The sequence below is a fragment of the Podarcis filfolensis genome (assembly GCF_964270895.1).
Source record: "Podarcis filfolensis genome assembly, chromosome: 3".
Taxonomy (NCBI): Eukaryota; Metazoa; Chordata; class Lepidosauria; order Squamata; family Lacertidae; genus Podarcis; species Podarcis filfolensis.
In genome coordinates, this window is record NC_139606.1 from 91,678,047 (window position 1) to 92,254,762 (window position 576,716).

General features: G+C 42.3%; 11 protein-coding genes and 3 long non-coding RNA genes across 27 annotated transcripts; 8 read left to right on the forward strand and 6 right to left on the reverse strand.

Moving 5' to 3' along the window:
* Positions 1–30,984: 30,984 nt before the first annotated feature.
* On the reverse strand, positions 30,985–96,700 carry CNIH3 (cornichon family AMPA receptor auxiliary protein 3). 2 transcript variants are annotated; one of them, XM_083605646.1, is made up of 7 exons: positions 95,367–96,700; positions 55,312–55,380; positions 52,556–52,603; positions 36,592–36,704; positions 35,556–35,699; positions 33,905–33,976; positions 30,985–33,142 (listed from the first exon to the last, which is right to left on the reverse strand). In XM_083605646.1, exons 1-6 carry the CDS (start codon positions 95,445–95,447, stop codon positions 33,907–33,909), a joined length of 525 nt encoding a protein of 174 aa, XP_083461772.1. In that variant the 5' UTR covers positions 95,448–96,700; the 3' UTR covers positions 30,985–33,142; positions 33,905–33,906. The 2 variants fall into 2 exon arrangements, with proteins under 2 accessions (XP_083461772.1, XP_083461773.1); XM_083605647.1 differs by lacking the exon at positions 33,905–33,976 and having other exon boundaries at positions 95,367–96,697.
* Positions 96,701–131,355: 34,655 nt separating this feature from the next.
* Positions 131,356–167,995, forward strand: WDR26 (WD repeat domain 26). 6 transcript variants are annotated; one of them, XM_083605168.1, is made up of 15 exons: positions 131,394–132,519; positions 134,310–134,409; positions 134,624–134,680; positions 148,241–148,288; positions 149,810–149,946; positions 151,118–151,215; positions 151,847–152,003; positions 153,379–153,517; positions 155,454–155,594; positions 156,069–156,188; positions 157,087–157,232; positions 157,525–157,603; positions 158,107–158,236; positions 160,967–161,152; positions 163,486–167,995. In XM_083605168.1, the coding sequence occupies exons 1-15, from the start codon at positions 132,134–132,136 to the stop codon at positions 163,509–163,511; spliced, it is 1,950 nt and encodes a 649-aa protein (XP_083461294.1). In that variant the 5' UTR covers positions 131,394–132,133; the 3' UTR covers positions 163,512–167,995. The 6 variants fall into 6 exon arrangements, with proteins under 6 accessions (XP_083461297.1, XP_083461296.1, XP_083461294.1 ...); XM_083605166.1 differs by having other exon boundaries at positions 131,403–132,519; positions 167,438–167,995; XM_083605171.1 differs by lacking the exon at positions 148,241–148,288 and having other exon boundaries at positions 131,356–132,519.
* On the forward strand, positions 131,982–237,470 carry NVL (nuclear VCP like). The gene is made up of 24 exons (XM_083605067.1): positions 131,982–131,991; positions 183,887–183,955; positions 184,765–184,838; positions 187,074–187,126; positions 188,318–188,414; positions 188,769–188,817; positions 190,338–190,604; positions 195,168–195,279; positions 195,489–195,565; positions 196,409–196,543; positions 197,414–197,515; positions 199,625–199,742; positions 202,735–202,879; positions 204,131–204,401; positions 205,665–205,883; positions 219,317–219,421; positions 220,810–220,872; positions 221,421–221,540; positions 222,703–222,802; positions 226,447–226,553; positions 231,675–231,751; positions 232,281–232,369; positions 235,491–235,561; positions 235,951–237,470. The coding sequence occupies exons 2-24, from the start codon at positions 183,893–183,895 to the stop codon at positions 235,993–235,995; spliced, it is 2,559 nt and encodes an 852-aa protein (XP_083461193.1). The 5' UTR covers positions 131,982–131,991; positions 183,887–183,892; the 3' UTR covers positions 235,996–237,470.
* Positions 171,214–183,336, reverse strand: CNIH4 (cornichon family member 4). 2 transcript variants are annotated; one of them, XM_083605620.1, is made up of 5 exons: positions 183,177–183,336; positions 179,998–180,066; positions 176,535–176,647; positions 173,274–173,414; positions 171,214–171,398 (listed from the first exon to the last, which is right to left on the reverse strand). In XM_083605620.1, the coding sequence occupies exons 1-5, from the start codon at positions 183,243–183,245 to the stop codon at positions 171,371–171,373; spliced, it is 420 nt and encodes a 139-aa protein (XP_083461746.1). In that variant the 5' UTR covers positions 183,246–183,336; the 3' UTR covers positions 171,214–171,370. The 2 variants fall into 2 exon arrangements, with proteins under 2 accessions (XP_083461746.1, XP_083461747.1); XM_083605621.1 differs by lacking the exons at positions 179,998–180,066; positions 183,177–183,336 and adding an exon at positions 178,922–178,945.
* Positions 237,471–239,223: 1,753 nt separating the features above from the next.
* LOC310758655 (sphingolipid delta(4)-desaturase DES1-like) lies at positions 239,224–246,109 on the reverse strand. Of its 2 annotated transcripts, none has more exons than XM_083605472.1 (3): positions 245,924–246,109; positions 241,742–242,484; positions 239,224–240,299 (listed from the first exon to the last, which is right to left on the reverse strand). In XM_083605472.1, exons 1-3 carry the CDS (start codon positions 246,003–246,005, stop codon positions 240,153–240,155), a joined length of 972 nt encoding a protein of 323 aa, XP_083461598.1. In that variant the 5' UTR covers positions 246,006–246,109; the 3' UTR covers positions 239,224–240,152. The 2 variants fall into 2 exon arrangements, with proteins under 2 accessions (XP_083461598.1, XP_083461599.1); XM_083605473.1 differs by having other exon boundaries at positions 242,417–242,484; positions 245,924–246,094.
* Positions 246,110–252,001: 5,892 nt separating this feature from the next.
* LOC310758675 (sphingolipid delta(4)-desaturase DES1) lies at positions 252,002–258,990 on the reverse strand. The gene is made up of 3 exons (XM_083605515.1): positions 258,775–258,990; positions 254,499–255,241; positions 252,002–253,151 (listed from the first exon to the last, which is right to left on the reverse strand). The coding sequence occupies exons 1-3, from the start codon at positions 258,854–258,856 to the stop codon at positions 253,005–253,007; spliced, it is 972 nt and encodes a 323-aa protein (XP_083461641.1). The 5' UTR covers positions 258,857–258,990; the 3' UTR covers positions 252,002–253,004.
* Positions 258,991–259,114: 124 nt separating this feature from the next.
* Positions 259,115–261,413, forward strand: LOC310758805. Its single transcript, XR_014545932.1, has 3 exons — positions 259,115–259,213; positions 260,325–260,392; positions 260,860–261,413. It is a non-coding gene; the product is annotated as an uncharacterized lncRNA (long non-coding RNA).
* A 12,540-nt stretch (positions 261,414–273,953) lies between these two features.
* FBXO28 (F-box protein 28) lies at positions 273,954–295,536 on the reverse strand. Its single transcript, XM_083605475.1, has 5 exons — positions 295,175–295,536; positions 282,547–282,656; positions 279,727–279,865; positions 279,117–279,312; positions 273,954–276,193 (listed from the first exon to the last, which is right to left on the reverse strand). Exons 1-5 carry the CDS (start codon positions 295,400–295,402, stop codon positions 275,799–275,801), a joined length of 1,068 nt encoding a protein of 355 aa, XP_083461601.1. The 5' UTR covers positions 295,403–295,536; the 3' UTR covers positions 273,954–275,798.
* Positions 283,334–284,652, forward strand: LOC310758914. Its single transcript, XR_014546089.1, has 2 exons — positions 283,334–283,932; positions 284,172–284,652. It is a non-coding gene; the product is annotated as an uncharacterized lncRNA (long non-coding RNA).
* On the forward strand, positions 285,874–293,528 carry LOC310758875. Its single transcript, XR_014546039.1, has 2 exons — positions 285,874–291,532; positions 291,563–293,528. It is a non-coding gene; the product is annotated as an uncharacterized lncRNA (long non-coding RNA).
* A 4,711-nt stretch (positions 295,537–300,247) lies between the features above and the next one.
* TP53BP2 (tumor protein p53 binding protein 2) lies at positions 300,248–361,348 on the forward strand. 3 transcript variants are annotated; one of them, XM_083604905.1, is made up of 18 exons: positions 300,248–300,304; positions 330,789–330,936; positions 336,846–336,959; positions 338,071–338,150; positions 339,735–339,836; positions 340,555–340,729; positions 342,074–342,255; positions 342,609–342,773; positions 343,151–343,388; positions 345,253–345,381; positions 346,164–346,318; positions 347,858–348,341; positions 349,388–350,166; positions 352,999–353,136; positions 353,346–353,479; positions 354,237–354,403; positions 355,626–355,825; positions 360,546–361,348. In XM_083604905.1, exons 1-18 carry the CDS (start codon positions 300,263–300,265, stop codon positions 360,585–360,587), a joined length of 3,474 nt encoding a protein of 1,157 aa, XP_083461031.1. In that variant the 5' UTR covers positions 300,248–300,262; the 3' UTR covers positions 360,588–361,348. The 3 variants fall into 3 exon arrangements, with proteins under 3 accessions (XP_083461031.1, XP_083461032.1, XP_083461033.1); XM_083604906.1 differs by lacking the exon at positions 300,248–300,304 and adding an exon at positions 312,011–312,755; XM_083604907.1 differs by lacking the exon at positions 300,248–300,304 and adding an exon at positions 324,675–324,726.
* Positions 361,349–362,926: 1,578 nt separating this feature from the next.
* Positions 362,927–394,534, reverse strand: CAPN2 (calpain 2). The gene is made up of 21 exons (XM_083605144.1): positions 393,744–394,534; positions 388,777–388,846; positions 384,094–384,212; positions 383,109–383,242; positions 382,528–382,696; positions 378,539–378,622; positions 376,027–376,112; positions 375,587–375,661; positions 374,657–374,817; positions 373,294–373,463; positions 372,460–372,471; positions 371,624–371,835; positions 370,120–370,156; positions 369,178–369,243; positions 368,942–368,999; positions 368,757–368,821; positions 367,315–367,383; positions 366,815–366,893; positions 365,914–366,030; positions 364,552–364,610; positions 362,927–363,232 (listed from the first exon to the last, which is right to left on the reverse strand). The coding sequence occupies exons 1-21, from the start codon at positions 393,978–393,980 to the stop codon at positions 363,209–363,211; spliced, it is 2,103 nt and encodes a 700-aa protein (XP_083461270.1). The 5' UTR covers positions 393,981–394,534; the 3' UTR covers positions 362,927–363,208.
* Positions 394,535–409,799: 15,265 nt separating this feature from the next.
* LOC310758543 (calpain-8-like) lies at positions 409,800–450,997 on the forward strand. 2 transcript variants are annotated; one of them, XM_083605142.1, is made up of 21 exons: positions 409,800–410,120; positions 415,472–415,541; positions 416,459–416,577; positions 416,961–417,094; positions 418,404–418,572; positions 419,405–419,488; positions 420,870–420,955; positions 424,002–424,076; positions 425,081–425,241; positions 427,838–428,013; positions 428,785–428,796; positions 431,853–432,064; positions 433,412–433,448; positions 433,856–433,921; positions 435,423–435,480; positions 436,138–436,202; positions 441,080–441,148; positions 443,052–443,130; positions 445,843–445,959; positions 447,055–447,113; positions 450,807–450,997. In XM_083605142.1, the coding sequence occupies exons 1-21, from the start codon at positions 409,884–409,886 to the stop codon at positions 450,828–450,830; spliced, it is 2,109 nt and encodes a 702-aa protein (XP_083461268.1). In that variant the 5' UTR covers positions 409,800–409,883; the 3' UTR covers positions 450,831–450,997. The 2 variants fall into 2 exon arrangements, with proteins under 2 accessions (XP_083461268.1, XP_083461269.1); XM_083605143.1 differs by lacking the exon at positions 428,785–428,796.
* A 41,482-nt stretch (positions 450,998–492,479) lies between these two features.
* SUSD4 (sushi domain containing 4) lies at positions 492,480–568,319 on the forward strand. Of its 3 annotated transcripts, XM_083605289.1 has the most exons (9): positions 492,480–493,122; positions 493,804–494,034; positions 538,253–538,465; positions 545,559–545,738; positions 548,928–549,116; positions 562,342–562,533; positions 563,919–564,063; positions 565,774–566,156; positions 567,524–568,319. In XM_083605289.1, exons 2-9 carry the CDS (start codon positions 493,839–493,841, stop codon positions 567,550–567,552), a joined length of 1,527 nt encoding a protein of 508 aa, XP_083461415.1. In that variant the 5' UTR covers positions 492,480–493,122; positions 493,804–493,838; the 3' UTR covers positions 567,553–568,319. The 3 variants fall into 3 exon arrangements, with proteins under 3 accessions (XP_083461415.1, XP_083461416.1, XP_083461417.1); XM_083605290.1 differs by lacking the exon at positions 548,928–549,116 and having other exon boundaries at positions 492,483–493,122; XM_083605291.1 differs by lacking the exons at positions 545,559–545,738; positions 548,928–549,116 and having other exon boundaries at positions 492,492–493,122.
* Positions 568,320–576,716: the final 8,397 nt, after the last annotated feature.

The window sequence follows — 576,716 nt, forward strand, 5'->3', positions numbered from 1 at the left end:
GAATTCAAAGGGTGACGGGCTGTAAACCAGAGCAGGAAAACTCACCCCACATCCAACAGACATCTCCACCTGCGGAAGAGGTTAGATAAACAGCTAACTCAGATGGACTCCAATTGCAGATCCAAGCCACATTCATTAGCACCCTCCATAGTTTGACACGGATGGAGATTAGAGGAATTCACAATTTTCAAGCATAAAAAGTGAAACTGTTCAGCAAACAGAGCTATAACATTTCCATTGCAGAGCACGGGGAGAAAAAAATCAACACTTACTGCGGATCCTCACGGTGGACTCAGCAACCTAGACGCCCCAAACCGAGGACTGGTTGAGTCTGCAGCTATCCTCCCTTAAGAATATAAAGGGCTGAACCGGATTGGCCCCAATTAGGTCCAGCTGAACCGGGTTAACCCAAATTGGGTCCCGGTGTGTCCTGGGAGAGGCTCCCTCCCGCAGCAGACAGAAAGGGGACGTCTCCGTTTTCCAGGGGACGCCGATAAAGTGGCAGGTGACCCCTGCGAGAGCTCCAAGTACTAGGATTGGGGCGGGGGCGCTTTAAGTGGATGTTGTGCATACAATTCATGAAAAAGGGCCTTGCCTCCTCCCTGCAGGCTTTGCACCCAGGTGTGTCTTTTTGGCAGCCCAAAGGGGTTTATTGAAGGTGTGTCCGTAGGTGCTTCCTTCCTCCCACGGAAGCCCGCCTAGCATCCTAGTCTCCACAGGTGAGAAGCAAAGCTTGTTGAACATCCTGGAATTAACTCCTGACTTACCTGGTTTAGGGTCATAGTTGAAGATGCCCCCCAAGAGGGGAAACTTGAATCTGCAAGGCAGGATCGGAATACAACAGTTGACTCTGTGCCCGATCGAACTTACTTATGAGTAAACGTGTCTCAGCCATATTGGGCAGTGAATGGTCACTTTCAAAGGCCCCTGCAAATGTGCAAATGTGGCAATGGATGTGCTAGCTCGGGGTCTTGTGTCAGTAATGGACTGGACAGGAGAGGAAATAGTCACTGTCATGTCAGATGAAGATGCCAACATGGATAAAATATCTCCAGTCACTCATTAACAGGTCTTCATTTAATTTAAAAGTACTGTGTTAAATAATAATGACAAATAAAGAAGCTGTGTTCCTTATACTCAATTAAATGAAACTATTTCTCCAGTTTCCTGTTACATAAACTACAGGAATCAAACAAAAGTACATAATTAGCCACAAATGTATCCATTTGAAGGGAAATGATACATGAAAGCGTTTCAGTACAGCAGACACCCCCTCTCGAGATGACAACAGGTAGCTTAGTGTTGCTAGGAAACTGCAATGACAAAAAATGTCTCAATGGTGTCTACTTTCAAAATTAAAAAGGGATGGAGAGAAACGGACAAGATAATGAATACCTAAGAAGCAAGAATGTCAAACATACATAATTTAAAGCTCTGGATTTTACAGTTGAACTCTTAGAGCACAGTAAGTTGTTCTTTACAAATGCAGACCTGACCACAAGGCTTATTAACTGCCTGATTAGAAATAAACAAATTGTCAAACCTCATGCAATTAAGATTAAAAAGGCATGGATGCAGAGATTTAAAGGAGGACGCAGCTATTATAACACTTTGGGAGCTGATGTTTATTTCTTCTGGAAAATAATCACAAAAGACACTTTGGCAGGTGCGGTTTCTCATAAAATAGTGCCTGTCAAAAGTTTTGCTATATCCGTGGCTTTTTGAACTGCATTAAAACTCTTTCAGCAAGACTTCACCACCTCTCTCCCCACCAGCCAGGAGCATGTGTGTAAACCATTTGATAAATGTAGATGCTCCCCCCTCTGCCGGCTGGTTTTTCCACTCATGCTACAATAGATTGCTGAATAGAAAACTTTTTCCAAGCCTGCATTGCTTGAATCAAAGCTGTCTAGGGTTAGAACAGTCCCATTCAAATACAAGTTGGGGACCTTTATATTATTATAAGAAATGAAGCCCCAGCCATGCATTTATAATGGAACGAGTGAAAAAGCAGGCTGTTTGGAGCCAGCTTTACTACAAGCTAGAATAATGTGATTAAAACCAAGATTCCCACCCTCCCTTTTCTCGGTGTCACGTCAGCTGAGCTTGCACAACGTAAGGCACATAGAACCAGTTGTTTCTCCCTCTTTTGAGAAATTTCAAACACTTTTGCTTATGTTCCGTTTCCACCTCCTTGGAAGCAGTTGTTGGCCAGGTTGGCCCCTGCCAAGGGCATAAACCCGGGTTGGGGGGGAGGACACAAAAATGGTGCCTCTTCAGTCTGGCTAGGAGTGGCTAGGAGCCCATCTGTGCACTCTCTAGATGGCTCCCCCACTGCTCTTCAAGGGATGAGGGGGTTGGGCACGCCAATACAGCTCTTTGCCAGGGGCACAAGGGAGCCTAGGTATGTCTCTGTCTGAAAGAATATCTCGGTCCTCCTTGTATTATACTAGTATCATTGCTCTTTCCCAGGGGTCAGCAACAGTCCACTGTCCCTCAGACCATGTGGTGGGCTGGACTATATTTTTTTTTGGGAGGGGGGGAATGAACGAATTCCCATGCCCCACAAATAACCCAGAGATGCATTTTAAATAAAAGCACACATTCTACTCATGTAAAAACACACTGATTCCCAGACCATCCGCAGGCCAGATTGAGAAGGCTATTGGGCCACATCCAGCCCATGGGCCTTAGGCTGCCTACCCCCAGTGGCGTAGCGTGGGTTGTCAGCACCCGGGGCAAGGCAAGTAATTTGCGCCCCCTAACCCGTGGATTTGCACCCCCTAACCTGTGAATTTGCCCTAACCCCCAGATGTTGCGCCCGGTGCGGTCGGCCCCCCCTGCACCCCCCACGCTACGCCACTGCCTACCCCTGCTCTTTCCTGTTCTGCCAAGGCGATGTGAGAAGCCATGTGCTAGGCTGACTCTTTGTTAGTTTTGCTTACTAATATGGCTACCCGTGTGGAAAGAGCTCACATTGTGGCGTTGTACAAACTTCCAGGTAGGGCAATGCTGGTATAGCAACCGCAGCAGAGGCTCCTTATGTTTCCCTGGTGCTGCAGAAGTAATCCATGCTCCAAAAATTTCTTAGCTACCAAATGTCACAGTGACACAGATACTACTTTTTAAGGATATTTTACATATTTTGTCGGTTTAAAAAAACCAAGCAAAACAAAAGCATGCTTTCAGTATTTTCTCATTTCAGTATATAGTTGCATTTCTGGTGAATGTGTAATTACAGCTTTGTTGAGAAGTATTTATTTACTAAGATGTATTAAAGGTGTGTGTTCTTAAAGGAAATGAATGTGGTCTGTATACGTTAGCGATTTAAACTCACTTCTGCTGAAAATGACAAACATTTGCTGTCACTGACTAGCTGTCTACACACCTTTCATTTAAAGCCCACAACGTCCCCCAAAGAACCCCAGGAATTAGTTTGTTAAGAGTGCTGGAAATTACAGCTCTGTATTTTAGAACTCTGGAGATTCTTTGGGGAAGGCATGTCCTTTAAATGCACTGTGTGTATGTGGCAAGGTCTAGTCAGTGTTTTGAATGGAGACCCTTTGAATGCCACCTTGAGTTCAATAATGGAAAAAAGGCAGGCTATAAATGGCTTCTATGCATACTTTTAGGAAGCTGTTTTGAAGATAACATGTGGAAAATTCTGAATAATTTATTGCTTTTCCAGGCATCATTTGGGGTGCTGGAGCTGATGGAGTCTTTTACTCTGATGCTCAGTGTTGGCAAAACCTATTTGGTGTTTCGCACCTTTCTGACTAGTTGCAGGACCTTAGCCAGACCTAGCAGAGTAAACGCAGAATCCACGGAAGCAATTGGCAACTTGGCTGCAAACAGGATAGACGAAGCAGGAACCAGGAACTTGTAGTTAGGTGTTTATTATATACAGTGGACTATTTACAGGAACAGAACACGGATCTTTTGCTAGCTCTCTCTGACACGACTCTCAACTCCCACACTGAATGACCGAACCACACAAATTCTGAACTAACAGTTAGTAGGCCATTAATTATCACTCCTTTGAGAGAGCTTGACCAATCAGGGAGTGGTCTCCATGCCTCTGTTATCTCCAGGCAGACTTACTCCTTCAGATTGCCTTCTGGCTGTCTGCCAAACCTTAATTGACTCTGTGTGAGTAGCTGCACGAACACAGTTTCCCAACATGAACTAGCATATCTGTCCACTGCATCCTTGTATCACTGTCAGTGCAATACCACAAGCAAATGAGATAGCAGCCCACAAGGGCAGGGCCTTAATACCTGATTTAAGTACCAGAGTTCTGGTAGAATATGGGCTGCAATAACTGAAGAGGTAAATGCCTACCAGTATGCAAAAGTGTTTGTCTCTTTCAAATGAACAACTACAATCAGCCCTTGAACATCTGGAAGTATATGGCTGCATTTGTACAGGGAGAAGGAGACCTGTTATTTTCACATAGGCTTAGACCTAGCCACTCCCATTACAGTCGGTGTTTGATTTCCATGATGAGATTGTGTCAAGGTTTAAGCCCACCCTAGTGTCACTGTTCCTTGAGAACACTTTGATGCCATGTTCTGCAGCACTGCACAAACATGGCCAATCCCAAGTGTTTTTTTAGAACAGGCATGGTGGAACTTATGATCTGGCCAGTGGGTCAGACAGTGAGCTCCCTCAGCATGTCATTTTCACAGGTGGTCACCAATATGTCAATCTCCTGATGTCAGCATGATGTCAGGTGACTCATTTCTCATTTGCAGTGTGTCTTGAGATCTGGGAGTGGAAGACGTGCAGGTATAAAAATACAGAGCTATTTGGGAGATATCAACTTTCAGGCAGGATTAATATCAGTGGTTGTCAACTGTGCAACATCTGTGCTGGTCGCTGAATTGCGGTATAATAGCGCTAACTAGGCCCAGTGACATCATAAAGGTTCTTTTTTATACCGATGGATGGGAGTAATAATAGTTAGGTTTCCCATTTCAAAATGGATTTTGCATTACAAAGGCACGCCTGCACAAAAGCCCTTCTGTGGCAGTTAATTTTTTTAATGTTTTGATGGGTATTTGTGTGTCTCTTGCTTCTCATTTTGTTCTACATTGTTCTTCACTCGTTTGCAGTGCATATGTGCAAATGGCAGCAACAGGGACAATGTACTTGTGAATATCTATTCCATGCTGTCATTTCAGTCAGCAAACAGGCTCACAAGTAAATATCCATTTGCAGCAGCAGGCTGCAGCATCTACCCCAAATTTGCTCACAAGTAATCATTCTAGTCTTGTTCGAATGTCAGGCTGGAATGTACTCCTGGGAAAGTAGTTCATTTTATCAAATGGCAAGCTTGAAGGGTATTAATATTTCTCTAAGAGTGTGTCTAAATTTGGAAAGGACATTATGGGGAATTAATGCTCCTTTTTCCCCCTTTTCAGAAAGGCTGCTATTCCAGGATAACATCCAGAACTGAAATTCCAGTTAGGGACAGCATACAGCATGTTGCATCAACTGGTTCCAATATGTCCTGGAACATTTCTGGGAGAAACAGCTGGTATGATATGACATAGTCCCACAGTCCAATCCTGTATACATATGCTCAGTTTTCTTGTGTTCAATAAGCCTTACTTTCAGAAAGTATGCCTAGGAGTGCAGGCTCTACACACCTGGAAGGAACTCAGTGGGATTTGCTTCCGAGTAGACATGCATTGGATTACACCGTTAATGTGGTACTTATCAGTGTGTTGAGTCTCTTGAAATATGGTTCATCTTAATGCAATATATGGTCCGTGTTAATTTTCTCCTGAAGGGGTTTTACTAGAAACTGAAATAAAACACCTCATTTGATCGGTAATACAGAAAGGATTAAAAGAGGCCCAAAGAAAGCATAGCAAATTCAGAATAGTAATGAACATCTAGGGTTCATAGTGATGAAATTAAAATTATGATTGCTCTAAAAGGACTATGGATATGGATACAAATCCTCTCCGATATGTAAAATGCCAGTGAAGGTTCAGCTAGCTGAGGAAATATATATTGCCTCCTTTGTCTCATGTTCCATGATAATGTACAAATACACTGGTACCTTGGGTTACAAATGCTTCAGGTTACAGATTCCACTAACCTGGAAGTAGCACCTCCGGTTAAGAACTTTACCTCAGGATGAGAACAGAAATCAGGCGGTGACGGCAGTGGGAGGTCCCATTAACCTCAGGTTAAGAACGGTTTCAGGTTAAGAACAGACCTCCGAAATGAATTAAGTTCGTAACCAGAGGTGCCACTGTACTATGAAAAACTAATGTTTTCACAATGATGAAATCAGCAGCATTGAATGTCTATCCCACTTCTTTTTCCTAGCATCTGCATCACAATAATTGTATATTGTTTATTTTGCTGAAAACTCAGGAAAGGGGCTTACATTTTTTACATTCAATAAAGAAAACACTGAATACAGTGACTGCCATTTGAAACAGCTGTGCCATATAGTGAACTGATGCAAGGTTCAAATAAACACCACATATTTCTGAGTTTAAAATATTCTACCTTATTAGACTTGACATTTGCCTTAAAGTGCCAGCCAATGAAGTAAAACTCTTCTAAAATAAACTGACAGGGCTACTGATGACCTTGCCATCTCAAGGCATTATTTTAGCTTTGGAGTTTCATTAAAGATATAGCAGCAAATACTGACATGTGCTAGCTCTACAGAATCAACCATTTCAACATTCCTGCGGGACTAATGTGGAACAGCAGAGGAAAAGAAGTAGCTACAGCTGGCCTTAACTTAATCATGAAGAAAGATTAATGGTGTTTATATTTAAGATGCAGCTTGCTCAACATTCCTCTGACTTCACAAGTTGAGTTTGATTAACAAGCAGGTATGAGGAAGAAATTTCACTTTGTTTGCATTTTGATGAAGAAGCCACCTAATTTGCAGGTTTCAAACCAATTCATAAACTGAAACACAATTACCCTTCCAAAGCCACACCTCTGCAAATTTTGCGACGCAGTTCTCCAACCGACCCGTGTGCACAACGTGCGTGGAAAGTGTGCACAAAATGCATTCATTAGTGAAAATAACGTACCAAATTGTATTATATTGCAGAAATTGCATGCAAAAATATGGGTATTGGTCAAATCGGCATACAAAAATGCTCATATTAGGAGAAAGTTGCGCTGAAATGCCGATGAATTTTAATGAGGATTTAAAAAAAAAAACTTTGCAGATTGCTGCAGAAATGCAGATAGTTGAATATTTAAGATTAGAAAAATAATCTGTCTGTTTACTGGACTTTATTAGTAAGAAGAAATTGTTAATGGGAGAGAAAAATCACACCACACTGCCTGCAGTTTCTTCCAGCCAGCAGTGAACAGTGAACTAGTATCTAATAATAATAATAATTTATTTGTACCCAGCCCATCTGGCTGGGTTTCCCCAGCCACTCTGGGCGGCTTGCAACAGAGATTAAAAATACATTAAAACATCAGTCATTAAAAACTTCCCTAAACAGGGAAGTCTTCTAAACATCAGGTAGTTGTTTATTTCTTTGACATCTGATGATCTGTGGGATTCTAGGTTCAATTGTATCCATTGTCTGATGTTCCCTTCAACTAAAGCTATCCTTCCAATCTAGGTGGAATCTACACCCATATTAAAAATGCTCTGAAAATGCTTTTTTTAAAGCATATTTTTTAAATACATTGTATTTTCCATAAGGCTCACCATCGCCACCTAGTGTTACATTCTATATTGCACTTAAAACACACTTAAAACGTTTTATTAGCAGCTGAGTCCCTACATTTCAAACTATAGCTACACATCAGGGTACTGTACAACTTGTGGATACTAAATCAATTTAAATCTCATGTAAGACACGAAACCAATCAGTAATATCAATTAAATTATTCACAGTAAGGCCAAGCAGACAGAATGTTAGATCCTGGGAGATTCAAATTCAAATCTCTGCTGAGCCATAAAAATTCACTGGGTAGTATAGAAGCTGATTTCAGCGCTGCAATCTATTAGTAAAGGCCATCATCTTAAATCCTACATTATTATAATCTTTTGTTCTGTGTGATGGAACAGCACTGATTAGGAACTGATACAATGAGAAAAGTTGAGCCTGCTTCTATTTGACACGTTGTTTTGAATCCATGCATTGAATAATTGCTTGTTCCTCAGGCTGAGCTTCCTGTTAAAAGATTTATCATGGGATTATTTTAAAAAGCTTGCAGCAATATATATAAAGAAGATGAAATGAATTGTGATTATTTGTTCCTTTAAGTGTCTTTATAGAAACTGCTTTTGCCTTCCCTGAAATGGTCTCCTGTGCCCTTGCCCAGAATAAAAAGGTGAGTCACAAATATGGAGGTAAATCGGGCCATTACTGTATTAACATTATTATCAGAAGATCAGCAGTGAAAATTATGAGCTGTGTGGGAGCTGGATAAGGTAGGAGTCACTGTGCAACCTCAACTGCCTCCCCTAGCCCAGTTAAGGGTGAGCTTTCCTCTGCCCCAAGCTTGAAGCAGTGCATTGGTGTGGCTGCCCCATCTGGACACACCTTTAGGTGTGGAAGAAGGCGTTCTCTTAAATCACTATCCCCCACAAGCCTCTGGTTTATTTATTTGGTGGGTTCACCATAACACTAAGCCACTTTTTAATAAATTATAATTTAAGGTAAAAAGGTAATGGACCCCTGGACGGTTAAATCCAGTCAAAGGCGACTATGGGGTTGTGGTGTGTAGGGATATCGCGGAGTGGGGAGTGGGGTCCGGAGGGAGCACACTTCCCCACCAGCAGGCAGCCACGTCTGCCTGCACGCGTGACCTTGGGGTGCAGGGACCCCCCCCCCAGACAAGCCACAACTGTCTGTACATCGTTCCACCCATGTCTGACCTTTTGCAGTGTCCTGTCTGTAACATTTTCCTTAGAGACCTTTTGTCTCCTACGTCATACATTGAGCAAGGGGGAAATGACGCTGTGGAACAGGTGCCAAAATAACTTTGTACCACCCCACGATTTTGGGACGGAAGATGTGTAAAGGTCACAGCCCAAAAATGTATTTGTCTAGCTTGCATGTTTGTCTCAATAAAAGGAGGCTCCACAGGAATGGTGGTAGCTTGCTTGCTCGCTTCAGACCACCTGTGCGCAGCTCTCATCATGATCAACACCTGTCTTGGGCCTTCACTTCAGTGGTGCTCATCTCGCTTTTCAGGCCGAGGGAGCTGGCGTTCGTCCACAGACAGCTTTCTGGGTCATGTGGCCCGCAGGACTAAACTGCTTCTGGTGCAACGGAACACCGTGATGGAAACCAGAGCGCACAGAAACACCATTTACCTTCCCACCCCAGCGGTACCTATTTATCTACTTGCACTGGTGTGCTTTTGAACTGCCAGGTTGGCAGGAGCTGGGACAGAGCAACAGGAGCTCACCCCATCGTGGGGATTTGAACCGCCAACCTTCTGATCGGCAAGCCCAAGAGGCTCAGTGGTTTAGACCACAGCGCCACCCACATCCTATTTATAATCTATAATTTAATGTTGTGTGTGAACTAGGCCATTAATGTATTGTTTTCTGTGTTTGCAGGCTTGCTGCAAAGATGCACTTCTTTCTAAACCACGTCGACTACCAGGTAAGAGCATCTTAGCAAAATTTGACAAGAAGTTATGCATGATGCTAAGATGGATCATTCCAGCTGCAGCTAATCCCAAAAGCCTTCTGTCATTATCACAGACCAGAATGCTTCCTTCCTTTGGCACAGATGAACAACAGAGGCATTTTTAATGCACTTGGGGCATCTTCCTTTTATGCCATGTGTGCTGAGAAAGTTTTCCAAGCCATTGAACAAGAGATTTGCCTTCAGCCTTATGGATTTCAGCTGGAATGGTATTATTAGTATCCGTTGCCTTTCCGTTCATTTTATTTAATGACTTCTTTCTGTTTCAGCTACAGAAGGTTTGGGAGCCATAAGGTGATTTACATCCTGCTGGGATGATTGTTGTATAGCTTCATCACTCATGGATTTGTATTATTTAATAAATTTCTGTCCCCCTCGTCCTCTTGAAGGAGCCCAGGGCAGCAAACAATGAAACAGCAAATGAGTCCTTATTGTATTAAGTACAATAAGCCCATCTCTATTTGTCATGGCAGTGGTTTCATCCAAGTTTATAATAAGTCTAGAACCATGGGATTGTGGGTTATAATCTCCTTAAGGACATCATAAAGCTTCGTATTGTTTTAATTTGCTTATATCTGCAGCTCATCAGTTTTCTCACTCCATCATATATCCATAAATACCTATGGACAGTGACCAATACTTTTGGTAGTACTGCTGAGAAAACCCTAAACCAAGTCTCTCCATGGCAAACACCACTTGGCAAGGGAACCACTAATAGGGTTTTCTCTTGCAGACTGTTAACAAATGAGCAGGCTGGTATGCGATGAGGCGTTCTTTCCAATATTTGGGACCCAAGTCATTTAGGGTTTTATTTCATCATAAGACACCAATGGTCTAAACTGTTGTTGCATGGAGGGCTGGAAAATGTTGACACACATTTATGAGAAATGTAACATAGACAGATTGAATCAATTTAAAGCAGCTGGAGCCAGGAGCTATTTACAGAAACGTGGCTTATTTTCTCTGTATATTTTGCATTTCTGAAAAATCATACAGCTGCATTTGGAAAACAAAGGCCATACTTTCTAACACTGTTATTTCAGTTGAGCATTTCCTAATTTATACAAACAAAAGAAAGCCCTCTTTTGGGGGCTTGGGGTTGGAATGTGGCTTAATTTTTCATTTAATTATGGTAATCAAACTGTTGAACTCATGGCGTTGTTTGCAGCCCAATTTTATGTATGCGTTCTCAGAAGAATCACCCATTTGCTTCATTGGAACATATTTCCAAGAAAGTGTAGGTTGCATAGAATGCAGACTGAATGTGTTCCTTCCATTCCTCCTACTGAAATTTTAGTAATTGCACTAGGAATGTGAAATACTATATCCTCTGTATTAGTATTCAGTAAGTGCAATGTCTTTTGCACTATTGTCTATGGTTTAGCATTTTACAGTGTTGTATAAAATAACGCCATGGCAACCATGTTTAATAACTGTAGAGTGACAATGAATTTGAAAGTAGATAATATTGCAGTATTTGACCAGTGGTAGAATCTGAAAAATAATTTCCATAATGGAAGATCAAATGCTATTATGCAGTCAATTTATTATGCAGTCAAATGTTTTGTCTTCGGTGGGTCATGTTGAATGTTTAAAGTATATAAAACATGGCATTGTGTGTGTGTGTGTGTGTGTGTGTGTGTGTGTTTTGAAATGCCTTATACCTCAATTATAATTGATCACGGTAGTGCTGGAGCTCTATTCAGCAGCCAATTCAAAATGTCATGAAAGAGTAACCACCAAACATTCATTTTAAAATTTATTATTGTTATGTTTTTCCTGCCAAGGAAGGCAGAAGTACTGTTTCTGGGGGACAGGAAGAGGGCAGGTTTGGGGGACTCCCTGCTCTGGAATGGGGTAATTGTGCCCCTAAAGGACCAGGTGTGTAACCTGGGAGTGATTTTGGACTCACAGCTGTCCATGAAGGCACAGGTCAACTCTGTGTCTAGGGTGGCTGTCTCTCAACCCCATCTGGTATGCCAGCTGAGACCCTGCCTGCCTGCCCACTGTCTCGCCAGGGTGGTACATGTTCCAGTTATCTCCTGCTTGGACTACTGCAATGCTCTTTGAAGGTGACTCAGAAACTACAATTAATACAGAACGTGGCTGTTAGGCTGGGCGCTGGAACCACATAGCACTGGTCCTAAAAGATCTACACTGGCTCCCAGTACATTTCTGAGCACAATTCAAAGTGTTGGTGCTGACCTTCAAAGCCCTAAACAGTTTTGACCCTGTATTCCTGAAGGAGCGTCTCCATCCCTATGAATTGTTCTTCGTATTTGTTTGTGAAATAAGCTCTTCTATCTAAAATGGACATCCCTGGGGTATGAGCTAAGACATGTGCAGAGTGGAGATAGGAAGAGAAATGGAATTTGAATTTCTTAAACCAAATGGAATACACCTAATACATTATACAAAGCAGGTCCCTCTTTAATCTTAAGGATGACTACCCCAAAGTATTTACCCACCTGAGGCTAAGGGCAAACTGACACACACACACCCATTCCAAGTACAGATGATGGCTGGACTGCCAGCTGAACAACAGTTCAACACTGGCAACTGGGCAGTGCCCCCCAGTGCGTCTGAGGGCAGTTGGCTGGGTGATGTATGGTAGGCCAGTGGCCCACATTATGCTGATCTCCTACAAAGGGAAATGGCTAGAGGACTAAGAAAAATTGTGTATAAGGGTGCCCCCGCCCCATCATTCACCATCTGATGTGATTATCTCACACTGCCCAGTGGTAGGGCCGGCACTGATCCTAAAAGGATGATTGATTGAGGTGTGACTAGAAGCTCCTGTAAATGTTTTTTAAAAAAACAACAACACAAAAAACAAGTCTTTTGTGATCTGCAAGGTCTTCCTTCTATCATTTGCTGTTGTTTTGCCACTGTACATTGGTATTGTTATGAGTTCACTTGTGTTGATTACTGTGATGGGGCCTATTGCTATGGTAACAGTAGTGACTAATCTGATGGATGATCAGGGGCTTACAAGAAGGCGTATGATGGTCCCTAATAGCTTAGAATCTCTCCTCCCTTTGGAATGTAGTACGTCAGAATTTGGGAGACGGACGGAAAGACAGTAGTTTAAAATTGGTCATAGGGACAACGTTGGAGTCAGTGAACTGTTGAGCTAGCTAAAGATGAAGCCTACATACACACCATACATCTGGAGCACATTTAAAGCACCCAGATCCCTGAGAATCATGGGAACTGCAGTTTAATCCTCACAGAGCTACTATTCACAGCTGTCTTACAAAACTACAGTTCCCAGAACTCCTTTTGGGGGTGAGGGAGTGGTTTAAATGTGTGGTGTGTAGACAGCCAGAATGTCCTGTTCTTAGGGAACCTCATAGAGAAGAACGTTTACCTTAAATGGTTGGGTGGCATTGCGTGACAGCGCTTCTTCCCACCATGATCCGGCAAGGGACTCTCAATCAGGGGATTTTCCCAGGCTGGTGCGTTCCTAGTTTGGGCTCCACTCTGGCCTGGGAAGTGGATTAAGGGCTGCCTGCCAATTGGCCAATTGCAGGCAAGCTGCTTGGGTATGTGGGTTCCACTCTGGTCTGCTTCTCAGGTTTTTAAACCTGGCTAGCCTCCACCTTAGTTTGTTTTGCCCCCCCCCTCTGTCTTAGGAGTCTGATTGCTCCCAAAGTGTTCTACCTGTATTTCTTTTGAAATATAGCACATCAATTCCCGACATAGAGCAAATGCTTCATTTTTGGTGCCACTTCTGACAAATTGTTAATTTCCCCCTTTGTTGGAATAAACTTTACAATGTTCTGTGGTGACCCAGGTACGCCCGTGCTTGGTGCAATATTAATGTAAAATCTTAAGGAAAGATGCAAATCTGCAGACAGCCAGGGGCAGTTGGTGGATGTCTGCCATTGCAGTGTGATTGGCCAAGGTGACTTAGTGCTTGTCCATTGGATATTTAGCAGCAAGAACATAAAAAGAGCCCAACTGGATCAGGCCAAAGGCCAATGTAGTCCAGCCTTCTGTTCTTACAGTAGCCAACTGGATACTACTTGGACCCAGCACTCTAGATGAGCATATGCTATGCTATGCTGACTCTCAACCAGTTGAAGTATTGCAACATGCAGCAGTGAAAACAAAACCCAAGGAAAGATCTGAAGGCATATGATGTCATCACCTTGTTGAAGGTCGGAGTCTTTCCAGTGCCTGGGTGGATGTCTGCCTGGGAAGCACATGTATGCTGCCTTCTGTAACAATAAACAAATGCAGACAAAAAATAGGGGGGAGGATTGCAGCATCAACTTCTGCATGACGAAGGTCTCGGGTTCAATCCCTGGCATCTCCAGGAAGGGCTGGGAGAGAACCAGTCAATACTGAACAAGATGGGCCAAGTGTCTGAGGCTGCATTCATACCGCATGTTATTCTTGAGCCAATTGATCTTGATTACTGTTCTTTTTCCTGTGTAGTCCACAGACAGTCTAGGACAGTGGTTTTCAACCAGTGTGCCGTGGCACCCTGGGGTGACTTGAATGTTGTTCAGGGATGTCGCGGGCAACACTGGCCTCTGTCCCTCTTTCCTTCCCTCCCTCCTCTGATGCCCTCTTGTGTCTCTGCCTCCCAAAGGCTTGTGCGGCTGTTTCTTGCAGCAGCCCTGGCTGCAAGCTCCCCAGGCGAATGGTGCCTCTGGGGCTGGCCAGGGGGTGCTTTCCAGGCCCCTGTAGAGCAGTGTGAGGAGGCACCTCTCTTTGGGGCAAGGGGGGCAGCTCAGAAACCAAGGGCGGCAGCAGTGGCTGCCTGGAGGACTTCCAAGGAGAGAGAAGAAACTGAGGGAACACTCCACAAGGGAAGGTGTTTGAAAAGGGGTGAGGGGCTGCCGGCTCTGCAGGCAAGGGGTGAAATAACTAGGCTCCTGAGCCCCATGGGGTGCCGCAGAAAAAATGTAGTTGGTCAAGGGAACAGTGGACTCAAAAAAGTTGAAAGCCTCTGGTCTAGGGACTCAGCTACGTTCGTAAAGAAACAGCACTTTACATGTGTTGTAACACTGTGACACCAGATGGCGCTGTGGAGTCCCATCTCTCGCCAATGGGATTTCCCTGTATGAAGTTTACAACACGTTTAACTGAATCACTTCTTTTATGTGTATAGTTCCAGCCTAGATCTATTGCACCTTTTTTTTACCCCAAAAAGTGGTTCTAGATAAACTTGTTTCGAAAATAAAAGCTCATTGCAGATAATTTAACAAAAGACGATGTTGTTCTGTCCCTCTTTTGAAACCAAGAGATCTGTGCAAAATGGAACAGACTTTATCCATTAGTCATAATGTATCCTAACAATAACAATTGGAGCCTTTTATTGCGTGTGAGTTTCCTGGTCAAAAGCAACCCAAGTGATATTCATTATGATGGTTGATAATTTCTGTTTGGTCCTTCTGATTATTATAGGAAGTTCAGAAGCAGCCTGAATGCGGGTCGTATGATATTTTTGTGCCATTGTGAGAAGAAAGTCAACGTTAAGTTAAAGCAAGATACAAATAAAGAAAGCTCAAGGAAGAGATTTGAAAAGGAAGGGAAGTTAAATGTAATTTGAGAAAAATGTCTGAAATGATGCACTCAGGAAGTGAAAATTGAACATCCTTTTGCGTTATTGCAAAGAGAGTACATAGGTGGAAAATTACCTTTAAAGAAGAAATTAGATTTGGTACTATTTCTATACACCTTAAAAGTCATGCACTTCAATGTACTGAATAGAGATGCAGCTTTGGGTCTTCCATAGCGCGCATGCAGAGGCCAGCTGCATGGGGGAAGAAGAGGGTTGGGAGTCCTTCAGAACAATGGAGGGATGAGTGGGGCTGCTGGGGAAGGAGCAGGTGGAAAACTTTTTCAATGAAGATTCTTATATTTGAATCTGAAACTGATGAGAGGCAATTTCCCACTTCTCAGGTAGCCTCTCATACAGAGAGGCTTTTGGGGCTGTAGGCTTCTGCTGGGGGGGCATGAAGGGGGATTTCTTCCCGTGTCCTTCTTTAGGTTACCTTATTTTTAGGATTATCTTTGGATAACGTATCTATGGTACCTGTGTTATGCCAGCAGTATTGGGATGATCCATGTGAGTAACCATTTTAGTCCAAATCTCTTTCAAGGTTAAAAACGAAATTGCTGTGTTTATTATGGCCTTTCATGTGAATAAATTGTTAAACGGACAATAAGCTTGATCACCATTTCATCCTCCTTAATGGCAATCATTTTCAAAGACACCTTCCTGGAAACAAACTTCATAGCAATTCCATTGAAATAGTCCAATGTAGCTGTACCTGTACAAAATGAAGGGACACTCTATTGAAGAATAGGTCTTTTTTTCCTCCCAATAAGCAGCCATTATGGCTTTTTGCTTCTTGATAGAAAATAATGTAAATGTAAGGCAAGAACAAATGATTTGGCAGCCCAGTTGAACACCATGAAAAACCAGGTGGGTGGTATTGGGGGGGGACACACACTATCCCTTACTTAGTCCTAATTTTTGTCTTTTGAAGCTCTGTGGTAAGTTACAGAATGGGATGGTCTGTCATGAAATGAATGTTAAGAGGAAAGCTGTCAGCTCAAATGCACTTTTGATTTTGTATTGTCTGCCTTTTTCTTGTGCTTGGCAGTTGTACAGCAGCTGCCTCTAATTTTCTCTCCCTGGCTGCAGATGAGGGTGTACTATTAATCGACTTCTAAACCAAGCACATCCTCTCCTTTGGTATTTTCAGCAGCTACGAAGAATGGAGAGGAAATCGTGGTGAAACAGATTAGGTACCAACATTTTGTGATGATTCAAAATATATACGGGGTGGGAAAAGGTTAGCTTGGTGCCCTTTTTATCTATTGGTTCATAGTTGTTGTTTTTTTTTTAATCTCCTCAATTATCTTCCAACGATTTACATCCTGTGTGAGCTTCCATTTTAGGGACAGAAATAAACCACTGCGTAGGTACACTTAACCCAGCCAGCCAGGGGGCTAGCTTGCTTACGCATGTACCTGTAGACCAGATTATTTCTCCATACTTGAGCTCTTCATATTAGGAACTGTATTTATCCACCAAACTCATCCTTCTTCTTTCTGTCTGTCTGTCAGCAATGGACTATCCTAATGTATGCATATATAGCTCACCCTTCATCAAGTGGTAAAGTATTATGGTTAGCTATTAACTTTGCTTTTTATACTGTTCATGGTAGAGACACGGGTGGCACTGTGGTCTAAACCACTGAGCCTCTTGGGCTTACTGATTGGAACGTCGCCGGTTCGAATCTGCGCAATGGGGTGAGCTCCCGTTGCTCTGTCCCAGCTTCTGCCAACCTAGCAGTTCGAAAGCATGCCAGTGCAAGTAGATAAATAGGTACTGCTGCAGTGGGAAGGTAAATGGCATTTCCATGCGCTCTGGCACTCATCACAGTCCTCGTGCACCAGTAGCAGTTTAGTTATGCTGGCCACATGACCCAGAAAAGCTATTTGTGGACAAATACCGTCTCCCTCAGCCGGAAAAGTGAGATGATGAACCCATAGCCACCTTTGACTGGACTTCACTGTTGTAGTCTTGTGCTGTCAGCCATGGCAGAGCTCAGTGAAGGGAGAAGCCAGCCCACCAGCCGAGGCAGAGTCCGAATACAAGGTTCAGTCTAGTCCTAAGGTCAGTAGTATCTCAGTTCACATAGTCAGACGATCCAGGGGTCAGGAAAGCTGAGGGTCCAAGGTCACAAGAAGCAAGAAGCAGCAAGGTCTGGCCAGGAACGACGAATGTTGTTTCCACCAGCTGATTGAGGCTGGATCTGCTACTTAAGAAAGTTGGAGCCAGCTGGTTCTCATCAGGAGCAAGAAGGCTGAACAGCTCCTTCAGGCTGCTGCTCAGCAGGTGAAGTCGACTCCTGGCCCATGACATTCACCACCCAGGGGTCCTTTACCTTTTACCTTGCTGTTCATGGTTTGTCTACAGATTTTGTTTTGTTTTGTTGGAGCAGTAAACTTCAAAAAGCCAGTTAGCATTAAAAAAATTATGTACTGAGTATTCTAAGTCTGTTCTTTAGCTGAAATTCTAGAGTTGCAGATGGCATAATAAACATGTGGCTGCTGCTGTTTTCAGCTGCCATATGCTTATTGTGATGTGTGTGTGTTTTGTAATGTCTAGGTTGACTGTTAGTTGTGGCTAAACACAGAGGCTACACACAACAGAAATACTTCTTACTGTACACCAGGCATATGCCTGAGGAGGGCAGAGCCTGAAAGCAGTAACAAGCCAGAGAAAAGAATGTGGGTTAAATATGGATACAACTTTAATGGAAACAACACATCCCCAGTTTGTTGCAACATAAGACAAGGATCTGTCTGATGGACAGCTTGCCTGCTGGCTGACATCACTTGCCTGCTGGGATAACCAAGCGAGTCGGCAAGCCGGTAGGCTCCATGATGGTGCAGACCAGGGCTGCCAGGCATGTGGGCCCACAAGCAACGTGGGTGCATATTTGCCAACTTGTGTCCCTCCCCTCAACTGGGGCAGAAGCTTTTCCCCATTGCTTAAGGGGATCCCCTCATAAGCAATGGATCCTACCCAGGTTCACTAGTGGAAAAGTTGTGACAGGGTGAGAAAGCCAATAAACAGCCTTGCCACGGGGAAGGCAAAAACATAATAATCTCACAGCCTATGAGCCAGTTAAGGCTGTGAGTAAAATTCCCAGGCCTGTCAACCATTGACCAAGTGCTATCCACAGCAAGGATGGCTGCAGTCAAGGGAGGATGGATAGGGAACCTGTGGACTGAGCACACTGCCATACTCTTACTCCATGCCAGTCTTCAGAGACTGGCCACAAGGACAGGCCGAGCATGATCACAAGCTTTGCCCCAGGAGTCCACTGAGGCCACCTATAGGCACCCAGGAGGCCCAGTTCTGTCCCCCCCCCCATGCACACACATGTACACAAACATAAACACCACATATCTAATCTACACACACACACAAACACAAACACGGATTTGAGGCACTTGGGGACCATTTAGGATGTTGCCAATGAAATAATTCTTGTCACTGTTTGTCTCTCAGTTTCAGTACAGGAAACAGAGACAGGGAGTGAAACAGAAGGGGTGCAAGATTGAAGGCGTATGACTGTTCTTCCTACAAGGAGTGCAGGTCCTTCAGATGAGTGGGAAGAGGCAGAGCCATGACTGAGAGAAAAAGGTGCCATCTTCAATACAATGCAGAGGAGAAGACTGCGGATATTTTCAGAGCAGAGGCAATAACAAAGGAGGCATCCAGAGACAAGTGAAGTGATTGTGTCATTTATAAAAGAAAACCATACAGAGTGTCATGATGGGGAGAGAGGCAAAATCTCATTAAATGCTTTATCAAATGCAAATAGAGCATCTGAATATATAAACAATATCTTAAGACAGATTGTTCAATTGTTATATAAACACATCTGAATAAATATTAAAGGAAATAAACAGCTGGGTAGTTTAGCAAATCTTGTAACTGGCTGCACTGACATAGTATGATCTACTGCTAATTCAAAAAGCAGCGTTCATCATCTAGTACAAGAAGAGGTGAATGTAAAATGACATTTTATACATATATCTATTTCTGTTGCGAGTATGCAGTGCACTACCATTATGACTCTCCAGGCTATCATAACATGATACACTTCTATCTAATGTTTACGTGCTTAAATGTGACATTTCCCAATGATTTGTTTCATAACGTCTGTGCGGAAAAAAGAAACAGGATTTACTCATATAGATGATCCTTTCTGCACTTCAAAAATGGTTGCAAAACGTTTTCTTCACTTCTGCTCCGTGATTTCTGTTTCTTTGCTGCATCTGGTTGGTAGCTTGACTCCAGTAATGAGTTAATTGATGAGAAGTCCAATGCAATTGGGGGAATGGCTTTGTTTCCCTGCTGCTTCTAGTGCTGCTTAGGAATACCCTGTGGTTTCTTTCATACCGAGCTTCAAATGCGATGTTATTATACCTGACCTCATAAATGGATTGGAGAGTCCAAATCTTTACACTCTCCCACTGTTCAAAAACAAATCTCTCGGAAGTAAGAGCCATTAAAATTCCATTAGAAACAGCAGGCAATAGGTCTAGAAATCTGTAAAATTGCTCTATGAGGGATGAGTGAAAAGGGCACCATTATACTTTATTTATTTGTTTTCTGTTTGGACTGATTAACAAATCAAGTACCTCCTAAATAATTTGGAGGGATTCCATGTTTAGAAAACATCCTGTTCTGTTTATCTCTTTTGGAATAAACTTTCCATCGAAAGGGTCTAGGCAGAGATTTCATAGAATCACAGAATCACAGAGGTGGAAGAGACTCCGAGGGTCATCTAGTCCAATCCCCTGCAATACAAAAATCTCAACTAAAGCATCCATGACAGGTGGCCATCCAACCTCTGCTTAAAAATCTCTAAGGAAGCTTCTGAGGGAATCTGTTCCACTGTGAAATAGTTCTTGCTTTCAGAAAGTTATTCCTGAGGTTTATAATCTCTTCTCTTGTAACTGGAAGCCATGGGTTTGGATCCTACCCTCCAGAACAGGGGAAAACAAGCTTGCTCCATCTTCCCTTTGACAGCCCTTAATATTTTTAACGATGACCATCATATCTCCTTTCCATCTCCTATCCAGGCTAAACATACCCAACTCCCTCAACTATGAGGAAGACTTGGTTTCCAGATTGTTGATCATCTTGGTTGCCCTCCTCTGCACACATTCCAGCTTGTCAATATCCTTAAAATGTGTCTCTCAGAACTGGAGACATACTCAAGGTGAAGTCTGATCAAGGCAGAATAGAGTGGTATCTTACATTTGTGCAACTGCTTTCCCCTGCTTAAGTGTAGAACCTTATATTTGTCCCCACTGAAATAAATTTTGTTAGTTTTGGCCCAGTTCTTCAGTCTGTTAAGGTCCTCTTGAATCCCAGTTTTGTCTTCTGTGGCATTAGCTACCCTTCCCAGTTTGGTGTCATCTGAAAATCTGATGAGCAGCTCCTCAATTCCTTTATCCAAGTTGTTTATAAAGATGTTGAACAACAACGGGCCCAGTACAGAACCTTGTGGCACACCACGTGTCACTATTCCCCAGGATGATAAGGAACCAATAGTGAGCACTCTTGGAGTTCAGTCAACCAGCTAGAAATCCACCTAACACCACATGAAGAACATGGGGGACTTTGTCAAAAGCCTTACTGAAATCAAGATAAATTACATCCACAGCATTCCCCTGATCCAACAAGCTTGTAATTCTATTTTTAAAAAACGAGATTCATCTAGCATGACTTGTTTTTGAGAAACCTATGCTGGGTCTTAGTAATCACAGCATCCTTTTCTAAGTACTCACAGACCAACCATTTTATTATCTGTTCCAGGACCTTTCCTGGTATTGATGCAAAGCTCACCGGTTGGTAGTTACCTGGGTCTTCTTTTTCTCCCTTTTTGAAGATGGGGACAACATTTGCCTGCCTGCAGTCTGCTTTCCTGTTCTCCAAGAATTCTGAAAGATTATAGATAGAAGCTCTGAGGTTACATCTACAAGCTCCTTTAGCATCACTGGGTGCAGCTCATCAGGCCCTGGAGATCTGAATTAATTTAAAGTCGCTAGATGTTCCCTTACTACCTGTTTTCCTATCTTGAGCTACAGCTTCCTCTTGCATCATCTACTTTGTTATCAGCAGGCTAGGTACTGCTTTCCATTTGGGTGAAGACAGAGGCAAAACAGGTTTTGAGCAGTTCTACCTTTGTTTTGTCATCCAGTAGTATTACCTGTCTTCTCCACTCAGAGAACCTACTAGTTGCTTGTTTTTCCTCTTGTTTAGGCACTGAATCTTGAGCGCTGAGGGTGGACTGCAGGCAAGCCTTTTGATTTTATCCAGGGCCAGTGTCAGCACCTGGCATACCCAGGCAGCTGTTGGGGCCCATGTGGCCTGCTGGGCACCAGGGCTGACATACACATCCTACTGGCAGATGGGCTTACCTGGAAGTGCCACTAAGTGTGGTTAGGATGCCTGGATGTTTTCTTTTATAGATTTAGTACTGTACTATTATCTTGCCAGCCTCCCTGATTAGAAAACCAGGGGGGAAATCCTTCAACATAAGTGATACCTATAATGAGCACTATTTGTCATCATCTCAAGAACATTTTAAAATTACTAGTATAGAGTCTAATCTTTCTAACACTGACCATATGATTGGCTAGCTTCAGTTTTACATTTTACCTCCACTCTTGTGGTATATATATATGTTCATGCAATTAATATATCAATTAATGTTGCCATTGAACCTGGAATGTAAGAGTTCTCGAATGAACATTCAAATGGAAATGAGCGCACTGTTGGAAACTGCTTCTGTTGGTCTGAATTCAATTGTCTTGGTTACTTTGTAAGCAGAGATTGCTTTTTTGGTACTTCAGATATGATATTGCTTTTCAAGTGCTAAATTAGCTATGCAAAGATTCATCCAGAAATAGATTTGCAAGCATATTAACCGGCTCAGCTTAAATCAGAGAATTACCCTCATTCTGCATAAACTAAGAATTTCTTCCCATCAGCTCCAGTGCTGTCAAGGATGGGGAATTGCTTTGACAGTACAGTTATGAATTATCATGTTGGGATCTAGTCAGGAATCAGCTTGTGATGAGACTAGGCTTTACGTTATAATACACAGTTGGCTACTACCAAAAACAGCAGCTGATTTCATCACCTAGAACCTGATATCATGATACTGTGTATTTGCTATGCCCCCTGTCAGAGGCAGTGAATGACAGAAGTGAAGAAATACACATGACATCAGGACACTGTAGTCTGGATGTTGATAGACTACAGTACCCATCAGCCCTGTCAATGGTCAGGGACAACAAAACTTGGAGGCCACCATGTTGGCAACCCTGAACTAGACATTATAGAGTGGGTGAAGGGAATGAAATATGCAGCACTATTCTCAGTGACAGCCATGCATTTACTACAATGCCTAGTTCCACAGTGTCTAGCATGGAGTGATGGTACTGCTGCTGTTGCTACGGTTACAGCATCAGTCATCAGAAACAGATGTGGCATAATGGCTTGGGAACTCAGTGGTTTTTACAGATATTTTAAACAAAGCATTTTTAACTTGTTTGGGGGCTGCTATGGCGGAGCTGGACTATTGGTTTTGAAGTGCGTGTAGTATTTATTTATTCATTTGTTCACATCCATGTGTCTCAAGAGACAACGGAAGATTGCAGCATCGGGGGTAAAGTCCAACAGCTGGAGAGTTACAGCACCTGCTATGGATGTAGAGACCTATACAGGATCTACAAACTGATCTTTTTATTTAAATAAACCAAATTTAACACTAATCTAATGTCTAATCCTAATCCTAATCTAATGTTATCTGCAGCCTGTCTTGTTTTTATAAAGCCGGTCTGATCCCTCTCGATTACCGCCGCAATTACCTGTTGGATTCTGTTTGCTAGTAATTTTTTTGTATCAACATCAAAGATATATTCACACATTTTGTGTGATCCTTATTTGATTTGGGAATAACTGTGATATGAGCTTGGTTAAATATTGTTGATAAGATGCCTTTATCAGGTATCTCATCATACAACTGAAGTTTTGGTATCTGTGTATGTTTGTATGTTTCCCCATTCAAATATACGTCTCAGCATCCAGTTCAAAGTATTGTACAGCCTCTGCCCACATTTGTTGTGTAAATTCCTTATCATTAAGTAGGGAGACATCGAAGTACCATTTCCCCCCTACTTTAGTCAATTTATGAAATTCACGTTTCAGTATAACTGTGTTATGATAAGATACATAACTGATGTCAATACTACAATCTTGAATTTGATGGTACAGTGAGGATGAGGTTAAAAAATAATCCAATCTAAAGAAATTATGGTGTAGAGCTGACAGAAATGTGTAATCTCTTTTGGTTGGCCATGGTTCTATCAGATTAAATTATTGCATGTATTGTCTAAGCTTTTGCCTGGCTAAAGATGTTTTCTTCCTTATCAGTGGTAAAGGTAAAGGTAAAGGTACCCCTGCCCGTATGGGCCAGTCGTGTCCGACTCTAGGGTTCTGCGCCCATCTCACTTAAGAGGCCGGGGGCCAGCGCTGTCCGGAGACACTTCCGGGTCACGTGGCCGGCGTGACGAAGCTGCTCTGGTGAGCCAGCACCAGCGCAGCACACAGAAACGCCGTTTACCTTCCCGCTATAAAGTGGTACCTATTTATCTACTTGCACTTAAGAGTGCTTTCGAACTGCTAGGTGGGCAGGAGCTGGGACCGAACAACGGGAGCTCACCCCGCCGCGGGGATTCGAACCGCCGACCATACGATCGGCAAGTCCTAGGCGCTGAGGTTTTACCCGTTATTTCTATCTAAATCAGGATCCAATATTTCATTAAAATGTGAGGGGGATCTAGCTGTGACATGTCACCCCATTGACCGCCAGGGTTGACTTGGCAGATCTGGCTGGCTAGGCAGGTGTCCCCTCCCTCCCTTATCACTCCCAAAGCTGCGCACTTGGTGGAAGAGGATGTCCATCCCAGATAGAAGGAGTGTACCATTATTCGGTCAAGACTATATGATAGCTGCGCTCCCCTGCTAAAACCTCCAAACAAGTCCCTGCAGGCTTGGGCAAAACAGTTCATGATACTCTGTGGAGCTTCCTCAGATTGTGCTGTCAAGTAATAATAATAATAATAATAATAATAATAATAATAATAATAAATTATTTATACCCCGCCCATCTGGCTGAGTTTCCCCAGCCACTCTGGGCGGCTCCCAATCGAGTGTTAAAAACAATACAGCATTAAATATTAAAAACTTCCCTAAACGGCTACCTTCAGATGTCTTTTAAAGATAGGATAGCTGCTTATTTCCTTGACATCTGAAGGGAGGGTGTTCCACAGGTCAGACGCCACTACCGAGAAGGCCCTCTGTCTGGTTCCCTGTAACCTCACTTCTCGCAATGAGGGAACTGCCAGAAGGCCCTCGGAGCTGGACCTCAGTGTCCGGGCTGAATGATGTCAAGAAAGTGTCATCTGCAAACAACATTTCTCAGATAACAACCTGCCACACTTTTGTCTTGGCATGGAGACATGCCAGGTTGAGCAGATCCCATTCACTCCTTGAATGGAAGCGCACACTATTTTCAGTTGCGCCAAATCTCCACTTATGTACTCCTTGGCTCTGACTACCACCCTCACCCACCCCTTGCCGAAGAGCCAAAGAACCGTAAAGTGCCCTAGCCAGTACCTCCACAGTTGGCACCCTGATGCAGCTGCTTCCCTTCCCCCCCGTGTGTGAGGCTAGGTCACTGCTTAAAGTAATAATAATAATAATAATAATAATAATAATTATTATTATTATTATTATTATTATTATTATTATTATTATTATTTATTATTTATACCCCGCCCATCTGGCTGAGCTTCCCCAGCTACTCTGGGCGGCTTCCAAAAAAAATATTAAAATACTGCAATACATCAAACATTAAAAGCTTCCCTAAACAGGGCTGCCTTCAGATGTTTTCTAAAAGTCTGGTAGTTGTTTTTCTCTTTGACATCTGGTGGGAGGGTGTTCCACAGGGAGGGCGCCACTACCGAGAAGGCCCTCTGCCTGGTTCCCTGTAACTTGGCTTCTCGCAGTGAGGGAACCGCCAGAAGGGAACCGCCAGTTCAGAAGGGAACCGCCAGTTCCCTTCTGGGTCATGGCATTACCAAGCATAGAGATTGGCACAGTATGTTTATAGGGCAGGGGCAACCAACATGGTGCCCTCCACACTGTTGGACTGCAGCTCCCATCAGCCCCAGCTAGCATGGAAGGATGGGAGTTGTAGTTCAAACCAACTTTAGGGCTTCACGTTGGCTGCCTCTGTCATAGGGCATTCCAGAAGCATTTTAGATATTGTAGAAACCACTAAACAGAGACATGCCTACACTTCTACTTTTTGACAGAACTTTTCTAATGAAATTGCCTCTCATAGCCAGCATAGCAGGATAGATTTGCTCCAGTTTCAAAGCAAAGGATGCCATTGTATCAACCTCGGTACAAGCCACACTGTCTGCCTACCTAACTGGATTCTGCCCCCCTTCTCACATTATGAATTTCAATAAAACTAGATAGTTCTGAATGCTGCCTGTCAGCTCAGGCTCAGTTTGGATAATTACCACACAGTCAGAACTAAAATACTCCTACACAGCACACCGGTGCACATCAGATGCTCTGGAACTATGAATTGCTTTGATTGCTAATAAAACACCTTTTCTTTCATTCAAAATGCTGCAGACCTGAAGTGAACCTGAAAGAAGGCCTGCCTTCCAAGCTAATAAGAACTCCCAGCTCCTTAAAGCCTAGATAATTCTATATTACAATTTTAAAGACTTATGCTGCTAAGGAAACTTTCATGGTGTGACATGAGACACACTAACCTTAAAAAAACACACTATTATTCTGAAGCTAGACAATGTTTTTGAAATGGAATATTAACATAGCTCTTAAGTTTTATGACATCTTTAAGTTAATTTCATAATGCTTTTACACCTGTGGGTGCAATGTTATTATCTCAGCTTATTACAAATGGGAAACACAGGGACACATAAGGCTGAAGTAACTTGATCAAGGTATAAAGTGAAATCTATATGCTGTTACATATTCCAGAAACACTACAGAAAGGGCTATGTTTCATAACAAAGACTTCATGTGGGTGTAACATTCCTAATCTCCTCGCCATAATCAAGAGCATAATCAAGAGCAGACCACAGGCTTGTAATCTCCTTTCCTTTCCTTCCTCCCCATCTCCTGCCGAGAGATCCCCTTCCCTTCCCCTTTGAAATTAACCATGGTGCTGCATTACATATCAGCCAACAGTAACACTAAGGGTGTAGTCCTAATCATACTTACCTGGGAGCAAGCCCCATTGAATTAAATATGACTTACTTCTGAGTAGCCATGGTCAGGATTGTTCTGTAACAGTGGTTAGCTTTAAACCAGTTACCAACCAGGGTTTGAAGTTGGCCAAGTTAGCATTAACAACGGTGCATATGTATCGCTATGCCTTGACTTGATCTGAAAGGGGGATGGAGAAATTCAAACACAAGAAGGGAGGTGAGAGAGAGAGAGAGAGAGAGAGAGAGAGAGAGAGAGAGAGCATGCAGTGTGTGCCCCTGCCCTGTTTCCCCTTCTCATGTCAGCCACAGCTATTTGGCAGACTGAAAGGAGTTTGGTTGCAATTGGGGGGGGCATGGAGGAGCCATCCCTATGCACGTTACTCCCCATGGAAATCACATTCCTCTCAGTCAGTTGCTTTGAGGGTTTGGGCCAAGGATGATCTCTCCCTGCTAGGTAGGAGAGGGGTTTGCCTTTCAATGCTCTGTTAGCATTAACACTGGTGCAAATGTAACGCTATACAATAAGATCTGAAAAAGGGAGTGGACATTAGGAGATTTGTAGGACAGTGCCATCAAAATGCTGATGACACCCAGGCCACTTATGCATTCAGCTCCCAGGAGAACTTTGCTGTTCTGTATATTGTCACAATTCTTTTTTAGTATTTTACACTTGTCAGCTGCCTTAAGCACCTTGGCAGAAAGGCAAGAGATAAGTCCAATCAATTAGTCCAACAAATGGTTCTGGGGAAAGGGTGAACACCCACCCACCATGGCTTCTCCAGTCCCAATCTGATTCAGAGTTGCTATAGATAATTGAAAAGAGTTATTATGAGTGCTCATAATCCTTGATTTCCCGCATCACATTTACTGTAGGTGTACTGTACCCTGAACAGCTGAGGGTATTCTTCCCAAACACAATTTAGTGTGACTGCTTACCGAATGAACAAAATCAAACTTCTTGTTGCTGCATTAATACAATAAAACCAAACTAATAGGCGGGTGAAAATTGCCCTTTTTATGAGCATTGATATGAGCAAGAGATATTTAACATCCTTACATGGACTTGAGAGTTGAAGAGCCTCCGTCTTAAATGAGCAGAGGACTGAAGATGACAAAGTTGATGTTAATCTGCTCAAGATTAAATGCGACAAGATGTTCCTTGGCACCTAAGAAGCCATAACTATGTACTTTCTCAAATAAATGTGTTTAGCTAGCAAGCTAGCAAGATAATTGCATTGACTCTGGAAACAAAACATTATGAAAACAAGATGTTAGCTATCTGATCATGGCAGCAGTCCTATAAATCCTATACACTGAAGCAAATTGTGTAATAGTAACAGTTTGATGAGAGAAAAACCTTTATTTTCTTTTGCGCAGGAACGGTGTCACACAATCCATTTTCCTGCTATTTATGTTGACAGAGCAGAATCCAAAATGCAACTTTAAATGTGCCCAAGGATTTGGGCACGCCAAGTGGGATTTTGGGCTTTGCTCAACAAACACGCCCCACCCAGACATTACTCTTGTGGTGAGGTATCACCACCCACGATTCTGTGGAAGACTCTGCCCCTCTTGATTCACAGTTGGCCAATAAACATTTTTATTACATACATATTTTAAGTTGATTTCTAGTTCAAATAATCTAAGATTGTTTTTTATTGACTTCACACTTGCTTTCAGTTTTCTCCAATTAACCCACACTATTGTGATCAGTTATGCTAGCTGTTGAAAAACAGACACCCTTCTTTCATAAGAAATTGCCAAGGCTTGTTCTCACACTGAAGAAACTATAAAAGACAGGCCTGATTCAGAAGGATGCTGATAGTAGCTGAAAGAACTCAGAAAAGTCATACAACTTGAATACCTGTAACTTGGCACTTAACAGGATCCATGTTTTACACTTAAGACCTGTAAAAAAAGGGGGGTTTACAATCCAGATCCAATCTGACATTAATTTGGTCCTGACAAACTACAAGTTGTGGCTAAGCTTTGTGGCTTGTGGTTCATCTGGGGGAGAAAAACCATGAGGCCAGGGATTAACAAACTGCCACATCAAACCATGACTTGGCTCTGGATAGCACAGCAGCAGCAGCTTTGAAGTAAATCCCAGTTTTCAATGGGGATTACCCCCAGGTGAATTTGCAGAGACTTCCAATCTTAGCCTGCAATTCTAACCATGTCTACTCAGATATACTGTAAGTCCTATTGAATTCTATGGGGGTGCATGGGATGTTAGGAGAGGGGTCGTTTGTTCACCTTTGGTCCCCACCCTGCACTTAGCTCTCACCTGTGGCTCCTAGAAGCTATCAGCATGCAGCAGCCACACACTGGGAAATGGTTTCAACTGGATGGCTAAACCAGACAAGGGTAACCAGCGGGTGTCAAACCTTGGCAAGTTAGGGACTTCACCTGCATGCAAAGTCAGACACCAGTGGATTGAGCGAGCAAGGCTAATAGTGGGTACAGCGGTCAAGAAGGAGGTTTCTGCATGTGATGTAGAGGGAAATGAGGGGGCAGATGGTGAGGCCAAGAGAGAGGGGTCTTGTCATCTGGACAGCCCAGGACCTCCATATGCACTGGCCAGCAATGTGCCTTAGAAAGGTCACTTTGGTGCTGCTAACACAGTAAAAACCATGAGGGAGGAAGCAGTTAAGAGCCTTTGCAGCCACAGCAGGCACTGTGATTCTCCAGCAGTTTGACTTCAATCCCGGAGGTGTACTCCATAGTTTCTCAAGACAGATGGATGCCAACTCAACAACCCCAGGCAAAATAGTTAGGACTTCAGGCTTAGTGAAGTATCTATCTATCTATCTATCTATCTATCTATCTAGATCAATAATTCACACACAGAGCAGACCCAGATGTGTTTAGGAAGAGAATAGGGCTACAGTATTGATTTGGTGAAACTGTTCATGCAGCATAGGATGGAGGAAAATAGTTTTTTGTAGCACAATTAATAGAAATGTTAAAAGGGGGACACAGCCTGCAATAATAACAAGGTTTGTTGTATAAAGTGTACTTCGCAGCAAAACCTACGAATGTGCAATTTCCTCAAATGACAACGTACACATGCATCTTCTTAAATGACAGTGTTTGCTGGAAACACGCAAGGTCTGAGGCAAGCCAAAATCTCACTTTTTAACCCAAAATCCAGAAAAAGAATATTGTGGAGGCAATCCATGTTCTATACACTGTTCGTTGTGCAAAGTTTCTTGATTTCAGTACACGTATGAACATATCCTGCTAGTCAGGTGTTTGCCTGGGCAGATGCACATACCTATTGCTGTTGAATTTTTTGTAGCTCCTCTCTCTACTCAGCATGCAAGAGGTGAGTAGAGAGACTACAGAGAGCTAAGGAAATGCCTCCTTCTGACATACTTTTCACACTTGTCTATTACTCATTGTGAGGCAGGAAGCCACTCAAAAGGTTTTACAGTAAACGCAGCTAATTGTTAGCAAGGAAAGGATTCTATTTCCTGCATCAATTTGATGTATTGGGAATCAAACCAGTCAGAACAATGACATTTTATTCATGATCAGTGCAATTACTGTGACTAAATGAAGTACAGAGTAAGGCTAGAAGAATGGGGAACAGCATTCCATTAGAGGGGCTGCTTCCAGCCTTGCAACTAAAGAAATGTATGGAAGCTGATGTGCAAGGCCAAGGCGGTTTGCTATTTCAGTCATAATGTGAGTACATAGTCATTAATCCAAGCTCTTTGGAAATTTGCTCAGTGTAGCACCTCAGTGGACTTGCACCTGCAAGAAAATGCAGATTAGAAGCAGCTCACAATCATTTATTTTTTTAACATAAAAATAGGAAGTGCATGACCCAGGCTAGAAATCACATCTGAGTCCCACCCTTATTTTCAGCCAGGCATAACCTGTTCCCCACCTTCCCTCCAAACGAGATGGATACACTAACAGTTCAATCCTATATGTATCTGCTCAGAAGTAAGGCCCACTGAGTTCAGCAGGGTTTACTTCCAGGGACATGGGTACAAGACTGCAGCCCAACAGCGCAATTTTATGCATATCTACTCAGAAGTAAGTCCTGTTTAATTCTGTGGGGTTTATTTGAAGGTAAGTGTGTGTGGCATTTTGTGAGGCACTATTCAGCTATTGATCCAGCCATTCACAGAAAGAGCTACCCATTCAGAATATGTGTATCATTCACAACAACAAAATGTATTTTAAGAAAATATTGTTATTATTGTTATTATTTTACTTCAAGCCACCCCAAAAAGAAGATTCTGATTATTGCCTTGTTTAATAAACTTACTGGAGAAGCTACCTTACCAAGGCAATTGTTGCCATACTCAACTTTGCAATGATTTACAACAGAAAGATGAAATTTTAGTCAACTAGGTGATGGTTGCATACAGCAGACTTGCCATGTGGAGGAACCTAAGTGGAACCCCATATTATTCAAGCCAATAATATGTACTGGGATTCAAACAATTGCTTTTTATCTTTAACCAAAGCAAAATATTCTGAAAGAGCTAAGTTTCTATTGCTACCACCTCATTGAGGTCAAGGGGACGGCTTTCCAATTTCTACCTGATCCAATGGGAGTTGGCTCACCATTCACATTTAGCTGTACAGCATAATCCTATGCATGTTTATTTTGGGGATGTGACATTTGCTCCTGAGTAAGCGTGCGCAGTATTGCAGATTTATGGTGGTTCTAGGTAGAGGCTTAATATTGCAAACAGACCTTTAAGATACTACAAATGGGTCATTTAATCAAATTTCTCCCAGAAATCTACATTAAACAGGACAGGGGGGGATTTTTGATACTAACACAGTTATATGGATGCTGCATAAAACCTGCATGCATGAGAAGTATTGATCCCACAATAAACACTCATCTGAAACCCTTAGGCTGCGACCATATACCCACTTACCCGAGTAATACCAACTGAACTCATTGGGGCATACTTCTGAATAAACATGTATAGGACTGTGCTGTTAGTCTATCTCCTCTTCACTGAAATCATGGCGAAAGAGAGACTTCCACCACCAGGTTATTTACTGCAGTCTCTCCTTCCTTTCAGGGCAGGCAGCAGCATCCTGTTGAGATTTTTAGCTTGGCATACTGGCCACAGCAACAGTGCAAGGCAGAAGACTGAAGAAGGTGCCCCTTTTTTCTCACCCACCTTAATTGTATTTTTTTTATGTAAGGGTGCACATCTTGGGTAACAAATTAGATTATATTTTATGCCAAAGAATTGTAGTTCAAAAAACTAAAAGTACAAATTGAAAATCTGTTCCATACAGAGCACCCTTAAGCATATTAGAAGTAAGTTCCACTGAGTTCAGTGGGATTTACTCCCTAGTAAAGTGTTAGGGATTACAACTCTAAAGACAATAGCATGAAGTCTACACTCTTGGAGACACATAAAAAATATGTGTGCATAGAGGTTTTAGCGATTAAGCAGTCTACAAATTTTGTTAAATAAATAATATATATATAAGAAATGTGTGTATGTAGCAGACATACAGCAGACACATACGGCCCATATTGGCCAACCTAATTAGCACGATATCTCAGATGAAATTAGAAATCTTGTATACAAAAATTAATAATAATCACCATTTATTACTATGCTCTACAACATCTATTCAATATGCTTGTGGGGGGTGAATAGTCCCATTAACTTCAGGTTCTCTTGCACCATACACCTAAAACCACATGACAAGACTGCAGACTAAAGTAATGAGGTCCTTTTGCAGTCTGTATTGCAGAACATTCTGCCACACCATTCCTTCGTGTGTTATTTGTATTTTTCCTCCAGTAGTGGAAATATTATAATATATAGGATGCTTGACATAATTGTGTCATCATAAAAAACGGACTAGTACTATTGACTTTACCGTGTCTGAATTGGTTCAGCATTGCTTGGACATGCTACTATAAATCACTGGAGGATCAACCACAAGAAAAGCCTTTAAGTGAGAATGGCTGGGTGCATAATTTGAACATGTTTCTGCCAATGTGTTCTAATTGACAAGATGCATCTTTTCTTCCTCAGCCATGTGAATTGCAAAGAGCAATTTAGCCAGGTATTTCCCAGCTTGTGTCCAGCAACTGATGATACTCTGGGAGCAGAGAATCACACATCAAAACTTCACAGCAATCTTCTTGGTCAGTTTTTGTAGGCAGCCATCTTGCTTTACAAGCCCCTCTGTGGAAAAAGGGGTAAGGAACAAATCTTCCTCCTTTTGGGAGTTGCAGTTCTATGATAAAGTAATATGACAGAATCTTTTGCTCCCGTCACATGCAGATGAAGCCATATTCAATAGTCGTATTTGTTTTGTTCATGCTGGGGAACTGGAAATCCCAAAGGATGTAAAACACAGAATGGTAAGCAGGAGAAGCAGTTTGTTCAGCCATCTATTACTTTCAATTTTTTTAACTTCTTCTAATGATTTCCCCCCTTTTTACATCCAGTATGGTGGTTGGGTTCAAAGCTTCCATTTCTTTGTGGTGCTTCATATAGCAAGCGTGACTGCAGACCAGCTTGTCTTTAATCTCTACCCTTTGTAGTTTCCAGTCTTTAACGCCTTCTTTGAATTAGGAAGTCACTAAAGAGTAGATCATGCTGTATATAAAGAGAAAAGGTACAGTATGAAAAGATCTCTTTGAATATTGCAGCACCTCGTTTAGCTTCCTAACCCTTTCCCCTTATGCTGACTCGGAAGTCCCATTTCCTTCCTTGCTCTGTATGTGAAACCTGCTCCTTTTTGGCAACTCCATATTATATCCAAATTATGATGGATTTACAAGGAGAATGGGAAAACATGCAGGATAGTTTTATTTTTACCGTTTCCCCAGTGATTTCCAAGACATGCCTGAAATTCTGCTTTGTCTGATACTAAGAAGAAACCTTTTGCAATAGTGTGTTTGATCTTTGAAATTTCTGCCGGCAATTCCCTGAAGTACGGGTAGGATTTCTATTTAAATGTTGCTGCTTTCCCCCTCCCCCGCCCTTTTCCTTGCGATGCAAGAAAAATGAAGATTAATGAGAGGGGGTTTTTTCTTTGGAAAAGAGCCATAAATAATGTAATTCTGGTCATAGCTAAACAGTGGAGTCCTTTTAAATACACACAAACTCACACCTAATTAAAGACTATTGCTTTGTAGAACACTTCTAAGGAAACACACTGATATGCTCCAGCTGCAGCCAAATTAGACATGAGCAGACCTCTGTGTGCAGTTTTTTGTTTTTATACTTTATAAAACCCTATTTTATATTAAAACATCACAGTTGGAGCTCAGGACAACATACATGGTGTTTTGAGGTGGCGTCCCAACTGACCAAACCCAGACCCAAGTTGCTTCACAAGATTGCTAAATCACGTACCTTCAGACAGGTCCATAGAGGAACGTTTCAGTAGGAGATGGGTCTGGTCTTAGCATCAAAAGGGACACCAGCCTGGTTGAGGTGGAAAATAACTTATTGTGTGGCAGGGGAGGGAAGGAACCTGTGCTCTGCAACCATTCACTCCTCCTGCTGTTTAAAAACTGATTGTGCTCTCTATTTTCTATATGTTTGGAGCAGATACATGTTTAGAACACATGGATCTGTTGCCATCACCTCTGGTTCAGCCTCTCCGACAGGTAGCATGGTTCTTCTCTCAATCTATTAGCAATCTGGGCAGTGTTCTGCCATTCCACTTCCTGTTCCTTGAATTCGGTCCTCCTTGCATTGCCAAACACCCTCCTATGTCCCCATTTCAGAACAGTCAGCAGTTTACTTTATTCACTGTACTCTTTCCAAACTGATTTTACTTATAAACAGTCTGCGGAGGTTAATGGCAGATTACATAATCTATAAAAGGTATTGTTGCCAGAAAAGTGTTTTGCTGCTTTTATACATGGTAGCTTTCTCCAGGTAATGAAGCATGAGCACACATCCTGATGTATTAACAGCTCACAAAAGAAGTGTGTTAAGTCTGGTGGCACACAACTAAGGTAGGGCTGCGGCAGTGCAATGGATTAAGGGGCAAAAGCAGCTTCTTGGGCTGTGTACACGTTGCCATCTTAAACCATAACTAGGTTATTCTTTTTCTTAATTTGGATCAGAGCTAGTTGGGTGAGGGAAAATGCATCAAAATGCAGTATTTCATAAGAAGCAATCAGGGCAGATACAGGATAGATATAGATTGTGGTTAAGGTCATGTGTACAACATTTCCCTAACCAGTGGTGGATGCAGATTAAATGGGAGTGTGTATGCAGCCTCAGAAACACTGCCCCATCTCCTTTATGGCACTTCAAAGCTGCATTGGCTAGATCCTAAATGTGCCCAAGAAAATGAAGGAATACCTTCATGAATAATTGGCTAGGAAGTTGTTCTAATGTTCTAATGGTCTTTCATTAGCTCTTCTATCTGCGGCCGGGGTGGGGGTGGGGAATCTCTCATTTTGAAGCACACCATCAGTTTCCATATACATATATATCGAAGTACTGGAAATCCCTCACTTACAAATACACCCTGAAAATTGCTAGCTTCCTTCCATTATGGTCACTTGGGTGTGCCCAGTGGTTTTACAGTACTCTGTGCGTGTCACTCTGTGATGACTCAAAAATAGGAGCAGAAATTGGTACAAGATGTGTACCAGGGAAGGAAGAAAATGTTAAAATGTATAGACGGCAACACAAAATAGTTACTCATTTATTGTTGCGCTACACCTTAATAGAGTATCAGAGGTTTGACCAAAGAACCCAAAAGCCTCAGCAAACAGTATTACCCTGCCTGTTCTTTGTTAAGTGTTGTTCTTAGTTGCAATAACTATAAATCTTCCCTAGCCTCTGTCCACCCACAATCACTCTACCCTCTATAGCAGGTGTGGGGAAATCAGTGGCCCTCCAATCCACCCTCTAAGACAGGGATGTGGGCCTCCAAGATGGACAATGAGAGCTGTACTCAAACAACCTCTGGAGCACCAAGATTTGCCCACCTTTCCTCTAAGGTCTTTACCACTCTCCTTGAGGGGAGTGAAACCAAGCTTACCAGTAAAGATAGTAGAAGAACGAGAGGAGATAGAAAGCTAGTTTACACCAGGCCTCTCTTTGGCAGTAGATCAAGGTGTCTGCATTCATTACTGCAGGAGGGTCATATGCTAGTTCCGTACTGTCTGCTGGACAGTGGAAATACCTGGAAAAGAAAAGGAAACACCTGGTGAAGGAAAAGCCTATACACAAGCCATTTGTCATGAGAAGCTAGGGGCTGTGGGATATTTAAAAGGCAGTCAAGCCAACAATTCATGTTTTGCTAGATAGGCACATGATAGGAGCTGAAGCTGATAGAGTTTTCCTGTAAGTTTGCTAGACAGGACTCTGTGAGAGACACGCCCCCGTGCCCTGATCCGGGGAGGGCGTAGCTATCCTGCCTGCCAGGCCATGCTCTCTTCCTCTTTCTGCTCTGCCAACAATGTAGAACAGGAGTCAGCAACCTTTTTCAGCTGTGGGCCGGTCCACCGTCCCTCAGACCATGTGGTGGGCCGGACTATATTTTTTGGGGGGGGAGGGGGAATGAACGAATTCCCAAGCCCCACAAATAACCCAGAGATGCATTTTTAATAAAAGCACACATTCTACTCACGTAAAAACACGCTGATTCCAAGACCATCTGCGGGCCGGATTGAGAAGGCTATTGGGCCGTATCCAGCCCCTGGGCCTTAGCAGATGTTCTACATCAGGGGTAGGCAACCTAAGTATGAGCTCCAAGCTCAGACTCCATTTTAAGCTAGACTTAAGTATGTCTTTGTAATTGAAATACCATTTTAAGCCTGCCTGAACAAAGCTGTTGTATCTGTTACTCTTCAACAAGTACTCCGAGTGGGCAAATTTTTACCTTTTACAAGACTGTTTGTGTGATTATTGTTCTAAAGGAGAGAAAAGGGGGAAATATCAGGAGAATCTAGTCTGCCTTCAAAGCCTCCTGGATTACTAAAACCAAAAGGCTAAAACTAGCCTATCTAAGCTTCTCTGGAAGTGACAGATGCAGCAAGGGAAACAATGAACTTCCAAGCAGGAATATGACTTACCTCCAGAAGTGATAGAAAAGCAGAGGAATATTCAAGCCAAGGGTCAGCCATTCTTGAGCACACAGAAACATTATACAGAAAAGGCTATGGATCGAATATTCTGGCAATACTAGCTGGGAATGGGGAAAAGAAAACAGAAAAGATTGTACAGTTGTTGGATATAATAACTCTAAGTTGTTGTTGTTGTTGAAACCACCTTGCCAGAAAATGAGCCACACCTACAAATCTCACTCTGCTACACCATCCGCCAAGGCCTACTTGGGTGATGAAAGACAATGATTCTTGGGATCCTGAGCAAGAGAATTCCTGGAACCGGCCTACGCCTTCCTCTACTTGTACTAAGAAGTTATTTAGCCATTTGAAAAGTACCTGGGGAAAAATCCAAGATTATCTGCTGTGCTTTGTGTGGGAGACTGACAAGTCATTGGTGTGTGCATGTGCTTGAGAATGAATAATTAGGAAGTTTTCAACATTTACAGTTTCCTGTACAAGAATGAGGTGGATATCTGGAGAAGGCAGAAATTAAATATTACTCCTTTTCTCAGTAAAAAGTAATACTTTTTGAGACCTTAACAAAATTCCAAAGCAGAACTGGTATCTATAATATAGTTGCAAAATTCTAGCATAATGTACATGGTATGCCAACTTTGCATTTATTTACTTGAGGCATTTATACCACAGCCTTTAGCAAAAAAAGACTATCAGAGGGACTTAAAATTCAGTACTAAGTATTTAGCCTACAGACAGAAAAAGTATTTAGCCCACAGACAGAATATAGTGTGGGAAGTCTGTATCAGAGCCTGAGGAACAGATTTGAAGCAGAATGCGTTCCATATCCTCTTCCCATGTTGTCCATAAAAGACAGAAATCAACTATTGGCCAATTGTAGTAATGGATAGTAAAAGTGAATTTGCAAATGCACTCCAACCTGCCTGTGTTGTAAGCATTTTTTCACATTTAAAATTTTCTCTGTATGCACACATTCATTCATTCTCTGTGTGTATGTTGATGGCATCTGTCTGTCTCGGAAGGCAATGGAGGAGTGTACCTTTGGGGACGAAGACAAATTGTTGGGCAGTTGCCCAACGCAGGAGAGACATGTTTTGTTGCAGCTGGAGCAGATGAAGGCATCTATTTGTGCTGCTGCAGTGTGTATGGCCACAATTAACATGTGTTGCGTGTTACCCAGTTTCCTCTCCTTTTCCAAGCTGCTCTCATCTGCTATTTCCCTCACTGTCAACCCTCTCTTAACTCTGTGAAATTAGAAAAAAACCTTGTCCGTTCTATTGATGCCTCATTAGTTTCACTGTTGTGTTAAATTCAAGTATTACTATCTATACTTGTGCTGGTGCAACTATTCAGGCCCTTTCGAAGAAGCAGAGTAGGGGAAATGCTGAAGAAAAGGTCAATGACTTCCCCTGACTTTATCAGTTTCCACCAGATACTAGGGACCAGACATTGGTGAAAATTGGCAATGCTACCTTGTTAGTTTCACTAGATAGGAGAGATGGGAGAACATGGTAAACAAAACAGCAGTGGAGTAGACAAACAGGAAAGTTATTGATTGGATCCTTAATCCTTCCTGGTTTGTCTTTTGGTCCCAGTTTACACACTGGTCTCAGCTGCTGGCTTTGTCTCTTGACTTTGATCTCCTGGTGCAATTCTTGGCTCGTGGGTCAGATCAGACCACTGCCTAGAGCTCAGGCCTGACAGGGCCTGATCCCTTACCCAGTTATGTCAAGATAGATTTCCATACTTTGCAGTGCGCACGGCATTAGTTTATGTCTGAGACACAAGCACTTAGCATGAGGGAACCTGGGCTGCTGGCCAACCATTAATGTTTGGATAAACAATGTATGACCTGACTTAGCCTCACATGGAAGTGTTGTGTGTAGCAAATCCTACAGTCTGTCACAAGTGGCCTTCCAGTAGTATATTCCACACATCAGGTGAGGGCATTAAAGAGCATTTTTAAAAGCTAATCTTCAGACTCCTCTTTCTCTCAGAGACCTCTGAAGCCTGCCTCTAAGAGCTAATTCAAACATTATACAGGCAAAAACCAACTGACATGTGTCTGATGGATGCGTGATCGCACAAGGCGCCAAACCCAGAAGTGACTTGAAAACATCAGACCAAAAAAAGCCAGACGGAAACAAACCTATATACAGGGGGAAAAAACCCCATTTATGTGGGTTCAATATGTGCATGACTGCACACATGGGCATCACATGCTGAACCTGGAAGTGACCTGAAAACATCACAAAATCAGCACCAAAACGGGTGGGGTGCAGTGAGGCAGAACTGGATGTTTGCAGGCTTTTAAAATTGTGGAGCACAACTGGCACATATCTGGTACTATGTATGACTGAACCCAGGTAAGAACATACAGCCATATCTAACATAAAGCAGTGATGGTGGCAAATAAATCCAGCTTCTTTACCATCATTACCATCATGAGATCCCAAGAGAATGAAACCCAGCTTTCCCAATAAGGCTCAGACCCACTTCTTGAGCCAATCTCGAAGAAGGCATGTGAATGCCATCTTAAGAGTCAGCAGAAAATGAGTAATAACCTCCCTCAGACCATCTATGGACCATCAATTTCCTCAGCTATTTTTTTAGTTGGCATTTCAACTCTTTCTATTCACATATGGTAGCACTGCAGGAGGACAAGCCAATTAGTGAACGACATTTTAAGTCTTCATCATCTCTTTCTGGGAAGTGAAAATGTCTACAAAATATCCCTGTGGAAATCTGTGATCTGCTGTGATTTGTTCTACATTGATTACTAAAACAGACAATGTGAAATTTTATCCCCCAGCCCATGAAAAATCCTTACAGGACAGGAAGGAACCATGATTTTCAGAGCAAGGAAATAATTGAATTTCACTTTGGGTTTCCTCTTAGAGCTGAACGACTGTTAGCTGGGGCTCATTGAGAAATATCAGCTGCTAAAGGAACACCTCTGTGAGGATAACAGCCAATTACCCTATTTAACAGCTATTAAGTGGTGCTAATTGCAAGCTATAGACCACAAGCAGGATAGGTTTAGAGCAAGCAAGGGGAAGCAAAAGAAACCGGATGATACAAGCAAGTAGCAGGACTTTAAAAATGTGTGCACTGAATTGGAATAAGCACCCAGCTGGGATGCACATGGTGGCAGCTCCCTTCTTATGTTGTAGACCTTAAAATGCTTGGGAGCATTGCATGTGCACTATTAAAACAAACCTACAACCACCACAGCAAATAGAGACTAAAAAACAAATGTGGACCATCTTCACCTATATCAATGTTAAGAGATGGGATATCCATCAAAGGAAAGAGGGACCTTTCCCCATATATGGTGGGCATGCTTAAAAGAAAACATGGCTTTCACAGACAATTCTTGGCAGCAGTTTCAAGATAACAGATCCAAGTTCCACTGGACCCTTTTTTTCAAAATGGATTATTCCAGTTAAATACTCTATGTGTGGTACCAAAATGTATTAACTACCTACTGAATATGGGAATAGTTGCTGGAAACATATTGCACTAGTACTCCATCATCAGCACTGATTTGTTTTTCAGACAGAATTTAAGGCACGGAACCTGATTTTTATCCATGAAGTTTATTAACTGCTGTATAGTTAAGAAAGGCTTCCCACTAAGGTCCCTAAGTAACCTTTAAAATCAACGAAGTGCACTTATTTAAAATTGCACCCAGGCATTGCATTCAGCTAGTATTGTTATTGGGGGAGGGGGTGCTCAGTGTCTGCCAAACAGATTTTTTTTTTAGAGATTTGCCAGAGCCAAACGGAAGCATTTTTAGTAGTGGTGTAATTTTTTGGGTGAGAGGTGTTTTTTGGGAGCCTAAGCTGCATGGGAATTGGAATATTTTGCATTTGTTTTGTTTATTTTATATAGGTTTTCAAACCACTGCTATCCCTGCCACAAAGCTTTGGGATGGTCTTGGCTACATGCATAAAGAAATGCTACTGCTTTGATGAATCACAGCCACACAGAAGAACTTCAATATTACAGCACAGCATACAGCTATATTTCAGTTAAGTACTTAACTGAGTGTGACCCACTAAACTCAATGGGATTTACTTCTGAATAGACAAGCAAATATATCTATAGCTCTATATCTATAGCTCAATAGCTCAAGCTACAGCTCTAGCTCTAGTAATGGCTGGTGTAGTAGGGTAGAGCAACAGAGCTGCCCTCCTGACACCCACATTACTATAGCTTACCTGGATAGGGCAGGGCAGGTTGGTAGACGAAAATGAAGAGTTTGGATTTGATATCCCGTTTTATCACTACCAGAAGGAGTCTCAAAGGGGCTAACATTCTCCTTCCCCCCCCCCCACAACAAACACTCTGTGAGGTGAGTGGGGCTGAGAGACTTCAAAGAAGTGTGACTAGCCCAAGGTCACCCAGCAGCTGCATGTGGAGGAGAGGAGACGCGAACCCGGTTCACCAGATTATGAGTCCACCGCTCTTAACCACTACACCACACTGGTAGTAAGGTTGCGGCTGTGAGGATGCATTGGAAGGAATGCACATGGCTCTGACCTGGCCACTACCCTGCGCCACCAAGGTAAGTGGCAGCAATGAGGGTGTTGAGGGAGTGAATCCTCAGCTCCACCCCACTCCACCTGCCTTTCCCTTTCTGCCCGACTACATAACCCTCTGAATTCTCCTGGTTAACTCTCACACTTTTCTCTCCCTCCGCTCCACTTCATTGCCTTCTCTATTTGCATGAACACATATCAGCAATCCTATGTTACTCTTTCTTTCCATACAGATAATTTTGCACTGCAGCCCTATTTCTCATTCCCTCTTCTCTTTCGGTAGCACTGACCTATCAGCACCACCTCTACTGCTATTCCAGTTTGTCTGTTTATTTACCAGACAGATCTCCCTGTACCCCCATCTTTCAGATACCTTCCTCTACTTTATATTCCTCCATACCAGGCATCCCCAAACTCGGCCCTCCAGCTGTTTTGGGACTACAACTCCCATCATCCCTACCTAACAGGACCAGTGGTCAGGGATGGTGGGAATTGTAGTCCCAAAACAGTTGGAGGGCGAGGTTGGGGATGCCTGCTCCATACCAAAGTCTTTCTGTACTCATATTCTCCATTCTACCCCCCACATACACACTTCACAGCTGTTCTCTGTCCTTCACAGATAGCTCAGCACTTCCATCTCTGCTGCTCCCATTCTCTCTATGGTGCTCCTAGCTTACTGGACCACCTCAAAATATATTCTTAAAATATGGAGATATTAAGTGTCCAGAACAGACAAAAAGGATGGATTTTCATTTCCACATCTGAAATCCATTCCATCTGAGTAGTCACATTATAATTCCTTGCAAGGCAGCAAAAGCGTTACCACTAAGCTTAGCTTTAATTAATGCCTATTTCCCTGCTGAAAGTGATCTGTTTGAGACCCATCTCTTTGATGTGATGCTAAGAACTAAAGCTTGCAGATTGTGACATCTTTGCATGAACTTCGGACCAAACCAGGTTCACAAGGACACACAACTGCCAAGTGAGTGCTATAAAACTAGATAACAGTGATGATGATTGCACCAAACTTCTCTGAAATATGTCTTTAATACTTTTTTTTAATGAGCCACAAGCTAGGTTAACTTTTCTAATGCATGTAATTTACAAGTAATTACGTTATTTATCTCTTTAGTTGTACAGAGAATCAGTCAAATTATTTGAAAAGAAACAATTCCCATCATTATTGCGTTTTCTCTCCACAACAGCATAGGGTATAATTACATTTTTGCCAGTAAAGAACTGTCACAAATTACCACTTCACAGGAAATCGCTAGCACCTTCTCGCTATCTCTTGTCAGAAAGTACCACAGGCTCTCAACAATCTCTAACCAACTTGTTGGAAACTATTATACAGTATATTATTTTGCCATTTCTAACTGAGACGGGGCAACTCTCCTTACCAAATTCAAGGAACGTTTGAGGGCCTCCTTCTCTTCTAGGTAACCTTTTAATGGCCACATTGCAATGGTGGGTGGGGCCAGAGGCAAAAGTGTTTAGAGCAGAGGTTTTCAACCTTTTGAGTCCATGGCTCCCGTGACTGTTAAGTTGTGGGTGAACATATCAGACGACACAGTGATTCTTCAGACAGCTCTTGTTTATTCACAGGCCAGAACTGAACTGAACTGAAGTGTTCAGCCAGCCTGCTTATATAGAGCTCCACTACAATGCAACAGTAACAACTTTCTGTAACTATCTAAACAAAAAAATTTTTTTTCTTCCAGTAGCACCTTAAAGACCAACTAAGTTAGTTCTTGGTATGAGCTTTCGTGTGCATGCACACTTCTTCAGATACACTGAAACAGAAGTTGTATCTGAAGAAGTGTGCATGCACACGAAAGCTCATACCAAGAACTAACTTAGTTGGTCTTTAAGGTGCTACTGGAAGAAAAAAATTTTTTTTGTTTTGACTATGGCAGACCAACACGGCTACCTATCTGTAACTGTAACTATCTAATCACTGAACGTCACTTCCAATTCCTTATTTGCATATGCGGACCTGAGTGAAAACTATCTACAGTATTCCCCTGCTGGCCCAGGGTGACAACTTCAGTACATAACAGTGACCAACTACATTCTTTCTGCAGCACCACCATGGGGCTCAGAAGCCCAGTTATGTCACCCCTTGCCTGCAGAGCCGGCAGCCCCTCACCCCTTTTCAAACACCCTCCCTTGTGGAGTGTTCCCTCTGCATCCTCTCCTCTCCCCTCTCCTTGGGTGTCCTCTGGGCAGCCACTGCTGCTCCCCCTGGTCTCTGAGCTGCCCCCCTCGCCCCAGAGAGGTGCCTCCTCACACTGCCCTACAGGGGCCTGGGAAGCACCCCCTGGCCAGCCCCAGAGGCACCATTCGCATGGGGAGCTTGTAGCCAGAGCTGCTGCAACAAACAGCCATGTAAACCTTTGGGAGGCAGAGACGTGAGAGGGCATCAGAGGAGGGAGGGAAGGAAAAAGGGAGAGAGGCCAGTGTTGCTCACAGCACCCCTGACCATCATTCAAGGCACCCCAGGGTGCCATGGCACACTGGTTGAAAACCACTGGTTTAGAGCAATGCATGTAATTGTTAGCTATGTACAGTAGACTAGTTTCTACACACACTCAAACATTCCTCTGTTTCCTCCATCTAGGCAAGCAGGAGGCATACACTAGAGATCAAAAACACATTCTAGCCAGGTAAAAATACTCAAGGAGGGGGTGAAACAGGACTGGTAGTGGGTGTAGCCTCAGGTGATTGTCAATGGCTTAATGGAGGAACTTTGAGGGCCACATTCAGCCCCCAGGGCCAGTGTTCCCTACCTGCCTTAGTCTATCACTTGCTCTATTATACTACACTGCCCACTCCCTGTTGGAAAAGGTGCAGAGAAGCACCAAGTCTTCTCCAAGGTGATGCTTGTTGTTGTTTCACAAGAGATATACTCAAGGCAAAAGGAACCTTGATTCATACTTTGTGAAGTACAGTCGTACCTTGGTTCTCAAACAGAATCCGTTCCAGAAGTCCGTTCGACTTCCGAAAACATTCAAAAACCAAGGCGTGGCTTCTGATTGGCTGCAGGAGCTCCCTGCACTCAATCAGAAGCAACTTCGGACGTTCAACTTCCAAAAAACGTTCGCAAACCGCAACACTCACTTTGGGGTTTGCAGCTTTCGGGAGCCAAAATGTTTGAGTCACAAGGCATTTGAGAACCAAGGTATGACTGTACACACTTTTTGCTGGCAATGAGATTAATTTTTGGACGTGGGAAAGGAACCTGGTTGCAAGGGAAATGATATGGAAGAAGCCTCTGTAAGCTGATTTCTCCAAAGCCTTTCAAAAGCACTTTATTCCCCTCCATCTGTCTGCCACCATTATTATTATTATTATTATTATTATTATTATTATTATTATACCACCCTTCATCCGAGGATCACAGGGCAGTTTACAATATAAAAACACAAGAATACATAGCATCGTAACAGACAAAGACAACACCTTCCCTCCGCCCCTGCCTGCAGTTTAAAAGGCCATGGATTGTTTAATAATCCAAAGGCCTGGAAGAAGAGGAATGTTTTTGCCTGGCACCTAAAGATATGTAACGAAGGAGCCAGGTGAGTCTCTCTGGCGAGAGCATTCCACAAACAGGGAGCCACTGCAGAAAAGGTTGGCGCCCTCTGGGCCTCAGCCATATCATAGAGGCAGGAAGAGAGAGAACACCTCTTTTCAGTGACTCGTGCAACCTTGCAACAGCTCTGCAGTTTACATAAACAGCAAATTGCTCCATTTCTCCTCTGACAAGTGAGGGACACTTTACAGAAATAGTCCAAAAATAAATGATTCATGAAACAATAAAGGGGAAAGGATTTCCATGAACTAGCTAGAAGTTTTGTACTCAGTGTATTTTTAGCCCAAAAGAAATTTTGTTCTCGGTGATAAAAATGTAAGGAACAGAAACAATGCCTTAATAGAACTTGTCTTCAGGACTTGAGTTCAGAGTTCACCCAGAATCGTAGGCAGTCTCAAGGGGCATCTAGTCCAACTTTCTCAATAAGCAACAAGACTCCATTCTGTCTTCTTGGTAAAAATTCAAGCTCATCTCTTTCTGACTAAGGCTGCAAATCTATGCACACTAACCTGAGAGTCAGTCCCAATGAAATCATTGGGGCTTACTTTTGAGTAGGCTTGTATAGGGTTGCACTGTAACAGAGGCAAGATGCTTTAGCTTGCTATAATTGTTCCCGTTTATTACATTTTTGCTTACAGCCAGGACAGTACATGTTCTAGAGCAGTACAGTAAAGAGCAAAACTCACAGAACTTAGTTTTCTGGGAATCTCAGTTTTAATTTTAAGAGAAGTAGGTTGCTAGCCCTCATGGCCCTCAAGATGAGCCTGAAAGCAATTTTTAAGTGATTTACAAGCAACTGTATGCATGTCTACTCAGAAGTAACTTCCATCATGTCCAATAGGGCTTACTCCCCGGTAAGTGGGTATCCTTAGATGTTTCTAGTTGATCAAAAAGCACCCCCATATGGGACACAGGTACTCAAACATTCTTTATCTATGCTATATTACCATGAAAATATCAGATGTCCCCTTCTCATCTGAGTCTGAATGTCTTATTGATATGTCTGTTGTGATGGCCATTAGCCCAGGTTAGGTCTGCCAACAAGAATGGAGCCTCCATATTCAGAAGCAATTTGCAATATTGCAATTTGCAATATTACAAGATGATGAAGGCAAAGAGCAGTATGCTCTTTGTGTTATTACATTGTGATATGCTATTATCTTGTGAAGCACCCTGAGACCTGCGGCTATAGGGAAGTATACAGATAATAATTTCAAAGTTTAAGAAAGCCACCATAAATTGAACACCATTCACACACTCTTTAAATGTGTAACCAAGAAGAAAACTTAAGTGAAATTAAGCAGAAATATTCTGGTTCTTTTGCTTATAGCTGAACTGTTGTGTTTTTCCCAGAGCAGGTTTTTTTTAAAGAAAAACACACCTTTCCAACACTTAAAAAAAACCAAAAACCTAAAAAAAACTGTCTGCTTATCTTCCTATAGCTTGCAATATGTTCTCAAGTTATTTCTAGGGCAAACAGACCCAAACAGCAAAGTATGAACTCACAATACAGGAAGAAAAATAAACAGGAAGAAAACAAGGGATATTATCTGGGCCATCATTAAGAGACTTGCTGTCAGGATTCAGGTCTCACACCTGGAACAGCAACACTCCAGGGATATGCTCTATTTTCATATTTCATTTAGCACCTGGAGGGGTTGGGCAAAAGATAAGTTATTTGCAGTGCTGTAGTGCTTTCACCACCAGTCTGTATATTCTGGGATATTCAAATGGTTGCTGGGAGACTAGAGCAAATTTCTTACAACTAGTCAGTTTGCACATTATGCTAAACCAAACTATGGCTTAGCTGGAGTATGTAAGCACAGGATTCCAAAGAAGAGATTGCAGCCACTTTGTTCCTACTGCTGTGTGGCTTAGTGTATTTTCTGAACCCGGGTTCATGGTTTGTTTCTTCCAGACAAACCAAAACTGCAAATAAACCTTGGTTATAGCTTATGGTTTGCCTGGAGCAAGTTAAGCATGAGACCACGGTATGGGTAAAAATTACATTGATATTTATATCATTGGCAGAGCTCTTACATGTACATTTATTTTCCTTTATAATGAACATCAGTATAATATATCCTTATATTGTTTCTATTATAACATCAATATATTATATTACAATTTACAGTTGTATTTTAGAAAAATATGAATCCTCTTGAGGTTTAACCCTTCTTAATTATTATTTTGTAAAATTGCTGTGAAAGAAACGTAAGATGCTTTACCGGCATTATGTTTTAAATTAGTTTTTAAAGCGTATCAAACATTTCCACTGAAGATCAACAAGATGCGCTTTAGGAGTACATGCTCTCCAGTTTCCTCTATGCCACCAGAGTGGAAATTGTTGCATACTAGCAAGTGTAACCCTCCATCCATCATGAACACAAGGTACCATAGGACAACTAATTAACGCAGCTAGGATTTCTAAGAACCTGACCACACCACAAGCTTGGTATCTTTACTGCTTGGTATCCCTTTCTGGCAAATGCAGATGGCATCTAGTCAAATCCTGCACCACCTGACAAATATTATTGTCATACTGGCAGCCTGGATGCATGATGCAGCTAAGCAGGTCAAGGTCTGGTCAGTGCCTGGATGGGAACCACCTGGGAACCACATACCTGCTGCCTCAGGTTCCATGATGGAAGACAGGTGGGATTTCAACTGAGTAAAAGGAATATTAATTTCTAGTATTCTCCAGGAATCCATTTCTATTTTCTATGTGTGAACTTATTATCATCCTTACAGTTTTACTTTAGTTTATTGCAACTGATAATACAATGAGGGGGCAATGGCCTCTTTTAGTTTTCTTGTTATAACCAAAAATATAAAACATACAGAATCAAGGTGGTTTGTTTCTTTTTAACTGCCCATGAACTTCCTTTTTTATATAAAAAAAAATTAGAACTATTTACAAGTCTTGCATGGTTAGCAGCACAGCAAGTGGCTTAAATAGAAACCCTAAATATAGCTCTCACTTTGTCTCAAGCAGAGTTTGCCAGGCCATGCTATCTGTGCCATTGTCTCATAGGACATTTAAGCTATTAAAATATGAATTCAATGATTGCCTGAAGAACCGCAGCAAAGGGTTGCTTTGTTTTTTACAAGTGCTAGTAAGTCTTCACAATTCATCTCTGTTGCCTCTTGACGTGGGTTTTGCTACTAATCACACTGTTGGAGGAGCTTTCTACAGGTTTCCTGTGGCCCATCCAATGAGTCAGACTCAGCAGTGTCATGATATAGAGGAGGTCTGAATGGGGAAAGCATTATCCGCTGTAAGAAAGATTGCAGGGAGTGAAAAGCCGCTAACAAGGCAGCCATCTTTGGACTCTAATGGTTGCAGGCAAAGTGCACTCACTCCATCTCTGTTACAATCACTGTCAATGGAGGGGACCCATGGTGGGCCATTTTCTGTTCTCATTATGTTTTTTGTCATGGGGTAATTCATCAAACCTAAGAATATCTCCTGCACTCTGTTCAGTAAAATTGCCAGAATGCATCTTCCTACTGCCAGGACTTCAAATAGCTTCATTTCTACTAGATGATAATCCAGGGCAGGTATAAGAGTGAAACTGGGAGCACAAGGAAAACTTGTTCCACATAGAATCACAGAATAGGGAGAGTTGGGAGGGACCACGGGGGTCATCTAGTCCAACCCCCTGCAATGCGTGAATCTCAGCTGAAGCATCCATGAGAGATGGCCATCCAACCTCTGCTTAAAAACCTCCAAGGAAGGAGAGTCCACAACCTCCTGAGAGAAACCGTTCCACCATTGAACTGCTCTTACTGTCAGAAAGTTCTTTCTGATGTTTGGTTGGAATCTCTTTTCCTGCAACTTGAAGCCATTGGTTCGAGTCCTACATTCCAGAGCAGGAGAAAACAAGCTTGCTCCATCTTCCATGTGACAGCCCTTTAGATATTGGAAGACGGCTATCATAACTCCTCTCCGTCTCCTCTTATCCAGGCTAAATATATGCAACTCCATCCACCATTCCTCATAAGAAAGCACAGGAGCATTTGTCAAAAGCACAGGATCATATCCAATATTGTGTGAGTAGAAGGCAAGCTTGTCCAATGGAAGTTTCCCTCCCCTCCTTCCCCCAAAAGCCTCTGCAGAGGGTGGGACAAAGCCTTTGTCTTTGAGATTAAGCAGATCAGTTTCCTGCCCAATTATTTTTAAATTTATGGTATTTTCAGTGTATTTCTAAACATATTGCGAACCCAGAGGCTTTCAAATAGGACTGGGTGCACTTTTAAATAAATATAGTTACACAGAAGTAGAACTCTCTGAAGTCTGGAGGAATTACTTCTGAGTAAGAATACTGAGTATTAGGACCCTTCCAGACTGGTATTATAACTGCAGGTATATCCTGAAACCTGTTACTGACTCATTAGTGCAATAAAGGTGTCTTTATTCAGTTTCATTAGTTGTTCTGCGATGCGTCCCCTGAAGCTACCTCATCATTGCTATCTGAAGGGCAATAGAACAACAAAAGCAGGACACACACACCCCAAATATTTGTGATATGAAAAGTTGTGGCATTTCAGAAGGAAGTTACAGGATATGCACTGATTGGAAACTTTTGCAGGCACAAATAGTATTGAAAGTGGGATTGCCTGTGATTGCCCCATAAGAACAAACCACAATAAATGTGCAATACTAAAGACACCTGGAGGGGTCCTTACATTGCTAGTCCCATCTAACCACACACATAAAGAGCATGGAGAACCTTGGCCTCCAAGTAAGTATCAACAGTACAGTCAGTTATGCGGGAGTTCTTGCCATCCAATGTGACTAGTCAGTAAAATTTTACAATTCCTATTCAGCCCTTTCTAAATTAAGAAGCAGGTTGACCTAAGTTAGTCAGCAGCAACAACAATGATTTACAGAGGTAATCAAGGAAGGACTATAAATTCTATTTGTGGCTTTAAGACCAGCTCAGCTGCTCATTTTCTAAGAACGTAAAACCAAAGGCCCATCTGGTCCAGCATTCTGTTGACCACAGAAGCCAAGAAGATTCCTCTGAGAACCCCACAAGCAAGACATGAAGGCAGCAACCTTCTCCCTTTGCTGATTTTTAGCAAGTGATAAGCTGCATATAGCCATCATGCTAGTCGCTAGGAATGAGCGAATATGTCAAATACATTTTCTCTCAGTTTCTCATTTTCCAGTTTTCTATTATTTTGGGGGGTTGTTTTTAAGTTCTCATGAATATTCATCAGCATTTTCATGTGAATTTCTCCAACTATACAATATTTTAAATGCAGTTTCCCTTAACACAATACATTTGTGTATGTTATTTTCACAAATATATGCATTTATATGTGCACTTTAATGTACACATTTTTGAATACATTACTTGACCAGAGAACAGCCTTGCAAATTTCAGATAACCGTAAATTTCGAAGGGTAGCTTTATTTCAGGTTGAATATTGTTTTAATAAGTGTGAATTTGCCTTTAAATACAAACTTAAATTGTTTTCTTCCCCTCATCCCTACTTGTAACCAGTAACAGAGCAGTGTACATTTAGGGGTCTTTCATCACAGAAAATTTGTAAACCAAACTAGTATGGACATCAGTGACATGACTGCCATAACAATTTTCTGCATGCATTTTCTAAGTATGTCATGTAGATTGGTCCTCTAACTGTTTAAATAAATCACTAACACGCTTTCAGGCAAAGATGCTAGATTTTTAATATAGAAGGAAGAGCCTTAAACAGTTGGGTAAAAGGTTGTACAGTAGTTGCTGTATAGAACATTGGTCTTCAGCTGATAGCTCCTGCCCAACAACTGGATGGTGTTCTCCCCTAAGGTGGTTTGTGCTCTAATCATGGAGCCCAGTTGTACCAAAACCAACAGTAATAGTCCCACAAACTTTAAAAATTGTCATGGGTTGAACCAATCATTTTCACAAAAAGACCTTAAGGTGAAATCTTTCATTAGCCCAACTCTTTAAAAAAAATGAAAAAAGAAAAGTGCCTAACAGATTTTGTTTTTCATTCAAGTGAGTTATTTCAGGAGAACGCTTTAGGAAGCAGAAAATGCACACAACATACTGCACTATCCAAGGCCACGCAAAGCAATATAATAATGAGGCCGCATACCTGAAGTGTGCCTTAACAATTGCATCCATCTTCCCCAACATTTTACTTTATTCATAAACTAGTTTAGTGTTCTAATTGCTCCCCAAAGCTCTGCCGCTAACCTTGAATACCCCAGAATTGCTATCCAGAGAAAGCTACTGTAAGCAGTTGTCTACCGTGAGTACTGCCTTTCTGTTGAATTATCTTGTTTTCCTTTTTCCCTAAAGCACATATCCCAATTAAAAGCAGCATTTCCCCGAAGACCTCTGGAAAAGGGACTGTATTAACAAACAATTTAAGAGTATGAAAAGTAACCTGTTCCCTAGAGTGTGCGGTATGTGGAGGATGTAATTAACGGAAAGGTACTGCTTCTGCTGTTAGCAAGGATGCTTAGGCTCAATAAAAATTAAATACCAGTGTGGGCAAGACATCTCCAGGCAACACACATATATTAATAAAATTACCACTGTCTGTTGCTTTACATTACAAAAACTGGGGCACGGCTTGGAAACTAGAAGGATGCTGACTTAGCAAGTAACACAATGAAACTATTTCCAGGACAGCAGTAGTGTTAGTATCTCGGAGCAAAGAGAAGATAGGAAGCTGCCTTATACTCAGACAGATCAGTGATCCATCAAGCTCAGCACTGCCTATATAGATTAACAGTGTTTCTCCAGGGCTTCAGATAGGCCTCTTTTCTAGCCATACCCAGAAACAACAGGGATTCACCCTGGGGCCCTTTGAATGTAAAGCTTCATTCCAAGTGCTCCCATCAGTGAGCTGGGATAGCTGGGTTGGTAAGCATGAGAATCAACCTCAGGGTCGTGGGTTTGACCCCTACGTTGGGGGAAAGACTCCTGTATTGCAGGGAGTTGGGCTAGATGATGCTCAAGGTCTCTTCCAACTCAATGCTTCTATGATGAGCTATTGTCCTTCCCTCGAAAACAAAGAACACAAGTAGAACAGCTGCAGTGTTTCCAGGAGCAAGTGAATAATATGTCGACGTCATGCACATTTAAGGACCTGACTGAGCCAGCCAGTTCCAGACCTGAATACATAGGTGTTTGAAGGTGAGCAAACACATATATAGGATATCCACATGTCATGAGTTTGCTGTCGGGAACACCAGTGTGAGACTATTGTTTCCCATAGCACTCAAGGTGTGGGGTTGCTGTGAGAGCCACTGTGCAGGTAACCTCATTAGAGAATTAACAGAAGATCGTTTATTGCTCAAAAAGTTACGTAAAGAGAAAGCAGCAAATGCTTTTCCAAGACCCTTAAAAGAAGTGCTCAGTTTTCCCTTTCAAATGTTTGAAAATCATAATAAAAGGCTCACAATAAAAGGTATGCCATTTATCAGATTACTGTTGCATAGTTATAGAAAAAAGCGTAGGAACAAAGATTTAAGGTTGTATGTCAGGTTCCAAATGATGCCTCCTAAAGTCATCTGCTTCCTTAAAAAAATGAGGCTATTAAAGTGAAGCCAATGATGTTCTGAAAAGTTCATTTCTTTTTAGAATATTATTGACTGATTGGAAGTCCCTCCTAATTAGCTTCCTTCCTTCCTTCAAAGGTCACATCAGTTTCAATTTCCATTCTGCCGTTATCGCCTCCTTGCTGGAGGAGGAACCTTAGGAAAGGTCCAGTGCTATTTCTAGCAACACCGATACGATGGCTCAGATCCCTTTGAACAGCCCAAAGCCCACAGCCGACGTGGGTTAATTCCTACCTTTCGCAAAAGAAAGCAGATTCGTTCAATATTTCTCAATCGCTCTCTCTGTCAAAGAAAAGAGAGAGAAAGGGAAGGGTGAAAGGGTACAATTTAAGACACTCATGAATCAAGGAAACTACCTCCAAATGGAGTAAACTCAACCCAAGCGGTACTGTGATGAAGAGGGAGTGCACATGTATTGGGGTTAATGCCCATGAGGTCACACAAATTATTTTGACACAATGAGGATTAACTTCTGCAATCAGGAGACTTTGGTACCCATAGAGGCTCCCTATGCAGTTGAAAACTCTGATTTTCTAGAAGTCTCAATCACATGGGGAGCTGCTTTGGACACAAAAAGCTCCCCACTGCAGTTCATCCTCATTATGCAAAGAAGCTGGTGAATTGGTGTATCCTTGAAGACAACACTGTACCTGTGCTGACTCTTCAACCCAGTAATGGCTGAAAAGCACTTGACTTGGGTAGTGTTTCATTAGTAATTAATTAGTGGTAATAAAATCTGTGCCCACTACTTCAAGATGTAATGTTTTGTCTAAGGAAGTCATCCCATTCATGCAAGGATATCTGCTTGCACAGTGGAACTTCCTTTTCCTTTCCTCTCCCCATGTGTGCTCCCCCAAATGTGCTCCAGAGGGTTGAAGGAATCCCCAGAACAGATTTGGGAAGTGCGTAGGGGAAGAGAGGAAGGGGACAAATAAAATGATTGGTTTATTGATTCCATTGCACATGCAGCAGTCCTTGTGCAAATGGGACGACTTCCTTGGATGCGAACCATTGTAATGCATTATCCACCAACATGATTCGGATGACACCAGGAAGCAGATTCAACCTCAGATCTAGTAAATTCGGTCACTTTAGTTAAGGTCTGTGTTCATTCTTCCATCTGCCATGGTGTAGCAGAAGTTGCTTCCTCTGTAGGGTAAAGTGGATCCACATCCTTACAAACGGGCAGTGCATGATGGCAGTGAGGGCAAGGGGTGTCTGAGTCAGCACTGTGTAGACACACTTTTTTTCCTTTATGGCCAGAGACATCCAACAAGTAATTGCTGATTTAAGTGTAACCATGGTGATGTACAATGGCAGACCTGAGCTTTGCCCAAAAAGTTTAAGGAAGCCCTCTCTAGTCTTCCAGTTTAAGCTTGGCATTTCAGCTTGGTTAAGCAAACATTGCCACTCGCCTTGTGTGTGTGTTTTATTTATTCATTTCACTGCTCAACATGCTTCACCGGTTTTCAAAGACGTTGGAAAAACCCCTCCGCCTTCCCTTCAGGTTCTATTTAGGTAAACATGGTTACTGTGCCTTTCACCTATGGATATATCAGCTTTTACATCAGAGACAAATTCTCTCACCTCATAAGCAAGTTTAATTTGATTTGCTACAGTGGCTATCTCCCTCTTACACTGTGAGACTTCAATCTGCTTCTCTAGGCAAAAATGGACATGAATTCCTACAGCAGTCATGAGTGGTGAGCATACACAATCATGCAGCTTTGGAGAGAGATAACTTCTCTGCTGTAGAGCTTGAAATCCTTAAAAGGGAAAATGATTCCCTAGGATGAGGCGCTGGCTACAGCCAGGCATCAAGGGGAATTTAAATTCTACATTCCCTCTGGAAATAACAGGGTAGTTATTAAAGGTTAACAGACTTAAGCAGCGCAGCATCTACAATCGGTCTCTTAGTCATTTAACTATGGGCCGTAGGCTCACATAGCTGCTTTTCAAGCCTATCTTTTGGAGAGATGCTATTCCTGAAACCTTTGGAGCTGCCACCAGTCAGTGCTGGGATAAACAGACCATAGCCTAACTTGATGTGAGGAAACTTCATATATCCACAATCTTCACCGCTTTGCCTCCATATACAGCTGTTTCAGATGTTATGGAAAATGTAGATTCCCTGCTATGTAAATAAGCCATGGCAAGTCTCAAGCTTGCATACTCCCTCCTGCTCTCCCTTCTTCTCATATGCTCCAGAGGAAATTGGAAGCATCTCTTTCCCCTTTTAAACAAACCAGTATTCTCTGGTTAGGTCCCAACGTGGAGACGTGGTTTCTTTAAAATCTGTAAAAGCTCACACAAATCAGGATTAAGCCACTGTTTCTGATCCAGGCTTGTTCATTAATTCAAGTTTAAACAAAACACAGTTCATCGACTCTGAACATAAAACAAGGCACTGTGGTTTGTTTAAAACTCAAGAGGATGCTTTTGATTTCCTCTTCTGGCATACAATAGGAGACGGAAAGAGGAGCATGTGAGGACAAGGCTCCTTCACATAGTGGGAAACCATCCTCTAAACTCCCATTAGGCCCACTGTCAGGATTTCTGGGGATGGGGTACCGTAGTTTTGTCACAGCCATTATGGTGGAGCAATGGAGCAACAATCTCTCCATGAGCAATGCAACTAAAATGTATTGTCACTCATATAATTACCCACAGGGAGTCAACATGTCCATACGATGAGAGTGGCCAGATGACCAACTGACCACTTCGCCACATGACAAGCTATATGTAATGCGTGTTGACTTTGCCCTTCAAAAGCCGATTTTCAGTTATGTGAGTCAACCCCTGGTATGTGCCTTTTTCCATTCCAACACCCCTCATTTCTGAATCAGAAATAATTATATCAAGACTCACCCTGTTTACATATTAAAATAAATTTCACTTTTAGGCAATCCTGATTCAAATCTATATTTCTGTTGACAGTTTAGCATTACTATCAAAACTAAATTACTATAAAATAACAGAACAGAACTCACCGCATGCGCTGGGTTGCACTGATCTATAGGGCTCTTGAAGTCTGTCTTTAACTCATCAAATGCGATTATCTGCAAAAGAAATTTTTCAAACACTGAAATTACATTACTTGCAAACAGGTCGTCCCCCCCCCCCCATTAATTTATCCTCTCCTACTATGGAGAAAATCCATCCTTTCAATTATAATAGATTCAATCCAGATTATCTCCAAGACAACTGGCACTTGTGTCATCTGTGCATAGTCAGGCTACTTGGCGTGAATTTGTTGTACAAAAATGTGAGAATGGCAGTTGTTCGAACTTCCATATCTGAGAGATCAAAACCATGGACACCTTTCCAGGTCCCAAGTACTTTCATCCCACAGACAAACCAGAAGAGCAACTGTGTTACTCAATAGCAGCAAAACGATCTAATGTGTGTAAGTGCCATAGAGTAGGGATGGAGAGCCTGTGGCCCTCCAGATGTTGTTGGACTTCAATTCCCATTAGCCCTAGCAAACATGGCCGAATATGGGAACTGTAGTCCAGCAAAAAAAAATAAACCTAAAAACTGGAGTGCCACAGGTTCCCCATTCTAGCTTCAGAGGCTAACCGGTCTGTCATGTCATTAGCTCTTGGCGATACTAAGGCATTTTTATCTTTAAAAGGCTTTTCTCATTATTTTTCTTTATGCTTTTGTACATGAAGATTTTACACGTAGACAAACTGGAGTGATCTATTGGGAGGTGTGTTCTGCCCACCCAGATACATATTCCAAATATTAATACTTGTGTCAGCTTCCTGAAGTGTGTGTTCAGATCAATATGTATCTTTATGCAGCCACACTTTCACTACCTTTTCTACATGACTATTAATCTCAGTGTTCTTAACAAACAATGTGAGAATCAAATCTAGCTTCAGAGAGCAAAGCTCCAAAGAATGTACCCCAGCAACCTGAGTGGACATATTATGGGCCAAAATATGTCAGGTTCTCTGGCCTCTATCCTGCACCTGGCTTTGAGCAAGACTTAGAAGGGAAGGAGGCATTGCCTAGAGAACCATCATCCTCCACTCCAAGACCTTCCAGATCAGAGGATGTGGTATTACTGACTCTTCAGACTCAGAGGGCAGCCCCAATGGAGTGTACACTGCTGTACCTGTGCTTTAAGACTCAGTGGCTGAAGAATCATGCACTGGCCCTTTAAGGACCACAGATAGCTCCCAAAGGGAATGAGGTTAACAGCCGGTCCTGGCCAGACAGGCCTTCATGCAACTCAGACAACAGCTCTTCTTAGGCGAATTCCAGCCAGCTTCTCCCACAATGATTTGTCCAGGGTCCTGACAGGCTGTGCTTTGCTTTCCTTGCCTTATTCGTTTGGGTGTATCCCTGCCCATTCAGTAAGTAAAACTCCTCCAACCCAGCCTCCCCTGGAAGTCTCGAGTTGACCTAGGACAGGACAAAGTTGACAGATGATAATTGTACGTAAGGAAAATTAACCTGCACATTTCCCACCCCACCCCAGTTTAAATAGGTGCCGGGGGAGGACAAGCTAGATCAGAGCAATGGTGTTTGGTGGGGGTTTCATAATTGCCCCCTACAATGGTTTTGATGAAAATCACTCCCAAGTGTCTTTTAATCCTAAGAAGCTCCTGGCACTTATGTGAGCTCACTTCCAAGGGCTAATGGCAAGTGGGAGAGTTTTCATTGGTATCACACGCAGCAGGTGATCCAGCTTCCCCTCATACACTCAGGCCCCGCTATCCACATCCTCACTTATCCGCACATAAAGAATTAAATAAATCTTGCAGCATGCTCTGCAGATTCAGATATCTGGACAGTCAACTTTCTTACTTCCTTGTTTGCTTGTGCCTTGCTGGTCGGTAGAAGCCCTTTTCAGGCAGAAACCACAGAGTGGAGGGGGAGTGAGATCAGATGAATCAGGGAGCAGGAGAGATTGGATAAATCAGTTTTTTCCCCTTTGGAGGTTGGGGGAGAGTTTGGCCGAATACCACATTAGAAATATTTCTATAGGAAATAATTTAAATCATGGACTCGTTATGTGAATGCTCACCTAACAAACAATTTCTGGTGAATGCATTCTGTTCATTAAATGGGCCCTGCATGCATACAATTAATATCATTCTTACTTTGGCCCTAACTCCTAACTTTCACAAATGCAGCTACTTTGCTTTAACATTCAGTTCCCCTAGAATGTGCCAATAATTATGCGGAAATGTGCCAACAGCTAGCTATCTTGTTATTCCTCCTTAAGTGGACCTTCTTGGACCTAAAAGTGTTAAACAATTATCATCCAATGGCTAATGGTCTCTTTTGGGGCAAGGTGCTGAAGATGGTGGTGAAGGTCCAGATTCAGGTTTGCTTGGAGGAAATTGAATATCTGGAAGCATTTCAGTCTGTTTTCAGGCCTGGTCATGGTGCTGAAACTGCCTTGATCACCTCAGTTCATTACATTTGTCAGATACAGAGGAGCATCAAAAAGATTTTTGGGGGGCGACTTTTGATACCATTGACCACAGTATCCTTCTGGAGTGGCTCAGAGAGGTTAATTCCCTTATTTGTGTTTCATATGATCTTTTATTTCATTTTTGTCTCATGAGCATGAAAGTAGTTTTCAAAACTTGGCCAAAGAAAGTGCTTTCCTTCATTAACAACATATTTCCTGTTCGCTATATCTGTAGCATATTGCAAATTCTGAATCACCTAATATCCCCGTTTTTAAAGAAGTATGAGTAACATATGGGACCACACAATATGACATCTTGTTTTGCTGAGGTCATATTAAATAGTGATTCACGTTGGGCTCTTCATTCAATAATACCCTGAATCTACTGCTATTAAACTGCTTTTTGAAAAATGCAAAATACTTTAATTCCAAGTATTTTCTTATTTTATTTAAGAAAAATTATATTTTTAAAATGCAATGCTTCCCAAAGTTGTTTACAAAAATGTAAACAAGCACACCTAATACATATTTTGGTAAGTGGTTTGTCAGTCTGACTAGCTGTCTATCTGAGCCAGTGTGGTGTAGAGTGGTAGACTCGTAATCTGGTGAACCAGGTTGGCGTCTCCACTCCTCCACATGCAGCTGCTGGGTGACCTTGGGCTAGTCACACTTCTTTGAAGTCTCTCAGCCCCACTCACCTCACAGAGTGTTTGTTGTGGGGGAGGAAGGGAAAGGAGAATGTTAGCCCCTTTGAGACTCCTTCAGGTAGTGATAAAGCGGGATATCAAATTCAAACTCTTCTTCTCTATAGTTTTGGCCACCTCTTGAGATATCATCGTGAAACCTGGCATGAGGATTCCCAAGATAGATGCTGGACAGCATTTTGAATCAAATGGACAAACTGAAATGTCACTTTCATTTGACTTTGCCCATTTTCTGGTATAGGTTCAGACACCACTAGATATCATCACCAACCTCAGCATGAGGATTCCCAAGGGGGGGCTGGAGGACTTCAGCGCTGTGTAGATGCTGGGTGCCATTTTGACTCAAGATAGTGGACCAAAGCATTACTTTGGCGTGACTTCAATTTTTTGGCATAGGTTCTGCCACCTCAGGAGATATCATTGCCAAACTAGGCATGAGTATTATGGGGGACAGCTACTATTGTTGCCCTGGGAGTCACTGCCACCACTGTTGCAGAAGCCACCACCAGAGGGTGGTGCCACTGAGATCTCTGCAGCTGGTAATCATTTCCATGAATGATAGGTAAAGGGACCCCTGACCATTAGGTCCAGTCGTGGCTGACTCTGGGGTTGCAGCGCTCATCTCGCTTTATTGGCCGAGAGAGCCGGCGTACAGCTTCCGGGTCATGTGGCCAGCATGTGATATAAAGGCAACGAAGGCTTGGCACACAGAAGCACTCATCGGGGGGAGGAGTTAAAGTGGCTGGTATATGACAGCTGTTCTGTTACTATTGGCCATATGCAGAAAAGTTTAACTAGAAAGTGTGTGTGTGTATGTATCTCCTTCGCAAGCCACATCATTAGTCTCTAGATTAAAGATGCCACGTCAAGGCAGCACAGTTTTTGAAACAGAAATAAGAATTGACGTGATTTAAACTCAGATATCATCAATAAAGAGGATTTGCTCTTATCATTTAATTCCTCCTGACAACAGCTCAAGCGCACATGGGAAAATAAACATTCTTTTAAAATAAGAGTCAAATGATTGCAAAAAACAGTTCTGGGAGGAATTCGACAAAGTGCTGTGCTGATCGTTCTGTCAGGGCAAGCATCCCAGTTTGCCAGACGGAAAGAACATTGTTCTGGGGATCTTCCCACCCCCCCAAGACCCAAGAGTCAATTTGGGGAGTGTAGGGGGGTGAGAGGGGGAGAAGTCCCATTGCACAAGTGGAATTCTTTGCACTCATCTTCCGCTTATGGGCCTGATTAGTTGAACCCTGCCCTTTGTTTCTACTCCTGAAAGTAGATTTGAAACAACCAGCTTAGCTGATAACGTACCTTAGCTGCAGCCTGCCAGAGATCACATCCCCTGCCTCTGACTCATTTGCTTCTAACCTACCAGTGTCAGAATTAGACCCCAGCTGCAGCCTGCCACAAAGCTAGCCTCCGGGCCTGATGACAATACAGCAATGTATTAAGTACTGTGTGGACCCTCTATTTTAATTCCATTTCCAGCTAATTGCGGGAAAACAATACCACAGCAACACTAAAGATCTCTGACTTGGAAGCAACCATTCTTTGCATATTTAACTATGTGATACAAAAGTTATGTTTCATTTAGCTCCAAGTCCAAGCCACCTTTGCCAACAGCTACCAGCACATTCCAGCTAAGTGATCAAAAGATACACTTGAAGGAAGCTTCCCATCTAAACCTTAGCTCCTGTCTACTATAGCTGTGCTGTATAAGACGCTGCAAATCCTAGTTGCTGGTCCCCTCTTGCAAGAACTTTTTATTCTGCTCATAGAATAGGAGACTCAGGGCCAAATGAGGTGTGACATTAATTTTGTAAAGGAAATTAATGTACATAGGTTTTTAGCTGTGTAAATAGCTGGGGAAGCATGACCAGCTTCAGGGCTGGGGGCTGGGCTGGGCAGAGAAGGGGGGGTTAACTCTTTCTCTCCCTGCACTGGTCCTGGCAAAAACAAAATGACCTGTGCAAGACCTGTGCAAGGGAGGTATCATGAGAACCTGCAGAACACTGTGGAGGGAAAGAGGATCCTTCCACCTGGCAAACTGATAAGCTTGTGCAGATGGAACGCTGGTCTTAGCGTGACGCTGAATTTCACCCTCTATTATTATTAATGACCTGCCACATATGTATCTCAAGGCAATGCACAAAATATAATATTGCTTTCCTGAAGCTGCTGTCTGAATTTTAAGGATAGTTTGCATTGGCACCAAAATGGAGGCTCCCCTTAGAAATGAAAACAGCAGCTTTGGAAGAGTGATTTTATCAACACCATACAAGGGAAAGAAGTAAACTTTCCCTCTCCCTACCACCCCAACCTTACCCTGCCAGGCTGCTCAGGCTTCCCTATGACTTCTATTTTCCTAACAAAAAAAGTGCACTCTAGTTTCGCTTAAAGAGTAAATTACATATGTCATGCAAATCCACGTAAAACAGCCTCAATGACCATTGTTTCTGAAGAAAAGCACGTTTGGAAGGGACCTTTTTAGCGAGAAAAGGTGATGAATAGACAGTGGCTACTTAACGCTTTCCACACTAGCTTTTTTCCTGCTCCAGCTCTCCAATCTGTTTTTTTCATCCAAATGCTTATTTTCTTGCTTTTCAAAACTCTTGGGGGTAAGCAGTGGGGGAAACTCTATGGAGTGGGAGGAAAGGCTGGTGGAGAAAGGAACAAGCTGTTAGGATATTTCCGTTCCACCTTAAAAGGGAGCAGGATGTTTGTATAACACCCTGCGTAAGTTCCTGTCTCACAGGATGTTTATGCTATATGTTCCTTTCGATTTTGCCTGTCTTGCCTGAGCAGTCGGAGGAGATGGTCATGATTTCTTTGTTCTGACCAATGCCTAATAAACTGTAAATATGCAGTTCTGCTCTCATGCTGTGCAACTTCTGTTGTGTGAATTCTGCTGAAAGAGTGTGCTCTAAGCCAGAGGCTTAGTGTCGCTGAATTGCTGATATTGCCTGACTACGGGAGGTCGATGGATCGTCCGGCATCCGAGCTTGGGGCTCAGATGGACTCTATCTCCCTGGCAGTATCCCAACAACAGGTTTCGGGCCCAGATTCACGGCACTTGCAGAAGAGTAAGACTGCGCCAGACTGCTAAGGTATGTTGGAAAAGCGAAAGCAGAGGCTTTTCTGTTTGCCGCGGAAGACGTCTTTGATGTCCGGCTAAACTAATTGGCCTGGGAGCCGAGCCAGAGGCATCGTGATTTATGAGCTGCCGGGATAAGACGTCTCAACAGGCTCACGGCTGATGTTAAGAGGTGGAATGGAGTTTTTCCAAGCCTCTGAAGCTGCTGAGTGTCCTAAATTAAATCGGGACAATTATGAGACCTGGGCAAGATGGTGTGAGAGTTTGCTGCGTCAGTTTGGAGTCTGGCATACTGTATTTGAGCCCACTCCAGTTCCTCGGACAGAGAAATGGCAGGGCCAGGATTCGAAGGCCATGGATATTATTGTCTTATCCGTCTCTCTGGAGGAAATAAAGACGCTTGCTGGAAATCTCACGGCACGTGACATGTGGGATGCTTTGAAAAAGGCCCACCAGCCAATAATCCCAGCCCAGTGTTTGAATGCATCGGAGGTCCTGGCTGTTTCCCAGAATGCGAGTGAATGCAGAGATGCCGAGGGCACCGGTTGCAAGCTGCAGGGGGAGCTGACTGTGATGTCATCCCAGGCAGCATTCCAGCCTCCAGGGGGAGCCAAGGAGTCGGCAGCTGAGAGCTCTGTTTCTCGTGAGAACCAAGGTCAGAGCCTATGCAAAGGCCGGAAGACCAGACGTAAACAGAGCAAGATGTTTCCAGATGGCCCGAAGCAGAAGGGGAGTGGAACGCCAGTGGAAAACAAGGCTATGTTTGCTGGCACAGCTCCACCAAAGGCTAAAGGCACGTCTGATGGCCAGGAGCAGGGGGGCAAGTTGCAAAAGCCCACGCCAGTGGAAAACAAGGCTTTGTTTGCTGGCACAGCTTCACCAAAGGCTAAAGGCAAGTCTGATGGCCAGGAGCAGGGGGGCAAGCTGCAAAAGCCCACGCCAGTGGAAAACAAGGGTTTGTTTGCTGGCACTGCTTCACCGAAAGCCAAAGGCAGGTTTATTGTGGATTCAGGATGCACGCGACATATCACCAAAGACCGCCATCTGTTCATCTCCTTCACACCTCAAGATGGAGAGATCCACCTGGCTGATGGAAGGACTTTGCAAGCTGCAGGAGTTGGGACTGTGAAACTTGCAAGTTTGCATACTACCATCAGAGATGTACTTTTTGTTCCAGGAGCTGCGGACAATTTGCTTAGTGTCCCACAGCTCAATGGGCGTGGTTTTGAAATTACATTCAAGAGGACTGTCTGTGTCATCAGAAAAGGCAAAGAGGACATTTTGCATGCAAAGTTGTTGGATGGTTTGTTCTGTCTAACTTATGATGATGTTCCTGTTATATCTAATGCTGATACTTGTTGTGTTGCACAAACTAACAAGGTTCTTCATGCAGGTTGCATTCATGATGCACATCGAAGATTTTGTCACCTCTCTTGGCAAGCGCTAGCCAAGATGCCTGAGTTGGTTGAAGGTTTGGACATCAAACCTTGTAAATTTCACATGAAATGTGTATCTTGTGCAGAGAACAAGGTGAAGGTTGCTCCAAAAGGCAAGGAGTCTAGCAGGCAGGCTTCCAAACCCTACCAGCTAGTTCACGCAGACCTGGTAGGTCCTCTAGCGCCCTCTTTGGGAGGAGCAAGGTACTTCATGGTTCTAATTGATTCTTTTTCCAGGTACATTCATGTGTTTATGCTCGAGCAGAAATCGCAAGCATTTCCTAAGTTCAAGGCATTCTGTGCTTGGTTGGAGAATGCTCATGGTAAACGTATTGGCTGTCTGTTTACTGATCGGGGCGGGGAGTTCACTTCTCAGCAGTTTGAAGCTTTCCTGACTGAGAAGGGAATCCAGCATGACTTGTCAACGCCTAGATCGCCATGGATGAATGGGCTTGCGGAGAGAGCAAATCAAACGTTGCTGCAGGGAATAAAAACCTTGTTGCATGATGCCAACCTCCCTGAGAAGTTTTGGGGGGAGGCTCTCTCGAATTTTGTTTACACTTTTAATCGCAGACTGTCATCACCTATTGGCTGCACTCCCTATGAGAAAATGTTTGGTAAGAAACCTAACACCAAGCACTTGAGAATCTTTGGTTCTGACATGTGGGTACACACCCCACAAAGCAACAAGCTTGGGAAGCGTGGGGCACATGGTTTGTTCATGGGGTACGATAAAGGTGCATACAGAGTATGGATGACTAACTCAAAATCCATAAAGTTCACAAGGAGTGTTGAGTACAATCCTAAATGGGGGGAAAATGTGGGAATTTTCCAGAGTTACCCAGAGGAGGATGAAGGTGATGTGAAGAAAGCAGATCATGCTGAGAAAGCTGAGGAAACTGAGGATGATGATGATGATGATGATGATGATGATCAGAGTTCGGATTCCAGTTCAGTGGGCGGCGCTGCTGCTGCTGTCAGTGACAGTGATGACACAGCAGACTACAAGAGCGCAAAGGCCTCAGTCAGACCATCTGATGCGTCTGACAATGAACTGGAAGAACCACTGTTCACCATTGGTCACTTTTCTCCTAAGAAAGAGGAGATGAGTCCAGAAGACTTGCGTCTGGTTCGCAGGTCTGAAAGGGCGACCAAAGGCAAACCTCCAAAGAGATTTGCTGATGAGTTTGCTAAGATGGCAACTGCTGTTCTTAGTAGCTCAGAGAAGGTGTGGGAACCTTCAAGCTTCAAAGAGGTCCAGGAGTTAACCTCTAAAGATGCTGAGCCTTGGCTTAATGCCATGAAGGCTGAAGTTGATTCCTTGAACAGGAACCAAACTTGGGAGCTGGTACCGGTAGTCCCAGGAATGAGACTGGTTGGCAGCAAATGGGTCTTCAAGGCCAAGACAGACCAGAATGGCAAGGTTGTCAGACACAAAGCCAGATTGGTTGCCAGAGGTTTTTCACAGGTACCAGGGCAGGATTACCACGAGACCTACTCACCCACGGTCAAATATGAGAGCATTCGGCTGATGCTCAAGATCGCTGCGGAGGAGAAACTGCATGTTTCCCATCATGACATAAATACAGCTTTTTTGTACGGGATTTTGAACGAGCAGCTGTACATGCTTCCACCTGACGGGATGCAGATACAGAAGGGAATGGTCTGTAAACTGCGGAAATCCTTGTATGGTCTCAAGCAGAGTGCCAGGTGTTGGAACACAAAACTCACTGAAACGTTGCTTTCTCTAGGTTTTCACCAGGGCAAAGCTGATCCGTGTGTGTTTGTCAAGGAGGAGGGGCAAAACAAACTGTATTGTTTATGTTTTGTTGATGATCTTCTGATGTTTTGGAAGAATCAGGCTTTCTACCAAAGCTCCCTAGCTCAGCTGAAGGAGCACTTTGACATGAAGGATCTTGGTGAGGTATCCAACTATCTTTCTCTGCAGGTGGAGAGGGACCAAGCAGGTAATTTTCTGGTACACCAAACACAGAAAATTGCTGATGTATTAACCAGGTTGAATTTGGTTGATGCAAACCCAGCAGACACACCGATGGTGACAGGTTACCAGGTAGACAGTACTGCTGAAGCGTTTTCTGACACAACGCTGTACAGATGCATTCTAGGCAAGTTGAATTTCATTGCTAGATGTTCAAGACCTGACATTGCTGTAAGCACTAACCTGCTTAGCAGACATGCTAACAATCCTACTGTTCAGGATTGGAAAGCTCTGAAGCGCATAGCCCGGTATTTGAAAGGGACTATGCACTACAGGCTGAGGTTCACCAGTCAGAAGACTGGAGGTCTTGAAATCTTTGCAGATGCAAGTTTTGGAAGTGACACCACGGATGGTACAAGCACTTCTGGAGTATGCTACATGTACAACCACTGCCTGTTTGACTGGTTGTGCAAAAAGCAGACAACAGTTAGCCTAAGTTCCTGTGAAGCAGAACTCAATGCTCTGTCATTTTCACTCATGGATTGTGAATGGTTGATGCAACTGTTTAAGGACATTGGGGTTTCTGTGAAATGTCCTATACAAGTGTATCAAGACAATAGATCTTGTTTGGCTTTGCTGAACTCGGAGAGTTGCAAGCAAAGGACCAAGTACTTGCAGATTAAGCTACATCGTGCAAGAGAGTGTATTCAGAAAGGACTTATTCAGGTGTCCTACATGCCAGGAAATGAAATTCCTGCTGATCTGTTGTCTAAGGTTGTTAACAGAGAACAACTGAAGGTTTACGCACAAAAGTTGCAATTGGGTTGAACCACAGGTACAACAGGTTACACGGAAAGGGGGAGGATGTTAGGATATTTCCGTTCCACCTTAAAAGGGAGCAGGATGTTTGTATAACACCCTGCGTAAGTTCCTGTCTCACAGGATGTTTATGCTATATGTTCCTTTCGATTTTGCCTGTCTTGCCTGAGCAGTCGGAGGAGATGGTCATGATTTCTTTGTTCTGACCAATGCCTAATAAACTGTAAATATGCAGTTCTGCTCTCATGCTGTGCAACTTCTGTTGTGTGAATTCTGCTGAAAGAGTGTGCTCTAAGCCAGAGGCTTAGTGTCGCTGAATTGCTGATATTGCCTGACTACGGGAGGTCGATGGATCGTCCGGCATCCGAGCTTGGGGCTCAGATGGACTCTATCTCCCTGGCAGTATCCCACCCTCCTTGTCATCCATCATTTCACTCAAAACAGGTCCTTCCCAAAATTCATTTTTCTTTGAGAGGCTAGCCTTTGTGCTGGCAACAAACACATTTCCATGTAATGTGCAGATTTTGCCTTGATTTATGAACATACTGACCACACGGACTTCACACCCCACTCCTTAACACCAGTTGCATGTCCATGTAGAATGAGGCTCCAGATTAAGCATCCTTGTGACATACAGTTCAGTGATTCTGTAGTTCCATTACCTATTTCAACAGAACAAACAATTGGGGAGGTATTTATAGATGTACATATTCTTCTAGACAATGACAGCTTTGAATACAGAAGGTATGAGATGAGCAAGAGGCTGTGCTTCATTCAATTTCCATTCCCTTGAAAAGAAATAGAAAATTGTTTGGGCTTGTTCAAGTGGCATCAACCAAGGACCTGTGTTTTAGGGACTTGTGTTTCTGGGTTCAGAGAGGAATATCTTTGTGTTGGATGTGTTGATTGTGTTATTCATATCAAAGGGTTCTGAAAGTAACGTTTGCATCGCCTCTATTGTCCGGTTCGATCAATGTGATTTTGGACGGGCAAAGGAACATTTAAAAAATAAAAGAATGCAAAACTAAGTGCAGAGTGGTACACTGGAAAGCCCGGAATGGATGAAAATTGATTTAACTAAAGGAATAAGATGCTAATGAATGCTTTGGAGCTAAAGTGTCTTTATATTGCAAATTATAGTTACTAAAACTAAATGGGGTAACAGGACAATGGTCGTCCTATTCATCCAGTGAAGAGGCAGAACGAGTTCAGTGTGGCTGCCCACCACAAGGATCGCTACAAAGAAAGGCAGCTGGAAGGATAAAATATATTCCCTTTAAGACAGATTAGAGTGTATGCAGCCATGCTGATTCCATTTCCTGCAGAGACTGTCCGCAAGAGTGCCAATTACAGCTGAACAGCATAGTGAGTATCTGTCCATTTTGGGTAAGTTTGCAGTTTGATGGCCTTGGAATCCATCTGGAATTCCACGATAAAAAGGTTTCAGTCTGTGCAACAAAGGGAAAGCCAAAGCAGTGTGAAAAGACAGAGCTAACTATGGCAAGCTGCAAGTAAATTTTATTTCTCATAGCCAACATTTCTACAGCACTTTCACTGCTAGGGCACAACACACCAAAAATTGTATTTCTCCCCAAACTATCATCATATATATTTATTCCCAGAAAGGTGACTATGTTAGCAAATGCAACAAAGAGATCTGACACTTTAAAGACTAGAAATATATATGATGGCATAAGCATTTGGGGTCCAGAGTCCACTTTATCAGCTGTATCTTACAACTGATGAACTAGACTCTCATCTGTAACATTCTTTGCTGTTTTCACATATGTCTGGTTTTCCTTTGCGGGGTTGGGGTGAGAAATTAAGACATCCTATTCTTCAGAGTTTATGACTAAATATAGGGATATTCTGAATATGTGATCACAAAGAACAGCTTTCCTATATCTGTACTACTAGTACCTGGTTTTTGTCCATTAAGATTCATTGATTTATAAGTCTCACACTTTTTCTCATTAGGTGGGCTGTAGGGTTGTGGGTTCAAATCCCAAAGTCTTCCTATCTGTTAGAGAAGAGGTTGCATCTTTGGCAGGGTCTCTAGCTCAGTGGAAGTGTTGGTAGAGGAGCAAAAATATGGCACAGAAAGGAGAATTCCTGGATGCCAAGAACCAGGTTTGGGGCAAGTACTCTTTGGCAAGAGAACCTCAGCAGAGATTTAAAATCACAAAACATGGAGCAAAGTAAAGCATGGAAATATAGTCTGTTAGATTTTTAAAATATGCCCTTTAAAATGAATTCCAAAGTTTCCCTCTTCCCTGAGCATAGAGAAAGACCACACGATTGGTAAGTTAAAAATGGTTTACTTACAAACTCTCTGAAGGTCTGACTCATGTGCTTTTCCATACAGCATTCAGAAAAAGTTGTACAGGAAGTAAAACTTGGCTTAGGTACAAATTGGTGAAATAAACTATTGGTATGGGAACTCAAAGAGTGGCTTGTGAGGGCCATGCGCTCTGAGCTGGAGCAATCAGCTCAAGCTTCTTCACACACTGAGTTTCTCAGGTAGACTGGGCAAGAATGATAGGCCTGATTACCTAGTTCCTCCCAAGGGGAGGGGAAGTGATCTCACTAAGCCTGGCAGGACAGCTTACTCTATGGTATTAACTCCTTCATGCATTAATTAGAGTTAAGACTGTTGGTTATATGAGGCTGATAATCTCACAGGAAGTACACCTGCTTTGCATACACCACATCCCAGACTCAGTTTCCATTTTTTTTTATAAAATATTTATTAGCATTTTCAAGAAACACACAACAAACAACAAACCAAAAAATAAACAAAACAAAAAACACAAAAACACATAATATTCAAAACTAAACACAAAAAAAATAGAAAAAACACATAAAGTTTCTGTTACTTATAATTCTTAACCTTATTTCTCAGACCTCCTCACACCTCCCCTTCTTGTATTCCAATTTAAATTGTCAATTCAGCAAGTCCTTAACTTATTTCTTTACCTTAGCTTAAACATTTATTCTAACATACTATTATTTTATTTTACTTCTTTTTTCCATTTCCTCAATTTATTTTTAACAACCTTATTTTCAATTAATTTAAAAAGAAAAAACCAATTTTACCTTTTTAAAATTACACATCAATACTTATACCTCATTATTTATTCTTAGACCTTTTTCCTAAAGTCGACCAAAATTTCCCTTCCACGATTTACCCAATTTCCTTACCACTAACAAAATATAAAAAGCAAATTATCCTTATGTACCCTTTGGATTCCCAACCTCCACCCACCCTTTTCCCGGTTCCAGTCCCCAACCAATATCCGTCAGTCTTTATGTTGTTTATTTAGCCTGGAGATCTCACGTCCGAGGCCCTTATATCTCTCTCAGTTCCTTTCTGCCGGTCTCTTTGATAGTCTTTGATATTAAGCCCCAAGTCTCGGAGGGGCTCCGGCCCAACAGAATCCATGTTACTTCCAGCCGGTCCTCCATCCTTAAAAGCAAAGCCTATGGGGTGCTCCAACTCTTGTTTCAAATTTCTTTCAGATCCAGATGTCCCCAAAGCTCCAGCTTTCCCCTTCAACAAATTTGTAATCCTCAGGTCTTCAGATCTCCTCCAAAGAGGGTCTCTCCATTTTCCAGACTCCCATTCAGACCAGGCTTTCCACATCCAATTTTTATTGTCCTTTTTTGTCATCATGTCAGGCCACATATTGTAACTCTCCTTTAACTCCTGCAAATCTCCTGCTCCTCCTTCATTTTCTTCAAAAGCCACATATTGCTCCATCATATCTACACTTTCAGTTTCATTTATTTGTTCAGTAGAATAGGCTTCCTGTTTCAAGTCCTTATCAGACTCAAAAATGTTGTTTACTGTCCAGTGTAGTAATGATGCCTCTGTAGACAAAGCATTGTATTCATCTTGCAAGTTTCCCAAGAGAACGAGTGCTCTGTCCAATTCTGCTTGAAATTTACATACTCCAGCCATTTTTATGATGTAGTGTCCCTATTACCCCTCTAGGGGGATTTTAGTTCCTTAGTATTCCTTTCAGCTCAAAACCAAAAGTCCAGTTATTTTGTAACAGTCCTCCTTGTTTTCAACAAATTATACCAAATAAACCAGCAAGAACAGCAGAAACAATGTTCTCTTTTTCCAGCTGACAACTAGCTGACTAGCAGCTCACTTGACAGCTGTCAAAATCTTCAATGCAACAGGCTTTCTCATAGGACGTTCCCGGGTCTCGGGGGGGGGGTGAACTTTCAACTCCCAAAATTCTTTTTATCCTCCAGTAAATCTTCTTATCGTGTCAAAACCGTGAAGTCAAGATCTTTCATTAAAAAACAAAAACAAATTCTCTCGACCTTAGCTGCCCAGTCCTTTGCTTTAAATTGTCCAGACTCAGTTTCCAAATAAAAAAAAAAAAAAACTTCTCGTATCAGAGCTGGGAAAGAGACCAGACAGCCTCCATCAGTTTAGAGTAGACAACACTGGACTAGATGGACCAATGATCATCCTCTATTTGAGGCAGTTTCACATGTTCATCTTGTTCTAATGACAGTAACCACAGCAACAGGAAGCTACCAAACCACCCATCATCAATGCCAGGCTAAACATTTCAAGAAATATATGATTGGATTTCATGGATCTAAATAGCAGTTTGGGGGCTGGGGGTAATCAGAACTGCAGCTTGCAGGGAGATGGAGCTTAGCATTTCCCCCCACACTGAAATTCTACTGAAAATCACTCTCCAAGCTCGTTTGCCGCAAAAGGGAAACTGCTATTGGCACTAACTGGGAGTTAACAAATCACATTTATGCTTCCACCCATTTATGGGATTCCTTGTCCTTCAACAGGTTTATTTTGTCCAGTGCATCAGTTCATCTACAGACTGTTTACACGAACCTGATTTAATGAACTTTATTTGTGGAGAATGGAAGTTAATAAGATTGTCAGGTCACACTCAAGATGTGTTTTGAGGTTTTATTGTTCTTTTAATACTTTGCTTGGAGCCGTCCAAAGTGGCTGGAACAACCCAGTCAGATGGGTGGCTTCTTCTTCTTCTTCTTCTTCTTCTTCTTCTTCTTCTTCTTCTTCTTCTTCTTCTTCTTCCTCCTCCTCCTCCTCCTCCTCCTCCTCCTCCTCCTCCTCCTCCTCCTCCTCCTCCTCCAGATATTGAAGGAAATATAGCCCACAGCATTCCTGGTCACTGAATGTGCCAGCTAGGACTGACTGGAGTTGGAGCAGGGCCACAGCTCAGATCCCAGATTCAGTCACTGACCTCACCAGGAAGGGCTAGAATGACCTCTATCTGAAACCCTGGAGAGCCACTGCCAGTCAATGTGGATCGGGGTGAGGGGTTTTTTGCAACGCATGGCCTGAGATCCACTTGTGGCCCTCAAGGCCTTTTTTGGCAGTCCTTGGCAACATTTGGCATCTCAAGCCCTTGCACTGCCTTCCCAAAGACTATTTAGTGCTTTCCAAGTTTTGGGGAAGGAAGTGGCAGAGCTCTAGGATGCTGCCAGAGCATTGCGCTTCCTTCCCAAAGCACTACGCCTCACTTATCTAACTTTTGGAAGGCAGTGCAAGAGCTGTGGGGGCATCAAATGTTGGCCTTAAACCACCACCCCCAGACACGATAGTGTGGGGCCCATGGGTTCCAAGTCTTCTTGCAGTCCACTTGGAATGAAAAGTTGGGCTGCCCTGATGTAGACAGTACTGAGCTAGATGGAACAATGGTCTGACTTGGCTGAAGGCAGCTTCCCATGTTCCTATGAATACAACAACATCTGGAAGCCACAGGTTGCCCACCCCTGCTTTAAAGCTACCGATTAAAGCAAAAGACCCATTGGTTTCTCCATCCTGCTTCATCTTCCTTTGTCATTTAATTTGCCTTTTCTGCCTGCCTGATGCAGCAGCCAGGGAAGGGAGGCTAATGAGGAGCAGAAAAGGAATGGGCAACAGAAACAGGTTCTTTGTTGGTAGCTTTTAAAGGGTCAAAGACAATCTCTTGATTGTGACCTGGCATATTTGAAAGGGGTGCCTAACTCAATGTGTAACTCACCCTCCCCCCCCAAAAAAAAAACCAAGAACAAACCACTGGTTGATTTGAAGCTGAACTTACAGTGCTATCAAATCTTAGCTTCATTTCTATTATTATTATTATTGTTGTTGTTGTTGTTGTTGTTGTTGTTGTTGTTGTTATTAAAATGCAGCAGGGAATTCATCTTGGGCCTGGGAAAGAAATAAAGCCAAGCTTTAGCCCAAGAGATAAGGAAGGCTAGCGATAAGCAAGCTTCCAACCTCAGTCTCCCTTCGGTGCCAGCCTAAGAGGGGATGTTTGATACAGCTGTAATCTCTTTCTGTGCATCAAAGTCTCAGTCCTATTGGAATTTACATAGATAGAGCAGGTGTGATGCTTAATCCTCTGAGATAGTCAGAAGTGAGCAATCACTCCATAATGTTCCACTTATCAAATCAAAATTACACAGAGCTTTATGTCCATGAATCATTTTATACAAGCAGCCAAATGGGTTCTTTTCCTGCAATTTGTTCTTTTCTTAAAGTGAGACTGAATGGTTATCACTTTGTTTAGACTGAGTGCATGGAAAGAGAGGAAGATGACACAAAAAGGAAGAGAAGATGGAAGTAGTTCTTAAAATCTGAAGGGGGAGGCAAATCTAGCGCTAGCACCCAATGTGATATTCTAAATATCATGATATGAAAAAATAAGGAGCTTATATTTAATAGAAAGAACACTGTGAGAGGCATCATTTGCCTTCTTATTGAGTTAGTTAATATAATGCATAAATAGATACATGCTATATACTATATGTTGATGATCAGTTCATGTTGTATCCAAAGCACAATTAGTATCAAAACAAATTGATTTCATTAATTGTCTGCAATTGATTCTGCATCCAATGTCCATTAATGCCAATTGCAGCACAAAGAGTACCTCTCCTCCATTTAAATTATAGACTCCGTCATTCTATATTCAAAACAGTTAAGACATCTATAATATCATACATTGAGGAGACCAATAGCTACTTACCACAATGAGTGTAGAAATTGTCCCCCTAACATACAGTGGATAGATTTAGAGTTTGGCCCAACTGAGTGATAGAAGTCCCTTCACAATGAAGGGACAAAGTCTCCACACATCTATGCAATTAATTTAGCAAATTTGTGCATGTATACAGAAAATGAATTGTATATGAGATTACAATTTGAAAGCAAATGTTCACAATGAAAGTTACATTTTTTAAAAGCTACGGAATCGAACAATATTAATTCCTAATGCAACCCAACAGGGGCAGATTAGATCCATAAACTTTAAATATTGGCAAAATTATTTTATTTAGCTGTGCATTTTGCTTTAGAGCCAGACTGTATGCAGAACTCCAGCAGCATTATACCGTAACTGAACTACAGCCAAACTCTATCAATGATCTTTTCCTCTCTCTTTTTTTAACTACCTGCCTTTAAAACCCAGCAGGCTCCCTAATCTCAGAAACAGTCATCCTTCCATTAGCCAGATGGGTAGATTAGCCCGTTCTTCAGCACAGCACTGGTTGTTTAGTTTCTTGCTGTTCTCATAAAGAACTTAACTGTTACATGCCTGGTACACTAACACTTTAGCATCCATTATATATCATAAGAAATATAAGAACTCTGCTGGATCAGACCTAAAGCCTATAGCTGGCATCCAGTTTCTTGCATCCAGTTCCTCTTGCTATCATTCCACAGTAATTGGTATTCAGAGGCCTCCTGCCTCTGGTTCTGCAGGTAGCATATAAGCATCATGACTGGTAGCTATTGATAGGCTTAACTTCTCTGTGGTGGTGTAATTTAAGCATCTAAGGGTACAATCCTATGCTCAATTTGTAAGCATCAGCACAGGTCAGTGTGAGGGTTTACCGGGGTGCTTACAAACTGATGTCAACTGAGGGCTATAGGATTTCACAAAAGCCCCAACACACCAGCAGCCCCAATACACTACTGCCTTGACATCCCAGATACAATGGCAGAACAATCCATTGGCACAGCTGTACAATCAAGAAATAGAAGCAGGGTGAACAGGGGAAACACAGTGGTGTCATAGCTGGGACAGATGAGATGGCACAGTGAAGGAGGACACTTGTGCCATGTGCTATACTCCCCCAGATCATTGCCATGCTCCCATCAATAGTGCAACTTTCACCAGCCCCAGCCCTTGCACAGTACAGTGGTACCTCTAGATGTGAAAGGGTTCCGTTCCAGAGCCCCGTTCACATCTAGAAGCAAACGTAACCAGTGATGGCATGTCTGCGCACACGCGCGTCGCTTTTCGCCGCTTCTGCGCATGCGCGTGACATCATTTTGAGCGTCTGTGCATGCGCAAGTGGCGAAACCCAGAAGTAACGCGCTCCGTTACTTCCGGGTTGCCCTGGAGCGCAACTTGAAAGCGCTCATCCCGAAGCACATTCAACCCGAGGTATGACTGTAGTTTAATGTTTTCTTGACATGCACAAACTTACAGTAGCACTTGAGGCACACTAAACATGCAGACACATGCTTCTAGTAGCTGAGGAGCTAGTAGCTCTCCTTGGGCTTGTGTTCCTATAAGCAACGGCATGACTGTACCTACATCCCAAAAAATTAAGTACCCTCATCTGACGGTGCAAGCTCAAGCAACCTGTGACTTCGGCATGGAAGTTGTCACTGTACCTGCCTCTTCAAGACCCTCCTGGTCTTGGGTGACAGTGAGGAAGGGGACAGAGGGCCCCATCCCTTCAGACACTGTCTCTCCCTCAGCTCCTGGAACGTCCTGTCCTTTCTCCACTGACTGCTCAGACCCCTCCTCATCCTCCAGCTCTGGCTCCTGCCCCGAGGGAAGCACAAAACCCCATAAATGGCTACCCGCTTCCCCTGGATTAGCCTCTGGCCCTGTTACCTCTTCCACCAACTCCTCAGAGCCCTGCCAGTCCCTGACGGGAATGGTGGAGAGGAATCCCATTCCTACATCTAAGCATAATCTGGCTTTAGCTGGACTCCGATTCAGATATCCAAACAGCCAGTTTGGTGTAGTGGTTAAGAGCAGTAGTCTCGTAATCTGGGGAACCGGGTTCGCCTCTCCGCTCCTCCACATGCAGCTGCTGGGTGACCTTGGGCCAGTCACACTTCTTTGAAGTCTCTCAGCCCCACTCACCTCACAGAGTGTTTGTTGTGGGGGAGGAAGGGAAAGGAGAATGTTAGCTGCTTTGAGACTCCTTCGGCTAGTGATAAAGTGGGATATCAAATCCAAACTCCTCCTCTTCTTCTTCTCTCTGTCTAACCGACTACACAGGGTGGTTGTGGGGACAGAAACTGGGGAGATTACGTACTTCACCTTGAGCTCCTTGGAGCAAAGGCAAGATGTAAATGCAACTGTGCTTGCCGAGTCCACAATACATACAAAACAAATGCCATGGCATTAAGTCCCACACAAAATGTTGTGGTAGTAGCAAGTCCCAGTTCTGAGTAATGCAACAGCAATTGTTAGATTCAGCTCTTCTTATCCCACACAGAGTGCTCAAATTGCCTGGTGTTTCCTCCCTCTATTTCCTGCTTTAAGCGCATGAAGTATCGGCAGGTGGAGTTCTGCTTATAGGAGAGGATTCTGACTTGTAATTTGCAATGAACACTGAGGCAAATAGCACAAAAGTATTTTTCTCTAATGGCTCACTATATGCTAAAGAGAACATGAACATGAAGGCATTTCAGAGTCTGAAATGAAAGCCTTTGCCTCTACTATTGGCTACTTCAGTTAGGAAGCTCCCCACAGCTGGCTTAAGCAAGCTTCAGGGCTGCCCAGCTTTTCTCCAAAGACCTTGGGGAAACATTGGGCTCCTAGTCCCTCTTGGGAGCATTTGCTGAATTTTGGGTAAGGAGCAATTAGTGTCTAAGACATAAAACTAAAAATAGATGAGAATATTTTAAAAAACAACCCACAAAAACCTTAATATAGCCTAGCACAACCAACATTACCAGTCACTTTAGAATTCCCAAAGGAAAAAAATCATATTTTTTCCTCCAAAAGTTGTCTAAAAATACTGGTAATTGGTGACCTATTTTCAAATTAAATGGAAGGAGGGGGGGCTACCATCCCTACTTATGTGCACAGGACTGAATCGCTGGATCACAACCAGAGAATGTTTGCTGCTGTACTTTTAATTAATTAATTAGATTTCAGGATAAATGACTTCTAGTTTTTTTATAGAAGGGAAGGGTTGTTTTTAATACATACAGTATACTGTATATTAAAAGCACTCTCCTGTTGTATCCATTTGCTTGAATTTAGTTTATTCTAGATGGTTTTCACAATTGAATTACATATCTGTAATTCAAATGTAAAACATAGGCTGGACAACATAATAGTTCAGCAGGGTTCCCCCTGCCCCACCTCATCCTCCAGAGAACGTCCAGCAGTTTGAAAGAGAAAACACTGCACTCATCTCATTTTTGTCTCTGACTAGGGTTGCCATATTTCAAAAAGTGAAAATCTGGACAGAAAACTTGTAGGGTTTTTTTTTTGTTTTTTTGTTTGTTTTTGCAAAATCTCAAAAAAAGAAGAAAAATGAAGTTTTACAGCTATTTTTAAGGAAATTTGCCAAAATCTACACTTCCATTATGGGTTCCCATACATCCAGATTTTCCCAGACATTGCAGCGATTTCTGCCTGTGCACCCTTTCCGAAAGCCGAATCCCAACTATGTCCAGGAAATTCTGGATGTATGGCCACCCCACCCCTGACAAAAAGCCCTTGCAGGGGCTTGGCATTGGTCTTTAAACTAGCAAACCCTGCCGGAGGCGACAGTGGGACAAAAGAAGTGCAGATGTACAGCACTGGAAGGGAAGGTCTCTCAAATCACTTCCAGCTCTTAAAAACTATTGTCTGTCTCCAGTCTTTCCTGGTTCCAATGTACTGGACCCCATCCACCTCTAGTCATGGCAAATCATCACATGTTAATGTGGGGATCCACATCAACAGCCGTATCCAGCCAGTTCAATTGTCCCCTGGTAGATATCATGAAGTAGAAAGGTGTGCGCACACCCATATGTGCGCTTGGCATCTGTAGGCAGATCTCCCTTCTGGATTGGAGCAATTGTCTTCATCTTCTCTGCGTAAAGAAACTGGTTAATGGCCCTGCTGGAGTGGAATCAAACTTTCTTTCCCAATAGTCTTTTCTCTATATAGTTCAGATCCTTTGCAACTGTCTCACCTACACCCAATATGTCCCTGTTTAATATCGTCGTTTTTCTGTTATAGACACAAATTCGCTTTACATGCCAGGTAGGCATATTTCAAGGAAGAAGAAGCAAATAAGCTGCGGTTACATTTCTCAACAGGATGCGATGAAGAACCTTCTGCATGGCTGAAACACTAGCAATAACCAATCTATAGAAAGCTGGGAAACCAGGAAAATAAAGGACATTCACAGTGTAACTTTAAGCAAAGAGTAACAGATGGGAAAGCAGAAGAATTGGGGGAAGAGGGGGACTTTGTTCAACAGGAAAAAGCAAAAATCTCAGGATATGTATAAGCAAGAGAGCCACAGTTATCTCCAGGCATGGGCCAATTTTGTTGCCTACTCTCCTTATTACACAGCTTTGTGCTTCTGAGATAAAACAGCTTTTTTCCGGCAGTTTCCTCTATATTTGAATTTTGTTGCCCACTCCCTCATCATAAAGCATTGTGCTGCTGTGATACAAAACTGCTTTTTCCTGTTTAGAGGAAGCAGCATATTTGAATTTAATATTTCAAAAATTCTACTGTATGTAATGTGATGGTAGCTTGCCCTACACTCTGTCGTGCAGAAGTGGCTAGCTTGCTTAATGCAGCTTGATTAAATCTTTTAGTCTGTCAAATGCCTAAGAATATCTCCTGTACAGTGATTAGCTTGTCTGCTCTACCTAAATCTTCTATCACTTACAGTGCCAGAGTCAAAATGCTTGTTTAAAAAAAGAAAAGAAAAACGGATACTGTACTAACATGATATGCCTTTGTCTGTCACTTACTCAGAAATATCACATAGTACAGCCCCTCCAGGACAGAACCACTTCAGAAGGCTCTCCTACCTTTTTCAATAATCCAACAACTGCTATGAGACTAGAGATAAAGGACAAGCCAGCTATTGATGCACTTGTTTCACCATGAGCAGCTTACACAAAACTGGCGAAACCAATGTGTTGTGCACAGGGTTGTCCCCTCTTTCCTTTGATTTAAGAAGGGGAGAAGTGAGTTGCACTCACAGCAGTGGTTGCAGGAGTAACAAGGCAAAGTACAGTGGTACCTCCAGTTATGAACTTAATTCGTTCCGGAGGTCCGTTCTTAACCTGAAACCGTTCTTAACATGAGGTGTGCTTTCGCTAATGGGGCCTCCTGCTGCCACTGTGCTGCCGCCACACGACTTCCACTCACATCCCAGGGCAAAGTTCACAACCAGGAGCTTCTACTTCCGGGTTAGAGGAGCTCGTTACCTGAAGCGTTTGTAAGGGGGTGGTACGTAACCCGAGGTTCCACTGTAGCTGTGCTGGTCCCATGGGTTACCCAAGAAGCAAGGTCCAAGTCCGGTCTGTGGTCAAAGGTGCAACATGGAGGCAGTCCACAGTAGCTGAAGCTGGGTGCAGGGCAGGGAGTCGGGTGAAGTCAGGAACAGGCATGCAGGCAGGGAGCCAGGGCGGGTCCAGAGCTCAGGCAGGAAAGCACGACAGGGTTCAGGCAGGAACAGGCTACCAACAATGTTGCTCCCGCAACTTGGGACTGGGGCTAGCCGGCTTTTATCTGCCCCGAGGCATTAGGGCGGCCCCGATCCTCTGGTGACTCACCTCTCCTGGCCTGGAGGTGAGCACTCCTCCTGCGGTAACTTAGTTCCTTCCGCCTCTCTGCCCTGAGCCTCTGCAGCTCAGGAGAGCCTGGAGGGTTACTGGACCCAGAGGCAACCTAAGCTTCCTCTGACAGGGCTGAGAGTGGAGCACCTGTAGGCAATGGGTCCTCCATCACCTCAGGAGCCAGAGCAGACTCAGCTGATGCCTGCACCTGAGGATCCAGCACAGGTGAGGACCCTTCAGGCTCAAGCCCCAGCCCCGGCTCAACTGGAGGCGGGGAATCCTGTGCAGGCTGGGATCCCTCAGGTGCAGCATCCGAGTCCGAATCCCAGGCCATTACAGTAGCTGCTTAAATATTGTTGCCATAGATTAGCACCCAAAGCCTCCCACTCTCACTGAAGACCCCAGTAGTGCATTCCCCCCTGGTGAAAAGGAACAAGAAAGAAGAGTGTGTGCATTTTCTGAAAAAAAATATGAAAATAACCTCGGTTTAGCACACTCCACAGGCTTTTCCAAGCATGTTGTAGTTATTTCCCCTTCCCCTTCTCCTCTTTATTCCCTGCAAATAAATTATTCGGATTCCAGGTGTAGCTGATGTTGAAGACTTTGTCGGTTGATAGCCAAGATGAACTTGCCAGAAATGACAACGGGCTTCTCAGGTTACCATAACTAGATTAATCATTCCCTCCCCACGGAATGAGTGTGTGTGTGAATAGTTCCACTCACTGCTAGTCTAGGACTCACTGCAGCCCCCAACTGTCTACCCACCACCACATGTGGTCCTCAGGGTGAAAAAGGTTGTCCTGCTCTGACTCAGTCTGCTTATTCAGTTCTTTACCAAAGCACCAAATAAAGATGTGCATAAAGGTGACAGCTTGGCTTTGAATGTGACACAAACTGGGATTTATTGCTCCCCCAACTGTGCTCCCACCCTCAATTACTGGGTCATACTAAGGACAATTCAAGGTTGAAGCAGATATAGGCAAGTAATCACGTTCCACTGCTGCCCATCTGAATCCATTTTACGGGCAAGCAAAGGACTTTAGTCTTCGCAGCTGACAATCTGGCACTTTCTGCAAGTACTAAATGGGCTTTAAAATTTCATTAAGCTGGGGGGAAATATAGCAGGCAGTGGCATTTGTTGCGGAGTGTGGTCCTCTACTACTTAGTCGGCGTTCTTAACTGGATACCACATGACTGCCGAGTTAGAACAATGCCTGGGAAGTTAACATTCAAATCTTTACCGGCTGACTCACAACGCAAGAGAAGTTTGACATTTAAAATGGATAGGAGGAAATTTAACTTCACAGGATCCAAACAGCTTAGTCCAAAGGAAACAAAGTCACAAGGCGCCCACTTGTATATCACATCCATTATCAAAGAATCCTAAAGGGCAAGCTGTTCCAAGTTATGCTATAGACTCAAAATAGAGCCTATACAGACTGAGTGCCAATTTAGTCATAATTTTCCCATTCAGTGAAAGCCTTGAATATGAGCAAACTTTGTATGCTTTAGTTAAGATGCAACACTATGGCCTCAGCGTTGTAAGATTTCAGTCCCTACCTACTGGGGCCTGCGGGTGCAAAAGGAGATCTACCCTCGGAAACCTCCCCATTCATCACATTCCCTGCACTGTTGCTGGTGTTCCAACAGAGGCAATGGTGAAAATGGCGTTTAGCAGGGTAGATGATGGACAGCTTAGGACTCTCCGGATTCCAAAGCCCTTCTGTTTCTTCCAACGCATCCCAAGAACAGAGGGAAAGTACACCAGACTTAAGAGTTGGCTTACTTATTGTCATTCCTCTTGCATGACGCACACTCATTCAAATATAAAACGAAATACTATAATAACTGAGAATAACAACAAGGGACAAATGACAAGCTGGAGCCTTGCTTGCAAACAAATGCGCCCTACACAACCCTACAGACTGAAAATCTAACTGCAAGTAAATCTGCCATGCATATTAAATATCTATCTATTTTTTTTAAGTAACTTTTTGAGGGTAAGCAATCTAGAAGTTAGCACATTTTCACTGTGTTCAAGACCACAAACGCTCCAAAAGAAGAAGAAGTGCTGGCTGGTGTTCAAGTCACATTACACAAGTTCTCTGCAATAAAAGAGCACATGAGACTCCACAGGAAAATTCATGCTTCAGTGGTGATGAAGATACAAAGACATTTGGAACATCTGGAACTGCTTGTGAGCAGATGATGGTAACCTGCTTATGTTAAAAGATGCTTCCAAGGTGAACCACAAAAGTTTCTTAGTAATAAATTTGTTAAGTCTTTAAGGTGCCACTAAGGTCTTTGTTTTTGCCTGCAAAATAAAGCTGAAATCCTATACCTACTATACCTGATGGAACTTGCTGCTGAGCAAACATGTACAGGATAAAGCACTGTAACACAGCTACCCTTATGGATATGGTTACTGATTCTTAGGCAGAGCTAATAAGAAAACATACGCTTACTATAACATGTAAAGTACAATGGTTGCACTATGGAGGTTATGCTGGACTTCACATGAGAATTTCAGTGCTTACGTATTTTTCTGCGCTATAAATATCTCTGTGTAGGAAAATGACATGCAGTTGTACCTTGGTTCTGAAATGCCTTGGTACTTGTATGTTTTGGCTCCCTAACACTGCAAACCCGGAAGTAAGTGTTCCGATTTGCAAACGTTTTTTGGAAGCCGAAGGTCCAACACAGCTTCCACATTACTGCAGGAAGCTCCTGCAGTCAATCGGAAGCCGTGCCTTGGTTTTTGAACTGTTTCAAGAGTCGAACAGACTCCTGCAATGGATCAAGTTCGAGAACCAAGGCACCACTGTATATGCATCCAGCCTATTCAATAGTGACAAAAATCAATTGGACCAAAGTTAGTTGGCTCCCCCATCATCACCAAATCCTGGTCAGATTTTAATACTGCTCCTTGTTTTAATTTTGTGGCAAAATAAAAAAATAAATTTTATTATCAGGAGTAACATAGTCTATTTTAAGAAAAAAATAGTGTAATTAATATGTAATGTAAATATTTATTTTAGTTACAGATAGGTAGCCGTGTTGGTCTGCCATAGTCAAAACAAAAAAATTTTTTCCTTCCAGTAGCACCTTAAAGACCAACTAAGTTAGTTCTTGGTATGAGCTTTCGTGTGCATGCACACTTCTTCAGATGCACATACCAAGAACTAACTTAGTTGGTCTTTAAGGTGCTACTGGAAGGAAAAATTTTTTTTACTTATTTTAGGTCATTTCAGCATTGCAATCATAACACCAACAAACAGAATTATGCCCATAAAATCCCAAATAAATAAAATTTTAGAATGAATGGTTCCTCCAACAGTCAACTGCTGTCTCAATCATAAAAAAAGCATATTGGCATAGTTTTCTTCAGCAAATTATCCTCTGTGGGTAATTAATATTGCTTTCTATTTGGTTGGCATCCATCTGTCTCAGGAAACAATGGAGGAATGCGCCTTTGGAGGCAGTCAGTCAGGTTGTGCATCTATAGGAGTGACCAGAGGAGGAATGGCTGCTGGAGAGAAGAAGATACGCCATGGTGCGTCTGCAGCACCAGCACCAGATGCCTCCATCTTCCCCAGCTGCAACAAAACATGTCTCTCCCATAGCAGTCTCTACAGTCACAGCAGGGGCTGCAACCTACCAACAGTTTCTATTTACCAGATTGTTGGTTGTTGCTTTCCTAATTATCTCTGGATTAAAGTTAGTTGTTTGTCTAGATTAGGAAAGCATAACTTTGCAGAGATTTGGACATGCACAACTTGAGATTCATAAATTTTTATATCAGCAGCAATTATCCTAAAACGAAAGACAGTGTGTGCTTGTTCACTTACCTTCATTGAGGGCTCTTCCACACTTGTGTTTCTCTCATGCATTCTAGGCACAGATCCGAGGGATTTTTCAGTTGTCCTACTTCTTTTCCCAGGAAAACCCACTGTTTACCTCTGAATCATATTGAATGTCAATTTGGTTTTCTGTAGATTGATGTTTGTTCCAATTCAGCAATAAACGGCAGGTTTTCCCGGAGAAAGTGGCAGAGTAAACGAAAAGCCTCTCAGACCTGTGGCTAGAAAACGGGGGGCAAGCACAAGTGTGGACAAGCCCTGGGTGTTGCTGTTGGTTCCTGAGAGGGAGTGGTGAGACATGGGGAGCTCAGTGTGGTGCAGGCAAATAAAGAACACATCACAAAGAGAACCCTACACCTCACCCCTCTCAGGAACCAGAAGCAACATTCACAGTCAGGAAGGCAGGTGAGCAACCCCACTTTCTCTGTGCCACCCTTCTAAACACTACTGCTTCAGACCACGGCCTGCCCATTAAAAAGAGACTTCTTTTTAACGAGTTTTACTTTCTTTCAGGCTGTCAATATGGGCTATGCAACAGTATTGTAAGGTGAATTTGTATCTGGGGGATGGACGACCATACTCAAGGAACGCTAATCAACAGCTGGAAGGAAGTGATAAGTGGGATGACGCAGGACTCTGTCAAGGCCCAGTGTTCTTTATTATCTGTACAACTTGTCTTGAAAAAGGAGTAGAGAAGGTGCTTATCAAATTTGCAGGTGGCACCGAAGTGGTGACACAGCTAATAGCTTAGAAGACAGAAAAAAAAGATTCTAGATCAGGGTAGTCCAACTCATGGCACGAGGGCCACATGTGGCCCTCAAGGCCTTTTTTGGCAGCCCTCAACAACATTTGATGTGCACACACCCTGCCCTTGTGCTACCATCCCAAAGCTGGCTAAATGAGGCTCTGGAAGGAGGTGTGAAGGCTCTGGCAGGATCCTAGGATCCTACCATCTCCTCCCCAAAGCCTAGTTGGCATTTTCCCAGCTTTAGGAAGGAGGTGGGAGGGCTCTAAGATTCTCACACCTCCTTCCCAAAGCCCAGGGGCTCAATTAGCTGGCTTTGGGAAGGCAGTGCGAGGGCTGCGAGGACATAAAATTTTGGCCTCACTCCCCCCCTCCTTTGCACAACAAAGCAGAACCCACGGGTTCTGTGGTGCAGTACTCTTGCGGCCCACTTGGTATGAAAAGTTGGGCAGCCCCTGTTCTAGATCATCATGACAAAATGGAGAACTGGGTCAAAACTAAAAAAGTAAATGTCAACTGAGACAAATGTGAAGTCCTCATTTACGTAAGAAGATCCAGATGTGCAAATTCAGGATGGCTAAATGTGAAATAGATTGGGAGCTTTTAGTAGGCCACAAGCTAAACATGAGAGTGGTCCTTTTTGATGTTGCTGCTTACAATGCTCTCACTCAGCCTCCCAAGAAATATCCACCAGGACCTCATTTTCTGGAGGGCAGAAAAGACCCTACAAATCTAAGATCTTCCAACTTTCCACTTACGGCTATAGATACAGCAGTACATGTGGTGCAGCCTTGATTACTCTTTGAAAAAAGATCTCTCTGCCCCCACACTGTCTAGGCACAACAGGTGGGGGAGCAAATTATAAATCCAATTAACTGTGAATTTATTTTCTGGTTGTAAGAATACAGGTTTTTAAGGATTAACATTTTCCTCTCCCACTTTGCAATTTTTAAAGGTAGCGGAAATTTGTGTGGGAGTGATATGCTCCTGTGTTCTTCCACTTACAGAACACAATTAATTCTTGGTGGTTTTAATGGCTATTATTCTCAAAACCCATATATGCCGCTGAATTAGCACGTGAAACGGAAGGATCGCTTAGACCCATGGTAACTTCACCAGGCCTTTGTGGCTGTACTGCATAGATGATGTAAAAGAGAAGCAATTAATGATTTATAATCAGTCCTCCATATAGCCAGTATTTTGAAACGCGTTGCGCTAGCTGAAGTTGTTGTTCAAATGATTAAAAGGCTTCTGACTGCTAAGTACTAACGATTATTTGCAGAACAATAGTGCCAAAGTAGGGAGGTGGAGTAAGCTAGAAAGTTGGTAAAGATACTAGCAGTGTGCATCGGCTCTGTGTAGGGGCCAAAAAATGAGGCAACTTGGGATGAATCAGGGGTCTTCCCCCTCTTCAGAGTTCAACCACAATGTTAATAAATCCCTCCAAGTCAGATCACGGCCCCCATGAAGCCTTGTGTCATTTCTGTACTTTGGATCCATGGCTTTTGCAAGACATCAGGGTGTCAAAAATATTGCCTCCAGAGCACTTAAGAGCTCTGAATTGTTGTTGAAGCAAAGCAGTGGAAGGTTTGTTTAAATAAATAAAAAAGTTTAAAACTTCATTTAAGTTTGTTTTTAACATCTTATGTTGCTCTCCTTTAACAAAACCCAAACCCAGCTCTTCAGAACTCCCCACACAATTTTCTGGACATTGTGAGGCCTATGGGAGTAAACACAGAGCTGTTCCTGTACTGAATCCGAGCTTGTTGTGGCTTTGTGGGGGCCCTGACCTGACTATGATGGGTGCATCATACTTTGACTTGGAGGAGGGAGAGGAAACACCTTGATTTGCCTAATTATTCAGCTCACACACAGAGCCGATACATACCTCCAGTAAATGCTTCCCTAAGGAAGTTTTGTACTCCTGGTGTTGAAAGAGGTGGTGAAATGTCCTATGCTGAAAAAGCATATTAGGACCCCTCTAATCTGAATAACTATCGCCCAGTATTTAACATCCCTTTTTAGGCAACGTATTCAAATGGGTTGTGGCAGCACACCTCCAGTGGTTTTGGGTCAAACTGATTATTTAGATCTCTTCCAGAACAACTTTGGGCCTGATTTTGGAACAGAAACTGGTTTGCTTACCCTGGTGCAACATTTCCCAACCTGATGCTCTCCAGATGTTTGGACTACACCTTTCTCATCAGCCCCTGCCAACATGTCAAATGGTCAGGGATGCTGGAGTTATAATCCCAAACATCTGGAGGGCACCAGGTTGGGAAAAGATGCCCTAGCTGGGAAATAGACAGGAGGACTGCATCCCTGCTGGTTCTCCTGGACTTCTCATGGTATGCTTCTGGGTCTTAACTTTAAGGGATAAGCAGTGGATCTCCTGGGGCTGATAAACTATATGTGGATTGGGGGCCCAGTACACACACACCCTGTAATCTATTTGCAAGAACTGTTGCTTATGTACACATATAAACTTAGTCTAGCCTACCTCACAGGGCTGTTACAAAGATGGAAATGGGGAGGGGGTGATAATGTACACAACCTTGAGCTCCTGGGAGGAAAAGCAGGATACAAATAGACAATGTAATTCCTGTAAAAATAAACATACACAAAGCCAGAGAAGCCGTCCCCCTTGATCTAACTGCAACATTCCACAGTCCTGATACTTTACTGCAAAATGCCAAGAGAAGGCAAAAAGATTGCCAACACTGGAGATGTACCACATACACCACACATAATAGTTTTTTGTCAGAACTGCTCGGTCAAACCCAGACTGCTCACTGCTGAGATATTGAAGAAGTGATTGGATCCAGTTTGCCCTACCTGGTTGTTCTGAGCTCAGATTCGCTGGGGGGTTTTTTTATTATCAAAACCAGCAGTGAAGGAGGCTGCTACCAGACAATTAAGAGAGTTTGGAAGAGAAATATGGAGTGCTCTGGTTTAACTAAGGTTCTGATCTCCAGCATTTATAGGTAGGTCTTGGAATCAGTAACAGGCTCTAAAGATTTGTTAAGAAGTCTAAAGGGGAAAGAATTAGATATTGCAGCTGATATACATACGACTGGAACTCAATGGAATCATATAAATCTGTATCTGCTAAAGTGAAGGAGTAATCCCTAAAGTTGATACACAAGTGGTATCTTACCCTGAGGAAAATGACTGTATAGCACCCCAGGATGTCTCCTGCATGTTGGCGGGAATGCCAGTCAATTGGGACTTATGTACACACGTGGTGAACATGTCTCCAAGTACAGGTTTTTTGGGTGCAAGTGTTTCAGGAAGCAACCTCCATCATGGGTCCATGGGTCTACCACTCTCCACAGCTGGCACTTTTAAATTTATATATAGGTCTTGACTTAGATTCAAAGTATAAAGAACTTTTAAGTCATTTAACTGCAACAGCAAGGTCTGTGATAGGGTTTAATGAATGAATATAGATCAATAATATCAAAGGTTAACACAAAGGTTAAGAGCTACTTATGGGCAGAAAGATACTTTTATATCTGTTTGATATACATTTATTAACTGTTTAGCAGCCCAGGAAAAAATAAATTTGTATAGTTAGAAAATAACCATCAATGCATTTTGATGGCATCCTAAAATGCATGTAAACAATCTAGGTAAAGTCTTTTCTGAGAGCTGGAGGGAAGTGATGCAGAAGAGTCACATAGGTGAAAATGAAGAAGACAAAGGAGATGTCAATCATGGTGATAGTGAGAGGAGGAAGGGGATGCCAGCAGGTTGATCAAGAGGGATCAGAAATATGTACAACAAAATAAAGCAATTATCTGCAACAGAGGATGCTGAAACAAGTAGAGGTGGAAGATGGCCCTTGAGTAGAGATTTTGGAAGAAGATGGGATACATGGAATGAAATCAAATTAGGAAGTACTGCAGAGGAAATTCAATAAGAGGGTTATTATGATGTTCAAGTTATGCCTCACCCAGCAAGGGATGGTGGGGAGAGAGGAGAACACCTCCTCACTCCTTGATAACCCTGCCAACCCTGAGAGTCATCTTACTGGAGCAGAACTGTGGAGGAAGAAACCAGCTGGTGGTGATGACTGCAATCCAGCCAAAGAACTGAAAAACTAGCACCACTAAGGCAAGGAGTGTCAGGACTGTGATGAGGTTTCCTTCCTCCAAGATTGTTGTTGTTTTTCAGAGTGCCTCTTGCAGGGGTTGAACTGTCTCATGGTTAGGGTTACTCCTTGGTGAGAGAAAGGAGTAGTGGGGAGGTTGATGAGGGTCTTGGATGGAAGACAGCAACCTGCGTAAAAGCTAGATTGCTGTTGGTGAGTCATCTGATTCTCAACTAGCCTCTGCCATGACTCTTATAATCATGCTAAACTATACCTCCCCATCCTGCTGTGGCATATGTTGCTCCCATCCTGGCTGCCCTTATCACTATGGCAGAATAGATGTGAGTCAACTAGAACGGCTAGGGCCAATGCACATACTACACACAGGGGCAAACCCAAGTCTCTCCCAGCCTTAGCCGTACCTGCTTGAATCACATATTTGCAACATTCACACTTTACATTTTAGATGTACACTTAAAACATCCTACGGTCAATGCAATGTGTGTACCAGCAGCAATACGTAAGCCTATAAATGCTTGCCTTAAGTATGGTAGGTAAAGGTAAAGGGACCCATGACCATTAGGTCCAGTCGTGGCCAACTCTGGGGTTGCGGCGCTCATCTCGTTTTATTGGCCGAAGGAGCCGGCGTACAGCTTCCGGGTTATGTGGCCAGCATGACTAAGCCGCTTCTGGCGAACCAGAGCAGCATACGGAAACGCCGTTTACCTTCCCGCTGGAGCGGTACCTATTTGTCTACTTGCACTCTGATGTGCTTTCGAACTGCTAGGTTGACAGGAGCTTAAGTATGATAAGTAAAGGTAAATAAGCATTATTATCACACATATTGCAGGTGGGGGTAGAAGTTGAGAGACAGTGGCTTAGGAACGTAGGAAGTTCTTTTCTACGGATTCCATCTGGCTCAGGACTGCCTACACTGATTGGCAATGACTCTCCATGGTTTTAGACTGGGGCCTCTCCAAGACCTATCTGGAGATGCTGGGGATTGAACCCAGGGCCATCCCAGACAGATGCTCTTCCACTGAGCTATGACCCTTCCCAAGCTTATGGTCATTCTGTTTACTGAAGGCCACCTAATGAGGAAGCAATATTCAGACCAGGGACTTACTAACTCACAGCTCAGTCTCTTAGCCATTACACTACACCAGCTTTGATAATATCACAGAGTGTTTGCTCTTTTTTAAAAAGTATTTTAAAGTTTTGTAATTGCCTGCTATCTCTTCCAAATGAGGTAGTGGTTAAAAAAATGAGGCTAATTACAATTTCACATTATTTCTCAACTGCTGAAGAACAAGAGAGAGCACAGCACTCACTCTCCCACATTTAATTAACCATTTAACCACAATTTTCTTCCTTCAGATGTATGTTTTATGCATTGTATTATGTTCCTCCCTCCCCATATTGGCTTGTATTATAGACATCCTGGTTAAAGTGAAGAGGGTTTTTCTCTTTTATTCTTTATTGCAAAACATATTTGACTCAATGAGTTTCAAAGTATATAGCAATTTAAAAATTATTTGTGTTAAGAGGTTATCTGAGCTACCACTGAAAAGCACTAGTGAAAACAGTTGCATGGCAACATACTTTAAAAACAGTTTAATATCTAAGAAGTCAGCAAAGAGAACTGAAAAGAATGGTGTGCACTTTAGCTGAAGTAAAACATACTTTACTGTGCTCAATTGCAGCTCATGTGAGATTTTTAAAAATCCGTTTTGAAACATATTTTTGTTAGTTAGACACAATTGAAAATTTAGCAGTAGAAAGAAACTGAAAGGATCAATCTGGTTGCATCGATTTAGGCAATCATATTTTCAGTTCCTTTCATCTTTGGTATTGATTAAGGGCTAAGAAGCTGTGCCCCTCAGCAGCTTCCCCGTGGCTGATTTCACATGGTGGTGTTAACCTTGAAGTGGAGATAAGAGGTACCTTTAAAAATAGGTGTCAACTAAGGCTTTTGCACTAAAGGCATTCTTTGGACTATTGAACTTGCACTGGTCCTGATCATTTCTGCTTCTTGTGCTGGGGACAGCTTTGGGACATTTAGGCAGTTTGAATCTGTGCACCCAGTGCTCAAAAAAACCCTTTGGCTAGAAGACCCCTTTAAAAAGTATTTTAAAATAGTGCATTGTATTAGCAAGTGCAATACACAGAGATATGTACAACTCTCCACGTGAGAAGCAGGGACAGAGGGTACTGGAGGTCTTGCAGAATGAAGTCCAGAATGATTCCAACTGCAAATAAGGACAGGAAGTAGCACATTTGTTTTCCATTTCACACCTCTCATATTTCCTGCGAAAACTTTTTAACAAGTCCTAGCTAGACAGATGATCAAATCTGAAAAAGAACAGTTTTTGAAGATGATCTATGTTTTAGCAAGAGAGATCAGCTCACACATTGGGTTGTTGTTGTTGCTTTAAATGTACACAGTGTTTTAGAGAGGGACATGTGACTGAAGTGGAGATCAAGGCAGGTGAGTGCCTAGTGGTAAGAGCACAGCCTTCCAGAGAGATAGCCTTACAGTTCTCTTTCAGCTTCTCCACCCCCGGTGTCTATCTCCGTGGTGCTGAGTGCCTCTTCTTTTCCTTTGCCTCCTGCTTTCATCTCCACAGATACTGTTGTGGTGGCATTTGCAAGCAGGCAGTTGTTATAGTTACTTGCTTAATTGCAAAGAAAACCTCAGTGGCTGAGGGAGTCAGAGCTCTCTCGCCCTTCAAATTCCCTGAGCTGCTTTGAAGGGGGGGGGAATTAAGTGGGTGTGTAAGTGTGTCTTTTATATCCTCATCTTTTAAAGGTGAAAGTGCTGAAAGATACATGAAAATCAGTGTCAATGCATTTTAGAAAATGTGGACAAGACAAATCTCAACTTGGGGAAAAGATTATCAGAACGTAATGTGTTATTTTACATCTGACTAACACTAAAAACTTGTCAGGTAGTGTTTTATTGAGAAAAATCTGTAATGGTGTTGGATAGCACCAAAACTGTAGTGTTTATGGAGCTTTGGTTCTAACTTGGACCCTTTTGCCTAAAAGTGATGAAGAATGTATGGAGTATTATTATTGAGCACTGCAGTCTGGAATCCCTGGACACAGGGTGTGGGAGAAATTACTCCTTGATTACAAATATCTAATGGGCTGTCACATGGAAGATGGAGCAAGCTTGTTTTTTCTGCTCTGGAGGGTAGAACCCAAACCAATGGCTTCAGCTTATGAGAAAGGAGATTCTGACTCAGAATCAGGAAGAAGTTTCTGATGGTAAGAGCTATTTGACAGTGGAATGGATTCCCTAAGGAGGTGGTGGACTCTCTTTCCTTGGAGGTTTTTAAGCAGAGTTAGATGGCCATCTGTCGTAGATGCTTTAGTTGAGATTTCTGCATTGCAGGGAGTTGGGCTAGATGACGCTTGAAGTCCCTTCCAACTCTACATTTCTACAATTCTATATCTCATACATACAATCCTCCTAACAGATAGTGTTCCTCATGGTATAGAATGCAGTCTATACATAGAAGAGACACACAGCAGCAGCAGACTTTTGTCTGGCATGATATGGGCATTTCACTGACACATGTTGCTGTGGATATCTAATGACAACAAAGATGTACATTCAGCATCTAGGAGGCATGGACTATTTCATCCAGCCCAGACACCAAAGCTTTTGCATAGCTACTATATCTGTATTTACGATGTAAATAAAAATACGCCAGGCCCATGGGGTCACGAAGAGTCGGACATGACTAAACGACTAAACAACAACAAATAAAAATACATTAAAATGTAAAATATGAGTATATTCTTCTCTAGGTTGAGTCAAAGACAAACACTAGTCAATCTTCTACATGAATACTAATATTTGATTGTGCTGCTTTTGCCAACCAAGCCAACAACAGCTAATACTTATCAGAATCTTCTACCTTTGTCAAAATTCTCTTAACACAGGTACCCAGGTTTCTTGGGGCATAGTGTCTGACATCCAAGACACAATAAACTCTTATATGAAAGAATACACAGGTCCTAAGCAGAGTGTATTAAACTTAACTACCAATATGTTCTCTGTGTATCACAGGGGCAGCTAGCATGGTGCCCTCCAGATGTTGCTGGACTCAGCTCCCAACAGCCCCAGCAAGCATGACCAACTAGCAGGAGTGCAGTCCAACATGTCGAGGGCCCTATGTTATCTACCCCGATCTAGCACACAAAAAGGAAAATAGCAAGCAGCCAACTACCAAATCAGGAAAATAGCTGACCACTCCCATTAAAAAAACCTAGAACAAGTACGGAATGCCATGGTTTCCTCACTAACACAAACATGCACTTTCTCACTCCATAAACTCCATGACAAGCATTTTCGCGTAAGCCACTTACCAAATGGAACCAGAATTTCCCATAAAATTGAGTCATAAAGAGATTTCACTTGAGCCAGGGTTCATCAAAGCGTAGCACCAGAACCTTACTTAAATGCTGTGGCACAATCCTGTAAATGTGAACAACACTTGACCATGTGTGGAAATATCAACACCAACTGACCATGTGCAGATTGCCTCATGAGTAAATAACCACAATCCATATCAAAGCAATTAGAGAGGCATTGTGGGGTCACAATTCAGACCAATAACTAAATAAAATAACATTGTCCATGTTGTTTTATTAACCCCAATGGATATTACTTTGCTTTTTTTGTTGTTCAATGATTCATTCAGTACTGCAAATGACAGCAATGTGCCAGGCAATCACAGGACAGACTTCCATTCACTATGGTGAATGTGATGACATCCTCTGCTGATCAGGAGAAGCCAATAGCTTTCCTTGGAGCTGTAGGAGTAGGCAGGGATCAGCCCAACACATATGCAGTGATTCCTTCCCCCTCCCCAGCTTCAAGGTAGGAAGGAAGGCCAGAGGACTTATTTTATCTATTTATCTATCTATTTATTCGTTCATTCATTCATTGCAACATTTATAACCCACACTTTCCTTCTCAAGCAGGTATGTTCAAAGTAGCTAACAAAAGCAACTTTGGGATTTGTGTTGCCAATGAAGCAGCTAAATCAACAACCTGGCTATTCTTTCCTGTGCCAAACAGAGGGGAGCAGGGGACTGCCCTTTAAGAGGTGCAATGCCAGGTTAATGACCAGGGGAGGGTAAGGGCTTAACAGCCACATCTTTGGCTACCAATGCCAGCCAAACCTGTAGAGCTCTGTATGAGTGACTAATATACTAAGTGTATTGAGAGAAATATATATTTAGAAGTGCTATTTTTAAAAAGCATCTCATCTTATTTATGATAAATAGATAGCTGTTTAGATAGGAGATTCTGATGGGCAAGAATTTCTGGTGACCAATCAAAAACAGTACTTCCATCAAATGTTGATACCTGTGTCTTTAGATAACAGACTCTGAGGGCCCAAACTGACAAGACTTTAGAGTTCTGTGATTCGATCTTCCATCTCTTTTTAATTTATTCCAAAAGAAGCCAGGGGGGATTAGATCAGGATGACAGTGTTGAGGGATGGGACTTAATCCTCCTGCCCATCATTTCGCTCATCTAAATTCCCCCCTCCAGCTGATACTTCCCTCATTAGGGCTGCTGTTGAAAGAAATTAAAAGAGACAAGAGATGCAATTATGGATCTCCAAGGGCTCATCTACTTCATCCCTTATAGGCAAGAGGATATTCTGAAGGCCTGGACCTCAAGAACAGCATCCCATCAAAAGGTGGCATCTATGCATCTGTGCTTTCAGGTAGAAGATTCCCAAGAGCAAATTTCTGATTACCTGACAATCAAGAACAACATGTTTTGAATATGTACATAGCTATGTTTTCAGATGGTGGATAAGGGTTTTTGATGTCCTGGTTGTCAAAACAAGAACCCTAACAAATTTGGGTCCTTACATTCAGGAAATATTATGCATCCCCACCCCTGGATTTGAGAAGGTGGTACTTATCCGAGTGAATCTGCTTGATAAAGATAACTATTTCCCAAAACATTTTTTAAAAATCTAATTTAACTACCCATGAATCAGCTATATAAAAAGATGGTTTTCCAGATGGAGGAGCAGGCTGAAAACCAGTCTGAACAAAACATACCTTGTCTAATTTTGTTTTGTTACCCATTGAACACTTATGTCTAGTTTTTCTGAATCTTGTCTAGCGTATCCATTTGACTATAGCACACTCTGGCACAGAGATGGAGCTGCAGGTGATATCAAGCGAAGATTGCTACTAGTATCTGATGCTAAGTACAACAAGAAGAAAGCCCATGTTGTGGGTGGAAATTTCAAGGAGGAGGAATGTAGCATTTATTATTTGCTACGTTCATATCTGACCCTTCTTCCAAGGAACAAGGATAACATATGCAGCTCTCTTCTTTTCCCCATATTATCATCACATATACCCTGTGAAATATTATAGGCTGAGAGATAGTGGATTGCCCAAGGTCACCTAGTGAACTTCATGGCTTGGTGGAGATTCGAACCAGATCTCCACAGTCCTAGTCCCTAACTACACCACAATGGCTCTCCTGACTTGATCATCATAAAATCCTATCAGTAAGGCAATCTGACAAGCTTGTTTCCCTGACCTTCCCTCCACACACCTCCTTTCAAATGTGTGACATATTTTGTGGACTGCTCCTGACTTTCTACCAAGTAGCTGAGTAACTTGTCTGGCAAAGTATATAACTTTTTAGCCACTGGGAAAAGCCGAACTCGTGAGGCAGGGGCTGAAAATAAACCTGATAAATGTGTCGTTCACAAATAATATCACTTAATTTGTCTACACCTGATTAGTGACAATAAGTGTTCAGATTCAAATAATGAAGGTGGGGTGCAACAAGGTTACACCTGGTAGTTACACTGACACACATTTGCCACATTCACTGTCAGCCGTACTTCTAGCGCCAGTGTGAAGGACGTGCATATACATACAGGTCCTCTCCGTACAAATCGGAATTGTAACTGGCCAGGATTCCCATTCACATATGATATCTATGGGCATATATCTGTGCAAATGCAAGTCGCCTTCATACTGACTCAGTGAACACCCATTAGGGCAAGGGTTATTATTATATTTTTTTATATCCCGCCTTTTTCCTGGATCTGGACCCAGTGGTCTGTGAGCATCATTCAGGTGGTCCATGGCATGTCTGCATTAAATATTCACATTGACTTTAATTGTATCTTAATTGCTTCTTTTATTTCTTATATTGTATATCATGCAGTATCTAGCATAGCACGTTACAATTGCTACAGCAGGCAGAAAAATCATTAAGTGGTCCTCCAAGACCATCACCAATGTTCAAGTGGTCTGGGAGTGGGGGACATGCTTAGGAACTGCACTGCATTTGGGGATGCAGCTAGCCTGTGTAATTCCACTACCCCTTGCATCCAGTCCCTGGACATGGGAGGCAGGGGCTTCTGTACACCCCTGACAACCAGCATCTGGATGTGTCAGTTGTCTCCATTGAAAAGCATTGCCCACAAGGTGATGTTAAAAGCTGTAGCCTTTGCTCTCCCAGATGTTCCAGTCATGAAGGGATAAGCATGTCTTGCACAAACCAGCCTTCTTCTGGAAATTTTTGGACTACAACTTCCATCGCCCCTGGCCATCGGCAACATTGGCCGGGGCTGACGGGAGATGGGATTTCCAGATGTTGGAAGGCACCAGGTTGACACAAGTGTGAACTATCTATGAGGAACAAGAATAAGGCTTGCATGTGCAGCATACCTTCAAAACTCAACTGGAGCACATTTTCGTCCCTCGAAGAACTCTGGGCACTGTAGTTCGCTAAGGGTTGCTGGGAACTGAAACTGTGCGAAGGGTAAACCGCAATGCCCTGAATTCTTTGAGGGGAAGAATTCATAGCTGTCAACGTTTCCCTTTTTTTAAGGGAAATTCCCTTATTCCGAGTAGGATTCCTCGCAAGAAAAGGGGAAAGTTGACAGCTATGGAAGAATTTGCTTCGAATATAAGGTTGTTTAAAGAGAAGAGGTGACTGGAAATGGTGGAAAGTAGAATTTGTGTGTGAGAGAGAGAGAGAGAGAGAAAGAGAGAGTAGGAGGAGAATTTGCGGGAAAGAGCTACTCACGTGCCAAATAGCGAAGAAGATGAGGGCCGCACACAGGACCAAGGAGAGCATGTAGCAAAAGGCAGCAAACGTGAAGGCCATGGCGGGAGCAAGAGGAGCCTGGTGGGACTGGCGCGCATGCACTCAGCCCGGGCAGGAAGGCACCTCCTCAGGAACTCGAGGCGGGAAGAGCTCCTTCCTCTCGAGAGGCCGCCACAAGCTCACTTCAGAAAACTCCCACCCTACGCGGGAAACCACCCCCTCAGCAGGCATCCAGGAGGGGAGCAGCTTTTGAAGCCTTCAGGACGGCCACTCTGGCTGGAAAAAGCTCGCCGGCTCCCGGGAAGGCGGAGAGCGCAAGTGCCCCGTTCTCTCTCACACAAACTCGAGTCAAAGTGGGCTAGGCGGAAAAGTCATTCCGGATGAAGAGAAGGTGCCGAAAAAAGGAGGTCCGGCAAGCGGCGAGCACCCCGGGGATCCCAAGCCCAAGTTCCCGGCGCACCCCGGAAAGTGCCATGGCTAGTGGAGGGGGATTTCTTCCGAGCTCCGCGTTTCGCTGCGCCCATAAAAGAAAGGATCTGGACAGAAAGGGAGCGGGATGGAAGCCTCCCTCGATCTTGGTTCTCGCGCTATGGAGATGGGTTTTTCTTTCTCTGTCTTTCTGCCTGGAAGCGGCTCTGTGGCGGGGAAGCAACGCGCCTGGGGCTCCTTCGCTTCTTCTCCTCCTTCAGCAGGAGTTCCTTTGTTCCTCAGACCCGCGGCGAAGATTCAGTCGCATCCCCGCCGCCTTCTCTCCATAGTCGACGGGGGTAGAAGAGCCCTCCTTCCCTTAGCCGGTTGCAGCAGCTGCTTGTCTTGAAGGGGGGAATAAAGAGAGTCCACCTGCTGCTGCTTCTGGATACAAGGATCTTGGACTCTCTCACACAAACACACACTCATACATACGGATCTCGCTCCTGCCTCGCACCTCCAGCAGCACAAACGAGCCGGCGAGGAGGGGACTTTCTGTGGGCTCCTCCCGCATCGCAGCTTCCTCCTCGTTTTCCCCCTCCAACTTGTGCACGCACACACACACACACGCACTCCCGAGTTGTCGAAAGCCCCGAGGAAACCACGTGGCCGCCCAGGCAAGTCCTCTTTCTGGTCGCCTCCCGGTGCCCCACTGCTGATCTATGCCCAGCTGACCTCGTGGTGGTGGTGGGCAGTGCCAAATCGCCTTCGCCGTCCATAGAGCTGTGGCTGAAAAGCCCACATTTCCCACCCACGCAACTCAACCCAGGCTTCATTTGAGAAAGGTCGCATGGGCGGGGGTGGACACATTGCAACTTCAAAGCCCATGAGAACACCGAGAGAAAATCTGTGGTCCTGCAAATGTTGTTGGGACTACAGTTCTCACCATCCAGGACCACTGGCCATGCCGGCAGGTGCTGGTGGGAGTTGGGGGGAATGTGGCAGCTCAGCGGTTCTGCTTTGCCTGCAAAAGCCCCAGATTCAATCCCAGCATCTCCAAGTAGGACTGGGAAAGATTCTATGTCTCAAATCTGGGAGAGCTGCTGCCAGTCAGTGTAGGCAATACTGAGCTAGGTGGTGCAATAGCCTCATTCAATTATAAGGTAGCTTTTATCTGGAGGGCTAAAGGTTGCCCCATCTCCCCTCCACTGCAAAGTGTTGGAACTGGGGGAATCGGGAAAGGCAACTAGATGATGTGGCAGAGATTTAGGGTAGTAAATGATGTGCAGTTGTAAACAAGGAGAATTACTTCTCTCCAGCTACCCAGAACTGTCAGGCTACACTGCAAAAGGAAAAACTTATTTATACCTATGACTGTGTGCACTGGAGCCTATAACCTGGGAGAGAGGAAAAGGTAACAAATCAGCTAAATTAGGCTGCACGCATATTACTGCTCACTATTACCATTGGAGTCTGAAACCAAATACACAGGACATTAGCCACAATCCATAGGTATCCCGCAGCTTCTTGAGAAATGCTCTTTCCTTCAAACTAGCTTCCAGGTGTTTAGAAAATGGAAGTGATGGTCAAGGCGAGGTGCGTACATTTCAGGCAGCCGTTGTACATGTGCAGAAGACAACTTCAGTGAAATGGAGGTCAGTGAGGGGAAACAAATCAGGTAACGGGCATCTGGGGAAGGCATCCTCACCCCCTCTCTGGTGTGAACAGCAACATAAAAAGGGACTTGAAGAACAAGAAGAACATACATTTAGAGAAGATTGGAAAACGTTTATTGAATATATGGGAAATCACTGTGTACAGCTGAAAACACTGGCAGCATTAAGATAAATTCAACAGTGTAAATAAGTTACGATGGATGTAATAATGCAATACTGAATGGTATAGTTATGCAGGGATTTATGATATATAAAATGAACCATGGAAAGAGAAGAAGGGAAGTCATTGATATCTTAAGGATGTAAAAATGACTACTTTAAATTGTAAAACAGAAAATTTAATTAAAATTATATATATGAAATGTGACTTGAAACACAGCAGCGGGGGGCTGGGATGCCCTTGCTGCATTTCAATACCCTAAGGTGTACATGGCCTTAGCCCCTGATTGACCCTTAATTTCCTGTGGTCCTCCCCACAGCAAAGTGGTTGTCTTTATTTTTCCAGCCTGCCTCTGCTGAACAGCACTTTATCCTCCATGACAGCTTTATCTCTTACGGACTTCCTTTACTGACCAAGAGGGCTCTCTCTAAGCCTGGGGTGAAAATTATTAGATCAGACCAAATTTAAAATGTAGGGGTTTTTTTACTAATAGTTTTGAAAAAGTTAGTGTAATATTTATAGGGGATATATACACAGTTAGTGTAATATTTGTAGGGGAGGAAACAGATTTCAGAAGAGCTTAATAGTTAGCCATAACAGCTATTAAGAAAATAGCATATGTTGGGGAATGCACCCATCTAAACCTTATTCATTATATTAATGTAATCATTACTGATATATGTCTACCATTTCTCTACTTTAGCCAAAACATAACATACAGGAAGCTGCCTTACGATGAGTCAGACCACTGGGCCATCCTTCCCAGTATTGTAGACACTGACTGGCAGTGGCTCCCCCGGGTTTCAGACACGGGTCTTTCCCATCCTTACCTGGAAATGCATGGGATCAAACCTGGGACTTTCTGCATGCAAACCGGGTGCTCAGTTACTAAGCTCTGGCTCTCCCCAAAATACTCCCCCCAAACCTAGCAATAAAGTTCTGGCAATAAAGCCATTCCTTTCTTTCAGCTCACTGACAGCTCTGCTTCCAGCCTTCTTGCTTCTTGTTTTAGTTCACTTTTGTAACTTCCTTCTTCTGATTCGTATATCTCTCTTTCCTCTGCTTGCTCTGCTTCACCTGCATACACTATTTTAACTCACCCATCCAATGTTCTAGCCAACCAGAAGTGCAGGAGTGTGCAAGTCAGTGACTGAACACTGCTAGTGGGGAAAAAGAAACAGGAAATTGGGGACAAGTAACTAGCTTTCCAAACCCCTCCCTTGCATTTCAGTTTCCTGGGTTGACCTTTCTGAATTCCCAGCAAAAACAGCCACCAAACAGAAGGCCACCATTTTGTACCTAAAAGCAAACACAAAATGGCCGGACAGAGTTATGCTTTACGTCAGGCATAGGCAAACTCGGCCCTCCAGATGTTTTGGGACCGCAATCCCATCATCCCAGACCACTGGTCCTGTTAGCTAGGGATCATGGGAGTTGTAGTCCCAAAACACCAGGAGGGCCGAGTTTGCCTATGCCTGCTTTACGTTATTGACCTGTGAACTGCAGAGGACTACATTGCAGTAGGGATGTGGTGATAGAGGAACCAGCATAAATGTCTTTGCTAAAAAAATAGAAGAAAAATCATATCCGTTAACTGCTCACAATACTATTAGAATTATTGCAGACCCTTAAGATGGTCATCCCTATTCTGTGGGTGGCACGGTGGTCCAAATCACAGACCCTCTTGGGCTTGCTGATCAGAAGGTCAACAGTTTGAATCCCCACAGCGGAGTGAGCTCCCATTGCTCTGTCCCAGCTCCTGCCAACCTAGCAGTTCAAAAGCATTCCAGTGCAAGTAGATAAATAGGTACTGCTGTGGCAGGAAGGTAAATGGCGTTTCCGTGCACTCTGGGTTCCATCACAGTGTTTTGTTGTGCCAGAAGCAGTTTTGTTGAAAAGAAGACAAACTTAACATCCCCCTCACCCTGCTTTTCCCCAACCTGAAGGCATAGTTCAAATGTAGACAATAATAGCAAATTTCATACAAGCACTGAAGTGGAAAGAGACTGAAAGCTGCTAATATCAATATAAAGGAAAATGTCAACCCAACCATATATTATGGAATATGGCAGGCACAGTTTGTCCTGTAGTCTTTGTTCATGTGCTAGATGAATGGCCACCAGTCTGCTACAAAAGTCTCTCAGTTTTTGAACTTTACAGTTTCTAGCTATCAATATTCTTGCTGCCAGTAACCAATTAAATGCTTATAAAATAAGCCTTAGTTGTCCCCGCTGAATATACCCAACAATTCTTGTATTATTATTATTATTCTTCTTCCTCTTCCATTTGAAAGTTGAAATACCCAACAATGCTTTAAAAAAAATTATTAAAGATTTTCGTGAACTACAAAGAATGTGCAATGTCTCTCATTTTTTTTCTTGATCAGGTTATAATCTTTTGGTTACGTTCAAAGTAAAATGTAAAGCAATATGATATCCAAAGGCAGGAGTGGAGGGTGGGAGGTAAACTCTTGTCGTTTTGTCAACTTGGTACGTACATGGAGTTTTTATGTCAGTGTCAATTGTGTAGGTTCTCTTTCTGTGTATTTATTGGTTTACATTGACAATGAGAGATATTTTTAAATAGGTTTTCCCAGTATTTTTGTTATTTCTGCAAGTATCCAATAAGTATCTGATTCCTATTTCCTTTTCCCCAACCTTTCATAAGTTGATGTACTTTTGTCAGAGTCAACATGTTCTTGAGTCGACGTCCTTCAAAACTGAACAAGGTCCAGAGATATAACTAATCATTTTCCATGCCCAGGATATGTTTGCAATGCTGTGTGTTTCCTGAAACTTTTTAGTGAGCCACTGCTGAAATTTAAAATCCGTGCTTCTCTGCTCAAATAGGACTACTATAGTGCCCAGCAACCTACTGGCGGCTACTGCCACCCATTGCCACATGCCCTGGTTTTCTTCTCCCTCACCAGCAGAGTTCAGTGGCTGAATGTGCTTTACTGTGCTAGACTGCAGGGACACCTTCCATGGCTGAGCACCATCAGTGACCTCACAATACAACTGAAGACACTTCAAGTCCTTAAAAAAAACACCCACTCTTCTTCCAAGTCATCTCAGTTGTTGTTGTTGTTGTTGTTGTTGTTTTATTTGTACCCTGCCCATCTGACTGGGTTGCCCCAGACACTCTGGGTGGCTCCCAACAAAATATTAAAAACACAATAAAAAAACCATTAAAAACTCCTGAACAGGGCAGCCTTCAGGTGTCTTCTAAAAGTCATGTCATTTATCTCTGTGACATCTGCTGGGAGGTTGTCCCACAGGGCGGGCACCACTACCAAGAAAGCCCTCTGCCTGGTTCTCTGTAACTTCACTTCTCACAGTGAGGGAACCGCCAGAAGGCGCTCAGAGCTGGACTTCGGGGTCTGGGCTGAACAATGTGGATGGAGACACTCCTTCAGGTAAAGGTAAAGGACCCCTGAACAGTTAAGTCCAGTCAAAGGCGACTATGGGGTTGCACCATTCATCTCGCTTTCAGGCCGAGGGAGCTGGTGTTTGTCTGCAGACAGCTTTCTGGGTCCTGTGGCCAGCATGACTAAACCGCTTTTGGTGCAACGGAACACCATGATGGAAACCAGAGCGCACGGAAACACCATTTACCTTCCTGCCACAGCAATACCTATTTATCTACTTGCACTGACGTGCTTTCGAATTGCTAGGTTGGCAGGAGCTGGGACAGAGCAATGGGAGCTCACTCCATCTCGGGGATTCAAACCACCGACCTTCTGATCGGCAAGCCCAAGAGGCTTAGTGGTTTAGATCACTGTGCCACCCACATACAGGGCCAAGGCCATTTAGGGCTTTATAGGTCATTTATTGCCTTGGCTCTGGCTTGTAGTCTGATCTTGCCTGATCTTCAACCCATCTGTGATCAGGTCTCCTTCCACTGACAAGTCCCCCCCCCCCCGGCTTATCTGTACCAGAATCAGATCACCGTTGTAGCCTGGTGCAAAGCTAAGCTCCAAATCTGACCACAACCTTACCAAGATCTGCACCTTTATCTGCAGAGGTGTTTTTTTTAAAATGAAGTTTATTTTATTTATGTATCTTAATTTTAATTTAAGGAATGTTTTTATGCCACCTTTCAGTGGCAAGATTATTTCTAAGGTACATTCCATAAAACAGGTATTCCTTTAAAAAGCTCAACAATTTTTGGATTGTCCTGGTTTTTACTTTTTGAAATATGACAACCCTAATAAAAGGCATACTTGCAAATAATATATTTTTTAGTTCATATGAGGAAGTTTTATTTTTAGTAGGTATGCTGCTGCTTTTTCTTTTCTTTTCTTGCCTTATGGGGATGACAGTATTTAAAAAAAAAATCCAGCAGCAAGGCTAAAAAATTAATAAACTAGCCTGAAATTATATGCTAGAAGCAGTGCTATTAATGATCATTCAGTACAACACATTAACTAGATTTCATTAACTGGAGCAAAACAATTGCAAATTATAATAGGCTTCACAGTTATGCTGGAATGTGGTGAATACAGTAACATTATTTGGTCTGTTTGCCTTTTTACATCCGAAAGCCCTTTCTTCCTACAAATGTGGAAATTAAATTATTTCTCAATAACCCAGTGGATTTAAGACTGCAAAACAATATCTTTGAAGAAACAGTCACTGTCATTTGTACAGCATTGTATTACATTTCCTCCAACACCTGAATGTTTATCATCCACATTAATATGGATGGGGGGGGGGGAGGACAGCAGATGGTTTGTGGATAATCTGTAAAAAAAACATTTTGTTCTGAAGCAGCTCTACAATAAGAATACACAGAACGTGGATGAGAAGTCTGCAGCACTGTAGTGCAAATTGATTCTTAAAGTGTTTTTGCTATTCATATTTGTTTCCTTTCTCCACACAATAATGCCCTTGCAATGGTACATAATTTCTTTTTTAAAAAACCCCAAAGCATTTCTAAGCACTGGCTGTATCTGCAGCTACTTCCACCTAATCGGAAATATTATGTTAAACTAAGGTAATGATGCCATGGCAGAGTTGTAGACTGATATCCTAGCACAAATGTTGAGATAAAAGAAGCAGCTGCCAACCACCACTATGGTTTATGCCAGTATGCACAGGTATACATGGTGAACGATGGAACCTGAACTGATTTTAGGTTGGACCACTACTTTCACTGTCTAAGCTGAAGACTAGCACCAGAAAATTAATTTCCAATGTTCAGGTGCAATGAAAGATGAGGGTCATTAGATAAATGGCATGGGGCCAGGTTAGTATTAGGAGTATCATCTTCCCCCCTATGAGTCTGCCTGCCCACTACATTCATCATCTGAGGCAGGTGTGGGGAACCTGTGGCCCTCCAGATGTTGCTCAACTACAACTCCCATCAGCCCCAGCAAGCATAGCCAATGGCCAGGGATGATGGGAGTTTTAGTTCCAACATCTGGAGGGCCAAAAGTTCCTCACACTTGATCTGAGACCTTGTGGCATTTTCCTCTGCCTTGAGAGCAGGCATAGGCAAACTTGGCCCTCCAGATGTTTTGGGACTACAACTCCCATCATCCCTAGCTAACTGGACCAGTGGTCAGGGATGATGGGAGTTGTAGTCCCAAAACAGCTGGAGGGCCAAGCTTGTCTATGCCTGCTTGAGAGGCTCAGGTGTCCTGGACATGCTGACAAGGTCTTTGTCGTTTTGGGTCAATGAAGGCATTACTCGGTTATCAGGAGTTTGGCTTCTTTTAACAATTCTCTCGCTGTTGTGATTTGTTGTACTGCTGCTTTCTCTCTCACTTTTTTATTTGCTTGCTTGCTTACTTACAATATTTATAAAAAGAGTTCTAAGGATGGCTTATGAGAAGAAATTTAAGATTCAGTAACTACTATAACGAGCGTGGAAAAAAAGTTCAGCACATAACAGTCACAGAAAACAAAAGCATCTGAAAGCAAAAACAGATGGAAAGGCCTGCAAAATGAAAAAGTGCCAGGCAAACCTTTATGGAGAGGGCATTTGATAACTGATGGCCCACCACTTAAAAGGTCCTCTGTCCTGTAGCCATCTATCACACCTCACTTACCAGAGCCTCATAAGAAGATCTCAAAGTCGAGGTAGGTTGATATGGAGAGAGATGGTCTTTCAGGTACCCTGACCTCAAGTCATGAAGAACCTTAAAGGTCAAAACCAACACCTTGAACTGGGTCTGGAAATGGTTCCATGGCATGATATGTTTACATCATCCAGTCCCTATTAGCAGCATTACAGCCATATTCTGAACTAAGTGAAGATTCTGGACCGTCTTCAAGGCAGTCCCACATGCAACACAATTCAGTAGCCCCCCCAAAAGGAAGTTACTAGTTGCATGGGTAATAGAAGCAAAGCTCTCTCTTTTCAGACAGGGTCACAGATCTCCATTATTAATTGTCTTGTTACATGCACCCGATATCTAAAACCCAGATGCTAAATTGCAGGAGGTCAGCCTGCAGCCCCCCCCCCTCCTCCAGAAAGGTATGCTGGGGGCCCTCTCAATCATTCCTGGCACCTTACACCTCTACTCATTTTTTTACCCATGCATAGTACACACAGAGAGAGTCAGTATGAATGAGACATCAGCAACCAAATTGGGCAATCAATACACAACTGATTGGTTTGACCTGGTTGTCCATGTCACTCAAACAACACATATTATTGTGACTTTGCTTCCAGTTATCCAGGAACATCCAATGTTGTAGCTCAAATCTAAATTTGTACTGTTATTGCACAGGCCAGGAATAGCCTACATGATACCTCCAGATGTTGTTAGACTCCCTGACAATTGGCCATGCTTGGTGGGGCTGATCTGGAGGGCACCAGGTTGGCTAACCACTCAGTTAACCAACAGGATAACACAAGGGTCCTCCAAATCAATTACTCTGGTTTTGAGCATTTTTTCAACTTGTGAGAGCATTCACGAGCTGTTGCATATGTAATAGCACTGAATCACTTACATATAACAATTACAAATACATTTATTCAGAAAATCCACAAGTTGCAGCTTTGATGCACATATGGCATTACCAATCTTTGTTGTTGGATGAAAAGGTTAGATTTCAGAAACATGGCTTTTGCTTTTGCATATTCTTCTGCATTTAATTAAGCATTGTTCTAAATTGGTGTAAACAGCTTGAAATAAAAACTGTCTAGTTTTCACCTTGCAGAAAGAAGAAAAACAGACAAAAGCTGTAGTCTTCAAATCTCTTGGCTTAGAATAACTGGTTCGTCTTCAGTACATTTTTCTGCCTAATGTTGATCTGTGGTGTTGCCTGGAATGTAATTTGTACAAGGACTAAAATTACATTTTTAAAAGGAAAAAAATGAAAGGGTTTGAGTTTTCTGTTTTGCTTTTTTCCGAAGTACATTAAAGACCAGGTGAGTCAAAAGCTATTTTAGTGACACCACTCAAAACTACCTACATTATAGAATTATAATAAATAAATTCAGACTTTCTCTGAAAGGGGCTAAAATAAAGACACTGTGAGTATTATATTATAAAGAAGTAAGCCACCTGTTCCCTACATGCAATGTGGGTTTCCCCATTTTATTTTTATTTTATTTTGAAAATAGATCTTGTCAGGATGTTCTCATAATTAAGATTTCACTGCTTTTTATAGACTAGTTCCTACTTTCATGACAGAACCTTGGCTAGCCCATGGGCATCCATGGTGAGAGGCGGGGCATGGGGGACAGTTGCCCCCCGCCCATGAACTATAACCCCCAGATTCCCGGCTTTATTTTCTTTTTAAAGGGTAAGTTCATAGATTTGGGAGATCCTGAGATATGAGGCAAATGTACAGGGACTAGGTAAACGTAAAGGGACCCCTGACCATTAGGTCCAGTCGTAACCGACTCTGGGGTTGCGGCGCTCATCTCGCTTTACTGGCCAAGGGAGCCGGCGTACAGCTTCCAGGTCATGTGGCCAGCATGACTAAGCTGCTTCTGGCGAACCAGAGCAGCACACAGAAACACTGTTTACCTTCCTGCCGAAGCGGTACCTATTTATCTACTTGCACTTTGACATGCTTTTGAACTGCTAGGTTGGCAGGAGCATGTACAGGGACTATTATTCTCTTTATTTTTATTCTTAGAATCTAGCCTGCTCCCCACTTCCAGGGTTTTGCTTTGCCTTCCCCTGAAAAAGTCCTGCAGATGCCCAAACACTGGCTGAAGACATTTTGCTGCCTGAGGTGACATTCTATGTACAGAAGCCAGTGAAAACGGCAGTTGAATCTTACTGCAATAATGGCAATGAGAGCATGTCTTCCACTACATCTGAACACAGGAGTTTGTCTTGGAGTGATGGGCTGGCTGCATGGCACACAAGCTGTGTCCTCCAGCAGAAGGCTACAACTAGGGAGCTTAGAAGGAACAGCCAGAGGACTGCTGCCACTGTCCCACAGCATCTACTACCTGAGGCTGTCACCTCACTCTGCCTAATAGCAGGGCCAGCCCTGGACACAGCAGCCATAGATGTGTAATAATTTCTTAAGCTGTTCTCCTCCAGTACAGTAGTACCTTGGGTTAAGAACTTAATTCATTCTGGAGGTCCGTTCTTAAGCTGAAACTGTTCTTTAACCTGAAGCACCACTTTAGCTAATGGGGCCTCCTGCTGCCGCTGCGCTGCCGCTGCATGATTTCTGTTCTCATCCTGAAGCAAAGTTCTTAACCCGAGGTAATATTTCTGGGTTTGCAGAGTCTGTAACCTGAAGCGTATGTAACCCGAGGTACCACTGTATTAAATAGTTTCCTGAAGCCATCATACCACTCAGAATTCTCAAGGAAGTGTCGATTGGGAGATAGGTGAAATGTAATTTCTGGAGAAATGGAAGTACTAAATAAAATCATAATTATTCATTACCTAAATGAAGATAATGATACTTGTCAACCTGAGAAACATGAATAGTCAATAAAATGCCACTGCTTGCAGAAATGTCACAGACACATATAGATGTGGTGATTTGAATTGCATACTACCTAGAGCCGCATAATGATAGCCTTTCCACTGTGTTGACCATTTAGAATGAAGTTCTACTGACCCAGCTACTGCTTAGCATTACTACTATGGGATGTGAGTGGCGCTGAGCCTCTTGGGCTTGCAGATCAGAAGGTCAGCAGTTTGGATCCCTGCAACGGGATGAGCTCCCATTGCTCTGTCCCAGTCTAGCAGTTTGAAAGCATGCCAGTACAAGTAGATGGGAAGGTAAACGGTGTTTCCATGTGCTCTGGTTTCCATCATGGTGTTCCATTGCACCAGAAGCAATTTAGTCATGCTGGCCACATGGCCCGGAAAGCTGTCTGTGGACAAACACCGGCTCCCTCAGCCTGAAAAGTGAGATGAGCTCTGCAACCCCACTGTCACCTTTGACTGGACTTAACCGTCCAGGGGTCCTTTACCTTTTTTTACCTCAGCATTACTACTACTTGAAGTGCATTGGTAAGACAGAATAATCCTATATTTACAATGTGATGAGGGGAGATACGCTGCCACTGTGCTGGTGGAATAGCTGTCATATCCAATTCATGCTCATCCCAGGAAAAGAAAAAATGCACAAGCAGAAAACACAAATAAGTCATAAAAGCAACAGGCATCCCACTCAGCCCTGGACACTCAGTTTCAGCAGCAGACCGATATAATGGAGCATTTTTCTTCCACCAAAAACTGTTAGGAGCACAGGGGATATTGGAGGAACCCTAGCTGAGTGGAGCAGCTCATGTTTTAAATGCAAGCGCTCTCAGCTTAACATCTCTAGGGTATGATTCTGCAGGCCCAGCTGATCCCACCAGAAGCTGGGTAACACAGACCGATAGCCCTGCTCCTGCATGGGCCAACTCACCCTTTTGGCTTTACCCACCACCTTGGCAACGCATGTGATCACTTCTTACTACATTTTAGTTCTGGTGTAGACAAGGGTATTGCATGCGCTTCTAAGAAATTTTCACAACCTCCTTTAGGGAGGTTGTGAAAACCTCCGCCCCCATCCCTCTTCTCATCTGACTCATGCACCCTGACAGCAGCACCCAATCCACTTGTATACCCTGAGGGCTTCATTAACTAAAAACCCCAAAATTTGGGATCTCCTCCAAACAGGTGCCAAAGCTGTGTAATAGTTTTGTAACAGCCCCAAACCTGAGTAACTGATATATCAAACCAGGGTTCGTTGTTAACACCCCCAAACCCATCATGCTATGATTCACTCCAAACTGGTGCCAAAGTTTTGCTTTAGTTTTGCAACCGTTTTGTAGTGAAACCCCCACAACTGAGACACAACATAGTAATCACATAGCACAAAAGAGTGGGAAAGACACTCAAGGCAATTCTACTTTGCAGCAAATGTTTATCCTTCCCTTGCTTATGTGGGGTGCTCCATCCTGACATGGCCAATTGTTGGAGGGGAGTTTGGTGTTTGTGTCTTGAGCCTCAAGCAGTACCGGATTACCGAATAGGCAGTGTAGGCACTGGCCTAAGGGCCCCACACCTTTGAGGAGCCCCATGACAACAGATCAAAATAATATTGATTTTATCTTGAAAGAAAAAATTACAATTAAGTTTTCTTAGTTTTAGGACATAATTTGAGAGCTCCTCACCCCGAGATTTCAAGGGACAAGCTATCTCCTTGCTAATAATTCTGTGCCAGATGCTAGCCACTTGCAACCATCGCTCCACTCCCTGATCTGGCCAGAGCACTGTGGGGCTAGGGGCAGCAGGAGGCCCTATACCATAAGAGAATCCCAGCACAGCTGGCTCTTGCAACTTGGAGAAGAACACGATCACAATATTGGCCCCGCCTGCTCTCAATGGAACAGGGCACACAAAGGGAATGATAGAATTATGCAGTTGGAAGGGACCTTGGATGTCATCTAGGTAAAGCCACTAGTCCAACATTAGAACATCTGCTTTGGATTCAGAAGCTCCCAGGAACAATCCCCAACATCTCCAGTTAGGGCTGGGAGCTTCTCCTGCATGGAACCCTGGAGAGTTGCTGCCAGTCTGAATGGACCTGTGTCACCACTGCGGTATGCACCCATTTATGCCCATAGACATGCCCCATGCCCCATGTCCCTGCACATGCCAGGCCTCACCTTTCTCCCAATTCCTAGTAAATGTTCCCAGCAGAATTTAAACTCAGATTTCTAGGTTCTTCTGCATTCGGTGGCCCATGACAACTTCCTGAGCATCAAATGGGAAAACAATCGAGCACAACTCCGTGTCTGCTACTCTTCAGCACATTACATTCATGTAACCAATAATTATTAATTGCTATTAGTTGCTAAGAACTGTGATGGAACAAAACATTTCTGCCTCAACTACTTCGACTTTTGCTTATGTGTCAGTTCCTGCTGTTGTTACATAAAAATGTTCTAGTTTTTTCATTTGTACTGTTTGACATAACAGTTGGAACAAAGATAGCATTTAATAAAGGAGGGATCAATTGTACAGTATGTCTGGTCCTTTTAAACAACAGAAGATGTACCAGACTGGAAAGGAGAGCTTATAGAATTCCCTACAATAGTAGCAGGTGCTTCGCTAGGTATTTAAAGACTCAGGGTGCAGGACCATGAAACAAATTTGCATTAAATTTGCACATGATGATTTATATGCATAGCCACAAATACTGCGTTCTATCCAACACTGCTGTTCCGACACAAGAGACTTCCGCTTGCACAATGGAACTTCCTTTTCCTCTTCTGTGTCCTGAAGCCACCTGTGCACCTTCAAATTCTGTTCCAGAGGATTGGGAGACCCTCTAGAGGAGATATTTATGGGATGGGGCAAGAAGAGGTAGTGGAAGTCCCACTGCATTAGTAGATATATCATCCCTGAAAATGGAGTGGTGGTGGGGAGCCCACAACCCAACATTTTAATTTGAGGGGGAAACCCTGGCCAAGAGAATGTCATTCAAAAGTTTGGCTGTATGTACAGGAATGACTAATTTTGTAATTGCTTGAGCAATTGTCAGAATTTGTTGTTGTTGTTGTTTTGTATAGTAAAAGCTAAAGTACCTGAAGTAGAAAATGCAAAATCTCAATTTTCTCCTTTCAAAGGGAGTCGAAACAAATGAATCCCCAGCTGCTAGGCTGCAATGACTAAATTATTTCAATTTGTTGCTGACATAATGCCATGATCAATTTTGATTTCCAAATAGAACTAGCATCTACAATTCCCTGTGAAAGTGGTACAGAAAAAGAAGCCAGGAAATGGTGAATTGGAACAAGTTTATTTGGAATTAAACCCAAGGACTGTTCTGGACATATTTTCATGGGACTTTTGTCTCTATACTCTTAAATACCATGGTTATCCACTAAAAGAAACTAAGGTGCAATCCTGTGCACCTGTGTTCAATACGGCTTACTCACTATTAAAAATTTTGTAGGATTGCAATCTTACCCAGCTGCAATCCTGTACACACTTACCTGAACGCAATAGTGTTAATAATAATAATAATAATTATTATTATTATTATTATTATTATTATTATTATTATTATTATTATTATTTATTTACACCCTGCCCATCTGGCTGGGTTTCTCCAGCCACTCTGGGCAGCTCCAAACAGAATTAATGACAATAAATAATTAAAAAGTGATAAAACATCAGACATTAAAAGCTTCCCTAAACAGGGCTGCCTTCAGATGTCTTCTAAAAGTCAGATAGTTGTTTATTTCCTTGACATCTGATGGGAGGGTGTTCTACAGGGCAGGTGCCACTACCGAGAAGGCCCTCTGCCTGGTTCCCTGTAACCTCATTTCTCGCAGTGAGGGAGCCGTCAGAAGGCCCTCGGCACTGGACCTCAGTGTCCGGGCCAAACGATGAGGGTGGAGACACTCCTTCAGGTATACTGAGCCATATACGATTAGACATATACAGGATTGTACTTAAAACCTAACTACACATTACGTTAATAAAATTATTAACAAGGCCATGGTTTTTTAAAAAGTACCAGATATAGGGGAAGCATTAGCCATCAGCACTGTAGCATGTGGGATGGAGAACTTTCCTCCTCTGATTTGATGTCAATAAAAATCCGCCTCGCCACATAATTAAAATGGGAAGCAATTCCCATTGGTACTAGTGGCAGTTTGGGAAGGTAGCTTAAATCTCTCTTCCCCAAATGTTGTGTTGTTGATGAGTGCTCTCCCCACCACCCGACCTAGTATTTCACTTTTTAAAATATGTAATTATCACATCATTAACATAATGTGTAGTTCAGTCAGTTATTTTTTAATAAATTTTAGTTGATGAATTAATAGTCTGCAAAATTTTGCATTACAATTGCACAGCATAAAACTGTAAAAAGCAAACTTGCTTGTGTTTTTTAGAATATGAAAGTATCTCTGCATCTTAGAATAGCTGTCCCACCTTCTCTCACAAACCAGAGGGAATGTCTCTTTTAAGATTGTCCTTGCTATCTGCAGGTTTCATTAAAGCGTATCAGTAAATGTGCAACTTTAAGTGGGGTCATCATGCGAAAGGCTGGGCTGGATGAATCCCATGCCGGAATTAAGATCGCTGGAAGAAATATCAACAACCTCAGATATGCAGATGACACAACCTTGATGGCAGAAAGTGAGGAGGAATTAAAGAACCTTTTAATGAGGGTGAAAGAAGAGAGCGCAAAATATGGCCTGAAGCTCAACATCAAAAAAACGAAGATCATGGCCACTGGGCCCATCACCTCCTGGCAAATAGAAGGGGAAGAAATGGAGGCAGTGAGAGATTTTACTTTTTTGGGCTCCATGATCACTGCAGATGGTGACAGCAGTCACGAAATTAAAAGACACTTCTTGGGAGAAAAGCGATGACAAACCTAGACAGCATCTTAAAAAGCAGAGACATCACCCTGCCAACAAAGGTCTGTATAGTTAAAGCCATGGTTTTCCCAGTAGTGATGTATGGAAGTGAGAGCTGGACCATAAAGAAGGCTGATCGCCGAAGAATTGATGCTTTTGAATTATGGTGCTGGAGGAGACTCTTGAGAGTCCCATGGACTGCAAGAAGATCAAACCTATCCATTCTTAAGGAAATCAGCCCTGAGTGCTCACTGGAAGGACAGATCGTGAAGCTGAGGCTCCAATACTTTGGCCACCTCATGAGAAGAGAAGATTCCCTGGAAAAGACCCTGATGTTGGGAAAGATTGAGGGCACAAGGAGAAGGGGACGACAGAGGACGAGATGGTTGGACAGTGTTCTCGAAGCTACAAACATGAGTCTGACCAAACTGCGGGAGGCAGTGGAAGACAGGAGTGCCTGGCGTGCTCTGGTCCATGGGGTCATGAAGAGTCGGACACGACTAAATGACTAAACAACAACAACAATTGGGGTTTGGAGGAGTGAAATGACAGACAGTTCACCAATTCTAAAGTCTGTTGTTTGGTGTCACCAGGCCAGAAAGTGTGGAACAAGACTTTTCCATCCCCCAGCAGCTCATTATTATTATTCCCCCTCAACTGAAACCGATGGGAAGCAAATTACCTATACCAGCTCTAGGGTGGCATAGATAGTGAACCCAATTTTGGGGCCTCTCAGGGTTACAGTGTTGCAGATATTAATATTGTGCAGTTTGAAGTAACTGGATGCATGAAAACTGACTCCTTTTGGAAATGAAGCATTGCCCAGGCCCATAAAAATATTATTCAAATTTTACTAGCAAAACTCTTCAAAACAAAACAGAAACATTAACCGACATATCCAAAATATCCATCCAATGTCTTCTGTTGTCCAGCACAGGCTCAGCATCTTACAAAATATGAAATAATTCCAACAGACCTAGAAGCAGAGGTCTGTCTGTTCCCACAGCATCCATTTTAGCCTGGGCCTGTTTTCTGTCTCTCAGCCAGACAGACAGTGTCATTTACATGCCCTTCCTTCACAGAACCTTGTGAGACAAAAGACACAAAGGCAACTCCCTTCAAAATGGAGATTTGCAACCCAATTTCTTCATCACATGATCTAAGGTTGCAACACTCACATGTTAGCTACCAGAGAACAACTAGTTAATTATCAACTCAGCAAGAGCTCAGAGTGCTCTCCTTAGCTTTAATATAGCCCCATGGAAAATCTCCATATTAAATCTTCAGCAGTATATAGCCATTTTTCATTTTAAACCTTCATTAATGCACATACATTTTCCATTTCTGTCTCAATTAAATTTATTATACTTAACATCCAGGTGGGCTTTGGATCCAGTGGATTCAATGCCACATCTCTCTGACTTCTCCAACTACTTAAGACTGTTCCAGTCTTAACGGTGGTGATCTCACCATGGAGTTTTCTGCTGGCGTAGTAGGGACATCTGTGGTGGACATGGTCCTCCTGCCAGCAGAATTACTCTGCACAGGTGGGAAAGGATCTCTGCCCCTCTATCCAACAGAGCTAGGATTTCTGTCTATGTGTATAAAAATAATTGACAATCTGATGCCTGGTTAATAGAAGTAGGCTTTTAATCAAGAGTACCCCAACCTGGGTGCTCTCATCTGTCCCAACCGGCATGGCCAATGGTCAGGATTAATGGAAATTGGAATCCAAAACATCTGGAGAGCACCAGGTTGGGAAAGGGTGTTTTAGTCAATGAAAATGTTTTGCAGCTATGTTCGTAAGTGTTCCTTATGTTCCTATTTATGACCTCACCAATGGTGCAGCAATGCTAGCACATTTGCAAAGCTATATGGTTCTATATGGTTTCAAATTGAATGGGGGACCACATCTTGAGATTCCTGCATTGCAGGGGTCTGGACTAGATTACCCTTGGGGTCCCTACCAACTCTACAGTTCTACGATTCTATGATAGCAGGACTAACACCATCAGTAAACAGATTTTACTTGCAGAAGTTATATTCATGAAAGATGCATGTTCAGACCTCCCAAGAGAAAGTAAGAGTTTTCCCCATTTCAGATATATATATATTTATCTTAAAACAGATTATGGGGAACATTTTGGGAACTTTATTTAAAACAGTTGCATATTTAAAAGCAGCTTGTTGATTTCATCGAGAATTGGTTAAGACATATAAGACATTTACACAAATCTGCACTATTTGTAGGAGGAAAATAATAAAGGAAGACAGAACTTAACCTAAATTAGGATTTTATTATTTTCTATAAATTTCTTTAAATCTGTCAAGATATTGGGGGTCTTCTACGAAGCCTTGTCCACAAATGTTGGTTCAGTCAGGAGATTAGACATTTTTCTCTCTGCTAGTTGTTAGCACTCTCATTAATTGCACCTGTGTTATCTTGCCTGTGCCAGGAATTCGAGGCTGATGATGGCCAATCTGCTAATTGGGGAAAAATCCACAGCTGTGGAGTCACACATACATACACCCTAACTCTCAGCTCTAGAAAGTTACAGCTTAGACATCTTCCGATTGGCTGGGGAAATTCCAGTTGGTTACTAAGCAAAAGAGTATGTTACTCATATGCCCGGTATGAGCTGCCTCACCTGTGTCTTTACCTTCCTGACTAATACCAGCGTTACATCTCTATGGGGTCATGGATTTGCTGGTAATGTGCTAAACAAGGTTAACTTTTGGGGGGGGTTGTTGCTTTGTGATTTCCCAAATAGTCCTATATTTGGAACAGAGTTTCTTTCCTTGTTTTCCGTGGTTGGTAGACAGGTTTTACGCTATGCTGCTATTTTAATTACATATTATTTATACTATATATATACCTCTTGATTTTGAGGTGTTTATTTTAATTTAACCTGGGTTCTAAGCCAGTTCCTTGGACCTCTGGGGTCACAGTGGCTGTGTAATTTAGCTTCTTTGGGGTCCCTGAAGAGTGGAGAGCCAGTGTGGTGTAGTGGTTAAGAGCGATAGACTCGTAATCTGGGGAACTGGGTTCGCGTCTCCGCTCCTCCACATGCAGCTGCTGGGTGACCTTGGGGTAGTTACACTTCTCTGAAGTCTCTCAGCCCCACTCACCTCACAGAGTGTTTGTTGTGGGGGAGGAAGGGAAAGGAGAATGTTAGCTGCTTTGAGACTCCTTCGGGTAGTGATAAAGCGGGATATCAAACCCAAACTACTACTACTACTACTTCTACTTCTTCTTCTTCTTCTTCTTCTTCTTCTTCTTCTTCTTCTTCTTTAGCTCTTGTTCCTTGGAGTCTTGGCAGTGTCCACACTACAGTACAGGCTGAGCTGTCCTGGTTCAGGCTGGGTGGACTAAACAGGAGCGATGGCAGTTTACTACCTGGCAGAATTGGTTTTACTCCCTGGGTGCACCATCAGAACCACCAAGAAAACACTGGCCTGGGTTTTGGGTCAGGTTTGTTTGACAAATCCAGTTTCATAATCTTCAAATCTCAAATATCTGAAAGATAGGTTCCATCAGCTTAAACACCTGTTAATTTCCTCCTATTATTTAAAGGAAGAAGACTGAATGTTGAGATTATTTTTTTAAGTTCGCATTTTCTCCCAGTTTATCTGCTTGAACTGCAGTGTGTGTGTTTTTTACAATCGAAATTTGCAGATATCTGTTCAAAGAACCCCAGCAACCATACTTTTGCCATTCAGCATTTTCTTAAAACTATAGTTTATGAGTGGAGGTGTTCGGGTTTTTCCTTTTTTAAAAAAGAAAGAAATCATTTCAGAAGAATTATGCAGATTTGGTGCCCCCTGCTGTCCTTTTTAACTATGGGAATATCAACTAACAGAAAAGGTGCACTAAATATTTCTAACTGCACAAAACCACCCGTTGAAAATCTTAGGAAACATTTGGCACATAGGAATAAATTGCTACAGAAATTATCACTGCTTTGCCCTCTTTTGCAGTCTTCCTGCTTGCTCCTCCAGGTCCATTAAAAAAAATGTCCCTTCAAAAGAAAAACCCAAATGCTTCGAATTAGGACTACCTATTGTTAGGTTTACACATGTTCAGTGCTATTTTTCTAGAAAAAGAAGTGCCGGAACTCACCACAAACACCTCCCTTGTTCTCTTATAATGGCTATGGGGCCCACCTGAAAGGTGTCAGAACTGAGTTCCAGCTGCGGGAAGGGGGGAAGCCCCGATCCATAGAAGTTATTTTCTGCTGGGGCCCAAATGTTATGGATTGGGAAATAAAATGTTGGACTTCACTGAATCTTTGAACTAACTCAGTGAATGAAAAACTCTCTCTCTCTCGCTCTGTGTGTGTGTGTGTGTGTGTGTGTGTGTGTGTGTGTGTGTGTGAAATAGGAGCATGGCAGCACACCCCAACTTGACCCACATGCATTCATTTGAAAGTCTGCATAAGCAGTAAAAGTGTACACATGTATAGGCACCTAGGGAACGATCTATGCAATAAAAAGCAGGGGATCTGATTCCATGTCCTGCATAGAGTCCTATAGGGTGCAGACTTCCAAAAGAATACATGTACTCTAGGGGGCAGGGATAGTGTATGTGATCCCACATGTTCATTCAATTTGGATACAATGGAACTGGAGGCCCCTTGACTGTCTTTGGGTCCAGTATTGGACCACTTCAATCAGATACTCCCAGCCGATGTGGACAGACTCCTCCAAGCCGGAAAGTCCACCACTTGCCCTCTTGACCCATGCCCGTCCTGGCTGATTAGAGCGTGCCCAGACGAGGTGCGGGTCCCCCTGGGTGACATCATCAATTTGTCCCTTGGCACGGGGACATTGCCAGGGAGTTGAAGGAGGCAGTGGTGTGTCCGCTCTTCAAAAAGCATCATTAGATCCTTTAGATCTATCCAATTACCACCCAGTTTCGAACCTTTCGTACCTGGGTAAGGTGATTGAGAGTGGTTGCTGAACAGCTTGGTGGATTCCTGGATGAAACATCAGCTTTGGATCCATTCCAGTCAGGCTTCCATCTTGGTTATGGGACCGAGATGGCTCTGGTCGCCCTAACAGATGATCTCCGTAGGCAGCTGGATCGAGGTGGGTTGGGGGTGCTGATCCTTTTAGACCTGTCAGCAGCCTTTGACATGGTTGATCACGAACTCCTGGACCACCGCCTTCCCAACGTGGGGAATCAGGGCACAGTCCTACAATGGCTGCGCTCTTTCCTTTCTGGTTGGGGACAGAGGGTGGCGTTAGGGCAGGAGCTGTCGTCGCACCACTCCTTGGTGTGTGGAGTGCTGCAGGGTGCAATTCTCTCCTTGATGCTTTTTAACATCTTTATGCACCCCCTCGCCCAGCTTGTCCAGAGTTTTGGTTTGGGCTGCCATCAGTACACTGATGACACCCAACTCTATCTGCTGATGGACGGCCATCCTGACTCGGCTCCAGACACACTGATCAGATGTTTGGAAGCTGTGGCTGGATGGTTGTGTGGGTTGAAGCTAAATCCTTCAAAGACAGAGGTCCTTTGGCTGGGTCGGGATGATATGGGGTTGTGGGGCCAACACCCATCTATTGCGGGGGTGCAATTTGTGCCAGCGCCTTCTGTCAAGAGTTTGGGTGTAATCGACGCCTCCCTTTCTATGAGGCCACAGGTTGCAGCTACAACAAAGGCAGCATTTTCCCATCTCCGCCATGCTAAGCAGTTGGTCCCTTACCTCTCTTGCCCTGATCTCGCCACTGTGATCCACGCAACGGTCACCTCCAGGCTTGATTATTGTAACTCACTCTATGTGGGGCCGCCCTTGAAGCTGACCCAGAAACTCCAGCAGGTGCAGAATGCCGCGGCGAGACTCCTTACGGGGCTTTGCCACGGGATCACATTCATCCAGTGCTGTATCAGCTGCACTGGCTCCTGGTGCAGTACAGGATCAGGTTTAAGGTACTGGTTTTAACCTTTAAAGACCTATATGGCCTAGGACCCTCGTACCTACGGGACTGCCTCTCCTGGTATGCCCCACGGAGGACCTTACAGTCTGCAAATAATAACAGCTTGGGGATCCCAGGCCCCAGGGAGATTAGGCTGGCCTTGACCGAGGCCTGGTGGAACGCTCTGCCACAAAAGATCAGGGCCCTGCGGGATTTGACATCTTTCCACAGGGCCTGCAAGATGGAGTTGTTCCGCCAGGCCTTTGGTCAGGGCTCAGCCTGACTCCCCTTCTCTTTTTGTATACAAACTAGTATGAAAGAGGCCTCCCAGCATTCTCACAGGCCCATATAAGAACAGTGTAAACAGTTGGGCCTGCTGAACATTTACTGTTCCCAACCCTAATCCTGTGGAAAGCCATCTAATTAGATTTAAATTTGATCCTGACTTGTTTTTAGGAGGTAATTTAATTATTGTTTGATTTTATACTAATGTTACCGGTATATATTTGATGTTAGCCGCTCTCAGCCCAGTTTCGGCCGAGGAGGGCGGGATACAAATAAAAGTTGTTTATTGTTGTTGTTATTATTATTACTAACTTCTGAAAGGGAATAAAGTATATGGGGTGTGGTTAGGAAGAGTCCCCGGGGCCAAACAAAGAAACTTGGAGGGCCACATTTGGCCCCAGGATCTGAGGTTCTCCACTCCTGATATATAGGATTACAATGTAGTGTGTTCTCTTGCCCAAGTAATATTAACACAAATGCTTTGATGTATACAGTATATGCTAAAACACATATATCATTTCACTACCACAAAATCAGTTAAGTTTTATGGAAAGCAAAAGATTATCTTTCCAATAATCATATATATAAGCAGTGCTTTTTTCTGGGGGGATGCAGGGGTATGCATACCCCTAAATATTTTGTGAATCTTTGTACTTTTGTCCATTTACTGTATTTATTTTTCCCAATTTGAACTATAAAATGGTGGTTTTCTTGAGTCAAAGAGAGAGTACCCCTAAACATTTTTTTTTAAGCACTGTATATAAGACAGAGAATCTTCAAACTTTTTTTTAAAAAAATATAATTCAAATCATACTTCCAAAAGTGGAAATTTATGAATTAGGCATATTCTGTGAAAGACCACTAGGTGTCTTAATTTCCAACAGTACATTCTACACATTATTAAGATTTTACCAACTCTCACAGCTTAAAAAAAAGTGCTTTTAGCTTCTCTTTTGTGAATGACCAATATATAGTTTTGTAATGGTTCTAGGGGTTGCTCGTGCGTAAGTTGTCGCCACTCCTGGCTGGGCTACCTGGGTGAACCCTTTCTGTCCGGACAGCCACCCATCCGTGGCTGTCTCAATCACTGGCAGAATCCGTCAGTGGGCGTTTCTTGAACTTCTTCCAGCAAAGAAGTTCTTTGACGCCTAGTCTCCTCCTACTCTCCCTGCGCGGAAGTCTTCTGCGCAGGGAGGGTGTGGGCAGCGGAGGACCCATGCTCTCTCCGCTGGTCTCCGGCGAGGAGTCCTGGAGCCCCCTCGCCGATTCCCCCATCTGCCCCCCTTCTCCGCTGGTGCTACGCTGATTTCCTTCCCCAGCAGATGGGCTGCCTCTCTCCCTACTGGGACCCTCTCCGGCATCCCTCTGGAGCCTTCCCTCCGCCTCTGGCTCCGATGGCAGTTCCCTGACAAGTTTATTATGTGAATGAGACTAACTTTTGATCTAGTGAAGATGTCTGTCTGGAAAATAGATTTACACAGTGGAGAATGCAAAGGAGGAAATCTGCAACTGACACATCTTGCATGGCAAGGAATTAAGTAATACTGCGGGTCTCAAGTTTTATGACCGATTAAGCGTAGACGAAGTCAAATAATGAAAAAAAAAACCAATCAGCAGCTTAGCACCTCCCTTTCATTTCATGTGCTAGCAACTGGCAAGGTAACCCTACTTAAAAGCTAAGGGTTGTGTTTTAGCTGTCTGAAGATCTTACTGTAAAGTTCAATGTGTCTTACAAGTTGACCTTCCACAGGCAGAAGGACCACTGAGTTCAATGGTTCTCACTCCCATGTAACTATGCAAAGGATTGCAATCATACTAATCCTAATAAATTGGATATTGTACTATGTACTCATGCTATTTGGGGTGTGTGTGTTTATTTTTATTTTCACCTTTTAATACAAATTTATTGGCTAATAGATTGGGAAATTTAGCCAAATATCATAGTAAACCACAACAAAATCACTAAATTCCTGTACCTATAATTACATTAAATACTACTAAAGAACACAATGAAGATCAATGGAGAAACGTACTGGAGTTAATTTCAAAACATAGAACATAATCTGTTAGGAATTATAAAACAATTGTATGCAGAAAATGATAAAAATAGGAATGTCTATTGATGATATCCTATAACATTAAAAGGAAAAAATCCCAATTTTGTCTATTTATTCAAGGTGCTACCAATAAACACTCCTCCAGAGAAACGAAAGAGCTGACAAAAAATGTAAATCTATGAGTACACACAGGAAAGAAATCCAGAAGAGGAACAAGCTAAAGGGAACAAGGACACAAATGCTAGAGAACACATAAAAGAGGTCTCCATGTGATTCCCTTCCACCGTAAAGAGCAAGCTATCAGATCCAGATCCACACAGATCTCTACACCCACCTACCCTTCACCTGGTCTTCACAATTCGGGCTGAAAGATAATCAGAGATGTAACCAAGAGAAGCATTAGGCTTCTGGAAGGGGAAATGCTTGTGTGCGAAGGGGGTGTATGCGTGTATGGAGCGATCTGCGTGGATCTGGATCTGACAGTTCACTACTCCCTGTTGTAAGGAGTCACATGTATAATAGTATGTTTTGGGACTTCAGGTGGGCTTTGATGTCTTTCAGGTGAGCTTTGGGATGCATGGCTTTCCTCCATCTCCACTTCGCAGGATTCCTCTCGAATGACAAGTTCTTCCGCATGGCTTTCCTCCATCTCCACTGCGCAGGATTCCTCTTGAATTTCAAGATCTTCCGCATGGCTTTCCTCCATCTCCACTGCCCAGGATTCTTCTCAAATTTCAAGATCTTCCCCATGGCTTTCCTCCATCTCCACTGCGCAGGCTTTCTCTCAAATTTCAAGATCTTCCACAAGACTTTCCACTATCTCAACTGCGGAGGATTTCTCTTGAATTACCAGATCCAGCAGAGAACCACACTTCGAACAAGTAGTTAGACTCTCACTTTTTACTGCACTTCCTGGGGTAATCACCACTACAGTTTCTATCTGATATGTATCTGCTGCGGTCCTGATGCAACATCTCTCCATCCCAACCAATGCTGCACTCAGCAGCTGGAAACCTGCAGCGATATAGCCTAGATAAATAGAAGGTCCAATATGCTGCTCGCTGGGAATTTGAGGCAATTCAAAAGTTTCTGGGAAGACCATTTCCCCATTTTGCAAGACAGCAGACATGTTCCATATCACAGAAATCAGGACAAGTATCCCTGCAAGTAAGTTCAGGAGAGCTCTAAGCCTAAAAAAGGTTAAGACAAAATCCTTATGTTTTCTGGGCTTGAACACACTGTACAAGGCAAATGATATTAATCCTAGGGCCGCTGAATTCATAATGTCTGCCATGTCTACCTCTCCTCTCCTCTCCAAATGCCCCCTGCGGGTGAAAGAAGGCTCCCTGGTGGTGAGATGACTGAGCTTAGTTTCTTGCTTCCAGTTATATGCATTCTTGATGAGTATTTTGGCCTTGCTGATGTGCATTGCCTCAACAGTCAGTGTCAACTGGAGAGTGTGGCGTGTGGAAAACATCAAGGGAACCGGCTCTGGAAACGTCTGGATTGGAATCTGGGATGTCTGCTTTTGGAAAGACCCTTTTAACAACTTTCCTGAGCCTCAAGAAGACTGAGCTGCTGGCCACTGAACTGACGTTCACCTGAACAGCCGGCCACAGCAGCAACTGCTCTGCAGAATTCTTAGGTCAGTTACAGTCCAGTTAGAATCCTGACAACAACACAAATCATAACTCCAGGGTACTGGTCATTTGGAACATCAGGAAAGTGGAAAATGGGAGGGAGTTCCCTTCTTTCCCAATGCAGAGTGTCTTTTCCAGGACACTTTGCAGTTAAAACACGTTCTTCCTGATGTCAGATTCAGAGCAGTTCCAGTAGTAAAAATGGTAATGTGTGTATCTCAGTACAGATTTGCTTGATGGTCCTGAATGCACTTGATAAAGGATCTCCATGTACAAGAAAGGCTAATAGCATGAGGCCCTGAACAATAAAAATTTCCTTTGCAAAATTATTGAAGACTCCTTAAAAACCGATCATTCTTCTTCCCCATCTCATCTTGTTTGGACATTATAGTAAGGGAGAAGATCTTAGCTCTTTTCCTTTGCACTGGGACCAAATTAAATTTGTGCCATGGGACCCCCATCACTCACACCAATACAGGCAACACCATTTTCAGAACCTAGGTGTCCATGATTTAAAATTGCTTTTCTAAGACCTTCAGTCAAAATATTTGTGTTGCTTTCTTTCTGTTCCTTTGTGTGTTGATGTTCCAAATGTGAGCTGCTCAGCTTGCATGCAGTTTCCACTGAAGTGTGTGTGTGTGTCATTAACATTTGGCCAAGCAATGCATCTGTTTCACCTGAAATAACTTTGGGAGCCAGCCTTTAAAAATCTAAAGTAGATATCAAATTCAGAGGAATTAAAAGCTGTCATCTTTTTGACTATTTTAAACATCTTAGAACATTCAAAAATGTTAATGTTTGAAAGAAGGCAGCAAATGGAGCCATCCATGCAATTCAGGAGTTGTGACCATTGATAAGATGAAGCACTTTCACATCCACATGTCAATGTGCAGTGCTTTTAAAAAGGTAAGGGTAAAGGACCCCTGACAGTTAAGTCCAGTTGCGTACAACTCTGGGCTTGCGGAACTCATCTCGCTTTATTGGCCAAGGGAGCCGGCATACAGCTTCCGGGTCATGCAGCCAGCATGATTAAGCCGCTTCTGGCGAACCAGAGCAGCGCATGGAAACGCCGTTTACCGTCCCGCTGGAGCGGTATCTATTTATATATATATATATATATTTATTTATTCATTATTAACGATTTTGTTGATTTACAAAAGTGTGCAATGTCTCTCTCTCTCATGTGTTTTTCCCCCATGTAACATTTTTACAAATAATTTTCATTTGCTGAGACATTAGGAAGAAAAGGGGGAAAGAGGTGGGGGGGGAGAGATGGGGGAGAGTGGGGTCAGGTGGCGATGTTTCTATTTCACTTACTATATGTAGGGTTTGGTGTCCGTGTTGTTTGTGCAGGTTCTTTATTGTTCACTTGTGTTCCTTTGGTGGTGAGAGAGGTTGGGGTTGGCCTAGGGTATGGTTATTCATTTGTGGTTGGGTGTGGTGGTCTTTGTTTTCATGTGAGTGGGGTGGGTGGGTGTTTTGGATCAGGTTAGCCATATTGATTTGTATGCTGTTGGTGGATTTTTGTTGTTGTCTTGTTGGGCTGTGTATGTGATAAAGGGGAGCCATACCGGGGTGAAGGTGTCTTCTTCTATTTGTCCTCGTGTCAGTTTCAGTTTATTGGTTAATTTTTCTAGTAGGGGGTGTGTGTGTGTGTTTATAATGAAGGATCAGCAAAGCTGTCTGCATTTTTATTCTACTTACGGGTATGTCTATTGGCACTGCCATACCAAGCTCCTGCACATCAAAATTTACCAGTACAGTACACCAATAAATTTAAATTTGTATTTGGAACTGGATGTGCTATTTAGGTTAAGGATGAATGGATGTTCATTCAAAAAGGACTGAAAAACACCTTCTTGAGGATTTAAGCTCTTCAATTTTAAAACTGGTGGTGTTTTATGATGTTGGCTACAAACACACTATACATTTAAAGTACATTTGCCACCACCACAAACCTGGAAAGTATAGTTTGCCCCTTGCAGAGCTATAATTCCCAGCAACCTTAACAAACTACAGTTTCCCACAATTCTTTGAGAAAAATAATGTGCTTTAAATGTATGGTGTGTAGACCATAGGGATGTGTTACATTTAATAGCATTTTCTGCATCACAGGTACAAATGTCTTCAGTGAATGTATGGTGCCAATCATTTGCCCATTGTACTGCACGAAGTATCTGCAAGTTAAACAGTTTTCTAGTGCAAAATAGAAATATAAGTAGAGTTAACAGGGAAGCTCAAGCATTAAGGATAATGCTAGTCCACACCTCAAACTGCCCACAAAGTAAGCTTATGTGAGCAGTATCTGTTTTATTTTTTTATTTCATAAAAAATTATATTCTACTTGATTGTTTAAAAGCAACCTAGTTAGGGATATATACGCTAACAGTGGTTCCGCTCCTTCCTCCTGGGCCGTGTTCAGAAAGTGGTGGTGGGGGATGAGTGTTCAGACCCCTGGGCTCTCACTTGTAGGGTGCCTCAGGGTTCTGTCCTCTCCCCCATGCTTTTCAACATCTACATGCAGCCGCTGGGAGAGATCATCAGGGGGATTGGGCTGGGTGTTCATCAGTATGCGGATGATACCCAGCTCTACCTCTCTTTCAAATCAGAACAAGTGAAGGCGGTGAAGGTCCTGTGTGAGTGTCTGGAGGCGGTTGGAGGATGGATGGCAGCTAACAGATTGAGGCTGAATCCTGACAAGACAGAAGTACTGTTTTGGGGGGACAGGAGGTGGGCATGTGTGTGGGATTCCCTGGTCCTGAATGGGGTAACTGTGCCCCTGAAGGACCAGGTGCGCAGCCTGGGAGTCATTTTGGACTCACAGCTGTCCATGGAGGCGCAGGTTAATTCTGCGTCCAGGGCAGCTGTTTACCAGCTCCATCTGATACGCAGGCTGAGACCCTATCTGCACGTGGACTGTCTCGCCAGAGTGGTGCATGCTCTAGTTATCTCTCGCTTGGACTACTGCAATGCGCTCTATGTGGGGCTACCTTTGAAGGTGACCCGGAAACTACAACTAATCCACAATGCAGCAGCAAGACTGGTGACTGGGAGCGGCTGCCGAGACCACATAACACTGGTCTTGAAAGACCTACATTGGCTCCCAGTACGTTTCTGAGCACAGTTCAAAGTGTTGGTGCTGACCTTTACAGCCCTAAACGGCCTCGGTCCAGTATACCTGCAGGAGCGTCTCCACCCCCATCATTTTGCCCGGACACTGAGGTCCAGCGCCGAGGGTCTTCTGGCGGTTCCCTCGCTGTGAGAAGCCAAGTTACAGGGAACCAGGCAGAGGGCCTTCTCGGTAGTGGCACCCGCCCTGTGGAACACCCTCCCACCAGATGTCAAAGAGAAAAACAACTACCAGACTTTTAGAAGACATCTGACGGCAGCCCTGTTTAGGGAAGCTTTTAATGTTTAATAGGTTATTGTATTTTAGTGTTCTGTTGGAAGCCGCCCAGAGTGGCTGGTGAAACCCAGCCAGATGGGTGGGGTATAAATAAATAAATAAATATTATTATTATATATATATTGTGTGTGTGTGTGTGTGTGTGTGTGTAGTGTCAGATTTACATATAAGCTAAACAATCTATAGCTTAGGGCCTCACTCTCTTGGGGCCCCCAAAAAAATTTAAAGGGAAAAAATTGTATGTACATTTCCAAAATATAAGATAAAAAACAAATAAAATAAAACCTACAATTATTATTTCATGTTATAGCAAGTTTCTAGACACAAGATTATGAGTCTTTGTAAATTGTGTTTCTAAAGGAACTTTTGTTATTGCCAAATGGCAATGTGTTTGCATTATTAAGCTTGTTATGAATAAAAAATCATTTTAAGTTAGACATTAATAATTATTTCACTATTAATATACTTCTTCTTAATTGTATTTCACTATTAATATACTTCTTAATTGCATTTCAGTTCAACAATTATTTTGATAAAATACATATTTTGTTATGTGCAAATGGCTTTGGATACCTATTAGGTCCATAAATTACCATATAGCATATATTCAACACAAAAAAAACAGTGACAATTTGTTGTTGACAAAGGACAGCTGGACATATAAAGGGCCCCATTACCTTCAGTAGCTTAGGGCCACATCAAACCTAAATCTGGCCCTCTGTGTGTTTGTGTCTGTGTATGACCTTGGGCTTCCCCCAAGTCTGCTGACACATTCCCCTTTGTGCATGGTTAGTGCCACTCTTTGGCTACATAAGCAACAGCACTCAAAGTGCACAAAGCCAGAGCAAATGATACACAGCAGATGTGCTTGGTGCAATAAACCCACGTTTCTGAACATAACCCTAGAGAGTTCAGTGCTAACATTCATGGACTCTCATTTTCAGTCTTGTGAATGTTCTCTCAGATTTATTTTTTGTCCAGAAAGTCAGAGATATATCAGTGAATGTTGCCTATCACCGAGATAAGTTCACCCACATTCATCAGTGTACATCCTATAAGCAGTACCATGCATGAGGAATGCTGATATTCACAAAAGATGGTCAACATTAACATGTGTTGATAGACGACAACGGGGAGGTTGTCGTCTGGGTATCCCAGGACCTCTATACACACTGCCCAGGCTTGAGACCTTGGGAGGTCACTTTGGTGCCACTAACAGACTGGGTTGATTTCACCCCTGGAGGCACACTCCATTCTCTTTTGAGACAGACAGGTGCCAACAACAACAACAATAATTTCTTAAACTAAACTTCCACTGCCACTTGTTCATCACTGGATGCTGATTTTCAATCAATTTTGGAAAGAGGCTTGTTTTTAAGGTTACATATGATCAATTTGAACCAAAGTATTACCATCCTGAGCACCATTTTGTAACATGCATATTCAGTATAACAATACACAGCAAATGCACAATAAGATGGTAGTGGGTGGATAATGAAGTTGAGCTGGAGGTTTGTGTCAATGGCAATGTGTCATGATTCTCATGGCTGTTTCTCCTGCTGACATGTTTCTAACTCCATCGCATTTATAATTTTCTGCTCCTGCTTTCATCCTTCTATTATTTCCTTTGTATCCCCTCCCCCCTTCAACAGCACCATCCATTTCTTATGACAGGCATCAAATCTATAGTCAATTACAGTGGTAGCTCAGGTTAAGTACTTAATTCGTTCCCGAGGTCCGTACTTAACCTGAAACCGTTCTTAACCTGAAGCACCACTTTAGCTAATGGGGCCTCCTGCTGCTACCACACCACCGCCTCATGATTTCTGTTATCATCCTGAGGTAAAATTCTTAACCCGAAGTACTATTTCTGCATTAGCGGAGTCTGTAACCTGAAGCATCTGTAACCTGAAGCGTATGTAACCTGAGGTACCACTGTATATCAGTGTTTGAAAAAGAAAAAGGTTCTGACCTCCTTTTTACTCCTTTGCCTAGTCCTCAGACCTTAGTTGGCACAAAAGAGTCTTTGAGAAAGAGTATTCTTGCAGAGTATTGCTGCTTTTATTCTTAAAAAGTCTTCTTCTTCAACCACGACCGACAGCTTTTACACACACCAAACGCAACCAGCTTTCAACCAACCCACACCAAACACTAACATTGACCACTCTATATATACAGGTACAATATGGTGAAAGGTTGCATGAGTCATTGTAGGCCGCTGACTCATGCTGACTTAGTTCTTTTAGCATTAAAGAAACAGCGGCCAATTTTTATCTGTGACAAATTATTTTAAAAATTATAAAAATAAAATATATAGTAATAAATAGATTAGCCTAACAAACAGTGACAGGTCCAAAATCACCAAGTGCTCTTCATGGGTGAATGGACATTTGAACTCTGGCCTCCCAGGCCCTAGTCCAACACTCTGATGCATCAAACAAGAGTACAGTTGTACCTTGGAAATCAAACGGAATCCGTTCCGGAAATCCGTTCAACTTCCAAAACATTTGGAAACCAAAGTGTGTGTGTGTGTGTGTGTGTGTGTGTGTGAGTGTGTGTGAGAGAGAGAGAGAGAGAGAGATTAGAATCAAACCTATGGAGCTTCCTAGTTCTTCTCATTTCTACTGTGTACCATTTTTAACTTATAAGATACCTATTTTGAAAATTAGCTATATGGTACTCAGGGCTTTTTTTTCAGCTGGAACTCACGGGAACTCAGTTTCGGCACCTCTCAGGGGGGCACCATTGCCATTCTAAAAGAACAAGGGAGGCGTTCGTGGTGAATTCTGGCACCTCTTCTTCTAGAAAAATAGCCCTGATGGTACTGTAATCATAGAAACCAAAAAAGTTGTTCTCAATTGATGTTTATCAGACAAAACTTCCAGACGATTTACAATTCTATTTTCCATATGAATCCAGGAAACCATGACAATCCCAGTTCATAGGCGAATAAAAATTAAAAGGAGTGCCAGGATGCACTGTAATGCCAGGGCGGGATACTCAGGTTATAATTGGATCTAATTAACACCTTACAAGTTGCAGCATTAACGACTAGTTTGTGCATCATACCAAAGAGTGAGGCACACTTTCCTGTCTTTAAAATTAAATCTTTTTTTTAAAAAGTGTCTTTGATGATTGCTATTCTAAGCAACAGGTCTGATCCAATATTGGTATATGTGAGTAACAAACATTAACTGAAACTAGTTTTGAAAGGAAAGCTGTAGTGTAACACACACAGAGAAAGAGAAAGCGCGCACAAGAGCATTTCACTGACAAAACCACAATATTTGATGATTTAAAAAAAGATACTGTATTGGAAAGAATTCTAGCCCTGAACGTTTCTGTTTAAGAGGTTACATTTCTCAAACAGATTCAGTTACAGTTTGACTATATTTGAAAGCAGTGGAATGTGACTAGGAATACAAAGATATGTTCTTAAAAGGTAAAGGTAAAGGGACCCCTGACCATTAGGTCCAGTCGCAGATGACTCTGGGGTTGCGGCACTCATCTTGCTTATTGGCCAAGGCAGCAGGCATACAGCTTCTGAGTCATGTGGCCGGCATGACTAAGCCGCTTCTGGTGAACCAGAGCAGCGTGTGGAAATGCTGTTTACCTTCCCGCCAAAGCGGTACCTATTTGTCTACTTGCACTTTGACGTGCTTTCGAACTGCTAGGTTGGCAGGAGCAGGGACCAAGCAACGGGAGCTCACCCCATCGCGGGGATTTGAACCGCCAACCTTCTGATCGGCAAGCCCTAGGCTCTGTGGTTTAACCCACAGCGCCACCCGTTGTTCTTACCCAGTGACTGAAACAGAAAAGAGGGTGCTCACCCCTGTTTTAGAGAAACTGTGAACATCTTCCTTGTTGAAAGCTATGTGATTAAGTACAATAAAGTCCTTTCTTCTGGTCACATCTCTACAGATCTTGAAAGAGCATGTTTTTATGCTGCAGTTAGGAAAAAATTGTGTCATTCTCAGCACATTTGCCACATTCAACTTACTTTTTAGTCACTCACTGGCCTGAAGTGATAGTGCAACTTTAACCTTGCCACACCCCTAAAAGAAGGGAAGACGCTCTGATAGTGAAGGAGGGATGGGACAACAACTAGGAAAGAGTCAATATTACATTCCGTATGCACCAGTCACTCAAAATGTTTTCCTCTCTAGTGAGATACACATTTTTGCATGAAAAACTGAAAAGGGGAGAAGTATCAGCATTTGACTGTGTGAACACCTGAAACTGCAGATAAAGTCAGAAGATAAAGTCTTACCCACCATCAACCTCAATAAATATCCCTCTAATATTTTATGAAGAAAATGGATTAGGTTAATTTTGCAGGACATAAATGGTATAATAACAAATGTGTAACAACAATGGGCACAGTAAGCCCCTTCAGTGAGGAGGAGTGGCATGCTTTAGCTAAACAATGTTTCAGTATTAACCTTTATACTGTACATTTTTATCTCTGTTTGATAGTTGTGAGTGAAGTGCTCTACCAGTGCAATCTAAAGATATATACTGAGGTAAAGACCATTAGAATTGCAGCCTAAATGTCTGCTGTTACCTGAAGAACTGTGGGGAGGGGAAGTTGCTGCTTCATAGCATTTATGGGTGGTCTAGAAATTAAATCAATAACATTTTAATAATAATAAATTTAATATGTGATAAATTTTAATAAATAAGAACTTTAACAAATAATAATGATGCGTCTTGAGTTATTATTTTTGTTTGTCAGTGTGGTACGTATTTATGTGTTTTTCTGTTGTAAACCACACTCTGATCTTTGGATGAAGGGTGGTATAGAAATTTGATAAATAATAATAATTGATACTGAGAGACCATAGGTATTTTGAATGTAATTATTGTTCATTATGTATATACACTGACTGTTCACTGCTACTCAGTGACATTACACAACAATATAATGGCAGGAAGTGAGAAATAGCATTGTATTCATGGTACTATTTAGGTAGGATGCTTGGATAATTACATTTTATAAATTGGAATTAGGCATGGCACAAGGCCAACACCCATGCCTTGTAAAAAGTACCATAGGATCTTTGTTGAGAAGGAGTAGCATAATTGTATTCTGATGTCTCTTCCAAGAAGATGGTAACTAAACTCACCTGGTGCAGCTGGGAGGTCAGCATCAATATAGAGAAGCTTCATATCTGAATTACCAGTCACCAGCATTATCAGGCCAAAGACCATAAAGATTATTGTGGCACCTTCAAGACTTAAAAACAAATTTATTATGGCACAAGTTTTTGTGAACTGGAGTCCATATAATTAGATGCATGAATTGTTACCCTGAGTTACATACCGGTAGGTATAGTTGTAGGTAGGGGATGGCAAGGGTTAGTTACAAGATGCCTAATGGAAAGGCAGACCCAGTTGTAGTTGGGTCCTTTCGAGACAGTTTTTAGCACTATCAATAAGCAGTTGTTATTCATTCACTGTGTGTATTTCTGCAAAACCAGTAAGATCCATACATCAAGCTGCAATATTTCTCCATACGTCAAGCTACAATATTTTGTCACTGAGAAAAACACAGCTCCTGCCCACAGTATATCCTTTTGTGATTGTTAGTGCTGCGTGGAATATATTGGCATGAGCGCCACAAGCATCTAGTGGATAGTGACTGGGCTGTCATAGGGTTTACTACCTCCCTCAACGTTCTGTTGCCCTTGAAATACTTTTCATTTTAATGCATTTTACAACATTTAGTATTTTTTAATAGAAGGCAGTACTAAAGCTAACCACTGCTCTTTAGGGAGGAAAAGTGTGTGTGTGTGTGTGTGTGTGTGTATATATACACACACATACATATATATATAGTTATTATGTATATTTTGTTATTCAAAAGCTATACACAACTGCCCTCTAACACCAGAGTCCCATTTCGCCCCATTAAATGGGAAAGGCTGTAATTCCTCTGCGGTAAGGCAGGGCTTGCCACTCCTACTCTATTCTACCTCAAGGTAGGGGCACAAAAACAAGGGGTGGGATATTTTCTTAGTCTGAAAGCACTTTATGCAAAAATGTTTGTGTTTCTTACAAACACCTGTTACTTTGATGTTAAAGGTATATCCATCTATCTATCATCCACTGCTTTTTTTTCTTAAAAAATGTTTAGGGGTAACTCATTTCCCAACTCATATTGTAATTCTGCCCCTCAATGAGGCCAAACTTAGATTCACAAAATGTTTAGGGGTACGCGTACCCGTGCACCCCCCCCCCCGAAAAAAGCACTGGATCTACCTATCTACCTACCTACCTACACATACATATATATACATACAAGCCAGAAAGGGAAGAAACCCACTCAGAACTGAAACAACAACTTCCAGGACAGTAGCCCTATTAGTCTTGCGGAGCCTTAAAGACGAACACATCAGCCACAAGACTCTTTTGCTGTTTCGAATACAAAGATTCAACTCACTTCCAAATAAAAAAGAAGTAATTGGTAACTATAGAACAATGTTTTCGGAGCACATCAACATGCTAGTTCCCGTTTATGTGTGCCATTTCAGAGCACGGGGAAACGAGGGTGTGTGTATATATTTACATCTACCTCCAGCCTTGCCCTATATGGGCATATGAGATAAGGAAGGTGGAAGCATAACAAGCCAGCCAGCCTCACGCAAACAGTCAGGTGCGGTGACAAAGCGCCCACCTCAGCCACCCCGAGCAGAGTCTGTGCCCGCCCAGCGGGTGGTGCTGTGGAGGCCAGCCGGAGCCCCTCACGCCACTGGCCCTAGGCTGCCCCCTCTGCACTCTGCACCCCCAGAGCCTACCCCAGGCGGCGGCGGAAGTGAGTGTAGGGGGCAGTATAGGAATTTCCTGTGACGTCCCGGCCCGGACTCCATTAGGCTGCAGCTAGGCAGAGAAGCCACAAACCCAGCGGGCTAGTGGAGAGGAGTGGGCCGGGCGCCTGGGGCTGCCAGGCGGTGGGCTTCGGGCAGCTTTAGCTGGAGGGACCCTAGAGCGGGCGGCGGCGGCCGCTGCTGTCTGAGGGGCCTCGAGGAAGAGGGACCAGGGCTCCCCCCCCACCCCGCTCCTCACCCCCGCCACCTCCCCCACCCCACTCCCACCCCCGCCTCCCCTTCCTCACTCCCCCCCCCCCGGCTTCCCACCACGGCCGCTCTCGGCGAGGAAACTCTGGCCTCCGCTTCCTCCTCCTCCGACTCGGACACCGGCGGAGCCTCCCCGCCACCGCGGAAGAAAGCGCGGGCCTCCCCGGCGGCGGCGGCGGCGGAGGGAGCAGGAGAGCCCGGGGCTTCCGCGGGCAGAGCAGGCCTCACCTCGTCCCCGTCCCCCTCGCTCTCCGCCGGGCTCGCCCCCCCTGCTGCCAACCCTCTCAGAGCCAGCGGCGGCAGCAGCAGTAGCAGCAGCGCCATGCAGGCCAACGGGGCAGGAGGGGGTCAGCAGCAACAGCAGCAGCAACAACAACAGCCGCCGCCGCCGTCATCGTCGCAGGGTCCGGAGCTGGGCTGCCTCAGCGCCCAAAACGGCGAGGCCTCTTCGGGCTCGAGCGCCGGGGAGCAGCTCGCGCACGCCAACGGGCTTCTGCCGTCGGCCAACAACAACAACGGCGGGGGTGGCGGCGGCGGGCCGAGTGTCAACAACGGGGTTTCGGCCCCCGGGGGGTCCGCCGTCGAGATGGGGGGAGGCAGCGGCGTCGGGGTCGGCGGCAGCGCCCTGAAGAAGAAGAAGCGGCTCTCGCAGTCCGACGAGGACGTGATCCGGCTCATCGGGCAGCACCTCCACGGGCTGGGCCTCAAGTAAGTGGGGCAAGCTGAGGACGACAGTCTCCATTAATGCCCTTCCCAACTCAGCGCTATATGGGGTGCGGAGTCTTCCGTGGGGTGCGGAAGTGGGCCCGAAATTTCACACACACACACCGTTTTGGCTGACCCCATCTCCAGAAACCTCTGTTTTGGCTTTGGCTTTCTCGTTGTTGTTTGTGCTTCCCCCCCTTTTGAGTCACGTTTGAGGGAGACCCAGCTCTTGGGGTGGGGTCGGGGGTATTGCTCTTGTAAAATGCCTTTTTATTTTTTATTTCCATCCAAATCTTTGAGAGGGGGGGAGGAGGATACAAAATAGACGAGGGTTTGTGCTGATGAGAATAATAGCCATGGCCGACTTGTTTATTTTAGGGCACATTATATGCCCAAGGGAGAGAATCCAACACTTTTGTGTGGCTGCCTTGGCCCATATTTATCCCAAGGAGGGGCACTTTTTGTCACAGATTATTCTGTCGCAGTTTAATATCAAAGAGAGAGATGGGGGGAGAGGAGATAAATCCAGGGAATGAAGGGATGAAGGCAGTGAAACTCTGGGGCCTATTTTTTCAGGCCTAGTCCTGTGTGGACTTCCTACTCGGAGAACAGGTAGATTCTTCTGTCAACTATGACAGTATGAAGGCCCAAGAACATAGTAATAAAGGTGAATTGGTGCAAAGATGGTACAGATAAAATAGCATTTTCAACACAACAGTGTACGGAAATCTCTTTGTCTATAGTCTTAAAACAAGTATGTTGAGTTAAAAAAGCAAACCAGTATATCAAAATACTTATGTTTGTACAGTCTCTGTCGTTGGCTAGGTGTTAAAATGAACAGTATGTTTAAAATGTAATTTGGATATAACTATGTCTAATGTAGTCTTTGAATATACTCTGTGTATAAGTACTTCAGAAAATTAATGTCAAATGTGTTGACTCTTCTGTTGCTTGCAGCACTGCAGTACTTTGAGCTGAGTAATAGGCATGCAGCTGGGGTGGGGGAGGGTGAAAAGCAAATAAATGCAGGACATCAGCAGTTGGATTAACAAAACAAACCTAACAATAGTACAATATAATAGCAGCTAGAGAATATTGAGATGTGGATGTGTAGGAATATGTACTATAGGAAAATTATGGCCCCTTGTATGCCAAGATCTTGTGTTATTGTGGGAATGGATTGGTTTTAATTAACTCGGTGCTTGAAACAAGCACACCACTGAAATAGGGCAAGTTTACAGCAGCAGGTGACAACTCGTGACTGTTCATAGACTACACCATAGTAAATGCGCTATTTTTAGTTTAAAATGTGAAGGGGAGGGTTGTAGGTTATAGAATAGTCTATTTTATTAAGATCCCAGCCTAATGGACAACTGACTTGAAGGCAGATGATATATTGGTAGGGAATAACACTGTTCTCGCTGCATCAACAAAATTCCAGTTGCTATAGGTAGTTCTAATCACGTTATAATCTAATGTCAATGTTTGTGTTTTCATATGAATAACATGTTAAAACAGTGCGTTTTTATGGAGCCATGTTTTTCTTGATCATCAAAATAGTTGAGGAAAAATAACTTTGTATTTGTGAAGTTTATACTCCATATGTAACTTGTGGATCTGAGGGCACAAGTTTGTTTTCTGGAATTCATTAGAACACATTCCAGCATCTTATTTTTCTTAAGGTGGAACATATTTTTAAAAACGATATTTTGGATTTATGGCTACATGGATGGCTTCACTGTAAGAATAAGACTGGTCAGCTTTTTTTAAAATACTGTACCTCTCTCCTGCAGCCAGACTGTTGATCTTCTAATGCAAGAGTCAGGATGTCGTTTAGAACATCCTTCTGCTACCAAATTCCGCAATCATGTCATGGAAGGAGAATGGGATAAGGTAATGGAAGAGGCATGCAACTGCCTAATTATCACTAGAACTGCAATCCTATACACAGTTACTTGAGAGTAAATCCATTGAACTTAGTGAGATTTAACTTTGAATAAGCTTCCATAGGTCTGAGTTGCAGATTTGTTGGTTGGTGCTGTTCATAATCCTTGGTTTATCTCTTTTTTTTTCTCTCCCTTTCTATTTTAAAAACTGCTACTTGTAGGCTGAGAACGACCTGAATGAACTCAAGCCTTTAGTGCACTCTCCTCATGCAATTGTGGTAAGAGAGATTCTTGAATTGTTTGATATAGTTTAGTTTATTTGTAGTAATACTATGCCTCCCTCTCCCCCCAGATTTGTGTTGGGGTACACATGTGTCTTAATAAAATAAGTATATACACCAGCCTACCTGATATTTGTAATGAAAAGCCTAAAAAATTTAAAGTGTCATGTCTCTCTCATGTCATGAGTGTATTTGAACATCCTGCAGCAATGTGGGCATAGATATATAAGTATCTCTTGTAAGTCACTGATGAGAAATGTATACATTTTTGTGTTCAACTCTTTAATCTGTTCTTGAGTGAAATTGTTCTGGGTATGCCTTTCAGAGGATGATATATGGTCTCTGTGAAGTGGCATATTTGAATAAACATTAGTGAAATGCAATGACTGACAGCAAACAGTACTCTTTTCAGCTGACTTTTGCATTTATGTAGCTGTCTAGAACTTGGGTCATTCTCTGTAGTTTTCTGTTTAATTAAAACAAGGCCATCTTCTGATCATTTCATTGAGATGATATAGCTCAAATTTATACATTGGAACTAAAACAATTGTGTGCGCACACACACAAAATAAGGGAGACAATGTATTGTGTTTACGGGAAGCGTGAAATACTCTCTTAACCACTCCTGTCACCCAAACTCTTCTGTACTGAGGGTTGCATGCATCTAAGTCATACTCTGAGTAGACCCATTCAAATAAATTCAAATTAGTAATGTAATGTAAGTACTTTGATTTCAGGGGCTTTCCTCAGAGTATGGTTCAGTTGGATGCAACCCTGATTTTTTTCATACATTCAGCTGCCCTGTCATTATAGTGGTGTATTTTTCCTCTTATTCAAGTGGAAAATACAGCATTACTACAAAAGTGACTATGAAAACAGTGAGGAATTGGTTGATGTTGGTTTAGCTTTCTTCTGGTTGATTTATTTGTTGTCAAAAGGATATTTTCCTGTTCTCTCTTCCCTTCCCCCATCAGACAGGAAATGAAGTATGGAAAAACAGATGTTTTGTTAAACTTCAGTTGCTGCCTGAAAGTATTTGTATCTTGTTCTTTTTAATCAAATCAAAGTCTAATCATGCATAAACTTTTCCTCTCAGACAAGTAGAGCTGTGTTACTTTAAGAATGGACAGCTGATAATATGATAGTCAGCACTTAGATAATACAACCAAACAGAACAAACAAATGCTATAAAGTGCAAGAGTTGTGTAGGAATAAATAATGTAACTGAGGTGAATATAAATTGAGGTAAAATCTTGTGCTTTTATTGAGGACATTGCATAGAAGTGGACTGGCATTCTTTTGAGTATTACATTTATTGGAGCAAGGAGTGTTTTCATCATTAATATATCAAAAAAGCAATTTTGGGAAAGTGTATTGAAGTAATTGGGAGAGGTTGGTATTTCCATTTATGTACAAATGTAGACAAGATGAATAAGAAATACATTAATACATTTTAATTTTTTTAATTAAAAGACCTGTACTGTAGTACCTTTGTCCCCTTCAGATTTCTGAGAATAAAATTTATCCTTAAATATTATTCAGAACATTTCACAATAAAATTCTGAGAATGAAAACCAGAGTATTTTTCCTAGAAAATAGGTGTTTGCCTTTCTATTTTGAACAACTGGTTTCTCATTAGAACACACAACAGAAAGACATTTAATTTATTGGGATTTCAACTGATGCCTCTGGTGATATTTTATGGGTCTTTTTTTGGGGGGGGGGAATCCATAGGTGTTAAGACGAGAGAGAGAGAGAATTTAAGGGGTGGAATACTTCTCACCTTAGGTGTTTCTTTGTAATAGAAGACCCAAAAGATATACATGACTAAGTCTTTATATTTGGATTATAGTTTGGTCAATCCAGTTTAAAACTATGTATCTGCTAGATGCAGGCAACAGGGGTGAAACTGCTAAAGTAGCTGTTTTAGCAAATGCTGCAGTTAGACAACGTTATGGTCTTTTTTGATAATATCTAGTATATTGCTTTCATGATGGCACATTTTGATTTTACATTGTGCCATCACTTTTCCTTTTGTATACAACTTCTGTGTTGCTTATTTGTTCTGACAGCTAAGCCTTCACAATAAATTGAAATATGAAATAACTATGAGAAGCATATAACTTACAAATGGGAGAGATGCTCCAGGTACCTCAAAACGTTGATAAAAGAATCTATGAATTTGGAATGTGTTTTCAAGCTGGACCTTTCTTTGAACAGTCCTACTATATAATTGCTGGTGAATCAAAATAAGAATTAATATGGGAAGATGTATAGTAAACTTTATTTAAAAAGCAGTATTTAGGAGCTGTATTCTTTTTCTCCTATATTAAATTTGTACACACCTCATCTAGAAGACTATAGATTATATATTTCAAAATATAAAAGAAAAATGAATGATGAAGTACGAACTCCTCCTGCAAGCAAAGTTAGCATCAGAGCCTGTGTGCGCGTGCGCACACGCACATGCATACGTGCTACATGTATACACTCACAATATTTTCAAAAGATGTTTAGGGCTGGGCGATAGTAGATCTTCAGGAAAGGAATCCTAAATTAGAGCAATTACAGAGAAATCCCCTGTATATGCAAACAAATCTGATAATAAACAATAAGGTATCATGATGGTTAATAGCTTGACCTTTCAAGCTAACAATCTCATGTGAGATTGGGAAAATTTTATATTGCAGTTATTTTGGGTCAAGCTGCTTAGGGCTCTGCAGCCTGATTCTGTGGGTGGTTCTTTAGAAATAAGTCCTGTTGAGTTCAATAGAACTTTCTCAAAGTAAGTGCACGTAGCACAGCAGTCTTAAATGTTTAGTAAATTATGCCAGAAGTTACTAGGGTTTACTTCATATCTTCCACTTTTTAGGTTGACGCCAAAAATGTGTGGATGTATTTATTATACAATGGAATTCAAACATACAGGTACATTTATTGGGGCTCTAAAGGCCAACATAGATATTATTATTAATAATTATATTTATTACCCTCCCTTCACTAGTAGGCCTCTAGGCAGGTTACAGTTTAAAATTCTAAAAGCTATCCAGGCTGTAGACTTAAGTGACCAAGGGAGACTGAATTGTTGTCAGTGAAGTGTGTCTCTCCTTCTTCTCCACACCGCCTCATTTGTACTATCTGCCAACGGTGGTCATTACAGCTTTGTGCAGATTCTTTTTCATTTGGCTTGCTAATATCCAGTACCATGAAGAGAGCCATCCCAGAGCAAGCAATCAGGCCAACATCCTATTTCTAACAGTTGCCAGCCAGAACTCCCGGGACAGTCTAATAGTGAGGCATGAATACAGCAGTCCTCCTCCTGCTAAACATTCAAAGTATCTGGTATTCAGATATATACTACCTTGTGTGTGTTTTCAGTCATGGCCAACAGAGCAATAAGATTGCAGGTTTTGAGTGAGGTGCCCATGAGTTGGCTCATGTTTATAACCCGTGACACCATGTATTCAAATCAGTTTGCGCAGTTACCTTGCAGGAGGCCACTTGGAAAACTTCTAAGGGGATAACGAATAGTCCTTTCACTTTCTTACATGTTCTTATAAAAACGAAAAGAAAATGGAACACTTGAGCAGCATCACAGCGCTAATCAGACCCCATAGTCATGTCAGTAGTGATCGGTTGGTATCAAAAGCTACAGAAAGGACTAACAAGATTGATGGGTTCACTCTAGTGTTTGTCATACCCAGGCTGAATGGTGGATTGGGAGAGACTCCAGAAAAAATGATAGCTCTTTCCATTTGTCTTTTTGGATTAGCTGAGTGACCACTTGTTCAACAAATGACTTTGAAAAGCAAGACTGCAGAGAGGGCAATACATGGATCAAGAATCTAGAATTAATCAGCTAGGATGATCATGGGTCTATATATAGTCACCTATATATATGCCCCAGTACATCTTCTAGTGATAGAAAATATTATCTGAAATTTAATAACTTCCTCTGTTTCTCTGAATAGTTATTTTACTATTTTGTTTTAAATCCTATACTGCTGTTGAAAACAGGATTAATCCAATAAGTAGACCATTGAAATTATTGACTCGGACTAATGGGTCTATTCTGAGTATGACATACTTGAATGCTACTTAATGGATATGGCATGGCAGAAAAGGGCTAAAGTAGCCATGTGTGTTCATCATTTTCAATGTTGTATTAAGTATTGTATACTATTTAACATATATGCCCCTGAGGGTGATCATTGCTATCTGTGGATTTAACATGGAGAACTACTACTTGCCCAAAGCCACCTCATGGGTTTATGCCTGATCTGGATATTCAGTTATACCACTTTGATCCAAGTCTATTAATTGGATTGCAATAACAAAATAGAAAATGCATCGTTCTTATATTAAGATGTTACTGATACAATATTGATAATATCTTAATTCTATTTCAATCCACCATTAATAATCTTTCAGATATAATCTAATAATTATCGCAAATTAAACAATTTCTTCTGAAAGACATTGTGCTTTATTGTGTATAAAACTAATAAACTTGTAATCAATGCTGAACAATCTCCAAGTGTATTCAGGTGTATAGTGTGTTTCAGGGATGTAGGAGACTAGTTCCAAGCCAAAAGTCCTGTGCTGCTTTCTCATTTACACATTATTGTAGCGGCTGTTCTTCATGTTCTATAGTCTTCGAGTGTGAAGTGTAGTGAACTGCACTAGAAGAGAGGTCATTGGGACAGCCACAGGTTTCTGACACTTGACATATGCTGCTTCCTGTGCATGGTGACAGTATTGGGAGAGATTCTGTAATGGGTGTGCCTCCAAATGCAATGGCATATTAGGTTGGGTTACCCTCATTCTTTCCAGACCTTTTAAATCCTAGACGAATGGCTATAATTATAATGGATATTGGGGAGGCATGCACTTTCATACCTTACCTGCCATCAGATTTTGAAATGGGAATATTTTTAGGCTGTTTCCACTTCCTCCAGGTTATTGTTATTTGAGGGCCTGCAATAAGAGCACCAATTTGTGTTTTATTGCTAAAATCTTCATGAGAGTTTGAGTTTTGTATTCCTGTTTTGAAGTTGAGCTTTGGATATGGGAGGTTTTTGTCTTAATTTTGAAAAACAGACTTTCTGTGTGCTGTGGGATAAAGCCTACATTTTAAAATTCCTTATTCTAGAAAGGGTAACATCTTGAGGGTCAACATGGTACCCTTCAGATGTTGGTGTATTGCAGTCTCCATCTTCCCTGATGATTGACCATGCTGTTATGACTTGATGGCCTCTAATAACATCTGGAGAGCACCACATTGGCTATCCCTGCTGTAGAAGGTTAGTTAGCACATGTGGACTAAAGGGGGGCTGTGTTGTCCTTGTATGCATTTCATTTGTTTCAACCTTGATTTGACACTTGGTCATGGATGCTTTAGTTGAGATTCCTGCATTGCAGGGGGTTGGAGTAGATGACCCCCAGAGTCCCTTCCAACTCGGTAATTCTATTATTCTATGTAACTATTCACAGGCTGAAGTGTGGTGTAGTGGTTAAGAGCGATGGTCTCGTAATCTGGGGAACCGGGTTCGTTCTCCGCTCCTCCACATGCAGCTGCTGGGTGACCCTGGGCCAGTCACACTTCTTTGAAGTCTCTCAGCCCCACTCACCTCACAGAGTGTTAGTTGTGGGGGAGGAAGGGAAAGGAGAATGTTAGCCGCTTTGAGACTCCTTAAAGGGAGTGAAAGGCGGGATATCAAATCCAAACTCTTCTTCTTTTTAGAGACTAAAGTTGTAATTGCCAAGAGATCATTTTAAAAGTATGCATACCATTTGGCACATACCTCTTTCTGATTTATGCTTACAGAACAAGTTTTAAAAATTCCATGGGAACCTATAGGCATCTTTAGGCCCTGACAGCACGCTATTCAGTGTACACAAGGCTTTAAAAATGGTTGATATGTATCCATACTTTAAAAATTGTTAGTTTCTCAATTATTAGGGAACCATAGGCAATTTACAGAATTCAGTAATATATCTAACTAAAGGCAGGGCAAATAAAACATAACCATATTAAATAATACCCAGTCTGGAATGGTAATCATATTTCTGTAGATGGTATGGGGAGAGGTACCTGTAAATCTGTAACTAAACTATTTGAAATAAAATCCCAGGAAAATACAGTGGTACCTCGGGATGCGAACGGGATCCGTTCCGGAGCCACGTTCGCATCCTGAATGGAACGTAAGACACGACAGTATGCATGCGTGTGCGGGTCACGTTTTGCCACTTCCGCGCATGCACGTGATGTCATTTTGAGCGTCTGCGCATGCGCGAGCGGTGAAACCCGGAAGTAATGCACTCCGTTACTTCTGGGTTGCCATGGAGCGCAACCCGAAAGCGCTCAACCTGAAGCACATTTAACCTGAGGTATGACTGTACTGTATAACTGGGGCCAGCTGAAGGATGCATGGAAAGGCGGCTGCTGCACTACTGCACACATCAGCTGTTAGGAGGGGAGCCTGAGGAGCCTAAACAAAGCCCTGCTGCATTTCCAGTCTCTTCGAGGTTTCCTCTGCCCTCATTGATGTCCTGCACTAAGCTCCAGGGAGGGTCTCCTTGCGAGCCACGAGGACTTTCCATCTCTCTCCCACCATTTCCGGGTTTGAATCAGATTATTTATTTCCCAGTGCCGTGTGTCTATGATGCAGTTGCGTGTGAGTTGATCATGTGTAAATGGGAGGGCACCTGTATTCAATTTTGAATAATCACTTCTGAATTCACACGAGTGCATGTATATTGTGTATGTGGAATCATTTTAACCAGGTTAATCAAGGATGTTTAATTTTTGAAGAGAGACTCTACTGTTCTGGAATGAAGGGTGGAGCTCTTTCTGCCAGCAAAGGAAATGGGGGAGAGGATACAGTTAGTGACAACTGTATCATTCCAGTTTGAAGAACCAGAACAAATGCCCTTCGACTCACACAGGAGTCAGTCAGAGGTAGGGAGTTGTAGAGTGAGCTGTGTGATGACATTAGCCACTGGCTGTCCCTTTGGAATGCAACCATATGAGGCCTTCCCATGAGTCAGCTGATGAATTTGAATTTATATAATGAAATCAAGTTTCTCTTTCCTCATAGAAATTCAGATACAGTCATACCTTGGGTTACAGACGCTTCAGGTTGCTTTTTTTTGGGTTTCGGACCCGCCAAAACCTGGAAGTACCGGGTTACTTCCAGGTTTTGGCAGTCGCACATGTGCAGACGCGCCGAATCGCAACCCATGTGTGTGCAGACGCACCGCTGCAGGTTGCGAACGTGCATCCCGCACAGATCACGTTCACAACCCGAGCATCCACTGTATTTCCTGACTTAACATACACACAAATGGCTTACTTTATACATATGTTTGTAACTAAACACTTTTATATGGTCACAAAGCCAAATTCAAAACTTCTGTTTGCATAATTGCCATGACTTTTTCACCACTGGAATATTAATGATTCCTTGCCATGTACAAAGAGTCTTAAGGAGAAGAAGAAATAATACAATTCAAAAATACATGAACAATAAACAAAGTAATAAACTAAAACACTGCAAATGAACATAATTTGCCATTAATTTGATTTGAATTAATTTTATAATGAAATGATTCTAGAATGTTGTATTATTTTATTGTTGTTAGCTGCCCTGAGCCCTGCTTCGGCTGGGGAGGGCAGGATATAAATAAAAAATTATTATTATTATTTATTATTATTATATGATGGTTTTCAGTACAGTGATAAAAAACCCACCTTCAAAAACATGTACTAAATAATTCCTTTTCAATAATGGCAATATTTGTTAAGAATCAAATATTTAGAATAAAAGATGTTAATGTCGGCACCTGGTTTGTCTCTTTGGGGGGTTACCACTTGCCACTCTCTGAATGTCTGTGGGAAGGTGCACTCTGAGAAAGGCCTCTGAAGCTGATCTCTGAGTCTGGGTAGCTCATATGAGATGAGGTGTTCAGTAAAGTATTGGGGTCTCAAGCAGTGTAAGGCTTTGAAGGTTAAAGCCAATCTTTTACATTGGTCCTGGGAATGTATTTGGAGCCAGTACACATGGTCCAGAATTTATTACTGCCCAGGAGATCAATAGTGGAATTAAAAGATTTCTGTTTGGCTTACTCTCAGGACATGCAAGGATACGAAGCAAAAACATTCAATGGCAGATCAGGTATCTGGATATTTTAAAAAATAAGGACTGCCAGTAGCTAGGGAGTGCAATGTTGTTTCCATGTGTTGGGAAGCAAACTATACTAGACCTTGGCTGGTGCTACAGCTGTGATCTCATTAAAGAAATCTTAGTTAATTTTAAGTGTTGATTGAGCAATTAATTAAATCTGCATATGAGAAAAAAACACAATAGTTCTAAAGCAGGTGCATTTTTTTAAGGCGATGCACACATTTTATGTAGCAATAATATTTTTTAAAAAAATTAAAAATCAGATTTTAAAAAAATTGCTAACCAGGACACTTTTTAGTCTATCAAAATCTGCCTGTCAATTTCTCCTACTGATTGAAACAATAAGTGTTGCAACTCTCATTAATCTAAAAATATTCATGGTTCATAGCTTGTACAATGATAAAATCCATTGTATATGACTTTTTGTGTTAAAACTGACTTCTGATTTGTTCTCTTTCATACAAGAGGGTTATGGGTGTAATTTTTAGCAATTAATCAGTGTGGAGATGCCTTGCGTTTGCATATAAAATCTTTCCTTCTAATCAATTTTATTTGTTTTCATTTTTAAAAAAGAATTCTATCTTACCTCCTGCACTTCATTTGTCTATGTATTCTCTAACTTCAAACTTTGTGGTTAGAATCCTAGCAGCCTATACTGTTTTTGAATGGCATATCAGGCCTTGTCTCAGTCTTGGACTTTGCTCCCTTGTGTTGTGCTTCTGCGCCCCCATTTCCACCTTGATAAATGAGATCATTTGTACATGTCGCTGCAATAATTGCACATTCCTCCCCTGTTTACTTTGTACTTGTTTTAATTGTGACATTCCTCCATTTCCTTCCCTTTCTTCTGTAGTTTATTTAGTAAAAAAAGTCACAGTCAAAACAAGTACTGGTTACATTGAAATCATAAAATAAAACCACAGAACAAGCAATGACAAGGTAACAAAACAGCACAGAACAGCAGTCCACAATCTGTTGTCTCTTTCGCGGTGTTCTGAAATGCTAGGGGTGTGCAAAAATTAGATATTAACACATTTCAGTGAGTATCTTAAAGGAAAGGATATCTGCTTGGATTGAGTTTGACTTTATGGAGGCAGGAATAGTATCTTGAAAAATTACTTCAATATTATAAAAGGATGGTAGGAAACTGGGTGTAAGGTAAAGGGAGGTGCAGTGTGCGCTCTCTCTCTCTCTCTCTCTCTCTCTCACTCACTCACTCACATACACACCCACACACCCCAAGCCTGCCTGTGATTTATCAGTGGTAGAAAGCAAGCCTGGGCTGTCGAAGGGGACATTTTTAGTGAATATTCTAAAATGGGGTGTCAAACCTGTCTGGTTGTCATACTTAGACACCTCTAAACATGAAAGAAGGGACGCAGGTGGCGCTGTGGGTTAAACCACTGAGCCTAGGACTTGCCGATCAGAAGGTCGGCTGTTCGAATCCCCGCAGCGGGGTGAGCGCCTGTTGCTTGGTCCCTGCTCCTGCCAACCTAGCAGTTTGAAAGCACGTCAAAGTGCAAGTAGATAAATAGGTACCGCTCTGGCGGGAAGGTGAACGGAGTTTCTGTGCGCTGCTCTGGTTTGCCAGAAGCGGCTTTGTCATGCTGGCCACATGACCCGGAGGCTGTGCGCCGGCTCCCTTGGCCAGTGAAGCGAGTTGAGTGCCGCAACCCCAGAGTCAGTCACGACTGGACCTAATGGTCAGGGGTCCCTTTACTGAACATGAAATATACTCTTCTTGATACCAGACATAAGGAGGCTGGTTATTTGTGTACATGCTCTGAGGGTATTTACATTTCCAAGACTGAGCTTTGACATTGAAATAGGATCTAATGCTATGGATCCTGATTCAGAGTATATCCTTATTTTTGTCCATGTGACTGAAATAATTAGTTCAGTTTTAAGGGAAGAAGTGGTTTAGAGTTTGAGAGTCTGCATGATGATGGTTCTTGAAGTGGGTGTTCCCTTTCATTTTAAAGATGTGATATATTTGATTTTCAGCAATACGGCATATGTATGTTTGCCTAAATGCCCATACATTCAAGAACCAATGCCATATCCTATGGTTTAACTTGTACATGAGAAGTTTAACTCTTTATATCACCAGCTGTTCCATGAACAGAAGGAACCCTTCTGTCTTTAGAAGAAACTGGTTATGTGTTTTTCTCACTGTGATACACATAAGACATAAAGCAAACAGTGGGATGTTTTGTTTTTAATGTAAAGGTTATGTGTCTGGTGATGTTAACACAGAACAAAATATGTAAGGTGGAGCCTTTTTGTTTTTCCTGATTCAGGAACTAAACAAAACTCTTGCGTAAAGTTCTGCAGTTTCATCATCAAGGGCCATAGTGTAAACAGTGTGGGAGTTGAAAGGCAAATGATCATAAGTTTATGGGCTGCCAAAGTAAGGATGACAGTAGTTAGCATTGATCAAATATGCAATTGTCTTTAATCTGGGGGCATTGTGATTCTTGCAGGTTTGAAGTAAAAACTGATGTCACTATTTCATTTTAAAAATAATTAGCTGCTAGTAGGATACAATTGGTGGCTTTGTAAATAGAAAGAATAATAGCAAATTACATTGTTGGGTTAATAGTTAAATTCTGCTTTGTTTTATTAAATTATTGAAATACAGATATTCCTTTATATCATAAAAAATAAGCATGCAATCTTCTTGTGAGTATGTCACAATTGCTTGACAATCTGAAGGCAGCCCTGTTAGGGAAGTTTTTAATGACGGATGTTTTAATGTATTTTTAATCTTTTGTTGGAAGACACCCAGAGTGGCTGGGGAAACCCAGCCAGATGGACGAGGTAGAAATATATTTTTATTTTTATTTATTATTATTATTACTACTACTACTAACGGGGAGCAGACCTACAGGAAGAATAAGCAGAGAGGGACTGGTTGGCCCTTTCTGGTTTTTCTCCCAGACAGCAAGACAGAGAGAGGGAGGGGGAGTTTTGCCTGCATCAGTTTGTTTGTCCTGTTACATATCTTCCTGCAGGTAAGAGAGTGTTTGTGCTGATTGCAGTGAGTAGTACTGCTTGATTGCTGGTTGGCTGAGTGCATGCAGCTAGGGTGTGGTTCTTAGCCTGCCTTGTTACAGCAGACTCTTGCCACGTGTGGTGTGGTTGTCCCCAAATGGATTGACATAAAAAGGAATCTCTTCTCCCCTTTAGGTTATCACTGAGGGGAGGGGGTATCTCCTGTCAATCAGGATATGAAACTGTAGGCCATGCACTGTGGGAGACAGGCATGTGACCATTACCCAGGGTGAGAGCCTGGGAGAGTGGAGGTTTGGCTTGGTGGGTCCCCCCTGAGTGAGATACAAAGAGAGAGATGGTGAAATTACTGTATTTCACTTAACAGTGGAATATGCCTACAGCTGGACCTTTGTTTATTACCTGTGGCCCTAACCTCAAAGCTGTATAGTGCTAGAAGGTGGGGGGGGGCAGATAATAGGGAGTTGCAAAGATATTGTCCCAATTTCAGAAATGGTGTTTGGCAGGGGAAGGGATAGTTGTAGTGGAGTGGCTGACCACATTCTGGGATGGAGACCTAGGAGTTTGGTTTGTAGAGCCTTCTGGTGTGGTGGTGCTGTTATTGTATGCTAGGTCCATCATTAATAAGGCCATGTTCATCCACAACTTGATCATGGATGATCAAGGGATGACTTGGTATGCATTACCAAGACATGGGTCATGGCCCACAAGCTACCCCATTCAACTCGGCTATGCCCACCTGGGTACTCAGTACAGCACCAGGTTAGACATGAGGACTGAGCAAGGTGTTGCTATTGTTCAGAGAAGCACGATTTCCTTTACCAGAAAACATCTTTATCTTGAGATAGGCTTAAAGGGTATGTACCTAGTGTTGGGCCAGAGAAACAGGCTGGGGATGTTGCTGGTCTATCAACCACTTTGTTACCCAGTGGCATTCCAGACCAAGGTGGTCTGTGGTATGATGGTGTTGGTAGATTGCAGGACAATAGTCCTGCATGACTTTAGTATCCATGCAGAGGCTGCTGTTGGACTGGCTCAGAACTTCAAGATCTTCATGACAACCATGGAGCTGTCTCAAATACTCATTAGTCATACTCATTGGGAAAGGCACACCCTTAGTCTTTACCCCCCCACACACAACTTTATTGCGGTCCATAGACCCAAAGATAGTGGGGAGCAGTGCACTCCCTTGCAATGCATTTCACCAGCTAATGATGAAGCCTGGAATAGTAGTGGCAAATTCCTCTGTTAGGGTGGTGGGCCCATTTGGATGGCCCTCCCTTAGAGATGGGTGGAACTTGATGGGTTCCAGCAGAGAAAGCTGGTGATCCTGTTGGAGCCCTGGTCTTGCTATGAAATCACAAGATAAAATGGGTGGTTAACAGGATCATTCACGTACCTACTTTGACCAACTGGCTGCACGTTTTGAGGATGAAGCTGCTCAACTTCAGAGTGACCTTGACTGTGCAGTTATTGCAGTTCCAGATGAAGTATCCAGTAGCACTGTCAGTGATGTGTTGTAGGATTGGTTTCAGCTTATGCAATCAGATGACATGGATAAAGTGCTTGCAACTATACGCCTGACCCCTGTGCCTTTTTGACTCCTGTCCCACCTGGCTTATTAAACCTAGCAGAGGAAGTTTGACGGCTTGGGTCCAGAGCATGGTTAATACTTGGTTGCATATAAGGAAGTGTTGCCTTTTGCCTTAAAAGAGGCAGTGGTACAGCCTCTCCTAAAGGAACCAGCCCTGGATCCCTCGGACTGGAAAAACTATCAACCAGTTGCAAATAACCCTTTCTTGGGGAATGTAGTAGCGAGAGTTGTGGTGGGGCAGCTGCAAGCATTCTTGGATGATGGAGATTATTTAAATTCGTTTCAATCTAGGTGCAATCTTGCTGCTGTTTCTTGATCTCTCCATGGCTTTCAATACCATTGATTATGGTATCCTCATGGACCAGCTCTATGGATTGGGAATTGGGGGCACTGTGTCACAGTGATTCTGGTCTAACCTATGGAACCAGGTCCAGAGAGTAGGACTGAGAGAGTGCTTTTTGATCCCCAGGCACACTAATAGATAGATAGATAGATAGATAGATAGATAGATAGATAGATAGATAGATGAAGCTGCTGGGAGCGGTCAGAAGTTTTGGGGCAAGGTGCTTTTCATTGCACTGATGATACCTGGCTCTGTTTCTCCATAACATATGAATCAAGAGAGGCTGTTTGGTGCCTGAATGCAGTGGTGGTAAAGATGACAAAAAATATGCTGAGCCTGTATCCTTGTAAGACAGACAATGTGAGTGAGTAGGTCCCATGTCCGGAAAATGTATTATATTTGTTACGTCACTTTTCTCACAGGGGGAACCAACGCAACTTAAATGGGAATGCACTCCTCTGAAGGAACAGGTATGCAGTTTGGGAGTGGTTCTGGATCCAGCTACTAGGTCACCTTCAAAGCATTACCATTAGTATATTCCCTTAACAGTTTGGGACCAGTCTACTTGCCTAACCCATATATGCACTCTTATCTCTTCAATCTGCAGAACTGGCAATGTTAACTGGTGCCACATAATACTGATTCCACACTTAGAAAAAATTGATCTTTTAGTATGATGGCACTTAGCATTTGGAGTTCCCTCTCTATTGACATCAGGCAGACGCCTTCACTATAGTCTTTTTGGCGCCTGCTTAAAAAATAAAAACCATTCTTGTTTAGGCAGGCCCATCCAGACATGTAGAAGTTACATCTTTTTCTAACTGCTACTGATTTTTATAATCTTCTGAATGTTTTAAAATACCTGTTCCTAACTGTTTTCTATTTCGATGTTTCATTGTATATGTTTTTGTAAACCACCTAGAGATTTTCTTACAATCAAATGATGCATAAATTTCTTTAAATAATGGAAGTTTGAATAAAAAGAACAAGAAACTGTTCGTAAGGAATTGTTTCCAATAACTTAAAACGCAAACAGATATTCAAAAATTGATGCTTATCACTACTGGTATCAAAGCCTAAGTATACGTAACAGAATAAACTCCTTTGTCCCTCACACCTCACACCCACTCCTTGCCCCTGGGTCAAAAGTAAAATTCAGCAGTTCTTCTGAGCTGAGACTTTTGGGGCATGGGGGAGGACATTGTTTGCTACCAGGTGAGAGACAGGCATAATACATTGCAATGCCATGCTACGAATGATACACTACTTCCACTTGAGCTTTCAGTAATCTGTGCCAAATATTTTGCTCCTTTCTTCCCCCTTACCTTAAATTCATGAATTTGTTATGTTGGTCATGGCTATCAATGAGAGGTCCAATTTTTAAAATATATGAAGGTAACATTGCCGCTGAAGCCACATATATTTTCCATGGACATGCCTGCTAAGTGAGTTCTGAATGTAGAGAGTGGATAATCTTTGCTTTCCATGAAGACCAAAATATATACATCAAGTTAAGCCGGGTCTGTGTTTTGTTTTGCAGACAAGCAATGTTTGCTTTTGCATATAATATATTTGGAGGTCCTACATGCTCTGTATAAATCTAGTTTCTGGGCGGATCCCTACTGGGCTGGTGTTCTGTAGTGTCATTGTACCTAGAGTGATAATCAGGGGGCGGGATTCCCATCCCTAGTTTAATAGGATTGTTTGAGAGTATGGGTACTTGATGTAGGAAACTGGAGGAAGATTGAGAAGATAATCTGGGGTTCCATCAAGTGTGTATTCTTGCAGCTTGATGACTTAAAATAAACAGCACGAATCAGTGTGTCTTGCAAATGCTAAAAGGCTGTTCAAAGCATTCCTATGTCATGAGAGCAAATGTATTGAAAAGGCAAATTGGAATGGTGTATACTCCCTTGTTTAGGCTCAAATGTTTTCTGAAATTTCAGTCATCCTTTTCTCCCCACCTGACCTGCTGCTTTCTGTCATGTCAGAGGATGAAGTTTTTGCTGCTGCAGCAAAAGTACCTAGAGTATCTTGAGGATGGTAAGGTTCTGGAGGCACTTCAAGTTCTGCGTTGTGAGTTGACACCACTGAAATACAACACAGAGCGCATTCACATTCTCAGTGGGTAAGTACTTAGGGTTGCAATCACATGTTTACTCAAGACTAAATCCCATTGAACTAAATAACTTTTGACTTGAATTTCATACGATCCTACTACCAGTTTTACACCAGTGCTAGTGTTTTCTGGGATTCCTGAAGCAGAGGCATGCCAAAAGGATATGATTCTACATTATTGAATATATCTCAATAGTAAAATTATTATCCAAGCATTGATCCTTGCATAACCGAAATAGCATCACCCACATACAAGAGGCTGAGAGGAACGTCCATATTTGCAGAAGTGTCAAACTTATTTTCTCTAAAGGAAAGGTGAAACCCTCAAACAGCTCTCTGAGGACTGAGCATGCTCAGTCTGCACAGAATGCTAATTGATGAGGTGAAAGAAACAGAAAACTGGGGTGGGATGGGGAGCATGTCAGGAACTGTGAATAGGAGTATTCAGCACTGCAGTGTTTTGTTGCAGGTTCCACTAGTCTTTATTAAAGTAAACATCCACCTGGGAAAACTCCTGTAGAAAGAAGAACTTCCTGGATGCCTCCTTTCAGAACTCTCACATTATTTCTAAATTAAACATGAAATTAATACATTCTTATTAAATAGAATTGCATTTTTACTTAGTAAAAATCTTTAATCATTTGCATTCTGAGATTTTAATGTGCTTTTATCTTCACATCCTGACATTTCTCAAGGAGATTCAAGGGGAAAATGTGTGTACCAGAACACAGACTGATCAGTTGTGTAGACAGAACATCTGAGCTGATCAGTTACTGATTGGTGCTGGAAGTTGAACTCCGTGGGATTTTTTCATTGATCTATATAAGGGAAGTCCTGTCAAACAGTTTTTAAAAGCAGTTTCAGGAACATGCCTTTGAATTCTCATGGCTCTGCTTCCTTCCCACCAACTGCATACTTGAGCAGCGTCTTTAATTAGATATGCTAAATTCCTTTTAAAAAATATGTATTAGAGCTTTATTAAACAGTGAAAGCAGAAGTTTAAGCCATATAGACTTAACATAAAGTCTGGTGTTAATAGCTTTTCTACTAAGGCCATCTCCCTTTTTCTTGCTCCAAAGAAGAATAAATGTGCTCTTTTGGTTGAAATGCTGTTGCAGTTGGGGAAGGTCAGTATTTCCGAAATATGTAATCTCATGTGTTTCTCTTTTATATACAAACAGATATCTGATGTGTAGTCATGCAGAAGACCTGCGTGCAAAAGCAGAATGGGAAGGGAAAGGCACAACCTCCAGATCTAGACTTCTGGACAAACTCCAGAGTAAGAAAAAACTTAGTTTCCACTGGGCATACAATGTTTGCTCATCTGTTTATCTAGTATATTTCACTCTAAATCTTCCTTCCCTAACTGGGTGCCCGTCATATGTGTTGGATCCTTCCTGGCTGAGGTTGATGGGATTTGTAGATCAAAACATAGGAAGGGTAGTAGGTTGGGGAGACCTACTTTTAAGGGGGAAATTTATGAAGGGGGAAATGCAATGGTTTAAGAATTGTTAGCTGTAATTAGGATAGCATAATTCTGCATAATGGTGACTTAAGTGTCTCATAAAATCAAAGTATAATGTAGTCTGCTATTTTCTGTGTTTTACTTCCATATCAGTGACACCTAATAAGATACCATGGTGCTGTGTGATAGAGTTTGGGAACTGACTTGTAGTAACTAGCATTTTCTTAATAATTTTATTGGCATTTAAACAATCTTGTGCTTCTTTGCAACAGCAAAGGTTGAGTTAAGGTCAATGTGAGAGGATTTTATTAATGTCCCAAAGTTATGGGTAGTTTTTAGCTTAAATTACCGGTAAATCTGATACTGGCCAGTATGTGAATACCAGATTTCTTACATGCTGTTTCTTATAAGATTGCTCTGAAATACTCTCTTTAATTTTTTAAAGCTTACCTACCACCATCAGTGATGCTCCCCCCAAGGCGTCTGCAGAATTTACTGCGTCAGGCTGTGGAACTACAACGGGACCGGTGCCTCTATCACAATACCAAACTAGATAATAATCTAGATTCTGTATCACTGCTGATAGACCATGTTTGCAGTAGGTAAGAGAACTGCTTCATTTTAATGAGAATGGAAATATCTTTTAATGTAACAACATTCCTTTAAATAATTTTTACTCTCTTATGAAGGCTTTGAAGAGCAATTTTCTTAGGCAGCTGACTTGTTAAGAATGTTGTATTTTTGCAATGTTAGGGGGTGTTTGGAACGTTTGTGAAAGTACTTGGTCAATTTAGAAACATGTTAACAATATGAACAGAGAAGTAGTCTTTATATAGCAGTAAATCTAAGTGTAAGGATCCTAAAATAGTCAAAATAATTTCAAATCTCTGGCAGTTTTTTCAGTTTCAGAACTTACTGCTGATGGTCTTGGCTTCAGTCCTAACTGCAATCCTATGCACATCTATTCAGAAGTAAGCCCTGTTCAGTTCAGAAGGGCTTACTTAAAAGATAAGTGTGCATGGGATTCAATATATTTAGGAGCTTGGACTGCCATTCTACACAGTTATTGTGTTAAATCCCAATGAACTCCGAGATCTAAGCAGACTAGTTATGTGCAGGATTGCAGTAATAGGTTCCAGTATCACTGAATGATAGCCTTTAATGACATGAGCTCAGCCCTGTGGAACACCCTGTCAATAGACATTCAATCAACTCCCTTCTGTTCCAACTTTTAAATGCCTGCTGAAAACTTTTCTATTTTTCCAGGCCTATGTAGGCAATTAAGAGTACACCCACACACACACCACACAATGGCCCATTGATGCTTGTTTTTAACTTGTTATGATTTTATTGTTTGGTTTTATATTGATGTAAACTGCTGTGATAAATTTTTATGACACAGCAGTATATAATTTTTTTATATAAATAAATAACAATTTAGGATTTGTTTCTTGTCCCTAACATCCTTGGTTCTTACTTTTTAAGAATCCTTTCCCTCAATTCCTAAAAATCACCATAAAATATTGGGTAGCAAGTCCAAACTAGCATTCAAATGCCAGTCAGGGTTGGGGCCCTGTTTGCAATGCCATGAGCCAAAGAGCTCCTTTTAGACATATACAAGAGTTTGGTGTCAAGCAGACCCTCATGTGATATTGCAAACTGCTTTTGAAAGTCTAATGAATTTTGCATCCAGTTTGCTTTGCACCATTGGAGGCTGCTGTTTGACCCAAAGGCTCTTTAAATGCATGCAACTAGCTGCATGCTTATTTGGTTCATGACTGATACCTGGTATAGTCATCATGCAAATAGGAGCCAGCATAACAGCATCAAAAACTAAGGTGCTATAGCAACAAGAAGTTGCATATTGTATATTTGTAAAATCCTACTCTCGAATCCATGCTTTATTGGGATATGTATTAGCGCAAGTAAAATGACTATGATTCTACTATATAATCCTTTCTTTGTTTGTATTTTTAGGAAACAGTTCCCATGTTACACACAGCAGATACTTACAGAGCACTGTAATGAAGTGTGGTTCTGTAAATTCTCAAATGACGGCACTAAACTAGCAACAGGATCTAAGGATACAACTGTTATTATATGGCAGGTTGATCCAGTAAGTTTGTAAATTTGTGCGCCAGAATCTTCTGACACACAAGCATAAAATTTGGCACATCACTCCTTAGTCATTAAGCTTTAATTTTTAGTGGATTACTTTATTTCCTAAATGCCTTGGTGTATTTCTGTTTGCATCAGTTTTGTGTTTTAGGCTATGTTCTGCTCAGTTGTTCAACCAATACTTTGATTAGTTTCCTGGAGTGGGTTGTATTGGAAAAAAAAGCCTGTTTAGAATGGGAGATACTTATCTCAGTCAGTCTGTTGTAATCTTAAAAGTCAGTAAGTGTGTTGCATGGTGAGACTTGTCAATGGTCTTGGATAGATGTGTTGTTCTTCCCCGTAATGTGGCTCCTTTCGTGTCTTCTAAAATTCTGCTAAAATTTCAACATTCCTTTTTTACTTGTATCTGCATTTTGCACTCTTTATAACTTAATTGATGAAGCCTGTTGATGAATGGTTATTTGACTGAAATGTTGGATAGTGTTGCTGGACTCAAACTCCCATCATCTCTAACTATTGGCCATGCTGGCTGGAGCTGATGAAGTTGAGTCCATCAACATCTGAAGCAGTGTTTCCCAAACGTGGGTCTCGAGCTGTTTTTGGATTACATTTCCCATCATCCTTGATGTAGTCCAAAAATATCTGGAGACCCAAGTTTGGGAAACCCTGATCTGAAGGATTCTTTGCCACTGGACCTAATAGTAGCTCCTTCCAAAATCTGAATTACATTACCTAGACTGAAATCTATGCATACCAGACCAAGAATCCATCAGATCCTGCTTTTTGTTTTCAACAGTGACTAGTTAGGTGCCTTTAGGAAGCCCACAAGCAATGCAAGAAGATAATACCCTCTTCTGTTGTTACTTTTCAGTAACTGGTACAAAGAGGTATACCACCTCTGAATCTGAGGCTGCATGTAGCCTTTGTGACTATTGGTAGACAAATTAATAGAATATATATATCTTTAACTCCCTTTTAAAGCTACCTAAGTTAGAGGCCACCACAATCACTGTATTGTCGCTTGCCTCTAAGTAATCATGCATAGAATGGCATTGTACAATTCCAGTCCTGATAGTCTCTGTGGGCTTGGCTGACGCCGCCTGGTCCGTCTTTGGGGAGTGGGGGGCAAGCGAGCGGGGTAGCTCGCCTGTACCCAAAGCCAGTGCCAGGAGCCTCAGAAAGGTGCTCCGAGGTCCCTGCTGCTTGCGCGCAACCAGCAGGGACATTGGGGCTTGCTCAGCTGGGGGCAGGAGCCTCTCCAATGCAGCTGGCCCCAGCCTGCGAGACGCTGGAGTGAAAGCGACTCAGCTCCTGCTGTTGACAGCTGAGGCAGTTTCACCCCGCGCCTTGCCGGTTGGTGCCAATGCATCTTGTTTCAGCTTTGTGGTTTATCGCCAAACTGCGCTGCTTGGCTAGTGATACATCACAGTATTGAAAACCTAACATCACCCAGCCCTAGAACATACAAAAACTAGGCAAAAATCTTTGAGGAGCAAAAGGTGCAAACGGTTATTATGCCCAAGGTTTACATTTGCTAGTCCATAGCCTTCCTTTCACTAGTACTTCTGCTTATCGCCCTAATGTCTATCTGTGTTTGAAAGTATTTTGCTTTTCATTAGTTGGTTTCCAAGAATGTTGTTAAACCAGAATGGGGAGGCGGTTCTGTGTTGCTTTGTATGGCTTCCTGTGTACCTCCTTTCTTGGTTTGCCCTGGTACAGCCTTTCCTACACTTCTGTCAAGTAGGCAGAAAATGAGTGTGTGTCTTCCCTGAGGTAAGGTGGAACTGGTAAACAAGCCCTTGGTATGTTGGTTTCCTAAACTGTTTTGGGAGGAGGCAGCGAGAGATTAGGCATTAAAGACAACTGCTTAAAACTGCAGGTAGATCTCAGTAACAACCCAGATAGCCATTGTTGCAATATTTTCTTTTTTAAAGGATACACACCAGCTAAAACTGCTCAAGACACTGGAAGGCCATGCATATGGTGTTTCCTACATTGCTTGGAGTCCAGATGACAACTACCTTGTTGCCTGTGGTCCAGATGACTGCTCTGAGCTTTGGCTCTGGAATGTACAAGTAAGGGTTATTAATATGAAGTTCGTTGATAGAGTGTCTTAATTAATAGTGTTTTCACAGGAACCATAATTGAAGTATTGATATTATTGAAGGGGAGCCCCTGCTATTCTTGGAGATGAAAATCTGTTTAAAACATGGTTATCTATATAGAACAGATTATTGATTTCTATTCATTATTACCAGCAGTATTCCAATGATGTCATCAGTTACTATGTATGTGTATATATCCTATATACGTAACAATGTAAGGCTGTTGTCACGTTGCAGTTTGTGTGGCTGCCGATAAGAGAGTGAGCAGGGGTGGCAGCCTCCACTGTATGTATGTTTGTTTGTTTGTTTGTTTTAGTGTCTCTAGTCTTTATTTGTAAGCTACCCTGAATTTATGAAGCAGGTTAAAAATGTAAGTAAAGGTTAGAAATTTGCTTTCTTAAGCAAGTTTTTCATTGGGTTTACTTTATACTACTTCACCTACAGACAGGGGAGCTGAGGACAAAGATGAGTCAGTCTCATGAAGATAGTTTAACAAGTGTGGCCTGGAATCCAGATGGAAAACGTTTTGTGACTGGAGGGCAGCGTGGACAGTTCTATCAGTGTGTAAGTACTGTTTTTACAATGTAAAGTGCCATCAGTTTCTTGTAGACTTTGCACTTAATGCTGTCTCTGTGGTTCTATGTTCTGCGTGGGTAGCTGTGTATAGCTGTACTAGAATATATTTTGTAAGGGTTTCTTTTCACAGTAAAAAGCCTCGCAAGTATAACCTGTTGTAGAAACCTACCATTTGGAATTTGCTGAGTGTTTTTCTTCCTGTGAAATACTAAGCATATTTATCTGAAGCAAAAATAAAGCCTCTTTGAAAAGATCCCCTTCTTGCTCATGTGTGGTGCCATCGTTTATTAGGTTTTGGTAAGACATAGGAAACAAGAAAGGATCCTTCTGCAAAGTAAAAAAAAAAAAGCCAAAAGAAAAATTCAGGGAAAGATCTGTACCCCTGTTGTTATGCTGGACTAGGTGGAGAGATTGAAACTAGTGTGTTGGAAGTCTACAGCACTGCCTAAAAAAAAGGGAAGTTTTTAGATGAAGATACAGTGGTACCTTGGATTTTGAATGTAATCCGTTCCAGAAGACTGGAGTTCCAAAACGTTCGAAAACTAAATAGGGAAGTTATGTGGCATGTACAACTTCCGAGGCGTGTTCGAAAACCGAAGCGTTTCGGCATTCGAAAACCGAAATGTTTGTCAACAGAGACGTTTGAAAACTGAGGTACCACTGTATATAGAAAACCAAGTTAGCGGTCAAGTTGTTAAGGGGCTCTGAAGTCTGCCAGATATGGACTGCAGGTTCACCACCTTTGTCTTGGAATATATTTTCCCTTGTCTGCAGCACATACTTACATATTGCTAACTGCTTTTATAACCCAAATTTTTCATGTTACAATTTGCTTTAAATGAAGACAACCTTTCTCATTATTTCACTGCATGCATTTCCTGTCTAGGATTTAGATGGTAATCTCCTTGACTCCTGGGAAGGAGTGAGAGTGCAATGCCTGTGGTGCTTGAGTGACGGGAAGACTGTGTTGGCATCAGACACACACCAGCGAATTCGGGGCTATAACTTTGAGGACCTTACAGACAGAAACATGTAACTACCTCTTCTTCATGTTGTGCTACATAAACAGATCATTGTACACTTTGTCAAATACTGAAACTGAGTTGAGATGCCTTAAAATTCCATATGGTGTCTTGTTCATACACCTGCTTTAAAACTGGGCTCCCCCCTTTTTTTTAGGCCCTAAATAGGCAAACGGTGTAGATGTGATTGGGCCTTATGTGTCTGCAAGGCTCCGTATAATGAGACCAGTTAAATTGGGTAGAAATGCTAATTTTGAATACAAAGTCATGACTCTCATCTTCTGTGTTCTGTTATTTTTCAGAGTACAAGAAGATCATCCAATTATGTCTTTTACGATTTCGAAAAATGGCCGGTTAGCTTTGTTAAACGTAGCAACTCAGGTAAGTGGTCCAGTTGGCCTTTTGCTTTATGCCTTTCATACTCAAAAATGAGAAGGAAAGTCCTGCCTACATTCTCCATTGCATTGCCATGGAAACTGTACAAGCACATGTTCTCACCCCCTTTCCTCCCAGATTTTAAAGTCTATTTTTCTGGGAGGCAGAAGGGAAACAAGTGCCCATTAGCGCTGCATATCACAACCTCCGTATCCTCCTGAAGCCGCTTGTGTAAATGGGAAGTTGCTTGTACACACTGCATCTCTTTCCCACTTGAGCTTCAGGGGCCTTTTCTGAAGGTCCCTCAATGCCAGGCAGAGGCTGTCTGGAGGTGCAGGCAATCTTCAGTGAAGAGGAGTAGGCAAGAAATCTCTGTTGAGCAAGCGATCCTCTGCTCATGTAACTTTGGGGTATAAACCATTATTTGTGCACATAAAATGGATTGCTTTTTCTGTTCTGAATTTGTTTGTGTAATGTTACATTACCTCCACCCTTCTCTTTGTTCTCAGGGAGTTCATTTATGGGACTTGCAAGACAGAGTTTTAGTGAGAAAGTACCAAGGTGTTACACAAGGTTTTTACACGATTCACTCATGTTTTGGAGGCCATAATGAAGACTTCATCGCTAGTGGCAGTGAAGGTAACTCTTGCTTTTAAGATCTGTTTCTGTGTGTTATATATATTTCAAGGACATTCTTCCTACATAGGGGAATGATGTAGTATTCTACTTAGCAAGTAAGGTAAATATGCTAGCAACAATTCACACAAACATCAGAAGAGTCTTGCTGGATCAGACCAAAGGCCTATCTAATCCAATTCTCACAGTGACCAAGCTGATCCATATAAAAAGTTATTTCCATAAAAATGATTTGTTTGCTGAAAGAAGAAAAATCATCTAGTAGCACAGGAGGTTGAATGTACGAGGCTATTGTTTATGGCAACTGCTGTAGTCTTGGTAGAATGAGCGTGGTGTACAGGGATACAATTTTTTTTTAATGTAGGCTTGTTTTTCCAAAGGTAGGTGTGCTTATGTAAATCCAGATGAGTTCTGACATCTCAAGGATAATTACTAACTACAGTGAGAGAAACAAGTTTCATATCCTGTAGCAGACCTAGCATGTTCAGTAACTTTGGCTATCAGCAACCTGACTGTCATCTTAGTGTTTTCTATTGTTGGTTCTGTGAGGGGCCTGTTTGACAGCTTTTCTAGGCATTAAGGAGCTTACTCTCTGTGAGGGTAATAGTATGGTGGTATGTACAGTGTGGACAACAGTACTCCTGTCCTGTAGCTTATAGAAACTTTAGGAGAAGGTGGTTTTGGTCTGAATAGGAGGTCAGTTCTAGCTGGGCTCTGCAATAAAGTATTTTGAAAGAGTGTTTCTTCTTTACCACTAAGTGGTGAATTTTTCACCTGAGAACAGCCTGTTTATTGATGCCTTGTATCTTAACTGTATTGCCATTGTATGTAGTTGTGCTACTCCTATTGCATGCATTAATCGCCTTCCCCTTCCAGATAATTTCTGGCCCCAGGAATGTCTAATCAACTGTATTAACTCCCTGGTGTATCAGTTTTTCAGTACACCACACAGGATTGCATAAACAAATCACTTAGTTACAGCCTACTGTTTGTTTGACATGAATGTGAATTTAATTTATCCAGGTCAACTTAGAAAAGCTTTTTATTTTTTTCATTTTCAGTGTCTAAAAACTACCCAGCTGTAGTTGAAGCTGATGGCACCTAATTTAGATTCCGACTGCCTGAGGCTGTTGCCTCTTTGCACTGAATTGTTGCAAATATGGCTGCTGTGAAAGTCTCTATGTACAAAAAAAGTAACAGATTTAAATGTCATAAGCTCTTAAGTGTAAAGGTATGTTCTCAGCTAGGTAGGCTTTCCACCTACCAGCCCCAAACATCAAAGGGTCTTCCCTGGGAGTAAAATTCACATCTAACTCGTGTGCACATAAACATCCATAAAGTAGAGGGGGAAATATCTTTCTATGAGCAAGTGCTGTGTGTTGCAGCCTTACAGTGAATGTGTGATGACTTGAAGCTTATACAGTATAGTTTGAAATTGGTAGGTTAAAAATGGAAATACATACAAGTAGGAGTCTTTGATACCATTTAGATGTCATGATAATTTGATTTTTTTAATGATACAGACAGCACTTCTATAAAATACTTTAGCAAGTAGGTCACAGCATGATTTATAGGGGTTGGGAAATAAGTGAGTACTTTTGGAAATGGACTGTCATATTTTAGTTTTCAAACATTGTAGTTTAACTTCTAAAACTTTTAAAATAACTCTTGTACTACCTGATGTTCTTCATGTAATTGCTTCTGCCTTATCAAGTATTTAACTCCAAGTCAAGTTTGCTTCTATTGAATATTAATATTTAGCAGAAATCTCCCTTTTTGGTAGTCAATTGTGACTTGTGGTTTTTCAGTAGTGCAGAGAGTTGTACATCTGATCTGCAGCCATCTCTGTATAATCTACAGTTTAGATGGGTGCAGTCAGTACAGCAGTCGGCGCAAGAATGGCACAAAGTTGTCTCATGCCACATTGCTACTGTTCAGATTTGTACACTTTTTATGTGGATATGTTGTTCTGTAGCAACACAAACATGGATGTTTTGGAGCCTTTGAAATGGAGTTTGTTGCCTCCATTGATAGAATTGTTCGAATAGGATAAGATACTTAAAGGCAACTCTGTGGTTGTTGCTCCTCCCTCTCACTTACCTGTACATTTGGAAAGATGAAGACTGGGCCCTGCAGTTTGCCCACTTCCTTCTCTGTTCTTAGGCAAATGTTAATCAGTGAATAAAGAATTTCCTGCAGTTAACTGAATACAGTATTTTCATAGCCCTACATATTGAACCGGTTACAGAAAAGGATTTTAATATCCAGTTTTAGATGGGATCCCACATTGAGATAGCTGTGTTCTTTTTGGAAGTTGCCCATACCACCTGTAGAGGTGGAGGGGGGACAGAAAGAATATGGAGGAAGTGTGAGAGACCAGAGCTTGATTCCAGTCTTGATGCATGTAGAAGTCTAGGGTAAGGAGTTAACACCCAAACCACTTGCACTCTTACTTGGATAATATGAAGCCTACTTAAAGCTGTATTATGTTCCAGTTACCTACAAATATTTTCAACTTGCAGAGAAGATCAGTGCTTGTTGTTAGTTTAAATACAGGATTCTAAATGCCATAAAAGAAGATTCTTGAAGCTGTTGGATGCATTACTGAGCAGATATTAGTTCTTGGACATAACATGGAATTTTAACATGGAAACAGTTAATACATGGATAAGTGCCGGAACATGTTTTAAATTTTGGGATGCTTCATGTTTCTTCCCTCCTGTCTCATCTTAGATCACAAAGTATATATTTGGCACAAACGTAGCGAGCTGCCAATTGCGGAGCTGACGGGGCACACGCGCACAGTCAACTGTGTGAGCTGGAACCCACAAATTCCATCCATGATGGCCAGCGCCTCTGACGATGGCACTGTTAGAATATGGGGACCAGCACCTTTTGTAGACAACCAGGATATTGAAGGTAAATCAAATCTAATTTTTATGGAAGAGGAATTTGGTAAGCTGCACTTACTTACTTGTGATCAGGTAACTCACAACAGATGCACATTTAATTTGTGCACATTCAGCTTTACACACTTGGCAAAAGAATAAAAATGGGGCAGGAAAGAGATTGTGGGTCGGGGTCGGGAAAGCGATGTTGGCAATCCCACTCCACTCACCATGGAACCAAATGTGTTTTGACTATATGCAGTTTTGGCTTTATGCACTGTCCCTGGAATGTAACTGCAACGTAAGCCGAGAGTCGCTTGTATTTTATTTTGGGAATTTATTTTATTTATATCCCACCTTTCCTTCAAGGAGCTCAAGGCAGCATAAATAGTATTCTTTGCTCCCCCCCCCCCCCAGCTTTTGGTCCTTACAATAGATCTGTAAGATAGGATAGGCTGGAAGTTAAAGACAGGCTGGAGTCACCCAGCATGTTTAATTGTTTAGAGTGGATTTGAACCAGGGTCTCCCCAGCCTTGGTTCAGAATTAAGCTGTACACCACAGTGTATGAGGAATTGGCTGCCTTAATTATTATTACTGTAAATAGTTAGGACTGGGTAAAGGGGACTTTAGTCAAATTCACATCATACTGTGTATTAGTCCCTCCTTTTGATGAGTCTGCTACCTTGTGAAACTCCAAAAAGTTCAGGACAGGGTGGTAGTACCTGTTGGCTTGAACTATAACCTCTCACAAGATGCCTAAGGACTGGGAAGAAGTTAAGTTAAGGGACAAGGAGCACAAAGACAAGAATGATAAGTGAGGTGCAATATAGCCCAGGGAACCAAGAAAGAAACCTCAAGGAAGAGTAGGTAGAGAATGAGACTTGAGAGTAAATGACAGAGGAGATAAGTTACTGAAGTATGGTGTGGAGTTTCTGCATTTTATCTGTAAGCTGCTTTGAGTACAGGTCTGGAAAAAATGTGGGATATTACTACTACTACTACGACCCAATAATAATATTGGGTCACACACATAATGAATTTTATTATCTCCTCTCCCTCTGCCCCCTAAAAAGTCTCTTGAGAGTCAAAGAAAGCATCTTGAACAATATGGATTGCAGCGTTAGTGGAAGGGCTGCACAGAGAGGCAGGGGATTGCCAAAAATCAGAAGGAGACACCTTGTATGAACCGTTAGAAGCTGCAGCAAGCTATTTTAATGTTACTGAACCTGGTAGTTAAAAATTTTTTAGTTGGCATGAAATGAAAAGAAATCTGGACCCAAGCAAACTAGAATAAAGATCAATTGAAACTGATGATGTAGCTGTTTCTTTGCTTTGAAATGAAAGGGTATCTTGCTCATTTTGTTAATTGAAGCTGTATCTGTTACATGAGGAGAGAGCTTCAATAGCTGAGACAAACCTGAGCTTCAATTCTTGACTGCTTCTTAGGTATCACCTGGAACCTTTTACTGCCAGTGGTTCTGCAGGTTTTGAATTAATTCCAGTTGATATCACTGAAATGCAAAAGTCCTATCTGGGTATTAGTCCAAGCCAGGACCAATTTTTCCATTGCTCTGTCAAGATGCCCTTCTTTTGCAAAGCTGGTGCAGCATAAAAAGAGATACCATCATATGTGAAAACTAGACTGTAGTAAACAAGTTCTTAGCAAACAGGCTTTTGTTAGATGTGTACACTTTCTAATATGCAAGGCTGTGGAAGTTTTTGTGTCTATAGGTGTAAGCCAATACATTGCACAATGGTGTGAGCAAAAACAATGTTATTTTCTCAACAATGTATCAGAATTTTAATTAGGCTTCCAGTCTGCAAAACATTTTCCATTCTTTTAGAAATGCTTGCTTTATTCTGCTTTAGAATACATTTCCTGAAGTTGCTTGCAAAGTAATCTTAGGGAAAATTAAAGCCCCATGTGCCAGTTCTTATTCCTTCCATCTCAATATCTAAAATGGGTTTTACTACAACTTTTCTCAACCTCTTAATTACTTTATCACACTGTTAAATGTGTGTTCTGGCAGCTGTCTGCTCATACAGGGGAAGTTTCAACTCAATCAAGGAAGTCTCTTTTGCACGAAAAACCCCTGTTCCCACTGGCCCTGTATTAGAAATGACTTCTGTACCTCCCAGAGTGAAGCAAGCTGTTTAAAAGCCCCTGCTGGACTCTCAGAACTAGTACAATGGCGATTGTAGATGCACAGTTGGGTTGGGTTGCCCTAAATGGGTTTGTGTATATGTCTTTTGTAAATCTGAAGATACATATGTATATTGTGGCTGAGGTGAACTATGATTTTAAAGATATTTCTTATTTTTTCTTTTCTTTTTACATTCCATCTCCCCCTCCCCCCCCTTAGAGGAATGCAGTAGCATGGATAGTTGATGGTGAATTTGGAGCAGACGACTTCTGTTTAACTTAAATTTAGTCGTATTTTAAATGGCTTGGGATTTGGTGCAAACAAACATGATTGATAGCTGGACAGACATGCTCGTCATGAAAAAAAAGAACCATTTCTGAAGCCCAACTGGGGCCAAACATTTTACCACCTTGCTTCATAGTAAACAGTTGAGATGAAGCACGTCGTTAGAACGTTGTTGGACACCATGTTGAAGTAACCCCCCATCGGTTGTGAAGAACTGTGCTACATTCAGGCTAACCATTGAACTCCGTATATACATTTTCCCTTCTGCCATTTTGTCAGGCAGACTACTGTTATTGTTGCTCTTCTTCTGTGTAATGAAGTTTAAATGCTTGTTTGGAAACCTTTTATTTAACAGTTTAGAAGGCTTGATAGAAAGAGTGCTTTAGTCTGAAGAGTACATGTTGGATAGGAAAGTCTTTCCTTCTCTTCTTTCTCTGAGTCTCTCCGCCTTATTTAGCTTGAGATCTTTGCAGCTTGGTTCATGGATTCTAAGCCTTGCCCGTTGCACAGTATATCTAAACCCAGATGTTTAAACCAGTGAATGACATGAAAAGCACTCTTCAGTATCACACTTGACAAAAGGTTTTGTACTTTTCACCTAGCTTGTTGCCCTGTAAGTGGGTTAACAGCACAATCTTCTTTTTTAAGAAAGAAAAATAAATAATTTATAGCATTAAAATGACTTCATTTGTATACATTTGGAATTGAAACCAGCTTAAAAAGTGTCATCTACAAGTAAATGCAGTATAATTGGTGCTCCTCTGGAGTGTTGTGTAAGACCATTTGGCTGGCAACAGTTTTACACAGGCTATATAAAGTATTATTTTAAAAGGAAACTTTGTTTACCAACATAAAAGAATTTGAGAACTTTCAGAACCGCCAACTAAACCATTACAATGTAATTTCTGAAATTTAATAAATGAAAATTCTAAATTGGCCTTAATGTGCAATGGTTCTTATTTAAAACATAGTAAAGACCTAAAATGAGAATAGTACTTTATAGCATTATCTTAAAAATAAATAAATCAGTGAGTTGACTGTCTGCTGTGTATTAAATACATACCTTGTACAAACTTTCCAGATCGTTCTTTCTCCAGGAACTGTTTCTGAGTAGGTGCTGTTAACTATCTTTGTGCAGAGGATACATACTAAAACTCAGAGAACTAACCAGGTGTTTGACATAGTTAGTTGGTTTGAGAATTTCTCTTATAGTTAAAGGGTGAAAATGCACTTAGGGCCATCCTTAAGTTTAAAAAGAACAGAAAAGAAAGCAACTCATAATAAAAGAACAGTTAACACATCCTTGTAGTACCAGCTAAAATAGAAGCTACAGGTGGAAAAAGGTCTTAACATTAGGAAAGACACAGGACTAGAAGGAAATTTGCTCCCTTGTGCATGTTTTTTTTTTTTTAGGCACAGATTCTGTGATAAGGAATATGAGTTATTGCCATTGCACTTGGCATGTATCCCTTAACTCAGACTTGCAACAGTTTTCCTTCAGAGCCTTCTAATTTGATCAGAGATTCATGATTGAATTTCTTTAAATACCTGCAGACTGGAACAAGTGGTATTCCAATCAATGTAGTAATTCAGTTGTTTAAGTTTGATTGTCTCTGAATAAGCACACAACACTATTACAATTATCCAATTCGCTTAAAATGTATGTGCAGACCAGGTTTACAGAGAAATCTTTAAACAACAGAATGCCGCTGCCTTGCATTCTCATGGATTTAGGAGCAGCAAAGAAATTTACATCCAGTCTTTAATACATTTAAGCTGTTCTGTTGCAGCTTTTTATATGTAATTTTACCTTACATTTATTACAATTGTCCATTGACATGTGTTCTGTTCATTTGACATTAAGGTTTGTTTTTGTGATTGGAACATTTTTGTAGTCTTCCCTCTGAGCCTGTATAAAATCTTACTTTTGCAGGTACCCTCATTCTGAATCTTTAAAAATTCACAGCTGTATTACTGATATGGTGCTGGTGGTACTGCTTGCAAACTCAAAACTACCCTAGGAGATTGGAAGGGAAATTGGAAGTGAATTATGAAGTGTGCACTAAAATCAGTTTGATTTGGTGCTACTAGATTTCTATCGGTTATTCAATCTGATGTTTGTAGTTAAGACTTCCTGCAAGGACGCTGTTGTGGTGAAAAAAAATTGACCAATTTGTTTCCTTTTCTTTGAAACGCATAACACCAGCAGGAAACCAAATTAAGAGCAAAATTAAGTGAACACACTACTGCTTATGCTTCCTCACCTCTTATGAAAGAATTCTTGGATTTTTTTTTTAAATAAAAAAGCACTTGAGTGTGGAGCTGAACGAGAAGCATGTGTTTTGAGAGTGCCATTTCTAAATTCAGTTGCATAATACAGACCGCGCAACTTTAAGAGGAAGCGCTTCAGATTGAGGTGGTTTTAATTTCTGCTTCTTGACATACAACTGAACCAAATAAAGTCAAGATCTGTCTGGAAGCAAACTTTTAACTGCAATAACAATGCTAGGATTTCTTGTGAGTGATCTTAAATAGTTGAGCAGCCTAAATTGACTGATATGTAGATTGAAAAGCATGTCAGCATTTCAGATAAAAAAGAAGAACCCTAGACTGTCACTGTTGTTAGGGGAGAAGTCAAGGAATAGGCTTTTCTCAACATTCTTTTTTATATATGACGAAGGCATTTCTACTCTAGGCTAGAGCAATCACTGATTACTGGCCATATCTTACCATGAGCAGAAGGCAATGAGTGGGAAAGAGGATACAGTAATTTGCATTTTGCCTTAGGTTTTGTACCCATCAACTCCAAAATATGCACACTGGCTATAAATCACTACAGTATCTTGCCACAGTGCTTCTCAGATCAGGTAAGTGATTTTAAAAGTAGGAGCACAAAAGAAGAAACAGTTTTTACATAGCCCTTAAAATCGCCTTGTAAATGTGTGGCTTAGTTCCCTCATTTAAGTTTTTAGTTTTAAAATTAGGGGGTCATAATACAAGTTTTGATACGAAGTCACCAGTGAAAGCTACCCAACTTTTGCCAATAGTCTCATTCTGGCTTCCGAGCAGATACTGTTGAATGTAATTTAATACTAGGTGTTTAGTGCCATCTTAATTAAAAAAATAAATTCCCACCCCAAAGGGAAAAATGGCTTTAAGTTAAAATGTTTTCTTAAACCAGTCCTGTGCTGGCAAAAGAGACATTGGGAGAGTTCTTGTAATTTTTATTTTTATTTTAGTTAACAGCAGAAGAATGTCTAGTTTCTAATTTTGGGGTAGGATCAGAAGGGGAAGAGAACCAATTTTCAGTAAAACTTGGTGCCCTTTGTCAATACCCCCAAAGCACATGTTGCCTCAATTTGATGCATTTCAAATGAACTGTTAAAACTGGAGTATCAATCCTATATATGGTTAAAATGTATATTGCATTGGCTTGAGTCCATTTTCAGCTGCCATAGAACAAACCGCTCATTTGACAATTAGTAGAATTTTGGAAACACTTTGACACTTTTTGAACAGGGTGGACTTGACTTGTGCAGTGTTGTCTGCAGTAGCTGCTCTAGTTGCTGGAACACAAACTAGAACCCCATTTCCTGTTTGCTGACTTTGGATGATCCGGATTCAGCAAAATGTGTGTGTGTGTGTGTGGTATGAATGTGTGTGCGTGAAACACAAACAGTCATGGAACCAACTGTTCTAGGTACATGTCATGTTTTACTGCATACTTTAAGTCATGTTGTGTGTATGTGAAGTGTCCTCTAACTTTAAGATTTTGGTTAATACCAATATATTTTTATAAATTTGAAATTCAGTGTGCTCCATCTTTTAAGTGTTTCATTGTTAGGATAAATGTACTAGATTTAATTCTTAACACTTCTCGGCACAGATGGAAAAAGTTGTCGGCTCCTTGAAAATGTATGAGGAAGAAACGGATCCTCAAAGCATGTGTGTACTTACAAACCAAGCTGTAGAGATCAAGAAAAGAACTTTTATTCTCAAATTTCTAAATTGTCAAGATTTATATGGAGTTGTGGTGGAACTAGTTAACACTTAGAGCTTTTGGTATGTAATGACTATTTGCTATGGACTGATATTAAATGTTTCAAAGGATTGCGTTCTTAAACTTTCTGGATTTTTGTTACTCCTCTTGAATTATATTAAGTAGTTTAAAGTTTCTTTACTATATTACATTAAAACATAAGAACTTTGGGTCTCCATATTTATTTTCACTTGTTTTACTAATTATTTACAGAACACCTTATTTTATAAATATGTAGTATATTAAACATATCTTTTAAAATGTTCATTCAAACTACATTAATTACTGGTTTTTGTTTTTATTGGGGTTTAAAAAAAAATACACTTTTCCATGTCGGTGCACAGCACTTAACAAATATTTGTATTCCCTTTCTTTCCAATTCAATAAACAGAATGAATAACTGGACTTGAATAGTTCTTAGCTTTCTAAGCTTCAGTGCTATTTCTGGCCAACCCTGGTATATCCCATGAGCATTTGTGGTCTTTTTATGCAGGAGCAGCAGGCCCCGGGCTTTAGGCTATGATAGTTAATCCTCCAGTGCTACTCTTGCTCATTACATAAGAGCAAGTTTACAAGAGTGATCCACAGAGCAGAAAAACAGCTTAGCAGCCATCCGTTATGGCTTGACAGCCATTCCTGCTTTATAACCACAGATGGGACTCAAGGCCAGGCTGTTTATGCACAGGGCTATATTCAGCTTGGAGGATCATACGCTGCATTATAAACTAAATGACCCCCACAGCTGGTATATGTGTACAGTCAAACCTCTGTTTTCGAACGCCTCGGCCGTCAAACATTTCAGAAGCCGAATGCCGAAAACCTGGAAGTGAATGCTTCCGTTTTCGAACGCACCTCGGAAGTTGAACTGCTATCATCAGATGTCAAAGAGAGAAACTACTACCTGACGTTTAGAAGACATCTGAAGGCAGCCATGTTTAGGGAAGTTTTTAATGATTGATGTTTTAATGTATTTTTAATCTCTGTTGGAAGCCACCCAGAGTGGCTGGGGAAACCCAGCCAGATGGACGAGGTACAAATAATAATAATAATAATTCTGAGGTGCATTTTTCATTTTTTCCCATTGACTTTGCAGCCAGCCCTTTCTCAGTTTTCGAATGTTTCAGAAGTCGAACCGACTTCCAGAGTGGATTACGTTTGAATACTAAGGTTCCACTCTATATATTTTCCCCAGACTGCCTCTCTGTACGCTGGAGTGACACTCAAAGGGTGGCCACTAGTATATAGTAAAGGTTGCTTCAGCTGCAACAACTTGCACCTCTTACAGGGATACTCTTGCATCAAGTACGTATAGAGCAAGCTACTGAAGGATACGTGCGCCTCCCTTGACCTTTTTTTAAGTTGCACCAAAGGAAGGTAGATATTTCCATGCATTTTCGAAGAATAAGTGTGCCTAGCTCTCTAGAAACTACTTTAACCTCTAACTACACTATAGACTAACCTATACAGTGGTACCTTGGGTTACATACGCTTCAGGTTACATATGCTTCAGGTTACAGATTCCGCTAACCCAGAAATAGTGCTTCAGGTTAAAAACTTTGCTTCAGGATGAGGACAGAAATCATGCTCCGGCGGCAGCAGGAGGCCCCATTAGCTAAAGTGGTGCTTCAGGTTAAGAACAGTTTCAGGTTAAGAACGGACCTCCGGAACAAATTAAGTACTTAACCCGAGGTACCACTGTATATGCCACCTGTGTGCTATGTGACCAGTAGCAGAAGGGGAGCAATATGTACCAAGCCAGTTAGTGAAACTATTGCGAGAGCAGTTGAGGGAACCACCTACAGAACAAGACAAAAATGTGTTTTGCTCTGTCTTCTAATAGGAGGAAAAATTATACCTGATTCTAAACCAAGGAAAATCAGACGCAGGATAGGGAGTAAACTCCATCCCTATAGCAAGCCAGATAACAATGCAATTAACAGTTTAGGTGGAGAATAGCTCCTAAAGGTGCATAATCCATTTTAAAAACTAGTCTAAAAAATTAAGTGGTTTAGGCTAGAGTGGTGTTGAAATGAGCCAAACAGACTGATGTAAGCCCTTAAGGCATATTTAAAGTAGGTAAGGATTGTGAGATGTGTTTTCTTAGAAGCAGCCCTTAATTACCAAGAACCAGCTTCAACTGCAGAAGCCTGATGAAAGAGGACACTTCCTGCTCCTATTAGTGATCAGATTAAAATACCATCCGTGAATGAGCCGAGACTGCCGGATCCTGTAGCATTTCATGAAGCTACCTTGACATGAGTCACAATAAGCCATCATGACCAAACCAACAGCAGCTTTGGGCATGAGGAAGATTGATTGGGCTACTTAATCCTCTCCTTTACACCCTTCCAACAAGGTTATTAGTATCTCTAAAAGGGAAGATTCACACAGAAAACCAGGAGAAAAAGGTTGAATTTATCCCACCATAGGGAACTCCTACTATGTCAAGGGCAACTACAGTAGAAATGTTGACAAAAAGCTGTTAAGTATTCTAGTCTTTGATTGATAGCCAACTTTATTAGGCTTCAGGTCTTCTCTTTTAGCCTGCTACCCTGTGTCTTTTGGCCAGATGCATTTAGAAATAGCTCCAGTATTTCAGATGCAGTTTCACAGCCTCAATATAGAAATACATCCCCTGAGAGCCAGTGTGGTGTAGTGGTTAAGAGTGGTGGAGTCGTAATCTGGGGAACCGGGTTCGATTCCCCACTCCTCCACATGCAGCTGCTGGATGACCTTAGGCCAGTCACACTTCTCTGAAGTCTCTCAGCCTCACTCACCTCACAGAGTGTTTGTTGTGGGGGAGGAAGGGAAAAGGAGATTGTTAGCCACTTTGAGACTCCTTCGGGTAGTGATAAAGCGGGATATCAAATCCAAACTCTTCTTAAAAAAAAAAAAAAAAACACATCCCCTATGACCCACAGCAGTTTGTTAATGTACTGGTGGAAATTTGATTTTACAGGGAACTACTCCAGGGCCCCCCAGATGGGGTAAGAGCAAAAACAATGCAGGTGTTTAGAGGCCACTCCATATCCCATATAGGTAGCATCAAATGCAGTTCTTGGGTTGAAATGGTTTATGTCACAGTAATATCTTGGGATTAGCCAAGCTCTAATGGTCTTTATCAACAGCACTTCAACACTACCACAGCTCATACAAAAACTACCATTTATTATGGTATAAGTTTTCACTCCATCGGATGCATTAAGTCCGTGGTAGCCAGACTTGGCTCTCCAGCTGTTTTGGGACTACAACTCCCATCATCCCTAGCTAACAGGACCAGCGGTCAGGGAAGATGGGAATTGTAGTTCCAAAACAGCTGGAGGGCCAAGTTTGGCCATCACTGCATTAAGTGTGTGTGGATACACAAACGAGTGAGGAAGTGAAAGATTTTAAAAAGTTAGGTCCAAGGGAAATAAAATTCAGTAAAATACAGGAAGTGATGGTTATGTACTTGTAACAGTGGTAATTCACAAAACAATTCTTGATGGTGACATCCTGGCATTGGTGCCATCATCTGACTCCATTCATTGGCTAGCTGGCATTCTTGAGAAAAATATGAATTGGATATAATAGGAAAATCGACTGAAGAAGGGACAAATCAACGGTTCGAGAAACTCAGTATGTTGGTTTTTTAAATATTTTTTATGTTTAAAAATACAGCAAAAATATTTTTTGTTCAAAGAGGAAAAAATATACTGCATGACGACACTGGTCTAGGTTTACTTGAAAGATGTGAGTGACAACTCAGAATTTGGCAACTGTAACACTTCTACTTCGACTTCAGTCATTTATCAGCGCCAAGATCATACTGCAGAAAGAAGGAAAACATATTAAAGGTACAATTTTAAATAGATAACCTTAACACGCACACCCTGCAACTTGCATCTTTATTATGCTAGCAACATTGGCAAAGTTGTTTCCATTTGGTTCATTTGCATAGTCCGGTCTTACTGAAGAACTAGGCACCGTGATGCAAAGTGGTAGCATATGTGATTGTACAAGGCTAGCCGTTAACACAGCAAGTCACTTTTAGTCCAGGATATCCTCAAGTTTAAAGCTGCTTGATATCGAGGCTTTATAAGGCATGTCTTGTGCTAGACAAATTCCAGAGTTTACAAGGTATGTATTATGCATAGCTGGTGTGGCATGTAGGACTGCGTCTTAAACAGGCCTGTCTTGTCAATAGTTCACCACCCACAGTTTCAAAAGCATTTAGCTCTTAAGCCTTCAAATAAAGGCAAAGACCACTTTCATCATCGGTTGCAACATCCCCAGCACAGATGGGCCAATGATTTCCATCTCTGGGAATCTCAAAGAAAATCCTTATAACTTAAACCTGTCCAGAAACCCAACCTCACAGCCTGAAATGATGAAACTAAGTGAATGGTGTGAACACCACATAGTGTTACTTCCCATCTATGAGCACATGGCATTTACTCCAAAAACCATTCCACACGTGCAGAATAACCACCCTGGAACTAGGCCTATATTCTAGGGCAGGAATGGGACACCTTTGTCATATATATATATATATATATATATATATATATATATATATATATGAACATCTAAATATGTGACAATTTACATATATGGAATCTTCTGAAGGTGTGCCCTAAATGCAGACATTTAAACAGAAACAAGGAACTGCTCAAAAACTGAGCCTGCAGTACTGTATACAGGACAAGATGACAAACACTGTATACTACAGACTTTCAACTTATTAAACACTAATTCCCTCTTCCCAGAGAACTTTGGGAACTGTACTTCTGATGCGGCAGGAAAGAGTGTAGGGATCTCTTAGCAGATAACACCCAGCTAAACTACAATCCTAGGATGTTTTTGTATAAAGCCACAAGAGTGAAAAGAAATATCCAGCTGGGTGAACAAAACATATGCATCCAGACAGAAAGTGTAAGTTAAGAGTGGACTCACACCTCATTCCACAGTGAGTGTCGCCACAAATAAACTTCGCCCACAGAGAGGCTCTCAAAGAAAAAGCCAGCAGTGATGGAAATCTTTGTGATAACCAGTCACCATACAACAAACATGACCAGGTGAATCCATTGATTGATTTGTATAAAAATAAAGAGCTATTAATAGCTAAGGAAGCGCAAAGGAACTATGCCCTTGTTTACTTGCCTTTTTACACGAGAACCACAAGATCAATTTAAGTTGTGACAACCTCTGCTGTTGCTTTGTGAGGATTATGTGTCAGCAGTAAAATTTGGGGATGTGTTTTCAAAAGCAATGCAAGGTGCCTTTCTGGTTTGTTTTACATTAGATATATCCAGGTCTTGAATCTCTTTCCTGGATGAGCTGTAGTGTGATATCCCAGAGGGTCACGTGATGTGCTGGGCTCCCAGTCTAAACCTAAACCCAGTTACAAACAGTGTCAGTCAGATATTCCCAGATACCCTCACAAAAACACATGAGCATAGGAACATGCAGCAAAATTGAAATGCAACTAGTATTTTTTTTACAAAAAGAAAGAAATGGGGGTGTGGGGTTTGAGGAGAGAGGAAGAACTAGCATTTGGTCACTATTACGAATAGTGAATGTAGCAGAAAGCTTAAACAGCACAGCAGATAGATGAACCCTATTAAGTTCAGAGCTGGTGTGGCAGCAGGTATTTTAAATATGCTGCTGGCCTTCTTTCCAAGTTGCAAGACTTGAGACTCACCTGTAAAGATACATGAAAAAACAAAGGAGATGAAAGCCAAGCTTAATCATGGCTTCCTTCATGTGCGATTTCAGCTGCCCTCGATTATGGATCTCTGTGGGGTCAAATACTCCCATGTTTCCACTAGGAACCATAATGTACCTGAAAAGGATTAAGGGAAAAATGTTGTAATGCCAACAGCACTCCAGCACAGAGGAAACACAATTCAAGCTCAGTGTGCTAATAGGACCAAAAGGTATCAAAGCATGAAGAAGGGTCTAGGCAAGCAGAGCGGCGGCAAGACAAGTTTTGAAGCAGATTTTGTAGAGAAAACTGGATTGATGGCTGGTGGAAAAGCAGGGTTTGTCCCAGAGAGAATACGTAATGTGATAGAAGGCAGATAATCAGAAGGCTCAAACAGGAGAGCAAAACGAAAAAGGGACAGAGAACATGGAAACCTGAATACTTGAGGGGGCAGATGGAAGCAGTGCAACTGGAAAGAATGAGGGCATATGGAGACTGTGCCTTTGCAAAGGGGGACAGTTGTGGAGAAAGTGTTTGCACAATATTAGTTTCAGTAGACAAAGAAATGCTTATATTGTCAACCATTTCAAAATACGGTGCAAATTCATTTTCTGGAGAACCCTGGGAACTCCCCCAATCTGGAAAACTGGAATACTGCAAATGCAGGGTTCTATATTAACTTGGAACATGGAGGAATTTAGTTAGGAGCTTAAGAACATGGCCAGTTGAAAGCTGTCTCTCCAATGTGTGTGTTGGAACCATGCTATTTAATGTGAGTGCTACTTCAGCTACTTGACCCTTGCAAAGAAGTGCTCATGCACAGAACCTACTCATGTGAATAGCATTATCTGAGAGGCTTCTGTGAGATCACAGTGTCGCCCTCGGCAATTAGAAAAAACAAAACATGGCAAGTTGTCCTGTTTACAGAGGGAAGGGCTATGATCTTTCGTAAATCACCTTGTTTTGATTTTATACTATTCACGGGAGTAGATCCACACTAGCAATTTATGTGTGAGGGAGAGCTGGCTGAAATGTTCTCTGACCCAAATTTTAGACCATACAATGGATCTGCAATCCACTTGTCAATATCAACTGTACAATGCAAGCAGCTTTCTACTGGGAAGGGGGATGGGAAAGGGAACCAAATGAATGCTTACTTTCTTGTGATCAGCACATACAAACCTGCATCAATGTACAAAATAGGTTCACAGACAGTAAAAAAAAAACCCCAGCTTTGATATGGTAAATGTACTTCAGAAACCACTTTCACATTTAGCTTCTCACTACTGGAAGCACAGGCAAGTTACTCATTTCGACATCAAAAAGGTGAGTGGTTTTCTTTTAAAGAGAAATGAATTAACAACCGAGCACCTACAGCAATGCCTACAAGACTTATTTGGAGATATTTTATTTTGAGGAGACATGCTTATTTAAACAATTGTTCATAAGCCCACAAAAGCTAATGAATCTATGTAAAATTCAACAATTAAAAGTATGAATACAGCAAAGGGGTAGTTACAGAAAATAAAAATATTGCAGGCAAAGACAGATCAAAAGGCTTGGAAAAACAAAAAGGTCTTGCTCTGGCAGCAAAATGACAACCATATAGGTTGAAACAAAATTTAAAAATTCCTTCCAGTAGCACATTGGAGACCAACTAAGTTTGTTATTGGTATGAGCTTTCGTGTGCATGCACACTTCTTCAGATACTTCTTCTGCACACGAAAGCTCATACCAATAACAAACTTAGCTGGTCTCCAAGGTGCTACTGGAAGGAATTTAACCATATAGGTGTCAGATGAGTCTCTTTGAGAAAGGTAAATCACAGCCAGGGAGCAACCACTGAAAATGCCCTCTGTCCTGTGGCCACCAACCACACCTCAATCATCCTGGGCACTTTTGAGAAGGGCATCTAAGATGATCAAGTGGAAGAAGATGGTCCTAAAAGATCGAAAGCAACACCTGGAATTCTGTTCCAAAACAGCTATGTCAAGGATGGGAACTCTCTGTCTTCTAGATGCTATGACTACAACTCCTATTGTCCCTGCCCATTGTCTGGGATGACTGGGGCTGCTGGGAGTTTTGAGTCCAAGAACAACTCGAGGGCCACAGATTCCCCATCTCTCATCTATTATGTTAATTTCCCTCTAATGTGTCATACACACATAGAAGTCACCAAGAGGAGCATGAATGTTTGACCTAATGTGCTAAGTTTTTTGTTTTTTAAAAAAATTCTTTAAGATTTTCTTGGTTTACGAAAGTACATGCATTGTCTCTTTTCAGGTTGCAGAATCTTTTTCGCATTTGAAGTGAGACATTAGTGTTGTGTACAGAATAAAGTTGAGGAAGAAGAGGAGGGGGGTAGGGTGGAAATACTTAGTGTATGTGTGGGGTTTTTGTGTCAGTGTCACTAGGGTAGGTTCTCTTTCTATTTGTTTATTATATTTCCTTGGTAGTGAGAGGTTAGGAGGGACAGGACATGGTTGGTTGTCTCTAGTTGGCTGCAAACAAATCTCACTGCAGCCAACTATAGAAAACCAACCATGTGCTAAGTTCACCACAATATTAGAGGAAAAACAGCTGCTCAGGCCTTATAAATAAGTTACTCTACCAGCAGTGGTGTCAACTGTTATCAGCAGCACTTGGCAGAGCACCACAGCTATTGGAATTAGTGGCTCAGTATGTGCATCACTTAGGACATTATTACACAATGCCAATAATAATGGAAGAACATAAGGGGAAAGCAATTATACAAACCAATAGATTATTTCGCAGTAGATAGTGCCCACAGTAGCAATGATGTGGGGGTATAGAATTTTATGTAATGAAAAAATTCCCACATATATTTTCCTGTAAAATAAACTTTCCATCCATCATGAGGGAGGCAGGCAGAAACAACATCAGGGCCTGCTTCAACCCATGGATCTTTTTATTTGGACGGGAATAAAGAAGCTCCAAGGTGCAGTTAGTGAGCTTTCCGACCCCCACCTTCAAATGCCCTCAAGGAGAGAAGTCACATCAGTCCTCAGGAAAAGCAAAACACCTCGACAGATTTAAAAGTTAAGAGAGTAGAGAAAGCAACACTGAGGTTCAAGCCGTTCCCGCTGAGGATGGTGAATTTCATAAATTGTGGAACAAGGCAGACTAATGGAGGAACGCTATCGGCATCAAGTCAATAACAGCATTCCACATCTGAAACACATTTTCAATAAGTGGTAACAGTTATAAAGACCCACAAACAACCCCACTGGCCCTTACCTATATATATTCCAGGTTGCTACAGGTAAATTGAGGAGGAAGATGAACCAGTGCAGTGAAATAAGCATTAATACAGTGACAATGGTATGGCCAATCAATTCAGGGATCACCCACTGGAAAAGAGAAATTTTTAGAAAAATAAAAGCCTTTATACAACACTCTGTGGGAGTGTACAAGCAAATGGGATAAAAGTACACTGTCAACACTATTATCAGTCTGCCGACTGATCACAGAACTGGCACAATTCACATGACTCCAAGTACTTAAAAACAAAACAAAAAAACCACCACAATGCCGTCAAAGTGTCCAAACTTCTTTTCAGGATCTAGCCGTGCACTTCAGAGGCATCACTGAGAAAAGTACTGTAGACAGAAGCAGTTGGGTCTATTTGGGAACATATCCAAGTCCAGAGTTGTGTGCAGGATTTGGAAAAAAAGGTGCATAATTTAGCATTCCAAGGATCTTAATCTTATTTTTTAAGTTTCTAAGCCTTTTGGCTGAGCTCAGGCTTCAACATGTAGCCTGTTGCATATCTTCCAACATTTATCCAATGAAAATAGGGATATTCTAAGGAAAAGCCGGAAATTCCAGGATCAGTTCAGAAACTGGGACAGCTTCTGTAAATCTGGGACTGTCCCTGGAAAATAGGGACACTTGGAGGGTCTATGTTGAGATTTCAGAAGCAGAATGGAGAAGTGTGCCCAGGCTCTGAGGCATTTATATCACCTTGCAAGTGTGTGGTCTTTTCTTTCTCTTTCTTTCTTTCTTTCTCCCTCCCTCCCTCTCTCTCTTTCTCTCTCTCTCACACACACACAAAAGCAAACATTGGCATGATTTTTTTTCTGCTGAAACCCCTAATTTTGAGCTCAAACAGTAACATTCCACTTGCACCAGCTTTACTACTATGTTCCTTTCTACTTACTTTTGCACCTGAGTGGTCTGCTAGGCTCCCTCTACAGCATGGGTAGGCAAACTAAGGCCCGGGGACCAGATCTGGCCCAATCGCCTTCTAAATCCGGCCTGTGGGCAGTCCGGGAATCAGCGTGTTTTTATATGAGTAGAATGTGCATCTCTGGGTTATTTGTGCAGCCTGCCTGGTGTTTTCACCTGAGTAGAATGTGTGCTTTTATTTAAAATGCATCTCTGAGTTATTTGTGGGGCATAGGAATTCATTTTTTTTTTCAAAATCTAGCCTGCCGTCCGTCCCCCAAGGTCTGAGGGACAGTGGACCAGCCCCCTGCTGAAAAAGTTTCTGCTCTACAGGAACAAATTATAAATGCTTGCCTTTAACTTCAAGACTAAAGTTCTAGTGAGGGCTCCACAGAGGGAAGAGGACTTTCCAAAAGGGCAGGGCTGCATGTGTTCTGTTCTTAAATTCTTAAGACACAGTAATCCAAACTGTGCCATAAAAAGGATGGCGTTGACAACACACATATCTTTGCTATTTGTTAGCAATGGATACTAGTCCTTGGCAAATCGTTAATGAGAAGGATCCTTTAAAACCATCGATGGTAACCTGACTGCAGAACTAATGCAACTGAACAGGAAACAAATAGTAAAGGGAGTGGATTTGGAGAGCAGAGGAGAAACCAGGTGGGAAAGGGGACTGAGCCATGGGATGCAAGCAGTGACAATACTACAAGGGGAGAGCAAGGAGGCATACTTTGCGGGAAGTTGCAAATGGCCAGGCCTGGGCAAGGAAAAGGAAATGGCCTGCAAAGGACAAGGTAGCAGAATGCGGGTATACAAGATGAGCTATGGAACACAGAAAGCCTTATATTGAGTCAGAGGACTGATCCAACTAGCTCAGTAGTGTCAGCATAATACCCTCCAGGTCTTCAGCCTGGAGTTCTTCCCAGCCCTTCCTGGAGATGTCAGGGACTGAATCTGGGACCTTTAGCAAACAAGGCATGTAATTCCCTCCCCCTCCCCCGAGTCATGGCTCTTGCTTTCCCAAAGCCAGGAAACACAAGGAGAAAAATACTGGAGTCATGAGTGTGGTGGAGGAATTTGAGCAATGCAGGTTCTGAGAATCAGGGGAGATCCAAAAGGCCCATTAACTGAACAACCCACATGTTGACACCAGGTCCCAAAGTTAGTTAGTGGGACAGGAAGAGGATTCCTTTTCCCTCACAAAGACAAAATACTATTAGCATAGTGCTGGGGAAATCCCTGCATCAAAGAATGCATCTAGATCTAAGTGGGTGAATTTTCAAATAAGCAAAAGGCAGCAAACTATCCACACATGAAGGACTCATCCATTTCTTAGTTATTCCATTGTAAGTCAGAATAGGGATGACCTAAACAGGAGAACTGGACCCAAACATTAATAATAATAATAATAATAATAATAATAATAATAATAATAATAATTTTATTATTTATACCCTGCCCATCTGGCTGAGTTTCCCCAGGCACTCTGGGCGGCTTATAGCATATCTAAAAACAAAATAAAAACATCAAACATTAAAAACCTCCTGCCTTCAGATGTCTTTTAAAAGTTTCAATAGGGACAAATGTCAGGTTCTACACTTAGGCAGGAAGAATCAGGTGTACAAATATAAGATGGGGGACACCTGTCTTGTAGGTACAGTGGTACCTCTGGTTATGAACTTAATTCATTTCAGAGGTCTGTTCTTATCCTGAAACTGTTCTTAACCTGAGGTACCACTTTAGCTAATGGGGCCTCCCGCCACCGGCATGCGATTTCTGTTCTCATCCTGAGGTAAAGTTCTTAATCTGAGGTACTACTTCCGGGTTAGCAGAGTCTGTAACCCAAAGTGTTTGTAACCCGAGGTACCACTGTATAGATGTAAAAAGGATCTAGAGGTTGTTGCAGACCACTAACTGAACATGAGTCAACAGTGTGATGCAACAACAAAAAAAAAAAAGCTAATGCTATTCTAGGCTGTATCAATAGAAGTCTAGTGTCCAGATCAAGGGAAGTAACAGTACCACTCTATTCTGCCTTGGTCAGACCACACCTGGAGAGTACTGTGTCCAGTTCTGGGCACCACAGTTTAAGTAAGATATTGGCAAGCTGGAACATGTGCAAAGGAGGGCAACTAAGATGATCAAAGGTCTGAAAACCAAACCCTATGAGGAATGGTTGACAGTAAAAGATATTTGACAGTGGAACAGACTCTTTCGGTAGGTAACGTTACATAATCCTGATTATTTCATACTAATAAGATGACACACACCACTTCTAAATCTACTGTATTTTTCGCTCTATAGCACGCACCCGACCATAACACGCATGTAGTTTTTAGAGGAGGAAAATCCGTAGGCATGCCACTCGTAGGCATTCCCTCCATAACATGCACAGACATTTCCCCTTACTTTTTAGGAGGAAAAAAGTGAGTGTTATGGTGCAAAAAATACGGTAATTCCAGAATTTCATCACTTTAAAACGAATTTCAGAATTTCATCACTTTAAAAAGAGAAAAGGAAAAAAACTTACTTTATTTAGTTTTGAGCAGCAAGATCTAGCATTTATGTAGTCACATTCCAAATCTGATAATGTAATTATCTGAAGGTCAAGATAAGGAATTACAATGCTTTTGGAAGAGCTCTACCCTGTGACACAAGAGCCATAAATGCCTTGCACCGCTCCTGAGTATTACAACAGAGTTAAACAGTTCATATAAACATCTGACTGCAAGGGATTCTGCTAATGTAACAAAGATTACAGAACAGGCAGAACATTCACAAGCAAGAGGCTATTTCAGAAGATTCGATTAGTAACAGCAGAATTCACAACCCTGCTGTTACGCTGATAGACTTAACAACATCAGTGTACACAGCCAAGCCCCAAGCTACAACACACTTGGCATCCTAGGTAGTGCAAGCCCCAGCATCCACACAACCACCGTGACTGGCCACAGCAATCATAATAGTTATAAGGCAGAAGCAGAGAACCTAAGGTGCCAACCTAAGCGCACACACCCAAGACTAAGTGCAGGCTTCCCTGGCCATTGTTGCAATTACTGTGTTGGGTCACAGCAGCTTCAGCAATAGCTGAACAGTGGCTTGGCCACGAAGGGTTCCAGTTATACCTGGAGTCTGCAGGAGCCTGACAGGTTTTCTAAACTGTTTTTATAGAAGGAACTGTTTTTTACACTTTTTAAACTTTCCTTGTTTCGTGGTTTTAACTGTTTTCTTTGTTTTATAACTGTAAATTGTAACCTGCCCTGGAACCATATGATAAATGACAAGAAAGAAAATTAAATAAAGAAAATAGTTGCATCTTCATTGCAGAGCTATAGATAACACCTCTCTATCAGCTTGGGTTCATTCCTGTTATTGTACAACTATTTTATATATTGAACATTTATGGCAGAAGAGCTGCTGTAACAAAGGTCTGTATAGTAAAAGCCATGGTTTTCCCAGTAGTGATGTATGGAAGTGAAAGCTGGACCATAAAGAAGGCTGATCGCCGAAGAATTGATGCTTTTGAATTATGGTGCTGGAGGAGACTCTTGAGAGTCCCATGGACTGCAAGAAGATCAAACGTATCCATTCTTAAGGAAATCAGCCCTGAGTGCTCACTGGAAGGACAGATCGTGAAGCTGAGGCTCCAATACTTTGGCCACCTCATGAGAAGAGAAGACTCCCTGGAAAAGACCCTGATGTTGGGAAAGATGGAGGGCACAAGGAGAAGGGGACGACAGAGGACGAGATGGTTGGATAGCGTCTTTGAAGCTACAAACATGAGTCTGACCAAACTGCGGGAGGCAGTGGAAGACAGAAGTGCCTGGCGTGCTCTGGTCCATGGGGTCACGAAGAGTCGGACATGACTAAACGACTAAGCAACAAAGCTGCTGTAACAAAAGCATACAACCACACATTGGTCACATTCATATGCTGCAGGAAACCATGGGATTGTATTCAACTAAGTTTACTTAGAGTAGAACCACTGAAATTAATGGACCCATCTCAGTCATATCAATTTTATTGAGTCTACTTAGTTGAATAAAACCCATGGTTTCCCTTTATGTGAATGAGCTACAATGAGACTTACACATTCCTCCCTCTCTTCCCTTCCATCCCCTTTTGAGCACTGGAAACTGTTGTTGAAATTCAGAAGCAAAACTTTCAGATCCCCTGCCTGGAGGCACACAAAGGGAACGGAGGGAAGGGTGAGCTGTTAATTCATGTAAAACAGAAACTTATGGTTTCTTGCCACAAGGCTACTGTGGCATCACGCTGAACCCATGACAGATACACCCTCTTTGTGCTGTTACAATAAATTTTTGAGCTAGAAATTTAGACCCAACTACAGGTTGTGACCTACAGAAGTAAGAGCTAAGTGTGCCACTTAATACACTGAATTTAACTGAAGCAAGGCATAATTATACTGACATGTTCAGTGCTCCATAATGCCTTACTTATAATGGATACATGAAAAGGAAGCAATTTTAGTTAGGAAATACTAGTCATGTAATCAACCATTTAGCATAGCAACATCTTCAGCAGCATCAAGATATTTAAGAAAAAACTCAGGATATCACACAATTCTTAACTAAAATGCTTGAACATTTTCTTGGAAAATGAGAGATATCTAAATGTTAATCTTAGGAGCAGGCACACTTAAGGTACTTTGGCCTTCAGAAAAAATCTGAAGGCTATGTTTAAGGCCTTTGTAACCTAAGAAGTCATAAAACAACCAAGGAAGTATGCTGAATGATAAAACAAAGGGCACATATACTTGGAAGTAAGCTCCCATTCATGAGACTAAATAAGTTCCTATTCATGAAATTTACTTCCAAGTATACACATCTAGGACTAAGGGGGCAACCCAAATATAAGCAGGCACCCCAGCAGAACTCTCAAATATCTCATATGAGGCATACAGCTAAAATTTCCTGATAACAATAACAGTTTTCAATATTTTATATATTTGTAAGCTGCGAGTTCTAGGCAAAATTTAACCTATCCATATAAAACAATCTGCAAAAAGCACTGCCTGAGTGCCATACTACAATTTACAGAGCTACACTTAAAACAGGGTTTTTATACAGTTAGGAAGACTGCGTGTGCATTTAAATTTCTGCTGGAAATGCATATTACCTCCATGTCTCCTTGGCCACCACCATGGCTAGTACCATAGCTTAGCAAAACTGGGTGGCTGCCAGGGCCCAGCAGTGGTGCCTTCTAGTCTAGGCTCTCCATGGGCAATGGGCCCAAAGGGGTGAGAGGCCAGCACTAATGTCCCATTTGCCTGGGCCAGGATACCAACCCTGACTGAAGGTGCAAGGGTCCGCAGATTCATTCCTTTTTACCCCTCGTTAGCCAAACCTCCATTTCCTCTCGCCCCAAACACCTGAAGGCAGCGTTTAAAACATTCGCACCCCACTTTTCTTCCCCTTAAACATATTCTCGAGGCCGCTCCCCAAAAGCCCCTCGCTGCCTCCCCACGGTCTCCTTCCCAGGAGCCCCTTCTTTCTTCGTTCTCCCGCAGCAGCACCTTCACGGCCCCCACGGCCGACGGTCACCGACGCCCCCGGCCTCCCAGAGCCCCTTCGCCGCCCCAACGGTCCTTCCCAGCCCGCCCGCCCACAGACCACGGAGGGCTGCCTCTCCCGCTCGAGCCTCCCTCTTCCCAGGCCGCCCGCCAAAAAGAAAGAGACCGGAGGATACGAAATAAACGGAGAGGAAGATCAGGGCGCAGCAGTCAATGAGCGAGAAAATGAACACCACCGACTCCATCCCGCCACTGACAGTGCCGCCTCCGGCGCCAGCCCCACCAGCCACCGTATATCGCCACACCCCTCGCGTTCCTTCGCAGCCACCGTACAGCTCCAGCTCCCGCGGCTTTGCCGCATTGCACGCTGGGAATTGTAGTCTCTTTATCCAGTAGCTCAATAGAGGTGTGGCAAACATGAGGCGCTCCAGATTTTTATTTTTTGGGGGGGACTGCAACTCCCATCATCCCTGACTGTTGACGACGATAGCTAGGAATGATGGGAAATGGAGTTCAAAGGCATCAGGCGGGCTGCGTTTCCCCCACACACACAGGACCCAAGGGATACGAAATGCTTCCGTAGAGAGAGCTGAAGCTAGAAAGTATCATAGGCGCCGGGAATGGAAGGGTTGGAACGGGGGGCTTGAATCAGGAATGAGACCAGAGGGTGACGCCAATTTGGGCCTTCATGAGTCGGGTGGGTGTTAGGCGTCTAAAGCAGTGCCTGCACGGGGATCTCAACCCGCCTCTTGGCTCTGCCTTTCCCTTTCCCGAGGGGGTCGTCGTGCCTCAAGGCGAGGCCGATTTCCGGGGTCTTCAAGGAGTCTGAGGCGGAGGGAGGCGGAGCTCCCGCTTCGTTTGAGGGGCGGAATTCGGCGGTGGCGGAGCTGCCATGCGGATTCGCGGAGGAAGCAGCCCCGCAGGGGATCCTCGGCTGAAGCATCGGATTAAGCAGGTACCGCTTCGTTTCTCTGCCTTGGTCCTTCGCTTATGGGGTGGACTCCCCATAAGCTGAGCCGCCTGGGCTTTCTTTTTGCACCCTAGGCAAGGGAAAGCGTGCCTCTGAGCCTACTTAGATTGCTTTTGCCGCACTACGCCAACCCAGCAGCCGTAGCCAGGTCTGGCACATCCAGCACTGGGCGATCAAGTCCGTACGTTTTTGTTCTGCAGACCAAGTTGATTTTTTATTTTTTTTACCTTGAACTGAATTAATATATAGTTGCGGGATAAATTTAAAGCCCCATCCTTACCATCTTCGGTTTGGAAATAAGTCCCAATGTGTCTGGCGGGATTGATTTTCGAGTGTATTTTGGAGTCATGCAACCTAGATGTGTTTATCATGTCTGCCGAGTTCAGTGGATTTTTAATCACATTGAACATCCTCCTCCTATGAAATCAGGGGGCATATTGCTATACCTGCAGTGAAACAGGTAGGCATGTCCTTGTCAGATAGCATAGGATTGGGCTGTTGGTCTTTAGTGTGAGATGGACGAGTTAAATGTTGATGGTAGAAGATATTGTGCCATGCTTTTATCCCATGGGCTTCCAAATGGTTGAGCTGAGAAGGAGTGAATAAATCCATTGCTTCTCTTCACATATCACAATTCACATTTTAAAAAAGCAGTGCTAGAACCTGTATACAATGAGCAATTGTTTATTTGATGTTTGTCTAAAAACTAAAAAACCACAATTGAATTTCATAAACCTATCACATATGCAAATACTAAAGGCATTTTTTATATTAAAAAATTGTATTAATTACAGTACCTGAAGAGTAACAAATGTGGCAAGTATGTTGACATTGGAGTTTTAGCTGCTGAGCTACAGAAAACATACAGGTAAGATATTGAATTCTTACACTTGCTTGATGATAAACACAAGGACCGGGCTTATACATAACTATAAAGTGTGGTTTAGTATTATGTACATGAGCATCAGGGACTCACATGCTTCTCCATTCCCTGCTCCTATTTGCAGTGATGCCAACAGAGGAGCAGAGAATGGGGATTGGAAGCTTTTGTTTCCATTTTCAAATAACCACAGTAGTTAATTTCTTCTAATCACCATTTGTCCAGCCTCAGTGTTAGGGAAGTAAGCCAACTTCAAGTCACCGTTTATTATGCTGGCTTTTTTCTCTAAACCATGGGTAGGCAAACTAAGGCCCGGGGGCTAGATCCAGCCCAATCGCCTTCTAAATCCGGCCCACGGACGGTCCGGGAATCAGCATGTTTTTACATGAGTAGAATGTGCCCTTTTATTTAAAATGCATCTCTGGGTTATTTGTGGGGCATAGGAATTAGTTGGTTTTCCCCCCAAAATATAGTCCGCCGCCCGCCCCCCCAAGGTCTGAGGGACAGTAGACCAGCCCCCTGCTGAAAAAGTAAGCTGACTCCTGGTCTAAACTATAGTTAACACTAACAATGATGGATTGGATCCTAAAATTCCTAGGCACTCTGATGTGTCCTGATGAATAGAAGAGTCCCAGAAGTGTATATTTGTAGTGAATGTAGTAATAAAACACACAGGGTTAAAGGTCCATCAGTAAAAGAAAAACCTACTAAAGGCAAAAAGGCTTCGTTACAAAAAAAAAAAAATCAGAGAAAAAACTGCAAACGTACAAACGAAAGTAAGAGAGAGAATGACCAGCTCGCTGAGTGCACAAATTTATCTCTTCTGGCTCAGGGTGACCTTGAGATAGTCAAAACAATATTTGCAACAGAAATGAATATTCTAGAATGAACTAGAATCTTTCAGCATTTTCCAGTTTCTGCCATCAAAGACTTTAGTCATGACAAACAATAGTTCCAGATTTGGAAAAATAAATAATTTCCCTTAGTTGGAAAAATAACAGAAAATGTTCCAGTCACCTTTTCAGGACTGTGCTGGAAGAGGAGAGCTCAGGACTCACCCAGGCTTAGGGCCCATTTACTTATCCTCCCTCTGCCAGCAAGTTACTTGTGCTCTGCAGCATGGATAACTTATAGTGGACAGAAAGGCTGGATTGGGGATAAGGAAAAGGTGAACCAATCTCTCTCTCATGAGGAGAACCTTACACCTGTGCACGGTTCTGTTGAGCTAAAGGGCCTCCCATGGTAGAACCCATGGCAGACTGAAGAAGGATATGTTATTTGATAAAGAATGTACAGTTAAGTCACAACTTACTGTATTTTTCACCCTATAGGACGCACCGGCCCATAGGACGCACCTAATTTGGGGGGGGGAATAAAGGGGGGAATTATTTCCCCCCCAGGCGCGGGGCTGGGACGGGGGAAGCCCGAGCTTCCCCCGACCCCAGCCCCCAGAACATGCAGCTCTCCACAAGCCGTGGGAGCCCAGCGCCGGGCTCCCACGGCTGAAGCTAAGCCTGGGCGCGTTGCGCCTCCCCGCTGTCCCCCGAGCTTGCGGGGCTGGCGGCAGGGAGAAGCGGGCTTTTCCCGCCGCTAGCCTCCAAAGGACGTCAGGAGACAGCGGGATGGCGGCGTTCCGCCTCCCCGCTGTCCCCCGAGCTTGTGGGGCTGGGGCTCTCCTGAAGCCTGGAGAGCGAGAGGGGTCGGTGTGCACCGACCCCTCTCGCTCTCCAAGCTTCAGCGAAAGCCTGCATTCGCCCCATAGGACGCACACACATTTCCCCTTCATTTTTGGAGGGGGAAAAGTGCGTCCTGTAGGGCGAAAAATATGGTTCGTGGGGGTTAGAATCTGGGGTTAGAGCGTAAAGCAAAAGTTGCATATAGTCAATACACACTCTCCCTGCACCTCCAAACTCTCCTGAAGTGAGTGCAATGACGGGTTAGAATGCTTACGTTCCCCGCTTCCTTTCCCCTGGCCAAACTGTAAAACCGAATTCATGCAAGTTAAGTACACATGAATTGCAAGACAATTGTAATTTGGAAAACAGGAAAACTTTTGTTAAATATTGGTCCCAATCTTTCCCTGTGTTTGACCTGAATAATTCAGGATAAGGCTAATTGTCTTCTTATAATGGTAATCTTACAATGATTATGTGTCTTTGCTGGAAATGCAATATATGCAGAAGAAGGCCTTCACTGAGACTAATGTATAAAATTGATTTCCAGTGCTGATTATGGACGAAGAAAAAGAAATGCCTTTAGAATACAGGTAGAGAAAGGTGAGTCCTTTTTTAATATTGACTTTGAAGTGAAAATTCAGTCCTCGGTAATGGGCTGGATGACAGCCAACAAACTGAAGCTCAGTCTAGAGAAGACTGAGACACTGCTGTTGGGTAGTTCCCTAGACTAGATGGATGGGAGGTTGCCTGCTCTTGAAGGGGTTACATAGCTTGGGGGTACTTCTAGATCCTTTGCTGTTGCTTGAGGCTCAGGTGACCTCAGTGGTGTGGAGTATCTTCAATCAGCTTCAACTGGTAGCCCAGCTGCACCCATATCTGGACAGGAATAGCTTAATTTCTGTCTATGCTCCGGTAACCTCTAGGTTATACGTAGTGCTGCCTCTGAAGATGAAGTTGGAAACTTCAGCTGGTGCAGAATTCAGTGGCCAGGTTGTTTACCAGGTCAAGACTGTTTGAGCATATTACATTGATCCTGTCCTGACTGCACTGGCTGCTGCTTTGTTTCTGGGCCCAATTCAAAGTTCTGGTTTTGAGATTTAAAATGGCTCAGGACCTCAATACCTCATGGACCGCCTTTCCCCATATGAACTGACCCAGATCCTGAGATCATAATCTGAGGACCTTCTTCATATGCCTCCATGAGATGTCTGGAGGGTGGCAACACAAGAATGGACATTTTCTGTGGTGGCTCTCCATTTGTGGAATGCTCTCCCCAGTGAGGCTCTCCTACTGCCTTCATGGCATACCTTTAGGTGACAAGAGAAAAGGTTTCTATATAACCAGGCCTTTGGCTGATTCTATGGCCTTTTAAATGTATTTGGGGGGGGTATTGGTTTGTTTTTGTTTTATTATGTATTTTGTTTTCTCATTCCGTATTTTTATGTTGTGAACCGTCCTGTGATCTTCAAGTGAAGAGTGGTATACAAATATAATAAATAATTATAATAACAAATCATTGCATCAAAGGTAGTTGTGGGTAATCCAAAAGTATCTTAAGATTCTGCCTGCTCCTCATCAAAATGGATCTTGGCCAGATTCACTGTGATTTGTGGATCCTAGGTAGATCTCACACTTACTTAGACTATTCAGGAGCTTTGAATTCATTGAGACTTAATTAAGAGCAAATAGAATTGTGCTGTTCAAAGTGTTTCTTCTTTTTGGTTTCACTGTTGCCAAACAAGATTATGGGGTTCTGTGCTTTCATCTATGTTTATTAATTTTCTTCAACAGTTTTTGGGATAATCAATGATGAGCTGAAGTCTGAAGATTTAGCTGCTCTAGAGAATGAACATTTGGCGAAGAAAGCAAGACACAAAGGGGAGGAAGAGTAAGTTGAAATTACTTAATTCCAAGAGTTAAGAACTTTTTATAAAGCCATGGAAATTAATTGGTCCAGGTCAGATGTAACACTGCATGATCTCGGAACCATAGTAGGGCAATTCTCTCCTGCAGATCAGATTCTAACCCCTCTTTCTGTTTCTGAGCAAACTATGGGTAGTATTACAAATCATGTAGGAAACAGAACGCTGGACTAGATAGACCTTTGGTTTGATCTAGCAGGGCTCCTATGTCAGGGATGATGGCAGTTGTCATCCAACAGCATGTGAAAAGTCACAGGGTCTCTGTCTTAAAGAATAATGTCAAACTTATTGTTGTTAAAACATCCTTTCTTTCTCCTAAGTGATTCAGAAAGCTGCATGGATACTTCGGACACTGACACAGGACTCCCAGTAAGTGTGTCTGTGTTGGACTGTTGTCTGATGAAATGTATCTCTTTCTATGTGTTCTAAGAATAGTTTATAGTTCTGAAACCAAGTGTATGCAGTGGATATAGATGAAAAGCCTTCAGTCAGTAGTGGCCAGCCTTTTCTTCAAACCTACATGAGATTCAGCCATGTATCTGAAGAAGTGTGCATGCACACGAAAGCTTATACCAAAAACAAACTTAGTTGCTCTCTAAGGTGCTACTGGACAATGTTTTTATATATTTCAACATCGTGAGATGGACAGCGCCACTCCTGGTACAGTGCATGATCATACATACGTTGCTCCTGCCATCTAGTGGCTTGGGCTGGTTTGCCTCTTATCTGTCGAAGACCTGTTTTTGCCATAATCCAAACAATAACGCTCCTGTCAAGGTGTGCCACATACTGCTGCTTGTGTGACTTGTGACACTCACATTGCAAATTGATGTTGGAAAAGGTGTGCGAAAGCAACCCTTAAAGAGAATGGCATCGCAGAGAGCCAGAAAAATTATAATCCAGAACATTAGAAATATATGAATTAAAGAAGCGTTATAATGGACTTCCTGAGTGATAAAACTAGGGTGGGAAGTCTGGGGGGGGGCGATTGCAGGAAATATCCAACAGAAGGAGGAAAAGCTGGATACTATTTACAGCTAGAAATTTTCTGAAGTGCAGAGGTCAGATATTTTGAATAATTACTTTATATATAATTGGCAGATAGAGAAGCGGACCTTCCTTTTCTATTTCTTATTATTTTTATTATTTTCTTCTTGCCTTTCTTTTTCTTCTTTCTAGACTTTCTTTTTCTCCTTATTCTTTTTCTTCTATTTTTTCTTTGTTAAGATATTTAATGTTTTAGTTTGGGGGGAGATATTTGATAATGTTCCGTGTTTTTCTTTCTGTTCTAATAAAATTTATTTTAAGAAAGGTGGGTGAAAGTCAACTACATATGTGCTTGTCCCTGAAGCTTAGCGCCCCTCGCGCCAGGCAGACATCCGCAGCGTGGGGAGCCCTGCAGGAGTTCCCCGCAGGGCTCCCCACGCTGCAGATAGCAGCCCGGCGCAAGGGGCGCCCTGAAGCAGAGCGCCCCGCGCGCCGGACAGACATCGGCCAGCCCCACAAGCTCGGGGGACAGCAGGGAGGCGCAGCGCCGCCATCCCGCTGTTCCTCGACCTGGTTCGGTTTCCCCAACCTGGTTTTGGGGGGGAAATAAAGGAAAAAAATTTTTCCTTTATTTCCCCCCAAAAAAACTAGGTGCGTCCTATGGGACGGAGTGTCCTATGGGACGAAAAATACGGTACTTGCTGGGGAACTCTTGCCTACCTGTAAAGGCAAGAAGGCAAGGGGTTGGTTACAAATCTGGTATATTTATAAAGTACCGTTCAGTATTTTATGCATAATGTATTCTGTAGTGTATTCTGTAGCACACTAGTAAAAATAACTATGGTTTAAAAAAAACATAACCTTCCATTGATTCTTTTATAAATATATATTATATTTTTCAGCCGTCAAATCACATGAATTCATCTTTGTTGACCTTATACCGGAAAGGAAATCCAGATTCTCTTCCAGCATCTCCCAAGAGTTCGCAGACAATGTCCAGCACTCCTTCACAGAAGCCTGGATCGAATAGGCTTCCCACTCAAGCACCATCTGATACCAGGATCTCAGAAGGTGGCTGGTTTATTGATAAAACCCCAGACAGGAAAGAGGAAAACTTTTTTATCGACCTTTGTGCAGAAGAAAGCGATGGTTCTAAACAGATGGTTGAGGTAATGTCTTGACATTAGTGAGAATTTCTTCCCTCTTTCCTGTCCCATCACAAAAACATAGGGTCAATAACAATAAAGCATACATCTAAAACATACTATAAAAATAGTTTTAGGAAGCTACGTTATTGTAGAAACTAAAACTCCTAAACTAGTATCACCTTCACCAGCTAAAGGCAGTTCTAATGTTGTTGTTGTTTTTAGCCCATTTCAGATGTTTTCAAAAACACATGGGAATGAAAAATTATTTTACAGTTCAGTGGCTCTTGGAGATCAGTGAACATGCTCAGTCATTGGTTTATTTTTAAAAGAATGTTCTGTATTTCTGCATACCGCAAGATTCATCTCAGCGCGGGGATTTTTCCCATTTGTTTCTCAGTGGCCTTGTTTTGGTTCCATTTGTGTTCTCCTGAGTTTGCAGTGAGAGGGAATATCCTCACCAAAACTGAGACCATTTACACATCTTGTTGCATTGTATGATGATGATGATGCATAGCTTTGAGTAACAAGTTCCTTGTTGTGTTTTGTCATAGTGTTGGCACAAACCCTGTTCTTTGTTTTGAGCCTTGCCTTAGTATATGGCTGGCTGCACATCTAGAAAACATCATTGTTTAACTGTTGACACACGTTCAGACTTTCTTGGCCTTAATCCCTCTGGTTGGCACATGTAAAATGCACCCCAAGGCTATGGGGGGGGGGAACCATATAACTTTTTTTGTGTCTGCCTCCCACAACTCACATGTTCCAGGTAGTCCTCAGCCTAGATGAGATGTGGTCATGTGGTGGTTCAGGGTGTTACGAAAAAGGAGCAATGCTGCTGAGTGCTCCAGGTGGCTGGAAAGCCAAACAGGATGTTGATGTTTTGGGACTGTACCGTGGGAAGAAGGGACAGTCTATTATGTGCACTGAGCACCGGATGTTAGCTCAGAGTGTCACATGACCCTGTACTGGAAGTACATGGGTGGAGTTATTCTCTCTCTGCAGCTGGGTATCAGAGAGTGCAGACATGTTGTTCTCTGCACTGAGGAAAGACAGAAATAAAGGCATGTAAATACATTTCTGTCTGTCTCTTTCCCCTCCCTGGGGATGGCAGGGAGTGAGGGAGGAGGAGTGGCTGTGTTCTTCTCACGTTTGAAGAACGATCGGCCGATAAAGACCTCGCCTTGTCTTGCCGGGAGTCGCTGACGGGGGAGGCCAACAAGGAATCAAGCCGGGCACCTGGAGAGTGCCAAATGCCTCTGAATGACAAGGCTTGATATCAACACAGGGTCCCTCTTCCTTCATCCAATGGAAAATCAGTGTTTTTATTCTTACAGCTCTTCTGCTCAGTTCTCATCCTATTTGAATGACTGAGAGAATTAATAAAAAAAAAAAAAAAACCAACCATGCACATCAGGTTCTGGGGAGTTAATGGGCTTTTTGCAAAATGTTGTTTAAGGTTATTAGTTGCTCATTATATCTACAGCTGCTTAGCCCAGAACCTGTTCTTCTCAAGTTGCTTGAGAAAGCAGCACATAACGTGTAAAATAATATATTGTCTATTTTATGACAAATTATAATGTTATTGGGGTCAATAGGACCACACAGGTTTCCAGACACCCTTATCTAGCTTGCATTGTTTAAACATCCCCCCCCCCCGAGCCTTCCTTGTGACGCACTAAGACTGGGTTTGTCTAATCACATCATTTTGTGTAAAACTTTCTAATCTAGTCACTGACACCCCAGCTGTTTACAGACAATCAGTAGCCTCACTTTGGCAGGTGGCCAGACTTAAGGGCAGCTCTCAGGGCCTTTCAGTGACTCACCTCACGAGTTACTAGGACTCACAAGTTCCTTGAGCTTGTGACTTTGAGCCTGCAAGACAAGTACGCTTAAATGACAGTGTCTTGGCTTTTCCCCCTGCAAGGATAAGCTTATACACTCTTAACATGCCAGCCAAACCCACAAGGTATGGCATAACAGTTTGGCTGTGCTGCAATTCCAAAGAAAAGAGAGAAACAGGGAGAGAAAGGGATAGAAAGAGAGAGAAAGGGAAGGAAGTGGCCCAACATCAAAGCCAAACAGAGAGCTGGTAAGTTAGTCATCACTTTGCCACCCACCGGGAAATAGCTAATAAAAGATTGACTGTAGTTGGCATGTTATAAAACAAACCAGAAATGCCTTGCTCACAAATCCAGAACGATTGGCGGCAGTTTTTATAGTTTTTAAGAAGGTTTGGCACTTGAAAGGAAGTAGATCAAGCAGATCAAGTAGATCAAGAGAAAGGGAAGGTTTGTGAAACCTGCAAGTAGGATTTGAGTCCAAGAGCACCCCCGTCCTGTAGTTCAGCAATTGTGGAGGCAGAACATCGCCATCAGGGCCAATAGCCTTTCATAGCCCTCTTCTCCCTGAATTTGTTCGATCCTCTTTTGAAGCCATCTGGGTTGGTGACCGTTGCTGCCTTTCGTGGGAGCGAGCGTCACAGTTTCACCATGCACTGCATGAAGAAGTGCTTTTATCTCTCCTGAATTTTCCAACTTTCATTTTCCCTGGATGTCTGGGCATTTCTTGTGTTATGAGGGAGGGTGAGAAAAAATCTATCTCCTTGCACTTTCTCCATACCATGCATAATTGTATCAACTTCTATCATGTCTCCACTTACTCACCTTGTCTCTGAACTTAAAAGTCCCAAATGTAGCATCCTTTCTTCATAGGGGAGTTGCTGCATCCCTTTCATCATTTGGGTTGCCCTTTTCTGAACCTTTACCAACTCTACAATAACCTTTTGGAGGCGAGGCAGTCACAGGAACATTATGCTTAAGTAAAAGTATTATCTGCCCTCATCATGCAGTTGTGTAATGTGATTGTACGTAGGCTATTTGTGTTATGTAGCATGTGCTGAGATGTGTTTTTACCAGCAATCCACAACTCTTCATATTGCACTTCATATTGTGCAGCTATTGGTGCAATCCAAACCATGTCTTAACGGAAGTAAGTCATACTGAATTCAATTGGGCTTTCTTCCCAGGGGTTAAGATTGTTGTTGTTGTTGTTTAGTCGTTTAGTCGTGTCCAACTCTTTGTGACCCCATGGACCAGAGCACACCAGGCACTTCTGTCTTCCACTGCCTCCCGCAGTTTGGTCAAACTCATGCTGGTAGCTTCGAGAACACCATCCAACCATCTCGTCCTCTGTCATCCCCTTCTCCTTGTGCCCTCCATCTTTCCCAACATCAGGGTCTTTTCCAGGCAGTCTTCTCTTCTCATGAGGTGGCCAAAGTATTGGAGCCTCAGTTTCACAATCTGTCCTTCCAGTGAGCACTCAGGGCTGATTTCCTTAAGAATGGATACGTTTGATCTTCTTGCAGTCCATGGGACTCTCAAGAGTCTCCTCCAGCACCATAATTCAAAAGCATCAATTCTCCGGCGATCAGCCTTCTTTATGGTCCAGCTCTCACTTCCATACATCACTACTGGGAAAACCATAGCTTTTACTATACTGACCTTTGGTGGCAAGGTGATGTCTCTACTTTTAAAGATGCTGTCTAGGTTAGTCATTGCTTTTTTCCCAAGAAGCAGGCGTCTTTTAATTTTGTGGCTGCTGTCACATTCTGCAGTGATCATGGATCCCAAGAAAGTAAAATCTCTCACTGCCTCCATTTCTTCTCCTTCTATTTGCCAGGAGGTGATGGGCCCAGTGGCCATGATCTTCGTTTTTTTGATGTTGAGCTTCAGACCATATTTTGCGCTCTCCTCTTTCACCCTCAATAAAAGGTTCTTTAATTCCTCCTCACTTTCTGCCATCAAGGTTGTGTCATCTGCATATCTGAGGTTGTTGATATTTCTTCCGGCAATCTTAATTCCGGCTAGGGATTCATCCAGTCCAGCCTTTTGCATGATGAATTCTGCATGTAAGTTAAATAAACAGGGAGACAATATACAGCCTTGTCGTACTCCTTTCCCAATTTTGAACCAATCAGTTGTTCCATATCCAGTTCTTCTTGTCCCATGTAGAGATTTCTCAGGAGACAGATGAGGTGATCAGGCACTCCCATTTCTTTAAGAACTTGCCATAGTTTGCTGTGGTCGACACAGTCAAAGGCTTTTGCATAGTCAGTGAAGCAGAAGTAGATGTCTTAATAACTCAGAGAAGCTATGAACTATGCCGAGCAGGGCACCCAAGATGAACAGGTCATAGTGGGATTAAGATTGCAGCCCATTAAATGTATGTTGATGGTACTATATTATTAAAAATGGGGGAATTAGTCAGACCCAGACTAGTGCTTGTGTCGTTTTTTGTCTCTGTTGGGGTAACCCTAATAACTTGTGTGCAGCTATATTTTTTGCTAAAAAAGGGAAAGTCTAAATGAATACTGTTTTTTAAAGCTTGCAAATGATGTCATACTTAATAACTTCTGCTGGGCATTTTATTGGCGGCATTTCCTTCTTGGGGTACATTTAGTTTGCTGGTTCATTTTTCTATTGATTGAGTTTAAAGGTTTTTTTAAAAAAGATTACTGCTTTTGGTGTGACTTACTGGGTAAAGAATGTCAGCAGACTAAATAGAAAAATCTTATTTGTACTCTAGGATTCAAAAGACGTTTCCTTTCTGGAGAAACCCAAGAGGAAGAGAAGTAAAAGGAGGAACGAGTCTCAAGAAGTAGATGAAGAAATAGAATCTGCTTTGAGGAAACAGAAGAGTAAGAGACATTCCACTAAAGAATATTTAAACAAAAACACAAGAAAGCCACTGCTTATTCCTCTGGCTCTTTTGTAAATGTAATACCTTGTTCTGTCCAATCTTTTCTTAATTCCCCGCCCCGCCCCCCGTGCTTTCCATGTACTTGATGAGAATACCTCGCAGATTGTGTTCTCACTGTCCTAGTAATATCTCCATCTTTCCTTACAGTTAAACAGAAAGGCTTCGAGCTGAGAACTTCTTCCGTGAAGTTTGAGGATATAGGAGGCAATGATGACACTCTGAAGGTTAGAGTTAACTAAACTCTCTGGGCGGGATTCAACTAATGAGTGCCATCAGCCCTGCGCAAAGACAGTGCTCTCCCTCAACCCTGCACTTCGCGAAAATGGCTATGAGTGGCTCAGGAGAAACCCACAGGGTAGGAGGAGGGGCTGTTGGGACTGGCAAGTTGAAAAGCTTGCCATAACAGAACAGTCACCTTAGCTCAACATTGAATTCCTCCCTCTGACTAGATAAAAGTTGTCAAGAAAATCACTTACACAGTGAAAGAGATGAGCATCTACATAATGCTGAGGGTTGCTTCATGCAGCATTATTTAGGTGTAACGATATTTTTAAAAGCTGTAATCCACAAATCCTGAATCAGTGTTTTGCCTCACAGTAAAAGAAATTAAAACTCTAGTCTGAGCTAAAGCCCAGTTTAGCTGTAAAAAACTAAATTATACTTGTTTTATTGCATGATTCTGCTTTTGCTAGCAGTAGGAGGGTAAACTGAAGCACTAGCCTTAGATACCTTAGGAATGCTATGATTGCGCCAGGCATTGTTCACAGACTTTCAAGCATATCTTCAGCCTTCAGGGTTAGAAACTTCCGTGTCTTAAAATGAAAGGTGCGCTCTGACCCAAGTGCTATCTCTGCGCTTGTGTTAAAGACACATAGTGCTGTTAATAACATTTGCAAAGATGAGATAATGTAGAATTTACTTATTTGCAGCGGTCAGAATCCATTCACTGGTTGGGTGTGATCTCATATGGTGACAGGGCAGGAGAACACAGAATTCTGGGAGGATGTGGAAACTGTTAACTGTTACAAAAAGTAAGATAGGACAATTTTTTCCCATTTTCACTGTAGGAAGTGTGCAAGATGCTGATACATATCTGTCATCCTGAAGTATACAACTATTTAGGAGCTGTTCCACCTCGAGGATTTCTCTTGCATGGACCACCAGGGTGTGGGAAGACGTTATTAGCTCAGGCAATCGCTGGGGTGAGACTATTGGTGTATACTTTTTCTTTCTCTGCCTTCAAACCTCAGGTGTATTTGTATTTTTAATGCAGGAAGAGATGGTTTTAGGCATGTCTAATATGTATGTGACTGCGGGCATGCACATCGCGCCAAACCTGGAAGTGACCCCCAAAATCACAAAAATGTCACAAAAGGGGCAGGGGGAGAATAGGGTGCTTGCAGGTATTTTCAGTGGTGTTTCAAATATGCGCGGTTTCACTTAAAAACATGGTGCTTTGGAACATAGCCTCCACATAAATGGGAAGTTGCCTGTACACCAGTACTTCTGCTAGTTCTTGCATTCAAGATGTTACAGAACACATTGCAAAGTAATAGCTGGTGAAGCTCAAAACCTGCATTAAAAAAAAACCACCTCCGTACAGCATTTCTGTAGCATCTTGAATGACAGTGCTAGTGGAAGCACTGTGAAAAACACTTTAAAATGTTGAAGCTGCATGGGTCTCTTCCTGCTTTGTATATCATGGTGCCCAGTACTTTTTTGAATAGAGGGGAAAGAATTTTGATACACAAGTTCTCTCTTCTCTTCCTGCAGGCCAGGCCTCCCAGGAGGTCATTCGGCTGCAATCTAGGGTCTCCTCAATGGTTGCCTTTGCTTGTCTTTTAAATGGTACTGTACAAGGGAGTAGTACATCCTGGATAACTGCAAAATCTCATGACACTGTTATTGGTTAAAGTCTTTTTGTGCATTGCCCATTGAATCAATATTCAATATTACTCTCCCTTCCACCGTTCAGCCCTCCACGGTAGAGGCCTCTGTAAAATGCCTGAGCCTTGGTAAGTGTCTTTCCTACAATAATCTTATTTTGTGTTCATTTGTGTTTGTTTTTCTAGGAGCTTGAACTGCCAATACTCAAAGTAGCTGCTACTGAGATTGTGTCGGGAGTGTCTGGTGAATCGGAACAGAAGCTAAGGGAACTGTTTGAGCAAGCTGTGGTAAGACCAGCAGGAAACAGTCTTAAAGCCTTTTATTAACTCACTTGACTCTGAATCATTTCTACACACAAATTTAAAAGTGGAGAAAGGTGCATCCTCATCTAACATCCTGACAGGAAGGCAAATTTCCATGTATCAGAATACTAACTGTGGGTTGGCTGTAAAATTGCCCACTTATTTTTGTAAAAAAATATATATAGTTGAAACCCAACCTCTTTATGTTGTTGTTTAGTCGTTTAGTCGTGTCCGACTCTTCGTGACCCCCTGGACCAGAGCACGCCAGGCACTCCTGTCTTCCACTGCCTCTTGCAGTTTGGTCAAACTCATGCTGGTAGCTTCGAGAACACTGCCCAACCATCTTGTCCTCTGTCATCCCCTTCTCCTTGTGCCCTCAATCTTTCCCAGCATCAGGGTCTTTTCCAAGGAGTCTTCTCATGAGGTGGCCAAAGTATTGGAGCCTCAGCTTCACGATCTGTCCTTCCAGTGAGCACTCAGGGCTGATTTCCTTCAGAATGGATAGGTTTGATCTTCTTGCAGTCCATGGGACTCTCAAGAGTCTCCTCCAGCACCATAATTCAAAAGCATCAATTCTTCGGCAATCAGCCTTCTTTATGGTCCAGCTCTCACTTCCATACATCACTACTGGGAAAACCATAGCTTTAACTATACAGATCACTGCCTTGGATCACTGCCTTGCCGTGGCGAAGGGGCTTGAATAACTCAGAGAAGCTATGAGCTATGCCGTGCAGGGCCACCCAAGATGGACAGGTCATAGTGGAGAGTTTTGACCAAACGTGATCCACCTGGAGTAGGAACTGGCAAGCCACTCTAGTATCCCTGCCAAGAAAACTCCATGGACAAAAGACAACAGGCATATAAAAAACCTCTTTATAGCTTCTATTAAAAATCTCCACTCAATAGAATCAAAACCTTTTTCTGCATTAAAATTAAAACCTAAATATTGCCTTTGCTGCCAAGTGTAGTTTTTCTAACATTTCATGATGGTTGTCTTCCAGCTATAAATTTTGTTCAGTATGGTCTCTAAGAAACTTATTTGCTAAATAATATTGCTGCCAAAATCAAATGATCTGCATTCAGCAGGGATGTAGATCTTTATGATTCTAGTTCCTCCATGTTCTTTTCTACTTTGAATTAGGATGCGTCTGTTTCTTTATATAGTCTATTATGCAAAAAGTTTTAGAGGAAGTTGTTTTAATGTTTGTCATATTCTAGCTCTGTCACAGTACAATAACTTCTTTCAAAACTATTCAGACAATACACAGTGCTTATGAGTTTCAAGGTCACTTTCTCTTTAAAATTTAATGCTGGACATTTTGTATTGTCCAAACATAGTGGTGTGTTTTGGTAATTGGAATCAACTTCCTTTTATTGACTCGATCAGCAGTCAGGCAGCACTAAAAGTGGTGCATTTGCTAGTTGAGCATTGCACTGACGTGTTCCTTATTAACACCTGTATTTTCCTGCAAAGGAGAAAAGCTGTTTTGGTTTTGAATAGTAGTTTTTTCTCCATACAGTAGTAGTAGAAATAAAATGATGGCTTATGAATAGACACAGAAAAGGGTGCAGTCCAAATCCATTAACTCAGTGCCTTGGGGGGGGGAATGTTGGATTTGACCAATACTGCATCTTGTATTTTTGTATTAGTGCTGCTGTTAGTCCATGCATAAGGGGGGGGAACTGTTTATTGAATGGATATGGTAAAAATTAAAATAAGGAAGCACCTGCAATTGTTAATTGTGGCTCAATGTGTTGGGAGAGGCAGAAGGTTCAAGGGGACATATTTTGATAACTCTCATTCATTCTGTCACACCCCGACTCTCTTTTCATGTGTGTATGTCCCATTCACTTTTATTGTGCTTATATCTTTGGTAGATACCATATGCAGACCTCTTTCCAGCACAGAGCACTTGCTAATATGTATCCGATTGGGTGAAAAGTTTTGTTTTAACTTTTTAACACTTGGTACCTTGCTGCTCTTTCAACTAGCATTTATTTGAAATTATAAAACAAAAAATCATAATATGCTAAGAATTACTTAATCATTTTCTGTGTTTGTACTAATTTCTTTTTTATCATTATTATTTCTAGGCCAATGCTCCATGCATCCTCTTCATAGATGAAATTGATGCTATCACACCCAAGAGAGAAGTTGCCTCAAAGGACATGGAGCGGAGAATTGTAGCGCAGCTTCTGACTTGCATGGATGGTCAGGACTTTTTTATTCTAGTAAAAGTGCTCTATCAGACCTGCTTTTTAAATTGGATCTTGCTCTTTAGGTGAAATTTCAGCTGAATATCATGTCAGCTGCAGATTTCCAAGTACCAAATCAGCAAATTACAGAGGGGTAAAGGGACGCAGGTGGCGCTGTGGGTTAAACCACAGAGCCTAGGACTTGCCGATCAGAAGGTTGGCAGTTCGAATCCCTGCGACGGGTGAGCTCCCGTTGCTCGGTCCCTGCTCCTGCCAACCTAGCAGTTCGAAAGCACGTCAAAGTGCAAGTAGATAAATAGGTACCGCTCCGGCGGGAAGGTAAACGGCGTTTCCGTGCGCTGTTCTGGTTCGCCAGAAGCAGCTTAGTCATGCTGGCCACATGACCCGGAAGCTGTACGCCGGCTCCCTCGGCCAATAAAGTGAGATGAGCGCCGCAACCCCAGAGTCGGCCACAACTGGACCTAATGGTCAGGGGTCCCTTTACCTTTTTAATTTGTGATAATCTTTACCGAAAGCACACAAAAGTGGGGGGGGGTGTCTTGCGGCACCTTAAAGACTATTTGATCTGACGTGGCAGGAGCTTTCAAGGGCCAGAACTCACTTTGCCAGATGCATTAGATACTTTCAGATAACAACCATGTTTATACATGCTGGTAGGTCCAGTGTTGAACCTCTAACCTTCCACATGTTGAAGGACTCTAAATTCAATCAGCCACAACTAGCATGATCAGACATGCTGGGAGCTGAAGTTTACCAACATCTGTATACCTGGTATAGATAGAAAAATGTCACAGTATTATGCAGAGAGCACAGATGAGAACAGAATCCAATGAACTGAATGCACAAGGTCTAGTCAGCCTGATAATGACTTTCAAAAGAGCAACTCAATAGGAGGTGTTCCCACCAATTAGCATTTCTGAGTAAATTAACACTATCGTTGCTATTCTGAAGGGTCATTTAGCATACACAAAAACTGGTTAAATTTGTCACAAAACTCCCTCCTTTATATTCTTCTCCCGCTCCAATTGTAACTGTGTGTCCTCTTGACAACTGAGACCACAAAAGTGTATGTAGTAATAAGATTTGTTAATCTCTAAGTTGTTGCGGGTGGCGCTGTGGGTTAAACCACAGAGCCTAGGACTTGCCGATCAGAAGGTCGGTGGTTCGAATCCCCGTGACGGGGTGAGCTCCAGTTGCTCGGTCCCTGCTCCTGCCAACCTAGCAGTTCCAAAGCATGTCAAAGTGCAAGTAGATAAATAGGTACTGCTCTAGCGGGAAGGTAAACGGCATTTCCGTGTGCAGCTCTGGTTCGCCAGAAGCGGCTTAGTCATGCCGGCCAAATGACCTGGAAGCTGTACGCTGGCTCCCTCGGCCAATAAAACGAGATGAGCGCTGCAACCCCAGAGTCGGTCACGACTGGACCTAATGGTCAGGGGTCCCTTTACCTTTACCTTTGAGCTGTTGCAAGACTCTTTCTGATAAGTAGGTGTTGTAAGATCAATAGTGCAGAGACAATTGCTCCACCCATGTACTACATCAAGGGATAGAAGGCAAATTAAAACATACCACAACATGGACAGATACTATTCCCGTCAACCTGGATGTGTGACTAGCAGGTCAGCCCTTGCTAAGCTTGGTTGGGCCTTGAACTTGCCACCCCAAGACTCTTGAGAAAAGGGAGTTGGGACTCAGCCCACCCCTTTACCTCTGTTGTAAATCGAGCCCAATGCCTCCAGTACCTGTCCAAACGGTTGTGATGAATTATAGAAAGCTATAACAACCCAACAAATACTGTTGCTACGGGAAGGGCAAAAGGTCTACTTCGTGAAGCCAACTGGGAGAGCATAAAATTCCTTCCCAGCCTTGGCAACTGATGTTTGTCCATAGCAAGATCATGAGCAAAACTGAAACATGACAAATGGTAGGTGAGTCAGTGCTAGTGGAACCCTAAATTTATAGCTTGGGCATGGGACAGAAGGAAGTGGTTCTCGCGCTGTCTTGCATTGAGGCCCTGTCCCCCAGAAGCTGACTGGTGTAGCCTGCAGGAAACAGGATTGAATTGTCTGTGCATCAGTTGATGGGCAGGGAATTCAATCCTGATCAGAAAGGGTTTTGCACTGAAACCCCGGCTAAAGGTCCCGCAGCCCCATTTCATTTTAATGGAAACTGCTTTCTGCTCCTGGTGCAAGGTGAGCAAGCTTGGATCTCTTGCCCATCACCTGCTTTTGGGAGATGCATGCCTTACTGCCTGTGAGGTGCTTCAAAGTCGCGGTGTTTGGACTTTTAAATGCCAAATCGGGTGATTGACAAGCAGGTGGCCCTGCCCCCCCCCGGTCAGACTTGGCTTATAAGGCCAATCCTGATAGAGATCTAGCCTCTTGAGTTTCCTTACCCACTTTATGTGGTGTTCTCTCCTAGCCCAGTATTACCACTGCCAAAGAGCTATAGCAGACATGCTGCGCAGTCATCATGTCTGTAGCATCATCGCTAGTAAAAGTTGGCGGTATACACCTGAGTTGTGTACTGAGGGTATATAGCACAAATAATGCTTTCCTAACAGCAAAGCGAGGGACGTGGGTGGTGCTGTGGTCTAAACCACAGAGCCTAGGGCTTGCCGATCGGAAGGTCGGCGGTTCGAATCCCTGCAACGGGGTGAGCTCCCGTTGCTCAGTCCCTGCTCCTGCCAACCTAGCAGTTCCAAAGCATGTCAAAGTGCAAGTAGGTAAATAGGTACTGCTCCGGCGGGAAGGTAAACGGCATTTCCGTGCACCGCTCGGGTTCGCCAGAAGCAGCTTAGTCATGCTGGCCACATGACTCAGAAGCTGTACGCCGACTCTCTTGGCCAGTAAAGCGAGATGGGCACCGCAACCCCAGAGTCGTTCGCAACTGGACCTAAACAGGGGTCCCTTTACCTTTACTTCTAACACCAAAGCGTACTTTCCTTTGCCAGTTCCCTGTGAGTTTATTGTTTTTCCTTCATCTTTCAGACTTGAATAATCTGGCTACTGCTGCTCAGGTCCTAGTAATTGGGGCAACCAACAGACCAGACTCGCTGGACCCAGCCCTGCGACGTGCAGGAAGATTTGATCGAGAGATTTGTTTGGGGATTCCGGGTGAAACAGCCAGAGAGAAGTGTGTGAGCTTTGCTTTTAAAGTTGTTGTTTTCTTAAAAAATAGTCAGTTTATGGCTTGCCAGCTCTTGAATCCAAGAGTTTCTCTTAAACTTTTAACTAAAAAAAAAAAAAAAGGCAAACATAGCTGCAGCTTCTGTTGTAGTACAGGAAAAAATCTGTGTCAGATTTTCCCCTATAGCATAGACGTCCCAATCAAGGCCTTCCCTGGTAACCCCAATTCAGACATTTGGCCAATAAAGCAATAATACGGAAAGAGTAGCATGGCTTGTTTAGGATTTTTTGAGGAGTTGATGCCTTCATGCTATGTTTTCTCATAGATTTGTTTATTTTCTATTCAGATGCTTTGGTTTTGGTTCACCTATTACAGGAGTAACCTGATTAAGGGCTTGTGGGATCTACTTCGCTTTTTACTAGGATCTTGAGACTCACCCTGGTGCAAAAGACAATAGAATTAAAGAACTCTGAGCCCAGGAAACTTGCTTTGAGTAACAGACTAAAAATCTATTCAGCAGTCTAATTTGGGACACTGGAGTGGGAGGGAGAACATTAATTCTGTTACTGGTATTGTTTAAAGTTTGAGCAGTGAAAAAATGGAGCATTCCTGTGGATCTTCTGCAAATCATGCAGAAATCCACCAAAGTTTAATAAATTATAAATATCTCTGCCCCTTTCATAAGCTCTGGGACAAATAAATAACTTGTTGTCAGATGCTGTGTGGTGGTTGCTTGTGAGTCGTGAGTCAGGAGGCAGGACTCCAGCCTGTCTTTTACAGGTTTTATTGTGCAAACTATTTACAGTGCAGATACACAAGTTTCATGTCCGTGTTAGTGACTTGCAGAATCCGGGAGTGGCCTCTTCTGGCTTTTCCCCAAACATAAGAACTTAGATACCCCAAAACTCCACCTCCCCTCTTTGCGTTTCACCCCTCTGCACAAGCTGAGCGATGGAGGTGGCATGCGTTCCTCCTGGCCAGCCTGGCTAGGTGAGGCGCTGGGGCTCTTAGCAGCATCTTCAAGCCTTTTCCCACCTTGGCTGGCCCCTTCCCTCTCTTCTCCATTGGAGGTGTGGCTTTTCCCCTCGCTGGAAGAGGAACTGCTCCTCAGAAGCGTCAGAGGCTTTCTGTATCCCAAACGCCCCCCTGCCTCCCTCCCCTGTTCCGATGGCAGTCCCCTGACACTTATGGTCATCTTTCTTTCTTTTGTAAAGACTAAAACTATAGTAACTTCTTCCTTTTTCTTCCCTTTGCCAGAATTCTGAAGACATTGTGTCGAAAACTTAGATTGCAGGAACCTTTTGACTTTGCTCATTTGGCTCATTTGACCCCAGGCTACGTCGGTGCCGATCTCATGGCACTGTGCCGTGAAGCCGCAATGTGCACTGTGAATAGAGTTCTCGTTAAGCTGGAGATGGAGCAGCACAAAGTCCTGAGAAGTAACGAGAGGTCATCTGGACAAGACATGGAAAAGGATACTGAAGAGCTTGTAAGAAAGGATATCAAGGAGCCAGATCTTCCCACTTTGGTATGTATTTTCTTTGTATCCTTTCCCTGTATCCTACTATAACTCTTCCATAAGTTTTAATATTTCCCACGTAGTATATGCAAGTATTTCCTTCATTGGGGCAAACTTTGCAAAAGCCTGACAATGGTCTATTAGGATATGCATGTGGTCCTCCATATGTTGCTGAACTACAATTCCCATCAGCCCTAGCCAAAGGCCAAAGGTTAAGGTTGCTGGGAGTTGTCCAACAACATTTGGTGGGCCAAAGGTTTCACAGCCCTGAACTATAACATCACAAAGTAGCAAGCAAATTTTTTAGTTCTCCAGAACTCATTTTTGGACTGGATGTTCAGTAAAATGATGAGGGAAAACCAGATATACTTCCCTGAGTTTGTTGGAACAAGCGTGGGATTAAAATGCAGTAATTATAATAGTTTAAAAAACTCCTTTAACCCTCTCCTTGTAGTGTACAATTTTCAGGGCTGGTGGGATCAGTTGATGATGAATAAACTTTTATTTACTTATTTATTTATTTTATTTACTTATGTAGGAAGAATTTATGAGCCATTTGATTTTTTAAAAAACCTAAGCAGTAATAATAATCAATAATATAAAAATAAAATTATGTACATTTATTTTTAGAAGAATAAAGATGTGTTAAATTGAAGGGCAAGAATTAATAAATGGCAAAACCTAAAAGTACAAAAAGCAGTGCAAATATGTTCAATTAAAGAGATTTTTTCCTTTTTTAGAAAAGAGCCTTGGCTTCTAAGGGTCATGCATAAGCAAAAAAACAAAAACAGAACCATAAACTTTTATTGCGCTAGCCAAAGGCCATGGCATCTTCCAAAGAAGGGGGGAAAAACAGCAGTAGTTATGCATGCAGTAAAACCATGATCAAATCCACCAGAATTCCTTATTATGCAGAATAAAAAGTAATTCTCAAAAGAAATGTGCAGATTAGATCTTGGCGTCTCCTTCATAAGCCAGTAAGACATGAATCTCTGGCATTCTCTTGGAATACATAAACACATTAATGGAATGCAAGACAGTGAATTGCCTACTAAAGTTAATTAGTTTGTGCTTGTCTTGAACTCAATTGTTTCTGCAATATTTCACTACGAAAGGATGCTGTTGAGTAAAAGTAGTCTTTGGCCAGTTTCAAGTATGTTGTAATCAAACTCCTGCCTTCATTGTTATTTATCCATACATGATTAAACTTTAGGGGATTCTCCCTCTAACCTGTTCTTGTATTTCCTGCTACTCCTGATCTTTCTTCTCTAGGATGAATTGCAGAGGCTACTTCAGTTGCTAAAGGAACCAGACCCCCTTGGGGAAGATCAGCTGCAAAAGCTATGCATTGAGTTGAATGATTTCATTGTTGCGCTCTCTTCGGTGCAACCCTCTGCCAAGAGAGAAGGCTTTGTTACAGTCCCCGATGTGACGTGGGCGGATGTGGGCGCCCTGGAGGATATTCGGGAGGAGCTCACCATGGCAATACTGGTAGGGACTGGACGCTGCTACAAAGTCCTGTTAATGCACGCGAGGCTGAAATAGCTTCTGGAGGTTAAGCTGTGCGATTCTGCCAGGGCATTTCTGTGGGGTTTTTTGCTTGAAAGAATATGGAAACGAGCTGCATTCTTGGCCTATCGAGTTTGAGGGAGCAAGAAATGGTGTAGTGGTTTCACTTGGAAACGGAGGCTTATTGACTAAAGTGCGACATTATAATTAGTCGGCAGCTTCCTTTTCCAGTCAAGTCAGAATGTAGTTTGAGGAAACAGTAAGAGGAAGCAGTACATAGAAAGGAGACATTGCAGTTCCAAGTAATTCTTTCTGTCGGACTCCATGATGCTTGGCCAGGCCTAGCTAATGGTCAGAGAGATAGGAGCCATAGTCCTGCAGCAGTTGGAAGGCCACAGGTTCCCCCCTCACTTGTCTGTAGTATAGTCCTCTTGAGGACTGAACTGTTCCTTTTTTAAAAGGAGAAACAAGTGCTATAAAGAGTAACTGCAGTGTGCAGACAGCAGTTACCAGAAATTTGGATGGAGGGAAATACAGACACACCCTGAGTTGGTAATGAATAAAAACAAGCAATTGTAACAAGCTTTGACTGTTACTGTGTCCCCCTAGAGGAACTTTGAAATTGCTACAACTGGCCAGGGAATTTTCCACTCTAAACTGGCCAGGGAAATTTTCCACTACGAAACAAGCTCTGGCCGTGGGATTGACCTTGATCCCTAGATAAAGTGTTATGGCAAACTTGCCTCAGGAAAAATTAGACTGCAGCAGCGAAGAGCATCAGCATCTGGCCCTTCTGCTCCACTAGGGGAAGATTCTGCTCAAGTTGGGCTAAAAGGAATGGCATCTGAAGAGGGTCTAGCTTCAGCATTAGGGAAAATTTATGAATCTTTGGAAAAATTAAGCAAACAAGTTGCTGAAGCAACAACTAAAATTGACCAAAACACTATAAGTATCAATAACTTGGGGCAGAAGGTGAACTCAAATACAGAATCTATTGAGAAACTGCTGCAGGAATCTACTTCGAATTGAAAGACAGCTGAAGAAGCAAAGGAAAAAGCATTGGCTGTAGAGGAAAAGATACCACCGATATGTAGGCAACTCGAGGATCACAGGTCGTTGCTGTCTATGATTGAATTGAAAGAAAAACAGACAAATTTAAGGATCAGGGCTGTACCTGAACTTGAGAAAGATAGTTTGAGTGACTTTCTTACGCAGGAATTTGCAGACTTTTGGAACTTAGACTCAGATAAGCAAGATTTCAAGATAGTAAGTGCTTTTAGACTTGGAAGAGGGGGGAGAAAGAACAGGGTGAGAGACTGATTACCCTCCGAACAAAAGAGGAAAGAGACAAAATATTAAGTCTGCACTTCCAGAAGACTTTGGAAATACATGAATCAAGATTGGAGATATTTAAGGACATCCCGAAATACCTTTTGGATCTTAGATCTAATTACGGAGATCTGGTGGCCCTGTTGAGAGGAAATAGAACTGTTTTCAGGTGGGAATTCCCCCAAGGCCTATCTTTTACCTTCAAAGGGAGAAAGATTAAAATAAGATCAGTGGAAGATAAAGAAATTTTTTTGAGAGAGCACGGAGAAGACCTGCAAAAAGAAGCTGAAGAAGAGCTAAGAGCATTAAAACCAGGAATACAAGACATAGTACCACTACCTTTGGGATTGGACAAGCTAGAGAAAGTGATACCACCGACAGAACAAGAACAACTACTGGGTGCAGTTGGAGGAAAAGTAAAATAAATACACCATGTCTCTGCAATTATTAAGTTGGAATATTCGTGGCTTTAACTCCCCAGAGAAAAGGAAAAAAGTTTTTTATTTATTGAAAAAGGAACAATTGGACTTGATTTGCTTACAGGAAACACACGAGATAAGGCTACACAGGAAAGTATTGATTAATAAAAGATTGGGTCAAGAGTTTATTTCATCGGACAAGGTTAAAAAGAGAGGAGTAGTAGTAATTTATGCAAAAGAGAGCCTATCACCGAAATTTATCTTTAAAGATGACCAAGGAAGATTTGTGGCAATTGAAGTCCAAACACAAGGAGAGAAATTTCTGATAGTAGGAGTATATGCACCAAATGAGGGGAAATCTGAAATTTTTAAGAAGTTGTACGAGACATTGTTGAACTATATGGATTACAACATTATTATGATGGGAGATATGAATGGAGTGGTATCTACAAACATGGATAAGTCACAGAGACAGGTAGTCACTAAAGATGGCAGACTACCAAAAACTTTTTTTGAGATGACTGACAATATGGACTTGATTGACATTTGGAGAACAAAGAATCCCTTGGGTAGAGAGGGAACTTTCTTCTCTGAAGCCAAGATGACATGGACAAGAATTGACCAAATCTGGATAACTAGAGGACTGGCTCCCAAGATTCGAAAAGCGGAAATATGCCCTAAAACTTGCTCCGACCATAATGCTGTGAGAATGGAGATGAAACTAACACCAACTGGTTCCTTTAGATGGAGGATGAATGACGACTTCCGGAGGCGGCGCCAACGGCAATGGCGGTCTCCTTCTGAGCAGGAGGAGAAGCTCCGTAGAAAGTGGGTCTGTTCCGCTACGGCGAAGCGGGGACCCAATTTGAAATCGCAGGCAGAAAGAGCCTGCGAGCGTGGGACCCAGCAGGCACCTTTTGCGCCCCCCGTTTTAGCAAGGGAGCCCCGTAAGGGGTTCCGGTGTGCAGCGGGAGCGGCGCGGTGCTACGGGTCGATTGCTGCGTCTATGGAGCGAAGCCGCGTAGCTGTTGCCGGAGAGCGCTGACCTTTTTCCTGTGAAATTCGGCTCTAAAGAGAACATCCGTGAGTAGGGGAATTTAAGAATTTCGGATTTGAAGAGTAAAAATAAGCGAATTTGGGCTCCGAAGCGGAAAGGTGCAAACAGGAAGTCCGCCTTTCCGTTTTGTAAAAGATCAAAGCAAAGACCTTTTTACGCTAGTACTTCAAAGTGGACTGTAAAATTTTAATTCCAAGCATCAAAAGAAAGAACTCCCCCATTAGAGGAGAGGGGGGAAGCTAAGAAAGTGACTGTATTTCTTCTGGGGATCTTCTGGGAACTTAATAGTTTTTTCTTTCGGACTCCCTGGGAACGGACTGTCAGATTAATGAGGACTGCTACATTTGAGCTCGCATTGACTATGGATACTGTAAATATCTAAGCTCTAACTCTGCAAGGAGACACATTCAGAGTCTCCTTTTAACTGGATACTTAGTTTTAATTAAAGAGGGGACACGGAAAGTTACAAAAAGACTTTGTTATTTGGTTACTGAGGATCCAATGGCGGTTACTGTGTCCCCCTAGAGGACTACTGAAGTCAGTATCTGACTGGGGGAATTTTCCATTACTAACTTTGGGGACTTTCCATTGCAAGGCTTGACTCTGGGAATAGACCTTGACGGAAGATAAGGGGGAATGACTGAACAAAGAGCAACAAGAGCTAAGGTCAAAGTGCAACAGTCCATCTTAGCTTCCCAGCAACGCACAGCATCTGTGCCTGGCCCCCCTGCGACTCAGGAGGAAGACGCAGGGCAATCTGAGTTAAAAGGAATGGCCTCAGAAGGGGAATTTACATCTGTGTTGAACAAAATTTATGAAAAATTGGAAGGCCTAAGTAAGCAGGTCTCAGATCAGTCAGCTGAAATTAAAGGGAACACAGCTAGCATTAACTCAAATACTAAAGCTATAGAAAAACTGTTGGAGGAATCTGCGACTACCAGGAAAATAGCCGAGGAGGCAAAAGAAAAAGCCGAGGAGGCAAAAGAAAAAGCTGTGGCTGTGGAGGGAGAAATTAAACCAATACGTAAACAGATTGGGGGCCACCAGGCCTTATTGTCTATGGTCGAATTGAGAGAGAGGCAGACAAACCTGAGGATCAGAGCGGTGCCAGAACTTGAGAAAGATAATTTGAACGACTATCTTTCACAGGAATTTGAGAAATTTTGGAATTTGGAGCTGGATAAAGATTTTAAGATAGTGAGCGCCTTTAGACTTGGAAGAGGAGGGAGGAAAAACAGGGTGAGAGACTGTTTGGTGACCCTCCGTTCGAAAGAGGAACGGGACAAAATATTGGGTGCTCACTTCCAGAAGACCCTAGAGATTAATGAGTCCAGAGTGGAGATTTTTAAAGATATTCCGAAACATCTTTTGGATTTGAGAGTTAACTACGGAGATTTGGTGGCCTTGCTGAGAAGGAACTCTATTGCTTTCAGATGGGAGTTCCCCCAGGGACTGTCTTTTACATTTAAAGGAAAAAAGTTCAGAATCAGATCAGTGGAAGACAAGGAAAAATTTTGAGAGATTTTGAAGAAGATCTACAAAAGGAAGCGACAGATGTGCTAAAAGCCTTGAGACCAGGAGTAGACACAGCACTACCACCTTTGGAATTCGACAAATCAAAAAAGAAGATACCACCGTAAGAACTTGACGAGCTTCTGGGAGCGACTGGAGGTAACTAAAATAATTACACTATGTCTCTGCAATTATTAAGTTGGAACATTCACGGCTTTAACTCTCCGGAGAAGAGGAGAAAAGTCTTTCATATATTGAAAAAGGAACAATTGGACTTAATTTGTTTGCAGGAAACCCACGTGGTAAGGCTCCACAGAAAAGTTCTCATTAATAAAAGATTGGGTCAAGAATTTATTTCATCGGATAAAGTTAAAAAGAGAGTTGTTATTTATGCTAAAGAGAGCCTATCACCGAAATTTGTTTTTAAAGACGAACAAGGAAGATTTGTCGCAATTGAGATCCAACTACAAGGTGAAAAATATTTGATTGTAGGAGTATATGCACCAAATGAGGGGAAATCTGAATTTTTTAAGAAACTGCATGAGACATTGTTGGACTATATGGACTATAACATCATTTTGATGGGAGATATGAATGGAGTGGTATCTACTAACATGGATAAGTCGCAAAGACAGGTGGTAACTAAAGACGGCAGACTACCAAAAACCTTTTTTGAACTAGTTGACAATATGGACCTTACTGATATTTGGAGAACTAAGAACCCCCTTGGAAGAGAGGGAACATTCTTCTCTGAAGCCAATATGACCTGGACAAGAATTGATCAAATATGGATAACTAGAGGACTGGCACCTAAGACACGAAAAGTGGAAATTTGCCCAAAAACTTGCTCCGACCACAATGCAGTGAAGATGGAGATGAAACTAATGCCAATCGGTTCTTTTAGATGGAGAATGAATGACACCCTGTTCAGAGACCAGGAGGTGACCAAGAAGGCCCAAAAAACTTTGAGAGACTATTTCGAGATAAATTTGAACACTACGGTTGAAAAAAGAACAATCTGGGACGCAGGCAAAGCGGTCATGAGAGGGTTTCTGATCCAACAGAATGCAATAAAGAAGAGAATCCAAAATGAGAAAAAAGATAAAATTTTGGAAAAAATAAAAGAAGGAGAGAAGAGACTAAGAGCGAAACCAAAATCCCAAGAGATTCTGAGAGAAATTAAGTTATATCAAGTACAATATATGAAAATGATAAATCAGGAAGTGGAATGGAAAATTAAGCAGATGAGACAAAAGTCTTTTGAATCGGCCAACAAATGTGGGAAACTGCTAGCATGGCAGATGAAGAAAAGACAGAAATTAAATACTATTACAAATTTGGAGGTAAATGGAAAGATCATACAGAATCCATTGGAAATTAGAAACTGCTTCCAGAGATACTTTAAACAACTCTATACACAAGGGCCACAGAAAGAGGCCGAGTTAGACCAATTCCTGAGGAAAAATGGATTACAAAAAATTTCTCAAGAAAAAAAGATATTGTTGAGTGACAAAATTACAGAACAGGAAGTGGCGGGTGCCATTCAAAATATGCAGTTGGGTAAATCTCCAGGACCAGACGGTTTAACCTCCAAATATTATAGAGTTTTGAAAGATTGGTTAATTCGGCCACTAATGGAGGTGTGCAACGAGATATTAGAGGGGAAAAAAGCGCCGGAGTCGTGGCAGGAAGCTTATATTACACTTATACCGAAAACTGAGTCTGAAAAGACGCAACTTAAGAACTACCGCCCCATATCCCTCCTTAATGTGGATTACAAAATATTTGCTGACATTTTGGCTAATAGGTTAAAAAAAGTACTATTGGAAGAGATCCATAAGGACCAAGCTGGCTTCCTCCCGGGTAGACATTTGTCGGACAATACAAGGAACATAATTAACATTTTGGAGAAGTTGCAAGTGAATATAAATACTAAAGCAGTTTTAATTTTCATAGATGCGGAGAAAGCCTTTGACAACATTTCTTGGAGTTTTATGAAGAAAAATCTTCAGGGGATGGGGGTGGGTCAAGGGTTTGAAAATGGTATAAGTGCAATTTATTCAGAACAAAAGGCTAAATTAATTGTTAATAATGTGGTGACAGAGGGATTTAAGATAGAGAAAGGTACACGACAAGGCTGCCCAATTTCCCCATTGTTGTTCATTTCAGTCCTGGAGGTACTATTGAACATGATTAGAAGGGACCGTCTGATTAAAGGCATTCAGGTCGGAGCTAAGCAATATAAATTGAAAGCATTTGCAGATGACTTAGTTTTAACATTACAGGAGCCAGAATCTAGTTCGAAAAGAGTTTTGGAAGTGATTCAAGAATTTGGGCAGATGGCTGGTTTTAAGTTGAACAAGTCAAAAACTAAAGTTCTTGAGAAAAATTTAACACCGATTGAGAAAGAAAGGTTTCAGAAGGAGACAGGCCTAACAATAGTAAAGAAAGTTAAATATTTGGGGGTTAACATGACTGCTAAGAACTTAAATTTATTTAAAGATAATTATGAGAAATGTTGGTTAGAAGTGAAGAAAGGCTTAGAGATATGGTCAAACCTGAAGCTTTCCTTGTTGGGCAGAATTGCGGCTATAAAGATGAATGTATTGCCAAAGATGTTATTTTTGTTTCAATCTTTGCAAATCTTAGACAAGATGGACTGTTTCAAGAAGTGGCAGAGAGATATCTCTAGATTTGTCTGGCAGGGCAAGAAGCCCAGAATAAAATTTAAAATACTAACTGATGCTAAAGAAAGAGGTGGTTTTGCCCTGCCAGACCTGAAACTTTACTATGAATCGGCCGCATTTTGTTGGCTGAAAGAATGGCTGCTTCTTGAAAACACAGACATTTTGGACTTAGAAGGTTTTAACAATGTTTTTGGGTGGCATGCATATTTGTGGTACGACAAGGTTAAAGCTCATAAAGCATTTAAAAACCATATTGTCAGGAAAGCATTGTTTAACGTCTGGTTAAGATATAAAGACTTATTGGAGAATAAAACCCCAAGGTGGTTGTCACCAATGGAGGCAAAGGCACTGAAAAAGTCCAATATGGAGGCCAAATGGCCGAAATATTGGGAAATATTGGAACAAGAAGGAGATAAATTGAAATTGCAGAGTTTTGAGAAATTAAAAGATAAGGTGCGAGATTGGCTGCACTATTTTCAAATAAGAGAAACCTATAATATGGATAAAAAAATAGGTTTCCAGGTGGAAAAATCAAAATTGGAAACTGAGTTGTTAGAACCCAAAACTAAAATACTTTCAAGAATGTATAACTTGCTGCTAAAATGGAATACGCAGGATGAAACAGTTAAATCTGCTATGATCAAATGGGCACAAGATGTTGGTCATAACATCATGTTTGCTGACTGGGAACAGTTGTGGACCACAGGTATGAAATTTACGGCATGTAATGCCCTAAGAGAGAATATTATGAAAATGATATACAGGTGGTACATGACACCAGGCAAGCTTGCAAAAATCTACCATTTGCCCGACAATAAATGTTGGAAGTGTAAAGAGAATGAAGGAACATTCTTTCACCTTTGGTGGACATGCCCAAAGATTAAGGCTTTCTGGGAGATGATATACAACGAAATGAAAAAAAATATTTAAATATACATTTCTTAAGAAGCCAGAGGCCTTTCTCCTGGGCATGGTGGGCCAACTGGTGCCAAAGAAGGACAGAATTTTCTTTATGTATGCAACAACAGCAGCAAGAATTCTTATCGCAAAATATTGGAAGACACAAGAGCTACCCACCCTGGAAGAGTGGCAGATGAAGGTGATGGACTATATGGAATTGGCGGAAATGACTGGCAGAATCCGAGACCTGGGAGAAGAGTTGGTGGAAGAAGACTGGAAGAAATTCAAAGACTATCTTCAGAAATACTATAAAATTAATGAATGCTAAAACTGTGCTTGGATTGGTAATAAGTGGTAATTAGTGATAAAAGTTAATAAGATTATGCAAAAAAGGTATTGATGATTGGTTGAAAATATTGATATAGAATATGTTATGGTATAAAGCTTAAATATTTGAAAAAGGGTAAGAATTTGCTGAATTAAATATCTAAATGGGAATACAAAAAGGGGGAGGCGTGAGGAGGTCAAGAACATAAGCATATGAATCTGAGGTCATTGGGAAAAATGGATTTGTTTTATTTTTTTTTTCTTTGTTTAAATTTAATTTTTCTTAATTAGTTGTGATTTTTTCTTTGTATTTTTTGTGTTTCTTTTTTCTGTAACTTATGGTTTCTTATTCTGAGAATTTCTATTTTTCTTTTCTGTAAAATTCTAATAAAAATTTATTTTAAAAAAAAAATAGATGGAGGATGAATGACACCTTGTTTAGAGATGCAGAGGTTACTAAGAAGGCCCAAAAAACCTTGAGAGACTATTTCGAGATAAATATGAACATATTTATATGAACATAAATACTATGGAAAAAAGAGTAATCTGGGACGCAAGCAAAGCGGTTATGAGGGGGTTTCTAATTCAACAGAATGCAATAAAGAAGAGAACTCAAAATGAGAAAAAAGATAAAATTTTGGAGAAAATAAAAGAGGGAGAGAGGAAATTGAGAGCGAAACCAAAGTCACAAGAGATTCTGAGAGAAATAAAGTTATACCAAGTTCAATATATGAAAATGATGAACCAGGAAATAGAATGGAAAATCAAACAGATGAGACAAAGGACATTTCAATCGGCTAACAAATGTGGGAAACTGCTAGCTTGGCAAATGAAAAAAAGACAAAAACTTAACACTATTACCAATTTGGAAGTGGAAGGAAAGAATATACAGAATCCAGTGGAAATTAGAAAATGTTTCCAGAGGTATTTTAAACAGTTATATACACAAGGCCCACAGAAAGAAACTGACATAAATCAATTTTTAAAAACAAATGGACTACAAAAAATCTCTCAAGAAAATAAGTTAATGTTGAACTATAAAATAACAGAACAGGAGGTGGAAGGTGCCATCCAGAATATGCAGTTGGGCAAATCTCCAGGGCCGGATGGCCTAGCCTCAAAATATTATAGATCTTTGAAAGATTGGATAATTCAACCACTAAAGGAGGTCTGCAATGAAATTTTGGAGAGGAAAAAAGCTCCAGAGTCGTGGAAGGAAGCCTATATTACACTTATACCGAAAACTGAGTCTGAAAAGACACAACTTAAGAACTACTGCCCCATATCCCTGCTTAATGTGGATTACAAAATTTTCGCAGATATTTTGGCTAAAAGACTAAAAAAAGTATTAGTGGAGGAGATACATAAAGACCAAGCTGGCTTTCTCCCGGGTAGACACTTGTCTGACAACACGAGGAATATAATTAACATTTTGGAGAAGTTGCAAGTGAACATCAACACTAAAGCAGTTTTAATCTTTGTAGATGCGGAGAAAGCCTTTGATAATATTTCTTGGAGTTTCATGAAGAAAAATCTTCAGGGGATGGGGGTTGGTCAAGGGTTTGAAAATGGTATAGGTGCAATTTACTCAGAACAAAAGGCTAAACTAATAGTTAATAACGTGGTGACAGAGGAATTCAAGATAGAGAAAGGGACACGACAAGGCTGCCCAATTTCCCCATTGCTCTTTATTTTGGTTCTGGAGGTTTTGCTAAATATGATTAGAAGGGACCATCTGATCAAAGGTATACAGGTCGGAGCCAAACAGTACAAATTGAAAGCTTTCGCAGATGACCTAGTATTGACACTACAGGAGCCAGAATCTAGTACTAAAAGAGTATTGAATCTGATTCAAGAATTTGGTCAAGTGGCAGGATTTAAGTTGAATAAGTTAAAAACTAAGGTTCTTGAGAAAAATTTAACACCGATTGAGAAAGAGAGGTTTCAGAAGGAGACAGGGTTAACATTGGTTAAGAAAGTTAAATACCTGGGGGTGAACATGACAGCAAAGAACTTAAATTTATTTAAAGACAACTATGAGAAATGTTGGTCAGAAGTGAAAAAGGATCTAGAAATATGGTCAAACCTGAAGCTTTCCTTGCTTGGTCGAATTGCTGTTATAAAGATGAATGTATTGCCAAGAATGTTATTTTTGTTTCAATCTTTGCAAATTTTGGACAAAATGGATTGTTTCAAGAAGTGGCAGAGAGATATTTCTAGATTTATCTGGCAGGGCAAGAAGCCCAGAATAAAATTTAAAATATTAACTGATGTAAAGGAAAGAGGTGGATTTGCCCTGCCAGATCTTAAACTCTATTATGAATCAGCAGCATTTTGCTGGCTGAAAGAATGGCTGCTTCTTGAGAACACAGACATTTTGGATTTAGAAGGTTTTAATAATGTTTTTGGGTGGCATGCATATTTGTGGTATGACAAGGTTAAAGCACACAAAGCATTTAAAAACCATATTGTCAGGAAAGCATTGTTTAATGTCTGGATAAGATACAAAGATTTACTTGAAAATAAAACCCCAAGGTGGCTATCACCGATGGAAGCGAAGGCTCAGAAAAAACTCAATATGGAGGCCAAATGGCCGAAATATTGGGAGATTTTGAAACAAGAAGGTGACAAATTGAAATTGCAGAGTTTTGAGAAATTAAAAGATAAAGTGCGAGACTGGCTTCATTATTATCAAATAAGGGAGGCTTACAATATGGATAAAAAAATTAGCTTCCAGGTGGAAAAATCAAAATTGGAAACAGAACTGTTAGATCCCAAAACTAAGACACTATCAAGAATGTATAACTTGCTGTTGAAATGGAATACGCAGGATGAAACGGTTAAATCTGCGATGATTAAATGGGCACAAGATGTTGGACATGACATAATGTTTGCTGACTGGGAACAGTTGTGGACCACAGGTATGAAATTCACGGCATGTAATGCCTTAAGAGAGAATATTATGAAAATGATATACAGGTGGTACATGACACCAGTCAAGCTTGCAAAAATTTATCATTTGTCTGATAATAAATGTTGGAAATGTAAAGAGAATGAAGGTACATTCTTTCACCTTTGGTGGACATGCCCAAAGATTAAGGCTTTCTGGGAGATGATCTATAATGAAATGAAAAAGGTATTTAAATATACCTTCCTGAAGAAACCAGAGGCCTTTCTCCTGGGCATAGTCGGCCAATTGGTGCCAAAGAAGGATAGAACTTTCTTTATGTATGCTACAACAGCAGCAAGAGTACTCATTGCAAAGTATTGGAAGACACAAGATCTACCCACCCTGGAAGAGTGGCAGATGAAGGTGATGGACTATATGGAACTGGCGGAAATGACTGGCAGAATCCGAGACCAGGGAGAAGAGTTGGTGGAAGAAGATTGGAAGAAATTTAAAGACTATTTGCAGAAACATTGTAAAATTAATGAATGTTAAAATGATGTTGGATTGAAATGAAGCGGCCTTAGCAACAAGGCTAATAAGAATATGTAAAAATGGATTGATAACGGATGAAAATATAAAGTTATAATATGTTGAGATATAGAATTAAGATAAAAATAAAGAGGGTAAGGATTTGCTGAATTAACCATGTGAACGGGAATACAAAAAAGGGAGGTGTAAGGAGGTCGGGGAAATAAGCAAATGAAACTTAAGATATGAAAAGATTGATTTGTTTTTAATTATTTTCCATTTAATTTTTCTGTATTTTGCATTTTTTCCCATGTATTTTTGTACTTTTTGTATTTTTATTTTTTCTTCTTTTTTATTCTGTAACTTTTCTTTTTGTAAAACTTTAATAAATATCTTATAAAAAAATGAATAAAAACAAACAAGTCCTTTTTTAATTTAAGCTTGAGACGTGTAGGTGTAACACTGGCTCCCTATATCCCATGGTTTACAAATTGGGCGCCAGGCTCAGGAGTAATAATAATAATAACTCATTATTTATACCCCACCCATCTGGCTGGGTTTCCCCAGCCACTCTGGGCGGCTTCCAAAAAAACACTAAAATACAATACCCTATTAAATATTAAAAGCTTCCCTAAACAGGGCTGCCTTCAGATGTCTTCTAAAAGTTTGGTAGTTATTTTTCTCTTTGACATCTGGTGGGAGGGCATTCCACAGGGCAGGTGCCACTACCGAGAAGGCCCTCTGCCTGGTTCCCTGTAAATTGGCTTCTCGCAGCGAGGGAACCGCCAGAAGGCCCTCGGTGCTGGACCTCAGTGTCCGGGCAGAACGATGCAGGTGGAGACGCTCCTTCAGGTATAGTGGACCGAGGCTGTTTAGGGCTTTAAAGGTCAGCACCAACACTTTGAACTGTGCTTGGAAACGTACTGGGAGCCGGTGTAGGTCTTTCAAGACCGGTGTTATATGGTCCCGGCAGCCACTCCCAGTCACCAGTCTAGCTGCCGCATTCTGGATTAGTTGTAGTTTCCGGGTCACCTTCAAAGGTAGCCCCACATAGAGCGCAGGCCTCGGTCGATACTGCTTCTTATCAGTTGTCACTATGCTTGAGAAGACAGCAAGTGCTGTGAACACAAGTTATCTTTAAGCTCTTTTGGACAACTTTAGCAGGTCGTTTCTTTTTTCATGTAGGGCAGGAGTGGAGAATCTTTTTGGCCCAGCAGGCCAGATCTTTCTCTCCCACACCCATGGGCTAGCTTTGACAGCTGGGCAGAACCATCTACCTGCCAATCATCTGAGGTCATAATGTGGGGGAAAATAGTGACCAAGCAGGATAGAACCCCTGGACAATCAGCTAATGAGCTGCGGGGGGATCGGGTCAATCATACTTTCTGCCATATCGAACCTGCCCATCAGCTGACATCACCTGCCCATTGAGGTGATATCACCTTATTGTCAGGTGGGCGTGGCTTCAGAAAATTGGAACTCTGGTGGACCAGGATTGGTCCGAGGTTCCCCAGCCCTGATGTCCTGTTGAGACTTTTCAGAATCTTTCATCTGTACCAAAGGTGTGTCTCCCTCGGGAGGTTGTGGACTCTCCTTCCTTGGAGGGTTTTAAGCAGAGGTTGGATGGCCGTCTGTCATGGTTGCTTCAGCTGAGATTCCTGCATTGCAGGGAGTTGGACTAGATGACCCTTGCGGTCCCTTCCAATTCTTTGATTCTATAAATAGCTGGCACTTCCATTTTCACCTACCAACAACTCTTGTTACAGGCACCCGTGCGGAATCCTGAGCAATTCAGAGCCCTTGGCCTCTCGGCTCCAGCTGGTGTGCTGCTTGCTGGCCCTCCTGGTTGCGGCAAAACGCTACTTGCTAAGGTAACGTTGATATAATCATAGTAACAGCTCGTACTAAGGGATATGGAATCACATTAAATGGGTGTCTCACATCTGGAGCTCCACTGTGTGTCTTGCGTCCGAACCAGCTTGGGCCTCTTGAGTATGCTTTGGACTTGTGGGTCTCTCCTGAAGATCATTTTGCACTTGTTTCTGTGCTGCAGGTGTAAAGCAACCAGGCATTGCTACGAAGTAGTTGTGTGAAGTACTCCTACAAGATGCACTGGTGGCCACTAATTTATGTGACTTGGAAAGGGTATTGCCAGGCTTCAGGGACTTGGCGTCCTCCTACCCTTTGGCAGTAGATAAGCAGAACAAAGCGAGAGGAGTGTCTTACCAGTTAGACATTTTAATGATCATAGCGAGAGAACAAATAATCCATCTCTAGGAATGAAGGTGTTCACCCAATTAAGGATTCCACCCACTTCCCCCCTTGTCACTTCTGTGTCTTGCAACCTGATCTCGCAGCCACTGTGCGTTCTGTGCTGCCGCCTTATCTGCTCTCCTTGATCTTGGACTGAGCAGATGGATGCTTTCCAGCAAAAGGGAGTCTGTTAACTCTCTCTCTCCCAGTTCTTCTCCTAGCTGTTCACCACCCAGTTCTTCCCAACTTCGGTCTTCTGAACTATGTCCCTCTGCAAGCCACTATTCCAAATCTATACTGTCCTCCTCCTGGGAAGATTCAGGATCCTGAGCAGGGGGAGGCTCCCTCCATTCCTCCTCAGTGCAGCCCTGACATGTATTGAGTAAATTCATGGAGAATAGGGGTCTCAGAGGATATTGGTCCTGATGGTTAGAAGGGAAACCCCCATTCTTCCCATTTCCCCCTCATTCGCATACAGTGATGTGACCTGGTTTTCTTCAACCTGGTGTCCTCTAGATGTTTTGGACTGCAGCATAGCCAAGTAGCAAGGGATGGCACTTGGTTGTACCAGGTCACACCATTTTTAACCAGCTCGGTCTGCAGAGCTTTCGGTCATGTAAGTGGTTTGCTGCGCCTCTTTCTGAATTGTGTTACTCATTTTCTTTGTAGGGAGATGATAGTTCAGGGAAAGGACTCTGGCTCCATGACAAGAGTACATGCTTGTATGGAGAAGATCCCAGGTTCAGCCCCTTACATTCCCCTCCTATAGGGCTGGGGTAGATTCCTGGAAGCCACTGCCATCATTGTTAATAACACTGAGCTAGATGGACAAATGTTCTGATTCTGTATAAGGGAGCACCCTGTATTCCTGGGTTATATTTTTGTGTGTTTTTAATGTTTGGTGTATTGTTAGATGCCTGAAGGGTCTTCATGGATGCAAAGTGAGGGCAAAATATGTTGATAAAATTAGTATATGCATCTCTTTATTTCCTTGCCTCTTCCCCAGGCTGTGGCAAATGAGTCTGGACTGAATTTCATATCCGTGAAAGGCCCTGAACTGTTGAATATGGTAAGTTCTGTTTGTTGTGCTCAGTTGTCACTGATTTGGGGTTTGCAGGGAACGTGAAATGTTTTGATTCTCAGCCTAATTGACTTTACCAAATTCATACTATTAGGATGCGTTTTTACAGTGGTCTGTTAGAGCTGCTGGCCTGCAAGTGAAATGACAAGTTGAATTTGGTAGTTTAATTCTAGCCTAATTCTATGCACCTCTAATGGTTTAGGGTGGGAGGATGCTTTCTGCATGCACTCTGGTTACAGAGGGCTTGCTTGAAGCTCACAAAAGTTAAAATCTTAAGCGTCCTTCCCCAGCCTTGTGTTTCAGATGTTTTGAACTGCAACTTCCATCAGCTGTAGCTGGCATGGCTAAGATGACTGAAGCTGAGGGAAATTACAGCTCAAAATATCTAGAGGGCACCTGGTTGGAGAATACTGATCTTGAGGGTAAAGCAATATCTGAACAGGTCCTTTTGACAAGCCTGTTCAAATGATTGGGCATATGATACTTATCTTAAAGATCTTAAAGTGATTTCCCCTCCTTCCTCTGTCCTTTTCCAGTATGTGGGGGAAAGCGAACGTGCTGTACGTCAGGTTTTCCAGCGTGCAAGGAATTCGGCGCCTTGTGTCATATTCTTTGACGAAGTTGATGCTTTGTGTCCCCGGAGATCAGACCGTGAGGTGAGCCTAAAAACACTTCCACCAATAGCTTAGATCCACTGGAGGACTGGGGGAATATGTAAATAGGTGTCTTTTGTCAGATTCATTTGCTTTCACAATAATCCTATGAACTGGCTGTTATTCCTAGAAAAGAAATTAAGTAACCTGCTCAAAGCGCCATAATTACTTTCTGGCAAAGTCGAGGCCTCAGGCCACATCACCTAAACCTAAACCAACCTGCACACTGATTCATTTATCCCCTGCTTTAAAGTTGTTAAATTTTTAAATAGCAGCAACTTCCTTTATTTTCTCCTTGCCGAAGTAACATCCCAATGCAAATCCTATGGGAACCAAAGTTCCGGCCCAGTGGTCTTGCACAAGATGCAAAATATTCACCATAGTTAGTGACTGGAAGGCCTAAAAGTGTGATCCCGACCTGAGGACCTCAACCAAAGACGCTCTTGTTTATAAGACTTGCCAGGTTCTCTGTCACATTGCGACTCTTTGCACCTGGAAGACAGCAGACCTCCAGGACAACCCTTAACCTCTGCAAACTGCTGCCCTTGTGCCCCTCAGTCAGGAGTCATCTACCACCACCCCATCTCTTTTTCTCTGGGAAGTGGCGGGAATCATTCCATACATGGTACCTTCCACAGCCATCTCGGTGTATTCTGAGGTCTGCAACTGCTTAGCACATTCAATCTCAAAGCAGGCTAACTTTAACCCACTGGTTTTGAAGCTCTGTTGTGTAAACTAACCATAGTTACTGTAAACCAGATAAAAACAGCAATCTGCATTTAAGAGAAACAAAAAGGCTCATTTGTGAGGGGATGGGCTAGCAATTCATTAGTTTACCTGGACAAACAAGAGCTTAAACTAGTGCTTAGTATTTTTTACTCCATCTTTCACTTGAAACAGCTCCCAGAACGTGTTACAGGTACCAGTAATAATATTAACAAGGCTATGGAAATGCTGGATGACCCTAGAACGTGGATGGTGGACTGCATCCTTAGAACCTCCCCACTTCCAAGTTTGACAGAAGGGTGGGGCCACCCCTTTATGACACCGTGACTATCTCAGTTCCTCTCAGTTGGTCAGCAGTGTGAGTCAGCTAAGATGCGCTGTCAGCATCAATCAGTTTCTTCTTAACATCTTTTTGTCATCTTTTCAATTCACTGCATAGTCGGGTGCCAGTGTCCGTGTAGTGAACCAGTTGCTAACAGAGATGGATGGCCTGGAATCTCGTCGTCAGGTTTTCATCATGGCAGCCACCAACAGGCCAGGTAAGAATGGTTAAAACAGTTGTAGCTCCACCTTAGGAGCCTTGTGTGGGTGTCTGTTCTGCCACGTGTACACGTGTCTGAAATCAGCAGCTTAAGTACGGCATATGTTAATTGGGTTGTTGTTTTTATTTTGATTATATATATTATATATATATATATTGTGATTTTTATGTTGATCTTGTTCTGTGAGCTGCTCTGAGACCTCCATGTATAGGGCAGTATATAGATTCAATAAATAAGAATAAGAATAAATAAGAATAATGTATGTGGTTTATACACACAATCACAGGGAAATTGTGTGTGTAAAGCAGCAGTTATTTTAGGGATTTGAGAAGCAACACACTGTGTGCATTTGAATTTTGGTGCCTCTGCTTAAGAAGCTGGGATCTGAGCTATGGTCAACAGCTTTGGAACAAAGCCAGCAGCTTAATATTGTGACTTGTTCCGAAACCATTAACCATAGTTTCCTAGCGTGGATGAAATGTGAAACCATAGTTAATGGGATGTTTCCTGGGTTGTTTGCTGGCTCACATAAAAAGACTGCATCTGCAGCCAGGAGGAAGGACTGGAGATTGCTTGACGTACCCATGGCCTCTCAGGTTGCTGGTCTACCTGATGAGCTCTCTGAGGTGAGGTGTCTCTAGGGAAGCTGTCCTAGGTTGTCGTCTCGAACCCAGATAATAGTCTGAGGGCGGGACTTCCGGGTTAGCGCGAACGGCTAATGGCGGATTCCCTCCGAGCTCCGGAGGGAATCGGCTCTACAGGAGTTGGGTCTTGCCGCTGCGGCGACGTGGGGACCCTTAGAAATCACAGGCGCGGAAGCCTGTGAACCTGGTGACTCGGCGGGCACCATTTGCGCCCCCCCGACCTGCGAAGGAGCCTTTTTAAAGGCTTCGGAACGGGGGACGGGGTGAGCGGCGCGGTGCTGAGAGTCGACTGCTTCTCCTGTGGAGTGAAGCCGCGAGCCATGGTCGGAGGGCGCTGACTTTCCCTGTGAACAATCGGACTCTAAAAGTAACAACCCGTGAGTAGTACGGAAATTGGACTTTTTAAGGAAATTTTCTTTGGAATTTGGCACGATCGAGGAAGGTGTAAACAGGAAGTCCGCCTCCCTGCCTTGTAAAAAATCAAAAGCAAGGACTAGTTAACTAAGGTCGAGAGAATTTCTTCTTCTTTAGTGGACAAAAGATATTAATTTCACGATTTGGCGATACAAGTATAAGTAATTGTACTGGAGGATAAGAGCTAATTTCGAGAGTTGAAGTGCCACCCCCCCCCCCGGACCCGGGAGTGATCCGTGAGAGAGCCTGCTGAGGAGATATAGAGGAGTTTGACAGCTGTCAAAATTAGCTGTCAAAAAGGAAAAAAAGAACTTTGTTTCTGCTGTCTCTGCTGGATATATTTGTTGCAATTTGGTTATATTTCATTGAAAATAAGTAAGAACTGATACAAATTAACTTGACTTTTGGATTCTAACTGGAAAGAATACTAAGTTACCAAAATCCCTCTAGAGGGGGATTTGGGACACTACAAGAATGGCTGGAAGAGGGAAAATTCAGGCAGGGCTGGACAGAGTATTGGTTCTCCTGGGAAAGTTACAAGGCCAAATTGATGTTTTGTCTACAAATGTAACAATTCTGAACTTAACAGTAAATAACATTACGGAATTTGATAAGGACTTGACTCAGGAAGCCCATGCAGCTGGACAAAAAGAGAACTCTGAGAATTTTGAAAGTGCGGAGAAAGAGACATATGTTGTTTCTGAGGAGAAGGAAGGAGGAGCTGTAATTTTGCAAATGACAAAGGAGAGCCAGAGGCCTGATATCATGCTCACAAAGGAAAATAAGAAATCAAACCAGAGGCCTGACAGGATGATTACAAGGGAAAATAAGTATTGGATGATGAAATTCTGGTTTGAATTGGCGACTGAAGAGTGGAGAGATCTCCTTATGTGGAGACCTGAAGACCTATGGATTACAAATCTGACTAAAGTGGAAGCTGGAGTTTTTGTGACAATTGGACTTTTGGACTCTGCTTTTAAGTATGGAGGTCTGGCTGGAAGAAATATGGACCTTATTGGGACAGAGCACCTCCGAGATCTGGAGTTTAATATTAAGGACTATCAAAAAAAAAACCGGCAGAGAGGAACTGAGAGAGAATTAAGAGCCTTGGACGTGAGATCTCCAGGCTGATAGAAGATTAAGACTGATGGACATCTGTTGGGGATCGAAACCGGAAAAGGGGGTGGTGGGGTTTGAGAATCCAAAGGGTGTACAATTATGATCTGTTTTATTTTTATTTTTTGTTGGGTTATTAATATGAAAATTGGGAAATTCGTGGAATGGAATTTGGGTCGACTTTAGAAAAAGGTTTGTGTATTGAGGTACAAATATTGATGTCTATAAGTCAAAATTTGTTTTTATAAAAAAAATGAATTAAATATAAAAAGGTTATAAATTGGGGATAGGAGCTTGTTGAATTAACAATTTGAACTGGAATGCAAGAAGGGGAGGTGAGGAGAAGTCAGGGAAATATGGTACTGAAAATATGGAATTGTAAATTTCATGTGTTTTTTAATTTTTTCTTTTTTGTTTCTTTCATTTTTTTGATTTTTTTTGTATTGAATGTGAAAACTTTAATAAATATTTCTTAAAAAAAAAAATTAGTCTGAGGGCAAGCTGATTTTATCTTTTCCCTCCTCTTCGATAGTCTGCACCGTTTCTTGCTGGTTCATTTGCTGAACAGAGGCAAGTTTTCTCAAAAGCCTGATGGTCTTTTCCAGTTGACCCTGCTTTGCCAGAGAGGTGCAGGTCGTCTTCTTATTCCACGAAGAACCATAAAAATGAAGTCAGCTCAAAGCAGAAATTCAATGATCTGACTAAATATAAAGAAAGTAATTTCATAGCTTATGCAGGTTTAACCTGGCAGCAGTGGCAAGGGAGCAACTCAGTGGCTATACCTACAGCCTGTCTGCTGTGATTAACTCATGTGACCCAGTCAAGAAACCAGGCTGTTGAAGGTCACAATATTCCCTAATATAAAATCTACCCTTTCCTCTTTTTGTTGGTGCAGAACAACCATTCCTAAATGGAATTAAATCAATTAAAATCCTCATGGGCATGAAAGGTGAAGGTAGGGGAGCAAACAAGTCCAAGGTTCACCATGAGTCTTATACCCTGGAGGGAATTGTTTCCTGTTACAACAGAACCAGGCCACTGTGTTTATGCCATATTAATCTTTACCAAGCTATGAGAGGACTCCTTTCAACATCTAGGATGGCGGAAATGAGTGGTCAGCCACCTGTGTCCTTCTTTTGACTTCAGGATGCTGAGTCATCAGATGTCTGCTACTAATCTAGAGTCCTTTTTTTTAGAGTTAACTGTGCCAGCTACCTAAAATAAACACACCACTTGCTTCTGGGTTATCAACATAATATGTGCATAAACCCATAATTTCGCAGTAAAGAAGAGCTATGTAGTTGTGGTAAACGATGGCATTCCTTCTTTCTGGAGAGAAGGCACTTTGAGAAATGTAGTTTTCTGTTCTCAAAAGCTTCCTGTGGTCTGCCTTCTGGGTGTGTCTTCCTTGTGTGCTTCCAATTTTGAACCTAGAGTCTAAATAGGATTTTATCATTTCTCCATCAGATATTCTAGATCCAGCTATTTTGCGCCCAGGAAGACTGGATAAAACACTCTACATCGGTTTGCCACCACCTTTGGATCGCCTTGCCATTCTAAAGACTATTACTAAAGTAAGTGTGTGTGTGTGTTTAAAACAATGTCCTTGAAAGTTGCATGAAACAAAGTAATTTTCCCTAGAGCTTCACCGTACTCAGAATAGTTAAACCTAAACTGAATGCATAAGAATAGCATTGTTCAACTGCTAAAAAAAGAAATAAATCTTTTAAGCTCCTTAGTCTAATTTCCAATATCTACTGCTCCTTAATCAATGATGCATAATCTGGTACAAGATTATGACATTCTTCATCTCATAACGTAGAGATGGGGAACCTATGACTCTCCAGATACTGATGAACCACAGTTCCCATTTATCCCTGACTATTGCCCTTGTTGGCTTAGGCTGATAGGAGTTTGAATCCAACAACGTCTGGAGGATCACAGGTTCCCAAGAGATGCATTGCAAAAGCAGCACCATATCTCCCCCCTCCCCCCCGCCAATACATTTCATACCACTTTGGAACAAATTTGGTTTCTAAACCTCCATTGATGCTTCTCAGCTGGTTGGATTCCCTCCTGCTGCCTCCTGTTCCTCAGCCCTTCATGGCTAACCAGCTCACATCTAATCAGGACACACTTGTGGCAAACCATATTTGGTATGCCACCTGGCGAAGGGACCAGTGCCCTCTTTGCTTTCCTTTTTTTTTAAAGGCGTGCTTATGCTAGGAGGTAGTACTGTGAGCCCAGATAGGCAACCATCAAGGTAACTTTGGAAATGATATAAATAATAAAAAATTCTCTATCGTAAACTTTTGCAAAATAGAGCTTCTCTCCCTTTTTCCTTTTTTTACACACACAGTTCCGTTTGATGTTATATTCCATATCTATAATCCAATTTCTTCCATCCTCACTTGTTCAAATATGAGTTAACATTAAGAGGAGGGTTGCTGAAACATAAATGTAGAGAAGAAAACTTTAAATAAAGAAACCGTAGGCTCCCCTCCCCATCCTATCTTTTGCATCGAATGAAGTCTTCTCTCAAGTTCAAACTAAGACCTTGCAGTTGGCTTGCTCCACGGTTTGTGATCTTATCTCTTCTAGCGTGTGCCTGTACTTTAGTCCAATTAAGATCTAGTTAACAGGAAAACCTCTGCTTCTTAATGGCGGCATTGGAGGGTTTTCGCCAGGAGAAGTGCTTTTACGCACAGCGCCTCCCTGCCCCCTGCATTCTATGCCAGAGCAAGAGCCAGATACAGAGATGAACTGCAAGTGAAGCCCACCACCCCACTTTGTCCCTGGGGGGACAATTTGCAAGGATAATTGCCCTCAAATCATCCTTGTTTTTCCTTTGCCAACGATCTTCTGCTGTCATGGGGGCTGCCTCCATTAAGGCAGAGTGGAACCAGAAGCCCTGAACAACTTGTACTTTAAGGACCACCTTTGTCCTTCTTTTCCAGCATGTTCACTGAGATTATCCAGAAAAGCAGTGCCCAGCATTAAAGAGGCCTAACTGGCTTCAGCTAGAAGAGGATTTTGTATTGCTAGTCCCATGCTGTTGATGACTCGTTCAGCAGTCACATCCTTGCTTTCAGGTGTCTTCTACAGGCCCATGCAGTTACCGTATTTTTCGCCCCATAGGACGCACTGGCCCATAAGGCGCACCTAGTTTTTTGGGGGGGAAATAAAGGGGGGGAAATTATTTCCCCCGCAGGCCCGGGGCTGGGGCGGGGGAAGCCCGAGCTTCCCCCGACCCCAGCCCCCAAAACAGGCAGCTCTCTGCAAGCGGTGGGAGCCCAGCGCCGGGCTCCCACCGCTTGCAGAGAGCTGCGGGAAGCTCGAAGCCTGGGCGCGCTGAGCTCAGCGCGCCCAGGCTTCGGCATTCAGGCAACTCTCCGCAAGCCGTAGGAGCCCAGCACCGGGCTCCCACCGCTTGCGGAGAGCTGCGCAAAGCCTGGAGAGCGAGAGGGGTCAGTGCGCACCGACCCCTCTCGCTCTCCAGGCTTCAGCGAAAGCCTGCATTCGCCCCATAGGATGCACACACATTTTCCCTTCATTTTTGGAGGGGGAAAGGTGCGTCCTATAGGGCGAAAAATACGGTATTTGAAATGTTCTGGATTAGACGGTCCTTTTAATTATTATTTTTTGTGCTGTTTTTAATCATATTAATGGTTTTTATATTGCTGTACACCACCCTGATATTTTATGAGGGGGCAGTAGGCAAATCCTTTTATAGATAATTATGTAGAAAAGTTATGCATGTTGACATGGAAGGATGCGCCTCCTGCTGGGAAACATCATCCCAGTTTTCCCCCACAAACTTCCGCTGAAGGATTTAGCCCTGTTTAGCTCTGAAACTCTTTCAGCCTAACCTGCTTTACAAGGTTGCTGGGTAGATAAAATTGGTGGTGGAAAGATGGGGTTAAAAGATGATGAAATAACTCCTGGGAAAAATGGCAGTATAGCGCTGTCAGGTATAAATGGCACACCTTGCCCTTGTTGCTAAAACTTGGAGAGAGGTGAAGAACATCACCATTTGAAATTTATTTAAATTCAATTAGCTATTGTGAAATGAAATGTTTGATCTGCAGTCTTGCATCACATGCTGATGTGTAAGAATGCGAGGCTAAAGGACTCCAGTAAATACTGTCTTTTGGAGTACTTTCAAGTACAGTCATACCTCAGGTTGAATACACTTTGAATTGAGCGCATTTGAGTTGCGCTCCGCAGCAACTGGGAAGTAACGGAGCACGTTACTTCCGGGTTTCGCCACATGCGCATACGCTCAAAAAGACGTCACGTGCATACACAGAAGAGGCAAAAAGTGACGTGCGTGTGTGCAGACGTGCCATCACTAGTTATGTTTGCTTCTAGTTGCGAACGGGGCTCCGGAACGGATCCCGTTCATATCTAGAGGTACCACTGTAGTAAATTGTGGATTAAAAAGGTAAAGGTAAAGGACCCCTGACAGTTAAGTCGAGTCACGAACGACTCATCTCGCTTTACTGGCCGAGGGAGCTGACGTTTGTCCGCAGACAGTTTTTCCGGGTCACGTGGCCAGTATGACTAAGCCGCTTCTGGCGAACCAGAGCAGCGCAGAGAAACACCGTTTACCTTCCCACCGGAGCGGTACCTATTTATCTACTTGCACTTTGACGTGCTTTTGAACTGCTAGGTTGGCAGGAGCAGGGACCGAGCAACGGGAGCTCACCCCGTCGCGGGGATTCGAACCGCTGACCTTCCACATGGTTCTGCTCTCAATTTTATCCTCATAATAACCCTGAGAGACTGAATTCAGTGGATTTCACAGCTACTAATGGTTAAGCTTGAGTTTTCATGGCATGTCCAAATAGAGCAAATTACTTCATCTGGCCATATTATCTCAACAGTTTGTGATCTTGACTCCTTTGATCACGTCTTCTGTGGAAACTTGAAGAAAACAAATATCTGATGCAATTTGTACTTGTGTGTAGGAACATTATGTGTTGTGCTAGCAACCCTATTAATTGCTTTTCTGTTCAAAATGCTCTCAAGTCGTAAGTGAAAAATGATTAAACACCACTTTGCAAGTAACTGAATTTGTTTAAACACAATGTGCACATATTTGTCGCTTTCAGAGCTGACACAATGAGTGTGTTTTGTGCGTTCTGTATCTGAGTACAGAATGGTGTTTTTTAAAGCAGGTTTTGGTTCTAGGACTGAGCCAACTTTGGCCTAGAGCCAAACTTAGACTGGTAGAGATTAATGAAATGTTTTCTTGGAAAAAAGTGAAGGGATTGGGTTAATGAATGTGGGCGCTGCTCTTTAGCTCAGGTTGTGTTAAGGAAATTAGCAAAACTGCATACAAAGCTGTGCAAGATTGGAAGAAGACAATGCTTGTCTTTCTGTAAATGGAATAAAGCGTGTTTTGGCTTGTTCCTACATATCTAAATGCAGGCTTGAAATTTAGTCACTGAAAAATGTTTCCCAGGCAGGCAATTTGCCAAACAATTTCTCAAGCTGCCTTTCTGATGCATAAGTATATAAGTAGTTGGTGCCTGGCTGGTAGAACTTGTTTGTGGACTGCCAAATTTTTCCTTCCTTATTGAAAGTCTGGTGATTGTATTCTTCCCAATGCTGTTAGGATTTTTAGCTGTTGCCTAAGCCTTTATGTCTGCAAATTTAGATATGTCATGCATGTTGACAGAGGGCTCTTTGATGCAGCAGTCGCTTCCTTCAGTGGGAAGGGAGACAATCTTTTTTTCCAGTTCATACTACCCACTCCAGAACCACATGCCACATTGTTCCACAAGTGTCCCACCCCCACCCCCCTGGATTCAGGGTCTGAAGAGGATGAAGGATTTGCAAAACTTGCCTTCCTCCCTGTTACACAGCTTGATGGTGGCCTCCACTGGGTCAAAGTGCCTTCCATCAGCAGAAAAACACTGCTGAATAAAATCCCATGCTTTCTCTGTTTTATGTGGAAACAACCAAGCAATGTTTCACATAGTTCTCTCTTTAGTCATGCCGTTTGGTACTAGTGTTTGTATTTTTTAAAACAACATTATAGACTTGTTAACTTGTTTGTGAGGCTTTTGATTCAGTGTTTTTCCTGTTGTATATTCCTTCTTTAAAAGTATTTTAAATCCTTGAGTAATTTAAGAACCTCATAAAGCCCTGGTGGTAAATAACAACATCTTGCTGGCATCGAATCAAGAAACCCGGGTTAAGAACCTGTGAGTGCCCCAAGCCAGCCATGGGTGTTCCTGACAAGCTTACTGAATAGTTTGTGTGATTGATTAGTAGCTTGGAGGGAGGACTTGGGAAAGCCACTCCCTCCTTGACAGTTTGGTTTCTCCATTTGGCTGTTGGGAATCTTGCCAGGCCACACCCTTTGCCAGTCCTGATTTGCATCCTCCTTGTGTTTTTCCCCAGGTGTGATCATGCCTCTTTCTTGGCTGGGTGGAGGAGCATGGGATTGTGTGTTGAGACTGGCCTGCCGTACAAACACAAAATTCACATTCATTTCTCTCTGCACTGTTCATGCTGCCCCCACCAACCACCTGCCGTATCCAACCCTGTCCCCAGAATGGAATAATGCAGTCCTTGGGCTGAAAAATGTACCCCATCCCTGCTGTAGGATGAAACGATTGCTCCATGGGTGGTTGCAGTTGATGCCCTATGTCTCTAAATATTTCCCCGCTTGTCACCTTTTATAGGATGGAACCCGACCCCCGTTTGACACTGATGTGGACCTTGAACAAATTGCTCATAATCCCTGCTGTGATAGTTATACGTAAGTAAATTTCTCTTTTTTCTCTTCCATTGCCACTTGTAGGTAGTGTTGGTCCTTCTATGATACCGCCTTATAGGTAGTAGAAAATAAACACATCACTCCAAATCCTCATCTTCTTGCCTTTTTATCTCCATTAACACATCTGCCTAATGTTCCAGATTTCTTTGAATCTTCCTGTTTATGACACTGAAATGCATTAGGTTCTGCATAGCAAAAACCTCTGTGCCTAGTTTGCGTTTATTTTGAAAGCAAGTGTATTTCTGTAAAATGTGTCAAGGAGGATTGCAGCATATGCTTACAGAATCTAAATTAACACATGTTAATCCCAGTTTGCCCCCAAAATATATAAAAAGAGCACATCTCAGACTAACCGGCACACCTTTCCTGAATGGAAATAATTTTATTTAAATGTCTGTTCAGTGACATTTTAATGCCCATATTCGTTCCGCTTCTGCTGTTACAACTCTCCTTTGGGATAAAAAATGCGCCCTAAAATGACTCATTGGCTTTTTGTTGTTTGTTTTTATAGGGGAGCAGATCTTTCAGCTCTAGTGCGGGAGGCTTCTGTCTGTGCCCTGAAAGAGGAGATGGCAGTGCTGAATGCCACAGACAGGAAAGGTAAGGAAGAGGATATTAAACAGAATAACTTGAAGAGAAAGCAAGTTGAAAGATTTTCTTTCTTCTTTTTTGGGGACATAATTTCTTTTTGAAACTTTTCATCATACAATACAATACAAGACAAACTAAATAAAATAATCTAACCAAAAGAGAAAGAGAACGGTAGATTTTAACCCTTGTCTCACAAAGAAGCTCTCCCCTTTCGGCAACTCCATTACTGTCACTGTGTTTACTATTATGAGAGGGAGTGATAATATAGAACTCTGAATCCGGAATAACCTCTACATGCCGACTCCTTTGGGATTCCCGTCTATACTGACTGACCAACTATGCTGAAGGGGCTAGCTGGGAGAGCAACTTGATCCATTTGACTCTATCCTTGTCTATACAGAAAGGCTGCTTCACACACAAGCAGCTGTAACAATTATTTCAAGAGGCTTAGTGAAATGAGACTGTGAGACACATCACAGCAATATCATTGTAGCCTTTGTTCACTGACTTTGTAGAGAAGCCAAGAATCAATGGCAGCTGTTGCTCTCACCTAAATGCTTTGTTTATACCAGGAGTTTCCTCTCAAAATAATATGAAGATTTCAGGTTAAGGTTGCTTTAGAATATTTAAGCAGATTTAAGATTTTTAAATTGGCAATCTTCAAAATTTTAAAACTACCATTTAGATTAGGTTAGTGAACTATCAGGAAGCAGGTGGGAGGGATTTTTTTCCTTATTTTTGATTGGTGCTTGCGCAGAAATGTAGAATGAAGTCCTTCAGTGCTGATGCAAATATGACAGATGTTATGCTGGGAGCTGAAACAAATAAAATGAATTATTGCATGTTTTTGGACTATTTTCCGAGTCCCAGCTTCCCTCTGTGATTTGGCAGAGTTTGATGAGGAACAGCCAGTTACAACTAATTTGTGTTAGTTTGGAATGTTCTACTACTCATGGAGCTTGTTCTGTTGTACCTTCCAAATGTTTTGCAAGAGAAGGCATGCGACGGAGATGGTAGCTGGAAAAGCTGAATCAGATTAGATAAATCAATAAGGATCCGTTAATTGTTTTGACGCTTGGAGCCTTGTCTGGACTTCGGCAATGATTAGCTGACAGAGGCTATTGCTGGTGAGAAGTTCTAGGCTCGGCAGCCTCTAGCCCGGTAGCAAAAAAAGGAGAGCAATGCAAGATTGAAAAACCAAATGCCCCTCAGTGGACACCAAAGCCCTGGTTCACACATTTTAGCTGAGGGTGGTGCTGAAATAGCATGGCGAAGCTGAGTGATGCCTTCTGTCGCATTACCCTGGTAAATTAGAGATGCAGAACTCAAGCCAAAAGGTTTGTGTTTTGATCTCCCTGTGGCCCGTGAAGTTGACAGTTCAGAGAAAATCCTTGCATACAGCAACGTACACAGAGTTTGTGGCTGGATGCATGGCTCCAGAGATGTAGACCATTAGTTAGTTTCATAAACGTTTCAAGGCAGTAGGTTTACAAAACTGTTCTTCCTGTTAGCAGAATACTGGAGTTGGACCATTCTTCATTTTAAAAACCTATTTCTAAAGAAGACCTGGGTGGGCCAATTTACTTGGTGTTAGATACCAACGATACATCATTTTCATATAATTTTCTCTTCAACCATAACATGCTGTAAATTTTATATCCAAATTCCACAATTGTTCCCATGCTTCCTTATCTATATAATGACCGATATCTATCGCCCGTTGTCTTTGTCCATGGAGTTTTCTTGGCAGGGATACTGGAGTGGCTTGCCGGTTCCTCCTCCAGGTGGATCACGTTTGGTCAAAACTCTCCACTATGACCTGTTCATCTTGGGTGCCCTCCTCGGCATAGTTCATAGCTTCTCTGAGTTATTCAAGCCCCTTCGCCACGGCAAGGCAGCGATCCATGAAGGGGTAAAAGCTATGGTTTTCCCAGTAGTGATGTGTGGAAATGAAAGCTGGACCATAAAGAAGGCTGATCGCCAAAGAATTGATGCTTTTGAATTATGGTGCTGGAGGAGACTCTTGAGAGTCCCATGGACTGCAAGAAGATCAAACCTATCCATTCTTAAGGAAATCAGCCCTGAGTGCTCACTGGAAGGACAGATCGTGAAGCTGAGGCTCCAATACTTTGGCCACCTCATGAGAAGAGAAGACTCCCTGGAAAAGACCCTGATGTTGGGAAAGATGGAGGGCACAAGAAGAAGGGGACGACAGAGGACGAGATGGTTTGATAGTGTTCTTGAGGCTACCAGCATGAGTTTGAGCAGACTGTGGGAGGCAGTGGAAGACAGGAGTGCCTGGCGTGCTCTGGTCCATGGGGTCATAAAGAGTCAGACATGACTAAACGACTAAACAACAACAATCTATCGCCCAGTTTATCATTGTGGGAATCCGTCTCTGGGGAAGCTGTCCTAGGTTATCTTCTCAAATCCAGCTAATAGTCTGTGGGCAAGCTGATTCTATCTTCTCCCTCCTCCTTGATAGTCTGCACTGTTTCTTGCTGGTTCATTTGCTGAACAGAGGCAAGTTCTCTCATGAGCCTGATGGTCTTTTCCAGTTGTCCCTGCTTTGCCAGAGAGGCGTGGGTCGCCTTCTTATTCCATGAAGAACCGTAAAAATGATGTCAGATTTTGGGTGGGCTTCAACACTGCACTAAGGAGATTGTTCCTTTGAGCAAGCATTTCTCCTCACCTGGTGGGACAGTCTCCCCCTCCTCCCCGAATGCTTTTCTGGGGGTTCTCCAGACCCTCCAGAATAGATTTGGGGGAGCCATGGAGTAAAGGGCAAGAATCCCATTGTGCTAGTAGGAGCCCTTATTCTGGCTCCCGTCAGAGGAGCAGGGTAGTTGAATCCAGCCCTTTGTTTATAAAAAGTTGTGCAATCTCTTCGTACTGTTGAGAATAGGAAACCTTTTTATCCATTTGAGCAGAGCACTTGGAAGTGCCTAGAAGGCAAGTAGTGGGAAGCTCAATCTCTGGGCAATCTTCATTGTTAAGGGCGTTTGATGCTTTCATTATCCTCTTCCCAAAACTTATTTTATTAATAGCCTTAAGTTTCATTTCATTACAGTTCATTATGTATACTGTGGAAGCATGTTAACCTTCTCCTGTTGCACTGTATTGTTCGCAGGAGAAATCAAGATTGCCAGAAAACACTTCGAAGCAGCTTTCAAGAAAGTTAAATCTTCTGTATCGAGAAAGGTGAGAGGTGCTCTAGGCCAGCTGGTGACTTAAGCTGGGAGTGGCACAGAAGGCTAAGGATTGTGCAAAGGAATATGAGGCAACCAATTTCCCTTTCACTCTTGTCCAAACAAGTCTGATTGGGGGAAAACCACGCATCTGCCTTGGTGTTAGTGGGAGGGAATCTTACTGGCACATGGAGAAGGAAGGCTCTGGACACTGCCTCCTCAGCAGCTGGGATCTTTAAAAAGCCAGTAAATTAGCCACTTTGCCTTTCCCTAGGTTTCTTTTGTAAATGCTGAAACACAATCTTTGGCACTAGGTAAAAGTTTTCCTTATGGTACAGTCGGCTCAAAAGCCTTACTGAATGAGTTTGTTTCTGTTTTTCCTCCCTTCACCGGCATCCTTAGGACCAAATAATGTATGAAGAGCTGCGCAAGTCACTGAGCAGGTGATAGCTGGATCATCCCTAATACCCAACATGTTGCTTAACCTGAGGAGCTCTCCCAGTGTACTATTTTCCAGAAGCATCTTCATGGCTTGGACTTAACCTTGGTTTTGCTTGCTTCAACATTGCTGGACTCCGTTTCTGACAGAAGTTCTATCACATTGTATAGTAATTAACATTTGGCCACAACCTTTCAAACTGGTCTCCAGGATATGGCCATAAGATACATGATGTGGCCATCTGGCTGTAACTAAGCAACCCTGGATCTGGTCAGAACCCCCATATATGCCATGGATTCTGTGATGGAAGAAAGTGCAAGATGTAAATGTTGTTTTAAAAATATGCTGTCAGCTGTCATGGGCTTCTCCCCATCACTCTTCAGACGTTAAATTTTTCTTTCCGCTATGAGACATTTGATTAATCTTGTTAAGTGTCCTGCCTGTAAACTGAACCGGTTAATACACAAAGAAGCAATAGCAAGTCAACCTACCGCATCAAGCCTAGCCCAGATAGCAGGGATGGGGGACCTGTGATGCTCTAGATGGTGGGACTGTAGTTTCCATCAGCCCCAGAGAGCATGGCCAATTTCCAAGAATGATGGGAGTTGCAATCCGACATTGGGCTGCAGGGTGGGCACAAGTTCCCTATCCCTGTCTTACCCCACAGACAGGAAAACAGCCAGGCAGATAATAGGAGTAATGTTACCATGGGGGTAGTTACTCTGCCACCTACTACGCTTTTCCATAAAAAAGTGGACAGCAGGGCCCAGCTGAGGAGAGGGGAAATTGTGCTGTTGGGCAAGCAGAAATGCTTTCACTGGCAGAAAAATATCTTAAAACTACATTGAAAACTTAAGGAAAAACACATTTTTCTCTGTGGGGAAGCTTCACATTATTTAAAGAAGTCTGCTTGTTTGCTTTAAAAATACCACATTCTTTCCCATACTAGTTTTATGTGTATGACTTAAAACAAGGGAATATTAAAAAAAAATTGGGTGCAGTGGGCTGAAGAAGCAAGACTAAAGCCAAGTGTCTGTAGGATCTGTCATTTGATCCACCCATGACCAATCCAGACAATGCAAAGGAGATCCTCACAGCAGTGTACAAGGACTTTTAGATAGCGACCATTAATCAGCTGCATAGGTGTCCTAAGAACATGGCTTTATTATTGCAGAATCCTCTGCTTCCCACACATAGAAAGCACACAGACTTTGCTTTTCCATGTGTCTGGTGTGAAAGTCAGATATGATTGGATTTTTTAAAAATGCATTTGTTTTCAAGCATCAGCAAAACAGTAAAACAAAAAAGTAACTCGAGAATAAATAATACAGCTTGTATTACAGAGAAACAGCCATCTGTAATGTGTTCCTCAAAGAGGTTCAGTGTTCAGCTCAGGATGCATTTCCATAGATTACTGGGTGTTAAGGAATGCATCCATATTCCAATGTATTTGTGAACATAATAAAGCACATTTCATAAAAACCGCCCCCTTCTGCATTTCTTTAACTTTATGCTTAGGTTTTTTCATGATTGCTATATTCCATACTTCCCAACATTATTTGTCCTCACATCCTTCCAGTTTCTAGTATAATGCTAGCTGTTGTTGGCAGGAATCTTGTGAATTCCTTAAGTATTGGTGTTTTTAGTGCACCATCAGTTATCATTAGGGCCAGGTGTTGAGTTTGTTGAATAATTTGTTTAGAGATCGTATTTATTTTCTGGAAAATACCTTTGGTACTGCATGTTCTTCCTCTATCTCCCTCCTCAGTTGCTTCCACCCCTCAATGCAACCTTCCAAATCGGTTTCCTTTATTTTCTACCTTCTCAGTTGCTTCTGCTCATGTGGACCCTGGAAAGCACATAGAACTGGAAGAGGAAGTGGAAAGGGTGTGGCTAGTGGAGAGCCAATGGTTCCCCACATGTCTTTAGGGATTTGATTCCCCCTGACCAGGTATCCAAGTGGTTGTGTTCTGGTGTCCGCATCTTGGTTTGGGATGCCAGGATGGGAATAGGATTCTATTGGCTTACCATCCACCCCAGTAAGCAATTCTCCCTGCCCAAATTTATAGAGGCAATCACAGCTGTGGACTGAAGGAGTCCAAAGTGGGTTGTTCTCGGTGACAAAACATGCATGCCATGGTGGTCTTGTCTGCTGTGGCTCAGCAGTTTATGGCCTCCAAGCCAACCAAGGACGTCTCTCTGATTTTATCTTGGCCAGCACATGTATTGGGGTACACATTGGGCTTTAGGCCACATCTTCTGTTTTGAAATAGTGATTTGGTTGTGGAAGCCATATGTGACACTTGTCACAGACAGATTATAAATTTAACCTGCAAGAGTAAAGGACCTGATTCAGTACTCTCCTCAAAAGCGGACGAAATCTGAATTCCAGGTGGTGTTTCGGGAATTTCCTACAGGACTGGCTGGCAATCCTGCTGGAGCTCTAGTTACTGTCTGGAATGAGGCAGGGAGCCAAGCTGGCCCCACAACAGCTCCTAAGCATTTGGCACATTGTCAGAGCCATTGTCAGTTGCTTAGTACTTGGAGGAGGTGGGTATCAATGAATTGATAAGGTCAATGTGACTGAACATATAAAAGCCCATTGGTGGTCTTCATGTAGCGATGAAATCTTACTTCACACCACCACCAGTGGTGTGAAGTGGAGCTCCTGGATTTTATTTTTTTTAACATTTTTAAAATTAATAATAATCATTAATAATAATCCAATATGAGCCACATTGATACAATACGAAATCATAATACAATTTTAAAAGGCAATTATTCCATTCCAGTTCCATAGAAACAGTATGCCATATGGTCCTGTTTGACAGATAATTTTCAGCTTGTGCAACACAAGAATGTGGTTAACCTGCTTCCTTGATTGAGATCAGCTAACAAAGGATGAAATTTAAAATATGAATGAGTCTTCTCTTGCCATTTTAAATTGCCTTATTTTAAAATAATCTCATGAGCATCTCAATACTCTGCTAACCAAAAGCGAGCATGGACAGTAGCCTAAAATACTGGTTTCTCTCTTAATTTTTGACAGCACATCTTGCTAATCTAGTTTCTGTGTGAAGGTGTGATCTTAAAGTGGAAGGATGCGGGCTTAAGGCCTCCTTTCCCACATTCATTGAGAAACCTTATTGACACTAGGCCTTTATTAGCAATTATTCAAGAGCAGATTTACAAAACAATACCAAAAAGACTGCCGCGTTAAAGTCTTGGGGCCAAAATGAATTGTGATGCCTACTTTATTATTTCAACCTTGATCTCAAGAACATTCCACACATTTGTTAAATAAACTTCATTAATAACATCTTTATTCAAGTGTCCAAGAATGGTTTTTGAACAACAACTTTATTGTATTCCTTTGTAGGAGGTATTTTACATTCACACAGTCGATGTTCTATACCTTTTATAAACTTGCTACTTGCTGTCAACATCTGACACTCCAGCTCTTGCCCCAGCTAAGAGAGCACAAGATGGTTACCGGGACACATGTAGGCTCTACTATTCTGTTTCTAAACTTCAGGAGATCTAGTCTGTTTCCAAAGAAGCATCAATTTGATGGCAGAGCGTAGCTCTTATGTATAGATGCATAAAAAAGGAATGCAGATGTTTTCTGGGAAATGGGCCTGCTGCAGGAGATCATATCCATGGTAATCATATCCACGTGTTTTGAAATTACACAAACACTAGCCTTATTCACCGGGTATATACTATACAGCAACAGTTGTAAATCCATCAATTAGGTTAGCACTTGGATTGGCCAATCTAGGAGGAGTTGTAGCCAGCCATTTTGGTCAGCTACTACACTAATTAAAACAATTCTAAGGTATTAAAAGAAGTTAATTTGGAAGGTTTGTTAGCAAAAGCTAGTGTCCTGGGCAGCAAGTGTAAAAAACTGAACAAGTACATATGCTGTATGTAAGATAAAATGCTTACAAGAACAAACCAATGTTTCAGCTACTAAAACACATCATGAAACATAGTTATATGGCAAAAGAACATGAGAACGTTTAGTTCTAGAGATCCTGTTCTAGATTGTACTCATATACTCATAGTTCAAACCGGTCAAGATACAAAGCAAATTCATCTCGATCAAACAAAACGTTCCACCAGCTACTAGGCTGTCTTTGGTGTTTACAGCAGTGGGGTTTTTTCACTCCAGTATCACTTCACCTTTTAAATGCCTTTTCACTCGCGAATAGGGGCTGATAGTGTCATCCATCACAAAGTCATAAAGCACTTTTGCCCAGGAGTTATACTGTGGCAGATGATCATAGTATTCAGAGGCCATTTTCTTCAGCTATAATAAAAGAAAGGAAGAAAGTTTGTCAACAGAATATTAAATAGCCAGTGTTGTGGTGAGTAATCTCATCTCAGAATTGGGAACTAATTGTATGCATGCCTACGCACAGAACTACACCATCTGCTCCCTTATATCCTGGCCTGATCACTGAAATCTTCGATGCTTCCCCATGGCTCAGATGCACAGCCCCTATTCTTAGCCATGCATTTAGTGTAGTGGGCCCAAGCCTGGGAATTACACCCCAACGGAGATTATTGTTCCATTTTCTGTGGATTGTTTTTAATTGCACTGTTTAGAAATGCAAATACTTAAGCGGTATATAAATGTTTTAAAGTAAAATAAACACAATTTTTTGAATTGTAAAATGATTATTCCTCTTGAACTTTAAAAGGTGTAAATTAGGGATTGGGATCCTGTGGCCTTCTGGATGTTACTGCAACTCCCATCATCCCTAATCATTAGCCATGCTTGCTGAGGCAGATATGAATTGCACTCCAACATCTAGGGGACATATCACCTGTATCGGGAAGTGTGCCGGTCATACAAGTAAATACCCAGCATTCACTCAGTATGCAACTTCCTAATCAGACAACAGGTACACAAAGGATGCTGCCTCTGAGGAGGAACAGGGCACTGACAGCCACTGACCCTGTTTTCTAGAAACAATGGCTTAGGTCCCAAGGTAAGTTCATGGGATGCAGATTTTCTACCCACTCCTCCACACACCCTAAAAGCCTCTTCAGGTCTGAACTATGAATATATGAGTACAATCTAGAACGGGATCTCTGGAACATTGTCATACTCCGTTGGCATAGCTAGTTAATGTTTTATAATGTGTTTTAGAAGCTGTTAACTTGCACATTGGTCAGGAATGCCTCTTGAACAATGTGGAATGGAAAACATTCTCTACAGAGATGAAGCAATGCTAATTGGTATGTGCAGGAGCTACAATTGCTACCTTTTTAATGTCTGATGTTTTAGTATGTTTTTATACAGGGTAAGTCCTTTAAAAGAGGCCCCGTGGATACAGAGTGCACATGTTCCACGGGGCCTCTTTTAAAAGACTCACCCTGTATATACTGTAAGCCGCCCAGAGTGGCTGGGGAAACCCAGCCAGATGGGTAGGGTATAAATAATAGTAGATCCCTAAAGCTCCACAAAGATGAAGCTCTATTCAACTGAAGGCAACTTTCTTGCAGAAGTCTACAAAAAACAATGGCAACCCAGGACTGAATTGTGGCAATTAGCAAGGAAAACAAGTAGTTTACCCCACATAGGAGCAAATTAAAAATTTGGAGACATACAGTGTAGTCTTAATTTATATCCCCACCTTCATCAGCAAATCACGGCACGGAAGTGGAATAATATCAATCCATTCAATTATAAGGGAGTTGCTTCACTCCAGCAAAGTAGCTAGTTGGACACTATAATGTACTCACCAGTGGAAGATTTTTTCCAGGAACATTAGGGAAGTCATGGTGTTCATTATGGTAGCCAACATTGAACGTAAGCTTATTAAGCGGACCATAGTAGGAATATGTTTCATGTCCCTTTAAAAACATGTAATGTTCAGCTATGAAGTGTCCTGAAATAGGGTGCAAGCCTAACCCAAGCAGAGATCCTGTTATCAGGTAGACAAGTGCTTTTACTCCAAAGACATAGTATACCATAACATCGAAGAGAAACTGAATTGACAAATTCATTATTTCAAGTCGAGAGATTGGTTTGGGATTAATAAAAAGAGGCCGAATAACAAAGAGGAAGTGCTGAAAAATAACCCAAAGGAACTTTCGAAAACGAGTACAGAAAAACCATCCTTCAATGGGAAGAGGAATGTCCACATCAACTCCTTCACCGCCAAGATAACGATGGTGATCCATGTGATATCTCTTGAAGGATACAGAGTATGGGATGCCAAATACAAGATTGGCAAACATTCCAAACCATCGATTCCACAGAGGTTTACAATTGCCAAAGGCACTGTTGTGGGCTATCTCATGAATAGCCAGAGTCATGGAATGATCAAGACAACTGCCAAACACATATGACCAAAATATAACCCATTTCCACTCCAAATCTTTAACTAGGTAAAGAGCAACCAGCTGTGCAAGCACCATCAGTGTAACTATCCAGATCAAGTTGCAATCTGGTTTCATCAAAGTTTTTATTTCTGGGTGTTTACCTGTTGGGAGAAAAAGAGAGATAAAGTTTCAAATAACTGCTGTCAATAGACCATGCTCTTTGAAGATCATGCCACAATCATTTGGATTCCACTTTCTATACAAGCCTATATACATGTTAAAAGTTTGAATACATATAGGATGCTTTAGTACAACTCTGCAGTTTAATGTAAAATCCACATGAATGAAGTACAGGCACAACAACAGCATCAATGCCATAATGGTTCAGGCTAAGTTAGGGGATGGAATCAGCCTTAGTTGCCCTGACAGAGGAGATGGACAGGGGGACTGCAACCCTGTTGATCTTGCAGTGACTTTTGATATGATCAACCATGTTCTCTTGGATCATCTTCATGAGCTGGGGCACAATTCCACATTGGTTCCACTCATTACAGAGCAGGATTCAGAGAATGGCATTAGGAGATTATAGGCGTGTCCACCACAAGCCGTTGTGTCACAGGACAACTTTTGTCCCTAGTACTTTTTAAGATCTACATTAAGCTATTGGGAGTGGTCATTAAGAGTATGCTGATGACATGCAGTTCTATTTCTCAGTTACAACCAAATCAGAAGAGGTTTTGATATTTCTGGACGGTGGTGGGCTGAGTGGCAAACCAACTGAAATTGAATTTGTGGGTAAGTTCCTTCCAGGTATGGGATCTTGAGAAGTTACCAGTTCTGGAGAGAGTTGCACACCCTCTGAAAGAAGAGGTAGATAGTTTGGGATGTTCTTAGATTCATCTGTCAGTGGAGACTCAGATAGCCTCCATGACAAGAAGCAGTTACACTAATTATGCCCTTTCCTGGAAAAGGACAGCTTGATCACCACTCATAACTGGATTACTGTAACATGCTCTGTGTGAGGCTCTTTTTGAGAAAGGTCCAGAAGGCAGTAAATACACAGTCAGTTAAGTTACATGTTGACATCTACTTCACTAAGGAGCTATATGTAAGAACAGGTATTTTTAAAATATAGTTTTGAGACTGTAACCAAGATGTGACTTATTGGAGGAACTGAACATGGAAGAAAGGGTTAATTTCCTTCATGGGTATAAATCACCTCATAAGCCAAGAGGTGCATGGTCAGACAAGCCAGTTGCTATGGCTATGGCAATGGCATAGCACTGTCTATATAAATGATTAAGGCATGTCAGCTTATTAGTCAGTCAGTGAGTCTGTGAGTCAGAGTCTGTGTTATGTCTTGAATGGCTGGAGCAGCAGAAATACTTCTTACTTGTATCTGCAAAGCCTGCAAACTGTATGTCTAGATCAACATCCAGAACTGTATTACTGAGGCCTTATCATTTGTAGCAGTGAACTATTTTGGGCCTTACGCTGCCAGTGGTGACTGGAACAGTTTGTGGGCAATTTCCACTAACATGACTTTGTGATAAAATTATTTACCATTGAGATTTTAATAATTCAGATCAAGAGTAGTAGCACTAAAATGCTATCTATTCCCATGATTTCACTAAGCTTCATTTCCAGCAAGTTGCCTTTGACTAAAAACATGAACAAATATGGAACAAATAAGAACATGAACAAATTTATATAGTTTGAGGTCATTCAATTATTAACTTTTCTCTGGGCAGATTCAATTAAACAGTTGCAGTAGTATGAGCCAGTAACAAGTCCTACTAATGCTATAAGGCTCTCCTCCCTCTCCTACCCATTTGCCTCCCCCAAATTGGCTCTGGGGGTCAGAAGAACCACAGGAGGAAGAAAGGGGAGATAGCACATTTTGCTTGCCTGATGGAACTAACAGAGCAATCTCCTTAGTGCTACTCTGAATTCCGCCCATGGGGGGATCCAAATTTCATGAAGAATAGACCCATTGAAATTAATGGACCTTAGTCATGTTCGTTAATAGGTCCACTCTTAGTAAAAAGTAGTTGACCACCACCCTATGTCTAGCAAGAAGTATACTGTGATGCAGGCAACCTAGAGATTCTCTATCCGGTGCTAGAAAAATAAAATCAAGATGCTGGATAGAATAAACTGAGTTTGTATACTCAGTTGCTTACTAGGTTTGTACATCAGGTTTCTGAATTTATTTTGAGACGGATAAAATGGAAAGAGACATGTGTAATTGGGAATGGCATTTGTCAGCATAAAACTTGATCATTGTCTCCTACGGATGCTTCTCAGCAGCCACAAGGACTAGAAGTGTGCTGTTAAGTAAAAGCTCAGGGCCACTCCACTCTTCTAGCACCTCACCTGCTCACTATGAGCATCAAACATCTTAGCATGTGAAAAAAAGATGCCTCTAGGATCAACTTGAAAGCTGAGCTTCCAAATACAGCTACAGGGTTTCCCCACACTTCCACTCCACCAAGAAACTGGTGGTGGCTGGGCAACTTCAACCACTCAGCCAATTTCTGTCGCTCATAAGATAAAATGACACCTTGCATTGCAGGGGCTTGGGCTAAATTATCCTTGGCAACCCCTTCTAACTCTCCAATCCTATGAGTCTATGATACTACACCTGTGGCAGCTTGTTGGCACACCATTTTGAAGTGTGCCCAACACACCAGCCTACACCCGTCCCTCTCTTAAGAGATCCTTCTGGAAAGCTAGTTGCTGACCAACTCCTAGGGGCCGAGAGGAGGTCCCTTTGCCCCAATAAAATATTTGAGTCTGTCCCCCCAACAAACCCTAACTATTTGGAGTCTTTTGCCCCATCTTTTTGTGCCTGCCAAATAGCCGTGTCATGCTTATGATATTTTATTCTCTTGTTAATTATGCTGTTTTAAATGTGCATTTTATATTTGACTTCACTTAGCAATGTTTTTTTTGAAATGTTTTTTGTTAACTTAGTTTGTGTTAAATATGTATTCTGTAGTTGACCTCCTTTGTAATGTTTTATTTTGAAATTTTTAAGATAATATTTTAGTTTTCTGTTAATTATGTTGCTGTGGCTGTATACTCTATATTTGACTTTCCACAGCTTGTTTTATTGATGTTTTAATATTCTGTAAACCGCTTTGAGATTTTTCTTAAAAATATAAAACGATATAGATATGAAAAAAAGAAGAAGTTGTTGATGGACACTGCCATTCAAATAGTGTGCCCTATGCATAGCTGTTAACTTTTCCCTTTTCTTGCGAGGAATCCTATTCGGAATAAGGGAATTCCCCTTAAAAAAAGGAAAACGTTGACAGCTATGGCACTATGTGGGCGGGCCTCTCCCCCCCCCAAAAAAATATTTTATTCAAGTTGGCACTCTTCCTAAGAGCCCCGCTGTATGACACAGTAAAAGGAAACGTCGCCCCTTCCACCCTCAGCAGGGGAGGGGATGTTACTTCAGCCATTTTGTCCAGGGTACACTGGCAGAGCTTATGGTCGGAGAGAGGGGACTCGAGAGCGCCTTCGCCAACCGAGGCATCGTGTGGGGCGAGACCCCCAAAGGGGAGCGGGGAGGGCCTGAAGGCGCGCGCTTACTCAGGATCTCCTTGCGCCGGTCCGCGTGCGGCTGGTCCGTATAAACCCACTCGAAATCCTCTCGAGCCACAGCGTTGCCCATGGCTCTTTCCTCGCCGGCGGCGCCGTTTCCACACACTCGCGCCCGCCGCTGCTCGCCAGGTAGGGGAGAATGGTTTCCCGCCCACCGACCCCACGTCCCAAAAACCATTGGCTACAGGGAACGGTGACGTCACAGAAGCCTATTAGCGGCCCTGCCTGGAGGCAATGGGAGTTTTAAGATGTGCCCGCTTCTTGCCCTCGTCGCCTTGCCTTTCATTTTTCTGCCCCATCCCCCGGCAAAAATGTTGGAGTGGCTTCATTTCGAAAGAGTTGACATTTTTGAGCTGCATAATATTAGGTGTCTTGTCTTATAGTTTTTATTAAATTTTACAGTTTTATATTCAAAAGGAAACATCATCACACAAAGCATATATGAATCCAAATCCCCCACCCCCTCCCGTGACTTACCTCACACTATTAGGTGCCTTTTCAATTATTAGGTGTAAAATTACGTTAGCAGTATTCACAATTATATATATATTTTTAATTAGAAATTTCAACATAACATTTTATCAAAAATACATCATCATTTCCCCATTTTTCCCCTCCCCCCTCCCCAAAAAGGAAAAAACCCACCCACTCCAGACTTCCCTCAGCTCCTCTCTGGTTTCTCAGCACATGTTATTCTCTGCATATTATAAAGTTGTAAAAATCCTTAATTAATCTATCAATATGTTACCAATAAAAAATTTCTGTATGTTTATTCAAAACCTGCCAAGGAGTCCAGTTCATTTTGTTGTTTCTTTAAGTACTTTGTAAAAGCTTCCCATTCTTCTTTAAAATCACAGTTGTCCTTATCACGAAGTTTGTGTGTCAATTTCGCCAATTCCACGTAGTCCATCAGTTTCTCTTGCCACAATTCTTTGGTCGGGATTTCCTCATTCTTCCTTCCTTGTGCTATTAAGACTCTTGCCGTTGTCGCATACATAAATATATTTTTGAATTTCCTTGGCAGGTCTTTTCCTACAATCCCTAACAAAAATTCTTCAGGTTTTTTTACAAAATTAATCTTACTACAGTCCCACCACATAGGGTAAAAAGTCCCTTCTATTTCCTTGCATTTCCAGTATATATTTGAAGCAGTTTTATACATCCTTCCTATCTGCACTGGTGTTATATACCGCCTATACATCATTTTCATGTAATTTTCTTTCAGCAAAGAACAATCTGTAAATTTTAAATTGGTTTTCCACAACCTTTCCCAGTCTTCCAACATATTATGACCTATATCTTGTGCCCAGCAGTATTCACAATTATGCCATACCATGAATTGTCATTAACATGGTACTGTACGAATTGTAATTAGTAATATTATTTTTTAACGGTGACGTAGGGTTGAAGAAGCATGGAGAGAGGGTGCTGGTTCAGTCAGAAAAGTGGGAGCACATGATGAGAGGCCTGGCTGAGTTTCAGAGGACAGTGACCCTTGCTTTTACTTCTTCCCTGCCTCAGTTTTCATACTTCCAAAAGTCTTCGCCACACTTAAGAACTGCTCCTCACATTTCTTTTTGCATAGCTGCCTCATTTTTGCTACTTCAGCACTACTCAAGTTGCATGCACAAAAAAGTAAACATTTCCTACAAGAGACACAAAACTTTGATTCCTGAATATGCTAAAGGTATCCAATATTAGAAGTGCTGGGAAAGGCAGCGGTATTTTTTATTTTATTTTTATTTTATTCACAGGTTTTTATGAGTATGGGCTTGGGACCTTCTCTTGTCATGTGGCTTTGAAGATGAGCTCTGAAGGAAGTGTGTCCTTGGGACTGACTTATCTTGCAACTGCAGCATTGAGTTATCAGAAACCTTGAATCAGCGCAATTCATCTAGCCCAATTCTGTACATGCTTACTTGCACATAAGTTCCACTGAAAGCAATGGGGATTCCAAGTAAGCATGCACAAAATCAGAGCCCCTGGTCAGTGAACTTTGTGAGGATTTTCGAAGAATATATTCCTATATTGCAACAAAGCAGATTGGTACAGTGGTACCTCTGGTTAAGAACTTAATTTGTTCTGGAGGTCTGTTCTTAACCTGAAACTGTTAAGTTGTTCCTGAAGCACCACTTTAGCTAATGGGGCCTCCTGATGCTGCTGCGCCGCCGCTGCACGATTTCTGTTCTCATCCTGAAGCAAAGTTCTTAACCCAAGGTACTATTGCTGGGTTAGTGCAGTCTGTAACCTGAAGCGTATGTAGCCTGAAGCGTATGTAACCCGAGGTACCACTGTACAGGAATGCACTTGCTATCCTTTTTCCTGTGCCAGAGGTGCTGGGGCAGCATGAGGATGGGTACTTAAGGGAAGGACACAGAAAGGGCTGCATTGAGGGTATGAGCAGAGGTGGATTCAGTAGGCAGAGAGCCTGGGGGCGGGGTTAGCCATAGTATTTCCTCTACTGTCCTAATACCTCTCTCACCATTCAACTTGACTATCCCTATTCTTCTCTTGACCTCCCCTGCTCGCCGCCACACCACGTTCCTCTATTTGCTTTTTCCAAGTTCTGCCAATTCTTCATGGCCTTTCTAAATTCTATTGAAATATAAGTCCATTGGCTGTTCCATACATCTTTCATTTTCACTAACTGCAGATGTAAGCATAAAGCTTTGGATTGAGAGTAAAAAAGCCCATGACTAGGCTTCCATATGCATTAAGCATTTACTTTTCTACCTCAACATAACTTGTACTACTCATACCTTGCTGGTAAATCTTGGCTCTGTTGGCAACTGTGTAAAATGCATTCAGCAAAAAAGAGGCGGTAATAGATCACAAGTGTGACCTGCATCAAAATTCTGCAGTGTATACTCATAGCTAGCTCATCAACCATGTCTTCTCCCAGGATACTAAAAACAAGTATTAGGGAAACTTCTGGTTCATGGGCATAATCACACCTGCCTCCCCATTTAACATCTCTCCATTTGCAGGGGGAAAAACAGTATGGAAGCAGCTGGAGGGACTGCCTCATGATTTCAATTTTTTCTATACCCCTTGGCACGGGGACATTCCCAGGGGAACTGAAGGAAGCAGTGGTGTGCCCGCTCTTAAAGAAAACTTCACTAGATCCTTTAGACCTATCCAATTACTGCCCAGTTTCAAATCTTCCATATCTAGGTAAGGTGATTGAGAGAGCGGTTGCTGAACAGCTTGGTAGGTTTCTGGAGGAAACATCGGCTTTAGATCCATTTCAGTCTGGGTTCCGTCCTGGTTTCGGGACCAAGACAGCCCTGGTTGCCCTAACAGATGATCTCCGTAGACAAATGGATCGAGGCGGGTCAAGACTGCTGATCCTTTTAGATTTGTCAGCAGCCTTTGACATGGTTATCATGATCTTTTGGACCACCACCTCGCCGACGTGGGGATACAGGGCATAGCCCGTAAATGGCTGTGCTCTTTTATCTCTGGTCGGGGACAGAGGGTGGCACTAGGGAGGGAGATGTCGTCACGCCACTCCTTGGTGTGTGGAGTGCCACAGAGCGCAATCCTCTCCCCAATGCTTTTTAACATCTTTATGCGCCCCCTTGCCCAGATTATCTGGAGCTTTGGGCTGGGCTGTCACCAATATGCTGATGACACTCAGCTCTATCTGCTGATGGATGGCCACACCGACTCACCCCCGGACACACTGACCAGATGGTTGGAAGCTGTGGCTGGATGGTTTCGTGGGAGCCGATTGAAAGTAAATCCTTCGAAGACCGAGGTCCTATGGCTGGGTCAGGATGGCATGGGGATGAGGGACCAACTCCCTTCTCTTGTGGGGGCCCAATTAGTGCCATTGCCTTCCATTAAGAGTTTGGGTGTAATCCTTGACGCCTCCCTTTCCATGGAGGCGCAGGTTACAGCAACAGCTAAGGCAACATTTTTCCACCTTCGCCGCATCAAGCAGTTCGTCCCTTACCTTTCCCGCTCCGATCTGGCCACAGTGATCCATGCGACGGTCACCTCCAGGCTTGACTACTGTAATTCGCTCTACGCAGGGCTGCCCTTGAAGCTGTCCCAGAAACTCCAGCGGGTGCAGAATGCTGCAGCGAGGCTCCTCACGGGGTTTCTGCCGTGGGAGCATATTCACCCAGTGCTTTTCAAACTGCAGTGACTCCCGGTAGAGTACAGGGTCAGATTTAAGGTGCTGGTTTTGACCTTTAAAGCCCTTCATGGCCTAGGACTGCCTCTCCCGGTATGCCCCACGGAGAGCCTCAAGGTCCATAAATAGCAACACCCTAGTGGTCCCGAGCCCTAAGGAAGTTAGATTAGCTTCAACCAGAGCCAGGGCCTTTTCAACACTGGCTCCAGCCTGGTGGAATGCTCTGCCTCATGAGACCAAGGCCCTGCAGGATCTGATTTCTTTCTGCAGGGCCTGTAAGACAGAGTTGTTCCGCCTGGCCTTTGGCTTGGAGCCAGTCTGATTCCCTTCCCCTCTTTCTTTTTTCTTTTTCCTTTCTCCTCCTGTGATGAGGCTGCATTTTAATGTTTCAATATTTTAATGTTGTTTTTAAGTTGTATTCATTCAACTTGTTTTTATTATTGCTTGTTAGCCGCCCTGAGCCCGGCCTTGGCTGGGGAGAGCGGGGTATAAATAAAAATTATAATAATAATAATAATAATAATAATAATAATAATAATAATAAGTGCCTAATATTAATTATTATTATTATACTAACTCATAGAGCATGGGATTAATCTGAACAAGATTAACCTGTATTCTTAATGCAGGGTGGCAAATATGATGTAACAGGCATTGCTGAAACTTGGTGGGATGAGACTCATGGGGAGGACCCAAGCAAATTGTTTCAAGTCCAACAACTTTATATAGTGGATGGGTAATATTATTGTTGTTGTTATTATTAACTAATTAAATTTATATAACAACTGCAACTGACTGGTCAGGTTGACTTTTGATACCTGGAAAGGTCCTAGAACAGATAGCACTTAGGCACTTAGAAAAGGATGTTGTGGTTACTAAGAGCCAGCATGCGTTTCTCTAAAACAAGTCACATGTGCAGATTGTATCGAGGCATAGTTGAAATTCAGTTTCTGCTTGAAATACATCACGAGCTCCAACTTCCTCTTTAATCCAGATGACTTTCAACTGCTGCTGCAGATGAGGAACGGCCAGTTGCAACTGCAGCTTGTAGTACAATCTGGAAGGTACAGCATTATGTTTCTCTGGTAGGCTACAAGAGTAGGCGCTTGATGAAGTTGATAGTTGGGAAAACAAGAGTCCCATTAGATCAGTGGGTTGACATCTGTTAACTGCTTTAGATTTCCATTGTACATTATGACTGAAACAACTGCTCCACAACTGACTCCTGGGAAGCAGTGTAGTTCTCACATTAACAGCAGAAGAGGTAGTAACCTAGTTTAGACTGCACCTCTTTAGACTCCAGATGAGGATTCATATTATTCCAACAAAAGCAAGAGTAACATTCTGGCCTGGCTCTCTCTCTGCCATTCTAGTTTTCTATGTGTAGGAATCTGGGGACTGGGGGAGCAGCGAGGAGCTCGTTTGCAGTCTGAAGCGCAAATGAGCCACAGGTTTACTGGCTTGCTTCCTTTTTCTGGGAAATGTGCCAAACTAAAGAGAAATAGTGACAACTAAAGGGAAAATAGCTGTTTGTGGGGATAATTTTGAAGAAGCTTGCATGTTTGGTTTAAAAAATTGCACATTCCTTACCTTGCAGGTTTTACAAGTATGACTAAAACAAAGGGAGACTAGGTAATCTTGGATGAAAGAGCTGAAGCAAGACTCAAGCCACGCCCCCGCAAAATCTGTACTTTAATCCACCAGGAATGAATGACCTTGACAATGAAAAGATCCTCACTGCAGTGCACCAAGTGTATTGCTGCATGCAAGGATCTGTAGGTGTAAGGCATTAATTAAGTTGCATAAATGTGCTGCCTATATCATTGACATAGCTTTAAAAACATTGCATAATCATGAGAAAATCCTCTGCTTCCCAGAGATTAGGAAGCAGATAGAATTTGCTTTCCTCAAGAACCTTCCACACATTTGTTAAACTTCACTAATATCATCTTTATTCAAGTGCCCAAGAGTTTGTTTTTTTAAAAAAAAATCAGCTTTCATATACTCCTTTGTAGGAGGTACTTGCATTCTCACAGTCAATGTTTTATACCTTTTATAAACTTGGTACCTGCTGTCAACAACCGACACTCCAGCTCTTGCCCCAGCTAAGATAGCACAAGATGGTTACCACAACACACGTAGGCTCTACTATACTGTTTCTAAACTTCAGGAGATCTAGTCAGTTTGCAAAGAAGCATCAGTTTGAAGGCAGGGCATAGCTCTTTTGTACAGATGCAGAAAAGAGGGAATGCAGAGCTATACTCAGGGAAAGAGCCTGCTGCAGGAAATGATAATTTAGCTTAATGAAATGCAGGGCATAGGCAGTCAAAAGTTGGTATTCATATCCCTGTCTATTTTGAAGTTACACGAACACTAGCATGATTTAATGGATATATACTTTATAGCAGCAATTGTAAATCCATCAGTTAGGTTAGCACTTGGATTGGCCAAGACATACCTCAATTTAGAAGGAATTGCAGCCAGCCATTTTTTCCAGCATCTACACTAACTAAAACAATTCTGCAATTTAATTTGGAAATTAATGTTTTGTCAGCAAAACATTGAAGAGCCAAAGTTGTGGCAGCAAGTACAAAATAACCAAGATACACCACTGGTACATTAATGGCCTGAAGAACAATCCAGTGTTCGAGTGAGTAGCAACTGAAACACATTATGTAACATTAATACTAGCATTGTGCATACAGCAAGTTATATTTTAAACTTTAATTATATAAAATAAAGCAAATAGCTTGGAATGTTCTATTTCCAGCAATATTTAATTCAGAGATCTTGTTCTAGATTGTAATCCATATATATTCATAGTCCAGACTAGGTTAAGATACAAAGCAAATGCATCCTGATCAAACGAAACCTTTGTACCAGCTTCCATGAGTCTATGTCCTTGGAGGCGGCAGAGAATTTTTTTTTTCATTCCAATTTCACTTCACCTTTTAAATGCCTTTTCATGCGTGAATAAGGGCTGATAGTGTCATCCATCACAAAATCATAAAGCACTTTTGCCCAGGAGTTATACTGTGGCAGATGATCATAGTATTCAGGGGCCATTTTCTTCAGCTGCAATTAAAAAAAACCCAATGTTATTTAGAAAAAAGTTTTGTCAGCTGGACATTAAATAGCCAGTTTTAGAAGCAGTAACCCCACCTCATTTTAACATACAAAGCACATGAGTCTACCCACAGAACTACACTGCCTGATCCCTTATATCCTTGCTTGACCTCTGCAATCTTTGGAGAAGTCCCTGTTGGAGGTCCCTTGTAGCTCAGATGTACAACTAGTAACTACTGGAAGCCGTGAATTCAGCATGACAGGTGCAAAGCTGTGGAACTCCATGCCAACTGAGATTAGACAGGTAGTCTTTCCTGCTGAACTGCCAGCCCACAACTAAGACGTCCTTGTTCCTTCACACGTTTACTGTAGTATTAGGTTTTATGATACCTTGTATTCTTTCATTGTCCCATTTTCTATGGCTTGTTTTTATGTACACCACTTAGGAACATAAATGATATATTAACATAAATTAGATAAAAACAATATTGTGAATTTAAAATAAACATTCCTCTTCAACTTTAAAAGATCTAAAGCAGGGATTGGGAACCTTCCAGATGTTACTTCAACTTCCAGTGGCCTTCCAGATGTTACTACAGTTCCCATCATCCCTAGTTGCTGGTCATGCCTGCAGAGGCAGAATGGAAATTGCAACCTCACAAATGCAGGGGGCCAGCAGTTTTCCACTCTTGAGCCAATCACTTGACAGTACTTTTTATCCCTAAAGCACAACAAAGACAAACAACTCTTTACTGAAAATGACTAATATACCCAAAATAGGAGGGGTTTAAAAAAAAAACTTTTTAAAAACCTGCACAGACAGAATGCAGCTTTAGTGCGCTGGTCATACATGCAATATCCAACATTCATTCACTGCATAACTTCCTAGTCAGGTAGCAGGTACAAGAAGTATATTTCCTTTGAAGAGGAGCAGGTTAAACAAACACTAAGGCCGTTTTGTAGAAGTAACAGGTTATGTTTCAAGGTCAGCTTTGGGGCTGTGCAAAGGAGTCAACATTAACAGTCTATCCAGCTGTATCTGAGCTTTAAGCATTAGGAGCAACGACCACATCTCTGCAGCTAAACAACCTCCGTAAATGTCTTAGTAGCTGAATATATCTCACTGGTATGAAGTAGTATGATATTCTAGTTGACACAAGGTATTGTGTTTAGCCTATTGCTATGATTCTAAATACTGGTCTGAAAATATGCTTTGGATCAAGATAAACCACTTTAATCAACATTTACAGCCATAATATATTTGCCAACCTACATCAGCAAATCACCACACTGTGGTGGAATACCAGCAATCCATTCATTTAAAATACTTGTAAATGGACACTATAATGTACTCACCAGTGGAAGGTTTTTCCCAGGAACATTAGGGAAGTCGTGGTGTTCATTATGGTAGCCAACGTTGAATGTAAGTTTATTAAGCGGACCATAGTAGGAATATGTTTCATATCCCTTTAAAAACATGTAATGTTCAGCTATGAAGTGTCCTGAAATAGGGTGCAAGCCTAGCCCAAGCAGAGCTGCTGCTATCAGGTAGACAAGTGATTTTACTCCAAAGACATAGTATACCATAACATCAAAGAGAAATTGAATTGACAGATTCATTATTTCAAGTCGAGAGATTGGTTTGGGATTAATAAAAAGAGGCCGAATAGCATAGAATAGGGGCTGAAGAATAATCCAAAAGAATTTTCGAATACGGGTACAGAAAAACCATCCTTCAATGGGAAGAGGAATGTCCACATCAACTCCTTCACCGCCAAGATAACGATGGTGATCCATGTGATATCTCTTGAAGGATACAGAGTATGGGATGCCAAGTGCGAGATTGGCAAACATTCCAAGCCATCGATTCCACAGAGGTTTACCATTGCCAAAGGCACTGTTGTGGGCTATCTCATGAATAGCCAGAGTCATGGAATGATCAAGACAACTGCCAAACACATATGACCAAAATATAACCCATTTCCAATCCAAATCTTTAACTAGGTAAAGGGCAACTAGCTGTGCAAGGACCATCAGTGTAGCTATCCAGATCAAGTTGTAGTCTGGTTTCATCAAAGTTTTTATTTCTGGATGTTTACCTGTTGGGAGGAAAAGAGAAAGTTTCAATAACTGCTGTCAATAGACAAATACTCTTTGAAGATCATACCACAATTGAGTCTTATAATTGGATTCTATACATGTTAAAGTTTGAATACATACAGGATGCTTTAGTACAACTCTGCAGTCTACTGTAAAAACCACATGAATGAAGTACAGGCACAACAACAGCATCACTGCCATAATGGTTCAGGCTAAGTTAGGGGATGGAATCAGCCTTAGTTGCCCTGACAGAGGAGATGGACAGGGGGAGTGCAACCCTGTTGATCTCTCAGAGGCTTTTGATACAATCGACCATGTTTTACTCTTGGATCTTCTTCATGAGCTGGGGCACAATTTCACATTGGCTCCACTCATTACAGAGCAGGATTCAGAGAATGGCATTAGGGGATTATATGTGTGTCCACCACAAGCAGTTGTGTCACAGGACAGTATTTTGTCCCCAATACTATTTAGTATCTACATGAAGTTATTGGGAGTGGACTTTATGAGTATGTTGAAGTCATCAGTTGTTGTGGCAGGAGTCAGGTCAACAACTCCCACTAGCATAGGAAGGCTTTTCTCGCCTCCCTCCAAACTGTTTGGGGAGGGGGATTCAGGAGAGCCCACAGAACAACACACAGAGGGAGGAGTAGGGAGATTGTTTCATCATGCAAGCAAAAAAGAGGCTTACACTAACAAGAGCAATCTCCTCAGCACCAACTTAAATTCCATACTCTAGGTGGCACTCAAACTAAGTTTCCTGAATAGTAGACCCATTGAAGTTGATGGACCTAGCTTAGTTGTGTTCATTAATTTTGATAGGTCCACTGTGGGTAAAATGTAGTTGAAGCCACCCTCTGTGTCTAACAGAGGGTCTTCAAGTGATACAAGCAACCCAGAGGCTCTCTATTCTGCACAAGAAAAAAATATTGATTCTGTAGAAGACGAATTCACATAGCAGAACTGGATGGTCCAAAGTGGCTTTTATGGCAGCCCTCAGCAACATTTTACTCTCTCCCCACCCCCCACTTTCCCAAAACAAGGTAAGCAAGGTGCAGGGCTTTGGGAAGGAGACATAAGGGCTCTTGCAGGGTCCTTGAGCCCTCCTGTCCCACCTCCTTCCCAAAGCCTAGTTAGCACTTTTTAACCTTTTGGAAAGAGGTAGGTGGGCTCTTATAGGGACATTTGTCATAGGGACGCGGGTGGCGCTGTGGGTTAAACCACAGAGCCTAGGACTTGCTGATCAGAAGGTCGGCGGTTTGAATCCGTGACAGGGTGAGCGCCCGTTGCTCGGTTTCTGCTCCTGCCCACCTAGCAGTTCGAAAGCACGTCAAAGTGCAAGTAGATAAATAGGTACCGTTCCAGCGGGAAGGTAAACGGCGTTTCTGTGCGCTGCTCTGGTTCGCCAGAAGCAGCTAAGTCATGCTGGCCGCATGACCCGGAAGCTGTACGCCGGCTCCCTCGGCCAATAAAGCGAGATGAGCGCCGCAACCCCAGAGTCGGCCACGACTGGACCTAATGGTCAGGGGTCCCTTTACCCTTTACCTAGGTGGGCTCTAGGACCCTGCCAGAGCCTTGTGCCTCCTTCCCAAAGCCCAGTGCCTCCCTTAGCCAGCTTTGGGAAGGCAGTGTGAGGATACCCCTGCACACCAAGGCAGTGAACGGCCCACTGGTTCCATGTCAAAGTACTCCTTCTTGGTATGAAAAATTGGATTGCCCTGCTACTAAAATAAGTTGAAGTCTATATTTGCATATATAGTTGCATAATAGGTTTGTACACCAGGAGTCTGATTTTTTTTCGAGACAAAAGGAAATAGAAAGAGACATGTGTACCTGTGAATGGCATTTTTAGTGTATAATTTGATCGTTGTCTCCTACTGATGCTTCTCAGGAACCAAAAGGGCTAGAAGCATGCTGTTTAATAATGCTCAGGGCCACCCCACTCTCCCACCTTCTCATTTGCAAACCAAGAGTATCAAACACCTTGGCATGTGAAAGAAACCTCTATGATCAACCTAAAACCTGAGCTTCCAAATACAGCAACAGGGTCTACCTCACTTTCCCTCCACCAAGAAACTGAGATGGTTGAGCAACTTCACTCACTTGGCTAAATCCAGCTACAGAATGCCAGTGGCAAAAGTAAAGTGACCCCTTTTGCAACCTGTTGGCAGACCATTTTAAATTGTGCCTGCAAACTAGACTACAGCCATCCATTCCTTCATAGAGAGACAGCCTACTGAAAAGCTAGTAGCTGATCAAGGAATTAAACCCACATTCTATTATACAGTAAAAGCAGATGTTGTCCTTTCCACGCCCTTCAGCGTGGGGGTATATTTTAGTCATTTTGTCCAGGGTACACTTTGAGCACATCACTGAGGGCAGCACTAACAGCAGGGTATGAAGAACAACTTCTCCCTTTCTTTTATCTTCTCTCACAACCCACAGAATGTTTGGACATTCCAAGTTACTACCACATTTGCCATGGCAATATCTAGGTCTAGTAGGCCTACCCAGTCCTACACATCAAAAGTCCGCCTTAGAATCTTCCCTGGAAACAGGAAACAGATGAGAGCTCCAAAAGTAAGAATCAAAGATGGGGAGCCGGGGAGTGTCCTCCGCCGGTAGGAAATTTGAAAACCACCATCATCAGCATTTATTCCGATTTATATACAGTGGTACCTCGGGTTAAGTACTTAATTCATTCCGGACGTCCGTTCTTAACCTGAAACTGTTCTTAACCTGAAGCACCACTTTTGCTAATGGGGCCTCCTGCTGCTGCCGCTGCGCCACTGCTACATGATTTCTGTTTCCATCCTGAAGCAAAGTTCTTAACCTGAGGTACTATTTCTGGGTTAGCGGAGTCTGTAACCTGAAGCGTATGTAACCCGAAGTACCACTGTACCTCTTTTTATCTAAAGATCCTATCAGACTTCATGTTGGCAAAAGCACTGCACCCTGCGAAAACCATTTCAAAGCCTGTTTGGCTGCCACCAAGCACCAGCTGGGCGAAGTCCTCAGTTAACCAAGGTCGCTTTGAACCACCTCCCCGAATATTATGCGCAGGCAGATTTCGAAATTGAAAAGAGAAAAAGCGGCGTGCGGGGGCACAAGGGAAAGGAAAGCAGCAACGTGCTTGTAGCGGGTGGCCGGCCCCAGGCCTTTGGATGTGACGCAGTGCGTCTCTCCAGATGTTGGCAGCTCGCTCCCCTCCAACCCTGGGAACTCCTCTCCCCATCACCCAAGACCCAAAGGAGGGAGCGCCGTCGGCCGGGTGGGGAACTCCGCCGAGAAAGCGAAAGTCGGGGCTTCCTCCGCCGGAGACAAGAGGCGTCGGTGCGGGGCGCCAAGGGCGGAGGCCGGGAGCAAGACCGGGAGGCGTCTGCCTGCCACGCCCGGCCTCCTCGGGAGCCAAGGAACGGGCAGAAGGAGGACTCGAGCGCCTTCGCCCAAAAAAGGCATCGCAGCGAAACGGGGGAGAGAGAGGAAGACGAGACCAAAAGGGGAGCGGCAGGCGGCGAAAGTGCGCACTTACTTAGGATTTCCTTGCGCCGGTCCGCGTGCGGCTGGTCCGTATAAACCCACTCGAAATCCTCCCGAGCCACGGTGTTCCCCATGGCTCTCCCGCGGACCCAGCCCCGTCGCCTCTCCTCGGCCTGCTACGTCCGACCCCTCCAGACGCCTCTGCCAGCAATCCGCTGCTCGGCCGGGGCTGCTGCTGCTGCTGCTTCTCATCTAGAAGAGGAGGAGGAGGAGCTCCCGCCCCTCCCGCCGGTACCAGGTCCCCCTTAGCACAAGCTCATTGGCTGCCATGAGCGGCGACGTCACGGAAGCAGATTAGCAGCCGCGTCTGGAGGAGGAGGGGGGGTGCGGGTGCCGTGGCGGCTTCCTTCAAGGGAAGCACCTTTATGTTAATCACGCTAGCCTTGAATATAATAATGACGCGACACCGTGAATTGCCGCTGACATTTATTGTAATTTATACTTGCGGCGCGGTAATAATACTGTACTTGGTGAAGTAAAGTAGGGCTGAGGGAGCAAGTGACGCGGGGGAGGAAGGCTGTCGTTTCAGTCAGGAAAGTCGGTTAGTTCCCTGAAGGTTGGGAGCGAGAGACAAGAAGAGGCCCGGCTGAGTTTCGGAAGACAGCCAGCCTCGTCTGCTTTGTCCTCTTTCCTGCCTCCGTTGCCAAACTTCTTTCATCACCAGAAAACAACTCCGCAATTTTGAGAACTGCTCCTCAACATTTCTCTCGGCCGCTGCAATGGCGCCCCTAAGGGTTTCGCGCTGCTAAGCCACAGGTTCAGCTTGGGACCTTCTCTCGCCCTATAAGGCTTCGAAAGTCAGCCCCGAAGGGAAACTCCCCCGGGGAAGGACTTCTTGTCTCGCAGCTGCAGTATCAGAAGCCGCTGCTGGGTGCACTTAATCTCTATCTCAATTCTGGGCATGCCTACCTTACGTGTGCACCATTTTTCAGTATTTAGGGGTCCAAATCGCCAAGAAACTTAACGAACTTGTTGTTTTTTTATCTTGTATTTTTATCTCGTGAAATACCCCTGGGATCTTGCAGAAGAAGAGCAGTATACAAATTTAATTACACACACACACACACACACACACGGTAAATAATCAAAAAGTTTGATTTTTGATTATGTAACCCGATGTGAAAGGCAGAACCTGGGTATCATGGATAGGCTGATTGATTGTCAAACAGAATAATGATTGTCAAACAGAATAATGACTATGGAAGATTTGAGAAACCAGTTAGAACCTATAACAGGGGTCAGCAACCTTTTTCAGCCCTGGGCCAGTCCACTGTCCCTCAGACCATGTGGTGGGCCGGACTATATTTTGAAAAAAAAATATGAACAAATTCCTATGCCCCACAAATAATCCAGAGATGCATGTTAAATAAAAGGACACATTCTACTCATGTAAAAACACACTGATTCCTGGACCATCCGCGGGCCGGATTTAGAAGGTGATTGGGCCGCATCCGGCCCATGGGCCTTAGGTTGCCTACCCCTGACCTATAGCGTGCACTTGGATACTGCAGGCTCAACTTTAATATTTTCTTTTATCCCCAGCGCTCTTAGAGGCTGCTGCACATCAACTTACAGCATTTGAAAAGGAGATCGTGAGTTACTCAGGAGTGGTAAGAAGGCTGGTTTCTAACATTTATAGGTGGCTCTTTGAATCTGATAAGGAGTAAAATGATTTGCTACATATACTGTGGGGGAAAGAGCTAGTTAGACAAATAGAATAAATGACTGGAATGCTTTGTGGTTAAAGCCACCATATAAAACATCATCTGCTGCTGCTAGGGAGCTGTAGGTGAAAATACTGCATAATTTGTACTCGACACCAAGGAAGGTAAAGGTAAAGGGACCCTTGACAGTTAAGTCCAGTCGTGAATGACTCTGGGCTTGCGCCGCTCATCTCGCTTAACAGGCAGAGGGGGCCAGTGTTTGTCCACTTCCACAGACAGTTTTTCCGGGTCATTTGGCCAGCATGACTAAGCCGCTTCTGGTGAAGCCAGAGCAGCGCACAGAAACACCGTTTACCTTCCTGCTGGAGCGGTACCTATTTATCTACTTGCTCTACATGCTTTCGAACTGCTAGGTTGGCAGGAGCTGGGACGAACAACAGGAGCTTACCCCGCCACGGGACCTCGAACCACCGACCTACCAAGCGGCAAGTCCAAGCAGCACAGTGGTTTAAACCACAGCACCACCCGTGTCCCATTAGATAAACCCTAATGCTTATCCTATATGTTGGAGAGGTTGTGGTATGGTTGGTACATACTTCCATATGTGATGGATTGTCCCCAGGTACAAGTGTTTTGGGAGTTGGTATACCAAGAAATTTGTGCGATTACTGGTCAATGGATACATCCATCTCCAGCATTCATGATGTTTAATATGTTTGTGGATAGAAATTTAGATCGTAATCATAAAGAATTGTTGAGTCATTTACTCTCGACTGCAGAAGCAGTTGTAGCTCAGAACTGGAAGACACATCACAATGTAAATATTTACCAGTGGTGCAGCCTGTTATGTTATGTTAATTTACCTTTCACATCTGTTTTGTTTTGCTTTATCTTTAATTTGTATTTTCAAAAGCTTTGTCCCACTTGTAAATGTCTAAAAGAAAAATAAAGGCATATCTCACATGAACATTCCCATCCTACACACATTTTCTTGGAAGTTCTATTGAGTCTGTTGAAATTTTAAATTATTTTCTGTACTCCAGTTTTATCTATCCCTGACAGACAGAAGTAAGCCCACTGAAAATTGCTTAGAGAAATAGATGATAATTAAGAAAAAGCAGTGTAATTCTTTCAAGTAATGCAGGGTTCCAGCAATGGAAGGGGGCAGAGGAATGGAAGGAGCTACTTGTCTGGGGATGCATTTGCCCTCCTTCACACGCACACAATTTTTCTACAGGAACTTTTCAAGGTACAGGAACCTTGAACGTGCTTGCATCTGGTTACATAAGCAGGGCTGGCCAAAACAACTAAGGCCCCCAATAAGCTCTATCACACAATCTGAAAGTTTCACTTCAGCGGTCTTGGTGTAATTACAATGGGCCCTACATAGCCTCATGGATTGCATGCTGCTTCTTTAGTGCGCCTAAAAACATTGCTACTCCAAGCCACTGTTTGGTTTGTTTGTACAGTCAAACCAGTCCCTCTAGGCACAGAGCAATTAACTTGGACTACCTGTTCAAAATGTTAAATGTGGCATGTACCTGTGTTTTGATGGAATTCTGAGACAGCATTCATTGTGCTGTAATGTTCTAGAATGAGGGAGAAACAGTACCGTTTATAAAAGGCTGGTTGTGTGCCTTTCTCAAAGTCGCTTCACACAGAGAGAGATGGCATCCGTAAAGAAAACCAAAAGCACATTGAACGTGCTATGTCACATGTAACAAGCACATGTGTCCACATATTTACCAGTGCACACAAGTGAACACTTGTGTGTTCTTAACACCTGATGAAGTATATGGAGATTTCCTAGAGGAATGTTGTATCAGCATAGACTTGCACATCCAAGATGAAACACAGGCCCTGTATATTAGGGTCTCAAAAACCTATTTCGGCTGCATGCCTCAGATAGCAAAACTTGAGGCATTGGCTTGGGCACATCACAAGCTGAGCAGGTCTGGAATAATTGCAAGTGATGTGCTGTTCATTTCCCCTGAAATAAATATGCCGCACAATCCATCTCTGCTAACGTAAAGCTGTACACATAGGAATCGCACCAAACATATAAGGGCTTAACCATTTATAGAAGTCCCCCCTTCTCTCCCCCTTCCTCTTGTCTCCCCCAACTTTATACTGTATACAGTAGTAAAATCTCACATTGAATATAACTTATCTGCAGAAATAACTTTATGATCTGAAAATGGAGACAATGTATGTACTTTTTCACCCAATAAAACCTTAAAAAAACACAATTGGGGGGGGGTAAAAAAGTCCTGCTTCAAGTTTGGCTCAAATAAACCTATCTTTTTCTAGTTTGTACCAGAATCCTATTAAAAAAATTAAGAGCCCTTACTTAAAATAAGGGGCACTTAATAAGTAACTGCTGCATGATATATTGCCCCCACCTCTTATTTCACTTCATCCAATCAAAGTATTGCCTGGAAGAAATCTTACCAGTCCTAAGTAAACAAACTGAGCAAATAACAGTGACAGCTATGCAGGTAGAAAGCAAAGAGGCATGATGACTATCCGCTGCAGAAGCTTTGAGAGATTGCTGAACAAAGCCTTCAGGGACATGATAGCCCTATCTCACTCACAGGTTGATTGCTCCTTGGTTATCACAAAAAATGTGGGCCTCAGGGAAGGGCTGGAGGAAATCATCCATTAAAAGAGACCTATTCCATGGGGGACACACGGATATCCTCTTGTACAGTGGTACCTCGGGTTAAGAACTTAATTCGTTCTGGAGGTCTGTTCTTAACCTGAAACTGTTAAGTTGTTCTTAACCTGAAACTTCAGGTTAAGAAGCACCACTTTAGCTAATGGGGCCTCCTGCTACCGCCGCACGATTTCTGTTCTCATCCTGAAGCAAAGTTCTTAACCCAAGGTAATATTTATGTGTTAGCGGAGTCTGTAACCTGAAGCGTATGTAACCTGAAGCGTATGTAACCCGAGGTACCACTGTATTGAGGATAATGCTGTAGAGAGTGGAGCAGGGGCTCCTAGTACTGTGTGAGTTAGTTGATCATTGGAGACATAGATATGTGAAATGTTCAGACCACATGGTGACTTGCCTGCCTAGTGCAAAGACAGCAGATACCACATGCCAGCCTCATTTGCTAATCACATGAAGCCAAACCATGTTTGCACAAATGAGCAAACATGGACTTCTAGAAGGAAGATCACAGCTACTTTGCTCCTCTTTCTGTCTTCCTGCTGCTGCACTGCTGTAAGCAAAGCCCTGGTTTGGCTTAGTGTTATGTCCAAACCCAGGATCATGGTTTATCTTCCCCAGGTAAAGCATGTGCAACAAGTCATGAACAAACCTTGGCTACAGCTCATGGCTTGTCTGGAACAAAATAAACCATGAGCCCTGGGTTCAGATGCAACACTAAGCAAACTATAGCTAAGCTCACAGCAGCCATGTAAGACTAACACTTGTAAACAATAAAAAATAATAACAGAATATGTAACCTAGAACATGCAAGTTACATTGCAAATGCTCCAGTTACAGATAGGTAGCCGTGTTGGTCTGCCATAGTCAAAACAAAAAAATTTTTTTCCTTCCAGTAGCACCTTAAAGACCAACTAAGTTAGTTCTTGGTATGAGCTTTCGTGTGCATGCGTATGTATCTGTATTTCGTGTGTATCTGAAGAAGTGTGCATGCACACGAAAGCTCATACCAAGAACTAACTTAGTTGGTCTTTAAGGTGCTACTGGAAGGAAAAAAATTTTTTTGTTTTGACATTGCAAATGATGAGGGATAGCCATGTATTTCAGATACACAGTCCATTGGAAGGCAAACACAGCTTAGGCAAATACATAAAAATGTGCAACCTTGAAAAAAATATTACCCAGAAACAAAAGATTTGCAAAAAACCCTTCCAACCCTATTTTTGTTGGGGTTTATTCTTAAAATTCCTTTTCCTGTATTCTTTCTCTGCATTTGTTATTCTCTTAATAAGTGAAAATAAGATTACTGTTAACATATTTGTTAATTCAGAGAAGCTACAGTTTCAGAACTATACTTTCTTTGAAGAAAATTAATTCTAACAGAGCAGATAGGAAAATTCATAAATTATTTTTTCCAATGAATCTAGGAGGTAGACAACTAACATATGTCTTTCTTCTCTGCTGCAGACTATCTATATTCTGCACCTTCTCTATTTAACAATCTGCAAAAGAAAAAGTCAGCGCTACAAAACCATTCTTTCCAATTTCCTGTTATTTGAGTTTTCAGGAAATCACTCGTTAAAATAGGCACTGTACTAATGTATTTGTTATTCTAGCAGAACTGATTACTCTGGATATAATATAGCAGTATTTTTAGGGACCAAGTATCACTGTGATGAATAGAATACACTTTACTCCAAATATTTAGGAATATTTTGCAGTGAATGCATGCTTCACCCTGTTAAATGTACACCTATGGAATAGTATCTTTAATAATTGTGTTGATTATTTGCTATGTGACAGCTCTGGAGAATTCCTTTGTGAAAATATTTAACAGCTTATATACCACCGTCCAGAACTCTAGTTCTCTTAGAGGTCAGTTTTCCCCAGCAGTGTATGTTTCAGTGGTACACTGTTCCATCCACCTGGTCATTGAATTAGGGATAAGGAAGGGTTGGAAATGAAGTTTAGTACTGGAATTTATCTTAGTGATTAATGCATAGGTGAATAGATATGTGCCATTTTAAATATAGTTTGGTTTTGCAGTGGTTTTAAAAGTGTGTATGTAGGTACATTCAATTTTGAAATGATTTTCTTCTTTCCATAATGCATTAATTACATTCCACAAGTGGCATGTCCCAGACACTGCTCTTAGGATCAATTGTAGGAACATAGGAAGGTGCCTTATACAGAGTCAGACCACTCATTCACCTAACTCAGTATTGTCTTCAGCCTTTCAGACATGAGTTTCTCTCAGCCCTACCTAGAGATGGTGTGAATTGAACTTGAGGGCTTCTGCATACAGAGCATATGCTCTACCACTGAGTTGAGAACCTTCCCATATTGTTAAAAAAAAAAAAAGTTTAAAAGCCCAGTGATGTTTAGGATCAATATGAGGTTCAGTGGGTTTTCTGCTAGAGGCTGACCCTGGATACTCATCTGTAAGGCCCTCAGCTACTAAAATGAGCCAAAACTTCCCTCTAAATACTTGCTGCCCACACCTACTGACATATAGAGAACAGTTGGTTCTCTCTGTAGCCCTGCTCAAATGTATCTACGCAGGTCAGAAGGGGGGAGATATATTTACCCTGGAATCCACCCAAACTGCAACATGGACTGTTAAAAACACAAACAGGTATTTTCTTAAGAAATGTTACATCCAGATTAAGTAGGGTAAAGGTAAAGGACCCCTGGATGGTTAATTCCAGTCAAAGGCAACTATGGGTTGCGATGCTCATCTCACTTTCAGGCCGAAGGAGTCGGTGTTTGTCCACAGACAGCTTTTCTGGTGCTGTGGCCAGCATGACTAAACCACTTCTGGCGCAGTGGAACACCATGACGGAAACCAGAACACATAGAAAGGCCATTTACCTTCCTGCCGCAGTGGTACCTGTTTATCTACTTGCACTGGCGTGCTTTCAAACTGCTAGGTTGGCAGGAGCTGGGACAGAGCAATGGGAGCTCACCCTGTCGTGGGGATTCAAACTACCGACCTTCTGATCGGCAAGCCCAAGAAGTTCAGTGGTTTAGAACACAGTGCCACCCACAAACTCCTTCCCTACAGGGTTCTTAGCTTCCTGACCTAACCAGACTGATTATCCTAATCCTTCTTAATAACTATGTGTCACACTTGTTGTTTTTCCCTTCAGCCTTTTTCTGGTTCCCACATCAACCCTCCATTCAAGTTTCTAATTTCTCTGCCTATATCTCATTTTAACTCCACCCAACATTCCATCCGACTTCCCTGCTGTACATCTCTATTCCATTCACTCTTCTGTTGCAATGAGGCGCTAAGATTTTGCTAAGATAAAAACAACCTTATAAACTGCCCTGGAATCAATTCTATGGAAGAGGCCGGAGCATGCCTAGGTACTTAAAAATACTCAAGCACATATTTGCTTGAAGTTTGGATGTTCTAATTTAGATGCCTCTGGGAAACTAATATAGTGGCCTATGAACAAATTAATATTTTTCTTCATTCGTTTTCAAAGGGGCAGAGGGAGTAGAAAACCCAGGGCTCAGCCACATGTACCACTCCTTCACAATGTTCCTGGGAACAGGAATGGGGCAAAATATTGTGCCGGCTTCATTGGATAGCTTTAGCATACTCAGGAATTGAGTGTTTTGTGTCACTTTTGTAGGAAATGCATACTTTTTTGCACATTCTGCAATCTCAATTTTTTGGCGTTTCCACCACCCCACTCCAATATTTCCATTCTTTCTGCCACCTGCTTACTCCACCCTCCCCAACTGTGTTCTATGTTTTTAGCTGTTCTTATTTTTATCTGTAATCTGCCTGTCATGGGAAAAAGTGGAGTATCAACAACAACAACAACAACAACAACAACAACAACATGTATGGAGAAACAATGGTCTCAGACTTTCCTATAAAAGGGCCAACCATGCTTAAGAATTGTATGTGTTCTAAATAAAACAGATCAGGTCTAAACTTAAATCTCTTAACTTTGCAGCGTTTATTGCCTGCTGCTAATTTTTAACTACTATTCAAATAGTTGGAAGAAGTCTGATTATATCATTGGATTATCTTGTTCCAAACACATCACATGGTGGTGGGGGGTGGGAGAGAGCTTTGGTTCCATCCCTTCAAGAGTTGCCTCATGAGTAAGGCTGAACCTTTCTATCCCCTGAAGGGGATGTGAGGAAACAGAAAAACACAAAACAGTAATCACTAGACATTTCTTGCACCAGAAATGGTAATCTGGGAAAGACTTAATGGTCAAATAGGAACAATCACTTTCTTTACTGCTTTCTTTATAAGCACAGGTAGGAAATGAGAAATAATACATACTGTGGAATTATGTTGCTGGCATACATGTTAGATCATTATAATTATTTTTTGTTGGCATCCGTCTGTCTCAGGGGACAATGGAGTGTGCCTCCAGGGGTGAAGTGAAACCACTGCATTAGCAGCACCAAAGTGACCTCCCGGGGTGCAAGCCTAGGAAGTGTGTATGAAGGTCCTGGGCTGCCCAGATGACAAGACCACCCTCTCAGCCTCACTAATGTGGACCAAAGGAAAGCAGAGCAATACGTTTGGCACCAGCTTGGCTCCAGGAGTTGCCAGAAGAAGGTGTACAAGGCGCCACTCAAACCATTTTAGGGACTCTGGATCTGTGAAGGATTTACTCCTTAACCTTTTCTTCTTCCTAAGATACCCCACAAAGCAGCGAAGGTTTAGGATCAGTTTTGCTTCTTCTAGATGGGCTACCTTCCCAGGTTTGCGAAGCCCATCTGCCCTTCACTCCCCTCTACAACAGGTGCAGAAACCGCCTTCTTGACCGTTGGACCCGCTATTGGTCTTGTCTGCTCAATCCTCTGGAGCCTGTCTTCGCATGCAGGGGAAGTCCCTAACTCACCTAACCCAGGTGAGAGCTGACTGCAGGGTGGGGACCAAAGGTGGACAAATTACCCCAGAAGGAGCATGACATGTCCCCCACCAGAGATACTACCCCTCCCCTAACACACCATACACTCCATTATAATAGAAATGAGATTTAATAATCTAGGAATGGCTAAAGGAAATGTACTGACTTGCTGGCAAATAATAACTTGCCACATAAGGAAGTGAGGCAACCTATGGAACAACATCTACTGGGTAAAAAAATTGAGCTGGGTAAAAATTCTGCCCAAAATCAAAGCTGACTGTGACTTAAAACATATCTTCCTTGTATGTTGCCCCAAGTATATCTGTTCTTATTAACACACAAAACTAAAGCAAAACAGTTAGCATATTGATTAGTATCCCTTCCTATTCACAGCCAATTCAAAAAGCACTTATCTCTGCTAGTTAAATGACATGACTTCCAATGGAGTAGACATGTCTGTCAGTTGCAGCAAAAGCATCATTATCTTGTGGCATATGCCATGAAATAGCATCTGATGTAATGAGCTCTAGTCCACAAAAGCTTTAAAGCCTCACTTTAGCTGTTTGTTGAGTTAAACTCTGCATTTTTAAGAGTTACCACCTTGTCAGGTAACCAATACTGCTGATCTCAAGAGGTTTCTACATGTCCTAAATTGTAGGAAAAACAAACTTGCCTAAAGAGGCCTGAATGTTTACACTAAGTAGATGGGCAATATTCCATCTTTCACCAGAGTTGCGTATATGGTCATCTAGATGAAAAGTCCTCTATCTAAAAATTCCAGAGGCTACAGACAGATAAAAAGAACAAACAGTCTTGTAGCACCTTGAAGGCTAAGGCTGCAATTCTATGCACGCTAACTAGTGAGAAGCTCCCATTGAGCTCAGTGGAACTTGCTTCTGAGTAAACTTGCACGTGTCATACCAGATTTGTTGTGACAGAGAAATTACTGATTATAGCAGAAAGAGATGAAAGTGGTGGGACTGAGGACATACAGTAATGATATCAGGTTTAAGGGTTGATTTTCTGTGATCCTTAAATTCTCAAGAAGACAGTCTACTGTTACAAAGTGGAAGCTTCTTTTCTGGGTATCATAACAAAGGAAGAACTGTAGTATTGGTGTCTTTTTTCCTAATGTATCTACTAACATGTCTTATCCTGTCCTGTTGCATTTATGAACAGGATGTTTAAAGAGTGGTAGAAAAGTAGAAATTCCCTACCTTTTCCATGTATGCTTAAAACCAGTGTCTTTAGTGAATGGTGGAACACTATTGGCAGGTTTGTGGGGGAGAACCTAAAAGACATCAGACTGGAATAACTTTCATGGGTCTTTTGATCCAGGCCAGAGTGCTCTAAATACACTGCCACAGCCTCTTGAGAATAATGTGTCACCTGACTCGAAACATCTTAGTCAATTAACTGGAAGTTTTCCAAAGTGATCTTAAGAATGTTTACTCAGAGATCAAGCTCTCAAAGTTTAGTGGGGCTTACTCTCTATGAAGCATGTTTAACATTCCAGCCTTCATCACTTAAATCTGCACACATTTCAATGCAAGTAGAACAATAGTTCTCAAGATGAAAGCATGCTGTTTTTCCATTATTCGTGCATCTGCCACAGCAGATACCACCTTAGCAGAAGCATTCCCACTGTATGAAAGAGAAGCAGAAATATTTATCCATAGACAATGCCTGCTTACCATATGAAAGCTAAAAATAAGTTTACAGTATCTTTTTTTTACTGAAATTACAGAAAATCAGAAGAGTTTATTGAGGAAGCTCATATATTGGTCTACACCTATCAAAATATTTGGGAAGAGAGAGCTGGGTTGTCAAATTCAAACAGATGTTTGGAACTGGATTTGGCAATATGACCACAACAGACAGTACAAAGCTGAAATAAATTTGTTTCCCCACCTTGGCATCTAGTTTACAAGATTCTGTATATCTATGATGTAAATGGTGTGGGGGTGTATTTAAAAAGCACAAAAATGTATAAAACACATCCTTTTGTATTTGTTCACAGGCCAGTGGTTTGTTTTATGCCATGTTATCATTTTTTCTGCCTCCCTTCTCTTTCTATTGGGCTTTCATATGAACGTGTTAAGTTTTCTTCAGGCTGTGTATACACCATACATTTAAAGCTCCAAGAATCCTGGGAACTCACAAAGCTATAATTCCCAGCACAATTAACAAACTACAGCTCCCAGGATTCTTGGGGGGTGGGGAGTATTTTTTAAATATATGGTTTGTATGCAGTCTCTCTCAGCCAGACTGATGTTGTCTTTTACAAGCAACCTATCTTTCCAAGGCAGCATTTCCTGCAAACAAGAACATGCACAAGGCGCGCCATACAGAATTACTACATGCAGATAACAGACAGCTAATTCTAGGTTTTAACTTTATGAATATTTTTGGCATGCATCAGTTTCATGAAAATATGCAAAATGTGAACTTCACATGCACATGTAATACCATGTATCTGTAGATACGGTTTTATTGCTTTCTAGAAATTATGTTATTCCTTTTAGAAATTGGATTTAGTGTTTTCTCCTGTTTTTATCTTGTATACCACTTTGATGACCTCTGGCTGTAACTTATGACACGTTTCTGAATAGCCATCCATACTGAACATATGCATTGCATATTCAGTCTTGATCTCTAGCATAAGAAGAGTTTGGATTTGATATCCCGCTTTATCACTACCCGAAGGAGTCTCAAAGCGGCTAACATTCTCCTTTCCCTTCCTCCTCCACAACAAACACTCTGTGAGGTGAGTGAGGCTGAGAGACTTCAAAGAAGTGTCACTGGCCCAAGGTCACCCAGCAGCTGCATGTGGAGAAGTGGGGAAGCGAACACGGTTCACCAGATTACGAGACTACCAGTCTTAACCACTATACCACACTGGCTGGGGTGGGGTACACTTTTTCTGTAATCTGCCAGGGGCTGAATACCAGCAGTGGTCAGGACATCTCTTTCTCCCTCTGCGCGCACGCGCACACACGCACACACACACACACACTTACCTCTTCCTCCCTGTTCTTCAGATTGCCAGGAGAGGGACAGGCCACTCTTAACCAAGTCCTTTTCTTCCATCTCCTTCCATTGTCAGGTTTCCTCCCCCTCCTGCCCTCCTTTTGGGCTCCCAACACCTACACGAAATGTGACCAAGGGTTGTCCACAGCTACTTTAGCATCATTAAGGACCTGCTCTTAGTAGAAAAGCTTTTTAAAAGAATAGGGATTTCATTTGTGTGGGTTTGAAACTGAAGAAGGCCATGTTCCTCCGGAAAAGAAGGGAGAGTAACATGATATGGAAAACACATTTTGATTATTTGCTGCCTGTAATTTAGATTGCAATAATGAAAGTCTGTGCTCTGAAGTGTTTACAATGTTATTACATGTCCATATAGGCACTCCATATATTTATGATGCTAAAAAGCCCACTGCATATGCACTGAACTGTACTGCTCTCTCTAGTGTTGTCAGCATTTGCCATAGAAATATGCCAAGAAATGGTGGTCAGTTTAAAACACCCCCCTCAGACTATTGCAGCAGGCTTTGCTGAACAAAGTATATAATTATTGTGGACTAATTTTCATTACCTTGTCTAGTTGCAATCTCATTGAAAGGCTCCGATTCTTACCTAGATTCTAAACTGCTAAGGGCTTTGAAAGGTATTATCAAGAATCAGGTTCTCCCATATTTTCCTCCTCCCTGTGACCATCAGGTCCAGCTGGGCGCATCACTCCTTCAAATGGCAAACCTAGCAGGGAGCCATGAGGGGCACAACCTCCTCCATCATAGCACCAGACCTCTGGCATATTATCTCCAGGGAAGTCTATCTGGTCTCACTGCTGTGTGTCTTTTGCCACCTAGCTACAACACAGATAGTAAGCTTCCTGAAAAAGCTAGCAGGAATGGGTTGTATTCAAAGTAGCAGTAAGTGAATAATCTGTTAGTGCAAGGATTTCTGCTTTCACATTGGAATGTTCTCCCCCATCCACATGCCCCCTAAACTTTCTAGGGTGTTCCCTCAACCCTAGAGAGCAGATTTGGGGAGGGTGCACGGTGCAAGTGGGGAATTCTGTTGCACAAGCATAAATCCTTGCACTAATGAGTTAAAATGCAAATGCAAACAAGTACATTCGTACCTTGGTTGACGAACACCTTAGCAGTCGAAAGTTCTGACTCCCGAATGCCGCAAACCCAGAAGCGAGTGTTCCGGTTTGTGAATGTTATTTTGGAAGCTGAACGTCTGGCAGGGCTTCCGCAGCTCCTGATTGGCTGCAGGAAGCTCCTGCAGCCAATTGGAAACAGCATCTTTGAAGTAAAATGCTATGGAAGTCAAACGGACCTCTGGAACGCATTCTGTTCAGCTTCCAAGGTACGACAGTACTGTATTTTTCTGCCTATAAGGCGGCCACATGTATAAGATGACCCCTATTTTTTTGAACCCTTAATTAAGAAAGTCCTTGGTATGCCTCCCCCCCTTCTCAGTTTGATTCCCTGGCACCATATTTGTATAAATTAACTATCCCAAAATACAGACGTGCCTTCACACTGGCCAGATTACATGTGATGCCCTCTGCCATACTGGAGGGCAGATACCAAAAGATTCCAACTGAGAAACGACTCTGCCCATGTGGAGATGGCAATCTGGAAACAGTGGCTCATGTTCTCCTGTCCTTTCCGCTTTATAAAGATCTGAGGAATGAGATAATCACCCCACTCTTACTTACCATCCCAAGCCGCCCATCTGCGGCCACATTGTTCTTTCTTTTATCACATGAAAATGATCAGACAACAGCAAAGGTTGCTAGGTTTATCGAGGGTGCAATGAGATTAACGGCCACTATCTGAACGATAATCTTGGTCATCTGATTGTCCTTTTTACCTATTGTCTTTTTAATTGTATATATTGCTTGTTTTATGTTGCTATGGCCGTTGGCTAATGCGAATAAAGTTTATCTAATTAAGAAAGTGGGCCAGAGCCTGAGTCCAAACCTGAGCCCGAGCCCCTGTGCATTCACTATCCATGTATAAGATGACCCCAAATTTCTTACCAAAAAATATATAGCAAAAAACATAGTCTTATACATGGAAAATTACACTACCTACATGACTCCTCAACTTATGCAGAGAGAATTGTACTCTAGAAATTTGAATGCTTTTTCCAGCTTCCATTTCAACAATACTTTCAATCATTCACTGAAGAGATGGGCGTTACTGCAAAACAGCTGTAAAATTTGTCAGTAGAGATTGTACAGATGCTTTCTAAACCTGGGGCAGGTATTAACTTCAGTTAGCAAAGCAGTTTTCCAGACTACTGAGGACCGCAGAATTTAACAGGGACAAACCTGACCAGGAAATACAGTTGCTCTGTAGAATACTGCTGTGGTTACCCAAGAGTAATATGTTTCTGGAGGAATATGGGGCGTTTCTGACATGATGGTCTTTCAGTAGTATCTGTAAAGAGGACCAATTTGGGTCAAGCAAATGACAGAAGTTCCTTCCCATGCCATAATCATGAGAATGAACCACTTTCACAATTGTGATTCTTTCTTGAAGATGTTTGTGTAGGATTCAACCACAAGAAAGTGGCACACACCTCCTTGGTAGCTCACGAATAGGGTGTTATTCTGAAAATACCTGGTTGAGGGCCTAGCATGTAGATAGGCAGACTGCAGTGTTAATGTCAGTATACTGTGCTATATACTTATGTGGTTCTACACAGACAGGTGCAGAGAATCCTATTTATCCTGCTTCTCAGGCATTGCAAACCAAGGATATTGGTTTGGATAGTGAAAGAAATTAAATGCACCGCACAGTAATTGCTGAGAAGACTACCATTTGTGTTCCCACTCTGGAATGCATCCACAGTAGTTATTTCTAATGATCAATCATGCTGATGTTGTACAACAGAGCTCCTCAAAAATAAGAAACTTTCAAGTGAATGTTTTAAAATTCATATATTATCCTTGAGACAGTTGAATATATGCCCACTGCTAAGACACAAGAGTCTGCTCCCATTTAAAAGGGGGGACGGGGACACAAACAGTAAAAAGGCCTTAAGATAGCAAAAACAATATAATTAAAAAATCAAAACTCCAAACTCTGGACATCAATTTGTAATATATTGTTTTATGGGGGGGGGGAATCTACTCCAAATTATGAATTAATGGACTTTGATTAACATTTAAGAAAAAGCCCAGAACAGTCTTTAGGAAAGCTTTGTGTTTTATCTTTAACTTGACAAATGAAAATGAATAAGCAGCTTCCATTTTAAACCAAGGTACTTCAGCGAAATGTCTAAGTTACGAGTGGCCTTTTGAACTACCACTCAAATTCAATTTTCTATTCTCGTTTCAAATTCAGTCTTGTGAAAATATGTCCATTCGGCAACAGCAGATTAAGAGAAAAATGTAACAGTCGAGCAACAGTGACATCGTTTGGTAACAGCAAATTAAAAACCATGGACAGCAATACTTGTTGGATGCTTAAAAAAATACAACCGGGGAGAAATTCACTGTACATTACAACTTTGAGGCTGTTAAAGTGACAAATCCAGACTGTACAGTGCAAGACATGCGTTTCCAGTTACAAATTCAAAATGGAAGGAGTGCAAAAGAAATTAAAGCTTTTTTTGTCTGAAATCAATTTACTTTTTATAAGGAACACAGTATTAGACAAGTTATTTCAATGTAACAGTAAGGTCTTTCTCTCAACATAAACTTTTTAGAATTTGAATCATGCCTTAGGAAGCCTGTGTAATACGAAGAACAAATCATTTTTATCCAATGTTTAATAGTCTTTGAACCGCTGAATCAGCATCAGTAGTGTATAATCAGAAACTCACAGGCTAAAGGAATCAACCTTTAGATAAAAGAGTACCTGCTATCTATAGGCAAGCAGAAGCAGCAAAATAGTCTGGCTTATATACTCTTGACAAAAGTAAGATAAAATGACCTCGCAAGAAAAGAAACAGCTGTGCTGAAAGCAAATGCAAAGTCATGGCTAAGGAACCAAGAAATTGCTGTACAAAAGGTGACAGAGGCCAACGATTTAATTGCAACTCCAGGCAAATGCTTTACCAAGCTGACTAAGCAATGCATGCGTCTCTCCATGCAAAGATAAAAATATGGCTCCAAATGCTTAAGAGGAGGGTATGCATTTGTGAAATCTAAACTGAAGTCCCTTGCCTGTTAAGTTTTACAAAAATATATATAGCCAATACTGTAAGCTTCAGAAGTCATATTTACTTGTTATGTTGACTCCCACATTTATAAGCTACTTTCCAGACATTCTAAACCTGGTCGCTTGCAACAAAAAAGTCAACCTCCCCCCGCCAAAAACCCCCACACAAGATTTTCAAAAAGTGGTTCTTTCAAGTGAAGAGAACATCTGCTGTTTATCCACTTTTAATCTTCTAGCCAATTAAGCCTGGGTTTATTTAGTATACTCATTTACAGGAACAGATGCATAAATATAAGTTTCACTTTAATAGTCATCTGCACAGAAAAGGAAAAATTAACTTTTTAGAACGTGATAGAGCAGGTCTGGTTAGTACAAATCTATGGCAAGTTATAATGATTCTGTGCCGTAGGCCCACTCAAACAGAAGCAGGGCAGGTTTGGGAAGAAACATCTCAGCAATGAGAGAAAGTTGTTCAAGTCTATGGTGTTCTGAAGAACCAGCAGCCTAAATGACACCATGCTCTGAATAGCCGTATCCAGACCAGACAACCTGCTTGGGCTACTATAAAGCAGTACATCCTCCTGGAGGTGTCATTTATTCCAAAGTTATTTATTATTTCGAAGGCGTTTAGACTTCCTAAGCGCACCTATTGATTCGACAGCCTTCTTCCTTTTCCTAGGAGTCTCCTCGCTTGGTGCTGACCCTGAGGAATTGCCCACTGCGCTTTCCATAACCTCTCGCAGTTTACGTTCGAGCTCAGCCAATCGGGCATTCTGCTCACCTATGATCTGGGTTTGCTCAAGCAGTTTCTGATCTTGGTCTTGCAGCTGCTTCTGTTGCTCTTGCACTTTGGTGCGAAGCTCCGATATTTCGCGCCTTAGCACAGTCACACCTGCACCGTTGGTTTTCACTTGCTGCTGGAGTTTGGTGACCTCCTGCCTCGATGGGTTTTGTTTGGAGAAAAGCTGCATTGTTGTTAAGGCTGCAGAAGGACCTGGAACTGCAGGAAGAGAAAATTTACATTTCCCCCCGTCTGATTTCAGATTTTGACATGCACTCAGTCTTATGCCTTCAAAACAGAGCATCAAGGTTTGCAATGTGAATGCAAACAAGCAAATCTATAACTATTCCCCAGCATAGAAACAAAATTTAATGCATGTGCATATGCACATGCATATTCACAGATTTTTACATTCCTGCTTAACAGGTAAAGAGGAAAGTGCTGTTCTGAGACACTCCTACTCTGGGTTGCAGCAAGCAGAACAGGTTGCCCTTCAAGTGAGCACACCCTTAAATATTGTTTCAATGTTACGTTACCAACTGTATACAGTGGTACCTCAGGTTAAATACTTAATTCGTTCCGGAGGTCCGTTCTTAACCTGAAACTGTTCTTATCCTGAAGCACCACTTTAGCTAATGGGGCCTCCTGCTGCCGCCGCGCCACCAGAGCACAATTTCTGTTCTCATCCTGAAGCAAAGTTCTTAACCCGAGGTACTATTTCTGTGTTAGAGGAGTCTGTAACCTGAAGCGTATGTAACCTGAAGCGTATGTAACCCGAGGTACCACTGTATTCCGCCCTTAAATATTACTCCAGGTATGTTGGAGGCCTTTTACATTTTAGCCGAACTATTTCAGGAGCTCCTCGTGGTAAACAAAAAAGCCGTGTTAACAGATATTGGTTGCATGGGTCTCTCTTATGAAATCAGCATTCATGGGAAACAGTCACTTCAGTAATCAGGACCCACATAATCATAGAATCATAGAATCATAGAGTTGGAAGAGACCACAAGGGCCATCGAGTCCAACCCCCTGCCAAGCAGGAAACACCATCAGAGCACTTCTGACATATGGTTGTCAAGCCTCTGCTTAAAGACCTCCAAAGAAGGAGACTCCACCACACTCCTTGGCAGCAAATTCCACTGTCAAACAGCTCTTACTGTCAGGAAGTTCTTCCTAATGTTTAGGTGGAATCTTCTTTCTTTCAGCCCCCAGCAATATGGTTGTTATGTCATTGAATGTTACCCAAGCCTTGCAGTAACTGTTTCCAGTAAAGTACCTGAATAACATTCTTAAGAACTAACCTCATGCTTCCAGACCTCCCTATAAGCAAAGTAAAATTTAGTACTGGAAAGTGAGATACGGCTGCTGCCCTCTAAAGGTTGACTCTAAGTATAAACAGTGAATTATTTGGGCAAAAAGTAAACACTGCTTTGTTTTCAGATTCAAGTTTGGTTTTACTGGCCAAAGTTGTATATAAAATAGAAGACTGTAGGAAGCATATTGTATATAGAACAGAAGGAAGGAAGGATATAGAGGAAGCAAAGCCAAGTTGATTTATATTCAATATCTATTTTGATAGCTAAAAATCTCTTGGCATTTTATGTGAAAAAATATTTGTGATTTGGTTATTAAAAAAAGACTTTGAACAGGTACAGAGTGAGTGAGGCTATCCTAAGACTTTAAAGAATTTTAACAGCTCTAGTTTGGTAAGACGTGGGGGTTTAAAAAAAAGTCTGTTATTAATTTACACTACTGTACATTTTTCTATTCGAATTATTGATGAATTGTTAGAAGAGTTCTATATTATCAGTTATTCTGTTTGTATTATGTTCTGTTGCTACTATATATTGGGAAGGCTATTGCATTGTATATTCAATGCTTTTTCTATAGAAAAAAAGTGCTGGTACTCAACCATGAAGTTGTTACAGTAAGTGCTACACTTTTAATGGGGGAGGGAGGTGCACCAGTACTGCATACTCTTGAGCACCCCCAGAAAAAACACTGGGTATATTAATTTTACATTATTCAGTAATTAGATTCTATTATCAACCCCAAATCCAAACCTAAAGAGGATGAGAGCTAAAGGTCTCTATTGCAAAGCTGGAATTCCAGATAGTAAACTAGCTTGACAAGACATTACACTGCACTAGAGTTTTTGCTTTAAGGGAGAAAATTAGCGCACAAGAAATAATTACCGGTACCTCCTACTGCCTAATCGTACGATCACACCAGGACAGGATTCTAGAAAGTTATTTAATTTCTGACTGTAGGAGTATCAACCTATCATTAAGGGAGAGCAGGAAAGGTGTGTTCCACCCACCAAATCAAAAAGTGTAAATTACCATCATAATTTAGGCCATGGGGCTGCTTTTCCTAATGCAATGTTAAGGAAAAATTAGGCAACAATAATAAAAATAAAAATAATATATCATCATCATCATCACCCCAACCCATCTGGCTGGGTAGCCCCAGCCACTCTGGGCAGCTTCCAACACATATAAACACACTTACTGGGAAGGAATGGGGATAAAGCATGATGGCAGTGAGGATACAGTGGTGCAGGCTCACTGGCAGAACCAATCTGGTGCTTCCAGCCATGCATACATCAATATGAAGTCACTTTCAGTAGTACAAAAGACATTAATATAAGCAAGATAACCAAAGAAGGAAGGTTCTTCCTTTAAGAGCCATTGGATTGGATCCCAAGGACACCTCTGTTCACAGAAGGGCCTTCAATCCTGTGGAGAGTTCTAGGAACAGAAGTGGGTGCAGTGGGTGGGGGGGGGGAGATCTCCACCTATACTCCCTTGCGGCTGCTGCAAACCACTTCCCACCCTCTTCCAAAGGAAGCAGAGCAGATTTGTGGGGAATATAGAGTTGGGGTGGGGAAAATTATCATCCTTCCCCCTTCCATGCACATTAACTGGAAGCACACTTTCCACTAGCAGAATGCTTCTCACTTTTTCTCTGGATCCTTCAAATAGTTTCTATTTTAAAATGTTATGTTCTGTTTTAATATAGTAATGGAACACCCTTTTTTAATGATAACATTCAGAGGAGACAAAAATCACAAGAAAGTGGAAGTACCATAGCTTCCCACTGGCCGCATAATGTACAAAGACTCAGAGCATACATGAGGTACCTGGAGCTGCCGCTATAAGCCGTCCTGATACATCTGATCCAGGCAATTTTCTTTTTAGAATTGGAACAATCTTCTCATCAAAATATTCCATTGCCATCGATGAAATGTCCCTTAACTCCTGAAGGACTTCGTGGGCTCTCTGGGGAGCTTTGGTAGAGTTTACATACCTTAACACACGATAAATTTCATCAATTACCTAAAACAAATGAGAAAAGTTGAGACATGGCGACTGGCAAAAGCTAAGAGTAGCATATCCTTTAATAATGTCTGTTTGCCACAGTGACTTAAAATTATTTTAAAAGTAATTGAAAGGTACTTCAAATTATCTTGAGAACAACTTATGAGTCATTTACCGTTTTATTTACAAGCAATGCAATTCACGTTTTAATCAATGTTTTATAAATGGTTTCAGCTAGTACATTTACATACCATATGATCAAAGCCCTAATAAGTTGTTAAGCCAATCCGTTATTAACAAAGGAACAGCATTTAGATAAGAACCATCTGAAATAAGAAGGTTCTGAACTTCCATCAGTGGCTCGTCAAAACAAAGTTTAGCCCTAATGACTTATTCCATCACACGTTAATGCAGCCGTCTTTTGGACTTTACCTTCCCAGGTATAAAGCAGCAGAGGTTAGAATCCACATACTTCATGAAGGTCATATTTAGCAGGGACAGCCTTGTTTCTACAGCAGCAAGAATGTCTGCATGGCGAGCTAGCGAGTGATTTCTCCGTTCCGATTCCCGTCTACAAAGACACATCCAAGACAGTGAGAAACACTGCAGAGATCTGCAGGACAGGTGGAGCAATATAGTCTGGAGGTTTACAAGATTCTGTCACCAAAAATGATGTCTGCTTTAAGAAGCCGATCCATTTTTTCCCATTCTAGTTCAAAATAATAATGTTTATGACTCAATCTGCTTTTATATAGATCCAACAATTGTCGTATTATTTTCCAAGTAATTTTCAGACATGGGTGAAACTAAAGAGCCTTGAGTTTCCTTGAAAAGTAGATGGAGTACTTTAAAAATAATTACATGAGGAAAATACATTGCTAGAACATCGCTCATAGCCCTCCTTTGCTCACCACCATTGACACACTTGCATGAGTCCAAGAAGAATTCCAACAGCAGTTTGATATTTCACACTATAGCACAAGAACTGGATACAGGTGACATTGCGTATGCTATCAGTTCAGCACCTAATGCGCAGATACCAGAAGCTGTTGCTAATTTAATTGAACAGTAATATCCTTCTCTTTTTTCCACACACTCCCTGCTGCAAGGCCCATTTCCACCTGGCCTAGTGGGTAGCCCCAGACTCCCAGGAGCTTCTTTTAACTGTTCAGGGTGAATCTGGGCCCTGCCCCCTTTGCCATGTGGAAATGGACCTTGCAGTACTCACGGCAGCAGCAATGTCCCTCCAGCCTCCCATGTCAGACCTATGTTATAGCCCAGGGATGGGTTAGGGCAGGGGTCAGCAAACGTTTTCAGCAGGGAGCCAGTCTAGTGTCCCTCAGACCTTATGGGGGGCCAGAATATATTTGGGGGGGGGAATGATGCAAGAGCACCACGAACCCCGGTGGCTGCTTACCTGTGTCTTGCGAGCGGCAGGGGCAGGAGGCGGCGGAGGGACGATGAGCGGCGCACAAAAGGGCTCCGGAGAGGGGCTACTTAAAATGGCAGCCGCTCAGGCACTGCTGCTGCTGGCACCAACAAAGCCCAGGCCCCTTCCTCCTCTAGGCAGGGCAGGGACAAGCCAGGAGGAGGGAGGGGGGAGGCGCCGCCACCGAGGGAGGGAGAGGGAAAGAATGTGCACGCTGGCGATCCACACGGCGATTCCCAGACCGTCCGCGGGCCAGATCCAGAAGGCAATTGGGTCTGATCCGGCCTGCGGGCCTTAGTTTGCCTACCCATGGGTAGGGTTTGATTGTTTCTCTCTCCGAGCCAAATTTGGCAGTTGGGCAGGACATTGCCTGACATTATGAGACCCATTTTTGCCCACATGGCTTGAAATCAAAAGGCACAGGCAAGGGCACAGCCCACAAAGCACTGACTGATCAGCTGATCTTGGGAAGCCCCATGCACAATGCTTTGCGGGTGCTGCCAATTAGCTGACCAGTAAGTGCCTGCAAAGACATGTTCAACTCAGCCATGTTTTACAGTAATATGTGATGTCGAGTGTAGGGCAGGTAGATGTGACTTGGCTAAAATAGCCTTGCAGTTTCAAAGGGGGAGGCTTGGCACACCTAATTAGGCCCACAGACTGGAGGTTCCCCACTGCAGTTCTAACTTTCTGATCCCAAATTGGACCCTCAAGGCAGCTTACAAATGTACTAAAAAATGCTAGACGCTGTATATGAAGATAATGTATTAGAATAAAGCACAGAGATAAGACAGTAAAGAACTCAAAGTTGTTTACCAACCTGAGAGCCCTGCAAAACAAGAGATTTTAACCAGCTTTTTGAATGCTATGGGAGTTGAGCTGGAGTTTTCCTGGGGAGAGAGAGTACCATATAGAAGGTGTTACCATTCAGGAAACACTGAACTTGGGAGGTGATTTCCTTGACCTTAAATGGCTGTGGCTTCCATAGAAGGGCCTCAAGTTGTACATTTGAGAAGCTAGCGCTTCAACATTTCTCTGTAAGTGCCTCCGTTTAAAATCAGTTCTACCTCTGGCAGTGCTGAGAAGCCAAAAAACCAGCATACAGAATGATAACCTGCATTAAGTACCGTACATAAACCAGGATATAAAGCGATGTGGGAGGCACAGTCTTCTATACAGGAGCTTTTCAATTCCCATATGTAGCCCTGCTCTATTATTTTTAAAATTTACACACACACACCCTTCAGTGGCCAGTTGGTATATGGAAACAAAACTCACTATCCTATTCCAGTGTGTGCCATGCAATTTATAATCCCACTGACCTACAGCAGGGGTAACTAACACGATGCCCGCGAGATGTTTTGACTACAACTCCCAAGCAGTCTTCGCCAGTACAGCCAAGGGTCAGGTAATTATACTTCAAAACATCTGAAGGGTCCCAGGGTGGTGAAAGATGACTTACAGTATTACTATAGGATATCACTGATAGCGCCTGTCTTCTCCAAAGGCAAGACAGGCAGTGACACTCAAGCAAAATGAGAGCCTAGGGCCAAGCAGAGGGGGAAAAGTCAACCCAAACAGAAAATTATTCAAGGTACAGATTGTTCTGCTGCAGTGCTAAGGTGCACAAACAGGACTGGTAGCTCATTCTTCATGCTATATGCAGAACCTTGACTACTGTCACAAATCCATCAGGCACAAGCAGGATATATTATTTAAATATTTGTTTCACAACCGGTTGCAAAGCAGCTTTCCTTATATAATCTTCTTGCAAATACAGATTTTTAAGGAGTATTACTTCTGACCTTGTGGTAAGCACATACCTTGGGAGCTGTGCTTTAACCTGTTTCTGGCACAAGTTGTGGTATCTTTCCACTTTCAGAAATCCCTGATTCAGCATTCTCTGGCAGACCAAGTCCATTCGCTTACAAACCTACATTGAAAATACAAAAACAATACTCAAGGTGTCTTCTTTAGTAGTTAATAAGCTGTGAGCCCCTTTTATGATTAACCAGTTTGACTTAAATGCCAGAAGGCTACACAGCACAATTTGAAATGGGGCCACTTCCAAAGATTACAAAACCGTCACTTTGCCCTTTCCAAATAATTTGTTCCAAAGCTCCAACTCCAGAATATGTTTACCGCTCACATGGTGTGGATGTTGATGTCTTAACAAAAAAATTCCATTTACTTCAATTCAATTCCATTTATTATACAGTATGCTTATTCCACTCTTTCATCTGCCGAAGGAACTCATAATCAAAAAGAAGCTGAGGCACATGCTCAGGTTTACAGACTAAAAGTTAAGTCACACAAAAGGAAAAGGTGTGGAGGGAAAATAGAATGGCAAAAGATCAAAAACAATGCCAGAACAAGGTAGAAAGTTGTAAAGGTGCAAGTAGCTGCTGCTACTGCTGTGAGTAGACTGTCTCGCCAGAGTGGTGCATGCTCTGGTTATCTCCGGCTTGGACTACTGCAACACGCTCTACGTCGGGCTACCTTTGAAGGTGACCCAGAAACTGCAATTAATTCAGAATGCAGCAGCTAGACTGCTGACTGGGCGTGACCACCGAGACCATACAACACGTCCTCCCAGTAGGTTTCCGAGCACAATTCAGTGTGTTGGTGCTGACCTTTAAAGCCCTAAACGGCCTCGGTCCTGTATACCTGAAGGAGCATCTCCACCCCCATCGTTCAGCCCAGACACTGAGGTTCAGCTCCGAGGGCCTTCTGGCGGTTCCCTCACTGCGAGAAGTGAAGTTACAGGGAATCAGGCAGAGGGCCTTGTTGGTAGTGGCACCCGCCCTGTGGAATGCCCTCCCATCTGATGTCAAGGAAATAAACTACTATTTGACTTTTAAAAGACATCTGAAGGCAGCCCTGTTTAGAGAAGTTTTTAATGTTTGAAGTTTTATTCTGTTTTTAGTCTTCTGTTGGGAGCCACCCAGAGTGGCTAGGGAAACCCAGCCAGATTGGTGGGGTATAATTAATAAACAAACAAACAAACAAACAAACAAACAAACAATCAATCTGGCATTTCTATTCAGCTGGGGCACAGTGACCTTCCCTCACTGTTCTTGTCTGAACAGAGATGGCCAGGTACCTAACAACCCAGCTGATGACAAAGGCCAGTGTCCTCTTTCACTTATTCCAAGACAACCATCAGCAGGAGCAGACACAGTTCTGGCTGGCAAGAAGGGAACAGGAAGGTATATTTTCTTTAGATGTTCCTTCTTTGGTCAATGATGAGGGCCAGGCCAGTTTGTCCACTGCCATGGAATCATCCTTGTTCCTTTGGCCATTGGCAAAGGACACAGTCGGCTTCCTCTCTGAACACTGGAGTTGCTTGCACAAAAACTATTTCTAAGCTTTCAGTGATACAAAGCTACTGAACAACACACCTACTGGGCATGAACCGGGTGGCAGCTGAAGATTTGTTTTCTTTTAGATTTTAAGAAGAATGCAGAGAAACTGGAGAAGTTTATGAAGAAAGCAGAGATGACTAAAGGTTTATAAACACCATACACATGAGGCAAGACTGAAGAAACAGGTTCTGTTTATCCCAAAGAAAAGCTGAAAATACACACCCGTACCAGAAAAATTCAGGAAAGATCTTGAGGAAGACAGGAGGGAAAAAAACAACCATCAAAGGAGAGAGAGAAGACCAAAGTCATTTGGCTCTCCTCTCTCAGACATTTAAAACAAGGAGATTTTGTGAACCACTCTGAGATCTTTGGATTAAGGGTGGTGTATAAATTTTAAAAAATAAATATTATGAAGTCTAACATAGATTGACCTGGCCTTCCAAAGAGACACCAAGTAAGAGTTATAATCAGAAGCAATATACATATATTATTAAAATTACTTCTAGCCCATCTTTCTTTGTGCAGTTTTGTAGCACAAACAATAAAATGCAGTAAAACCCAAAATATGTTCATAGTTGTGTTATCAAACAAGTTGCTGAAGGAAGTTTTTTATTATTACTTATTACTGGCCAGGTAACTTCCATCTTTTAAAAAAGAAGCACGGTTCTGAAAGGTAACACGGAAAGAACGTGAACTCCTGGGGTGTTTGGTTTAAAAGGCTGCTCTGCTCTGCACTCAATATACACTACAGAAAGACTTTATTTTCCCCGCATTGTTAAATATATTTTCATCTACATTTCAGCAAAAGAAACTTCTTTGTTTTTTACCTGAAACTAACAATATGTCCTTGAAAACAGTTACAGCATCTTTCCCTGAAAGTTATACTTGAGCACAAGAAGTTTATAACGTTATGTGCCAATGTAACGTATTCTACAAATCAGGGAAGTTTCTTAATGTATACTGTAAAGCCTCTGATCTTGGAACCTCCAGCTAAATTGTAGCATGCCAATCTAAGCTTTACCAGACATAAAAGAGATTGAAAGTAGATTACAAGCTAATGAACGACTTGATGTACTAATGCTTTGCGTGTTGGAAAAACATTGGGTTCATAAGGCACCTAGGTGCCTTGAAAACATACAGTTTGTGACATGTATAAATGTTTGACATGTTCCCATCTCCCCTGGGCTAGCATCTCTAAAACAACTGTATTGGCTTCTACAAATGTGGTTTGACATCTAATTTCCAATGTTGCCACAGCACAAAAGCCATAGCTGTCAACTTTTCCCTTTTCTTGCGAGGAATCCTATTCGGAACAAGGCAATTTCCTTTAAAAAAGGGGAAACGTTGACAGCTATGACAAAAGCACACACAAAAGCAAAAGAGAGAAAAACCCATCACTGCCCATGTCATAAAGGTAAAGGTAAAGGTACCCCTGCCCGTGCGGGCCAGTCGTGTCCGACTCTAGGGTTGTGCGCCCATCTCACTTAAGAGGCCGGGGGCCAGCGCTGTCCGCAGACACTTCCGGGTCACGTGGCCAGCGTGACGAAGCTGCTCTGGCGAGCCAGCACCAGCGCAGCACACGGAAACGCCGTTTACCTTCCCGCTATAAAGCAGTACCTATTTATCTACTTGCACTTAGGGGTGCTTTCGAACTGCTAGGTGGGCAGGAGCTGGGACCGAAAGACGGGAGCTCACCCTGCCACGGGGATTCGAACCGCCGACCATGCAATCGGCAAGCCCTAGGCACTGAGGTTTTACCCACAGCGCCACCCGCGTCCCCCTATGTCATAATTTAATGTAAATCTTCTCCACCAACTAACTTTGAGTTCCTTGATATACACATTAGGCAATGATATGCGTACCCTGACACCTAGTGGCAAAACAGAATACTACAACCTCAGTCAAAATCTACCTGGGAACATAGAAACAAAACCGGTTCTGTTCACTAATGCTATAGAATTCCACACATAAGCAATATGTGTAGGGATGAATAAAGGGGCAGCTAGGTTTGCAGACTGACACCCACATATTCAGGGAGTTAAATCCTACACAACAAAGGATCTCTAAAAGGCTGTATCCCAGCTTGAACAACAAAATGGTGGATGCGACTCATGTAAAAGGTAAAAAGGTAAAAGACCCCTGGACAGTTAAGTCCAGTCAAACTTGACTATGGGGTGCAGCACTCATCTCACTTCAGGCCAAGGGAGCCAGCGTTTGTCCGCACACAGCTTTTCTGGGTCATGTGGCCAGCATGACTAAACCGCTTCTGGTGCAACAGGACACCATGACGAGTGCCAGAGTGCATGAAAACACCATTTACCTTCCTGCTGCACCGGTACCTATTTACTTGGCTGAAGCTCAGACATGCAATTTTGGGTGTTTTGGCAGCAGGGAAGCAAGATTCATAGTTAAGATTCAAACTCACTCTTTAGTATGTTCAAGATCAAACTACTAAAACAAAAGGGTATATTTTAACAGCATTTGTGGAAGTTACTTAAATTTTTCAGCCTAATATTATTACTGAGGAAAAAACCATATGGGGCCTGAAATTGGGGAATCCCTGAAAAGTGCCCCTACTAAAGCTACACAGAATATTTTGGGGTCATAGCATGTCTCCCAAAAGATGCCAGTTCAAAATGCTGCAATGGAGGTGCGAGGAGTCAAACCAATGTCAGAAACTATTAGGAAAGATACTGAATATAAAACAGCAAAAAACTTTAATGACACTTCTATGTGAAATGTGATGAACCCATATTTGAAATATTATATGCAGCTGCATCACAGAAAAGGTATTCCAGAACCAGAAAAACTACACAGGGTCTACCAAAATAACAAGAGTAACAGGATCATGTTCCCTATGAATCCCAGAACAGCAGAATATGTAATTTGTTAAGGCAGAAACAACCAATTCATTGCAGTATGAATTTTCGTAAGTTACACCCTACTTCATCAAACATGTGCAGTGGCCCACACACTTGATGAAGTAGGCCTTTGACAATACCTTTCAGTCAAAGAAAGCACTTCACCTTATGAACTTGCGGAGTTAAGCACCACAGAACGTTATGATGGCTCCGGCAAAGGCCACTTTTCAAGAAGGACTGAATCAATCAAGGATAGATACTGATTATAATAGCTTGAAAATGGAACCTAAATGGTAGTATGCTTCCAATTACCATTTGTTGAGATAGGCTTCCACAGAGTAATGGACCAACTGAATGCTGAAGGCAGAATGTCGAGTGAGGCAGATCTTTGATCGGACACAGAAGAATAATGCAGTTTAGAGAACAACTGTAGTTAAGTGGTATATAAATGGTTTAAATAGCCTTGGAATCTTTTTATACCATTATGCTACCCAATTCTCTTCCTCCATTTCTTACATTTAAGAAATCTTTTCACTTCCCCCTCCCCATTGACTCTTCCTCATTTACCTTCCTTCCCTTTGCTCCAATGTTTCACTTGATTGCTTACTTAATTACTGCCTCTGCATTTATACAGCTGCTCTATAACAGGAGTTCTCTAAGTGGCTCACAAAACAAAACAAAACAAAACAAAACAAAACAAAACAAAACAAAACAAAACAAAACCACATGCACTTTAAAATGAAAGATAGAATAAAGTTGCAACAAATTCCTTTACAAAAATTAAAACATAACTTTGTATGTCTAGTCTGTGATCAGATGGTAAGCCTACAAGGAGGGTCTGTTCTAGTTCACTGAAGATTTTTGCACAATATCTAATGGTTTTAGATGTTTAAATTACAGTAAAGCTAATTCCCCAAAGCCAAGTCTATAGTTGTACAAGCACAGTATGGCACTGCTATCATTTTGAGAGAGGTTGAATCAAGTGATGTCAAGTGTGTGTCCAAAGTTTACCCCCACATCAAGTTTAATACAAATCCCCTTCTTGTTCCACTGCCCTTCTATCTTCAGTCCCTGCTGCATGAATGACTAGTTTTGAGAGAACATATATGAAATTCTTATCTAATATCCAACCGACACCACTATCTCAAAAAGGCCCAACTTGCTATATGTTTGGAAATTTCACAGTCAATAAACCTAAAAAGCAATCAAAGCTGTGAAAAAAAGAGTTAGTGTTTTTCTTACTAGTGCCAGATAGAAGCACCCCCCAAAAATAGGTTTAGCCAAGTTTTTAGGGGGGGGGCGGCTGTAAGAGAAAACGAGCAAAGAAAACCAGTTTAAAAGAGATGAAAATTGTGATCTCCCCCCTCCACCCCAGAAAAAGCTCTCAAGAACAGAGCTGTCCTCTACTAAAGACAATGATCAATTTACACGCGTGCTTTGAGGTGACACAAAAGTGGCCGGAAAAGGGCAGCACAAGCTTATGAGCTCTCCACCATCACATGCGAAGACCTGGAATGCAATCCCCGTGCAAATTGGGGGTTGCCTGTACTAAGTGGAAGTCAGAAGAACATCTAAGAACATAAGAGCCTGGCTGGGACAGGCCAATGGCCCATCTAGTCCCACCATCCTGTTCACACACTGACCCACTAGATACCAGTGGGAAACCAGCAAGCATGATTCACACATAAGTGCTCTCTCTCTTCCTGTGGTTTCCAGAAACCAGTATTCAGAAGCACTGCTGCCTCCAAATGTGGTGGCAGAGCAAAGGCATCATGGCTAGTAGACAGAGGCCACACACTTTGATATGTCTGTGCGGAAGATGTGCCTGGACACTTGAGAAATTTTCTGGAATAGCCTTGTGCACAAGAGCAGAAAGCATGAAAAACAACTGGCGCACATGAGCATTGTCAATTGTGGCATTGGGAAAAGACTGTACTCTTCACTAGCTAGTATAAAGCTGAAAAAATAGCTGCCAGGAGTTCCTATCACCTCAAGAAACAGAGAATTATGGACGTCTATTCTTCGTGGCAAACACTATTTCATGAACACCTGAATGCAGTCTCCAGGTAGTCCTGGATTCACTGCCGTACTTAGAATACCACCCTGGTATGTGGGCATCTCAAAGGCCACTCTAGCATTCCGTGCAATGTGGTTGCCTTTTGTCTGGAAGGTTTGGCTGTTCAAAGTACAGCAGTCAATTTCCAAAGGTGGTTGAGAAACGAAGAACTCTTCCAACAAGTACTTATGCCACTACCTGCACTTCTTTTTGTCTTTTGAAGTCCATTCAATTGGCTTGTTTTGCGCCATGAGGCCCTTACTTTCACCATCCAAGTATTTCTGGATATAATCCTTATGCTCCACTGACCTCCTCCTCTGAACACTTTTCACGGGCACAGAAGAAGCTAAACTAGACTGTTGGCTCAGTGACAAGCCAAGGCAGCAGCTCTCAGGAACCGTACAGCAAACCAGCGAGCAACTTGGCCAGCTACATGTACAACTTCAGTAGTGTCTATGCAGGTGCTCCCTTCTTTTTGAGTGCCACTGGTTATGAGCAATCGCTACCCACCCCAGACAACTGGAGTTCTGCCAGCCACCAAATCCTGGCTTGCTTTGAAGCCATTAAGGTTTGCACACAATGGGAATCTACGATTATCTACAGCTTTCTGGTTCGTTTCCCCGTTTGTGTGAAGGGGCTGTGTACAGGTGCAGGAAGCTCATCCACACTGCATTTTAAACTAGTTGGGTCTCTCGTATCTTTGTCAGGATATAGTTAGTGATGTTACACTGCAGGAGCAGGAGGTGGAGAATCTAAATTACATGCCGAGGTGATGAATTCCACAACCTGTATAAATTACGCAAGTCTGTATGATCTCTTATATTTTGCAGAATTGTTTGTTCTGCTTCCGCTAGTCACTTGAGGCAAATGGTGGAAAGAAGCTTTGCAAGGCATTGAAGACTCAGCACCCAACTTCTGAGAATCACCTCCGATGATCCTTTTGGCTTCTGCTGCTTAGCCAAGATTTATCTACACTTTCAAACGCAACTTTGCAACCATAAGCAACAAAAACTGGCCTTGGGGAGATTTTCTTTTTTTTAAAGAATCCTTAGGTTAGAATGTTAGGTAAGCTAGATTCTAGAGCTTTCTTGCAATTCTACGCAAGTGCTGAGTAACTCAAAGCCTTGACGTTTTTTAAAAATGTAAGAAGATCCCTGCAGGAGCTGGTTTCAGTGCCTCCTGCAGTGGTATTTATGGTAAATCTTTCTGAAGGGCTTCAGAGATGCAGCCCCTACCCCCATGCATTCCTTCGGATCAGGATACCATACTTCACTGTGCTGGGAAGTATAGTAATTATAAATATCTGAAAATCAGTAACAAGAAGCATAGTCAAGTTGATGCCATCTGGATGCTATCAAACAGAAGTGTTTTGAGCATGTACACTGAAATAATGTATTAATCCCTGTTACTCTAAACTAGCAGGCTTGTATTTATAGTTATTTATTTAATGGATTTATACTCTGCTCTTTGAAAAAGGACTCCACAGAGCAGCGTACAATATTTCAAAGTACAAATCCATAACACAAAAACGTTTTTTAAGAAATAGCAACAATAAACATCAGCATAAAATAACAATAGCTTATGCACAACCCAGTTAACTACCCTCATTTATATTCCCAATCAAACGCAGATACCAAGTCATTCGTGCTTCAAAGCACTTTGAATTTGGCCTGGAAACTCACTGATAATCATTGCAACTGACACAATATTTGGATAACACCTCCAGATTTTTGGCCCCTGCCAAGAACCAGGCAATCACATTCTGTACTAGTTCAAAGTTTCTAGACTTTCTTCAAAGACGCATTACAGTAGCCCAGTCTTAATGAGACAAGTTCATGGAGAACTAATATGAGATCTGACTTTCATCTTGTCTGGATCAAGCTACAGCTTGTTCTTTCTCATCCATTCTTCGACAGCCTCCAAACGCCAGCTTAAAAATACCTCGGCTGGGGTGAGCGGATAGAGTCAAGAGTCAGCTGCATATTGATCAGCACAGGATGTAAACACTGTGCCAAACAGTGTCAAATTTATGATCGCCTCTGCTTCCATTATCTTGGTTGAAGCTACTGGTACTGAACAGAATATGGTGTCTGGAATCACCCACCCATCCCCCAGTTTCTCTCCTTTGCTCTTCCAGCAGTCCTGGGGTTCACAAATGAATTGCAACCTAGTACCCAGTGTGCGTACCAGTACATTGAACACCTTCAAAAGGGATGTGCCATGGAGGTTGTTGCTCAAATCCCACAAATTGAAAGCACCTTGTGCACTATGGATGTCAGCACACAACTATAAAGTGAAAGAACACAACAGTGCAATTAAACAAGGCATCTTAAACACATACAAATGCTCCAATATTTTCAAGGTTCATTTTTATATATGAGAAAGGGGTGGCTAGGATCAGAAGTTTAGTAATTTTCTGTTCTGTTTCTTTGTAATCATCACATGTTTCATAAGCCTATTGTTGCACATGTTGTTAATATTAAGGTTAAAATCAGAACAGGGAAAACACATAAGAACTACTGCTCATGTTCTACCATGTATTCATCTGTCTTTTGAGAAGCTGCCTGAAATTGGTAGTAGAACACTTTCCCAACAACTGGATATTTGCTTGTTTAGTTGCTTAATTTTTTCTGCTTAACTTGCTCTGTCAGTAATTCCTCACATCTGCATATGTTTCAGAATCACCAGATGGAGAATTGTTACATGACAGGAGGATTATCTTAACTGTGATAGAAGATGGGAGCCCAGAATGATTATCTCCGTTCAATCTTTGTAACAAAGAGCCTGGTCTGAACTCTTTGGGCAAAATACTGCTGAGAGGGCAGCGTCATGGCAAACAGCAAAATCAAGTTGCATATAAGGCAGTAGGGCTTTGTGCTGCATGAGCCCAAGGCACCTAGAACAAAACCTAAGACTGCCCTTCCATCTCTCTCACTTTTGAGCAGCGCAGCTTAAGTTATTCTCATACATATCCTTCAAATAATCAATTCCCCCTTGCACTGGAGGGACATTGTGCATCAAATACACTCATATAAATATAAGCATGTCACTAAGCACAACTGTTTTTTGCCACTTCTACTAGACAGGAGTAAACTGCACAAGGTGCTCCCAAGCTGCACTATGGGAACATGGCACAGGGCCATGTCTGCTCCAACAAACAAATGGGACAAGTACAGTGGTACCTTGGTTCGCAAATGGCTTAGTTGTCGAAGAAATCAGCTCCCAAATGCCGCAAACCTGGAAGTGTTCCGGTTTGTGAATGTTTTTTGGAAGCCAGACGTCCGACGCAGCTTCTGCTTGAGTGCAGGAATCTCTGGCAGCCAACTGGAAGCCGCACCTTGCTTTTCGAACGGTCTAGGGAGTCGAATGGACTCCTGGAAAGGATTAAGTTTGAGAACCAAGGTACCACTGTATGGGAAAAGGAAACAAGTTGGGCAACTGTAGGATACTGAACCTTTTAGACAGCTAGTACGGGTTTATCAGATTTGCATTATATACCATGAATATGATCAACTGTATATGATTAATTCCACTCTTCAAGCCACTGAAGCAGGAAGGAATCTTACTTGGATCTTTCCCGTCAATTGCTATGCACTGTGAAGCAGATAGAATGTTTGGCTGCTTAGCTACATCAGTTTGATGCCCACATGAACACATCAGCTGAGAAAAGAGAGGGTGTTTGGTGTTTGCTTCAACTAGAAATCCACTGTTATTTTCTTATAATGCTTTAATATTTAACCCAAGCTAGTTTTTCATAGCACAGTGAGGAAGTGGCCAATGCAACTGTCTTTTGTAGTAGCCAGTGCTTTTTTCTAAAAAAAATGTTTGGGGGATACTCTCATTTCCCTATTCATATTGAAATACTGCCCCTCAATGAGGCCAAACTTCACAAAATGTTTAGGGGTATGTGTACCCCCAGAAAAAAGCACTGGTAGCAGCTTCTGTTTAGCAAGGAATCTCAGCTACACCAATTCTAATAATAATATTTAAGATAAATTAAGAATGCCATTCTAAACTCACTTACCTGCGAGTACAGTCCGATGAACAGAATGAGACTAGCTTCTGAACACTTATGTGTAAAACTGGGCGGCATGTTAGATGGCAACCACCCTCCAAGATCAGAGGAATATGAGGCAAAAGCAATAATGCACATTTCCCCTTCTAATTCAACATTCTAACCCAGGCATAGGCAAACTTGGCCCTCCAGATGTTTTGGGACTACAATTCCCATCATCCTTGACCACTGGTCCTGTTAGCTAGGGATCATGGGAGTTGTAGTCCCAAAACAGCTGGAGGGCCGAGTTTGCCTATGCCTGTTCTAACCAAAGATGTTTGTCATGGTATTACACACATCTATCTAATTTTCCCCCCAAAGGGCTGTAGTGCTGTTTGATGAAGAGGTAACAGAAAATGAAAACTGAAAGGTGGAAAAACCTGTCAAAGCTTTACAAGTTAGTCAATTTGCTTACTGCCTTGACCATAGGTTGCACATACCAACAAGAGAAATAAAACAAACAAAATTCTCTTCATAGTCATATTTATTTTCAAAAAGTGTCAAATCTCTCAGGCATCAGGAATCAAAATAAGCTCTCCTTTAAGCAGTCAATGACACTGTTCATCACAAAAAGCTGTCTTGTAATCCAATGCATATCTACCTTGAAGGAGTAGGCACTCCCAAGGTTGAGTGCCCTAGACTGCAATCCTATGCAACTGCACATTACCTGGGGGAAAGCTGCACTGATGAATATGTGATTTACTTCCAAGTAAATACACAAAGGATTGTACTGCTGTGGAGAAAAAGCCATACTCTTGCAGAGAAACCTTAGAGACGGCATTCACAGGCACATACATGGGGATCCATTAAAATTAAAAATTAACATTGGACACTGGTGTAGACTAACTCAAAACATGGACCTGATCTTAAAAAGCATCAATTTAGAGGTATTTTTTTCAATAATGTTGTAAGATTTTTTATATAGAGAAAGTCTGACAAAAGTAAAGCTTTCGTTCCATAGCTAGGAACTAGCTTAGGGAGAATATAAGCCTTAGATTATTAAACATCTGCTTTACGATCCTGAAATTCTAAAGCTACTGAATGCATCCAAACTGTGCCTTTACCAGAACAGAACTAAAACAGATGCAGTAGATACCCTTCTTATTTCACAAATTCCCTCCCTCCCATGTGACTATTGCCACATGGATTTTCTGCCTTTAGATGAACTTGAGATCTTCTGAGAATGGCTCCTAGCAGTATGCACTTGCCCCCAACTCTATGGAATTACAACGAGATACATTAAATAATTACCAAAAGAAAGAAAGAAAAGCATTCCATTCACTAGAAAGCACTATAGAAATGATAACACAGGCCCAAAGAACAGATTATGTACCGCAGTCTCTTTTCGTGGTAGAGGAAATTAACTCTGCACGATCAACCTCATCGGAAGAGTCCCATCGCCCATGCTATATAAAGAGATGGTCTGCAATGGAAACGCTGTCAAAGGGGAAAAAGTCAAAATACAAGGAAGCGGGGTGGGTAAGGGGGGTGAATGCTGAATATGTACAGGGTTCTAATGAGATACAATGAGGATCCGATTTACGGAGACCTTCACCCCCCCCCCAGCGTCGTACCACCGATTTCCAATCTTTCCCGAAAAAGGCGCAGCAGGCGAAGAGAGCTCTGCCGCAAAGGGGCTGCAACCTGCGGCCATCATCCTTGGCCCTCCCCCGTTAAACCTCTGGCTGGATCCCTTTCCCTCCCTCCCTCCCCACCCCCCAAAAAAGAGCGGGCGATTTCTTCAAGGTGGGCAGTAAGGGTGGGGAGAAAGGATTTCCAATGGAAAGGGAATCCAGAGGTCATCCAGTGCGACCACGCCGGGTTTCCCCCTTCTCTCCCCCAAATCAAGTGGGGAAAGGGATAAGCCGGGGAAGGAGGCGTGGAGTTGGGCTGGGGGGAGATCCCCGAACCGATTCAAAAAACCAAGTGGAAACGCTTGCCAATCCGGAGGGGAGGGGTGGGGTGGGGTGGGGGGGAAACGGCAAAGCGAACGGATGCGAAGTGTCGCACCCCCAAATCCCCCCCCCAAGGCCAAGGCAGGGGTCCGAGGCGTCGCTTCTTCCTCCCCCCCCCCAGTCCCGCGCCTCCCTCTCCCCCCACGACGCGGCCCCTCACCAGGCGGAGCTGGCTGGTCTCGTCGTAGGACAGGAAGCCCAGGATGCCCTCGATGGCCACGATGGGCAGCCCCACCAGCGTGTTGCTCTGCGGGAGCTGCTCGAGGGGCTGCGCTTCGCCGCCGCCGCCGCGGGGCTGGGGCAGAGGCGGCGGCGAGAGACGCGCCGAGTCCATGGCGCCTCCTTCCCCCTCCGACAGGAGCCGCTCGGCCGCCGCCACCACCGCCATCTTGGGGCCTATTCCCCTTCCTCGGCTCCGGGAGGGGGCACTTCCTGTGGCGACGTCCCCGCCTCCTTCGCCGGCAAGGGCGCTTTAAAGAGGCCGCTCCCTCGGTGTCTCTTGGAGGGTATCGGCGGGGTCCTCCTCTGAGGGCTCCCGCTGTCTTCGAGTCGAAGAAACAGAGAACTGAAGGGGACCCCGAGGGTCATTTAGTCCAACCCGCCCCTGCAGTGCAGCAATCTCAGCTAAAGCACCCATGACAGATGGCCACACACACATACACCCCTTCTCCCTGAAAACTCATGCATGTGTGAACCACACCAACCCCTATAAACAGCCATAATAAGCAACCCCAAGTCCTGCTGATCTCAAAAAGCATTCAACAGCAAAACGTCCATGTAAAGGTATTCCCCCCCCAAAAAAATAATGTTTAGGGGTTGGTGTGGTTCACACATGCATATGGGTGATCATGGGCTTAGCCAAAGCTTTTTTTTTCTGGGGGGGACGCAGGAGTACACATACCCCTAAACATTTTGTGAAATAATAATAATAAAAATTATTTATACCCTGCCCATCTGGCTGGGTTTCCCCAGCCACACTGGGCAGCTTCTAGCAAAATATTAAAATGCAATAATAATCTTAAGTTTGGCCTCATTGAGGGGCAGTATTTCAATTTGAATAGGAAAATAAGAGTACCCCCTAAACATCTTTTTAGGAAAAAAGCACCGGGCAGCTGCCCCCCTTCAAATAAATAAATAAAAATGCTTAACTCACTGAGGTTCTGCCCCCCTCCCCAAACATAAAGCCTGGCTACACCTGTGTGGGTGAGGGCTTGATTTCGGCACACAGAGCCTCTACTCACTTGGAAACGGGGGCTGTGAACTGGCCCCACTGAAAAAATAGGTTGCCTGTGAGGTGATAGGAACCTATGTGGCAGTGTATCTGCAGTAGCCCATTCACACATGCAAGCCATCCTGTAATGTACACCAAGTGATGGATGTGCATGTGTGGCCTTAGTACCACCCTGCCACTAGAGGGGAGGGGAGGCAAACCTGGAGGCTTCAGGCCAGCCCTGGGGGTTTGGCAACCCTAGTAAAGAGAGAAACTGGGGCAGCTTCCTCAAACTTAAAAGAGTTTGACTTCTGAACTGGGGGGGGGGTGTGAAGGGAAGGACATGGTGGGCACCATGTTGGCAAAGCCAGATGGAGACAATATTGAGCTAGGTATCGCAACAACCTGATAGGGTGCAAGGAAATGTTATGTGCTCCTGGCATAAGGCCTCAAATTTAACTCCTCAGCATAGGACTGGGAGCTGAAAGGAGTATCAGACTATACTGTAAATATGTGGGGCAGAGAAATATGTGAGTCAGCATGGATTTCTGAAAAATAAGTCATGTCAGACGAACCTGATCTCGTTTTTTGACAGAATTACAAGCCTGGTAGATGAAGGGAACGCAGTGGATGTAGCCTACCTTGATTTCAGCAAGGCATTTGACAAGGTGCCCCATGATATTCTTGTAAAGAAGCTGGTAAAATGTGGTCTTGACTATGCTACCACTCAGTGGATTTGTAACTGGCTGACTGACCGAACCCAAAGGGTGCTCATCAATGGTTCCTCTTCATCCTGGAGAAGAGTGACTAGTGGGGTGCCACAGGGTTCTGTCTTGGGCCCGGTCTTATTCAACATCTTTATCAACAACTTGGATGATGGACTCAAGGGCATCCTGATCAAATTTGCAGATGACACCAAACTGGGAGGGGTGGCTAACACCCCAGAGGACAGGATCACACTTCAAAACGACCTTGACAGATTAGAGAACTGGGCCAAAACAAACAAGATGAATTTTAACAGGGAGAAATGTAAAGTATTGCACTTGGGCAAAAAAAATGAGAGGCACAAATACCTGATGGGTGACACCTGGCTTGAGAGCAGTACATGTGAAAAGGATCTAGGAGTCTTGGTTGACCACAAACTTGACATGAGCCAACAGTGTGACGCGGCAGCTAAAAAAGCCAATGCAATTCTGGGCTGCATCAATAGGAGTATAGCATCTAGATCAAGGGAAGTAATAGTGCCACTGTATTCTGCTCTGGTCAGACCTCACCTGGAGTACTGTGTCCAGTTCTGGGCACCACAGTTCAAGAAGGACACTGACAAACTGGAACGTGTCCAGAGGAGGGCAACCAAAATGGTCAAAGGCCTGGAAACGATGCCTTATGAGGAACGGCTAAGGGAGCTGGGCATGTTTAGCCTGGAGAAGAGGAGGTTAAGGGGTGATATGATAGCCATGTTCAAATATATAAAAGGATGTCACATAGAGGAGGGAGAAAGGTTGTTTTCTGCTGCTCCAGAGAAGCGGACACGGAGCAATGGATCCAAACTACAAGAAAGAAGATTCCACCTAAACATTAGGAAGAACTTCCTGACAGTAAGAGCTGTTCGACAGTGGAATTTGCTGCCAAGGAGTGTGGTGGAGTCTCCTTCTTCGGAGGTCTTTAAGCAGAGGCTTGACAACCATATGTCAGGAGTGCTCTGATGGTGTTTCCTGCTTGGCAGGGGGTTGGACTCGATGGCCCTTGTGGTCTCTTCCAACTCTATGATTCTATGAGAGAGGAAGGAGGGGAATGGAGGAAAGCACATCTCCCCCTCCCACAAGGTTTTCTCTTGAGTGGGGGGTGGGGTGAGGCAAGATTCAAACCCAGGTCTTTGTGACTCATCATGGCTCACATGCTGAGCCCCCACATTGCATTATTATTATTATTATTATTATTATTATTATTATTATTATATGCCGCCCTTCATCCAAAGATCACAGAGCGGTTTATAATATGAAAACACAAAAATGCATGCCATAACAACAAACAAAAACAATACCCCCTCCCCACAGTATTACAGTTGGACCAAGAGCTAAACAAGCTCAGGTTGAGAGATAGCTCAGACTGTATAGTATGAGACTTTTAATCTCAGGGTTGTGGGTTTGAGCCCCATATTGGGTGAGATTCCTGTATTGCAGAGGGTTAAACTAGATGACCCTTGTGGTTCCTTTTCTACAAATCTATGATTCCTGCTCCTCTGCTGCCCAATGCCTACTGCCATGCATTTTGGGCTCTTGTACCCACAGAGTTGCACTAGCAGAGTACAATTATAACACTTAGCTGGTATGGCCTGGTGCTGGTATATCTTTGGAACTTGTTACCACAGGGGTATTTATTTATTTTTAGGTGTCTTTATTCTAAAGACTTTTTAAATTTCCACCCAAGCTTTCCTTGATCTGTAAGATTGGACCCTGTTTTTATTCATTTTAATCCCCTGAAATCCTGTTTTGGTTGGTTTTAACATGCTTTTATACTACTGTTTTACTGGTTTTGTGTTGTATTTCTGTTTTAATTACATTGTTGGTTTTTTATATTGTATACTCTAGAGATTTTTTTTAAAATATTAAGTGGTTTATAAATTGTTTTAAATAAAATACATGAATAAAAGTTCACATTGATTATTCCTGAAGGAAACACCTTTCTAGACCCAGCAAACATATTTCAATTAAAATAGAACTTTTCACATCCTAGAGATCCTAAGAAGTTTATGTGGGACAGAAAGTGTTTCAGTGACAGAATTGGAGGTTGTTTTTACAGCCATATAGTAATAATAATAATAATAATTTATTATTTATACCCCGCCCATCTGGCTGGGCCTCCCCAGCCACTCTGGGCGGCTTCCATAAAAACCAAAAATACAATAAAATATCACACGTTAAAAACTTCCCTGAACAGGGCTGCCTTAAGATGTCTTCTGAATGTCAGGTAGTTGTTTATCGCTTTGACATCTGCTGGAAGGGCGTTCCACAGGGCGGGCGCCACTACCGAGAAGGCCCTCTGCCTGGTTCCCTGTAGCTTTGCTTCTTGCAATGAGGGAATAGGTGTAATAGGCACAGGTGCCCTGAGAGCAAAACTCGGCCAACCTAAGTAGATAGGATGGAGTCAACCCTGATTTCCCTTCTGTGTCTCCAGCTTCTCCTCAACCTCATTCTGCCTCCTTCATGACTCCCAACCTTGACATGAAAGAGATTCCTCTCCTCTTCCTGTGCATACTTACTTGGGAGTAAGCTCTACTGAATACAGTGACACTCCTGAGTCAACATGCCCCCAGAATGCTCCATGAAATCACAAACTGACTGAGTCTCAGTATGTAAGATGGACCAAGAATGAAAGTTGGACTTCAATTTTATTCCCACTTAACTGCATCAAACCTACCTTCTGATGTTATAAGTATAAGATTGCTCCACGGAAAACCATGTGCAGGGCAAGCCTAAGGATAGTTACTCAGAATTAAGCTTCAATTAGCTTTCTCCTAAATAAGCATTCGTAGGATTGCTAGCTGCATTAGCCCCACAAAAGACTTGAAGACTAAAGTGGATTCAATACTATTATGTGCCAGTTCAGATGACTTGTGGCTCAAGACCCATGTGAAAAACAACAACAGTGTTTGTACTGGCTGTTTATGAATAAATAGGCGGCAATGAATAAACAGGAATAAATAGGTGGCAATTCTAGTGAGGGGGAAAAACAGGATGCTCTATTTGTATGGGCTGCTGAATAAATGAATAAAGAGGTGGTATTGAAAACCACCTATTAGTGGTTTAGGATGTTCCTACTCTTGAGAGGCTGTCTCCTGTTGCAATGCCTTCATAGTTGCATAACACTTTAGGCTCACACTCCCTTTTGCTAGGGTGGCGGTGCAGTAAACAGGTTCTTCCTGGGAATTCAAGCATCCAGCTAGCATATGTGGTGCTCAGAGAGGTGATGGATGATTTGACGACTAGTGCGTGATGCAACTTGGCAAAAGAGCTTCTGTACTCCAGATTACTAACAATGGACAGCGTGCATCCTGCCGAGATGACAGATAGTATGCTGGTGAGTATCTTAGGGGAGACCTGTTTAAGTAACCAACTCTGTCTAAGTATACCTGGTTTTGGTCTTATGCTCTTAGACAATAACATAAATCGAATCTTTATTATCTTTTATAATATACTCAAAGTTTAATCAATAAGCCAAATATATAACATTATGCTGTGAGGCCTACATCACATACTTGAAACATCTGGGAGTTTCCTAGCATGGCAAATACAGTATACTTAATCTTTTTGCTTTTCCTTCTTTGCCCTTCTCTTTAAAAATTTACCACAGGCCAGAACATAGAAAGCTAAAAGTCAGACCTTTGTTGTATCTAGCTCAGTATTGCTGACACTGGCTGAAAAGCCCTAAAACAGGGCTGAAAAGTTTGTATCTGTAACAAATGGGTTGTAGCTTCCTGCCATTTCAAGGTAGGACAGGTTGCAGGACACTTTGTTACTTACTGCAAGGTAGCATTGCCAGCATCTGTGCATTTTTAACTCTTTGCTAGAGTTTTTGTCAATGCATCTTAGATTAAATCGACACTCCCCCCCCATTGGTGACATATTGAGCCAGACCCAAATAAAGAAGCAGGAGCCTAGGAAATGACAAATTAGTTATCTTCTTCTCTCCTATACAGCTATAGGGAAAATACTTCCAGACAGAGCTGCATTAGGCAAAGGTTAGCAATGTGGTACCCATGGGTGAAAGGGAAGCCATGAGAGATTCCTCTGCCGCTCATTAAACCTTTGAGTGCCCCCCCCACTGCCAACTTGGTCATGAGGTGATGAGAGCGTTTACCTTTTTCTCTTTGGAAAGTACCTGTATGTAGAGGTTAAGGAGGAAGTTGGGACGTTTCCCCCTCCTTTTTCAGCTTTATGTGCTTTTCAAGACTCGGGTTAATTGAGAAAGCAAAATGGTTCTCTCTCTCTCTCTCTCTCTCTCTCTCTCTCTCTCTCTCGGGGGGGGGGGGGCAGGGGGCACTGATCCAAGAGAAAGGTGAGACAGTTGACCAAACGGGTAGCGCCCTGAGCAATCAAAAATCCAAGTGTACTCAGGGGCCTAAAAACTTTGGCAATCCTTACCTTTGTTATAAGAATTTAAGGTCTCAAAGATATAAATTAAATGTTCATAAATTTACAAGGCAAACACATAAGTATATAAACCACGCGTCTGAAATAGTACAGGAGAGCAATCCTGAAACCATTTTGACTCTCCCAAATTTACCTTAAATGTTTCTCTGCAAGGAGGAAGAAAATGGGAAAGCCTCTCCATTGTCTTTTGCTTACCTGTCTTTAGGGCATATTTGTGTATGAACTGGGTGAACCTGTGACCTGGATTCAGGAATTAAGGTATTTCCCATCACAAAAGAATGGTCAGGCTGCCCAAGTAAAGCAATGTGACCATTGTCAGGTATCCCGGGAGGCAGGATTTCTGTTGTAGACCGCCTCCTTCTGTGATGTATGTATGATGTTTTTGGGGGTGGTCTTGAGCTACAGGGTGGGCAATTTCAAAAGTCTATGTAAGTGCTTGCACACCATTGTTCTGGGTTCCTCTTCCCCCCTGCATGTGGTGAGTGAGGATCCTGTTGCAACAGTTTAATAAAGATCAGGCTTACTAGCTGTTTTGCTTCTCAATATTCTCTGGTTGGCCTCTGTTATTTTCTCCTACCGATAGGGAACCCACTTAAGGACTCTATATGGGCTCTTGGATACCCCATAAGGGAAAAGGATTTTTCTACATCACCCTAGACATTCTATATTGCATAAAGAATCAGGTTGCCTTTGAGAATATGCAGAGTGCTTCCCCACCTCCAGGAACCCATGTTAAGCAGATCTCATGCCAAGTTAGCCACATGTAGTTAAGAAAATATGGCAAGTCTGCCATGTGTTCGCAATATAACAATAATAAATTGCAAAGAACAGCTCAAATTATCTCCTACTACTTTTAAATACTTATAACTCTCTAATGTACAGGCATCAAATACTAAACAATAAAAGGCAAAGACATCTGACAGATATTATATTACTGTCAGCCAGAAAGAGATTTTGGGAGGATCCACTGCTTAGCATCATAATTAGCTAGACAGCTAAGCTACCTGTTAATTTTGTGGCAATGTCTTCTTAGACTCGGGAAGTCACTGGAAATAATGGGCTAACCCACTAATTAAACATAGGATGTCAATGGTTGCTCACAATGCCCAAAATTGCCACAACACAATTGCATGAAGTATGTTAACATGTGACTTGCATGTTTGTTACATGTTCACCATCTTTACAGTGCTTAAACATCATCAAGTAGTAGTTTTGTGTTCCCAAATGTTTTGAAAGGCACACTTGACCTGTGGTTCTCTGGGAAAGCTGTTGTCCAACAGCTACAGATATATAAACACACATATTGACTGTGCAGACTCTTCTTGAGAAAAAGCAGTCACTTCCAGGTGACCTGTTTATTGAGCACTCATCCTGATTTGTTTGTGGGGAGGCTATATGACATTGCAGCATTACAGCAAGCAATAATTCTCTCACCCTGATCAGTGCAATTTCCCATCACTTTCCTTATCGCAAAAACTCCACAAGAGTGCTATATCAACCTTAATTGTGCAATCTTAATTTGCTGATTGAATCCCACCCAAAAATAATGATAGTTTGGAAGCTCCCAATAAATAAATAGGAGTAATCTGACCCATCCTTCAGGAAGGAGGAGGATAGGAAAATGTTTTGAGACTCAGCTGTTGTTCAGATTAACATTACCACAGAATATGTCTCGATAGCTGTGGGACTGCTTACAGCATCAAAAAGACTCTCCTTTCTGAACCAGCTTTAAGTATTATTTAATTTTTATTTAATCAAAGGTTTTTACAGAACTTTATTAGTGCTTTTTCCACACCAGAGTTTACTGTTTGGACTACTCCGATTAAATGGGAATGCAAAGGATGTTACCCTTAAGCAACACAAATCCTGATGCTTTCCTCTTGTAAATTTGGGTCTACCTGATTTGGGAGTAATCTGATACACTGGGGGAAATATGCAGCAAAGTAAAGTGTGGAAATATAGGCTATTTAGACTTTTAAAATATCTCCTTCTAAGCTACTTCCAAAGTTCCTCACACATTTGTGTGGTAAGTTAAAAAGAGACCACGCGTTTGGTAAGTTAAAAATGGTTTACTAACAAACTCTTCAAAGGTCAGATTCAAGTGTTTTTCCATACAGCAGCAAGAAAAGATAGGCAGTATGACTTAGGTTCCAAAAATGGTTGTCCTAAATCATTTGTATATAAACACAAAGAAAGCTTGCATAAGCCACATAGTCTAAGCTTGGAGTATCCAGTTTACTTGTAGGGGTCTCATGGTGGAATTAAAGAACAAAGGCCTGAAAATCCTTTTTCCCAAGGTGAGGAGGAAGGCCTTGCTAAGCCTGGCAGGACATCTTACTCTATGATCTTAACCACTTCATGCATTAATTAGAGTTAAGTATATTGGTTATATGTGACTAGATATCTTCATATAATCCTTCATATTATTTGGGGCCGGATTTTTAAGTCAGTCAGTGATAATAGCTTTTAAATAGGCCAGAGTGGTAGCATCTCTTATACTGTACATTGCGTATAGATTTCAAAGAATACATATGCAATAATGTTTTAATATTGTACTGGGGACAGGGCAAACACCAGCCTGCAAACTGAATTAACACAATCAGAATGGAGAACTCAAACTCAAATCTTACAGAGTTGGCTTCAGAATTGAGGGGGTTTATGGACAAAGTGCTCTCTAGGGAGCCCCTTCTCTGCCAGAAGGTGTACTTGGCAGCAATGGGTGACAGCAGCAAAGTATACTTCTAGCAACAGCACTATATGACTGGGTCTAATAACTATTTCAATTTTCCACAATGCTCTCACAGTCGTGTTGTTACAGGGCATTGTGGGAAATTTAAATGGCAGGTGGTCTGAGTCACTTGGCACTTCTTACAGCACTAGACCAAGAAAAGGGCCCAGGGAAAAATCAACAGGGGCCCTGACAGGGCCCTGGGGCCTTGGCAGCCGTCCAAGAATGCCAGGTGCTGGTGCCTGCTCTAAAATCCCATCTGAATTATGTTTGTGCATGATGTCATCCCTACATATGAAAACAATTATTAGGTAAACATTTATAATAATAGTAATTAGAACCAGCTAAATTACATCAAGGGTGTGTGTGTGGTGCTAAACAGGAAAGGTCTAGAGTGTGAGAAAAGACGACCAACCCACTTCTGATAAGGAGGATGCATGATCCGATCTCCTAGTATTTTGTTTAAATTAAAAAAGGCACAGGGGCACGGGCACTGAATTGGATCAGAGCAGTGGTACTGGGGAATGGGATACTTAACTCCTCCTGATCTATTTGCAGGTGGGGCGAAAGGCAGGAGAGATAGGATTGGCATATTTCAAAAAGTGAAAATATGGACAAAAAAAGTTGTTGAGCTTTTTGGGGAGAGGGCAAAGCCCTAGGAGAGATTTAAAAAACAATATTCAGCAGCACTCATTAACTCTCGCTGCTTTCAATGGAGGGTAGCATGAGAGCTCAGCTATTCCTCTAAAATAAATTTGTCTTAAAATTGGGTGATCATGCCTTGTGTCATTGAGCAATTAATTGCTCAGCCCCTTTGGCGCATTTATGCTGATTAAATAATCAGTTTCTAATCTGTGTACAGGACATTGCAATTAGCTCTGGGCAAGCCATAGCCTGATTGACTAGAACACTCTTTACATTCTAGGCTGTATTGTCCAGGATTTTGCTAGGAAATCAGGGAAACTGGGACTCCTTTACTGCATTGTTCTGCTCCTATAATGGCCTTGATCCTTGCTTCATTCTTTCTACCCAGCATAGGAGATAACTCCTAGGGTCAAGGGGGCTTGGGCCCTCCCACAAAATATTTGAGGGGGCTGCCCCCCCCAGTTGATGGGCATTGCCATTCAAATGGTGTGTGCGCACCATGTCATGTGCACCATATCATATGGGGCAGGGCTTACCTGAGCCCCCCTATTTTATTAAAGCTGGCACCCCAGTTTTCTCCCAGCCCCATTTAATGCAAATCAAGGGAAAGAGCAATTAAGCTGTAATGTGACTTTCAGACACCTGTTAACCTTGATAGCTTTCATTCTAAGACGCTTCAGCACTAACCATACACATGCAATTTGACATGAGGAGATAATCATACACTATTCACTATTAACCAACTTTCCTTCATCTTTCTTCCCCAACTCAAAAGGCTACTTTTGATTTTTAAAGTTCTAAATAGCCTGGAACCACAATATTCAATCACCTTATTGCATTTGAGTATACCTGGATGCCTAGATCATCTTCAGACTCTTTTTAAGTGTTGCTGTGGAATAACAAGTGTATGAGAGAGGCAGGCATATAGGATAGGATCTTATCTCTTGCCTGATGCCTTTCTCATATGAGGTGATTTTACTGGGGCTACTTGGCTGCAAAATATTGATGCTGTTGATCTTACTTATTTTTGATGAATTGTCTATCAGGAATCTGTTCCTTTTATCTGTTGGCTGTTTTATGTATTTTAAAAATGTTGTTTTTTATTATGCCTGGTGTTTTAACTTCAAGTCGCTCTGTGGATTCATGGTGAATGGAAAGGCAGGCTACAAATATTTTTAATTAACAAACCAAACATCCTCTTCTCACTAAAAGACGCTAACAAAGCAACAAGTGTCCTCAGTGTTGTATTGATCCTCCGTGCAGGAAACTTCAGAAATGCACTTGAAGTATCCGTACAAACCACTAGGGAGCATTTGTGGTTTTGTGAAGCTTGAGGAAGAGGAATGTGGATTGTTGTGCCTGTAACATTTAATTTACATCACAGGCAAATGCAGCAAGCTGGAGACCAAAGGATGAAGCAGGGGCTTTGCAGATGGAAACAGCAAGGAACCCTGTGGCACTGTATACTAACAGATTTATTGTGGCATAAGCTTTGGTTACACTCAGCTAACAGAACAGAATGCTCCAGAATTTTAGAGCTATTTAGCTGGATGGGACTTACTCCCAAATAAGTGTGTATAATTATTACAGCCCAACTGATGTTAATGCAATTATAGCTTGCTGAGTTTCAAGTATATGTGGGGCTTGTGAACTTTGCAGAATGTAAGTGCAGATTGAACACGCACATATATGCACTCTCTCTTACAAATCAAATTACAAAGTTTTGAAGGACATTAAATAGTAACCATTTGACTATAGCATTTGATGACTGCTCTGCAGCAGCAAACTACAGAACTTTCAAAAACTTTCAATACGTTTTTAGAGATACTATAGGATACTTAATTTCAACTAAGCTGCCCTGTGAAATGTTCCTATTCTAAATTAAGACAGGTAAACAGTTTCAGAAATGTTTGTTACTGACTAAAAATTACATGGTTGTTCACCTTGACGGAGAAGTCAATGCTGCTTTCAAAACGTTTTATTTGATTATTGTGGTTATTAGAAAAAAAGGTTGCAATTTTAAAGTACAAGAAAATTTGAGTGTTGTTTATGTAACACAAATGAAAGAGTTAATTGTAGTGTTTTGACTGTTCCAGGCGTTGCTAAGATACGCTCTTGGGGTTTAGCCAATGAAAAGCACCGCAGATGACATAATGGTGTTGCTTCATGTTTCCGCTGTCTTGCCAAGTCAAAAATTGCTGGAGATTTGACAGGCTACAGTTCTCTGTGAAGCTCGGTTTTCATTGCTGTTGCAATTGCTGAGAGTGATTGCTTTTAAAACTTCCGTTCTTTCCTAACCTCCTCTTGTCTTCTCTGGAAATATAACCTTCCTTGATAATGCAGCAAGTTCTAGTCACCTTTCAAGCAGCTGTGGTCATCTGATTGCTTTTCTATGTGACCAGAATAGTTTTCAGCTGGTGAAGAGCTATATAGAAATTTATTCTTCTAGTGAGGAACTGAGAACGGACCATGCATTCAGGTATATTGCATAAATAAATAAAATTAAAAATCATGCAGCATTGAGAATATTGTGCTACAATTGCTGCAACAGCCAGAAAAAGCAAGTGGTTTGCCAAAACCCTCAGCATTTTTCAAGTGGCCCATGGGGGGGGGAATGGTTGGGAAATCACGGGCAACAGTTCTCCAGGATTTCAGACAGGAGCCTTTCCTGGTCATACCTGAGATGCTGGGGCCTTTTGCCTGCAAATCAGTTGCTCTGCCACTGAAGTACGGGCCTTTTCCTCTTCATTCTGCCATTACCCCTAGGCAGAAATAATTCCTACAACCATAACAGGCACACATAACATTTGACTGCTCATGTTGTGTTATATTTCTTGGAAGAAGAAGGAGAAGGAGAAGAAGAAGAGGAGGAGGAGTTTGGATTTGATATCCCGCCTTTCACTCCCTTTTAAGGAGTCTCAAAGCGGCTAACATTCTCCTTTCCCTTCCTCCCTCACAACAAATACTCTGTGAGGTGAGTGGGGCTAAGAGACTTCAAAGAAGTATGACTAGCCCAAGGTCACCCAGCAGCTGCAGGTGGAGGAGCGGAGACGCGAACCCGGTTTCCCAGATTACGAGACTACCGCTCTTAACCACTACACCACACTGGAAAGGGCTCCTGTATGTCTTCTTCCTCTTCTGAAAATGCTCTAAGCACTGCTATTTTTCTAGAAAAGAGGTGCCATAACTTACCATAAACACCTGCCTCGTTCTCTTAGAATAGCAATGGCTCCCAGCTGAGAGGTGCCGGAACAGAGTTCCGGTGAGTGCCTGCTGAAAAAGACCCTGGCCCTAAGACTTAAGCCATAAATCCAGCAGCATGTTGTGATGGTGGTCATAGTGAATAAAGCTTTTTGAACTGGATAATTGAGGCTGGCTTGCTCACATGTGAATGGCGGGTTTGAACCAGATCAAACTCTCACATGTTTATCTCCTCGTTCTGACACTTGCACCCGTCCCATTGCAAGGTGCATGCTGTTAGGAACATGGAGATTCACCTCTGTGTGAAGTAATGTACAAGTAGGTACTCACTGTTCTAAGAAGATACATTTGCACATCATACTAAGCTGGGATTGGTTTCTACCTGCCTGTTCCTGTTCCTGTATTCTCAATTAAGCCTGCACAGTATAGAATTTGTTGTAAACATTGAGAAAGTTATTCTTTAGGGGGGAAATTTGATTTAGGGTGAAAGGGATTTAAAAAAGAATAATATGACTGCATAGCTTCTACAAAAAGAGCAGACTTACTTTTCTCAGGCCTTTTAATTATTCATTCAAAATCTGAATTCTTCTCAAATTATATAAATATATTTTAGTAATAGATGGCAGCCCTACTTATCTCCTCCCCCCCCGGCATTCTGAATTTCAGGTTTATTCACACTTTGGGACCTTATTTTAAATCTGGTTCTTTGCCAGTCTGGATTATATGCTGCCCCAATTTAGTCTGCAAATGGAAAACGTTCAAAAAAATATTACTGATATGGTAAATTAGCATTTGTGTGCATGATAAAGCTCTTGGATAACTGTTATCATGCCTCACCTATACTGCACTTCCTTCCTTCCTTCCTACTCTCTCTCTCTCTCTCTCTCTCTCTCTCTCTCTCACACACACATACACACACACACACACACACACACACACACACACAAGCATGGTTTGTATGGTTACTCTCACTATTGCAGCTCTCCACTTTTCAAAATCATTATCTGAGAGAAACTCGAGAAACTAGGTGAAAAGAGACTGAGGTAAAGACTAAGAGATATTCTGATGCCAAGAAATCCACCAGAGGCATTTTGTTTTTCCTTTCCCAGTCTCCGACTGCTTTTTGCCTTTGCTATTCATGTGGTTTTTCTGTTTTTTAATTAAGCTCCCAATGCAGTCATGACAGTGGTGAAAGCAAACAGGAACAGACAGGCATGCAAAACATTATGGGAGGCTGGAAAAAGATAGTACTCTTAAATTTAGTGATGAATGTGGGCTATCTATGACATTGGGACGCGGGTGGCGCTGTGGGTAAAACCTCAGTGCCTAGGACTTGCTGATCGTATGGTCGGTGGTTTGAATCCCCGCGGCGGGGTGAGCTCCCGTCTTTCGGTCCCAGCTCCTGCCCACCTAGCAGTTTGAAAGCACGCCTAAGTGCAAGTAGATAAATAGGTACCGCTTTATAGCGGGAAGGTAAATGGCGTTTCCGTGCGCTGCGCTGGTGCTGGCTCGCCAGAGCAGCTTCGTCATGCTGGCCACGTGACCCGGAAGTGTCTCCGGACAGCGCTGGCCCCCGGCCTCTTAAGTGAGATGGGCGCACAACCCTAGAGTCGGACACGACTGGCCCGTACTGGCAGGGGTACCTTTACCTTTACCTTTTTATCTATGACATTATGAGAGTTCCAGTAGAAGATATTACAGTATCTGCATTTACATCCCTGTAAACTATTCTGCCTGCCTACTCACACAACTGCAACACTTCAGCTTATTCCCTGAGGGCTCTTTACTGCACCTCTTGAAGAGTGCTGCTAAATAACCGTATCATCGATAAATTGTACAACTGGTTACGCTAATGTTTAAATAAGGTATTAACATTATTAGCTGTTCGAACAACTGCATCACACATCTTACTTCAAATTGTGTGCAAAGCATTTTGAGGATAAAATCACTTGTATCTGCCTGCACCTTGACTGTGCTGTTGTAGCAGATGTGTCCAGAACGTTGCCCAGTCCTGTTACGTTGGATGAGCTTCAGTTAGTAAGGCTTGAGGATGGGGACAATGTGTTTGGTTTGACCACCTGTGCTCTTGCCCCTTGCTCATGGCTGATAAAAAACTTGCAGGGAGGGCATAGGTGGCTGGGTCTGGATAGGTGATTTGATGCCTCCGTTGTAAGAGGTGGTGGTGGTCCCTGCTTGCTTGAAGGAGCCAGTGATAAGACCACTCCTTAAGAAACCATTTGCCAACAGAGCAAATAGCCCCAAATGGCTAGTGAAGCAACTCCATGCTACAGGGGCATGCCAGACAAAGTCAAATATCACAAACATTAAAATGCAAACAAAAAACCTGAGCCATTCCCTAGTCTTAACTGGTAGAACTAAGTTCCCAGGTAAGTGGTTATAGAGTTGCATACCTCCAGTTACCTGGGTATAAGCCCCACTGAGCATAATGGGACTTACTTCAGTGTAGATAGTGTTTGTGTGTGTGTGATAGTGGTCACTGGTGTGGAATACTGTCACCCTTATTTTGCTGCCCATGAGATCCGTTTAGTGCTGGCATCTATGGCACTTTTACCAAGATGCAAGTACTAGTACTTCATTTTTAACAACAACGACAAAAAAAGCAGAGAAAAAGAGAATAATAAACATCAAACAATCAACCCGAACACATGTTTATTGAGGGGGAAAAGAAAGACACAAAAGTTGTAGAAAGCAGCCATGTAAGTTCTGATACATGAAACTAAATAAAGAAGAAAAAAGGGGGGGAAGGACTGTGACAATATTTATAGAGCATTTTGCTTAAGCATGCAATATAGGCTTTTAGTTCAACAGTGCCCAACCCTTCATTCTGATATAGGTGGGATTGTACATTTGTGTCAACATTTCTCAGTCAAATATTACAAGTGCGAGAATAATTGTGATTATTACATAATCCTGGTGTTACAATGCAAAGGTCGCTGTACTAGGCTTTTTACAGTCTCTTCCAGTACCACCCTGTTAATGTTGACTGAAAAGTGAGTCCCATTTAATTCAATGGGACATATTTCTAAATAAGTATGTATAATAGGATTCTAGTCAATTGCATCTTTGTTCATAGTTTCTTAGGAGACTACATAGACTGTAATGTATGTTTACAGACTTTTTAAAAAACTCCACCTGCCTGTTGTATATTGCGTTGTCTACAATGAATATATTGTTTTTGTATGCAAGGAATGTGTGCCATAAGAAGAGCCTGTTGGATCAGGCTAATGGCCTACCCAGTCCAACATCTTGTTCTCTGAGTGGTCAACCAGATACCTGTGAGAAACCAGCAAGCAGGATTCAAGCACAAGAGTGCTCTCCCTTCTTGTGGTTTCCCTCAGCTGTTATTCAGAAGCATTACTGACTCCAACTGGGTAGGCAGAGCACAGCCATCCTGGCTCGCAACCATCGATAGGCCTCCTATGAATTTGTCCGATTCCCATTTACAGCCATCTAGGTAGACATCACTGTCTCCTGTGGGAGCGAGTTCCACAGACAAACAAAAACCTATATCCCAGCTCATTTTAGTATAAAAATGGTCTACTCCAGTGGTTCCCAATGAGCTAAGTACTGCAGTGTAGACCCCCTGCTTTTCAAAAGCAAAGTCATGGACCCCCAACTTTGCCAAATGTGGTAGTTTTGGTTATGCAAATGGGGTCACACCACCATACCCTCCAGCACAAAACTGGGATGTGCATGCATCTTCTGGGCCATGCTCCTATGCCAGAGTACTGCACCCAAAAATGTGATTATTTTTTTTGGCACCAGTTTTGGGGTGCTTTGTTCTCACATGAGAGCATAGCTCCTCCAAAACAATGTCCCCAACAGTTGATGGGTATGTGCCACGAACCCCCGGGTGGGTTATTCAGACCCCCGGGGGCCTGTGGACCGCCAACTGCGAACCACTGTTCCGACTCAAAATATACCAAAAAGTGGGGGAGGAGGGCAGAATTACAAAAATAAAGCGCAAACAACCCGAAACAAAATAAGGGGAGGGGCCGAAAACGCACAATTTTCCTACGGGGGGCCACCACTCGTTCACGTTAAATCGGATCTGCGCGACCCACATGCGCGCACGAATGCCCTAATAATGTGAGCGCACAGCCACAACTTGTGGTTGGCGAGATGCTTTGGGCGGAATTCTCCCTTAGCATTTTGCGGCGCGTTTTCTGGCTCGCAAGAAGTTCCGAGCGCGTGAAGGGAATCTTGCTGCTGCAATTGCTCAAGAGGCGGCAGACATCACCTCAGCGAGTCGCCCCTAGGAAAAGGCGGCGGGATGTGCTGCTGCTTCCCCCAGAATGGCGGGAACTTCTCCTCTTGACCCCGGGCGCCAATTCCCCTCATCCTCGCTCGCGTCTGGGGCAGGCGGGAGGCGGTAGCGGCGGCGCGCGAAGCTCTCGGCTTCTCGGGAGCCCAGCCTGCTTAGGGGGTGGGACTCGGGCGGGGCCGGGGATCACTTGCTCCTCCCTGCCGGGCCGGCGGGGGATAGTTTCGGAGCGGGCTCGAGGGCGGCGGCGGCTTGGTCCGGGGGGAGGCTGGAGCGGGGCTCCGTGGAGACCAAGCTCGGGGCGCGGGTCTAACCGAGGCGCAGGCCCGCCGAGTTGCGGACCCGGAGGGAGCTCGCTGGTGGGCGCGGGCCGGGCTGCCTCTCGCAACAGGTCCCTAGGCAAACAAGGGCAGGCCGCTCCGCCTCCCCAGGCCCCAGCCATTGGTCTCCTCCTCGGTCCCCGAGGGGGAGGAAGCGCCACCCGTCGCCTCAATGCGGTTCGGGGCCAAAATGATGCCGGTAAGTGCGCGAGCTTGCAAGAGAAGGGGCGCAGGGGGGGGAGAGACTTTGCTCCGATGGGGCGAGGTCGCTAGATCCCGGGGGGGTCGGGCCGGTGGTGCCTTGGCCTCTGCCTGCGTCCAGAGAGCTGGTCTTTCTCTGGTGCGACGCAGGCGGAGATTGCTGCCGCCGCCACCGCCGCTTCCCGGTCCAACTTCCAATGGAGGAAAAGTTGGGAAGCGCGGCTTAGGATGGGGAATATTAAAAAGTTACACGCGGCGGCGGGATCTTTAGTGCTTCGTCCTTCCCCCCCCCCCCATCCAAACTGGGTATGTGGCGGGGAGGGAGGGAAGGATCTGGCCAGCTGCTCTCGAGGGATCGATCTAAGATGGGGCAGCTCAGTCCGGACTCGGGAGAGACGCGGGAGGATCAGCAAATGGAGCTGCTGTTCCTGCTCCTCGCGGCGAAACGCGTCGAGAAAATGGAGAGCTGCCCTCCCAGTGCCTTCGTGGAGCGGGGGGGAGAGAGAGAGAAAGAAAGAAGCTCATGCGCTACACTTTTTTCTCCCCCTCTGGTCTGCCAAATTTGTGTAACGTTTCCCCTTCCAGAAACCCTGACCAGTTTCGATTGCTTCCTTATTAGAACGACACAGACTTAACTAATACCCAGTAGTTCCTGCTTCTCCCTGTGGTCAGTTCAAGTCCAAGGAAATGGAGGATTATAAGCACAAGTTGTGCAGGTAAAAGGGCTATTAGGTTAATAGTTCAAAAGCACTACAGACGGTTGGTTGTATGTATGTATGTACCACGTTCGAGGTGTGTTTGGTAGGAAACCCCGATTTATTGAATGGGAGAAAGCAGGAACCAAAAAAAGTCTGCCTATTTAAAGTAGGTTAGTTATTTCTACTCTCCAGTATAACAAGAACTAAGCCACTATTTCAGTCAGAAGCTTCTTCATTCTTTTTGTAGAAATTGTGCATCAATAAAGTCAGATGGTTTATTGATTTCTCAGGTAAATCCCATCATATATTCAAAAATGATACTTTCTCAAGGGTTGCTTATGTTTCTTTTACTGGTTTTATATTTCTTATAAAATAAAATGACTAATTCAAAAAACATTTCAGAATATTGGGAAGATGACAGTCCCTAAGAATCATTTAGGACTACTTTGTGCTTTATGACATTGTATATGAAAAATGCTGTTGGTGGAGAAATACATGAAACCTGAGTATCATGTACTTTGGTAATTGTACGTACATAGATAAGGATACATGCAGGTCCACAATCCATAGGTACAAAGCAAATCACATTTGTAAGATTTTGTGGGTAACACTGAAGTGCTTTCTGCATTAAAAAAAATCTTAATGTGTCATGTGTCTGATGCCTCTTAAAGCACAACTGAGGTAGGAGAAAATAATAGCACTGCATAGCCTTGTGCACAGCTCAAAAAAGCAAGAATTTAGTTGCCATGTGTTGTGTTAGCTGGCCACTTTGAAATTATGTTAGAGCTGTGGAAGTAGGATTGGATATTTCTGCAGCAGATGGAAAGTGCGCACACATATGTATCCCCCATGTTTTCTCTCGGTATTTGTCAAAGAATATATTTTATGTAAACCACTTACAGGTTTTGATGATTAAGCTGTATATAAATCCTGTTAATCATTTCAAAGCAACAATGCTTTGTTTATTTATCAACTGTTCATAGGTAATCACTATTGTTTCATTACACAAGGCATGTGTTAGTTGTAAATATGAAGTTTTCTGTGGGGGAGGGAATTGAATTTTTGTAGCACTCATCTAGGTTTGTTGCTGGGAAGATAAACTTTTCCATTCCTGTCTTGAATATTCTGAGGAAAGTGACACAACTGGTGACCACTGGCTAACTTCTAAGGCCTGCCTCATTTTGAGAATGTTTTGTGTGTGTCGGTGGGTTAAGAGGTAGCTCCTATTGATTTTTAAAACATTGGCAGTTGTAAGTATCAGCAAAGTTATTGCTGACCCTGCAGCATTACCTGAAATTCTGTGGACAAGGGATCACTCCCTTGTCATTCCTTCTAGAGTCTAGACCCTATTTTAATAATCTGGCAAAGTCCTTGTTCCTTGAAGATCACTGGGTTGCTTTCAATATCCCATGTGCAGTGTCAGGAAGATTTTTTTTTCCAAATTGCTGCAATTAACTAACATAGCAATTGGGAAAAATCATGGAACTTGCCTAGGAGCACCTTTACTAACTAACCTCTTATTTCTAATAGAACTTGTCCCCAGTAATTTAATATATTAGCCTATATAAACACTCTCCTGTTCACACAACCAGAATAAATGAAGACAGGTGCAAGTGTAGATTTTCCCATTTTCAGTTATTGGCCTAGTTCACATGTTATGCAAGCCAGCGTTAATAGTTTATCATGAATGAAGAAATGATTCCTTCTTTGCTTCTCTTGTAGCAGGAATAACAAACCACAAATCCTGGCTTACATTTGAATTAGAGATTCCTTTGTTTCACTAACATATTGATCAGTAAGCCAATAAGAAACCTTGACATCCCATTTTGGTCTGTTTAGAGCAAAACAAACCATGAACCCTGGTTCAGACGGTAACACTAAGCCAGGAATCATGATTTGTTGCTCCTGCTCGCTGTAGGGGAAGAACAAAGTGGGTGACATCTACATGTTCATAATAAGCCAGCTACAGTGACTTGCAAATGCTGCAAATGTTATTTATAGAGTAACAGTTCTAATCCCTTTTACTAATTGGTGAGAATGGAGGTAAAGAGGTAATGACAAGAAGTATGTTACTTCTTAGGTATCATTGGAGGGATCTCCAGACATATAATATTTTGCTTTTGTTTTGTTCTTACTGTGATTTCTTTTTTGTTAGTTGGTACAGTTCCCATAAGTGTAGTGACTATAACTGCTTTGGTGGCCCGATGAGGTTTCCCTCAACCCGTTGCATTTATATCGTTATGAGTTTGTGGGTGCCAGACCATTGCAATCCCTGGACCCAACAAGTGTCATAATTTAATTAAGGCTTGAGAAGTGCTAGACACTTCTAATCCCTGGACCAACAAGTGTTAAAAGCTAATTAAACCAGCCTAAGCTATGTTGAGGTGATTGCTCGGGGTGATAGGCCATAAAGAGAACAGAGGATCAGAGGACTCTGTGCCAGATGGCAAAGGGCTGGGGTTGCTCCCCCAGCAAATGAAGCCAGAGTTTAGAGTAGAGAGTTAGATGTGAGCTAGAAGAAGAAGATGATGATTTTGGATTTGATATCCTGCCTTTCACTCCCCTTAAGGAGTCTCAAAGAACACTGTGAGGTGAGTGAGGCTGAGAGACTTCAGAGAGAAGTGTGACTAGCCCAAGGTCACCCAGCAGCTGCCTGTGGAGGAGCGGGGAAGTGAACCTGGTTCACCAGATTACGAGTCCATCGCCCTTAACCACAACACCACGCTGGCTAGGAGATAGAGTGAGCAAACAGCAGCCAGAGCCTGATGCCTGATGTTTGTCTGAATCCAAGGCTGATCCTGTTGGGAGAAGCAAGACCCTTTTGGGTTGTTAATGCTGGGAACCCTAGGTAAAGCGCTTGGAACCCCTGGAATCTTGCACTGCTCAGCAATTTGGGATGGTGTGCAACAATATTTATATCCCAGTTTTCCTCCCAGCAGCTCAGAGAGGTTTGTGTGGTTTTCGTCCTCTTGAGGTAGATTCCCGAGAGAGAGTTCCTGGCTCTGGTCATTGTGACTAAGCAGAGATTTGGTCTTGGTTTGCATGGGGAAAACCACACTGGTTTTCTTTTATACAGTTTTGTTGATTTCCAGTATATGACAACAGTTATAAAAAATAAAATCATAACAAAATGTACCCCCCTTCTTCATCCAGGATGGATCAGTCTAGTTAAGTTTTCCAAAGTCCAGTCTATGATTTGGGTGGTTGTCATTCTTCAGGGTGATCAGTAAAGTATTTTATAAAAGGATGCCATATTTCAACAAAATCGTCTACATCATTTGCATTATTCAATGCATGTAATCTCTTTGCTATTTTTTCTGATATATAAATTCACCATACATTCTGTTTCTAATGAGAAACGCACAGGTGTCCCAATCCTTTCCAATTTTGCCCCGTGATCGGAATGCTGTTACTAAAAGCAAAGTAATTAGTTATTTATTACAAAGGTTTGGATTGTCCTTATTTAAAAATGGTTAACAATCCCAAACTTGGGGTATATTCCACATGTTGACCTGTAACATAGCTTGTTTCTGTAAAAAGCCTCTGCCAGAAGGGTTTTATATGCTCACACACCCACCACATGTGAAATGTTGTACCTATACCATTGCAGTCTTTTCAGCACAAGTGGTGAGATGATTTTATTAATATAGCTACACTTCAGAAATTGCTTTTTTCATAGAAATTGATGTTCATATATTTTCACTGATCCTTTTAAATGATTATTATCCCCTTGCTACTTCTTGGTAAGGAAACGTAGTTAATCTGTTATAGTTATCTCTGCATCCTTCTGTTTTGTAGAGGGCAAGGCTGATACTGTGTGGTCAGCAAAGGACAGGCAGTAGAAATCAAACAGCCCTGCTCCAAGAAGTGATAACTCACCGTTCCATATGCTTTAGATATGTGGGAGTGTGACTGCTGCATAGAAGTAGTGAGGGGCTAAAATGCTTTTTTAGAAGCATAGCATCTAGTTGCATAATAAGTTTTCCTTTATCTATTTTTATGTAATCACTCACGTTACATTTAAGTATAGGCAGATGATAGCATTGACGCGTACAATTGCAATATCTGCAGGCAAGTGTATATTTAAAGGGAGCTGCATGTTACAAAGTCATAGGCATATAGGGCACATGGGAAGCTGCCCTACAGACCTTTGGTCCAACTAGCTTACTGTTGTCTACATGGAGTGACAGCAGCTCTTATCTATGGCACGCTTATCAAACCTGGGTTTCTCTGAGCCGTACTGGAGGTGATGGGGATCGAACCCTCAAAGTGGATGCTCTACCTCTGAACTATGGCCCTTCTCCATGTGCTGTGGCGGCACATGGTTTTTTAAAAAAGGACATGTGGCCACTTCAAATGCTAATTGGATACCATGCACACTTGGCTCTTCCCCTTTGGGCCACACTGCATCGCAAGCAGAAAACCATAATTTTGACTTCTTGTATCATAAACAAATCATGAGCCCAGGTTTGAATGACAGCCCAAAGTTTATTGTTTGCTGTTCACAGTGTGACCAGGAGGGGCAGTGGAGTCCGTTGTGGACTTCTCAACATGTACCAGCATGCTCATGTTCACCTTAAACTAATAAGATAAGGAGGTAGTAAATCACTCCAGCTGGAGTCGAAGTCGGTGAAAACTAAAGCTAAAACATCAGAGGGCAGCGAGGGGCTGCTGCTCCCTCGACAGATTGAGCAGTAAAACAATAAAACAATAAACTAAAAGCAAAGAGAAGCGAGGAGGTGGTAAAACAGCTGGTAAGACGTTAAAACTGAGAGTTTAAAACCAAGAAGTGGCTAAAAACTACTTAAAAACTACTTAAAAACTTAACTAAAAGCAGAAGACTCTGACTAGGCTGCTGTCTCCGTCGCCATCTTGGTTCCCTCGTTTGGATATGTAGTTTGGATGCCACCACAGAAAAGGCCCTCTTTCTGGAAGCCTCCAGTTTGACCTCGGAAGGCAAAGGCACCTCCACCTTAAACTACAGTAAACATAAGCTATATTTTTAACTTAGGGGTAGGAAACCATTTTTTTATGGTGGGTCAGATCAAAAAGTGGTCAAGGTTGCACACCAATCAGTCATCTGATTCTATGATATCAGGTGTATCAAATCACACCTGAAAACAGAGTACCTTTGGTGATAGCTTTAAACAGGGTCACATGTAAGGCAGGACTGCAAAGGAACAATTGGGACTGCATGGCCTCAGGTTTTTCCTTTCCAGCTGCAGTTTGCATATCATGCTATTTAATTTTGGTGCCAAATGCATTCCCTGCTTCTTTCAGCAGGGACTTGATCTGCTCAGGTACTCTCATTGTTCTTTTAGTGTCAGCTGCAGAGAGTAGGGGTGAGAGGGAAAGCTCAGTTGGATGTTTGGACTTCTGTGTAATGGTTGATGCAAGACATTGTTTGTTACTACTTTCTGCAGACTGGATTATTGATAATCTGCCCACATGTCAAATTTGGGCCAGTTGCTTGGGGGAGATAATATGTTGGTCTTTTGGCCAGATTCAGTTCCCTACTCTTTCTTGTGTTTGAAATTTGAAATAAATGGGATTTGCTTCTAAGTAAATGGCCACCCAAGGGCGCTTTTATTTGTTTTTTGAATGGTGGACCCCTGACCCAACATGGTGCTTGAAAAATGGCTATTTAAATTGTGGGGAATCTAAAGCTGTGTTTTGTATACTCAAAACTAATAATAAAAAAATAACCCTACTGGGCTAGCACAAGCCTTTGCCTGTGTCTAGAATAGCTCTTTGGGGATCCTGCCAGTATATTTACAATTTAAGTGCCAAAATCTTATTTATGGTCATAGTAGCAGATGGGAAACCTAGGAGGAACAGAACTGTTTTGACATCAATGCTGGCAGCAGAGCATAGATTTGGTCCCCATATTGTAGTGCAAAAATATTTTTATGCTGTCATAAATTTAATAAATGATAATAATAAAATTGGCTATATATATGTGTGAATATATGAGAGAGGAAGCAATTAGATTCTGGATTACATCCTAAATGCACATTTTTCTGTTGTATAAATCCAAAACTGCTGAAATTGTGAAGGTGGTGGATCATAGGGTATGTTGCTTCTCAGCATGCTGGGGAAACTGGAAAATAAGTGTACAATACAATCCTATGCAGGTATAGGATTGCAGCCTTATGTATGAACGGTTTCTTCCTCCACCTGTTTCTTTTCTCCTTTTTGAGGCATCATTGTGTAATATTTCATAGGATTCTGATGGCTTCTGAGTACTGCATTTGTATCACTAGATACAGGTTTCCTGTACTGTGTTAATGCACTGTATGTGTAAGGTTGCTAGCTAAGTAGCTATCTAGCATCTAATTTCATATTGTTCTTTTTTGCTGTGTAGGTGCAGAACTAAATGCTACTGTTGTCTTGAATCTGTGCTTTAAGGCATGAGTTCTGGAGCTGTCAGCTTTTCATTGAGTCAAAGTGTCTGTTGTGTTGAACACACTTCGGTTTTTAATAAATTGCTCTTAGTTTTGGTTTTTTGGTTTCCTGCTTACTCTAGAGCATTCCCCTATCTACTTGCCTGTCTTGAGAAGTCTGCTTGGGAGTGGGTGACCTTAAAAATAAATAAATTTGTAGTATGTTCTTGTAGAAAGATCAGGTGATATTAATGTTGCCTCTAGGTCAGTATGGGCCTACTGACCAGATGGTGGATTATAGGGTTCTTTGGTCTAGTCTAGTGTAACAGGGCTCGTATGTTCTTAATGCCACTTGCTTCAGAATTTTTATGTTGAGTATTCTAGGAAAGGCATGACCTTGAAGTGTTTTAAAAGCTGTGAATGGACACTATTTTCTGATTGAAAAATAGCAGGAAATAGATTTGCAGATTCTTTTAATTGGGTACCTTAAACTGAGTAGATGCCAAATTCAGAAGCAGGCTTTATAGGTACAGGTTTCCTCTCCTCCTTTCTGAATAAGGCCACAACATGGATATATATACAAAAGGCAATACAATACAAAGGCATTGCAATAGTGGATATTTCATTTTCATTCCTTTTCTGAATGACCTTTAGCATGGAAGTTTCCGCATTAAGTTTAATTAAGTACATTTAATTGATGTTTTTTATTGAGCTAGCTATCATTTGTTTGCCCCTCTGAGCTTCTTTGGGAGGAAGGTTGGGTTATAAGTTAAATTAATAATTTTTAAAAATGCCAATATTTTATTTAAAAAAATGTAAATCACCTTTGAGCAGACCTTCCAGTGTGTCAGACAAAATAACCATAAAAAATTAAATTAAAATCCCAGATAACAGTAAGGTGGCAGATAAAAGCAACCTTAAAAACAGCATTTAAAGCACAATAGCTTTCCTGGCAAGTGATTGCCAGCACAGTACAGACTCTCATCAGTAGAGCTGAATTCTCCCCCCCCTCCACCTCTAATGTGCAGCACTCATGGAGCCTCATTTTTACATGGGTACATGCTATTCAAGTGACTGCTATTATGTTGTTTTGTCTTTGAAATTGCTACTGCAGAGTGTGGAATTTGCAGCAGGGTATAACCGTGTAGTTATGATACCCCATGGGTTCACAATTCTTTATTTAAATTTCCTACCTGGCAATGATCAAGAAGGATTGCATATATAAACAGGCCCGTGATGTTAGAAAGGTAGTGTAGCTTCTGTGTTGGTCATAACACCTGTTGTGCTGTTGTTGGTTCTGCTTAAATGTTTGAGTAGAGAGGGATTCCTTTAAAACAATAGTACAGATCAATGCTGTGTGGTTTGGAAAAGATTTGTTCTGGTTTCTCTCTACAAAGATAACTTTTTTGTTTCTCATCTCTTGGGATGCAGCTCAGTTTCTACAATTGAAAATGTGTGCTATGTTTAGGAATAAAAGTATGAGCATGCTTTCTTGTCTTCAGTGCAAATCTCTGTTTACAGACCTGCTCCTGGAAATAAATAAGTGGATGCAGGGTTACTAGTGTCAGGAAGTCTGTGGCAAGGTGAGCATCAAATTAGGGGAGTTTCCATTTCTTCAGTATCCTTTTCTTGCGAATCTCAGGTGGCACCACCCTTTTCATCATCAAGCAACAGAGAAGTCTGTAAGAATTGTAGCTGGGATGGAATGTCATCTAGTATGTAAGGTCTAGTTCAGCTATCATGTGAAAACTCCTGCTCTACATGGAAGTATATTTGCTGTGTGATCAACACATCATGTGGAGGTTTGGCATGCCACAAGCACCTAGGAAGAATGGAGGCTTCATGTAATGAACCCCACTTACTTATGCTTACAGACATCATGGCTTCTGCACTGAGTGCCTCCATCTGAAAGTGTAATTTGGTACTACTAACATTGGAACCAGCCCTTGGTTGAAGAATGTTGAAGTTCCTTTTTATAACATTGTACGCATGTTTACTTCCAACAATTGAGTTTTTCATACAATAGCATCCCTCAGAGCCTCTCTCTGAATACAATTTTGCTGGAGTCCAGCCACCCACTGGCTTCACATAACAGCATTTCTAACTCTGATGGGAGCGGCACCACAGTGGAACTATAGGATTTATTTTTAAGCAGAGGTGCAGCACAAAGCTTGCTTGTGCTTCTGACGTAAGTAATGAGAAACTAAACAATGGAAGCTTAAGGTGTTGTTGTATTCACAACTCTATTTTGCAGAGATGTCATTTTGATAGGGTTAAACTTTAACAAGTTGTGCAAACCTAACATAGTAGAGGGGACATTCTTATTTCCTTCGGTATGTTGGTGCATTAGCAAAGCTACATCTTTATTGCAAAAATGGTGCTTTTGCTGACTTCATTCTGTTTGAAAACAGTATTGATTTTTGAATGCTGACAGGGTGCATTTTTGACAGCATATCAAATATAGAGGTGAGTATGGTGTCTGCTCTGAATACAATCAAAAGGACTGAATCTTTTGTGAAGTTGGTTTGTGTTTGTGTGCATGCATGTGTGTGAGAGATGTGGGTCTATGAAATGAGGCATAAACAATACAGTCCAAATTTTGGTGACCAGTCTAATTAAATCTATCAAGTTCTAGGAAATGTGACTTCCTATGATACGGATAATGTTGTCCCTGAAAAGGCAAAACAGGGATAGCCAGCATTGTGCCCTTCAGATATTATTAACCTTCAACACCCATCATTGCTTACCTTGCTGGATGGGGCTGAATTGGTTTAGGAGCCCATCAAAATATCTGGAGAGCACCACATTGACTGAAGTATGAAGTTCTGGAGAGAAATTAAATAGTAAGTAAAGAAACTTGGCTACTGCAAGGTGATTGAATGGGTGCTGGGTGCCAAACTCTAGACATTCCTGGATGAATTGGTATTTGGACTCAGTTTAGTTGGCTTCTGATCCAGTTTTAGAACCAAAACAACTTTGGTGGACAACCTGTGCTGGGTGGAGTGAGAATGTGACCCAGTTGGTTCTCATGCATATATCAAAGGTTTTTTATACCACTTACTGCGATATCCAGTTGGACAGACTCTCTGAAGTTGAGGGTTCTCTCCAGTCAAAACTCCTCCTGATGTTTCAGAAGATGGTACTGGGCAGCTATTAGTTGGCACCATGTATTAATGTGCTTGGGTCTGTCTTGAATATTGTTTAACATATCAGGTTTCTCCAACCTAGTGTCCTTCTGACATTTTGGATTGTAAATTCCATTACTGACTAATGGCCGTATTGGCCATTTCTGGCTAGAGCTAATCCAACCACATCTGGAGGGCACCAGCTTGGGGAATGCTGTACCATATTACCCTCTAGGGGAGATCTTTTGGAGTAAGGCTCTTTCTCCTTTTCATAAAATCCAGATGAGGGAAAAGATGTTCTGAATAGATGTCTAGAGTAAGTAGTTGGTTGGATGCGGACCAAAAAACAAACTCAGTTCAGCTAAGATAGAGGCACTGTTTGTCGGAATCAAGCCTATAGTCAGAGGAATTGGCCACTCTCCAGGTGCCCGGCTTGAGTTCCTTGTTGATCTCCCCCGTCAGCGGCTCCCGGCAAGACAAGGCGAGATCTCTTATCCGTGATCCTTCTCAAACGTGAGAAGAACACAGCCACTCCTCCCCTCTTCCCTGCCATCCCCAGGGAGGGGAAAGAGACAGACAGAAAAGTCTTTACATGCCTTTATTTCTGTCTTTCCAGCAGTGCAGAGAAAACGTGCACTCTCTTAACACCAACAGCAGAGAGAGAAACAACTCCTCCCATGTACTTCCAGTACAGGGTCATGTGACACTCTGAGCTAACATCCGGTGCTCAGTGCACATAATAGACTGCCCCTTGTTCCCACGGTACAGTCCTAAAACATCAACATCCTGTTTGGCTTTCCAGCCATCTGGAGCACTCAGCTGCAGCATTGCTCCTTTTTCGTAACACTGTTGCCTGGTGATACCTGGCCAGGATATAGGGTTTGGACGGTGTTGCAAAAGCCCTAAAGTAATGCTGGCTAATCTGTGGCCCTCTGGATGTTGTTGGACTACAACTTGCATCAGCCTTAGCTAGCGTGGCGAGTGCTCAGGGATGATGCAAGTTGTTACCAGCAACATCAAGGGTTAATTTCAGGTAAGTATTTCCCAGCTGACAGCTTTTGAGAGCCTGCATGAAATAGCAGAAAGAACTTGCAGGTGAGGTGACTTTCACATTGCTTTAGCAACTTCGTTAGCAGGGATAGGTTTTCTAAGTAGAAAAGATTTCTCAGGAAATTTTCTGTCTTGGAAGTTGTGAGTGTGAGGTGTGACCACATTTTCCTGTTTTGTGGTCTCACTTTAAAAAACCGTATGAACACATTTCTGCGGAGATGAGGTTTATGGTTTGTGACTCAATATATGGGAACTGATGATTATTCATAAGTGGGGCTGATTGTGAGCGTCTTAACATGGCAAAAATGAAAATGCTCATAGGCCTTAGTTTTTCTCTCAATTTCCCATTCTTAAAAGACAAAGTTTCTCAAAGCATTTTGGGTGCATGTGTTGTTCTTCTGGATTTCAGAATTATTTCTTACTGTCAGAGAGAAACTTGACACCTTTCATAATGCAAGCGATGGAGATCATGATGCCTCAGGGTTGTAAAAGGTCAAGCGTTTTAGGTTCTCTTATGGGACAAATAAAGAGGAAAACACTCCCGTCTTATTCAGTCCCAGAATAATGCTGCATTTCCTACTGTACTCCACCTACTTTGCATCACAACTTCCTTTCTCATATTTGTGGCTAAATGCCAGAGCTGCACAAACTGAATATTATTTGCAGTAACTCACAAGGCAGGAACATGTGCTGACCACCACCGATAGATATAGGTAAATCTACTTTTCTCTTACTGTTGAGTCTTGCCCTAGTGCAGTGAGCAGTTTATCTATGAAATAATACAAGATAGCAATGTATTAAATGGGTGAAATAATTTTTAGTAGGTTGGTTTTAGTGTTACTGGGTCTTTAAGCACAGAGAAATTCAGGCATGCTAACACTGAACAGTTGAATACTTGAGTAATTGGCCTTGAAAGGTGTGTGATTGCATTTTTGCTTGAATTGCAGCAGAGTTAGCCCCCCCCCCCAGTTCTTCTGGTTTCATTTGAAAGCAGCATTTATATATTAGTATGGAATGCTATGTATTAGACTAAAAATGTTCCGTTGTACAGACTGCCTTTTGTCATTCAGAAACTTGTAGTCAAAGAAAGAAACATTTTAGTTGTTGATTTCTTTGTGGTCTGCCTGTGAAGATGTTACACCTCTGCTTTCTGAGATCTGGTAAACCGTTGAAATGAACAATACTTGGAAACTAGAGTTTTAAATGGGTTTCTGGTTTGGGAAAAACTCCAGCACTGTTTTGCCGTTGAAGTGCGTCTATATAATTTTTGTAACAGCTTAATTGCTAGGTTTTTATTGTTTCCTCCTACTCAGCTTAAAATAACTTCTGTTCTCGTTGGAAAATATGAATTAAGAAGCCCTTTATGGCTTCTAAAAAATGGTTATTGCCTATGTCATTCTTTCTAGAATGCAGGTGTGCAGTTATGCTGTATGGAGAAGAGCAGCTGTATAGAATTGAATATTGATAGACATAAACTACATTAGACTGGCTTTATGTGATGCTAGCTCTTTTTGCGTAGATACCGTAATCTTTACAGGGCCTTTAAAAACACTGCAGTTAAAAAACAGTTATTGGTGGCTTAAACATATGTATCAGAAGTGTAGTTTTGTACCACTGGAGTTCAGATTAATGAAAGATATATATACCATTTTGTTAGAGCTTTGAGTACAGCAGCTTCATGAAAGGTCACCTATACAGATGCTGTTTTTTGCATAGGAAACAGGCATGTAAATGTCTCTTGTGCTACCTTATGTATACTCCATCCTTGACATGTTATGAACTTGAGAAGTAAGCCTTGTGGATATTTTTTTTGTCCTATTTGTGAAGGGGATGGTACCCTTTAGAAATGTCCTTTGTGGTGCATTCCCTGAACTAACATTCTTCAATTCCAAGCCTTTAAAAAAAACAACGTACAGCTGTGTCACTGCAAAAGGAAAACAGGTTCTCAGTTTTGAAGGTAATACTTTCTATGCACTCTTTGTTTAAGGCGTAAGGTGAAAGAAGCGTTTTCATCTTCCATCTGCATTTATGTATTTTTTAAATCCACGTTAAGCCCTTCTTTGCCTGACCATAGCACATTAAAGTCTTTTTGTTTTTGTTCTCATTTAGAAGAAATGGGATAAGACAGGTCTGTCCTCCTTTCCTGCATAGTTTGGAGTTAACTTGACGTTTTTGTGAGTTGTAGATCTTCAAGCCGGAAACAAGGTGACTCAAATGGTTTTGAAAACTTGATATAAATAAGCATATAGATCAAATTCTAAGTGATTAACATAATTGAATAAGATAGAAGACTTGAAGATTGCCCGTATTGTGCGTGTGTGTCGCTGACTAAAAGGGGAGTCTACACATGAGTGTTGTTGAACAAGGTTGGGGAGACCCGAGTTCAAATCCCTACTTGGTGACTTTGGCTCAGTCACCAACTCTCAACCCAACCCACCACACCAGACTGCTTGTGAGGATGGAGAGAACCCATTATGCCTCCAGAGCTCCTTGGAGGAAGGATGAAATAAAATCTGCAATGGCTAACAACGAACATGTTTGTGATTAACAGGGTGAATACAGTTTCCTTCTTACCATTTTGTATTCATATTCCTGACATGAGGAGCTACAGCTAATCTGTTTCTTTTGAACATCCAGAAAATTGTAGAAAGGATTTTGAAATTAAGTTGATTTTTTTTTAGGGCCTAGCAGTACTTAGAAATAAAAATATGGCACACAGAATTGTAAAAGGTGACAATTTTTTTTAAAAAGTACTCATCATATGTGAGAAGGTTAAACATTACTTTCTACCATAAAGATTTGTGTAGTAAAGCTATATTTACAATAAGCAAGCTGGCAACAGTGTTGGGGAACCTGGCATTTCAAAGAACCCTTAGCATAGCTTTAGCACTGAATAGTTCAAAGAAGAAATACATTTAATGCAGGTTGTCTCTCATTATAACTTAACGCTTCAAATCCCCACTCGTTTTTCCTGTTTCACCTTCATCTTCCAGCTGCAGGGTGTGTTGGAGCTCTGCCCTACAGCGAGTAATATGATGTAGAGATGTTCAAGGTATATAATTGGCATGTGAGCAGGCAGGTGTTTGATGAAGGAAGGTGCAGAAAAGTTTTTGAATTACAATTGGGTAACAGATTATGTGAGAACAAGAGAACTTGCATCTATGCAGTTACACAGGAATGATATCCCATCCACATACTAATTTTCAAAGATACAAACTCATTCTCCTCCCTCCCCCCACAAAAAAGCCCCCCAGTTGTTTCCCTTTCTGACACTGGTAGGTTCTCTGTTCAGCAAGAATCATCAGCCTCCTTCGATGTATTGGAAGGAACCTACATCTCCAATGGTTAGCCGATTTTTCTTTTCTAGAATCATGGTCAACTAGTAATGCATCTCTTAGTGAATTTTATCAGTACTTTCTAATACAATTTTAGCATCTTTATATGCTTTTATGGCACACAGTTTCACATACTGAAAACGTGATTGTATATGAAAAATGACAAGGTGTGTTGAGTCAAAGTTTGTTTTTGGCGATGTAACGTGAAGGAGGATTTTGTGCCTTCTGTTTGAAGTGTCTGCAACTAAGAACTCTAGATCTAGATAGCAGCAATGATGTGGTATGCTGGTTAAAATTATATATTGTATATCTGTATCAAGATATATTAGGAATTTGGATGCTCGTAACTACTATGAGCTCAGAGCTACTAGTATAACATCAGCTGAATTGTGAACTCCCTTGATGGCCTTAAGCTAATCTTGAGCTCCTTCCACGCCATCTGCTATATAGGGTGACAATACTGCCTCACCTTACAGAGCTGTTGAAAGTATTATTAAGATATGGGAAACATTTTGATGTCTTAAGAAAAAGTGGTGCGTAAATATAAAGTTATTGCTTTAAAAAGTGTTATGAGAGATGAGGTCTTGTTTTGATTTAGCAGCTCAGTTCAGACAACATGCTAAAGAAGAAGAAGAAGAGTTTGGATTTGATATCCCGCCTTTCACTCCCTTTAAGGAGTCTCAAAGCGGCTAACATTCTCCTTTCCCTTCCTCCCCCACAACAAACACTCTGTGAGGTGAGTGGGGCTGAGAGACTTCAAAGAAGTGTGACTAGCCCAAGGTCACCCAGCAGCTGCATGTGGAGGAGTGGAGACGCGAACCTGGTTCCCCAGATTACGTGTCTATCGCTCTTAACCACTACACCACACTGGTGTTCAACCTTGGATTGAACTTGTAAATATTTTAACAAACACCTGTGGTTTAGAGCTGTGTGTCTGGTCGTCGCTCCATTCAGTGAGCTGATCTTTGGAGGCAGAACAATGGCCACCATGCCTATAGTTTGTCAACTCACACATCATGTCAAGCCATATGTAGCACACAGGTGGTTTCTAATTCCTGTATGCTACCCAGTCACAAGCCGTGGTTTCATGTGATGTCTAACCAAACCTGAATGTTAACAAGTTTTAAAAGTTATTTTTAAATGACAGGGAAATGCGTGTTCTCATGTACCTAATCTGCGTAACTCAGTGTGCTGTCACATAATTTGAAGCGTGTGTGTGTGTGTTGGAATCAAGCGTCTGGCTTAGAACTCTGGCTTTGATTTTATATCTCTTAAACATTTTTGCTGATAGACCTATAAATGAAATATTAATTAGTGGGATGATAGTAACTCCTGTTGAAGATATTTTGCTGCTAGAAACCTTAAGTTTGGCAGCTATTGCAGATATCAAAGTTCAAGGTAGCTCCAGGAAGCAAATAAACGGATTAATTATTTAGTCATCAGTTAGATCATTGTTGCCTGCAATTTGCCTAGCCTAAACTACGGCTGAAAGCACCTTTAGTGAATATTGGACATACCATTTAACCTGAAGAAGCGGCCAGCTGCAGAGTTAATGAATTTATTCAGGGATCACTTTGCCATTTCTTAAAACAGAGCTAGGGTAAGACCTACCACAACTTAACCTTCAATGCCTAAATTAAGAGAATAGATTTCAGAGTTAATCTAATGACCACTACTTAAATTGCTATGTAGTATATAAAAATGACTTAGAAAATGAATTATTTTGAAACAAAGTGAAGAAGGTTATGACATTATTTTAAGATTCATGGTTACAGATTTCGGGCAGAGGTGGGGCTAGATAACATGGGCTCTTTCAACACATAATATTCTGTGCTTCCAGAGTGACTTTCTAATTAACATGGATTTTGTTCCTTTTGTAAGCTTGTTAATTTTGGAGTGATAATGGGCCATGTGATGGTGAAATCCAGATGCTTAGCACCCCTTTAGGGGATTGCAAACAGTTTTGTATATAGCACTAGGTGGTTGGGGATTCATATAGCAAGATACCACCTGTTTAAATGTATTACTTTAAATAGCAACAAGTTTTTATCTGGTTATTTGAACTTAATCTCTGGAGTTGTGTGATGTTGCTTTTGGCTGAGTTGGGTCATACAAATAATATATATATTTATAAATTAAGCAAGTATGTTCTAGGAAATGGCTCTGTGCCTTATCCAAAGCTGCATTCATCTGAGTTGTAAGGATTTTTTTTTTCAGGAGTTGGCGCCTTTCAAGCTGTTTGTACTTTTACATACAAGAGCATGATCCTTTATGCTGTATTTTGTTTTTAATATTCGGTTGGGAGCCGCCCAGAGTGGCTGGGGAAACCCAGCCAGAAGGGCTGTGTGTGTGTGTGTGTACACAGTGGTACCTTGGGTTACATATGCTTCAGGTTACATACACTTCAGGTTACAGCCTCCGCTAACCCAGAAATAGTACCTCGGGTTAAGAACTTTGCTTCAGGAGGAGAACCAAAATCGTGCTCCGGCGGCGCGGCAGCAGTAGGAGGCCCCATTAGCTAAAGTGGTGCTTCAGGTTAAGAACAGTTTCAGGTTAAGTACGGACCTCCGGAACGAATTAAGTACTTAACCCGAGGTACTACTGTGTGTGTATGTGTGTGTGTGTGTGTGTACACACACACACACACACACACACACACACACACACACACACACAGTGGTGCCTCGCAAGACGAAATTAATTCGTTCCGCGAGTCTCTTCATCTTGCGAAGCACGGTCCGTCGCAACTGCGCCTCTTCAAGCGGCTTTGGGAAAAAAGCGAAAAAAATCGCAAGACGTTTTTGTCTTGCGAAGCAAGCCCATAGGGAAAATCGTCTTGCGAAGCGACGCAAAAACGGAAAAACCCTTTCGTCTTGCGCGTTTTCCGTTTTGCGAGGCATTCGTCTTGCGGGGCACCACTGTATATATTTGGTTGAAGCATGCAAACCACCCCAGACTTCTCCTTTTGTCTGGATAATTCTACAGTGGTACCTCGGGTTACAGATGCTTCAGGTTACAGACGCTTCGGGTTACAGACTCCGCTAACCCAGAAATAGTACCTCGGGTTAAGAACTTTGCTTCAGGATGAGAACAGAAATCGTGCGACGGTGGTGCAGTGGCAGCGGGAGGCCCCGTTACCTAAAGTGGTACCTCAGGTTAAGAACAGTTTCAGGTTAAGAACGGACCTCTAGAATGAATTAAGTTCTTAACCTGAGGTACCACTGTATGTCTTTATCCTCTGTAGCCAATTGCTATACAGTGTTGCTTTATATAGAGAAATAATTGAAGCAGTATATTTGGGCCCCATTCCAGTCAGGTTGTCACATAGAAGAAAACTAAAGAGCTAACATTGAGGTTTCTGCTTCTAGAAACTTCCATCAGTGAGAACCAGAGATAAAATACATTTAGGATTTATGGGACTCTGATCTGCTCTCTTCCAGATGTTTCTTACTGTGTACCTCAGTAACAACGAGCAACACTTCACTGAGGTGCCAATCACCCCAGAAACGACCTGCAGAGATGTAGTGGATTTGTGTAAAGAGCCTGGTGAGACTGAATGCCACCTGGCTGAAGTGTGGTGCGGCTCAGGTAAGCGAAACGTGCCAATTGTAACCTGCCAGGCATCTAGATAAGTGTCTCTCTAGTTTCTTTTAACACCAGGATTAACTGAACTTTTAATTAAGGGATCACATGAGTTCATATAATGATTTGCATTGTGCCGCTTTGTTTTTAATATTAGTTGCTTTCATGCTACTGTAAAATGAAAAGCAGACTATTACAGTGGCAGCAGCAAACATTTGTCCTCAGATCAGTTGCTCCTCTCCCAGCTGGTCTTGGACTGAAATTACAGACTTTTGTTTCACAGTCTATAAGAGGTCTTTGGCTTGTGCCAAAAGGCTTAGCCTCTGTCAAGGCATGCCCTTACATGGTACCCAGAGTAGTGAGAAAGAAAACCTCTCTGAGGATCCACAAGTGGAAACGGCCTCCAATGCAGCCTCCACCTCCCCATAGGGCTGATCAACACTTTTTTTTTGTCCACCTGTATGCTTTCTTGATATTTTATAGCTTAACAAAGCTAATATAGTAGGAGGGCCAGAGGTGCAGTGCTTTGGCAAAGCTGGTGACCTGTGAGTTCTTCACACAAGACACAAAAGTGGGTTCCCCCACATCTTTAAGGTAAATGTAAAATCTGTCTTGGCTAGAATGTATATTGACTTTGAAATTGGCTCTTTTAATTGGCACAAGAGAGGCTCAGATGTGCATTGGGCATTCCACTCTGTGCCAGGGGTGGGAAACATCTTCTGGCCAGTGGGCCGTATGCTGACCTTGCGAACCACTTCGGCAGATGGGTGAGGCTGCCAGCCTGTCAGTTACTTGATGTCATTATGGTGATGGTTGGCAACTTCAAAAGATGTTTGCTGTCAGCGCCAATTAGCACTAAAAGCAACCCTTTTTGAAGGTGTGATTGGAGTTGACAGATGATTGGAGCTGACATCTTGCCTTCCAAAAAGCCTGCTATGCCCAACTGTAGGTATGAATGGATTCAAGGAACAATCTGGAGGGCTCTCCTGCAGCTGCCTCCTTCCTTGGCTTCAAATACAACATCAGGTCAGGTGGGCATAGTTTGGTGGAAATGGCCTCACCTGACAAATGAGGATCCATGGCAGGCGTGATTTGCCTACGGGCTGGAGGTTCCCCATGGCTTGCTCTGTAGGTTCTGTAAAACTAGGCTCTGCTTTTCCCACAAAATTACTGTGAATAAACAAACGATATGAAGAATTATTATGCAAGCATTTATCTAGCAAAATGCTTTTAAAAAATCTCAGAAGAGAATTGGGGATTTTCACTTCAAAAGTGGGCACTTAAATTCTGGACATGGCCCCTGAAATTAATGTGGAATACCACATTTATTCATGGGTGAAGGAACAGCAACAATTTTGGAATTGCTATAGGAGAAGAAGCTTCATGCTGAAGCTAAGCATGATAGATAAAGTGAAGTTAAAATGTTGTCCCCCCTCCACCCATGTATTGAAATTTTTGAAACCAATCCTAATTATATGTACGACAATGATGATTCACAAAGCTACTGAAATCATGGAAGCCTCTTGTGTAAGCTTGGTGGGTATGTACCACCTGGTATTCTTTGTATCAAGTTGTAGGCTACTACCCAGCTCTTCTCACTTTTCCTACCTAGTATCTTTAGACAATGGTTCTTTGTCACGTTGAGCAGTGATGGCTGTTTGAAAAGATTGGCATTGGTCTTAACTATGTTGTGTTGACATGCTTTACCTAGGTCAACTTGCCACAAGGGTGCAACAGAACAGGTTGTGACATTAGTACAGCAGTTATTCTGCATTGTCCAAAACACTGATTCCCTGATACCGTTACTCATCAGATTAGTTTTTTAATGGTTTCCTGGCTTTGCCTGACCCATAAGATTGCACCCTGATTATATGTCTGAATCCTCAGATTTTCTGTTCTATTCACTTTATATGATTTTATATTGCTGTTTTAGATTGCGTATTATTATTATTGACCTGTTTGCCACCCTGGACTTCTTCAGGAAGAAAGGCATGACATAAATTCAACTAATAGTGAGCTTGCTTTTTAGATTGTACATTAGAGATTTTACCCCTGCTATGTTTAATACAATGTATGTGGAAATATGTTGCAGATGTTTGAAGTATTCAGCTGTAAATGCACACTGAACACACGTGTAGGTTTGCCAATATACTTATAAATTCTAGAAACAAATTTTGTATCATACAACCTTATTGATAAGAGCAAACTCGAGACTTTCTCCAATGCTGATTATATTTAATTGGATTGAGGATGATGTGTCTGTGGAACAAAAGCCTTTAGTCAAAATTTTGCTGATTGCAGCTAGAGTAGTGTAGGTCTGAAAATGGAAGGGCTCTCAATCCCCATATAGATGGGACTGGCTATTGAAATCTTCAATTAGCAGAAAATGATGAATTAGCTAATTGGTTTATTAGAGGTAGTTTCCACAGTACAAAATTTTCTGAGAGGTGACTGTTTTGTGAAATACTGTAGAGTAATATGAATTTTGGAAGTATTATATTTGAAAGAAATTGAGTTATGTAGCTTTGTATTTATGAATAAATGAGCTTAAAAAATTAAGAGGTTTTTTTTAAAAAAATTAAAGCAGCAGGACTCTCAGCTCTTTGATAAGCCTGTCCTTTTATATTGACTGCTGGTTTCATGGTGAAGCTGGTCTACTTGTTGTTGACAGTTTATTGCCTGTAAATGGGGCTGTCCATCAGTGTGTCAGCCAGCCAGCCATGCTACATGATACCTTATTCCTCCAAATCTTCCCCCTACAGTCAGTATTCTGTGTCCACGGAGCACACTTGGTTCTCATTGGGTTATATTTGTGTTTCTTCCTAGCATTTTTTCCCTTAAAATTGTACTTTTGCAAACTTTGGGGTTTCCCCAAGCCTGCTGGTACCTCTTCCTTCTATGTGAATGGTGTTTGGCTGTATAAGTAGCAGGATTCACAGAAATAGTGGAAGTGATTATACATTAGGAACATTTATTTATAAAAATACTTATTGTAATATCGTTAAAAATATCAAGGTAGTGAACAACAATATATATAAAAATGCAGTACACTGCTTTGAGATGATAGAGAGATAGATAGCTATAGATATAAACACCAGAATGAGTCAATGTATTGAGAATCCTAGCAAAAAAAAAGGCATTTCCTTAACTTCTAGTTAATTTTTACTAGAATATTGTCTAAAACTACTATAAACAAATCGGCTTAGCCTCATCCAGACCCTGCTTATTCTAAATGATAGCGATACTTTCCTTTGTGATTTACAAGATGAGCTGTTTAGCTGTCTAGACAAATAACCACGGTAGCTGCTTTTTCTGTAACAGTGACCTACTTGCTTATACTGTAAAACTAATCAGCTTTGACAGTAACCCCAGAAAATTTCCTTCTTAGGTTGCTTCAACATGGCTGCAGTTTTTTTCCTCCTTAAAGAAAACCTTTTTGGGTTTTTTTAAATTAAGCTAAGAACCTGTTGGACATCATAAAAATCCTACACATCTTGTAGGAAAGTTTATAATGAGAACCACAGTTGAACTGCTAGAATATAAAAAGGCTTACATGCGGGGGTAGGGTGTGGTGTCCTAATGTCATTAATCATTTGTACACTTCCATCTTTATCCTTGAATGAAGACAAACATTATTGTCTCACTAAACCAGCAATTGCCTATCATTATGACCAGTTTTTATCGTAATCTATTCTGTGTTCATTACCTTTTGTTCTTACGTCTTGTCCCTATAGAGCATTCAGTAAAATTGGAAGCTTGCTGTTATTAGGCATTTGGGTGCTACCATGATAAAAGTATAGGTTTTTTGTTTTGCCTTTAATTCAGATTGAATATGGTGGGAAGAATTTTTTTTTTTAAAGTTTCAACCAGGGCTGTCAGCAGGGCATTATTTCCTAAATAAGTGTTGTGTTTCTTTTCATCTAAAAAGTTCCTCCCTTCTAAAATAACAATTAAAAATACTTCCTTTTTAAATTTATGTAACTAATTAGAGCTGTACAGTTGTACCTTGGTTGACAAACGACTTGTGACTTGGAACGTTTTGGCTTCAGAACGCCGCAAACCTGGAAGTGATTGTTCTGGTTTGCGAATGTTCTTTGGAACCCGAATGTCCGTCACGGCTTCTGATTGGCTGCAGGAGGTTCCTGTAGCCAATCAGAAGCCACGCCTTGGTTTACAAACATTTTGGAAGTCAAATGGACTTCCGGAACGGATTCCCTTTGACTTCTGAGGTACGACTGTATTAGGATTGTGTGACAGACATGTTATCAAAAATATATTGACTGGATCCTAGTGAACTAGTTCTACAGCTCATGGTCAACTTGGCAGCTTAAACCAGAGTTAAACAAAGCCAAAGTTTCCTTCCGTACCAGACGAAGCAACATGTAATGTGTACAAAGCTTAATGAATTGACCCATGGTACCATCCATTAGATTTACTCAAACCTGTCCCCTGAACTGGGACAAGGCATATTCCTGTCACTGTTGCATGCTCCATTAGGGCTCCATCCAGTAGGATTCAGTTGCATAGGGGGATAGGAAGTTGCCTTATGCAGAGTGTGACCATTAATCTATCTAACTCTGTATTGTCTACACTGACTGGCAGTTGCTCTCCAGGATTTCTGACACAATTCCTTCCCAGCCCTACCTGGAGATGCTTGAGATTGAACCTTGGACCTTCTGCACGCAAAGCTGGTGTTCTGTTCTTTCCTGCACTGTAATGGGTAACGAGGAATTTCTAAACTGGAAATGCTAAGCTTCTGTTTAGAGTTCAGCAATGAGAAATGGGAGCCTTGTGCAACATGTTTGCAGTGTTTACTTGCACCCTACTTTCAGCCTGAAACTGGACTCCAAGGCAGCAGTGTTCAAGAAAGATTTGAACTGAAAAGGCTGTTTCTATAAGTTAAAGGTCAAATTGGGGGAAAGAAATCAGTGAACAGCTCTCCATAAGCTGGACCTTTTTCTCTCCAAACACTTTCTGTTACCTGAAGTTCATTGCTAAATGAGTGCATAGAAAGCATAGCAGAGGCATATTCTGTTAAGAGTGTTTTGCTTAATCCTTTAAGTCCACTCCAGCTTTGTGTCTGTGACATGAACATTTTTAAGCAAGATGCACTGAGTTGATAAGTGTACACAAATAGCTAAGCTACATGAAAAAATAACACCCCGAGAATTCATGAGGATGAGATATTAAAACAGAATATAGTGGTACCTCTAGTTACGAACTTAATTCATTCCGGGGTCTGTTCTTAACCTGAAATTGTTCTTAACTAGAGGCATGCTTGCTGCTGCTGTGCCGCCGGCACATGATTTCCGTTCTCATCCTGGGGCAAAGTTCTCAACTCGAGGTAACTCTTCTAGGTTAGCGGAGTTTGTAACCTGAAGCGTTTATAACCTGAGGCGTTTGTAACTCGAGGTACCACAGTATGCCGACATATTTGGCACATGGGCGCATTTGCAAACTGCAGAAGCTGCCATCACACTCGCTGCAACAAAGCACACACCACATCCTAGAATGCTTCTTTAAAGCCAGATTTCAGCAGAAGGTGAGGCATCTGCGTCTGCATGTGTACCCAGAGCTGCTACACTGGCGACTTCTGAGATGCGTCTTGCCCATGTGTGTTGCTGTATTTCTTGGTAAAAGGGACATAGCTGTTCGGTATCAAGTTCTCTGGTTTGTTAGGAAAGCATTTCCCTGTTTCACCTTCCACCCTTTTAAAGACTGCTTTCACGTGATTCAAAAGGGACATACTCAGTGTGGATGAACTCTGCAACTTTTGAATAGGAGGCTGTGATGGATACACTGCAAATACACCTTTGGTTCATCACATAAAATATCCTGTGGAGGCAGGTTTTGTTTATTACCTTACTACTGAAAGAGAGAGAGAATATAGAGAGGACTTGCTCTGTATCTTTCAGAGCGCCCTGTAGCTGACAACGAGCGCATGTTGGATCTTCTGCAGCGCCATGGAGTCCAGAGAAATGAAGTTAGGTTCTTTCTTCGCCATGAGCGGTCTCCTAATCGAGAAGCAGGTGAGTGTTAATTCTGCTTTTTTGAGTTCAAGTCCAGTGTGAAACTTTGGAGAGGGTGCAGTGGCTCTTCATGCAAGGTCCTTTAACCTAAATTAGGGGTGGGGAACTGGGTTTGACTGGCGTGCAGGATCCGGAGGCTCCTGAACCTCCACAGGCCCTTTTGACAGGTGGGACATGACACGAGACGAAGCATTTGCCATCATGGTTTGAAATCACATTGACCGGGCAAAGACGCAAGGCTTTGCTGATGCTACTAATGGGTGTTGCTTGCAAACCTGCTTTCGGCAGGGAGTTATGTAATTACCTACCTCACACCCGACATAGTTAGGACCTCTCTTGGCCTTAATTAGGCCTACTGGCTGGAGACTCCCCACTGGTGGCCTAGATGTATTGGACACCCAGCTGTGTGGAAGGCAGAAATACAGCAGAATATAAAGCTCCCAGGATTGTGTGATGGAAATCTCCTTTTAGAGGCACATTAATGCTTTTGCCAACTGGATAAATGTTGCATTCCATACTTGCTTCTTGTCGAATTCAGTGATGCAGTGATTTCAGAAACCACAATTTCTTTTTCTTAATTCATGTCTATTCTTCATGTTCTTTACCGTTAATGAGGAAGCCCCTTCGGCTGTTTTGGTTGGCTAGGACATGTGTTTCAATTTTTGTCACCATTGCAAGCTAGCTATGGTGCAATGAAGCTAAAGGTTCCCTGTTTCGCAGACCAGTCCCTTAATTGTGCCTTAAATGCTGAGTTCATGCAAACCATTTATTTGGCCTGCTGCTATTTTTTTAAAATATATATAACTTGTCTACTTTAATTTTCATGAAAAAGGTACCTCTTGTTTCTCTTCTCTTGTCCCCTGCATATCTGACAAGGTTAATACATTTATTGCACAGGCAGCATTTTGTATGGCAGGGCTGCTGTTGTGCTTACATTGATTTTCAAGTGTTGTTGGGTGACTTTGTACCAAGTCTGAAACTGCAAACCTGCTTGTTTCTTCATTTCCTCCTCCCAGCCTTGTAGAGAGATAGTTTATATTAAAAGCATTCTTTTTTAAAAAACTACTTACCCTTTTTTGTTTTTTTGTTTTTGTTCACTTCATACTTAAAGGGAGCGGACCAAGAGTGCAAGATCCAGGATTGAAGAGAAATGGTGTAAAAATGCCTGGTGAGCGGAGATTAGAGAATGGAGTAAGTATTTAGCATAAAACTACTTAAATGCAATCAAGGAAATAATTTCATTTCGGTTTACAAATTTATTTTTTCTCCAGAGCACCTAATTATGAAATTAGAAATATTTATACGACTTCCACGGTCAGTTCTTATATTAGTTAATAGGTTCAATCACAGAATACTACCAAGTACTACGGTCTCTGAAGGGATTTCACTTTGTGATGAGATCTCTCTGTATTTTGTTACTTTTTTTTTTTTAAGAAAAGCATGTAAACTCTCCTTATGTGAAGTCTAGATTGAGGAATCTCAAACTGGCTGCAAAAAGCAGGAGGCGGGGAGCCCTCTTGCCAGTTAGAAATATGTGACCAGTCTGCTCTGTATTTGTTTTTTTTTGGGGGGGAGCCTCAGCAGAACAGGCTGAGTGTTTTGCCCAAGGTTTCATGTTCCAAGCCTCACAAGAAGTGATGTGGGAACCAGTTGCTTTAATAGCCACTGTGTAGTATAAAGTGCGAGGCTTCCTGACATTACTGGTATCAATTCAACCTTTTCAAAAGCCCACAGAAGTCACCAATCCTCAAAGTATTTACTAGCCTGTCAAGAAGTCAGTAGCTTGCATTTCCATGCTGGCTGCAAAGAAAAGAAGCTAGCTCCTTCACAACCAGCATGGAAATTCAAGCTCCTGGGCTCTTAACAGGTAAAAATCAAAAAAGGTGCCTTCTGACATTGGGAGCTGGCAGGGATGTGGTGACCTGTCCCTCCTCTACCCGCCTGTGCTCTCATTTGCATGGTATTCCTGGTCACCTATGGTCACAAAGTTGTTTATGGCTACCTGGCAAATTGTATCTTGGGAATTGAGAAAATGGTCCTTAATTTTAAAAAGTTAGAAGTTTAACATATTTAGACTGTGTCAGAGGGGTGGAATAGACATGCGTCAAAAAGAGGTTCAAAGATTCTCTCAAGGCAAATCTAAAAAAAAGTAGTATAAATACCGACAACTGGGGAACACTGGCCTGCGAGCGCTGCAATTGGAGAACAGCCTTTACCAAAGGTGTCATGGGTTTTGAAGATGCCTGAACTCAGGATGAAAGGGAAACACACTAAGATGAAGGCACACTTGGCAAATCCTCACCATGATCAACTCCTGTCCGGAAACCTATATCTCCACTGTGGAAGCACGTGTGGATCCAGAATTGGCCTTCACAGTCACTTAGGGACTCATTGCCTGAACCCCCCTACAGCATGTGGCTTGACTCTGTTGTTGGTCTAGTGCACCTGCTTCTGACTTGTGGTGCTCTGTGGATCAGGATGGAGCAAATTGAGGTCTGTATTCTATTAGTTTGAGTTGGAGGTTGAACATAGATGACCCCTGTGTACCTTCTGGTTTGGTGATTGTCCAGAATGCACTGGAACAAAAGTATGCTAGTAGCCTGTTTATCTCTTCTTCAGTAGTCCTTGCTTTTTACCTTCCACCATGTCTCCAAAATGGTACAGCAATCAGGCCTTTAATTCTGAAGCCAGATGGGCAATGTACTATATAGACTTCAGCACAATAGTATGCTTATACCAAACTCTTACATATTTATATATATTTAATTACCGAAGGTCAATGCTCCTCGGATGGATATGACTCTAGCTGAATTGCAGGAAATGGCATCACGTCAACAGCAACAAATAGAGGCCCAACAGCAAATGCTGGCTAACAAGGTTTGTTGAAATAAGTCCCCCCCCCCCTGTAAAAACTACCTATGAATAAAAAAGTATGAGAAAAGCAGCTTCTTAAAAATTTGAATTTTGTAAAGCGCTAAATATTAAAAGTGGCATCCTTGGATTTCTTAAAACAGCCTGTTTTGGGGGCAAACAAGTTAGTTACTGTGGACTGAGAGCTGTGCCTTAATTTGGCCATGACCACCTTCAGTGCCAAATGTTATGTGTTCTTTTTGAATATATCATATATGTATTAGGAAATCCTGTGGTTTCCTGAAAAGTTGCTAGAGTTCTGAACTGGGAAGATCGGTTATTGAAGGCATGCGTTTCTAAAAGAGGGTTTGCTCACCAAATTGAGGGCCAAATAAAATTATGCTGGGGGATTTAAGTTCAAGACCTAAGCTCTTTTTAAAAAGAGAATTGCAGGTATTTTTGTCTCCAGCCTTTTCCTTGGAAGCCATTTTTAATTATATAAATTTCTGTGGCTGGAGGAAGATATGGGAACCCTAAACTATTTGTTTAGCTTTGTACACTCCTCTTCCTTTAGTTTAGTTGTGTTTTTAAATATTTTTAGTAATTAAGTGAATTGCAGTGCTTACTATTGTAATGCATAAGATGAAGTAGGTTTTGTCTGCTCCTAGAAATCATATGTCATTAGTATAACACCATTAAATAACTTAATCACAATGAGCATAATGCTTGTTCTGTTGACTTGTAGGAGCAGCGGTTAAAATTTCTGAAACAGCAGGACCAACGGCAGCAGCAACAAGCTGCAGAGCAGGAAAAACTCAAAAGATTAAAAGAAATTGCTGAGAATCAGGAAGCCAAGTTGAAGAAAGTGAGAGCTCTCAAAGGTCACGTGGAACAAAAACGGCTCAGTAATGGGAAGCTAGGTGAGTTGCTAGAGGTTTTTTGGATAAATGGTTTATAATGTCTGTTTCAAGTTAGTGTTCAGATGTTCCTACATAGAATTGTTTAGATATTGGCTGTATTCTCATATAATGTTGGGTCATGGTTTATTCAACAAATGAGTTGTCTCACAGACAAGCAAACAAGCTATGGTATGTTTCTCCAAAGCATGGTTTGTTTTCCAGCTACTCTTGCCTCATGCCTCTGTAGCTTGGTGAGTATCTAGAGTGGGGAGGGCAAACAAACCATGGTTAAGCAAGGCTTTGTATTGAGGCATTATGCTAAAACACAGTTAAAACAAGCCATGGTTTTTTAAACGAACAATAAACTTTCAGTGTGGCAGACCCTGCCTTGTGGAACTGTCTACCTGTAGAGGTTTGGCAAGAACTGTGCCTGCCTATCTTTAGACATCATCTGAAAACTCTTGTCTAGACAGTTCAGTGTGATTTCCATTTTTTATTTTTTAAAGTAATATTTATTAAAGTTTTGAAGGTTACAAAAAGAAAAAAAGAGAAAACACCAAATTAAGCAAAAACAATACAACACATCACAATAAGAAAAAAGAAAAAAAGAAAAAGAAAAAGAAAGAAAAAACAGAAAAATAGAAACAATTAAAAAACACTTTTTAACCAACCAGTATCCACTGATGTTTTCTCGGTGTTTTTAAATGACATTTTTATTGATACTTTGACTGATTTTATTATATTTGTATGTAGTAAGCCACCTTGATAAAATTTTTGAAAGTGAAGATGATAAATATTTCAATAAACAGACAAATAATATTGATACTGATATTCTCCCTTGCTTTGATATGGTACATTTTGCAAGTGTATCTTCCCAACTCTGAATTTTTCTTGTTCCTCCCCAGGCTGTTTCAATGCAGCAAAAAGTGTACTGTAAATGAATCCAGAGGCATACAGTCCAATATCATTTTATAGCTCCCTTACCTAGCAGAAAATTGCTTCAATTCAAACTCTGTGTGGCACTACCCGGTGGTTAACTATCTTCAGATCCTAGAACAAAATCTCAAATTTGTTCAGGGCTTAAATAATGCACATCTACCTGTCTTCTCCCCCCCCCCCCCAAAAAAAAGAGTGATTTTTTTTTTGATGAAAAAATAATGTCCAGAAGACCTTTCTTCTGATAAATAAACTATATAAATTCTGAAGCTGATAACTTGATAGCTTGATCAGCTGTCTAGCTTCTGATTGGTGTAACCTTCTTTGAGCTTCTGGTCATATCTGCCCCATTAGCAGCTGCCTTGGAAGCAGCCAACATTTGGTCATCTCTCAGCAACAGCCATTGTGTTCTGTCTTCTTCCTCTACAGTGGAGGAGATTGAGCAGATGAACAGTTTGTTCCAGCAAAAACAACGAGAGCTGGTACTGGCTGTGTCAAAGGTAGAGGAACTTACTAGGCAGTTGGAGATGCTGAAGAATGGCCGGATTGATGGTTACCATGACAACCAGTCAGCTGTCGCTGAGCTTGACCGACTGTACAAGGAGCTTCAGGTAACCGCAAGACTGCTCTACAGACCTGGAGTAAGGGAGGCGGGCAGGTCACACATTGCCTTGCGAAGGAATTTGCTTTCACCTCTTGTATCTGACAAAGCCAGAATTGTCCAACCTGCTTAACAGTCAGCATAGTTTGTGTCTTCTGTATTATTCTCAGTGTTGATTATTGTCTACCTGACGCACTTGTGTACAGAAGCAAAGCCCACCCAGAACGTCCATGCGTTCTCCTACCCTTTCAGAACTTGTGCTTTTTTAAAAATTAAAAAAAAAAAATTGTTTCGTGCATCACAGCAACCACCCTGGAAGTTATTTATTTTGCATTCCTAATTTCCCCTCCTGAATGCATTCAGCTGAGGAACAAACTGAACCAGGAGCAGAATGCCAAGCTGCAGCAACAGAGGGACTCTTTAAACAAACGCAACTCAGAGGTGGCAGTTATGGATAAGCGTGTTAATGAGCTGAGGGAACGGCTGTGGAAGAAGAAGGCTGCGCTGCAGCAAAAGGAGAATGTCCCGGTGAGTGCCAGGCACCCCCCAACCCCCCACCCCCACAAAAATGCTACTCTTAACACTAAAGTATTTGGTGAGAAGTTGCTGAGAAGCTTTGTGTCTGCCATATCCCTAACATTTTCATTGTAGCATGAAAACCGCTTTAAATAATACATTAGCATTAACCTATTTAGTCCTTTATAAAGGGAAGAGCGGTTCCCACACCTTTAGTGCTTTCATTCCACGAAAGAAAATATATTGTGTATACAGAGCCTATCGTGTGTGTGTGTGTGTGTGTGTGTGTGTGTGTGTGTGTGTGTGTTCCCGGCAGGGGAGGGATTCCCCAAAAGATGGATTGTATGGATTGCTTAATTATGTCTTAAATCTTGATGCATCTTGTGTAGGTGTCTCCAGATGGGAATCAGCCACAGCCAGTGGTATCTACTCCAAGTCGAGTGGCAGCTGTTGGTCCTTACATCCAGTCTTCCACCATGCCACGCATTGCCTCAAGGAATGAACTTTTAGTCAAACCAGTCTACCCTGATGGGACTTCAGCCTTGCAAGCCCCTGATGGTCCATTGAAAACGCAGACTCTCCCAAACATGAGAGCTGGGAATCTTTCACAAGTGAAAGCTCCTGGAGGTAACTATATATATTATTATTTTCTTCCGGTTTTTATTAATGCAAAGTGTGTTGGTATTTCCTGTTGTCGCCTGGTCCATATTTTTTTAATCCTTCTGATGCAGAACTTGCTAAGTATAGCGATTTGCCATCTATGTTTAATTTAACTGTTTGAAAGGAACATTTTTCTGGAAGTAACTAATCTTTTCTCTCTCTGTTTCCTCTAATCACCTTAACTAGGTGAGGGGCAGTTCATTCTATGTGGTAGTTTCAAGAATAAATGAGATTGTAAATCCTAAACAGTGATCATTTAGACTTATATTCAAAACTCTCACTGCTCAAGAAGATTTTTTTTATCTCAGCATTAGTTCCATTGATATCATATGGCAATATCCCATGTTTCTGGCATTAGTGTTTAAGCATAATCCTGAAAATAAGGATTTTATTGGATAATGCTGTATTTGTAAATTGTAAATATTAGAAGTTGGTTATCCAGAAGAAGAGGCACTGTATAGTTAATTCTTCTTTGTATGGTATTTTTGTTTTGTCATCAGTGAGCAAGAGTGTTTAGGGATTTCAATCTTGCTATTAAAAACACTTTGAGAACCTATTTTTTGTGAAGTGCTTATGAAAGTTGTACAAAATACTCATGTCTCAATATGTACAACTGTTAAAAGAAGACCATACATGTCTTGGAAATCTTATTTTTGGTGAGCTTGAGCTGTTTGGTGTTTTATCCTAGTTTTAAAGTTACATATTTTAATTATAGCATAGAAATAGGATGCATTAATTTTAAATTGTGCATTCTTTCCCTGCCTCTCTCTCAGTAGTCCATTTGCTCAAGCAGTGCTAAGTGTTCTGTGAAAACAGCCTTGTGATTAAGCCTGTGAGATTTGTGAATGTTAGGCTTGCATTAGGGGAGATTTAATTCACCTTCCTCTCTATCTATGAATTCATGTGAGTGGCCTTCAGTGAATTAAGCCTGTTTTAGCCTTCTCCATCTGCAAGAAAAAAGGAATTACAACTTTCACTTAGTTATTGTTACAAGGATGATAGATAGCTACTGAGTGTCGTAACACAATGCATTTTCATATAAAGGCTACAGCTGCTGCTTCAGAAAGTAAGAGATCATATGGAGGCGCCAGATTTGTTGATAGCCGATTATAAATATCAGTTATCAACAGAGTTCTTGTTATGAATTTGTACTGATTTTTAAAAGCAAGTTGTGCTTACCAATATGTAAACCGAGTTTCCATTTCTGTAAGTTAATTCTTTTATCTGGGTTCTTGTGGGCAGTATCCCTACAAGCTGTGCAATGCTTACCAGACCTCACAATCAGTGTAGTCCTTGGTGTTTTCACAGTTCTTTGGCTATTGGAAATAATCCCCTGATTGTACACCGCTGTGCCTGAATTGCTTCTAATAATGACACTCCTTTCAGCAGCAGAGTCCAGTTAACACCAGAGAATCCTGATTTGTCAGGGTCAGCTAAGCTCAGTCTATATCTTTTATATGTAGAACGTAAACGTGATTCTTCTGTTCTTGAACTAGAATTCCCTTTGGTGAATTATTTATTTTCCTCTACTGTCACTGTTTCTGGGGGAAATGCTAACTCAAATTGTGCTAATAATTTAATACTGTAACCATAATTAACAAATGGGCAAAAGCTAATAGGTCCAGTGAAACATGTCTCCAGCCACACCTATTTCTGGCTCCTTGAGTGCTTCTGCCTGGGTAGAATGGGTCATTGATATGTGATAATGCCTCTCGCTTGCCTGGATGAAGAGATAATGTGCATGTATGTGTAGTGTGCCTTGTATTCCGGAGAAGGGGTCCCGTCCCCCCATTTTCCTTCTCCTTATTTTCTCTGTTTCCTTTTACTCCAGGTACTACACCTGCTGGTGCAAAACCTCCACTCGCTATCAGTGACTGGAATAATGCGAGCGCTGGCCATGTTATCAGCCAAGGGCTAACTTCCGTGGTGACCAAAGCCAACAGTAGCAATGAAGTGCAAGGTAGGTCCGTTTTTATGGGTGTTTCTGCCTCTTTCCAAAATAAGCAGAGTATATCTTTGTAACCCTAATGTTACATAGTGTACTTTAAAGATGGTTAACTGCCTGTCACAAGGGTTGTTTGCTCTTATTCTGGCTTGGGGTGGCTTCTCTCTCCCAGAATCTTGCTGGTGTGCTTAGTCCAGGGGTCAGTAAACTTTTTCAGCAGGGGGCTGGTCCACTGTTCCTCAGACTTTGTGGGGGGCCCGGACTATATTTTGAAAAATAAATAAATAAATAAATTCCTATGCCCCACGAATAACCCAGAGATGCATTTTAAATAAAAGGACGCATTCTACTCACGTAAAAACACGCTGATTCTAGAGTGTCCGCGGACCAGATTTAGAAGGCGATTGGGCCAGATCCGGGCCTTAGTTTGCCTACCCATGAGTCAGCTCAGATGCTTCTCTTCATTTCAGTAGCTCAGGTGGTGGAATGGTTAACCTAATTTCCTAATGGAGCTGTGACAGTTCTCTGTTGATCCCTCTTCAGCTTAATGTTTTGACCCTTAAAGTTGTAACAGGGCTGCTTGCACAGATGGCATTGGCTTCCAACTGGTCTGCTTTATTCGTGGCTGATATTATTACGTGACACACACCCGGTCCATTTCTTATGAGAAGACAAGCGTTACTTCATGCAGAATCTTTTTAGCTGAGAAGTGTGCTTTTTTAAAAAAAAAGGTTTTAGTTTTTTCAAAAGTATTACAAATGCTTACTTCAAATCTGACCTTCCTTTTGTCTTTTTAGTTGGTGAGGGAGATGTTCCTCTTAGAGAAAGGGAGAAAAAAGTACGCCCCTTTTCCATGTTTGATTCTGTTGACTCCAATGGAGCTGTTGGAGTGCCTACAACAGGTACACTGAGAAAAAACCAGAGCAGCGAAGACCTCCTGCGAGACGGCCAGGTATTTGGACGTATAGTGCCTTTTGAGTTGCAGTCTGAATGTGCTCTCCAAGCATGCTTGAGAAGTCTCTAAATCCATGTGCTACTGTGAACAGCGGTCATGAATTTATGCCAAATGTCTCAGTCTCTTGTTAGCTAGTATGGTCTGCTGGGCATAATTAAAAACTTGATTTTAGATGAGCCAAAGATTCAGTGGGTTTTTTGGGCATGTAATAACCACTCCCTTCTGTTCTCAACCTGTAAAAACTAGGATTGATAACAACAACAAAAAAGGCTCCTTTACAGGCTGGCGGTTCCTTACATGATTGAGAAGGGAAATGGTACCACCTGTCTACAAGGGCAAGGGAGGGAAAGTAAATATTTATAAGAAGATTGTAGAAATATGAGAGAACCCCAGTAGTGCAGTTAGGTAATTTTAGTCTCTGGACTTAATAGTCTTCACCGGGTGTATCACTTTTTATGGCAACGTGCATTTATTTTAATTAACAAATACCCCATAACACAGTTCTCCAGGCAGTGTGTTATCTGACCTGCTTCAAAAGGAAGCATGTCATTTGAGGGGGGTTGCTCCTGGGTTTTTTTTTGGTTTTTTTACTGTTCATTAAGGCCCTGGACATTTGCTAAAAGATCTTCCCTGATGGCGATTTCGTGCATCTCATTTTAGTCTTTGGGTGGAGCCGATGTCAGATGCTGCCTCTTACATATCTGCTACCAACTTCAGAACTGAGAAATAATTGGAAAGTTATCAAAAGTTATATTGGAAATGGGAAAGTTATACTGTGAAAGTGTACCTTCTTAAGCTATACAATTCATGTTCAGGATTAGAAGTTGGTAATCTTAATAATTATTCATAAAGGAAACAGTTTATAAGAAGTAAATAAGGAGGCCAGATACAGAAAGGAAGTCTTTTATTTTGTTGTTTGTATTGTTGTATGTTATGTTCACGTTTAACGAAGGTGGATTTGTATATTGGGGGTGGGGGGCTTGTGTTGTAAATAAAATTCCAATAAAAATTTAAAAATAAAAAAGGAGGTAGTAATAACTTGGCGTAAGTAAAGGTAAAGTTACTCCTGACAGTTAGGTCCAGTCTCAGACGACTCTGGGGTTGTGCGCTCATTTCGCTCTATAGGCCGAGGGAGCTGGCGTTTGTCCGCAGACAGTTTCCAGGTCATGTGGCCAGCATGACTAAGCCGCTTCTAGCATGACTAAGCCGCTTCTGGCGAAGCCAGAGCAACGCACGGAAATGCCGTTTACCTTCCCGCCGGAGCGGTACCTATTTATCTACTTGCACTTGACGTGCTTTCGAACTGCTAGGTGGGCAGGAGCTGGGACCGAACAACGGGAGCTCACTCTGTTGCGGGGATTCGAACCGCCGACCTCCTGATCGGCAGGCCCTAGGCTCAGTGGTTTAGACCACAGCGCCACCCATGCAAACTCGTGTGTCTTTGATTTGCTGTTCTACAGCAGTTTGGCTTCTCCTTTGACCCCATCACTCTTAGAATAGATTTTCTATTTTCCTGACAATTGTTTTCTCTTACAGACTGGCACTAAAAATGTGGCAAAAGTGCCGCCACCTGTTCCCACCAAACCAAAACAGATAAACTTACCTTACTTTGGCCAAGCTGGTCAGCTGCCTTCTCCAGATGTTAAGCCTGATGGTAATATCCAGAAGCTGCCTCTGACAATTGCTGCTGCAGGAAACAAGCAGAAGTCACCAACCCAGCTAACTCCACCAGCATCTCAGCAGGCCCAGCAAAAGATCTGCGTGTCTCCAAGTGGCCTTCCTGCTAATCCGGACCTGACTCTTCTCAAACAAGAGAGTCCTCCTGCGGCAGCTGTGAGGCCTTTCACCCCTCAGCCAGCCAAAGAGGCTCCCCCGCCACCTTTCCGAAAGCCGCAGACGGTTGCCGCAAGTTCAATCTACAGCATGTACACAAAGCAGCAGACTCCTGGGAAGAACTTTCAACAGGCAGTGCAGAGTGCCCTGACAAGGGCACAGACCAGAGGACCCCATTTTCCAAGTGGTGAGCATTTGGTTTCACTTTGCTTTTCCAAAGCATGTCCTACATTACCGAGGAAACTTAGATTCTCTAAAGGGGTGTTGGGCGGGGGGCGGGGGGGGGGGAGGAAGAGGCCACAGGATGAGAAGTCACTGCGAACCCAAGTGAGAATTCAAAGAGCCAGTATGTCTTTAAATAACTTGTTCTAGTTACACCAGTTTGCTCATATTTTCGGTGGGATCTAGAACAAGTTAGTGGTGCTTAAGCTCCTGGGAAGATCAATATGGAAAGCTAGTAAAGTGGTAACGTAACATTTCCTTCCTGAAGGATTTACTCCCCCTCCCCAATAACTATACAAATAAAATGTCCAAATTAAACTTTATAAATAACTTATGGCGCTTTCATATATGTTCATTCTGCTACAATGAAGTAATCAGTATTGATGTGTTGCTTTTCATTTCATATTGATTACACAATATAAAATAAAAAATGTCATTCCCTCTTAATACTCAAGTGGGGGTGGTTTTTTTGTTTGTTTGAAAGATGTGTGCTGTCAGGTGCAGATCTGAGTGACCCCCGTTTCTCCTAGAACTCTGCCGTGTAGCTCAGTGGGGGAGAAATAACTGCCCTTCCTACACTTGTATTGCTCAGATTCAGGGATTCCTGCCTTTTGAGCCTCTGTCAAAGAGCATTCTATAGTACTCTGTAGTGTTCTATAGTGTTACATTGCTTCTCTTTAGGCCTAACACGACTCCAGCTGGAATTGGAACGCTGTTGGCCAGTGCTAGGTTAAGGACTGACCAAATAGTGATGCCTCAGAGTACAATACTTAGGCTGGGAGAGCACCATATTTTTGTTGCAGGTCCCCTACTTCTACATGCTTTTAATCATATTTATATGAAAAACTTTTTGGTCATATTAGCAATTTTGATACAAACACGCTGGATTTGTGCTGATAAGTCTCATGTTGAAAAGTCTCACCTGTGTAATGTTTGTGCTCGTAGGTTTTGCATTTCCCTGTTCTTGCTGCCAAACTATTTATGGCTTCCCTTTTCTGATCTGTTCCTCAGTGTATGGAAAGCCAGTTATTGCTGGAGCCGGTCCCCCAAATCAACAGCAGCAGGCTGAGAATATTTATTCAACTACTCAAGGCAAGCCAGGCAGTCCAGAACCTGAAATGGAGACTACAGCTTCAGCCAGTGAAAATAATGAAACGGAGCGTATTCCTCGTCCACTCAGCCCAACAAAGCTGTTGCCTTTCTTGTCAAATCCTTACAGAAATCAAAGTGATGCAGATCTGGAAGCCCTTCGGAAGAAGCTATCCAACGCCCCAAGACCACTGAAGAAGCGTAGCTCTATTACTGAGCCAGAGGGTCCTAATGGCCCCAATATTCAAAAGCTCTTGTACCAGAGAACAACTCTGGCTGCTATGGAGACTATCTCTGCCCCATCCTACCCATCGAAGCAAACTTCCGTAGCTGCCGCTGAAAACTCGGCGGAAATCCCAAACCCTTATTTAAGCACAGAAGTGGCCAAAGAGGTAGTTCCTCCTTCACCTGAGCCAACTATTGCAGAAGAGGCAGAAACGCCAAATGCCGACCAGAACGCAGGGCCTCTTCCTCCGTCAGGCCTAGAGAGCGTTCCTGAGGGGATTTCTGACGACGTCGCCCTCGCTCCGCCTGAAATGGAAGAACCGAGTCTGGACATTCCCTTGCCCATAGACATGTACATGGAGGAGTACCCGCCCTACCCACCACCTCCCTACCCTTCAGGAGAACCAGAGAGTTTGGGAGAGGACTCGTTCAGCATGCAACCTCCCGAAGTCACGGGGCAGTTCTCTTTGCCACCTGTAAGTAAAAACAGTTTGTCTTGGTCGTTTTAGGCAATTAACACTGAGGTGGTATATTGTGACGCTTCTCTGTAGACCACATGACACAGGTCTGATGATTGCCCACCACACATTGCTGTGATGCATTATCTTTTAATTTCATTTGGTGGAAGCCCTGTTCCAACTCAAGTAAGGGAAAGATGTGTCTAGTGAATTGCTCTTCTTATTACAGAACAAGTTTTAATTGTGATTCTTTGATACATCCTCGGTAGAAGCTGGTTTATGTAGCATCTCCTCTTGAAGCAGGTGCTAGGTTAATAATATTGGATATCCTCAGTGATGTTTCTGGATCATTTTGTTGGAAATGCAAACTACTAGGGAATAGTAAAGGTGAAAACCTGAAAGCATGCAAATGAGCTTCTTCATTCCTGCCCCTTTTCTTGCCAGCTTGCACATGGCAATACCGTTTGCTCCCTCAGAACCTTATTTGCTCCTGCATCCCGCAATTATTTTTGCCACCTCTGTCTCATTGGCTGAATATTTGACTATGTTCTGTTTGAGATTTGTTCTGGTATAGTCTTGTTAATGGCGTCCCTTCATGTGTTACAAGGAGGTTGAAGCACAAAAATTTGTTATAGACCATGGGTAGGCAAACTAAGGCTTGGGGACTGGATCTGGCCCAATCGCCTTCTATATCCGGCCTGCGGACGGTCCTGGAATCAGCATGTTTTTACATGAGTAGAATGTGTCCTTTTATTTAAAATGCATCTTTGGGTTATTTGTGGGGCATAGGAATTCGTTCTCCCCCCTCCCCATATAGTCCGGCCCCCCACAAGGTCTGAAGGACAGTGGACCCGGCCCCCTGCTGAAAAAGTTTGCTGACCCCTGTCATAGACCATTAGTTTGGAATAGAGGGGAAAGATCTCCAAATTCCACCTTGCTACACAGTTTTCATAGTCAGGGCTAGTTTGTTACCAGGGCCTGGACATACTGGACATTAATAATGCACTCCCAGAACGTGTTTCGCTTTGTGCCAGTTTTGAGTTAGTTGCCTGTGCAACTAGTATCTTGTGAAATGAGGCATGGGTTGTTGGAATTCTAACCATTAGGATGTTTCAAAGTTTGGCATTCTGTTGATTCTAGAGTAGTTGAAGAGAAGACGACATTGTGAGTCACGTCCTCCTCCCTTTTCACTATGCGCTGATGTCAGATTTGTAATGTATTCTGGTGGCACATGCAGTGCTCATTGGCAGCTGTTGCCCCACCCTTTTCACACAATGTGCCTTTGTCACATATCCTGTCTGTGTGCGTCGTGCTTATACACAAGTCTCCGTTTCTTCTTTTTTACCCCACTTGGCATCTCCCACACTTTTGGGCCAGCTTCAACATTCATTCCTCCCACAGTTTTTGCCCTGCTGCTTTAAATCATCTAGCATGTTTTGGGACTGGATATAACTGCCCCTTGGAACTGCTATTTGAGCTGTGCCAGCATTATGTTAATAAGTAACCCCAGTCTAGCAACGTTGGTATTGACTGGTATTAATTGTGTACTTAAACACACACACACCAGTTTTTGCAAGAAAGTAGATTCTGCAAGGAAGAGAAGAGTCACCCTCCTCTCTCCTGTGGTGTGAATTGAACAAAAATAAACATGGTTCTTTTTTATCCTGACATTTAATAAAATTTACATATGCCTCTGAATAGTGTTTATTGCTGCTTCTCAACCAGCTGGGGATATTTGGTTACGAAATAAGTACTGAACACAGAAATCCTGAGTCCCTTCCAACTTTTTGGTTCTGTGATAGCGTGGCAGGATCTGAGCTGTATTTCCGGCAGCCAGGTCCCAATGGGCACAGGGTCTAAATCAGGGGTCAGCAAACTTTTTCAGCAGGGGGCCGGTCCACTGTCCCTCAGACCTTGTGGGAGGCTGGACTATATTTTGAAAAAAAATATGAATGAATTCCTATGCCCCACAAATAACCAAGAGATGCATTTTAAATAAAAGGACACATTCTACTCATGTAAAAGCACGCTGATTCCCGGACCATCTGTGGGCCGGATTTAGAAGGCGATTGGGCCGGATCCAGCCCCCGGGCCTTAGGTTGCCTACCCATCGTCTAAATGGATCCCTTGACTCTTCCCTTTCCACCTCAAACCACAGTCATTCTTCTTGCCCCCACCCCTTCAAACTAAAAGACATTTTGATGAATATGGCAAACTCCCTGTGGCCAAAGAAAAACATACATGGTAACTTTTTATTTGTCTTCGTTTGATGTGTGTATTCACATCTTTATCCCTCTGCTTCTTCTCGGCACCCTTTGTACCTTGCTTCTGCTTTCCTCATTCCGGCCATAATCTGGGATATATCGGTTAGTAGAGCATGAGACTCCTCATCTCAGGCTTGTGGGTTCAAGCCCCACATTGGGCAAAAGATTCCTTCATTTGCAGGGGGTTGGACTAGATGACCCTCATGGTCCCTTCCAGGTCTACAATTCTATGATTATGGCAGCGACTCCCTATTGTTCACATTGCTGTGCTCCTCCCTTTCTCGAAACTGCTTGTGTCTAGGACTCTAGGAGCACTGTTTGGACGTGGTTTACTGAGAACAATGGTTACATTTGAGAAATATTTCTGAGGGTGGAGTATGCAAACTTCTTTTTATCCAATTGAGGCGTTTCTTTTTATCAAATTGAGATTTTCAGCACAATACTACTATTGTTTATTGTAAATCAAAGCTTTTAGATTCCCAAGGAGATGGAATTGTGCTAATTGTATCAGTTTTTAATCATTTTGCATTTTTCCCCCCATTGCAAAAAGTCCCTACAAACTATTTTGCCGTCTTTTCCTCTCCAGGGCAAGAGGACCAATTTGCGCAAAGTTGGCTCAGACAGGATTGCCCATGGAATGCGAGTGAAATTCAACCCCCTTGCTTTGCTTCTTGATTCCTCTCTTGAAGGAGAATTTGACCTTGTTCAGCGGATCATCTACGAGGTATGAATTCCATGTTTCCCCATATTGAGGGCTAAAGCTGCATGAATTCTTGGTTACAGCCATTCAAGAAACGGTATAGGAGAGCTCCACATTTGAACACTTTCAGATGGTAGTAGAGTTACACCAACAAACTGGGATGTATGAAAAGGCACTGGGATTAATGGAAATCTTAAACTTAGCACCCAGTGTCTCTTTTTCTCTCTCTACAGGTTGAAGATCCCAGCTTGCCCAATGATGAGGGCATCACTGCACTTCACAATGCTGTGTGTGCTGGCCATACAGAGATCGTGAAATTCCTGGTCCAGTTTGGTGTCAACGTAAATGCTGCAGATAGTGATGGATGGTAAGGACAATTTTTGGCTTCTTAACAGAGCATTCCAATCTGACGGTTCTTACGCTGTTCAGGTTAGCATTCAGATATGACAATCCCACTAATATTGCTGCTTTTCTTGTGTTTTTTGTTCCGTTTCCTGGAGGGGAGGAGTGGGTACCAGTCGGACAGAATAGTTGGTGGTCTGAACAGCTCTGGAATGAAGCTCTGGGTCAGACTTTTGTCTTCTGTCTAAACCAGTGTTTCCCCAACTCTTGGGTCTTCAGCTGTTTTTTCAGACTGCAATTCCCATCAGCCCTGACTGCTGGTCTTGATAGCCAGGGCTGATGGGAGTTGTAGTCCAAAAACAGCTGGAGACCCAAGTTTGGGGAAACACTGAAGGGACGTTTGGGATTATAGATGGCAAAAGTGTGTCTTTTCAAGTTGAAATTGGATATTATAGAATGAATGTGTGAAAGTGGGTGCCCATTTTGGACATTTGAAGTAGTTGTTGGTAAGAGGAAGTGATGAAGATCATTGGTAGAGCATCTGTTTTGCATGCTGAAGGTTCAAGGCTCAATCTCTTGCATCTCCAGGTAGGGCTGAGAGAGAGAGCCGTATTTGAAGCCCTGGAGAGCCTCTGCCTGTCAATATATATAACACTGAGCTGTCCTAAGAATCAGGAATTCCTCCCCCGCCACCAAGCTTTAATTTCCCTATTTTTCACATTTTAATAGTTGAAGGCAGTCAGAACATTCTGTCACTTTTGCTTCCTCCTTGCAATCCCCAGGACCCCACTGCACTGTGCAGCATCTTGCAATAACGTCCAAGTGTGCAAATTCTTAGTGGAATCGGGTGCTGCTGTTTTTGCCACAACCTACAGTGACCTGCAGACTGCGGCAGACAAGTGTGAAGAAATGGAAGAAGGCTACACACAGTGCTCCCAGTTTCTTTATGGTATGTACTAGTGTGGCGTTCCAGTTAAGACTGTTGGATTAGAACCGCGGAGACCAGGGTTCAAATCTATACTCAGCTGTGGAGTTGACTGGCTTAGGGAAGGTCAAGATAAACAGAGGGATCTTCCTACTGTTGGTGAAAGCATTCCAAAGTAGGTGCATGGCTTTTTTCTTTTTTCTTATGGAGAACGTTCCATAATAGTGGACATCACAACAGAAAAGTCCTTTCTCCAGATTCCCACTAATCTGGAATTGCTTTTATGTGGTTTTCCTCCATGGGTTTAGAAGCCAAAGAATAAGGATTGCTTCTGTTACGATTTCTGGATCAATCAAGCATGTCAAGTCCCTGGCCTCTAGTAATGTAGTTTACCAAATATAACCTTAGTTGGTTAAAAACAAAACAAAACATTATTTGGTCCTCTTTTGTTTTCTCATAACTTCTCCATGGAAAACAATTATTGGTCTTTTCTTTATTTTTTTAAGGTTACTGCGTTTACTTTGGACAGTTTTTGGACACAATTTTTTACTTTGTAGAAGCAATAGCAACACAGATGGTGTGCTAATTGTTGCTGTTTTAGGAAGTCTTTTCACAAGCTTTCCAGATAGGAGATTTTTTTCCCCCTCCACACTTTGTGTTTCTTTCTAGTTAGTGTATTGCTCCATTAATTAGTTGGGAACTCCCTACAGCCTTTTGGAAAAGCTCTATTAGGTTTACAACTAGCACAAAGATTAGAATGGTCTTACCTCTGTTTACAGTTAATGGAAAGACCACAGCAAACTGCAGTTCCCATAAAAAAAGGTACCCCTGCCCATACGGGCCAGTCTTGACAGACTCTAGGGTTGTGCGCTCATCTCACTCTAGAGGCCGGGAGCCAGCGCTGTCCGCAGACGCTTCCGGGTCACGTGGCCAGCGTGACAAAGCTGCTCTGGCGAACCGGCACCAGAGCAGCACACGGAAACGCCGTTTACCTTCCCGCTATAAAGCGGTACCTATTTATCTACTTGCACTTAAGGGTGCTTTTGAACTGCTAGGTGGGCAGGAGCTGGGACCGAACGACGGGAGCTCACCCCGCTGCGGGGATTCAAACTGCCGACCATGCGATCGGCAAGTCCTAAGCGCTGAGGTTTTACCCACAGCGCCACCCGTGTCCCTATTGGAGTATTAAAATGAAGAAATGTTTTGTTACGAATCAGTTGCTTAGTACTCTCTTTCTGCATTGCAGGAGTGCAAGAGAAAATGGGAATAATGAACAAAGGAGTTGTGTATGCTCTCTGGGATTATGAAGCTCAGAACGATGATGAACTGTCCATGAAAGGAGGAGACTGCATGATGGTTCTTCGCCGGGAAGATGAAGAAGAAATAGAGTGGTGGTGGGCACAGCTAAACGACAAAGAAGGATATGTGCCACGTAATTTACTTGGGGTAAGTAAACAGTAGCATCAGAAGCATTGCAAAGCATTTATAACCATTACTTGCACCATTTGGCTTTATAACTCGCCTGCCTCTGTTTGTATCCACATAATAACCCTGTGAAGTAGGTTAGGATGTATCCCATAATGGCAGCAACACACTTGAATTATGATCTTCCAAGCTACAGGACTTCGTAACTTCAATATTGATGGACTCTTGATATCTTTTCACTAGGGTGTTATAGGCTGAGGGTATACTTCTCAATCTTTTTGAGCAAATGTCTATTTCTTCTTGTGGTGCAAAAGTGCTCTGTAATTAGCCAGTAAAAGAAACAGGGCTTTTGGAAGGCTTCCTAGTCATGTGATCTTACCTAGAAAGTTTCCTTCCTGCTTCTTCTGCTTAAATCTTGGCATGCTTGCAGATTGAGGAGAGTTTTGCTTGTGTGTTTATACGGGTTTTTGTTTTGTTTTTTTTAAAAAAGTGGCTTCCTTGTATTTTCTAATCATTTTGAGGACAAGTAAAAGTTTCATATCAAGTTACAAGTCATTCTTTACAGGGAGAACTGTGTTTTGAGTTCTTTTCTTACCTTACCTTTTCTTTCTTTTCTTTTCTTTTCTTCAATTTGCTGCCCTTGCAGCAATGTGGCAAATCTCTTTGGACTATATTTTCCATTTATATCATTCTGTGCCTCCACAATACAGTAAAACAGTAGCAGATGGACTTTGGCATCACTTTATTTCTAAGTCCTCTCTTTGTTAATCTTTTTATACATGTCTAGTATCGCTGGTCTGGCAGATAATCCGTCAGTGCTGGTAGGGTCTTAACTTGTCTTGGTTTCAGCTGATTGATATTTGATTCCTGGCGGTGCTACATCCTCAAAACAGATAATTCATGTGTTCACAAACCTGAACATTTTCAAAAGCCAGCTTTGAAGGATTGGAATCCTTGTTCTTTCAAAATCAGCTTTATAAACTGAATCTCTTCTCATCCTTGTATTTGTCAGAAATATTGCTCTGCTGGTGCTTATCTGTGCTTAAAATGACTTGCACCAAACGTATCTTTAGAACTCTTGAGAACAGTCTTCAAACACTATTTCCCCCCCTTCAAACGACTCTTTCTAATATTGTGCAGATAACATGTTAGTATTTTTATTAAATATTTTGACATTTTTGTTTTTCCAACCCATAGTCCTCCCTGGTTAAGCCTTTTGCCTCATTACAGATTGATAATTTAATAATTCAGTATGCCTTTTTCACATCGGACAGTGATCTGCTACTTTTAGCGTTGACTGTCACATCAAGAGTTAGAAATTATCCTGTAATACTGTTTTATGAGGTTATTGCTAGATTAGGGAAGCAAACACTCCATAAAGCGTCGTAATAATGAATTATGGCTGCTGGATGAAGGCCATTGAAGTAGGGGTGTATTTATAGCAGTGTTGCCCCTGGGCAGAAGAGACCTGCTGCTCCCACCATTTTTCTCCATGCTAAGACAGGTGAGGGAGAAGGCTCAGGTGAGGGAAGGTTTGCTGTATATTGCAGGGCTGCCTACTGATTCTGTGGCTGTCTCTTCACTAGCTGCTGCCCAGGCATCTCGCTCACATCCAAGCCAGTCCACCAGTCATCCCCACACTGCTGATTGCAGCCTTTTGCTCTCCCCGGTTCAGGGCAAGGAAGGAGATCCTACCACCCTAGAATCTATATATCTTAATGGTGGCAATGGGGGGACTCAAAGTAAAATAAACCAAACATGGCAAGGAGACTGGAGCTCACATGTCAGCCTGTCCAGACTGCCCTATTGCATGCTCATTGGCCAGAAAAGCACCACCAACCAGCCAATCGGATGGGGATTCTGTTCACCATCATCACCACTACCTCCTTCTCCTCATACAGATTTATTCCATTTTCTATGCCAGCAAAAAGCAAAATTCCTCTTAATCCCCACAGTGCCTCAGAACGCTTGTTGCTGCCTGTCCCCATTGGCTGCCCTGGGGAGCTGCCCAGTTTGCCCTCCTGTTAATACATCTCTGCATAGCAGCACTGCTGTTTTCTGTGCTATAGCAATAGACCAAAACAAAGTAAAGCACAAGGAACCCCTGCAAAAAACCAAACGAGCTTTAAAATTTGAAGTGGGTTATGCCCATTTTAATGCACCGTCTACTAAAGCAGTGGTTGACAGCTGTTAATGTCTTGGCTGAAACTGGCTGCAAATGAGTCTCTTGCTGTTGTATCAGTTTATGCTTCTAGAATGATTGTCCAGGGCTAAAAGTCTCAAAACACTTCGCTTAAGATCTCTGCAGATAAGTGGAACTGCCAGGCTGTACCAATCGTGTGCCGCTAAGTTTTCGGGTCTTACAGTTAGCACATGATCTGCCCTTAGAGGGCTTGCCAGCCAAGCTACTTGTCCATCACAGCATTAAGGTGTGGGATTTTGGTCTGAGATCACAATACATTTGCTACTCCCAGCCCAACCCTGTAACATTTTGGTTCCTGTGGTAGAGCTCCAAGATATTAAACTAGTTTGGTATTTGAATGTCAGCTTTGCTTTAGTGCTTCCACTCACTGTTGAGAATTCTTAGTGTAATGCTCTAGCCATTTCCATGAAATGATTGATATTCTTGAGATGTTGAGTGACATTCACTTCAAGATACTTAGCCAACAGGAGGGTAGCAGTTTTATTGTATCTTCTTGGGCTTTCTCATAACTGCTTTCTCATTTGATGCTGATACACATTTCCGGAGTCCAGGTAAGCATGCCCTACAATCAGAGCAACTTAATAGACATGCCTGGAAATGCCCTTCTCTGCAAATGGAGGGTAAAAGGTAATTGCAGCTAATTGGTTTTGCCTGTGGCGTTTCTCCTGTGGTTTCAGCAGACCTCAGCTTCTGAGGAAGAAACTTTTTTTCTGCATGGAGAATATGGGGGAAAGCAAAGGAGATGTGGTTTCTTAAATTTCCCTTTGGACTTCTGTCAAAGACATCACCTTTTACAAAAACCTGTCACAAGGCAAAAACATACTCCAGACTCCCAGATTCTCTGCAGATGAAGTGCTTAGCTCCTAAGGCAACCCAAAATTGTGCACTTCTGAGTGTGGTCAAGGAGTCTGTCCCATGTACTAAGGACCAAAACAGGGGGGTAAACAGCCAATTTTGGGCAGCATCTAACTTACACATCCTGTCAGCACAGGATTTGCTCTTCTGCAGTATACCCTTCCCCTCTGTTTTAGGGGTTTCTCCAACTGCCCGGAACAGATTTGGGGCGGCACGCATGTGGGAAATTTGGCTGTGCAAATGTCAATCCTTGTGCTGAAGGGACACGTTATTTGAATACTGTTCATTGTTGTTAGCACAGACTGTTTAACCCCACTTGGATCAATTGGCTCCAAGGTGGTCCAAATGAAATAAAAGGGACTGTGTGCAAGAGAACTTGATGTACAGTGCTACCTCGGGTTAAGTGCTTAATTTGTTCCAGAGGTCCATTCTTAACCTGGAGAACCTGAAACTGTTCTTAACCTGAAGCACCACTTTAGCTAATGGGGTCTTCCGCTGCTGCTGCTGCGCCGCCGGAGCACGATTTCTGTTCTCATCCTGAAGCAAAGTTCTTAACCCGAGGTACTATTTCTGGGTTAGCGGAGTCTGTAACCTGAAGAGTATGTAACCCGAGGTACCACTGTCTAACTATTTATTGTCAGTACTCATAGTGCTTTGCAGAGTACAAGAAGGCAGATCTCTGCCCAGAACACAGGGTCAAGAAGAGGAGGAGTGCATAACCAAGAAAAGGGTATGCAGTTCTTTGTTTCCCACTAGCAGAGCACTTCCTGCCTTGAGGTGGTTTAATAAAGAATTTTTTTAAGGGAAGGGCAAGCCCTGCTACGTAAAGAGGCTTGCACATGGCAAACTAACACCCACTCCCTGCAAGAAATAAGAAAGTGGGCAAAGACCAAGGTGGCCGTGGGAGAATGCATGTTGCCTCCCCTTGTACCTGCCACCCTGTTCCATTCAGAGTAGTTTCAAAAGTCAGTACAGCAACTTTTTTGGTAGGCAGCCCTGCAGCAAAGAGGATTTCCCTCTCCCTCCTCCTGTGGAGGAATATAAATAGCCAGGAGCGCTGCCAAGCCCAGCTGCTCCCTTCTCTTCCCTCTGCCACTAAAGAAGGTGGTCGAGAGGTAGCAGGCCTAAGATGTAGACACAGGCCTTGAGTTGTGTGTTGGACCACCCTAATCTGAAGCATTGCTTCTGCCATTCATACCCACTTGGCTGCTGCTAGCAATTGATGCAGACCTGTAGAATGTGAAGGTTCCCTGGAGTTGGCAGCAATTTTAAAAAAGTGAATTGGTAGATCAGTTTTGTCGGCTTCAGTAGGAATTGCTATGGCAACGTATGTGTTTTTACAAAATATAAATTGCACAGTAAAATAGGCACAGATCCTGCTGATCTATTCCTTTTCATACAGGTAACTCACGAGTTAACGTGCATTTAACTTGTATGCATTCATCTTTATGTGCTTGGCAATGAGAAATAAAAAGGGGTTGGGAAGCGTTTGTTGGGGAAAAGACTTTGGCAACCCCACCCACCATTGAGCTCCATGTGTTTTGACTCTATGTGATGTTGGCTTTGTGTGCTATCCCTGGAATGTAACCCCAACATAAGTTGAGAGTCACCTGTATTCAGGATTTATTAAGCACGTCTTATGTACCTTGAATTGCTTATTTTATTCTCTTTCTCCCTCCCCAGCTCTACCCAAGGATTAAGCCAAGGCAAAGAAGCTTGGCGTGAAAACATTTTGAACCGATTTTATGAAGTACCAGCCACAGGACGAGTTTATCCTTCTTACGGAAGAGAATGCATTCTTTGTGGGTTTGCGCCAATCTCGGGAGACATTTCTATTTACAGTGTGATATGAAAGCAATACTGAGTGTGCTTTGAAAACAGATGAAGGATAGAGTGCATTCACAAGTGGCGGGAGACATTCCCCAATCTGGAATGCGACTTTCAAGCAAATGGATTTAGCTCCATTTAGGTAAAATAAGCCCTCTTGGTCAGTCACTGCCCTTTTTGCCTCTGCAGGTGGCTCCCCTCCACCCCCCGTAATGCTAATGTACCAGCAAGAACCAATCATTGCTCATCTAGACAGTTGTTCTCTTGCTCCTCTGGTTCCCTTCTCTAAAAAAGGGCCCAGTGCAAGTTAACTAAGCTTTTCGTACAGAAACAAATAATGAACATTCTGCTTACGGAATGTATTTTAGTAGCCGAGTTAATGGTGTGAAAATGACATAATGCATCTTAATAAATAAGGAACCTAAATTCAGTTTTGAGCAATAACTTTCAAGGGCAGTAGCATTTTAGGATTTCCAAAGTATTTGAAATGTGTTATACTGCAAGTAATGTAGTTTCTATAGTGTTTTTTAAAATAAATCTTGTCTGTGTTTTGTAACTTGAGCGTTCGATATAGAAAACCTGTGTACTCTACATCTCACAAATTTTGTTATAACTATCTTTTTATTCTTAACTGTGATTAAATTTTTGCTTCAGAAATACCAATTTGTCTGGTGTCAGCTTTTAACACTCTGCTTCACAAGGCTTCTGTCATTGAGCTGCCCTCCATGTGCTGACAGGGGCACATGAAAGAGAGACAACAGTTCATGACTCCTTTATATAGTCAGCATTCTGTGGTTATTAGGTTTGGAAGATGTTCTCTCTGACCTGCAATTTCTATAAATTGCACTGCGCCTCGTATCTAAGCCATGTTGGTTTATCCCAAATTGATTAGTTTACACTGCTAACGTTGAGATTTTTTTTAATATGTTTACAAAGAAAACCCCTTGTATCAAAATTGTTTACTTGTATTGGCAATAACCTGCCTGCTTGAATGATGATCTTCCAAGCTTCAGGACTCGATAACTACAATATTGATGGCCTCTTGATAGCTTTTCACTCGGGTGTTATATAGGCTGTGAGGGTATTGTGCTGACTCCTCAGTCTTGTTTAGCAAACTTCTACTTCTTCTTGGTGTTCAAAAGTGCACAGTTAATTACCCAGTAAAAGAAACCAGGTTTTTGGAAGGCTTGCTAGTCATATGATCTTACCCAGAAAGTTTTCTTCCTGCTGCTTCTGCTTAAATCTTGGCATGCCTGCAGATTGAGGAGAGATCTGTGCGTGTACATTGCATTTTTAAAGTGAGTTTCTCTTCTGGAGCACAAATTACTTTAGAAATTATTTGATTTACAAATTGGAAAACCAAACACGTTCTTGCATGTCTTTTCAAAACTGATTGTGGCGTGTTAACAATTTTGTTAGCGGAACAACACATTGGATTAACAGCAAATTGAACAGGTCAGCTGCCCTCTGTAAATCCATACCTTGGATATGGCCTTTGCCTTGGTATGTGATGTGTGAACCCTCTAGCATTTGTAAGAACGCTATCCAATCTTGAAAATATCATGCACCATACTTTTCTGAAATGGCTGATTTATCATTGTCTACACATTACAGCAGTAGACACCTTGATGCTATGTAATCCTAAGGAATTTACACAATTCTCAGCAGTTTAAATGTTGCTAGTGGACTTTATAATTACCTTTTAAAATTCCCATGTATTAGGGGAATGTAAGCATCTTTCAGTCAATAGTTCATTTAGTTGTAGTATGCATAAGGGAAGCATACATTTTATTATGATGATTTTCTGAATGGCTGCTGATATAGATCCAACTGGTAGCAAATTTGCTCATGGTGATCAAGTGCAGACTTATTGATTTCATTAAAGCTATGAAGATGTCTTGCTGATCAAACCAAGAATATTGTTACTTCACTTAAGAACCATCATTCCACATTTTCTTTTTAGAAAAAGTTTGGGATTTAAATATCATCTGGTGAAAACTAAAGGTTGGTATAATGCTTGTAATATTTGGCACGAAACTGATTTTAGTTGATTAGTTCAAGTAGCATTCTTAAATACTGTACTTGGGCTTGGAAAGTGAAGTTGATGGTGTAAGTTTATTACTCAGCATCTTGAGGATGCATCTTCAGATGTTTAGGTTCTTATAATTCTGAATAATTGTAGGCTGAATGACGAATGCTCCATGTTGCCATTTAAAAGAAGACCGCTACTCATCAGCTTTCATTTAAAACTAACTTCTTGAAATTAGCAAACTTAAGCAAATTAGCTCAAGCAAATAAAATAGAATTACATAAAAAGTTAAAAGCTTGTCTACAGAAGCTACCAAGGTAAGTAACTTCCACGGTGTGCTCGTTTTGCTTTTTCAGTATTCTTCTCTTGCTTAGCAGCTTCATTCATAAATATAAGATATGCAATAGCTTTTTTCTTTTAACGCTCCATTTTGGTCTTGGATTGATGTTCACGTTCCTAGGAGAATCTTCAGCTGAGGCTCATGGCTTCTTCATATGATAGTAAAACACACCCACTATGGGACAGAAAGAAAAACATGTTACAAACAAGTGTCCCTCCGCCCTCTTGGAATATATTCCGTGAAGCTAGACCAAATTTAGTATGTGTTTCGTAAAAGGAAGTTATCTATCCACAAAAAGCACTTGAGGCTAAAAGAGGAAGTGAAATTCACTCTATAGAAGAAGTTGTTGGCAGCTTCGCTTCTGAGAATGAAAGAATGAAAGAAAAGAATGAACACTAATCCCTCTTGGTGTTTTATTCCTATGTAATGAGGACTGCTAACTTTATAATATATCAGATGACACTGGCTGTGGTGTTATCCTGCCAAAAGGCTACATGTTGCTCAGTTCACACACAGTTTTGGAATTGTTAGCCTGCTCCCAGATATAGTGGATAATGAAAAATATATCAGGAGTAGGAAATGTACTACTGCACCCCTAAAATGATTAATAAATGAGCTGCAAATCTGCCAGCATATGAGTGACTTCTGCCATTAGGTTGCTTGTTCAGACACAGAGAAAGCATTAAATTTGGCTGAGGCAGCTCTGCAATGGACTCAGTAATTTTATGTATCTGGTCCATGTATGTTCACATACTGCTTCCATATGATCAAAGGGAAAATGCAAGATGGAGAACGTTTGCATGTAAGCTATCTACTGCTGTTTCTGCCTGTGTGAGTCAGCTGAAGTCCCGGATTGTTTTTCCCTTGGTGCATCTGCAGAAGTACAAACAGGTAGCGCTTGTAAAAGCCAGTTCACGTGCTTTTGTCTTCAGAGATGCAGGGGCACCATTTTTCATCTGCCACATTATATGTTTCAGGAGCAAGTACATATAAAGCAGCAGTACACAAATTCCACCAGTGTACTTATTCTACATACATCTGACCAAGGGTGATGGTGTGTTAGTGCTTCATACATCACTTCAAACCTGCAAGGGTGTTCTGTATGCAAAACGAGGTTGAAGGAGTGTGTACCCTGGCCCAAGGCTCATTGGTGCCTGTTCATGCCCCTGATTATATTGAACCAGCAGTTCAATAGTTGCAGGAAAATCTTAAACCTTGTGCAAAATCTACTGCCCTGTGCTTTTGAGAACACAAACATCACTTTCTTTCCAAGTGATCATTAGCTCTGGGTAAAAATGTGTTCCTCTCTGCTGGATGTTCCTGGAAATTTGGTAAAAAAGAAATAAAAAGTATCTAATGTCTAGCCTGTATGCCAAATACAGTACATATCTAGATTGCAAACTACAAACAAAAGCTTTGTAGTTCTTCCTCTGAAGTGACTCTAGCCTCTGCTAGAATTCTGCTTTTGGATCTTGATAGGAGGAATAACTTACAGTGACAAGATTCATCTGTATCGTTCCTGTTTTCTCAGTATCCAGTTTCTTAAATATCTCTGCATAGAGAGGAGAGAGAAAGAAGAGCAGAGTATTAATAACAAAGTGGAGGCTTCCCAGAAAAGACAAAGCAGCAGTGAAAGGTTTCAGCATGAGAAATAAGGGTGAAAGCTGCAAGTTCATCATCATCATCATAATAAAAAAGACTTAAATTATTTCATACTAAAAAGCATTCATTGTCGGAGGATCGCAATATATACTTGAAGGCTGACTACTGTAGCTTTGCATTTTTCTTTTTTTAAATGAAGAGCCATATGGTTTTTAGTGAAGGATTTGATTTTTTTTTGCTTTTCTCGATTATTTCATCTTGAACTCGTTCTCACACCTTAAGATGCAATTAAATTGTCTGAGCAGTCCATTCATCTGGCTTCCCTGCAGTGAGAAGGGCAATTATGGTACCTCCCTTCCTGCTTGTGCCTCTGCACTACAGCAAACAACTGGGAACATAATTTGGCCATGTGGAAGAAGACCTACTTCTTTCCATGCCAACAACCCCCCTCCCAAAAGCCAGCCATGTGGCTGGAAGAAGCTGCAGTATGGCCTCCTCCCATGTGGGCCCATATCATCTGTCATTACTGAAGCCGTGTTGGGCAAGCATTTATTCTATATATTTTTTCATTGCTAATGTTTTTGTTAAATCACTTTGAGACGTTTCATAGGAAGTGACTCATAACGGAAGAAAATAAAATAAGTGCCTTGTGTGCTGCCAAAAATACATTCAGAAGGTGACTAATTTAGCTTTTCCTGCAGGGGAGTGTTGTAATGGCAGACATTACAACAGCATCATAGAGCTGCCAGCACAGGTGAGGTGTTTTGTTTTGTTTTGTTTCGGCAGCCACTGCTTTGCCAATGGTATTTGAACTACACCTTCAACCTGCATGTATAAGTTGATATGGGAAGAGCTCAATCTTGCACTAGGACTGTGAAAAAAATGTCTAAGCTGCTTGACATGGACTCTGCACTGAATGAAATTGCAGCCAACCTGATGTGTGCAACTGTATGTAACGTAGAAAAACCTTACTGCACCCATAAGAAGCATGCCATCAGGCATAGATTATTATTAAACACGTACAGCACTATACAGATATTTAAAGATAGAACTGTCCACAGGCTCAAAGTGAATAGACTACAGCGAAGGAAGAAGAAACCACAGGAACTTGCTGTGTAGAAACACAGGACAAACCCCTCCCCCCACTGAACCGCTGGAAATACAGTAAGTTGTTTTTTTAAAAAAAAATCCATAACATGGTTTTAGGATGGAGATCTTAATAAAAATGGATGCTGCGGCTGTGAGATACTCACTGAACAAAGTTTCCAGACGAATCAGGCATCTAACGAAATTGTCGAAATCGATTATCAGCTGCTCATCAGCAAAACGAGCCACAATGACTTGGTGCAATTGGCAATCCAGCTTAAAACCTACAGCACAAGGAAGCAGAATCTCATTGGCACAGGTGCATTCTCAGGTAGTGTGACCAAACACATGGTAGGGGTTGCCAACCATTTTGTATTTTAGAAAACCCTGATCCAAATAAACATAAGGTTTGTGCACTGGAAGCTACATATCTTAGCTGGTTGTTGTTGGTTTTTAAACTGGCTATGCTGTCTCCAGGATGATGAGCAGAAATGTGTGCCTGCTCCCTGAATAAGGCCAATTTTCTGTTAATAAGCCTATTGCTGTATAAAGCCCAAGCTGCCTTTGTTTAAGATGACTGTACAAGAAGGAAAACATGACTCATGATTTGTTAGCCTGCCTCTTATACAAACAAGCAAGCAGGCACACCCCAGCAGAAATGGTTTGGTTTCTTTCATGTGACAATAATAGCTTTTTAGCACACCGTGTGTCCCTCTATGCACAGGTTGCAAGAAAAAAAGAAATTGGATAAAATTGCTAGAAATTGGTGATTCGGAGCTTTAATCTGAACTCAAGCTGGATTTGAGTTTGTTGGAATCTCTGCTAACTTCTCTCTCTTACATAAGGATGTCGGCAAACTGGATTTTAAAAGGGCAAAATCGAGCTGTCAGAGATGCGCAAGGGAAACCGTTTCAATTCTCAGGAACTTGGCAACGTCTTTGCAGATTTTTCTATTACGGTTACATGTTTTGTATTATCTTAGTCATACTATTGCTTAATGTAAGTTTGTTATGGCCTTTGGATAGAACAATAAACTTATGAACTTTACTGTAAGTGTATAAGAGGTACCTGCTGCTTCTAAGGCTTTCCGCATCTCATAGGAGTTCATGGTTCCAGAGCGATCGACATCCATGTCCCTATAAATTTTCTGCAGAACACAAAACCCAGAGTTAGAGGCCTGACAGCACTTCAAAGCAGAGCAATCTTTCTACAAAACAATCTCTGTGCTTCGCAATGATGCCATAAAATGCTCCTTCCATTGCTTTAATCTACTCCCATTTTTGCGGGTTTTTTTCTGGGATGAATTTAAAGAGCTATGCCTGTCTTTCTTAAAGTTACTCTTGCGCTCCATAAACTTGACCTAATAATAGTGTCATAACTGAGCACTGCTACTGCTAATGGTGCATTTATACACCTTGATCGCAGTAACCACTACAAGGCCACTGTTCATACATATCTGCGCTAACAGGTCCCAGGAAGGTTAACACACTTCCATAGTCTTAGATGCCAAAGTATGTTTTAGGTAACAGAAGTCTCCCACACGTCTTCATTTAAAGATGTCTTCTTACCTGGTATTTCTGAATCTTTGTCCAAAGTACATTAAATTCCTTTAGTCCCAGCTTGCCGCTACCATCAGTCTTTTTTTTTAGTTAGGGATATTTCGATTTCACAAAGCAAACCTAATTGGTTTTTTTTTTTTTTTGCTTTTTTCAAAACGGGGTATATTTCGGCAAGTGGTTATTTTTGAAAATCAGGGTAGAGAACGATGCCAGTCTCATTCTAGATTCTTTTTCCTATGTACTGGTAAACTCCCTGATGTATTTTACATGTTTAAAAAGCAACCAGCATCAAAACTTGATTAGAACTCCAAATTTCCTGACACCTACCAGATTATCAGGCGTGTTGTGAATACCCAGGTTGCCTCCATGGCAGAGAGTGTTTATGATCTGCTTCAGCTGGTGAGTCAACGGTGCCGTTTCCTGGACAAGGATAGCTTTGCCACTGTGACTCGCATGTGGGTAACCTCATGCTTATGAAATACTGCAATGTGCTCTGTGTGGGGCTTCCTTTATAGCTGGTTCAGAGGCTGCAGCTGGAGCAGAATGCCATGGGCACAGTAGTGCCCCTTAGTTGGTACATATCACACCAGTACTGAGGGACGTGTACTGGCTGCTTATTAGCTACTGAGCCAGTTTTAAGGCATTCTAGCTTTCATATGAAGCCCTAAGCTACTCTGGGCCCAGGTTACCCAAAAGACCAGCGAGGACATTGAGTTCAACCAATGGAACTCTTGCCACGGTATGATGATTATCGGCTTATGGTGATATGGAGGTGGGCTTTTTCACTAGCAGCACCAGTGGCCTGGAACACATTCCCTGTTGAAATGTAAGAGGCCCTTCTGTACTGGCATCCTGCCTTTGGCATCCCTGTGATTTCTCAACCCGAGTCTCCTGCTTTTATCACTGTATTGTTTTAATGGCACTGTCTTATTGTGTATATGGATATTTATATTTTAACAGTGTGTATCTTGTGATACACACACAGAAAGAACGAACCTATTTTGGCATGTAGCAGTATATAAATTAATAACTGATTATGACACTATTTATACGGGCTACTTCATATCAATGCTACACCTAGGTCAGTATTGTCTCTTCTGACCAGCAGAGCACCTTCCAGGTGTCAGCTGGAGGTATGATGGTAACTGTGGTACAAGTGGAGGCCAGATAAAATCCTTAAATTGCCTGCATACAAAACTCGTGTCCCAGCACTAATCCATATAAAGCCCCTTCAGATATTAGATACCTGCAAAAATGCTGCAGTTGTGAATGAATCAGATTCCGATTGTCTCCCTTAGGTGGGTGGGAGCACGTATCTCATAACAACAAGGTGTTTCATCAAAGGGAATGTTGACAAAGTATGTCACAGGTATTAAAAAACCAAAAACCAATCCCTCCCCTATTATGTTGGCCCTGTAAGCAGAAAGAATGTAGATCTGGAAGAAGGATACGTCTAATAGATCAACCATTATTTTGCATGTTTCAATGCTGAAGCCATCTGATTTAATATCTTGGCCTGCAAAGAAAAACAACACACTTATTACACACAAACAATGTACTCTTTCTGTTTTCAGTATTCATGTTTGATTTCATGGGGAACTGTGGATGTTCACAGGACTGCGAGAGAGGAACTTACGTTTTGCCATGACTTTTTTCAGAATGTTGCACAATTCAAAAGCGGAGATCTCAGCATCCTGTGGGCATGGAAGGAACAAGCAAAATGGCTTACTTTAAATGATCACCTCTACTATCACTGGGAATCATCATGTTATCCCAGGTCTAGTTCTGCATTTTCGAATTCTGGCTCTTGGGGATGGTGCATTTTGTAAAGAGCCACGGACCCCCAACCTGATGGAAAACTATGCTACTCACCTCTCCAGCTAATTGCCTAAATAGTTTCTTAAAACTGGGTTCAATTTCATCTTCTGTGAGTTCTTTCTAGAAAAATGAATGGCAGGGGAAACATCAGCAGAGGTCTCTGACCCAGTAACCGTCAAATATTTAAGCAAACAGATTCCTCTTCTAGGGCTATATTAAATATATACATAGATATGTGTATATATACATATCCTTTTGCTAGGGCAACGAATTAAAATTTAATTTTCACTCTCAATGACTGGTTTGAATTCTGTTCAGACTGAATAATGCATAAACCCTCCAGTGAATCTCAGGTTGCTTTTTTTCATACCACAGTGTTAAAGATGACAAACTGTTCAATATAAGAAACCCATTTTACTATTTGCAATGAAGTACAGAAAAGCCTATCAAATCCAATGTCAGAAATGTGTGCATAGAGGGCAATGTTCCAGTATGGTGTTTTTTTTAAAAAAGATGTGGTTAACATTTTAACCTTAGTACTGAAAATTAAAGTATAAGAACGAAGCCCTAATTGTGATAAAATATACGGACAACCTCAATAATGGAGGGAGAGGACCAAAGCCGTTGGTACATTAAACCTGTGAATCAGGGCTGGCAACACAGTGTGTATCTCTCTGTGTAGGCAGGATTAACCCTTTCTCCCAGCTCTGCTGTTCTATCCAAAATCAGACCCTGCCCCAACAGGCAACCCTGTAGACCTGGGTTTCTATTCTATGTAGGTTTGCAAGCTCCAAAATTCAGGGCCCTCAACAGCAACAACTGTCTTCTATGAGTCAATAGGTTAATGACGGCATAATCACTCCTAAAAGCTTTGTGCATCTTCTACAATCACTCAGAAAACGCCCCCAGCAACCTTGGAAAGCAAGCGCATGTTCTCTCTTTTGCCTGTAGCACTTTGCCGTCAGCAAAAACAAGTTTTCATATTAGGCAGCATACCTCTTCAATATTGGCTTCAATTTCATCATCAACAACTCTAAAAATGAGCAGAGGAATTGCTGTTAGTTTTATTTCATGCAAGCAGACTTAGATTGACATTTTAACTTCTAAAGAAGGGGTGGGGAGAATCTAGGAGTTGGAATTCAGCGACATCCGGAGACCCATAGGTTCCCTACCCTATTCTAAAGGTTCCTTGGGTATTTAATATCTGGAAAAGTTTCTCTGCAGCTACTACAGGTACACATCTGTTTTGTAACATTCAGGTACATCCAAATGAAGCAGATCATTGGAAACTTAGGGATCATTTTTTGTGCACATTACACAGAATTAATTCTTTGAGTGAGGGCCTAAGGCAGGGGCAAGGAACCTGTGGCCCACCAGAGACTGCTGAACTACAGCTCCCATCATTCCTCACCATTGGCTATGCTGGCTGGGGCTGATGGGAGTTTGAGGCCAACAACATCTGGGAAGGCCACATGTTCCTCATCCCTGGCCTAGGTGGGCAGTAGGTATTTTACCTTCAACTTTCACTGAGTAGCATTTTAAGTGAAATCATTTATAATGTGCACAGCTCTTCTCAGCACTGACAGTGATTGGAAGGGGAAGGGGAAAGCGACTGAGGTGATGGAGGGTTGTAAAGGCAACGAGTACCAAACTTTCCATGAGTTCCTGATGCATTGAAGAGGCAAGAAAAACAATTTGAGAATTATCCACAGACAAAATGCATATAACACAGCCACACTTATGGCTTGTCTGGACAGATGTTTGGAAAAACCCTAGGACGACTTACATTATACTGAAAAACAGACAAAAGGATGGATGTAGCACCAAAATCTTATGCTGTGGAACTATGATAAAACATGGTTGTAAGGTTCTTTCACATATCTGTGTGGATTTGTAGCCCTCTGTCCCCAGAAACATGGTCTGATGAAAGGGAGGGCGTACTGGGGAGCTTACTCTAAATCACATACGTTACACGGTGGGTTCAAGTTTTGCCTCTCTCTGTTTAACATTACTTAGGAGTAATTATATACCACTCAAAATAATTATGGGTGGTTTATAGAAAACCCTCACTAATTTCCTGTAATGGCAGATAAAAAATTAGGATGTCTCAACAGTCCTTGAAACCTGACTGGTTAGGCCCCATGGAATGAAGGATAAAGTAAAACCTACTTCGTTGTTCAAGTCCTTTGGTCCAGCCTTTCCCAATCTGGTGCTCTCCAGATGTTGTCGGACTACAACTCCCATTAACCATTGGCCATGCTGGCTGGGATTGACAGGAGTTGTAGTCCAAAACACCTGGGGAGCACCAATCTGGGAGGAAAACACCATCACACAACAGCCCTCTTTCCTTTTAACTTTCACCAGATAAGACTGTCTAACTGAATGGGATGCACAACATGATCCTGAAGCAATCTGGTTCCCCCAGTGCTTTGAGATTCATAAAACCATTCAAGATAGGGAGAAACAAAGAAAAATAGGGCGAGTAGAGGCAGTGACATACTGTGAATCTGCATTCTTTTCTGAGAAGACTCGGAGGCAGAAATCCCCGTTCTTGTTGGGTTCAAAAGTGGATGGCACAATGATGTACTCTCCTGGGGGAAGCTTGAACCGATTTAACACCTCTCGGAGGTTGATGAATGTGTTTGATCGTTCTCTCGCTCGGTTCGTTAGAAAGTAGTTTTTGCTCAGGTGGACATTTGTTTGGCCGGAAGACTTCATCGGAGAAAACAACAAAAGCAACGGTATTATTCCAGTTCAGAATGCAACTGAAGGGCCATTAGAACGCTACACAGTTCTAAATAGCTGAGTTAATGATTACGAATATAAGAATGTTACATGGGAAGAGAAATACATTGAAGCATAGAAGATGAGTGCTATTGGCTTGAAAAGAACCTTCAGCTCAGCCAGAAAGAGGTGTCCCTCAGAACATCTGGCCCAGATCAAAAGCTGAAACAGCCCTCTGGGTGGGGCAGTGGGAGGGGTAAATCGAGAGCAAACCATACAACTGCAACCAGACATCAGAACTGAGATAAAGTTGAGACGAGGTATCACAGAAGGATTAAAAGGTGCTGGAGGAAAATTTGCATTTTAAGGGCTTCAGAGTCCAGGGAAAGAAAAGCAGACCTTTGGCAAATAAAGTTAACACAGGGCTGTAAAATTCTATGTGCTTACATCACCCATGGTGAAAGACAAAACTTGCATGTTAAATGACATACATTTCTGGAAGTTTAAACATCTGGTTTAAAATAGTTCTTTAAATGCTGATTGCAAGCTCCCCATCCTCAGGACATTCTTAGACCAGGAACACATGTTCCATTGCACAGAAGTTGCACATACCTGTGGAGGTACCTGTGGGAAAGCAAGAAGAAAAGGTTGTACATTAAATCAACAACACTCAACAACGCTTCATCTGCCACTTGTGCACAACTCTTTTAACTGGGAGAATCTTTACATGCTCTGTTCCTTGTAAATGTTGCAAGTATGTATTATTCTAGAATCTAGATCAGCCTTTCCCAACATCTGTGCCCTCCAGATGTTTTGGGCTCCAACTCCCATCATCCCTTACCAGTGACCATGCTAGCAGGCACTGATGAGAGAGCTTTAGTCCGAAACATCTGGAAGGCAATAGGTTGGGGAATGCTGGCCCAGGTATTATCATTCAACAAGACAACCCATTTTTCTATTAGTAGTCTTCAACATCTATGACCTCCCTAAAGGGCTGCAGTAGACCAGATAATGTTCATCTAGAATCATAGAATCATAGAGTTGGAAGAGACCACAAGGGCCATCGAGTCCAACCCCCTGCCAAGCAGGATCTGTTTTTGTCTTTGGTGCTGATTTATGCATGAATGTTAATCACTTGATGCCTTTCTGACACTCCACTGTCAGAAAAAGCATTTCGAATCAGATGGTGTGCATGTTTTAGCTGCCATGTCTATGACGGCTAATGCAGAAATGCAAACTATCACTACACACAAATAAGCGACGAACATGCATTTGGTGAACCATTTTTTAATGGTAAAGGGAGATTTGCATTTTGTCAATAAGCCACCATCAATCTATGGATTACGCAACCCATGCGCGATGCATTTCTGAACATGTCAGCTTTGACCCTGAAAAGTAATGACTCTGTTTGCAAAGAAGAAAGGAAAGCGGCAACAAGGAGCTTGCCTCATAGATGGCAAATCCAATGGTGTGCATATCCTCCCCCATCTTCCGCTGCTTCCGACGGTGTTTCTGGATCAGGCCCACAAGGAAGGTGCAGCCTCTCTCGGGGTCATCGGGATCTTCATCTTCTTGCTCAAGTTTGATCAAATATTGAGGATTCATCCAGAATGTATCTGATGAAAGAAGGGAGGTTACTTGAAACCATATTCAGCTTACAGCGACTCAGCTTGTGCTGATGGCACAAAGCCGTCTTCCTGGTTTGGGAAGATACAGCCCCTTCCACTTCAGATTTCCACGCTCATTTTAAGGATGTTAAACATGTAGTTCTTTAAAGAAGCTTCAGAATTATTTTCACATGGGGTGCAGCTGCTTGTAGCTCCTTTTTTGAATCTCTGCATTCCAGTAAAGGTCAGGTTCCAGAATCGGTGGACCATTTTTGACAGTATGTGACAGGCCTATTTTCCCACAAAGGTCAGTGGTATCAAAACTCCTGGTAGTTGATATTGCAGACTGAACAGGAGGCATTGTGCAGAGACCTCACTTACTTTGGCCAAACAGACTTTGACTAAACTGAAGAGGATGTTTTGCAAAGTAAAGCTTGTAGATTCACAGACTTTGTAGGCCTTTCTAGGTGATTTTTGAAAAAATTACCATGCCATGCAGCTTTCATATAAATTTTCTTCCGAATAGGATCTTAAACATTGAGATCCAGGATTATTCCCTCCCCCCCCAGTCAAGCTGTTTTCACCATGCCAACTCACTATGCTCAATAAATCTGCCTTCTACCTCTGCAACCTCCGCTGCTCTCTGGGGAAACAAAGCTTTCTGTTTTCCTTCATGACTCCTCACAACACAGATTCCACTTTCCACTGCCTCCCCTCTGCTGTTTATAGAGCAGTTGCTGTGGCTTGGGTGTGCTGCTCATCCCTGGGCCAAGACCAAGTTGAAATCCAGACACATATAAAAACTGTTCTGGAAATACTTCTTAAAAACAGAATGAATTTTCCATAAGGCTCACCATTGCCATCTAGTGTCACATTGTATATTGCACTTAAAACACACTTAAAACGTTTTATTTGCAGCTGTATAGCTGAGTCCCAAGAGGGCAGTGGTGATGGTGGGGGTTCAGAAGCTTTGTGGGTACCTGAGTGAACATGTGCCTAAACACTGAAGTCTTGGTGTAGAAGGGCTCTATATAATTTTGTTTGGATGTTGTTAGGAAATTCCAGAAAAAAACTACAACTGGTGTGGACTACAACTCCCATCAGCCCCGACTATTGGCTGTGCTGGTTGTGAGTGATAGGAACTGGAGTACAACATCTGGATGGCACCAGGCTGGCTACTTCTATGCCAAAGAGTGACTTACCAGGGTAATTTCTGCATCCGCCAGCGGTGGATCCTCTCCTCCAGTTCCCATCCAACAAATTCAGGCTCCACTTCTTGAACTTGTCACTGGCCAGTGTATCTGGAGTCAAGTTGCAGATCTCAAGGCGGGAGTAATGCCTCAGGAAATCACTAAACGACATCCTATGGGATAGTGGCAGGGGAAAAAAAAAACCTACTAAGAAAAGACGATCCCAATATGCTTCTTCCCATCAATTGTATTATAGGATTGGAGGATGGCTCAGCTGGTAAGAGCGTGAGACTGTTAATCTCAGGGTTGTGGGTTCGAGTTCCACCTTGGGCAAAAGATTCCTGCACTGCAGCAGACTGGACTAGATAAGCCTCTTGGTTCCTTCCAACTCTACAACTCTATGATTCTATCAAATCAATTGCCCCCAGAACAATCTCTGGACAACATGATGGCAAGCTCCATTGGCAAGCTGCAACATCAGTTGGAAGAAATGCTTTTTTTAAAAAAAGATCACCCACTTGAAATCTTTCTGCTACAGACCATTTACTCAAGTTTGAAAAACTCTGAATTTTCCACCAGCCATCAAGGTGTTTTAGGTATTATTATTCATTTTTATTATATGGGAAACAAAACTAAATATAGCAAAGCAAATACAATGTTTTGGGTGTTCTATACTGGGTCTGTGTGTATTCCAATCAGAACTGGTTCCAGAGATCCATTTACAATTTGATGGCTGCAAGTATGTCAGCTTTCAGTACACTAGAACAGTATTCATAATGTCTTCCCCTCCATTTGGAAAGTTAGGGAAGGGCTGTAGTTCAATTGCTGGCATCTCCAGGTGGGGCAGGGGCATCCTGGACAGCTGTTGCCGGTCAGTCGGTGGAGAAAATATTGAGCGAGATGAACTCCATGTAAAGCTGCTTCATTATGTTTCATCCTTACCAAAATTCTCCATCTTCATGTCTCTGCGTGAGCCTCTCTCTCACTTTAGGATCAACTCCGTTCCAGCTTGGACAGCTAAAAACATAAAGCCAGTTTAATGTCCATCTTTAGAGCAGCAGGTGGCCTCTCCAGAATTCCTCGTTCCCCCCCCCAACCACCGCTAATGCTTGCTGGGACAGATGCAGCAGCATTTAAAGCAAGAAAAGCATAACTTACATGCAGAGGGAATGCACTTAACTGAAGCAGGGAAAGATTCCCAAAAGGCTCATTAAAGTGCTAGAAAATGCATCTGTGATCTAGGTCTTACAGTTGCCAGGCTGCTTTCAAGAAGTCATTGCAGTGACACCGCTTTAGAGTTTGGCAACCTGTAATGTGAAACTTTGCGCCCAAATGTGGTTTATTGGAAATGCACAGCTCTGGCCTCCAGGCTTGGAACTCACTTGTCGTTCCATTTTCCAGTCCATTCTACTTCCCCCCAGGGGTTCCGGATTCTGATCAATTTCTGCAGGCTGCCTCGGAAATTCACCTGGCAGGATTAGAAAAATGTTAAGTTCACTATCAGACGGGAACTGGGGAAAGAAATCAGGTGCTTTCCATTTTCTTTATGCCGAGAAACCTGCTGCTTATATTGAATAAGCCTGCACTGTTGCCGGGTTGTTATTGTTTGTTAAATGTCTTTTGCATCAAGACTTGTTATTTCCTGTGGAATACGGGGTGGTTTTTTTTGATCGACCAGTAGTCACATCATGCAAAAAAAAAAAAAAAAAAAAAAAGGAGCAATGGTTTTCCCAAACTCTTCCATGTTATTCTCCGGCCTTCTTGCCTTCACCTTCAGAATTGACTTCTGAACTGAAAGTGCAGCAATTGCAATGTAAGCGACAAGCTGCACAATCTTGTGCGGTACTAACTCAAACGTAAGTGGCACTGAAGTCAGTGGGGTTTGCCTCCAGGTACGTGGGAGTAAGTCCCATTGAAGTCAACCATTATGTCTGTGTAGACATGTACAGGATTGCACGGTTAGCTGCCCTGCATATTTCCTCTTCCACAATGGCAGGGGAGCTGCTTCCCCAGGGCATAATCTCATTTAGTTGGCGGATGTGGGAATATTCCAACTGGAATATTGTGTAGGTCTTTTTCACCCAATGGGCTGTGTGAAGTGGGGCAACACAGAAAATCTAATATACTATGTATAGGAATGTCCATTATATGAATCCAAAGAAATATGACATGATAGGTTAGGTAAATGATAAAAAATGTGAGCTGTGGTTGAGGGCAGGGGCACGTTAACCCTTTTGCCCCCCCCCCCATGGTCCTGATCTTAAGCAGCCCCCTCCACATTGGCTATTTTGATTGGAACTGGCACTAATGGGAGCCTTCTTCCCAGTGGAAATAGTAAGTGTGTGTGTCTGATTCCCAAAGCCCCTCTGTGTGCCATGGAACCACTCTGGCTCCCCACCATCCCCAACTATGATTTTTTAAAAATAAAAACAACAACAACAACTCTGCAGTGCCAAACTGCATAACACACATTGCATGAAATTTGCCTTAAGAGAACGTAGCTCACAGCACTGCTATGAGGATGAATTGGGTGAGGAACAGATTGCAAAGACCTGTGCATCATATGCACTATGGCAGCAGTTGTGGGAATAGCAGTATCAAGGGCAGCCGCAGTGCTTGGCTAGTGGTCTGGAATAAAAGAAGCCCCTTGGAACATCCTGGAGAGGCTTCAGAGGCAGAATTCAGTTCCCTTCTCAATCGGAGCAGCATATTCCCCCTGACTGTTGATACTGGGAAATGCTGAAGCCAAAGCATCCAAGGCCAGCTGCAATCAGAAGTCTGCCAACAGCTCATTATCATGCCCGCCCTTTGTACAGCCTGCCAGGGAGTCAGCTTTAGACAACATTTTAATCAGAAGGGCAGGGATGCTTCCAGCATAATCACTCTGGGTGTCTTCCAAAGATCAATGAAGTTATTAGCGAGAGAGAGGGCTGAGATTATTATATATTACCCCCCTTTCCCTTTCCTTCTTTCTCATTCTACCATACCTGCTATCCATCATAAATTTAACCCTTTCCAAACTGTGATCTGTCTTTCACAACAGGCCATTGAGCTGGCAGAGAGAGGTGGTGAACAATGAATTTCAGTGCCTGGATCTGCACCACTTTGCGTTGGGATAAGTGCAGGTGATGACATGGGGTGCTCCTAGCTGGTGGGGCAACAGTTAATTGCACTAGAAGCCTCCAGGGCAACACAAGTGCAGGAGCTGTCTAAAAGCCCTTTGCAAAAGTGCTTTTGAAGCAGTCCTGCATGTCTCCTCTAAGTGGGTGGGGCTGGGGAAGAGCAGGCACCTCTCCCACCTCAGTTTAAAGGATAAGCATAGTGCTGTTCAAAGAGTGCTTTTGCAAAGGACTTTAACGGCTGCTCAGATGATGAGCAGATTAAATCCTGCTGCTTTGGCTGCCCAATCCTGTTCCCTTCTGCAGGATTAAACCCTCTCCTTCCACCCACCAATGATATCAGCTGGTAGATGAGTGTGGTTTGGGGGAAATGGCCTCATGGACCAAACTGGACCTCTTGGTGGGCATGGACTGAAGATTCCCCATCTTGGCTATAAGATGTACCCTGTGATGGAGCCAGGGGGAAACACAGTTCCCCACTATGCTTGTGTACTCCTCATATGTTATGTGATTTTCTGGAAAAACGAAACTTAAGCACATTGTGGGTTCACTAATTGACAACATGTGATACAGCTCACAGTAAATATTTCTTAGCATTTCAAGAGGGCTAATAAGGCAAAATTTGGCTGGTGGGAGATTTCATAGCCACAAGAGGGCAGTACGTTCAAACATTTCACAGATAATATCTCAGATGCATAGGAAATAATACTGGCCCAAAATGCTATCATATCCTTAGTGCACTACATTTTGCCATTTCCCAAGATGGAGAGCTTACCTCTTCTGCACCTGTAACAGAGTATGCATGCCCTTTGACCAGCTTCTGTGTGGTGACAGCCTCCGTCTCAGCAGCGCTTGTGATCTGCAAACACACACGGAAATATCACCGCTCCTGTGGTGACACAATCCCTCACTGAAGCACCAGTGCCATGCTGAATGCTACAGCGGCAATTACTCCTGCAGGGGGCTCGACAGCTCCATGAGCTCCTCTCGTTTTTTCCCTTCATACTCTGCACCCTGGTCTTTGACAAGAGGAATTGGCGAATACGAACCAGCACTGCCCCTTGCCCTAAATTGTTGACTTCTGCTTGTGTCAGCTGAGGTGCTGGGGCTTGCCAAATTTCTCACTGCCTCTGAGAAACAATTGATTGCATTCTCCCTCTCTGAAGACTCTCTTCCATCTCGTATAAACAGTATTATTGTATGCATCTTTGGCTCTCAGGCCTATTTACAGTTCAAACCTTAAGAATGGGCAACCTGACAAAACAACGCAATTTTGAATGCAATTTCTTTAAAAAATTGCTCTCCTAGTTGCATACATGTTTAATGCAAATTTCTTAATATACACATTTTTTCAGGCAATTTCCGCCTTCTGTATGCTACTTTTCACTAGTATATGCATTTGTAAGCAGCTTCTCCTTACACACACACATCTTTGCCCATGTTTTGTGCTGCATCACAGCCTTTGGAGAAGTGTGGATTTTTAAGGCTAGATGTGTTTTCTGGGAAGTGCAAATTACAGTCAGTTCACTCTGCTACAGTTAGGATTTAGGTATCACAGAGAATGAATCAGGGCATCAGAGCCTGGGGGACGTTGGCGGGGGGGAGGATGCAGTTTTTGTCCTCAGATGAAAGAAGTTTTCTTGTGAAGGCTGAGAATGAGAAGCCAGCAGAGGCAGGAATTTCCGGGAACTATAAGGTTGTATTACTTAATTTTTGACTGGGCTGTTTGCCCTGCTAGGTGCTACTATGAAAGTGAATTCTAAACAACTTGCCCCTCCTTCTCTGAAAAATAACAAAAATAGCATCCCCACATCCCAGGGAGCTACTTGCAGCCTGTTACCATACCGATAATACTTAGCCTTTGCTGTGTGTCTTCCAAATATATTTTATCTATTAAAGATTTGCATTCTTGGCCTTGAGTTCCTGTCCTTGGGTCTTATTACACTGTCTTTTTATTTTATCTTGAAACCAAGGGATTATAGTCAAGCCCCCTTAAGCCTCCGGCAGAAGCTCCTTCCTGGAGTGATAGCCTTTTGTTTACAGAAATACTGTTTACATTATCAAGCCTCTGCCCACCTGAATACTTATCCAAACTGGCCCTTTTCCAGCAAGGCTTTCTCAGTTTTGAGTCTGAAATGCATGCAACCTCTAAGACCGGTTTCTGCAGCTGTAAGACAAAGGGGGCTCTGCACCACTCATGTCTGGCCATCTGCTATCTGATGCTTTGGTTTGCAGATCTGAAAGAACTCGATCTGCCACAATCCAGAAATTTTGAATCCAGAGTGGTGTGAGGGATAGAATGCCAGGGGTGGACCCCATTATGTTTGTTTAAAAAAGGGCTATCTAAGGCAGGAGTCAGCAACCTTTTTCAGCCGTGGGCCAGTCCACCGCCCCTCAGACCATGTGGTGGGCCGGATTAATTTTTTTTTGGGGGGGGGGGATTAACAAATTCCTATGCCCCACAAATAACCCAGAGATGCATTTTAAATAAAAGCACACATTCTACTCATGTAAAAACACCAGGCAGGTCCCACAAATAACCCGGAGATGCATTTTAAATAAAAGGACACATTCTACTCATGTAAAAACACGCTGATTCCCGGACTGTCGTGGGCCAGATTGAGAAGGCGACTGGGCTGCATCCGGCCCCCAGGCCTTAGGTTGCCTACCCCTGACCTAAGGTATCTAACTGTTGCAGATGCAACAGGGATAATGCTTCTCTGTAACCTATGTTTTTCATTGTCCTATACTGAAAGATTTCTGGCAGAAGGTAACTGAAACTATCAACAGAACTGTACAGAACAACCTTACATTCACGAAGCAAAATATCCTCTTGAATTATATGCCCAGCACATGGAACCTTACAAAAGGACAATATGAGTGGACTCTCTGTGCCCTTACCACAGCAAAAAGTTTATACTGATGAATTAAAAAAAAAATAATGCCGCTCCCTACTATGATTGGATTGAAGACCTATACAAACTCGCAACCTATGAACAACTTGCATATAAATGCAGACTTGCCATGGACAAATTTGATGATATTTTGAATCCATTCTTACAAATACTGTAATAGGTTAAGATCCGGTGAAGTACAATAACAACTTTGTAAAGTATAAAGTTTCGGGGCCCCCCCTCCCCCCTTTACTTTCCCTTCTACACGGGTGCTGTTTCTCTTTTTCTCTCTTTTATTTACGTCTCACCATGTTTAGTGCACATATAATTTTGTACTTTTCAACTTTCAATAAAGATGTCTGGGGGGGAAAAAAGAAAGAATGCTGGGCGTGGGCTAGAGAAAACTAGTTGGTTTTGCAGCCAGGGTGAAATGACATGTGAAGGCAGATGCCCTGTGGTTTTTGAAAGATCGCCCCATAATCACTCACAGAAGGGTGAGCGATTTAAAGCACAAAGAAGATTTATGGGTAAGGAGGTGCAGATCCCTGCCCTGCCTGCCGCTCCCCACTCCACAGCCTGTGCCCCGTCATCAGGCTGTTTTCTTCAGGGCTTCAGTAATGGAAGCAAATTTGGCCATGAGGAAAAAGCCGCTGGGGCAGAGGAGCAACAGGAAGCAAAAGCAGGAAGAGGGTGGCAAGAGTTTAGCACTCCCCATACTTGCACTATAGATTCAATCCCTCACCCTCCACTTTAAAGGTTATTGAGAAGACAGATCAGATCCAAAAAAAGCTCACCAGATGATTGAAGGCTAGCTATCATCTCTCAGCCTAACTTACTTCATTAGGGGCAGGGTGGAGCATCCCAAAATGTAGATGACGATTATGGTTCCTTGGCATTATCCCTTAAGTTATGTGGGAGTTCTGATTCACATTCACAGCTCTCTCACCTGCATTCATTCATTCATTACAATGCTGGAAACAACTTATAGGGATGCATGTGCAGAGTTAATAACTGCACTGAAGTGAGTGAGGAAACCTAATTCCACAGGAGAGCAATGTACATGCAACATAACGTGCCTCAGTGATGAGGAATCACTGGCTTCTAGATGTTGCTGGACTACAACTCCCATCATCCCTGACCATTAGCTATGCTTGCCATGACTGAAGGGTGCTGGAGTCCAACAACATCCGGAGGGAGGGGCAGGTTCCCCAGCCCTGGTGTACACAAAACTTGGAATCAGATATGTTGTCTGCAGCTACATGGTGGAGGTCTCCAAAGAGATCCTTCACACATTTGGGGACTTATTTCAGACAGGGAAATTAAAGGTGTGTGCAGGTATATTCTTAAAAAGGGTAGCCAGAGCTCAGTCTTATTTATTTTTTATTCTTTTAAAAAGCAATCTGATTTAGAAGCGTCTAATGGAGTGGAACCCTAGTCCATGAAAGCTTGTGCCCTACTAGAATTTGTTAGCATTTCAGATGCCACAAGACCCTTTGTGTACTGAGGCAGGACTCTTGGGACCCAGCAAAGAACTGCTCAAATGCAACTACGAGGTGAAAATACACCCAGCCACTAAAGAGCAGCTGCAGCTGCCTTTGCGCTGCTCAGTTGTTGCAAAGGGATGTTAACATACACAATTGAAGAGGTAAGAAGTCTTCTTTGGGGAGCCTTTTTTGCCCTAAAGTCTCATTCAAATTAACACCAGCCATTCTTATAGGAGGGGAAGGGCTCAGAATTTTCCAGTCCCTGTGCACTACCTGGAGGTTTGGAATTCTGTACTACCTCACAGTCCCCTAACTAAAGCAACCTTCCAGTTGCTGCATGCACAAAAGAACGTGGGACAGCTGGAAAGAAAACAACACTAACTCACATCAATAGAGCATCCCAGGAGAGAGCCCTTCTGAAGAGCCTTCTGGATGATTTTGAACAGGTTCGGCGGTGGCTTTTGCAGCTCGTACCACTCTGCAATTCCTCCAGTGAAGTCCTCAAAGCCCTCAGTGGTGCTTCCTCCAGAGAGAGCCTCATACGATCCATTCACCCTGTGTAAGAGGCAAACATGACATTTCAACTTTCTTTTCTCGGCCTTTGAAATTAAAGTGTAGCATAGCTAAAGCCTCACAATCAGGTGTCTGCACTACTACTTCTTTTTCATTCACGAAAAGCCCAAGGTCAACATGGGATACATCAAAAGGTTTGACACACAGATCTGATCATGTACCTTAGCTACATGTATATTAAATAACTACACTATTAATCCATATGGACTAGGGCCCCTGATGCTACAAAGAGGAATGATCCCTTCCTAATGCAAACCATTATGACTCCATGAAGTGAAAGGTGTGGCAAGAGAAGGTTTGGCCTGAGCAGAGTCCCAAGGGTCACGCAGAGGGGCTTGGAGTGCTCAGCCCCTGGGCCTGTAATTCCCCACCTCTGATGCTGTCCTTTACTTACTTGGCGTAAGCCTTCTCCAGCAGAGCACTCCAGAACTCACTCCTTTGGGCTGAATGAACAAAGAGGAGCTCTCCATCTTTGGTAGGTAGCTTGTCATCAACAACAACATCCACCCACTCTCCATACTGCCAGAACTGAAAACAAATAATCATCATCACCACAATGTGTTAGAAGGCATGCTCTTGACCACAGCTGAAAACAGCTTGGGACCAGGTTAGCTGAAGGAACTTCTCCCCTTACACAATGGTCCAGACTTCAAGATAATCTTCAGCAACGCTTCTCTGGGTGCCCTCAGTGAGGAAAGGGACTTCTTGGTGATGGCAGCTAAGTTATGGGATGCCCGCTGCAGAGCGTACTGCCTGGTGCCAGCTCGCTTCACCAAACATTTCACTTAAGTTTGGAGAAAGAGCTTTTTGAAGCTCTAAAAGCTTGCCACCTTATCTGCAGTGTAAGAGTAGGTTAAATATCTTCTAATAAAATATATAACCAATACCGGCCCCTTTCCTCAACCAGGTGCCTTCCAGATCTTGTTGGACTATAACTCCCATCATCCATGATCACTAGCCATGTTTGCTGGGGAGTCAGACCCCAACATTAACCTGAGGGCACCAGGCTGAGGAAGGGTGACTGATACCACTCTGAATGCTATTCATCCCAGAAAAATCCCTATAGCTCAGGTGTACAAAAAGGAACTTGAAGCAGGAGAGGATTACCTCCAGATAAGCATGCAGCTTTAAAGTTGTTTAAGGCAAAAGAATCAATCACTGCCTTGAGCAACGTCCAAAGGGTAATTGTACAACGTGCACATTCTTCCGGGAGGGGTGGATCAAGTCGGTTCACACCTGATTCTGCAGAAACCAAATTCCTGAAGCTTCCCTACCCTCCATTGCATGCATACCAGGGTATCAGTTGATCTGGCAAATACAGTGCTAATAAAGCAGCATAACCCTTCCAGGGAAAAGGCAGAAATCAGTATCTGTGGTACCTGGAAGTGGAATATTCCTGCATATCTGTCTTTGAAGCTTTGATCGCTGGGCACAACTCTAGCCAAAACTTCTTCATTCAACGTGAGAGAAGCAATGGCTGCCAGGAGCCAACAGTCTCCTGTGAAAGCAAAACAAAAGTATTTCCCATTAGTCTCCATGCTCTTAAATAAATAAAGGGGGGTGGGGGAGAAGCAAAAGTAAGGCACTTTAAGTCCTATTGATCTTACCAGGAGAGATTAACATAAGAGCAGGACAGAGTACTGTACTTCTATACTCTAATTATGGTGGGGTGGGTGGGTGTGGAGCATGTATTGTGCTGTTGTGGTGATGTGAGGAGGGCAATTTTTAATTACCTGCTCCCCTTAAAATCAACTGGGGAGTTGGTCTGCAACTGGTCCAGGTGTCAAGTTGCACCACCAACAGGGGCACGGGCATAGTCTTGGAAGACCAGTGATATTTGGCATAGAATAGTTGGGAAGCCTTCCTTAAAAAATTGGGAACAGTAATAAGCTTTTCCCAAGACGGATGAATACAGAATTACCAGCATGTTTGGACTTTCACATGTTTTTAAAGAGCTGATTTCAGTCTCTGCAAAATCTTGCTTTGAGAATTCTGGATTAATCTGATCCATCTAAATGATATTAACAAACAAGGTCCTCCCCAACATGTGTGGAAATTCACTGATGCCCTTCTGTTCCAGCAGACTTTTCCATCTTTCATAGTTTTGCCACCTGTGAGTCAGAGAAGCTCTGTAGACTGGCTCTGCCTTCCAGAATCGGATGGTTAGCTGCTAACCAGTGTTGCTGGATGAGAGCCAATGTACACTCGCCTCCTCACCTTTGGTGCCTCCAGTAGCACTGCAGTTTACCAAACACACAAACAAAACACAAATTACTGAATAAAGAAGTCAATGGCGGGGAGGGGGGAAATAACTTCAGCATTTTCAAACCGAATAAACAGAACTCTACTGTCAAGATCAACTGTCTGTGATGACTGTTCAATGCTAATGAACTCCACTGGTGCATCAAAACACCTTGAGATCTCTTATCATCCAACAGCTAGACAGGTCCTAAGAATCTGAAGTAGCAGCTCACAAGAAAATTCCAACGTTAGTCCACCATTACCAAGAAGCAAGTACGGAAAGTAAGGATGGCCAATGGACTCCCTGGACACCAATGTTGAGCAGTAACAAAATAGCAAAGTATCAGTTAAACTCACATAGCAGAGGTACTGCACCTATGTCCATAGTAGTACGCATTGCCATGAGCCAATAAAGATCTTGGTTTTGCAACTGTAGAGTGGCTGTGCTTGCATCATGCACTCCTTCTCTTTAGTAACTGCTCATCAACAGTGATGCTTGGCAAATAAAAAGGTAAAGGTAAAGTACCCCTGGATGGTTAAGTCCAGTCAAAGGCGACTATGGGGTTGTGGCGCTCATCTCACTTTCAGGCCAAGGGAGCTGGCGTTTGTCCATAGACAGCTTTGCGGGTCATGTGGCCAGCATGACTAAACCGCTTCTGGCACAATGGAATACCGTGACAGAAGCCAGAACACATGGAAATGCCGTTTACCTTCCTGCCACAGCAGTACCTATTTATCTACTTGCACTGGCGTTCTTTCAAACTGCTAGGCTGGCAGGAGCTGGGACACAGCAATGGGAGCTCACTCCGTTGCGGGGATTCAAACCGTCAACCTTCCGATCGGCAAGCCCAAGAAACTCAGTGGTTTAGACCACAGCGCCACCCATGTCCCTGCTTGGGCAAGTACTTAGCAGCAGACATACAGAAAATGGCAATTACGAAAACAGGCTGGGCCCCTTTGAACAAAGAGGTGCCTCTCATGGGAACCCAAGATAGCTACCCAGAAAAAGTAGCAACTTCTATTTAAGGCTCATTCTTGTGGCATTTTTGGATTCCCCGTAACAGTACATGGTGGGAAAGTACTTCATTTTTAACAAAGCTGATTTGGATCCCAAACAAGAGGTGAACCAGACATACCAGAAACCAGAATGAACTGATAGATACAGATCCGAAACAAGTCTTGCGGAAAGTGCATTAATTAGTGCACAGATTCTGACAAGTGTGTCCCCCTATATAAGCTATTGTATCTTCTTAAAAAAGTTGATGGTTTTGCCTCTGTTCTCCTGCATGCTGCTTTGGCACAAGAATTTCCTTCCCTTCTATAGTGGTTTCACTTACTGTGAGATTTCCAGAAGAGAATCTTCTGGTTATGGTAAAAAAAAAAAAAGTAGATACATGAGAAATGGGCAGTAAAAGATGCACTTGAAAAAGAATACATAATCAGCAGAAGCAATTGGGAAAGCTCAACTGCTTCAATCTGTGCACATATTAAACTGTTCCACCTCAAAGCCCACAGCAGGATAGGGTGAGCATGAATATATGTATTGCAAGCAGTGATGATGGTGCTGTCAACAGCACCTCCCCAGCTGAAAATATTAGAACCGTACACCGCTCTAGTGAGTAAAATAGGAGATCCTCATGGCACAACAACACAGTATTGTAGAAAAATGCATACATGAATTTTTACAATGTAAATGCGGTTTTAATTTCTGGGGAAGATATATCTGCTACTGAAATCAGAGGGGAAACACTAGCCTATTTATAGGTCATTGCTGTGATACTATAGCAACATCCTTTGAAAAAAAACCCCATAAATATTGAGCATGCTTCCTGTATGCAAAAACCATTCTGCTAAAATGACTCACTGTGCGCAGTGAGCTTTGCAGTAATATGCAACTATGCAACAATACAAGATACACATAAACATAAAAAATACTAGAACCTGAGAAAACTCATCTAAAAATTCCTAAAAGATTAATTAATTAATTAATTCAAAGGAAGGGCTTTTTTAAACCCACAAAGCTTTATAAATTTTACAGTGCAGTAAGTTTGCTAGTCTGTAATGTTCAGTGGCCCAATTTTGACATCACATTAAGTCACAGTTAAAAACAAGCTATTGTTTTATGTGTAAGCGAACCACGCCGGTGTATGCTGCTGAAAACTTCTCACTCTCCTCCAGCTATGCCACTGGGTAACATGTCTGGCTTGTTGTGACATCCAAATCTGGACTCGTGAATCTTTTCCTGTGTATGGATGTCACAACAAAATGCACTTTCTTGCTTTTTGGCAGCACACATATAGCAGCAATGTGCATACTGCATACTCAGATTAAACCACACAGTTTGCTTCAAACTAAGGTTTAATGTTTGCTTTAAACTATGGTTTAATGTGATGTGCAAACCAGGTCATTATGTACCGTAAGTCTCAAATTAGCATGGACCGCCTGTTTTGCACACTCACTGCAAGCCATACAATCTGAAGAATATAATGAATGCTACATTCTTCTTAGTTAAAACAAGCTTCATTTTAAAAGGGGGAAAGGTATTGTAAGTGTTAAATGACTGATTGCTACACCTAACTTTCTCTCCATGTCACAATGCCAGAGTGCCTTTCATCTGGACAGGGATAGCCTAACTACTGTTGTCTATGTTCCGGTAACCTCAAAGTTAGATTACTGCAATGTGTAGGGCTGCCTCTGAAGACGGTTTGGAAACTTCAGCTGGTGCAGAATTCAGTGGCCAGGTTGCTCACCGGAGCCAAACGGTTTGTGCATATTGCACCGATCCTGGTCCGACTGCACTGGCTACCCCAGTTAGTTTCCGGGTCCAATTCAAAGTGCTGGTTTTGACTTATAAAGCCTTAAACAGCTCAGAATTTGCCAACCAGTGCCACAGTGCACACTACTTTGAAAATGGCAGGTTAGAGGAATGTTGCAGACTGGTGAATGACACAGTTTCTTCACACATGAATCTGCTTAATCCCTGAAGTTTCTTAGTGGTGTACATAAAAATTACAAAAAGTGGATAAAATCAATTAAAGTTAATAATAATAGAGACAGAAAACTTCCTTAAAATGCTTGTTGGAATAGTAAGGTCTTGCTGCGACTACTTGAGGTGCGTGACAACATGAAATCCAGAACAAAGGTGCAGTATGGCTCTGCGTCCAAGAAAAATGCAACATTAAATAGGGTTTAAGGTGTAGTTTGTGACACTGCAAGGGCAAAAAGAAAGGAAACCTTACAAAAGAACATCGTAGTTTGCGGCTATGAAGTAATGCCAATGTCATGGTTTTATTTGTCCCTGGATTCAGCCTGTTGAAATCAATGCATACCTGCCCTGAAGCACAAACAACATTCTTTTCTTGGAATGAAGTGCAATTTGCATGAAGGATGAAAAAAAGGAGTCTCTTATCTGGAAGTTAAAGTCAAATGCCACAAGCCAGCGTTATCTCATGGATACGGAGCGCACACAACACTCTGGAGGGAAAATGATTCAGGAAGAGGCTAAACTGTGTTGGAACTGAAGGGTGCTAAAATCAGAATTCTGATGCAATGATAAAAGAACCCAAGGTGGAGTAAGATGTGGTGGTAGCCTGATCTTTGTCTAATCACACAACAAAGAGAAAATATGATGATTTACATGGCTGAGAGGAAGCTATGCTTCCCTCCGAAAGGTGAAGAGAAAAATAGCCTGGTTTAGTTTGAGGCCGACATGATGAAAAGCAGGTTTATACATTCTTAAAATAAAGTAAATAGATCTAAAACAAGGTAGGCATCATGTTAAGAGTGCTTCAGCAGGAAGTTAAGCGAAGTCTCCGTCTTACCTAAAGCTCCTTGGCAGATATCAGTTCTGGTGGCACCTCCGACGATAAACTGAGGATTGGAACACAACTCCTGGCAAAGCAAGTAGTAAGAAGAAATATGTAAGAAAATAAATTTGTTTAAAGTTATGGACATTCCAGGCTGATCTCCAGTAGCAACCCTGGTATCTGTACATGCATGTCTGTGGAGTGTTGGGATTATGTTTCCCATCAGCTGCAATCCTGAACATGGTTAGGCTGGCTAAAGCTCTTTGAAGTCATTGGGGTCTAAGCAGACCAGCTATGTACATGACTATAATCCAAAGGAGGCACTAAGTCAGCAAAGGCTGGGTATAATGAAAAGCCAAAACCTCTAAAATATTTGTTCTAGACAATGTTCTAACCACTTCAGAATCTCGGAGGCAGGCATCCAAAAAGGAGTTCTTAGTGGCAATTTGTGCTATTACCCTAACCCATGGTCTCCCAAACTTGGGTCTTTGGACTACAACTTCCATCATCCCTAGCTAGCAAGACCAAAGGTCAGGGAAGATGGAAACTATAGTCCAAAAACAGCGGGAGATCCAGGTTTGGGAAAACCTGCCCTAACCCCTTTCTCTAGTTCAGAATTGTGGGCAACTTTTTGATGCACTCAGAGACAGAAACAGTACGGAAGATATTTCTTACCTTTTGATCTGGTAACTGTTGGGAGCCAAAGTTGGGCGAGTAAGCCCCACTGAACACATTGGGACTTGCTTTGGAGTAAAAACCAATAGGGTTGTGCTGTGCTGATACTTTCTGAGGTTTCCCTCTCTACATGGACGTTAATATATTCCTTACTTCTGGTTTAATATGACTGATGCTATTTTTCTGTCAATTTTGTTAACGGTTAAACTCAAGGAGATTTTCTTCTGGATTTACTAAGCTGAAATCTGAGATTCTCTGCCCTTATGCAAAGCATGCAGCCATGGAAACATCATCCTTGAATACACAGAGGCCTCCACTTTCCTCAGCTGACTTCTCCTTCTTCAAAGAGCATAATGCTAAGACTTATGGAGGTCTGGTTGGCTCGTACCCTCAAGGAAAAATATTTATTTTCATGTGTTCCTGGTGCTGCTTAAAAGCTGCTGGACATGTTGAGCAAGAAAATCCCCTTTATTCAAAAGAAAACCACATAGCCTCTGAAACACAGAGGGGTGTTTCTTCACAGTATGTTTTGGTACAGAGCAGTTTGCAACTATACACACCTTCACGAGATAACATCACCTAAAGCAGGGTTTCCCAAACTTGAGTCTCCAGCTGTTGTGAGACTACAACTCCCATCATCCCCTGTGGTCAGGGATGATGGGATTTGTACTCCAAAAACAGCTGGAGACCAAAAGTTTGGGAAACCCTGATCTAAAGTGGCAGCTAATATCCATTTGTTCATACACACAGATGGGCATGTTTTCAAATTAGTGCTGAATGGTGTTCTCTGTTCCCCTCCCCTTAATTAGCGCTTCCACAGACCTTAGTCTTTTTTAAAAATGAAAAAAATCCTGGTCTTCCAAAAGGGAGGGTATGGAAACTGGTGTGTTGATATACTGATATACAGAGGATATACTGAAATACAGAGGATATATATCAGTATATAGAGGTGGCTAAGCTACTGCACCACTTCCAATTTTACCTACTTCATCCATAGAGAAGTTAAACATGGTGATGGGGAGTGGCACACCCCTGCAACGTCAGTAGGCCTGCCCCAATAGAAGATGACCTGAGAAAAAACACTCTCAGTGTAAAAAGGTGTTGTGCCAAGAATGCTCTTGAGAAGTACATTCTTGGCACGAAACAGATTGTAACTGTTCCAGCAGAATGTACTTTAGACTGACAAGTAGTGTGGGGCAGGGATGAAACAGAGTGATGTCATGTGTACAGCACCCCAAAAAAAGAGCCTGAATGCACATCATCACGCAGTGTGAATGCGCCACATATTATAAGCAAAATTTGCTCTTTCAGCATTGTAAATAAAGGATGCAAGCATGTAAATAACTGCATTCAAATCTGACTCTGAAAAGTACATGCACTAGATGGACAGAAGGCAGATGCATCAATAAATGCATCTATGGAAATGAGTGGCTGCCAAGATAAGAAAAGGACAGGCAAGGAAATGAAGGGTGGAGAGGTGACTTAAACACAGAGTTCAAAGCCATCAGACCCAGCCTCTTGCTGGAAATCCACTCATGTAGCATCCCCGATCAGTGGGCATCCAGCTACTGCTTACAAACTTTTAATGAAGGACTATCCTCCACCTTTTGAAGCCTAGTATATGGCCTAATATAAAAGGAAAGCAGGAGCAAGTGAAACAACAGGTGAGGGCATACAATCTATTGTCCCTCCTGAAAACATAAAACAGGAATATTTCACAATGTAGGGTTGGGTGTGGTGCACAGGGTGGGTACAGTGCATGAATAGGACTGCTGAATGAGCATAAGAATGTAAGAAGAGCCTGCTGGATCAGGCCAAAGGCCCATCAAGGCTAGCATCCTGTTCTCACAGTAGCCAACTAGATGCCTGCAAGAAACCTGCAAGCAGGAAATGAGCACAAAAGTATTCTCCCCTCCTGCAGTTTCCAGCACCTGGTATTCAGAAGCATTGGTAGCCATCACGGCTAGTTGACAATGTAAAACTACTTTGCGAGGTTACTGCTAAATGAGAATCCAGGATTTGCGTACACTTGGGCATATTCACCAAAAGCAGCCTCCCCAGTCAGTGGTTGTCTCTGCTTCAGCCATAACATTTAGAAGACCTCTTCACAATGATCACTACCATGGGTAGGTAAACTAATGCCTGGGGGCTGGATCTGGCCCAATTGCCTTCTAAATCCGGCCCGCAGATGGTCTAGGAATCAGCGTGTTTTTACATGAGTAGAATGCGTGCTTTTATTTAAAATGCATCTCTGGGTTATTTGTGGGGAGTAGGAATTCATTATTATTTTTTTCCAAAATATAGTCTGGCCCCCCACAAGGTCTGAGGAACAGTGGACTGGCCCCCTGCTGAAAAAGTTTGCTGACCCCTATTCTATGGATAATGACTGCATACAGGCATCCTATGGAGCTGCAGAGACTCTCAACATGAACGATGTGGCATCCCCATGGCAAGTGAAAGATGTATTTTGGCCTTATGAACAGGAGTATGATTATGAGTGTGGTTCATGAAGCATAGGGCAAAAAAGGTAAGCATGAAAGCATCCATGATTTGAGTAAAGATGGAACTTTGGCGTTCTAACTACCATTTATCCATTTCACCTCATTTCACCTCAGTGCCTTGGTATTTTCAGACTTGGCATACTTCCTAAATGCCTACAACCTTCCTAGCCCACATGAGATAGAGGGCTCATGGCCTGCTTGGAGGTGTTATTCCCATAGGCAACTGGTTGGTCACTGTAACCACAGGATATTGGATTAGCTGGGCCCTTGGTCTGATCCAGGAGGGCTCTTACGTTCACACGAAACAAAGATAGTGAGTGAGCTTAAACAATCAAAACTAGATTTTTGAATCCTCCATATTAGTCTCTCAGAAATCCCCTTAATTACTACTGTGTTTGGATTGATGGGCGCTTCCTCTCACAGAATATGGGAACTTCTTTCCCTGTAGAAAGCGACAAGTGCATTTTGATATTGCCTCTGTGCCTTAAACACACTTGCTGCAGTGTGTAGATGAATCCCCATGAAAGAAAGTGGTACTTACTTCTGAGTAAACAGGCCTAGGATCCCACTAGCTTACAGGAAATTATATTGTATCTGGAGAAGTGTGCATGCACCCGAAAGCTTATACCCAAAACAAACTTAGTTGGTCTCTAAGGTGCTACTGGACAATTTTTTAATTTTTTCCGACTGTGTCAGACCAACACGGCTACCTACCTGAATCAGGAAATTATATATTAGCTCTGTAACATCCTACGGGAACTAGTATTCCTATCAGGCATTAGTTTGTATAGAAGCAAACGGACATGCTGCCAATCTCAGTCCCACCCTACTCTGCCTCCCTATACAAAGGAAACATTTTTTCTAACTTACTCATAACTTCTCCTGCATACACAACAAGCACACCATCCTACGCTGCATCAACTAAACCACAATGATCACCACCTCCCATGCTCCCTACAACCAACCCAAATTAGAATCCCTACTTCTAGTATAAAAATGCATTGAAATGATAAGCACAAGCAAACTCTGTTGGCACTCTAGTAAATATCCTAAATGGATGCATACCCAATTGGCAAAAGGATGACTACGAGGCTTGGAGTGATCCTGAGTATCAGAAGTTGATCTTTTCTTTTCCTCCCTTTCCACTGTGATGGGCCACAGCCAAGAAAGCCAGATCAATTCAGGCAGGGGTGGGCCGATTCCAAGAGTACAGTGGTACCTCGGGTTAAGTACTTAATTCGTTCCGCAGGTCTGTTCTTCACCTGAAACTGCTCTTAACCTGAAGCACCACATTAGCTAATGGGGCCTCCTGCTGCCGCCGCGCTGCCGGAGCCCGATTTCTGTTCTTATCCTGAAGCAAATTTCTTAACCTGAAGCACTATTTCTGGCTTAGTGGAGTGCGTAACCTGAAGCGTATGTAACCTGAAGCGTATGTAACCCGAGGTACCACTCTATATGCAATGCAAGGGATCCCACAGGATCTTTAATTTAGGAATCCGGGCCTTCTGAACAGAAAGTTCCACCCACAGTCCCAGTTGCTAGTTACACTCAAACTCCCAAAGAACTAAATTCAGGTTCAATTCCCCGCCCCCGTTTCCACCTCTCTTATTCTCTCTCCCCAAACCGAATGGAGAATCCCGTTCTCAAAACCGCCTCGTAACTATTTCCCTCTTTAACTTAAGTCTTTGTTATGTACTGAGTTGAATAGGACCCAAAATGCAGCAGTCTGATTGGTCCTAGAGCAACACTTCGCCCCCATCCCACCAAGGGTCCCGCGTGAACACGCGAGCACGTCTGAACGCCTACCGTCGGCCTCTTCCACACGATGCCCCTCGTTTTGTAGGAGTTCGGTCCCAGCTCCTTGTAGCCCAGGGAAGAGGCGGCCGCGGGGAAGGAGGGGTCCTGGAAGAGCTTCCCCGCTTCGAGGCACTCGTCCCGCAGCGCATGGAAGTCCTGGTTTAAGTACTTCACGGCCTTGGCATTGGAGCCTAAGCCTCGGGCGACCTCCCTGTCTTTTGCTAATTTAGCTGCGAGACCAGACATGATGGCTGTTCCCTTTTGTTGCCGCCGCCGCCGCCGCCGCCAACTCCGGAGCTGGACATAAAAATGCGAATCTCCTCCACGCAAATGACGGCGGCGAAGCGGGCTGCCGATGATTCATGCAACGAGAGGAAAACTCTCATCACTGCGCTCGGGGTGTGGCCGGGTCGGCCTTCGAGATCCAGGCGGTGCAAGCGGGCCTGTCGCCCACCAGTTCTCGCTCCAGCTCGGCCGAGGGCCGCTGTAGGCGAAAGGGGCAGCATTTCCCGCGCTTTTTATTACTGTTGCAAAGAGAAGAGCAAATGTTCTACCCGGGGAGGGGGGGGGAGGGGACTGACGCCTTTCCACACACAAAGCTGTTTTGCCAAATTGTCACACGCACCGTTATAAGGGCACGCGCCTTATGAACTTTTAGCATTTCACCGATGAATATGGAAAGACTCTCACAGCAACCTTATTCTGACATTCTCCCCATCTCTTTGATTACTGGAGTTGCTGCGCGCCTCCAGGGGAAACGAGTGCGCGCGCGCGCGCTAAGCAAGCAACCAACACCTCCCGCCCCGCAACTTCCCTCTGCCTTTCTCCTACCCTCGCCAATTGCTGGATCCTTGCGAAAATTATTATGACTGAATAATTGCCTAGGAAATCTTGAAACCTGAAGCGTGCTTGCTTGACAGTTAGGTCCATTGGGGAGGCAAAGCAAGTAGTTCTGACTTCAACAGAGAGAGAAAGTTTGGAATGGAATTCTTCTCATTCTTCTCATGGGACAAAGTTTGCCCTTCAGGCGGAAATCCAGTTTTCCCCTTCTGTGTTCATACAGAGACATAATGTGCTGCCACTGGTCTTTAATTATTTATTTCCCCAGTATTTGGCATGTCAATTTTCAGGACTGAGACCTCCCTAGACAACTCACAGAAACAAGACAATTCCACTGTGATTACAATTTTAAAAAACACAATTTAAAAACTGTGTAGAACAGCTTCGCCATTCCACACTATTTCTTTGTTAATTTATCTTAGCACTGCAAACCTATCAGAAGTAAATCCCACTAAGTTCAATGGGACTTACTGCTACTATGTGGCAAGTACACACAAGAGCCTCATAACGCCTCCAGAGGGCTATTGAGGTCAACATGGCACTGGATATTTACTGGATAATGCAGAGGACTCTTGTTTAAAGAGACTTATTAAATCTTACTGGACCTCTGGATCCAGGATTCTTGGGCAGGAAAGATATAGGTACTTTAAATGCATGGTGTGTATGCGGGTTCAGTCTTTGATGAGGGACTTCATTCAAAGGTTTTTAGAAGTTCAAGGATCCCAAGGAATGGTTTGAAGGCGCACAAGACCATCACCTTGTTGAAGCTAAGCAGATCTGCTTAGTACAAGCCTGGTGACTGCCTAGGAACCACATATATGCACAATAAAAGAAATACGGGACATAAATGTAAATAAATAAATAATGAAATTAGTAGGAGTTCAACCCTATTTGGTCACTCTCAGATGACTCCAAAGTGTTGGTGAGGCAAGGCCTCCTCAGCAAGATTTATTCATTCTGTGTTTAATAATTATTACTTTAATTATGCTTTCCAGAGAGGCAGTTGCAAAAGCATTTGTTACCCCCTCTCCCCACTTCCTATTATTATTATTTATTAAATTTATATACCACAATTCACCTGAAGATCACAGGGTGGGCTACAATATAAAAACACAAAAATGCATAACATAGTAACAAACAAAAACAATATCACCGCCCCACAGTTTAAAAGGCCATAGATTGTTTAATTAGCCAAAGGCCTGGGAGAAGAGGCATATTTTTGCCTGGTGCCTAAAGATATGTAATGAAGGCGCCAGGTGAACCTCTCTGGGGACAGCATTCCACATTAAAAAACCCCCAAAACTCCATATTTTAAAAATTCAAATAAGTATATACATAACAACTGCTGTGGTAGCCTCCTATGAGAGTTCTGTACCACCTCTGCTTAGCCGGCTAATTTTTGAACTGGCTTTAAATATTAAAACTGGGAGCTGCAGGAAAGGGCTGGAGGGGAAGGAAGCTTTAAAACAATCTACCCTATCCTCTTCCCCATCACTTTTCTGAGTGACATCCACTTCTCCCTGCATAAAAGCTGTCATGTACAGGCCCAGTTTTGAAGCAGGGAATGTCGGCTAATTACTGGCTAACTCAATATAACACATTAGAATGTCAAACCTTGTAAATAAAAACAGCATAACTAAACAAACAAAATGTAAATATTTTCTAAATATTTTCTAAAACCAGGAATGTAGGAAATTGCCTGAGAGCATACCTACCATTTACTTTTTCTCAGACACACAAATTCCCACCAAGACTAATTATTTTGTTGTTTTCTTTCTTCTCACTTCCTTTGATTTCAGCTGTTCCAAGTGTCCCTGCATACCAGCAAAAATCCCTATGTTAATCACCGTCCCAGTGCTGTCCCATGGAGATGTTAGGGTTATCTTGTTAATGGTTTGTTGTTGTGAGTTGCTGGAGCTGTCATTCTGCAGGTTTCCGCCTGCTCCCTCAGATCTCTAAAGGTTAAATATTTGAGACTGCAATCCTAGGCCCCATGGGTAGCAGATATGGTGCCCTCCATGGTCTCCTTTGCTGGACTATCATTCTCTTAACTCCTGACAATTGGTCGTGCTGCCTGGGGCTGATGGGAGCTGCAGTTCAAGCACACCTGGGGAGCGCCACATTACCTACCTCTGCTATACCTGGTAGTAAGCGTTCCTGAACTCAATATGGGGCATATTTCTGCGTGGGCATGTACAGGATTTCACTATGGGTGAGTGCATGGGGAGTGTCATCATATGCCTCAATCATTAGGTTGCACTGGACCGAGTTGCATCTGGGTGGGGTCAGAAACTTCCTTTTGCTGTTTTGTTCTTAAGGAGAACAGTAACATTATTGTCTAGCTTCCTGACCGGAATATCCTCTAAGTCTAAGCAACCTGAGGGCAATCTGTGGCCTGCATGCAGCCCTCAAAAGCTTTTTGTGTGTCTCGCACAGGTGCCCATCGCCCTCTACTGACAAATCCCACTCCTGCCAAATCTTGCTGTCTCTTCAACTCCTCCCCCATCCTTCCCATGTGAAGTCTGCTCCTCCAGCCTTGCCCAAAAGCTGTTTGACAGACTAAGAGGAATGAAACTGTGATGAGGAGGAGGATGTACAGGGAGCAGTTAACCAACCACGTGCATGCATGAATACCCCCAACTCACCACTAGCTTCAACCACACTCAGTGAGCACACAGCACCCAATTGCCTGCCCACCCACAGTGACATGTGCTCCTTGAGGGCAAAAAGATTGCTTACCCCTACTTTGAGCTTTGGAGGCTGAGTATATTGTGACTCTATAATGCATGTGTGCAAATCCACCTTTTGCAGACATTAATGTTTCATGGGATTCACCACCTGCCATTTCATACACTGCAGAAGGTGAGGTTTGTCTAATTTTTAAAGCCTTCTAAGTTGGTGGCCATCACTGCCTCTTGTGGGAGTTCCCTAGATGAACAGCATTTCATGAAGGAGTACTTTATGTCTGTCCTGAGTTTTCCAACATTCAGCTTCATAGGATGTCTATGAGTTCTAATGTTATGCCATACAAAATTTTATAAACTTCTGTTGTGATACCTCTTGCTTGCCTTTTCTCTAAACTAAAAAACCTCAAACACTGCAATCTTTCCCCACAGAGGAGTGGCTCCATCATCACGATCATTTTGGTTGCCCCTTTCCGAACCCTTTTCCACTCTACAATATCCTTTTTGAGGTGAGGCAACCAGAACTGCACAGAATATTCTAAGTGCAGTCACTGCATAGATTTTTATAATGGCATTATGATATCAGCAGTTTTACTTTTGTTTCCAAATATGTTTTATTTTCAAGCCCTTTCCAAATCATTGGTCCATCTACCTCAGTTCGGTCTGGGTGTCCTCCAGGTTTTTGGACCATAACCATTCTTGATTATTGGTTATTCTGGCTGGAGCTGATGGGAGTTGTAGTCCAAAGGCCTATGAAGGGGACCTCTTCTTCTCACTCCCACCAGAATCTTCCACCAGACATTTCCATATAATGTTTAAGGAAGTTTAAGAAGGTTGTACAGGCCAGGTTGTTTGTTTTGCATCTAAATCCTGTGCAGCTTTCCTAGACTAGAGCCTTTTCTGACATTAGAAAGAAGGCAGAAGTGTTTGTGCATGAAAGTGACAGTGCTTGTTTGGGATGTCCAAAGCTTTTCTATGACTTGGCCCAGCTAGCCTCTTCCGCTCAGTTGCAGAATTAGGATTTCTCAAACCAGCAATTCCAAAGGAAATACAGTACAGAGTTACGATGCTGGGCTTTTATTTGGTGACAACTCACTCTGTGAAGCCATGAGAATCAGATCTCTTTTTCATTATTTCAGTCCCCCACTCTCCTCTTCATAAAAACTGCAGTTTCTCATCTGCCTGTAGTGCTATTCTGCAGCTTCTTTCTGCTGCTCTGGAACAGCCAGGCCCACTGTTTGGGTAAAACCTGGCAGCTGAAATTGCCAGGAATGTTGCAATCACATGGAAAAAATGACTTGGAAGAACCTCATGAGCACAAAAAATAACACTGGAATTCTGTGACCCCTCCCGTCTCTCCCACTTCACCGAGTTTGGCTCAAACTGCCAGAGGGTGTGGGCAACACTTATGTGTTTGCTCCTCCACAGCTGCAGGGTTCAGTCTTGTTAGTAAAGCTGCAAAGCAGTTCTGCAAACACATTAAGAGAATCGGGCAAGCACTACAAACAGAGCTCTCTCTCTTTCTCTCTGTAAAACCTGGTAGTAATATCAGGGATGAATTTCAAATCCCTCCAGACCTTCTCCCCCAAATCTAACAGAAGTGGATCCGAAAAGTCGCTGCTGGATGATTTATTTCTTTCCATTTATGAATCACTCCCTGTGAAACACCTCAAAGTTATTTAACAATAACAACATCGACAATGAAAACAATGTCATATATAATGAATACAATTTCATATATGAAAATGATTTCAGACTCTTGGAACTGTAGCTCTGTGAGGGGAGAAAGGGTCTTCTAACAACTCTCTGCATCCTTTACAAACGACAGTTCCCAGGATTCGGGGGGCGGGGAAGAAACCATGATTGTTTTAAACAGTAAAATAGTGCTTTAACCAGTGCTTTTTTCTGGGGGGAATCAGGGCTACGCATACCCCTAAACATTTTGTGAATCTTTGTGTTTTTGTCCATTTACTGTATTCATTTTTCCTCATTTGAACTATAAAATGGTGATTTTCTCGAGTCAAAATGAGAGTACCCCTAAACATTTTTTAAAGGGGAAAAAAGCACTGGCTTTGACTATGCTAAAGGTAAAGGTACCCCTGACTGTTAGGTCTAGTCGCGAACGACTCTGGGGTTGCGGTGCTTATTGGCTTTACTGGCCAAAGGAGCTGGCGGGGTCATGTGGCCAGCATGACTAAGCCACTTCTGGCAAACCAGAGCACACAGAAACACCGTTTACCTTCCTGCTGGAGCGGTTACCTATTTATCTACTCGGACTTTTTTTTTTTTAAAAAAATTTATTAACAGGCCAATCAGATCACATTAATTCCAAATCACATTAGTTCCAAATTATACAGCCAAATTTTTAAAATTTTGTTGGGGTTACCCCTACTTCGAGCTCCGAAAGGGATCCAAACATCACTCTTGCTGCTGTCCAGATAGTCTCTTTGTTATTTTCCTCATCTTCTTGTTGTTATCATATATTCCTTTCTTTGTGATCTCTGATAATCTTCACAAGCGGGTTGAAAACAAACATATCCTGTGTGGATTTTACACTCTCCAAGAGCCATATCACATAAAGGACAGACGCCATTTCCACACCTCCGTACAGAACATTCCCACAGTCTGTCCGTTGATTTCCATAGGTCTGCCAGTCTGTCATCAATTTTCTCAGGGGGCCCTGCCAGGTCAAATTCACATTCCGATAACCATACATTCACATTCCGATGACCATGGTCCTCCTCCCCCTTGTCCTCCTGTGGGCAGGCCTGTCTTAACGAATCTCCATTTGTAACTGCGTCACAAAGCTTTATTTCCATTCCCGATGTTCCCACCAGTCCTCTCTTTGATTAGTAATTCATTTCCACACAGTTCTTAATCTCCTGCTTGTGATTAGTAATTTGCAACGATTCTTTCTCTCTGGTGGGGAGGGTTATTGGGTACTCACATAAGACAAAAAAAGAAAAGTTTTTTCCTCCCCCCCTTTCTGTTTCGCTCCGACATACCAATCTTTTAATGATGAGTCTTCTCTTGATTTATTGTCTAGCCCGTTGCTCCGCATCACAGAGATTCCATTAATTAGCAGTCTTTACTCCCGATCTTCACTTGAAGTATATGCATTTGCTTCTTTTTCTAATTATTTATTTTGAGCTCTGCAACTAGCTGTGCAATCAGAGACAGCGTCTGGGAGAGCCGACCCACCCGAGGGCTTTGTGCCTAGTGCCCTCACCCCCTTCTTTCGAATCCGGGGGTGATATATGGCAACAGCAGGCAAGGCAGTGTTCCCCATTCCCTTGGGGAGACACAGGGAGGCTGCATACTCCCATATCAGCCTCTTAATTACCTCGTGTGAGTCGGAGAGATGGTATTGTCAGCCATCTTCCAATGTGCCCCCTAGCGGCCCCCCATCTACTCGGACTTTGATGTGCTTTCAAACTGCTAGGTTGGCAGGGGCTGGGACTGAACAACAGGAGCTCACCCTGTCGTGGGGATTCAAACCGCCGACCTTCCGATCGGCAAGCCCTAGGTTCAGTGGTTTAGACCACAGCGCCACCCACGTCCCTATTAACTGTATGGTAGGGAGGACTAAAACATAATTTGCCGATACAGCCAGCCCTACTATGTGCAGGGTAAGGTGACTTGTTTCAGGTGATACCATGAGGGGAGCAGGAGAACATAAAGTTAGGAAATGGTTGTTGGCATCCGTTTGTGTCTAGAGACAATGGGGTACACCTCCTGGGGTGAAGTCAAACCTCCAGAGAATCACAGCGCCTGCTGTGGCTGCAGAGCGCAGTAACTCATAACTGCCACTTCCCACAGTGTGTTTGCTGTGTTAGCAGCACCAAATTGCCTCTCTGGGGTGCAAGCCTGGGCAGTGTGTATGGAGGTCCTGAGCTGACCAGACAAGTTCGGCCTCACTAATATGGTCAAAAGGACAGCAGAGCAATGCATTTGGCACGAGATTGGCTGCAGGAGTTTCTGGAAGGAGGCATACAAGATGCCATCCAATCATCTATTTGTGTAGTGTTTACTTCTTAGCCTTCTCTTCTCCTGCAAATGTCCCACAAGGCAGCGGGCACAGATCTTTCCTCAGGGTTTACTCCTGAAGCCTTTCTCATGAATGAGTATATAATGCATTCAAAAATACATACACTGGGGAAACATTTGCATGAAAATGTTGATATTACTGAAAATAACATACAAAAATGTATTAGGGAAAATTTCCTACGAGCGTGTATAATAAGAGAGGTTTGCATTAAAATGCTGACAAATTTTCAATAGGACTTAAAAAAAATATGCAATCAGGTGTACGTGGGTGGGGGGTGGGGGAGATATACAACACAATGAAACAAAACTGCTAGAATATAATTAAATGAAAGAACAGAAATACCCAAGGTCAAAGAGAGAGAGTTACAAAATACCTTTTCCTGTAATAGCCCTTTACTATCCATTATGCAAGTACTTTTTTTGATTTACAGTTTGCTTTGGGCTGAGAATGAATACATAACACTGGTGTTCGTGATTGCAATGAAACACGTACAGGCAACTCCCAATTTACGCGTGTCCGATTGATGTGTGATTGCACTCGCATGCATGTTGCAGAACCCAGAAGTGGCCCAAAAATGTCAATAAAATGTCAGTAAAAGGGCGGAACGGGGCAGAACGCTTTACATAGGCCCCACCAAAGCACATGGGCTTACGCAACATAACTCCCACTCAAAATGAGGATTGCCTGTATAGCTGCTCTAAGTTAAGATTTACATCTTTGTTGTTTTCCCATAACCCCTCACCCTTCTACTTTTCACCACACCTCGTGTTTCTGCACTGAAACCAAACGGAAGCAGATGATCTGTATGCAAGCCAGATTTCAGCCAGGCCTATTTTCTCCCGTATGCAATGCCTCATGTTTTTGCAAAACTCTTTCCTTATTTTGATCATTTCCTAAAGCATCGTTTCTGTCCGCTCTTGTCATGTTGCACAGCCAGACTTCTGAGTGCTGCAAGCAAAGTGCAGAAGAGATGCTCTTGAAGCCTGGACATGCTAATCCGTTTGCTCCAGTCCCCTTTGTTCCTCCTTAAACCGCACGCTGCTAATTTGCTGCCATCTCACTTCTCAGTGTGCCTGCTCTGCTGAAGACACTTCCTTCAGTTCTGTGATGTTCTGCTCCCAGAAACTGCTGAAGCACAACTGCTGCCAATTTAATATTATGTTGCACTGACAGGAAATTTAAACCAATTGTTTGCATAGTTGTTGCTGAGTCGGGAAGTCCTTGGAGCCAACCTTGGCTCCTTCTCCTGCACAGAGTGCTTTTGAATATTCCATGCTGCATAAACAAATGTTTAAGAGCCATCTGTCCTTCATTTATACAGGGTGTGCCCATATGGATCAGTCTGATATCAGCAGCGTGCTGGTGAATAGCTGCCCCCACCTAGCCATCCATACTGTTGTGCAATTGGTTATCCACTGTTCCTGGTCTTCTAAGGAAGGGGTAGAGAATCTGTGGCCCTCCAGATGTTGTTGGACGCCAGCTCGCATCAGCCTCGGCCATCACAGCCAATTATTGGGAATGATGGGGTTTGTAGTTCAACTTCTAGAGCAGCCTTTCTCAGCTTTGGTTCCCCAGATGTTATTGGACTACAACACCCATCATCCCTAGATAGCAGGACCAGTGATAATAGATAATGGGGGTTCTAGTCTAACAACATATGGGGACCCAAAGCTGAGAAAGACTGTTTTCTACAGGGTCACAGGTTTGCCACTCCTGTTCTAGGGGGCATAGCTGAAGCACTGCATGTGGCTCTCATATAGCTTTGAATCACATTGCACAAAAGGCCTATCAAGTGCTACTATTATAAATCAAAATTCTTGTTTAGAAAGGCCCTGGGAAGAAAAGAACCAGGAGGCTCACTTCCAGTCCAGTGCTGCTGTGGGTTACCCTGTTGGGTTATACTAAAGGCAGGGGTACTGTCCTCTCTTCTTCTTCTTCTTTGTCTTTATTGTGAGGGGGAAGAATTACTGTGGGTGCTCCTGGGTGATAGCAGGAAACTCCAGGAGTAGGGAGCATGTCATTTTGCCCCATCTTTATTGGGAATCTCAGGTGAGATACTCACACAATGGAAGTTGCTCCCAGTAGTCACAACATGGAAGCAGAGAAAGGTTCGGATAGTTTACTGCTGCAGAAGATAAGGCTCAGTAAAACAGTTCTGGGCATAGATATTTACAGCTTGTAGACTTTTGCAGATACAGATACATAGAAGTACAAAGTACCACTGTTGCTCTAAATAAGTTTAGCAACTCAAGGCATAGCACTGGGCAAGTAACACCGACAGGCTAACCGACTAACCAACAGACAGACTAACTGCAGACTCACAGACACTACTGAGATGACATGCATTAATCACAGATACAGTCGGGTCACTGGGCTGTTACCATAGCAACTGGCTTGGCTGATGATGCACCTGTGATTAGCTCATCCATGAGGTGATTTACGCTCATGAAGGAAGTTATCCCCTTATCATGCCCAGTTATTCCAACAACCTATTACTGCTATCTTAAATTGGGGGGGGGGGGCAACAGCAGAAGTGAAAGTGCTGCTGCTACCTAGAAATACAGAGAACATGACTATCTTTGCTGTATTTCTGTATTTTGGATCTGCTAGTAGTTATTATGGTTCCCATATGCTACTTGTTTCATTTATATTACCTAATTGTTTTCTGCTGCTTTAAAATGTTAATTTTTTATGTGTGTGTGTTTATGTTACAAACTGCTCAGATATTTCTTATAAATATGGAACAGTTTATAAGTTACTTAAATAAAGAAAATCATTTAAAAAAGGGTGGTATTATTATTATTAAAAATGTTGTTGTTTTAAATTTTCTGTCCTGTCCTTCCTTCTAAAAACAGTGGCAGATAGCAAAATGGTAAAAATGCAATTAAAATAAAATAAAAGGGTGGCATTCAACTAAGATTTGCTTAGAGTAGACCATTGACATTAATGGCATGTTCATTAATTTCAGTGCATCCGTTCTGAGTAAAATGTAGTTGAATACCACCCAAAATGTCTAAACAGAGTCCCACACCCTGTCAGTTAATAATGTCAAGGCTGAAGTAGTGCCCAGATTAAAACTGAGCTGAAGGTTCAGTCGATACACATTTAAGCCTTTGTCATGGGAGGAGTTACAGCTCATAGCTCTGGCTGGCAATTAGTTTTGATAGCAAGTCAGCTTGAGCAGGATGCTGCAGGACTGGCCAAGCTCTCCCCAAATTGCATTCTGACCAATTCAGCCAGTACTCTCATCCCCCCCTCCTCATTTTCCTCTCTGCCTTCTGCATTGCTTGGAGTGCTTTCGGGGGGGGGGGGAGCGAGAGACAGGAAGATGCAAGCAGGTGATGGAGGAAACCTGACCCACCTCATGACTTGAAAGGTTAAACTTGACAGTCATTAACTGAGCCTTAATTCCCCTGACAACTCTTAATGAACATGAAAATTTCAATCCCTTGTCGCAGATATATGACCAAGCAGATCATCCACCCTTGATTGGGAATTAATTATCTCTTTCAAGCACTCCCTGTTGCCTCTAGGTGGTGCTTGTGCATCAATTTTCGTTTTTAATTGTTACTATTAGCAACAGTCCTTGAGAATACAGGTCAGATGCAGCGAAGCTAAGGATCACGTCACATATGAACATTGGGCTGGCACACAGATAAAACTCCATGTATGGGAAATTGTGTACACCGCCACTTGTGAATAGAATTTTGAGTATATAACTAGCTACAAATAATGGCCAGGAGGCCACTGTGTGCATTTGAGAAGCACTGTGCCTTTAGAGGCCTTCCAAATAACAGCTTTCTTTCTCAAAACGAAATAACACAAAGAGAAAATTCAGTTAAAGACTCTTTTCTGGATGTATTGATCTAGGCAGGATGTTCTGACCTGTGTCTTTGGAAAGCAGGGGGAAATGAAAGCAAGGACTTAAACGAGAGCCTAGAGGAAAGTAAACACTGAGTGCTGGACTATGACTTGGATTCAAATCCCCACTCAGACATAAAGCTTTCTGGGTAATCTTGGATGATTCACTCTCTCAAGATGGACCAGCCCAAGACATTTTGGCACCTGAGGTAAACCGCAAAGCGGTATCCCCACACACTATGGAAGAAGGAATGAGTGAAGATCGACACCAGGAACAAGCGTGGAATAAAGATCTACATCAAGAACAACAGCCATTTCCTCCCTAGGACTGGGAGGAGACCAGCAGTGCCTCCTATTTGACAAGAGGCCACTGTAGAGGCAACATTGTGGGTGCTGCTTGAAGAAGAAGCAGCTTCTGGCCTCCAAGGAGCTCACCACAGTTGTTGTAGCCACCCTTGTAGCCCTGTGAATTCTGCCGCCTGAGGCGGTTGCCTCAGCTTGCCTCATAGGTGGGCCAGCCCTGCTCTCAAACTAATACCACAGGGAGGTTGTAAGGAGAAGGATGGAGGACCTTTGGCCCTCCAGATGTTGTGGTTGGACTACAGTTCCCATCCTCTGGAGTGGATAGAAGTTGAAGTCCAACAATGTACGGAGGGCCACAGTTTCCTCATCTCTGCTGCAAGGTTAATCTTGGGTGGAGAGGAAATCTTGCACAATGCCCCAAGTTCCTTGGAAGACAGGCAGGATAGATGTGGACAGGGAAGGAGAGCAGGGGCATATAGGATGTAAACTGGGTGTGCTTTTGTAGACAAAATATCTACTTCATCTGAAGCTTGAAACAAACTGAAAAGACAGCTGGTTGAGAGGTACCCTGGCTGATAAAGTATGTTGAAAAGATAAGATCTCTGCCATTCCAACCCACATGGAGGTGAAAAATGCACCTCTTTCAGAAGGCTTTTTCCTTGGAAGCAGCGCCTTGGTGCAGTATTTACACTTCTTTACAGCCTACATTCTTACAGCCTGGTTAAACTTCATTGGAAATGACAAATCTCCCTGCTTTCGACCAGTAACAGGCCTGTGATTTGCAGAGGATTTGATCACTGTGCTCATGTTTTGAGCCTGTAGGTGTGGGGAGAGAAAATGAGCTTTTAATGGTGGGAAACATCCCCATGAGATAAGGAAACACAACAAAATCCAATAAAGCTCACAGAGACTATAAAAGCAATATAAACAGCAAGGAGTGGGCGTATGGTTTGGAGTGGGTAGTCTGCTTAGGCAGTGCTCAGAGTAATAATGTCTTTGTGCTCATAATGACAGAAACCATAACAAATTGGGATTATTAGGATCCCTTCAGAGGTTATGGAAAACACATGGGGGAGGGGAACCATGCACTCAGTGCTCCTGGTTGCTGGTCAAGTAGGAGGAAAATAAGCTCTGAGGAAACCTCTAATGCTGCAGTCCTACACCTCATGGATGTTGTTGAACTCCAGCTTCTGTTATCTTCAACCATTGGCCATGCTGCCTGGAGCTTATGGGAGCCAGGATTCCTCCAAACCAGTGTTTCATTTTTGCAGGTACATTTAGTGGTGGATTTATACTGGACTGTCCATTCATCACCATTTTATTAGTTGTTCTGCAATGCTTCCCCAATTACGAGGTGGAGGGGCATGTTTGTGCTAGAGTGCATCAAAAGCATGATGAGTGTGTGTTTGTGTGTGTGCGTGCGTGTGTGCGCACACACACACACACATTTGTATTATGGCAAGTTAGAGGATTTAAGTAGCAAACTACAGGTTATGCACTGATTGAAAATGAAGCAGCCTGTCTGCCCTGAATCTTTTACAGGCACAAACAGCATTGCAAGCTGGATTGTGTATACCATCATGAGCACAAATCAGCATGCATGCACAATAAAAAGGATATATGGAGGGGGCCTTGTTGTCCAACATTGGGTGGGTCACAGGTGCCCCATCTCTGCTGAGTAAGTCCCATTAAACTCAATGTACAGGATGGCACTGTATGGAATTAAGTAACTAAGATCCTTCCCCCAACCACCACCATCAACAAGGCCACCACAACATCTTCTTGCAACTGCCACTTTCATCAGTCTCTGGGCTGCTCAAAGGGAGAGCAGATTTTTCCCAGAAGGCTGCTCTGTCTACTGAAGGCCCCATGCATGCTTTTAAAGAAATCTGGACTTTCTTTTCTTTTCTTTTTTTAAAGGTAAAGGTCCATTTGCAATTGAGTGCCCATACCAAAGACCTTGTTTTGAGAGCACTTCCTTCGAAAACTGAGGTTTGGGGCTTTGATAGTTCTATTGTTCTGTATGTTGTATAACTGGCAACGGTAGCAATTCAACAAATTGCAGGAAAAAGCTAATTGTGTGAATCATTTCTCAAGAGCATTATAGGATCATAATGCCAAGGTTGACTGTCTGAGAATTCAATTTCACAGACTTATTTCCTGCTTTTAACTTCAATCGTTAAGTGTGTTTTCCTCACAACACAGGATTTAGTTGAAGGTGAGTCTGAACAAGGTACATTTGGGTGTTTCAACAAGAGACTCAGCCTTTGCAGGTTATTTGCTTCTCTCTGAGATGCAGTCCTGGAGATAAATATCCCAAGTCTCTAGGAGTGGGAGAGATTGTTTCTGTGTCCATAAGGGCCGGGTGGAAAACTTAGACCAGGGTAGCCAATGTGGTGTCCTCCAGATGCAGCTAGTCTTCAACTCCCAGCAGCTGTAGCCAGCTTGGCTAGTGGTCACAGATCTGAAAGGTGCTATGTTGACTATCCCTTAGATCTTCTCCTTTAGACAATGATCATCTAAAACCCTTAATGGTTTAGGTTATCCAAAGGACAGCCTTTATCCATGCCAGCCTACCAATATTTTGAGTTCAGCTCTGGCTGTGTGCTGCCCACTGGTGTGATCAATTAGGTTGGCAAGTATGAATGACAGGGCCTTCTTAGCAGTGGCTCCATGCTTGTAGAATTCTGTTACAATTGAGGTATATGCAGCCTCATCACTACAGGCCTTTAGACACATCTGTTTAGAACCACTTTTTTTTAAAAAAAAGAAGTTATTGTGCTGCTGATCTGAATTGGCGCTAAAATAGTTTTAACTATCTGATTTAATTCTACTATTTCAGATTCCCTGAATGGGTGGAAAAACTACCCCAAAGGAGCATGACGTGCCCCCCACCAGAAGTACTACCTCTCCCTTAACACCCCTAACACCTCAAGGATGTGTCAGACGTGACTAAACTAAGGTTACCAGATTTTTTTCAATGAATCCGGGGACACTTTTCAACTTCAATAGGAATGATAGGACATTTTCAGGGGACTGATTTGTAAATCCGGGGACTGTCTCCGGGAAACGGGGACATCTGGTAACCTTAGACTAAACCAGGTGAGGGTAGCCTATGGGTCTCAAACCCTTTGAGGGTTAGGGACACCCCCTGCATGCAAAGACAGGCTCTGGTGGATTGAGTGGATGAAGCCAGTAGTGGGCTGAATGGTAAAGAAGGTGGTTTCTGCATGTGCTGTAGAGGGAAGTGAGGGGCAGCCTGGGAAGGTAGCCCATGATATAGGAGAAGGAAAACTCTGATTCTAAACCTCTGCTGCTTTGCAGGATATCTTTGGGAGAACAGAAGGCTAAGGAATAAACCCTACAGAAATCCATCATGGAGTCCCTAAGATGGTTGAATGGTGCCTTGTACGCCTCCTTCTGGCAACTCCTGCAGCTAAACTGGTGCGAAACATATTGCTCTGCTTTCCTTTGGACCACATCAGCGAGGCAGATGGGGGCGAGTCTTGTCATTGGGGCAGCCCATACACACTGCCCAGGCTTGCACCTTATTCTCCATGAACTGGTCTGATCTTCTTCTAAAGCCATCCAGGTTTGCCACCATAACTCCTTCTTTGAGTGAGAACATTCCATAGTTTAACTATGTGCTTTGTGAAGGAGCACTTTCTATGGGCTGTCCTGAATCGTCCAGCAAACTTTACTCCCCTTCACCTTGTTTGGTTTGTTCCCCTACCTGCAAAAGTCTCGGTTTCTCCTATAAAGGTAAAAGTAAAGGGAGCCCTGACCATTAGGTCCAGTCGTGGCCGACTCTGGGGTTGTGGCGCTCATCTCGCTTTACTGGCCGAGGGAGCCGGCGTACAGCTTCCGGGTCATGTGGCCAGCATGACTAAGCCGCTTCTGGCCAAACAGAGCAGCACATGGAAATGCCGTTTACCTTCCCGCCGGAGCGGTACCTATTTATCTACTTGCACTTTGATGTGCTTTGGAACTGCTAGGTTGGCTGGAGCAGGGACCGAGCAACGGGAGCTCACCCCGTCACGGGGATTCGAACCGCCGACTTTCTGATCAGCAAGTCCTAGGCTCTGTGGTTTAACCTACAGCGCCACCCGCGTCCCTTCCGGTTCTCCTATACACATCTTAAAATTCAACAGCTGACTAGAAAGCTAGTATCTTCTCCTCATATAATTGGAGGATACTGAATAAATGCTAGAGCCACTGGAATATTCTCTTTCTCTGCCTTTCGCTTCCATCGTCCTGACCCTTTCCCTCTTGTGTACATATTTACCTTTGAATGTTTCCTCCTTCTTCGAGGGTGTTGCACGGCGTAATGTGCTTGCTCATTCCACCCTCACCTGGCCACACTTTCCACCTTGCATTTAGGCTTTAAGACCTGCTGTGTCCTTCTGCCTCGCTATGGCAAACGTGGCGATTAAATTGGCCAGGGAGAAGGAAGCCCTGAAAGGCCTGGGCTCCAACCAGAATGCCGTGAAATACTTAAAACAGGATTTTGAAGCTCTGAAGAGGCAGTGCTTACAGTCTGGCACTCTCTTCAAAGACGAGGACTTCCCCGCCTGCCCTTCTGTTCTTGGCTACAGGGATCTGGGGCCTTATTCACCCAAAACTCAGGGCATTATCTGGAAACGACCTCCGGTAAGATTTTTACATTGTGTTCATACTCAGTCAGGTTCAGATAACATTTCATTCATCCAAGTGTCATCTTCAGACTCACAAGGATTGTAATAGTATGCAAAAAAGCAAAGGTACCGGCCTGCAAGAAGAAATCCAAATTATTATATAGTCATTTTACTTTGAACCCTAGATAGAGTTTGTTTTAATGTTTCTCTAGTGGCCATCACCTTGATCTTGCAGATGTAAACAAGAATAGAAATGCTGAAGTTTCTTCTCCAATGGTTTGTCCTTTCGGGACTGATAAGGTTGTCAACCAGAGCATCTAAAATCAGGGATGCTTTTGGAGTGGCAATATCTGGATTAAGGGACATTTAACATATTGCATGGAAATATAGTGGGTGAAAATTAGAGCCATTTATTATGTTCTTGAGATTGTGGTGGTCTGGAATAAGGGACATCTGGCAACATTCAGTGTTGAGAATGCCTGGAAACATATTCTTTGGGGATTTCCTTCTGCCAATTTCTGAGGTTTTAATAAGCTTAAACTTCGCTGTCCTATTAGAGATACTGTTTCAAAGGCACATTGATGGCACATTAACTGTCAAAACGGGGAGGGAAAACCTTTCTGTGTCTGTATCATTTTTGCAGGTTTTTAGATGTAATTCCATTCCGCTCTGTTTCTGCATTAGTCTTCAAATCCTCTGAAAATACTGTTTAAATATGTATTTAATGCATTTCCCCCTTGTTAAATTAGTATTTTCTCTCAAAATATTTACCCCCATTTTCTTTCAAAACATGTATTTAGACTGCAATCCTTTACCTACTTTATTGAGAGTAAGTCCCATTGAACTCAGTGAGGCATCTTTCTGAGTGGTCTTATCATCTTGTCCCGCTGATTTCTCCCACCGCCAGGGAAAGCCATACATAAGCACTCAGAGCAAATGACAATCGGGTTTTTTTTGTGGATTGCCATTTGTTAAAGAGCTGGTTTTCCCTGGGAAAGGAGTGGCGCGAGGGGAAACAGCTCAGACCCAAACTTTCTAGGCACGGGACAAGCTTAAGTGTGGACAAGGCCTGTATCACAACTACTGAGAACTGCACCCCAGCATTGGGAGGAATGCAAAATCTGGTGGACAGCAAAGTTCTGATCCCATTAGTCCACGAGCTGCAGATCAGGCCATTTTGTCTGCGCATTTGCAAGACCGCATACTATTCCTATTTCAAAGCCAAATTGCAAAATAAATGAAAGTAGCTTAAAAACCAAACTCTCTTTAATAATACAGTGGTACCTCGGGTTACATACGCTTCAGGTTACATACGCTTCAGGTTACATATGCTTCAGGTTACAGACTCCGCTAACCCAGAAATAGTGCTTCAGATTAAGAACTTTGCTTCAGGATGAGAACAGAAATCGTGCTCTGGCGGCGCAGCAGCAGCAGGAGGCCCCATTAGCTAACGTGGTGCTTCGGTTAAGAACAGTTTCAGGTTAAGTACGGACCTCCGGAACGAATTAAGTACTTAACCTGAGGTACCACTGTAGTTACCTTTTTTTTTTTTGCCAAGTACATTCCCCCCCAATGTTCTTTTCAATCGCTTTCCTTTGACTTCAATTTCATTGTCTTTTCCTTCTCTTGACTCTCTCGCACAGTTTCGTAGATCACATAGCCATAGGAAGCTGCCTTTTACTGAGTCAGACCATCGATCTATCTTGCTCAGTATATACTAACTGGCAGTACTACATTTCAGATGAAGGAGAGTCACTGTTCTTCCTGGATCAATGCTGAGAATTGGGCCTGGGAACTTGTGTATGCAAAGCCGCTGAGCCCTTCTTCTAAGTTTCTTTATGTGTGCATGGCTATGTGAAATGTGATGAGGTCTGGCTGAAAGCCACTCCTAAACTTCTCTTTCATTTTGGAAGCAATTTCAGATAGTGCAGAGGTCTCTTGTCAACAGCAGGGTGGATGGAATGGGGTGTGTGTCTTCAGTTGCCTTCATAAAGTTTACTGTTCAGTGAAATTGCATATGCAGTTTTTACTACATTTTTTTAATGAAACAATCAAGGAACAAACACCTCCTTAGAAAGGCTTTTACTCTCCAGGCACTTTAGAAAGATTTGAATGCAATGTGAATGAAGAACAGAACAATAAAAAACATGCGACTGTTTCTCAGGAAAGCAGTTGCAGCTTATTTTCAGTATTGTTGTGTGCCTCCCCAATCTCTGAGCTGTATGGGGTTCCAAGCATTTATCCAGGCTTCGTGATTCTTTCTGGAAATGAGGCACAGTGGAAATGGGGGTGTCTTTGTGATACATAGGTTATTTACACATATATACAACCTGAGCCTACGATGGAGGGGTTCATGACATGAACACCCCAAGACGGTCTTGTTTTTCTCATAGCTGCAGCCTTGCAGATGATGCTGACCACTGGGCTATTATCAGCGTAATCAGTATTCTAATGCTGGTTCTTACTGTGTTATGTTGTATTTTAACTACAGTGGTACCTCAGGTTACATACGCTTCAGGTTACATACGCTTCAGGTTACAGACTCCGCTAACCCAGAAATAGTGCTTCAGGTTAAGAACTTTGCTTCAGGATAAGAACAGAAATTGGGCTCCAGCAGCGTGGCAGCAGCAGGAGGCCCCATTAGCTAAAGTGGTGCTTCAGGTTAAGAACAGTTTCAGGTTAAGAACGGACCTCCGGAACGAATTAAGTACTTAACCCAAGGTACCACTGTACTATTGTTCTTAACTGCTTTGTTCTTACTACTTTGTATTTTATAACATTTTTTTTTTTAATTGCAAGCTGCCTTGAATCCCAACTTGGGATATAAACGGAAAAAAAATTGTAAAAACAATTAAAGATATCTCAAAGCAGCTACAGATTTTTTTTTTTAAAAAAAACCACATTCTTTCACCCAGCAATCTTGGGTACCATACAAATAGTATAAAGCAATGCTGATATTTTGACAACTCTGGGTGGCATTATGATTATTATTACCGTATTGGCCCAAATATAAGCCGCACCCGCAAATAAGCCACACCTTTAAAATTTGGCGGCTTGGGGGAGGCTTCGGAGCTGCAGATGGGACGGGCACCATTGCCCCACAATCCTGGGCTGCTCTTTGGGGTAGGGGAGCCGCATCGCTTTGCCGGTGGCCTCCCCACCTTAACCCCTTCATTCCGGCGGCTTGGGGGAGATTTGGGAATGGTGGGTGGGCTGGGCGCCGTTACCCCGTGCTCCTGGGCTGCTTCCTCAGGTGTAAGGTCACGAATATAAGCCACACTTTAACTTTTCATGATTGGAATTTGGAAAAAAGAACTGCGGCTTATATTCGGGCCAATGCAGTGGTACCTCAGGTTACATACGCTTCAGGTTACATACGCTTCAGGTTACAGACTCCGCTAACGCAGTAATAGGTTTATATATAATAAATATATATAAATATATATTTATTATTTGGGATGAAGCATGCAAACCACCCCAGACTTCTCCTTTTGTCTGGATAATTCTACAGTGGTACCTCGGGTTACAGACGCTTCGGGTTACAGACTCCGCTAACCCAGAAATAGTACCTCAGGTTAAGAACTTTGCTTCAGGATGAGAACAGAAATTGTGCTCCGGCAGCAGGAGGCCCCATTAGCTAAAGTGGTGCTTCAGGTTAAAAACAGTTTCAGGTTAAGAACAGACCTCCGGAATGAATTAAGTTCTTAACCCGAGGTACCACTGTACAGTATTATTAAAATTTATGTACCACCCTTCATCCGAAGATCACAGGCCGGTTTACAGCATAAAGATACAAAATGAAAACACAAAATACCTCTCATAATAATAACAGCTACTCATCTCAAGATCTGATAGAGAGTCTTCCAGTTACGGCTACGTGGGAAATGAAAACTTCTCTCTCAAAAGCTGTGACACCTTGGCTTCTCTCCATTCCCAGAACAATCTACCACCTGCCGTCTTTCACCTACATTTAGAACAGCATGCCATATGCCTGGATCAAGAGCAGGTTTCTTTCTTTTCCTTTTAACAAACTCCTTTGGAGTGTCTGTGTGGATTTGACAGGAATTTCAACAGGCTGTTCGTGTTTGATTTTAGACCTGCTGCTTTATATCCGCTCCTAAACATTTAGGTTTTTATGCAGCTTTTAGTGGTGCTGTTGGTAGTTTGTTCAATGGATTGCATTTTTATCGATTGTTTTGTGTTTTTAATTTTGTATATTGCTTCAAACTATTCCAGAAAAGAGAATAGTGGTGGTGACAGTCCTGGGAGCGAGGACTTTCAGAATTGTAGTGCAGAGAAATAGTCATTATTTTGCAACACTGCTGAGGATTCCAAATTTCAGTTTGGATATCATTCTTAGAATAAGACAGAATGGCACATCGAAAGAAACATGTTCATGAGCCCTTTGTTTCTTAGAAAGTAAAATAATGAGAACTTATGCACCTGCCTACAATTATGTGAACCATTATGCTGAATAGACAAAGAATGCAAGCTTATGCATGTTTCCTCAAATGTAATACCCACTGTGTACAGTGGAGCTGACTCCTAGGTAAGTATGCATAGAATTGCAATTTTAAGAATGTGTGCTGACTATTTTTTTTAACCTCAACAAATCAACCAGAGCTTAATTTTTCAATTATCTTGATGTTTTAAGCGGTGTCATCAATGATGCTCTGGTCTTTTTGTTAGAGTGGCTCAGCTGAATTCCTGATCTAGAACTTACGTAGAAATAAATGAGCTTTCCACCCCAATAATGAATCTGAAAGCATTACTGCAGAACAGTCTTAAAACTAGTTACAATTAAATATTACAAAGTAACAAAGTAACACATTGCACTCAAGTAGCAATCAATGCAGTTCAGTCCAAGAACTTCTGTCTTTGAATCCAGATTCCATTAGGTTGGAAGCTCCTTCTCCCAACCAACATGCTATAGAAGCCAACTTCTAGGGGCTGTGGGGACTTCAGCCCCCACAATAAAATATTTGAGGGGGCCAGGCCCCCACAAAGTTGATGTGCATTCCCATTCAAATAGTGTGTGTGTCATGTGATCGCTTATGCAGGGCGGGGCTTACCAGGGACCCCACAATATTTTATTCCAGTTGGTACCCCTGCAACACGCTGATTAGGTAGGTTCACATTTAAATGCAAAACCGGAATTGAATTTCTCCCCCAATCTTCACAGAGGTTATTGCGATAATCATTTAGTGCATTTGAGCAGCACTGAATTTATAGGAAGAGCTTAGTTTCAGTGGAAATCTGCAGGTGACGAAGATGCTAAAACATCACAAGTTAGGAATCATCTTTGATACAGGATTTTGAGAAATGGTGTGCATGCAAATGTAATATTTAATTCATTTTTGTTTTCAGGAGCTAGTCCCCAACCCTCAGTTCATTGTGGGAGGAGCCACTCGTACAGATATTTGTCAAGGGGAACTGGGTAAGTAACTGAATAGCACTCCCCCTTGCTGTCTTCTGTGGTGTTAGGGGAAGGAGGGAACCATCACAAACACCAAACCATACATGTTTTAATTAGATGTACAAAGGTGAGTGCAAAGAAGAAGCTCCAGATAAGTCGAGCAAATAAATATCAAAGAAGCAATATGAATCTAGGATGTAAAACATGTCACTTGAACCCGAACTTTATTGCTTCTTTTGCACATGCCCCCCAATGACTAGTCTAGGAAGCTGAGGCAGGTTTCACCCTCATTTTCAGCTTCTGTGTCAGGTTTTTTTCTTTTTTCATTCATTCAAAACTAGCATGCCCTGTCTAATTTAGAGGAATAAGAGACAGGGTGTCTCTAAGGGTTTCTTTCATTAAACTTTGTCTCTTTGTCAATAACAAAAATTAGTGGAAATATCAGCCTGGCAACTCTCAAGAGAACTTGAAAGACTCAGGATGCTTTCCATATATTGTACAAACAACCTGCTTCTTATTATTATAATAATAATAAAAAAACAGAACACACCAGGAAAAGAAAAGCTTTGCCTTAAATGCAGAATCACATCCATAATCTTTCAGAATAACATGGTTTAAAGTGGATCTTCAAAGGCTGTTTGCATCTGTACACATAGGTTAATACTCCTGCTAAAGCTTTCAAATTACAAGGGCCCTTTTTAAAAACAATATTTTACAGTGCATGCCATTTAAAATAAGTTTAAATTTCTATATGCTTGCCACATGTACTTGTTGAATGCCTTAAAGTGTAACAAATCAGCAAGCCCATTTGAAACACAGGGCAAGTTCCTTATGGCGGTGACAGAAATGAGACGTTTCCATAATTTGACAGCAACGAAAACATTAATAGGTTCATATGCTACAACATCCAATTCTCCCATTGAATCTGATTCTTCCAGGAGACTGCTGGCTTTTGGCAGCTATTGCATCTCTCACGTTGGATCAAGAAATTTTAAGCCGAGTTGTTCCCAAAGATCAGAGCTTCCAGAAGAACTACGCTGGGATTTTTCACTTCCAGGTATCTCTTCCATATTATTTAGTAGGAGTAGGAGACACTTAAGCAAAAGTAGTCAACAATGTAAAACCAGGATCATGTCCAGGAAAAGGCAGAAGGACTTTGCCCGTCATGTGTTTGCATACTTTTCTGTGTGTATAGTATAGGCAAGATATAAACCAAGCAGAAACTGTTTCTTCTCTCCAACCTCAGCCAGATATTCCAGCTTTCAATATGACTTCACTCAGCAAACTTAAAAGTTATTTGTACAAGAAAAGATAAAGCATTGTGTAAAAAGTGGTTAGCTATGCCTCATGATTTTATATGTTGAATCCAGCTTGAAGTGCCTTTGATGGCCTGATATTCAATACATGAGCTTTCCCTCTCCCCCCCTTTTTTTTGGTCAGTTCTGGCAGTACGGAGAGTGGGTGGACGTTGTTGTGGATGACCGGCTCCCCACCAAAAACGGGCAGCTCGTTTTCCTGCACTCTGAAGAAGGCAGTGAGTTCTGGAGTGCCCTGTTGGAGAAGGCCTATGCCAAGTAAGCAAATGATTCTTAGATTTTGCTCAATGGAGGCAGCTGTCATGAGGCCTATCAGTCACAGTCTACTTTCTGCACAGTGCCTAATGCTACCAGTGAATTTTTCACTGGGTGAAATATAGGGCTGTAGTCAACAGTGTTGCTCAGCTGATGGTAAGGTTTTCATCACTTGAATGGCAGTTTTCATTTCTTAATGCAGAAAGTATTGATTTGATGTGTAGAGATCTTTCCTATTCTAATTAATTCAAGAAGTTTCCAGAAGCTTCTCTGTGTGAAAGGAACTAGCAGAAAGGTTCATGATGTTTGGGTTATACCTTCAGAGAAGGTGAGTACAGCTGGCTTAAACTGGTTCTGTTATCTCTTCTGTCAAGGTCATGCTGACTATAATAAGAGGCCAGAGGAGCCTGGGTTTCACTTTCTCTTTCTATCTCTCTTCCTTCTGGTGTGGTGTTCTGCACATAGCGTTAAGGTTTAGTCTTATTATAAGTTATTGTAAGTTTAAGTTAAGACTGCTGGAACTGGATTTTTTATGGACAGTGCCAATCATGAATGTATTGGATTTGTGACCATTATGCTCATTTGCCTTCAGTAGCTCTGGATGAAATACAACTGCCTCTGGTCTATTTTTGGGGAGTCCTGCAAAATGTTTAAGTTTTTACTCTGCTAACTATACATTGGAACCTGCTCTAGATCAATATTGAGTAGAATTCCATGACATTGTATAGGTAGGGAAGCTATTTCTATTCCCCATCCCTCTGCAATCCCTGTGTCCCCTCTAAATCTGCCCTGAGGGGTCCCTTCACCCCCTGCGGCAGATTTAGGGAGTGTGGTGGGAGGCAGAGAAATTGTCTTATTTAATCTGTATGACGTGTGCATGTGTGGAGACGGCCCTCATGCTTTTTTCTGCACTGTAGGTTAGTAATTGGCAAGGCTGTTAGTTTTGGCTTGTTTTAGGTTCTCATTTTTCCAGTCCTAAATGCAGTTTGCTCCATTTCCACATACATTGCAAGTTTGTTGTTGTTGTTTTTGACCCAGTTTGCATTAATATTTCCAAACACATTTCTCCTAATATACACAAAATTTGCCTAGGATATGGGTTTTTGCAATGAATGTTCATCTAATAGAATTCATTTTTGCGTGTTATCTCCTTTCACGTACACATTTTTTTTTGCACATTTCCCCCCACTAATGTGCACATTCTTGTACACATATTTTGATTGGAGAGCCGCATTTCAAAATTTAGAGAAGTGCAAAGTTTCAAAAACAGAGAAGTGTGGATAGACAAATTTCTTCACCATCCATACTGCAGGCTGAATGGCTCATATGAGGCTCTCGCTGGAGGATCTACTGTAGAAGGTTTTGAAGATTTCACTGGTGGCATCTCTGAATCATATGATCTGAGAAAAGCTCCATCCGACCTGTATCAAATCATCCAGAAGGCCCTGCAAGCCGGTTCACTGCTGGGTTGCTCCATTGATGTGAGTTACTGGCATCATCATCATCGTTTTTCTGTGCTCCAACCTACCTTGTGGTGAAGTGACAGAACGCTAGCAGCAGATATTTGTGTTAGGAACTTGGAACAGCAATTGTCCCACTTTAGGGAAGCAGCATCGAGTCCTACAGCTAGAAAAATGCACTAGGTGTTTTGACAAAGGTTGCATCCACGCTTGGTCTTTAGTCAGGGGTTTGGAAAACAAGTCCCATGAGGAGAGAATGTTTAGCATGCAGATGACTGATGGGTTCACATAGAAGAGGACAAAGACTTGTTCTCTCTGTTCCTGGGGCTGGTGAGGGGGCAGCAGTCAGGACTAGATCTAAACAGTTTAAGTTATAGGATGGTAGAGCCTGGCTGAATATGAGTAGAAATCTATCGATGGAAATAGAAGTTTGATAATGGAACCAATTATATAAAGGGGCAGTGGGTTTTCCCTCGCTGGAGGCATTCAAGCAAAGGCCAGACAGACATCTGTTGTAGATGTTCCAGTATGTATATTTGATTTCCTGCACTGAGCAGGAAGTGGGACTAGATAGCCTACAAGGCCCCTTACAACTCTATGATTCAGAAGGAGCTCCAGGTGGAGTCAGTGTGCTAGCTTCCTGGCTGGTGTTGCTCACTGGGAAAGGCAAATGCACTAGTGGGGCAGGTGTGTTTGCACTGTGCAAACCTCCACAGCTCCTTGCCCCTCCTGGTAAGCAGCAGAGACCCACCTCCTGGGAAGTTAGCAAAGTAGCTCTGCCCCACCCCAGCGAATCACTTCTAGGATTTTAAAGCACTGTGTTGTGTTTTTACAATAATTTTATACACCCTAGATAACCAGTGCAGCTGAAACAGAAGCAATCACAAGTCTGAAGCTGGTCAAAGGTCATGCTTACTCTCTTACTGGAGCGGAAGAGGTAAAAATATAGTGTGTGTGTTTGTGTGTGTGTGTCTGGCTCTGTGTGTGAGCTTTAACAAACTGAACTGTCATGAAATTAATACTGTTGCACAGCACCCCAAGTGTCTGAGCAGTGCAAGGTTCCAGGGTATTTGTTTTCTTTTGGAAAATGAGGCACAGTGGAGACTGAGGCATCTTTATGATATATGGTTTATTTACCTTTACCGTTACAACCTGAGTCTATGATGGAGGAGTTCACTCCAAGAGGTCTTGCTCCTTCCACAGATCCAAACAGACACCAGCTATGGCTCTCTGCCTGCCTGCAGCTTTTCTCCAGCTTCTGGCTCATATAACTCCTCACTCTAACCTGTCTAAGCTCTGGGCTTATCTTCTAACTAACTCTGAGCGGAGTCTTAATTGCTCATCTCCCAGGCTATAACCTCATGAAGAATTTAGCTTTGCTTAATTAGCTTTCAACACTTGTTGATTCCAGGGGATTAGCATTGTCTAGCACACAGTTGAAGCCACACACAGATTGGGCTTAATCTGGCACCCAAATCTTAACATGCCAATAACTGATTAATTCTAACCTTTGGTTGATCTGGAGGTTATAGTGGTCTGGCACTCACAAACTCCTAACAATACTAAATGGCACAAGTAGTTTGTGAAAGTGCACTCCTTTTAACCCTCCCTCTAAAAAACTTATAGCACACTTTAAGACTGAAGTTTGCAAAGCAGTTTCAAAAACAGAACATAACAATAAAACCCATAACTTATCAGTAGAAATGCAATGAAGGAGGAAAACCAGCATTTTAGGGCAGATCTTTTGGACAAAAGTTCCATCCACCCAGTGGATGAGCTGGCTACATTTAAGAACGGCCAGTTAATGGAACAGGTTTCTGGGGACTGTGTGGAAGTCCCTGGAGGTTTTTCAGAAAATTTGTGTCCGGGCCAAACTTGCTGTTTCAGGGATTGTACAGCGTGTCCCATAAAATCCAATTCATGAGTCCTTGAGTTTTGTGGTAGCACTAACAAACTTGCAATAAGCTGTGGCTTTTGCTTGCATTGCTTTTGTTCTTAATGAATTTATTCGTTTATTTATTATATTTATATACCACCTTTTCCTCCAAGTCACTTAAGCTGGGGCACATGGATCTCCTCCCTCTCTCGATTTTATCCTCACAACAACCCTGTGAGGTAGGTGGGGCTGAGAGGTGATGACTGTGAGCTTCAGGGGCTGAGGAGAGATTTTAATCTTTGTCTCTAAGGTTCCACACTCTAACCATTACACCACACTGGCTCTCACAGGATGTTTTCTAAACAGGACTGTCATCTAACAGGATGGCAACACTGAGGGGGATTATAAAGTCCTGATGTTCTGTTTGTGGTGCTTCCCACAGGTTAACTACCGCGGCCGTCTGGAGAAATTAGTCAGGTTGAGAAATCCATGGGGTGAAGTGGAGTGGACTGGGGCCTGGAGTGATAAGTACGGTATATTATTATCAGTATATATCAGTATTCACTGTTGCTATCTGTATGCAAATGATATGCAATTGATTCTGTTTCCCCCATTTGCGTTATGCATCCTTTGCACTGAATGGGGTAGAATAATGTAAATGCAATGTTACTTGTCTGGTTTTGCCACAGCAGACAGTGAGATGAATAATGTATTTTGGGGCAGAAGATGAACTGCAGCAGAATGGAAACAGCGCTGGTTGAGACAAACACAGGATGGGATGGAAAGCAATGCTTTCTTACATCCTTAGTCCTGGGTCATCTTCAGATTGTCACACCCCCACCCCACCCCCAATGCTTGTATAGTAACTCCTGAAATGCCATTTATTCATCTACATCAGTTATGGGGAATCTGTGGTTGTCCAGATCTTGCTGGATTCAAACCCCCATCAGTCCCAGACATCATGGCTAGTTCTGCTGGATGATAGGAGTTTTGGTCTGGAGGGCCACACGTTCCCTGTCCTTGATTTATTTATTTTTTGAATATGTAGCCCACCCTTCTCCAAGGAGTTCAGGAGATAATCCCATGTTAGTTCCATAGCAGCTCCATGAGGTAAATTAGAATGAGATATGGTGGTTGATCCAAAGTCACTCAGAGGGCTTCAAGGCAGGGAATTAAAACCCAAGTCTTCTTAGCACAATTACCACACACTAGCTGAATACTGCCCTCCACCTATAAGATTCACACATTCTATAAGCATTTGTAGTGTGGGCATCTGACTGGGAAGATGTTCGTGTTGATTTTTTGAACGTTGCCCTGGAAATGAGTTGAAAAAAAAGGAGCCATCAATCTCTTTTACATTGTCACTGGTTCTGCTGTATAACATATGAAGTTCCTCTAAAATTACATCTGGCAAAGTTAATATATCAAATGACAGCCGAAAGGAAGAAAGTAATATTAATAACTTAGGAGGGCTATCTATTAACTCACACCCATGGCTTTTCATGCCTGGATAGTAGAGCAGAAACATATAGGAAAAAGAGTATTTCTAAGAGGATTCTTAAGCCCGGCTGAACATGGGGCTGAGCTAAACACAACGGCTAACTGCATCTTTGCATTTTACGCGCATACTGAAATCATAGCTGTCAACTTTTCCCTTTTCTTGCGAGGAATCCTATTTGGAATAAGGGAATTTCCCTTAAAAAAAGGGGAAAGTTGACAGCTATGACTGAAATAAATGTAAGCACCAGGTAAAGGGTGGGGGGTGGGGGCTGATAATTATCAGGATTATTGGAAGAGTTTAACCCTTGCAGTGATCCCAATGAAAATTGTTCCCCTGGAGCCACTTGTGTTGAGATGTCACCCTATTTTGTATTCTAAAAAATCTGCACATTAAATGCAGTTCTATACATGTGCAATTCTATGTATGTATACTCAGAAGTTAGCCCCATTGAATTCAATAGGGCTTTCTTCCTGGTAGGCATATACAGTATAGGATTGCACTCTTAACACCATATGCTTATTTATTTGAATGACTGATTGATTGATTTGTATACTGCTCTTGCTCCCGTCATCCATTGTTATAAAATATTTCATACCACCATTAAAAATCTAAACACAAACTTCCAGAGCTACAGTCTTAACATTTCCATCTGTTGGGTCCCTGGGGACTTAACTCCCAAAGGCCTGGGCAGATCAATAGGTCTTTAACTGGCATCTAAAGGCCAGCAGTGAGCAGGAGAAGACTTATTTCCCCAGGGAGAGAGTTCCAGAGGTCAGCTCCCCTGGCGAAGAAACAGTTCCTACTCTGAAACAGAATTAACTGTACGTTAAACCATCTCTGGAAGTTTATTTTTATTATTTACAGAAATTTAAAATGTTTTCATTTGAGAGGCATGTGATCAGGATCTCCCTAGAGCAGTGGAGATTCCAAGAATATTTCTTTTCTTTTCAGCAGAGCATTCCTTGTATCCCCAGAGTAAATAAGGAATTGTTTCTGCTTTATCCCCAACTCCAGATTTAATTTACTACTGTATCTCATGAATAATGCCATATCAGTAGTTAAATAATCACATAAAAAACAGCCAAACAGCAGGCACATAAACAAGGATTAGATTTCAGGTATTAAACTCACATCAAAAAGGGCTCAGTTTTAAAAATAAATCGTACAATAAAAATGATTTAAGTCAGAAATTATAAAACGTTTAACACTTCTTTTCTATCACTTTATGTGACTTTTAATCCAGCAGTGTGGAACCTGTGGGTCTCTAGATGTTGTGAGATTCTAACTCCCATCAGCTCCAGCCAGCATGGTCGATGGCGAGGACCGATGGGAGTTGTAGCCAGTGTTTTTTTCCTGGCAGTCTTCTTTCTTCTTTGGCGATCACTTGTAGCCGAGTAAGATTGTCTTCCATAAACACAGTTTTAACAGTGAGTCAGTAAGTGACTGTGAAGGCCGATTCTGTATCCATACGTGCTTCCACAGTGGGGACATAGGTTTCTGCGCAGGAGTTGATCACGATGTGGATTTGCCAAGCATGCCTTCCTCTTAGCGTGTTTCTCCCTTTTGTCCTGAGTTCGAGTGTCTTCAAAGCCCATAACACCTTTGGTAAAAGTTGTTCTCCACTTGGAGCGCTCTCAGGCCAGTGTTTCCCAGTTGTTGGTATTTATACTACATTTTATTTATATCTGCCTTGAGAGAGTCTTTAAACCTCTTTTGTTGACCACCGGCATTACGCTTTCCATTTTCTGGCAGTACTCACTGGAACGCAGTACTGGCACCCTCCCCCCTCTCCCGCAGCTGTGATGGGCCCTGTCCAGCCTTCACATGGCTGCAACAGGGCCTGTCTGGCCTTCTCGCAGCCATGGCAGCCCTCCCAGCCTCCTCTGGTTGCGTGACGTCATGCGTGCGCACCCCCGCCTCCGAGTTGAGCAGAACCGAGCGCCTATAGTGGTGGCACCCTTGAGGTCCCTCAGGGCTCAGAGATAGGAATGTGTCCATACACATATGCAACTATTTCATGCTTAATTTGTAGTGGCAAAATGTTTGGTTTGTAATGCTCTCCTATCCCTGCAGTGCTCCACAATGGAATTATATTGACCCCAAGCAGAAAGCAGCTCTGGATAAACAGGCAGATGATGGTGAATTTTGGTAAGAACCTTTCAATCAATAGCAGAACGTAGATAAACATGCTGCAGTGCATGGGTGACACTAGACGTGGTGTTAAATGCATCACTTTGGCTGTGTCATTTGCCTTCTAAATGCTAACAGCGGATGAAGGAAGGCCAGATTTTTGTCAGGACTTTGGCACATAAGGAGAGAGGTTTTCATGTTTTCCCTCCTTGCATAGTCCTGATGAAAATCTCCCCCTTGCAATAATAATTTATAATAATAATAATTTATTATTTATCCCCTGCCCATCTGGCTGGGCTTCCCCAGCCACTCTGGGCGGCTTCCAACAAAATATTAAAATACCGTAATACATCAATGATGCCTTGCGGCTACAATTGGTTAATAGCAGTTGTGGTGGTGAAGATTTTTGTTGGACTTGCATTGGGGGGAGAAAGGGTTGAACACCCACAACACACTCCTGGCAAAAAACCTCATAGGAGCATAAGAAGCTGAGTCAGACAACTGCAGCTTAGCGGTAAAATAAAAACACTCTGCATGTGTTCAGAGACTGCTATGCAGCATCTTCCTTCCCTGGCAGCAGAAATATATGTATGGAGTAGACCAGGCTATTAGGCTGCTGTTCTTTACAGTCATTTGGCAGTGCAGTTGGCTCTTCTCTGTCATGACAACTGTTGGTAAGAGAGGGATTTTTATCATTTATTGCCCTGAGATCCCCAGCAACTGGCCCTTGAAATGCAATGTGGGAAGCGGTTCCCAGTGTGGGAATGGCAAGTCCTAGACTCTAATTTGGTATGAGCTAAGGATAGCATGACTGACTGGACGCAAGAAGACTAATCACTGAGAATTTGTAGGCCTTCCATTATTGATGGGGATTCCTAGAAGTTTCAGAGCTTTGTAACGCCAAATCATTCCCTCGTGCTATTGCTGCCTGCCGTCTCGGTAGAAGATAAATCAATGGCAAGTGGATAATGGCTTTCTTTCAGACTCACTAAGCACTCTCGTATGCTCTGCTCCTATGGCAGGATGTCCTTCTCAGATTTTCAAAGGAACTTCACAAGGCTCGAGATCTGCAACTTGACTCCTGACACCCTGACAAGCAACCATGTGCGCAAATGGGGTATGACTTTGTTCAACGGAAACTGGAGACGGGGCTCCACAGCCGGTGGGTGCCAAAATTACCCAGGTAATGTCACCGTGGAGAAGCCAATCACTAGCCATAGCTATTGTTGACAGGGGAAGCTTTTGTACTGGAGGACTGCCTGTAAAATATTTCAGTGGTCTCACTATTTGAGCCAATGGGGGCAATTGTAGATCAGGCTCTTTCCCAAGTGCCTGTTGGAAGTGCAACAGCAGGGATCGTTCAGTTTGCAACTTAAGAGTTATTTCTGTTGTTGGTGAGTCAGCTAACCGAGGTGACGGTGGTGGAGGAGGTGTCGCGTAGCAACCAGGCAGATTGGCATGATCTCTAGTGAGGTAGCACCTGCTGTGTAGTTCTGAGGGAGTTTTCCTCTGTATGTTTAGTTGTATGTCTCCCTGCTATGTACAAGGCCTGATGGGAGAAAGACAAAAGCTCTCTGATCTTGTCATCTCAAATTATACACTGTTTTCGTTCAGTTTCCCTCAGCAAAATGCTGTCAGGGTTTCTTGCATTGTGGCGGATATAGGTTAGATTCAAACTGAGTTGTGATGCATGATGCGCACATTTCCATCTGGTCAAAGTACAAGAGGTGGGACATTGCTGCTGTGCCGTCCTACATTCTGTGGCAGTGTGGCTGTTTGCGAAGATTGGGATGGAGCATGGCAGAGCATCTGCAAGGGTGGGGGCTGCACCCAGGTGGTGGCAGGCACACCTGTACCTGCCACTGCTGACTTCCTGCTCCCCACTGCTCACTGCCGCTCTGCTCCACTCCATCCTAGTCCTGCTGAGATCCAATATTGCTGCTGCTGGGAAAACAGCACGGCAGGCACATCAAAATTCAAGTGTTAAACTCTGCTTTGCAGTGTTCATGTTAGTATTTTCATTGCTTTTCATTTTTGTTTTCATACATTACTGTTGTGTGTGTGTGTGTGTGTGTGTGTGTGTGTGTTTTTAAGTTCTAGTTATACATCTCATTCATTTTTCAGTATGGCACTGAAACTGTGATAAAAAGGACCAAACTGCAATATTTACCATAAAATTGCATATATTAATAGTCTAGAAATAACTGTTTTGTTTTTATGTGTCGAATGCTAAATTAATTCCTAAACCCATTGCTGTTTGGGGCTCCAGCCTGAATATGTAATTAAAACGAATAGCAGTATGGCGTGCGTTAATTAAGCATTTAAAAAAGTGTCTTCAAGTGGGAAAACATTTTTCTGCAGAATTAAAAAAACACGTGATTTTACTTGTAAGAGCCATTCCTTGGTAGGTTCAGAGCTGTAATCTGGGTATAATAATGAAAGCATTCAAACTCAAACATTACAGATCACGAGCAGTTGTTTGAATAGAAGTGATGCCACATTTCACTGTGGGCTGGTGTCAGTGGAATGCCGCTTTGAAATGGTTTGGGAAAGAGCTGAAGAGAAGAGAAAAATATCAGCATGTTATAAAATCTCTCTTAACTGGGAAATTAATGGCTTCAGACATACTCAGACACCAACCATAACACAAACATGCCATTGTGGGCCTTAGGATCACCCCCCCCACTTCACATTATTTTGAAGCTGCTTTTTCTCCTTTCATTTTTGGAAACAAAACATCTTTTTCTGTTTTGTCTAAATGCAGGAAATGATTTGTGCAGACCATAGTTAAGAAACTGGGATACCCTGGTTTGATACCCTGTTTCGTTACCTAACAATGGTTTGCACAAACCACAATCTTCTCCATGTGGACAAGACAGGAAACGGGTTTGTTTTAAACTGTGAGTGAAGGTTTCACCTTTCTTCCCCTCATATGTGAAGAAGGGAAGGCTGCACAATCCCAAGCCCCACCACGGTGTGTTTTCTTATCACAACAAGGTTATGGTTTGCTGTTATGTCTGAATGCAGTCTGTTCTCGTTATATCACAGGGTATGTGTCATTCCGAGTTTTTGGGTCACCAATCAAACCCAGTCATTTCTCAGTCTCAGTTGTTTCTAGAGACGCTGAGGTTTTAGAGAAGAAAGTGAGAAAGAAAGGTGGCCACCTTAAAAAGTGGGAGTGAAAGAGACCCAGGATGCAATTTTGGGATAATTTTATTGATAGGATACATCTTTCTTAATATTTTGGTCTAAGATATGGGGAAGGGCCGTAACTCATTAGAATTAAGCTTAGTACCTTTTAAGTCATTGTGTACTTAAAAGTAGTGTAGAGCCATGCAAAAGCATCAATGTAATGGCCTGAATATACTTGCAACTGAATAACTCATAACTGGGTTTTTTAATTTTAAAATATTCATTTTCAAGCCAAACCTGAGAGTTGTATCTTATATGAAATGGCCCAGTAACAGTCTCCCGAGGATAAATGACGGGTTTGTGTTAATGACTGCAGTCTCTTTGAGCTGGTCACTGCTCCCCCGAGGGAATGTCTCTTAGTAGCTTGATTCATTATAACTGCAATAAATATATAGCATACTTGGGCAGGGGTGGCGAAGGAAGCATAGAATATATAAATACAATGGGAAAGCCAGGCTGGAAGCCAAAGTACAGTTCATTCTTAAGGACAATTTCCTGCAGCTCAACCTGGTTGCATTAGCAGCAAAGAAACCCCTCTCTCGTTTCTCTGGTGATTCTTACATATATTTCTACCTTTGCCTTTACAGCAACATACTGGACCAACCCCCAGTTTAAAATTAGGCTGGATGAGCCAGATGACGACCACACAGGAAGTGGGAGTGAACCATGTTGCAGCATCCTGGTGGGCTTGATGCAGAAGAACCGTAGGAGGCAGAAGAGGATGGGGGAAGGGCTGCTCAGTATTGGCTACTCCCTTTATCAGGTATATTACTCATTGCTCCTTGATACTTTCTGCCCCGCTCCACTTTCCATCAACCTCAAACAGCATGGCCTGTGACTAGGTGAATGGGAGATGGAGTCCATCAACAGCTGGTGTGCCATCAGTTCTCCACACCTGCCTGAGTGCCGATCAATAACAGCATTGCTTCTCTCTGTGCATTTATTCTGTGGTGCCACAAAATAGCGCTGGAACACATGCTGTGCTCAAACAAGGTTCCAGATTCAACCCACAGTAGCTGGTTGGAAATACTGCTCCTGGTCTGAATAAATAGCATCCAGCTAGCTGGATAGATGCCTTGCCATAAAGCAGCTTTCTGCATTCAGCAAGATTCTTCAGAGTTCCGTCCTGAAAGCTCAGCTGTGAAATACCTTGAAAAGGCTCAAATCTTGTGAATGCAAAGCCAAAGCAGGCTGATGTACATGAATCCATCCCTGGTGGGGGAGACTAGTGCAGTGCACAACCAGATTGTATAACAAAAATTCTCTTAAGATGCTCTGAAATTGGCATTGGCCTCGGATTACCAAACCAGGCAAAAATGATTGAATGTTCAAGTTGGAGCAGAGATATTGCTGAGAAAAGTTCATCTTTGGCTGAGTGTGCAGGAAAGGATGGTCACCAGGCATAACAGACCAGCTGTTCAAATCCATTAAATATTCTTTTGGTTGACTTTTCATTCAGCTGCTTGTGAGAAATATAGAGCCACCATCTTTCATCAGGCCTTTATGTCTCTTCCCCTTTATATGTCTCTTGCAGGTGCCAAAAGAGGTATACAAACTGTGCTGGAAATATGCATCCTCCAAAATAAAAAGATCATCTACTGCTTCTTGAAGGCTGATGTGCCCCAAACTGACAATTGCCCTGCTGACATATGAGGGACATTTGGTTTCTAAGGGTGTATGCTGACAATTTTTGGAAGGAAGGAAAGAAAACTTTTAACTTAAGGGCTTATTTGCGGGGAAAGTGGTCCTAAGATGGCAGTTCAGAGGTGTTTAATGTGCTTTTCATCTCCTATTACATTGTTTCTTTGAAAGGAGGCTTTCCTGAATGTCAGATTTGTTGGTTCAGCACAGCACACCTCAAGCATGTGTGGACTGACCACGGGGGAGGGTTATATGTAACCCAAATAATTGCTCATAAATGATATATTTATTTAAGTTTGCTGGGTGTGGGGCAGGGGGGGAAAAGAACACTAAAGTTTAAAAACAAATAAATCGTGTGGTACAGAAATGGGGATTGGGAGAGAATTTCCACATTTTATCAGAATATTAGAAGCCAAGGTCGCCCAATTAAATTGACTTGTCCTAGATTCAGGATGGATAAAAGAAGTACTTCCTACAACACACTAATGATGCTTAACTGCTACAAGTGATGGCTATGAGTTTAGACCAGGCATAGGCTGGGACTACAGATCTTTTGGGACTACAAATCCCATCATCCCTGACCACTGGTCCTGTTAGCTAGGGATGATGGGAGTTGTAGTCCCAAAACACCTGGAGGGCTGAGTTTGCCTATGCCTGGTTTAGACAAAGAAAAGAAAAAATGAGGAGGCCTATCAGTGGTTATTAACCATAGTGGTTGAATAGAACCTCCCCCCGCCATTTTCCCTAAGTCAGTATACCTCCAGATACCAGTTGCTGGAGGCAAACCCCCCCCCTCGCAGAGGGCTATTGCTTTTATTTTCTGTGCTTATGGGCTTCTTGAAGGCATCTGGTTGGCCACTGTCAGAAACAGGATGGTAGGCTAGGTAGACATTTGGTCTGGTCCAGCAAGGAACTTTTTTCGGAGTGGTGGTTGTATAAAACCATGCATGCCACGCTGCTGCTGCTGCTGCTACTGCTGTGTCCATGTGTGTGTGTGTGTGTGTGTGTGTGTGTGTTTAGAAGTAGTAGTGCTTCCCCACACTTCCAGTTTGCTACTCTATTGCGCAAACCACATTGCAGGAAGAGAAGCTTAGAGTTAAGTGAGCAAGTTATGGGAAAGGTGACAGCCTCCTGCTGGAACCCAGACGCTCTAAACAAATTAAGCTGTTGCTTTCCACAACAATGCATATTGTAAAGATATTCTAGGCTATAATTCTGCATCAGACCAGCATGGGAAGTTGCACCTGATTCCAGTTGCTAATGTATGAGTGTGTTTGCTGTTTGACATTTCTAGTTAAGAGATATGTGCTATCAGTAGACAATGGAGTACACCCTGTTTCAAACAAACTCCACCTTGCCTTAATGAGTCATATTTTGAAATGCAAGCTCACGCTGCAAAGGCACTGTTTAAACATTTATTGTTTTGCTTTTGTGCTTTTGTTCAATTTAAGGCACCCAATTTCCTCTTATAACTCATGCAGAGCTTTGGAACAGATTTGTATTATCAGTTATAATATAAAGATGCTTGTGTGTTGCAAGCTCGGATAGTAGATTAGCATTTGGTGGAAGGTGCAGAAGAAAATGAGCTGTGGAAAAGCTGCTTTCTTGAGATTTATACAGGCTGAAGGTACGTCTACACTCTGTGGAAAGCACCTCATGTTTTTGATAAACTTAATATGCTAACTCATCAGTTTGTAGGGAAAATGTAGGAAGAAGATTACGGAGATGGCAAGGGGATAGCAAGAGACTGGTGAAGCAGAGATTAAATCTCATTTAGAGAGCAACTGTGTGCCACATGCTAGTTATGGCTGTCTCAAAACAGCAGACCCAGTTATTTGAAACACTTAACTTAGGCTGTGTGCACACCATAAATGAAAAGTGTATTTAAAGCACATAGCTTCCTTCAAAGAATCCTGGGTGTAGTTTAACCCTCATAGAGCTACAATTCCCAGCACCCACAACAAACAACAGTTCCCAGGATTATTTGGGGGAAGCCACATGCTGTAAAGGGACGCGGGTGGCGCTGTGGGTTAAACCACAGAGCCTAGGACTTGCCGATTGGAAGGTCGGCGGTTCGAATCCCTGCAACGGGGTGAGCTCCCGTTGTTCGGTCCCTGCTCCTGCCAACCTAGCACTTTGAAAGCACCTCAAAGTGCAAGTAGATAAATAGGTACCGCTCCAGCGGGAAGGTAAACAGCATTTCCGTGTGCTGCTCTGGTTCACCAGAAGTGGCTTAGTCATGCTGGCCACATGACCCGGAAGCTGTATGCCGGCTCCCTCGGCAATAAAGTGAGATGAGCGCCGCAACCCCAGAGTCGGTCACGACTGGACCTAATGGTCAGGGGTCCCTTTACCTTTGCCTTTACATGCTGTAAATGCCCTGCTGGATCACATCAGAGACTTATCTAGTTCAGTATCCTGTTCTCACAATGGCCAGCCAGATGCCTATGGGAAGCCCATAAGCAGGACATGAACACAGCAGCAGCATCTTCCTTGTGTTCCCTGGTAACTGGCATTATGAGCCCTAAATACCTCTAGAACTTGAGGCAATATATAGTCATCCCAGTTAGTGGCCATTGATAGACTTCTCCTCCACTAATTTGTCTAATTTATTGGTTTGTTTTAGTGTTTGTTTTATGCATTTTGTGTTCTCATTTAGTATTATGTTGCAAACCACCCTGTAATTTTTGGATGAAGGGTGGTATATAAAATTTAATAATAACATAAACAAATAACAAATGAATAATCCTGTTTTGCTGTTGGCGTCCATCACAACATCCTAGCAGGTGAACCTTGGTGGCCAGCAAGGAATATGTGCAGGACAAAGTTGAGAGGAGACCCAGTATGTTGACTGGGGAAAGGTTACCTGGTTTATGCTCCCACTTGGATGGAATTGTTTCTTGTGTCCTATGTCTTGCTAGCTGTTTTATCCTGATTTTTCATTCTCACTGTTCTCACTAGCTGGGAAATCAAACCGATGTTCATCTAAGCAGAGATTTCTTCTTGACGAACCGACCTGTCGCTCGCACCGACACATATGTCAACTTGCGTGAAGTCTCAAACCGCTTCCACCTAGCTCAGGGAGAATACCTCATTGTACCTTCTACATTTGAGCCTTTCAAAGATGGAGACTTCTGCCTTAGAGTCTTCACAGAGAAAGAGGCTAAAGCTCAGTATGTATCTTTTACCCCGATGTGCTAAAAGGCATTTTCCCTTTGCACTCAGTGCATCAAAGCTGTGGTTTGGTCAGGTGTCTAATCAGGCTTATACCTCATGACCCCCCTTTTTTTGCTCTCTAAGTTCTCATTAGGGAGTAATGACTATTCAACCATGTTCCATTATGCCTCTGCTGGCATAGTGACTGAAGTGATATAATAAAAGACAAATGAAAAGATAGTTGGGATGGATCTTGGAGTCTGGTGAAGAAAACATTCAACTTATATGCATAGACATTTTGTTTGTTTGTTTGTTTGTTTGCTACCCTTGACCATAAAGTCCAGGGTGGATTACAGCATTAAACACCACATTAAAAACAGTTTAAAACAACTTGCAATCATAACAACAAACAGGTTACAAGAAAAGTGGTGGTGGTGAGAACACCTCCACTCACCGATTTCCCCATTCCTTTTTAAATCCCCTTTCCTTCACCAGAACCTATTTAGCATGTTTTTCTTTGGACAACAATCAAATATACATGTTTTTCTTTGGACAACAATCAAATATACAATTAGTTTGAACATGTTCCTTTTATGGACCAGGGTGGAAGTTAAGTCCATGTCAGATGGAAACAGCAAAAGCAAGTGTACACAATTTGGTTCTGGAGTATTAAGGTGAATGAACCATTTTGTCCCTAGTAGATAAAGGATCTTGCATGGTTACCTTAAGGCTGGGATAGCCAGTGCGGTCCCCTTCAGATATTATTAGAATTCCATGAGTCTGTGTCTAATGATAATGGGTGATGGGAGTTGTAGTCCAGCAATGTCTGGAGGGTGCTATGTGGGCTAGCCTTCATCTGCTCCCATACAGACAATCTCAGGCTTTAAGGTCTGCCTCAGGCCCGCCACTCTCTATACCTTCATCTTGGATCATCAGGCAAGTAAGCATGAGTGTCAGGGCCTTCTCAGTGGTGGTACTGCACCTCTGGAGTAACCTTCTACTGGAGATGCATCGGAATTTCTCTTTACTGTCATTTCAGAGAGACACCAAAAACATTTCTGTTTCAACAGGGATTTAATGTTTGATCGTGTTACTGTTTTAAACTGTTCTTAAAAAAACCCCCCAAAACTATTGTTAGATTGTTATCATTTTAAGTTGTGGCGTTTTAAAGCTTATATCTTTGTAGTTTGATTTTACTTAATTGTATTGGGTTGCAATTTATTTTAATGGGCCCACTCTAAGCATGACTAAACCAAGATTCAGCACATTGAAATTTTTGATGTAAGCTATTTCTGAGTGTTTGTTTCTATGATAAGAAGAACAGGATATTTAATTATATTCTTCTTCTTATTTTTTCCTCACAGGGAAATGGGTGATACTGTGGCTGCAAATCCATATGAGGTAAGCAAATCAAGTGGGGTCAAATTCACAGATTCAGCTTTGGGATACAGTATCTTATTACTGCAAAAGCTGAGGACCTCTTTCTTGTAGCCCAGAAAGTGTTGTACGCAAAAGAAAATAGTGCTTTCTTTGCATCCATAAGGCTTAATTCACTGACTTCTTTGCACAACTCGTTTCTGGAGAAGCAAAACTCTGCACCATAAAGCCTAAGATCAATCACAATGTTTGACAAACGTAGCAGAGATGACAGACTTCCGCTTAGCAAAAGCAACCTTTTAAGTTTCTGCGCTTACTGAGCCAGCTTCTCAGGTTTCTGTTCCTTTCAGAGCTTATTTTGACTCAGGAGCCCTTTGGAGGAAGCCTCAGACCTCGGTGTAAAATGTAACATTATTCATGATTTCTTTTAGCCTCATGTTGCAGGCAAGGACATAGACAGCGAGTTCAAGAGCCTGTTTCAAAAACTTTCTGGGGAGGTAAGAGGGTTTCTGTGCTATGATAAATATTCAGAATTAGGTAAATGCTTCAAAGACTTCCCAGTGCATTGGTTGCTTCTTTTTACTAGCACAATTGGCAGTAGACTCCTGGAAAGCCACTTTTCTTCTTCTCAGTCTTTTTTATTCCTGCACCATGTTCCCCATCGCTAGATGGGGGAACTGACAGAGAGGAAACTGGTCCTTTAAGCTCACCCCTCCCCAGGAACGAGGTGGGGCCTGAGAGAGGTGTTCTGGGCTGAGAAGCACAAAAGGTCACTTGGAGCTCTCTCAGGTCCTGAAGTATGATCTTATCTGTCCCCTGGCAACTTAATATGCTCCTGCTCAAGAACAGGACAATGAAGAAACAGCGCCTTGTAGACCCCAGTTGCTTTCTTTTTAACCTATTCTACATATCTATGTGCTGCAGAGGAAAATCGGGATGCGGGTCTTTTGGGGCCGTGCTCCTGCACAAGTCATGTGATTCACGGAAGCACGTGACCCTCCCAAAAAACCCCACATGTCTTTCAGAGCCGTGCTCTTGTGGCACCCAGGTGACTTCCACAATAGCAGGGTGCCCCAAAAAAGGAATCTTTTGGGGCTGCGCTCTTTCAGGAGCCAAAACAGGACATCTTGGAATCCAGGCAAAAGGCAGAGGACCTTTTCGGTAGTGGCACCTGCCCTGTGGAATGTCCTCCCAACAAATGTCAAGGAAATAAACAACTATTTGACTTTTAGAAGACATCTGAAGGCAGCCCTGTTTAGGGAAGTTTTTAATGTTCAATGTTTTATTGTGTTTTTAATATCCTGTTGAAAGCCACCCCGAGTGGCTGGGGATGCCCAGGGTATAAGTTGCTTATAAAATTATTATTATTATTATTCCAGGATGTCCCACTTAAAGTAGGCCAGTTGATAGACATGATTCTAAACACTGCCCTCCAAATCCAGTAGCTGTAATGTGCTTATAGGACATCACTGTGGATACCAATCTACAGTAAGCCAGGGCCTTGACCCATTTACTTCTAAGGGAGATAGAGCCCTTCACTGGAATGGGAGTGTGCTTATGGAGCTATTCTGACATTTGAAGAGAATAGGGTTACCAGCCCTATATACAAGGGATGCGGAACTTGTGGCTCTCCAGATGTTGCTAGATTCTGACCCCCATCAGCCCCAGACAGCATGGTCACTGGCCAAAGATGATGGGATTTGTAGTCCAGCAACATCCCTACTATATACTATGCACCAGCTTCATTGTGTAGTTACATTCCTTATCAACAGTGTGAGCATCCCTTTGTCTTCTTAGAGCTCTGTTTACTTCTTGTGGAACCCTTTGTCTGTGGCCTTTTATCATTAACTCACACACCCAACAGCTATCATCCACTAAAAATAAATTCTCTTGGGTTTTTGTTTGACATTAGATCTAGGATAGAGGCTAGGTTTAGCCAGAAGGTAAGTGTTTGGTTGCCACGGTTGTTAAATCTTGGATTTGACTCCTTTTCTGCAGAACAGTGAAATGACTGCTGATGAACTTCAGACTGTTCTGAACAGAGTTGTGTCAAAGAGTAAGTTGCAGTCACTGCTTCATAATTGTGGGGGGAGACTCAAATACACACTCAAATACGTATATCCAGAATTATATTCAAAACCAGTCTGAATAATTCCTAACCGTAGCTGCCATTATGCTTTTCTTAAATTGCTTGTTATTGCTGCAACTGATTGCTATACAACTTTCAGAATGATAGCTATATTATTTTGCATAATAAAGCCAGAAATACAAAAAAAATAATGCATATTTCTGCAGTTCCTCAGAGTATGCATGAGAATTTTGCATTTATTTAAGTTCATTTCTACTACGAATTCCAGGGTTGTAGTGTGGGTTTAGGTGAAGCATTGATCCAGCTTAGATTAGTTTGTGCATGTTTATATTTTCTTTTTGAAAATGTTTTAAATAAAGTTGTTGTTTTTTGGGGGGGCACCACAAAGAGAACTGATTTGCCACAGAATCAGCTCTTGCCTTGTAATCACATCTTTCTGCTGATGTTCTTGTGAAATAGCACTAGAATCTTCCCTCTGTGAGATGTTCAGCTGTCTTCAAAATGATCTAGCATATTTTTCCTTAACTGCAAAGGCTAACCATGCACAAAGATAACTCCCTAGTGTTTCCAGGGAATGCGGATAAATATTTGTCTAACATATTTTTTGCCTTTTTCATTGTATAGGAAGAGACATTAACAGTGATGGATTCAGCATAAACACCTGCAGGGAGATGATCAGCCTCTTAGATGTATCCTTTAAATGTCACTCTTCTCTACTGGATTTCCCTTGTGAACCTTTTGACTAGATAAGGCAGGGCTTAACGTGTCTCATTTTCCTGGCACATCTGTCTTCACTTGCTGTAGGCATAAAGTGCAGAGTGTCGATCTAAACAGCTTAGTATAGCAAGGTTATTAACCCTTTGTTTCTGGTTGCGTGCTTGGTTTCCCATTGTATTGTGTTCAAGTTCTGCTGGGATGTATGAGAATTTGTCAACGATCCCTGCCTGGATTTAGCCGTGGTTGTGTTGTTATGAACCACCTGGCTGCAATTCTAGTCCGATCATCAGATCATAGGTTGCTCTCCTTTTATACACAAGGAAGGTGTACAATGAGATTTGGAGAGCTGTGGGGAGAGTGGGCCAAACGGTTAACCGGCCCCTCCTATCCACATGGCTCGGCAAATATGGAGGAAATAAAAGCTGGAGGAACTGCCAATCTTCACAGCATGCCCTTTTCTCATAGGAGAGTAATTAACAATGCAAATGATTTAACATGCTAGAATGAATTTAATATAGCTGTGTAGCCAGGTGGCTGGCAGAGAGCCACAGGGAGGGCTGGTAGAGAAGACAAGCTGTAATCTAGAGGGATGAGCTGTGCTGCTTCAGCAGAAAGTCTGCATAGGGAAAAATAATGGTAGAACTGGACTCAGGTGCACCCCTAGGGCCTTCAGAACCGTGCACTTACAAAGAAGCTTTTGGTATCTCAGTCTCCACACCTACATGAAGGCTGAACTCCTCTGTTCTATTTTATTTGTCTTCTTCTCTGCTGGTCTACACATGCAGTTGATTGTGGGGAAAGAGAGTAAAGACAGGAGAATAGACTCAGCCCACTTCAAGTTGCAGATGGGAGAAAAGCAGTGCTCCTTTCCTTCCTCAGAACAAACAAACAAATGCCACAGAAACCTCCGAAATAGGGAACTGGCACAGCAGAGAGAGGGGCCTGTTCCAATCCATGTGGCAGCCTCTGCAATGCAAGACAAAAGTTAAGGTTTCAGGACACAGAACAAGGTGAGGCAAAGTGGGGTAAGGTCTAGGTCAGGCAGTGGCATGCAGTGAAATTTTTCATAGAGGAGCAGTTAGGGTCAGAGGTGCCAGCTTGCAAGGGCACGCGGGGGTGAAAGCTGCCACCAGGATTTCCTGATGTTGCATGTGTGAGCATCACGCTCCCTAAGCTGGACAGAAGTTTCCTGGGCTTTGGGAAGAAGGCACTGGGTTTAATACTTAAAAACTCTTAATTTACCAGGAAAATTTAGGGGACCAGCCTAGTTCCTCAAGTCCACTGACTGCTCACCACTGAGGTCAGGTGTGGTGAACCACTAGCCTTCCAGATGTTTCTGAACCACAAAGTTTCCCACACCTGGTTTAGATTTCGGTGAGGCAAGATGAGGCCAGAATTTAGTGGTGCAATATCTAGTTCAGGCTGGAGAGTCCATAAGATCAGAACTTGAATGTTGTTGCCTATTTCAGGCTCAAAACGAGGTTTAAAGAGGAGCTGCTGCTCTAGCTCCACCTTCAGTGAAAGGAGCCTCCTCACTCAAGGGGCCCAGCCTATTTTACAGTCATCACTCTCATAGAGTGAGGGGCAAATTGAGCTTCTGAGTGTGAGTTCTCAGAGTCAGAGGTGGGCAGTGTGACCTTCTTCAGTCAGAGAGCCAGTGTGGTGTAGTGGCTAAGAGCGGTGGGCTTGTAATCTGGTGAACCGGTTTCGCGTCTCCTCTCCTCCACATGCAGCTGCTGGGTGACCTTGGGCTAGTCACACTTCTCTGAAGTTTCTCTGCCCCACTCACCTCACAGAGTGTTTGTTGTGGGGGAGGAAGGGAAAGGGGAATGTTAGCCGCTTTGAGACTCCTTCGGGTAGTGATAAAGTGGGATATCAAATCCAAACTCTTCTTCTCTTCTACCATGGAATCCACTTGTGTTAGGGCTTCCAGGTTGCTATAAGCATCAGGCTCTGACTCTGAAGGCACTTCCCTCTCCTACTCTGAATCCCTAGCCTGACCCTCCAAAGATGAGGATTCTTGCATTAGCATCATGATAGGGTCACCAAGGGGTCCCCCAGGGAGTTTTCTCATTCAGAAATAGGTAAGCTCCACCTACAGCCTCAAGTGGTATGGTTTATTCTGCACTAGGGTTTCTACTACATCAGTCAATGCCTGTGGAGACCAAGCCTCAGTCTCTCCTTTTGTCAAGCCCTTCCCCTCCTCAATCCCTTCTCACTCCTTACACTCTGCACAAACAACCTATTGTCTTCTCCTTCATATTTTTCTCTGGCCTTCATTTCATTCTGTTCTGCCTGCATATCTCCCATTATCTGTTCATCTAGCCATGAACTCTCTCCACTTTCAAATCTCTCTTTAAATTTCTTTCATGCCAGAGACAGAGAGTGGATTTTAATAACTACTGAAAGTGGTTAAGATGGTGGGGGACCTTTTGCCCTTTGGTTTGAAAACACATTTCTTTGTCGCTCGTGGTCTTCTCTGGAACAACACAAGTACCTCTCACTAGACCAAATAATGGGGTGACTGTACACACCAAAGTCAAACATGCTTTTCTTGTACATTTTCTCTACATTTGGAAACAGTAATTCAAGAAGCAAATAAAATCTTTCCTCAGGCACCTTGGCCTCACTTTACCTGCTCTTCCACTGTCTCTGACCCCCCCCCCATCTCTGTTTGATGTACATTATAACCCTCTGGCCACAGATCAGATCATGTCCCTAGCAGAACTGCCTTGTGGGTAAGAAGGACCATGGGCAGTTGTATGGATAAAGGTAAAGGTAAAGGGACCCCTGACCATTAGGTCCAGTCGTGACCGACTCTGGGGTTGTGGCGCTCATCTCGCTTTATTGGCCGAGGGAGCCGGCGTACAGCTTCCGGGTCATGTGGCCAGCATGACTAAGCCACTTCTGGGGAACCAGAGCATCGCACGGAAACGCTGTTTCCCTTCCCGCCGGAAGCACTTTGATGTGCTTTCGAACTGCTAGGTTGGCAGGAGCAGGGACCAAGCAACGGGAGCTCACCCCGTTGCAAGGATTCGAAGCGCCGACCTTCTGATCGGCAAGTCCTAGGTTCTGTGGTTTAACCCACAGCGCCACCCGCGTCCCGTTGTATGGATACCTCATCTCTAAACAGAGAAAACTAGCTTCATGGCTAGGTTGTGAGAATGAGCATGGGGACCACAAAGTTCTTTGTGCAATTAAAGAGCTGTAGACTTAAGAAACATTTCTCTGGAGTAATGGAGTGCTTCATCACTTACCTCTGCTGCCAGCTTCCCTTCGCTCATTGTGAAGTGAGGCAGAAGCCTGCTTTTAGCAAGATGGCTGTGAGGTCAGTTCTTTGCTCTAATGATGGTTCTAAGAGGCAATGGGTCATTTGCTGGCTTCTGTGATGCCAGAACTGGACACAATGTTTTGCTTATTATGTCAGATCGTTCAACGCAATTTCTTTCAGCAAAAAGGGAAAAGAGAGATGATGTGCTTGGGACAGACCTGCCACTTCTGTCTAGAAGGTCACGGATACCAGATGCAACTCAGCTTTGCTGCAATCACTGGGGTCTGGATTGTACCTATGTAGCCTGCTCCTGTGCAAGCTGACTCATAAATAACCATACATGCAGAACTGGCACCTTTTTACAAGTGCCATATCATGTTCATTTTGTACTTGCAAGGAATTGATCTCTCAGTGTGACAGCACAAAAGCTCTGGAACTCCCTGCAGGTCGCTATCTTGTTTTCAGCACCTGCAAAACTTTTTTTTATTTAAGCAAGTCTGAGTAGATGTACAATTTTGACAGGCATTTTAATGTGCAGGTTTATTTTATTATGTGTTTTGGGGTGGAGAAAGTCTGGCCCATCGGATATAGTTAGTCTCCAACTCCCATCAGTCCCAGCAAACATAATTAGGCAGAAAGAGAGTTGGGAGTTGAACAGCATCTGAAGGGCCACAGCTTCCTCATCTCTGGTTTTACTTACATTTTGATTTATTTATTTTTTTGGATGTTGATTTAATCAGTATTTTAAATGTCTATTTTATACAAACCACTTGGAGGTCTTGACGATTAAGTGGCATATAAATATCTTGTTAAATATAAATAAATAAATGTCTTACTCACGGGTAAGTGTGCATATAATCACAGCCTAACAGTGGAGGACTTGGACTTTAAAATTTCAGCGGTGCCTTGTGTGGTGCCAAAATTTGGTGTCCAACCCCACCTTCAGTTGTTCATCATTGTTGTGGTACCCCCTGCAGTGCCCTCTCAGCTGAACCGGTCACACTCCCTATAATCCGCCTCTGAGCCCAATTTGTATTTCAGCATTTAGTGTCCCAGTAAATATTCTGGGAGCACCTGATATTGTGGCAATGTTAAAGTTAAGAAGGTGTGGTCCTTATCTGTGCTTTGATGGGATGACAGGAGGAGTTGCGGAGGAGTTGCTGATAAGTCATTGTGTTCTTTCTAAAGGAAGAATGCAGCAGAATTGTAGCAAATGGAACTTAGGCTGCTTGAAATGTGTGCAGGTTTTTAAAACAAAAGTATTTCCTAAAAAGGACTTCAAGCAGGTGGCTACTTCTTGTAGTCCAAAGCATGATCTATGTGGCCCTACAAAAATATAATAAATCACTCTGTAAAAGAGAGCGCAGGAATCTTCATCATACCCTTATCTAAGCAAACAGAAAACAGCAGGTGTGCCTCCTCTGGGTGGGTTGAAAGTGCAGGTTCATGCATCAGGTAAAGTGGCACATTTTAATGAGTCATTCATTTTTATCTAGGCCAGAAGTCCTTACTGGCTAAGAGAGAGGGGGGGGGGAAAGAGTTATTTGCTTCCACAGATTAGACCTTAACTTTCTGCAGAACCATGGAACTGGTACGTTGGATCTTTTGGAATTCAAGATACTTTGGATGAAGATTCAGAAATATCTGGTAAAACAACTTTTTTCTAAATGTATTCTTTCTCTTTGATCCATAAATGGATGAGAAATGGAGCCCTGAACGCCAGAAATACAGTTGTTGGATTTTTTTGGGGGGGGAGGTATGGAATGTACATGTAATGGTCCCAAGGGTAGGAAATAGTCTTGTATCCCATGGACAGCTAAGGATGTGGGTGGTGCTGTGGGTTAAACCACAGAGCCTAGGGCTTGCCGATCAGAAGGTCGGCGGTTCGAATCCCCGCAACGGGGTGAGCTCCCGTTGTTCAGTCCCAGCTCCTGCCCACCTAGCAGTTCGAAAGCACGCCAGTGCAAGTAGATAAATAGGTACTGCTCCGTTGGGAAGGTAAATTGTGTTTCCGTGCGCTGCTCTGGTTCGCCAGAAGCGGCTTAGTCATGCTGGCCACATGACCCAGAAGCTGTCCGCCGGCTCCCTTGGCCAATAAAGTGAGATGAGTGCCGCAACCCCAGAGTCAGTCACGACTGGACCTAATGGTCAGGGGTCCCTTTACCTTTTACCCATGGACAGCTACCCATATTTTTAAATGCCTCCTCCCTAATTAAGCTACTAGCATGGGCATCCACTGGCATTTTTATGGGTGTTTTTATGTGAAAAATGAAAAACACTAAAAGCATAGAGCAGGCTAGTTTTTCGTAAAGAGTGAGAAGAATCGGCTCTGTACATTTTGCCTTGTATCTCAGGTTCTACAAATGCTAAAAAGCTAAAGGTCACATCCACACTATACATTTAAAACATGACTAAGGATTCATGGGGTATCTTGGGAATTGTAGTTTGTTAAAGATGCTGGGAATTGTAGCTGTGTGAGTTTAGCACCCTTAATGAACTACAGTCATGTGACCCGATTTTTTTTTTAATGGAGGCTGGGAGTCATGGGAATAACAATAATATTAATAATTTTATTTGTACCCTGCCCCTCTGACTGGGTTGCCCCAGCCACTTTGAGCAGCTTCCAACATATATAAAACATAACAAAAACCTCCCTATACAGGGCTGCCTTCAAGTGTCTTCTAAAGACTGTATAGTTACATATCTCCTTGATGGGAAGGCATTCCACAGGACGGGTGCCACTACTGAGAAGGCCCCCTGCCTGGTTCTCTGTGTCTGCAGGCTACCTCACTTGTCAGAGGCAGATTGCCTCTGAAAACCAGTTGCTGGCCAACAAAAGTAGGGGAAATGCTGTTGCCTCTGGGTTCGAAATGCACACTTCCTTCCCCTAGACTTCTGATTGGTCACTGTGAGAACAGGATACTGGACTCAGTTAGGCCTTGGGCCTAATTCCTCACATCCTTAATAATTGAGAGTAGGATGGGAGAATGCTAAATGTCTTCTCACTGTTAGTTTGGCACCTGCCACACACATGAAAATGACATGAAAATTATGCTAATATGCAACTATATTTCTTATCGGGCCCTCGGTACTCAACATTTTGATTACTTTTGCAGTAGTGGATGAAAGTGTGAAAGAACAACTGTGGCAGAACTTCCTACTGAGTTACAGGCCAGAATAGATTCTAATTACACAGCTAGAGCTGGATAAGAAGCCATTTGGCACCGAGAACTGTCTGTTGTTCTTTTAAAGTATTAATCTCAATAGAGTTTTATATTACAGCCTTTGCCAGAGGAAGGGGGTTATTTCTCAAAGGCCTGTTTGCCATGTGGGTGGGCAAGTTGCCAGCCCTGTGGGAGCCATTTCCCAGGGCACACAGCTTGCCATTAGTTAATTGAATTCCTCCCTCTCCTTCAGTCATTAACGCTTTCAGAGAGAGGAGGCTCCCTTGCCAGGCATGAGCAGCAGTGAATATCCTAGCCAAACTGATAGGTCTTCTAAAATTAGCCTAAAATGACAACCAACAGCCTTTCCTATTTCTTTGGCTTAGGAAATCTATAAGAAAGTGGATACTGACTCTTCCGGGACCATAGATGCACATGAAATGAGAAATGCTCTCACGGAAGCAGGTCAGTATCCAAAATGTAGAGATGGGGGAGAAATCCAACTTTTTTTGGAATTGGAACAAGAAGCCACCTAATGTGCATTTCTTGAATCAATATATGGTGCAGAAAACAGTTCTCCTGTGAACTTTGCACTTCTCTGAATTTTGCAATGCAGTCGTTGAACCAATCACTGGGTACAAAATGCATATTTTCAAGGAAAATGTGCATAAATATGCATACCTTAATGAAAACAACATAGAAAGGTGTATTATATTAGGGGAAATTGCTTGCAAAAATGTGTATACAGTCATACCTCGGGTTACAGACGCTTCAGGTTGCGTTTTTTCGGGTTACGTACTGCCGAAACCTGGAAGTACCGGAACAGGTTACTTCTGGGTTTCGGCGGTCGCACGTGCACAGAAGCGCTAAACTGCACTTTATGCATGCGCAGAAGCGCCAAATTGCAACCTGTGTGTGCGCAGACGCACCGCTGCGGGTTGCGAACGTGCATCCCGCATGGATCACGTTTGCAACCCGAGTGTCCACTGTATTAGTCAAAACTATGTACAAGAATGCAGTGGCACCCAGGGTGGGACAAGTTTTCCACCCTCTGGTGGGCTGGGCAGGTGAGGTATGGGTGCACCTCAGCCTCCTTGCCCATTGCCCCCATCTACCTGTCCACTAGTCCAACCCACCTGCCATGTTCCTCAGCTGCCAGAGCACTGTGCGTGTTGTGGGGCCCCCTGATTGCTCTCCCTCAAAAATGTGTGCCTGGGGTCACCCCCCTGTGCTACGACTCTGCAAGAGGTGTATATGCGGAGAAATTTGCATTAACATGCATGTCCATTAGTTTTTTTTTAAAGACTCAAATAGGGAAACTTGGAGAAATAAATTTAAGATGGGAAACAGAAAAATTGAAACTGACTGATTTGTCCATCCCTACTGTGTGCCAGTGGTCTTTTGTGTGACCTCTAAGGTACCCAATCCTCCATGTAAGGAATCTTTTACATCTGTCACACAGCTCAAGTGTATTGCAAATGATTCTGGGACATGTTCTTAGATGCCCATTCATATGAGGCACAGACTGGGCTTGTTGGGCCTCATAATTACCCTGCTTGAATTGAGAATATGACTCAGAACATCCCCAGCAGCAGACTCCTGCAGCTGTGCTTCGACAGAGATGGCGGACAGCGTGCTGGTGACGGGGAGTCTATATTCCAGGGAAACTTTCAGGAATTAGGGCCTTGCAACAAAATGTTGCCACATGGAATGCTTCCGTTTGGCACTCCTGACACTCTATTCCACCCCCATTCTTTTCCTTGATTCTCCATTGGTCACCTTTCTATGCACCCTGCGCATGCTCAGCCCTCATTGGACCCCACTTGGGATATTTCCCCTCCATTTCTGGGTTTTTGGAAGGGGGAGAAGACATGCAGGTGCCAATCCCAGCTACATTAAAATTTTTCTCTATTGATCTCTACGGGGATCTCTCATTTAAGTCCCTGAGGACATATGAAAATGTGAACCATTGCGTGGCCTTTCTAAACAGTGGCATAGCTGTCTCTACCTTTTTTATGTCCAGCTGTTTCTTCCTCCATCCTCTTTTCCCAGCCACGACATTGCCAGCGCAAAGACTGCAGTGGTTTCTGCAGGGGTGAGAAGGAGGCATCAGACCACCCTCTCCAAGGTTGTACTTCTCCCTGTGCCCTTGGAGAGGAACATTGCATGTTTCATTTGACTCCTGGGGCATCCTCCAAGGGCCCATAGTGGGACCAGTGTCTCTTGTCATGCAGGTCATATGCATCAGCTTCACTTGGCTCCAATCCTCCCATCTCCCCTCACAATACCCTCTGCAAACTGAGGATAATATTTCAAGCATTTGATGAAGTGAACTGCAGTCTACAAAAGCTTATGCTACAAAGCATCTATTAATCTTTAAAGTGCCACAAGGATCTTTGTTGTTTCTATAGGGGGTGGATGGGGATCATCTGGTCTTGGGGGGGGGCAGATTATCGCCACAATATGGGGAATTCCTGACTTTCCAGCAAATGTGTTCCTCCATTCTGGCCAGCAAACTGTGGCTTCAGCCTCGGCTTAAATGAAGCTTTAGGAAATGGATAGGAAGTATATCCTGTGCATGAAACTGACTCCCTGCAATGGATTTCGTTTGGCTGGAGCCCCAGGAGTGCATTAAGGCTTCACTAATTAGGTGCTTTTCTTCTGAATATAGGTCAAGGGAATTCCCATGAATTGGCATTAAAATGTGTCATTTTAGAAAACATTATGAGGGAGTGTTAAGTCTGTTACCTCTTGAGAACAATGGGGACTGGGAAGGCGAACATAATAGACCAACAAACCCGCCAGGATGGAATAGCTAATAATACTTCATCACTGTCTGTCTGCAGCTGTTTTGTTGTTGTTGTTGTTTGTTGTTATTCATTTCATTTCTATTCTGCTTTATATTTTAAAGAAAAAGATCTCAAAGCGGTTTACAACACATCAAAACATTGTGTAAAACAATCCAGAATGAAAACAAATGCAAGGTTCAAGGAAAATATTTCAATTTCTTCTCCAAGTGACATTTTGCTTTTGCCACATTTATTTACCTGCTTAATTTATATAGCTGCCCCGTAGCAGAAGTACTATAAACCGCACAAAACAGGTGCAATGAAACAGAATGGTGTGGATCAACACCAAACATTGTGTTACTCATGCCTGGCTTTCCTTTCCACATAGGCTTCACTCTTAACAACAAAATCCAGCACAGTATAGCTCTCCGTTATGCTGGCAGCAAGATGACCATTGACTTTGATGGCTTCGTGGCCTGCATGATTTGCCTAGAGACTCTCTTCAGTAAGTCTTCCTGAAGTAAAAGGAAGTAGAGTGATAGAAAATACTCTGGAGTGTCTCCCTTACCACCACCCCGGCTTTTCTCTAACAAGCAAAAGAGCTATCCCTATTTTTAACCTGAGCACAAACAACTGTTTGTCAAGGAAAAAGGGACCAAAATGTCTGTAATTTGCCAAATTAGATAAGTAACCAACTACTCCCAAGCTAGTGTAAGATCCCAAAGCTTGTCAGACTCTGCTTTTGACAAAACAAATACAGGGACTCAGATGCAGAAGACATTCTACCCCCCCCCCCACAAGGTCTAATAGGATCTGCCAAAGGGACTGATTTGCAAACCTCACCCAGTGTGTGACTGCCATCTTGCTATGCAGAGAATGGTGTAACTGCCCTAATATGCCAGTTTAGGTGCTTTCCAGACAAGGATTGCACAAGAATATACAATGACCAGATCATCTTAATTGCATTCCTCACCATGCCCCATCTAGTGTCTCTGCTACAGGGAAACCACTTTTCCAATCTCATTGTCATTCAAGATAGTGCAGGTGCTCCATTGTGAATGGAATAGGCAGTGTGACTGTGAGAATACATAGGCATCTGCTGGATGCTATCTGTGACATCCCCAGTGACCAGCAGCTCAATTCTTCCAACTTTCATGCCTTCACTGTTTTGCCATTTTATAAGTATTTAAAATACTTAAAAACACACACACACACACACACACACACACACACACACACAGTCTTTGGAAGCTGAGCACTCTCTTATATACCACCTCAGCTGAAAGTACTTTAAAGTTACCAACACCATAGGAAGATGTCTCATACCAGATCACTGGCCCATCTAGCTTAGTGTTGTCTACACTGACCGGCAGTGGACCTCCAGGGTTTCAGGTGGGACATTTTCTCAGCCATACCTGAGGATAGTAGAGATTCAGTCTGGGATCTGGGACAAAGCAAACCCTTTGTCCCACAGCTGATAAAACTGAAGTAACCTGATTTGACGAAGCCAGGTTCTCGGAATTGTGCCCCATCTCCAGGCTTTGTATTTCTCATGTACCAAATGCTACTGTTTAACGCCTGCTCTTTTTTTGCCACTCAGAAATGTTTCAGATGCTTGACAAGGATAAGCATGGAGTTGTCCAGCTCTCTCTGGCTGAGGTAATGATGATTGAATTAAGCTTCTGCACAGTTGCATTATGACAGATTGGTGGTAATAAGATGCCCGGATAAAAGCACCACTGCTTTTAAATCACACCTATTTATTATTATTTCTAGTAGTACTGATGCAGCTGGGATACCTGTTAAAACCACAGCTCGGCATGTTAAGATGGAGAGCACATCTTAGTGGATAAGCTCACACATTATAATTCACTGACTGGAATATATTTAGATGCATGAGGTAGAATCCTGGGTAGTCTTTAGCCCCAGTAGATATTAAGATCAAGGTGGCAATAAAGAGCCAAGTTCTAGCCCTTTTAACCATGCATTCATCTTCTTTCTGCTTTGGGAGCAATGTGTGCTCTCATTGCCACTCAACTGACAGACGCTAGCAGCACACATTCAAATGCTTTGTACTAATGAAGCAAGCCTCATTGAAGGGGCGCTTCCACCACCAGCCAGCTGATTGGAGCTGGGAGTGCACCTTCAGTGGAGGTCATTGTAACAACCCACCAGCTGATTGGCAGTCACACCAATCCCTTTGAAATTTGATGGGATACATGACGTCAGGTGATTGACAGGGGGTCTATCCCACCCATCTGGCAAAGTTGGGCTGTACTGGTCGGCTCCATCTGCTAGCTCAAAGATAGGGAATCTTCTTCTGCATTCCCTTGGGGATAATTTACCAGGGCTTCATGTAACTAGTGGGCAGGCCCCAAACCATAAATGGACAGAACAACTATTTTCTTCCGTTTTTTTTGTCTCTCCCTTTTCCTTTCCACCCAACGGGCTGCCAGAGTTGGGACATCCTTGCCAGAGCCCAGAACTGATTGTTTGCAAGAGTTTTCTCCTCTTATCCTTCCATTGCTTGATCTGTTCCAGCTTCTCCATCTCCTACCCTCCTTTCTGTCTCCAGTTCCCTCTTTTCTGGCTTGAAATGAGGTCAAAGGCTGCAGGTTGCCCACACCTGTACTGGCCTAGGACCCTCGTACCTACGGGACTGCCTCTCCCGGTATGCCCCATGGAGGACCTTAAGGTCCATAAATAGCAACACCCTAGATGTCCCGGGCCCTAAGAAAGTTAGATTAGCCTCAACCAGAGCCAGGGCCTTTTCAACACTGGCTCTGGCCTGGTGGAATGCTCTGTCTCATGAGACCAGGGCCCTGCGGGATCTGATTTCTTTCCGCAGGGCCTGTAAGACAGAATTGTTCCGCCTGGCCTTTGGCTTAGAATCAATTTGATTCCCTCCCCCTCTTTCTTTTTTCCTTTCTCTTCCTGTGAAGAAGCTGCATTTTAATGTTTTAATGTTGTAATTTAATCTTGTTTTTAAAGTTGTATTTTAATCAACTTGTTTTTATTATTGGTTGTTAGCCGCCCTGCGCCTGGTCTTGGCTGGGGAGGGCGGGGTATAAATTATTATTATTATTATTATTATTATTATTATTATTATTATTATTATTCAAGCCAGGTGCTCTAAACAAGGATGAGTAGGTGAGCAATGGTCGCAGCAACAGCGATGAGAGTTTGGAATGGGATTCTCTGGCTTCAGCAGCTGACAAAACCCAAAACTGGAGGCCTTCATAAGCTTCAGCATGAATTTCTGCTTTCTTCTGAGCAAAAATGGCTAGAACTGGGCTCCGAGTTTTTAAAGCCAAAAGCAATAATGCTGTCAGAGCTAGTATTGTCAAATTCATCAGGAAAACGTAGGTTATATATGGACAGCAATCCATTTTGTCACATAGGGAGCAGGATATAAATATATTTCTGTTATGATCACTCTGTGTTCATCTTTGTTATCCACCTTCAAAGGGAATGAGACAAAACAACTGAAAACGTGCATGAGGGAAGCAGTTCTTGCCCAGAATGAGGTGAAAATAAGTGACCTGATAGGTCTTAGCAATGATCTAGATGTTATGAGTGATGATTCTTTTTTTTCTTATTTTGGCTAGAATACAAAAGATGTCAGGGCCTGCTGTAGTCAGAGAAAGGAACCTTGCTGTGAAACTATAATGAAAGCCACATCCATCAGAGATGTTAGGAGCATTCAGTTTTATTTAATGGCATTTGGGAAGCAGACTCTGACCTACCTTTTCTTCTGTCAGCCAGCAAGAAATTTGATGTGTTTTCATGCGATATGTCTCCTACCCAGCTCCCAATCTAGTGGGATTATTCACCCTAGGTGAAATGCCAACAACTGTTCTGTAGCTCAGAAATTTCCAGGCTTGCTAATCTATTTTGGACCCTCACTGCCACTGCCACCCCGTTCCTGTAATTTCCTGGGTCTGCGGGTGTGCAGAAGGTTGATTCTGGCCAGAATGTAGAATGGGGCTTTGGGTGATCCTTCCAAGTGCCATCTGGTGTGGCAGGGCATGTGCATCATGCACTTCAAGTGAGTAACATGAAGCTTGGGGGAATTGCGGAAAAGATCTAAGCTACACTGGCTGAATCACATGGGTCTCTAGGTACCGATGCGGCCTGTTACATGCCTCCCAATATGGACTCAACTGCTCAGAAGTTCCCATATATCAAACCAGACCTGTTCCATCTAGCTCAATATTGTCTGCATTGACTGATGGCAGTTTCCCCAGGGTTTTGGACAGAGGGATTTACCAGCCCTACCTGGAGATCCTAGGGATTGAGCTTGGGCCCTTCTGTATGCAAAGCATTCTGTTCTAATGGAGGCTGATTCATTGGGGCAAATGGGGAAATGCCCCCCACCTCAGTTTGCCTGTAGCCAGCCCACACCTGCCTGCCTTCTTACTTAAAACCAGTCTAGGGCAGGGCTGGATTTAGGTTTGATGAGGCCCTAAGCTACTGAAGGTAATGGGGCCCTTTATATGTCCAGCCGTCCTTTGTCAACAACAAATTGTCATTGTTTTTTGTGCTGAATATATGCTATATATGAATATATATGGTAATTTTGGGGAGCAGGCTAGCAGGCAGGGTCCATTACTTATACCATAGGAGCCTACACAACACAAAACACTGTTGTTTTGTGTAGGTTTTATTTTATTTGCTTTTTATCTTATATTTTGAAAATGTACATCCATGTTTTTTTCCTTTATTTTTTTTTTTGGCTTATACGTAAGTCTGACACTGGTCTAGGGGCTGGCACTGGGTGTCAGCTTCTTCTCCCTTAGTCTGAGTTTTGCCATTACAGAACTCAGTAGGGAGGAAGATGGGGTGAAAACCAGAATTAGTTGGCTGTGCTTGTCATTGGCTCTTACTCTACCTGCTGTTGTCTCCCTGCCTTACACATCACCACCAGTCTTGATGGCCACCAGTGAGTATTCATCTGCTTTTTCCCTGAGTGATGACCTTTCCACAGATTAAGTGGTACAGCCAAAATGGTTCCCCTCAGAATCAGGACTACTGACTCTTGTTTGCAGACTCTTAGATCCCATGATGCAGCAGCAGCAGCAGCTCTACCAAGATGGAATCATAGAAAACTTTGGGGAAGCTTTGAACATGTCCAGTGGCGTAGCGTGGGGGGTGCAGGGGGGGCCGGCCGCACCGGGCGCAACATCTGGGGTTAGGGCAAATCCACAGGTTAGGGGGTGCAAATCCACGGGTTAGGGGGCGCAAATTACTTGCCTTGCCCCGGGTGCTGACAACCCACGCTACGCCACTGAACATGTCCAAACAGATGCCCTAAGTAAGTTCTAACAGTTATGTTCTCTCTTTCTCTCCCAGTGGCTGTGTTGCACATTGGTTTAAGATGGCGTTTTGCAGGTCATTTGAGAGCTCCACAACTAGCACTTCTGCAGATAAGCTCCTACAAAGCAGTTGAAAGATATGAAGAAGGAAATCAATTTCTGCGCTTGGCAATACTTTTTGATGTAAACAGGTCATTCAGAAAAATAAACACATCTATTTGGAAACAATGAATTGCTATCATTCCCTCTGTTTCTGATGTTTAAATTGTGGGTGCTATTGCCTAGGTAGCCAAACTGGCTGCACCCTCACGCAAGAGGGAGTTAGCCTAATGAACAGAAGGGCTGGCTTACGATAAATAACTGAATACATGCACATGACCCATTCAAGGAACCCCTATCATAAGACCCGAGTCTGAAATTACCTTACTTCCCCACAGCTTGGGAAAGTTTGTAGAAGTAAAAATAATCTTTTGGGGATAAGCTCTAATTCCTCCCCCCAAAAAAACACACATCTCAATGAGGATTGAGTATATGCAACACATCAAGCTGCAACTTTTGGGCTGCAGGTCCCACTTGAAACGAAAGTATCATCATATTGTAGGATTCTCAAGCTTCAAAACAGTGATTTGATTCCAAATACATAGCATGGAAGGAAGTAAACAAATATGAGTTCAGTCAGGCTCCTTTCTTTCTGTCAGAACAGTCAGAAACTTGCGTCTTGCAAGGCTCTTCTTTACAGTTCATGCATTCCATACTTTTGTTTGTAGGTTCTGATATTACAACTGACCCCTTTTTGAGACATGACTCTACATGTTTTCAAAAGGTGAAAAAATGCAGCATCTATATCAAGCAGCTCTGAGACAGGCCATAGAGATGAAGGCAGAAAGCAAAATGGGGCAGTGAGAGATGAACTTGCTGTTCATGCAAGGCAGGAGATGGCTGAAGAAAAACTTTGCAGGAAAAAACCCCAGATATTCAGGAGGGATTGACAGACAATGGCCAGATGGTGGTCTGCTTCTTGGCACCAGCACCCTCAGAAGCAACAGACACCAAATCTTGGAGCTTTGAACAGCCAACAAACTCTGGACAAGTGTGTGGTCTCCAGCTCCATACAGCAAAATCATTTTGCTTCCTAGAGTGCCCTCTAGCCTGTTAGTCCAGTAGAGGGACTGGGATGGACCAGCTTGACCTCATATTGGGGTCTTCTGCAGTCCTGGACAGAATCAAGGAACGGATCCATCCTATGCACCACATATGGATAGCTCCTTTTAGAACAGGAAATTAAAAGTTATATATGGAAGTGTTGCACTGTAGGAAGGATACATGACTTGACTCTCCCAGCTTCACTTCTCCTTCTCGGTTGATTAAAAAATTGCTGCAACTTCACATTGTTTGTTTCCTTCATTTGTTGAGGAATGAGGACATCGTCATGCCTCCTTTCATCATAAATATTTCAGGGCACTATGCACATGAAATTTCCTTAACAACATAAAGTGCAATAAAATACAATCAGCACAAAAGCATCAATCACAGGGAAATAATAAAACTGATACACCATTTGGATCAGATTCTCAAGCTTTCGTTTAGTTATTGGACTTCGGTTCAACGTTATTGCTAACCCATTAAACAGCCTGGTGCGCTCTGTTTTACTTATATATTCACAATCTTACATTCTCAATCATCCCTTTGCTCCCTTGTCACCTTCCATCTTAAAAATAAATATGACTGAAAAACCCAATCAGGATGAGGTGGATCTTCCTCAAAGGGACTGTGCAATCAGCTTGTTTGATTTGTGGCTGTTGTATTTGGGTAAGGATGACGTAACGGGAAAGATGATAAAATGTGACAGCAAATCTGCAAGCAAATATGGGCTGGTGCAATCTAATCAAAAGAAATGAGAACTTGTTCAATGCGAATCTGATAATTAAATGCTGAGGAGGAGGTGCAAGAACAAGCATAGGCAGTTTAATCATACATCAACATTGCTGACAGGTCAGGACAGTGCTCCTCCAGCACACCTGAGAGTGGCAAAGCTAGCTTAGGAGGCCAAGCTATGCAGCACAAACAACTCTGTCCTCCACACCTTACCAACACCCCCAGCACCTGCCTCCTGGTGCAGCTGCCTCACTTTGCCTAATGCACACATGCACACAGAGTACACTGTAAACGGTGATATCAGAAGGAAATGAGACGGAATCTACCTGATTTGTGCTTCCCCAAACAATAAGTGACCCCAAACATAGCTAGCCTTCAAAATTTCCTCTTCTCTAAATTTGCACTGCAGTTTTCCAACCAAATAATGCTTACAAAAATGCATATATCAGGGGAAAGTGTGCATAAAGGCGATTTTGGTGAAAATAACACACAGAAATACACCGTATTGCATATGAAACTATAGATATTAGGCAAGATTGCATACAAATATTTGTAGAGACTAGGGTGATGTCTGCTCTTTCCAGGAACTCTTCTCATTGGGAGACTTTTGTGGGTGTGCTGAGAGTTTGTTTGGACCCTGGTTGAGAATCTAGAGGCTGAGAGGGAGGGTGTGTCAGAAGGAAAATGAATTGATACTGATTTTTATATATTAGTAATTGTGTTTTAATGTAACATATTTATATGCTGTGTATTTTTGTAATATTTTAGGTTGTTGCTTCTTTTTCATACACTGCTTAGAGATTTTTTTTAACATATTAAGAGGTATAGAAATTAAATAATCCACAATCAATCCATCCAATCTGCAGCCTGACGCTGACTGACTCAAGCTATTGACCTTCAGGTTAGTCCCTGCCTGTCTGGCTTTGTGTGCCTTGGATAAACAGTTTTGCCTGATTAAGAGAGGACACTGGCGATACGGCTGAGTTGGATTTCATGATGCCTGGGTGATAATCGTACTGCCCCAAGCACCTTATCATTGTTACCTCCACAAAGCAGGTATACAGTGGTACCTCGGGTTACAGACACTTCAGGTTACAGACTCTTCAGGTTACAGACTCTGCTAACCCAGAAATAGTACCTCGGGTTAAGAACTTTACCTCAGGATGAGAACAGAAATTGTGCGGCGGCAGCGCAGCGGCGGCAGCGGGAGGCCGCATTAGCTAAAGTGGTACCTCAGGTTAAGAATAGTTTCAGGTTAAGAACGGACCTCCAGAGCGAATTAAGGTCTTAACCCGAGGTACCACTGTACAGGGTTAATGGGACTAAGTGTCTGTTTTAGGCTGAGAAAACCGCAACGCCTTCACAACTTAAATCCAGGAATGTGTCATCGGCGGATGAGAGGAGCTCAACTCCAAAGGGGCCTGCAATTCCCCCATCAAGCCCTGCTTACCCCAGGAGTCTAATGATCTCCTTCCAGCTTTGCACCAGTTCCAGGAATTTCCTTGCCTCCCCCCTCCCCAACTCTGTAGCATAGTGAGCCACCAGCAGGCAGTTCCGCATTCTTTTTCTCCCTACACCTGCTGTTTGTAAAAGCTTATTCTCAGTCATGAAGGCACCTCGTAGCAGGTCTGAGAAGAGTCAAGCACATGCAAAATGGATGTTCCTATCCCTTTTCTCTTCATCAGGCAAGATATCCTAATTGCATTATTGCTTACACCCATCTCAGTAGCATCCTCTCCCCCACCTATTCCGGCAGAGCAGCATGTTGTACTCCATCGTCTTTTATCTTTGGAAGACAGGCCCTTCTGGAGGAAGCACAGCTCCTTTTGTTTGTGCTTTGAGCACAGAACTCAGGTAGCTTGTGTCAGACAGCCGCTGAAAAGCAAGGACTCTTCATGGCATCTGCTTTCCCTTTCCTCTCGAGGCTGCATCTGCAAGAAGCTGATTGAGGCTATCGTGCGTCTCTTCATCACACTACGAACTGAACTAGTCGGTGCTCATCAATCCCTCTTCTCTTTATAGTATTCATAACTTGCTTCCCCCAATGCCCTGCAAGCCACTTCAACACGACACCCAACAGAATGGGGCAAGCTTGGGTGAGGGAGCCAAGGATTTCCTAGGCCAGAGGTGGGGAACTTTAAGCCCGAGGGCCAAATGTGGTTGTAGAAACCTCTGCTGTTTGCATATCTGAAACGTGGCCTACTGTACAAAGGTAAGAAGCACATCTATTGCCCAACCCACTTTTGCCTCTGGCAACACCCACCACTCCAGCCTCCAGTGAGAGCTGGACCATCAAGAAGGCTGATCGCCGAAGAATTGATGCTTTTGAATTATGGTGCTGGAGGAGACTCTTGAGAGTCCCATGGACTGCAAGAAGATCAAACCTATCCATTCTTAAGGAAATCAGCCCTGAGTGCTCACTGGAAGGACAGATCGTGAAGCTGAGGCTCCAATACTTTGGCCACCTCATGAGAAGAGAAGACTACTTGGAAAAGACCCTGATGTTGGGAAATATTGAGGGCAGAAGGAGAAGGGGATGACAGAAGACAAGATGGTTGGACAGTGTTCTTGAAGCTATGAACATGAGTTTGACCAAACTGTGGGAGGCAGTGGAAGACAGGACTGCCTGGTGTGCTCTGGTCCATGGGGTCATGAAGAGTCGGACACGACTAAATGACTAAACAACAACAACACCCACCACTGGCATGTGGCTCCCAGAAGGTTGCCTTTGAGGGAATGTGGCCCTCGGGCTTTAAAAAGCACTCCACCTCTTGATCCTTCTTCTAGGATTGGGGCAGGGAGCTAGCAGCCGGGGGATTCAGCCGGCCCCCCAAGATCTTCCTACAGCCCATACTCCACTCATTATTATGCCACTTATGGCAACTTAGCCAGTACAAGATGGCCTCTGTTTTCTGTTGCTCCAGAGGGTAGGACTGAACCTGTTGGTTCAAATTACAAGATGGGATTTCGACTAAACCATTGTAGGAACTTCCTGGTGGTACAACCATTGATAGTAAAACCAAACTGCTTTGGAAGAGAGTGGATTCTCCTTCCCTAGAGGTTTAAAAGCAGAGGTTGGCTGGCCACCAGCCTGGGATGCTATAGCAGCCGATTTCCTGCAGTGGCAGCAAGTTGGACTAGACCTTTGAGGTACCTCCCAACCATATGATTGTAAGGTAAACAGCATGATCAACAAAGGCTTTAGCATTAAGTTCTCCCTTGGTGACCTCAATTGCTCTCCTTTGGTGGTAGTGTTAACTCTCTGTTGTTATTTCCTTAGTGGGATTTTAAGAGCCTGGGTCTCCATGTTGTTGCATCACAAAGGAGTGAGTCAGAAGGCAGAACCAATGCGGCAGGCCTTCCTTTCAGCCTTACTTCATTCAAAATAATGGTTAGTAGTGGCTCGCCAAGTACTTGAGAATTTGGCCTAATTTTTAAGGATACATAATAGCTAGGTATTCCTTTGAATTTCTATTTGATTCTTCTCTCCAGTATCTCTTTGCTAGCTTCTCATTGGTTCAGTCCAACATAATACAGGATTATCTGCTTGAGTGAGGTCTTCTGGCTGTTGCATGCCTCACTAAAGCACATAATTATACATTGTCAAAAACTAAGGCATGATTCTGGGATTGCACAAATGTTGCACTGGCATTACAAGCAGAAAAACCAGCATGACTGTTTAGGATAAGGGATTATCCTAGGGATAAAAGAGTTGGTGATGAGATACAAGGTTAACTCGCCATGCTGTGGTAAGGCCTTAAAGCGCACGCGCACACACACACACACCTTTAGATTCCACTGTTTTGGTTCATTATTGTGTAGTCCATATGCCAGCAGTACTCTTAAACTGCTAATCTGATTCTTCAATGTGTATGTAGCCCTGTCCAAAAATTCACCCACTGAGGAATCAGGTTAGCAGTTTGAGAGCACTCCTGAGTAGCTGTAGCCCGGACTATTCTTGCTCATTTTAGAATGATGCTAGCTGTGCCCTTTCCTGGAGAAAGAGAAACTGGCCACTGTCACTCATACCTTAGATCAGGGGTTGGCAACCTTTTTCAGCCATGGGCCGGTCCCTCAGACCATGTGGTGGGCCGGACTATATTTTGAAAAAAAATGTGAACAAATTCATGTGCCCCACAAATAACCCAGAGATGCATTTTAAATCAAAGGATACATTCTACTCATGTAAAAACACGCTGATTCCGGGACAGCCTGCAGGCCAGATTGAGAAGGCGATTGGGCTGGATCCAGCCCCGGGCCTTAGGTTGCCTACCCCTGCCTTAGATACACCCAGAGTGAATTACTGCAATGCATTCTTCATGGGCCTCCATTTCAAATGTTTTGAAAATGCTTGAAAATTCAGCTGGGGCAAAATGAAGCTATGAGAGTTCTAACCAGATTAAGTCTTTTAGATCACTTGACCACTGCTGCACCAACTTAGTTGGTTTATGTTCGTTTCTAAGTCCATATCAAAGTGTTGGTTATTACCTTCAAAGCCATCAATTAGCCACCTCCAACCTGGTGTCCTCCTGATGTTTTGGAGTTCAACTTTGGTAAACAAGTCCCCATCCCTTGTGTAGAGGAAGCTGCAGCCCGTCGTGGCTTCCTGTAGTATGTTTCTGTAGTGCACATTGGGTGGATAAATGCTTCTACCTCCCACACTAATGGGTATCTGTTCTGTGTTTGATGTATACCTGCTAAATCTGTAATGTGTGAAGCATCTCTGCCCCATCTTGATGTCCTTTGAAATTGTAGTTATGACACAACAACTAGAGGGCAAATCAGCCAGAGAGAGATCTCTCTCTCTACTCTGCTTGCTTTACTTATTCCATTTTCAAGAATTAATTCCTTATCTGCAGCAATTGGAGAGAATAGGGTGGTACACTGGCAACAGAGCTGTTCGTGGGGGATTAAAGATATGGCAACAAGCTGTGCACAGTGTTGCTCACAGCACATTCCCTTTTGGTTATTATTTAATTACACATAATACTTGCATTCTACTTCTTTGCAGCTCTTAATTTTCAGGGGAGCCAAGCAAGAGTGATTAGAATTAAAGCTTGGGGATTATTCAGGCGAGAGTGTTATGCTGTGCTTTTATTTAGCTTTAGATAATTGTGCACCAGCCCTGAAGCCACTCATTGAATTTTTACACATGCCCTCACTAGAGGGCAGTGATAACAATTCGGTTCAACCAAGTGGACCAGCTGTTATGCTGTATGTCTTGTAGGGCCCTTCAGATATTGCACTGTTCATGAGGTGACACATTTTGGCTGCTCAGAGAGAATCAAAGTGTCAATGCAAATGGAGGAGATTGATGGGGAAATATCTGTTTTAGAAGGAACCGGACTAGAGTAGATTAAGCCAAGAAAAGGAGATGAAAAGAGAAGAACTTGAGGAAATGATAAAGTACCAGCTTTCACTTTAATTTGTAAACACCATCCATCAAAGTATCTTTGAGCAGGTGTCCCAGGGAGATGTGCCCAAGAAACAGAACATGGGCACACCATTTAAATTAATAGCGTGAATTCAGGAAGCCTGAATATTTAATTAAGCAGTTGCTTTCCTAAAATGCAGTTTTCAAAAGCAGCTGGTTTCCTTGGGCATTAACTCTTGCCTTCCTTGCTGAATTGTTAGAATTCGGCTGAAATTCTAGCCATGCTTATGCCAAAAAATGTCCCAGGTAAGTGGGGATAGGTAAATTGGGATATGCATGCATGATAACTCACCTCGGGGATAAAAAAGTAAAACAACAACAACAGCATCTTAGTTTGCTTTCCTCATTTTTCATCAGTGGCACCAGTGCTATTTTTCTACAAAAAAGGTGCCAAAACTCACCATGAACACCTCCCTTGTTCTCTTATAATGGCAACTAGTGATTCTAGTTGGTGACCACTGCTACATCGAAGGCAGCAATCCTCTACACACATTCCGGGAAGCAAGCTCCCTTTTACATAGGAGCATAAGAACGTAAGAGGAGCCTGCTGGATCAGCCCAGTGGCCCATTTAGACCAGCATCCTGGTCTCACAGCAGCTAACCAGATGCCTGCAAGCTGGGCATGAGCACAACAGCATCCTGCTCACCTGTGATTCTCAGCAACTGGGATTCAGAAGCATGATGTCTGACAGTGGCAGCAATACACGGCCATGATGGATGCAGCCATTGATAGTTTTGTCCTTCACGAATTCGTCTAATCCTCTTTTAAAGCAACCCAAGCTGGTTCCATCACTGCCTTCTGTGGGAGTGAGTTCTGTACTTGAATGATAGGCAGTGTCAGGCAGTGCTTTCTTTTACCTGCCCTGAATGTTCCAACAGCAATTATACTAAATAAACTGCACCGATCTTTTCTTCTGAATATACCTTACATAGCATAGGATTGGGTTTCTCGTTTAGTTAAACATTGACAAACCATTTCTTAACAAAAGTTTCTGACACAAGAAAATTACAAGAAAACAAAATATATGGTAGAAATGAATGTATGCAGAGCAATTTAAAAACAAGCCTTTAGAAAACATTAAATTACACCAATTCAGTATATTTTACAATATCCTGAATTGGTGTAATTTAATGTTTTCAAGGCATGCTTTTAAATTGCTCTGTATTTATACCATAGATTTTGTTTTCTGGTATTTTACAGCCGAGTCTTACTTCAGGGAAGGCCCACTTGAAAATGTAAGCTTTCAGTAGCATCCTAAAAGCAAGAATGATAGGCATGTGCCCATTTTCAATCAGAAAATGACTCCAGAGAGCTGATTCTACTGACTATAAAGGTATAGGATTGGGGTTTAGCAGTGCAATCCTATATGTGCATAGCGAGAAGTTAGTCCCATTTAAGTGAGGATAGGCCTTGAATTACTAATCCTATTAATGAAGGCTATTTTTATTTTTCAAGAAGAGCTGCATCTTGGCTATATACTTTTTCAGGAATTCATAGGTCTGGTCCAAACTCACATGCATTCCTGCTGCTTCGAGTCCAACCGATGCTGCCAAGAATAGATTGTGAGGTTGGAAAGCAATTCTCAGTTGAGTGCATGTCTTGCCTTCTTGGATATCTGCTGCATCAAAGTGCAAAATGAGAAGTGGTAACTGATGGCGGGGGTGGGGGGAGGGAATGAAGGAGATGGCAGACAAGATTGCATTGTAGTATGACTTCAGCATCTACTCCCTAAATGTTCTATTAATTGATTTCCTTAATTATACCACAATGCCCTTGCTAATTACAAGGAAAATCACTCTAGTCTATTAAAAGGTCTTTATCTGCGATATGTATTACCACATACCTTTTAGTAGTAGATATTGCTGGCTCTATCCTAATACCATCCACACTGTGGTTTTTCAAAATTCTATCTGTAAAGATATATGGGTGGAAAACTTGATTCAAGCAGTGCTGCTATGAATAGCAACAGAGACGCAGACACCTTCCTCCATATGCCTAGAACTGGCCCAAGCCAGCCCAAGCTAAAGTCCAGTCCAATATTAATTTTAATGTGTATTATGTATACTTCCATGAACTTTCCTAGGCAAGAGCCTACTCAGTGGATGGTTCATCCCAGAGTGATTCCTTGCAGCAAATCCCACCTTTTGCCATGTGTTTATAGAATGCACAAAGCATTGCCCTTAGGTGTGTCCTGTTGGGTTAAAGGTAAAGGTAAAGGTACCCCTGCCCGTACGGGCCAGCCGTGTCCGACTCTAGGGTTGTGCGCCCATCTTACTTAAGAGGCTGGGGGCCAGCGCTGTCTGGAGACACTTCCGGGTCACGTGGCCAGCGTGACGAAGCTGCTCTGGCGAGCCAGCACCAGCGCAGCACACGGAAACGCCGTTTACCTTCCCGCTATAAAGCGGTACCTATTTATCTACTTGCACTTAGGGGTGCTTTCGAACTGCTAGGTGGGCAGGAGCTGGGACCGAACGATGGGAACTCACCCTGCCGCGGGGATTCGAACCGCCGACCATGCGATTGGCAAGTCCTAGGCACTGAGGTTTTACCCACAGCGCCACCCGCGTCCCACAATAACCTGTTGGGTTACCCTGGAATAAATTTTGATGTTTCAAAGTTTCCTGTTTGATCACTTGTTTTTCATAAGCACATTTTTTCAATCAAGCTCCCTTTCAAAATGGTTGACTCCATGATTCTGCTTTAGCATCCATCACAACGTAGCTGCTGCCCATTTAGAGATGACTGGATGGTCTAATCCAATGCTTATTTTTCTGGGAGTACTTAAGGGTACGCAGGACCGGCATCTTTTTTTCCTAGAAGAAAACCACTGGTCTCATGTGAGTTTTTGATTTCCTGGTTTTCTTTGGCATTCATCTGTGTACTGCATGGTTAGTTAATCAGCAATTTTAAATCGTGCATATTTAAATGAATGAACATATACAAATGAGGAACACCCTGGGGCAGTTGGAGAGGAGGCCATTCATTTTTCCATTTTGGAAATTTCAAGCCACTTAAATTCATCTCTGCTTTGATAATATCAAGGTAAGATAATGGAATTGCCATGCAGCACTGGTTGCTACTTACTATGGCAAGCGGAACTAATTTTCTTGAATCCCAATATTCAATGCAGCCCAGTTACAGCTCAGTTAATATTAAATCATTCAGATCTTGCTGTCTGGAGAAAAAAGCCTAATTGGTGTTGAGAAGAGTAAATATAGAATGAAAGATACAGAGGCTCAGTTCAGACATTTGCCCTAACTACACTTTAGAACTGAGAACTGAAATGTACAAACCATAGTTTAGAACTTCTAGTCTACTTCCATTTTCATCTGCTTGGCACTCTAGCTGCTAGAGACACAGCAACAGCCTTATGTTTATAATAATAACTATAATAGTAGTAATAATTTCTCGCAATACAGATATGATGCCAAATCAGTCACCACGAACTGGTTTGCAGGCCTGGTTCAAAGCTGTTGTTTGTGATTCCAATTTGGTGACCAATCATGAAACATGGCTTCACACTGAACCATACGTAAGATTCCTTAACCATTGTTTGGTGTGAAACTATGGTCTTTTAGCTGCTTTAGACATCACAGTAAACCATAGTTCATCATGACAAACATGAACCACATTGAACCTCAAGCTCAATGAGTTTTCCCCTCTCTATGCTACATCCAGACCTTTAATCTTAACTGGTTTGTTGAAACAATACAGCTTCATGGCCCATGGTTTGAAGTTGGCATGTTCCAGTAAATCATAGTTAGGTTTAATCACAGTTTAGTGCCATACATAAACCAAGACAACTTAAACATGGTTTACTGGAACACCAGCCTCAAACCATAGGTTATGAAGTTGACTCATTTCAACAAACCATAGTTAAGATAAATTGCAACTTGTCTGGTTTCAAACATACTGCAATGCTAAACTGCAGTTAGTTAAAAACAGAAGCCAAAGCTTCCAATCATCTCATTATGGCTGTGCCAGAAGGTCTGTGTGTGGCGGTAAGTGGGGGAGTACATGAACTCAAGGCTTATTCACACAATAATAAACCAATATCATTGCATCAGAGTGCAGTTTGTTACTTGCCTTGGGCATCTTTCTGCATAGGAAAGGGAGAATACAGAACAATATTAACAGTCACCCAGTGAAATTTCCAGCCCCCTCCCCTGCATAGTATTCCTATATTAGCATACTATATTAGCATACTATATTAGCATAATATTCCTATATTAGCAAGGCTCTCATTTGTCTCTGTTCTGATTATCCAAACACCTCGACTATCTCCAAGCCGTTTGTATAAAGGATATTGCACTAGAGGATCATTACAGATTACACATCTGTTGCTGTCTAAAATCTCCTCCTCTGCCATGACGTTTTCTTCAATAAAATTTAATTGTTGGGGAAATGGTCTAAATTTGAAGAGCTAATGCCAAGTCCTGATGTATGCTTGCATATAGTTGGGATCGCTAAAATACATTTTCTGATATCATCAAGGGATCAGTCATAGCCAATATAGCAAGCACCCTTTCTTAATCTAGTGCCCTCCAGACGTTGTTGAACTACATCTTCCATCAGCCCCAGGCAGCATGGCTGGTGGTCGGGGATGATGAGAATTGTAGTCCAACAGCACCACATTGGCTACCCCTTTCCTAGAGGATCTACAGCAAAAGAGCAATACCTGAGTCACATAGCTAAGTGACTAGGAGGGAGCTCAGTGCTGCTGAAGCTTAACTGGCTGAGTTGTTAACATGTTATTTGTGTACAGTGGTACCTCGGGTTACATACGCTTCAGGTTACATACACTTCAGGTTACAGACTCTGCTAACCCAGAAATACTACCTCGGGTTAAGAACTTTGCTTCAGGATGAGAACAGAAATCGTGCAGCGGCGGCGCAGTGGCAGCAGGAAGCCCCATTAGCTAAAGTGGTGCTTCAGGTTAAGAACAGTTTCAGGTTAAGAACAGACCTCCAGAACGAATTAAGTTCTTAACCCGAGGTACCACTGTAGTTACATATATATTCCATCCCTCCTTGAAGGAACACAGGGTGGACAAATAATTCTCTTCACCTTCTTTAGTCCTCACAACTACCCTGTGAGGTTGGCTGAGGAAGACTGATTGGCCCAGGTTTATCCACTGAGCTTCATAACTGAGACGGGATTTAAACCCTAGCCTTGCTGGTTTAAATGGCATAGTAGCCATTGTACCACACTGGTTTTAATGTTAGGTAGTTTGTTGTGTCTCTTGCTAATAAATGCATTTAGTAGTCCTCTTGTCTCCACCACTGCTGCCTGATCTAGAGGAAAGACCATAGCACACAAAAAAAGGTGGAAGTATATAAGTCTTCCAAACTGAAATGGATTTCCAGGGCAAAGCTTGGGAGCAGGAAAGGACGCTAGCAATGTGATGATACGGCTCACATCATTTCTGCCTCTTCAAATGGTGAAGAGTCTTTCTTGAAGGCTTTTCTTCCGACATGCCCTCAGAGAGTCCGGCTCAGCAAGGTTCCTTCTATGTAAGCGCAAAGCCTCCTGATGATAATGATGCCTAAAGCCTTCGGCTTGTTCAAACACTACCAGAGTAATTTTTCTTCTCCTAGAGAGAAATGCCTTAAAACTTCTGAGGTGAATAGATAGATAGATGATGATGATGTGTGTGTGTGTGTGTGTGTGTGTGTGTGAGAGAGAGAGAGAGAGAGAGAGAGAATGAGTGCGCTGTGTTTAACAAAAAGGTCCTTTGGGATTTCATCATATGCTTCAGCCTTAGTGCAGAAGACAGAAATGTGTGCTTGAGCCAGGCTTGAGGGACACTCAGCAAAAGTACCAACTGGTGCCCTTGGTCCCTGGAATGAGGTAAGCTCAGTTGAACCAAACTCACAGAACTAGTTCAGAAATCCCAGGACTACCCCTGGAATCTGTTCCTGTGACTGCCCTTCCCACAGCTTCAAAATCTGCTCCAGAGGGTGGAATGGGAACTTCCATTGTATAAACTGTTGTCTGTTTCATGAATGGAACTGCAGCAGTAGCCACAACCCACTGTGGCTCATCTGTTGCATTATAGTGTTGTTGTTGTTTTATATTATAGTGATGTCCTCCCATTTTCCAGATATGACTTCTTCTTTATTTTTACTAGTTCTTTAAAAACAGAAATTGCAGTGAAAGCTTTCCCAGTGTGGACTCACAAGCACTACTGTGCCTGTAATTAGGAGCTTATGTCTCTAATTTCTTCCTCCTCATTAAGAGCCCTCAGCTGGTCAACTTCTAGTTTCTTCCATTTTTCTTTTCTTTTGAATTTGTGAAATAATGCTAACTGGATAAATAAAAAGGCGGCAATTAAAGCTGTCACACATCCTTCCCCCTGTAGGGCATAGAAGCAAAATCTAATTGCCTTCTCGTGAGAGTCAGAGGAGTCTTTGTTGAATGGGACTTACTTCTAAGTAAACTTTATAGAGGCATCATTCCTCACCATGGCTTTGAGCACTGCTGGATAATACAGCAATGAAACGAACTCTACGGCCGCTCAACTGCATACCATGTGGAACCACTTCCCCCTCACCTTTGCAGTTCCAGGAAATTGATGACAAACTAAAGAGCTCTTTTCCAAGACACTTTGGGTCTTGGTGAATGTCAATGTTAACTGGCTTATGCAGCTGGACCAGGGGATGGGACTGTATTGAACTGTATTTCACAAATTCAATAGAAATAGTGGCTGCTGAAATTAAACCCCTATTAATACTGTACACAGCTGGGCATGAATGACTATGCCCTGACCTTTGATCACCAGGAGGATTCCCCTCTCCACCGCCATTGTACGTGCTTGAAATCATGTAAGCCAAAGAGCTGGCTGTGGAGTTTGTGTGGAGACTATTAATACGCATACATACATGCGCATGGCATACATAGGCTTGCAATGTAACTACAGCCCTCTTCTGCATCACACCCTCAGGCAGCGTAAAATTAATGGACCTGTCATCTAGTGAGATAACACAACACTGATCATTTACAATTCTACTAAATAAGCCATTCTGGAAATTTAATTATACAGCCTTCTAGTAAGATTAGCTCTGGTGCATTCTTTTTAACTCAGATTATCATGTCGGGGTGGGGCATATTTCATCAGGAGATCTTTTATTTAGTTTTCCCCAATTTCTCTCGTACCTATTGTCTGTACGTTCTAGGTGGCATACAGTAAAATCACTCTGATCATAACACTTCAATTAATAATAATTGCCAATTATTAAAACAATGGCTAAAACTTTTCAGCTAACTTAAAGTATGCTTGTCAGAATAATTTCTAATAACTTATAATCATCTGTTTTTATAAAGTTTTATATGAGCATTGGAGAGAGAGAGATTGAGAGAAAGAAAGAAAGAAAGAAAGAAAGAAAGAAAGAAAGAAAGAAAGAGTTGTGTCTGCCCTGATGTTGATACTTTCAATGCCTTTGTTTTCACAATATCTAAGCATCCAGACACCTGCATGAATGAACCCAATGTTCCATTTATCCAGTCTATCGATCGATATGGGAAGATCCATGGGTCCGGGTGTCTGTGGGTAAGCTCTGTGCATTTATTTGTTAAAAGGACTGTGAACTTGCCCTTGCTTATAAAATTCCCTCAATTGGTCGGTATATAAGGCTCCAGAACATGTGGAGATCAGTGTGTGCGTGTGATCAGAAGGAGGCTTGACCGCGACCCTCCCTTCAGCATCTACTCTTTCTGCATGGATGAATGGGGCAGTCTTCTAGATGTCTCTGAAGGTAGTTGAGGAAGAAGTGACCACTACACTACCGTTCATAAGTTCATAAAGTTCTGGGCCTCTTAGCCACACTCCATGAGATCATTAAGGACATAGGATGTTGAGTGAGACCACAGGTCCATCTATCTCAGTATTTCAGAGAAGCTTCTCTCGTAGCCCTACATGAAGTTGCTGAGGATGGAACCTGGAACCTTCTGCATGTTCTGTCACTGAGGTATTGCCCTTCCCCTGAGAATAAAGAAAGGGTTGTATTGTCCCAAAAGCCCCTCCCATGAGCTTGTGTAATGCATCATACTGGACCTTCAAGATCACTTAGCGAAACCTGCAAGAGCTGGGGACGTATGCATTCCTTTATGTGGCATGCAATGAAACTGACTTTTAAAATGTTTCCTTTCTGCATCACCATGACAGCGTTCTTGGTTGATGTTAAAGGTGGTTGCAGTGATGGAATAAAGATGTTCTGTGGTATTTGGTGCTGAGCTGTTACGGCTTCACAAGTCAAGGCCAACACCTCAGAATGTGTCTGGAAAGCAACGTGAGGCCATTAGGCTAACAACATGCCACAGTTCCTTCTTCATCTGCAAGGTTTTTGGGGGGCAGACCAGTAGGAAAGTAGAGCTTTTATCCATGCTCACCTAACTTAGCTTAGCCCAGCTGCCTTGTTTCTTGTTCTTGCCTCTCCTTGTGTCTCTTCCTTCTCAGTGACATGCCAATATTGTATATAGCATCAAAACAATCCATTGCAACTGCTTTCTGAGCTACGCAATTGTGTAAAGTTGTGGCTGGTCAGCAATGTCCATCATCCCTGACCATTGGCCATGCTGACTCAAGGCTTGATGGGGTTGTAGTCTAACAATGCCTGGAGGACAGTAGGTTGTAGAAGGCCTGCTTTAGTTGCTGATTACAGGATTGTATTTCTCTCTGCCCCCAGGCTATATATAGTATGCAAGTGTGGAGAGTAATGCTGCTCTATTGAAGTTGCTGCTTCAAGGTTTTCTGCACACTGCACAGGACACCTTGTAGCTGTTAAAAACCGGAGCGGGAAATACCTTAAGGGCTTCAGCTTCCATTCTTCACTTTCCTTTAAGAGAAGGAAACATTTTTTCTTTAGGGGTTTCGTTGGAAATTTGATGTGCCTCACCGAGACTTGCTTCTTGTTACTTTTAATTTTTCAAAATACAAGTGCAGGAGGGTTAAGAAAGAAATTAATTCCACTTCTCAGAGACTGGCAATGCTCTTTGGGCAAGGCTGTTCTTGCAGAGCCCCTTTTCAAATTCGAGAAATTGACAAATTTGTCCATCTCTAACTCCAGACATCTGTGTAATTTTCCAAAATTCTATTCACTGCATTTCCACAAGAGTTTGCATTTTTTAAATAAAAAAAACCAAGTCCACATAAAAACATGTACCTGTTTCTCATGCACATTTGACCAGATATATACATCTTTGTATGCGGTTTTCCCAAATGTATGCAGTTTTGCAAGCAATCCTTCCAAATGTAATGAATTTGTATATGTTATTCTCACTAATTTGCACATCTTTGTGGCTTTGTAGACTAGGTTCGCCTCTCGTCTCTGGATAGTTAACTGCTATACTGTGTTCATAAAGTGAGTGGCAAAATAAGAAGATTCCAAGGAAGAGTTTAAGATTACCCTGGCTTGCCTCACTGAGGCAAGACTGTCAAATAAGTTCTACAAGGAAACATTGAACATTATCTTCAGTGTAAACAAGTTAGTGCAATGGACCGTGGTGTTTTTCGAAAAATGGATGTAGAATTTTCAGTCATCTTAGGAAAACATGGCTGTAAGGGAGAAAATTTTAAAATTTTTGAAGCTTCTTAAATCTGCTACTTGCCTTGCAGAAACAGGGTGTGTGTTTCTCCTTAAACCTTGAGGGATATGCATAGAACAAACACTTCCACCTCAACCTGACTATTTGGATATAAGTGGGAAATGTTGGTTGCAGCTGCCTCTTTCTTGCCAGCTTATCTGTTTATGAGAGAGGTGGGGAACCAGATGTGAGACTCCAATTCACCTCAGTCCCCCTCACCCAACATGGCCAATGGCTGGGGATAATGGGAGTTGTAGTCCAGCAACATCTCAAGGGCCACAGGGTTCCCACCTCTGGTCTAATACATTTAATCCAAACACTTTATTTAATATGCTACAGTTCTAAAAACTCTCCAATTAGCTTGCTATACAGCATTGGGTCTGACCAAACTGCGGGAGGCAGTGGAAGACAGGAGTGCCTGGCATGCTCTGGTCCATGGGGTCACAAAGAGTCGGACACAACTAAACGACTAAACAACAACACGGCATTTTGGGAGACTATTAACTCTTAGTCACTATGTGGTCAAAATTAGTGTCTGAACTAACAATCTGCAATGCTTTACACCACATGTAACAATTTTAGAAGGCAAGGTCACAAATGCCTAGAGATTTGGGGTTTCTTCCTGTTTGTAAGATTTATTTTTTAACTTAAGGATTATCTTCAGGGATGAGGCCAAAGCTCATCTAAACCAGCATTCTGTTCCAACAGTAACTGACTAGTTGCTGTGACGTTAACATATGAGAGTGCTGGAGGTGAAATAGTTGAACAGGTTACTCAATCAGAACCCAGGGGGGTGGAGTCAGAGGGACTATAAAACCAGCTGGGAGGGGGCGAAGGGAGGAGTTTGTTGGGAGTTGGTTGGTTGGTTGGAGTGGGAGTGAATTGGGATAGAGTCTGTGGGTAGGTTGAGTTAGTGTAGCGAAATAAGCTGAGTCAGGAACAGTTAGGGGCTAGGAAGACAAGTAAATATCTGAAGAGGTGGTTTAGTGAGTGAGAGCAGGTAGCGGAAATTATAGGTCTGGATAGGCACCCCATGATTGTAATTGACCAATACTGTTTATGAAACCACATGCTTGTTAAACTGCAATAAATAAAGAGAAGTTTATGTTCCAATTTAACCCTGACTGGACTCAGTATTGTACCAGGTAGGACCTGGGTGGTGGCAGCGAGAAATAAAGTGGTGGCACAGGGATCAATAGATGGTGAAACGTCCGGGGACCCAGTGTGATTGTCACAGTTGCCTCTCAGAAGAGGGTCATGAGACCCCTGTTTCTGGCCTTCACCTGTTTTTCGGAGGTATTCTCCTTCAGACTGTGGATGCTCCATTTAGCTATCAAACCTAATAGCCATTGATAGAGAACATGCCAAAAACTGCCTTGCTGGACAAGGGTCCAACTACTCCAACATTCTGTCTTGAATAATAGCCAAGCAAATGTCTCTAGAGGACCACTTCCTCTTTGTCTCCCTGCCTCCAGCAACTTGTAAACATGGGGGAAAAATGTGTTTTTATATTGCGGTGCCTACTCCAGTTGAGTCAGCATACTGAGATTTATATCTGTGATGCTCTGGTATTAAAATAAGGAAATTTATGACCAAAGAACTTGTCCTACCGAGGGCAATGATCTTTGCTGCCGGGTAATACATAATCTTGACGCTGCTGGACAGCAAGTTCTAGTCAGGCAGTCTCTTTGCAACCTGAGGGCTTGAGCTTAAAATAAAGGGCTCAAGTGATGGAATGAAGACAGTTGCGCCTGGAAGAAAGGAACATAGTGGGAGCCTGAGAGTTACATAATGATCTGAGGAAATGTAGGGCATGTCAAAACTCTTCAGTGGATGAGTTTAGCTTCACTTTCAGGGTCTAATTGACCTGGGCTAGGAAGGAATTGCTCCCCAGGGATTTCTGCCCATATACTTTCTTTGTAGCAAGATATGTAGACAGATCTCTCCGTCTTTGAACCCATGTGCCTCACGCCAACGCAGTACCCAGGGGCATCTTAGACGTTAGTGGCGTGGGGCACCAGGGCGCCAGATTTTGGAGGACGCCACAGGCTGAGTGTCCAGGAAGGGGAGTCAGGGGGTGCTCCCTTCCCCGCTCTGGGGCAGCCCACTCCTCTCTTCTCAGCTGCCCATCGGAGTGGGTTGCATCCGACTCAGGGAAACCCCTTTGCGTCTCCTCCTGCCGGGACTGCCTGGGTGCCTGGCGGGTACAGTCGGGGGCGGGCATGGGACGGGCATGTCTCTCCTGCCCCTCTCTGGCCGGGTTGCTTCCTGCGCGCCTCCCTGCAGAGTCTGCGAGAGGAGCAGGGAAGCGCCCTGTGCAATCCCGGCGCGGAGCGAGGATGGCACAGACGGTGAGCCACCTGATCTGCTTGCTGGCCCTCCTGTCATGCGCACTTCCCCAGACGGGGGCAGGTAAGGGGCACTGGCCGCTTAGAGGGAAGCTTCGCAGAAGGCCGTCTGGGCTGCAATCCGGGTGCCTCTTACTTACATGCAGCGCTGAGCGCGCATTGGACCACATGATGTAAACCAGCCGGACTGAAGTCCCCCCCCTTAAAAAAAGGTCGACAACTCTGGGGTATGTGGGGGGGGGCGCACCAGAGAGATATTTGCACCCTGTGCCAGGTATGCTTAAGACGGCCCTGGCAGTACCTAGCCAGCATTGGGGGCAGAATATGTCTCTGAATAGCAGTTGCTGAGAATCACAACTGGGGAGAATGTCGATGTGCTCAGGTTCTGCTTGCAGGCGTGTGGTTGGCCACTGCGAGAACAGGATGCCGGACAAGATGGACCTTTGGTCTAATCCAGCAGAGTTCTTCTTATGTTCTCAACTTTCTTGGCATGCAAAGCCTCACCATGAACCTCCCAAAGTTCCACACTTCAAACTAACTGAAGTGGTGAATGATATGCTCTGATAGCACATGCAAATCAGTGGGACTTAAAATTGCTTAACTTTGATTAATAATCGTTAGATTGTGTATGTCCTCTTTAATGCTTTTTCCATCTCTCTCTCTCTTTCTCTTTCTAGAGTTCTATATATAATTTTTATTAAGTTTTCTGTTTTACAATTTAAAATACTCATTTTACACCCTTAAGATATCAAAGACTTCCCTTCTCTCTCCATGGTTCATTTTACATATCATAAATCCCTGCATATTTCACAAAAACTATACCATTCAGTATTCCATTATTGCATCCGTCAAAACTTGTTTACACTGTTGAATTTATCTTAATGCTGCCAATGGTTTCAGCTGTATTCAGTAAACGTTTTCCAATCTTCTTTAAACGTATGTTCTTCTTGTTCTCTTATTCTATATGTCAAGTCTGCAAGTTGTGCATATTCTGTCAACTTAAGTTGCCATTCTTCTTTTGTTGGGACCTTGCTCGTTTTCCATTTTGGGGCTCTCTAGAGTTCTATGTGCTTGCATCAGCCTATCATCTATATTATGACTATATCTTTCTCATTTTAGTTCTGCCTTAGCTGATGGTACTGCAGAATGGAAGATGGCCGGATCCCCAAGGACATGCTCTGTAGGGAGCTGGCTTCTGGCACCAGATCAATTGGCAGACCAATTCTGCAGCACAAAGATTTCCGCAATTGTGACATGAAGGCTGGCGGCATCAATCCTGTCATGTGGGAATCCCTTGCAGATGACCACAGTCAGGTCATGCATCCATAGCAGTGACTAGAGAAGAAATGACCGTTGGGAGGAGTGCAGAGAGAAGAAATGCCATGGTGCGTTTGCAACAGCACAACTGGACGCCTTCATCTGCCCCAACTGCAACAAAACATGTCTCTACAGCCACAGCAAGAACTGTAACCTCACCTCCAAAGGCTCCTCAGTTGTCTCCTGAGACAGACGGATGTCAACTTCAGGCCTTTTGAGCAATCTGCATATATCTCAGGACTTAAGACACTTTAAGTGGCACTTAAGTGACACTTTTCTGTCCCACTCATGAATATTGCCTATAATTTTATTTTGTCAGCAATTATTTTCCGGTTTCTGTTCCCACTCCTTGATGCTAGCTAGCAAATCTTGCTGGTTGGAAATGTTGGGGTGTCTTTCTTCAGTGCCGTAACAGTTGTGCTCTAGAAACAACTGGCTTTCTTCAGACTGAGCAATCAGACCTCTGCTAGCTTTACTCTGAGCTAATTAAATCATCTCCTGGAAGAATTCCCAGCCCAGCTGATCACCTCCAGAGCATGTTTAAATACTGCGCTTGTTGCTGTTGAGATGATGCGTGAAATCTCCATCTTGAGGCTTCTCGCCAAACACATCTTGCAAAAAAGAGAACATGTAAGACACTGGGCAAAACAATATGGAGATGTGATCCCTTACCTCCTCTCCCACGCTCTGAATTAAAATTCTGACTCATTTCATTTGGAGGCATACTTCCAGGTACTTGGATATAGCATCTGAAAAATAGATCCCATTGAAAGCAATTATTTCACAGTTACTTTGCTGTAAACATGGGTAGGATTGGGCTGCAGGAGCCCAATTGATGGGATGCAGAACAATTACATTTCAGTTATAATGCATAATAATAATAATAATAATAATAATAATAATAATAATAATAATTTATTTATACCCTGCCCATCTGGCTGAGTTTCCCCAGCCACTCTGGGCGGCTTCCAAAAAAAGATTAAAAATACATTAAAACATTAGTCATTAAAAACTTCCCTAAACAGGGCTGCCTTCATAAAGAGTTTTGGTGGGAGAAGTATACAGTGGACCCATGTTCTCTATCTAGAGTTAAAGGCACAGTAGAAATCTTGTTGCTGCCCTGCCTTGATGGATCTGAATTAATTGTGCTGTACGTAAGCTATGTGTATCCTGAGATGAGCCCATGATGCTCTTCCTCCTATCTTGAAAACAAGCGCAGCACAGATTATTCTGTCTGCATGACTGAAAGTACAGCATTATCACAAGGTCTTCCATAGTGAATCACATCTTCCCATTGGGAAAATTATTCTTGTATTTCTGATTTGGGCTAAATGAGAAAATTTCCAGACACAATTGCTCACTGTATACAAAACTGTGCTGGCTCTAGTTTTGAGCTATGTCTGCCTGTGTGACTCCTGGGGTTGCCTTTGGAAGTAGACAAATATAATTAGGTTAGTTTTACATTTTTAACACCTGATGCAGGGTGCTAAGACCTCATAGGATCAGACTGACAGTGCGGAACAGAAGCCTGAAATTAGCCATCCTATTAGTTAAAACTTTCTTCCGGAACTTAGACTTGAGTTAATGTGAAGTCCAACAAATTAGTCTTGCCTCTGTTTGTGCTGTAATTAGGGAAAATGTCCACTCCGGCCCATTTATCTTCTCCTCTGGTGTCCGTGATGTGTTCATGCTACTTGAATGCAAAAGATTTCTTATATTCATTTTGTCACACTTGTCAACCTTTGCCCGGGGAGACCTGATCTATGGCAAAGGCCTACAATAATGAGATTCCTGGCTGTTGGCATCTAAAATCATTATGATTCAGCACCACCGGCTCAGTGAAGCTTTATGGAGACTGAACGCTACTTCATTACACAAGTGTGAAGTAAAAATCTGTGACTGACTGATGTGGCCTCTTCCCATAATGGAAACAAATTAAAACATCATTGCACCGTCCTCTGCTATACTCCGCTAGTTGCCAAGCTGGGAAATTTGGAGCTTTGCTAATAGGGGGTAGAATTTCCCCCCCCCCTCCAATTTTCTTCAGGGTAAGGGATGGTCACTCTGTCATGCTGTGGTGTAGCACTGGGCCTCACCAAGGCAGCAGCAGAAAAGACCCTCACCTTTGCCACAGCCAAATGTGGGTTTGTGAACAGCGGGACGCAGGTGGTGCTTTGGTCTAAACCACTGAGCCTCTTGGGCTTGCTGAACGGAAGGTCAGTGGTTCGAATCCCTGCGATGGGGTGAGCTCCTGTTGTTCTGTCCCAGCTCCTGCCAACCTAGCAGTTTGAAAGCATGCCAGTACAAGTAGATAAATAGGTACTGCTGTGGCGGGAAGGTAAACGGCGTTTCTGTGTGCTCCGGTTTCCGTTGCAGTGTTCCGTTGCACCAGAAACAGTTTAGTCATGCTGGCCGCATGACCCGGAAAGCTGTCTGTGGACAAATGCTGGCTCCCTTGGCCTGGAAGTGAGATGAGCGCTGCAACCCCATAGTCACCTTTGACTGTACTTAACCATCCAGGGGTCTTTTACCTTTTCCCTTTTTTACCTTTTGTGAATAACAAATAGGACCTCTGTAGATTACCTTCATAAACTAGCAGCTGGTCCAGTCCTTCCTTAAGGCAAACTGAGGCAACTGCCCCAGGCAGGACTGAGCCCCCGCTGCCTTGACCTGCCAGCCAGCCCACTTATCCATTGCTGTCACCATCTGCTCAGCTCCTGTGCCCTTCCTTAGAGTAGGACTGTCAGGGAGAGACAGCCTGGGAGAAGGCATGCAGTGTTGCCCCTTTCCCACAGTAGTAGAAATCAAAGAAATCAACAGTGGCGTAGGTCCTCTCCTGGGCCACCTTGCCCAGAATGCCTTGCTTTGGTCCGACATTCTCAGAGTGAAACAGGGGGGAAGGGAGAGACTGCCAGCTCTGCTGCTACATTAGCAGCAGCTAAACACTTCAACTGGGAGAAAGGAAAAGCAGTGGCAGAGCCTCCCACCTTGGGCAAACAGGTTTACCGCGGAGAAAACAGGCCATCATATGCTCTGGCCCTAAACCATATACCGTACTTTTCTGTCTGTTTGACGAGGGTTTTTTACTCCAAAATAAAGTAAAAAATGGGGGGGTTTGTCATCTTATATATGGGTAGTGCAGAGGGGGACGGGCGATTGGTTGAATCTGTGAGCAGGATCTAGCGATTGGGTGGGTGAATGGTGTCTGCTGTGAGGGCTGCTGTGTATTGGCTGCTGCTTTGTGTGTTAAGATCCCAAGACCTCCCCCAATAAATAAAGACACAACTGACATGGAATTTAGTTTCAGGTTATTGGCATAATTTTGGCCACAACTTTATTGATTACCGATCATGAATAGTTGGCTTAGGCATTGGTTCCCGACTAGCTGCCCCTGACCTCAGCAGGGCAGCACTGACGCCTGGATTCCGGCAGACGTCAGTAAGGGAAAACATACTGGGGAAGCATTGGACCACGTTCAGACTCAAGCTCACCCCACATGCTCCCAGGGGCTCTGGCATGGCCCTAACCCCTGGAAGGGGATCAGCAAAAGCAAGGTGAGCCCCTGGATTCCTTTAACGGAATACCCTTTGTGCATGGGAGGGGCAGGTGCTCCAACCTCCCCCTCCACCACACCTTGAACCAATGCCTAGCCGCCAAACCTTACAAAGTTGTGACGATTTGCTACGCGGCAGGCAAAACCCAAGTGGCACTGGCCAATCAGCCAAATGGGAAAAATCCCTACCGGGCCCCTGTCCCAAGAACAGACAACCCACAACAGCATAGCAAGGTCATAATGAGCCCTAAATATAGGGAGGGTGGGTGGGTGATCCGGTGCCCGAGGCGAAAAAGAGGAAGCTCAACGCAACGTGCAGTGGTATGTATGGGTCTCTAGGTTAATGCATGAAACGATCCCATTGGCCAGATTTACCCCAGCAACCGAGGGACCACCAATCGGGTTGTTGTGGCTATCCAATCGCTCCCACCCACAACAGCAGTGAGGTCAGTCTTGATGATCGCATGCTGTCTGGGAAGAAGACATGATTTGTCAACTGGGTGGATTATTTGGGGATGCGGCAAGGACTGCTTTGGATTGGCTGCCGCTTCGGCAATTTGGCTTGCGTTGCTTGCAATTGTTAGCATTTTCCAGCTGGGTGAGTGATATTCGGTTCAGCATCCCCCCGAAAAATTACTCAACAACTCTGTGCCATCTCCCCCCATTTTCTTAAATTTTAGCCCCCCAAAATAGGGGGCATCTTATACATGGGGGTGTCTTATAGACAGAAAAGTACGGTATGTCTTTAAAGGTCATAGCTAGCATCTGGGACGGGGAAATAGGAAACCACTGTTTCAGTAATAAGGTCTGCGTCACCCGTCCCCAGGCAATAAGATGGCTATTGCAGTTTGAACAAGCTGAAGGTTCTGGGCCCTTTGCACAGGCAGCCCCACATAGAGCGCATTGCAGCAGTCCAGTTGTGATGTAACAAGGCAATGTGTCACCAGAGCCAGTTTCTCACAGCAGTCCTAGGAAAAAAATAATTAATATTGCCTTATCACAGTGAACTACAGGGATGGGGTGGGGACAGATATTTGCTTTAGGCCATCCCATAACTTAGTGATGGAACATGAGACTCTTGGCTCTGGGACTCTTGGCTACAGGTCTACCATGCTTGTTCTGGGCTCATACTAACATTTGTGCTGATTTTATGTTCCGCCAGGTAGATTCATCTCTCTTCCATCACAGGACAAAAAAGCAACGTTAATCAACAGGTCTTATTTGAGCAGCTTGGAATGTATATTTCCTAAGTTTAAAATAGTTTTTTTTTTTCCTACATGGGATTGTGGCGGAATTGGGTTGGAAAAAAAAACTTTGAAAATAGTTAAGAGCTAAAAGAATGCATTGATTAATGGACTGATTGCAGATGAAATGTAGAGCTGCCATTAATCAGATCCAGCCATCTGGCCTCTCACTGCCAGCACCAGGAAGCAGCAGGTTCGTCAGTGATGTGAAGAGCCCCATATATCCCTCCCTGTCGACAGATACGTCTGCCAAAAGATAACTGTGTGGCTGAATCTGATTGGTTCTCTGGGACAAGGAGAGATGCCAGGAACTGAGGAGAAATGCAAAGGAAATTTGCCAGAGTGATTCTCCTCCATGCAGCTGAGGCCGGTCCATTTGGGCGAATGGGGCACTGACCCACCAAATTGTCTGCCCTCAGCTCAGTGGCGTAGCGTGGGGGGTGCAGGGGGGGCCGGCCGCACCGGGCGCAACATCTGGGGGTTAGGGTTAGGGGTGCAAATCCACGGGTTAGGGGGGGCAAATCCACGGGTTAGGGGCGCAAATTACTTGCCTTGCCCCGGGTGCTGACAACCCACGCTACACCACTGCCTCAGCTCACACCCCCTGCTGCCTACCATACTCTTATAAACAACCCAGGGGGCAGCAATGCTAGTCCGTATCCATCTCAGTCTCCGTGTTGCCCTTGCAGAACTCAGCAGAGAGGAGGATGGAGAGAGGAGACTAAACTAGAATTATTCGGCTCTTCCTCAACAGCCACTGTGACCTAATCACTCAGGACTGATAACAACAATCATTTCTTATTTCTTTCTCACTCTTCTACTTTGGTGCTCGAAACAGCTTACAACAAACACATAAAACCAAATCAGTGATTAGAAAATGCAACGTGAAACGCCGGAATAATCAGCAGCAGTTATCTAGAACACCAAACACAGCTAATAATAGCTAGTGTAAAAATAAATAAATAGCTAAAATCATCAGTATATATAGAAATAAAAGCCTATAGAAATAAAAGAGTTGGCCATTTCTGGCAGGGGAAAAAAAAAAGACACTCAAAGAGTGACCTGGTACATCTCAAGTAGAAGGATGTTGCAAAATGGTAGCAAAGGAAAAGGAAAAAGGAAAAAGGTAAAGGATCCCTTGATAGTTAAGTCCAGTTAAAGGTGACTATGGGGTGTGGCGCTCATCTCACTTTTCAGGCCGAGGGAGCCAGTGTTTGTTCACCGACAGCTTTCCAGGTCATGTGGCCAGCATGACTAAACTGTTGCTGGCGCATGGAGGATGTGATGAGTTCCAGAGTGCATGGAAACACCATTTACTGTCCTGCTGCAGTGGTACCTATTTATCTACTCACACTGGCATGCTTTAAACTGCTAGGTTGCCAGAAGCTGAGACACAGCAACAGGAGCTCACCCTGTTGCATGGATTCGAACTGCCAACCTTCCAATCAGCAAGCCAAAGAGGCTCAGTGGCTTGGACCACAGCACCACCCGCGTCCCTAAAATAGTGGCACCACTACAGAAAAGACTGTTTCCTGTGCCCACCTATCAGACATCTCAAGCTGTCACTAAGAGCAGGATCGCTGCAGCCAATCTTAATGTCTAGATAGGTCTATATGGGAGTAAGCAGTCCCTAAGGCAATCAGATCCGAGGCCATTTCATACTGTAAAGAATGAGTAACCTGGGTAACTGTCATGTGGCTTGATCTGACTCTGCAACTTTGGGGCAATATTTATCACAGATTGCCTGTAACTCTTTGTTCAAGCTCAATGCACAATAAGACATCAGGATCTCCTTTATGTGCCTAACCTCCCTCTAGTTGGAACTAACACTTGGAAAACATGTGCAGAGATCACACTGAGTGGGTGCCAAATTTGTGCAAAGCAAATTCAAGGTGTGCAGAAAGCATGAGTTAGGCATCTGTGCTTCGGGCTCTAGCACATAGGACACCATGCGGATGAGTGAAGCCCGGGAGTGGGGCACAATCCTGACCCTTCGCTGCATGTGCATGTAGCAGTGCCAGGAACCTTTTTTTATTTGTTCGAACACTTTATGAAAATTGTCGCTCTCGGTCACTATTGCAATGCATCGAAGAGCAGCTTTTCAGTGGCAACAGAACTGGGCTTTGTGCCTGCTCGCCATCTGTAAAATGGAGAGTGGTACTGACTTAGCTAATGGCTGGATGATGCTTGTAAGATGCTTAAGAGCAAGTTGTTATGCAAATGCTGATATCATGCTGCAGCAAGAATTGAAACCAGCCGCGCCACAGGAAGGGGAGCACTGCACATCCCTTTTATGACCTTGACCAATTCTGTCGCTCCTAGAATAGATTCTTCAAAGGGGAGTGAAACCTCCACTGGTCCTCAGGGGGTCGTATGCTTCCCCCTAAATATTCACAATGAGGCTTCTGCTAATCTCAGATGTGAAAATGAATCCATATGTCTCTTTAATAACATTGCCCGGTGGGGAGGGAGGAGCCGGAGGACAACTGCTGGAGCACATAATTTATACTTGTGTGTTTTGTTTTGCTTTTACATTCTATGCTCCTTCCCTTCACATTTATCTTAAGTAAATCACTGCTATAGTACATTTCTTTTCTATCTGCACAGCAAAGCTCATCCCTAGATTTATCGATGAAAGGAACCTCCAGTGGCATGCCTAAGATAGGGCACTCTTGCCAGGGTGTTCCTCAGACACCAGCAAGTTCACAGCCAGACTGGGCTTAGGCAAAAACGCTGTTTGCACAAACCTGCACATACTTTTGTTATGGTTTTAGTCAGTGCTTTTTTTCTGGGGGGATGCAGGGGTCCGCATACCCCTAAACATTTTGTGAATCTAAGTTTGGCCTCATTGAGGGGCATTATTTCAATATGAGTAGGGAAATGAGAGTTTTAGTTATTTGATTTCATAGAATCATAGAATCATAGAGTTGGAAGAGACCACAAGGGCCATCGAGTCCAACCCCCTGCCAAGCAGGAAACACCATCAGAGCACTCCTGACATACGGTTGTCAAGCCTCTGCTTAAAGACCTCCAAAGAAGGAGACTCCACCACACTCCTTGGCAGCAAATTCCACTGTCGAACAGCTCTTACTGTCAGGAAGTTCTTCATAATGTTTAGGTGGAATCTTCTTTCTTGTAGTTTGGATCCATTGCTCCGTGTCCGCTTCTCTGGAGCAGCAGAAAACAACCTTTCTCCCTCCTCTATGTGACATCCTTTTATATATTTGAACATGGCTATCATATCACCCCTTAACCTCCTCTTCTCCAGGCTAAACATGCCCAGCTCCCTTAGCCGTTCCTCATAAGGCATCGTTTCCAGGCCTTTGACCATTTTGGTTGCCCTCCTCTGGACACGTTCCAGTTTGTCAGTGTCCTTCTTGAACTGTGGTGCCCAGAACTGGACACAGTACTCCAGGTGAGGACTGACCAGAGCAGAATACAGTGGCACTATTACTTCCCTTGATCTAGATGCTATACTCCTATTGATGCAGCCCAGAAATTTGAAATGCTGCATGCAGAAACCTGCACATACTTTTGTTATGGTTTTTAGTTACGTGTGTCGGAGAAGAATACACTGTGGCCAGAAATAATATATTTCGGAATCCCTATGTCTATACAGAAACAGGATGTACAACCATCTTGAAGCCTGCAAAATCAGACTGCTACCCACCAGAAGCAGCTTTCTGCTTCCTAAGAAGTTCTCCTTTACCCAAAACAAATTATTTCCATCTATCTAACAAAATATGCCTACAAGCAGGCATATTCATTCTGTCTCTGAGCACTTTGTTTGCTGTATTTAAAAAAACTGATCCTCATCCCTGCTGATCAGAGAACTGCTTCCATTGCTTTCTTCTAATAAGTTTCTTTTCCTATACAATAGGACTGACAATTAAGTTAAGCTTTCTCGTCACTGAACTTGCCAGATCAAAGCAAAACTATGCTGGAAGACAGCTCAGCCCCTATAAAAATTCGGCCATGTAGCTTAGATGATCTACAATCTTTGCAAGAACTCTAATCCTGTGCAGATTGCTGAAGGTGATTGAACTATAGAGGCAACAACAACAACAACAACAACAACAACAACAACAGAGAGAGAGTTTTCCAGCTTGCAGTCTTAAAATGTTGCACTATTTAATTATTTCATATACTGTATATCACTTAATACCAAAATAGGCTCTACATGGTTTTGAAGCATCACAGTACTGCTACAAGAAGTGATCTGGATGAATGTAGACACTGATATATTTATTTTGGCTTTCCTGGTGTCACTTGCAGCCTCCTATATGAACCTTCCCAGATACCTACTTCATTTTAGGAAATCCTTCTCCAGATGCTACAGTTCCTGAGAACTGGTGCACTTCTAGGTCATTGCTATTTTGGGGTGGGATTCAATCACATACTGGCAACTCATGGCAACGCATGGCCATAGTTTGATCCCTTCTGGGGACTGGGGGAGATGGTTCTCACTGAGATTTCTCTATCTCCTTGCTAGAAAAGCGGTAATTTGGAACGTGTGTTCATTTTCTAGGCATAATGAAGGCCAGATTTTGCCACAAAACCTACTGCTGTGCTAGAAATCCTATACAGGCTGTAGTAGAAAGGTCTGGACAAAAGCTATTCTGATCCTCAGAAATGGCCCAAGACATTTTGGCACCTGAGGCGGACCCTGAAATGGGATGAGGGAATGTCTACATCAGGATCAATGGGAGAAGAAAGATTGACATCAGGATTTGCTGTCCTGGTGAATTCTGCCACGAGGCAGTCACCTCACCTTGTCTCATGGGTGAGCTGGGCCTGCTGACCCTCCCAATGTGGAAGGAATTTTAATCCAACATTTTAGAACATGCTTAAAAATAGGGCTTTTTTTCAGCTGGAACTTGCTGGAATTCAGTTCTGGCACCTCTCTGGTGGGTGCCATAGCCACTTTAAGAGTACAAGGGAGGTGTTTGTGGCGAGCTCCAGCACCTCTTCTCCTAGGAAAATAGCACTGCTTAAAAATATATGTTTCCAGGTGAAACAGGATTTTTATTTTTTTGTAAATAAATGGGTTTAAATGGTGTTGCAAAACTGCATGTCCTTTCTGATCCCCCCACTCCCATTACTAAGAACCAGAACAATTCTTAAAGGTTTTATGTGCATATGTGCAATGGTACTAGTCTCAATGTGAGGTTTTTTTGGGGGAAAGCTAATACATGTGAATAAATTTACATCACTCACCATTGTGCTCTGTTTCTCCTGAAATCTTTTCAAATGCTAATCTTTGATTTTGTAAACCATACCTTTTGGCTATAAAGGAATAAAGGTAGTTCATTGGCGTGTCATACCACTTCGAAGCTGATATGGAAAGGAATTAATTACTGAGGCTCAGTAGCTATGAAAAAAGTAAAAAGGGCGGGGGGAATGGATGATTTAATGAAGTTATTCCTCTGATTTGCATTCATGGGTACTCTGCATGCAGAAAATATAAGATACAGAAAATTAAAATAGAGTGTGGTACAATAATTACCAGTGTTGCCATTCTGCCTGAGGAGTTTGCACTAAAGTACTTTAGTTTTCCAAATAAATCAAACTGCCAGAGGATAAATTTATCTTCTATATTAAGATGATTTATAAAGCTTTTGAAGGCTGTTGATCTTCCTTTTAGTGAAAGACTATACCATGATTTAAACTATGTAGTATAGATCAGCCTTGTCCAACCTGGAGCTGCCCAGGGCTTTGACTACAATTCCCATCAGTCACAGCCAGCTGATGGGAACTGTATTCTGAAACATCTGAAGGTCACCAGGTTGGAGAAGCTGAATACCTTAAATAAAATGATCTACAGTCAATCTTCTAGGCCTATATTTTCATTAAAATTATTTTGTAGTTCAGGTCAGGGTTACCAATGTGGCTTCCTCCAGATTCTACACCAAAGTTCCCGTGATTTCACCTTTGGCCATGCTAAGCTGGGCTGCTGGGAGTTGCACTTCAACAACAGCTGGATGACACCATGTTCACAACCCCTGGCCTAGATCTTGCCACCCACCATCCAAACATCTAAACCACAACGTGTTGTTTGAGATTCGGAACCAAACTTTGGATAACTAGATTTCTAGAAATACAGTATTTTGGATGTTCTGGGTTATAGCAAATTAATTGTTTGGGGGGAGGGGGAACAGTTTTGAGGCTTCCAGGCCTGCCTGCCTTAATGGAGGCAGCCACCATGACAGCGGGGGATCGTCGATGAACGAAAAACAAGGATGACAGAGGGTAAATCATCCTTATAAATTCCCCCCAGGGACGGGGGGGATGGGCTGCATTCGCAGTTCGTCTTGGTACTTGACTCTTGCTCCGGCATGGAATGTGGGAGGCAGGGAGGCGCTGAGTGCAAAAGCACTTTGCCTGTCGAAAACCCTCCTACGCTGCCATTAAGAAGCAGAGGTTCTCCATCTAATTGGGTCTTTAACTGGCTTTAAAGTACTGTTGTGTGATGGAAAAGGGATGCAACAACATACTGTGGAATATACCAGCTACATGGATCAAAGGTTTGAATTGAGATAAGATTTTCTTTGACGTGAGAGTCAGTTGAGGAGAGGGATGCCCACGGTTTATTTATTCTAAGCTTCTTTTATATATTTATGATTCGGCAACCTTCTCTGGACTACTGTATAAGATAAAAAGATATTTACAAGTGAGGAAGGGACGTTGGAGTAATAGTGATATTAGCAAACAAAAATGGAAACTGCATGTGATCTGAAATGAATAAAGGAGGGGGAGGGGAACCTCAATATGACTGTGTTGGAAAGACAGAGTAATTCCCCTCACCCCCATTTAAAAACAACAGACAAGGAAAAAGAGACTGGGATTTGTCTGTGCTCCTGACGGAATGTAATCTAAAATAAAGTTTAATTGGGCCATAAATCTCTTGTTGGAAGGAAAAGAATTGGGGGGCTGTGATAAGAACACTGCAGAGATTCTGGGAGTTCTTAAGGAGTATTAAATCTTTAGTGCATTCAAAAACTGCCCACCTTTTCCTAGGCTGAGGGAAAAATGGCGAAGATCTGCAACATGTTTTACTAATGAGACGGAATGGTTTCTAGCAGACTGTCGCCTGTTCAGAGACATCGAAGCAAGGGATGGAGAGATAAGACCTCTGAGAAACTTCGAGATTCAGTTCCGCTCCAAGCCACGATGGTAGAAAACAACAGCTAGGAAGTGAAAGAGACAACACCATGTATGGACAGATGGAATCTCCATGGATATAACAGTTTTCACGCACAGGGCGAAACAAAGATAATAGTTTGAGTTCCTCACTTGAATCTTTATAAATTTATATATTGTAACATCACGAATGGAAGTCATTACTTATGTAACTGTTGGACTAAGGGATTATTATTATAACTGAAATGTAACTGAGCTTAATTAAGGTTATGGAACACAGTGATATAAGATCAGAAATGCACCCAAACTATCATGCTAAATAACTAAAATGTATTAATTGGAAGTTGATTGGCATTTGGATAATTGTTTAATTTGGGAATTAATTGTTATTGTTATAATTTGGCTATTATTTGGGGTATATTGGAAAAGTAATAAAAAATATAACAAAGAAAAAATGTTTTGAGAAATGCAAATTTTTGAACTTAAAATCAAATATGTGGAGGATTTATAGATGGAAAAGTAAAATTCCACAACATTGGCCAAGAACGCATCCCAAAGTATGTTACTGCATATTCCAGGATTTGCCAAATTATTATTCGGTGTGGAGCAATTTGTCACAGCCCTAGCCTCAGGCTCATCTGTTCAAAGAAAACAATTTGCTTTGTGTTGCAAGCACACACAGTCCTATGAGGAGACATATAAAAGTGAAAAGAAAAATTGGCTTAATTTTGTTTCCTTCTTCTGTGATTAAATTCTTTCATTTAAAAGAAGATTCCATTTTCAGTGTAATATAAATATTTCACTCCTGACCACTAATTGTGAAGGGAAAGAATGGGCCTTTTATAAAACGAAATGAACTGCATAGCAAGAGAAGCCTCTTTTTGACAGTAATATGAAGCATTTCAGCTAGGACTGGAGGGACTTGCTTTTATGCTAGAAAGCCCAGGGAACTTGTGAATTTCTCTTCTTAAAAGACTGACACTTTGAGAAACATTGGAAAGGGCTGATTTCATGCCTATGGAGGTTCAAGTGAAATGTGTCTCTTTCCTCCTTAATGGACATGACACGATGAAATACTCTTCTATTTTCACGTTGGGTCTCAGGTCTGAGCACCAAAATCTACTCCCAGAACAAATCCAGAGGTCCACTCCCTTCTGTCCTTTTTGCCACTTCTGGTCCCCCTTTTGTTTTCTTCATTTTGGAAGATTTCTATGGCATGTTTCAATCCCCAAAGTTGCTTCCAGATTCTGAGGTCAGTGCTGCATAGTGCTTTATGCCTCCGATTACGCTGTGCGTGCATTTGCATGCGCTGCTGGAGAAAACAAATTATGCATGGAAACAAAACACGGCAAAGCTCTCCACACCTGCACAGATCAGTTTCAAACATGGGCCTGTAGAATCTCTTGAAAAGCACTGAGAACCTCAAGGTCCTTGAGGTATTAAATAAGAATTTGAGAGAGCTGCCAGAAATTAGAGGTATAAAGATTGGTGTAAAAGAGTACAAATTAAAAGCCTTTGCAGATGATTTGGTTTTAACAGCAGAAGATCCACAATCTAGTGTACAAGGAGCACTGGTGAAAATTGATGAATTTGGGCAAGTAGCAGGATTCAAGCTTAATAAAAGTAAAACTAAAATGCTAGTAAAGAATATGATTAGAGAAGAGACAGATGAATTGAAAAGCACTGAGAACAAAAGAAGGATGGTTGATGAAGGCATCAGTAAAAAAGGGCTGGGTTCCTAAATGTTGAATCAGCCCTGAATACTCACCAAGTTGTCATTAGAGAGCTCTTGTGCTCTGCCTTACCAGTTAACACTTTCTCACTTATAAGGTAAGAAAGCTAGACACTGAATTTCAGCTAAAGAATTTGCCTAAAAGCCTGGCATATATCTATACCCCAAAATATTTCGTACACATGGAAGTGTTTGATGGCTTCTCCAGGTGTTACCTCTCTGTAGTCTTGAAATCACCATACTCACCGTACACCTTACGTGAAATATGATTGATTATGGCTATGGATCAGTTTCCACACTGCCTGCCTGTGCAGGCTGGCAGCACATGGATTTTACTTGTAGTGGCATTTTTCAGGCTGCTGAGAACCCTCAGCAAGCTCAGTGGAGAGCTCAAACAATGTGTGGGGTTCTGGACATGCCAATGGTCAGCATAGTGCACATCTCTGCACATAGCACCTGCGTCTGGAAGTCAGAGCAGGCAGCAGCTATCATATATGTGACAAATGGGCCCATACTGGTCAGCGAGCAAGAAGCAGTTCTTGAGACATGAGAGACCATTGTTATAGGCAAAGAATGGTTTGGGTTGAGGAATTGCCTATAATGCCTTAGTTTAATTTTGGAGAGAATGAAGAATTGAGAAAAAAGCAATAATTGGAAACAACTGGGCTGAGAAAAGTGAAGAAACATGGTGGCTAAACATTGTGGGCATTGTTATTTTAATTGCAAACACAGACACTTAAAAAAAAATGCAGGACAGATCTTCCAGAAAAATCACATTTAATAATAATAATAATAATAATAATAATAATAATAATAATGAAATATACTCGGAGTCGCGTAGTGATTTCATGCTCTTTATTGCAGCTCGTCAAAACAGTGGATGAATTTCCCCTCAAACCACTGGCTTTATATACATTATTTATACAATAGGTCTCGTGTGATTGGCTGCTTCTGCTTCCCTCCTGGAGCCTGATTGGACTGCTTCTGGAGGCCAATCAGGTTGTTGCATTCTAGGATCCTACCTGCCTATTGTTCTAGGATCCAAGCTCAGTACATAACAAATACTTTCACCTCAAAAGTTAAAGATTTGATATTTTAGATGATATTCCCCCCCTGTTTTATTGACTTAAGAAAATTATACAGGCAGCAAAACGAAGAAGCCTAAATTAACATTGCCTTCTACCGATACGAAATAATAATAACTATTACAGTAATGAAATGACTAAAAATACATTTACTTCCCCTTTTGAACTTCTATTCTGGTTACAATACATTACTATTCTATAAGAATCTATTATATCCTTTGCTGTCCCATTTATTATTTTATTGGGAGATATTTTAGATGATATTATTTGGAAAACAATGTGTTCAGATGGGGCTGAAGGTAAATTCATTTTGCATAATATTTCTCTCTCTCAGCACTCTGAACTTAGTAATCAATTTCAGAAAGTGTGAGCAGGAAAAGCAGCATGCAAGTGAAAGGCACCGTATCCTATTTTATATCATCTGAAATACAATATCCCCTATGACTTCTGCCTTGCCCTAGAAATTTTAATCATAGACTCATACATGTTGCTCATGGCTTTCTTGTTCAGATAGGTGTTAAAAATTAATAAAGAATACCAAAGAGCTTAATTATTGCTCAAGGAATCTGTTTTTCCTCCTCTGAGACTATATAAGAAGAAAGTATTGGGCAACTATTCTTAGATATAATGTAGAGCACTGCTTGAAATTGGTAAAAATGAGGCTTCATTGTTGAGTGCACTGTGAACATTTTCTGCAGGAAATAGGGGCCTAAAGAGAGATTTTCATTTACTTACCTAAGTAAGGTTTCATTTTTTGCCCTTTCCAGAAGCATCCGGTTTGCCACTTTGGGGGTGCTAGATAATATGGTCTTTTGGTCTGGCCAGCAGGCTCTTCTGTGTTCTTTTAGAACATCTACAGTATGTATATAATGCTTTAAATAGTAACCTGAGCAAAAAGACAAGTCTCAAGGAGTGTACAGTCTAAATTTTGATGGGGAAGAAGTAGACCACGGAGACAATTGGTGGATGGAGGCCATGCAAGCTATGCTTTGTGTTCTTATGCTTTGTTTTTGTTGTTTTGAGTGTGGTGGAGCTACTAGATCAGGGAGACACAAGGAACAAATCCACAATGCTGACTGGGTGATCTTGGGCCAGTCACCTTTCCTCACCTTCACCTAACTCATGTGGGATGGAGCAGAAAATTCTGTATAGCCCCTTGATAGCCTTGGAGGAATTGTAGAATAGAAATGTAAAGAAGGATTAAACCAAACACTTGAAGGAGAGGTACATTCTGAAACCATACGCTATAGAACAGAACAGAAGGGAAGCACACTCTGACCACATCTATGAGCCAGAACTTTCAAGAACTGGCGCATAAATTTGCCTGCGCTCCTGGAATCATCCATACCTCTGCAGGAACGGGAATGGACACCGTGACAGTTGAAAAAGCATGAGAGTGGACCACAGAAAACACTGGAATGTAGTTTGGATGCTCTGTGCAAAATGAGTGAACCAGAGGAAAGGTCAAGTGTCAAAGCAAACTAGGATATCTTTGATGGTGCTAGGCTTGATATATCAGTTGGCTTGGTATGAGCCAGCTTCAAATGTCTGCAGAATACTTTTTTTAAAAAAAGGTTTCCCGAAGCTGATTTTGGCATCAACATATTTGAAACCAGCTTTTAAAAGTCAAATAATAATTTATATAGGTCACATTAGCCGAAGGGATGCGCAGGGTCAATCAGAGTTCTTCCTCTGCCTGCAGCCTTTTCAATAACACTTAATTAGCAGTAATTGGTAAAACTATAATAACTACATTTTACACTTGTGCTTGGAAGATCTGTTATGGTTGGGCTCTTGCCTGTAAGTGATAATGAATCCCCCTTCCTGATTTCATTCCTTTGATTCAACAAGCAAAAAGAAGGCAGAATACATATCCATTGTACAAGCAACACTATCTTCAGCCTGGAAGATGACACCGCTAAAAGCACTGTCTGCAAAACTTCATTTCTTTTATCCATTTGTACCATGCTTTTCCCATGACTGCAAGGCAGCTTATGAGGACAGTACACTGCATAAAAATAGTCCAGAATATCTGTTGGAAACCAGGGGCAGGATTCAGCTAATGAATCCTGTCAGTGGAAACCCTGCACAAGGACTTTGGCTTTCACAACAGGGCTCCCTGCCCCCTCTGCCTCTATGTCCCCCATGGCTCCTGAAATTAGCTTGGGGGTCGGAACCCCCAAACAGCACAAGGGGGAAGAAAGGGGGTTGTTCTGCCTGAAAAACTGAAACACCTGCCCTGATGGAATGATCGCCATAGCAGGCTGTTGCGTTGAATTGCTTCCCTGGTTGGAGAAGGCTGTCTTCATCTCTATACACGCTCTCATTTGGATTTTGTTCCACTCTGTTATCCTAACCCATTTGAGTGAATCTGACTCTAGATCTAAAAACTGGTAAAAGTCCCACAACACAAGTCAACTGCCTACAATTTTGAATCCCTTGCAGTGGTATTATCCTCGTGGAACTGTGTGACTTGTTTGGAGAGATAAACATTCCTGAAGTCCTCCCAGTTGTGGAAACTGCAATCACGGCCTTGAAACATTTCTGAGGTGTTACCATCCGAGGCAATTTTTCAAAATAGGACCTTATTCAGAAGCTCGTCTCCTGCAAGCTGCTTAAAGCATTCATCAATACAGTGGTACCTCAGGTTAATTCGTTCTGGAGGTCTGTTTTTAACCTGAAACTGTTCTTAACCTGAGGTACCACTTTAGCTAATGGGGCCTCCCGCTGATGCCGACGCCGAGCGATTTCTGTTCTCATCCTGAAGCAAAGTTCTTAACTTGAGGTACTACTTCTGGGTTAGCGGAGTCTGTAACCTGAAGCGTCTGTAACCCGAGGTACCACTGTACAGTAATCATTATTTTGTGCTATACTGTTCTTTGTAAGCCTTACTGAAAAGTACACTTTGCAACTGTAATGATATTTTGTCTACTTTATTGTAAGCTTCTTCTCATTAATATATTGTTGTTATACTCCTGTGCCTTCCAGCACTTCTTTGTGGTTGCCATAACACAAGTTACCATTAAAAAGCCCCACATGATACTGCTAAGAATATGTATACATGAAGCCCAATTTAGGTTGGGGTCAGTTGGAAGCAAAAGAAATGTGGCAGGGAAATGGATATGCATTCACTCCCCCCTTGCTGCTTTCAGCTAGCCTCTCTGTAAAGCAGTTTAAAATAAAGTAAAATAAAGACTGTCATGCTACCCTCAGGTGAACCTGAAATACATTTTTGAGCAACTTGGAGTTAGAAGGAGATACAGATGGAACAAATACAGAAAAACCTTCTTCAAAGGCAACCTGCAGCTTGCATCAGGCATGCAGAATCCCAGAGCATCTATCTTTGATAGCACTCTCCTAGCAGAGTCTCATTTTGAGGTTGTAGTTCCAGAGCAAAAGAGCCAGAGGGGTGCAAAAAGAGGCTAAGGCTGGAATTTTGCTCACCCTGCACGAATGTGTTTGAGCCAAACCCCCTTTCTCAATGAATATGGTTGCATGCAACCCCAATCTCTGAGCAGCGCAAGGTTCCCGGTGTTCCAGGTGCTTACTTAGGGTCACTGTGTTTCTCTGTGAAATTATGAACTCCATTATTGGGGAATGGGATACTCACACATGCTTGTGTGATCTCTTAGGTCCAAGCTACATGTAGTGCAGTTGTTTATTTTTGTAATGCTATAGTGCAGTACAGTGGTACCTCGGGTTACAGACACTTCAGGGTACAGACTCCGCTAACCCAGAAAGAGTACCTCAGGTTAAGAACTTTGCTTCAGGATGAGAACAAAAATCATGCGGCGGCGGTGCAGCGGCAGTGGGAGGCCCCATTAGCTAGAGTGGTACCTCAGGTTAAGAACAGTTTCATGTTAAGAACATACCTCCAGAACGAATTAAGTTCTTAACCCGAGGTACCACTGTATGTGCGTGTGCAGGGGGTGGGACCTTAAGCCTACGGGACAAAGATGTCCCTCCAGGCCACTCTGTCTGGACCTTGTGGAAATCCCCAGGCCACAGTACCTCCACAATCACACCCTCTGTCCCTGGGTCACACCTCTCACCAGCCTTGCTTTACACCCTCCTCGAACGTTCATTTGCCTGGCTAGAATGTGTTCTTAAACTCTAATAATGACTTGTGCTTATCTTGATGATGATAGAGAAAGGTGTGTGTGCACATAAACAAACCTACTGTACAAAAGTAAAATTTATATCCAATGCTCTGCTCGTTTTTGTTTCTGGCCTTGCCCACTACTAGAATGTAGGCCCCAGAAGGTTGTCTTGAGGGGATGCAGCCCTCATGCTAAAAAATTTTCCCTGCTCCTACTGTGGTGTGTCTAACAGTGCCGTGGGGGGATGGTTAACCCTTCACTTGCTGTTGGACTCTTGTCAGCCCCAGAGAGCCTGGCCAACGATAGAAGTTGCAGCATCTGGAGGGCTGCAGCTGCACCCTTCACTGCACGTTCCCTTTTTCACAACGTCTGAAGAGTTCGCACCAGAATGTAATTGAGTATCAGCTGACATTTCAGGAAATATCGACACCTTCAACTTGAGAGATACAGCTGGTGCTGCTAGTGGTAATTGTATTATCCTTCTGCAACTTGGCAGACTTGCTGTGGCTTGGCAGTGACTGATCTATTATGAGAGCATATTGATCTAAGCTGGACAGTTTAGCTGGATGCTGCACAAATGAAATGCCCATTCCATGGAATAAGTCTTTGGAAGTTGTGGTCAGTGTTTCCCACCACAGCTGTGAGAGCATGTGGCACACAAACTGCATACATTCTTGGTTGGGCATGTGTAGGAAAAACTATATTGTGTTGGCTGTGTTCACAAATAGAGTTAGGAAGACAAACAAGTAAATATGACTTCTCTTATGACATTTTCAAACACCAGGAGCACATCTCATCCCTGAGATCTGTTCCTGAGACTAGCAATGGCTACAATCAGGGTATATGTAATAATGTTGTTGACACTTAATCATTTGAAACAAGCTCTGTACATTTTGGAGAGACTTAAAAACAGGAGATGGGTCATCTACTATATATTTTGGAAAGTGATTTGCCTGTTAGTTATGCACTTGGACACCTCTTAAGATATTGTAACCAAATTTTGTATGATGGTTCACAAGAACAAGGAGCAGGTTTTCCTTTATGTTTGGATACAACTGGACAGCATTTTGAATCAAGATGGCAGGCTGAACCTTTCAAAATAGCACTGCTTGTTTTGTTTCTTAGAATCCCTGAGCAATGCCAGGTACAAGGCTGTTAACAGCTCATAATTCAGTGGTGAAGCACATAATTTACTTACAGCAGGTCACAGGTTCAATCCCTGCCATTTCCAGGTAGGGTCTAGAAAGATTCCTGCCTGGAACGCTCAGTCAGATAATTGAATTTTAATTTTACTGAGCTTTGAAGTTTTTGTTTTGTTTTGCTTCTTTTAACAAATTGCCCATGCAGGCCACATAACTGCAATGCTATTATCACTGCATGGCTAATCTCTTACAGTTACATGAGCAACGTGCTTGATTTCCTTTGCTGTGGATGCCATGTTGATTTGTGAATGACATTTGCCTACTCGTTGAAACCACACATTTTAATTACAAACCTAAAATTGTAAAGCAATTAACAAACTTAATAAACATAGCTTGGAAACCAAGCACTTCAGAATGAATAGGGTATGATTAACATGCAATAAATCTTATTACTAAAGCTGCTCACAAGGAGGACCGGCCTGATGTCAATGTGTTCTCAGGAGCCAAAACACTACGGTCGAGCCAAATTTCCACAAACCCTCCTAGTGACAAATTAATCTGCCACCTGCCACATCTGGGAGATTCAGTCCCTAAATCAGTCCTTGTGTTAATTAACTATACAAGGCCCGTGGCTTGGCGAACACTTTTGGGGGTCAGGGGATGGGGCTTGTAGGTTTGCAAATGCAGCTGGTTTCGTTTATGAAATTGCACTTTGTTTCCATGGAGCCAAACCAGCGTTTTTATTATGTTTAACTATATTTACGGGCGGTGGGGTTTTTCTTAGACCTAGCAGCCGACCACAGGCCAAAATCTCTGAACTTCCAACCGCGGGCGCGCGAGCCTAGATATACTATGCCGAAGCAAAGGTTGCAAACAGCGCCCCCAGCGGCCCCCTCCTGCAAATTGAAAATGGAGGCGAATTCGCATCCAGTTTACAATGTTAAAGCAAGTTATTAAATGCCAACCGCCTCCTTCGGCTTCCTTCTCCACCTCTCCGGGTGTCAGTTTTGGAAAATGGCCGCCACTTCAAAAGAGAGAGCTGCCACATAGGAGTTAGCTGCATGCCCCTTTAGTGTCGGTGGCGATCCATAAGGGATCGCGACCAACGTGCCCCTCGCCCCCAAGCACCACCCTCGCGCTTCGGCTCCAAAGGCGCGTTTCCCCTTCCTGAAGGGCGGGAGGGGAGCCCGGCAGCCCAGGCGCCTCCTTCTCCGAAATGCTCGCCGCTCTCGCAGCAGTCCCAGAGCAGGCTTGGTGACAGCCTCGGGAGCCACCGTAGTGCCGAGGATGGCTTCCACAGTTGCTGCTGCTGCCGCTGCCTCCTTCTCGCCCTCCTCCGCTCGCGCTCCTGGCGCCCGTCGTTCGTCACCGGGAAAACGCAGCGAGGGCCGCCGGCTCCGCGCGCCAGCCGGAGGGCCCCCCTCCCGGGAGCAGCAGCAGCAGCAGCAGCGTGGCAGGCGGCTCGTGCACTAAAGCAGGTGCACGCTCAGCCTCCTCATTGGTAGCAGCTGCGGCAGCCGGCGCCTCGCGGGTGTTTCTCTGCTCTTGCCTCCTTCTCCCTCGCTCCCCTCCTCCTCCTCCTCCTCCCCTGCAGACAGGTAGGATGAGCGCGAGCAGCGGCGCGCGCCGTGTGTCTCTCTCCGTCCTCCTCCTCCTCCTTCTCCGCTAGCAACTGAGGGGAGTGCGGACTCGAAGGCAGCAGCAGCGGCGGCGGCGAAGGGTCGCGTGCCTTCAGCGGTAGAGCTTGGCTAGGGGGGAAGGCAGCAAAGAGGCTCCCTCATGCAGGCGGGCAGCTCTCAGGTAAGGAAAGTGCGCACTGCGCCGCGGACGGGGAGGAGGAGGCGGGAAAGCCGAGAGGGGCTGGTGGCCACCGAGGGAGGGTTGCGGCGCTGGGGGAAGGTGAGAGACCCGAGGAGGTGAAAGAACTTCGCAGCTCTCTCTCTCCCGTTCGGCACCTTGCCAAAAAACCGCGCGGGGGACTCCGACGCGCGCCTCCCAAAGTGACCGGGAGCTCCTGAGAAGGGGCGGGTGGGTCGGTCAGAGGAAGACCCCCAGCGGCGGGACTTTAGAAGGGAATGGAGCCGCGGCGCTGAGGAACGGCGTATTCGTCGCCGGCGAGGGACCGGGGTGAGGGGAGAAGGGAGGGGACGGGAGTTCCCGCCGCCGGAGCGGGGCTTTTTTCTGGGTTCGGCTAAGGTGACGTTGGTAGGAGGGGGTGGCCGCCCCCCGGCGCGAAGCCTGGAGAGGGCAGGCCGGTTCTTGCATGCAAAAGCACCACTGCCATCCTGCCGCCAGGGAGCGCGCGACGGACGGGCAGCGCGCGGGGGGCGACCCGGCGTGGGATAGGTTTTCCTTTTTTGCAGGCGGAGGGCCAGAAAGTGCCTGAGCGAGGGGCGCCTCCTCCGGGAGGGGGCGGGAAGGTGTGCGGAGGGAACTGCCCGTGTGCTGCTGAAGCAAAGCTGCCTGTTCCTGTCGTTGCAGACCGTTGCAATCCCGATGCCCTTTGCGGATGAAAGATGTATCATGGAATGAACCCGAGCAGCGGGGATCCGTTCCTAGAGAAGCGGCGGCGGCAGGAGCAGCAGCCGCCACCGCCGCCGCCCCCACCACCTCCACCGCCCCCGCTGCTTCAGCGCTCGCAGTCCAGACTCTCCCTGGTGGTCCTGTGGTTCCAGCTGGCTCTGTGCTTTGGCCCCGCGCAGATCACAGGCGGTGAGTGAGCGGCGAACTCATGTGACAGGCAGAACCGGGAGGGAGGGAGCGAGCGAGGCTGGCAAGCTGCTGACGGGCAGGTTCCCCCTTCACGTAGGAGGAGACAGCCTCCGGCTATTGATCTCCTATGCACAAATGCTAAAACGGGGGAAATAATCATCCCACGGTCTTGCCCGGCTGCTTCTCAAACCACCCGATTCAAAAAAGGGGGAAAACCCAGCCATCCCATCTTGAAGGCAAAGTGGCCAGCCCCCTCCCCTCATTGCAAATGCTCAGGGGAATGACCTCTTAAATGACTGCTTCCTAAACGTACTGAAAATGAGGATTGCTTGTAAAGAGCAGAATAATCTGATTCTTCCTCTAAAGATGCTTCTGTCCCCCTAGATACATGGAAGGACCTTCTCCCACCCCGCTCAAACACGGAAGGTTCTTCTTCAGGAAAGCACATAGTCATCAATCTGTTCATGCTCTACTTCATGCTAAAGGGAGAACCACTGTGTGGTTTCCGCCTTCCAAGAAAAAGAGATATTAATCAGAGGAAGTCCAAGCACCCTTGCACTCCCAAATGTACATGAGGAAAGGCTGCACACAGATGCTCAGTGGGGAAAATACTTCCTCTCTGCCCTGATGATAAAAAAATTAAAATCCTCCTACAGTGATATGAGGCATCCACTCACATGGTTAGAAATCCCCCTGGGATACGCCAGGCATATATAAACAGTGATCTGAACAAATCAGTCCTTAAATATTGGGGAGTCTTGCACCCCCCTCTTCAGAGTAACAGGCTGAGATAAAACAATAGCTATTGGCTATTTGAAGGCTGATCTGATATAAGCAGAAACCCCACGCCCAGTGGCTAACCCCGAGACAAGACTGGCGGTGAGGGATTGTTGTAGCAGTGAGACTTCTTATGTAGCCAGAAAGGGCCAGTGAGATGAGGCAAAGATCTTAGTCAACCAACCCCAACTGGCTTTTCACAGTGACCCTTCTATGAAACTATGAGCTGTCCAGAGTACTAGCTGAGCTAAATGCCGCTGTTATAGCAAATTTGCATGTATCATTTTTGCAAATCCCCTCCCCACCCCTGCTCTTCTAAAGAGAAATTTTGTCTTCTTTTCAACTTTTGGGGCCAGCACCAGAAGAAAGTCCTTGCAGTGCTTTCAGAAGAGTACTGTTCCATTTGGGGATAATACTGGAAACTTTCAAATCTTTGTTTATTCCATCAACTTTGAAAACTCTTTACTTAGGATTTAAGGTTTTGGTTATTATTTCCAAACCAGCACTTAGTTTGTTTGTTTCTCCCTAATATTCTATGACTGTGATGTGTTTGGAGCAAGACAAACTATTACCACCAGTTCAAATAGGCTCTCCAGTTAATGTTGGACTGCAGCTTCAGCTGTCCCTGACTGTTGGCTATGCTGGCTGGGGCTGATGGGAGTTGGTGTCCAACAACATCTGGGGAGCCTACATCCTTGGTTTATGTAAAAGTGCTGTGTCCAGATGTGGCCATCAAATCCCTCACATTTACTGAAGGGAAGTCTGTATGTGAAATTACTGCTTGGATTTCTCATGTAGAGGTGGTTAAAAATGAGATGCCTTTCAAGGCTAGGTGCCAAGATGGGAATCAAATAGTATGTAATGCCTCTTGGTTTTAACTGGAGTCTGAAGGTTTTTGGTGGCCGTGAAGACAGTCATCATTGGTATGCACTCAGCTTAAGTTTGTATCTGTGGTCAGATGTTTTGTGCTATGCTTCTGTGTACGTTTACAAGGTTGGAGCTGCTTAATAGAGGAGATCCCATGGGAATGATCCAGGCACAATTCAACATAGGATTTAAGCTCATTGAAACCAATGGGTTTATACACATTTAACTCTGTTTAACTCTCTCTGCCTGAGAGTTTGCAGGAAGCTGTATGGGTACTTTGGCAGGAGATCCAAGGACACAAACAAGCTGATGTTTAAAAAATAAATAAATGAGGGTGTCTCATATAGAAAATAAAAACTAGATGGATATACTAATGTTTTGAAGTGCTGTGAAATGTGTGATAGTGTCACTCAGTTTTCTGTGGGCCAGCCAATGGCAGACAAACGAGGCAGCTCTTTCTGCAGATAAGGCTTTCCACAAAACCTGGCAGTGTAGGCTTGTGCATGCAATTCCCATATTTCCCCCATTTCTCAGATTTCAGTAAGTGGGGCTACTACCTGACCTAGGCACTATGGCATGATGTTAAGTGCTGTGCCAGATGGCCAAGATTTGAAACAGCTTTGTAACCACTGATGTTTTTACATATTTTCATCCCACTGTGGGCATTGCTTAATTACAAGAAAGCATCATTACTGCTGCCAGATTGCATTGTTTCTTTTGGTTTTGTTGAGGCTGCAGTCTTTCTTACCCAGGGCATCTCTCCTGTGCTTGCAATATTCAAACCAGAAAAGGGAAATGGAGTTCATTTTTTTTAAAAAAAAAACTTACCCCCAGGTTGTAATGACTGCCTTTGCAGGTGAACCATGGCAGCTATCCTTCTGACCTTTGTCAGGATTCATGCCCTGAGAATGAGTGAATTTCCCTGCTAATTTTAATCTAATTCTGCCACCAAATGAAATAGTTATAAATACTTCCTTATAAAAAAGAACATGCAGGGTTGACGTTACCCACAATAAAAGTCCCTGGACCTATATGTTTGTAAATCGGCAGGCTTTATCCACTGGGGGGGGGGGTAGTGTGCAATTTCATCAAGTTATTTCAGAAGGAATAAAAGTTAAAAATCTTTTTTTAAAAAATTCCAGTGGTGAATATGTAACAAACAGAGATAAATGGAGTAAATTTGGGTAGTCCCTGAGCAGAATCAGGCAGCCTGCAAAACTTGAGGTTGGTTGTTTTCTCAAGTGCCAAATTGGAATGAAATGAATCTTGTGGTCATTGCACCCCCCCAACATCTGTACTAATATAAGTGTTCTCTAGGTCTAATGGTATTAAAGTGTAGGTCTAATGGTATTAAAGTGTACATAATAAAGCTAAATGCGAAGAACTGAGCTTTTATAGAAATAAGCCTAGTTCAATTCAGTTTTATTGCTGTCAGCCACAGGCCACCATAGAATAGATGGAGAAAAGTACATAATTAACTCAATATGAACTCAATACAATACAAACCTTACAAACAATTTTAGCAGACATTTAACAGCAAGACACTATATATATATATAAATTCTGCCAAAGAGCAAAATAAAATATCAATAAAACAAATACAATCTGCACAAGATATTATTCCTGCAGAGAATAGAAACAGATTCATTTTTTAAAATGAAAGAATTGTGTTGAAAGCTGACCTCTCTCTCTCGACTCTAAAATGCTGAGAATAAAGTAAGCAATGGCAAACTGTTCCATGTAATAATGAAGTGCCTGGCTGTTTTAATGTTTGGTTCTGTAATGGATTCAATTAATGGTTGCCTGAGGACAGAATTTAACTTCTAAACTCCTTTTATTTTATATCTTCCTGCTCTGAAGGCTCTGTTGACAGCAAGGCTCTGCTGTTTTACCCCAAATCAATATAACATGCAAACGTTTTCTTTTTCTTGTCAGTAACTCTGTAAAGAATAATTCCGCTTCCATATTATTTTTGCTCCCAAAAACACAAACCTGAAAAGGATGCAGAATAAAATTATTTCCATAAGTAAATCTAAATGAAAAGCACCTAGGAAAGTTATACAGTACATTCTTTCCAGATCTTTATGTTCAGCCAGTGATACACTATTAAGGGTAACACATGATGTTTGCCTTGCTTCAGCAATAAATGAGGCAGTTGGTGTGTCTGTTCCTTGCTTGTGGAACTCTTTGTCCTTTAATATTAAGCATGCACCATCAGTACGGTAGTTTGTTTCAAACACCTGCTTAAGACTCTTCTGTTTACACAGATCTTTTCTGATGCATTGCTCAGCAATCAGCTATTGTGTATCCCTGTCTAGATGTTGACTAAGCATTTCTATCCTATTTTATGGATGTGTTATGTTCACCGCTGATATACTTTGTTTATTGTGCTGTATATAAGCCTACATACCAGACCAGATTCAAAGTGCTTACCCTTGTGTTTAAAGCTCTGAATAACCAGGTTCCTAAGTATCTGAGAGAACGCCTTCAACCACACAGACCTGCCTGCGCCTTGAGATCTTGGAGAAGTACATAGCGTAGTAGGGACACAGGGAAGGGCCTTTTTGAAGGCGACTCTGGGTTTTGTAATTCACTCTCTGCTGACATGTTCCTGGCCTCTTCATTACACTGTTGTAGAAAACGAGTCAAGATATACCTCTTTCAGTAGTTTCCTTTTTGAGGAGGGGTGGGGTGAAAAAAATTATGGATTCAATATAATGCTACTGTCTTTCTTCCCTGTGTTGGGACTTAATATAATTGTTTTTATTATATTTCATTGTAGGGTATTGTATATTTTTCTTGATGTAAACCAGGGTCTACTGGTGAAGAGTGTAATACAAAACCCTTAAATACATGGGGGGGGGGAAATTAAGAAAGTGATATAACTTGTTACCTACCTCTGATAGGAAAACGATTAACGGAATTTTAATTTGTGTTTGTGGTGAGTAACATATTTTGTTCGGTGCAACTGTTAATGTATTTTGTTCTGTCTACGAAACACTGGAGCGATGGAACTTGCCAACTGACGTGGAAAAGTTTAACACTGAAGAAACTACACAGACCATTTCTTCTAATAATCCTGCCAATCTGAAATTATCTGCTATCTTACTTTTCAATGTGTTTAGAGAGCCTGTTGCCTAATTTGTCCATAAATGATTCACAGCTACTCCTACACTCATAATAAAACAGCACATTTTATTGGGGAAGTTTGATGGTGGTGGATATGTTAATAAGTTACATATAAACTTGGACTTCTAAAAGAAAAGTATAGAGCTTATAAAACTCTGGATTTTCATGTTTAAGTTCCTTATTGGACTTTGCCACCTTTGCTCAGTTAAGAACATTGCAAAACTTAGTAGCAACAGCTTCTTCAGGCATAATGTAGTCCAAGTTAAGCACTTTAAGAGCATTTTCTCCCTGTCATGCCTCCACTGGAGGAATCCTTTTCAGAGGATGACCTAGAGCAGGCATAGGCAAACTCGGCCCTCCAGATGTTTTGGGACTACAGGTCCCATCATCCCTAGCTAACAGGACCAGTGGTCAGGGATGATGGGAGTTGTAGTCCAAAAACATCTGGAGGGCTGAGTTTGCCTATGTCTGACCTAGAGCTTCCGAAAGCAAACAACACAATGCAGCATCCCTCATCAAAGGACTGTGAGGCAGAGCAGAAGGATTCAGGGCCTTCGGGGTCACAGTAACCTAACCACCTCAAGACACAGAATATGAGGTGGAAACAGAGTGGCCACAAAGTCCTAAGGAGCACAGGCAACTAAAGTTGCAGGCTCCATCAGTCAGAAAGCTTGCCAGAGGAAAAAGGACCCCTTGGGACTTATGAGTTAGCTATTCCTTAGAAGTAAACCAAATTTGCAAGCAACATGGATGTCTTGCAGCTGCATTCTGGGTGTGGCACTGAAGGCTCCTGTTTAGAAGTCTTTCATTTGAGGCACAGATTGCTGGAACAGCAACTTTATACCAGATCCTTGACCACTGGTGGAGGAAGAGGAGTGTGGCCCCCTGCAGCGCGATCCCGGTGGGGTGCCATCGCTCCTGCCCGCGCTGGGCACCATGCCCCTGCAGGCAGCGTGCCACACCCCCAGGATGCACTCCAGCCCCCCCCCGCCTGCTCTCCACCCCCCCAGGTGCTGGAGCATGAAGCTCCGCCACTGTCCTTGACTTGCATCCCTGTTTGCTTGGGCCCCTTTTTTTGGACCTCCCCCTGTTTCTAGACCTTTTCAGTACCTGCTGAAAACCCATTTATATTCTGAGACCTTTGCCTAGCAAGCAATACCAGTTGGCTTCTGTTTGTTTTCCACTGACCTATTATTATTATTATTATTATTTTATTAACTGGCTTTATTTTTCTGTACACTGTCTTGTTGCTGCAGTGAAAGGTGATATAGAAATATCTTTAACTTTAGTTAATAATAAAATGGGTCTTGGGAAACTGTTTTCTAATACCTTGTCAAAAGGCTCAATTCATGCTGTTCATGGTCCCATTGATTTTTCATTGATACACTTATACATGCTGCAGTTATCCTAATAGGCTTAATGGGAGAGGGCTGCATATTTGAATTCACATCAGCATTTATTACAAATAGGTTCATATTCATTTTTAAAATGAATTTACCCTTCAAAGAGTGCATGAATGGATGCATTTAATTTGTAGGCATGCAGATAATTTGTTCTGTTTCTGAAGCTGGTTGGTTCGTATTGCTAACTTCTGCAATAAGCTCTGCGGCACCTTGCGAATAGATTCCATATTTTTCCACTGGGTTGTTGTAGTGGAGGACAAAACAGTTTCGCTTTCATGAGGTATTATGGGACAAAGAGCAGCCTTGTACTTTTAAAGACTTATCTGACTTGCAACACATATATTGTGCATCAAAGTCCATTAACAGCATGACTGGTGTTTTTGACATGGAGTTAGGAAGCCATGTCATAAAACCCATGTCATATTGTCTTACTTTATATGGAATGACTTGGCACATTACATGGATATTTCCCCCCCAGAAATAGGCATGTATATAAACCTTTCCCACCTAAGCACAGCAAAGACATGCAGGTTTGCTCCTGTGACTTAAATGTATAATTAGGAAAACCGATTTAAGCTTGCACACCAGAGAGAAAATTCAGACATATTAATGTTAGGTTTTTGCTACCACCTGCAAACTCCAACAACTAACTGAATCAAGTTCTGATCTCTGGAGTTCTGTATGAATACTACTTAATTGAACCAATAGATTAATTTTCTTTATGGGAAATGGTTTATATGAAATGGGTTGCACTTGTACAGGACTAGTTGTGTGAGATAGCTCTTCAAAGTGCACCCCAGCCTCAAACAGGGTTGTTTCTAAGGTAGGAGTGGACCCAGTGGCGTAGCGTGGGGGGTGCAGGGGGGGGCGGGCCGCACCGGGCGCAACATCTGGGGTTAGGGCAAATCCATGGGTTAGGGGGCGCAAATCCACGGGTTAGGGGGCGCAAATCCACGGGTTAGGGGGCGCAAATTACTTGCCTTGCTGACAACCGACGCTACGCCACTGAGTGGACCCATTGAAAGTACCCATTACCCATTGAAAGTAATGTACATAGGCTAGTCATATCCATTAATTTCAATGTCTACTTTGAGTAGACTGCTCTTTTCTTTTTTTTCTTTTTTTGCAATCTTCAGTAAGCCTCTATTTCTTAAAAATGTTTTATTAATTGTACTTATAGCCTCTCTACACCAAATGGTCCCAAGGTGGATTGCAAAAATTCTCACAATTACAGCAAGTGAATTTTACATAATAATAATAATAATAATAATAATATCACAAAAGTAACCAATAGCAAAGTTAACAACACAGCGGCAATGTACAGCAATGCAGTCCTGTGTTTATGGAGCTTTGCCAAGTTAACCTGTGCTATGTATGGAAAGCTGAGAAATGAAATTGACAAGATGTTCTTGTGCTCGTGGGAGACATGTCCTGCATAGCAGAAGGGGGTGTGGAGTTTCAATAATAATAATAATAATAATAATAATAATAATAATAAATTTAATAAAGAAACCAGAAGACCTGAAATAACTCTGGAGTTGCTGCAAAGGAGATAATTCTGCTGATGCTTGCTATTTCAGTTTAATGAGTCTCGTGGCAAGTGTTTGTGCACTCAAGCTAATTTATATATTAAAGCCATTAAAAAGGTATACCAAATAATGGGAGATGGAAAGGTGGGGTGGGGTGGTGAGGAGAGATTGTGCTACTTCTCATGGGCACTGTCCAAGGTACCCAATTAACTTACGGAACAATTGCATTGCACTTAAAATTTAACAATTGCAGTGAGTGGGTTTCTGCCACCAGACTATTGTGGTTTGGGTGCTGGCATCATGCGACTTTCCTGCAACAAAAGTGCTAGTTTGAGAAAAAGCACCTACATCTCCTGCAGCAAGTGCACTGGCTTCAGAAGAGAGAGCGCAATTAAGGTCCTCATCTATACTGCATTTATATCCCATCTTTTTCTTCAGGGAACTAAAGGTGGCATACAGGGTTTTCCTCCTCATTTAATCCCCATAACAAGTGTAGGTTAGGCTGAGAGGCAGTGACTGGCCCAAGGTCACCCAGTGAGCTTCAGGCCTAACTAAGTGAGGATTTGTACCCTGGTCTTCCAGGCCCTACAATAACCACTGCACCACGCTGGCTAATACAGTAGATCCAAACAATATGTGTAAGGATCTTCAATACAGAGCCATAGTGTGTTGTGACAGAGGACTGGTGCTTCTGCAAAGGGCCATGAACAATGAGACAGCAAGGAAGAGTTTATAGTACTCCTATATATGGTTTGTTCAAAAAATAAGAACTTAGTCAGAAAGAACTGGGAAGAATTTGGTTATATGTACAGAGGAGTTAAGGGATGCGGGTGGCACTGTGGGTTAAACCACAGGGCCTAGGACTTGCCGACCAGAAGGTCGGCGGTTCGAATCCCCGCGACAGGGTGAGCTCCCGTTGCTCGGTCCCAGCTCCTGCCAACCTTGCAGTTCGAAAGCACGTCAAAGTGCAAGTAGATAAATAGGTACCGCTCCGGCGGGAAGGTAAATGGCGTTTCCGTGCACTGCTCTGGTCCGCCAGAAGCGCTTAGTCATGCTGGCCACATGACTCGGTAGCTGTACGCTGGCTCCCTCGGCCAATAAAGCGAGATGAGCGCCGCAACCCCAGAGTCGGCCATGACTGGACCGAATGGTCAGGGGTCCCTTTACCTTTACCTTACAGAGGAGTTAATATACTGGGAACATAAGAACGTAGGAAATTGTCTTATACTGGCCTATCTAGCTAAGTATTGTCTGTACTGACTGGCAGTGGCTCTTTGGGATTTCAGACAAGGGCCGCTCCCAGCCCAACGTGGAGATGTGTGGAGCTGATGGTCTACCACTGTGTCACAGTCACCCTAATAGCAGCATAAGAAAGCTAAGAAAGTGCACAACTGCACTCGGAGGTGGCATGGCTCCTGTCCAGTGTGCTGGCCAGGGGCTACTGCCCATAAATTGCTAGGAACCAGTGGATGACAAACTGTGAGAACAGCAATTGGCACCATTGGGTTTGGCCTGGGTGATGTTGACAGTTTGATGATTGGGGTTTGTAGTGGAGCTAAATCCACCAGTTAATGAAATGAGGCATTAACTCAGAATAAAGAAGTAGGATCACACTATTTTGTCTACTTATTGGCATGCAGCGTATGAAGCAATGTGTTAGATGCCAATATAAAACATTCTCGTAACACTAATAATTAGTATTCAAGCAGCATAAGTACTTATGAAAGAGACAGACATTTTTCTCTGCATCACATCACACAAACAATGCTGCAATATTTTAAGACCCTGTGTGCACAATGTAAAACTGAAAAGACTCAGCCCACTCCAAAAGACAAATAAATAATGTAGTAATTAGGGGTGTTTTGGTTTGGTTTTTTTTTGCTAGCATAGCTTGAAATTCTAAGTGCCCTTTACGAACAGCATAATTGGGACTAATTTGCTTATTAACCTTAACCACAACAACCTGGGAACCAAATGACAAGGGAGGCAAAAGAAGGGCTTATCATTGTAGGCAAAATGTGCATGTGGGTGAAGTCTACACAGTCACTTCCGCTCTTCTTGTTCTGTGGGCAGTGTTGCACTATATAAGGTAATTTAGCGGAAAAAAACTTCTTTGCAGATGACTAAAAACGCCCGCTTATGGGGCATGTGGGGACAGGGAAAGGTATGCCAAATGGCACTTAATCGTAGGGAAACGTCTGGCTAAAAAGAAACTCCAAAAGGAGAAATGGAAGCAGTCTGCTGAGAGACACCCCTCTTTATGCTGGGCTTGAAGCAACTTGCAAAAATGCTTGAACCTGAAGTCCATTATGGTCTCCTGGTGGCATCTCAAGTGTGGTGCCTGTGGACACCCTTCCCAAATTTTTACCATTGTTTAAACCGAGGGTTGTTGTTGTTGTTTTGCAAAGGGTGGTTATTTGGAGGAAATGTCCTATTTTTGTGGGGAGAGTGTTTCTGCTTCTTTGTGTTTTATTCGCAGTGTCTATATGTATTCTGCCTGTTTGCTGGAGGGTTCTGGACATCACACTTTTTAAATTATTCTGTGAAATGTGTATTTTGTGGTGCCCACAACAGTTCCTTCAGTTTCCAGACATGCCCCTAGGCCCCAAAACGCTGGGGACCTTGGATCCACACTCTGTATGTGGGACAAAAAAAGTTCACTGAAAGGAGAAGGAGGTGAATACTGATGGTACAGAAAGACTTGGGAGTGAGATAGATGTGAGCTGGAACTGGAAGTACAGTAAGCAATAGGAACTGGCAACACAGGAGAGCAAGTGGATGCAAAATAACTACCTATTACCCTCCACTGCTCTGTTTTGGCTTGCATTAGAACTCCAGTGTGGATTCTCTCTCATCTTCTGGCTGCAAATAGAAAAAAAGGAAGGAAGAGTGCATGAGCAGGAGGCCCAGGGGTTCACTGTGTTTTTGATTTAGGGTGTGAAGGATCATCTATAGCTGTTGCTGGTATTTGTGTGCACTCTCTCTTAAAGGAGGATCAGTAAAGGCACAAGCAGGTAGGTGGCAGTAGAAGAACAGGTGAGCAGGCTAATGAGTCTTGCAATGTGATTTCCAAGAGCTCTGGGTAGATTCCTTGCCCCAGGAGAGCATAGTCATGCCTTCTAGCTCACGACTGATGAACATCATAGGGAGTTGACCTTGTTTTCAAGCATGTTTGCTGTGGTGACCTGATATTTGGGCTTGTACTACTTTGGCGTGGGCAACGTGGTGTCCTTTGGATGTTGCTGGACTACAGCTCCCATCCATCAGCCTTTGAGCATTACCAGTAGGAGTTGGAAGTCCAACAACATCTGGAGGGTTCCACGGCAGCTTTCCCTGTGTTACACGGTATGGGATAATCCAGTTGTGTATACATTGGGGTGGTTTTCTTCTTCCTTGATTTGGTTCAGCCATTGACTGAAGAGGTTAATTAATCCAACTATGAACATGTTGGAGACTGTAATGAATGATGTATTTCAACAGCTGCTAGTCACAGTGACTGTATGAGCTCCCAGGGTTCAGAAGCAGCATGCGGCTGAATAGCAGTTGATGAGAAATGAGAGTTGGGATGGCTATTGCTATCTTATTCTGCTCTTGTGTTTCACAGAGGCATCTGGTTAGCTACAGGAAAAAATTGGATGCAGGGCTGGATGATCCAGCAGGGCTGTAGTTATGCTCTTAATGAATTGGCCAATTTTTCAAGGACAGCTAGTCTTGTAAATGGGGTCAAAGGTGGCATTTTAGCTTGAGTTTGAATGGATTTGAAAAGCAAACCTCCCCCTCCCCATTTCAGTCTTGTTGAAATTCCTGCAGTTCCTTTGTAGTAGGCCAGGACTCACCTGTGAATTACTGAAACATCATGGCTGCTCTGCTGCCAGAAGTTTGTGTCATCCCAGCACTTCGAATCATGTGCAGGACCGAGAAGCTCAGAATTTATTGTTATTGGCAGCCCAGTTGGGTTCTCCTCACCCGCTGCTGTGGGAGTGCATATGAATAAAATTATATTCTAATTTATTATCACATTACAAGAGACACTTTAAATAATTTCCTTGATGCTTTCAATAGCAGGTATGCATGGCAGCACACTCTAGTGTATAGAATCTTCCGCATATACAGCCTTTTGGAGAAAACACTGCATATAAAGTGGTTGTCTTAAGGGAGGCCCAGCAAATTTAAGTAGATTTTTATTTAATTTTTTATGACCATTCAAATACCAATAGATAAGTAGGTCCCCCCACTTGTTGTTATCCTGTCTACTACCACCACAAGCTTTCAACTAAACTGTCAATCAACTTACATAGCAGGAGATAAAAAGAGAGGTGAGAAGTGGTATAGACATGAATATACAGGAATCTGCATGTCAAGTAGCCCCAGGAACTGTGACCAAATATTGTTAAAATCTACTCTTAATACACCTGTTAAATATTACCCACTCTTGGCAGACAAGTTAATATAAGAATAAATCTTGGCATGAGGAATATTTTCATTCCTTCATAACCATAACAAAAATTGAGGGTTATTCCCCAAACAACATGCAAAATAAACAACTAACTGTGTTGTACCTCCAAGCTGAAAAAGCAGTACCAAGATCAACAAGTTTGCCTTTTGGATGTGAATTTAAAGTAATATGCCAAGACAGAATAAGGGAAGGCGGGGAGAGATGTCAGATTAAAGGTGTTCTAAATGTACAGAGTTTTCTTTTCCTTTTGGCAATGAGAGAGATTTTTCAGGGTCATAATTTTCTAAAGGGTTTATTTGTATTTCAAACAAGACTAAAATTATAATACTAACGCAGCCAAGCTTTTGGGTTTTACTGCATCTAAATATATAATGCTTTTTTTAAAAAAGTAGGACAGATTAAATGATGCATTCCAGTCATCTGGTACCTGTTCTTACTGATTGTTTATAGTTCACAGGGCAGTGGCGGCGGTGATGCCCTGTGTCTAAATTCTAACATGTTTTCTGAGCAAGAGTTTTGATACTTTTAATCTGGGCTTGAAATGCTCCTGGTTATTTCATGCCAAGCCACATACTTAATGGACGTAGATACTTAATGATAGAACCATGACAAAATAATAGTAAAAAGAAATAGCATCTTTTTGTGTTTGCTTATAAAGGTTTTATATGCATGCTCTCCCCCCGCCCCCCTAAACATTGAAAACAGCAGAAGAGATTTGGAACACAAGAAGGCTAATAAATTGCACACACTTTTAAAGGGCAGAGTCGTGTCTTATTTCCTCCAAAGCTTGGCTTGTTATCCAGCTGCTCTGACCTTGTGTAGTTTCATCTGGAGTGGAGTGGCCAAACAAATCACAGTTAAATATGGCTGCTGGGTGCAGACATGGTGCCAAAACAAGCCATGGGTCATAGGCCAACAACAAACATGGCTTCACATCATAGTTAGTTATTGGAAAACAAACCATGATTGGTCTTCAGGGCTGGGTTTGAACATCCAAGCAAGCCGTGCTTATGATTTAGTGCTATATGTGAACCAGGCCAATGTTTCTTTCTGTTAACCATTTTTTATGTTGTCTGTGTGTCCATTTATCCACTTGTGTACAGACTAGTCTATCCTGACATATTGGGAACCACCCCAGAATCGTCATTATGTAAGGCAGCCTATTTGACCCACAGAAATGGTGTTATGGCATTGCTGGTAGATTGTGGCTTGTATCACTCTAGAAAATGTGTGTGAAGCTTCTGAAGGCGTTGTCGCAGTAGATATGGGGGTCAGATGTGGTTTGCCCAGTGAGGCAGAGCCACAAAGAAAGCATCCTTTCAGGTATGCCACTGTGCTTACCGGGATGGGAAGGAACAGTGTGGTGGGAAGGTTGGCATAGTGTGGTACAGCAGCAAGAGTACCAGATTGACTCAGCCTCTGTGTCGTGCCAATCACCCCACTCCCTCACCTCTCTCCCTCCTGGTAGGCACCAAACAAGCCACTTCTGATGGAGACAGAATTGGCACTGTAGCTGGTTGTTGTGGTTTTTTAATTGGGTCTGTGTTGTGATCATAGAAGTCTATATACATACAAAAGGCATCTGGAAAAGGCCAATACCATTGGGTGTTGGGCTAGAGACCTCTGTTTTAGAAAGTAGTGGGCAAAATAATAAATAAGAGAACTTGTAGAGGATGAGGACTGAGGAAAGTGCAATGTGTGAACTAGAAACTTCACTTTTAAGGGAGCAAGTGCTGGTATTAGGACATTTCATTGAATTCTTTCCTTCTGTCTGTCTCAACTTAACTCAGCCTTGTAATGGCTGATAACCTAAATCAGTGCTGACCTTGGCATTTGAAGAAGACGACAGCAACCTATTCTTGACAGTTTCTCCTGCAGAAACTGTTTGGCATTCTTTCAACATTGACTGTGGCAATCTTATTTTCAAGCAAAGACAGTTTCTGTAAACAATAGCTGGGTATAGTGTTTGTGCTTCAGCTCTGCTGCTTAAAACCCCAGGGTACTGTGCATTAGGGCACCTCATCTTTCATATTTTTAAAAATAGAGCTAGTGGTATAACATTTTGCTCTGTATACACATGGTATTCTGTCTTTTGGCTGTGCATATATTTGCTCCCTATCCTGCAGCATAAATCTCTGTTGATGCACACCTGTTTATTGTTTTTAAACTTGTACATCCACACTTCTTCTTGTCCTACTGCTTTCCCCCAGGGAAAGCCAGTCTTTAGCGCTCAATCGGAGCAAATAACAATTCGGATTTCCTCTGGATTGACGGTTGTTCCAATTCAGCACTAAAGAGCAGTTTTTCCCCGAGAAAGGAGTGGGGCAAGGGGAAACCCACTCAGACCCATGCTTTCTAGGCATGGTACAAGCAGAAGTGTGACAAGCCCTGATTGTGTGCACACATCTTTTACATACATGAGCAGTTTTCAAAGATTGGAAGTGGCAGCTTCAATTGCATCAGCACTGGGAGGCAAAGCTGAAGCAATCGAACCGCAACAGTGCTATTTTGAAGCCTCCACGGCATGGAGGAACCCTTCCTAATAGTGATTGTTACAGTGATTCAGCAGCTAAATATTCCAGGGTCTGTGGGTGTACTTTGTTGCCTCCTTGCTGCCTCAGTATAGTAGGTCTTCTTTGTTGTTGTTGTTTGTAGTTTACCCTCAAGGAAAAGCAACATTGTGGGAGTTGAACTTGCATAAACTCTCTGCAGAAGGATCACAATATCATCTAATTGCAGAGGAGCTCAGAAGTGATATTTGAGATCATATTTCACGTCAAATACATCCCACAATAATGTAAATTATGGATTATTTACTAGATAATTTTTTTTTAGAATTTGTGGAGAGGTGGTAGGTTTCTTTAGGCTATCAATAGTATTAATATTTAATTCCTCTGCTATGTATCTAATCTATAGGATTTGTAGGATGTTGCATTAGATATAGCTTTGGCATGCATGCATGCCAATTTGTCCATCTGTTCTTTCATCCCCACAGGGCAAAACTAGCATGGCATTTACTCATAATCTCTTCTGTTTTAGTACCTTATTTTCTGAGCTGTAGTGAAACATTGACATTATGAAAGTGACTCAGTGATTGTAGGTGGGGGACACTATCCCCATCTTTTCAGCTGTGTTTGTGTGTGAAGTCCATTCAAAGAGCTGTAATTTTAAAGTTCTTGAGTAAAACTTATCTTATAAATAAACTGTAATGTTGGCAGGAAAAGGAAAAGTGAAGTGTTTGTTTTGGATCTATTAAAGAGATGGTTCAAATTTAAAACTTATCATTGTACAGAAGGGCACACACACACACACCCATGCCTAATGGCTAGGGACACAGGAAGCTGCTGAAAACTATATCAGACTAGTTGTCCATTTAGCCCAATATTTTCTACTCATGCTGGCAGCAGTTCACCAAGGTCTCAAGCAGAGATTTCCCCCATTAACCTTTTAATTGGAGATTGAACTTGGAACCTTGTAAATGCGACATGTGTGCCCTCCATCTTAGGTTCAGGTCTTCATCTGTTATGACTCTGACCCTGAGCAGCAACCAGGACTCTGAATCAGCTGGTTTAGGAAGATAAGTGGTGCTCATTTTAGGTCGTAGCACTGATCTGGAGCTTGTCAGCTAAGAGCTTATTGAACTGGAACCCCTAGAGAAAGTACCCTGAGCCTTATTCCTCTGAGGAAATGGTCCCCCTTTGTACTCATTAGTGCCTATTCATTGCTGCCCAGTGACCAGCTCAGACAACTTAACAAGGCAGGAGCAGATTGAGAAGTGACAGAGTGCTATTCTCTAGGCTAGAAGACTATTCCTTTAAGACTTCCCTCTCTTCAAGAAGGAAGTGGAGCTTGAGAGTCTCTCATCTGTGAAGATCCAGTTGAAACCAATTGTCTGCTTGGAGCTGTCCAAGGTCCTGCAACTATTACCAGGTCCTACCTGCCCGTTCTAAGGTACACTTAGGCATCCATTGTCTATGGGCTCCTGCTCATGTTCAGAACAGGATACCCCTGTAATTCTTGGCCTGGCTTTCAATAGCCTTTTAAAACGATTACAAGGCAGCTGAATTACACAAAAATCTCATGGCACATACAACTTTCTGTCATGTCTGATAGATTATAATCAAAGAGTTGGTGTTGGGGAGGCAGATGAAGCAAATGGATGCTTATGTTGTACTGCTCAATATACTGCTTATTTATTATGTTGGTTCTTAGCTTATTCCAAAATAATATATCCAGGGATATCTCATGGAGATGTCTGTATGCTATATGCTATATTCATATTGGGCAAGTCCTTTATATTGACTGAGAAGAGACAAGTTACTCTGTACCCTTGGGAAATCTCTAGAGATATCTTAACAGTGAAAAAGAATGGATTATTGAGCTATTAACCTTCTCACAGTGTCTACTGGAACAGTGAATAATCTAATGGCATGGGTGCACACACAGACACAAGAAATCTATTTTTGAATTAGATGAATAAGTTTTGCTATTTGCTCTTTCCCCGTGTTAATTGGAGTTGTCCCAGGAGGACTACACAGCAAGGCTCTTACCTGCCCTGCCCAGTGCAGTCCTTTGTCCCCAACAAGAGCCTCAAGAATCCTGGACCCTCATATCTTAACAGAGGTTTTTTTTTTTAGCCCAGATTCCTTTTAAAGTGGGTCATGTTTTATCATACTTAGGTCAGGGGGGTTCGTGGATATTTTGTCATGATTGTAATCATTCAAAAGTTCTGTCATTAAGATTAAGAGGAAATCCTTAATTCTCAAAAGATTTAAGTTTAATGGACAAATAGTACTTGGAAATAACAGAGTTAACGAAGTCTAAGGATTGCTAAGTTCTGCTATGCAGCAAGGCCATCTGTATAGCAGGCCCCACAGACTGAGCACAGGTAGAGAGCAACTGTATTAAAGAAAGTGCTTGCAGAGGAAATAGCTTAAGAAGCCAGCCTTGATGTGCTTGCACTCTGTGCAGCAAGGAGAGAGCTAAACTGCTCTTTGTATTTACAACAAGGGTCTGTGGTGACTGCCAGTCTATTTTCTCCACCAGAAGAGAATGTAAAAGGCACAGCGAGAGTGCATATGCATACATCAGCGTATGACCGTAATGTTTGCTCATCTGTAACCACATCCATGCAATATTTTGCTACTATTGTAAGTGATGCTCCATGGTGGTGGTGCATGTAGTGCTCATGGTCTGTTTTGATACAGTGTAAGGTTGTTGATAAATGAACCATGCAAATTATTCAAGTAACAAGATTCAAAGGGCAAGTAATGAGTCCTTATGACACACACACACACACACACACACACACACACAATAGGAAGTGTGTGCTAAAAACGAATTGTTTGTGGCTGCAGATTCTCCCCAGTACTTATTGTTGGTTAGCTCAGTCTCAGGGTCATGAGCCCCATGTTGGGTGAAATATTCCTGCATGGCAGGGAGTTGGACTATGATTATGGTGGCCCCTTCCAACGCTTCTGTGATTTGAAAAATGATTCTCCCCAAAAAATAAAAATTGTTTCCTATTTAGATATCCATCTAATGACCATCTCATTAGTCAAAAGCAGGCCCATACTTCCCATTGAAATACTTATAAGTTTATGTTGATTAAAATGGTTCTTCATTCTAAAACTTTTTCCTGTTTTTTGTGCACCACAAATAAAATATGTGCAGTGTGCATAGGAATTTGTTCATATTTTTTTCAAACTATAGTCCGGCCCCCAACAGTGTCTGAGGGACAGTGAACCGGCCCCCTGTTTAAAAAGTTTGAGGACCCCTGCCATCTAGCATAAGGAAACTGTTATGTTTCAGTGCAAAATATGGGGTCCAATTTCCCTAAATAAATAATTCGACTCTCTAGTCTTTGCACTTGGGGTATGACCTTGAGTGACAAGCTTCAGCTCGTGGCATGTGTTCAACGGTAGTTTAAAACATACTGAAAATAAGAATGACCTCCTCCTTCAGGGAGTGGTTCAAGCAGCCAACTGATCACACAAGCTAGCAATTGAAAAGCAACACTAAAGAGACTTAAAAGCTTATCTCTTTATGTTTTGATGTTCCATTGCTGGATGTTTTAAGTTTGCATGCAATGAGTTCAGATAGGGGAGATATTGGCTTATTGCTACATAAAGAGCATTAAAGCATACTTTTGTAAAAGGCTGGCGACTTTAAATTATAAGCAAGCCAAGAAATCAGGTTAAATGTTTTATAATGTCATGTTTGCCCATAATCCCTTTCAACTTCTCTCAGAGTAATTACATCCAATTCTGGTGTAATTACTCTGGAGGAATTCAGATGTAATTACTTTGCCATCTTATCTGTGCCAACTTCAGTGCTTACTACTTTGTGTTCATTTTTTACGTATCGTCTTTTGTTTTGTGTCTGCCTTGCGCCAGGAGTGATGTAGTGAGCAAGCTAACAGCAGAAAGGGGCATTCTTTACCATTCAATGGTTTGCCCAGGGTCAACAAATGTATACTTAATGGTTGCCCCCACCCTAGATGACCAGACAAGGCAAAATGCATGCCTGAATTATAGATGCCTGTTGGAACTATTTGCAACACTGCAATACCAAAATGGGAATTTAAGAAACCAATCTTATGCCAAATATAGTGTAGGGCAGAAAGAATTATGGAAGGTTGACTTGCTCCATGAGATAAAAACTACATCTGGATTTAGTAATGGAAATATTCCTACAGAAATTTGAAACTCCAGACCATAGATTGGCATTTAAATACATAGCAGGCAAGTATGTGGATTATCCTTAATCCTGATATTTAACCATGCTGGCATCACCTTTGGCTTGTTTGTATTTAGGGGTCTATACTGTCTAAGCTTCATAGACAAGCTAACTTAGCATGACTAGGAGGCTGAAGGTAATGCACAGGCCAGCAACCAGCCATTTAAGATTGGACACAAGTGAGACTGTTTGTTCCAGAGAAATGCAAGTATTCAAGGGAAATTGGTTCAGGGCAATGCAACCTCTCAATCTTCAAGTGCAGCTTGTACTCAGGAACCAACCAGGTGGATACGTCAGTTTGTATAGGCTCACTGGTTTTGCAGCTAATGTGGGTTCTGGTACCTAGCAGTCAAAACTGATACAATAATCCAGAAACAGATTTACTGCCTCTTCTGCTTCTTTGAGAACTGAGTCCTAGTCTATATCAAAGGGAGATAAGCTGGATGATGGATCAGTTCTAAGATTGACATATCACTATTGAAAGCCGCAGAACTTTACTGAGCCCTATATTGATGTTCTGTCCTGGGCTGAAAGGTCCTGCACCCCCCGAAGCCTTGCTTCTCAGCTCAGCTCAATGCATAATGCAAGAATACACAGGGGAGTGTAGGGTTTGGATAATTGATGAGTAGATCTCCTGGAAGGCTTGAGCTGTTCACTCAAGGAAAGGAATGGAGAAGAAATTCGTTTGGTTTGTTAACCTACCTAATTTGCACTTCCTGAACCAATGGATTAACCAAAACAAAGGTATCATTTTGAAATCCACACTTCTTAAAATTCTCCAATCTAGAACAGATAAGGAAATGGGGAGAAGTATTGGAAAAATGAGAGGAAATGAAATTGAGAGATTTGTCTAACTCTAATCCAGTGGACGGCATTACTGATTTCAGTATCTGGATTTGATAGCATTTTGTCTTTCATGAACTCCTTCTCTACTAGAACTACATCTTTCCCTCAAGACATGTGAGTTCCTAATTCCTCTGGATCATGGGCAGACATCGCTGTATCTATAAAATGGTATAGTACCACCAATGGGAAGTGTAGGTGGGGTTTACAGGGAAGGAATATGCTGCTATTTCAGTTACATGTACTTAGGCCTGGTCCCAGGCTTGGTTACCATAAGACAGCCTTTGCCAATCTAATGCCCTTCATATGTTTTGGACAACAGCTCCCATAAGCCACAGTCAACAAAGGCTGCAGTAGGGCATGGGAACAGGCACAAACGTAATAAATATATATTTACATTGCAACAACAAAGAAATTGTATCTACACATACTTAGCAGCCATTTTCCTTTAGAAAAGCATACATTCTTAAAAAGTGATCTAAGTTTAATATAGTTGCTGCAGAGACAAACTCAGTGGCTTGCTGTTCAGTTTAAAGTGGTCAAGTGTGTTGAGCCTAATTATGAGAAATTTAAGCTGTTGAAGAAGAAACATTTTAATGTGTCTTTATTTTTGCTTTAGTCACTGACTTGAGCAAATAGCATAGTAAGTTTCCTTTTACCAAAAACCTCTGTTAAAGTCAAATGTATTCTGAATTAGCAAGTGCTTTCATGTTTGGCTGCAATCCTTATTTTCTCCCTGTCACTTAAATGATTGATCTTTCTATCAGACTCCATGGATTCTCTGTTGTGATTCCACCAATCATTAGTGCCTTAGTGCCTAATGCAGATAGATAGATTAGATAGATAGATAATGGAGGGAATCTGTGATGGCCGAAAATTCAGAATCAGAATAAAATATCTGGGTTAGGGGTAGAAGAATGTCACATGGCAGAAAAAGTGATGGCACCCAGGAATCTGTAGAATGCACAAAAGGTATCTACCTTTCCATGGATTTTCAGTGGATTTTGCTTTCTTTGCATCGTGAGTTATGGATCTTACAAATGGAGGAGTTCAGGCAAGATAAGATTGCATGAGAGGTGTTTTTTCTGGTTTCCCTCTCCCACCTTCAACCCTCTGAGGCCCTGAACCTCCAGAACAGTGTGGGAGGTGGCACCAAGGATAGCAGGAGTCTGTTTTCCCACCTATGTGAGCATCCAGTTCTCATAACAAGAGCCTCTGCTGCATCTGGCACACTCCTGCAAACTGAAGGGGTCTGTCTAATCATGGAACAACAGATCTGTATCCAACCCATAGATTTTAACTTTTTCAGTCCCTGGAAGTTGTATGGAAGGGAGTCGCCAAAAGGGATGCAGTACATAGTTTCTTCTGATATTGCCAATCTTTTTGCAACCTGCTAAAAATAGTTTGCTGAAAACATAGTATCTGGCTGTGTTCATGCATTTGCCCCTTTCAGTTTGTACAGTTCCATTGTGACTGTGCTGTGGTGGTTGGGTTGCATAAATTAATTCACAATAAGAGAAATGTGGTCATTTGAATCCCCTTAATTTGCGGCAAACTGTCATTTCAAAATCCTGCTACTCTCTTGCCTTTTTTTTTTTAACTTGGCATATGAAAGTCATTATCTGTAGAGCTGAAAAATTGCCTGTGACTGGTTGCCCAGGTCTTATAGCTTCTGTGCTATTACCTAATAATTTGTTTTGCTCTGTTTTCGCAGTATTGTTTGTGTAGAGCTATCAGCAAATCATTTGATTTTGGCTTACAAAAGTTTGTTGTTGGTGCCTAGGAATTGGAAACTTGAGCTACATTAATTAGCAACTAGGAATTGGAAACTTGAGCTACATTAATTAGCAACAACTGTTACTTCTAAAACACGTACGGTCCACCCTATTCTTATGCCTCTCCTTTGTAGAAGGTTCCCTTAACTTGTGCCCTGGATATGTTATTTGTTAAAAACTATGCCGCCTTTCATAATATCAGATTTCAGGATGATGGAAAGTATAATACACACCCCACAAGAAAACCCAAGAGAACAGAAGATAAAACCAGCAGACAAAATCTTACAAAAGACTAAAAGTACAATTATATGCATGCCTATATGAAAAGACATGGGTGGCGCTGTGGGTTAAACCACAGAGCCTAGGACTTGCCAATCGGAAGGTTGGCGGTTCGAATCCCCACGACGGGGTGAGCTCCCGTTGTTTGGTCCCAGCTCCTGCCAACCTAGCAGTTCGAAAGCATGTCAAAGTGCAAGTAGATAAATAGGTACCGCTCCGGCGGGAAGGTAAACGGCGTTTCCGTGCACTGCTCTGGTTTCTCCAGAAGCAGCTTAATCATGCTGGCCACATGACCGGCTGTACGCCGGCTCCCTCGGCCAATAAAGCAAGATGAGTGCCGCAACCCCAGAGTTGGTCACAAGTGGTCCCCTTTATCTTTTATATGAAAAGAAGATAGGTATGGGCTCGTCCACTTCCTTTTCTACTGTGAGTTCTAGGTTGGAGAGGCTTTTCTTTTGTCTCACCACTTTCCCCAGGAAAACCCACAGTTTACCACTGAATCAATCAAGTTTTCTGGGGATTAACGTTTGTTCTGATTCAGCAGTAAACAGTGGGTGATTTCCTGGGGAAAGTGGTGAGACAAAAAAAAACCCCTCTTGGACACATGCGTAGAAAACATGGGACAAACGGAAGTAAACATAGGACAAACAGAAATGTGGACAAGTCATAAATGTATAGGACTGCAGCTTAAAACTTGTTATAGTAAATCAATACAGTACTTTACAGTGTTTGGGTAAACAAAAATGCATTTGCCTGACAGTTAAATGATAGCAGCCCAAAACCTGCTTGATTAAATCAATAAAATAGTTTAAAATGCCTGGGTTAACAAAAGCATCTTTGCCTGGAGGCTGGGCGAGACATTCCATAATCAGAACATAGCTGCTGAGAAAGCTGTCTCCTGTGTAGGTGATCTTCATGCTTCATATGAAGGAAGTACATAGAGAAGGCTCTTGTGAGAAGTTCTTAAAGAACAGGCAAATTCATACAGATGCTCCTTCAGTTATTTGGGTCCCAAGTTGCTCAGGGTTTAGTATCACCAGAAATTGTGCCTGAAATGGCCAATGAAACTATGATGATGATGATTCACAACATCAAATTACAACATAAAAGCACAAAATACAAGATTAAAAACAAGAACGAAAAAAACCACAAACCAATAACTGTCCTCCCCGCCCATATAGATGAACCATATATGAATGAATCAGGCTGGTTTGTTGGGACCATTTTGGGATGATTTTGAGGCATTCATGGATAACACTATCAATTAGATTTCATTCTGGAGCCTATTAGTTGGTGCCACGCTCTGTACTTCCCCCAATTTCTTCTACTTATTATTGATGGGTAGGGGATTCTTTGAGCCAAACCGATGGGGATCTGTGCACTTTTCTACATAGACAATAGGTTGGTAAGCCAGCTTTATCTCCCCTTTGCATTATAAATGAACTGTAATGTTTTCCCAGCATTTGGACAAGGCATTGAGAGTAGCAAGAGATTTGAATTTGCCTGGAGTAAACAAGCAAAGAAAATACATTTCCCCTGGCCAGCAAACACTGGCTGCCCTGAAGTTCCTTCTTCATCTTAACTGGCACAATCAATTTGTAATAATGGTCCCTTTAAACACAAGATCCAGAGTGTTAGAAAAAGGGGATGTGCTGGAACAGCTATGACAGAATTCTGACTTGCCTGCGAAGCTCATTGTGAGATCTGCTCAGATTCTGCATTTAAAGCTAAGATCTGCTTCAAATGTAATGAATTCTCCTGTATGGAAAGCATTTCCATGTAGAAAAGAATAATGAAATGTGTGCATTTTGTTGCACAAAGCTGCAATAGGTAGCAATGATTAACTGCGGCTTCCTAGTAGCTTTTCTTTTACTGATCAGTCATTTAATGATTGCATTATACTGTTTTTATTGATGTTTTACATTTTACTGCTGTACACCACCCTGATTCTGCAGTATAAATGGCAGCATATTAATACTTTTGTAAGTATACTAAATAAATAAATGTGAGTAAGCACAGCCAAAGGGGGAATGTGTGTGCCTGTGATTGATAGATGTGACACATTTCCATGCAATTTTTTTTATTTTTACTCAAAAATGTCTGCATAGGAAATGCATAACATTTCATCTTGCTCTAGGTCTCTGGGAGAGAGGACTCTTAATATCAGTCCCACTGGCACCTTTGTCCTTCAACAACTAGGCACTGAAGCTCCTCCTTTAGCATTCAGTCCTTTGCAGACTAGATTAATTAAGTCATAACCAGACCCTGCTGCCCCAATCCTTGGCCAGACATGACTACAATTCATTGTGATGAGCTCTAATTATGTGTCCTCTTCCTTCCACTTTGGATGGAGGGATGCATGCTTTTAACTGGGATTCAAAAAGTGCACATCCATTCTGTCCTAATTATGAGAATTTTTCAACCTGCAAACCACAGACAGGGTGATTCATTGTGTAGCAGAGAATTGATAATGTAGAATTTCAGTAATGTGGTCATTTCGTTGTGACAAGAATAGTTCATTATCTCAAGAGAGATCCTGGATTCTTTTCTGTTTCCTCTCTTTCTGTTTTGTCAATCACGGAAGCAAGCAGGATGTTTCTCTAGTACCTGTTCTTAAAAACTTTGCCGAGGAAAGAAGACTGCAGTAGGATATGTCTTATATCTATGATAGCACATTTATTTTGTGCATTTCTTAATGAACCAGAATAATTATAGTGTGCAGTATTATGAAGAATACAATATTATGTCCGTTGGGTTTTAAAAATAAACATACACACACACACACACAGTCCCAGAACCCTGCAGCCCGTCTTTTTCCATAGAGAAGGTTGGCACATGGAGGGAGGAGAAAGAGCTGGAGCTTCCCCAAGAGGTTCTCTTGATATCAGCTTTGTCATTTTGGTGCCAGAAAAAGACCCTTTTAATTTGCACAGCATGTGCTGTTAACTTTCCTTGGTTGTGGTTTCACCAGTTCTACTGAAATATATGGCTTTCTTTTAAATGTTGGTTTTATTCCTACAGTATTAGATATATATTTACTGAGCACCTGATGGGTTTTTACTAAAGGGTGATAAAGAAAGGCTTTGGAGTTGGGAGAAATAATCAAAACTGAGAGACGTTTCTTGGGCACAGGTTGTTCCTGCTCTCAGTTCAGATGCTTGGTTTCATTTTGGTCATTCCATCTCAGAGGAGTGTTTAGCTGAAAAGAAAAGCTCTAGCACATCTCCAAAGAGCAACTATAAAGGTTGGGGCAAGATTTCTCATGTGACTAATGAAAGGGGGCTTGCCAGAAGTATAGAAAACAAGGAGCAGCATAAATCAAATGGATGTTATTGTAATATAAAACCAGATGAAAACCTTTAGAAATTTAAATGACAGCAAAGATAAATTTGATGGAAACTAGGAACTCTGCACAAATCAAAATTGTAGTGTTATAAGAAATATTACTGAAGCAAAAAAGTAAATAATATCATGCTTAGATGGCAAGGAATGAAGGCAGAATACCTGGTTTGGGGCCTCTTAGTACTCTCAATAAACCTTGAAGTGAGGCATAGTCACAATGCTGACCTTTTGGATTTGTTTGACACCTTGCTAGCAACTGAAGCCAAATAGTAATGGTCTCTTTGCTGAGCACCGGGAACCTGTGTGGCTTTCCCTGAATGAGCCCAGAGTGGTAGCATCCTCTGTTGCATGCCCAGAAATCTCACAAACTGAATCCAGTATCTGCCAAGACTATATTTTCAGTTACCTGCAAATGTAACTAGGGATAGAGAAAAAGTGGAATTCTTGTTAGCTGCTCTAAAACTGGTATACTACTTTCTGGAAGTCTCCCATAATTTGAGCATCAGCATTTTCAAGCAATGTGAAGTCCCCCTCGCACCTTTGAACTACCTGATTGCTCCTTTAAAAATAAATAAATAAATCACCTTTTCATGTTGCCATTCAAGACATGTTGCTGCCTGAGGCAATGAACAAGACAGCATCACTCACCCTCCAGTTTTCTTGGACTGGTAGCTTAATCTTACTTGAACACTGGTGGTTGTCTCCACTGCAGCTGAGAGCAGATGGGTAGTTTAGTGGGTACAGTGCAGGCCACATGGTGCCTACAACTGTGGGCATCAACAGCTCCCCACCAGTCCTCACCTCTGCACTTGTGTACCTGAGACAGCCATCTCATTCTGCCTAATGTAAGGACTGGACTTGCACGTGTAGCTTAGTTCACACTAACATATGACTGTATGGGGGAGTTATGACAATGATTTGGGACTGCTTTCATGTAGAGAACATGACTACATGGACTTGCTGTATAATGAATTATAAAACAGGGTTTGCAGTGAAGGTAATCCAAAATCTTGAAAAGGTCAGGTAGCTGCCTCGCAGGGTGTTAGCTGCAAAAAGGTACTACAGGAGGTCCTGTCCTTGTTAAGTTGTCAGTTCTTTCTGATTATTCAGAAACAGCAAGAAGACCTGAGTATGTTGAATCTGACCCAAACCATAATTTGCTTGTGGAAAGATATTCTTAATGTGGGATGATGCAGAATTTCTGGAAGTTCTTGTAGATATGCAAAATTGCTATTATGCCCAAAACAAAAAGAGAACAGTGAATTATGTACAACGGAGCTTTATAATAATTACACTTTAATGCTGTAACTTCAAGTGACACCTGTGTTTGATTCTAGAGCCTTGAAGAAACCAGGCCCTCTATTGAATGGAGTAAGTCCCATTTAATTACTCTGCGTTTTCTTTAATGTATACTTGTGCTATTGGCCTAGAAATAAAAACATATGAGTGGGGTCCACCTAACCAGCCCCATCAGCGGAAGCCATACACAAAGACCTATTGCAATGGGACTTCCTCTCCCTCTCCTTCTCCCTCTCCTTCTCCTACACTGCCTTCAAATTGGATTTGGGGATTGAGAGCCCTGAGACCAGAGAATGGTGGGGGGAGGAGAAGGGGGGAACCTTTCGTCTGGCTAGCAGGAATGCTTGCACAGATTAAATTATTAGAATAGTGTGATGTTGAATTCCAACACACAAACACACACAAACACACACTTCATTTCTAATGCTGCTTTGCTACATTTCCTAAGGGATACATGTGCAGTATAAAATTATTCAGACTAATGAATGGCAATAGTAATTAATTTTACCCCCTCCAGACTGCTCCAAAATGTGACAGATAAACTGCAAGTGCTTCAGCACTATAGTACTTCAAATGAACGCTAAATGCATTTTCTAAAATCAACACCCAGAAGTAACAATGCTGTTGACGTTATAATTCTGTTTCTTTCTTCATTAATTTTTAAGTTACATTTATTTTTATTGGTGGCATAACCAATAAAACTCATTTCGAGACTTGCAGGCCTGTTCCCTCCTGTCTGAAATTTTAAAAATTCCCTTGAGGGGAGGAAGTAGTATACACATACAGTAAACCATTTTTGACAGTTATAGCAATCTTTTCATAGGGAAACAAAAGTTATGCTAGTAAGAGCTAAATGCTCTGAAAGAAGTTTTGGCAGATTTGCTTTGTAAATTTTTTGCCTTTTGTTTAAGAACTAAATCCAGGGAATTGCTGAATAGTACATAACACCTATTTAACAAGCAATCATAAATTATGCAGTTGGCCTTGTCATGTTGTTTTCCTTTAAATGGCTGGAAGCATTAAAATCTGCCTTGTGTATATGAATAGCTCAATCCAAATCTCAGTTTTGAGTACTGCTGCTGCCTGGAGTCATTTTCCATCTTTTTATTCAAACTAAATGTTGTTGTTTATATACCACTTTTGATTTCTAGAAATACACCAAGGTGGTTCACAACAAATACAAGCCAATAGAAAAATAAGTAGTGTGAAACCAATTATAAAAATGGGGACTTCCGGGTTGGCGCCTCCGGCAATGGCGGAGCTCCTCCGATCGGGAGGAACTTGCTCCGTGGAAAGCAGGGTCTGACCGCCACAGCGAAGGCGGAGACCCATTGAAATCACAAGCGGGAGAAGCTTGTGAACCTGGGATTTGGCTGGCACCTTTTGCGCCTCCCCTACTCGCAGGGAAACCCTGTTTTGGGGATCCGGAGCGACGTGGGGTGAGTGGCGCGGTGCTTCGAATTGACTGCTTCTTTCACGGAGTGAAGCCGCATTGCTGTTGCCGGAGAGCGCTGACTTTTTCCTGTGGACAGTTGGACTTTAAACAACTACCCGTGAGTAGAACGGAAAATTGGATCCTTAAATATCTTAATTTGGCACCGAAACGGGAAGGTCTTAAACAGGAAGTCCGCCTTCCTCTTTTGTAAATAGATTGAAGCAAAGACGTTACAAGCTAAAGTCTTGGAAAGCCTTTGGTAAAGGATTAAATTTCCATCGGTTAAAATTACAAAACCGCCCTTGGAAGCAGGAGAAGAGGGGGGAAATTTTGGACCTAGCGAGCCTGCAGGAGAGAGTGAAAAATCAAATTACCACTGCTCTGAACCTGGATAAGGGCTGCCAGAAAGAGTGACGTTTTGGGAGAGTTCATTGACTGTGAACAGAAAGTATTTGACAGCTAGCTAAATAAGAGAAAGATACTGTTTCCATTGTCCTCTTCTGCGTTTAAAAAGGAGGAAAAGTAACTGAAAATTGAAACTATCTTTTATGGCTTGAGTTGTGTTTGAAAGGATTGATACAAGTGGAGACTGTTTCCCTCTAGAGGGAGCTTTTGAAACTGTTACAGGAGTGTAACTGGGGAATCTCCAGCTGCAAGATAAGAAATTGTGAGAACCAGAGATTGACCTTGGACCATTTAAAAATGTTGACAGGAGAAGCCATAGTGACTATATTATGCAAGATAAGCTATTTGCTGGAACAGCTTCATAAGAAGACGGATGACATGGCTTTTAAAATTGACAACTTGGGACAAAAAGTGACTAACATGAGACAAAAAGTGAGCACCAACACAGAAATAATTCAGGACTTGGTACAGGAATCTACTTTGGCAGGACAAATTGTGGAGGAGAAGGAGAAAGCTGTTGCTGTTGAACCTAAAGTAATACAAGCGGGATCCTCAATCTTACAGAAGAAAATTGAGGACTACAAGTTGAGGCCTTTTATGATCGAATCTAGAAAAAATCAGAATCTGAGGATCGGATCCCGGCCTGGACTGAAGAAGGAAAGTTGGAAAGATCCCTCTATGAAGGGATTAACTGACTTTTGGGACATGGACTTGGGTCTGGAGGAGATTGAAGTTCTGGGGGCCTTTGGATTTGGAGGAATCTTGAAACATGTCCTGAAACACTTTATGGATCCTAGCTTCAACTATGGAAATTCGGCTGACCTGTCCAGAAGGAATAAAAGTATTGTTAGATTGGCGTCTTCCCGAGATCTGCTCTTTAGCATTAAAGAATATGAAGAAGACCTGCAGAAGGGACCTGGAAAAGAGTTAATTTTTTTAAAAAATAATATTTATTAAATCAAATATCTTTAATACGGTCAGTGACCAGGAAGCAATTTATAAAAATATGACATTAAAAGTAGTATTGTGCTACAAATAACAGTAGAAATATGGCCAATTCACAGAATTGGTGCTTATATTTATAACCAGGTTTTGACTTTTAAAGTTTTAAAAATTCAATTCAGGTGTCGCTACTGTTTATTATCGTTCCTTCGATGTTTACAATTTGAACTCCGTTGTTGACATCATTGCTCGTCTTATTCTTGTTGCAATGTAACAGTACTTTGCCACGGACCTGTTAATTTCGGGCTCTTTGTCAGCTAAGAGGTGTCTGATATAGGTGTCGTCTGTGCTGCGAGGTATTTTCCTCAGAATCGGTTCGATCAGCTCTATAATATTTATTAAAGATTTTTTTTTAATTATAAAAAAGAAAAAACAGAAAAGAAGACAAAACAGAAAAATAGAAAGAAAAAAAAAAGAAATACATCCATCATTCTCAAATTTCTAACTTTCATTACCTTCTTTCTTTGACCTCCTCCTCCTCCCCTTTCTTGTATCCTGGTTAATAATTATCACAGCAAATCCTTTCCATAGTTCATAATATTTTGTCCTTTCATTATCTTAATCTATTTTCATCTTGTCTTATAGCAAACCTTAAAACTTAAAACTTAAATCTTATTTTTACCAACTTCTCATAACCATATCATTAACCTAATTCTTTAAACATTTTTACTAGAACCAAGTAGTTCCATTTCAACATTTTCCTAACATTCATCAATTATTTTAAAACAGTCCTAATGATAAAAAAAAGAAAAGTAAGACAATCCAATCTTCATCCAGCGTCCCTTCCTCCTGGTTCCGGATTTTGTCAGTCCTTTTTGTCCCATTTATCTAGCGCATTAACCTGGTGTCCTTATATCCGAGGCCCTCAAGTCTCTTCCATGTCCCTTCCGCGGCTCTTCTTCATATTTTCCTTTCACTCGTAGGAACTCCAGCTTAGTAATATCTTTGACCCTTTTCAACAGATCAGCCCCATTTCCATAGTCCAGACTAAACTCCATGTGATATTTAAACACCTGTTTCAGATTCCCTCCAAAATTAAAAGCCCCCACAGCTCCAAACATCTGACGGCCCATTACCAGACTCAGAAAGTCCAAACATCCCGGCATGGGAGGGTCATTCCAACCCCCCATTTCCAAACCAAACTGAACTTTATCTTTCCAAATCTGGTTTTTTCCAAATTCATTTATCAAATCCAGAGGCTCATGATCCTGCAGGGCCGCAACTCCCTCCATTTCTGACACCCAGGATTCAGCAGTATCCTCTTCTCTCATCTGTGCTGTCATAGCACACTCCTGTTTTAGTTCCTGGGTAGGCTCCATGTAGTTTCCTACTGCCTGTTCAAAATTTCTGGTCGCATTAGTCATCAAATCCGTCTTCTGGCTTAGCTGATCCAATAGGGCATTTATTTTACAGAAAGCACCCAACAGAGCTTCTGAAAACATTGTCCTGCAAGGTCACAAGTCCTTTCCCACGATTGTAATCTGTAACAGCTGCAAGCTCCTGAAGTTGGTTACAATTTCACAGTCTCCCTCTAGGGGGAAAACTTGTTTATTCTTTCTTTTAAGAACAATAGCAACAAAGTTTCTTTTTTAAGATATTCAGTCAATATTTGTTCCTTTGAAATGCGAAAGGAAACAATGAAGTCACTATGTTACTTTTCTTTTAGCTATCTGTCAAAAACATTTGTCTCTGGTCAATGAGCTTCAAACGTCAATCCTGACACTCCGCTCCAGGATCAGGACAGTGAAAAGTTACTTTACTTTAAACTCACTTCTGCAGGTTTAAACAGTCCAAAAAACAGTCCCCCTTCTTCTCCTGCTACCGAAGGGGGGTTCCACGATTTTAAATGATGAAAGCCAATCCTTTAAAAGTGAATTTCTATGCTCTAGTTACATTATCTTTGCTTTATTCTGACTACAAAGAAACGGAAGGCTGACTTCCTGTTTAGACCTTCCCGTTTCAGTACCAAATTGAAATAAATTTTAAGTCCAATTCCTCTCTACTGGCCAATCCTTATTTAAAGTCCAATTGTTCGAGTTTTAAGTACTCACGGGTGATTCTTTAGATGCCAAATTGTCCCAGGAAAAAGGCAGCGCTCTCCGGCAACGGCTATGCGGCTTTGCTCCACGGAAAAAGCAGTAGACTCACAGCACCGCGCCACTTCCCCCTCTTCGCTTCGGAGCCCATTCATGGGTTCCTTTGCGGGTTGGGGGGGCGCTAAAGGTGCCCGCTGAGTCCCATGGTCACAGGCTTCATCCGCCTGTGATTTTTTAAAGGGTCCCCGCTTCGCCGTAGCGGAAACGACCCATTTCGCGAGGAGCGAAATTAATGAGTGATAGAAAAATGGTAGAATGAAATTTTATGGCCTTAGCAGAAATGTTATAAGGAGTTAAGCATATATAAGTATTTTAGTCTTAATGGAAAATAAGGTTAAAAATATGTTGAGATGTTGAGATATTTATAATATGATAGAAAATAGAGAAAGATGGAAAGGATTTGCTGAAACAATTAATAGAAGTGGAATACAAAAAGGGAGGTGAGAGGAGGTCGAGGAAACAAGGGAATGAAAGATAGAGTGTGGAAAAGGTGTGATGTATGTTTTTAAATTGTTTTTGTTTTGTTTTATTTAGGGTTAGGGTTAGGATTTTGTTTAGTTTAGTTTAATGTGTTTAGTTTAATGTGTTTAGGTTGTGTTTTGTATTGTTTATATATTGTATTGTATTGCTTTTTTTCTCTTTTGTTTTTTTCCCTCTCTTGTCTTCTTTTCTTTTCTTTTCCTTTTTTGTAATCTTTAAAAGTAATAAATATTTTTTAAAAAGAAAGAAAGAAACCAATTATAAAAATGTAGCTACTCATAAAACTATTTTAGGGTCGCCATATTTCAAAAAGCAAAAACCAGGACACCCCAAAAATTGTTGAGCTTTTATTTGTTGTTGTTGTTTAGTTGTCTTAGTCATGTTCGACTCTCCGTGACCCCATGAACCAGAGCATGCCTTGGAAACTCACTTTCTTCTCAAAGCTTCTCCTTTTTTATGTCCATGGAGTTTTCTTGGCAAAATACTGGAGTGGTTTGCCAGTTCCTTCTCCAGGCGGATCACATTTAGTCTAAATTCTCGGCTATGACCTGTCCGTCTTGGGTGGCCCTGCATGGCATGGCTCATAGCTTCTTGGGGTTATTCAAGCCCCTTTGCCGCAACAAGGCAGTGATCCATGAAGGGGGAGCTTTTATAGGAAAGCCCAAAAGTTGAGCTTTTTAAAGACAAACCCCAAAGTTACAAAAAAAGGCCAAGAAAACACAATTTTTCAGTTTACTTGCTGAAAATCCAGGAAAAGCCGCCATAGACATCACGTCCACCTTTGAAATCCCAGTAATGTCTGGAAAATCCCAGGCGTATGGCAGCCGTATTTCATTAAAAAAAGAAAAGAAATTCTGATGCCCTCCAGATACTGTTGGACTACAACTTCCATTGCTCCCCAGCTGACATGGCTAATGGTCAAGGAGGATGGGAGTTTTAGTTCCACAGCTACATGGAGGGTGTAATGTTGGTTACTTCTGATTTATCTAGTTATTAAACCGTCACCAAACAGAAGTTTAACAATATGAAAGTAACATAAGGTAACATCAACAGAAGTTAACTCGGAGCCAATTAAATTACAGTATAAACTTAAAATGCTGACTACCTCTGGCAGTTCACAACATACCCCTTTAAAAAAGAAATGGTCCTCTTGTAACAAATATTAAAATAGAATATTAAAATATAATTGAATAAAACAAAACAAAACATCACAAATCTGAATAAAGTTATATAAAACCCAAGTGAATAAGGCATGAAGCAAACTTTGAATTCTGAATCTCCCAGTCAAGACACAGCATTCTTTATTAAGACTTTTCTCCTCCCATCAGTTACTACAGTTGTACAGAAAATGTGCAGTTTCCACAGTTGTATATTTATCTTGTCCACCAGAAGATTAATTACTGAGTCATGGTCAGACCTCATCTCCCCATCTCTCCCTACAATATGACCCAAGTATTGCCTTTTCAATACATTATATAAAGGACGGCATATGTACAAGCTGTCTTCAGTTGTGGGTAAATATAAAGTGGTCGGATTTGGAAGCTAGATATGTTGTATCAGGGATGATATTCCTGGTGGCTTATAGGGGTGTGTTGATTAAAGAGCCGCAACATCCATGGTCACTATGGTGGTATATTCTGGCAGACTGTCATTGTGCTGTAGTTTCATCAAGAAATCAGTAGAGTTCCACAAGTAACTTGGAGTATTGGTGGCATGTGGTCCAAAAATGGAGTTAATATAACCAGACAGTGATAACATGAATACACAACAATAGTTGCTGGCTTCTTTATTTTGGGTAGGAGATCCCCTGGCCAAGGCTCTCTGGATGTGTCAGTATAGGATTGCTTCTGCATATCTGTAGCAAGTTCCTTCATCAGGATATGTGATTCTTTCTGGTATTCTTCACTAGAGCCTGTAAAATATGACTGTGTTCTAGTCTGCTGCTGGATCCCATGGAGAAGGCAGCAAGGCAGGTCAGGAGTTGCAGGACCATGGATAGCTCTGAGTGAGCAGATTTGCTCCTGCAGAGGTTGAGAGCAGTCTGAGGGCTCTTAAACCTCAGCCTCCAGACAAGCTCCGCCTGGCTGAGAACTTCAGTTTCTTAAAGGGCCAACTCTCTGGGCCTGAAATTGAGCACTCCTCTGTTCCTTAGCTCTCCCACCTGGTGTGTGTCCTGCTCTGCTGGACTAGTGTGGTACTGAGAGAGGCATTTGCTTCCTCAAGCTCAGCAGAAGGCACCTGTGAGGATCGTGATCTGGCCGCAAAGAGCCTGATGGTAAAGGAGGTTATTCTGGGGGATCCTCTCGAACAGTCTCACGCACAGTGATCTGATCTGCAGCAGCTGGTTGTGAGCCCTGAACTGGGTCTGTTATCTTACATGTCACGGCAAATACGGTGCTGGATAATTGCCTCTCAGTCTTTTGTAATGTATTCCAACTTTTTCATGATGACAACAGCTTCTCCTTTTCCAGACTCTTTCATTAAGATGTCAGGACTGTTTCTGAGGCTGTGGATGACATCACATTCTGTTCTCCTGTGATTGTGTGGCAAATGATGCTGTTTGTTGATTGCCTCAGCTTGGGCTGATGCAGAGTGACTGGCTCAAGGTCACCCTGTAAGCTTCTCAGCTGAGGCAAGAATCTAAGCCCAGGTCCTATTTGACACTCATTTTGATGCATGGCTCTGGGGGCTCACAGTTTCTGACTCCCTGGCTAAGGGAGATGCCAGCTCCTTCCTTAAACCTCCTGAGCCTTTTTTCCTTTCTTGCTGGAGTGGTGGCAGGATTAAAAGAAGCCACTGGCATTCTATTCAATGGCTCTTGCCTACATTTCTCTAATAATAACCGACACCAAGCTTTGCAGCCTTATTCTTATTCCTTTGTTTCTCTTTGTTTATTCTCTGTTATTCACACTACCCTATAAACAGCCCTGTAGTTGTCCCAATCTTGCTGGATGGCTCATCCCACCTCAGTCTTGGTTTTCCTAACCGTAATATAGCCAAGGCTATCCTCCTTGTGCTTGCTAATGCCAGACCCATCCCAGAAAGTCATCTGACAAAAGAGGTAAGCAAGCTGCATCTTAAACAGGGTTATTGTATGCCTGCATCTTAAACAGGAAACAGTAGGTAACTGAAGCCCCTAAGGAATAGGTGTGGAAGACACACACACACATGTGCAATTGCAGAAGTTGCTTCTCTGATTAAATGGTAAGTGTGGCATTCAGTACCTAAGGAAAAGCTTGCTAATCTGTGCACGTCTGTCCTTTTTCTTGTCATAGCTGTAAGTGGGCACTTCAGCTAATGTCCCTAATGAGGGAGAAAACCACCCAGAGGCAGAGAGCTCTGCATCTGCATGCTTAAAAGAAGGGGCTCTTAGTGGTTGTGATTGTTCAGGAGGCTCTAATGGCTTCTTTCTCTTTTAGTGTGACACACGGCACATTTGTGCCCCTTCTGCTGTAGTCCCTCTGCAGCATTTTGTTCCAGGTTGATCTGAGGTAACCCTGCAGCTGCAGTGTACACTGAGTGAATATGAGAAGCATGAGCAGAAGATCATGTCCTGCTGTCAGCAGCAAAGCCTATGCTTCCTGACACAGCAGAGCAACAGAGAAAAAAGGCCAGGTGAATTTGGAAGCCCAAGAAATAAAATTGAATTGGTTTCAGAGAAAACTTGCTTGTGAAAAGTAGGTTCAACCAAGGCGAACCCTTGGCAAGTAGAAATATGGACAGTGCTCAGATCTACACAATTTTGTTCTTAAGGATGACAGAATTGCCTTGGATACATGTCTTTGCTTCCCATCTTTTTTTGAAAATGAGGATTGTCTCTTGGGGCTCTGACTATGACATCATAGCAGTCTCGCAATTCCTCTGTAGTCAGTCTCTAGAGACTTAAAGCTAATGTAACTCAACCCTCAAGCTTCTCTTCTCTGGGCTGTCAAAAAAAGTGAGTTTCACTCTTGATAAAGCCTTCACAAATATTTTTTACCACAAACACACTTAAATGTAGTCACCTTGCGGCTATATCTCATACATTGAGATAAATATTATTTTTATATGTATTTGGATAAAATACATATTTAGATCTGCATTTTCATACAGATTTTTAAAAACATTCACAGAGTAATATGGACATGGGATGGAACGGATTAATGAATGAATGAATGTGAAAATGACAAACACAGACATTCATGAGAAAGTTACTGGTGTGGACTGTACTCCCCCACCTTGTCTAACTTTAAGCCATTATTTTCCATCCTTTGCTGGGAGGGAAATGCTGTCAAGATGCTGCTGTGTGGCTGCTGGATCTGATATAGTATTTGGACATTGTTCAACTGTCGCTTTTTGTGGTTACATAGGGGTGGCGCTGTGTTCTAAACTACTGAGCCTAGGGCTTGCCAATCGGAAGGTCAGTGGTTCAAATCCATGTGATGGGGTGAGCTCCCATTGCTCTGTCCCAGCTCCTGCCAACCTAGCAGTTTGAAAGCACGTCAAAGTACAAGTAGATAAATAGGTACCGCTCCAGCAGGAAGGTAAATGGTGTTTCTGTGTACTGCTTTGGTTTCGCCAGAAGCGACTTAGTCATGCTAGCCATATGACCTGGAAAAACTGTCTGCAGACAAACGTCGGCTCCCTCGGCCAGTAAAGCGAGATGAGCGCCGCAACCCCAGAGTCGTTCACGACTGGATTTAACTGTCAAGGGTCCTTTACCTTTACCTTTTAGGGAAGAAAACTACTGCTCTTATTTAATTTTGCTGATTTTATATTTATTATCCTTAAGGGTTTTTGACATTACTTTTAACCTCTTTAGATTACAAGCATTGTAGCAGTAGATAAACAAACAGCAACCCAGTTCTAAGTTTATAATATTGTGAGGGCTTTTACAGTTGATATTGTGGGTTTTTATTCTGTTGGTAGGTCATGGGCTGTTCTGTACAGCAACAAGAAGGGTTCCAGAAAATAGAATAAAAACTTGTATTATTTCTCTATCAGTTTACAGAGAAATGGATTCAGACCTGGTTCTAAAGCAATTCTTGCCTAGCTGGATATAACCTTCCCTGCAAGATAAGGCTTTTCAGCTGGAACCAGCTCAATTAGTTTTCATGCTTACAACATTTCCATGGTTCTTTTCAAAGGCTTATCTCTGAAAATTCTCTTGGCTGGTTTAAAAATGTTCTATAGTGACCAGGGCAACAGATGTCAAGGCCTTTACACTAACACTGGAGTTAATTTAATATGTTTAATGTGAAAGAGCTGCTCAAACTTTAACTCTTCTGAATTTGCTGATGAGCAATAGCAGGAGGCTTTTGAATAGTCAGTGAAAAGCGCTAAATGTCATAACATTATATAAACTGATTACTGGGAGCACATTTTTCTGTTATGATTGGATAGAAAGAAGGTTATTGAGATGGTAAAAATGTGCTATTAAATAAAATAGAAGCCTGATATCTTGATACTATCATCATTCCAGGATATCTTTAGTAATAGGATGCCTGATATGTTGAAAAATTCTATCTTTCATCACACATGATAACTAGCTGCACCAGATAAATGCAGTAAGCAGTATGGGTGGGAAGCTAGTTTCTAATCCTCTATTTCACACCCAATGCTTCACATTATATTTTTCCTATGTAGTGGTAATCTCTGTGTACAGATAAGAGTATCTCACATATTCTGAAGTGCATCATGAGTGTTATTTTCACCAGTGCCGGTCCTACCCTTAGGCAGAGGGAGGTATCTGATTTTGGGTCTTATGAAAGGGCAGTCCATTTGCAACCATTTATTATTTTTTTGTTTCACCCCCAGGGAAAAGTTATTCTGCCCCAGATGCCAGAATAATTTGGTCAGCTGTGGGTACTATGCACCTTGATTTGCAGGTGAGAGGGGACCATTTGCTTGTCTACTTGAGGCGGCATAACATCTTGGGCTGGCCTGCTTTCATAGCAAGTATGTGGGTGTGTCATTCTTGCAAAATGGCCCTCGGTGTACACTGGATCAGGTGCTTATGCTTTCACTGTGGGAGGCATATCTAGGGTGGAATTTTGAAAAGAATACAAGACCTCCAGACCCTCTGCCAGTGAACTCTTTTATGTAAAAGCTAGCAAAGTAGCTAGGAATTCCATTTGGTGAGTGAGTGGACTGGTGGGGGAATGATAGAATCATATGGTTTCTGTTCTGGCTGTGAATGAAGGAAACATCCCTCAGCTCTTCCCTTTTCCACCAGCCTATTTGGTAGAGGGTTTTTTTCTATATCACTGTTTTGGTAAGATGCTATTATAGGGGAGAGAGCTTCCTCTTCTTTGAGGCCAGCATAAAAATACAGGCTACTAGCCTCTGAGTGGGCTAGGGTTTGGGTCCCCCCCCCCCAGTTAGTAACTTTTCTGAGATTATTTACAAAGGTGGTTTAAAGAGGCATCTGTTTGTGTTTTTCTCTGGATTAAGTTGGAGCAAAATGCACAAATCCTTTGGGTGCCTCATTTGAAAATTAAATATGCACCAAGTTAGATTGTTTAAGAATTTCCAGGAGTGTAGTCATGCTACTTATGCACCACAAGTACTAATACATTTATTATGGCATAAGCTTTCAGTGACTAGAGTCTGCTTCATCAGATATACAAAGTGTTATTTTGAGTTGGCAGGTAGAGCCGCATGGTTGTAGAGTGATAGGCAAATTGTAAGCAGTCATGTTAGAAGCAAAAAGTACAGAAACTGATAATTATATTAAAACTTAAAATATTGAGGGGGGGGGTAAACCAAAGTGACTACTCACAATGTTGTATTCTGCTAGAAGCACACTATCTCTTTCCTGAGCAGACTTTTAAGAATTGCAGCAGCCCATTTTATGTTACATTTCTTTAATGTAGTGCATGTTTAGTGGCCTTTAAGGGTTTGTTATGATAACTGACTTTAACGTTGGGACTACTTAGCAGCTTTAAAAGCATTTATATTTACATTTTATCTATGTTTTTTTGGTGAATTGCCTAACAGAACAGGGAGGCTTTATGTTTCAGAGGGAGAAAGAGGAGGAAGAAACACCCACGAGTGGATAACCTATCCAGGCAGTCTTAATAATACCTCCCCTTTTCTTTCCATTTAAAAATGTATTTCAAGATTGCTGAGGCATTTTTCTCTTCTGAATAGTAACTGGCCTTGCTAATACTGTTTCTTGGCAAGCTGAGGTTCTTTGAGTTTTAACTACTTTGTAAACTGTAAAAATATCTGTGTAAATATTGCCTTTATTCAAGTTCTATGAAGTCCAGCATGGTCATATTTCACATTTTGTTCAGAGGAGTCTACATATGAAAAACATTACAACATATACATACACAGCTATATGCTATTGGACACTTCTTCCTAAGGCTGACCTTTATATAAATGTGACACTATCTGCATTAATAAACTGTGACCTTGGATTATGAATTCACAAATAGGCTCTATCCCAGGGGTGGGGAACCTGTGGCTCTTCAAATGATGTTGGATTCCAGTTTTATACACCAGAGAATTTATGTGCCTAGGGCTAGGAAACATTATATCCTCATCCTGGTTAAAGTTAATTGTTTCAGCATCATTTGCACTTGGGGACATTGGGGAACCGATGTTCCTCTCTAAGCTGTTAGCCTGGTGTGGTGGTGGGATTTTCTGTTGTTGTTGATACTTGTACCATGCAATACAGACTTTTTTTTGGGGGGGGGGTGTCTGGGAGAAAATTGTTCTCTGTGTTGAGCCACTATGATATTTTTCTCCCTTGGCGTCTCTTGATGCTTAATGTTCAGAAAATAGCGAGCCCCTAAGATACATCTCATTCAAAACCAAAGCATTAAAAGTCAGAAGTTGGTAGCTTTCAAACTTTCCAGGTCTCCCCCCCCACTGGCATTAATTGCCCTCCTGCTGTGCCAGTTGTGAAGCTGTTTAGCATTCAGCACCTGCTTAGTTTGTCTGTCTCATTTTCTGGGGGTTTATTCGTTTCCTGTAAAGCTTCTTTGTAAACCTCCACGGTGTATGTTGATATAAGCTTCATAAAGCAGTTGTCACCTTATACTTTACAAAAGGTCGTCCCTTGGTAATTCATCTTAACATGTAAGTGGAAAACAAATCCTGGCAGTGAATCATGTCGCTGACCCTACCACACTACAGATATTACTCCCCTGATTGGTCTGCCACATCTTGCTTCCCTTTCCTTCTCACACGTAGTGCAGCTGCCTCATCTCTGAGGCCACTTGATGTCCATGCAGAGGAGTGACACTTGGAAAGAGGTTATATGAATGTGCATGAAATCCAGCATGTAAACCTGAGCAGCATGATCATTCTCCCAGCTTAAATCGGGGAATTTCCTATCTGATATGGGCATAGACACATTGGGATTTTCTTTTCTTTTTTTTAATGATATTTTATTAAGGTTTCAAAAAAAGATTACAAAGGTGATAAGAAAATAGAAAAAAGAAAACAAATAATACAAAATACAGAATAGAAAAAAGAATTAAAAAAACGGTTAAAAATAAATCCATCTTTCAATGTCTTGCCTTTCATTTACTTGTTTCCCTGACCTCCTCACACCTCCCTTTTTTGTATTCCATTTCGAATGGTTAATTCAGCAAATCCTTTCCCTCTTTGTTTTTATCTTAGTTCTTTATCTTAACATATTATAACCTTATATTTTCATCTATTAACAAGTCATTTTTACATACTCCTTTTTAACATTGTTGCTAAAACCGCTTCATTTCATTCCGACATCATTTTAACATTCATTAATTTTGCAGTGTTTCTGTAAATAGTCCTTAAATTTCTTCCAATCTTCTTCCACCGACTCTTCTCCCTGGTCTCGGATTCTGCCAGTCATTTCCGCCAATTCCATATAGTCCATCACTTTCATCTGCCATTCTTCCAGGGTGGGTAAATCTTGTGTCTTCCAATACTTTGCAATAGGTATTCTTGCTGCTGTTGTGGCGTACATAAAAAAGTTCTATCCTTCTTTAACACCAATTGGCCGACCATGCCCAGGAGAAAGGCCTCTGGTTTCTTCAAGAAGGTATATTTAAATACCTTTTTCATTTCATTATATATCATCTCCCAGAAAGCCTTAATCTTTGGGCACGTCCACCAAAGGTGAAAGAATGTACCTTCATTATCTTTACATTTCCAACATTTATTATCGGGCAAATGATAGATTTTTGCAAGCTTGACTGGTGTCATGTATATAATTTTCATAATTTTCATAATATTCTCTCTTAATGCATTACATGCCGTGAATTTCATACCTGTGGTCCACAACTGTTCCCAGTCAGCAAACATAATGTTATGTCCAACATCTTGTGCCCATTTAATCATAGCAGATTTAACCGTTTCATCCTGAGTATTCCATTTCAACAGCAAGTTATACATTCTTGAAAGTATCTTAGTTTTGGGATCTAGCAATTCTGTTTCCAATTTTGATTTTTCCACCTGGAAGCCAATTTTCTTGTCCAAATTGTAAGCCTCCCTTATTTGATAATAATGAAGCCAATCTCGCACTTTGTCTTTTAGTTTCTCAAAGCTCTGCAGTTTCAATTTATCTCCTTCTTGTTCCAGAATTTCCCAATATTTCGGCCATTTGGCCTCCATATTGAGCTTTTTCTGGGCCTTCGCTTCCATCGGTGACAACCACCTTGGGGTTTTATTTTCAAGTAGGTCCTTATATCTTATCCAGACTTTAAACAATGCTTTCCTGACAACATGGTTTTTAAATGCTTTACGTGCTTTAACCTTGTCATACCACAAATATGCATGCCACCCAAAAACGTTATTAAAACCTTCTAAATCCAAAATGTCTGTGTTCTCAAGAAGCAGCCATTCTTTCAACCAGCAGAATGCTGCTGATTCATAATAGAGTTTGAGGTCTGGCAGGGCAAATCCACCTCTTTCCTTTACATCAGTTAGTATTTTAAATTTTATTCTGGGCTTCTTGCCCTGCCAAACAAATCTAGAAATGTCTCTCTGCCACTTCTTGAAACAATCCATTTTGTCCAAAATTTGCAATGATTGAAACAAAAATAACATTCTTGGCAATACATTCAGACACATAGGGATTTTCACACACACACAGAATATTAATGGAATCTGGAATTATAGAGTTGGAAGGGACTCTGAGGGTCATCTAGCCCAACCCCCTGCAATGCAAGAATCTCAACTAGATCACAATAGAATCATAGAATTGTCAGCTTTAAAGGCAGTGGTCAGAGAGGCTACTGCAGAGGTATGTAGTTTCAGGCATTGGTGGGTCAATATTGTTGTTTAGTCGTTTAGTCGTGTCCGACTCTTCGTGACCCCATGGACCAGAGCATGCCAGGCATTCCTGTCTTCCACTGCCTCCCACAGTTTGGTCAGACTCATGCTGGTAGCTTCGAGAACACTATCCAACCATCTCGTCCTCTGTCGTCCCCTTCTCCTTGTGCCCTCCATCTTTCCCAACATCAGGGTCTTTTCCAGGGAGTCTTCTCTTCTCATGAGGTGGCCAAAGTATTGGAGCCTCTACTTCACAATCTGTCCTTCCAGTGAGCACTCAGGGCTGATTTCCTTCAGAATGGATACGTTTGATCTTCTTCCAGTCCATGGGACTCTCAAGAGTTTCCTCCAGCACCAAAATTCAAAAGCATCAATTCTTCGGCGATCAGCCTTCTTTATGGTCCAGCTCTCACTTCCATACATCACTACTGGGAAAACCATGGCTTTAACTATACGGACCTTTGTTGGCAAGGTGATGTCTCTGCTTTTTAAGATGCTGTCTAGGTTTGTCATCGCCTTTCTCCCAAGGAGCAGGCATCTTTTAATTTTGTGACTGCTGCCATCATCTGCAGTGATCATGGTGCCCAAGAAAGTAAAATCTCTCACTGCCTCCATTTCTTCCCCTTCTATTTGCCAGGAGGTGATGGGACCAGTGGCCATGATCTTAGTTTTTTTGATGTTGAGCTTCAGACCATATTTTGCGCTCTCCTCTTTCACCCTCATTAAAAGGTTCTTTAATTCCTCCTCACTTTCTGCCATCAAGGTTGTGTCATCTGCATATCTGAGGTTGTTGATATTTCTTCCGGCGATCTTAATTCCGGCTTAGGATTCATCCAGCCCAGCCTTTCGAATGATGAATTCTGCATATAAGTTAAATAAGTTAAATAAGTCAATCTTGGAGGCAAAACACACAATGCGCTGCAATCAGCTCCTTTTTGAATCACAGGGATTTAGTCTCTGTCACAACATTATATTTTGTGCATGAAATATGGGCCCACATGCAGGTCTTCTGACCTTTTTAGTTAAACAATTGAATTGCCAGTTTAACAATAGACAAGTTGGTAGCTGTGTCAGTTGGCCCTATCTGCACCTTTAACTGAGTTTTCCTCCTACAAAGGAAGTCGTTTTTCCTTGTTCTGGGCAGCAGTAAGAAAGATCAGTTTGAGAAGGGCTCTTCTTTTCTCTGCTTGAGAGTAAAAATGCAATTGGTTTTAAGCCTTCTAAGAAGCTGCTGTAACTCCAGCCGTCTTGCCTTGATATAGTTGTTCCTTACCTCCAGAGTTTAGCATGTCAACATACTGTTTTTATGGTTGTTTTTCTCACTTTCCTAATATTACATTAGGTTTCACAAATACAATTTTTTTGTTGTTTGCCTTTTCTTTGCTCAAAAACTCAGCCTGCCAGAGTCTGGAGTATTTCCAGCCCAGGTTTTAAATAAAGCTCAGGTAGCTGTAGAAACTAGGCTCTGAGACAGCTTAGCGGAGAGATCTCTGGTGAGCTGAGGATGGTGCCACGTTTGCCCTAATGGACCAGCTTCCATTGCAGCTTGGTAGAAGTCAGGCAGAAATCTGCTGTTGACAGGAAACCAAAACTGTACTGTAGAACAAAACACTTGGTTGAAATCAGGGTACCAGGATAAGTATGTAGGTAACAGTGTCTGCAGGATCCTATATGATGATAATTGCTGCTACTCTAAGATGTACATGGGAAGTCCACAAGCATTGCACACTGCTACCTCTGCTGGGGGGGGGGTTGTACATGTGTGCAAAGGTGGGGAGACTTCTAAAATGTAACTTTGGTGTTAAAAGTGATGTGGCAGAAGACAAAAAGTTAGGTCAGAATGGGGGTGGGTGCAGTAGAAACATGGAGTTGGAAACCTGGGAGAAAGTTCAACGGAGGGGTTATTGAGGTCAGGGGTTCAATGTCTGAGGATGAGAAAAAGCCTTTGAAAGGCAGCGGTATTTTATTGCAGACCCCACTTGTCACTTTATGAAACTAATATGACTGTAATACTGTATTGCCTTGGAATCTCACTTTGGCAGATGTTGGAGATGGGAAGAACACTGTCTACATTTCTGACCAAACATCACATATTTTGCCTCTTTGTTGACGTAGGTTTTGATGAACTCCATGCCTGTGCTGATCCTGGATTCCCTGAATATGGATATAAGATGCCTGGCGCAGGTGTTTTCTTTGAAAGTTCAGTAGTCCGGTTCCATTGCCAAGAAGGATACAGGCTTAAGGGCCCATCCAAAAAGCTTTGTGAGAGACATTTCAACGGCTCCCTAAGCTGGAAGCCAAGCGAGAAACCCGTGTGCCTCCAAGAAGGTAAGTCTATTTACTGCCAACAAACTTTGCTTGTGAAAACTCCATCTTTCTATCATATCTGTGTTTCCAGCTCACGGGATCATGCTCAAAAAAAAATTCTTTCTGAGAAGACTTTTTACAACAAATGGAAACTGGAGACCTAGCTGAATCCAGGCAATAAATGCAATATCATTTTCATTCCTACCAGTAGTATTCCAGGTTATCCTGGGTTCCCCAGGCAAAACCTTCAATTCCTCTTGAGCAAACAATCATTAGAGTTAAAATATTTATAAAGAATGTTGTGTGCTGACAAATTTGGTACATTCTTATCCCTCTGTGTTTGGTGAACTCTGAATTGGGGCAGAAGATTCGGGAGTCTCTTGATACATCTTAATGAACAGATGAAAAGTTCATCTGATGTTATTAGTTGTATTTAATTACTATTCTGACAAATGAATGCTCTTTGTAAAATTTTAATGTTATGTTTTACTGGGCATTATGGTTAAATTTATAATGATGATGAGGGTATGTGTTAAATGGAGTATTAAATCAGTTATGTATTGCGGGGGATGTTGTAAATTATTCATTTGGGTTCGGAAAAGAATGGCAGCCAGATTATAAAATGCAGTAATAATGCAATTTTACTTCTATATTTAGGAACACATCTGTGGGAATAAAAGAACTTGTTTTCTTTTGTATGTAATTAGTTCAATTTTCTTATGTTCATTTTCTGTTTCAGACATATTTGACAATTTTTGCTGGTCTAACTCTGGCTCTTGCCAGCAGTAGTCTTGGAAAAAATCTTTGTCCGTGGAAAAGCTTCACCATTTATTAAACAACATGCACTAAAACTCCAGCTCTTTGATTTATTGGGTGCTTGTCAATGATAATGTTGTGATCAATAAATTTAAAAATATGGGCTGTCTTTAGTGTGTTTGTGCATGAATGTGCAAACATGGATAAACACACCACTAAAAATGTTCAGATACCATTTTGCTGGAAGAATCAGCTTGCTATGTATTTTAATAGTGTTGATCAAGCCCTTGTCATGAGCAATACATGCATTTGCAGCAAATTAGATCAATTGAACACTGGGGGGGGGGGCAGAGAGGTGAGGAACCTGTTTTTCCTCCTCTGTGACACTTCAAGTATTGTCATGTTTTAAGTCTTCTCCTTGTGTTGCAGCTGCCAACAAGGTGGTATTGGCCTAACTGGAGTTGTGAACTGTTTATTTCATAAGTTGCCATTGGCTAAAGCAAAATTGGCATAGATATTTTGTATATTTGTGATGGTTCAAAAGAGGGGAATGACAAGGTATTGTCATCAGTAGCATGGAGTCCCAAACAATAGTGTATTATGAGAATAGTGAAATCATGAGGAGCACCAGCTCTTCAAAGAAGTCAATCAGAATCAGAAGCCTTCTGATCAGCTGAATAATGTGTAGAACCCAATGATTTTGGGATTGCAGGTGGTTCTATTTTCTTTGGGCCATGATCATTAGCTGCATGGCAGTGACACTATATTTGAGATTCTTTACCACACTTTACGCTTTATCTTTCTTGCTTCAGGTTAGCAAGCTTTGTGTGCATACTAAGTTTGTTTTCCACATTATTACATTCTGAAGGCAAAACAAAAAGGCATAAATTTGAAGCTTCTAGGACAACAGAATCAAATTTTCTTAGGCCTAGAAGACAATTTTTCTTTAGGATGATGGTTGTGCATTTTATGCTGTGGTAGTAATCTCATGAAAGGTATTTATTTATGTTTTGCTTTGCACTTGTGCACCGTTCTTCGTCCATGCCCACACACCTTTGCAGACACTGGCACTGAAGTCATATAGTATCAAGGTAAAGGATGAAGCGACATACAGTATATGCAGAAGCCTTAAATGGTTGGGGGCGGGGGCGGCAAATGATGTATCCGCATATTCACAATGTAAGATTGCATATTACAGCCTTGTAATTATGTTCTTGTTATTTTTAGCAAGTAAAAAAAACTGCTTCCAGCCTTCTAGGCGCCTAGATGTGGCCCCACTTACTCTCAGTGTGAGCATGTGCTGCCCCCTCCTGGCCTCCCACCAATGCTCTGATGTGATCTGGAATTGCTGTCAATGAGGAAACGTAAACATTTATACCCCGCCCATCTGGCTGGGTTTCCCCAGCCACTCTGGGCGGCTTTCAACAGAATATTAAAATACAATAGTCTATTAAACATTAAAAGCTTCCCTAAACAGGGCTGCCTTCAGATATCTTCTAAAAGTCTGGTAGTTGTTTTTCTCTTTGACATCTGGTGGGAGGGCGTTCCACAGGGCGGGTGCCACTACCGAGAAGGCCCTTTGCCTGGTTCCCTGTGACTTGGCTTCTCGCAGCGAGGGAACCGCCTTGGCACTGGACCTCAGTGTCCGGGCAGAACGATGGGGGTGGAGACGCTCCTTCAGGTATACTGGACCAAGGCTGTTTAGGCTGTTTAGGGCTTTAAAGGTCAGCACCAACACTTTGAATTGTGCTCAGAAATGTACTGGGAGCCAGTGTAGGTCTTTCAAGACTAGTGTTATGTGGTCTCGGCGGCCACCCCCAATCACCAGTCTAGCTGCCACATTCTGGATTAGTTGTAGTTGTCTGGATTAGATAACACATACAGGTCACGAGGTCTTACTCTTGGCTTGTAAATTTATGATCAAACCATATCCTCGGTTCGTTGGTAGAAGAATACCTAAAAAAACAAGCTGAGTTGCATTGATAGATTGCTAATAGATTTTAACGCTAACTATCAACCGAGGTATCTATATCAGGAATAAACACTTTTGAGCTTAACTCCTCCTTTTAGGAATAATCCTGCCATACATTTTCAGGGTGCATGGGTGTTAGGGGAGGGGCATTACTTTTGGCGGGGGTCACATTGTGCTTCTTCTGGGGTAGTTTGTACACCTTTGGTCCCCATCCTGCACTCAGTTCTCACCTGTGGCTCTTAGAAGCTGTCAGCATGCAGCAGCAGCCACACCTTGGGAAATTGCTTTGACTGGCCAGCTAAACCAGGTGAGGGTAGCCGCTGGGTCTCAAACCCTCGGTGAGTTAGGGACTTTGTCCTGCATGTGAAAATGCAGCCTCCAAAATGTCTTGGACCAACCCATGTCAATCTACCCTTGGGATGATTTGTGTGACTGTTCCATTATTCTTTTAAAAGTTGGATTTTCTTCTGTCGGGGGGTGGGGGGCAGAGTATGGAATGAGCATAGGGGAAACATCAGTGTGTCATATAGATGCCCTGTAAAAAGTGAGTGAACAAAGTGTGGAAACTGTGCACTAAATTCCTATTGTGGAAACAGTTCTGGTACTTGATATGTCAAGACTAGGTGGGACAACATTAGCTTTGCTACAATCCTTTCTGTATACAAAGAACCTAGGAAGGCAGTTGCACTGCACAAGCTCAGAAGCTTTTTTTTACGTTCTTAGCCAGAGAAAAATACTCCCAGAAAAGGAACTCAGTTTGGTATGCTGTCTCAAATTACAAACTGGAGCCAAAACCAGGCAAATAGGTGATTTGACAACATAGCAAACTAACATATGCTACCGCTTTTCAAGTCACAAACTTGGCTATGCTCCTGTTAAGACTAAAAGAAGCTGGGGATTTAGACTGCTTCTATTCACTGACAGAGAAACACACCTTTCTGAGCAGTTTCAAATGTAGAGGGGACAGGAGGTACAAGCATCTGTGTTGTGTAAATAGTTCAAGTGTGATCAATCTACAGGGAAACAGAAAACACAATATATTTGCACTTACTACTCTCGCAGCACTCATGTCCTGACTCAACTTATTATTTAGAGGGAGCAGAATGTGAATGTTTTGCTTTGCTTATGCCTCTCCTCTTCACTATCCCTATACATTGTGATGCTCTCTTTGCTGTTGCTTCCTCCCCCTTCTCTGGTTTTTGTATGTATGCATGTTATGGAACACAAGTAACTTGCATGAGGCAGCAGAGGATGGCTGAGTGGGCATATGAATGATGCACACAGACCTCTTATTCCCTAACAACCCTTGTGTTACTTATGTGCATAAGTGGGAGAAGGGGGCACAAAACAGGACGCTGTGCATGGCCACCATGGCCACAGTGGACTAGGTCATGTGCAAAATGTAATGTGCAAAGTACCTCTCAGGCTCGTTAACGTTGGATGTCTTAGTGCTATACTTCTGTCATAACAGAATATTACACTTGGGATTTCAGAGCTTGCATTTTCTCTGTTTATCTTTGTTAAAAGGTAAGCACCACATTGATCTGCTAAAGCTGGGTTTGTTTTGTTTTGCTTCTTGCATATCTTAAGGCACAGATATCATAGTTAAAAGAAATAGTCTAGAGAAAAGCATGTTAATATTCATTTCCATTGCCGCTTAGAGATTGTGTTTTGGGCTTTCAACAGTGTGTTTACTGAGAAAATAGAGGGGCTAAGCATCTTTTCAGCAAATGAGGAGTTTTAAATTTTCTGTTTTAACTTTGAGCTGTTCCATATAGAATATGTATTTACTTACCCCAGTTGCTAAAGTGGGAGCTAGTAGTTACAGGTTTTTCCCCCAAATATTTTAGAGTCTTGGGTAAAAAACAAACTGTACAGTTTCATCCTTTGTACATAAGTGTTCAGCAGATTTTCCTCCTTGAACAAGTCTCCTCTGGCTGAAGCTTTGAAGTTGGTTTAATAGCAGAAGCTATTTGCAGGGATGGCAGTCCACTAACAGCTCAGTGAAAGAAGCAGTGTTTCTGGCCAGCATCCACACAATTAAAATGGTGCAATCTACAAGCCATCATCTGAAATAAATGAGAGTGAAGTCATTGTATAACAGGATCAATGTTTCTTGCTTTTGAAAATGAAAATCTTATATTTCACCTCAGTTATGTTCCGTGTCTATTTGTGGAACAGCAAGACTCCAAGACAACAGCAAGCCACAAGTCAATGATGTATTCATTGATGTTTTTGCTCACAGTTGGTCTGTATATGTCACTCTTGAGATCAAAGATGCTGTGCTTTCTTCCTCTCTTAGTTTTGCTTCTTTGGTCTTGTGCCCCCTCCCCACTGCTTGCTGTGGATAGAGTCCGTGCCCTATATCCTCCCCACACTGCATAATGCAGTGGGATAGAGTGCTGGCATTGTGCGTGAGGAAATTGTGCTTCACAGTTTCCACTTGCCTAAGAAGACTGCTGAGTGGCCTTGGGCAAATTGTGTTACCTCTCAGTCTAAATAACCTTACTTGACTATTGTAGTTCTCAAAGGCTGATTTGGAGAAAGGAATGCAATAGAAATGTAACGTATAAAAAGAAATTGATAAAAAAAAACAGGCACAGTTCAGTAAGAGCCGACATAGAACACCTAGTATCCTTTATAACACTTGACATGCTGCAAGCCCTTCTTAAGTGGTTGTGTTATTATCTACTGTATTTAAAAATATTAGAGTACAAGCAAGTTGTGCTCTGCAACAAAATGTTGCTGTGTACTCCTGGTGTGTATGTGTCACCTGAGCCTAGGGAGGCTGAAAAAAAAAAGTTAGTAGAAAAGATAGGAATCTTTGCTCTACCTTGGTTTTCTTTCTGAAGAAAAAAAAAATTTTTGATTTCTTTTTAAGAGTTCTGGAACATTTCAAAGGACCAGCCTTCATGCAAGTCAATGGAACCTGAGGCTTATGTGTGCTTGATTTGGCCTAGGAAGAGGTCTGAGGGGGAGCAATTTAAATAAATTGACCTTTTTGCCACCTGAAAGGTATGGGGGATTCTAAACTGGGAATCCCAACCAAATTCAGCCTCAGCATTGACCTGCACAGTGGAACAGGATTCTCACACCCACAATTTAGTATTGATTCGTTCCGTTTATAGACAGCTCTGTACTATGATTGCAAGGCAGTCCGCAATAAATGAATGAAACTATAAAATGCAAATCAGTACAAACAGCACTCAGTACAATACCAAAATAAATTAATAAATCCATAAAATTTGTAACTGATTATTTCAGCAGACCGCTCACATCACCCAGCACAAACCAAACATCAGCATATCACAGATTTTCCTTGGTTTCCCAAAAAGGGAATTAGGAGGCCAACCAGAGTGCTGTCGGATGCAGTGCTGGGGGCTGCTGCTGAGATGGGAATCTGTGAAAATTGCCCTCCCCCGCCCCTTTTCCAGCTAAGAATGCAGGAGCCTCTGCTGCTATTAATCAACCGATACATACACTCTTTATGACTAATCTATAGGATAGATATAGAGCTGAGGTGGGGGTTGAGCTCCTGACCTTAAATGTCCTTTTGTGCTGCAGCTTGTAATAGACTCTTGTGTAAATCACAAAGGGGGGAAAAGGGAATGAGTAAACTAATCCATAGTAATGTGGAGCAGAAGGAAACTAAAGTATAAATATGCAAACACTCCTTTTAATGCCACTTGTGATGCAAAGAAGTAAATAGGGATTCAAATAATCTGATGCTGTGGAGGCGCTCTGAGGTTTGAAGATGACTGAGGATGGGGATGGATGTGACTGACGCATTATAAAATTATACATCATTTAAAAATACATTTCATAAAAGGGAAGACATATTACTAGCTTTCAGTTAGTCTAATACTGTAGCAGATATGTTTGGTATGTGAGCAGTGTTTTTTTTCAGCCAGAGTGCAGTTCCGGCACCTCTCAGGTAGGCACCATTGCTCCCCCCGGTAAATAATAATAATAATAATAATAATAATAATAATAATAATATAGTAATAATAATAATAATAATAATAATAATAATAATAATAATAAATCATTTCGAACTCTTCTTCATATACCTCCAGTTGTTATTTTTTTACTCTTTATAGTAATATTGTTGATGGAGTGGTTGTATTTTTATTTTGCTGTAAAGGTAGTTTAACTATACATACAATATTAAAGATTGTTGAGAACTTGCCTATAATTCACAGGATGTAATATCCTATAATAGTCTTGATGCTAATGGAAGTATGGTGTTAAATCAGCTTAGGCACAAAAGTTCGCAGATTCTTCTAAGAATAACTGCTATTGTGGGTTGACTTTGTGTAAGAGTGTTTTCACATAGCTGGTCAACATTTGACGTTTAAGTTAATAATATATAATTTCTTTATGAAGCCACAGATTGCCTTGCACCTGTTGTTGAAGATGCAGAGGTTCATAACAAGACATACGGGACTGGAGATAAATTAATAATCAGCTGTCATGAAGGATTCCAAATCCGTTACCCTGATTTAGACAACATGGTTTCAGTGTGTCAAGACGATGGAACGTGGGATAATCTGCCCATTTGTCAAGGTTTAGTACACCAGAACATCCTCTTTTATAGACCTTACGCCTTGTCTCAGTGTAACATGCCTATTTATCTTTCTTATTTCTTATTTCTTTTACTGCTGAAAGAGATAATGGTTACCTATAGTTCTTAGTACAGTAATACAGTACCTTTTGCCAAATGACTTTTTTTTCATTTAACATGGGCAAAAAACATATTTGCATGCCACTTGGTTTAGTACAAAGGTAGGGAACCTCAGCTCAGCACTCTGGCCACTCTGGCCAGTCTTCAGGACTCTGCCCAGGCCCTACCTCTCTCCCTGGGCATTCCTCAAATACTCTTGCCTGGCTGCAAGGTGTCCTTGAACTGTGGCAGTGTCTTCTGCTTGCCTGGATGAAGGATGCAGGGAGCGGGGCAGTGTGTGGATAGAAACCTCTGGCTTTTGAGTGGCTGAAATGTAGCTTTACTATACAAAGCAAAAAGTAACATCCATTACTTTGTCCATTTATGTCTCTGGCCACATCCATTTTTATGTCTTGCACCAACCACAGGTGTGGAAAAAAAATTCAACTTCTGTTTTAGGATGACCACTTGCACATCAAGTGGGTGGCGCTGTGGGTTAAACCACAGAGCCTAGGGCTTGCTGATCAGAAGGTTGGCGGTTCGAATCCCCGAGATGGGGTGAGCTCCCGTTGCTCGGTCCCAGCTCCTGCCAACCTAGCAGTTTGAAAGCACATCAAAGTTAGTAGATAAATAGGTATTGCTCTGACGGGAAGGTAAACGGCGTTTCCGTGTGCTGCACTGGTTCACCAGAAGCGGCTTAGTCATGCTGGCCACATGACCCGGAAGCTGTACGCTGGCTCCCTCGGCCAATAAAGTGAGATGAGCGCCGCAACCCCAGAGTCGTCCGTGACTGGACCTAATGGTCAGGGGTCCCTTTACCTTTACTGTACACTGAATAACTTTTCTGCATATATATTTAGAGAATAGTTCTAACTACATTTTAGTTGCCCCTGTTGCTAGACAGGGAAAGCTTTATTTTAAGGTGTGCACTGCTTTGTTTTAGGTTTTAAACTTTTTAAAAAGGTTTCAGATTTTTCTTTTGGTTGAGTTATGCAGTGTCTATTATGCTTTCCTGCCATAAGTGAAAATGAGCAGATATATTTTATTTTAAAAGTATTGGAGAGCAGGTAAGGAAAAAGTGAGCCCTAAGGCATGCTCCCATTCTCTTGTTCTTTTCCTAGAAGGGAGAGGTGTTTGTATTTTTGCTTATAAAATCTATTTATAGACTGCCTTTTTAGGTATAGCCCACTCAAGGCACCCTATGTATCATAAAAACACAATACAGTTTTAAAACACAGCTATATAATTAAAATGGCAACTGTACAAACTTTTTTGAAACACAGTTCGGTTAAAAATAAATAGCTGGGCAGATTCTCGCTGCTAAAGAGCTATACTTCTTAAAGTAGCTTTCTATTTTAAGCTTATAAAATAAAGATTTAAAAGAGGGGGGAAAGCTGCCTGAAATAAACCCTCCTATAAATTTGAGAAGTTGAGGCACTCTCCATTTCCACGGGGAGAGCGCTCCATAAACTGGGGCAACCACAAATAAGGCCTTCTCTCCCATGGCACTGACCAAGGAAACAAGATGAGCAAATATTCATGCTTGGGAAAGACCCATTTGGGTGTAAGTCCTTCCTTGGTCCCCAATTGTACTTTAGGTCAAAACCTACACTTTCAGTTGGTCCTGGAAACACAAAGCTGATGAAGAACAGGTTTTACATACTCTGATCACCAACACCAAGGTGGCAGCATTCCTTGGCAGTTAAGTTTCTGTACTTTAAATGTCCAGAAAAAGAAAGTTGCGTATTTCTGAAGCGGCCTGCAAGAATACCTTAGTGTCAGTTATAAGCATCTGCACAGTCGGGGTGGTGGTAAAAATGTATTCTTGGTGTTTAGGAAAATTTTGTAGCATAAGGAGGAGAGGCGGTTTCTGAGGTAAATCTGGAGCTTGTCTCATGCTGTGGAATTGGATGCCAGTGCAGATAGATGACTGACATTCCCATCCATGTCAGGTGGGGATCTGCCATGCCCTGTTAGCTAAAGTTTCCAAGCAGGGCAAATTACAATAAATGGGCTACGCTTGGCTGAGGGGGCACAAATTGCACTACGACTAGATGCAAAATAATAGACAAAGCCATGGTGCCTTTTGACACTGTAAGCAAACTTAAACCAAGTGTACTCCTCAAAACAGATAATACACTGTTGTGTGTGTTTAATGGCAAAGTCACAAAAGTCACAGAATTAAGTACCTTTTTGGTATGTTCACATAGGGTTGTATTGGATTAATTTCTACTCATAGTAGATCCACTGAAATGAATTGTCTATTAACTTCAGTGGAAATACTTTGACTATGATGGCTAACACTGGGTGCAACCTATAAGTTCCTATTTGAAATATCCTCATTGGGGATCTTTTGTTGCCAGCTAAAAATATGTTGGTGTATGGCTGTAAGAGTACATTAAATTTATTATATTAAATGAAGCTCAGAATAGGAGGCCCACAAAATGCACGTGGTGCTCATTGAGATCGTTTTACGAATTTTTGAGCCTGTTTTGATTGATGGAGAAAGTAAGAATAAAGTTTGCTGCCCACTACAAAGCTCTCCTTTCAAGCAGCATCCATTTGCTTGCCTAAATATTTTTGCAGCTAGTGGGTAACTGTGGAAGCTTCTTAGTGTGGATGTTCAGACCCATTGCAACTAGTTGGAACTAGCCAATATTCCTTTCTTAACTGCATTCACCGATTACAATACATATAAGATGCTGAGTATCACACCTTTGAAGTGAACAAGCAATTGTTTTGATAAGTATCAGTCTGAAAATGAAGGATTCCATGTGAAAAATAATAATTATTAAACTAGAAACTGAAGGGGAGGGGCAGAATGTATAAAAAGAGAAAATACTGCCATTTTTAATTAAACCTATGCTGATTTTGCAGACAGTATATTATAATTTGCTGCAGCTGTACACTAAACAATTAGGAGTAGTGATCTGGCACATTGCGGGGTGAATCTGAGAGTCAAGTCAGATGAGCAGGAGTAACATTCGCTGTGGGGAGAGAAGGGGAAATATATTTTAGCCTGATAGCTGTAATTGGGATGTTTTAAACATAAGCGTCTCATAATAAGATACCTCCTTCTTCTTAATTTGCAGGTTGCCTGAGGCCATTGGTTCTTCCTCATAGTTACATTAACATATCTGAGTTCGAGTCCTCCTTCCCAGTAGGAACTATGATATATTTTCAGTGCTTTCCTGGATATAAACTAGAGGGGACAGAGTTCCTTGAGTGCATGTATAACCTTATCTGGTCAGATAGCCCACCTAGGTGCCTTGATGTGGAAGGTAAAACATCTTATATCTTTTTAAAACATTTATAACTTGTCAGATAATATCTGGTATATTTTTTTACTTCATTTAATGACTTTCCACTTCACCTTTCTCTAGAGCCAAACTTAGATGTTCTATTCACACAATTAACTATTATGTGGAAGGTTTTTTTAAAAAATAAATTGCAGGTGTTGGGGTGAGGGACCCAAAAGTGGGCCCGGTCTGACATGGGAGGAAAAAAGCCCCTTAACGCTGCTGCAGGGCCAATTCAGGTCACCCCCCCCTCCATGCCTTCTATTTGCAGCAGCGGGAGGCCCCATTAGCTAAAGTAGTGCTTCAGGTTAAGTACAGTTTCAGATTAAGAACGGACCTCCGGAACGAATTAAGTACTTAACCCGAGGTACCACTGTATTTTCATTCTGAAGTGGTACAATTCCAAGGGGACTGGACACCACTTGATTCTTCTGAATATGACCCCCGCCCCGCGTTAACTATCCTGAATGTATTTATTGTCTCTATTCCCCCCACCCTGCCCGCATTTGTTCTCACCTGTTTTTTTATCAAAATGTGTGCCCATGACCCTCTCACATTCTTTGCAGTGCCTCATTGAAAACATGCCCATGAGAACAGACTGTTTCTGCTTTTCCTCTGTCCTTCAGTCTTTCCACCAATTGGCATTTCTTGACAAATCCAGCAAATATGAGTCCTTGTCTGAATAGTAATAACATTAATGTAGTTTATTCTGAGGTACAAACAAATGCCCTTAAAATACACTGCTTTTTTTGAAATTTAAATGTGAATGTATAAAAAAGAATGCTTCCATTTAAACTTTGCTGAGAATATGTCCTCCTCAGTCATGGCATCTGAAATAGTACTCCTGGTTTCCAGGATCATTTCTCAAGCCTATTCCAAGAATTTGTAGTGCATTATCTACTTCCTAACCTTCCAGTACATAGGCCAATGGGAGGGGGGTGTAGAGATTACATATCACTTCCAATCATTCAACAATTTCATACATCTAAGTTTCTTCAAAACCCTGGATGAAACAGTATCTGATCCTGGTGAATCATTGCTGTTGGACCTATTGATTTGCTCTGAAACCTTTTTCTGCAGGAACTTCTATTAGTGATAGTGTTCAGCACAACTAACCAACTGAAAAGAATTGCCCTATGTAGGTGCTCACTTTTGTGTGAAGATGGAGGGATCATGTTCATTGGCACTGTGTTGAACTGTATCACCTTCAGTCCTATAGAATGTGCACGACAGTCTTACAATGTAATATTTTGGTAATATGTCTTCAGTGTTGCTTTTCCTTGGTTTGTTGTCCTTCAGTTGTCCAAAGCCCCTATTGATTCTCTCACATCTTTCCTTCCTCTTCTTTCATAACTTTATTTTATTGGTTTTCAGAGAGTTTACAAAAAGCAAACAGTATAAACAACTCTGGAGTTCTACAGATAATGATAATACAAGTAGTAAAAAAAACTTGTCTTAAACTTATGCATTGTCGAATAGAAAAATGAGTACCTGTGACTGATTTTCTGTGTCCCAGTTGTCAAGCTTCGCCAAAAGATTTGAGCAAGCAGGGTGTGGAAATTAAAACTCTATTGATACTTCTTTCTAACTTAATACCCATGCAGTTTATTCTTGTTTGTGCACATAATACTAAGTTACAGTTTAGTGTGCTGTACAAACAACACACCTGTGAAATTTGTTCAGTGCCCCTGCTTGGCTTCTAAAAATGAATAGTGCGTCTGTGATAGAGGGGTGGGGTTGTTCTTTTCCTTTAGCCCCCTGGCTCCAGAAATTACATTTGTTATTTCCTTGTTATGTTCCTAAATATGGACAGATGGGGGAAAGTTGCTTCCTGTGGTTAGTGGTGAGAAGGGAGGATAAAGGCAGCAGGTTTAAATTGGAAGATGGATCAATTAAGGTTTTAATAACCAGGAAGAATTGTCTATCAAGAATGGTTTGGCAGAGGAACAAATATTCATGTGAACATGTAGATTTTCAACACTGGAGGCTTTTAAAAAAGGATAATTAGATGATCTGTCAGGAATGATTTGGATATAATTGGTATTGCTGAAGGTCAGGAAAATTGGTTTAGTTGGCCTTTACCGTGTCAATTTTTATCTTGATCTGTGCATTAATACTGGTGCAAATATTTATGGAATTACACCTGTATTGTATTGTTGCTTGTAGCTTGTATATACATACACAAATGTTCAGTATTAACAGATAAGTGCAAAGTATTTTGTATGTGGAATAAAAACACTAGAGATAAGAAGAATTTTCAAAATCTGCCTAGTTTATGTAGGATTCTTTCTTACTCTATAATAACACGTTTGCAAGGTTTGTCTTTTTCTTCTTTCGGAGACAGTTTTTCGCATTTCAACTGGTAATAAACCTAAATAAAATAATACTGTGTTAGTGTCGCATGAATAAAATGAAATTATATTATCAATTTTTGAAGGCTGTCATATCTGTGCATATAAACACCCGATTTGGTTGCCCCCCCCATCCACTCCATTATGGCATCCTGGAAAGCATATTACTGCTGAAATAATAGAAGTGTTTTGAAATATGCCATACTGTAGTAGGTTTGCAAACACATTTTTCCCCATCTGTGGACATTGTAGGCTTGTATAGGCAGGGGGCAGAGGCTGCAAAGTGACTCATTCCTGTTGCATATCCTTCTCCCCCTCCCCACCTCTCCATTGCTGAATGTTTATAATCTTGAAGCCATGCACACAATACAGTGCTAAGAGAACAAAATATTGGCTTGTTATCTGCGTCTCCTTTTTATGGCTTCTATTCCAGTTTGATAATAGGGTTGTCAAACTAAATCACTACTTTATTCCTACTGTCACCTGTGTGTTCTGTGTAGAAACCCCTTGGTACAGTTTCTAGTTAATCAAATCTCTAAGCATCTTTTTTTTTTTTAAGCTGCATTTTCTTCCCCAAAGTGTTGCAACATATATCTTTTGAAAAATCCATTTCCCCTCCTCCCTGGACTATCAAATTGTGCTAAAGGGTTAGGCAATAAGAGAGAAGAGCTGGTTACTCCCTGAGGCCTGCCTTTTAATATTGAACTTACATTTTATGTAAGGATAAGCATGCTTGCTTTTTGTCATGGAGGGAGAGCTGTATTACCGTTTTGTATCTTGGACCATATTAATTGATTGAGCACGAGGTCAGTGGATAGATCTTCTTTGCTTTATTCCCACTAAAGGTTTTGTACGTATTAGAACATGGGTAGGCAAACTAAGACCCAGGGCCCGGATCCAGTCCAATTGCCTTCTAAATCCAGCTCGCGGGCGGTCTAGGAATCAGCGTGTTTTTACATGAATAAAATGTGTCCTTTTATTTAAAATGTATCTCTGGGTTATTTGTGGGGCATAGGAATTCATTCATTCTTTTTTCAAAATATAGTCCGCCCCCCCATAAGGTCTGAGGGACAGTGGACTGACCCTTCTTGAAAAAGTTTGCTGACCCCTGTATTAGAAGCTATATTGTCAGTCAAAGCTTCAAACTCAGCTAACACAGAGATTTAAAAGTCAATATTATGCCGTTTATAGTTACTTTTGAATGATACTCAGATTATTTCATTTTCCAGACTGCTGCTGCTGTTACTACAGTGGTACCTCGGGTTAAGTACTTAATTCATTCCAGAGGTCCGTTCTTAACCTGAAACTGTTCTTAACCTGAAGCGCCACTTTAGCTAATGGGGCCTCCTGCTGCCGCTGCACCGCTGGAACATGATTTTTGTTCTCATCCTGAAGCAAAGTTCTTAACCTGAAGCACTATTTCTGGATTAGCGGAGTCTGTAACCTGAAGTGTATGTAACCCAAGATACCACTGTACTTTATTTATTGCCTTATACGATGGGATCTGAAGGCAATTTATATCATAGAACAGAAAACATAAGAATTGGTTCAATTAAATAAAACAACAAACTAAAAGTGATCATATATAAATCCAAAGCAATTTTAAACCTCCAACTGCCATTACAGATATTTGTATAATTAGCATTTTTTAAAAAACAGCTATTAAAAGAGCCATCAAGCCATGGAACATAAAAATTAACAGTAGGTGGTGGTTGCCTGAATTCACTCATTTTGGAGGTTATGATAGGGAGTGTGCCTGTCATAATCACCCACTTGGATAAATAATTATTCTCAAGCTTCCCTGCACCAACCCCATTTTACAGCTTTCTCTTTAGTTTTAGGTGTGTGGTTTGGTTTTTAATTATATTAAATGTTGCAAATGCTAGCAGTAAATAAGGCACAAAATCTAGTCAGATTAGCCTTCTCCCAGTCAGAGGTTTGAGAGACTAATCTTGGTACTTTGAAATCTCTATGGAAAGCTGAAGGGGAAATGTCTACTGTCCTTATATAACTTGTCTGTCAACATTAGCAATAGATCCCCTAATCAACTTTGATGCGTTATCTTTCCTTTCTATTTCCTTTCCCCTTCGTGCCCATTCTTTGAGAGAAATAGTGAGCCCCACCTAGTCTATATTTCAACAGGGCTATGATTTTTCTCACATAAATGTTGACAACATTGCTGTAAAAGAATAGTTTAGTACTGTATCTTTTGCTGCAGGATGTTTGCTTATTTTTAGAAGATTGGATTAAGTTCCACTTTATTTGGTATTACTGGATAAATTACATTATTGTTGTTTCAATGCCTACACAGGAATCTGCATTTCTTCTAACTCCCAAAGCCTCAACATTTTGGACTACTCTGCTGCTTACAAAGCCCATGGACCTAGAGAGACATAGATACCTAATTAAACAAAGTTATATGGCACGGAAAATTATTGTTACATGCCACCCCAGTCTCCATAGCAGGGTGAGATTCCAGGGGGTCCAGGGGCTTCCTCAGAGTTATAAATGATGTCCTTTGGAAATTTCTGGGTCCAGAGGGTAAAAGGTCTGTCACCCACAAATTCACAACAGTATACAAGTATAGCAACGAGTCTCTCTCTCTCTCTCTCTCTCTCTCTCTCTGTGTGTGTGTGTGTGTGTAGGGAGTACTGACATCACATTTAGACTTGGTAGAGATTACTGAATCTGCCTTATTCATCTTATTTATTCAGCTCACACACAGCCAGTACAGACTCTTATACCTCTATACAGTTGGTTAGTACTTCATCAAATAACAGAAAAGACCATGGCAGTAGTTTAGATTTTGCTACTGTTGTTATGTTTGTGCTAGAGGCAACTAAATATGGCAATGCGGTCATATCAATTCTTTAATTAGGGATGTTGTATTTCTTAGGACAGTCTGTGGAATAATATCTCTCTCCCACTCAGAGCATCAGTCTCACATGCAAGGATATTCCAACTTGCCTTGGCACACCTGAATGAGTATTCAGATGCAAATCTTGTACCCAGGTTGCTTGGAATATAAATTGAGATTTTAAATTGAGATTCCCATTTCATGGCTCTGGTAGCACTTTTTAATACAGAGATGTACAATTTTTTTTTTATTGTTCTGCTTTATTTCTTAATGAATAACAGCTTGCATGAATAACATTCTGCACTGCTTAGAAGGATAGAAAAAACTGATTAGAACACATTTTGACTTTATATACAGTACTTGCATTTTAAAATATGAATCTTTTTTTATTTTAGAGACAAATATATATTTAATTTTATTATGAAGCTCTGCTGCGTAAAGCTTTTTGTCCAGAAAACCATTATTTTAGATTATGATCAAAATACATCATTTGATGTTTTACATTTGTTATCCACTCCTGAGTATATTTGATTCAGTCTGACAGGTGTCAAGTACCAGCATCAACAAAACTTAGTGTTTGATGTGGGACATTTTGCCACACCCAGGCTGTGTACACACCATATATACAAAGCACATGAATAATGGGAACCTGTAGTTTACCCACCACACCACAGAGCTACAATTCCCAACACTCTTAACAAACTACAGTTCCCAAAAGTCTTTGAAGAAGTCATGTGCTTTAAATATATAGTTTGTACATAGCCCCAATTCCATACATCATTTGAAATAACAAGGTTCATGTTTTGAACCCATGTTTTGATATGTATTAATGGAAATATCACAGCAATTAATAATTCCATACATTTTGCTCCATAACCTTAACCTCTGTCTTTTTATCATTGCATTTTCTAAATCTGTAATATCCCATAATGGACCTTCGTTTTTATCAATTATATGTAACGAATATTCTATGGCATCACAACAATTGAGAAAAATGCGTTTGTCAAGGTTTTGGTCATAGTGAGTGTGTTTGCACTATAATCTTGGAGGCAAAAGGAATGGAACTGTAAACCTGATAAACCAGAATGAAGAATAAAATTCGGTATTAACTGCTGGATGCATCTGTCAGGAAGGCAAGATTCCCTCTGTTTGGGATAATAGGTTAGGCAGGACTTATTTTGAAAAGCATTCTATAATTTCCAGAGTATTTTGAACAGCAGTTTTCCAGTGCATTGTAATACAGCAGCTAATCTGGATTTGAGAGGAATGTAATGCCTTTTTATTCAAAGGCTCTAAAGCATTTTTGAAGGGTGATAAACCTCACGAAAGGAAGCAAAGGTTTAAGCAGCAAGGGCTCCTGTGCATTTCCTCGGCTAATAAAATAGATTATCTGGTTGGTTCTAAACCCATGCAGGCGGATCTCTTGCCGAATTTGAATTGCTTTTTCTGCTGCCATCTGCTTCTTTTGTACAGTGGAAAGATGCTTTTGGATCACAATGCCTGGTAAAATCAGAATGAAGACCAAAAGTGGCCCATTATCTCCTAGATACCTTCTCAAGAAGACAAAAAATATACATCCCTTTTTAATGGGTAATAGATTAGGCAAGTACCCTACAGTCTGTGGGACAGTAATATCAGTGGTGGTTTTTTCATAAGAACAACAAGGGCACTAGCTCACCAGCAGCAATCAGTCTCCCGCTTCCCTCCAGAGGAGGGGTCAGCAACCTCTTTCAGCCTCAGACCATGTGGTGGGCCGGACTATATTTTTTGGGGGGAAATGAACGAATTCCTATGCCCCACAAATGACCTAGAGATGCATTTTAAATAAAAGCATACATTCTACTCATGTAAAAACATGCTGATTCCCGGACCCTCTGTGGGCCAGATTGAGAAGGCAATTGGGCCATATCCGGTCCCCAGGCCTTAGGCTCCAGAGCTTACCAGAGCTTAAACTCTCCCCTTCTTCCATGTCATGATCACTCTCTGCATGTCTTTCTGCTTTGGAGTCTCTGTTGCTTGACCTGGCACTGCCCCATTACTCTCTAGGGAAAGGGAAGGATGTACTGTATTTCAGAAAAAATAGCGTTGTGATTCTTTCCTTGACGCTGGAAACACCTAGCCAGTCAGGATGACACAGTTATTTCCTTCCCACAACAGATCCACAGGAAGCTCTTCAAAAATATATCCACCTATCTTATTCTGATTGTGGCCTAGGACTAATCCTAAGAGGAGCCAGCTGGGTCAGGCCAGTGGCCCATTGATAAATCTACCATCCTGTTCTCCCTGTGGCCAACCAGATGCCTGTAGGAAGCCCCACAAGCAGGACCCAAGCACAAGAGCACTCTTTTCTCCTGCGGTTTCCAGCAACTGGTGTTCAGAAGCACTGCTGCCTCTGACCAAATTAGAATTCACGCAGAATGCCTCAACCGATCACTGCTGCATTTTAGTTGTGAAACTGATAGCCAACACTCCACTTCGGAGAGGCAGGTGGTGTTGAATTCATTGAAAGCAGGAGCAGGGGGGAACCACGACAAGATCATGTTGGTTTCAGTGCTGCACTGCAAGACAGCACCTTCCTTTCTTGCAGTGCAGCACAAAAAAGTCCCCAGCACCACCTTTTAGCCAATTTCTGCCACCTCCTAGCCCTTTGTCTTGCACTTCCTTCCCCCTCTCATCCCTTAAAAGCTGCTGCTTCTTTCCCTCCCCTTCCTCAACCTCTTTCTCACCACCACTTAAACTACTCTGTCCAGTGTGTTCTGCCTACCGCTGGCGCCACCTGCTGTAAGCTGTCCTGTCCTTTCTCCCACCAGCCCTAGCAGGCAGCAGCTTTCAATGTACAGTGGTACCTCGGGTTAAATACTTAATTCGTTCCGGAGGTCCGTTCTTAACCTGAAACTGTTCTTAACCTGAAGCACCACTTTAGCTAATGGGACCTCCTGCTGCTGCTGCGCCGCCGGAACACGATTTCTCTTCTCATCCTGAAGCAAAGTTCTTAACCTGAGGTACTATTTCTGGGTTAGCAGAGTCTGTAACCTGAAGCGTATGTAACCCAAGGTTGTTGTTGTTGTTTAGTCATGTCCGACCCCATGGACCAGAGCACGCCAGGCACTCCTGTCTTCCACTGCCTCCCGCAGTTTGGTCAGACTCATGCTGGTAGCTTCGAGAACACTGTCCAACCATCTCGTCCTCTGTTGTCCCCTTCTCCTTGTGCCCTCCATCTTTCCCAGCATCAGGGTCTTTTCCAGGAAGTCTTCTCTTCTCATGAGGTGGCCAAAGTATTGGAGCCTCAGCTTCACAATCTGTCCTTCCAGTGAGCACTCAGGGCTGATTTCGTTCAGAATGGATAGGTTTGATCTTCTTGCAGTCCATGGGACTCTCAAGAGTCTCCTCCAGCACCATAATTCAAAAGCATCAATTCTTCGGCGATCAGCCTTCTTTATGCTCCAGCTCTCACTTCCATACATCACTACTGGGAAAACCATGGCTTTAACTATACGGACCTTTGTTGGTAAACCGGAGGTACCACTGTATAATAATAAACGCTACTAATGAGCTCAGGGTTTTTGCAGGTTATGTAGCCAAAACAGGGCTAGGTTTGTAGAAGTTGAAAAATGCTTATGAATGCAGCCTAAGGGGCAGCCCCCCTCCCCCTGCTGCAAAAAAACAACAACAACAAACCTCAGCCCAATGGAGGATTCACTCCCCAAGGAAGCAGTGATGGCCACAAACTTAGATGGCTTAAAAGGCTCAGACCAACTCATGGAAGATAGCTATATTCTATCTCCACTGGGAATCATGGGAGGGCTTACCGCTGTGGCAACAGGATGCTGGTCTAGAAGGACCATTGGCCCAATCCAGTAGGCTCATCTTGCATTCTTGTGACTGAGCATGCTCAGTGTTACACAATACAAAGTGTCAGGGTGAATCAGAAGACTCAAGTGAGGGTGGAAATAAGTATTATGAAAGAAAGCATAGCTGACTAGAGCTCTGGGCAGAAGCACTCTGCACAGCAGGGCCCACTTCATTTGGTTAGGCTAGAAGTTTTGTAATGCACAGGACTATCTCAAAGGCATCGCCTAACCGGCTCTTTCTATTCTGAATTAATAGTCTGCAAAAGATTGGTCTTAACGCTAATAATGTTGAATGAAGCAGTAATGTTTTTAGTGGCTTTGACAGATGATGGCTCAGTCTTCTAGCATTATTGATGTACGGCGTATTGGGAAGAGAATTGGGAATATTACAGGCTGTTTGATGTCCAGCACCTGCTTGGATTTAAAAAGGTTTAGTCATAGAATTGCTCACTTGCTTGACTTCTTTTGAAAAGGCCTGTGCGAGCCTGCAGGTTATCAATTAAAATATCAATATCTCAATTTGTGAGCTTAAATATAACAATGTGTCTCTTAGTGCACACACAGATTTTTTGGAAAGCAAGAGACTGAATTTGCCTGCATTAGCATAAAATTCATTACTGAGTGAATGGAAAGCCTTTATTCCCATGAGTGTAACTACAATAAGAACGAAGTACAATTTGAATCAAGGATAACTTGGTTATTTTCAAACCTGCTCCATTATTCTTTCATCTGTGGTCCTTACTTGAGAGCAGTCCTTACTTGAGAGCAGCAGGCAAGAGGTTGTTGTTGTTTTTTAATAATAATAATAATAATAATAATAATAATAATAATAATAGAGAAATAGCATTTGCCTTACCTGTTTAAAATGTATATATTGTTATTTGTGTCTGTTTCCAATGCATTCTAGGTCCAAAATACACACATATCCTCTTTTCTCCAAAAGATAACAACACGCTAGCTAACATAATTGTTGCTTTTCATTACCACAGATAGAGAGTATTGTTCTTTCCACTCTAGTGTGTGCCTTGACTCTCCTCTTGTAGTCTTCTGAAGACATTTGGCTTGACAGTTGATCTGTGCTAGTAGGACTTCATTGGGAGGTGATTGTGGGAGCTCATCCCTGCACACTGCTGTTCTATAATCAAATATCTGGAAATGGTAATTCCTAATAGACAAACGAGCCCGTGTGGCATTGTTCATTTTACTTCCACTCTATTGTTTTTGGTTCCTTAATATTGTTGTTGTTTTTTTTAATTTTTGTGTGTTTTTTTTAAAAAAAGATTTTCTTGTGTTAGAAAACAAAAAAATAAGGAAAAGTATGTTTAGTGTCTTCACTTTCAATTCATGGAGTCTTTTTCACAGTTTGGTGAATGCGCTGGGCCTTTCTGAATGTCAGAAGAGGCAGCAGGTGGCATTGCTGCAGGCTTGAAATTTTGCTTCTTTAAAGTAGTTAATCTCTCTGGTGGAAAATCTTTTCATGTTTCCTGGCGTTGGATCACTGCTCTGTATTGACACATCTCTGACAGCCTGTTATCTATGCCAGACCCTTGCAAATCAACCCTATTGCAAAGATGTTTAGATAGAGAAGCAGAGAAATGGCTAGGGACAGCAGGTAATAGAGTGTCCCCTAATCAGCTAAGATTATTCTTGTCAGAGAGGTTTGCTCGTTGAGAGAGCTTATCAGCAGTTTCTTTCCCTTGGTTCCTTCCCATTTAGAGCCGTTGTTTTAAGCCAAACAAGGAAAGCGTTTCAGACCTTCTTAATGAATCATCTTGCATTCCGTTAGGTTGAGTCCAGCTTGGAAAAGATGTAGAATATTGCTTTCTGTGTGAATTATGTGCTCTAGTTTCCAGATATTATAATTTATAAAGCTTTGCCTAGTGAAAATGCAAACAAAGCCATGTCTCCAGGGCATGCAGAATAGAAAGTGTTGCACATTACAATCAGGCTCTTCTGTAGGTTCGTTTAATGTCTTGTTGTGCTTTTTTGGGTAGGTGGGGTAGGGAATTACTTTTGAAATACATTATTCATGTAAGTAGATGCATAGGGAGAAGTTACTGAATTGAGATTTCTGTGGGAAATCTACTGTTGTGAATTGATGCGTGCATTATTTATATCTATGCAGTAGGTCTTTACTGCATAATAGAGGCATGAAATCCAAACACAGCAGCCGTTGGAAGGAAACAGTGAACAAATTTGCTCTTTCCTGGAAAGGAGCCGAGCCTGACCCTTTTTAGGTAACCCAAATCTATCTCCAGTGCACTAGGCACCTGCTGCTGTTTAATAATAAATTAATATTCTGCAAGTTCAGCTATTGAAATGAAAATGCTAGGAGCAGGAATTCAGCATGCAGAGCTTGTGACACAAAGAGTGCAATCATGCACTTACTTGAGAGTAAGTCCTCTTGGAACTTATCTGAAGAGGGTGGTTCTGTTAACTATTTTGGCTTGAGGTAGCGGATTTGCTTTCTAGTCTCTAAAGATCCATTACACAAATGATGCTAAGACCAAAAAAAAAAAAAAAAAAGGTTCTTTTGAGTCTGTGTATATGGTTAATGCAGCATATAACATTGGCAACAGGTGATTCTTAAATTGTAAAAGGAAGGGCGCCAGGGCTGAATTCAGCCCATTAGTTTTATCCTCTTGCCTGGAAGCCCTAATCTAAGTGAGAGTGGTTGTGGTTACCTTTTATTTAGCAATGAGTAAATGGAGAGTTTCTGGAGTCTGTGTGGATACGGTATGGAGCTAAATTATCCAGTGCTTTCTAAACAGCTGCAAAACTGCTCCTAATGTTGCATGTACAACTATATTTAGTAAAAAGTACTATGAATTCAAATAATTGTATCTGTAAAATAGGAATGCCAGTTACCTGCCTTACTTGATGTGTTAGTGAATGTTTATATAATACTCTGCACACCAAAATGCCAATTTAGACACCTGTTGCTTGCTTCTTTTCTTTGTAAAACAACCCTCATAAAATAAACGAAATGCTGGTGGTGAAATATAAAACTGTTGATGTTTCTTTTCATATGTACCTTTTTGGTCAGTCCTTAACATCTGTTGCAGGTGTATAGTACAATTCATTGAAAGGTTTCCTTAACAAATCAGAAATCAGTGGGATGAGTATTTTGCTGTGTACTTCATTGATTTCGTCAATTTCAGTGAGTTTTACATATGCCGACCTTGTGCTGGATTGCACTCAGCATTCATCCCTTCCTGATGGTATTAGGAAGTGCTTCTGTATTCTGAACTTTTCTTTCTTTATGAGGTTCCAAGGAAGCATTTAATGTTTGGTGTATGTATATCTGCACCACAGACAAATAGCAAGTTCCAGTAGAGATGGAAACATTTATCGAAACCAATAAACTAATTGAACTACTATTCCCCTTCCTCCACCTGAAATAATTATTTGTGTACTTGTAGCTTTCTGTAGTCTTTAAGAGCTGGAGGTGATAAACCTCTGTCGCCTGAACTACGTTAGAGATGTCAAGGCTGAATTTTGAATGCCTAGGTAGTCCTCTTCTATTAAAAAACAACAACCCTCATTTTATTTACTTACTTATTTATGAAAATATTTATAGACTGCCCACTCGTATAAATTTTCAAGCTTGTGCCAAGCCATATACATAGGTGCAATAAAGCAAGATACCACAAAACCATTTCAAAATAATCATTATAATGACTGGGAGAATAGAGGCAGAAATTGCTCTGTAGTCTGCTGGGTTGTGTCTTGTTAGTTTTATTGCCTTGGTATGAAAATTATAATTGCCAATGCACAGGGCTCAGGCTTGTAGTTTGCTAATATATTGGTTTGTAAATGGCATAAATAAAGGGATGTGCACAAGCTTGTTTGTATATTGAGATTGCATGCAATCAGATGTCAAGGAAATAAGCAACTATCTTACTTTTAAAAGACATCTGAAGGCAGCCCTGTTTAGGGAAGTTTTTAATGTTTAATGCTGCACTGTGTTTTTAATATTCGGTTGGGAGCCGTCCAGAGTGGCTGGGGAAACCCAGCCAGATGGGCGGGGTATAAATTATGATTATGATTATCATCCAACATTGCATTCAGTTTATATTTATTGATGTCGGTCATGCAATGTTGTACCTCACTCATCCTCACATATGTTTGGTCTTTTTGTGTCCAAGTTTGTCCACTACCTCCTATGGTGACTCATGGAGATTACATTTGCCACCCGAGGCCTTGCGAGCGTTACAACCATGGGACTGTGGTTGAGTTCTATTGTGATCCTGGCTACACTCTCACCAATGATTACAAATATATCACCTGCCAGTATGGAGAATGGTTTCCGTCATATCAAGTATACTGTGTCAAAACAGGTAATAAACAACAACTTGAGAACCTGACATGTACATGAAAGTTTAGACCAGTGTAGTCAACCTTTTTATACCTAACGCCCACTATATGTATCTTTCTTGATGGTAAAATTTCCTTACCTCCCACCAGTGCTCGATGGAAGGAGGATTCAACTTGTGCCGTAGAACCCCCTACCGCCCACCTAGAATCCTGAAACGCCCACTAGTGGGCGGTAGGGACCAGGTTGACAACCCCTGGTTTAGACAATAAACATTCAGGCAAACAGAAGTAGAAAGGTGGGGTCCCCTATTTAACAGTGCACAATCTTACCAATGTAACATTTGTTTTGGCTTTGGTTGGTGTTATGTTGATGTGTATATATGTAGATAATTTTTAAAGGGCATATTACTGTATATACTCAAATATAAGCCCACTTTTTCAGCATATTTTTTGGGCTGAAAAAGCCTGCCTCGGCTTATACTCAAGTGAGGTGGGCAGCTGCGGAGGGACGAACAGTGAGAAAGGAGCCCTTTCTTGCCGCTTGTCCCTCCGCCGCTGCCCGCCTCTGACAAGGAAAGGCACAGGAGCCACGGCTGGGAGAGGTGCTGCGCTGTGACACTCTCAACCGGGCTCCTATGCTTGCTCTTGCGAGCGGCAGAGGCGGCGGCAGAGGAATGAGCGGCTGCTCCGCTGTCGGCAGAGAAGGAGGAGGAGCGAGCAGCAGCAGAGGAGGAACGAGCAGCCCGAAAGCAGCCTTTTTGGGCTGCTTGTTCTTCCTTCTCCGCTGCCGCCACCACCAGGTTTGTGGTTTGGTAAACTGGCTTATACTCGAGTCAATAAGTTTTCCCAGTTTTTTGTCCTAAAATTAGGTGCCTCGGCTTATATTTGGGTCGGCTTATACTCAGGTATATACGGTATATATACACAGTACTCCAGGTGTTGTCTGACCAAGGCAGAATAGAACACAACTATTACTTCCCTTGATTGGCGCACTATACTTCTGTTGATGCAACCCAGATTAGCATTGCCCTTCTTTTCCTCTTGCATCACACTGCTGACTCATGTTAAGCTGGTGGTATACTAAGACCCCTAGATCCTTTTCACATGTTCCACTGGCAATCCAAGTGTCCCCCATCTTATATGGGCTGGTTCTTCCTGCCTGAATGTAGAACCTGACATTTATCACTATTGAAATTCATTTTGTTAGTTTGGGCCCAGTTCTCCAATCTCTTAAGGTCATATCGAATCCCGATTGTGTTTTCTGAGGCATTAGCTACCCCTCCCAGTTTTGTGTCATCTGCATGATTGTAAAGTATTTGGGCCCTGGTCCTTTATGGCTCTAATGAAAAGTAAGTATTAAACCATTATTACCTAACATGACACTTTTTCATTATCGTTTGTGCCACAGAACAAACTTGGCCAAATACACAGGAAACTCTCCTGACAACATGGAAGATTGTGGCATTCACTGCTACCAGTGTTCTTCTGGTACTTCTGTTAGTTATCCTTGCCAGAATGTTCCAGACCAAATTTAAGGCACGCTTTCTTCCAAGGTTAGTAACACTTTTCTGTTATGTTCTCCTCCTTCCCCTTCTCCCAGTAGTTGGCAGTGTGGTACTGTATTTAATCCTTACCTGACTTTACTGAAAAAACAAAAAAAATTTTTTTCTTTCCAGTAGCACCTTGAAGACCAACTAAGTTAGTTCTTGGTATGAGCTTTCGTGTGCATGCACACTTCGTCAGATACACTGAAACAGAAGTTGCCAGATCCTTCTATATAGTGAGAAGGTGGGGAGGGGTATGGGTGGTTGGCAGATAGCTGAGATGAGCCTGTTGACGGCTCTTAACGACTGCAATAGGTCTTACAGGAAAAAGCAAGGGGTGAGACCTATTGCAGTCGTTAAGAGCCGTCAACAGGCTCATCTCAGCTATCTGCCAACCACCCATACCCCTCCCCACCTTCTCACTATATAGAAGGATCTGGCAACTTCTGTTTCAGTGTATCTGACGAAGTGTGCATGCACACGAAAGCTCATACCAAGAACTAACTTAGTTGGTCTTTAAGGTGCTACTGGAAAGAAATTTTTTTTTTTTGTTTTGACTATGGCAGACCAACACGGCTACCTATCTGTAACTGACTTTACTGCACTATATTCTTTTTTAATAAATATTTTGAACCACTCTCTTATATGCATCATCAAGGGTGGTAAACAAAAGCCCAGAATGAACAAGTAAATCAATAATGTACTTTCAACCCTCTTATCTTAAACTAGGGTGGCTGCCAGCGGTGGCTCCCTGTTTGTGGAATGCTCTCCCCAGGGAAATTCTCCTGGCACCATCATTATGTATCTGTAGGCAAAAACCTTCATCTATAACCAGGCCTTTGGCCTTTAACTATCTGTGACCTTTTAGAAGTGGGTGGGATGTTTTTAAAGTATTTCTCTTTCCTCTTGGTTTTAATGTACAGTGGTACCTCGGGTTACATACGCTTCAGGTTACATACGCTTCAGTTTACAGACTCCGCTAACCCATAAATAGTGCTTCAGGTTAAGAACTTTGCTTCAGGATGAGAACAGAAATCGTGCTCCGGCGGTGCGGCAACAGCAGGAGGCCCCATTAGCTAAAGTGGTGCTTCAGGTTAAGAACAGTTCCAGGTTAAGTACAGACCTCCGGAATAAATTAAGTACTTAACCCGAGGTACCACTGTATTCATGTGGGATTTATTGTCTATTTGTTTAGCTGTAGGTCACTTTGCGTTGCCCTGGGCAAAATAAAGCAATTGACAAATTTAATAAAAGTAAATAAAGTTGCTATTCGCAATTGATGTGTCCGTTGCCTTAATGTACAATACAGATGCAGTATACCATGAAAGTTAGCTGAGATTTTCTCACTGCCAACCTTGGATTTCCCAGCCTAACTTGTGATTCTGGGAATCTTAATGTAGGCTGATGTGCACAGTGCGGAATGAGGAATAAGAGAGTTCCTTATCTTTGCCACCCAGCTGCTTGCTTTCCTTCTCCCACCTCTTCCCTGGTTTGCTGGAGCTATTTAGCTTATTGTGACAAATTGCACATGGCTATCGGTCTGAACAGATACCTGGGCATATTTGAAGTAAATATTAATGATGCATTGCCTCAATTTCAGGTTATTAAAAACTTTCTAAGTGGTGAACCTCATACGTTGCTGGAAGATGATATTCTGACATTCACACTCTCTGACACACACACACACTCACGCACACTCTTTCTCTCCTTCCAATATAGAGGAGCTCAGGAGAATTGCAGCAGTGGCCCTGACTTCGTGGTGGTGGACGGTGTTCCTGTGATGCTACCTTCCTACGATGAAGCTGTGAGCAGTGGATTGAATGCCTTGGCACCTGGATGTGTGTCCCCTGCTGGCCAGGGGTATGTTTTACAGGCTGATGATCAGAACCCTCCAGCTTATCCGGGGCCAGATGACTTGGGCAGGTTGCCGGCGGAATTTGATACCTGTGACAGCATTTCAGGCTCATCGGAACTTCTTCAAAGTTTGTACACATCTTCTGTGTGTCAAGTGGGAGCACATCCTATCTCAGAGAGAACTGATGCTATCAATAGCACCACCGGGGAAGTAGCATCAACCAGCCCAAGCATTGACATTGCAGATGGTAATTTTGATTTTTGAACATTATGTGAGCTTGTTTTAGTGTCAGAGGTTTTTTTTTCCCCATATGAAGAAGCCATGAGATTGTGCTTTGGAGAAGGAACCTAACTGCATATTGGGTCTTTCTTTCTGTTCCAGCCTATGTCTCTTTTGCTTCTGACTTTTTTAAAAAAAAACAACAACACAACAACAGCAGCAGCAAATTCTTTACAACTCAAAGTTTCACCACCACCTTGCATCAGATTCTACCAAGGATTTGTGCCTAAAAATTCCTTTATGGCAGGAGAGGGTTAACGTGTTCCCCACTGCAAAAGACTGAACATTTGCTGGAGGTCAGGTTAGCTAGTTTTTTTGGGTACATGGCACATCTTTAAAAACATGTGGAGTTATAGTCTGGGCCTGGAGTATGAGAGTAGCCAAAAATGCCCTGTTTCATCAGCCTATGCGCTAGTTCTTTTTTTCTTGGTGTTTTTTTTTTTTTAGTAATGAGCGCACACACTACATTACAGTAAAATTCAACATAGTATCTACCTAGTCTTTTGTTACTCTGTCAGAAAGTCCAATCCAATTACCTTGTTGTAATATTGATTTTTCTCAACATCCAGCTGTGTATTTCAATGAGCTATGTATAGTTTACTGTGGTTTGTGTAATGCTCAAAGTTAGAGTCAGTGGCAAACTGGTGTTAGCGGCAGATTTTCATGGTCACCTACTCTAATGAAGACACACACTAAGTCATCTTTTATGCTGAGAGCAAATACTAATAGTAATAATAATAATTTCATTATTTATACCTTGCCCATCTGGCTGGGTTTCCCCAGCTAGTAAGATCACGCTTGGGATCCAACATTATTGAATAGGTTCCACAGCCAATGTGATTTTTGGCCATCTTTAAAATTTGGCTTGCTGAAGGTTTCATGGCCTCTTATTCCTCTGCACATGGAACTGCTTCGTGAAACATACTAATTAAATGACTCCAAATTAGTCATGAATGTGTGCCAGGCTTCAAGCACGCAAGCTGAACGGGTGGTGGTGGTGGGGAATTGAATCTTCATTTAATTCTCATTCTGAAAATTAGCCTGGCCTAAGAAAGAATAATCAGAGGACTACTTCACTGCACAGCCACCTGCAAAGTGCTTTGAACAATTAGCCTGATTTGTATGCAGCCACTTAGCATACTTTGTAATTGCACCAGGTCGCTATGTAGTAAAGTAAAAGAAAAAAATGGGTTGTCTGACTCAATGCATAAAGTGCCTTAACCTCTTAGCAGCAGTGGGCCTGTTAATGGCATGTTATAGCAAAATAACATTTCAGGTCCTCCCTTCACAGAGTTCACTATTAAAACCCAATTAACTCTTTCTTTTATTTTCTAGAAATTCCATTGATGGATGAAGACCCTTAATCTGCACAAATCTTGATCATTACCTGCTCACACCTCTTGGGGGGAGGAGGGCGTAAAAGAATCATGCACATATGTATACAAACATACCTATATATCTATATAAATCTCTATATAAAGACTGACTAAATATCGGGGGAGGGCATTTTCGGTTTTTATAAATCTTCCACATTATGATGTCACCAGATTTTTTTGTGCACATATCTTAATCAACTTTGGGGGTTGAGAGCATCAGCTATTCAACGGCAGCTTTACAAAAATGAATCCTGAGGATTTGATGAGACTAGTCACTGCAAAAGAACTATAGATTTATGGAATAGTGATGAGTGTATCTGCATCGCAGGAAGTCTTAACTGCTCTTTAGAAACACCAGTGAAAGTGGTTTGTGTTACAGGTACAAACTGCCTAAAGAAAGCATGTCAGATGATGTAAATTTTGCTTTATTGAAGCTGCTAAATATTTATGATGGACCACAATTTACAAAGGAATCCTAATTTATTGGGGTGCAGGGAAATAAACAGTGTTGAAATTAAAATTGGGGAAAGGTCATTCCTGAATGGTCTGTTTTAACCAAGCTTGTAGAGAGAAACTCTTGTGGTGATGTCATTTAAAGAGGCGGCTGCAGCAACAAAGCACCTGAGTTCAAGAAAGAACTTATTCTGGGTAAACGTATAATAAAAGGAAAGAAGAGGCTTGAGTCATGATCTAAAGGTTTTGTTTTTTGTTTAAAAAGAAAGATCTAAAATAGAAGTATTTATGAAACATTATCACAACTGCATTGCATTTGACCTGTTTTTTCTCATGAATGTTCCAAGTTATAAACAAAAGTAGCAAAGCCACACTTAGGCAAATGTTGAAATAGTAGTGTCTCACACCCATGTTTAATGAGGCCACTGAGAAACAAGAGGAAGGCAATGGCATTGGTTGGATCGCAACTCAAAGAGGAAGTCTCTGCTTAAATAGGTCAGTGAGGAATGAGCATGCTCAGTGGCATCTAAGAATCATGGGGTGTTGAATGTCTGCTGAAAAAGGAAAAGAGGAAACTGGTGAGGTGGGTGGGAGGGAGGGAGGTTAATTGACCTGTTCGAGCTACTTACAAGGAGAAACATCCTGGAGGAAGACCGGACTGGACTCTGTTGTGAGATATCAGTATTACTAGTTACTAGTGCTTTCACACCTAAGCTGAGGTTTGTACTAAGAACTTTATAGAGCCATACTGCACATGGTATGATCAGAAACGGTTATAGTTCAGTGTCAGAGCACATGTTCTGCATGCAGAAAGAAGCGTTGGGAAAGACTGAAACTCTGGAGCTAGGTGGATCAATGGTCTGATTTGGTATAAGACAGCTTCCTTTTTCTCATTAACACAAAATGCCAGACTGTATACAGTGGTGCCCCAGTCTACAAACAGCTCTGTTAATGAACTATTTGGTGAACAAACTCTGCAAAACCGGAAGTAGGTGTTCCGGTTAGCGAACTTTGCCTTGGAAACCGAACGGAATCAGAACGGTGGAAGGGCACCAGTAGCGGGAGGCCTCAGTAGGGAAAGTGCGCCTCGGTTTAAGAATGGACTTCCGGAACAAATTAAGTTTGTAAACCGAGGTACCTCTGTATCTGGAATTTTCTTCAACTTCTTCCTCACTCCCAATCCAGATCTCAACTGTGTTGATTAACCTTTTTCTTTTGTTCCATGGTCTTGATTGTTGTTGCTGTTCTTTTGACACAAAAGGGAAGCATGGATATCATTTCAGGGAGGGCAAGGGCAGATTTCTCCTCCCCACTCAGTACATCTAAGCTGTTACTTCAGCTACTGTTAAATCCAACACATTTAGGCTTCCTAGCTCCACATGCTCAAGTATTTGAAGATAAGTACAAAAATTATCTTCCATAATACAATGGCATTCATTTTACTTATTTAAAATATCTCTTAACCACACTTCTTCAAAAGATTCTAGCGATGAAATGCAAAAGTGTGACTAATTCACACAGCACTGCAACATAAATACAGCTTAAAATGAACAAATACATGGAACAAAATGCAACCCCCCCCCCAAAAAAATAGGTTTTTGCTCTGGATTTTCTGCTATCTAAAATGCTTGTGCAGATAGGGAGATATTTGCATGGTACACCTGTATCTTGACCTGTGACAATAACAATTTGTATATATCTAGACAAACAGTTAAATAAGACAATTTCCAAATGTGTGCACTTTTTACTTCTCTAGTGTATGTAATTTCTGAGACAAATTTTCTCGATAGCTTGATACTGGTTGGTTTAGGAAACAATACCTTTCCCCAACCGTACAAGCATTGCAGATTACAAATGCTATTGACATATTAGCTACAACTTGCCATTATATAGCCTCACAGTAAAGCACAGAGAAAATGCAACTAGGTTGCTTTTAGATTTTAAATCATGATTTTAAAAATAGTCCAGGAGGAGTACCACCTTTACTACCAATCCAGGTATATATGGTTCATTTTTCTATAGTAGAAGAAAGAGCTCATTGTAAACGCTCTTAAAGATCCTGAACCACTTCTTATTTTCAGTCTTAAGTGTATAATCATCCACATACACAATGAAAATGCTCTGAAGAGTCCACTTGTGTAGGTACGCAGTGATAAAAAAGATGAATACTATAGGGAAATGGGAAGGAGGGATTCTGTAGGTTGGCAGTGCAGCTATTGTGCCTTATGCTTTTATTTTACGGCTCATGATAATGAAAATAAGTAATGCTTGAAATAAGACAAAGCATCATGGAAATGTATTTGCAAGCTGGGGTATTTGAGTCAATTGCAATTGTCTGCTCAAGAACCATGCACTGAACAGTGTAAACAGCCTTGGGAAACTGTCGTGTAACAAACAGCATGTATTTTTGTCGATGTTCTATGGCTGCTGAGTAGTATCCAAATATTCCCAGAGTTTGTTGTGGGACTTAGAGAAAAGTGTTGCTGTAATTTATCAAAAATTTTCCATTTATTTTGCCTTCATGTCTGTTGATTTTGAGGAACGTTGGAGATAAAAACCTCATGAGAGTCCCATTTCAGGCGTATAATTCATAAACATTGCTCCCAATAAATGGGACCATCTCTCTCCTGCGGTACATCACAAACTCTTGCTATATCCATCCCCACTTGGTCCTCTGTTGCTGGTCCTGAGGCTAAGGAAAGTTCAGCACTTAAGCCCCACCTCCCAATTATAACTAGAAAAATCCAAAAGATGTGGTATAAATTCAAGTAAATGTATTTGCGGCATCATTTCATCCATGGAAGTTTTAGTCTCTACGCAACTCACCGTCCAATCCTATACATGTTTAATCAGGAGTAAATCCTGCTGAGTTTAATGATAATTAACTCCCAGTAAGGGAGTTTACAAATCTGATCTTAGACATTTTAGATAAAATACTACAAGTTTCTTAAATGTAGCAACAACAGTTTGTAGATAGTTCATCTGAACCTGTCTCATGACTGAATGGAGCAAAGAGCACCTGAGCACCTGAGCAAAAGTGGGAAAATATCAGGTAAGAGTTGTTTTTTGTTTAATACATCTCCTTAAGCCATTAAACCATCACCATTTTAGGCAACCAGAGTCTGCAGTGCACAGAAGTAGATATCAAAGTCTTCAATGGCCACATGTGCTACCCTTTTGAACTTACCCTGCTGATTCATTCTGTGGTTACTGAATCCTCAGGTATTGCAATAAAACAGTCAAGTGACGCCTCTGATGCTTAAAACACTAACCTTTTAAAAAATGTAACTCTACTGCAGGAAGGGAACAAAGGCTTTGGGGCATGATATATGTTATAGACAGCTATTTTGTAATGGAGAACTCCTAAAACTGGTTCTAGAAAATATTTTTAAAAGCTTTACATAGCAACCCCACACTCACATTGTGCTCATAGACTGTTTAATTATCCATTCAAAGAGTGCTCACTAATGGTTCATCATACTAGAAAAAAGTGGCAAGTGGGGTGCTGCAGAGATCTGTCTTTGACCCATTGTTGTTCAGCTTCTTTGTAAATGACTTGAAGAATTTGAGGGGATGCTCATCAAATTTGTCCATGACACCAAACTGGGAGGGGTAGCCAGTGCTGCTGAAGAAAGAATCAGGATGCAAGATGACCTTAACAGTTTGGAGAACTGGGCTCACACCAACAAAATAAATTTTTAATAGGGACAAATGTTAGGTTCTACACTTTGGCTGGAAGAACCAGCTGCACAAATATAAGATGAGGGACACTCAGATTGCCAGTAGTATATGTGAAAAATACCTAGGGGTCTTAGTAGACCACAAGTTTAACGTGAGTCAACAGTGTGATAAAAGCCCAAAAAAGGTTAATGCTATTATAGGCTGCATCAACAGACATACAGTGTCCCAGTCCAAGGAAGTAATAGTACCACTCTATTCTGCCTTGGTCAGAGCACACCTGGAATACTGTGTCCAGTTGTGGGCACCACAATTAAAGAAGGGTGTTGACAAGCTGGAACGTGTGGAGAGGAGGGTGACCAAGATGATCAAAGGGTCTGGAAACCAAGCCTTATGATGAATGGTTGAGGGAGCTGGTTTGTTTGGCCTGGAAAAGAGGAGACTGAGAAGAGATATGATAGCCACTTTAAAATTCCTAAAGGGCTGTCACATGGAAAATGGAGCACACTTGTTTTCTCCTGCTCCAGGGGGTAGGGCCCAAACCAATGGCTTCAAGTTACAGGAAAGGAGATTCTGACTAAACATCAGGAAGAACTTTCTGACAGGAAGAGCTGTTCCATGAGAGGTAGAAGTTTTTAAGCAAGGGTTGAATGGCCATTTGTCATGTATGATCTAGTTGAGATTCCATTGCAAGGGGGTAGACTAGATGATCCTCAGGATCCCTTCCAAGTCTACAATTCTATGATCTTGTACTGATGGACTGGCTCTACAATAAAGATCCCCAGGTTACAGAGTACAGCCAGTGTGGTGTAGTGGTTAAGAGCGGTGGACTCGTAATCTGGTGAACCGGGTTCGCTTCCCCGCTCCTCCACATGCAGCTGCTGGGTGACCTTGAGCTAATCACACTTCTCTGAAGTCTCTCAGCCTCACTCACCTCACAGAGTGTTTGTTGTGGGGAGGAAGGGAAAGGAGATTGTTAGCTGCTTTGAGACTCCTTAAGGGGTGTGAAAGGCGGGATATCAAGTCCAAACTCCTCCTCCTCCTCTTCTTCAGCATGGCCAAGGCAATTAAACACCTCTAACATTTTATTTTTTAAAAAAAATTCTTAAGAGTCCAGATCATTTTATGAATAACACTGGCTCCATTTCTTTGCTTACCGTTCTCTATTGTGAAAACTCCATTTGCTACACCGACTACTAAGCTGTTCAGAGAAGTAACTCTCCATTATTTGATGCACCTGCATGAATATTTTGTCTATCAATGTGCAAAATTATTGCTGAGCTGCCAGCTCAACAACAACCAACTACATTAAGCTAATGCATCAAAATCTGTCGAAATTCATTTTGCAGTGCTCTCTGCCATCCGCCCTGGAAGTGGGGGCAAAATGCAGCCTCTCAGGGGAAGCTTTGCTGCTTCTGACCTACCCAGGCATATAAGGCCCCCTATACCATGTTTGTGTGTTCCTTTGTGTAGTCTCTCACACACACACTTGCTTCTGAATTATCTAAGTGCATAAGCCCGTTTGCCATTTTTGTGGGTTTCACATCCTCATTCTCTCTCTCTTTCTCATTATGGTCTTTGGGATGCTTCCAGCTTTCATGTATTTCTTGTCCTCTCCAGTATGACAATATTGTGACTGTCTTGCAGTGATTTGATGCCTTGTATTTCCCCCTGCTAATTACCTTTTCTATGCCTGTGTCGTCATTGTCTGCCTGACAACTAGGGGCGTTAAGCAAAAACAGGTTCCCCGTGACGCTTTTATCTTCCCTCTGCTGACATGGGCATGCTGTCATTCAACAGTTTGCAAGGTCTGTACATGGGACATTAAAGTGGTTTGGAAATATGATCCCTTGGGGGCTCAAATGCATCAGACTCTGGAGGGAGAGAGACAGAGAGAGAGACCTCTGCATTGGCTTAATACTGTAATAGAAATGGCTGATGTGATATCTTCTGCAGTCTAAGCCAGTTAATGTGATTAGCTTTCTTTAGCACTACTATACCCTGCACTTCATAATCTGCATTTCATGGAAAGCAGCTAGGAATGCATTAAGGATAACTGTAGACTGATTTGATGCACTTGTCTCCACCTGGTGCTGAATAGATGAAACCTCGCAGCAGATGCCAGGAGCAATTCCTTTGTCAGCAACTAACTGAGAATCCTTTGGATTTGCTTATCTCTGGAGCCTGTTTCTCATATGAGGCATGCCAGTTAGAGGAGGGTTCCTGTAAATCACTCCCGCATTGGAAACATACTGTGGAAAGTGGGCCCGCTTCACCTTTGTGTCGCCCAGCTGCTTGCGGGTGCTATTGAAAGCTTGAACTTGTGAGAGTGAGCACTGAGCTGCTTAAACCCTACTCAACCAGACTTGCATGCGTCATGAACAAAACATGCCCACATGTTAGATTGGTGTGGGGAAAATCTTGGCAATGTAATGACACCAGTTTGTTTGGTGGTCAACTTGACCTAGAGAGAATTTCCCCAGAAAGGGATAATGATCAGGAAAGGCCATCTTCCATCTGAGTTGGATTTGGCTGGGATGCTAAACCAGGACCTTCTGTGGCCACAATCAACGCTCTAGAGCACGCTGGCCAAAGAGGTCTAGCTGACCCAAACACCCCACTCTTTTTAGCCTTCCATTGCTGCATGTAGGCATTTGACCTGTTGCATTTTTAACTTTAACCTGTGAATTTAAAATCAGCAAACAAAAACTTAAGAGACAGGCATCATTTATGAATTTATTATATTGTTATATTTTGTTTTGAGGCCCTTCAAGTAACAATTTTGTGAGTGGCTCACAAACCTAAAAGTGGTAAAATACAAGTAAAGTAAGAATAACATAAAATTACATATCTCTGCTTCTCTATTTGCTAGTAAGTAGCTTGCAAAAGATTTCTCTGCCTGCATTTCTTTCTTTCTTTCTTTCTTTCTTTCTTTCTTTCTTTCTTTCTTTCTTTCTTCTCTTTCTCACTAACACACATACACACACACACATACACACACACACACACACACACACACACACACACACACAGAGAGAGAGTAAGTCTTACCATACAATATATACTGTTCAGGAGGGCTCCCCATCTCTCTGGAAAGGGTTTAATTAATATTTTGTTTGTTAACTTTGCTGCATTAAACATGCATTCTGTAGCTGACCTCCTTTGTAATGTTCTGTTTTGAAATCTTTTAATATTTCAGTTTCCTTTTAATTATGTTGCTTTCGGTGTATACTTTATGTTTGACTTTCTTTAGCAAGGTTATATTCTGGATTGTTTTAGTGGATATTTTAATGTAGGTTGTGAAGCGCTTTGATTTTTTTCTGAAAAATATAAAGCAGTATAAAAATGAAATGAGGAAGATGAAGATGAAGATGAAGATGAAGAAGAAGAAGAAGAAGAAGAAGAAGAAGAAGAAGAAGAAGAAGAAAGGAGCCACTTTGGGTGGCTAACTCCTAAATATCTAAACAGCTGCATTCTATTTTTTTTTAATGAAGCATTATAAATTCTTCAAAACTATAGATTCGCAGATATTGAGTGCTTGTTCCACTATAGCACTTGTGTCTATCGCTTATGAACTATGTTCTAACACTAAATTTTTAATTTGCTGCCAGCACAGCATAGTTGGTGATTCATCTATCCTTTCAGTCTGTTCAGTCTGAGATAAGATCTGTGAGGTTTTTTTCCCCTTCCAGGCAAATAAATATTATTTACAAGTGGTGGTCTGATTTCAGCATGACAGCACCATATATCCTTCATATGAGGCAGAGAGTCAGACTTCCCCTAATTGTTTGTGACATTAATTAAACATGTTTACACTGGTTAAATACATAATTTAATTCCATAAATTATGAAAATCTGCCTTCCTTTCTTCTGTCACATGGGGCGCTTACAGGAGTAAACACTGTTCTAGAGCTGAAGTAAAATAGCAATCGGAAATTTTAAGTCATGAGGGACAGAGTGCAGGATGGGAGCTGCGGTTGAGTCATGAAACATATTTTGCATGCATGAAGCCTCAAGTAGAAATCCCTCACAAATCTAGTTAGCAAATATATGTTGGATGAAAGCCTGGGACCAGGGGAAACCTTTGCTTCAGAGATCAAGGAAAGCTGTTACAAATTATTGCTGATAGTACTTTGCCCTGACATAGTATAAGGCAGTTCCTTGTATCATTAGCATCCTGAGTAAAATCATCTCTCTCTCTCTCTCTCTCTGAATGCCTGAAGCATATCTGTGGTATTTGAGTGTTTTAGTTTATCTTGGGCTCCATGATCACTGCAGATGGTGACAGCAGTCACGAAATTAAAAGACGCCTGCTCCTTGGGAGAAAGGCGATGGCAAACCTAGACAGCATCTTAAAAAGCAGAGACATCACCTTGCCAACAAAGGTCCGTATAGTTAAAGCCATGGTTTTCCCAGTAGTGATGTATGGAAGTGACAACCATATGTCGGGAGTACTCTGATGGTGTTTCCTGCTTGGCAGGGGGTTGGACTCGATGGCCCTTGTGGTCTCTTCCAACTCTATGATTCTATGATTCTAAGTTCATTGCGTTTCGAGCCACTAATGTGATAGCCATAATGGGAATGGGATCCAATATTGTGCTGGCTGTGTTAGAATGTTACACAAAAATGTGTGTGTGTGCATATGTGTTAGTTACTGTCTGTATAACAGGAACAGGGGAAGATAGTGTGGTCTGCTTCAGGCTTGAAGGAATTTCTGTCCCTCAGATGACTTGTGCTGTGTGGATCTGGCCTGCTGTGCTGGCCTTAAAAAGGTATTTGTAACCTGAAGTGAAAAGTTGAAAGGCTCCTTTTCCTAGCTAATATTTAACTAGGGCAATGAGCTAGAGTTTGTATATATGGTGTTTCCTGAGGAATCTGTCTGCTAAAGTTACCGTTTCATGTTGAAGCTGTCAGTAAAGGAAAAGAGACGAAAATACCCAAGTCCCAAGTTCAGTACTGTCACTGGGGGCTCAGGTGGCCTGGATGGCTAAGAATACCCTTTTCCAGCTGCAGCTGGTTCA

What these genes read in the sequence shown, in the direction of transcription:
- WDR26 (XM_083605166.1), top strand. Translation starts at nt 132,134, where the DNA reads ATGCAGGCCAACGGGGCAGGAGGGGGTCAGCAGCAACAGCAGCAGCAA. An exon ending in TGGAAGGAGAATGGGATAAG is followed by an intron (nt 134,410 to 134,623) that starts GTAATGGAAGAG and finishes TGCTACTTGTAG; the next exon opens with GCTGAGAACGACCTGAATGA. An exon ending in ATAGACCATGTTTGCAGTAG is followed by an intron (nt 152,004 to 153,378) that starts GTAAGAGAACTG and finishes TTGTATTTTTAG; the next exon opens with GAAACAGTTCCCATGTTACA.
- SUSD4 (XM_083605289.1), top strand. Translation starts at nt 493,839, where the DNA reads ATGTATCATGGAATGAACCCGAGCAGCGGGGATCCGTTCCTAGAGAAG. An exon ending in CCCCGCGCAGATCACAGGCG is followed by an intron (nt 494,035 to 538,252) that starts GTGAGTGAGCGG and finishes TTGTTGACGTAG; the next exon opens with GTTTTGATGAACTCCATGCC. An exon ending in AAGCATTGACATTGCAGATG is followed by an intron (nt 566,157 to 567,523) that starts GTAATTTTGATT and finishes TTTATTTTCTAG; the next exon opens with AAATTCCATTGATGGATGAA.
- NVL (XM_083605067.1), top strand. Translation starts at nt 183,893, where the DNA reads ATGCGGATTCGCGGAGGAAGCAGCCCCGCAGGGGATCCTCGGCTGAAG. An exon ending in GTTCTAAACAGATGGTTGAG is followed by an intron (nt 190,605 to 195,167) that starts GTAATGTCTTGA and finishes TTTGTACTCTAG; the next exon opens with GATTCAAAAGACGTTTCCTT. An exon ending in GGTGAAACAGCCAGAGAGAA is followed by an intron (nt 202,880 to 204,130) that starts GTGTGTGAGCTT and finishes TCCCTTTGCCAG; the next exon opens with AATTCTGAAGACATTGTGTC.
- CNIH4 (XM_083605620.1), bottom strand. Translation starts at nt 183,245, where the DNA reads ATGGAGTCGGTGGTGTTCATTTTCTCGCTCATTGACTGCTGCGCCCTG. An exon ending in TCTTCCTCTCCGTTTATTTC is followed by an intron (nt 180,067 to 183,176) that starts GTATCCTCCGGT and finishes CTTGACCTTCAG; the next exon opens with ATAATTACATTATCAGATTT. An exon ending in GCTGCTCAAAACTAAATAAA is followed by an intron (nt 176,648 to 179,997) that starts GTAAGTTTTTTT and finishes TCTCTTTTCCAG; the next exon opens with TGGGTGATCCCTGAATTGAT.
- LOC310758675 (XM_083605515.1), bottom strand. Translation starts at nt 258,856, where the DNA reads ATGGGGAACACCGTGGCTCGGGAGGATTTCGAGTGGGTTTATACGGAC. An exon ending in CCGGCGCAAGGAAATCCTAA is followed by an intron (nt 255,242 to 258,774) that starts GTAAGTGCGCAC and finishes TCCTCCCAACAG; the next exon opens with GTAAACATCCAGAAATAAAA. An exon ending in CTGGGAAAAACCTTCCACTG is followed by an intron (nt 253,152 to 254,498) that starts GTGAGTACATTA and finishes TTTTAATTGCAG; the next exon opens with CTGAAGAAAATGGCCCCTGA.
- TP53BP2 (XM_083604905.1), top strand. Translation starts at nt 300,263, where the DNA reads ATGGACAGCGTGCATCCTGCCGAGATGACAGATAGTATGCTG. An exon ending in GCTCAGTAATGGGAAGCTAG is followed by an intron (nt 340,730 to 342,073) that starts GTGAGTTGCTAG and finishes CTTCCTCTACAG; the next exon opens with TGGAGGAGATTGAGCAGATG. An exon ending in GCTGCAGATAGTGATGGATG is followed by an intron (nt 353,480 to 354,236) that starts GTAAGGACAATT and finishes TGCAATCCCCAG; the next exon opens with GACCCCACTGCACTGTGCAG.
- FBXO28 (XM_083605475.1), bottom strand. Translation starts at nt 295,402, where the DNA reads ATGGCGGTGGTGGCGGCGGCCGAGCGGCTCCTGTCGGAGGGGGAAGGA. An exon ending in GTTAAAGCACAGCTCCCAAG is followed by an intron (nt 279,866 to 282,546) that starts GTATGTGCTTAC and finishes GTGTCTTTGTAG; the next exon opens with ACGGGAATCGGAACGGAGAA. An exon ending in GCTTATAGCGGCAGCTCCAG is followed by an intron (nt 276,194 to 279,116) that starts GTACCTCATGTA and finishes CTCTTCCTGCAG; the next exon opens with TTCCAGGTCCTTCTGCAGCC.
- CAPN2 (XM_083605144.1), bottom strand. Translation starts at nt 393,980, where the DNA reads ATGTCTGGTCTCGCAGCTAAATTAGCAAAAGACAGGGAGGTCGCCCGA. An exon ending in TTAGGCAATTAGCTGGAGAG is followed by an intron (nt 369,000 to 369,177) that starts GTGAGTAGCATA and finishes CCATGCCCACAG; the next exon opens with GATGCTGAGATCTCCGCTTT. An exon ending in TAATGGTTGATCTATTAGAC is followed by an intron (nt 367,384 to 368,756) that starts GTATCCTTCTTC and finishes CTAAAAAAAAAG; the next exon opens with ACTGATGGTAGCGGCAAGCT.
- LOC310758655 (XM_083605472.1), bottom strand. Translation starts at nt 246,005, where the DNA reads ATGGGCAACGCTGTGGCTCGAGAGGATTTCGAGTGGGTTTATACGGAC. An exon ending in CCGGCGCAAGGAGATCCTGA is followed by an intron (nt 242,485 to 245,923) that starts GTAAGCGCGCGC and finishes TTCTCCCAACAG; the next exon opens with GTAAACACCCAGAAATAAAA. An exon ending in CTGGAAAAAATCTTCCACTG is followed by an intron (nt 240,300 to 241,741) that starts GTGAGTACATTA and finishes CTTTTATTATAG; the next exon opens with CTGAAGAAAATGGCCTCTGA.
- LOC310758543 (XM_083605142.1), top strand. Translation starts at nt 409,884, where the DNA reads ATGGCAAACGTGGCGATTAAATTGGCCAGGGAGAAGGAAGCCCTGAAA. An exon ending in CTCTTACTGGAGCGGAAGAG is followed by an intron (nt 419,489 to 420,869) that starts GTAAAAATATAG and finishes TGCTTCCCACAG; the next exon opens with GTTAACTACCGCGGCCGTCT. An exon ending in GAGAAAGAGGCTAAAGCTCA is followed by an intron (nt 432,065 to 433,411) that starts GTATGTATCTTT and finishes TTTTCCTCACAG; the next exon opens with GGAAATGGGTGATACTGTGG.
- CNIH3 (XM_083605646.1), bottom strand. Translation starts at nt 95,447, where the DNA reads ATGGCCTTCACGTTTGCTGCCTTTTGCTACATGCTCTCCTTGGTCCTG. An exon ending in AGTGCAACCCAGCGCATGCG is followed by an intron (nt 52,604 to 55,311) that starts GTGAGTTCTGTT and finishes TTTCTTTGACAG; the next exon opens with AGAGAGCGATTGAGAAATAT. An exon ending in TCTGCTTTCTTTTGCGAAAG is followed by an intron (nt 36,705 to 52,555) that starts GTAGGAATTAAC and finishes CCCCATTCCCAG; the next exon opens with CTAGTATTGCCAGAATATTC.